Below are 478,305 nucleotides of genomic sequence, written 5' to 3'. Positions count from 1 at the left end.
TGGGGTTGGGCTTGTGGTCCCACAGGACAGTATATACTTGCATACTTTTAAAAGCTGCTGCCTGAAGGTCTGGCTTCCAGTCAGCCTGAATCTAGGTACTAATATCCTCCTCTTTGAGATACTGACAGGCCTTGGAGCATCCTTATCTACTAGGAGCTTTTAAAAATATAATAGGCACTTGGACAAGCACAAAGATTTGAGGGACAACCAAGAGCTGGAGTGGGTTGAATAACAAGGTTCATCTCCTAATGTGATCACTCCTTCAAGACAGAGGACGGTGGTTGTTTCATCTACTGTATAGAAATCAACACAGAGAGGTAAGCAAAATGGAAAACAAAACAAAACAACAACAACATCGAAACAGAGGAGTATGGTCCAAATGAAAGAATAAGATAAAAACTCATGACCGGAAAACAAACAAACAAAAAAAACTTTAAACAGAGATAAGTAATTTACCTGATAAAGGATTCAAAGTAAATGTCATAAAGATGCTCACTGAATTTCGAAGATGCAATGACTTATATGCATATCAGTGAAACCAAAAGCTGGTTCTTTTAATAAAAAATAATGAAGTTAACAACTCTTTAGCTAGACTCACCAAGAAAAAAGAATAAGGGCTCAAATAAGTAAAATTAGAAATGAAAGAGATGTTACAACTGATACCACAAATACAAAGGATTATAAAAGACTAGTGTGAACAATTAAACATCCACAAATTGGACAAGCCAGAAGAAATAAATTCCTAGAAACACAGCTTTCCACAACTGAATCATGAAGAAATAGAAAATCTGAAGAGATCAGTTACTAGTAAAGGGACTGAATCAGTAATTTAAAAACTCCCTATGAACAAAAGTCCAAGACCAGACTGTTTCACTGGTGAATTCAACAAAATTTTCAACAAAGAATTAATACCATAGCTTCTCAAACTCTTCCAAAAAAGTAGAAGAGGAAAGAACACTTCCAAATTTATGAGGCCAGTATTATGCTGATACCAAAACCAGTCAAAGACACCACTAAAAAGGAAAAGTATAGGCTAATATCCCTGATAAACATAGATGTAAAAATCCTCAACAAAATATTAGCAAACTGAATTCAATAATACATTAATAGAATCCTACACCACAATCAAGTGGGGTTTATTCCAGGGATGCAAGAATGGATTGACATCTGCAAATCAGTCAACATGATACACCATATTAACAAAATGAAGGATAAAAATCATATGATTATCTCAATAGATGTAGAAAAAGCATTTGAGAAAATTCAACATCCATTTATGATAAAAACTCTCGATGAAATCTGTATAGAGGAAATGTACCTCCATATAATAGAGACCATATATGAAAAGCCCACAGCCAACATCAAATTCAATGGTTAAGAACTGAAAACTTTCCTCTAACTTCAAGGACAAAACACAGATGCCCACTCTTGTCACTTTTATTCAGTATAGTTTTGAAAGTCCTAACCAGAGCAGTTAGGTAAGAAAAAGAAATAAAAGGCATCCAAATTAGAAAGGAAGAAGTAAAATTGTCACTATTGCAGATGGCATGATAATATAGAAAGCCCTAAAGACTCCACAAAAACAAACAAAAAGCAAAACAAAACAAAAATTGTTACAGCTAATAAAAAAAAAATTAGTAAAGTTGTAGGATACAAAATCAATACACAAAAATATGTTGCCTTTCTGTATACTAATAAACTATCAGAGAAATTAAAACAATTCCACGTACAGTTGCATCAAAGAGAGTAAAATATCTAGGATTAAATTTAGGAGATGAAAGATTGTATATTAAAAATTATAAGACATTAATTAAAGAAATTTAAGAAGACAAATCGATGGAAAGATTCTGTGCTCATGGATTGGAAGAATTAATATTGTTAAAATTTCCATCCTACCTAAAGCAATCTACAGATTCAGTACACTCCCTATCAAAATTCCAGTGACATTTTTCACAGAAATAGAAAAAACAATCCTGAAATTTGCATAGAACCACAGAGGATCCCTAATAGCCAAAGTAATCTTGAAAAAGAAGAACAAAGCTGGAGGCATCACACTCCCTGATTTCAAACTATATTATAAAGCTATAGTAATTAGAACAACATTATATTGCATTAAAACCACCACATAGATGTAGAATAGACAGCCCAGAAATAAAACCACACATATGTGTTCAATAAATTTATGATAATGGAACCAAGCGTATACAGTGGGAAAAGAACAGCCTTTTCAATAAACGGTGTTGGGAAAACTGGACAGCAACATGCAAAAGAATGAAACTTCTCCATTATCCTATACCATACACAAAAATTAACTCCAAATGGATTAAAGACTTGAAGTAATACCTGACTATAAAACTTCTAGAAGAAAACATAAGGGGTAAGCTTCTTGACATAGGTCTTGGTGATAATTTTTTGAATCTGACACCAAAATAAAAGCAACAAAAGCAAAAATGAATAAGTGGCACTACATTAACTTCTGCACATCAAAGGAAACCATCAACAAATGAAAAGGCAACCTACTGAACAGGAGAAAATAGTTTCAAATCATATGTCTGATGAGGGCTAATATCCAAAATACATGAAGAACTCATAAAACTCTATACCAAAAACAAAAAACAAAAACAAAAGATTTGATTAAAAAATGGGCAGAAGATCTGAATAGATATTTTTCCAAATAAGACATACAGATGGCCAAAAGGTGCGTGAAAAGACGTTCAACGTCATTAATTATCAGGGAAATGCAAATCAAAACCATAGTGAGATATCACCTCACACCTGTTAGAATGGATATAATTTAAAAGAGAAGAAATAACAAATGTTGGAAAAGATGTAGAGAAAAGAGAACCCTTGCGCATCTGTAAGAATGTAAACTGATGCAGCCATATGGAAAAGAGTATGAAGGTTCCCCCAAAAATTAAAAATAGAATTACCACATTATCCAGCTATTCCTCTTCTGAGTATTTATCCCCCAAAAATGAAAACATGAATTCAAAGAGATATATGTACTCCTGTGTACATTTCAGCGTTATTTACAATTGCCAAGATATGGAACAACCTAAGTCTTCATTCATGAATAAATGGGTAAATAAGTAGGAGTTTATATATATATATAAAACATACACATATGTATATAATGGAATACAAAATAGAGTGATGTGGAACAAAAACAAAAAACAGCAAAAAATAAAGAGCAACAAACAACAAAAAATAAAAATACAAAATAAAACCAAGCTCATAGATACAGAGAACAGATTGGTAGTTGCCAGAGGTGGAGATTGAGGGGTGGGCCACATAGGTGAATAGAGTCAAAAAGTAGAAACTTCAAGTTATAAAATAAATAAGTCATGGGTATACAATGTATGGCATGGTGACTGTAATCAATAATATATTGCATATTTGAAAGTTGCTAAGAGAGAAGGCCTTAAAAGTTCTCATCACAAGGAAAACAGTCTATAACTATATGGTGATGTATATTAATTAGACTTATTGTAGTGATCATTTCACAATGTATACAAATTTTAAATCATCATGTTGTCTACCTGAAGCTAATATAATGTTATATGTCTATTTTACCTCAGTTAAAAAGCCCCCAAAATGAAATAAAGGGATAGTAATTGCTGCTTATCCACTACTGCATTGATACTTGCAAGAACAGGAGATTAAGGGGGAAAATACCTATGAATTAGTCACCGCTATCATCTGCCTGTACCACAGCCTGATTATTGACATTTGTGTCTAAAGATGCTGAACCCAAGGGCATTATTGCCCATGTAAGTAAATGACTGAAACTAACAAAAAATGTTTCCTTCTGGACTGGTTGGACAAATAGGCTATCTTTTGAAGCCTCTGGCTATAGGAATCTAGTAGCCTTCCAAAGTATAAAATTTAATCATTTAAACAGAGCAATTCATCCCTGATTGTTGCAGGCAGGTGCAATTCATCTGCTACTGTCATTTCCTAGCTCTCTGTGCCAGAATTATATTTCTTCAGTGCATCGTTGAGACAATCAAAACTCTAATGTCTGTATTCTTTGGGCACAGTTTTGTGGTGTGTTACCGATCTGCTTGTTGAATCTCCAACCTCCTTAAAGGTTCTGAAAATCTTTGCTATAACCAACACTTTGTGGCTAAGTAATATGAATGGTTTTTAAAATTTCTTTTCTTCACTACTGTCAACTCTTTTCTCTCTGTAGATCATTCAGATGGTTCAAGTTATTTTCATTTACCATTTCATCGCAGGAGAATATCACATTGCCCTGAAAAGAATTAAAGCATTTACATCTTGAGGCAAAAATCTTTTAAAACCCAACTCTGGAAATCAAGCAAGAGTTTGTTTCATTTGCAGGTTGAGGAATTTTGCACTACTCAATGAAGTTTTACATGATTGGTTTCTTTCCTATTATTTTTAGCCTTGGGGTTTGAGGAAGTAAATTATATCCACCAATATGCTATTCCTCAGAGAAATTTCAAACACTTTTAATAAAATGTAGAACTAGAAAACTTTTACTACACAAAGAAATAATTATGATCATAGCAAGTGGTCCAAGTGCAGATTTTAAATGTACAGGTGCACTGACAAGATCATAATTTAACTTGTGAAATTCACTGCTTATATATCAGTGAGATCAATTTTTAATGAAATTTAATAATAAAGATCATCACTCATTATAATTGGTTAAAGTTAATAGAGTTTCTAACTAACCATTATCCAGTCAAATCAGAAACTGTGGAAGCTAGTCTATGAGAAGTAAAGGAAATTCTTTTTTTACTTGTTACAACTGCTGGTGTTTAAATGCGAAATAAGTATTTGCCATGAGTTCAGTAGAAAAGAGATTTTTCAGTTTCCTGAAAAAATCCCTTTCCCCTCGCTATGTATGTACATAAATCACGTAGATTATCTCTGGAAAGTGAATGCTTTTCATTCTAATAGGTTGCCCAGTTCTGCTCTCTCCAGCCCATATTCCAAATACTAGGCTGATCTTCACATATTCAGACACATCAGGATACTTAACAGAAACTAAGGGCCTTTCATTACCCAGATACACTTTCATTAGAAGACTTTAAAGATATAAATAGACATTTCTGCCTGTTATAAAGGTGCTTTCTTTAACTTTGAAAGTTGAGAATAAGGTAAAGTAGTATAAGCAAAACGCGTCCCAGTCATTAGTGACTGACTGGGCATATGTCCTTACTGTAACCCTTTTCTAAGTAATAGCCTTTGCTGCATATTTTTGGATGATGATTTACTGTGATTATGGGAGGAAGCTGAACTTAAAGGATGCTATGAATAGTAGTATATAAAGAGAGTTTTGTCTATAAAAACTAATATATCTTACTCTTATCAACTGAGCTTGAAGTATTTTATTTTCTATTCTCATAAAATGAGAATGCCCTGTAAAGCTCTCTAATCTTGCCTGTGTCTTTGTTGTTGTATTCTAGTGGGTTCTTTGAAATGGGTTCTGAAATCGGTTCTAGGAATATAGTATATTATTCCTGAAGTGGCCTACCCTCAAGTGAACATGTACAGTATTTTGTTTTCTAAATCACCATCATTTAACAATAAGACCATTAAAATATGCTTTTCTTTGTAATTTTACATTCTTTTGAACAAGGATACTACTCCAGCAATTCTCTCCTCTCTGGTGTCAACAGTTTTCCCTCTCTACCGGGTCATTCTCATCAGTACACAAAAATACTATTATTTTTCGAATTTAAAAAAAAAAGAATTCTTTCTTGACTCAAATTCCTTCAGCTATTACTTCATGTCTCTGTTCCCTTTACACTAAAATTCCTAGAATAAATTATCTGAACTTCCATTCTCCAATATCTTTTTTCCCATTCACTCTCCAACCTAATTGTCTTTACCTCTTTACTTATACTCCACTGAACTTGTTCCTCTGAGGATTTCCAGGACTCTCTGTTTGGATAAATCCAGTAATATCTTTGTGTGGTGACAGTAACTAGACTTATCATAGTGATCATATTGTGATGTATAGAAATATTGAATCTCTATATTGTACGCCAGGAACTAATAGTATTAAAAGTCCATAATACTTCAAAAAACAAGCAAACAAACAAGCTGATAGGGAAAGAGATCAGATTTGCGGTTACCAAGGGCAGGAGGTGGGGGGAGAGGGAATAGGATGATGGTGGTCAAAAAGTACAAACTTTCAATTATAAATAAGTACACGGGATATGATGTACAACATGAATAATATAATTAACACTGCTGTATATTATATATGAAAGTTTTAAGAGAGTAAATCCTGAGTTCTCATCAGAAGAAAAAATATTTTTCCCTTTTATTTTGTATCTCTATGAGATTATGGATGTTTACTAAACTTATTATAATCATAATATCATGATGTATGTAAGTCAGATCATTATGCTGTCCACCTTAAACTTATACAGTGATGTATGTCAATTATATCTCAATAAAGCTGGAAGAAAAACAATCCAGTATTCTAATTCTCATCTTAATTCCAGTTCAGCAGCATTTGTCTCAAGTGAACAATCCTTCCTTGAAATGCATTCTTCATTTGGCTTCAAGGAACCCCACGCTACTAGTTCTTTTCCAAACGCATTCATCCCTTTTTGAAGTCTCCTTAATTTGCAACTCATCATCGTTCTTAGTTCATATCACTGGAAGTTCAGAAGTCTTTGTGTTTAGGTTTCTCTACGCACATTCACTCCTTTGGGATATCATTCATTCTCATATCATCTGTGTGCTATCAACTCTCAAATCTGTATTTCTAATTATCAAAGTATAATTCTCAAAAATGTTAAGAATGTAATTCTACAAATTGTGAGCATTCCTGAGAATGCTATTTAATTCATTGATGATTAAATCAGTAGGATGATGAAGTTGATTTTATATTGTTTCAGATGTTAAAAGGAAGTGTTTATACAATATTAGAAATAACTTTGCCTAATAATAGAGTGAATTGTCTTATGAGATAGTAAGCTTCCTAATGCCAGAAGTATTGAAGTAAAGTGATTGGGAGACATTTTACACAAGAGTTTTCCTGAGAAGTCCTTGTTTAGGTGAGAGGTAGCATTAGATAATGGCTGCTGGTTGAGTGTCCTGGAAAGCAGGATCTGAAATGGCATTTAGAGTGCAGTACTTTTCTTAAGAAGTGTTCTTAAGGACTAATAATTCTTCGGGACTAATAATTGTTCAAGGAAGGGAACAGAAGCAGGTATGAGCAGAAGGGAGAAGTCAAGCTGTGATGCAGGCCCAATGACAGTCTCGATTGGATAATCCCAAGATGAGTTCTGGTGCCCAGAAGTGGCACTTTAGTGCTGTCCTGAGTTGGACCTGAGTGGCCACAATTTATAGCACACATCAATCATCATTGGATGTGGCCATCTTGGGCAAGATAGCTCTCTGTAGCTAAGGCAGTCTGTGAATGGGGCTGACAGCTGAAGTGTGTCTACTGACATCACTCCCAGTATCTAAAGTAATAAGACCTTCATTGAAGAAAAATGTGGGTGCCACATCAGAGTGTCCACTACAGTAACCTGTAAAGTCCAACCCAATGTCAAGATTCTCTTTTTATATGCAACTATTTTAATAAAATATTGCATGTTCTAATTCAAGTTGAATTATGATGACTTCTGAACTAAGCATCTCATATTATACATAGTTTCAGTGGACTCAATCAGTGATAAAAGAAACTATGCTTTAGTAGCTATGTCAATCATTGATTTATAAAATCAAATTTTTTTATGTCACAAACCTACATGATAATCCCAAGTGCTAGATTTTACTTAGACTAGCTGATCAAGCTAAAATATTCATAAATTCACAGGGAGCCAGATGGCTTCTCACTGAATATGCATTTGAATGATTCCTGTACATTATTTATTCGAAGAAGTACACAAAATACACAATCATCATAGCAGGGACTCCTAATAAGTTTGTTTCGGAAAGGAATCAAGGAATAACAGGTGTCTGCTGCTAACTGTATTTTAGGTTGAGCTTTGAGTCCACGTGTGTTTAAGAATTACTAAGAGCAAAATAAATATAGTCACTTCCCAGTGGTCTTTGAAATATCAGGAATCCTATATAAGGGAGTTTCAGCAATAATGGCTAACATTAGGTAAAGAAGAGAATTAAACTTTGCAAAGATTCTTTAAAAATAATTTGCTGGGGGCTCTAAAAATTCAAATGTATAACACTTAATAAAATTGTTAACCAATTTTTATTAAGTTGAACAGTATTTTGGGAGGGTGTACATTTTTTTCTTTTCAGTTTGAAATTCCAGATGTGAATTTAAAATGAAAACATAATTTAGTTGGTTTCTTGACAATATTTTGAAAAAAATGAAACAAAAAATTTCTGATTTTTAAAAATATTTTAGTTCATAGGGTTTCCTTTTCATTGAAGTCTGCTTTTCCCTTTTGAGAGTTTCCTGTTCTCTAGAGATACGTTTATCATTGTCATCTCTCATGTTTACTCTCTCTTTTTTCCTTTAAATATGGTAAGCAAGCACAGTTGTTTTACAAACTGTGTTTGATAATTCCACTAGCTGAAGTCAGTGGGGATCTACTTCTGAGTCTTGTTTTTCAGCTCACGTTACCATGCCTTCTTGTGTGTCTAATTAACTTTAATTGTTTGCTGCTCATTGTCCTTGGTACAATGTAGAAGCTCCCCATGGCCTAAGATGAATGGACCCTCCTCCAGAGGCTTTGCATTCGCTTCTGTCAGGAGACTATAGAGGTATTACCAATTGGTAACAATCTTAAACTATGTTCAGCTGAGGATCTTAGCCCACCAGGCTCTGTACTTCCACAGGACAAATCCATAGTGAGCATATTATGGCCATGATTTCTCAGGGACCTTATTTTACTTTCTTTTTACTTGCTTCTGTTTTGCTCAATACCGAAGCAGCCTTTCCACGATTATTCTGGTCTGGAGTATAGTATGACGGATTTGCTTCTAGTTGATCCTTAATCTGAAAGGCAAATTTGGGGGAGAGTTCCAGCTTAGTATGTCAAAGATCTCCTCTAAGAATCTCCAACATGTGGGAGCCCTGGGCCACCCTCTGATTATTTGGAACCTAAGACCAAATGTGTGTTTCTGGCAAATTCCTCAAGGCAAAAACATATTCCATTTTCCACATTTTTCTGAGATCAAGCTTTTCTCTAAAATGGTTTGTAAATACTCTGTTATTTTTATTTCTTCACTGTTTTGTGATTATTACTTTTATATTTTATTTAGAATTTAAAAATCCATCTGTTCTAATTTATATGAAGCATACATTATAATTCTTTAATTGACTTATTATTCAACATTTTCCCTAGTGATGGTATATTTTTAATAGTACTGGGCATAGTATATTAGTGGAGGGGATGGCACCAGTAGATGGTATATTCTTATAATGGACATCATGGTCATGGAATGCAATGATCATGGAAATGCTAAATTTAGGAAGGGATAAAAAGGAAAAAGTGGGTTAAGGTAAACATCTAGAACCCCATCCCTTTTAGTCCGTATTAAAGAAACCATATAATGAGATAGACAACCCAGCACTTAGCATAATGACTGTTATAGGGATGATAAACTACTTTAACTAATTTACAGAGGAAGTCAGAGAATGCATAAGCAGACAAAAGGTGTGTTCAATGTATGTGCTTTGAAATAGGAAATGAATCTACATAGTTCCTTCAAAAATAAGATTATAGATATAAGATTTCAAACAGATAATACAGACCACTGTTATGCCCTCTCTGACTTCAAATTATCAAATATTGAATGCTAACTATGTGTCAGGGCCTTTGCTAGACACTAGGGATATTTTCCCTTCCTCTCAGAGTTTTCCAATCTAGCAAATGATAAGACAAGGAAAAAAAGCCATTGCAATAACTTGTGATTAGAGCTACAATAAGCAAACTACAGGATGTTATAGGAGCTTCCAGGATAAGGGACTAACAAAAAACTGCATGATCAGGAAAGGCCTCTCAGGTGAAATGACATTTTTACTGGAGACCTAAGAGAAGAATAAGGTTGCCCTGTTTATATTTCTTTGATTGTTTTTGCAGAGGAGAGAGAATGAGCAAGGGAATGTATTTTAGCAGTGGGAACAGAGTGAAGATTGGGAGGAGAGAGTGCCTGGTCATAGGAGGGTCTAAAAGAGGCCCAGTCTGAAGTGTAGTGTGAGAGAGTAAGAGTGGCTTGGGGAAATGTCTACACTTTAGGTTAACTTAGGGTCTTTTATAAAAATGTCCAGGTACCTTCTTAGAAATTAAAATGCTGACCAAAAATAAGATCAATAATCTTTTTCAGAGAAAAAGGGAGGAAGTGATGTAGTAGTAGCAGTGCTGGGAGTAGTGGTAGTAATAGTAGTACTAGTACTAGTAGTAGTGTGTGTGATGGATGAGGGTAATCATTCCAGTATTTGACTATCAAGTGACAAAGTTGACACTAGACTTTGTTGAACAGTAAAAAATAGGGAAGTAAAAAAAAAAAAAAAAATCCAGTGAATCCCCACAGATCACTTCCTAGTAAAACTATAAATTAAGGGAAAGTGGTGATTCATGTGATGTTTGCTTAACCATAAGTAGTGCATGCTGAACTGTGTAGAACTGAACCAAGAAAAAGCTGGGAAAAGGAAAGTTCACAAGCAGATTAACATAGTATAATATTTCACAGAAGCATATTTACTTTGAACCTGAAAAAAAAAAGGTGATTGATTTCAAAACTTTAGTGTTTAATCCTATATTTTATATTCTCTTTAAACACATATTTCTGGTGAATGTTTTTGTTTAGACATGAATAGCTACCTTTTGTCCTTATGAGATTTATCATCATCTGTGCCGAACTAAAAATTTAGTATGCAGGTGATGTTTTTATTAATATAGAAATGATATCACATATGACGTTATTATATCAATCTGATTTAAAGAGCAAAAAGAATGTTTCTGTAGTTAGATACATAGTAGAAAGCTACACAGTAAAAAAATAACCAAAATACTTACATAAATGTGTATTTTATAGCCCATAATCAGATGTTAGCAAAAGCAATGAAACCATCTTCAAAGTTTTCCAGTGAGTAAAAACCAAATACAATTTTCTAGCTAAGCATAAAGCTCAACATAAGGCAAAGCATAAAAATTGGACAATGTTTTAGATTGGTTCCTAGCTCTACCATTAATTCCCTGTGATCTTCATTTAGCCAATAAGTTAAGACACATGGACACCAAAGGCCACTGGGCAATGTAAGTCTGGAATGGTTTGATAAAATTTACTAGGAAGCCTTTTGCAAATTTAAAATTAAAACAAAACACCTTCTAAATGGGTAAAAATGTGTGACCCATTCAATTATGATATCTAAGAAAATTTAATGGAATTATTAAAGGAGCATTTAGAGAATATGTACAATTACTATCTTTAGCCAGAACAAACATATTTCATTAACCCATTTCTGCATTTCCAAGAAATGTTTTCTGTCTTTGATTGTTCTTCCTTTCATGATAATGAGGTAGGTGTCCAGCCTTGAACACTACATTTAAAATGTAATGTCAAGAGACTTACAACAAGCAAAAATTTCATTATCCTCTCTATGAAATGATACCTCTCTTTAAACCACTCAATTTCCTCAATATTTCTTGTCATACTGTACCATGAATTCATATTTTGTTGGCATATTGCTCTCACTAATAGACACTGGCTTATGTTATTCTCCAGGTGCTTTTCTCCTCTGGTAATTAAGGTTTTCTTACTTTTCCAAGCTCTCTTGGTTTGACTTTTTTTTCCTCCTGAAACCCTTATTATCTTTCCTGTTCCTATTTTCCACCATTGCTACCACTTTATGTACTTTCTCTGTTATTTGGTTTTTATGACTTTGCCTAACTTAATCTTATCAATCATTAGTCTCAAAAAATCAAAATTAAGTCTAAATTACTTTGATCCCATCAGTTTTGTTTAATTTGTTTTACTGTATAGAGCAATAATAGGGATTTTAATGAACATCATCTTAATAATTTCTCTGAATTCTCTCATGATACAATGATTAAAATTGTGTCCAAGCTCTCAATTTATCATATGCTTGAGCTTAAATAGTTATTTCTGTTCCGAGATTTTAATAACTTCACAAGAAGCAAGATCTATTTAAGTCATGCTATGTTCAAAAATCCTTCTTCAGGTAGCCCAGTATAACCCTTTCCTCTTCTTAAAGTATATAGTGTGAGGTTTTTTGCAGCATTCATTGACACTCATCAAAAGCTACTTTGTAGGGTAAGTGATACTTTTGAATAAAAAATTAGGTTATATTCAGCATATATATGCAGCAGGCAGGGACCCTGCTGTATACTTATTTTATCTACAAGCTATGTCCAAATCACTTTTGGAGTTTTAAAGGCCTAAACCCAGTGGATTCTGATTTAGTTGATCAAAAATAGGTCCTGGTAATTGTAGTGTTTAAAAAATTCTCCCTGAATTCTGATTTGTAAACTATTGCTGGAACATCGTATATCTTGTATAGATGATTAATGCTAGTAACTCCAGGTAATGCAAAAACCTCTTAAGATATAAGTAAATTCTTAAAGTGAAGATGAGGAAAATAGAGTAAAAATTATTTATCTTTGCATAGAATTTCAAAATGCTGAAGTATTTTGTCTACAGAATTGGTGATGGCTTCATCTGTATTCACTTCACCTCTGTTCCAGACCTGAGAAGGGAAATATTCAGTAATACTTTCCTTACTGAAGGGGTTGATTCTACTCAATTCAGTTGGTTCAATCCAATTCAGTCGGTTAGGTTTAGTTCAATTCAGTTCAATCCAAAACAACCAAATTTATATCTATATCTGTCAGGTGCTGTACTAGGCTGTTGGGAATACAAAAACAAATAGGACAATTTCTACTCTTAAAGTTGCTCACAGCCTAATAGGAGAGATGAATAAATTAATTCTACCTTCAATAATAGGTGCTTTAATAGCAGTAAATGTTGCCTTCATACAGGCTTAACTCAGAGTAGGACTTTACGTCAGTTTGTTGTTGTTGTTGTTGTTGTTGGCTGTGTTGGGTCTTCATTGCTGCTTACTGGCTTTCTCTAGCTGTGGTGAGCGGGGGCTAGTCTCCGTCACGGTAGGCGGGCTTCTCAGTGTGGTGGCTTCTCTTGTTGTGGCGCACTGGCTCTAGGTGCACAGGCTTCAGTAGTTATGGCATGTGGGCTCAGTAGTTGTGGCACACAGGCTTAGTTGCTTCACAGCATGTGGGATCTTCCCAGACCAGGGATCGAATCCATGTCTCCCTGCACCACCAGGGAAGTCCCTGTCAGTTTGTTTTATTGTTGCTCTTATAAAAAGTATATATAAATATATACATACACACACTATATATGTATATATCATGTGTGCATATGTATATATATATATAATCTGTATGCACACACATATATAATTGTAGCACATAGTTGCCAAATATAAATATGTTTGACCATCAAAAAGGAACAGGTATAACAACCACCCTTAGTAACATCAAAGGATGCCACCCTGATGGATCATTTTAAGATACTTTTGTGAATTAGTACATGTCCAGATTCAATAGAAAAAATGAGAATTATGGACATGTGGTCTTTAGAGGATCCATAGATAACTATTTTTATTAGTTAATAAGTTAACCATTATGTAGCTAAATGAAATGGATGCCTTTCAGCACTGTGAGTAGTGAAAGTTTCAGAAAGATGATCATGGAATTCATTTGTTAAACCCCAATTGATGACAAGCATTTATCTCTCACTCTGATATTCCTAAGCCCTCACAAGTTCCAAATGCTTCATAGTCCTTCACCAAAGGCTCCATCATGTTTTTCCTGGCTGCATATATGAAGAAGGAAAATATGGGGGCAATTTTAGGTAACTGTGTAATCAGGCCTGGACCTCAACTTGGAAAACTCTGGACAGCAATTAAGAAATGGTATCACATAGTAAGCCAACTTAAACAATTAGAATTAAGAGTTGGAATTTAAGTCTAGTGTATTCCATCATGACTTATACCCAGCCATGTAAGACACCCAAGTTGCATCATTTGCTTTAGATCTCAGGGGAGGTTGTGATTTCAATGGTAAGGTTTGTGTTATGGTAAGAGTGGGGATCCTCGGGCAGGATGGAGGTATTTCTAACAAATTCTACCACTCTATAATTCAGAAAAAGCCTCACTAGTATGGTTGACCATTTTTAAAAGGTTTTAGACTGAGCTAAATCTACTAGTTGACATATCCCTCACCGCCATTAGTATGAAGCTCAATTGGCCACAATTATGGGTTCAAGAGACAAAGCAGAGTACTAGATACAGCAAGAACAGGAAGAAGGTGGCATAGTTTATGAAGTTGTAAAAACCCCTCCAAGATGCTGACACCTAAACTGAGTCCTGAAGTAGGAATACTGCTTTTCATGGGAGACACAGGCAAGAATAGTAAAGGCAGTCGCTCTCCAGGTTACCAAACTGGGAAAATATAGTACACACTTGTTTCAAATGCAGTGGTAACTTCTAAATATGGCTTTACATGAAAACAAATTGTCTTGAAGTTCACAACAATTATAGTCTATTCTCAATAATCCTCATTAAAGAAGGGGGATAAAAGTGTGAAGAAAACATATGTAACTTGTTCACAAATTCTAATTAAAAACAATTTTTTATATATACTTAGATTATTAAACTTGAATTCTGGAATGGAAGGGTATATCATTTGGGTGCCAATAAAATTATATATAAATATATTAGGACATATATTGACTCTATAAAATTGGAAGCACTTAACTTGGGTTTATCATCAAAAGTCTGCCTGGTATTAAGGATATACTGAAACATTACTTGTGATAACAAGTCTCCTAATTACTGGCTTCACAGACAATAGCCCCTGCAAGAAGAAATCAGATACTGTGTGGACCTATAAACTGTGACTTTCTGTTGATTCATCCAACCAAAAGTATTAATCTGTTAGTGAAGCTGGGGATAAAAATTGACTTTTTTGTACCCCCAACAACTTTACACTAATTTAACCATAGCACTCCTTTTAATTTATATTCAGGACATTCATGATTATATGTTATAAAATTTCAGCTGTGAAGGGAGCCAGTTTAGTTCCACAATTATGGTATAACAGAGATAGAAACACATTTTACAATTGAGTCAGTGTCAGTTCTGATTGGTGGGACACTGAGCTGGACAATGTAAATAGAAGGGAAATCGAGAATCTCTGAGTACATGCCAAAGGCTGATGCAATTTCTGACATTGACATGATATCGAATGAGAAGGAGGGGGGCATGAAAGTGTATGGCATGATAACCATTATCATTATTCTTCCACTAAGAAGATATAGGAGGGGATGTGACAAAAATAATGATAACTATGCTTGGACAGACTACTTACTGAGATTGTTTCTGCTTGGAGGGACTAAACAAAGAACTGGTCATATGGAATCACTCAGCAGGCTCTCTAATAACCACATGTTAAATAGATCCATTTTTGAAACTTTAAGTAATTTGTTCTGTCTACATCAAATTAGTTTTCTTTTCACTTTGAGGAACAGCCACAAGTGGATAATTGACAAATAAAAAGAAAAACTCAACTAAGTAGAACTATTTTTGTTCCCCTTCTCTACCTTTTTTCCCCTTTATTTTTAAATGACAAACCTCAGACATGGAAACTGTATTTGCCCAAAAACAATTAGTTATTAATTGAACTGCAATTACAACACCATGTTATTTCCTTAGCAGGCCAGCTAACTCTTAGGAGGAGGGGAAATAAATATGAAGAAGAAATGGAAGTGACCTGAGTCATGAAGTTTAGATTGTACTGATGGTTTTAATGCCTCAAAGAAATATTTTCTAATTGAAATTTAGGCTTTATTAGATGTACCTTCTCATTACAAATCATGTATATCTCTATCATAATACAGATGCTTTATTACAATTGCCTATTTACATGTCTATCCCTGACCCCATGAACTCTTTGGAGTGCTTGGTACAGTGCATGCTTATTGAATGAATAAATGAATCCATCATCCAAAGAAGAGCTGAACTGACAATTGAAAGAAGTCCTATCAATTTGGGAAAGAAAGTTTTAGCCAATGACAGAGATATTACTGTTTAATTTAGATTCTTTAATAAACTTTACTTCAAGTTCACCCAGCAAAAAAGGAAGGCACAAGAAAAATTAAAATCTTTTCATTTTCAGTCGTAGTATATTGGAAACAAAAATAGGAGTTTTTTTTTTTTCTTTCTTTAATATACTCTCACAGTTAGAGATACTGAAAACACCTGTTTAAATTACTGTGATATTGATTTTTTTCACATTTACTTTCGTTATTATATAATAGTTACTTCCAATATTATATAATAAGTCCTATTCATTTTTGAGGATTAATCTGAATATTACCTCAGCAGTGTTCAGATTCATAATGGCGATTTATAGTTCCATCCAACATACTATAAATTTAGATATTCTAGTAGAAAAGAAAGGAAATTTGTTTGACAAATAAGAATGTTACAAATTATGCTTGTCTAATGCTAAAATATATTGTTTAAAAGAAATTAAAGAATGTTTTTAATTGAATAGGTGTAGACATCTTTGTGTTCAATTTTTCTTTAAGATAGCTTTGTTTCAATATGAGTAATTTAATGTTTATTAAAAGAAGGAAAAAACCTAAATATACACCAATTAGTAATTCTGTTTTATTATGTTTAAAGCAATAATTCTTTTAATTGCTTGTCAACCAGATGTAACACATCAAAAATTTAAACTTTCCTAAAACTTGGGCACACCTTAACAGGAACTCATATACAATGGAAGAATGATCTAGGCTTTATTTATTTTTTATACAACTTTATTGGAGTATAATTGCTTTACAATGTTGTGTTAGTTTCTGCTGTACAGCAAAGTGAATCAGCTATACATATGCATATATCTCCATATCCCCTCCCTCATGAGCTTCCCTCCCACCCTTCCTATCCCACCCTCCCTATCCCACCCCTCTAGGTCATCACAAAGCACCGAGCTGATCTCCCTATGCTATGCAGCAGCATATGAAATCTAGAACAGTTGTAGTGCTGAACCTAGTGGCAGGGCAGGAATAAAGATACAGACATAGAGAATGAACTTAAGGACACAGGGAAGAAAGGGGAGGCTGAGATTTAGTGAGAGAGTAGCACTGACATATATACACTACTAAATGTAAAATAGCTAGTGGGAAGCTGCTGATCTAGGTTTTAGGTATAAATAAATTCACAATCCTAAATGTGATAAGAATTGTTCTAAGTACATCAGTTTGATTTCATGGGATACATGTTCCTTATAATTTCTCTGTTGGAATCATAAAGGTAGAAGAAGTGTCCAGGTCAAATTTGTATTTTTCATCTTGAAATCATCCTTTTAAATATTTATGAAGAGACTAGTATAAAATATAAATAGCAGATGCACAAGTGTAGATTGGGATAAATAAATCATATAACCAAAAATAAAGAAATTGAAATAGCATGTAAATACGCTTATTGAAGGAGTATTAGAACATATTTATGTATGTGCTCAAGTGTTCTGATAGATCAGTTGAAAAGATGAAGGCGTTAATGTTAGATTTTAGGCAATTCAACAGAACATGAAGGTTGGTCAAAAAGAAATAGTTGAAGAAATAAGGTATTTACTAAATCTACCCTGACATTTTGAATAAAACACACACTCACACATACAAGCAAGTGTAAAAGAAAAAGAAATACTATTAGTTACATATTCCTTAGAGAAGGCTTTTCCTTATAAATTATAAACAAACATTCCTGGAAAAACGCAGATGGTCTTGTTAAGGAATTGCTGATGTTTTATATTTTCCTTAATTTAAAAAAAAGTTAATAGACCTTCTTGTTAAAACAGTTTTAGAGTTACAGAAAAACTGAGCAGAAAGTGCGGAGTTTCCGTATACTCCTTCCTCCCCTCCCTCTCCCCGCCCCCCCCTACAGTTTCCCCTATTATTAACACCTTAAATTGGTTTGGTACTTTTGTTACCATTGATGAGACAATATGATACATTATTACTAGCTGAAGTCCATGCTTTGCATTAGTGTTTTACAGTTCTGTGGTTTCTTCCAAATGTGTAATGGCATATATGTTCCATTAGAGTATCATACAGAGTAATTTCACTACCCTGAAGGTTCTCTGTGCTCCACCTACTCCTCCCTCCCCTTCTCCCTGCTGCCCTGGCAACCACTCATCTTTTCACTCTCTCCTTAGTTTCACCTTTCCCAAAATGTTGTGTAGTTGGAACCATATAGTATACAGCCTTATCTGACTGGCTCTTCCAATTAGCAATATCCATTTAAGGTTCTTCCATGACTTTTCTTGGCTTGGTAGCTCCTTTCTTTTATTGCTGAATAAATTTCCATTGTATGAATGTACATGCATATTTGTTTATCTGTTCACCTGTGAAAAGGAATCTTGGTTGCTTCCAGTTTTGTGATTCAGTTTTCCAGTATGAAACTATAATTGCACAGCCAAATCATCTACTGCCTCACTGATTACCATAGGATAGAACCCACTGATAATCTGAAACAATCTTCTTTTTCTCTTTATTTCAGTTTTCTCTTCTTATTTCTCTTACGTGGAATTCAAAGGCTCAATAACCTTCCGGTGAGTATGCATCTTACTTTAAGCCATTTTAAAATAGTGCTCCCAAAGTAAGCTTCAAGTAGCATCTACATTAGAATCACTAGGGGTGGGCTTGCCTGGTGGCAGTGCAGTGGTTAAGAATCCACCTGCCAACGCAGGGGACACGAGTTCGAGCCCTGGTCTGGGAAGATCCCACATGCAGTGGAGCAACTAAGCCCATGTGCCACAACTACTGAGTCTGCACTCTAGAGCCCATGAGCCACAACTACTGAGCCCACGTGCCACAACTACTGAAGCCCGCTCACCTAGAGCCCATGCTCTGCAACAAAATAAGCCACCACAATGAGAAGCCTGCGCTCCGTGACAAAGAGTAGCCCCCACTTGCCACAACTAGAGAAAGCCCACATGCAGCAATGAAGACCCAACACAGCCAAAAATAAAATTAATTAATTAAAAAAAAAGAATCACTAGGGGTGTCTGTTAAAATTCAGATTCTAAGCCTTACTCCTGATCTACTGAATCAGAATTTCTGGGTATGAAGCCCCCATTTCTATTTTTTTTACAAAGCCCCTCAGGTAGTGTCTACTCTCACTAAAGTTTGAGAAGGTGACCATTTTTGTAATTAGGTTGTGTTTTTGATAATATATGACATTCTGCACTAATGCAAATCTCAGAAGTGGAAAGAGTAGAGTTCAACTTAGAGCATGTTATCAACTTAAGGTAAAAAGAAGTAATTGTTCCAGAAATGTACGCAGCAGTAGAGGAAATATTTCTTGCTTCCATGTGTATTCCCTCCAGGATTCTTTAAGAAATAAAAGCAAGATTGTTATCCTGGATTATTTATGTATTCCAGCCTTTTCTTCACCTCCCTGAAGGCATCTCCATTGTCCTCAATCCATGACCTAGACTCACAGTCATAAAAGGGCTAATAGATAGTGTTCCTTTGGAAGCAGGGAATTCAATAACATTTAATATTTTAGGTATTGAGATTATCATTTTCACCACTTTTTAGCAAAATTTATTGCCTCAAGGTGTAGAAAAATTCAATTGAGTTGGTGATTGGATTTTCAAACTCATAGCAAAAATTGTAGCTTTGAAAGTCAAAGCTTTCATTGCAAGAGCCAGCCTTTCTGAGAGAATAAAAAGATTCTCAAAAATTAAAAGGAAAAATCCTAAAAATCAGCATATTAAATTTATGTGCCAAAGAGGAAACGGGAGAGACAATATAAGATGATATAAGAATTAGCTTTTCCTTCATTGGTACAGGCAATACACACACACACACGCATGCACACACACAGGTATAAGGTCTGACATAGTGGAGAGATAAATAAGAAAGATCAGGAAAAATAGACAGATTTAGGTGTCCTCAAGAAGGTCTAGAGCCCTGGCTCCCAACCCTGTTCCGCTGGATTCAAGATATGAAAACCATGGAAATATGAGAGAAGGGAGCTTGTGCATTGCTTGTGCCCTGGGAGATTGCAAGCCTCACAAAGAAGAATATCCAGTTTGGTCTTCAGGACTTGTAGTGAATGCTTGGTGTCTAATATCAAGCACTTAGGAAGTCAGGTGCCTAGGCTGGTGGGCCTGAGGGCAGCATGTCTGGGGAAAGCAGAGACTTTCTGACCCGAAGGGATGGGGGTCACACAAGTGCTGAGAGAAGGCTGGTGTAACTGAAGATGTCTGCCCTTCAAACAAGGAGAATGCACAGTGCGTGGATCAAGGAACCAGAGGCCAGCACAGTGTAGCAGACACCAACGGCCGCGGCAGCTTATACTGAGGAGGAGGGATAAGGAGAGTTATATCTAGGGGATGGCAGAGATGTCCAAAAGGTCAGATACCTAATTCTCCAGCTATATCTGATCAGTATGGAGACCCTCCCTCTGGAACTTAAATTACCTTTGCTGAGAAAAATTTGTGGGGAATAATAAAGTTGTCTAAGCATTTGCTTCAAAAAGAAACACTTGTTTGAACATTCAACTGTAATAAATATGAAATTCATATTTCAATGTAATAGTGAAACTATAGCCTCTGGAGATGAGTTTCAAGATTGAAATGTATATATTCTAGGTATAATTACATTATCTAAAAGAAATATATAGTCAAAAATCAGATAACGTTTCTTTCTGGGTTTCCATTTATTCTCCATCATACCCTGTGTTCATTTATATCTACAGAAATATGCATGTACAAAGAGAAATGCCCCCTGCCCCCATGAAGTAAATGGAAGGTGAATTAAAGAGGAATTATGGGAGACTTATCAATAGTAAAATCTAACTTGGACTTTAGAATCATATAGAATCAGAACTGATTCCAGATTCCTCCACCTGCTAGCAAATCTGAATTTTCTCATCCATAATATGAGAATAATATATACCTTGCAGGATTGTTTGAGGTATAAATGACAGAATGTATAAAGCACTTAGACTAGTGTCTGGCACACTGTAAGCATTCCATCTTATTATTTGTAATCTTATTGTTCTTGTCATTGTTATATTATGAATTTCTATTTGTAGAACTCAGTGTCTTAATTCTTATCTATGACTCTTAAGGTCAACATAATCAACAAGCAGTAAACATTAATCATGGTCTATGTTGAGAATTTCTTCCTACAAAAATAATTTTATAGCTCTACTCTAGGCCAAATTTACATTCATTTCTATTAGTAGCATGCCATAGGATGTGGGTTTCCATTATTTATATACTATAGAGACAAATTCTATCACCAGTTACTCTTTCCCAACGGCCATTACTTTGGCTCAGGAGGAAATGATCCTGAAAGAAGATCTAGGTAGTTTTAAAAGCTCTTTGTGAACCTCAGGTGTAATTGAATCATTTTCTAGATTAAAGAAGTGCCCATCAAGATATGTATGGGTAGATAATCAATTGATGGAGGCAAATAATCTTATGGAAACATTTACTATTTATCTTTGATACAGCTCTTTTAAAAAAGACTGATTAGTTCCCTTTATGATTTCATCCTTGAAAGCACAAACTATTTTGTTCTTTGTCATCGTTGCATGACATTCCATGTGGCAGTCAGCTTATTTTTAGCCAGACTATCAAAGTATTTTTCAACTGGGCTGTCACTGCACTTGAACTTAGAATCTTGTAACGTGAGGAACTACACTGGAGAAAAGAAGAAACTTCTAACAAATGGGAAATTATAAATCCAGACCAACCCAAACTTGTACTGGTAATTATTCTTATATCTTTAAATGTAGTATAATTCAATAGTTTTTATATATAGTTAACATTTCACTGGAATATCTGCTAATTTTTGCAAGAGGATAAGACAACATATTATACGAAAGTGTTAAGAAGATTATCTGAACTCAAATTATTTTTCTCTGAAAGATCTTTAGAAAAAAACAGAAAATTTCTTATAATACTATAGTATATTAGTTCCTACGTATAATGTTATAGAAAAAAATTTTGGAATACTGCTGAATAAAGGGATTTTAGGATTACATCTTAAGTATCTACTATTTAAAACCTAAAAACTCTTGTCTAGCAACTGATTGCTATAATTATAATGCAATAAAATCAAATGAAATAAGTCAAATATATTCTTCCTTGTAAATATATTATCCAATATCAAATGGGTTCTTAATTACTACAATTCAATATGATTGCATTTTAAATATAAACATCTTCATTTTAAACTCACAATCAGTAATTTAAATTAAGTATTGTATAATTCAGCGTAAAAAAGTTTTAATCACTTGTATGTTATGATCTGTGTCTACATTTTGCAAAGCACAGCAATGAATCAATCCCTTTTGTTTTTCTTTACCAGATGAATGGAAGAAGAAAGTCAGTGAATCTTATGTTATTGTAATAGAAAGATTAGAAGATGACCTGCAGATCAAAGAAAAAGAACTTGCAGAACTAAGGCATATATTTGGGTAAAGTTGTCAGAGTTATTGTTTCTCTGTATAAGTTTCTTCATTGTTGATCTAGTTTTTAGCTCTATCTATGTTTAAAACACAACCCGTGTAACCTCCTGTGTTAACCTTAGAGTATAAGGTTATCTCTTCCTGAGCATTGATATAGCCCCTAAAATGTGAATATCTTATCTCCTTAAAATGTGCCTTGCCTGTTCCCATCACTAAAGTTTAAAGAGAGAAGAACCTAAAGGCTAGCCTTTGAATACAAAGTGTTGCTGATCTGAATAATCTTCTCTAGAATTATATCATTCTTGTGAGCCATGCCAGCATCAAACAGCAAGACTTCTCTTCCCAAATGGTGGTAACATTTTTCTTTTTGGACTACTTGAGAACTCCAATTTTAACAAACCCTTTGGTCTCTTAACATTGAAAGGCTGTCTCTTAATGAAACTGAGTATCATCCTGCCCCTGAACAATCATATAACAATGTGTAATATTGGTTTCAGGCTTTCAAGAGGTTTTGTCCCATGATAACAAGATAAAATACTCTGGCATAGTGTCACAACCTTGTAAGACACAAAATGTTCAGGGAAGAGGGGAAGAGCCCTTATATACACAAGCAACCTTCTGGAGAAATTGAATCTGGCGTTGAGAAGCAATGTATTTTGGAGAGTCAATTTAAGTTAGCTGCCTGGCTGAGGAAAATTTCCATGAAGGCCAATTAGCCATGTTCACATATAGCTGTGTTATTCATGTAATGCACTTGTGACTAAAAACTCTACCCATGTTACTTGGAAAATAAGCAATGACCAAATGACATTATGTTTTTCAAAAGAAATTCCAGATATAGTAAACATACAAAACTCACATAACTGGTAAATAAAATTACCCATGTATGATATAGTTTATATAAAATTTGTCAGTGGGTTAATAAGGCCTTCATAAGTATTCAGTTTATGGCTTGAGAAATAGTTAATTCTCCATGTTATTTAGCCCAAAATGATTAACTCAGTTTTGACACTCATGATGAGATACCCTGGGCTGACTTTTGCAAGTATTATCACATGCTCACTTATGGGAAAACATTTGAAATCCCTGTAGAGATGTAACTGGCACTTTGGTATAATAGATTTATACATACATATTATTTTGTTGGAAAAGAGCTATGAATGTAGAACTTAATCATAAACGCTTCAGCTCTTATTGACTCAGATAAATATGCTGAATGAAATGTGATTAAATTGGAGATTTTCCTCGACTTCATAAAGTTAAAATCTCATTTATTTGTCATTATTTTTTTAATTTAGGAAATATTGTGCAAATACATCAAGGCTAATTTAAACAGACATATCCTTTTAAGGATTAAGCTTTAAATATACTTTTTTACATATCACATCAACAACAAGCAGCTGTTTCTACAGGTCCTACTACAGCTGACTTTTCCTACATTTCTACCATATGTGATAAATGTGACCTCCTTTTTGCTGATTAGTATTGAGGGGGTGAGACGCAGGAATCAGTATCAGGGAGATTATAGTCCAGAATTTATTGTGCCAGATGTATTCAAGGTATTATTCCAGACACATGAAATACAAACCATTATTTAATCCTTACCATGACACTGTGTGATAATATTAATTCTGGTGGATAATAAAGTAAATAGTAGAGACATTGGATCTTGTCAAGATCATAAGGTCAGTAAGCACTGGAGATGTGATTTGTAGCAAAGTCTACCCGACTCCATAGAGAAAGCTTTTCCTACTACACCCTGATTCTTGCTCCAGGAGTTCACAAACTGGTTGAAGGGAAAGACATATACAAATAACTCACAGAAGACAGTCTATGACAAGTGACTGCTAAGTGGAAGGAAAAACAGGATGGCTTTCAAATACAAGAAAAAAAGACTTGATGTCTTGATTTATTCATTGGTTTTGTAAAGCATTCCAGATAAAAGGCATAGTTAAGTAGAGATATATAGGCAAGAATGGATGAGTACCATGGAAAGTCTACCCGAAGCAAGAAAAAACGTCTTGACCATTTTATCTAAGTTAAGTAAGAAAGCTGTGTCAGTTAGCATAAGGGTTTTGCAACTATAGTTTTAAATCCAGTTTCTTTTATTTACAAGCAATGTATCTTTGGGTGTATTACTTAATCTCCTTGAGCCTCATTTGCATCTGTAAAATGAGGTTAATAATAACGACCCACAGGACATTTAAAAAATGATGTCAAATGCTGAGTACAGGTCCTAACACACAGCAAGCATTGAATATTTGGAGGTTTCTATTATCATGATTGATTGGAAAAATAAGGGCAGTTGGAAAGACTGAAGACTTTATTACCACGTGGGAGTAACAAATAGTTATTCAAAGTTAAGAAGCAAGAAATAATAAAGTGTTTTTATATCAAGAGAACATTTTCAAAAATAAAAATGTAAAATGTTAGAACAATTCAAAATGGTCCCAAAATCTGAAATATAACTTTTAAAGGTTGTAATCAAGAGGGATTCGAAGAATTTTTCAGACTAGAGTATTAGAAGGCTCATCAAAATGGATGTCAAATGCCCTGAGAATAATGGTAGTGCATTTTGAATAGAGGAAGACTGGTCGCCTGGTACTGAAGCCGTTAAAGAAGCTACAGAAATGTCCCATTAGCCCAAAGTGATAATAATGAGGCTAAGGAGAAGATTACCCACAGCCTAGAATTGTGTCTCTCCAAGGGGTAAGAGCCTCCCACAATAAAATAGCCAGCAGTTCTTGCAAAAGTTTTAGATTCCATGATTCTACCCCATATCAAATGAATCAGAATCTCTAGGGATGATTTCCAGAAACTTGAATTTTTAACAAGCTCCCCAGGTAATACTTTTGCATGCTAAAAATGATACTTTAGCTAAAGTTTGAAAACTACTTCTAGAAAGATATGTAAGTTGCACTGAGAACTCTGCCTGAGGTGATATCGGTGAAGGATGAGGAACATGAAAATAGAAAATAGGCAACTAGTATGATCTACAGAGAGTCAAGGGAGCAAACAAACAAACAAACCAACCAAAGTACTCTGCTTTGTCTGATTCCATCAAGGCAGGTAGAGTCCTAGGGAAAGAAAGTCAATCCTGCCTAGGGCAAACTTCTGAGGATTTTCTTTTCTCTAGAATAAAATGATGGATGACAAGGAAAGAAAAGAATGGAGTACTGAGAATATAAATTGTCTTACTCATTGGCTCACACACCAAAAATCTGAGTAGTTGGGAAGTTTAAGCATAATATTGTATGAGATCACATTTAATTGAGTATCTAGGACATTTTAGTTTAAGTCTTAGACTCTTTCTCATCTTTATTCATGCTTTATGCAATATAAAGAGTACTTCTGTGATGGACAGCCGTATTATGCTGCCTGACATCAGGCTTCCTCTAAACATGCAGATAGAAAACTGTATAAGGTACCTAAAAAGAAGCATTTAATACTAGAGTCATAGGTGGAGGTTCACTAGTGTAAACATAGGTTTGTCTGTTTGTTTTTTTTTCTTGTCTGTTTTTGTTTTGTTTTGCAATTTTTTGGTTGTTTTCATTTGTTGAAAAGTTTCTTTATAGTGTTCATGGTAGACACTAATCCCATTCATTAAAAGAGATTTTTCTACCTCATAAAGCAAGACTTATCTCACCTCAAATACACAATCTTCTGGTATAGCTTTCACCCACAATATATCAATAGTGCAGAGCAATATAAGTACTAAACTTAATCTTGCTTATGCCAATTTATAGCAGCTTTGAAAAAAGAGCTTGATATGGGAAAGAAGAGGAATGGAAATTGAATGTTCCTTCATATTCCACAATAAAGTTGCATTCACTCAGTTTTGGACAGTTGTTGAGATAATAGATGAGAGACTAGAAGAGATGAGGAAATAAAGAAGGAAGAAGAAGAAAAGACAGACGTGCTTCACTGGAGTACATTGTGCGGTTACTTCCTCCTCTGTGCTATCTCTGACCTTAATGTGTATTAATATAATAGCACTTACTACCTGGTGTTCTCTTTATCCATTTACCGGTCTGTCTAACTAGTATATGTGTTCATTAAAGGCAGCTTCTTTGTCTATTTAGCTTTATTTATATTTGTATTTATTTGTAATACCTATTTGTATGGTACCTGAAAGGAAAACAGATTAACAACTTAGTGCCTAGCATATGCCAAGCATGCTAGTAGGTATCTTAGTATGCATTAGCTTTTGTAGTCTTAAATGTATATATGTAAGGTACTTTGAGCACATAGGAAACACTCAGAAATGTTAAAAACTAATCATCATTGTTTATGTTCACATCCTTCTGGAGTAGGTATTGCACTTGCCATTTTATACCTGAAGAAAATGAGGCTAATCAAATTAAACTCACTTGAACTAGGTTATACAACGTGTATGGTTGTACAGGGATTGCACCCAGATGTACTTCACTTCAAAATATATGATCCTCATGATCTTAATTCTCAAATTGGAAGGGAAAAGAAGTACGGATAAGAATTATCTTCAAAAACTTTTCATTTTCCCTGTGCCACTTACAATTTTGCTATGTCCTGTGTATTAGAACTGTCCCTACGTGGGGGAATGGAAGAATATATTTTACACTCCTACTCCCACCCCTTGGTGATACACAGTCCCTTCCATTATCTTTGAAAACCACTTATGTGTTGGCTCTCCACATGCAACTTTTACAAGGCTTCCAATTAAATTATTTTGTTTCAGTGTTTTAAGCCTTTAGAAATTTTAGAACTATGTTTTCCTGATTTTCTTGTCAAGCCTACTTTTTATCTGCTTAATCTGCATTATGTCTATTAAGAGATTTCAAAGAAGTTATTTTTCTGTGCTATGACTTTTCAACATAATCAGAAGAAGCCTATTTTTTCTCATTTTTAATCTTATTTTGGCCAGCAATGGTAATATCTTGGTCAGTAATGCTAATACCTCACTTTGAAATTGATTAGGTTTAATAAATAAACAAAAATTGTCTAAGTTATGCTCTGTTCCATGGAAAAGCAGTTGCAATATTTAGATTAATTGAAAAAAAAGAAAAGAAAAGAGAAGAAAATGAAGGAGATTTTCTGAGATGTACCTTCCTGCTTATTTTCTCCCTGAAAAGTTTCTCTGGGCCCAACTGTAGTCCACCATACTTATCCTCCAAATTAGATATATTCCAAAAATCTACTTTCTCAGAACTATAACCAATCATGAAATTCAGCTGTTATAAAATGAATAGCTCCAGAAACATCGCAGGCTGACCTTACCTAAGAAGAGTGAAATTCTCTATAAAGGTGCTAAATAGACTATTGAGGGAGGAAATTCCACCTTATAAAAATTGAATGAAAGGATTATTGGCATGTTTGGTAAGTGCATTGTGCTAATTAGCAATGAAACAGAAAACCAACAACAACAAAAAGATCTCAAACCAAAAAGCAGAGAATTCACATTGTCCCAAGACTGTCTACCCCTCTGTTTTTTTTCTTGCTTGTCTAGGTAAAACTAGTTATGAGTAATAGTTTTACAGGAATATCTTGTAAAAACTTTGAAGCAGCTTGATCTCAAACTCTGTCTCTCTGTCTCTCTGTCTCTCTCTGTCTCTTTCTCTCTAGCTTAGTACCTCACTCACTCTATCTCTCCCCCTTTTATCCTCCCTCTATTCTTCCTTCCCATCCCATACTGCCTCCGTCTTTCCTTTCTACTTTCCTATCCCCCTTCCCAAGTGCAAAGCAAAATAATAAAAAAGTTTAAATAATCAATGTCAATACTTTCAATTCTTTAGTAAAAATAATAAAAATTATAGCAGCTAATATTTACAAGTCTTACAAGATCTGACGCATTTAAACCCCACAGTAACCCTATAAGATAAGAATCATTATTGTACCAATTTTAGCATCCTTAACTATTTTTACTCTGCCTCTGTATCTCAACAGTTGTTTATTGTATGAGTGAAAAAATGGACATGCTTCATATTGTTAGTTTACAAATTTGATCTGGGAGATACTGGACAAATATGTTTCTGGATATATCTTGGGAACAGATCTTATTGATGATTTTCCTGTTTCTATTGTTTGGTGGAAAATCAGTAGCACCCACTGAGAACTACAAAAGAAGTTACAGCCCCCCATTTGAAACCTAAATTATCCATTTTGGAAATTAGATGATCCATAACAAATTTTTAATTTATTTCTACTTTCTTGGCCTTTACCTACATTTTAGCCAATGAATTAATTTAAGAAATGTATCTACCTATCTGAATATTTTGTGTTCGGCCAAGTGTTCAAATGTTACATTTTTAATAAGTTTCCATTTGTGATCATGTCAGATATCTTCTTGAAAGGATGAGGTCATGAGAAGTTTAATTGAATCACAAAACTGCATACTTTTCTGGATAAAAGGTAAAGGCTAAGAAAAGAGTTCATTATGCTACAAGAAAGAAAGTAACCTTTGGGCACAAAACTACCATTTTTAATGATTAAGGACAGAATTTACTATTAGGAATATATTCATAATAGTGACTTCATTTTAATTAGGAACTTCATTCATGCCCCAGCAAGCACTATGAACTCATTAGGATATGTTAAGTTACAGTATGGCATGGCAGGTGATGACAAACGTAAGGGAAAATTAAAAAATAAATTGAGCTTAGGGTATTAGAATACATAAGTGATGCTTAATTGGCAGTGAATTTGACATACACAGTTCCTTTAGAAGAGGCAAAAGAGAAAATGAAATCTCTCTCCTAGGAATGATTGCTTTAAAATCTTGAATATTTTAATTGCATGTATCAAAACAGAAACATTTGACTAGAAGTTAACAGGAAGTGAGAATTAGAATTCAAATATAGCCCCAAGTAACTCTCATTAAAAAATTACATTCCAGGTATTAAAGTTACTATAAAAATTTTACTATTAAAACTGTACTTCACTGCCAAACACTGCGGGAGTCTATTCTCTGTTTATTCATTTTGCTGGCATTAATAGAAGTTACATGGGTTCAGGGAGAATAGAATTCAAGAGGAGGACAAAAGTAAGAGATTACAGTTCAGTTTTGACAAGGAGCTGTTTAGGACTGTATACTGATTAATGTATGAATGGTCAAGTCTACTGTAAGGTTCAATAAGTTAAAGAATGATTGTTAAGTAACAAGTCTCTAATACAATTCATGCTTCCAGTTTTATGTAAATAATAGACATTCATTTAGTGTTTTTTTTAATAAAGCAATGGACTTTAGCACCTTATTTTTCTGTTTATTGAGTGTTTACATTCTTTGCAAAGCTGCATGGGGCGTTGGAGGTCAGGACTAACGCTAAAGTCAGTTTCAGGATTCTACCTAGTGTGCATATTCCCAAGACTGATACACTTAAAGGATCAAGGAATTAGTGAGTAGTTTCTTTCAAGTAGACTGTTGAAAACAACTTGAAATGAGCATTAAGAACAGCTGTAGAACACACAGTTGGTGTTCAGTAGGTGTTGTATCGGACTGATTTGAATATATTATCAAAGTTAGATCATGGAACAAGAGAGCAATTGATTCTAACTTCTCAATAAAATGAGTTTCAGCACAACCTTTTTTTCCTTTGGATTTTGTTATTCTTTTAATACCCCCAGTATTGAAAATAGCTTTCTCGTAGTAATGATGCTGCTGGACTTGTATTACACAATGGTGATTCTAAGTAGTTTCTCTGAATCACTGACAGGTGCTAGGTATCACAACATTGCACTTGGTCAAAATAATGAAATTTTACAGGTTATCAAATGTGAGGGGTCAAAGAAGGCCAAACTTGGTTTGAAAGTTGTGCTAAAATTCTCTCAACTTAGACTACAAAAGGAAAGCTGTACATTCACAGGAAACTTGCTAATAATAATAATGATAATGTATCATGTGCCAAGTACTATAGTAAGCACTTAACCTCATTTTTCTTCAAAACACAATGTCATATGTATCATTTTAATAATTTTATAACTGAAGAAAATGAGGCTTAAAGAGGTTAAATAGCTTGACCCAATTAGAGAAAAAGAAACACACACACACACACTACTTAAAAGACAGGAACAGGCTAGGATTTCAGTTCTGGTATTAATACAAGGCCCAAGATTTAAGAGTACCTACACTGCTGAAATGATTTTTTTCTACTTTTAACACTTCGAAACAGGGTAGGTATTGCTGTATAATATTAGAGATAAACATTGAAAACCTAATTTTTCTCAAGGATTTTTGCTACAGAGGATCTTTCAAGTTTTTTCTTCTTTCAGTACTTGCCATTCAGTTCATTATAGTTAGCTCAAAAGAAAGTACTTCCTTCTCTCTTTTTCTCTTAGGCTGAAGGTTATATAGTTCTTTACATTTAACAGAAGACTTCCCTCTCCTGCCACACGCCACACTCCAATATTTGTTTTCTGTCTTGTGTTTTTATTGTGTGTTTCATTTGCTGGATAATGGAAGGACCAAGGAAGAAAAGCCAAAGCAGCTCAGAGCTTCTGAATCACTGTCAATCAACATCTTCAATTGCTAGTTACAGTTTTCTTTTCCTTTTTATTTATGGACACTAATTTCCTACAAACTGTAAGAGAAAAATCCAGTCTACCTAGCTCTAAAAGCAGTGTTCAACTCTTCAGAAAACATGTACTATTTGAAATCATAACCACGGAGAAGATCTCTATGAATATATTTCCAAGATGGGGCTGCTGAGTACCCTTTTTTTAGTACTATTAGTTGAATTTCTCCAAGTCATCTGTAACACAATTGGCTTTAATAATTTAGATGTCTGGCTGTGGCAAGGGCCACACACTACCAAGAACTATATTATTTCATAAAGTTCTCTTCATACCATGAAATACCTATACCATTTACAATTAGACTTATTTGGGTAGACATTTTAAGTAGTGGTATTTTCATCTTTTTTTTTTTTTTTTTGCATTGTTCATTGAGCTGGGGGACAGTGCAGATAGAAATGAGTTAAATTCTTAACTATTTTTCATGAAATCCTGGGTTCCTTGCTATATTATATTAACAACATTTGTAAAAATGACTTGTTGGAGTTTATTGTACTTCTATGTGTGGCATTCCAGAGCAAGTTGAGGTATATTTCTCAATATGACTAAGCATGTCTGTGGACTTTGCTACTGGGGAGTTGAACAGGGAAAGCAAGAAGGTTAAGAGGTTGAGAAAGTTCTGGAATATTCCCATGTCTATGAAAACAAACCACTGGACTTGCCATTGCTAGTTAGAGCATTTCACTGAGATCTTTCAAAATCCCTAGAATTAGAGGCTTTTCTTTTTAGCAGCACCCTGGAGAATAGCACCTTTTCTTTTTCTGTTTTAAAATTTCAATAGCTTTTGAAGTTCTTAACTGGGTGCCTTCATGATAATGTTCTGAATTTATAGTACCTTTCAAGTGTAAGTACTTTACAAATGATATGGAAGGCTCATTCACCAAAGACTTTGCTATCTCACTAAACCTGCTGGAGATTTAAAGAGGCAGCTTGAAATTAACCTGGGAGGCCAAAGATATGATCTCATTTCTGCTGAAAAATGTCCTGGGAGTACCAATGACCTCAAGAGGTCAAGAATTTTAGCTTTACATTTTTTTCAAAGGCTACCTGTGGCTCTCTAGGGCCCTCCTGGGGCAATGGTCTTTGTTCAGACAAAGGCAAGGATTTCATTAACTGAATCACTAACACCACTTCTCTTCTTACCTGGGACTGTATCATAGTACCCTATCAGAGTTTAGACCTTCTTTATCTGTGAAATCTGACCCTGTCAGAGTACAAGGAAACTTTCCTTCAGGCAGAATTTGTAATACATTGGGACTGCATTTCTTTCTCCAGTCTCTTATCAAATGCTACATTTTTTTTTTTCTTTTCTTTTTTTTTTGGTGAGAATTTCTTGAACTTGTATGAGAGTCTTTAATTTAAACTTGGCCTCTCAAAGTTTTAATATTATTTTCTCATGATTTTAGTTATTCTTCATCTAGAGGTATACTCAAAATACTTTTTCTAGATACAAAAGAATCCTAGAAAAGATATAATTCTGAGTTCGCAGTAACAGGATTCCCTATTATAATTTTTCAAATGAAAAATGATAAACTAAAAACTGAAATTTGTAATCATCTGTAAAATATTTTTTTCAGCTCTGATGATGCCTTCAGTAAAGTCAATTTAAATTACCGCACAGAAAATGGTCTGTCTCTACTTCATTTATGTTGCATTTGCGGAGGTGAGTGCTTGGTACTCATTACTTTATAAGATAGTTACACATATATATGGTCAGTGATTTGAACTGCTTCACAGTCTGCAAGAGAAATCTGTTCATTCTCAGTTTTCTCTTGTTTTGTCCCTAGAACCCTGATAACCTTCAGTTGAAGAAGTAACTACCAGGCAGATAGTCCAATTGATTTAGCTCTGAATTTAAGTTTTATTGTGCTCTGACCTTGAATCAAGTTTGCTTGGGGGTGGGGGAGGGGGAGGCATTTTTCAGCATCTGGCATGCCAGTCAGAGATTAGGTTAAATTCAGAAGCACTTAAAGCATTTCCAAAAATATCATCAAGGAATTGCTTCACAATCTGCAGTAAGATATGTGGAAGGTGATAAATGCCAAGGATAAAATCCCAAAGTGAAGATTGATCAAAGTGAAGACCAGGAGTTTAATTTGGCTCAGGTCTTGTTATGTTTTGTTCACTAATAATCCCAAGCACCTAGGATGATGCCTGGCATATAGTAGGTACTCAATAAATTTACTGAATTAGTGAATTTTTTTGTTGTTAATCCAAATTAGTATCCTTTGAACTCAGTTTTTAAAAGAACACTAATGTATAAGTATTGACTCTAAACATATCCCTTAACCACTCCTCCCAAACAGACCCTACTTAACAGATCTTCCTCCGAGATTTAAACATGCCTTCCCAACTTTTCCTCCAGATTTCTCTTATCTAAATAATCTCTACTGCTAATGATGTTCTGACGAATTCTGCACAACTAGATGTATATCTAAACTTTTTCAGAAATAGTTTACTAGGGTGAATTTTTTCATGTTTTTACGTTTTAAAACATGATGAAGAGGGCACCAAATAAAAATGTAATACAAATGCATTAAAATATAGAGCACTGATACAAAGTTTTATAAGGGTAGTAGAAGTGTTCACTGCTAAGCAATGCTGTCAATTAACAGAAAACTTTATAAATGGCCTGCAGAACAGCAGTCTGACATTTTCATACATCAGTGTGATATTTATCATTAAGTTAAAGAGAGATTTTTAAGTCACTTAGTCTATCCCCACAATTTAACTTTTTTCATTTTTTCTCTAAGGCAACAAGTCACATGTTAGAACCCTTATGTTAAAAGGTCTCCGTCCATCTCGACTGACAAGAAATGGATTTACAGCCTTGCATTTGGCAGTTTACAAGGTACACAAGTTTTGTATTAGAACAAAGGATGATGGTATCCGTAGGCTTTTTTGTTTGTTTGTTTGTTTGCAAACTAGTGATCATGGAAAATATGCAGAGTGACCACAGTATTACATTACTGGATAGACTTCTAGCTAACTCTTTGTTGAGCAGATATCATAAGAACACATTCTTTTTATTGCTTTCCATGTTTATCTCATGTAATTCTCACAAGAATCCTGAGAATGAATACTATTATTATCTCCAGGGTTACATGGTTAGCTAGTGGTTAGTCAGAATTTAAGACCTGGCAGCCTGGTTCTCTTGCCAGAGCTCCTTACAAGGAGACCAAGCTGCTGCTTTGCAGATGAGCTTGCATTTGAGGGTGAAAGAAGCACATCAAATCTGCGTTTTTCTGCATCTTTTCCTTAATAAAAACATATCTCTAGCATGCCCTTTAGTTTCTTTCTTTTATTTCTCCTACTTTTGCTTCAGTTGCTTTTTTCCTTACATCAGTCCTTGGTTCCAGCATAATCTCAGTACCTGACCAGAAAGTAAATATAAAAGTGTATTGGAAAAGCTGGGATGCTCAGTGTTGGGATAGATCCTTGAGATTGTCATAAATATGAATTTATGTAATATATAAACTAAATGTAAATGTTCATTTTCTGATTGTAGTAAGTTTCTACTTACTCTGTACTTTGAACTAAATATCACACTAGGTTTTACATACATTATTTCTTTAATCATTAAAATAATTTAGTGAGTTTCATCTTAGTCCTTATTTTACGGAAAAGAAAATTGAAGATTAAAGTTGGTTATCTAGTAAATGTTAGAATAATGATTAGAATCAAGTACAGTTGTCTCATTGATACATTGCAAAATATTTTGTTCTTTCTCAACATCATATGAATCTGTGACAGGATTTTATTTCAGTTTTGTATGTGCAGGTGTGGTAGTGGCAGGGGTGGTAGGATGCGGCAGCTGTTTGCTTGTATCTGAATGACTTTCACTTTGCTTTGCAATCCTCCACCAGCCTTCAGAGAGTTTATCACTGTGGGGGAAGAGAGCCATGTTTTCCCATGATTCACATTCACATATTCCTGTGATTCGTCATGCAAATGCTCTAATGCTCATCCTTTTTCAAGCCCAGTCAATGCCTAGTCAATTTGTCCAGTTCCTTCTGGGAGAAAGTGTAAGTAGTAAATTGTCTTTAATACCTACCAATCATCCTACAGAACTTGAATGGAGACTGAGTTCAGGGTGTAGGAAATAGGGTCTGATGCCAGCTTTTCTGCTTAATGGCAGGAGGTGAAAGTAGAAGAGCTCCAAGAAATAGGAAGCTGGTGATGGATAGTCAAAGCAGTATTGTGAAACCATGAATTCTGAGTCTGACTATCTAGGAGTTTCCTTCTATATTAGTTCATTTCCCTAAGATTCAGCATGACACAACCACACGAATGGCTTCTGAATGATTTAGTACTACAATCTTAAGAAAATATATTTCTTCCACCTCTGTTTATCAAGCCTAAATTTCCATTTTTAGAGTTCCCTTTGCTCTAGATATTCTGTTTGCTTATATTTTACAGAAGGATGTATGGACTATAACTTTTTTTATAGCAAATTTAAAGAAACTTAGAATTTCAGGACACAAAGTAGACAAAGATTCTTAAGAGGCCATAATAGAATGCATGATTACTTTACTTATCTCTTAACAAAGATAAAAACAAATTAAATTTACCATTCCACTTTAAACACGGAAACAATATAAAGCAGCCATTCGTACTACTATTGTATTAAATCTAGTTCTAATTATACCTTCCCTGGACTACTGCAATAGGCATCTGATTCATTTTGGGCTGTGGTTCTCTTCCCCCATATATTTTAATTCTTGTTTTAGTATTATTTTAAACAAAATAATTTCCAGACTATTATAAGAAACTCCTATATACACTTTATCCAGATTTATTAATTGTTTACATTTTGTCCCATCTCCATCATCACCCTAATTTTTTTCAGAATGATTTGAAAGTAAATTGAAGACAACCTTCCCCACATTCACTAAATAATTCTATCTTTATTTCCTAAGAAAAAGGAAATTCATGTGCATAATCACCATACTGTTATCAAAATCAGAAAATGTGACATTGATCCTGTGCTCTTTATCTAATCTATACTCCAAATTCAAATGTGGTCAGTTATCCCAGTACTGTCATTTACAGCTGTTTATTTTCTTGTTGTTTAGCATTCAATCCAGAATAATGTATTTTTAGTTTTCTTGTCTCTGTAGTCTCCTTTAATCTGGAGTTTCTCTGCCTTTCCTTGCCTTTCTTGATCTTAGTATTTTTAATGCATACAGAACAATTAATTTTATATAGTTCTTTGGATTTTTAGAAATATTACACTTGAACTTTATTTTATTCTTAATACTTGCAAAAAGAATAATGTGATTTTAAAATCGTTTTATTGGCCACATTCAATTATACACCCTCAGATGCTGGGCCTGCCTCTGAGCTGAGTAGTTTTACCAATGAGGGCATCTCTGCATTCATTAGTTTAGCTTTTTAATGCCATGTGGATAGTTAGGTCTCATACTTTTTTTTTTTTTTTTTTTTGCTTTGTTTTTGTTTGTTTTTTAAGGGGTCAGGCTTATTGAGGTATAATTTATCCACAATAAAATTCACAATTTTAAGTGTACAAGTTGATGACCTTTGAAGATGCATATATTCATGTACCATCATTTCTATCATGATATAAGACTTTTCTTTCAAACGCAAAAGTTCCCTCATACCTTTATGCAGTCAATTCCCTCCTCCATATCACCTGGCCTCTGGAAACCACTGATGTTTTTTCTATCCCTATAGTTTTCCCCTTTCTAGAATTTTATATGAATGCAATCCATTCAATTTGTCTTCTTTTATATATGGTTTCTCCCACTTATCATAATGCTATTGTTGTGTGTTTAGTAATTCATTTCTTTTATTGGAAAGTTATATTCCCTTGTAAGGATATACCACAGTTTATTTAACTATCCATCTGTTGAAGGATTTGTTGATGGTGTTTTAGATTTTGACTATTATAAATAATCTACAAATCTTTGTTGGAACATATGTTTTTATTTGTCTTGGGCAATACCTAGGAGTGCAGTTGCTGGGTCACATCATAAGTGCATGTTTAATTTTAATAACAAAATACCAGGCTCCTTACCAAACTAGCTATATCATTTTCCATTCCCATCAGCAATGTATTAGGATTCTAGTTGTTCCACATCTTTGCCAACACTTGATGTGGTCAGTATTTTTTATTTTAGCCATTCTATTAGGTGTGTATTAGTATCTCATTATGAATATTTTTAATTTCCCCAATGACTAATGAAATTGAATAGATTTTCATGTGCTTGTCACCAAAGTTTTTTTGGTGTAGTGTCTGTTCAATTCTTTTTCCCATTTTTAAAATTGGTTTATTGTTTTATTGAATTGTAAGAGATTTTTATATATTCTGGATACAGATTTTTTTGTTGGATATACATTTTGCAAAAAATTTCTCCCATTCTATGGCTTGCCTTTTCCTTTTCTTACCAGTGTCATTAAAAGAGAAAAAAAGTCCTGTACATTATTTTTTAACCAACAAGTCTAGTGATTACACCATGGATCCTTAACATATCACAGGCACTTTTGTTAATATTGGCTTACTTCACTTTAAATGTAAGACACTTCCAATGGCATAATTCTACTCTGTCTTCCTTCTTTATACTATCATTGTCATATACCTTACATCTATATATGTATAATGTCCAGTATGTTAGAATTTTTCTGTTAAGCATTAACATCTTTTAAAGAAAGCAAGAGAAGAGAACATATATTTGGTTTCCAGCAGATTGGTTATAATAATCCTATGTATGATTTCCTCTCTACAATGCTTTTTCAATATTGAGTTTTTAAATTTTTTTTGTTTTCATCAAATTCAGAAATTTTGATCATTATTTTTTCAAATATGTATGTTAGATTGTTTGCTAATCTTCCAAAGATTATCAAGTCTCTGTTCATTTTTCCTATCCTCTTTCTTTTTTCAAAATTTGATTATTTCTGTTTATTTAAATTCAAGTTTCAACACCATTTCTCTGCCATCTTCCATCTGATGCTAATCTACTGAGTTATTCATTTCAGATGTATTTTTCAGTTCCAGAATTTCCACTTAGTAATAAAATATAATTTCAAATTCTCTTCTGCGATTACTCATCTGTTCATTTATTTTTCCATATTTTTATTTAGATTTTTGAACCTATCACTAGTGACTGCTTTAAATGCCTTATCTGTTGCTTCTAACATCTGGATTACCTCAGTGTTTATTATATTGAATGCTTTTCCTTTTGACTACATATTATATTTTCTGGTTTCTTTGCTTATCAATTTTTATTTCATGTTAGACATTATGCATTATTTGTTACAGGAAATCTTCCTTATGTCATCCTACCTTAAAAGTGTTGAGTTTGTCTTCTCAGGCAGAAGGACAGGGCCGTCATGGAATATTGCGGGGGCTTCCTTTGTATCTTTCCCTTCTCCCAAGATCACAGATCTTTCTTCATGTTCTTCATTCCCTGAGAATATTTTGAATATTTTGTTCCACTTTACAGATTTGACTTGTCAGTAGGGAAAATCCATACATGTTATTCTGTCATGATCCAATTTACTTTTAGACTGCTTCTAAAGTGATCTGCATAAGACACAAATTTATAATGTCAATGTTCATTTAAAAATTTTATGGTCACCCATTGCCTATATAATAAAATTCAAACTCCTAAATTAGATATTCAAGATCCCTTAGTTCACAATTCTATTGAATTCACTTTCCAGACTCTTCCTGCAGTCTCTGAACTTCCAAAGCTAATGGTTTTCAGATTAATGTGCATGAGAATCATATGGTAACTACAGGTTTAAGACGTATATTTCCCTTTCCATCTCACCCCAGTCTAATTTGGTACATCTAGGACAGGCTGAGAGTATAAATTTTTTAGCAAGGAGTCAAGGCAGTTTTGATGCAGGCAGTCTAAGCCTACATGTTGAGGATCACAGTTCAAAGTCTTGCAACTCAAATTGTGGTCACACAATCAGCTGCATTTGCCTCAAATGAGAGATTTTTAGGAATGAAGAATCTCACTCCCTATTCAGTCAGAATGTGCTTTTTTTTAAAATCTCAGTTAACAGGTTTGCAGACTAAAGTTTGAAAAACACTGTTCTAGACTACTCCATTGTTTAGATTAAGAACTTTCATACTTCGGTGTTTTTATTCTTGTTATTTCTTCTGCTTAAATATCTTTTTATTTCTTTTCCTGATAGGAAAGTATTATTTATTTAAAACCAAGGTAAATTGAGCCTTCTTGAGCTTTCTTGAACTCTCAAACAGATTTTACTGTACTTTCTTTTGGGTTTCAATTACAAATTCACATTCTTTTTTTATTACAGCACTTGTATTTGTTTGTTTGTTTGTATATTTCACGTCAGACTGTAAATTTTGAACATTGGTAATGTCTTTTTTTTTCTGATTCCTCAGTGTATTGGACCTGTAAAAGATCCTTGACAAATACTCTTGAGAAACTAGAGTGCCCAAACATTAGTACAAACAATACTTGATATTTATTGATGTACTGTTAGCTTAAAAGCTGTACTATTCATGTTTATATCTCAGTTCTGCGACTTAATAATGTTCCTTTTTAGGCAAATTACTTTGTCCCTCTGTCTTTCTGAAATGGAGCAAATAGAATTACCTATTTCACTGGGTCGTTTATAGTTTTAAAAAGGACAAGCTGTTTGCAGTATGACATGCAGTAAAATACTAGCAGATAGTAAATACTTAATAAAAGCTAATTATTATTGTTGAACTTTTATTTCAACAAATGTTGACTAGAGACCTATGTGTCAGCATTTTACACAGAAAAATAAAAGAAAAGGACCATGTCCTCAGGGTTCTTGCATTCTGAAGAGATGAGAATATCTAATCCTAGATATCAAAGAAATGAAGTCTATACTTAGATCAATGAATGCCAAGCATTTTTTTATCATATGCCATAAAAATTAGCACCTCAAAATGCATTTATTTGTTCATAAATTATAATCATGAAGAAAAATCATCAGTAAATAGCTCAAGGCAAAGTATACTCTTTGGCAGACAGTGTTAAAATATGTGGATGTAAATTCATACTTCAGATACCATTTTTGATAATATCAAAATATTTTGACAAATTTATAGTCAAAGAAAATTAGATTGCCATTAATTTTACCTGGAAATTTAGCTTACACAAAGCTCAGGTAAGTAGAAAGAAAAATGCCAGCTCTGCCATTTTCCTTTTCTTCTGCTTACATTAGTAATATGTGTTTGATCTATGATTTCATCACAGGAATTTTTTGAAGATACCATGCCATTTTTTCAGGACCAACTCAGTTAAAAATAGATATTAAAATCTATAAATCCACTGAATTGGGCATACATAGCTATAGTACATCCACATATACTAAATGCTAAAACTCATATACAAAATGCAGGGAACTCTCAACTTCTATCCATTCAGAATTCCAAGTATTTATTTCTTATACTTTGGGTGCTGTATGTAACACATGACAAACTGATATATGAACTGAGACCACCAGTGCAAATCTTCATGTTAAATATTAATAAAATTTTATTATCTTTATATATAAATAAATATAAATACAATTTCTAGTATTTTGTTCTTGCGCTTTAATGAATTTCCTTATAAGACTCCTGTCATATTTGCATTCCACTTTGGGGCATACTTCTTTAGATGGTATCTAAATTGCACTCCTAAAATGAAACACAAGACTTTGTGGGAAAAAGTGAGATTTATATAGTTTCAAAGATTTTAAATAAGAATGTTAATGAACCAAAGTTTATTAGACCAATTTAATCTCACATGTATAGACAAACCACTTGATGCAGTTTATTTGTGAATAAACAGCATTTTGATTGGTCAAATTTTTTTAGTATTTTATAGAATAAAAACAGATGTTGAATGGTTATTTATTCCATCCTATAGATTTCTAGCAAGATCTCATTCCAGTCATTCAGAAGAACTAATTTACATATTCATTACAAAGGGGAAGGGCAAGGAAGGAGGGAAGAATTTAATTCAAGCCTGTTTCTGTCTGGGTTACTAGACCTAGGTTCTTATTGCTACACAACTATGCCTATCACAAAACTCTGTTTTCTGTTTCTGATAATTGATACAAAAGAAACAATTGTATCTTTTGTCCTGATATATTTTTTTTCCCATAGCGTACATGTTTGATTGCAAAGTTGAGATTTTTTTAAACTGTCCTAAAATCCAGGACCCAAAGCATGTATTTCATAGTTTCTGAATCCTCTATTTACATCAAATTTTGCTACTGATATTTTGAACTGAATGACCCATTGTTGCGGGGAGCCATCTTGTGCATTATAAACTGTTTGGCAGAGTTCCTGGTCTCTCCTCTAGATGCCAGTGGCCACTTTTTTCATCCCCAGTTGTGCCATCACAAGTGTCTCCAGACATTACCCCTGGGAGATATCACCCCATTTGATAACCACTACTTTAGAGAACAAAGTAAATTGATAATTTTTTAAAAGAATCCAAGTAGCCTTTTTATTTGAACAAATAAAGCTTCCTCATTAAAGACTGCATTTTCCCCAACTGGGAATTTGTCAGGATAACAAATTCTTCAAAGAAAAAGAAAAATCTCACTTTTTGCATACTTAACTTCCAGTTAAATTCCAATTTTTATACACCACTTATACTTGATCCTTATATTAAAGAACTAGGGAACATTTATACTCACAAATTAGAGCAATCTTTAAGGTAGATGTTTTTTCACACTCATTTCTTCTTAGTAACCAAGTGCTTCATAATCTCTTTCTAAATTCACATGTTCTCAATGAAAAAATAATGGGATGATAACTAAAGCTATTAACATATCCTTCAGTTCTTATATTGGAGAATACTATTTCTTACAGAACCTTCCCTGCCACCGTCCCCCCCCCCCCCAAGTCTGGATTAGATACCATGTACTCTCTTAGCACCCTGTACGTACCTTATTGCACTGTGAATAAGTCTGTATTTCATTTCCTGGTTACTTCTCTATATCTTCCTCTAGATTAGGGGTGACAATCTCACATGCTTTCAGGAATGAGGCAGTTAATGTAAATAAATGAAGGTGTTAGATAATGTAGCAAAGTTAAGTGGGAACTAATACTCAAACTCAATGTTTTTGAGATACAAAAAGTGGTGGACACTATGGCAAGTTAGAGAATTTATGCCCTATGTGAAGGGAGCAGTCAATATTTGGGTCTAGTTAATCATTGCCATATAGAAATATAAGCCCAGTATTGTCCCAAATTTCAGAGAATCAGAAATTATGTCGTTTCCTGATATTTATTTGTTGGCCATTAATTCAAAGATTTTAGTTTTAAATACATGTACACGTATACAGTACAAACCATGTGTATCTTTCCCCTTGAGGCCTGTTTGTAATCTCTGAATTGTGAGCACTACCAAGGCCGTGGCTGGGTCTAAATTGCTTATCATCTTATTTGAGCACTTAGAACAATTCCTGGTCTATATTCATCAATACATATGCGTTGCGTAAGTAAATGTATGAAGTTATTCTTTTGTGACTAAGAAAAGAAAACTGCTTCAAAGGAGGAAGAATTATGTTGACATTGAACAAAATATTGTCCCATTTTGGCCATTAGGGTTGGCAATTAGGAAATTGTCAGATATCTCTGTAAGGGATATTTTAGTCAATTTGTGGGAGTGGAAAGTATGAAAATGGATTGAAAATAAATGGAGTTAGGAAAATGGAGGCAGTGAATATTGATTGCTCCTTCAAAAGGCAAGATTGAGCAGTGTCTTGGTAAGTGGTAGGATCACAGAAAGATTTCTACAATAGTGTTTTTGAGTCTTTTTTAAGGTCTTGACACTTTGGATAAACATAAAAATTCACATTGTGTTTAAATTTTTTTAATTAAAAAATAAAATATAAGCAAAAGCAAATTAAAGAAATTATAATATTCAGTTTGCTTTTTCAAACTATTTGCATTCTCCCAAACTCCCAGAGATTCTGATTAGCCCCTCCCTGTTACATCAGCACTATATTATTGAAAGAGAAGACAAGCATATTCAAAGGCCAATTGGAAGCAGACCATAGGAAGAAAGTGATTATGGGAAACTGGAAAAGGGTCAGCAGAGGTGATGACCTCTGAAAAGGTCATGAAAAAGAGGTGATGAAAAAAATAGGTCAAAGCAAATTTGGAGATATTAATCTAGGAAGCATACATGTACTCAATCTAAGAGTGTGTTTCTACTCTTTTTTCCTTTTTTCAAAATTTCAAGCAAAGTCACATAGTTCCATCACACTGAAACTTTTAATAATTGATATCTTTCGTGAGGATAAATTCAGAATTATTTCAACAAGAGGCACGTAGGTGTGAACCTTCATGAGCAGTTATTTTTAACCTGATTAATGGATCCTTTCATTGGCTATGTCTATGACACATGAAGCAGCTCTAGTCCATTAAATTTTTGTACCTGGAACTAAATATATTTCATACTGAAGCCCTGCATAGTCCCTTGTCCTGGAAGAAACCTTAATGTTCTTTGAAGGCTACAAAACCGCTATATTACTTTCTTATTTACAAATACAAATGAGCTATAACAATTGCTGTGTTGAGTTAATTGGGTTTATGAAGAAAAACTACTTAGGCACATTATTAAAATGTTCATATATCTATTTTCACACTCAGAAACACAGTCTTCTTTCCAAACCAAGTTTGGTTCTGCCTTGGAGCTTGATGGGACACTTCAGGGAACATTAGAATCTCAGAATTGGATATGATATTATAGAAAACAGTTTAGCCCAATTCAGAAATATTATAGGTAAAGAAATTGAGGTATTTCATGATTAAACATCTTTTGGGACAGAGTGAGCTAGATATAAAGTGAATATTCTTATAGAATTAGGTCAGTCTTGGGGACACTACATTTAATATAAATATATAAACTTATATTTGTAAGGATATGGGGTTTACTAACATTTCCACATACTTTATACCATTTTGTCCTCATTATGCAGTTGCATAAGATAGATGCAGCAGGTGTTAGATCCCTTCTCTGTAAAGAGCACATGGTCAGGGCTTGCACATGAAAGGCAAAAATTTTGGAGTAGAAGGGTGGTTGGGGGTGGATGGTAATATATCTTATTGAGAAAAGCATAGGATTCAGTCAGAAGACCTAAGTTCAAATTCCAGGCCAGTTTCGATTTAAATGCACACTAAAAGAAAACATTTATAATATGGTATGCTAGTTTAGTTCTTGAAAAGCAGGCTCTGAAAGGGATTTAGGAGTGCAGGAAGATTTATGTGGAAGTGACACCTGTGAAAGAAAAAGGAAGGAAGTAGGATTGGTTAGCGGGAACTGTCAGACCACAGTACAGACTTGCTAAAATCTCTGCCAGCCCAATGGGAGCTCCAGAGCAAAAATTTCCTTTTAGAGGTGTGTCACATTGAGTGGAAATGGCTAGGCCTCTTTACCACCACATTTCTCAGTCACTGACTGGCGGGGGCCACAATGAAAAAATCGTAATCTCAGCTCTGATGCTACAGTGAATTCTGAAAGAGCTAGCTGAGGGAGGCTGCCAGCTAACCACCTTCCTGGCACATTTTTCTTGAAGAGAGATCTGAGTGCCACATCTCTACATGTTCCAGACATGGGGAAATGCTCATGATTTTATATTACATGAAAGAGGGAGATCGTTTACCTATATATGTAGTCTGAGCTCACTTGTGTACCTAATAATTGATAGTAAAAATTGTTTCAAACATTGTGATAAATGCATTACATTTTTTGATTTAATCTTCACAACTCTATGAGAGTTACACTATTATTAACTTCATTTTACAGGGAAAAAACCCCTAGCTCAAAAGGTTAAGAAATGTGTTCCAAATGTAGGAAGTAGCCATCAGTATGCAAATACAGGTTTGCTTTGCTGCGCTAATCTGTGCTCTATGTAATTTTATGAAGGTACATACCTAGGAAAAAGAATGAAAGAAAATAAAGACATATAAATGATGATAGTGATTAATGGTAGGACTACATGTTATTAAATTGTTATTCATTATTTTCTACATTTTCTACTATGAGATATTTTGGTTAATATTTTCTACATTTTCTACTATGAGATATTTTGGTTATCTATTGAGGCATAACCAACTACCCCAAACTTAGTCCTGTAATAACACAGTCATTTTATTATTCTCATGGATTCTCATTTCAGAAATTCAGACAAGACATATTGGGGATGGCTTGATTCTACTCCATAGTGTTTAGGGCCTTAGCTGCAAAGACATGAGTGACTGGGAGTTACTCTATCAGCTGGGGAATTGGAATGCTCTGGAAGCTTCACATATCTGGTGCCTGGGCTGGAATGACTATGAGGCTGGTCCTAGGTGGGCCATTTGATTGGAGAACCTTTATGTGCTATGTACCTTCTCCATATGGCCTAAGCTTCCTTACAGCATGGCTGCCTCAAGTTAGTCAAACTTCTTATGTGGTAGCTCAGAGCTTCTAGAGCAAGTTTTCCAGAAAATGAAGAGGAAGCTATGTAGCTTTCTACGGTCTAGCCTTGGAAAAAACATAGCTCACTTCTGCCATACTGGTCACAATCCACCCAGATGCAAGGAAAGGGACATAGATTTCACATTTAAATTAGAAGATTGTAAGTGAATGCTTGCCATGCTTTAAAACTTCCAGAGATATTTCTCCATAAACAGAAGAAAGTAAAATTTAGACATTAGATAGTCCCAGTTTAATTTTTATTCTGGAATAGAATTGGCAAAAACCATGTGTGTGTGTGTGTGTAATTTATGTAATTTGATAGTATAGAATCTGAGCTCTCTGACACTACTATCTACTTTTCCTGGATTTATCTATAGTAATGATTATGGAGCTAACACAAAGCAAGATAGTAAATCCTGTATTAGAGTTTTATGCATAGGACAAAGTTGAAGTTGCTACCACTACAAAAAATTTTCATCCGTTTACATAACTCTTCAGAGGACTATTGTACCCCAATTCTATTTTTTAATAAGATAGACTGATTTTTCTGTCCAAGCCTCACTCTTCCACACAAAGATTTTCCTTTGTTTAAAAATAAGTATTGTACACATGAATACATTACAGACGCTTATTTACCCCACACTTTAGAATGCTTCTTTATGTCCCACTGAATAATGATGTAAATTTCACTAGCGAGGCAAAAACCTAAGGGAAAACCTGTCAATTCCCTGGAATAATATTCCTAATGCAAGTCTTAAGAGTCTTTTTTTAAAAAAACTTGCCCTCAGATACCTTTTGTATATTGCAGATTGCAAGCAATAAGTGAGATCAGCTTTACAATATTTAAAATTTGCCTGATGTTTTTATTTTCTGTGAATTTCCTTTCCAGGAGATATGCACCAGGTTGCTGAATTTTAAAATTATTTCATCAGGAAACAATATTCCTGTAGAGTGTTTGGGACTTGTCAGTTAAATACAACAAAATACAATAAAAGTGCATCCTCTCAACTTTTCCCTTGAGATTGGAACCAAGGAAAGATTAGTAAAAATTCTGTGGAAAGTCAAAAGTGAAGCATGGACTTTGGAATCAAACAGACCTGAGTTTGTATCTACCTCCAACACTTACAAACTATTTAAGGTTCTGCAAGTACTTTAAATTCTTGAACCTCACTGTCATCAACTATAAAGCAGGGATAATATTTTTCTCATAGGTAAATTGTGAACCTTGAAAGAGATGATGTAGGTAAAACATTTTACTTGGTACTTAGCCCGTAGTAAATGATTTAAACATAGCAATGATTGTTTTGTTACATTGTAGCATAGCTGGGTAAAATTAGAGTTCTATTTTTATAGTATTTAATAAAAATATATTTAAATCAATCAGAGGTCAATTGACAAATCCAACCAAGGTACAAAAGGGTAATTTATTACTTTTAATTTTTTACCTCACTAATTGCCTATTCTGAAGCAATCATAACATACTTTCCCTTAAAATCCACAAATTCTGGCTAAATAAGAGAAAATACAAAGGCAGTTGAGAAGATGAATGTGTGTTTACAAGAATCTGCCTGATAGATAAACATTTCATATGCTTCATGATTATCATATAATTTATTTTAATTTAACCTAGTATGGTGCTTGTCATAAGGTAGATATTCATTAATAAATATTTGTTGAATTGAAAAATATCCATCTTTTTGCATGAGTTCATATATTAAATATACAAAACACTTAGCTTTATATGTTGTGAATATTTCTATTTTTCATTTGTCTTATAATATTGTGTTATTCTAATACTTTGTTCATATTTCCCTCTATTTAAAAAAATGACTTTATTCTTAAAAATACCTTCTTCACCTCCCTGAATTTAAATGCTTGTTCATTTGCAAGGAGAAGTGTTTTAAGGTGATGTCTTTCCCATTTATCTCAGAGACTATTCATGTCTTTAGCCCTCACCATTCAAAATTAAAGGTTATTGATGAGGTGGGAGTGAATTTCTGTGAATTGTTTTTTTCTAGAGGAGGCAGAACTAGTAGACATTTCCTAATTTCCAGTACTGGTTCAGCGCTTTCTTATGTTTTATTCTTTTGATTACTTCTATGAGTAACCAGCAAAGCAGAAGAAGTGGAGTGTGAGGAGGAAGCAAAGTGAAAAGGAGCAAAAGGAGCTAGATGATATAGTCAAATCAACACTTTTTTTGGAAGTTTCCACTCATACTGAGTCCCAGACTTCCATGTCCAATGGTAATGAGTTTACTGAGTATTGTTTTGCCAGATACCTTTTAAGTGCTTTATATGCATTATCACATCAATTGTGGACATACAGTTTATATGTGTATCAAATCAGGTGGATACAGTTATTATCCCCTTTTTTTAATAACCAAGGAAATTAGTGTGAAGGGGTTATGTAACTTGCCTTAGATTACATAGTCATTAGCACAGCTGGGATTCTAACTAGGGAGGCTAATTCTAGTACCCACAATCTTAACCCTGCATTGTAAGTATCTCAAATTTAACATGAGAAAAACAAAATATTTTATTTCTACCTCAGAAACTACTGTTTCCTGTTCTCTATCTCAGTGTCATGTCATTCTACTGCTATCTATTGCACTTGGAAAAAATTTGAATACCCAATACAATGGCCTGCAAAGCCCTACAAGATCAGATGTCTTTGTCCTCATTTTGCACAATACTTCTCCCTTCTTTTTTTTTTTTTTTAACCTTATACTCAACACTGGCTTTAAACACACTAAGCTTATTTCCATCTTAGGACTGTTGCACTAGCTACTCCCTGTACTTTGTTGCCCATCCTCGAAATTGTGACTTAGATTTCCTCTTTTTGGAATTTATCATTTATCTTAAAGCTTACCTCCTCAGTGTAGCTGTCCCTGACTTCTCAATTTAAAGTAACCATGTTATCATTTGCCTCTTTCCTATTGTAGCCATTGGTACTTTATGACACTGTATATTTTCTTGTTTATTTTCTCTGTCTCCTCTCACATATATACACAGTAAAAATATAAGCTCCACGAAGGTAGGGATTTAACTGTCTTGCTCACCTCAGTGTCCCCACTGCTCATACAGTGTTTCAATACATATGATGTAAAGGTATTTATATATTCAAGAAGTATTTGTTGAGTGTATGAAAGGTTTATTGAAAAGGAGAATGGTGTGGTCAAAACTGTGTGTAAGAAAATTTATTTGGTAACACTGTAGAGAATGGACAGCAATGAAAAAAGGCTTAGTCAAGGAGACTAGTCCGGAGGATATGGAGGTTGATGTTGGAAAAAAGGAGAAGAAATATGAGAGGTACTGGTGAGTCAGAACCAGTAGATTTCTGAAATTGATTGAGGTGAAGGGACTCAAGGTCATTTGGAATAAGAAAGTGCCATTAATGTAAATAAGGAATGCTAGGAGATGACAGATCACACTTGGAAGATTAGGAATGGTATTCACAAGAGCACTTTTGAATTTTTAATTTGAGGTGTCATTGGTAGGCAGGATATATGGAATTTGGATGGAGCAGAGAAGTCAGGACCAAAAATGAAGTTATCAGGTTGTGTGAGAATTACCAAAGGTGGCAATTAGAATGAGGAGATAGCTTAGGGCTAAGCTCTTAAATCACTCAATTTTTGGAGACAGAAAGGCTATAGATAAAATTAGCTTAGTTCAGTGGAAAAAATGTTTTGTTTTGTTTTTGTTTGTAGGATGAAGAAAACATAAGTCTGTAGACTGAGCAGAAGGAGCCAATGGAATAGTAAAGCAAGATGAAATCTTTAACTTTCTTGCTAGAGGAGGTATAGAGTGGAAGATTTGGAAACGATAACATAAATTTTGCCATTTGAAGTTCTTTGCCAAAGTTTTTTCAATTTTTATAACTTTTAGACCTTCACTTATGTGTGACAGTATTAAGAAATCAAACTTTGTTTTTTAATGGGAGAATTTTCTTAACCAACAGTATTTAAAATTATATGTATATGCATAGATGCAATGTCCTATTCCATGAAGACTTGACTTTCTTGTCGCTCTGTGTGTGTGAGATATTGATGGGCCAAGTATTATAGAAGTTGTGGTTTGAATTCTCACTTTGAGGGAGACAGTTAAATGTGAAGACCTTTCTTTGTATTCCCTTCCAAATCTGGAGTTTTGTGAATATGTGGCCCTCCACATTATTCTGAGTGTTCTGACTTATAAAATGAGTTTTATGGTAGTAATTTTTCATAGGATTATTTAGAGAAATATTTAATTTTTAATTTGTTTTTTATCAACAACTATTTTTGAAGTCTCCGTGTGCCAGGTTTAAATAAGTTAATGCGTATGAAATATTAATTACATAATAAGAATTCAATGAATGTTAATTTCTTTTAATATTATTAAAAGTGCCCCCCCCAAAAAAAGTGCCATGTCTCTCCAAAGACAGAAATACAAAGTAAATAATAGTATAAAGAAAGTTAGGATTACTTTGGTCGTTGCATAAATTATTCTAACTTAAATGCTCAAATGTTTCCAACATTTTCATTGAGTGAAAACATTTTAATGAGTCAAGTTAAGACACACACTACTGATTAATTAGGTATAGAGCCCATGACACTATGTGTCATTAATTATGTATAGGACCCATGACATGTATGTGTTAGAGAAGAATTAATTTCTGAACTACCATGAAATGGTCCACTGCAGCCAGTTCAATAATGCAGTTGCTGGAGAAAGCACATTTATTGGAGTGACCTACATGTAAGATTGAGTTGATTTTGCAAGAGGCTTACCCTAGGTAAAAGTCCTTTCTGTCTTTCATGGTTAAGTGGTAGAAGATTGATTATAACTGAACAGCCTGTCATCTGTTCCTGCATTTCAACCATCTGAGAGCTGCTCCCTGCTTTCCCATGTGCTCTTCTGCTGGAAATCATACCTAAGTTTTCTTTGAGCGCCTAAACTGGTTGACAGTCAGGGAATCAATATATCTTGTTGCATAGTGTTCAACCTGCTATTAAGAGAAAAGTAACACTAAAGATGTGTTTCCCTTGCAGGATAGTGCAGAATTGATCACTTCTCTGCTTCATAGTGGAGCTGACATACAGCAGGTTGGGTATGGTGGCCTCACTGCCCTGCATATTGCTACAATTGCTGGTCACCTGGAGGTAAGACACAACTTGGTCATCTGTGAAAACAAACCTGCCTCATTGGATTCTTGTTTTCAACTGTTTCAAATGCTGGCTTTTGAGATTCTAGGAGTTGGTTTAATTTTAGCTAATGAACACATGCACATTTCTTTGGGGCATCAAATTAAGATATATAAATATTCTTTTGATAGTAAATTCACTCTATTTTGTAACACTGCAATCAAACTTCACTTAATATAAAGATGGCTGGATACACAGAGGCAATATAGCAGTGATTAGAAGTATAGGTATTGGAATCAGGCAGCTGTTTCCACCATTTGCTGTATTTACCTCAAGCAAGTCACTGTACTTTCGGACACCTTTGTTTTCCTCATTTATATAATAGAAATAGTGATAGGCCTATTGTAATGATTAAGTTAGATAACCCATATAAAACACTTTGCAGATTGCTTCTTTCAGGGTAGGACTCAATGAAAAATTATTCATTAATTCATTTAGTCATACATTATTTGATTTATTAAGCATTTGTTGTGCACCAGATACTATTCTAGTTGCTGAGGTGACAGTAGCAAGTAAGATAGGCATTTTTTTGAAATTTAGTTATAGGGAACAAGACAAACGATAAGTAAAGCAATATTATATATGTTAGCTGGTAATGAATACAAGAAAAATAATAAAAAGAGGTAAAATGAAAACAAAGTGAAGAAGTGGGCACCATTTTAAATAAGCTATATAGTGAAGCTATGATTAATATATATATAATAGAACCTGCAAAGGCCCTGAGGCAGAAACTAGCTAAGTGTATTTGAGGGGCACAAGTGAGCCAGAGTCATTAGTGTATATGGGCTGGAGGTAGAGTGATGGAGGTAAGGTCAGGTGATAGTTACAAATGAGATGACAAAGTGTTTTAAAGGACAGAGGAGGAACTCTGGCTCTTATCTTAAATTTAATTGTTGAAATATTAATCTTATATATGCAAAGCACCTTAATTTGCATTATTTATTTCATTTACAGCACAAACCCTCATGAAATAGTTTTTATCATCACTGCCATTTAATAGATATAAAACCAAGGCTCTTGTACAGTAATTGTCTTTATAGATTACAAAGCCATTGAGGAAAAAAAGCCATGTCTAGAATCTGGTCATTTTACTCAAATTCCCATGATTTTCACAGTCTATTAACTGTGCTAACCAGATGTAAGCTCAACAGTGTAATAAATGAGCATTCTTCTGCCTTCATTATTAAGTAGTTATCTATTTCTCCCTTTCAGTCATGTTGCAAGTTAAAGTATACTTTCCTCGCTTACACACACATGCACAACTGTGAATAAATAGAGCTGCATGTAAAATCATACATAAAACCTGTAAAATAGGTGTGAGTCATTTTAACAGTGTCAATTCAAAATGCTTTTCAACCCAGAGGTCAACCCAAGCATACATGGGCACCTTATCTTTGACAAAGGAGGCAAGAATATACAATGGAAAAAAGACAGCCTCTTCAATAAGTGGTGCTGGGAAAATTGGACAGCTACATGGAGAAGAATGAAATTAGAACAACTTCCTAACACTATACACAATAATAAACTCAATATGGATTAAAGACCTAAATGTAAGGCCAGACACTATAGAACTCCTAGAGGAAAACATAGACAGAACACTCTATGACATACATCAAAGCAAGATTCTTTTTGACCCATCTCCTAGAATAATGGAAATAAAATAAAAAATAAACAGATGGGACCTAATGAAACTTCAAAGCTTTTGCACAGTGAAAGAAACCATAAACAAGACAAGAAGACAGCCCTCAGAATGGGAGAAAATACTTGCCAATGAAGCAACGGACAAAGGATTAATCTCCAAAATATATAAGCAGCTCATGCAGCTTAATACCAAAAAAAGCAAATAACCCAATCCACAAGTGGGCGGAAGACCTAAATAGACATTTCTCCAAAGAAGACATACAGATGGCCAACAAACACATGAGAAGATGCTAAACATCACTAAGCATTAGAGAAATGCAAGTCAAAGCCACATTGAGGTATCACGTCACACCAGTCAGCATGGCCATCATCAAAAAATCTAAAAACAATAAATGTTGGGGAGGGTGCAGAGAAAAGGAAACTCTCCTGCACTGTTGGTGGGAATGTGAGTTGATACAGCCACTATGGAAAACAGTATGGAGGTTCCTTAAAAAACTAAAAATGGAATTACCATATGATTCAGTAATCCTACTACAGGGCATATACGCTGAGAAAACCATCATCCAAAAAGAAACATGTACCACAATGTTCACTGCAGCACTATTTACAATAGCCAGGACATGGAAGCAACCTAAATGCCCATCAACAGATGAATGGATAAAGAAGATGTGGCACATATATGCAATGGAATATTACTCAGCCATAAAAAGGAATGAAATGGAGCTATATGTAATGAAGTGGATAGACCTAGAGTCTGTCATACAAAGTGAAGTAAGCCAGAAAGAGAAAAATAAATACCATATGCTAACTCATATATATGGAATCTAAAAAAATGGTACTGATGAACCCAATGACAGGGCAAGAATAAAGATGCAGATGCAGAGAATGGACTGGAGGACACAGAGTTGGCAGGGGGAGGTTGCGAAGTGGAAGCTGGGACGAAATGAGAGAGTAGCATAGACATATATACACTGCTGACTGTAAAATAGATAGCTAGTGGGAAGTTGCTGTATAACAAAGGAATTTGTATTAATTATTAGGAGAGGGAAAATCCCATTAGAATCACTTAAATATAAATGTTTTCCAAAAAAGAAACCAACTGAGGTCAGTGATAAAGTAAATGAAAGGTAAATATAAGGAAGTCTGGGTAGAAGAATTGATGAGGTAGACATTAAGTCCCCGTGAAACACATTCAGCCTCTTACTGTCAGGAAAATGACAGAATATGTTTTGCAAAACAAAATCCTTTTTTGTCTAGTGCTTAGCTAATTACATTTTGAGTGATAGAATTATAACAGAGTCAAAAGCAAGATGGTTAAGAGCTTGGTCTCTTCATCTCCTATTCAAATCACTGTTTTCTTGCTTTGTAAATCATAGTATGGAAGGAAGTATATCGATTCTACCAGCCTTAGGGCAAACTTTACCAAAATAATTAGAAACTTGTCTCACAGTTCTCAATGGGTTCTTCAACGTCCTTCATTAGCTCTGGTATAACATTTAATGACTTTTATAGTCAATCATGGATACTGCATAAAATAGGTATATATACATCAGTCTTTATTCTCTTCTTTTCTAACGAACTAAGTAAGTTAGAGATCATATAGGAAAATGGTATCCAAAAAACCTGAAAGCATTATATTCAAAATACAGAAATTTTTTCTTTGAATTATTTCTTTCAGAGCTATTAATTACAATACCTACTTTTAATATATTTTCTCCCCCCCACACACACTCATTCATTCATTTCACACATATTTTTGAGCATCTACTTTTTCCATAGTATTTTTCTATAATATGGGAATGATACAAGAAGATAAGTCATAGTTTTTCCCCCTAGAGACTTTATAGTATAGCTGGACACACAAAATGCATATACAGGAAAATTTGTGTAAGCAATTCAAAAGTAAAATAGCAGTATAGTCACACATATAGAAGAGGAAAGAGTCCAAGAGCAGAGTGGGTTTAATATTAGGAATAATAAGAATATGATCATTACATAACAAGGAATGGCAAAGAACATAAAATTAGAAGTGTTAGGATTTCACCAGGAATTGAAATCAAGATGGACTAGAAGATTTAGGGAAGGATTTATGAGAGGTCCTTTGAAATTGGGCTGAACTTTGAAAAGTGGTAAGAGCTGGACAAAGAAAAGAAGAAGAATCATGTCTAAAACTAAGAAGGAAAAATGAGTAGAGTATATTTAGGGGAAAGTGAATAGAACAATAGCATGAAACAGATTGTGAAGAGTCCTTGTAGGTAAATTTGGATGTTAAGAATAGACCAGACTAAAGAAACTGAAAATGGAAGTCCAAGGAGTTTAACTTAATTCAGTAAGCAACTACTATAGTTTATGATGTATAATACAATAGACTATATGGTATGGTAGATAAACATGAATAGAACACAGAAGTTCCCACTCTTAAAGACACTTACAGTCAATAGGATTTTTTTCCAATAGAAAGTGAAGAGCCATTGAGATTTTTTGAGCAAGAGAATCATTGGAGCTATGATAAATAATGTGCTGAAGAGGATTTCTTTGGCCTCTATTTAGTGTGGATTCCAGAGTAATGATATGAGAATTAAATAGACAAAGATAAAAGATTGGGTAAAGGAATCAGTTTTGAGGAAAAACCAGTTATCTCCAGATCTGTTGATTTTCTGATAACATCCAAATTTTCAAGTGGAAACGTTTGTTAATCATTTTAAAAAATAAAACTAGTAGTCAGTGGAGAAGTTGGAACTTAATGTAAACTTTTGGAAATTATGTGTGATATTTGCAGCCCTAACAGTAGCTAAAATTTGGCCAAGGACTAAGCCTAAGAGAATATCCACAGAGACTTTAGGAATTACTGAATAGCCACTGAGGAGACAAAGAAGGATTGGTCAGAGTAGTATGAGGGAAACAAGGACGTTGTAGTCTCATAATAATTAGTGGTATAGAGAATTTCAACAGATAAAGGATCCTGGGTATCAAATGGTGCAGAAAGGTTGAGTGCAATAGGATAAACTATACATGATTGCATTTACTTGCTATACCAAAAAATTAGCTGCTTATTCCACTCCTAGTTTTTACTCTTGGTTAGCAGGAATGGTGGCAGTGGATTAGTGGGGGTTTCCTTTCATTAGTAGTCACTTTCCTTTATTGCGCACTTTTTTTCTGTGAAACAATAACTGATGCTAAGTCTGACAGGTCTCTTTGTCTACACATATCAAATTCAGACCCTCCATTAGTATCTCAAGTGTGTTTGTCCTCCCATAATTGTGTATTCTGTTAAACAGTTTTACAATAAAATTTACATTGACTAGGCAGCTGTCTCCTTCAATAATAGAGAAGAACATGTGATGCAAATTCCTAGACATGCTGACTGCAATTTGACTCAGATTTAGATTTACTGTGCTTTGAAAAGCAGGCAAATATTAGTTGTCCTGCATCTCAATACTTCTCCTTAATTTATCCATCTATCAATACATAAGCATGTGCTGCTTTATACAAGGCCTGAGATCCTGTCAGCATTCAATAAACATGCATTAAACCCTTTTCTCCCCTTTGAGTCCAGGGTTACATGTGTCATGTGCTCTCTCAAGCATGGAAAATGAGAACAATTAGCTAACATGTGGTAATGTTTTATCATTTACATACATTTGTCATTGGTTTGCCTGTGAGATAGTTACCATTAGACTCAGTTTACCAGTAAGGGTTGCAGAAGTTAAATGACTTTGACAGGACCATGCAGATAATAAATAAATGAGATGGATAGGACTCAGACCTGGTTATCTGACTTCAACTCTATAGTTTTTTATTTAAAAAAATAATTACTACAACTGACACCACAGAAATACAAAAGATCATGAGAGACTACTACAAGCAACTATATGCCAATAAATTGGATAACCTGGAAGAATTGGATAAATTCTAAGAAAAGTACAACCTTCTAAAACTGAACCAGGAAGAAATAGAAAATATGAACCGATCAATCACAAGTACAGAAATTGAGGCAGTGATTAAAAATCTCCCAGTAAACAAAAGCCCAGGGCCAGATGGATTCACAGGCGAAATCTATCAAACATTTAAAGAAGAGCTAACACCTATCCTTCTCAAACTCTTCCAAAATATAGCAGAAGGAGGAAGCCTCCCAAACTCATTCTACAAGGCCACCATCACCCTGATACCAAAATCAGACAAAGATGTCACAAAAAAAGGAAAGCTGCAGGCCAATATCATTGATGAATATAGATGCAAAAATCCTCAGCAAAATACCAGCAAACAGAACCCAACAAACATTAAAAAGACCACACACCATGATCAAGTGGGGTTTATCCCTGGGATGCAAGGATTTTTCAATATATGCAAATCAATCAATGTGATACATCATACTAACAAATTGAAGGATAAAAACCATATGATCATCTCAATAGATGCAGAAAAAGCTTTTGACAAAATTCAACATCCATTTATGATAAGAACTCTCCAGAAAATGGGCATAGAAGGAAATTACCTCAACATAATAAAAGCCATATATGACAAATCAGCAGCCAACATCATTCTAAATGCAGATGCCGACTCTCACCACTATTATTCAACATAACTTTGGAATTTTTAGCCACAGCAATCAGAGAAGAAAATGAAATTAAAGGAATGCAAATTGGAAAAGAAGTAAAATTGTCACTTTTTGCAGATGACATGATATTATACATAGGAAACCTTAAAGATGCTACCAGAAAACTGCTAGCACTAACCAATGAATTTAATAAAGTAGCAGGATACAAAATTAATGCACAGAAATCTCTTGCATTCCTATACACTAACAATGAAAGATCAGAAAGAGAAATTAAGGAAACAATCCCATTCACCATTGCAACAAAAAGAACAAAATACCTAGGAATAAACCTGCCTAAGGAGACAAAAGACATGTATTCAGAAAACTATAAGACACTCATAAAAGAAATCAAAGACGACTATACAAACAGATGAGGGACATACCATGTTCTTAGATTGGAAGAATCAACATTGTGAAAGTGACAATATTACCCAAAGCAATTTACAGATTCAATGCAATCCCTATCAAATTACCAGTGGCATTTTTCACAGAACTAGAACAAGAAGTTTTACGATTTGTATGGAAACGCAAAAGACCCTGAATAGCCAAAGTAATCTTGAGAAGGAAAGATGGAGCTGGAGGAATCAGGCTTCCTGACTTCAAACTATACTACAAGGCTACAGTGATCAAGATAGTATGGTACTGGCACAAAGGCAGAAATATAGATCAATGGAACAGAATAGAGAGCCCAGAGATAAACCCATGCACATATGGGTACCTTATCTTTGACAAAGGAGGCAAGAATATACAATGGAAAAAAGACAGCCTCTTCAATAAGTGGTGCCAGGAAAACTGGACAGCTACACGTAAAAATGAAATTAGAACACTTCCTAACACCATCCACAATAATAAACTCAAAATGGATTAAAGACCTACATGTAAGGCCAGACACTATAAAACTCTTAGAGAAAAACATAGGCAGAACACTCTATGACATACATCAAAGCAAGATCCTTTTTGACCCATCTCCTAGAATAATGGAAATAAAATAAAAAATAAACAAATGGGATCTAATGAAAGTTAAAAGCTTTTACACAGCGAAAGAAACCATAAACAAGACGAGAAGACAACCCTCAGAATGGAAGAAAGTATTTGCTAATGAAGCAACAGACAAAGGATTAATCTCCAAAATATACAAGCAGCTCATGCAACTCAATATCAAAAAAGCAAATAACCTAATCCAAAAATGGGCAGAAGACCTAAATAGACATTTCTCCAAAGAAGACATGCAGATAGCTAACAAACACATGAAAATATGCACAACATCACTAATCATTAGAGAAATGCAAGTCAAAGCCACAATGAGGTATCACATCACACCTGTCAGAATGGCCATCATCAAAAACTCTAAAAACAATAAATGCTGGAGAGGGTGCAAAGAAAAGGGAACCCTCCTGCACTGTTGGTGGGAATGTAAGTTGGTGCAGCCACTATGGAAAACAGTATGGAGGTTCCTTAAAAAACTAAAAATAAAGCTATCATGTGAACCAGCAATCCCACTCCTGGGCATATACGCTGAGAAAACCATAATCCCAAAAGAAACATGTACCACAATGTTCACTGCAGCACTATTTACAATAGCCAGGACATGGAAGCAACCTAAATGCCCATCAACAGATGAATGGATGAAGAAGATGTGGCATGTATATACAATGGAATATTACTCAGCCATAAAAAGGAATGAAATTGAGTTATTTTTAGTGAGGTGAATGGACCTAGAGTCTGTCATACAAAGTGAAGTAAGCCAGAAAGAGAAAAACAAATACCATATGCTAACTCATATATATGGAATCTAAGAAAATGATACAGATGAACCCAGTGACAAGGCAAGAATAAAGATGCAGATGTAGGTAATGGACTTGAGAACATGAGGCGGGGGGCAAAGGGGAAGCTGGGACGAAGTGAGAGAGTAGCATTGACATATATACACTAGCAAATGTAAAATAGATAGCTAGTGGGAAGCTGCTGCATAACACAGGGAGATCAACTCGATGATGGATGATGACTTAGAAGGGTGGGATAGGAAGGATGGGAAGGAGTTGCAGGAGGGAGGGGATATGGGGATATATGTATAAATACATCTGATTCACTTTGTTGTACAGCAAAAAGCTGGCACAACAGTGTAAAACAATTATATTCCAATAAAGAGCTTAAAAAAAAAGTATGTCAAAGGAAAGAAAAAAAACCAAACAATTACTCCCTATGACTCTTGTATGTATTGCTAAAACAGGTTTTATAGCCATAAGACACAAAATAAGTATTCAGAAAACAAAACAGACACTGAATATGTTACTATCTAATGCCCAGATGTTGCTACGTGTGCAAGTAATACAGTATTAACTGAGCCAAATATAACTTTATATGGCACTTAGTAAATGGACACAAGAACCCATGGAGATATAATGCATGTATGTGAGAATTCAGTACACACAAATACGCTCACACACATATACACACATACACCCCAAGTGTAAAACACTTTATACTTAGTCAAATATGTCTTTAAAAAGCTGTTACACTTTGGTGTTTCATGCAGTCATTTCTGCAGTCATCAGGAGAAAAATCAATTATTTGTAGCTTTAGACAACTGAATAATAGCAAAGAGAAAAGCATGTCTGGGATGATGCAATATATAATGTACAGGGATTATGGAGTGTTTTACTTTTCACAGAAAGGCATAGTTTCATATATACTTTGTGCAGATGATAGTATTATTTTCATAGTTGAATTTGCTCTATCCTACCTTATCCCATTTTTGGATTGTAAGCACTTATTCAAGCACTGCTTCAGAAATGCTTCCCAGTTCTTTTGGAATTTGTATCTGGTTTCAAGGAACTGTAGATGTTGTTCCAGTTCATTCTTAATTAAAGCATCTGAATATTTCAGGAGAGAGTTTTGTATACCAAGAAACTTCTGACCCTAAGTTATTTCTTTTAAAATGGCTTGAGTTTTCTTTCCAAAGACACAAACAAGTGAATGCTTGTAATTATAAAATGTGGTTTCTCTCTCTTTTTTAGCGAGATAATGTACTCATGAGTTTTATAGCTTAAAAGTATCAGATATGCCTCCAATTTATGAGTAGGCAATAATCCCTTATGAACTTCATCTAGAATCAAACTGACTTAATCCTCATTCAAGATTCTATCCTCATTTTCCAGATGAAAAAACTGAGGCATAGAGGAGTTAAGTAACTTGTCCAAGGTGACAGAGCTAATAATTGGTAGAGTGGGTGTTTACATGCTATGTGGTGTCAGAGTCAGCTCTCACAATGCTACATGGCCCTTCTTCTAATCCAAACAGCAACCTCTCATCCCACCTGACCAAAATTTAAGCTTTGGAAGTGGTAGATAAAAGCTTAGAATTTAAATGTCAGGGAAACATGCTCTATTCTCAGCTCTGAATTGTCTCAAAGACTAAGCTCATCAAGATATTCTGGTGCCTCTTTATATGAATCCCATTCTTCTAAGCTCTATTCCTTATCTCTAATATTTCTGCATTACATCTTTAAACAGCTCTGTTGAGATAAAATTCATATTCCATGTAATTCACCCATTTAAAATGTACAATTCAGTGTTTTTTTCTAGCAAATTCAGAGTTGTTTAATCATCACTATAACCTAATTTTAGAACATTTTGTCACCCTAAAAGGAAATGTAATAGCCAATAGCCATCAGTCCCATCTATCCTTCACTGCTCAGATCTAGACAACCACTAACATACTATCCACCTCTATAGATCTGGCTCTTCTGGACATTTCATATAAATGGAATCATAAAATATGTGATCTTTTGTGATTGACTTCTTTTATTTAGCATAACATTTTCAAGGTATATCTCTTTCAGCAGGGTTGGTTTATATCAGAATCCTGTTATAATTATATATGCCTTTATTTAGCAAAACAGCAAAATGTATATAGTTCAACTAATAGTGTAACTGCAGTTCTTTTCAACTATTTCTCTATTTTCATTATAAATTGATGCTGGAAGAAAAATTTCAAGTAAACCTTCAGGTTCTCAAACTGTATTATGTAGTCACAAGCATGTGCTCAGTTTGTCAGGCTAGGAACACCTCCATTAAAGATTGTGGCCAAGTAGGGCCTCTTCCTGAATGCGCCTACCACCTGGTACATGGGCACTAGACAAGGCCCCTGTTCTAGATGATCAAGTCCTCTGCCTACCATAAGCTCATTCTTTAGATTTTGAAGCAATTATAAATGTTAAAACACCTCTGTAAAAATGCAAAATTTTCCAATGCTTGAGGTTAGCTCTTGTAGTTAAAATCTTAGTAATCAGTCCACACCCTAAAACCTTGCTAATTGAAATATGATTCACTGACCAGCAACACAGAATTATCAGGGAGCTAGTTAAAAACTTCAGACCTAAAAATCACCATTTTAACAAGATTCCCAGGTGATTGATATACATATTCAAATTTAAGAAGCACTTCCCTAAAAAGTATTAGGAGAAATTAGATTTAAAGGAGATATCTGAGAGAAAGGAGATATCTGATAGCTTGAAAATATGAATGAATATTTAGAAAGAGGTACCACCTTCATTTTTTTATAATTTTTTTTCCAGCTGACCCTGATTCACATTATCTTAGTAACTTTTGTAGCATCATTTGGGGCTTATTCTAGAGCCTAGGATCATGACAACTCACTATGTATAACATATGCCTAGTACTATGACACATAGTAGGCCCTCCATGCATGTTAACCTCTTTTTTCCTTTCTGAGATATAAAATCTTTTCCCATTTTTTAAAGAACTTTTATTGAGATACAGTTAACATACAATAAACTGCATATATTTAGAGTGTACAATTTGGTATCCCAATCTCCCAATTCATGCCCCTGCAACCCTCCCCACTTTCCCCACTTGGTGTCCATATGTTTGTTCTCTACATCTGTGTCTCTATTTCCTCCTTGCAAACTGGTTGATTTGTACCATTTTTCTATATTCTGCATATATGTGTTAATATACGATATTTGTTTTTCTCTTTCTGACTCACTTCACTCTGTATGACAGTCTCTAGGTCCATCCATGTCTCTACAAATGTTCTAGTTTGTCTACTAACTTTGGGATTTGTTTGCTGTTCTTTGTCTAGTTTCTTTAGGTGTAAGTTTAGATTGTTTATTTGGGATTTTTCTTGTTTCTTAAGGTACAATTGTATTGCTATAAACTTCTCTCTTAGAACTGCTTTTGCTGCATCCCATAGGTTTTGGATCGTTGTGTTTTCATTGTCATTTGTCTCTAGGTGTTTTTTGATTTCCTCTTTGATTTCTTCAGTGATCTGTTGGTTATTTAGTAGCGTATTGTTTAGCCTCCATGTGTTTGTGTTTTTTACAGTTTTTTTTTTCCTGTAATTGATTTCTAATCTCATAGTGTTGTGGTCAGAAAAGATGCTTGATACAATTTCAATTGTCTTAAATTTACCAAGGCTTTATTTATGACCCAGAATGTGATCTATCCTGGGGAATGTTCCATGTGCACTTGGGAAAAACGTGTAATCTGCTATTTTTGGGTGTAATGTCCTATAGATATCTATTAAATCAAGCTGATTTATTGTGTCATTTAAAGCTTGTGTTTCCTTATTAATTTTCTGTCTGGATGATCTGTCCATTGGTGTAAGTGGGGTGTTAAAGTCCCCCACTATGATTGTGTTCCTGTCGATTTCCTCTTTCATAGTTGTTAGCATTTGCCTTATGTATTGAGGTGCTCCTATGTTGGGTGCATATATATTTATAATTACTATCTCTTCTTCTTGGATTGATCCCTTGATCTTTATGTAGTGTCCTTTCTTGTCTCTTGTAACACTTTTTATCTTAAAGTCTATTTTACCTGATATGAGTATCACTACTCCAGCTTTCTTTTGATTTCCATTTGCATGGAATATCTTTTTCCATCCCCTCACTTTCAGTCTCTATGTGTCCCTAGGTCTGAAGTGGGTCTCTTGTGGACAGCATATATATGGGTCTTGCTTTTGTATCCATTCAGCCAGTCTGTGTCTTTTGGTTGGGGCATTTGGTCCATTTACATTGAAGGTAATTATCGATATGCATGTTCCTATTACCATTTTCTTAACTGTTTTGTTTATGTTTCTGTAGGTCCTTTTCTTCTTTTATGTTTCCCACTTAGAGAAGTTCCTTTAGCATTTGTTGTAGGGCTGGTTTGGTGGTGCTGAATTCTCTTAGCTGTTGCTTGTCTGTAAAGCTTTTGATTTCTCCGTCGAATCTGAATGAGATCCTTGCTGGGTAGAGTATTCTTCATTGTAGGTTCTTTCCTTTCATCACTTTAAATGTATCATGCCACTACCTTCTGGCTTGCAGAGTTTCTGCTGAGCAATCAGCTCTTAACCTTATAGGAATTCCCTTGTATGTTATTTGTCATTTTACCCTTATTGCTTTTAATAACTTTTCTCTGTCTTTAATTTTTGTCATTTTGACTACTATATGTCTTGGCATGTTTCTCCTTGGCTTTATCCTGCCTGGGACTCTCTGCCCTTCCTGGACTTGGGTAGCTATTTCCTATCCCATGTTAGGGAAGTTTTCAACTACAATCTCTTCCAGTATTTTCTCAGGTCCTTTCTCTCTCTCTTCTCCTTCTGGGACCCCTATAATGCAAATGGTGCATTTAACGTTGTCCCAGAGGTCTCTTAGGCTGTCTTCAGTTCGTTTCATTCTTTTTCTTTATTCTTTTCTGCATCAGTGATTATCACCATTCTATCTTCCAGGTCACTTATTTGCCCTTCTGCCTCAGTTAATCTGCTATTGATTCCTTCTAGTGTATTTTTCATTTCAGTTATTGTGTTGCATATCTCTGTTTGTTTGCTCTTTAATTCTTCTAGGTCTTTGGTAAACTTTTCTTGCAACTTTTCAATATTTGCATCCAGTCTTTTTTCAAAGTCCTGGATCATCTTCACCATCATTGTTCTGAATTCTTTTTCTGTAAGGGTGTGTATCTCCTCTTCATTTTGTTGTTTCTCTGGTGTTTTATCTTGTCCCTTCATCTGGTACAAAGTCTTCTGCCTTTTCATTTTCTCTATCTTTCAGTGGCTGTGGTTTTCAGTTCCACAAGACAAAATACTGCTGATCCTGCTTGATACTGCTGTCTGCCCTCTTGTGGAGGAAGCTATCTAGGAGGCTCCTGCGTGCTTCCTGATGGGAGGGACTGATGGTGGGTTGGGCTGGGTGGGTGGGGCTCAGTAAGATTTTAATCCAATTTGGTGGGTGGAGCTCAGTAAACCTTTAATCTGCTTGTCTGCCAATGGGTGGGGCTGTATTCCCATGTTGTTGGTTGTTTGGCCTGAGGCTTCCCAGCACTGGAGCTCACAGGCTCTTTGTTGGGGCTAATGGTGGAATCTGGGAGGGCTCATGCCAATCAGAACTTCCCAGAACCCCTGCCACCAGTGTCCCTGTCTCCTCAGTGAGCCACAGCTGCCCCCCACCTCTGCAGGCAACCCTCCAACACCAGCAGGTAGGTCTGGTTCAGTCTCCTATGGGGTCACTGCTCCTTCCCCCTGGGTCCTGGTGAGCACAGTCAGTTTGTGTGCCCTCCAAGAGTGGAGTCTCTGTTTCCCCCAGTCCTTTGGAGGTCCTGCAATCAAAGCCTGCTGGCTTTCAAAGTCTGATTCTTTCCCCAGAGATTCCTCCTCCCATTGCCAGACCCCCAGGTTGGGAAACTTGATGTGGGGCTCAGAACCCTCACTTTAGTTGGTCAACTTCTGCGCTATAACTGTTCTCCAGTTTGTGAGTCACCCGCCCAGCATTTATGGGATTTGATTTTAATGTGATTGTGACCCTCCTACTATCTCATTGCAGCTTCTCTTTTGTCTCTGGGTGTGGGGTGTCTTTTTTGGTGAGTTCCAGTGTCTTTCTGCTGATGATTGTTCAGCAGTTAGTGGTAACTCCAGTGCTCTTGCAAGAGGGAGTGAGCACACGTCCCCCTACTCTGCCATCTTGAACTGTCTCCCTCTGAGATACACAATCTTATAGGAGCAGTATTTAGTATAAGAAGAATGTTTAAAATATAATTGAGATACACACAACAATTATAAATAACCCAGTTAAAAAATGGGCTAAGGATTTGAATTGACATTTCTGCAAAGAAGGTATACAGATGGCCAAGAAGCACATGAAAAGATGTCCTTCATTAGTCATTAGGGAAAAACAAGTCAAAACCACAGTGAGATACCATGTCTTATCCAGCAGGATGAATATGATTTTAAAAAGACCATGACAAGGAATGGTGAGGATATGGAGAAATTGAAACACATACATTGTTGGTGGGAATATAAAATGGTGCAGCTGCTTTGGAAAATGGGATGGCAATTCCTCAAGAAGTGAAACATAGAGTTCCTATAGGACCCAGTAATTCCACTCTAGGTATATACTCAAGACACACAAAAACTTGTACATGGGTGTTCATACTATTATTATTCATGATAATCAAAGATTAGAGATAAATGTATGTCAACTAAGTGAATAAATAAAATTTGGTATATCCGTACTGTGGAATTTTATTTGTTAATAAAAAGGAATGAAGTGCTGATACATGCTACAACATAGATGAACCGTGAAAATGCCATTGACTTGTGAATGCTGCTGTGGTAAGAGGGATACAGTGGACTTATCTATCTTTGAACATCCATGATTATTTATGCTTATAAGTGTAGCTGGGCAAAAAAGTATGTGAATTTTATATTTTCATAATTATTCCCAAAAAGCATTTCAAAAAGTGGATTTATTTACCTTTTGCAGTATGAATACCTGTTTCCCTTTGCTTAAAATAGCAATATCTATTATCTTTGCCAATTGAAATAATAAAATCTTATTAAGTATAAGGGATTGAGGTTTTTTTTTTAATTTATATAGTATTGATTCTCTATATTCCTTATCCTATAAGCTGCCTATTTTTGTATTAACTTCTTTTTTTCTTACTGACTTGGAAGAAATCTTTGTATATTGAGGAATTAAGCTTTGTCATATCTGTTGCAGCCTATTTTATTAGTTTCCTCTGTAAAACTTTTTAATAAATGTTTTCAAATTTATGTGACCAGATTTTTAACTTTTTTGCTTTGTGGCCTCTACTTAGAAAGACTTGGTCCTTTAAAAGTTGTGTAAAAAGGAAATCACAAATATTTACTTCAAGTACTTTTATTTTTGTTTTTCCCCTGTATGTAGATTGTATCTGGAATGTCTTTCAGTATGAAATAGGAATTCAGTTTTTGTTTTTCTTCCCAAAATGTTATCCAGGTATTCAAACAGTATGTATTGAATATTTCTCATTTTCTCCTCTGTCTTCTATTTAGGTATATCTGTGTATTCCAATGCTAATAGCAAACTCTTTTACTAGTTAGTATACATTTAGGTTATATTTTAATATCTAAAAGTACAAGTACTCTCCTCTGGCACTTTTTTCCCTTTTTTTTTTTTTCAGAGCTTTCCTGACTATTCTTCCATTTTAAATTTTTATGTGAACTTTAGAGGAACTAGATTGCAATAGTAAAAAGTATGGACTCCAAAGCCAGACTGTCTGCATTTAAATCTCAGAAAATATCTACCATTTACTAACTGTATGCCATTGGGAAAGTCACTTGTCTTCCTAATTTTGGACAGCAGATTATATTATTACCTCCCTTATTAGCTGTGTGTGTATGTGTATGTGTGTATTAAGTGACTTAACATATGTTGTCTTAGGCACTGCCTAGAACGCAAGTGGTATCATTTTTTGTTTGTTCTATTTTGTTTCTGATTTTATTGTTATTTTTTTTTCCTAAGGAAAAAATGTGATGGTATCCTAAGTTAAATCCTAATTTATAAATTAATTTAGGAAAAATTAATAATCCCATAATTGGGTCTTCCTATTCAAGAACAATGTTTCTTTGCATTTAAGTTTCTGCAGAATATTTTCCTGTGGGTGTGTTAAAATTTATTCCTACGTATTTTATCATTTGCTGTTAATGCAAATGACATTGTATTTTTTAGTTTATCATAGTTTGTAGATAGGAAACTTATTGACTATTAATTTTTAATTTTATAACCATTGAACTTACTGATTTATCTTATTGTTTCTAGTAGATATCTTAGGTGAGTCTTTTGTATATTCCTGGTTGACAATTAAATTTCCTAGATGTGGTAATAATTTTGCTTGCTTCCAATAATCAAAATCTTGTCTTCTTCTTTCCTAATTGCATTGGCTGATGCTTCCAGAACAATTGTTATTCTTCTGTAGAATGAGTTTTGTACTCCTGGGGTGACACAATTGGTCATGGCACATTATTCTCTTAGCTTGCTACTGAACTTGTTTTGCTAATGTTTGTAAATGAGGTTATGTTTTATTTTTTGTATTATATTAGTGCCCTAAATCTTCCATAACAAAATACCACAGACTAGATGGCTTAAATAACAATTTATTTTCTCACAGTTTGGAAGCTAAAAGTTCAAGATCAAAGTGTAGGCAGGCTTTGTTTCTTATGAAGCACGTCTCCTTGGCTTACAGATGGCCCTCTTGCTGCGTGTTCATATGGTTGTATCAGTGCACACATATCTGATGTCTCTCTCTCTCTCTCTCTGTGGGTGTGTGTGTGTGTATGAGAGAGAGAGTGTCCTAATCTCCTCTTTTTATAAGGATACAAGTGGTATTGGATTAGGGACCACCATAACTTAATTACGTCTTTAAAGATCCTATCTCAGAATACATTACATTCTGAGCTACTGGGGTTTAGGGCTTCAACATATATATTTAACAGTGTTCAGGAAGGGCCCCATTCAGTCCATTGCAATTGTCTTTGTTGGGTTTTGGAGTAAATGCTGGATTTGTAAAAAGAGTTTAGAAATTTTATGTCTGTCTGTCTTTCTGTCTGTCTGTCTCTCTCTCTGAGATTCTGGTATGTAGCTTTATGTGATTTCACAGTATGCAACACTATTACCTTATTTCTGATTTCTCCAAAACTTTTGCAGACAGAGGAACAAATCATGTATGAACATCATGGGCTACCACAATTCAGGTACAAAAAAACATAGTCAATGCACATCATTATAAATTATTGCTTAAATATCACTCCAGTGAATGCCATTAATGATTGATAGGTATTCTTATCACCATTTATTGACATTAACTTTAAACTTGGTCTGAATAGTCATTTGCAGTTCCATGAATGCCAAAGTTTGAGAAAGCTTCATCTCAAATTGGTTAAGTCTAAAACTAAGCACACAGTCTTAAATAACTGAGACTTGATTTAGGAACACTATAACTTCTGTGGCATTCAAAAGTGGTTTTCTCAGAACTCGAAATGAGGAACTCTATGCTCCAATTACTGAATGTGCCCTGTGTCACAGAATACTGTTTATTAAAGGCAAGGAGGCAGTCTCCTACTGTCTAGGCTTTGGGTCTGGAGATTGAGACAAGATCATAGATCATGCACTATAATCAGTAATGTTGTGGTCTCAGAAGCAATGCCTTAAGCATGTATCAATTGTAAGAGTGATGTAAGGGTATGCTAGCTGAGTGTCACTTTTCTTTTTGGCACTTACATCTTTGCCATAGATTCTATAAGCTATTATTAAACAAAGCAATTAAGTATTGCTTTCAGGGTAAGGTAAAAAAACGTAAGCAGGAAAAGCTTTATCAGCTAATAAAAATGTAAATGAGATGTTCATCAGCTTGCTACCCTGGAAAATGGTGAAAGAAACATTATTTGAAAAATTAGATTCAAAGATTATTGCTAATCACATCAATCTGAATTAGAAATCCCCTTGTTACCCTTCAGTGTTTTTTTTTGTGAATTTGCCTCTCTATGCCAACCCTTCTGAACAACTGAATTCATTCCAACACCCTAGGTCCTTCACATATTAAAAAAGATAGATAGGACTTCCTAGGTGGCGCAGTGGTTAAGAATCCACCTACCAATGCAGGGGACATGGGTTTGATCCCTGCCCCAGGAAGATATCACATGCCGTGAAGCAACTAAGCCTGTAAGCCACAACTATTGAGCCCATGTGCCGCAACTACTGAAGCCCACATGCCTAGAGCCCATGCTCCACAACAAGAGAATCCACCACAATAAAGAGCCCATGCACCACAATGAAGAGTAGAATCCACTCACCGCAACTAGAGAAAGCCCGTGTGCAGCAAAAAAGACCCAATGCAGCCAATAAATAAATAAATAAATTTATTTAAAAAAAGATAGATGTAAAGACAGATATAATGTTTTCATGTATCATATATATTCATATATACAAATATAAATATATGTATCATATATATTCATATATAAATTATGTTATACAATGTATCAGCTACAGAAATAATTTCTTTGTTAGGTATATAAGAAACAGCTATATATTTTAATGAATTTGCACTTAACTTTCTTTTCCCATACCATACTCCCTACGAGGTATTTGAAGGTGAGTTTCGAGTCAAGGTTTCTACAGCTTGCTCAAGTAACATCCCCAGAGTTTCTGAGCCTCCAAACTTCCTATGTCTCAGGAGGACAAAAAATTATTACTCTTCTTCCCCTCAATTAGGAATAATTGGAAGACCAATATTTTCTACCTGACCTTCAAATCAAACAGTAAATAGATAATAGTTAAGTAGATTGTGAGTACTAACTAACTTTCTCTCAGGGATGCTTCCTCCTGGATAGTATTTAGGAAGTAGAGTTTTTTAAGTATTTTATCTTCTCTGAACATTGTGTGAATTATTCTCCTTGATGACTCCCTTTGATGGATCTCTAAAAAGCCTTTACAAATTTGTTGAGATTAGGTGGGAATAAGAGGCTAGAACCCCCATGACTGGTTCTAAGCTGCTGCCCTCCCTCACAGCATCTCCTTTCTGAGATGCCCCATAAGGGCACTTAGTAGCTCTGCCTCTTATCACATGTCCTCACACAACTGAATATTAGACCAATGTAGCTGTTATAAAGCATGGATTAATTAAGAAAGGCACATAAAGCCTTCTAGAGTTACTCTGAGAAGCAATTCAAGTGTAACGCCTTGAAGCATCTTTGAACTTGCTGCCCTTTTCCTTTTTTCTGTGCGTTGAAGCAGGCTACTAACTCCCTAATCTCTGGGCTGAGCTATCCCATAATTACTACAGATCTTCACTCCTGGACAGAGTCTCCAGAAGTTGAGTAATCATTCTCATAGTTCCTTTCTGAAAAGGTATACATTAACTATCCAGGAAACTTGGAGGAAATTCCAAATTAAATAAGACAAAGGGCAAATATTTTGTCTAGAACTTCAAGAATATTCCTAGTAGTGGTCAATATATTACTTCAGTCTTCTCTACATTCATACTGTCATCTTCCTGGGCTTCTTGTAGTAGTACTTTGACTTATAAGACTGTCCCCCAATCTTTCTACAGTTCACTTCATCCTAAAAACTAAAAATGTACCAGGTTCTCTAAAGTGTGACTTTGATAAGGATCACTCCTCTGACCGAGAACCTTGGTGACTCCAAAATACACCCATTTATATGCCTTGTGCTTTCTATCACACAATAGCCCCTTTACAGTTTGCCTCTCCCAACCATCCTCAAAGTTCAGCTAAAATGCCACTTTCATGAAACTGCTGGATCCCTCTAGCTTGAGGTGTTTCCATGTTCTTAACATGCACAGCACTTTATACATTTCTTATAGCATTTAGTACTACCTGTTTTATAAACATGGTTTTATTTGATTGTTATGTATTTTTCTTGGGCATAGGAACTGCATGTTAAAATCTTTACAACCTTCACAGGTACGGGTTTTGTGCTTTTGTATATAGTATACATTTTTATTAAATGTTTGTTGAATGACTGAATTAATGATTATTCAAGTGTTGTTTTAGAAATTATACAAAATGAGTAAAATTATTTCTCCTCTCAATAAATGCAAAAGAGATTCTCATGATACTTTTCATGAGGAAAGTAGCTTACCACATCACAAGTAATTTTTCTGAATAGCTTCATACAAATTATTCTTACAAGTTCTATAAAGTGAAGTAAGTATGAGCCTATCCAAACAAAACTAGTGACATTTAAATACTTTATCTTTAAAATTTTTTCTCAGTGGCTGCTCATAATGTGTGCATAGTGTTCATCCGTGTGTGATAGCAGTGTCTGTCTGTGTTTTGCATTCAGATCTTGCTATCCACTCAAACATCATGCAGCCAGAGAGTAAGCTGGAATCATAGTACTGGTCTAGTGTTGTGTCTTTGGGCACATCTACCACTGGCCAGCCTCCAAATTCCCACACAGAGAAAAAAAAAATTTTTTTTTTCTCTGTCCATTCAGTATATCTCTTGACATATTTAAAATGTAAAGGAGGAATCTGGACTTAATCTAATGGTGAAGCTTGACCCTAACAAAAGAGAGTAGTAGAGTTTAAATTTAATACTACTCCACAATAAAAGAAGTCCAACAAATCCATAAGAGAGCATTCACTGTTAGATTTGCATGTCTCTCTCTATGACTTGGCTGAACTTTGCTTAATCTCCATTCTAATCAATAATTTTGTCTCCAGTCTAACATGAGAATTGTGCTCTCTGGCATAAAGTCAGTTACTGACTCACAGTCCTGTGCTATTGCCCAGCCTCAACATTGATAGCTTGTGATCCATTTCTGAACTGTCAAGATAAATAAAGATCTTTGGATTATTTATACCTGCTTCCCACCACCACCACTGGTCTAAAACTTAGAGAATTACTATGTGTCTAGTCCCTCTCCAATTTGATTTTATATCTTTTAGTGTAATTGCTTACCAAACTGAATACGCAACTTTTACACTGATGATGCTAAGAAGTGTTGAAATGTGTTGTTCGAATACAGACAGTTAAGTTGGTTTACATGGGGCCATTCCCATGAGCAACTGTGACAACATAAATCCTTGAAAATTCATTCAACAAGTTCTGAATTATAATTTTTTTTGTAAAAGCCTCTGGATTTTTTAGCTTGCTATCTTGTTGTTTCTATTAGATAGTTGCTTCTAACTTTTCTGGGTTTCCCCTGTGAATCTCCTGTGAATCAGGCAAACTTAGAATTTCCAGCTAAGTAAGCACTTTTGAGCATTTCCACATATGAGATAATATACCAAGTATGGGGTTACAGGGATGTATGGGATGCATTCTTTGCTTAAGATATTTTGCCATTCTACATTTCTTTCTTCTTGTAAGAGATCAAGTCTGAGCCCTCAATAGAGCTGCTGGAATTTTTGAAATTGTGTCTAATTTTGGTAACTAAGTCTTTCAGATCTCTCTGAGCTTACATAATATTTGTAATTGAACCAAACCGATTATCAATATGTGAATAATAAATTTACCTTTGAAACACTGCTGTCAAATTATAATGAAAACTTTCTACATTTTCGGCCTTAAAATTTGGCATATGTTATGACCCAGCAAATCCACTTCTAGAAATTTATTTTATGGAAATTATAAGAAATTGAATTGCAGGTTTGCCTATGCAAGATAAGTAAGTAAAACAAGCTAAATGCCAAGCAATAAACATTGACTAAATCAAAACGGTACATGGGCACAGCAGGATACTGTGCAGTCATTAAACATGACATTGTACAAGATTCTACATTGACATGGAAAGAGGTAAGCAAGGACTTTTGAAACATAATGTTATTTAAGCTTACTTATTACACTTAAGTGTTTTTTTTCTTTTTAGTTTATCTTGTTACTAGAGTGGATACATTTTCTTAAGAAAAAACTTTACAATTAATAGCCACACACCTCTCCCCACTCACTGTTGCCCAAAGCTAACTGCTGTTGATATGTTGATGGCTACTCTTCCAGATTTTTTTTATTTTTTCAAATATATATATATATATATATTTTTTTTCAAAATGGAATCATACTAAATGCTTCTAAAGCATCTTTTGCTTATTTAAAAAATCCTTTGGACAGCTTTGCAACTGTGCAATACATTCTTTTATCCTTTTTAAAATTATTTTTATTGAGAAATTATCATGCATAATAATGAGACATATATAAACATATAAGATCTTCCTTATAAGAGGTTCATGTGACCTTCTGGTTTCATCTGATTTCCCTAGAGTAATCACTCTCTCTTTTGACTTATGATAACTATTCTCTTGCTTTCCTTGATATTATGTATACATATGTATACATACATAACATCATGAATTATAGTTTTTATTTTTTTATATTCTTGAACATTGTGTAAATGGAATCACACACATAAAATTTTTGTGACTTAGTTTATTTTGTTCAACATTAAATTTTTCCACAATGTATTTATTCAGTTTACTCTTGGTGATATTTGAATTGCTTTAAATAATTTTCTATTATAGACAAGGTTGTAGGATAATTTTTGTACATGTTTCCTGGAGTATTATAATAAAATCTTCCCTAGGGTATAAAGCTAAGATTAGAATTGCTAGATTATATAGTATGTGAATGTTCATTAAGCAACATATTAAGTGTTGCTATATGGACCAGTATATGGTCAATGTTGTGAATGTTTCACGTGTTCTTTAAGTGAATATGCACTCTGCAGTTGTTTGTTAATTTTTTGTATGTGCCAATTAGGTCAGGTGTTTGTGTCCTTCATACATTTTATATCCTTTTTTTGGGGAGGGGGGGAGGCTTATTCTATCAACTATGTGTTGAAATCTCCCACCATGACTGTGCATCTGTTTCTTTTAATTCTGTAAAGGTTTTACCTCGTATATTTTGATGCTATGTGTTATTAGATATGCAGAAATTTAACATGACTGTAGTTTCCTGGGGAAGTGATCCTTTCATTACAATGAATTGACCTTCTTTATCTTCAGCAATGCTTTATTTTACCCAAGAAGTCTAATTTTTCTCATATCAGTATAACAATACCTGTGTTTCCTGCTTAGAATTTATTGGGCATATCTTTTTTTATCCTTTTAGTTTAAGCCTTTATAAATACTATACTTTAGAGGTGTCTCATAAATAGCATGTAATTGAATTTAATTTTATCCTGCCCAGATATTCATTCTTTTAACTTAAAGATTAAACCATTTGCATTGAGTATAATTACTTATATATTCAGTGTTAAATCTACCAATATATTTTGTATTTCCGTTTGTTCCATCTTGTTTTATGCCAAAAATTAGGTGTCTGTATTCATGATGGTTTGTTCGTGGACTCTCTATTTTGTCCTACTGCTCTGTTTGTTCTATGTCAAGACTACTCTCTCTTCATTGCTGAAGCTTTATAATGAGTTTTGATGCCCAGGAGTGTAAATGTGCTAATCTTGTTCTTAAGAATTTTCTTTGCCATTTGGGCCTTTTACAACCATTATAAATTTAAAAATCAGTTTGTCAATTTCTGTGATGTTACAACTTTGTTGTTTTTCATTTATTTACTTGAATCCCATATTCAAAATATACTCACCCCTCCAGTAGCCGTATTTCATTACTACATCATGTTCAGATTCCAGAATTTCATAAAATAAATTAGGTCCAAGTGGGGATGAAGATCCTTGAGTTCAGTGTCTCTACTGTGATTTATTTCAATCTGAATTCCTGTGAACTAAAGAGACAAGTTATCTGTCTTTCATACGCTCAGCAACAGTGGTGAACTAGGCACAGATTATCACAATAGACATAACTGTTCAAAAAGTAGAAAATGAAGGTACACAACAGATAACCTGATATTAGTGTCACAAAGACCCAAACACCACAATATAGTGGGAGTGCAAATAGCAATGAATGATTGTAGTGAGTTGTGAGGGCCCTTGGTCATTTATACAGTTTTGAAGGTAAGCATTAAAGTAATGAATGGTTGTGTGTGTATGTTGCATTTAAATATAAATGCGCAACTGCAAATTGATAACTACAATTTTTTCATGCTATATATTAGCTAATATCTCATCGCTCAACTTTGGAGTTAATCATCTAAATTCCTAGAGGTATCATAAATCTGGAATGGATCAGCTCCTGGGTATTTGGCTAAATCATCTTCTACTATCCTTTTAAATCCTAAAATCATATCATAATTTTATACTTATCAAGTTTGGGCTATGAAAACTGTTTCTTCTTCCGTATCCTATACAGAACATGCTTCCCTGTACCTTATATGAGAGACGTATGAGAGAATAATACTGAAGATCATCAAAATAGTAGACATCTCATGGTTATTGAAATTCCATAAAATATTTTAGTTGTTTTAATTTAAATTCTAAAGGAATCAGAAAGTGTCCATCTTGGCTTATAAAGGAACATCAGTATCTCTTCCTACAATGCCATAAATAAGACAGCAACTGGCAGATTTATTATTGATCTATGTTTAATTTAAACTTGTTTTTGGAATATAGGAAAAGTAGTGAAAGGAAACTGACAGCTTTGAAGAGATATATGATCTGAAACTCTGTACTACATCACTCATTTTAAATTAAGACTTGATATTATTCTTTCTGAATTATATCAGAGATGGAAAGAGACAGAATGAAGTCCTGTTCTTCAGATGGGGGGTGGAAACAGAAATAAAGAACCTCTTGAATTATTGATTTTGTGAAACATGTCAAATTATTTGCCACCATAAAGTCAGCAGGCTCTAACCTGAGGTGTGCTGACTGGTGATGACCTTATGTGTTTGGATGCTTATGGTTACTGGCTTTTGCACCTTTATGACAGAACATTGAAGTTTATTTTTCACTTAGATACTTTATCAATGTATATGTCTGTAATCCTGTTTATCTTGCTATTTTATCATGCTGCTAGTGTGAGTCCAATTTTTACAAAGTTACATGTCACAAAAGTAGACTTTAGCATTTTTGAAAGAAAAATCTTGATATAATAGATTTCCATACTAACAATATGTCATTGGCTAACCTATTGGGAACTAAAATGTAACACAGATTAAGCCACCTTTCTGTGAAAACAACTTTTATTGAGTGTTTTCAAAATGCCAGTTATTTTTGAAGCACTCTACATTGGTTATCTCTTTGTAGTCTCATAACTTTGTAAGATAGGTGATGTTATTATCCTCATTTTATAGACATGGAAACTGTCACCCTATTTGATATGGGAACTTTTAAGGTTGAGGAAACAGTATAAACAAAGTCACAGAGGCAGGAAACATCATGGTGTATGTGGGGGAATACAAGCAGTTCTGTGTCTGAACTTTGAAGTTTAAGATAAGGGGATTTGGAAAGATGATGCTGGAGAGGCAGGCAGTGGCTCTTTTATGGTGAGATTTGTATGTCACCTTAAGGGATAGGAAGCCAATATTTGTTATATTGTATTAAATTGGATTATTTGCTGATATTGGCATATAAATAAATATTTTGAGTTAAAGAGGTACAGGATGACAAGTAATTTTTTTATTCTTTTTCTTCACCTTCAAAAAGCTTTCCAAACTTTCTAGCTAATTTTATGACTTAGAATTCTACATATTTGTTTTCATTTTGAGTTCACGCTTGTGGCTGTAGAACCATCTACTTCACCTTATTAATTTTATGGGCAGGATTAAATGGAATCCATCATAATTTCCAAGAAACAAAAACCTAAGCAACTCATTAGACATCTAGGGACATGGTATGAAAGGGAAATATTTCTGAAAAGAGTTATTTGGCTAGAGATGCATTAAATCCGGACTGTGGACTACAAGAATTATTTCTGTATGAAAAGCCAACTTTTAAAAGACCTAGAACATTCACAACGTTATATATTTCACAGTGTATTTATATAGCTACATAATATCAGTATCTCAAGTTTCTAAGCGTTTTCTTTAAACACAACTCATACCTGACTACCAGCCAATGTTAGTTACTATTCCTGATAGAAACTCCCTGAGTGGAATTACAGAATTGTCATTTCTGTATTAGAACTGAAGACTGAATCACATAAATAATTTGCCAGAGGGCAAAGTGCAAGTCAGGAGAGTGCCTGGAGAGGAGCATAGAGCACTAAAATCTTAAACCCAGAGCATTGGTGCTCTATGTCCAGTAAAAACCACACTGCTACTATTACACTAGAATTGAGCATGACTATTCATAATTCCTATCCCAGTTTTGAGCAGACATCAGTCATGAGGCAATATACCTATTGGTTAAAAGTGTGGGTGTGCTCTGGAGACAAATTTATGTTTCAAGTGTCAATTTTACTATTTACTACCTGGTTGGCCTTGGGTGGTGGGGTGGGGTGATTGCTTCACCTCTAACCCTAAATTTCTTGCTATCTAACCTAATCACGATAACGGTATTTACTTTGTATGTTGCTGTGAAGAATAAATGTAATGAAAGAGCCTAAAACCATGACTGATAAACTGATATATGCAGGTTCTGTTTCCTTTATTCAAGATAGATATGCTGATAAAGTGTGACTGTGTATTTCAATGGAGAGATATATATAGGAACTCTGTAAAAGATATAACTATAAAATACGTAAACATTCTCTTTGTTTTGTTTTGTTTGTGGTAAGAACATTTTTAGTATGAGATCTGCCCTCTTAGCATTTTGAAGTGTACAATACCATATTGTTAACTATGGGCACTATATTGTACAGCAAATTTCTAGAATGCATTCATCTAGCATAACTGAAACTTCATATCTATTGAACAACTCCCCATTTTCCCCACCCACCAGCCTCTGGCAGCCACTATTGTATTCTCTACTTGTTAAAATTTGACTATTTTAGATACCTCATATAAGAAGAATCACGTAGTATTTGTCCTTCTGTCCTGGCTTATTTCACTTATCATGGCGTACTCAAGGTTCATGCATGTTGTTGCATATGGCAGAATTTATTTTTTAAGGCTGAATAATATTCCATTGCAATATATACCAAATTTTCTTTATCCATTCATCTTTTGATGGACACTTGGGTTATTTCCATATATTGGCTATCTTGAATAGTGCTGCAATGAACATGGGAGAGCTAATATCTTTTTGAGACACTCATTTCAATTCTTTTGGATGTATATCCAGAAGTGGGATTGCTGAGTCAGACAGTGGTTCCATTTTTGACTTTTGAGGACTATCCATGCTTCCGTAGATGCTATACACTTTGTATTCCCACCAGCAGTTACAAGGGTTCCTGTTTTTTGCAACCTCACCAACACTTGTTCTTTTTATTTATTTTTTTTAATAATAGCCATCCTAATAGGTGTAAGGTGACATCTCATTGTGGTTTTGATTTTCATTTCCTGGATAATGATATTAAGCAGTTTTTACATTCATGTTGGCTCTTTGTATGTCTTCTTTGGAGCAATATCTGTTCAAGTCCTTTGTCCAGTTTTAGTAGAATTGTTTGTGTTTTGCTATTGAGTTCCTTGCATATTTTGGAAATTAGTCCCTTATCAGATATATGGTTTCTCAATATTTTCTCCCATTCCTCAGTTTGCATTTTCATTCTGTTGATTGTTTCCTTTGCTATGAAGAATTTTTTTAGCCTGACGTAGTTCTACTTGCCTGTCTGTGCTTTTGTTGCCTGTGATTTTGGTGTCATATTCAGGAAACTCCAGAAAGTGTTGGATGTGTTTATTGCCTTGATTGTGGTGATGATACCGTGAGTGTTTATGTATGTCCAAACTCATCAAATTGTACACATTAAATGTAAGCAATTCTTTGTGTATAAATTATATATCAATAAAACTGCTTAAAAATAAAATACATACATGTTTCTCTCTTGTCTGTGTTAGTAAGGAGTTATATAGAGAACGGTAAGTAACCTAGATAATTCCAGAAAAGGTGAGAACAGAAAAGAGATCAACAGGAACAGTCGTATTAAATGCTCAAGTGGAGAAAGAGTCTAACAGAGGAGAGTTCAAATTCACAGAATAGTCACAAGTCCCCAAGACAGAATTAAAACTGAGTGCAGAGAATTGACCCACTGTGTTCTGGGAGATGAAGTCTTTGAATGAGCCTAGTGTGGCAGAGCTGCTTGCCAAAATCTACGTTCTTCTTCCTGGATGTTCATGACAACTTCAATTCCCAGTCTTTCTGGCAATTTGGTGTGGCCTCTCAACTGAGGACTCAGTGAAAGTGAGGTGCACCATTTCCAGGTGTGGCCTCCAAAAACTCCCTTAGCTGCTCTTCCACACACTTTTCCCCTTTTTGTTGACTAGAATGAAGTCAGCTCTCCAAGGAACCTTGGAAACATTTTGGTGGAAATAGCAGAAACTTCCAAACAACTGTGTGAAAGAGGGCTATAATACCAATTTGTTTACCTAATGATTATTGGTAAATGATCAAAAAATGAATTTCTGTTGGGTTTGAGACATAAATGTGTGGGTCTCTTTATTACAGTAGCTGGTGTTACCATACTATAGTTATTAATTACCATAATATGGAAATGGATATAATGAAAGTTATACAGTATACTGAAGTAAGATATCTGCTGCTCATTTTTGTGGGCCTCCACAAGAGGAGGAGGCATGGAGAGAGGAGTCGAAAGTGGTAAAGGGATGGAAAGATGCTGAGGACTGTATCTCTGGATTATGTCTAAGTCAGATGGTCAGCTTCGACATTGATTCTCAGGCAGGGTGCAAACAGTTAGATGTTCTCTGAGGGCCAGATTAAAGTGAAAGCACTGTGGAAGCCTGTTGCAGGGCTCACAGGAAGCAGACTCACACAGACATTAAGTTCAGGATGTTTACTGGAGCCTACTTTCAGGATCAGCACCTATAGGGAAGGTGAGAAAGCAGGACTGAGCTGGGGAGAAACTGGAGTGTGATCCATTCTCAACAAAAGCTCAGTCAATCCCATAGAGAGCTCTGAAGTTGGGATGACCTTTAAGAGTTTTTCAAGTTGGAGTGAGGAGGCTGGGCTTTTATACTGGCAAAAGAACCAGTCATTAGATTCTGGTTACAAGACAGCTCTCTTTAGCCAAGGGAAATCTCCAGAGAAGAGTTATTGGCCCAAGTGTTCCCAGCAGCTTAGGCAATACATTGTTCAGACATTACAAAGCCTCTTATTTCAGGTGATCAGGACCCAGATTTAATTGATTAATTGAAAAAACATTGATAAAAGAGAAAACTGATATTAAAGTACATACTAGATTTAGTTGACTATTTTGTTTTAACATACAAATACACATTTATTCATCATTCTGTTGATATGAGGCCAAGGCCTTTAATTGCAAGTCACTAGGTTGGTATTCAGAATCCTCCTTCCTGCTTAAACAACCCTTGTAATGGATCAGCTACAATTTATCGTTTTAGTTTCTTTTGAATGAAGTAAGATTTAAAGATACATGCAAAGTAATCTGAGTATAAAATTTTGATAATTTTTATCACTACTTTTATCTGGTTATATTTCATTAGTGTTCTTTAATACTCATGTAAGTTATACACATAAAATAACAAGAAAACTAGCATTATCAAATTTGAGATGAAATATGACTGATTTTTGGAAAGCAAATGGTTCAAATCAGAGGAAGTGAAGTTCTAGAAACATACCTACCACTGCATATGTTGGAGCAATATATCACCAGTCTCTGTTTTACTATATAAACAGCACTTTTGGACAGGCCACGTGAGCTCCCACTGCAGTTCTTGTTGCTATGCTGATTTTTTTCCAACTTTATTGAGGCACAATTGACAAATAAAAATTGCATATGTATACATATATATATATTTTAAAGATTATGTATGTATGTATGTATGTATGTATGTATTTTTGGCTGCATTGGGTCTTCTTTGCTGTGCCCGGGCTTTCTCTCTAGTTGTGGCAAGTTGGGCCTACTCTTCATTGCACTGCGCGGGCTTCTCATTGTGGTGGCCTCTCTTGTCACGGGGCACAGACTCTAGGCATGCAGGATCAGTAGTTGTGGTGCACGGGCTTAGTTGCTCTGCAGCATGTGGTATCTTCCCGGACCAGGGCTCGAACCCGTGCCCCCTGCGTTGGCAGGTGGATTCTTAACCACTGCGCCACCAGAGAAGTCCCCCAAATTATTTAAGTTGTGCAACATGATGTTTTGATATACATATACATTGTGAAATAATTACCACAACCAAGCTAATTAACATAACCATCACATCACATAGTTACAATTGTGTGCGTGTGTGTGTGTGTGTGTGTGTGTGTGTGTGTGTGTCTGTATGATGAGAACACTTGGGATCTACTTTCTTAGCAATTTTAAGTGTACCGTGCATTATTAACTATATTCATCAAGCTGTACATTAGGTCTCTAGAACTTCTTCATCATATAAGAGTTTTTAGCCTCTGACCAACATCTCTTTATTTCCTCCACCACTTAGTCCCTTGTAACCACCACTCTACTCTGTGAGTCTGATTTTTTTTTTTTTTTTTGAGTCCGCATGAAGTGAGATCATGAAGTATTTGTCTTTTTGTGTCTGGTTTAGCATAGAGTCCTGTAGGTTCATGTATGTTGTTGCAAAGGGCTGGATTTCCTTTTTTTTAAGGCTAGATAATATTTCATCATATATACTTATATTTTCTTCATCCATTCATCTGTTGATGGGCACTTAGGTTGTTTCCATATCTTGGCTACCGTAAATAATGTTGCAGTGAACATGGATGTGCAGATACCAGTTTGAGATAGTGATTTTATTTCTGTTGGATATATACCCAGAAGTGGGATTGCTGGATCATATGATAGGTACATTTTTAATTTTTTGAGGAACCTCCAAACTGTTTTCCATAATTGTTGTTTCAATTTACATTCCCATCAACAGTGTACAAGGGTTTCATTTTCTCTACGTATTTGCCAACACATCTTTTCACTTTTGATAATAGCCATACTAACAGGTGGGAGGTAATATCTCATTGTGGTTTTGATTTGCATTTCTCTGATGATTATTGATGTTAAGCATCTTTCATATACCTATTTGCCATTTGTGTTTTCTTTCTAAAAATTTCTATTCAGATTTTTTGCCCGTTTTTAAATTGACTTATTTGGTTGTTTTTTGTTGTTGTTGTTGTTGCTGTTATTTCCTTTGCTATTGAGCTGTATGGCTTCCTTATATATTTTGGATATTAGCCCCGACCCAGACATATGCTTTGCAAACTTATCTCCCATTCCTTGAGTTCCCCCTTCATGTTGTTAATTGTTTCTTTTGCTATGTAGAAACTGTTAAGTGTGATATAGTCCCATTTGTTTATTTTTGCTTTTGTTCTTTGTGCTTTTGGTGTCAAATCCAAAAAATCATTGCCAAGACTTAAGTCAAGGAGCTTTCCCTTATTTTTTTTTCCTAGGAGTTTTATGGTTTCAGGTTTTATGTTTAAGTCTTTAATCCATTTTGAGTTGATTTTTGTGCATAGTGTAAAATAAGTACCCATTTTGTTTTTTGCATGTGGATATCTAGTTTTCCCACTATCATTTATTGAAAAGGCTATCCTTTCTCCATTGTGTATTCTTGGCGCCACTGCCAAAGATTAGTTGAACATATATGCATGGGTTTATTTCTGAGCTCTCTATTCTGTTCCATTAGTCTAAGTGTCTGTTTTTAAACTGGTACCATACTGTTTTGATTTTTATCACTTTGTAATTTAATAATTTTAATTTAGTGAGTGTGATGACTTCAGGTTTGTTCTTACTCAAGATTGCCTTAGCTTTTGGGCTCTTGTGGTTTCCATATAAATTGTTTCTTCTATTTTTGTGAAAAATACCATTGGAATTTTGATAGGGATTGCATTGAACTTGTATACTGCTTTGAAAATTATGGACATTTTAACAATTTTAATACTTCTAATGCATGAACATGGGATATCTTCCCATTTACTTGTCCCTTCAGATATTTGTACAACTGATTTTTGTATTTTGATTTTGTTCTTTTTGTGTCTTGCATTTTTATTGAGTTTACTTACTGATTTTAACAATTTTTTTGGTGGAGTCTTTAAGGGTTTCTATATATATGTGTTCTCTGTAGAGCAGGCTACTTGGCCCACACCAGTGAACACTGTGGAGTCCTCCACTGTGAAAGCTGTGGGGAGTCTGTGACTGACATCTGCTATAGAGGCTATTGAGGTCTTTAGAGGAAAGGCTTCTGGAATCCTCTGTGGTGCAGGTCACTGAGGACCATAGTGGTACCTGCTGTGTGGCTGATACTGATAGCCCTCACCCTACTTTGTTCCTAGCCATCTCCAGACATCTCAGCTATCCCGATCTCCTCAGAAATCCTACGAGTGTGGTTATTCTCCAGTTTTTGCTGCACTGTTTTGCTGCAGATTCTTAATTGGAATGTTAAGCCCTCGCAGGGCTATTTTCCTTCATGGATAGCAGTCTAATTGTTGTTTTATTGCTGGAGGGACAAAGGCTGATATCTCTTACTCTACTGTCTTGCTAATATCATTCCCAGATGCTTCTTCACTGTGCTGAATCTGCCTTGCTTCTGAGGATGTAGCTGACTACATGTAATATGATAGGAAGTCAACCTCTTCCTGTCTAGCCCACAAGTATCTGCCATGCCTCCTAAGTCCCCAGTTAAACATTATTTCTTTTCAGGATAGGTATTTCAAATTATAGATCTGCTTATTGTTGGGTAAGTTCATTTTTAATTTTTTTCACAATTAATCTTAAAATGCAAGATTCATTGCCTTTCAACTATACTGTATGGTAAATTTAGAGCTGTTTGATATTTGAAAACATAACTTTTAATCATTATTCTTCTTTCATAAATGTGAAGCAATTCAGGAGTTAAAGTGAGTTATACTAATAAGTTTTCACTTCTCATAATCAGACAAATTAATTCAGAACTTGTAGGTTTGTAGCTGTCAGGAAAAAAAAATCTGTCATATACAATGGAAGGTTTTTAAAATTATTACTTAATTAATTTCCCTCTTAGTAAAAAAAGTCATTAGTCCAATTACAAGTCCCCTTGGTTCCAATGAAGTAGGATTAGATACGTTACACCCCTTATTTTTTTACATGAAAGTGGCTATAACTATATTAACACAGAAGAATATAATACCTGAAACATGTCAAAAGTAGATGCAGGCTCTTCTTTCTATAATAGACTCCCAGGGCACATTTTATGATGTTCTCAAGAGCAGTAAATTGTTTTTAGTATGATTAGAAAATTTCTTTATCTGGATCACATTTGAGATTTCTTTGTTCTTAAGACATTTTATCATATAAATGGGAGTGAATCTTGCCATGGGTCTGAAAATGAAATTTTGGTCTCTTTGTTCACATGTCTCCTCTGAATACTGAAATTTTATTCAGAGAAAATCCTCTCTTCTTTATATAAAGTTCTGTGCTAAATGATGAATACAATATATTTTGTGTAGGTGAGTGTTGTGAAGAAATTTACAAACTTCACAGCTTTCTGGCCTAATCATGAATAATTACAATATAAACTCTAAACCTTGGTATTTTGTGTCTCTAACTTTGTAAAATTAATAGCCTTTGATAACCTCTGTGATTTCCATTTCATATTGTGTATATTAACATTCTATGAGTTCCCCATTCCCTTGCTGTTTAAAAGAAGAACAGCTTTTCTGGGGATATCTCATTATTATACTTCTTGTATTGAAATTTACATATGTTTATTCATTTATTTTTTAATTTATGAAGCATATGGTCATAAAAAGTAAGTCAGGAGGGAGATGTAAATACAGAGAACTAGTGGAACCTCTCTTTTATAGATGATTAAAAGTAGGATAAATCTATACCAGTCTCACTTGTTATAAGCAGTCACCTAAGAATCCAGCAAATTGAGGTCCTTCTGGTTTCTCAGTGGACCTGTATCCCAAGATATACATGTCCTACAGTATGTGGCATTGGCTGGTTTGGGTTCAGGGCAACATATTTATACAGGATACAAGGCTTATCACAGAATGTATTCATGGAGTTGCACCAGAGATGAGTTAAGGGCAAAAAAAACATAAGGACCAAAAAAAAAAAAAACCAAAAACAAAAACCAGGCTGTCTTCTACTGAAGTTAGATCTACTGAAGGCTGATCTTGTCTTTGCAGACTTACTAGAAAATGATGATGAGGCTTTTTCATTTTCAACCCAAATAAACACAAAAAACCTAAATTATGAGGCAGGATTAGCTCAAGAGGTCAATTCCTGATTATTCTGGACTATTTTATAAATGGCAAAGTGTTCATTCTAACCTTACCAAGTGGTCTTTTTTTGGCCATTTCTGGCTTCATCATCACCTTGATTGGACGGTTAGGAAAAGAAGAGACCATGACATCTGGCCTTTTCACTAGTCACTGATTAAAGGTTCCATACAGGAGAAGGGGAGAATCTTAGTTAAAATGAGAGTCAGGAATTACAGTGTACTTTCCAATTCTGCCACTCTCTCCTCTATTACTGTCCCTGTTCTCCTTGCCCCAGTTTCTTAGCCTTAGCCTTCCTGTTTTTCAGCCCACTGGGAAAACTGGAAAAAGAAGACTCAGTTTTGCTTTAGGACCAATCTGAACCTAAGCAGACAGTATTCAAACAGCCTCAGCCACATTTTACCTGGTCCCCGCTATGAAATTGAGAATGGTTCACTGTCCTGGACTGTAGAATCTGAGATTCCTCCAACCTTTATATGTTTGGAACTTCTTTCACCTTTCTCTCGGGTAACTCCCATGCATCCTTCCAAGCAAGATTTTAATACGTTATCTTTACAGGAGAGTCACTTCTCCTACCCAGTGTCTCACCTTTGCCCTACAACACTAGATTTATCTCTAGCATACTACTCTCATTATGTTGATATTATATATTTGTCTCTCACCCAGGAGAATAAACTCATTAATCTCAGAATCAGGCATCATTTTCCGTCTCCTGTGCTTGGCACAGAGGGCTTTTAGATGCTTGTAAATGAATGACTGGCTGACTCAGTCTGAAGTTGCCCTGGAGTCACAATTGCCTCACACCAATTCCCAGGTCTGGCCTTCTGTTTGGATTCCTCCTTTCCTATCTTCATCTTGTCACACTTCTTCCTAGGCCTGGAGTCCTGTCTTCTGGAGCCTCACTGAAGTTAATAGATTGCACAGAAGATAATTATCTGCCTGCTGAATTATATTAGTGCACTCAGGACTCTCTACTACTGAGTTTCCTGCACAGATTCAGCCCTCAGAGTTGCCCCGCTGGAGCTAAACTTGCCTTGCCTTTAGACATGGCATCAGGCATGATGTGGATCCTCTGTCATGTCACTGGTTATTCTGTCCTGGTTGGAAGCTGCTCTCTCTAAGCTGTTGATAGGGCTGATGCTCTAACCCAGAGAGCTGAGGAAATGAACATTTATAAAGGATTTACTTTGCTCAGGTCTTTTGCTTATTTTATTGTTATACCATCTAATTTAATTCTCATATAACTTTACTGATGAGGAAACTAAGTGATTTGTAGGAAATCACATAGCTATTGAGTATCAGTCTAAATTCTAACCCAGGCTGTCGAACTCCAAAGACTAGGCTCTTAATTTTCTGTAGAGCCAAAGAGAGAGGACCTTTGGAAAGATTGCCTCAGGGAAGCTAACAGGAGAAAGTCCATTGGTTATGGACTTTCAGTATTTCTACTTCTAAATTTGGCTTTTTTTTAAAGATTATTTTCAAGAGTCCTCATCAATAAGATAAATCTTTCCAAAATTATACATGTTGTCATCATTTAACTTTTATTTTTTAACTCAGTGACAAAGAAAACTTTGTTAAAAATATTTTCAATGGAGAACATGTCACTTTTTAGTCATTATCTCATTTGTTTCTGTATCATTTGCTTCAGCTGTGGAATTGGGACCTAAAGATTTACAGTTCCAGATTGCTTTCTTTGTTCAGAAGTGGTTATATTATTGCTCTGCTTAAAGATTGGACTAGTCAATTTACTTCATATCTTTACTGGCTACATCATTTACAGGTCTCAATGAAAAAAAAGTGGAACCCCTTGTTTAGAAAAACAGGATTAATTTCAAGATAGCAACAGCAGATCATTAAAACAAGTATGGTGTGGCTTTGAGCATGAGATCCTGTGTGACTGCGTAGGTTGCACATCATGATGTTGGCCCTACTTCTCATACAATTTTTAAACCTTGCTGAAGATATTTCAGCAGGAAAATTATCAAAATCATAATTCAATGGAAGACTGAGAGTGGAAAATTGCATATAAAATTGTTTCTGTCTCCCTAATTTGATTAGGGTCGGGAGGGAAAGAGAATACTTAGTAATAATAACGATACTCCACAGCCTCTTAAGCTGTATGTTGTATTTTGCTAGAGTTTAGGAAAATTATTTGGGTCATTAATAGTTTATACTTGGGAAATTGGTTAAGGGAAATGAAAGAAATTTGAAATTTGTGTTTTAGGCCCCTACCTCATTGCTTGTCCCATCATGAAAGAGTCACAAAATGTCTTTTACTAAACCTCCACTAATTGTGACCAAAAACACAAGCATATGGATGTATATTTCTGGAAAGAAGCCACAATTCATTAGAATTTCTCTCTTATATGAGTGCTGTATAATCCATGATTTGCATACAAAGTGTTTATAGAAAGAAATTGGGTTTTGTCTTGATTTAGTAATGGGAATTTGTGACATAGTGAAAGGGAGCTCATAACAGCAATTTTACAAGTAAAGGTGTCTTTAGAGAAGAAAAAGTAATCAGAGACAGTGAAGACTCCATTATTGGCCTAGTTTAAATGCTGTTCCTAAGCCTGGTGTTTAAAAACCGTATATATTTTCAGCCTAGCAAAGAACCACTAGAGAATGAATAATATGTTGTAAATTTCAAATGTATCAAGTATTCTCAAGCAAAAATATATAATTTCATGTTTCAGTCAACAAATGCCTATATTTGTATATTGCAATGTTAGTAAACTGGACTGAGACTTGATTGGTAAATACTGAGACTTGATTGGTAAATCTCAGTGTATTTTTGACAAATATGACCGAGTTTTAGTTTCTTTTTTTAATTGGATTTGTAAGAAAACAAGATAGCTTGCCCCATTATTATTGCTTTCCTAGAGGCAATTTTGCAGCTATGATTATAAATAAACCTCTATTATAAAGTCTTATTTCCCAAAAGACAAGAAAAAATTCATCATTGCTTCTCCCTTGTGTGCATTTCACAGTTTCTGGCAATATGTAAACCTTAAGAGTTCATGTTTCCTGTTCCCTTTTTAAGGCTTATCTTGACTTGTAGAACTTTTGTTATTCCACAAATTTTTCTTCAAGGATATTTATAGTGTAGAAGATGTAAAAATTGGCTAGGGAAGAACAAATCAAGTCAGTAAATGCTTATTGAGCATTTACACACAAGAACGTAGGCTATTTGTGGTAGAAATTGACAGAAGTACGAAATATAGCTTTAAATGTCATCTAGGATCTTGCAATCTGGTAAAGAAATAAAAAATTAGAATATGATAATGTACACTCATTCTTTCTTTCACTCAGTTGTTCAACAGATATCTATTGAGGAGCTAATAGGTTCCAAGACCTGTATTTGACACTGGTAATTTAATGATGAGTAAAACCTAGTCTCACCGAGCTTACAGTCTGGTGGAAAACACAGGCAACCAAAGAATCACACAAACAAACAAAGTTGCTACTGTGATGAGAGCTATGAATGTCACCATGCCTTAAAGAGGATAATTTGGTCTCCATCCCTCTGCCCTTTCCCCCTCAGCCTATTCTGACAAGGCACCCTGGGTGAGCCTTTTAAAATGCATTTCATTTAGAATTTGGAAAACTGTAAGTTCCACTCTTTTCTTTTTTGTTGTTTTTCAACCTTAAATTCCTCAGACATACCAGGCATGCTCCTGCCTCAGAGCCTTTGTACTAGTCTTCTCTCTGTCTAGACTGCTCTTTTTTACTAACTGAATATCTTACTGCCTTATCTTAAGTTCCTGGCTCAAATGGAATTTTCTCAGTAAGGTTTTCCCAGATCATCCTTTTTTAATGAAACGTCAAATCTCTGGTACTCTCTAATCTCTTTCCGCCTTTATTTCTCTCCAGCACTGGTTACTATATAATAGCCTATTATTTATCTACTTTCCTTTACTGTCTGTCTCCTGTGCTAAAATATAAGCTCAACAAAGCCATAACCTTTATTGTCGTTTTTTTTCTCTCTGTTGTCCTCAGTTCCTATCACAGGGCCTGCCTGGCATATAGTAGACACACAATTAGCATTTGTTACATGAATATGTCCCTAGTCAGTGAGGTTAGAAGAGAATCTCTGAGGAACTGATAGTTTGGCTTATACCTCAGGGACCTAAGTAAATGCTAAGTAAGTAAAGAGAAGAAGAAATAATACTGATATTAGTGGTGGTAATAACAATTACCTTTAGTGCTACCTAAGTACTAAGTGTTTTACACATATTAACTCAATTCTTTAAATAGCCCTTCAAAATAGGTAAAATTATTATCTCCATTTTACACATGAGAAGTTGAGACACAGTGAGAGCTTTCCAGAAAGAGAAAATCATATGTGTAAAGACTTTCTGACTATAGGAAATACAGTGAGGAGACAGTAAAAGAGTGTGTGCGGATGGCGCTGATAGAGCTGGGAGATGTAATGGAAAAGGAAGAACATGGATAAAAAGGTTAGGGGCCAGGTGACCAATGGACTTATTTATAGAGTGACATCATACTCCTGATTCCTTAGTAAAGTCCCTCTTTATATCTGTTGGCCTGGTGTAATTAAGTTAACCCTCTTTTACTCTCAAAATCTCCCTGGGTTGGATGATAAACTGAGTTAAGGAGTTCTCTCTCTCTCCTAAGAGCAATGAGCAGCCTTTAAAAAGTGGTAACGTGATCAGATTTCCATTCTGATAAAATAATTCTAGCTACAGTGTTTAAAATCAACTGAATTTGAAGAATTTATGCAGGCAGATATATTCGGAGGCAATAATATACAATGATTGCCTGGGTATGGGTGGTATTAGTAGAGATGGAGAGACAAGAACAGATTTGCAAAACAGTTAGAGGGTAAAATCAAATTACTTTGGTGATGGGTTACATGTGAACAGGTTGTAGGAGAAGATGGTGTCAACAAAAACTCCTGGGTTTCTGGTGTCAGCAACTGGATAAAGGATTTCCAGTTCATTGTGATGGGTAACAATGGAAGAATCATGTTTGTGTATGTGTGTGTAGAATGGACGGTGGAGGGTTAAAGATCCATAAATGTGAAAATTTTAAATGTCAGTTAAATGATAAATGATCAAATAAGATATCTAGTCAGTAGCTAATATTTCATTGTTTGGATATGCCAGTGTTTATCCACCTGTTGGTGGACATTTGAGTTGTTTCCAGTTTTTAGGGATTACAAGTAAAGCTGCAATGAAGATTTCTGTACAAGTCTTTTTATGGACATGTGCTTTTATTTATTTGGGCAAATATTAAGAGTAGAATGGCTGGATCACTTGGTAGGTTTATATATAAACTTTTAAGTAATTGACAGACTGTTTCCAAAGTGATTGTACTTTGACAAACTGTTGTACTATTTCATATTGCTACTACCATTGCATAAGGGTTTCAGTTATTCCATATCCTCAGCAACACTTGGTATATTCAATCTTTTTAATTTTAACCATTCTAATGGAGAATGAGTGGTATCTCATTGTGCTTTTAATTTATATTTTCCTAATGTCCAATGAGTTAAGCATATTTTTGTGTGCTTATTTGCCCTCTGTATATCTTCTTTGGTGGAGTGTCTGTTCAAGTATCTTGCCCATAATATTATTTGGTTGAAAAAGACTTTATTTCCTCATTGTGTTAAAAAGATATTTTCACTTAAGATTCTAACTTACAGTTTTTTTTTTCAATTTCAGTATTTTAAACCTATTACTCTGCTGTCGCATTATCTCTGACAAGAAATCTTCTGTCCTTTTTATTTCTGTCCCTCAGTGCATAATGTGTGTTTTTCTCTGGCTCCTTTTAAGATTTTCTCTTTATCACTGATTTTGAGCAATTTAATTATGATTTATCTTAGTGTAGTTTTCTTCTTCTTTCTTGTGTTCAGGGTTTATTAAATTTCTTACATCTGTGGGTTTATAGTTTTCATTAACTTTGGAAACTTTTCTGCCATTATTCCTTTAAATATTTCTGTTTCTCCTTCAATTACAGGTATATTAGTCTATTGGATGTTACCCAGATCCTCAGTGATGCTCTTTTCATTTTCTAAAAATTCTCTTTTCTCTCCATATTTCATTCTGTAGAGTTTCCATTGCTATATCTTCAAGTTTACTAACCTTTTCTTCTGTAATGTTTAATATGTTGCTAATCCCATCTAGTACATTTTTATCTCCCGTATTATAGCTTTCATCACTAGAAATTTGATTTTGGTCATTTTTATATCTTTTATGCCTCTACTTAACTTTCTAAACATATAGAACACAGTATTGATAACTATTTTATTGTCCTTATTTGTAAACCCTAACATCTTTATCAGTTTGAGGTCAGTTTTAATTGATTACTTTTTCTCTTCATTATAAATCATGTTTTCCTGCCTTTTTACATTCCTATTAATTTCTGATTGGATTCCAGACATTATAAATTTTATTTTGTTAGGTGCTAGATATTTTGAATTCCTGTAAATAGTCTTAAGATAACCCCTCCATCTCTACTGGTATACAGTTAACTTACTTAGAAATAATTTGCTCCATTTAGGTCTAGCTTTTAAGATTTGTTTGTTGAGAATGGAGCAGTGCTCAGTGCAAGGCTAATTCCCCAATGCCCCATGAATCATGAGCTTTTCCAGTCTGGGTGATGAGAATAGGCATTACTCCTGGAATTGTGTGAGCACTGGGCATAATTATCACTAATCTCCTTTGTTAGTTCTTTTCCCAATCAGCAGCAGTTGCCTCACAAGCACATACTAATCAATGCTCAGCTTTATCCTCTAAGGGAAGCTTCTGCAGATCTTTGTATTTCTCTCTTTATGCAACTCTCTTGTCTCTGGTAGTCTGTCTTATGAACTCTCACTACCTTAGCTTCTCCAGACTAGTCCTTGTTACTCCATACTGGATGCAAGTAAAAGTGACTAAGAAGCATTTTTTTAAATGCAGATTTTTAGGGATTCTGATTCAGTAATTCCAGGAAGGGCATCTGTAATAAATTCTTCTTATAAAGCCTCAGTGTGATTCTAAAGCTATCGGGATATTTAATCACTTGTCTCATTGATGAGTTCAGTGAACCTAGAGGTCTAAAAAGATTTCATGAGGCAAGTAGAATTTGAACTAGATTTTAAGAAATAGTAGAATTTGACAAACATATGTCCTGTGATAGGTACGAAGGTGAGTCAAAAATTATCCACACTCTGGCTGTAGAAGTGTGGATAATCTTTGACTCACCTTTGTACTATTGGATGATAAAATATGTTTGAGGGATAAAGGAATTGATTGATCTTCCTTTTTCCACTTAGCAAACTTCTATTTCAGTTTCCAGATACATTCCCCCTCTATAGGTTTCTCTGTCTTTTCCAGACCAAATGTATTACTTACACCTCCTTTCTTTTGTTATGATAGCCTGTATATTATCTCCATCAAATCCATCTTTATTTTATATTATAGTCATTTTGTTTTGTTTCTTCCACTAACCTGTATATTGCTTTTGAACAATTAATATATCTTTGATCCCCAGAACCTAGCGCAGTACTTAGAAAACTTAGGTGCTCAAAAATATTTGTTGATTTGAACTGTTGTCCCTCTTTCAATATTCAGAAGTGGGCAGTAGGTAACTATTTTAATGTAGAAGTCAGTTGTGGCCTGGGTGTTTTTAGTGATGAATTGAGAGGCACAGTAGTATGTTAGCTAATTTTTGCTGCATAAAAAATTATCCTGAAACTTTGTGGCTTAAAACAACAAACATTTATCATCTTGCCATTTTTGTAGCTCAGGAATCTCAGGGTACCTTAGCTGGGTCCCCTTGCTTAGAGTCTCTTACAAGGTTTCAGATGGGGCTGTAGTCACCACAAAGACTAAATGGAGAGAATCCACTTTGGGGCTCACTCTTATAGCTGCTGGCAGGCTTTGGTCCTCTCTGGCTGTTATCTAGAGACATCAGTGCCTTGCCATGTGATCCTATTCATAGGAAAGCTTATAATAAGATATCTGGTTTTCATCAAAGAGAGTGATGGAGAGGTCAAGAGAGGGCAAGTTAGATAAAGTCAATCTTTGTAACCTAATCTTGGAAGTGACATTCCATAACTTTTGCCATATTCTATTCATGAGAAATGTCAAACCCGTGCTCAAGGGAACTACTTAGCCTCATAGATAGCAATACCACTTACATTTTCTCAAAGACAATAACAAATATATACATAGATAGATTTATCGAGAGATTACGTGTTATATCTGGAGGATAAAGGCTCTATTAACCCAGGAAATTTGGCATGATTCTATACTCATGTTACTTGGCATTATCTTTTCTTAGAATCAAAGACTAGCAGGTAGATGTGGTAACAACTCTATTCTCCCAAAACTAGCAACTCTTTTGTTGAACGATTTCCAGTATGTTCTCTCTGGATGTCTAGCATTCCAGTGGTACCTCAGAGGTTATTGAAGGAGAAAGGAAGGAGCACCACCCAACCCAATTCTATCATAGTACCTCTGCTAAGTACTTATGCTGAGTTCGTTAAGTAAAAGTTTGAAAAAAATTGTTTGAAGTGTTTGAAAAACTGGGATCATAGAGCAATGTTTTTTTGGCTATGTCAGTATAACATAGCATAGTCATTAGGTATGTGGGCTCCGGAACCAGCCTGCCTAGGTTTCTTTGCATCCAGGTTCTTCCATTTGCTACCCATGTGAAGGGATTTAGAAGTCTGGGCTTGAATCCCACCCACAGTTATTTCGTGGCTCTTTCTGTGTCTGAAGCCAATACTAATTGGGCAGATTTGATATTGCACTTCTTTTCATTTTCACTGTAGGCTTCAATTTCACCCTTTATTTATCTTAGTTTAATATGACCAGTGGTATGGTTGATATATTTACCACCATTATTCTTACTGTTTTCTGTCCTAACAATAGGTCTGTGACTGAATGATATGTGTTCTTTTAATAAACTTCTTATCTATAAAGAAAATTATCTATAATTGGTTTCTATACCTGTCAATGCATACTGTTTCATAATTATTTAAAATATTTTTACGACTGTGGATTTACCAATATCGTTGTGTCACTTATTCTAAGTTATTGCAAACGAACATTTTCAATTATGTTGTTAAATAAAAAGCCTGTAGGGTATAATTGATTACCTACATCTGCTATTCTAAAACAAATTAAGGTAATATCTTAAAGTTCATCAAATAGTGAGTTTTCTGGCTTAATTAATGAGGAAGCTCAAAAAGGGAAGCACTAAATATTCCATATATTGTGCTTGTAACAGGACTAACCCCTGAACCTGAGACTTAACTGTTGATGTTGTCTTTTTGTTTTTAAATTCCAGCTGCTGGAAATTCATTGATCATTGAAATAATTTGGGGGGTGATTCTTATTACTCATTTTTATCTAAGAGCCAGAATCTTTATGTGTCCCTTCTTATATTCTATTAGTTGACTGAAACTCAAAGTGTAATTTAGAAGTTGATTTATCAAGTGGATGCAAATTACATGTTTTCAATAGGTGACTTGGGCTGGAGAAGAGAAGTCGTGAGAAAACTCTTTGTCAGATAATACTCCATGGTTATGATGTCCATGGTGTGTGCAGTGTGGGTGGGAACATCAGTGAGAGGGAGCCTAACTTGTACTATACTTTTCAAGTCTCTACAATTGCAATATAGTGAAAAATGTTGGACCTTTGGCAAACTATAAAAATAAATCTCATAAGAAAAAATTGTGGCTTTTGAAATGCATGGAACATGATGTATTCATAACACAGTGAACAGTGAAATCTTGCTTTCTCAGCCAGGGATTTTAAAATAAGACCCTCACATAAGGAAATGCTGCAAAAAAAGTATATCTATAAGGGAGAAAATAGCACAGCAAGATGATGATTAGCTGGAAGGCTCAGAAAAATTTGCCCCTCTTTTCTTAAAAATTTCTCTTCCATGGGCTTCCTTAACAGGCATTCCTTTGTTCTCCTTTTCCTTCTTGGATGACTCTTCTCTTTCCTTGCTGGCTCCCTTCCTTTGTACTTTTTTAGCCATAAGTATCCCACAAATATCTCCTCCTACCTTATGGAAGTGGTTTTATCTCCTAGCTTCAATTATTACTTCTCTAAAATGATACCACTTGTATCTCCAGGCTTGACCTCATGGCTTCTCATCACTCTTCATCCACCAGCTTCTCTATTTATGTTATCATAATTTCCTGGGAAGTTATAAATTTATATAATCAATGGAATTCTTTTCTTATATGTATATAAGTTGATATATCTTTAAGCTCTATTTCTACAACTTAAGAATATGGAGTTTCCCTTTAATTTCTTTGATAATATTATCTTGTGGAATCACTTTCTGAATAATTTTTAGACCAAATTTAATTTTAACCTGAGATAATAAGAAAAAGATCACATAAGAGAAACTCATTTCTGTGACAGCCTGAAGAAACTATTTTCCAATAAGTTTTTGTACTCAAATATTTAATTAGAGCTATGTCAGGTAAAAAAAAAAAAAGTCATTGCAAAAATATTCAGTCAGTGTTTTACGTGAACACCTCTCTAACTATATGATAGACAGTTCTCACCTAACAGTTGTTATGGGTGTCAAGGAGTCAGTATACATACCTAAAAATAAAAAATTCTATAGAAAATAGAGCATAAAGTCAAAAGAAGTGCTTATTAAATCTAAAGCAATTCTACCATCTAAAATGCTAAGTAATGTACGCCTTGACTATAAATGGTATTTTTAACTGGCATAGCTTTTGGTAGTTGTTTGAAAACTCTAGAATTATATTATCTTGATTGAGGAATTGACCCCAGTTGAAACAGCTGTGGTGTTGGGTAAGATCACAATTGAACTGCCAAGGGGAATTGGAAGAAACCAGTTATGACAAGTGATTAATCTGAGAGACAGAAAATATAGGTGATATTCCTACTTCCTAAATTCATGAACTAGACACAATTTGCCCTCATGCTCATTTCCCCATATAGGCTTCCTCTTTTATAGTTATCATTTGTTGATAACTTGCATCATCTCTCCCCACCCCCAATATGCTGAGTCATGCAATTCTACTGTCTTAATGTCTCTAAAACCCATTCTCCATCTCCAGGCCACTACTTCTACCTCAGATCATTTTTATCCTTATCTCTTTCTTCTTAACTTACTGCAAGACCCTGATATTTGATCACTGCTTCTAGTTTTGCTCCCTCTTCAATCCATTTGCTATAGTGTTACCAGAAGGATCTTTTTAAAATGCAAATCAGAATATATTTTGTTCCTACATAAAATTGCTTGGTGAAACCCCATATGGAAAAAATTTAGGAAAAATCCTAAACTTCTTGTCATAGTATGTATGACTTTTTTAGATCCCTAACATACAACTTCTACTTAGAATAAGTTTTAACTTTATTATTTTTTTAGTCATCTGCAAACAATTACAAAGTCAGGATCATTCTTATTGATATACTGGCTATATACCTGTCCTAGAAAATCTTTGAAGAACAACATCAAGCAAGAGCTATGTCCTATACAGAACTATCTGAGATGACAAGGAATTGCTAGCTGGTCCCCAAAATAACACATATAAGAAGAAAAACAGTATGAGGTAGTATGGTGCTTTGGACTCCTACAGATCTGATTTTAAACTCTGGTACTTTTCCTTGAAACTGTGTAATTCTTAACTTTATTATCCCTATTTTAAAATGGGGCTATTAGTAGCTATTCCATGAGATTGTTGTGAGCATTAAATGAGATATTCTCATTTAGCTTATAGATATTCTCAAAGCACACATTCAAGAAATATTAGCACCCTTTGCCTTCTGTTGCTTTATTTGCATTAACAAAAATCAAAGGGCAAATGATAAAGAGATCAATGCAAGGGACTGTATAAACTCAGGGTAAAAGTAGTTGGGAAATAGAGTGGAAATATATGAAAATGAGTCAAAAATTATCTGCACTCTCCCTGTAGAATTTATTTTAATTAGCTTTTAGAAAAGACAAATACATCATTTTTGAAAATAATCTCCATGCTTTTCAATACACTTTGTCCATCTGTCAACAAGCTTTCATATTCCCTCATTAAAAAATGTTTTAGGCTGAGCTGCAAACAATGAATGCACTGTTGTCTTCACTTCTTCATCAGAAGTGGATCTTCATCCTTGTAGGGCTGCTAACACGAGTGCGACCTTCCTTGAACTTCTCTATCCATTCACACGCACTTCTTCACGACAAAACACTTTCTCCATACTGCACACAAAGTCTTCGATAAATAATGGCACCAGGTGCACCCTCAGACCACAAAAATCGATCACTGCACGCTGCTCTTCTTTCATGCTAATCACAAGTGGGGCATCCATGTTTGCTCTCACCACAGTTACAAATGAACTGATGTAACACATTCACACCTGCACTGCAGTGACTGGGGAGACAATAGCCTTGAATGGAAAGTACTGATAAGACAGTGTGGCCAACAGAAGTTTAATATAACCGGAGTGCGGATAATTTTTAATTCACCCTCATATAACTGGACTGTCAGTTGCCAAATAAGGTAGACCCTGTGTTGGAGGGAGTCTGGGAAAAACAGATGCAGCTGGAGAGAGGGGGGTGTGTGTGTGTGTGTGTGTGTGTGTGTTCTCGTAATACTAGCAGCAGTAGTAGCAGTGATAGATAGAATCAACTAGAGAATGTATAAAGCAAGATAGCTAATAACTACCACTTACCGAACACTTACTCTTATGTACGAAACATTGTCCTAAATGCTTTCCATGTATTAACTTAATTAATACAAGAGAACTAAAGCAGACATAGGAAATCAAAAGGAAACACGTGTTAGTGATGAAAAAGCAACCACTTAAGAAACACTTAAGAGATGAACAGAGAGAGAGTCAACTCTATAGAGGAACAACAAGAAGTTGGCAGAGAGGTAGGAATCAAATTCAAAGACTGTTATGTCAATCATTCTAAGGGAGGATAAGCTCTTAAGGAGAAGGCAAATAGTAGCAAATGCTGGAGAAATATTAAAATAAGTAAACAATGCAAAAGTGTCCATTGGAATTGACAGCTGGGAGGCCTTTGATGTTATTTTCCAGAGAAATTTCCCTGAAGTAGTGAGGTCTGAAGCCAGATTGTAGGTGGGCTGAGGAGTGAATAGGAGGTGAGGTTATGTGAACGAAAGGTGTAGACTACTCTCCAAAGATATTGAAAAGTTTAGGAGAGAGGGCAGTGGTTTGATGGGACACAATTGGAACTAGTTCTTGAAAGTTAGAACTGGAAATGATGGAAAAATTTCAAATCTAAGTCAACTTGCATATTAATGTCTTTGGAATCATTTTGAATTCCTGAGGCATAAACTTTAGGAAACGTTATCCTATAAAGCTTCATTAATACAGATTTTCTACTAAATGGAAGTGAGTATTATCCTAGGATAGCTTTATGGTTCTGATCTCTATGTCTCAATAATAAGGGTTAGCTAAAGACATACAGAAGAGAAAACTGTGGTTTTAAACAAACTGTAAATCCTAAAGAAGGCATCAGTGTAGTTTTGAATTTGAGGAAGACTCCAAAGAAGTCGTAGGAAATGAGATATCACTTAAAGCAAAGAAAAATTTAATTTTAAAATGTAGATATTTATTGAAGGTCTTCTAGGTATAAGACAAAATATTTAATTTTGGCAATTTCAACTCTGATTGCCATTTTATCCCATGTAGAATTTACCTTATTCTACTTTCTCTTCCATGAGTCATTTAGTTCCTATTGATATGATCATTTTTTTTTTCTTCATTGCTGTCAGTGGTTTTCATAAGACAAAGTTCAGAAGAGGAGCCAAATGGGACCAAGTCAGTCAGTTAAAGTCATACTGTAGGGGAAACATTCAGTAAACAAGAACAATGAGGACCTTTGCTCTTGTAGGCATTACTTTTTAAATCTCTGGAATTTTAAATGATAAGATCTGGCTATTTTAGTTAGAAGGATTAAATTCCAGTGCCTCAGGTGAAAATCTTTTTAACCTGGAGTCAAAACTTCTTACACTAAATTGAAAAAGTTTAAAACATGAAAAAATAGTTTAACATTTTTGTATAATAGTGGTTTACCCACAGTGATAATTGATAAAAAGATTAAATTGTGAGGATAAATAGTATAAGCATTTAGAGAAAGAAATGCTTAATACGGTAAAGTATTTGTGGAAGGTTCTCAGAGAACCCGGGAACTGAATTTGGTCTTGAGACTGGGTATGTTATAGGCAGAGAAAGAGATTGGAGGCTTTCTAGGAAAAAAGAGCTTAATGTTTAAATAAGTGTTTAAATTACAACCTGGAAATTGTAGAGACTCTACTTGGATCTTTGAGGAGTCAACTGGAAATAAAAATATCTTTAAAGGGTAATGTATATAATAATTACCTTCTATCAAAACAAAGAGCTCTGATCCAATTTTTTTTGTGTGCTCATAAAACAACCACTTAATGATAGGCACTTCATGGTGCTTATCCTTCCATCGGTAAAGGATACCAAGTTACTAGCCCATGTTTGAATCTTGGTTCTTTAATAATAATAATAATATATATATGTCAGTTATACAAATCTAAGTATGAGAAAGTTCATTTCTTTAAAGAGCTTAAAGATTATTAAGCTGTCCTTTCTGTGATAAGACTTGTTTTTAGTATACAGTTTCACTAGTAGTTTTGTTATTGTTTTGGGGGAAAAATCAAAACTACGTACTTTCTCAAAAATTTTTAATACAACAGAATTTTATGCCCTGCAAAAATCTTAATGATACAATGTACGTAAAACTCAAATTGCAGTTCCTGGCATGGAGCAGGCACTTGGGATTTGCTAAAGGTTCATTCAAAATAAATGATCAATAAATGTTTAATTGAATTATTTAAAATTTCTACCATATAATTGGATCCTAATTGTTAATATTTAAATTCCCTTATGACTGATGGTAGATATATATTCCTATTTTTTAACTAGAAATACAGTCCAATTCAACAAGTATTTGGATGCCTATTATATACTTAGCACAGTGGTGAATAAAAGAGATTCAGTTTTTTACTTCATGGAGCTTTATGTAGCAGAAAGAAGGTGAAGTTGATCTACCATCTCTTTCAGATTCTGGAGGAGGGGAAGCATGATTTAAATGATTTGATAGATATATGTTCCAGGCTAAACATTAATATGAGTGCATTTGTCTTAACCACATGATAGGCATATTTGTATACACAATACATTATATCCCCATAAGATTGCTAGGAGATATTCTCAGTATCATGACTTGAAATATCATAAGAATCAGTAAATGCATTCAACTTATATAGATAACCTGTGAAATTATTCAGATAATTCCAGTGTACATTGCTCTTAATGGTTAAATATTTCCTTGAATTTTAAAACAAACTAAGTAAAGCCTACAGTTCAGTAATGACTCTTGTGTGGCTTCATTAAAACTTACATTTTGACAGTTTCTCCGAAGGCCAACACTTCATAATTAATGAATGTTGAGCCAAAAGATTGACCTTCTGAATGACTGGATAAGTGCAAACTTAGGAGGAAAAAAATTGCTTTGGACTATTTATTCAAGCCTAAGAGCTGTTATCTTTTAGAATGAAAGTAAGTTCTGGAACTATGCCTAAGAAATTGGCTCTATATGTTAACATTTGAGAATCCTTTATAAAATAAAAATTCATGCTGTCTACTTTATTTTATACTATATTTAAAATAAGAGAATTTGTAAAAAGCTTCATTTACCTTGATCATCTGTGATCTCCTTTAAAGGTTCCCAAGATTGAACTCACAGGCATGTGAAGTCTAAGATACCAGACATTTGATATAAATGGCTCCAACATTCATTTCCAAGCTGAATCTACAAAGCTTCTACTGACAGAAAGCTTCCTCTTATCTGAGATTGAGTCAGTTAGTTCATTTACTTAAAGGTTAGTGTTAATGAGATCAAGGTCACAGGAAGAGCTTGATGGAAAGAAACTTCGAAGTCAAACAGGCCTAAATTTGAATTCCAGTTCCGCTTGTTACTAGTTGTATGACCTCAGTAGGTTACGAAGCCTCTTTGAGGCTCAGTTTCTTCACCTTTAAAATGGGAGAGTAGAACCTATCTTTCTATGTTTTGGATGAGACAGAGCCAGTCCAGTTACCATTTATGCAGTTAGTTCAGCGTATGATACATAATGTGTCCTCAATAAATGTTAATTGTGGTTTTAATTTTTTATTAGAAAAACAACTCACCATACACATTGTGTATTCTGCTGATCGTTAGTCAGCAATATTCAAATATTAGGAAAAAGCATTGTTCTCAGAATGTATAGAAGCCCATGCACCTGTTTCTTATACTTTTGGACCCACCGGAAATTTTCAACTCTTCCAACAAGAATTCCTTATCTCTTTGTATGCCAATTATAATCAGTTCTAATGCTAACCCAGTGATTGAATAAATTGTGAGAATGATCATGTAAAATAACATAGTCTTAGCTCATATATGCTCAATTAATGGTATGTTTACACATGAACAAATGGATGATTGAATGAATGAACTATTTAAAACTATAGAGCACTTGGAAACAAAGCTTGAGGTGAGAGACTAGAGATGCACTTCCCTGTTAGCACTGACTTGCTCCATGACTTTGAGACATTTCCTAATTCCTTTGATTCTCAATTTCTTCCTCTTTAAAACATACTGGTTGATTATATAATGTCCATGATCCCTCTCTAGTTCTGAAGGGCTCTGATTCAAATAGGCAAGGAAACTTGACTTAGGAGGCAATTTGTTTCTAACAACAGAAGAGGTGCGGGAGCATATGTTCCTTGAGTTCTTAGATCCCATCTTCACGTTCTCTCTTCTAAGCCTAACAGACTTTTGAAAATTTCCCCAAATGTGTATTATTTTACCAATTGAAGAATAGAGTACATTAGGAAAATTCACAGTGAAAATGAACACATGATTTCAATCAGTTTTCTAGAGAAAAGAGGCTTAGAGAGGCTCAGTCTTTGGTAGAAGAAATCTAAAAGGTCAGCAGATCTGTTGGCACTCTGTGCCTTTCCATGAAGGCAGTTGGCCAATAGTTCCTGCTAGTTTTTTTCACTTGTTCATTAGTTCATTCATTCATTCATTCGTTCATTCAACAAATGCCTGTTGAAAGATTACTATTTGCGTGGCAATGTGCTAGGGAAGGATTATAAAGATGAATTTGGTATACACTTTGTCCTTAAAGAATTAGCTCTTTAATAAGGATGATAAGGCATATATATAAATTTGTAAAGGTTTTAAATGCATGAAAGAAAGTTAAATGAGAGTTAAAAGGAAGGAAGACAATTTTAGCAAGTCAGTTGGCAACGAAGGGAGGGAAAGTGAAGAAATCTTGGAGGAGATGGAATTTAGCTTGGGTTTAAACATCTGTAGATTGGGCAGAAGAGAACTTCTTACTGAGGAAATAATGTGAACAAAGACACAGAGAAGCAGGAAATAGAGCGTAGTTTGATTGTACACTTGGGTTTATGAAAGAGGGTAATGGGAAATACATTTAAAAGGATACCATCAGATTGAGAGGATCTTGAATGACATAGTAAGGAGCTTGGTTTTTATTTTCTAAGCAAAAGCAAGCCATTGGAGATTTCAGAGAAGTGAGATGAAAGAAAATTGTGTTTTAGGATAGTGACTCCTGAAGAAGAGTTGTACGTTGTAATTGTAAAATGAATTTTGATGGGCAGATGCCCCCAAGAATCTCCTAACCCAGCTCTCTTTCTTGTCCAGGCTGCTGATGTGCTACTGCAACATGGAGCTAACGTCAATGTTCAAGATGCAGTTTTTTTTACTCCGTTGCACATTGCAGCATACTACGGGCATGAACAGGTAGGTCAGGAGGATTTCCAAAGCCTGAAACATCACTTAAGTGTTCCAGGCTTTTCTTGAACTGTATTAGGTTCAAAGAAAGAATATTTAAGATGTCCTTTGAATTATTTTTGCCACCTTCTCATCAGTTCCACCCTTGAAGAGCTTTTGTAGATCCATGGAAACATAGCAGCTACCAAGTTATTCATTTTTACCGACTACTTGAGTACACAAGGGAAGCAGTAGAGTATATGGGTAAGTGTGTGGGTGTAGGAATCGGACTGAATTTGAAAAATTACTAGTTTTATGACCATGTATAGGTTGTATAATATCCCTGATCCTCAGTTTCTTTATCTACAAAATGGAGAAAATATTAACAGTACCTACCTCATAGGGTCGCTGTTATGATGAGATATTAATTTAAAGTGTTTGGCAAATGTTCAACAAATGTCACTACAATAAAACAAATCATAAAGAAAGCCCATTCCAAAAGTTCTCTGAAAAAAGATAACTTTCAGAAACTGAGTTTCCTCTTTTTTAGTGACCTGGCATGTGGTAGGCTGAAAAACATCTACCAACCATGTTCACGTGTTCATGTTCTAATTTGTGGAACATGTGAATGTTACCTTAAAGTGGCTTTGCATATGTGATCAAGTTAAGGATCTTGAAATGGGGAGATTATCCTGGATTATCTGGGTGGACCTGATGTAATCACATGGGTACATAAAATAGAGAGCAGGAAATCAGAGTGAGCAGTAGGAATGGAAGCAGGAGATTAAGTGATACAAGAAGGACCCACAAACTAAGGAATGCAGGCAGCCTATAGAACCTGAAAAAGTAAGGAGATGAAAGCCTCCAGAGGGCATGCAACTTGCCAACACCTTGACTTTAGACTTCTGACATCCAGAACTATAAGAAAATAAAAATGTGTTTTTTTAATCCATTAATTCTGTGGTAATTTGCTACAGTGGCAATGGGAAACTAATATATAAAATAACATAGGTAAACTAAAAAGCAATCACTAAATGTGCTTTAAATATTTAATTTGCTTTAAATATGTAGTTATATATCAGAAACATATTTATACATTTTGATAATCTGTAATAAAGTAATAATGTGTGTAGAATGCTTTAAAGTTTACAATGTAGCGTCATTCAACAAATAATTTCATTTGACCTTCATGACAACCTTATGAACTTAATAAGGAATTACCATGTGAGCAAACTCATACTATGGGACAGGCACTGTATTAAGATCTTTATATGGACTTTTTTCTAATTTTGCCACAACCCTAAAATTAGTTGTTATTTGCCCCTTCTTATCAATAATACATATGGAGCTTACTCAGGTCAGGTAGCAGGCCAGAGTCATGCAGCTAATAAGTAGAAGAGCTGGAGTATGTATTCATGTCTGTTTGATCCCAAAGCCCATCTTCATTCTCTTGTACCAAAGAGCCTATTCTTATCCCTCTTCTATCAGTGAGAGGAACCATAAAGTGCAGGCCATTTACTTAAGTAGTGGAGCTAGAATTCAAGGCTGGGTGCTGTAATCCCAAAGTCCATTGATTTTCGACCTTAACGTATTGAAAGACGAAAATTTTTATGCTCCTTTTATACACTGTCCTTTAGCTTTACTCAAGGAACTCAATAAAACCAAATAAAACAAATACAAATGCAATTGGATGACTGAAACCTAACTGTTCTTTAGCTTTACTCAAGGAACTCAATAAAACCAAATAAAACAAATACAAATGTAATTGGATGACCAAAACCTAACTGTTCTTTTGACATCCTGTTTTCAGTCTTCCTCATTTTATCTCTCTAGAGCTCTAGTCTTAGTAATACAGCGGAATTATACCTTTTTACGTTTGTAGAGGTCAGGCCATTGCACTGCCTGAGGATCCCAAGTTGAAAATCAAACTTACCTGTGTCTCTTTGCTGTTCTAGTCATTGTGGCTTTATTTCTTTGCTGGCTAGCGTATGCCTGGAAACTCTCAGACCTGTGATGCGTGACCTCTAGCTAGGGAAGATTGCTCATTTCATTGATGTGTTGCTCAGAGTGCACTGGAGAGCACTGGAGAACTGGGTACTGAAAATGCTTCTGAAAGTACAGGGTCCAAAAGCTCAGGTGATGAAAAACCTCCATACTTTTATGACTTCAGGCACAGATGGGATATACACAATGCATGTTATTTGTAGAGTCATCCTCTTTGACAATTAACCTCATCACCCAGCAAAAACATACAGAGCTTCTATGCAGGTTGGTGTGGAGAGCTAAATGTATTTACTTTCCCTGAATATATAGTCATAGTTTTATAAAATTATGCTAAAATGTGGATGGTGCTTTTATGATAAGGGACTCACTTTCTACATGCAAGACAGCACATAAGTAATTTATGGATACTGTTGTCATTTACTAAAATATGCTGACAGGCGAATGGCACATTCAATATTTGTGTGCCTAATGTGCCATGTTCCTTGCCATTTATTTATTTACTTATTTTAAGTGGAAGAGTAGATGTTTTGTACCGGGAGCAATATTTCCTGGGTATAGAATAATACTGCTTAATAAACAATTGATTTCAAAGGTAGTTTAAATTTGTCCATTATAAAGTCACATAATCAGAATTTATGGAGTCTGTGTAAGTAGAAATATCTGCTTAGGAGTGCAAGATTCTTGAGAGCAAGTGTCTACTGTTCAGATTTCTCCTGAATTAAGTATTGGTCTGCCCATTAGCTGACAAATGGATAAAATACACGTTCCACATTCGTGTTACCACTTCTGCTATCATTTACTGAGTACCAGGCACTTTTCTAAGTGCTTTATGTGTAGTAATTTATTTAATCCTCACAACAACTTTATGAGGCATTCCCATTTTAGCAACAAAGAAACTGATTTTCAAAAGGCCAAATAATTTATTCAGTGTGACATAACTAATATGTAAAAGCCTGATTTCAGAACCTTTGTTCTTTACCCACTGCACGCAATAGGAAGTTTTGCCACATCCTACCCAGCTAATTTTTCACCTAGAATTTCTATTGAATATATACTATATTCTTGAGAGGCTTCTGCCCAAGATATATGTATTTGCTGCCACAAAATAGTTTTAGAGCTTGAATTCACTTTTATGCTGACACCTCAGTGGTCAAGATTTTGTGGAGTCCTCCCTTAACTGTTATTTTAATGGCACGGGTGCATCCTAACTTATCTCTTGGGATCACTGTGATGACTTCTGAAATTCACAGGGGAGGCAATGTCAATTTTAAAGAAATAATTTGGAGGGTTCCTAAGTAGATATATAAATCATTTGAAGGAATCCCATAAATTACCTGAAACAACCCCTGGAAGACTCTTGAGCTATTTATTACTTCATCTCTTTCTGTCCTTTTGGGTGTGAAGCTCAGCTAATTTGGGAAGATGCTGAGGACTGTGTGGCTACCTCCTGTTTACTCACAAAGCAAAAAAGGACCCAGGACCCCAGTAGCAAGATGATCATTGGTGACCTATGCGTGGAGCCACTATGAAAATCAAAAATCAAGTAAACACTGCTGGCTCTGGCCAGAAGGAGACTTTAGAAAGGATTGTTCAAAGATTATGGGTGATTTTAGAGAAGATTACTTATGTACCAACCCTGAATGAAGACCAACCCTGAAATTGCTCCAGTTTTGGATTTCTTGCTAGGTGATATGATTCTAAATTCCTTATCGTCTAAACCAGTCAAATTAGGATTTTCTGTTATTTTTAGGCAAAAATTACCCAAAAGAAGACCTAAATGTTATGTTTTCTTCCATATTGCTGAAAGCATTGCTTTACTGTTTGACATTTGATACTAATTTCAAATGCATGGACCCTTTAGGTAACCCGCCTCCTTTTGAAATTTGGTGCTGATGTAAATGTAAGTGGTGAAGTTGGAGATAGGCCCCTCCACCTAGCATCTGCAAAAGGATTCTTTAATATTGTGAAACTCTTGGTGGAAGAAGGCAACAAAGCAGATGGTAAGATTATGTTTACAAGAAGAATTTGCTATCTTTTACTTTATGTATGCTTTTTACTTCTATTTACTAGAGAACAATCTTGAAGTTTAATCCTGTACTCATGTACTAATTTGTTCATCATAATTTTTATTATTTTAATACATTAATTAAACCTATATTTTAATCCTTCTGTACATATTTTAGCTCAACTCTTAATGTATTAAGTGCTGCAGTAAAAGTGAGGGGTTTTCCTAAATTTTTCCTACTTGTTGTTATTCACTAATCTTTTTTTTTAATTAAGTTAAAATTTATATATAACAAAATTCTCAAATCTTAACTGAATATTGAATTAAGTGAATACTTGCTTGTGGATACACCCATGTAAAAGCCACCCAGATCAAGATGTAGACATATTTTCATCTGGAAAGTTGAAGACATTTCACCTGGAAAGTTCCTTTGTGCCCACTTCTTAGTAAATAGCTTTCACCACCAAAGGTAATCAGTATTCCAGCTTCCATTGCCATAGGTTAGTTTTTTTTCTGTTCTTGAAGTTGATATAATTTTGACTGCTTTCTTTTGATCAACAAGATGATTTTGACTTTTATCCATGTTGTAGCATGAATCATAATTTGCTGTTTTTTATTGCCGAAAATTGTATGAATTTTCCATAGTTTAGCTGTTTATTCATTCTCCTTGTAATGGAAGTTTAAATGTTTCTAATGTTTGACTTTTGTGAATATAGCTGCCAGAAATATTCAGTTCTTCTTGTGGCTATATGTGTTAATTGCTCTTGGTTGTGTGTGTGTGTGTGTGTGTGTCTTTAGAGAGAGAGAGAAAAAGAGAATTACTGGATCAAAGGTTATGCACGTTTAACTTTTTAGGAAATTTCAGACAACTTTCCAAGGTGTTTGCACTATTTTTCACTTCCACAGCTGTATTTGAGCGTTCCAGTTGCTCCCCACATCCTCCCCAGTATTTGATACTACAATTATTTTTAATGGAAATAGAGTTAAAATGTGATCAGGTTGGGAAAAAAACCTTTAGAATACACAGAAAGATTTCATGCAAATTCAGTTTTTTAATTACAAATGAATTTTGGAAAATTGATTGAAAGTATTGAAAAAAGTTCTTTCTTTTTTTTTCCTCTTCCTCACAAACTCTATTTTTTGACACAAATTCACTCAGAGTTACATCTTGTCATTAAATTCTCTCAGGCATATCCAGCATTCTTCCACTGACCCCCAAGAGACCTAATTAAAAGCCCAGCTGTAAGAACTGCTGGCCTTTGCAACAGAAATAGTGCACATTTCCAAAAGCACAAGGTTGTCAAAGCTCTAGAACTGCCATTTCCTTGGTCCAAAATTGAGACTGATATTCAGTTAATAAAACTAACCAATGTTTCCATCACCTCTAAGGAAAACACAAAGGCTCCCAGAGACAACTATGGCAAGAGGCGAGGGCAGTTTCATTTCCATGTTGGAAACAGGACCATTTTATTTGATAATGTTTGAGAAACGTAGTTTGTATCATTTTCTGAGCCAGTGTGCAATAACTCAGGAATTTTTTCTGTAGCATTATCATAAACAACCTGTGTTGTCAGGATGCAAGGAATGTTGTTCCTTGGACCTTGTTTAAGCAGTCTCTTTGATCCTGTAGGTTTAGAATAGGCAGAAGTACACCAGTGTGAATCACTGAACACATAATTGTGTTTGAAACTGCCTCACTCTTCCAAGGGGTCAGGAACCGCTCACATTTTTCCTTTTATTATCAATGCCAACCTCAGCCTTTTATTCCTCTGCACAACTCCAAAGCTCAGTGGTATCAAAATGAGTGTCATTTATGATCAGCACGTCTCCAGGATAAAAGGACTCTTCTACAAAAGGCATTGAAATGTGTACTACACCTGTATTCCCTGTACATACCAGCATCATATGATATAATTTTTAACATTTTCTTTCTGACTCACACAAGCACTACATGCTTCCTACTTAATCTTTAAAAAAAAATCAAGCGGCATGACTCAGATTTTTAAGTATTTTTATTTCTTTCTAATACACACTTGATATTTAAGTCCCTTTTGCACTTCAACCAATTGCAAAGAATAAACCAGAAAAATTTTTGTGCTGGTGGACACTGCACAAGATTTATTATCAGCTAGTTCACTTATTCCAAAATGCATCTAAGTCTCCAGATGATTTATTTTAGATCTGGACCTTGCCTGTGGTTAATGGACATAAGGGGAAGAGTAAATGAATGACCCCAAAAGGAACACAATTTGAAATCTGGTATTTACAGCATGTTTCCATGGTAACAGAATGTCACAAATGAAAATAAATTCAGGTTACAAAATTAGCCAAAATGTAATTCCGAAAGCATGTTCGGCATGTTTGGGAGGTTGACCTATTCAGTCACATGTGTTTTAAGTCTCTAGTCTTCTTCCTTGTACCTCGTAGAGCAATGAAAAAGGAGAACTGCAATGTTCATTGAATGAGATTGAAAAGGTCAAAATATTGCTGGACTCCATAAGAAGAAAACAGAGATACATTTCTCACAATTTATCATTTTAATAAAGTTAAAATGAAAAATTTTAAATACAGAAACTATTAAATTTTTGTCATCTGAATGTTGAATGCTATAGTTCTCTTAACTGGAGAAGTGGATATTAGACAAAGTCACAAAAATTTCTAGGGCATGGTCAGTAAGGAGAAGTAACATTTTTAAAAATAAATTTTGTCAGAACTATCACACAGATTTGTTACTGAAAATTTATTTAAGACACACTTGGGAGTTGCTTTAGAGAGCTAGCGGGATGTGCTAACATTGCTGGGTTAATATGAAAATGTTTATTTTATCTTTAGGATCAATGAGCAGAAATAAGCAAGAAGTAGCATCCATCTACCTACTCATTCATCCGGCCTTTCTTTCAAAGACATTACTGAACACAGTCTCTTCAAAGTAGAGGACTAGTGACCAAATATTTTCCTAATAATGATTTACATGTATTCCTTTGCTAGAAATTTTCTTTTCTTTAAATCTCTAAATAAGATGTTAAGCTAGAGCAAACAGAATATCATTCATGCATTCAATTTTCCTCAGATAAGAATAATAATATATATACACTTTTTGTTTTTGCAAATTTGTCCAAGACAAAATTAAGGGATCAGAAGGACTGAAGCAGAAATACAGGTGTATATATATAAACTCTGCTTCTGATGCAAATTTCTCCTGGCTTGTCCCTTTGGTTGGTATTTAAATCTTCTTTGATGGGAATAATGTCTCGACCACTGCAGGTAATTCACCAAGTAAATAATCTGCTTTGAAGTTTATTGATTCAACTAGAGAAGAATAATGTTGGGTGGGGCCAGGGATGGCTAAAGGAAAATTATGAATTAATGGAATATTGTGCTGCATTCTGCTTTACAATGTCCCCTCTGGACCTCAAGAACTCTCATATGACCTCCTGATGCCCTGGACTCCCTACTGTTCTCAAGCATTGACTCTTGGTATTGACTTTCCTTGGCTTCCAACAGAATGTGAACAAAGGAAAAGGATCTTAGAAAGGAAGATAATCAAAACAACCAGGAACATTCTTCTGAAGAAGTGTGTCCTTCTGAGCCACTCATTAATAGAAAAGATTCAAAGATTTATTTTTCAATAACAGTCTTTGGAGGAGGAGTTCAGTAACTGTTAAAGATTTCCCTTTGGCTTAAGATCTTGAAGGATGATAAAATAAGAATTATTGTCTATAAATACAGTAGTTATAAGGCCTAAACCAGTCTTCATTAAATGTTAAATGATGATTATATTTGAACTTTTTAAAAATTAACTCTTATCTTGCCTTTCTTTTCCTTCCTATCCTTCATCACTAAAAAAATAATTCTTTCTATCAATTCTTTTGGTTTTATGGATAATTTCTACTATAGACATATATAAGAATGAGAATGAATGGGATTTGTTAAGGGCTATTATTTTCTATTTTGAATAAAGCATGCTGTACAGATGGACAAAGTAATAAAATAATAAAACAAATGGTTGCGGAGCAGTTGATCTGGTTATTTTTAGTTTTAAAAGTTGTGCTAAAGCAGATCCAGAATTTAGTAGCTTGGTGTTGATTTGTTATTACTTCAGGCCTGTAATTATTGACTGTTCAACTAGATTGTAAATTATTTGAGGATATAGACTCTATGCATTTATAGCTTGTTGACCTTAGCACTTAGCAAATTTCTTAGAGGGAAATTAGTGACAAAGGAGAGTAGATATTTTTACTAAATATCTAATATGTAACAGGTGTCATGCTAGATACTTTCCAGAAACAATCTCCTTTAATCCTTTCAGCATCCCTGCTGCGCCAATAGTGTTATTATATCCACCATTACTTATAAGAAAATCAACATCTCCGGCACCTAGCACAGTACCTGGTGCATATTGATCATTTAATACTTATTGAGGAATGACTATGTGTCAGTCAGCTGTTCTTATTTGCAAGTGTTGGAAACTAATGCTTGCTAATTTAAGCATGAGGGGAATATATTAAAGGATATCAATTAGCACACAGAATCTTCCCAAGGACAGAGTAGAAAGCCAGATTTGGAATTCTCACAATGAGAAATGGTGTCCAGAATCACAGCTCAAAACTAATCTTTGAAGACACACTGACACACCTGCTAGACACACACACCAACACTTGCATTCTAGCAACAACAATGCAAGGCACTCAGTCTGTGTCTGGAAACGCTACCACTGGAAATTAGATGAAGCTATTCTACTACTGCTACTTTGCCAAAATGGAATAGACTGCTTTTGTGCATCATCAGCTCTAATGTCAGAGTCTGAAATAACATATTGATTGGAAGAGCCTGTAGATAAGTGTCCAACCAGGGCATGGGTGAGAGTGAAAGTGTCACTATTAAAAATTATGCTAGGATAACAAGACTAAACCGGGACATATGGTCACTCTCTACTAATCCTGTGCCCTAATTGCAGAGGAGTCTTGGAAAGCATATTTTCAGCTTCTGTGATAAAACGTGATCTTGGCCTCTAGTCACTACTTTCAGTATAGAGAATTCCCCAAATATTAGGCGAGGTTATAAGGCTGGATTGGATAAAGAGAGGGTCAAATGCCCACTACTGAGTAAATAATTTAACAGTTTATGTTAAATAACTATTTTAGGTAATACAATTAATGAGATCTGCCTTATTCTAAAGCTTGTTGCTTTTCATTATACCATGCTTTGTATACTATAGTATGACATTTCTCAGTTAAGGGGACATCAGAACCTCCTAAACAGTATTGTAAACATATAGAGTACTCGGCCCCACGCTAGCATATCGAGCCAAAATTTGGGGAAATGGTGCTCTGTCCAGAGTCTGAAATTTTTAACATCTTCCATGGGGATGAAAGCGGAATCAGTTTGAAAGGAGATGCTTGTGGAAATAAGGCCATGAGTACCTTTTAGATACTTATTAGTTTCCTGAACTCTTCCATTGTGCAAGGTGGATTTGATTAGATGCATTCCATAGATTTATGGGAGCTAGAAGAAAGCCTGCTTAATGTGGTAATAGGCTATAGGATAGAATTATAACTTTTTAAATTGGTTGAACTTAATTTCCTTTATTATTGTCAGTAATTGGCAATTTCCAAGAGTCTCTCAGACACTAAGAAAAGTCCCTGATACTACACATGAGAAGGTTGACAAATAGAGAATTCCAGAAAACATGCCTTCTCCTTTGTTTTGATGACAGTGAATGCTCAGGACAATGAAGATCACGTTCCACTCCATTTCTGTTCTCGCTTTGGACACCACGATATAGTGAACTACCTGCTCCAGAGTGATTTAGAAGTTCAGCCACACGTTGTTAATATCTATGGAGACACCCCTTTGCACCTGTGAGTATTACGTATAGTTCCATAGGTACTCCAGGTATACTATGTGTACCTTCTCACTATTCTCAAAATATATTTTCTTTAACTCTAGGGCATGCTACAATGGAAAACTTGAAGTTGCCAAGGAAATCATCCAAATATCAGGAATAGAAAGTCTGACTAAAGAAAACATCTTCAGTGAAACAGCTTTTCACAGGTAAAAGAATATTTAAGTGCAATAGCCACTAAACTTAGCTAACACCGTACAACACCAGAAGTCGAGTACATAAAGCAAAAATGAATAGTGGCAGATGTTACAATCAGAGAGCAAGAGCAGAGGGTGGGCAGAGGACAAGGAGCCCAAACTAGATGCACAGAAGAAAAGGTAGAGGCAGATGCTGCAGTCAGTACAACAGATGGGACCAGAGCCAGATGCTGCCTTCCTAGCAGCAGCCACAAAGACAGGGACTGATGTTGCCAAGGCAACAAGCATATCAACATCTGTAAGCATATTGCTTGTATTCCACTTCCCTCTGCAGAAAGCTGCCAAAAGGAGCAGTGCCCATAATCCTCCTCCAACAAGAATCTCATTATCAGAATTCATCAGCATCAAATGTGACATTTTTTCCTTACCACTTAAACCTTATGTGCAAATGTATCTACCTATCTAAGACATCCATCTGTCAGCCTGTAAGAGCTTAGTCAGGGTGGCCACTGAGATACCTAAGAAGGCATTAGCTCCTTGCTAGGAATCCATTAGAGTCCTTTACAGTGTGCTCTGGAAAAGCACACTGAAGGAGCAGCTGGGTTTGGAAAAGTTGTGACAAAGGCAAAAAAAAAAAAAAAAAGAGAGAGAGAGGGAGGGAAAAAGTTGCTAAAAACTCAAAAGGCGTTACTCCCTAAAATGTCCAAAAGGAGGGCAGATATTTTATAAAAGTTAAAACCCTCATTTTTAACAGGTTACTGTTTTGCTTATAAAAATAAAAACGTAGTCATTTGAATTGAGTAAACCTTGAATATAAGATTATTTACCTACACATTACAGATCTCTTGGCTAGTCTGCAACCCCTAAAACATGTATTTGAGACTCATATGTTATTTACAGTGTTTATACTGTACTGGTGAATAATAGAAATGAGAGACTTTTTTTTTAATACTGAACTAAAGTTAAGCTTATACTTTTGTGTCAGGAGTCAACTTGTCAAATTTCACTTGGATTTCCAGATTTTTCTTATCAACCAAAGAGGTCAGCCAAAAGGGAGATGACAAAAACTACCGTTTATGAAACAGTGAATATATGCTGCGTGATTTGCATCCATTATCTCATTTAATCCTCATAACCATCTGATGAAGTTGCATTTACTATCCCTTTTTTTTAACCAATGAGGAAATTGAGGCTCAAGAAAACTAAGTAACTTGCCAAAGATTCTTGTGGCTAGAAAAATGTGTATTAAATGCCTGACTAATTCCAAACCCTGTGTTTTTATATATCCTCATGTTGTAGTACCAAAATATTTTGTCTGTTTTCTACACACACTGTAACAGAACAGATGCAAGAACTCTTTAGATCATGCCTTCAGTCAAACTAGATCAGTGGGATTCTTCCCTGAAGGGGACAATTGGCAGAACTGATGTATATGGGTTACTAGTGTCCTGTCCCCATTAGGTCATTCTTCTGGAGGCCAACACCTCAGGCTAGTTTTCAAAGCATTTTGCTACTTTGTGCACATAAATTGAAACGACTATAATCAAAGGGTTATTGTCACCTACAGAAGATTGTCTATATGACACAATTAGTGAAATGAGTTAAAAGTATGTATCCAATTGTTTTATTTTGTGCAAACCTGTGGCTCTAGGAATAACATATTAGTATTTTTATTCCATTCATTTTAAGTACATATTTATAAAAGAAATTCTCCTTTTATATAAGGAACTCACTATGATTATGAATTTTTTCTGTGTACAAATCACAGTGCTTTACACAGTCAGCACTCAATACATATGTTTTCATATGTCTGTATGTACACACATTTGCATACACACATACACATATATACGTATTTATATGTATGTGTGTATATATATATATATATATATATGTTCAGAATTCATCATTTCCTGTAAATAGTTGCTTTGAACAGAGACAATGAGGTAATTCAGACAGTGGAACATTAAAAAGTACAGTGTTAATAATGGTCCTATTTATAATACAAATAACTGATGGTGATATGATCTATTACACTGAAATGGTAGCTTTTTTTTCACTTAATTATTCAAGAAAGACTTATTAAGGACCTGCCTTTTGTTGTTGCTGATAGGAACATTAACATGAGACACAGTTTCTTCCTTCCTTAAGGGAGCTCTATTGTAAGATATCAAAACAAACAGAGTTGTATACATTATCATAACACAATATGGTAAGTGCCATAAAACTGAAATTATAAGGAAGCAAAGGAGATAGCAATGGACTCAGCCTTTGGTTCATGACAAGACTTTACAGAGGGAACAACAGTTCAACTAGATAAGTAATGGCGTTGATTTAAAGAAAGTAATTATCATTTTAAAGAAAATAATAATATTCCATGAGAGAAAAAGGATTTAGCCAAAGTCATCCCAGGAAGAGGAAAGAGTAAGACCCAGTGTTCTATCTCTTCTAGAACAAATCTGAAAGGAAAAAACACTGTTTTTCTGTACTCTCCCGCAACACTCAATATCTCACTTCTGAAACACGATACCAGTTGTGTGTGAGCTTTTCTGCACCAAACAATTCTCCAGTTCTCTACAGACACCGAGTGGGTGTCCTACAATTCAATTCAATTTTGACACTGCCTACCTGGAATTAGTACCAGATCTCACAAGACTGTCCCTCCTCCCACTTCAGATGCAGTCGCAAGTCTAACTTGTCACCTAAATCTCACAGAACCTTCCTGCATTCCCCCATTCCATTCAACTGCCCTGCAGAATGCCTAGAAAAGAATTAATGTCAAAGGAAATATTTAATATTGAATATGAAAATCCTAGAAATTTTATACAGCTCCTTTCTTGAAGACCCATATTTGAGAATCTTCAGGATTTTATTGCTTTATGTGCTTTTCTTTTTTCTTATCATCTCCTTCTCCTCTCTCCTTCCCTCCTTCTGTCTTCTCTGTCTTTTTGGCACTTATATAGACACCAGTCTCTACAATAACCTGGGTGAATCAGCACTGTTTTAACTTTCTAGGGCTACCATAACTAAATACCTCAAGCTGGGTGGTTTGAACACCAGAAATTTATTTTCTCACAGTTCTGGAGGGTGGACGTCCAAGATCAAGGTGTCAGGTTTGATTTCTTCTGAGGTCATTCTCTTTGTATTGCAGAGGGCCACCTTTTTTGCGTGTCTTCACATGGTTGTCCCTCTGTCTGTGTCATTTGTGTACTAATCTTCCCTTCTTATAAGGACACCAGCCATATTTGATGAGGGCCCACCCTCATTATTCCATTTGCAATTAAGAGGTAAATTATACCTCTTTAAATTACAGTCACATTGTAAGGCTTTGGGAGTTAGAACTTCAACATATTAATTTGGAGGGCACACTTTTATCCTTCTATTTTCCCTGTGTTATATTTTTGCAGTGCTTGTACCTATGGCAAGAGCGTTGACCTGGTTAAATTTCTTCTTGATCAGAATGTCATAAGCATCAACCACCAAGGAAGGGATGGACACACAGGTAAGACTGTGGTGAGAACAGCATCAGTTTCTGATGCATATCAGTGCTCAAGAAAAGCGGTGTGCTCAAGAGGGAGGGGGCAGTGAGAGTGGTCCACCCCAATGAGGGGGAATATTTTATCAATGACATCATTTAAAGTGATGGTGCATGGTGTTAATAAAAAGCACACTGACTTTTGGTCAGTTTCATTACTGTGCTAAAGTATCTATAGTCAATGCACCCATTATGGCCTGCACCAGGAACAGACTGATCACACGGCCTTGCCCTCCATGTGCTGCTGGAAAAACAAAACAAAACAAAACAAACAAAAAAACCCCACTTGTTTGGGGTCTTGTTCTTTGATTTGTACAAAGATGCTAATGTTTGTTCTGGTAATTACAGTGGTTATAGAAACACTAGAAATTGTGCTAAGCAAAAGGTAGTCTATATAGATCAACTAGATACTTCTTTTCCTTAAATGTCTTGTTTGCTCAAAAATAGAATTAATTCTTTGTCAAAGAAATCAACCCTTGCTATATATCTCTGGCAACAATGTTATTATATGGTAATGACTGCCTTTTGAAAATTGGGGTTCAGTTTTCCCCTTTTCTCATTTCGCAATTTCATTTTTATTCTATTATAGGATTGCACTCTGCTTGCTACCACGGTCACATTCGCCTGGTTCACTTCTTACTGGATAATGGAGCTGATATGAATCTGGTAGCTTGTGATCCGAGCAGGTCTAGTGGTGAAAAAGATGAGCAGACGTGTTTGATGTGGGCTTATGAAAAAGGTATATTTTTCACCATTGCAGCTCTGTAGTGATAACATTGAACCGTGTGCACAGATTATGCCAATGCATCAATAATTCTTTTGCTTGCATGACTTGTATACACCCATCTCCTCTGGAGATTGTATTTGAATCGTTAGGGACTTGGATCAGAGAGTACAATAGGGAAGGCAACTCATGGGCTGCAGATGAACTGAAGGCATTCTTGATATTGCTGTTTTGAAAGGAGAAGGAGCTATCACATTTCTAGGTGCTGGAGAAACAAAATTGTGATAGGTAATGATCGTTACTTTCTTACAGTATATGCAGGACTAGTCTTTACTGCTCATATAGGAGAATTTTGATATGGATTCAAGTTATTAAAATCGAAATTAATGCAAAGAAAGAAAGGGAGTGTTTATCAGATCTAGCCCTGCTAACCATGCCTGCACTGGAAAAAGTAAGGCAGCCAATGTTTCGTGTGTAAAATTATTTGAGCTCCAAGTGGTGAAAGTTTAGGCAGAACACCTGAGTTTAAATCAAACCATATGGCTTGATCTTGGGCAAGTTATTTATTTATTCTTGATGAACTTTAGTTTTTTCTTCTGAAAAATTAGGACAATAACAACTTCATAAGATCGTAAAGATTAAAAGAGATAGTATGTGCAAGTTGGTTATAATAGTGGCTGGCACAAAATAAATACCTAATAATTGGCATTTCAGTAATAATAATAGTGGTAATAGCAGTAGTCCAGAAATAAAGATTATTAATAATGAATTTTTCATTTTAAGAGAGAGGAAACTAGAGACAGAAGGTAAAATAGCATCTTTTTCATTGTTATTAAGATATACCTCTTAAGTGAGCTCTACATAAATGCATAAACTCCAACAGAGTTTGAATTTTCAGGTGACATGGAACAGTACTGAAATCAGAGAGTTACAACTAAAAACTGTAAAATATATCAGACTTTGATGCCTACATTGTCTTATTATGATGTTTAAAGTATGTAAAGAAGTATTCTTATCTTTTTAAATGTTAAAATCTAGAAAACCATACTTAAAAAGAGCATTTACTAAATTGGAAGATTTCTTAGGCTACCAAGATGATCTAAAAAGTTTTCTGCCTGAAGTAGGACATGAAAGTCCATTAATGAAAGGAGAGATGAAGTTTGATGGATAAGAAATAGAGAGCTATGTAAGCATATAGGCAAGGAAAAAGAAAAACATATAGGTCTGAAGACTGCTAGTGAGGAAACGATATAGGAGTTACTTTGCTAGAGAAAAATGAACAGACATGGAATGGCAAGGAATGAGTTAAGATATAGGCCTGTTATGTTTTTTACTTTTTATTTGAGTACCGTGTAAAAACACACACACACACATTTGCACATTGTAGCACAATGAATTTTCACAAACTGATCTCACTCAGCATCCAAATGAAGAAACTGAACATGGTCAGCACCCAGAAGCCCTACTTACGTTGTCTTCCACTCACTCCCCAAAGAGGGTACCACTGCCTTCTTGAGGCATAGACTAGCTTTACCTCTTTCTGTGCTTAGTATAAATGAAATGCTATGGTGTATAAGTCTTTGTGTCTGGGCTCTTTTGACCAACAATTTGTGAGATTCATCCATATTATTGCAGGTAGCTCTAGATCATTCCTTTTTTTTTTGTATGGTATTATGTTTTTAATTATATCACAATTTATTTATTCATCCTGCTTTTTCAGGGCATTTGGATTATTTTCTGTTGGGGACTATTAAGAACATTTGTTATACATGTACGTGTTCACATATATTTTTTGATGAATAACTATATACATTTCTGTTAGGCATAACTGCCTTCTACTTTGTATAAAAGTCCAGGTAGTTTTATATTTGCATTATCAGTTGGAAAATCTTACATATTCTGAAGGCTTGAGAAGCCTTACTAAGTTCTAGGTATGTTTCATTTATTCCAGTGATTCTCGGACAGTGTCTCTCAAGAAATTTGAGTTTCAGAGAAAGACTGTTTACAAAGCATTAGTCTTCCGGAAGACAGCTCAGAAATAGCTGCTGCAGCTAACTCTTCACAGGGTTTGGCTTTGTTTGTTTTTAGTTGATTGAGAGTGATGGTTGAAAACTGGCTTTACTTTTATTTTTTGTGGAATTCCACACTTTATGAAACAGTGAATCATTGTATAAGCTCCTAAAATTTCCTACCAAATGACAACAACAAAAATCCTTTAGCTTAGAGGACTTACCCACTGGTCTCTGCAACATATGCCATACTTGTCACCCTTATTTGTTCAACTAATGTGCCAGGCATCAGTGGTGCATTTCATTATTATGATGAATTTTAACAAATTGAATGTTACTACTCAGGAGACAGATGGATGTTTTGCATATGTTCTAGGGCAGAGTAAGTCAAACCAACAAAATGAAATTGTTGCTATTTTTTCTTGCTAGAGAATAGGTTGCATTGTTTTTGTGTGTTCAAGGAGGATTGAAATGGCCTTGTTAAAATATGGTCAGCAGTGCACTGTCCCTGTTTTCTTTGGATAAATAAATGCTTTGCTTTCTTCTTCAGAGAGGGAGTCACCAAATTAATTGCTATGACATACCAAGGATTTTCTTGAGCAACTTGGAAATGGAGTTGAAAAAGCACTAAAATTTTACTTGAAGTTCTTTCTTTATGGATTAGAGATGATGTAGAAATGGACCCATCATGGTTTGCCCTGTACCCTATCCAGTCCTTAGAGAGAAAACCCAGAAGAGAGCTTCATAACCAGCGTCTGTCTATTTGAAAAGGAATATTTTGGATGTGCCCAGTTTGAATAGCTCGTCCTAGTCGACCCCCTTAACAGAAAACGAGGAGGCTTTCTCAATAGTACTCATCTCTGAATGGTTATAAGGCAAATTTTTCATCTGTCCCAAACAAAATTTTTAGCTGACTCTCTCTGCTGTTCTGTTATAGCACATTCAGAGGTGCTTTAGAATTCTGAAAGAATTATCTTCTGTCTTTTGGAATACTCTTTTTTTTTGGAATACTTTTAGAAAAGAGTTTACTCACTATGGCTCCCTATGGGATCAGGTATGAAGAACATTTTCCATTTATGTAACCCTTTTAACCTAAGGATATCAAAATCAATCTTAGAAGTAATTTTCCTGGTGACCTTGGTTCCATACAGAAGCCTACTGGTTAAGTTTCAATATTTCGCTGCCAGACTGCTCAGAGCTCCAATTTTATAATGCTTAGAATGTTTCCTCTCCCCAATCTGTCCTCGCTTTTCTTTTCTACTATTCCATCTGAAAGTAGCCATAGCTGTCTCACTCACTTGGATTTGTTCTGCCCTTTCCCTGGGGTATAAAGGACTTGTATGAATCAATTTAAATTGGCCAGAAGAAATAGCCAGCAGCCTGCTTATGTTCAAATCCTCTGCCCTAATCACCAGTATGGAAAACCCATTGAAAAGACCTACACATAATCTTACATCCATTGCATTAAAGATGAAACTGCCGAATTGAAAAGATCTCAGCCAATTAGAATTGAACACATAGCTCAATAGTGTGTCTGGCAGTTAGATTTGAAAAGGCTGCCTTTGACAAAGAAAAGCACTGCTTTATGTCAGGCTGTTTAGGGTCAGAAAATAACCCAAACTAGAAACAGAACTAAAAACTTCTTATTTGCTTCAGTACTGACACCAGTTAAAGTAATTTACAGAGGCTCCTATCCCAATATCTAATTACCCAGAATACAATATTTGTATACAGCAGAACTACTCTAATTCACAGTGACAGGGAGCTGCAGTTGGAGAATTAGTGAGTAAGTGAGCAAAAACAATAAAAATCAAGGCTCCTGTACCTTGATATATACTTTGTTCATTCCTTTTGACAAGTGTAGTATGGTGTGAATTATTTATAGTAAAAGTACCATAGTGTATTCTCTAAAAGTGATGAAGTCTTACAGTTGTGAGATTCTACAGTTTTTTTTTTTCTACAGTTTTCAGCCAGTAAAAAATAACTAAGAGATAAGGGTGAGGGAGGAGTAGAAGGAAGAAGAGGTGGCTTCATTACATTTTTTGATATATCTTCATCCATGGATTATAAACTCCCAAGCTTCTTCTATATTGAATTCTTACCTATTTGGAGTTTACTTAGTCTAATGAACATAGTTTGGTGTGCTAGGGTAGATTGGGGTGGGCTAGAGGAAGGAATAAACAAAAGATTTAGATGGTTTCAAAATCTATGTGCAATTTTGTGTCTACTGTTTACCTTTCTACATGTTTAGTTAACTCTTAAAAAATAAATAAATGAAATAATATCAACACTCAGAATAGGAAGAATTTTTATTCTTGTAGGGGGATAACAAAAAATTTTTAGGCATAATAACTATCTAAGAAGCTACATACATTAATACAAATAATAGAAGAGAACTTACATTCATTAATCACTTATTACATATGCATATATAATATGTACGTGATTTAGTTATCAAAGTAACACTTTAAGTTGGCATTACCTTTGTATTACAGATAAAATATTTGAGACTTAGAGGTGTTAAGTCACACTAGCCCAAACCACACAGCTCTTAAGTGGAGAGCTGATACCAAATAGAGTTCTGTCTTATTGCACAGTTCAACCACTTACCATCTCACTCTAGAATCAGATAGATCTAAGTCCAAATTCCATACTTATTACTTAATGAACTTGGGCAAGTTATTTAACTGAGCCTTAATCTGCAAATTTAAAATGAGTAAATTAGTAACCACTTTACAGAATTCTGCTGAGGGTTAGGGATAAGAGATAAATGTCTGGATCACAGATTCTCAATAAAAATAGTGGTATCTGTTATTAAGTGCATAGCAGAGATACAATCATGCTGCATAAAGCTTCAAAATCTTACAATCTTTCCTAATTTACAACATGCTTTAGTGTCCAGTAAGAAACATGACACTGACATATTAGGATAATAGAAATCCTCTTTAAACCTTCTAATGAAGCATTTCATCCCTGCCAAACACTGCTGGACAAACCCAGAATATACAAAAGCTTGTATTATTTGGTTGTATATTTATTTCTTATTTATAACTTGTAATACCATTCATTTAAAACTTAAAATTTAAGGACTACAGCAAGATCAAAGAGGTTTTGAAAATTGCTAATCAAAATGTTAGCAATTTAAAATCATTGTTCCAAAATGTATAGTTGCATGCAAATATATAACGTAATATTTTAAAATTTTAGTACAAATTTGCAAGTCTCTTTCCTCCAGCAGGATTTTCCCCCTCAGTCATGGAGAAGTATCAAAGATTCTGTGGCCATGTTTTCAAAACATCACACCATCTGACATGCTGGATCCCTTTACTTGGATATCTGAGGAGCATGTAAAACTCAACAAGTCCAAAATTGAACTTAATGTCTTTTTTGTCCTCATCAGTCAGGTTGTCCTACCATATCCCTTATTCATTATTTCACTTAATGGCATTGCCATTCACTTAGTCACCTGAGTCAGAAATTTGGATTGATGCTTGACTACTTTTTCTCCCTCAACCTCCCTTCTCCCATATCCATTCAATCAAAAAGTCTTGTTATTTTACCTTATACTTACATTTTGAATTTCTCCTTTTTCTTTTTTTTTAATATCACTGTTTTAGTTCATAACCTTATCCTCCTTCTCCTGCTCCATTTTAATAGCCTCATAACTACTTTGTTTTTGGGGGTTTTTTTGTCTTTGGCATCTCTTGATTCCATTTTCTAACTGCACTCTGAAAGAAGTATCCGAGGTGTAAATAGGACCATAGTTTAAAATCCTTCGCTGACACACTATCACCTATAGGAAAAAATAGTCTCAGTTTATTATCATGGCTACCCCATGCCCTTCCTTTCTCTCATATCACATATCCAGCCACTCCTGTCACATGAGTGGCCCCACTTGCTACAATCATCACCACATTCACTAGATCGCTAACATTTAGAGGGGGTTCACTGTATGCCAAGCATATTCTAAATCTCATTATCTCTCAAATCGACACAACAACACTGCAAGATAATATCTGTTTACATGACAGTTATGCAAAATTACTCACTCCTCTACACATATCATGTTATTCCATGTTTCTAAGACTTTTCTCATGCAGTTCTCTTTCTCTGTACCCTCCCAGCCTGCCTACCCCAATTCAGTCTTTAAATTTCTGATGTCTACTTAGCCTTCCAGACTCGGTTTATGGATCCTGCCTTCCAGAAATCCTCCCCTGACGTTCCAGCCTAGTACACGTGTGCTTTCTTGAGGTTTTATTGTGCCATGTGCACATTTCTATCTCATGTGGAAACACTTTCCCCCTGAAGTTTTTGAGAACAAACATTTGGGCTGTTAATCTTGGTCTCCCAAAAATTTAATTCAATGACTGATTCCTAATAGCTGCTCAATGCACATTTATTGAAGTGAAACAGAGAATGAGCAGATATTTCCGTCATAACATTCTATTCCGTGTCTCACTAAATGGCATCCGATCAGTCATAACGTAGTTGATCTTTTCAAGAATACTAATTACCGCTATTCTGTTTTCTCTGTAGGGACTTTTTGAAATATCATAGGTTTTTTATTAACTGCACAATCCTAATACTCAAATTAATAGGCAGAAGATTTTAAAGAATATTCTAAATAAGGCTCCTCTTACTATTCCTTGGAACTGAAAATTTTTTTACTCTGACTAGAATGCTTTTATTCTCCCTTTTTGCTTAATCAGCTCATGCTCATCTTTCAAGTTCAGCTTAAAAGCCAGTTCCTCAAGGAGCTCTTGCCTGACCCTCCAGCCTGTGGTAAACAGCCTCACTATGCACACCCACAGCATCCTCTACCTTTCCTTCCTAGCGCTTGGCTAAGCAAAATTTGAGTGAACATATACATATATAAATTTTTTCTCTCTACTACACAACATTCATTACAAGAGTAAAGAGTGTTTCTGTTTCAACATTATGCTCTTGTACTTTGTACCATTCATTCATTCATTCAAAAAAAAAATGTGTTACAAACCTAATTATGTGATAGACAGTATACTAGGAACCGAGGTAAAACAGTGAGTGAAACAGACAATTTCTCCCTGAGTTTACAAAGTGTGCACTTCTAGCAGAAGAGACAGGTCATAAGCAAGATAACAAATAGAAACTATCAGATAATAATAAGTGGCATGAATAAAATAAAAAGGAAACAAGATGACAAGTAAAAAGTTCTAGGACACTATTTAAGATGGAAAAGTCACAGAGGCTTCCCTAGGAAGATGTTGTTTGAGCTGATTTCTAATGGACAATCAATAAATATTTGTGGAAGGAAAGGGAAGGGGAAATAAAGGTAAAATGGGAAGGGAGAAAAAGAGGAAAGAGGAATGTTAAATGGCTTGATTTGTATATGATGTCCTTTTGGCAAAAGCATTCATCCTTGTGGATTCTTATCTCAAGATTGAGGAGGACAGGTGACATTCTTGTCTGGGCCTGGTGATTAAGGGACAAGAATCATGGGGGAAGCAGGGGGGGTGTTCTCTTTCTTGTGATATCAAATTAAAGTATCTTTCAGATTTATGTCATGAAAAGATGTAACAAGTCTGGAATTTTTGTTGCCTCTGATTTAATTGACAGTATGTGGGACCAGGACTGTCAGGAGGAAAATGAGCCACAGAAGGGCAAACATGAGAAGCCATCCTCTGATCCCACTTTTTAGTGTTTCTGGAAAGTAGGTTTTTAACATTATGGGAAGGAAAGATAGCAAAATATTGAGCAAAGTCTCATCTATATCAATGCTGTGATGAGAGTTTTATTTTTTGAGGCAGGTGTAAAGAATGGCCCAGATTGCTCTTTTGATGACGTGGGTGTGTGGTACATGTGAGATCGATAAGAATTTCTTGACTCTGTAATTGAGATCAAATCTCCATGTTTTCTACTTAATCTCAGACCCACAGGGCCTCACAGCCCCAAAGTCAAGGAGAAGGTCTTAATACTGGCATCATTCACCATTAATCTTCAGATCTAGTTCTTAAAATGATTTTCATAGCAAGTTTGCTTCTGTGTTCTTAAAATAATTTCTCATAGCAGTAAACAGCATTCATTGTTTCTAAGATGAAGTGGTGGGGACTGAGAGACAACTTCATAGGGAAATAATAAAATGTGTACTTTTACTTCTTAAATAATTGTGAAACCTCTGTTGTATATATGACCGTGATGTAGATACTAAATTGTTCATGTAACATCCCTTTGGATGGACTTGTATCCTTAAAGAACAACCTAGGTTTTAAAATAAAGAGCTATTCAGAAACTTTGGAGGATGGTGGGGGAATCACTGCAAATGTAGGGAGTAAAGGTACATGAGAAGAAGACAAATTAAAGGGAAAGCACGACATTTGGAGAATACAGACAGGACTGGAAGAGTAGGGAGCAGGAAATGAAAGGGACTTCAAGCCAGCAGGAGAGTCCCATTTGCCAAAACCCTCAGGAGTATCAATGAATAATACTCTGAAAGTGCAAATCATTATTATTATAGCTGCTTTAGGCTAATAACATAGCAGCCCCCATTTGCATAAAATACTTGGATGTAGATGGTTATCTGGGTATATCCATTATCAGAAGTTGGGCTTACAAGTCCATTTAGTGAGTTCCATCAAGGCATTTTTCTGCTTAACCCCTCACAGTCAAGTATCAGGGAGCTGGAACCTAGTGGTATTCAGGTTTCTTTGCATACGCTGGTAGTTTGTCAGAGCAGTGATAGCAGAGGAGAACTTCCCATACACGTGTGCCTCAGCCCACAGTTAGCAGGAGGTGGGAAATCAGGCGGAGATGCCTTCCAGAGCCAAGGGGGCCTCTTGGCATTTCTCTGGCAGCCTCATGCTTATCATCAGCCAGAACCCAGGCACTCATTAGGCTCCTGATGAAAAGCATCCTAAAGAAAATGCCAGCAAGTTGTGCCACTGTGCTGGCAGGAAATTAAAACTGCTCAGAGCAAGTGGAGCCAAGAGAGCTGTTGAGATGAAAAGTAACATCAAGGGTGTGATCACTGACTCACACAGGCATTCAGGATTCAAGATGTGGCTTTCTGTTTCACTAGTGAAAGCAGGAGGCCCTCTCGGCTGTCAGCCACAGTCAGTCCAACAGAGCGGCTGAGACAGGCGAGGAGGTGGGCTCTGTAAATTAAGCTTTGTTGTGCTTGGGTAAATGCTTGTGGTTTGGGTTGTTTTCTTTCCCCAAAGGAGCCTTTCCTAGGAAAAACAGAAATAAGAAAAAAAATTGTTTTTGATTTGTTTTGTTTTTCCTGGTCCCAAACACTTAAAGATCAAATTAAGTAAAATAACTCCAAAAGCACCACAGGTCCTGTTAATGTATGAGCAGACAGCGTGGACAGGAGCAGATAAAACTTTAGAACCTAAGAATCTAGCAATGGAACAGATGAAGGGGTGTTTTAATTCCAGAGGAAATTCTTGGTGGTGGTGCTAATTTATCCTGAGGCTCAAATGGCCATCAGCAATGGAGAAGAAAGAAAAACAGTACCAACATGCAAACAAAGCACACTGAGATTTGATTTTCATCACAACTAAAGGTGGTAAGCAGAGCAATGGCCCCCAAAGATGCCCAGGTCCTATTTCTTGGAAGCTGTGAGTATACTGCCTTACATGACAAGTAGCAAAGGGGAATTAAGGTTGCAGATGGAATTAAGGTTACTGACTAGTTGACTTTGAGAAAGAGAAAATATCCTCGATTTTCCAGGTGGGCCCAGTGTGGTCCTTACGTGTGGAAGCTGAAGCAGAAGCCGGAGCGATACGATGTGAGAAGGACTCAGCCGCTGATGGCTTTGAGAATATAGGAATGAGGCCTCAAGACAAGGAATGTCAGTGACCTCTAGAAGCTGGAAAAGGCAAGGAAACTGATGCTTGTCTAGGGCCTCTAGGAGGAATGCAGCCCTGACAACACCTTGATTTTAGCCCAATGAGAATTCTGACCCCCAGAACTACAAGATAAAGTTGAATTGTTTAAGCCACTGGATTTATGGTAATTAACAATAGCAGCAATAGAAATTGAATATATTGGGATTTCAAAAATATATCTGAAGTTCCAAAAATGAGTTTCGAAGTTCATTTACAATTCTTAAGGCAAAATAGTAAGGCAAGAAAGCAGTGAAAAGATCCAAAAGGCATATTTATGTGTTAGAACTGTTAGGCATATTACATACATAATCTTACTTAATCTTTACAACAGTCTTGTGAAGATGCATCATCAATTCTAATCTGTAAACAAGGAAATTTTTGAAAAGTAAAAACAAACCATGTCCTTCAATTAATTAAAATCCTCTAGTAGTCCCCCATCTCATGTGTATTAAAACCAAAACTCCTTATCCTAACATATAAAGCTATAAAGCTCCACATCAATAGTATCGAGGTGTGGACTGCTGATCAGCATCACCTGGGACTTTGTTAGAAAAGCAACTCTTAGGTCCCACTACAGACCTTTTCAATCAGAATCTCTGAGAGCAGGGCTCAGGAATCCGTGGTTTAACATGCACTCCAGGCGATTGCTATATACACGATAAAATTTGAGAAGCGCTACTCCACGTGATGTGCACTCACCTACTTCACCAGCCAAGTCTGGTACCACTCATCCTTGCTTGCAATGCTCCGGCCACACTGGCCATCTTTCATTTGCTGAACATATCATGTTTTCTCCCATTTGGGGCTCTTTACATTATCTCTTCTTTCTGACTTGTAGGCTCTTTCTTTAGAAATTTACCTGTTGGCTTAAGTCTTTCATGTTTTGAGGTTTCCCTGATTGTGAGCACATGAGAGTCCAAAGGAAGATTATTGATGGGACTGGTTCCTCATTATTTCATCATAGCCTGTGTTTATAATTTGAGAAAATCATAGATCTGCCAGTCATGAAAAGAAAGCTATGGATGGACTTCCTAGGTGGCGCAGCAGTTAAGAATCTGCCTGCCAATGCAGGGGACACGGCTTCGAGCCCTGCTCTGGGAAGATTCCACATGCCCTGGAGCAACTAAGCCCATGCGCCCCAACTATTGAGCCTGTGCTTTAGAGCCCTTGAGCCACAACTATTAAGCCCATGTACCGCAACTATTGAAGCCCACGCACCTAGAGCCCGTGCTCTGCGACAAGAGAAGCCACTACAATGAGGAGCCTGCGCACCACAATGAAGAGTAGCCCCCTCTCGCATCAACTAGAGAAAGCCCAAGTGCAGCAACGAAGATCCAACACAGCCAATAAATAAATAAATAAATTTATTTAAAAAAAAAGAAAGCTATGGATAAGAAAATGGACACTAGTTGTTAACTCTGTAGATTGAAGTTTTGCTACAAGTTTTAGCAATCATAGTCACAATTTTTTTTTCTTGAGAAAGCTGGACTTGGAATATTACATTTGAAAAAGCTTCTAGTGCTGATAAATGTCTTAATCATTTCATCTTATGATCCTGCATAATCTATTTATTTTAATTCTTTTTTGAAGGGAGGATTTAATAAGCAGGCACAACTCAGAGTGTATATTCTGTACATTAGCTAGGTGTATTCAAACCATTGTTAACTATGAACCTTCATGATGGGTAAGCACTTACACTTTTTCAGTTTCTAAATTTTGCCCTTTTTACAGTGAGTTCTGTTGCATTTCACATGTCTCTTGGCAGGGTCTTTAAGGTTGACTTTGTTTTCTTCTTGTATAAATTAGCTACAATAGATTATTTTTACAGTTAAAGCATAAGATAGTATCAGAGTTTAGTTCCACTGAAAATCATCTATCTACTCAGAGGAACATTTAACATTTTATTCTTCACAATTATAAATCTCTAGTACAATTAACAAACTCCCAAATTTGGTGGTGTTTTGTAGTAGAAATTTATTTCTCAGCCACATAACAGTCCAGGGTGGGCATTTCTGGTTTTTGGATGGCTTTCTCCCCTCCCGTATGGCCTCAGAGCCCTCTACATCCAGCCAGCAGATAGGGAGAGGAGAGAAGACACTTATTTCTTAAAGTCCAGACCTGGAAGTGACATGACTTTTGCTCATATTTACTTGATGGGAGTTTGTCAGAAGGCCACAACGGGATGCAAGGGGGATAGGGAGTTGTTTTCCCTGGGTGGGCAGCCATTCCCAGTGACAAAATCACTCTGTGTATGGGAACTACAATTATTGGTAGGCAGCTAGATGTCTCCCGCCACAAACACCTGTGTAAATTATCTTAATGCCCTGTTATACTACAGTTGCCAGCCAAATGTAATGCTCAATCATAGCAAAGCCATCTCTCCTTCCTGATTACCAAACGTGCTTTTCACTCTTTCAGTCGTGCTCTTGTTATGTACTCACATAGCACTTGATATGTACTCATTTAGAAATTCTCACCATTCTTATTATTTGTTCAGTTACACTAAACTTCCTGAGGGTAGGGCCATAGTTGCCTTGTTCATTGGCATCCCCCATACCCAACCAACATAGTGCCTAAAATAGTGCCTCGCATATAGCACTTTTTCTTTAATGAAGTGTACTTAAAATATTATATTAGTTTCAGGTGTATGACAGTGATTCAATATTTTTATGTTACAGAATGATAGCAAAGTCTTAATGAATTATTTTGGAATGAATGAATGAAGGAATGAAAGCACTGAATTCTTATTGCAATGTATTACCTCTTAAGATTCATCCTATCTCAAGCTACCTCTAGTTATTTTTGGATTGGGTGGTGAGCTGAATAAGTCAAACAAGAATTAAGACGCTTTGTCCTTCTTTGTCTTTTCATAAAGGACACGATGCAATTGTCACGCTCCTGAAACATTATAAGAGACCTCAGGATGAATTGCCCTGTAATGAATATTCTCAGCCTGGAGGAGGTACCCCCTTTCTTATTAAATTTTCATTGTTAGTGTAATATTGTGCCTAAAGGTAAACCTGTGTTTCTGTTACAAACATTCTGGGGTTAGGGAGGAAGGCATGACAGATCAGCTTTATTTTAAGGAAATTTATGTCTGAGTGAGGCTGAAAATAAAGAAGCCCCCACCTGGGCTACTTTCTAACACACCAGTCTTCAGTTCCTGCAAGTTTTACATCCCCTGAGCTGGATGTTCATGAGGCTGGTGCATGACTGGGAAGGCCTGGGTAAGCTGAGAGCAGTTATCTTCCATTTCAGTAATCTATTAAGGCAGGACAGAGAATAGTCATATGCAGAACAAATTAAATCCACTGGAGTCTGCTAGACCTTGGATTCTTATTTTTAATCATTTTATGTACTTTCTAAATAAACACTTGCTGTACAGTTTCAGTATCCAGAGAAAGACCTGGGCTTAAGTTACAGTCTCACTTGGTGTTCTTAGCAAATTTCTTTTGTCAAGTGCTTCCTTTTAATAGTGTTTAACTTTCATGTAGAAAAAAAGTTTGCTACTTTTAACTCTATAATTTGATTTCCAGATGGCTCCTATGTATCTGTTCCATCCCCTTTGGGGAAGATTAAAAGCATGACAAAAGGTATTTTAATATAGGATAGTTGTATTTTATTACTAAGAATAACTATTGCCTCAAATATGATAACTCTCTGTTTTGTTTTACATATTACAAATGACTATTGTACAAGCATAAACAATATTATTAACAGACCATTCTTTCCATAATTAACCTCATCTGCTATGTTATTTTGCATATGCCCTCTTAGTTCATGAAGATATAACAGTGAAAATTCCATATGAATTTTAAAAGATCAAATTCTCATAGACATATTTTTAATGAAATATAAATTATAAATATTAATATCTTTAAGGAGAATTGGGAATAGGTTTGTCATAGGGAAAAAACTGAAAAAATAAATGATTTTTCAAAAGATCCCACGTAGGGACTTCCCTGGTGGCGCAGTGGTTAAGAATCTGCCTGCCAATGCAGGGGACACGGCTTCGAGCCCTGCTCTGGGAAGATTCCACATGCCACGGAGCAACTAAGCCCGTGCACCACAACTACTGAGCCTGTGCTCTAGAGCCCGTGAGCCACAACTGTTGAGCCCATGTGCCACAGCTACTGAAGGCCGTGCACCTGGAGCTCACACTTTGCAACAAGAGAAGCCACCGCACTGAGAAGCCCACACACCACAACAAAGAGTAGCCCCCACTCTCTGTAACTAGAGGAAGCCTGCATACAGCAATGAAGACCCAACACAGCCAATTAATTAATTAATTAATTAATTTTAAAAAAGGATCCCAAATAAGTAATACTTTGGGAACTTTTATGAATGTTTGCTATACACAAATTAATACCATTGAATCAGGAAAGTATTCAATTGTAAATTTATTTAGAATTTGAAGTCTTTAAAAATTATTTTTGGTTTTGAATGTTTCTTCTGAATGATTCATATGCTTATTTCCTAATTGGCATCTGTTTAAGGTTTAGTTTATGGATATTTGACTAAGCTTTTTGTGACAGGTTGCACGGATTGACCAGATAAGACTCTTTATCATGATGTGTTATGGACTGTACTTCAGAGATGCCACATCATACAGACAAGCTAGTGGTTGACCAAATCAGGAATAAACCCTTAGCCCTGATAACAAAGCTCGGGGTAACAGAGACAGAGAACTAATGTGCTTTTAGTACAGGGGGATAGGGATAGTTTGTGATAAGGTTTCAGTATCTCTATGTAGTCAATTGCAGTTGGAAAATGAAATGTTACTGGGAATAATGTTTTTGGTTAAGTATACATGTGCTTGCGTGTGTAAACATCCACATGTGTGCTTTTTATCTTAAAAAATAAAATAATTCCTGTTTGCAGAGAAGGCAGATGTTCTCCTTCTAAGGGCTGGATTGCCTTCACATTTCCATCTTCAGCTCTCAGAAATTGAGTTCCATGAGATTATTGGCTCAGGTAACCTAAGAAAATACTAGTCTGTTTTAGTTTAATGAGCTCAATTTGATAACATGATAATAATATAATATATGATATATATTACTTGTTTCTTTTAAACAATTGTAGGTTCTTTTGGGAAAGTGTATAAAGGACGATGCAGAAATAAAATAGTGGCTATAAAACGGTAAGCAAACAAATGAGAAAATTTAGCATCCAAGTAGAGTTTGCATGGTGAGCCCCTTGCTTTGATTCATCTGTTGACCAAAGACCTTCTGTTGACTGAAGGCTTCCTGTTGCTGTCATTTCCAGTTATCGAGCCAACACCTACTGCTCCAAGTCAGATGTGGATATGTTTTGCCGAGAGGTGTCCATTCTCTGCAGACTCAATCATCCCTGTGTCATTCAGTTTGTGGGTGCTTGCTTGAATGATCCCAGTCAGTTTGCCATCGTCACTCAGTACATATCAGGGGGTTCTCTATTCTCCCTGCTTCATGAACAGAAGAGGTATGGCCTTTGACTTATCATTTTATATGTCACTGGAATTACAGTTGCAACACCTCATATGCATCCTGCTTAGATGAGCTTTTACCTTCTGAAATCTCTGAGTGCTAGGAAATGTGGCATTTTAAAATGGCTAATAATTTATGCCCAGTAATTGTGTTTTAATGAATAGAAAGACTTCTGTGCTTTCATAACAGGAATTCAGTTAAAGATAACAAATTCAAGGAATTTAAATTAGTAACTGAAGCTTATAATAATTAGGCTAAATTTGACATACCAGTAAAGCAGATATACGTAAGCTCAGAACAAAATAATTAAATAATTACCAGAGGTCACAGTATTTATTTTAAAAAATTTTAAGAAAGAATAGTCTTGCACAAGTCTAATTTGAATTCACTTCCTAAATCTATGCATATGATAATTAGAATGTGGTTTTTACTCAGTGATTAAAGTAGATTCCATTTTTATGTTATTACAAAGAAACAGAATATAATATAAATATTATAAAATCAAGTCGAATGTTTAAGTAAGAAGGGTTGGTATCTGAATTGATCTATAATTAAGCATTATCAGATGTAGAAAAGCTATTTTCTCAAATTTGTTGAATTTTTAGCTTAACATTCAATCAGGCAAAAAAGGCTGAAGTTATACAGAATAGCAAATCACACATGCTATTGATTTCTTTTAGAAAACTATGGTATTGGTTTTGACCATTTCATCCTCATTAAATCTATTTTTAAATTCTAGGATTCTTGATTTGCAGTTTAAATTAATTATTGCAGTAGATGTTGCCAAAGGTATGGAGTACCTTCACAACTTGACACAGCCAATTATACACCGTGACTTAAACAGGTATTTTTTCCCTCTAAATAATGAACTTGGAATTGTGTAACTCACTAGGAGTCTAAGACAGATTTTAGTGAAGATACATTTTAGATTTATTGCAGAACACAGTTCTCTGCTCTGTGGATAAGGGGACAGGCTACCATAAGCCTAGGCGATAGAAAGGCTTGTCATTGTCTTTTACAGAAATAGAAAGCTGTATAACTGCCTCTCAGGGATCTTTCAAATCTATGAAAAATGTACAGAAAGATTATGATATCTGTAAGATTCACCAGCTAGCTAGTTCTTAGGCCAGTAAAGTCAGATCAAGGATTGAGATCAGTGACTATTATAGAATGTCATGTCTCATACAAAGTCAGTTGTTATATAGGAGGACCTGATATAAAATTATCTGAAATGCTACTTTTGTGCTAACTTTTTGGTATTTTTCTTATAATAATAAACTCAGCCAAACACAGCATCTCATTTAAACTAGTTATCATGTGAATATGTTTCGATGTGGAATGGAGACTTGAAACAAATACAGAATTAGAGAGTTTTGGTGGTAGAACCCCAAGAGTTTTCATTTTTTTTAAAAAATAGTGAATGCTTTGTCTAAGCAAAGTCTTAGAGGAAGGCTGATACACAAAATGGAGCAGCTTTAGTTGAAGGCAGAGTGTACAGTGGGGAATTCTGTTCATTTACCATTTCCCACTGTCAAAGAGGGAGATCCTCAGGCCATGTCTCTGGAATCTCAAAAGCACCAAGTAGAATAGCTGGAAAACCACCAATCTGATAAACCACTAGTTTATTAAATAAGCCAGATTAGTCAAAATCAATAACTTTCATTTCATGGTTGCTCATTAGCTTTAAATAGATCCCATGTATGATCCTTTATGCAAAGTCCACAGTTCTGGAACTACTAAATATTCATTAATTACTCCAGTCATTTGTTCCGTAACTACTTCTGTATCTATGTTCAAAACCTTTATACTTGGCACAGCAGAGCCAAGTGAAACTTCCATAGACTCCAGTCTCAAAGAGCTTTCATACTCTAGTAGAGGAGAAAAATACCTAAATATACCTTACATATAAAATAAGTTCTTTTAAGGAGACAGTGAAACATTTTCTATAAAATTTCAGGAAGAAGAATATTAGTTTCTTCTGAGGAATTTAGAAACAACTTTGTGGAAGAGGTGACGTTTGAGCTTGGCCATAAAGGATGGATAGAATTTGGAAGAGTGTCCTAGGCTTAGGGAAGACATGAAAAAAATAGAGATTAGAAAGTTAAAGACATGTATAGGAGCATTGAATAGTTTCACTTCAATAGATGAAGTGTATAAGTGTATGTAGTGTATATAATGTATGAAGAGGACCATTGGGAAAGAAAAAAAGTGAAACGAGCCCAGAAATTAGTGAATGCTAGAGTAGGTGGTTTAGACTTTGTTCTGTAAGCAAGGAGGCACTGAGGATGTTTGAGCAAGGTATCGGAAATTTTGGACTGTGTTATGGAAAGATTAATCCAGCATCTTTGTAAAAGATCAACATGAAGAGAAAGTCAAGGAACTGGTGAAGCAGTTGTTGCGTGATCTAGGTAAGTAATAAGAAAGAGAATTTCACTAATGGCAGAGGAAATGAAAGGAAGAGACATATTAAAGATAGGAGAGATAAATTAGATATGAAGAGTATTTGAATCTTAGATATTGGAAGTAAACATATATAGGACTCCATCTATTTATAATTATTTACCAGTTCTCAAATAAAAGTCATTCTTCCTTGCTATTATTTTCTTTGTATCACTGTTAAAAATATTTATGTTAATAAACATATTTTTTCTTTGGGTTTCAGTAACTATATTTAGGAAGCAGATTTAGGTGATAAATTAGCATAATTCAAATTGGTTATTTGTGAGTTTTAGGAGTATTGTTTTGTCATCTCAGCCATCTTTGCATGTGTCATTAAAACAAATATGTGACCACTGAGAGTTTTCTCTAGCTGCAACTCTTAATTTGTGGGGCAATTGAATGTGTGTTCTGTTGACCTGTGAATAAATATAAATTGTTACCACCATGTTGTAAAGCAGGACCAAAAATGTAAACATTGTTGATTAAAAGTGAAAATGGAACATTTATTACATAACAGATGTTTACATTTACCATTTTTTCTGTCTCTAACCTAAATACTTAAATTGCACCAAAAATCTTCAAATCTTATGAAACACTGTTTCACAGGTGCCTTCAATATAATAGAGTACAAAATTATTGCATTTATTATTTGTGGACTATTTTCTACTGCTCTTTAATCTGACAACATTCAGTTTTTCAGGTTAATGCAAATGTAGCATGCATACTGCCCAAAAGAATCTAAGTCTTCTCCTCACAGGGCTTACTATAATCTGGTTAGGTACACAAAACATATGCCCAGGAGGAAATTAATTGCCATTTACAGTGGAAAATGATTAAGGGCCAAAATGATTAATCAGCAATTTTCAAAGGATTTGAAGTAAATTAAAGATCAAAGTAGAGCGGAAAGCTTCCTGGAGGATGTAGAACTAAAACTAGACTTTGAAGGATAGGCATGTATCTTTCCTCAGTCTTTTCATAGTATACTAATCCTTGCATTTGCACAATGCTTACAAAGCCCCTCCCACTGAAAGGGGTAGAAGGAAAGACGTACATAAGAGAGTTAGGAACTCAGACATTGCATTTGTATTTGAAATAACCTGTTTCCATGTTTCTCTCCCCAACTTTTCTGAGCAGATCAGGGCTTCAGGAGCAGCAATCCTGCTCTCTTCATCTCAGAGTTCGAAAACTGAACATACTGTCTCACACAGAGGTGTTCAGTCAATGCATTTTTTAAGAACTTTTATTGAGATATAATTGACATACAATAAACTGCATCTATTTAAAGTGTACAATTTGACTTTTTTTTTCTTATTGGTAACGTATATATACAGTCCCAATCTCCCAATTCATCCTACCCAAACCCCCCCACCCTGCTTTCCCTACTTGGTGTCCATATGTTTGTTCTCTACATCTGTATCTCTATTTCTGCCTTGCAAACCAGTTGATCTGTACCATTTTTCTATATTCTGCATATATGTTAATATATGATATTTGCTTTTCTCTTTCGGACTCACTTCACTCTGTATGTCAGTCTCTAGGTCCATCCATGCCTCTACAAATGTCCCAATTTTGTTCCTTTTTACGGCTGAGTAATATTATTCCATGTATATATATACCACATCTTCTTTATCCATTCATCTGTTGATGGACATTGAGGTTGCTTCCATGACCTGGCTATTGTAAATAGTGCTGCAGTGAACATTGGGATGCATGTGTCTTTTTGAATTATGGTTTTCTCTGGATATATGCCCAGTAGTGGAATTGCTGGGTCATATGGTAGTTCTATTTTTAGTTTTGCAAGGAACCTCCATACTGTTCTCCATTGTGCCTGTATCAACTTACATTCCCACCAACAATGCAAAAGCGTACCCTTTTCTCCACAGCCTCTCCAGCATTTATTGTTTGTATTTTCTGATGATGCCTGTTCTAACTGGTGTGAGGTGATACCTCATTGTAGTTTTCATTTGCATTTCTCTAATAATTAGTGATGTTGAGCAGCTTTTCATGTGCCCCTTGGCCATCCATATGTCTTCTTTGGAGAAATGCCTATTTAGGTCTTCTGCCCATTTTTTGATGGGGCTGTTTGTTTTTTTGATATTGAGCTTCATGAATTGTTTATATATTTTGGAGATGAATCCTTTGTCTGTTGATTTGTTTGCAAATATTTTCTCCCATTCTGAGGGTTATCTTTTCATTTTGTTTATAATTTCCTTTGCTGTGCAAAAGCTTTGAAGTTTTATTAGGTCCCAATTATTTATTTTTGTTTTTATTTCCATTACTGTAGGAGGTGGGTGAAAAAAGATCTTGTTGTGATTTATGTCGAAGAGTGTTCTTCCTATGTTTTCCTCTAGGAGTTTTATAGTGCCTGGCCTTACATTTAGGTCTTTAATCCATTTTTGAGTTTATTTTTGTGTATAGTCTTAGGGAGTGTTCTAATTTCATTCTTTTACATGTAGCTGTCCAGTTTTCCCAGCACCACTTATTGAAGAGACTGCCTTTTCTCCATTGTATATCCTTGCCTCCTTTGTCATAGATTAGTTGACCATAATTTATCTCTGGGCTTTCTATTCTGTTCCACTGATCTATATTTCTGTTTTTGTGCCAGCACCAAATTGTCTTGATTACTGTAGCTTTGTAGTATAGTGTGAAGTCAGGGAGTCTGATTCCTCCAGCTCCGTTTTTTTTTTTCCCTCAAGATTGCTTTGGCTATTTGGGGTCTTTTGTGTCTCCATATAAATTTTAGGATTTTTGCTCTAGTTCTGTGAAAAATGCCATTGGTAATTTGATGGGGATTGCATTGAATCTGTAGGTTGCTTTGGGTAGTATAGTCATTTTCACAATGTTGATTCTTCCAATCCAAGAACATGGTATGTCCCTCCATCTGTTTGTGTCATCTTTGATTTCTTTCTTGAGTGTCTTATAGTTTTCTGAGTACAGGTCTTTTACCTCCTTAGTTAGGTTTATTCCTAGGTATTTTATTCTTTTTCTTGCACCGATGAATGGGATTGTTTCCTTAATTTCTCTTTCTGATCTTTTGTTGTTAGTGTATAGAAATGCAAGAGATTTCTGTGTGTTAATTTTGTATCCTGCAACTTTACCAAATTCATTGATTAGCTCAAGTAGTTTTCTGGTGGCATCTTTAGGATTTTCTATGTATAGTATTATGTCATCTGCAAACAGTGACAGTTTGACTTCTTCTTTTCCAATTTGGATTCCTTTGATTTCTTTTTCTTCTCTGATTGCTGTGGCAAGGACTTCCAAAACTTCAAAACTATGTTGAATAGTAGTGGTAAGAGTGGACATCCTTGTGTTGTTCCTGATCTTAGAGGGCATGTTTTTAGTTTTTCACCATTGAGAATGATGTTTGCTGTGGGCTTGTCCATATATGGCCTTTATTATGTTGAGGTAGGTTCCCTCTATGCCCACCTTCTGGAGAGTTTTTATCATAAATCGGTGTTGAATTTTGTCAAAAGCTTTTTCTGCATCTATTGAGATGATCATGTGGTTTTTATCCTTCAGTTTGTTAATACGGTGTATCACATTGATTGATTTGCGTATATTGAAGAATTCTTGCATTCCAGGGATAAACCCCACTTGATCATGGTGTATGATCCTTTTAATATGTTGTTGGATTCTGTTAGCTAGTATTTTGTTGAGGATTTTTGCATATAAATTCATCAGTGATATTGGTCTGTAATTTTCTTTTTTTGTAGTATCTTTGTCTGGTTTTGGTATCAGGGTGAGGTGGCCTCATAGAATGAGTTTGGGAGTGTTTCTTCCTCTGCAATTTTTTGGAAGAGTTTGAGAAGGATGGATGTTAGCTCTTTTCTAAATGTTTGATAGAATTCACCTGTGAAGCCATCTAGTCCTGGGCTTTTGTTTGTTGGGAGATTTTTAATCACAGTTTTAATTTCATTCCTTGTGATTGGTCTGTTCATATTTTCTATTTCTTCCTGATACAGTCTTGGAAGGTTATACCTTTCTAAGAATTTGTCCATTTCTTCCAGGTTGTCCATTTTATTGGCATATAGTTGCTTATAGTAATCTCTTATGATTCACTCAATGCATTTTTAACTGAACCGAATTCTTGAGGCATTTCAGTGAATATCATTTCAGAAAGCAATGGCCTAGTTGGTACAAGTATGACTACTTGTAGATAGAGTCTGACTAACTTGTAAATAGAGTCTGACTAACTTACCCAATACCTTTTATAGTGCTAAAGGAAAGAAGCTGTCTGAGCTTACAGATTAGCCCACAGAGAGGAGACACTTCTATCTTTGGTTTTGTGATTATTGATTTATTTGAGTGAAAGGAAAAAACTTTGCCTTTCCCCTTGTTAAGTTTCTTATCATATAAATCAAGGAATGCTTAAAGAAGTGATCCTTTCCAATGATGATGATAAGAATTATTTAGTGCTCACATTGTGAAAAAGCTCTGCTACACCCTTGTCATGTATTCTTGCAATTAATTTCACAGCAGTTCTTTAATACAGTTATTATTATGTCCATTTTACCATAAGGAAACTGACTAAAGATATTAAGCCCACAGCCACATCCTTATAGTTATATTATGCTGACCCAACAACAACAACAAAACCAAGTCAGTACAGAGAGGTAGTAGGAGGCTGGGGACATTGAATGAGCATCAGCCATATTTATCAACCTTGATCTTTGTACTTCAGTCCTATAGGCTCAACTCCTGTGACCCAAACCATTTCTCATATCATCTCCTTGTGCTTCTGTGTTTCTTCTTTATTTCTCCTTCTACATTCCATGTTCTGCTAGTATGGAACAGAGGATACATATGAGGCATACGGATGTGTTTTCTTTGACCCATTGTGTTTAAATATTTTTATTTTTTTTATTATTTTTTTAAAATTTTATTTATTTGTTTATTTATTTTGGGGGGTACACCAAGTTCAATCAACTGTTTTTATGCACACATCCCGTATTGTCTCCCTTCCTTGACTCTCCCCCCTCGAGTCCCCCCCACCCTCCCTGCCCCAGTCCTCTAAGGCATCTTCCATCCTTGAGTTGGACTCCCTTTGTTATACAACAACTTCCCACTGACTATCTGTTTTACAGTTGGTAGTATATATATATCTGTGCTACTCTCTCGCTTCGTCTCAACTTCCCCTTCACCCCCTGCCCCCTCCCAAACCTCGAGTTCTCCAGTCCATTCTCTGTATCTGCTTCCTTGTTCTTGTCACTGAGTTCATCAGTACCATTTTTAGATTCCGTATATGTGAGTTAGCATACAATATTTGTCTTTATCTTTCTGACTTACTTCACTCTGTATGACAGACTGTAGTTCTATCCACCTCATGACATATAGCTCCATCTCATCCCTTTTTATAGCTGAGTAATATTCCATTGTATATATATGCCACATCTTCTGTATCCATTCATTTGTTGATGGGCATTTAGGTTGCTTCCATGTCCTGGCTATTGTAAATAGTGCTGCAATAAACATTATGGTACAAGTTTCTTTTGGGATTATGGTTTTCTTTGGGTATATGCCCAGGAGTGGGATGACTGGATCATATGGTAGTTCTATTTGTAGTTTTTTAAGGAACCTCCAAATTGTTTCCATAGTGGCTGTACCAACTTACAGTCCCACCAAAAGTGCAGGAGAGTTCCCTTTTCTCCACATCCTCTCCAACATTTGTTGTTTCCAGATTTTGTGATGTTGGCCATTCTGATTGGTGTGAGGTGATACCTCATTGTGGCTTTGACTTGCATTTCTCTGATGATTAGTGATGTTGAGCATCTTTTCATGTGTTTGTTGGCCATCTGTATGTCTTCTTTGGAGAAATGTCTATTTAGGTCTTCTGCCCATTTGTGGATTGGGTTATTTGCTTTTTTGGTATGAAGCTGCATGAGCTGCTTGTATATTTTGGAGGTTAATCCTTTGTCCGTTGTTTCATAGGCAATTATTTTTTCCCATTCTGAGGGTTGCCTTTTAGTCTTGTTTATGGTTTCTTTCACTGTGCAAAAGCTTTTAAGTTTCATGAGGTCCCATTTGTTTATTCTTTGATTTTATTTCCATGATTCTAGGAGGTGGGTCAAAAAGGATCTTGCTTTGATGTATGTCATAGAGTGTTCTGCCTATGTTTTCCTCTAGGAGTTTTATAGTGTCTGGCCTTACATGTAGGTCTTTAATCCATTTGGAGTTTCTTTTTGTGTATGGTGTTAGGAAGTGTTCTAATTTCATTATTTTCCATGTAGCTGTCCAATTTTCCCAGCACCACTTATTGAAGAGGCTGTCTTTTTTCCATTGTATATTCGTGCCTCCTTTGTAATGTGTAGCTTTAGGCAGGAATGAATGTTTCAATGTCATAGACCTCACCACCTACCAACTTACCAGTTTATACCTGGTCCAATATATGTATTCATTTGGTGGCATCAGAGCTTGCAAAACATAGTTTACAGCTAAACATTTTAATGTTTTTGTGTTTTTTGTTTTTTTTTACTTAATACTAGCAGCTATCTATGTTTTCTTGGAAAAGTACTTTTTCCAAATTTATTAACTTTGAAACCAAATATCACTGCAAACATCAAATAAATGGTCTTTTCTCTTTGTAAGTATATAGTATAACAACACTATAATCAATGAAATAGTGATGTTTCCAACAGAGTGGCCATGGCACTCCCAAGAGAGATATATATGAAAGCATCTTTTAAACTGTGAAGCACTATACAAATGCCAGTTGTTATTGTGATTAATCCCTCACTTATTCCTTTATATGTCAAGGATGGAAATGAAAAAACACTCCACAATATTCTTATTCATACAGATATTTATTTTTATATAACACAACTAATTAATTGGAGGTCTAAGTCTAGATCTGAGGACTGTTTTTGAATGTCAGCTTATTTGAGTGACTATAAAGGAAAATTATTAGTGATAATTTAAAAACAGCCAACTTGCTGATGACAAATGACAGATAATTTAAAATAACAGTGCTAGTAAAGGCTAAAAGAATGTTAATTTTGAAGGTAGATTAAACTAAATTAGTAAAAATTTCAGAAAATATTAAAGAAAAAATTGATTAAAATTTTTAATAATTGTTTTAAGTTGATGTATGCATTTACCTTTCAGCTGAACTTTTTTTTAAAAAACAGCAATCAAGTACAAATTAACAAATTATTAATTGTTTTTCTAATTACTTGACTACTGGGTACAATTGTATTCCTTGATTCACATAGATTATAGAGTTCACTCTCAGCTTTCCGATTGTGACTTTTCTAATAAGTGGTTACACAGAAAGAATTTAGCATTCCTGACAAATTTAGCATTCACTTTACCATCTTGCAAAGAATTCTGAGTACTTGAATGCATGCCAATTAATTGATTACTTTGCAATATTTATAGTAAGTCTTAAAAGTGAACCCTTGAAACTTGTGAAAGTCTTCAAACTCTACTTTTGTAAATCTCTAGTATAAAACCAGTCACAAGTAGCATTTTTAATTTTGTCAATTTTTTAATTTATTTCCACTTTAAAATTAAGTGAATTAATTAATTAATATAAAATATTTGAATGGTTGATATGAGCCAGAGTCTATGCTATGCCTAGAGGAACAGCTGAGCATGACGGACCATAGCCCTTTTCCAGCAGAGCTTAGCACCTACGTATTATTTCTCAGCATTTCCCAGTCATAAGAATCATCTGGGGTCCCTCATTAAAAAAAAAAAATTCAAAAACTCGTCTTTTGAAGGCACAAATTGAGAATGTCCTGAATTGGACATGAGCATGTATGCTTTTAAACAAGATTACCAGCTAATTCTTATAATCAAGCAAGGAAAGAAAGCATTGTAGTTGGAGTGGTTCTCAAATTTGACTACGCATTAGAATCTGTAGGAAAACTTTAAAAAAAAAACCCTGATGCTACTTCAATCAGACTCTCAGGGTAGGGGCCCAGATGTCATAGTTTTAGAGAGCACAACAGGTGATTCCAATATGCAGACAGCATTGAGAACTACTTTATAGTCTAATACCAATTCCTCCACTTAACCATTTGCTATACAATCTCATCCTTCTCTACTGCCAGGATGGAGTGGGAATGTTGAGAAATCAAGTCACTATGTAATTCTGAATGTTTTGTGAATCATTGCCCTAAATACAGAATAATCATTCATTCACTTATTCATTCATTCATTCACTCATTCAAAAACTAACGCAAAAGACAGATCCACATGCTCATGATACCTATGGCACAGCGCAGGTTCCAAGATCCAGCCGTTTCCATGGGAGTTGTGCTATGTATACTCAGGCATTCTGGAGCATCTAATTTATAATTCATAGTTAATACTAGAAAGTTCCCAGGAGTGTAGAATCCAGACAGCCAGACAGAAGTAAAATTTTCAATATTGGACAGTTGAAGTGCACACAGTTCATATGAGTATTCAAGGCTATAAAACCCTGGAATAATACAGACCTATATATAATAAATCAATACACACATATATAAAGACTCATATGCATGTGTATGTGAAATATTATATATCAATGCACATATAAGCATACACATTTTCATATTTTTGTGATGCTTCCATTCTTTCTCATCTGCAGTTCTAAGGAAATTAAGCCCTATTGAAAATGATTTGAGAGATATTTTTCTCAATTCTCCCAAGGATTTTAGCTATTACTATTTCGGATTCATAGAGAAGTTAATTCATTACATGCAGGGGATGCCTTGGGGCTTAGGGCCTCAAGGCTTAAGGGGTGCCTATAGTTACAAAATGTCTATATCCAAAATTGTAAGGTGACTTCAGATTTTAAAAATTAAAAAAAAAAATTAAGTAAGCAGTTAATCTTACTATGTCAATTTCATTACTACTCTGAGTAATAAGAAAAAAAACTAAGCTATACAGCTTTCCAAGATGAAATTTGGATTTGTTTGAGTAGGTTATCTGCTGTAATAATGGACCTCAAAACATGTAATGGTTCAAAAACAATAGAAGTTTGTACCTTGATTGAATGAACAGGTTGTTGGGGTGGTCCCTTATCCATGAAGTTGTTCAGGACCCATTTTCAACATGTGGCATCCAGGGTCTCCTTGGGGATCATCTCCATTCAAGTTAGCATAAATGGGACAAGAATATGTGAGATGTGCATGAAATGTTTTATGGGCCACGCATTAGAGTGGCATATGTCACTTTCAATAACATCTCATTGGCTAGATCTCAAATAGTCTTGCCTGACTGCGAGCAGTACTGGAAAATGTAGTCCGCCCGTGTGCTCAGAAGAGGAAATGAGTTTTGGTAGGCAGCCGGCCGTCTGGGTTACATTCACCTTATTTGCACTAGTGATAACAGGTACTAGGGTTTGGAGAGATGGGTGGTCTAGATTTGCATGAATTAGTTGCAGAAACATAATATCAATTGTCTACTAAATATTTTTAGTTTATAAACACATTTTCACAAAGTATAACCTGATACCACTAATTGGGAGATGTAGTGAAAGCTACTCAGTAAAGCATATTACATATAAATTAATTTTGAAATAATTCTTATTCACTTTTTTTGTTACATTAAACACATGAGAATGGCTTTGGGAATGTGGGCACATGTGTCCCTGAACCAAAACATGGTTCAAGAGTGAAAACGTGTACTGTAACAAGATATAATAGTATGAAATAGGCTATGTAAATTCATCTCACAGTTCCATTTGCTCTATGTCAATGAAAACACACACACATTTTTCTTTAAAAGTGAAAATTAAAACACAGACTCTGATCACTCTATTCAGAGAAGCTTATTATACCATACCCACCTGAAAGGGTTCCTCAAACATTTAACTCTGCAAATGAATCCTATTTGCAAGCTTCACTCAGGTGTTGATATTCAGTCACATTTTCCATTCCCATTTCTGACGTGCTTAAAGTCAGTGTCTGCCCTCAGCTCCCCGAACCTCCAGATGAAGCAGACAGTTCCATCTGACTCTCAAGTTCCTACGTGTTATTTAAATAGAAATTCACAGTCCAGCTCATCCTCGTCTTCTCTGATAGTAGATTCACCCCTGCCCTCTCACCTGGTTCTCACAGTTCCCAGAGGGCCAGCTGTGTCCAAAACATTCTCAGCACATTTCATTTTGGTTCCTCATCCTGAACCAAAAGAGCAGTTCCCACTCCTTACTCTGTCCTATAATGTCCTTTAGTCCCGAGTTGTCCTTTCTTTGTGCTCCAGTGGAAATAGCTAAAGTTTCCTCCCAGGCCCAGTGAAAATGTTCTTCCTCTCTCAGCTGCCTCCATTAGAAGTCTCATTTAATTTTGGCTGCATCCACTAATTCTAAAAATAGTGCTCATACTTAACACACCATTAAGTAAATTCCCTTAGACACATACTCCCTTTAAATTAAAACAGGTATATTTAAATCAGAGAAAAGCGCATTCATTCTGCCCACACTCACACAAACCTAGTCAAACCTGCCGTCTTTCCCGTAACTTCCATCAGAATTTTTGCCTCCATCCTCCCAGTTAGACACATCCCTGAATCCCACATCTTAGAGGAGGATTCTAAGCCACCCTATGCCATTTGACACAGTACACAAAACTATGTGTGTATACAAAATAAATGTATCTGTGTGTGAAGAGAACATAGAAAGTCAGGGTTTGGCCAAAAACAGGAATCCTGTGATACCAAAATTCACTTTTGATTTGACATAAAAATACTGCTACTCTACACAGAAACCTGGCCTCAGGCTTTCTTACGCCAGTGCTTTTTGTGGTGAAGTAGTTCAGTCTGCTCCCTCTTTCCTCCATACAACACCGCCATACCCTGGGAATTCCCAAAGCCGGAGATAGGAGTGCCTTCCCTGTGGCAGGGTTACCTTCTCTCATCCCAGTGTGGAGCTTAGAGGAAAAGGGACGTACCTCTTGACCCGCCAAAACCTTCCCGGTGCTTCCCTGTGACTGGCAGTGAACTTGCTGGCCTGCAGTTTTCCAGTGTTGCTGGTTCCTCACGTTGCCATTTTCCATACTTTGGGGATACGGCCTGTATAAAGTCAGCTTTTGAAAATGTCAACAAAGGCTTTTCTCTGTTCAGCCTTGTTTCTTCTGTGCTCTCATTTCTTGGGAGGCACTGTGAATGCCCCTCTTGGCGCCTTGTAGATTTCTTAAGCAGCTAACCTTTCAATAATGATATTAGTGCCGCCTTGTGGTTATCTGTGCATCTCAGCTCATCACTTTCCGTCTCTGCTTGCTGAGACCCATTTATATGACTGTGCCCTTAAGATCCTGGAGTTTAATAGAGAGCAAGCTGACTCAGGGCCCAGAGCCAGAATTTCTAGCTAATAAATGAGGAACAATATTAATAGGTGGATATTTATTTTTCTATTGATTGAATTTCCAACAGCTCCACCTTGAATTTGGCCTAGAAAAAGAGATGCAGAAGATTGCACATTTTCATACCTCATTTAATATTTTCTATCTCAAAATCCTCCTTGTCAGCCTTGTGAGGAAGCAGCTTTTCCAATAATGTTAGTCTTCTTTTGACTTGCAGCATGGACAGTTCCAGGAGTGTGTTGTGGGTTACGACTCTATTCGAAGGCCACAGGATGAACCAATTGAGATTGCAGGCTATGTAACTAGACCATGCAGGTTCAAATACCATCTCTGTTACATCTTACCTGTGTCCTTGGGCAATCCATTTAAGTACCAGTTTTCTCATTTGCCATGATGACACCTACCTTATTGGATTTAAATGAGAAAATACATTTGATATTATTTTCATTATTTTTCTTTATTTTTCTGAAGGAATATTTTCACTATTTAATATTCTTGAATGCCCAAGTTTCTTTACTGAATTAAATGTTTCTAAGGACCTGTCTCCCCTTTTGATTGTAGTACCACAAACTTTGTTTATAGTATCTCAGATGGCTAGTTTCTTCTTGCCAAAAAGATGTAAGAGTTAACTGTATTATTTGACTATCGATCTCTTTATATATATAAAGATGGGCCAGGGAATTCTAATCCTGTATTACTTTCTTCATTGAGATCGCTCTGTCCCTTCATGGTTCAAAATTGCAGCAGGGATTCAGTCTGACACTCCCATTGGGTTGTTGCAGATCTAGAACAGAATTTGAATAAAAACGTAGCTGAGGGTTGATGGGGTTATTTGATTATCCAAGATCCTTCTCAGTGTTTGTTCTTCCTACGGCTCATTCACAAAACTTAAGCATTACACTTTAAACATCTGCCATTCAGTCATTCAACAATCATTTGTTGGGAACACGATGACAGAGAAGAGGAAGCATCATCAAAGGCACAACCCAAAGTTCATGCCAGGTAAAAACGTCAAGTAGGAGAAGCCCTAGTTTTGCAGAGGATATATGGAGCATCTATGTGTTAGACATCTTTCCTTCCCTGTGCCTAGTTAGCTCACTCGGCTACTCAACTGAGGTATTGTCTTTCTCACTCTAAAGAGCAGGGGAGAATGTTTTCAAAGTTAACGCTGAGAAGATTGCCCCCCCCCCCGCCCCGCTCTTCCTTCAGTAGTCAAAGAAAAGAAAGAATTCATCCCATCACACACTTCTGATTCCCAAAAGACAGTCATTTTTCTCGTTTCTATTTCTGTTCTTATTGTGCCACTGTTGTTATATCACTTGGCTTCTTTCTGCCTCAGGTTCCTCATTTGCAAATGGAGATAATGGTGTCCGTGTCTACCTGTTCACAGATATATCCTTGCAGTTCTTAGGGGTGTCAGGACAAATACATGGAGCACTTTACAGAAAGACTCTACAAGAGAAATCAGTACATGATTTTCATGAATCACGTGGAACTGAGTTGTCAGAGTAAGATTCATTTTGTGTGCAGCTGCTGGATCTCTACTGTTTGTAGAGTAGTCTGGATTATCTTCCTCCCATTGAGGGTGAAAGGTGTTGTGGTTATTGAATGGTATGGGAGACAACACACTTCCTTTCTAAAAAGCTTACTGTTACCTCGACCAGCATGGAGAAAAAAGCATGTGAGCCTCACAGAATGATTAGAACTCTTTAATCCTGGAAGGATGGTCTTTGTATCAATTACATTGTAAGCCTTGTATGTGAAGAACTGTATTCTCAGTCTCTAAACCCTCTTTTAATGGCTTTAACAACCTACAGAAAGTTAGTGAATAGCGTGCTTGGTGCCATAGATGAAACAGTGTTAGAGCGTTGATGATGTCTGGCTTCTTTTCTTTGGGGAGGGAAATCCCCTTCTAAATTCTTAAAATAGCAGTGGGCTTTCATTAAATCTATTCAGAGTTAAGGGTCTGAGGATCTTGAGTGACCCCTTTCTTTGGGAACGGAGCACATTTTAATAGGCTTTTTCCTGTCTGTGGTCGCTGAAAGATTTAGCCGCTGGCAGGCCTCCTGAATTGCTGGGATTTGTAAAGGAAAGGATTGATTACATGCTTTGTCTAATTCTTTCTCTTTCTTTAATTTCCTTTTTTCCCATTTCATACAAAGAATGAGAAAGATATTCTCAGTTTCCTTCTATTGAGATATGGTTGGCCATTAGGGCAGACATTTTAGCATTGAACTTTTATTAACCTCTTCTGTGTTTGACAAAGTTTCTTTATTTTCTACTTCCTAAATATGAGGCTAAAGAGCTGCTATTTACCAAGCTTGTTCCCCAGCATTGTAAGCAGTAGAGAGAAAACAGAGGTTGGGGTTTTTTTTTCCCTTTTGTTTTGTTTTTGTTTTTTGTTTTTGTTTGGGGATTTTTGTTGTTTTATTTTGTGTTTGTTTTTTGTTTTTTGTGTGTGTGGGTTTTGTTTGTTTGTTTTTTGGCTTTATCCGTTGAATTGCTTCTATATTCTCTATCTGAATAGGTAAATTTAATATAGGGCTTAGCACATGCTGTTCATTCTGATGAAAATGCCCACCTCTGCTGTACTTTCTCCCCTTCTTCCCCTCAGAGCCCCTTCTCTCTCCTCCTCCAATTATCACTTTTCTCCTGGCTAATTCCTACTGCTTCTTCCAGGAAGTACTCCTAGGTGTTCCCACAGCACACCATGTTCTTACTTATCTCAGGATAGCACTCTTAAAATTGCTCATGTATTTGAATATATTCCCTGCTACGCACTCAGGACAGGGGCTGTGGATTTTACACCATTTTATTCCCAAATGTTTAGCACAGTGACTGGGTCCTAGTAAAAATCCAAATAATATTTGTCAAATGCATGAATGAATTAATAACATTTGAAGGAATATGAGAATATCATATATTAATATTTCTTCATGCCAGGCATTGAACTCAATGTTTCCAGGTATTGGCTTATTAAATACTCATAACTCTGTATGATAGCTTTTCAAACAAGGTAAAGTACAGAAAGGCTTAAAGACACTAAGCAAATTATCAAGGTGATACAGCTAGTCAGTGACAGACTAAGGTTATTCCCCATACTATATACTCATATAGTCCAAAACATAGAGATATATAGTCATGTAGTCCCACAAACCAGGAGCAGCTCTGATTGAACAGCTAAGGAGTATTTGAAAGATTGCCTTACCAAGGGAGGTGTAGTTTATAGAATTCATAGCAGAAATGAGAAGGTAGTTTTTACTTAATATTGAACAATTGAGTAGAATTTAAAAATATGAAAGTCATTCTTTTGCTCAGTTAAGACTGCTATTGCACAGGTCACTTACCTGGCTGTTTTGTGCTGTAGGTAATTATTTGTATGCTAGTCACTAAAGCTTGTCCCAAAAAAACAGTGAAGACAGTAAGAAAAGAAAATGTAATCAGCTGTTTGAGTGCTCTGATTTTCTAATTTACACAAGTGAAAAGTTAGCCAAACAAACTGATTTTGTAATGTAGATATAACCCAAGACTATCTGATGATTCTTTAAAAACATACAATCCCCTGAAATTCTAGTGATTTCTAGTCACTACTGACCATGTAGATTTGAACCAATACCTGCTTTTTCTGAATTGATTGATTTTCCTTCTCACAGGCAACATTTTATTTTCTAACCTGCAGCATTTCTATGCCTGACTGGAATATTTTTGCATTTGATTAATGTTTTCATTTGACTTTCAATGAGCTCTCAAAACAGTTTGGCTTGTCACAGTCAAATTATTTAAATATCCTCTGAAAAGAGTATGTGAGAACTAAAATCAGATTCATGTGAACCTGAAAAACCAGTGGCGACATTTCCTGAACTTGTTATATTTTTATGTCTAAATTAATCATTTCACAATTTTGTTTTATGTTGATGCTCAGCTTCTTAAATACAGTGATTATTGGATGTCTTAATGGAAAATTTTTAATTTTTAACTGACCCAGAAGTTATTTTCTGGCAAGCATATGTGTTCCTTTTTAAAATATTCCTTGTAATTTCAACAGCACAAGTATAGTATGCCATCTACTTATATTAAGATTTTTTTCCCTTTTTTTAAATACAAATACCTGTTATCTTTTTCACTTATTAGTTATTTTTTACTCCTAACTGATCAGAGTTATCCCAAATATGGATTCAAATATGGTCAGCATTCTCTGTCTACATTCAACTTATGTCATGTGAAAGAAGGCAACATTAAAAGAGTACCTACCATATGATATAATTTACATACAACTTTAGAAAATGCAAACTAATCTCCGGTGTCAAAAAGCAGATCAGTAGTTACACAGGGCTGAGTTGAGAGAGGAATGAACTATGTACAAGGGGAGTGGGGAATTCTGTTGGGGTGACAGAGATATTGTGTACCTTGATTGAGACAGGTTTCACAGGAGTAAATGTCTCTTAAAACTCACTGAATTGTTGTCTTTAAGTAGATGAGTTATTCCTTCTAATGTGAATACAAATGAATTGTCTAATGTAAGTGGTAAATATTAAAAGTGAAATCCTTTAAAACAGATAGGCAAAGTAATATGAATTGTACCTTTCTAATCATAAACAAAAGGTATTTATTTCCTCTTCTTAAAACCTTAAAAAGGAGAAATAAATGTTTGCCAAATAATCTCACTGAGGATATCAAAACCAATTCTAGCTAGAGAAGAAGAATTAACATAACTGAATTGGAAGAAAGAAGTTACTCAGATGCCATCACTGAATACAAATCCATATCACACTAAGATCATGTTAGCTGTCTGCAAATGTTAGCTTCCAGTCAAAGGACCCCAGACATTGACAGGAAGGGAGATGAGAGAGTGCACTTACCCTCTATATACTCTTGCCAGTTCTGGTCTGATGCAAATGGTATTCAGTACCAGAAGTTACTTTTCAGTCAAATGTGAAAGTGCATACATTGAATGGCAAAGAAAAAGCCCAGAGTATTTATATATCATCAAAAAACTGGTGGCATGAAGACGTTAGATCTCAAAAATTGCAAACGGACAGATACAACATCTGGAAAGAAAAAACTACCCTAATATCACTAAGTTGATTAAAAGCAATGTGCTGCTAGATATGCAGCATGAAATTGTGGATCATGGGGATGAAGCCTGAATGGCTTTTTCGGTTTTCAAAATGTCATTTATGAGAAAAGACATTTAAGGTAGCTAATGAAAACTGATGCTATGATTCAGGAAAGATACAATGAAAGAATTAATTTACAATCAAGATCATGGAAGCGAGATTGTATAAACAACATAACTCGTGCAAGAAATATAAAATCAGATTTCTTCAAAATTAGAATTGTAAAACACTTCTATATGTGTCAACAAATGAAAAAGTATATGTCACATAACTGGTCCATGAAAAAAGTTCCCACTTGCTCTCTGATCTAAGGTCAGTGTAGCCCAAATTCAGAAAGTTGCATGAGACAATTCATAATCATTTGGGACAAGGACGTGAGCAATGAGAATGTTTAAGCTTCAACAATAAACACAATGAAGGTGTGATAAGCAATCTTTTCTTTATGACTATAAGTGACTCAGAAATGTATAATTCAGATGGTTATCATTTGAACAGTAGTTCATTTATTTTGCTAAACTTAGCTGGATAGTAAGCTTCTCTACTTATATCAGGGTAAAGCAGGTTTAGCCACTTCAGAGAGCCATTTGTCTACTTGTAAATGTTAAAATTTCTATAGATAAGCTACATGGTATGTATCAACTATATATATTTTTCTAATTTAGCAAATACATTTAAGAAATAGTTTTTGCTACAAAAATAAACAAGCACCCAAAGAAGCTGGAATTGTCTAGCTTCAAAGTCTTACCTCTTTTGGTCAAATGTCTCAACAATTAGAGATTACAAATACCTTATTTTATATATATTTTTTATTTTTACCTTGTACTTTTCAGAATATTTTAAGGGAAAGCATGTTGTCTTTTGGGGTTTTTTGGTACATAAAACCTACTGTAGTGAGAACTAAGAGAATATGATCTGGATGAAAGAAACCACCAACCCCCAAAAAAGCAAGTTAATTAATAAATTTAATTAAAGTTTATATTTTGAGCATTTGATCAGTGAAGTGCTGTTAAAGTCATAAATTGGTAAAATACTTGTGTAACTGGTAAGTTTACACAACTTTATGCACAAGAAGTTTCTGCTTTGCAGGCCAACACTCAGAAGTGTGATTTGTTACAAAAAGAGGCCCTTTGAGACTTCTCAGATTGGAGCTCTTCTCTCAAAAGTTGGGCTTTGCTTGCCCACACTAGATTATGGTATCATTTCTTATACAAAAAAAAGTTACTGTAGGTTTGGGCCAACAATACAGAGACTAAGAATTAAGGTGGCAGTTTTAAGAGCAGTTTAATATCAAAGAAAACCTATATCCCAGGTATGGCGGAAAGGCTGTGCATTTTCAAGTCAGAAATGCCAGGGCTTAATCTGCCATTTCCTAACGCTGTAATGGCTAACAAGTTGTTTCTTAAACATTGGTTTCTTCATTTACAAAATAGGAACGGTATCTACCTTATAGCAGTGTCTGGTGCATAGCAGACATCAAATAAATTTTAACACTTGGTCCTTTCTCCTAAAATGGTTCCAGATGTAATTTATTTGCACGTATGTTTAACACAGTTCCACCTCTTATATATTTGCTACAAATAAAAGTTGCAAAGAATATTTCGAAAGAAAAATACTTAGTAATTATTTCTCTGACTTAGTCTCCCACTCAACCAAAATTCCAGGTGATCATAATATGCTTTGTTTAACTCTGCTAATCAGAAGGGAGTGAGTGTGGAGAGGGAGAGAGAAAGAAGGAGAAGAAGGAGGGGTGGGGGAGGAGGAGAGGGAGGAGGAGCAAGAAAAAGAAAGGAGGAGGCTGACAACAATGACAACGAAGAGAACAGAAAACGTGCAGAGGCAATAGCAACAAGAAGAGATAATAGCCTAAAGGTCATTATTAAAACTATACCCTCTAAAAGTCAAACCATAAATAGTCAGTCTCTTTCTCCTCCCTTCTGTAGTGTCAGACCTTACCTTAACATAGCCACCTGAGATGTGGACAGGTAAAAAGGAAATATTAGGTCACCATAAATAATTCATAGGTGGATTTTTGAGAGTTAATACTACCCTACTTTTTGTTAATGTTTTGTTTAATCATAGCTTACATCTTCCGACCTATCTAGGAAAAAAGGAACAAGGGAAATGGTTCTTAGACATTTTCAGGGTATTTTATTATTGTATTTTGATTCTTGGAAAATCTACCATCAAATCACAGGCACAGAATCCCATTCGAAACTTTCACCCTGCCCTGAGAAGCAGGGATACCTCTCTCAGGGATGTCTCTCCTTTAGGCCTTCAAATGGGACAACAGCTGGGAAGTCCAGGACAGTGCAGGTGCTACCAGTCTTGCTAAGAATTCTTGTCTCCTGTCTATAACATTCGCATGCTGCCTGCAGCAGCAACTAATGCAAAAGTTTAGCCATCCTCAAAGCACCCATGCCACTGTGAGAACATTGTTGAGTGGAGAGAGCATGTCCTACCTCATTGTTAGCTAACAGGCAAGGGGATAGACCGCAGATTTAGGGCACCATAAGATAAATTTTCAAAAATATTTCTGGCAATGTTATAGAGAGTGGCTTAGTATAGGAGCATTCGCCATAGGTTAAGAGAAAGTTAAAATAACTCAGGCCAGAAGTAATAGGGTCTGAACTGAGACAGTAACAATGGGAATGTAAAAGAATATAAGGATTAAAGATCTATGGTAGAGATGAATTGACTGGATCTGGTAACTGATCTGAAGTGAGGATCAGAAAGAGAAAGGATTGAAAGATGTCAAGATGTCAGCCTGGGTAACTGGGTAGCTGGTGATTCACACATTAAGATACAAGTATTTTGAAAACGATTTCAACCATGTATGTCTGAAATGCCAGTGAAATAATCATCATTACTTTATGTATAATTGTGAGAAATAGGATATAGGGCATTTGGGAAATGTCAGTAGTCCGACTGTTTTAGATGCAGAAGCCCCTGTTTCAATTTCTTGCTGGAATGGATTCTCTACAAATGCTCCATTTCATGCTTACTCACTTGGTTGACTTCCTGTATTCCACTCTTCCCACAACAGGCTCTGCAGTTTCTGTTTTCTGAGACTTTCAAATAAATGTGAGTTTGTATTGTGACCAAGTACCTCCTGAAATGCATAATTTTCCTCCTTTATCATTTTTGAAACAAATAGATGAATTGCAAAGGAGCTACACTGATGAGATGTTTAATTTGAGGTTTTAATTTCGTGAGCGTTGGGAAGCATAGCTAAGGTTCAGGCAGCACGTAAGTGTATTTAGGAATACAAAATAAACTATATTTTATATCTAGAAATTTGAGAACATTTTCTGCTTAAACACAAACTTTTTAGAGCTGTTTTTCTTTGTTATACAAGCACCCTGGGCAAAAGAAACAGAACATGTAGTGCTCACCCAAGTGGCAAGTAAATCACATGGTTGTTATTGTGACAATTAGTAGAAAACAATATGCTAGGGGAGAGGTGGAGGTGGAGGTGAAAGGGAGTGGGCACTGGTTTTATATTTCTTTTATTCTCAGAACTGCAGGGCAGTTTTCTTCAATTTCATTCTAGATGATATCTCAGATAATTCAAACAGGGAGGAGAGAAAGGAATAATGAATTAGGAGATGCAAATAGGATGGTAAAGACTTCTGGGAAAAATGTAAGCACAGAAAGGATTTGAAAGCTTAAGAAAAAAAGTTATTTACAAGCATTTCTCTGGATCAGCATACCATGTAATTATTGACCCCCCCCCCACACACACACACACAAATGTGCCTCATCCATCAAGGTGGAAGAAGAAAAAAAGTGGATGGTGGAGAAAGAGCTACTGGTGTTCCAGCATCTGAAATGGCTATTTCAGACCTAGAAATGCAAATGAAAATTTCCCAGGCAATTTCAATCTCTTAGGCAGTGTCTAAACACAGAAGCCAGTTTGAACAAAAATAAGGTGAGTCAAGTATACAAGTACTCACAAAATTGCTTTCTTCTACTTCTTTTGGCATAGTATTTTATAGCTATAGGATAAAAATAGTAAAAAATCTATTGATTGATCGATGCATTCATTCAATGAATACTTATTGGGCTTCTGTTAGGTTGAACCATATGAAATTACCCCTTTTTGGTCAAAGTGGTTGCAAATCGACAATATCACATGATTCAAGGTAATACTATCTTTAAAGTAATGGAGAAAATTTCTTTTATAATTGAAATCAATCAATATGTATTTACTGAAGATGAACTATAGATTTAGGACTGCAGCAGATGTTCCAAATCAGTTGTAGCAGAGATTTTGAGTATGATAATCTCTTTTAGTATTAAAAGTTATACAGACCTTAAGGGATGTTGTTGTACCTTTAGAGTCCAGCAAGTGAAAAAATATATATAGCCAAGCTGGCATAATGTCAATAACACTTATAAACAATTTTTCTGTGATTTATTTATTACAGTAACAATGCATATATTTAAAAAATAATAGTATATATATACACACACACGTAAGTAAATAGCATATATAATACACATATATACATACAAACACACATGTGTATGTTTATACGTATACATTTATATATTTAATCTCTGGACAAAGTTTAGTGCAAATTTGGATTGTTAGGCTGTATTAGCCTTTTTAAGTTGCAAACTGCAGAAACCACAACTGACACTGGCCTATGCAAAACAGAAAATGATTTTTGCTTACATAACTGAAAAGTCCCAGAATAGATGTGTTTTAAACATGGCTAGACCTAGGATTTCAAATGATATCATCATTTCTCCATGTCTATCTCTAGGCTTTTTTTCTCCATCTCTAGGCTTTTTTTTCTCATTGGCTTACTTATTCTTGGCTTCATTCTTAATCTTCACTTGGTGGCCACTGCTGCAGTATAAAGTGGTCCTCTAGTTCCACATTACCAACACAGGTGCTAGAATTATATATCATTGGCTCTGACTGGCCTTGCTTTAGCCTCATGCTTATTCCTGAGCCAATCGCTGTAGATAGGAGAATGTGATGTTCCAATTGGCCAGATAATTCATAAACCACTCCTAGAATCCTAGATGTACATGAACCTCATGAACTAAAAGTGAGGAGGGAGAGAGATTCCCCAAGGAAAATAAAGAAGTGTGAGTATATGCTGAACAAACAAAAAGAACAGTTTTCCAACTGTATGATCCCAGTGAAATAACTCCATTGCCACTAGGGACCATGGTATATGGGTTGACATCACTGCTATAAAGATTATACAGTGAAGGATGTGTGTAGAGCCTTGCCTTGTTCATGTAGGTAATTGGCTTATTCGTTTATCCAGCGAGAATTAATTGAGAGTCTATTGTGTGTTATGAGATTCAAATTTGACTGAGACATAGTTTCTGTTCTCAAGGAGCTCTAAGCCTTGACAAAATTGATGAGTGATAAACCAACTATTATGAAAGTACAGAGGAAAGTATAACCAGCTGTATGCAGAGAATATGAAAGAGTTCACAGGCACAGTGATACTTGAGGTGGCACTTAATGGAATAGGAATCTTCAGCCAGAACAAAAAGTAAAACAGCAGTGATTAAAATAAACCAGGGTAATTTGATGCTTAAGAGGGATTCCTAAACTATTACTGCTGTGTAAGCTGAGAGAAGAAGGTACATGAGGGTCAGGAGGGAAAACTTTTGAATGTTCACACATACCACAGACACAAACACCAATGGGGTGAGGAGGACGGGAGCAGTTTAGAACATTATGGGGATTTAGAGAAAAATCCTATACAGCATTGCAGACCACTACTTGATAGTACAACTTTTCTCAAGAGCTATTTAGCAGTAGAGAAGCCAATTAAAAAAAGGCGGGGGGGGGTGGAAGGGTTCACCAGTGCCTCTTGGTGAGAGAGAGAGGAATGGGGAGAAATTCAGATTATTGCAGCAATTCTTTGGGAGCAGAGTACTGAACCATTTCAATTTCTCAGCTTCTGAGGAAAGAAGAAAACATCAGAAAAGTTTTGTATGATTTTTACAATCTAAAATAGAGCTGACCTCGGTAGCACTTAGAAATAGGATGTCAGGAATATTGAAAAGTTTTAAAGTCTTAATAAATTCAAGATTCAGTTTCTCTTTGAAGTTGATGATGAGCCTTGTACTAAAAGTCAGTTTTTCAATAGCTGTTCTGGACTGGCAAAGGGATTGAGTGAGCATGGCCTCTATGGGTTTTTTTCTTCTATACAGATACAGCTAAGATAGGGACATAGATATGTTTCCTTCTATAACACATTCAAATCCATGTGCACACATACATGTGATACCCTGAATGCCATATTTGTTGACTTTTCCAGGTCATAGAAATTCTGGTCCTTTGTGATGAGCTAAAGAAAAGATTTTTTTAATGCATTCACAGTAGGAAAAAAGTTTTCTAAAAACTTTTTATTTGTCGGTTTTAATACTTAACTATATAATTCAGCCCTTTGTTATTCACAAGTGGTATTGAATATTTAATAACACTATCAATGAAAAGACATGTACCTGTCTGCATTTTGTAACAAAACGGAAAATATATAAATAGCTTGTCATTGTTTGGTAAATTCTACTGCTCAGTTATAGGGGAGCTAAATAATCCATATGAACAAGTTAGAAAAGAGCATTTAATGAGCTATAGAGGGAAGCATTTTCAGAGTACTGCACCCATTTTCATAAATGTTGCTGGAGAGGCAATTGCTCAAATATAATTCTCCCATTAGGAGGTTAAGAGAGATAATAACAGCTAAACACAGAAGGAAATAATGAAAGAAATAAGATGTCAAATATGATCAGATCTGTCTTTGCCATATAAATTCAGACAATAAAATTGCTACGTAATTACTTTAAAACACTGCTTATTTTATTTTTCAATATTAAATTCTTCAATCAAGGGTCTGCCAGTACATTTGGACTTTGGATCATCCATAGTGTTTGCATTTGGAAGGGAGCTCGTTACTCTAAGAGGAAAGAATGAAATTTCAGATCTATCCTTATTATTGCCATCCTAAATGATATTCACAGAGATGATACAAAGTTTAGATTGGTATATACTGAACATTGAATGATAAACTCAAGTTGGAATAATCTGAGTATTCTCATCCTTCATAGTTTTAGTTTATGTCTTTGTATTTTAATAACTAACTTTTATTCCGTCATGAAGATAAATGAAAATAGCACTGGGTCAAGTGACCTGACTTCTTATATCAACTCTTGACAGTAATTTATGTGACTCTTGGAAGTGATAGAATGGGACGTTATTAAGATCATATTTCAGTAGGCAACCCAAGAAGCCTACAGCCTGCCTTGATGGTGATTATACAGCTATTCCTTTAGAAGTCCCTAAGGAAAATTTAGTACAGAGAGCTATGACAAAGCAAGGAATAATAAGGAATTATTAGCTCAGAATTTGGCCCCAAAACCTACCGAAAAACTTGTTTCTGCTCTGGACCAGATGGAAAACTCATTTTCTCCCCTCTTCTAGAGATACATTGAAGTCAAACTATGTTAGGTCAGACCCAAGCTTGAACCACTAATCATTATCCCTTCCCTGCTCCTGATGTGTAACACCATGGATTAGTCTTGCCTGGTTTTTGGCTTTATATATTAGATTCATAGACACTTTTTTTAATATCTGGCTTCTTTTGTTCAACAGTCTTTTCGTGAATTTGTTACGAACCAGGGCTCTTGGCCTCCTTAATCAATAGAATTGATTGATTAAGATTGATATTGATTAATATCAGTAATAGATACTGATATTCTATTCTGTAGAAATTGATCTGAGGTCAGACAAGAAATTCAGGGAAGCCTTTATTGGGGCTCCTGCTGCAGCAGTGGGGAGCAAGAACAAGCAACATGTTCCCTTGCTTGCTCGCTCCCTGTGAGGAGGCTGCGGCGAGCTTGTTCCTTATATGGGGTAAGGGTAGGGGTGTGTCAGGGGTCTGGCCAAAAGGTAGCTTAGGTGGTTTGCCTACCCCTTAGGTGGTGTTGGGAGCAGGGGGCATGCGCAGTACCCTGCTTTTGCTCTAAACCCCTACTTTAGCTCCAGACCCCCTGCTTTAGCTCCAGGCTTTTCAAAATTGGAAGTTGGGTTTTTTGGTGTCTTTGTATCTTTTGTCCAGAATTTGCCCCAGCTGCTCACACATGTGATTATTTTTAGTCCCATATAGTTTCTTTGTATTTTATTACTGGAGGAGAGGTGTGTCCAGGTGCAAACATTAAAGCACTGTAGCAAAAGGTCCCATGTCCCAGCCTGTCTCAAATTCATCCATTTAGAACATTGTACAGTATCCTATTCTACAAATATACTTATTTTTCCATGTTAACGTTGATGGGTATCTGGGCTGTTCCCATAGTGTAAGAGTATGCTGTGCTGAACATTCTTTACATGTCTTTTGGTGGTCATGCATGCACTTCTGTTGGTTATTTATTTAGGAATGGAACAGAGAAATTTCCAAAGGAGGATACAGACCCCTTGATTCTAGGCTCACATCTCTGGGTTACCTTCTCCTCTTTATCTTAGCCCCTTAATTCTACACTATTTTTTAGCCATTTTGTACCTTCAAAAAGATTTTTTAATGTTTTGTATAGCTCCTTTCAGAATGAATTTTGAGGTGCTATTACCAAAAATGGAACTCTCAAGGCACATCCTCTTTTAACTGATTTTAGCTTGTCAACATCATTTCAGGTTCAATTCCATATAGCAAATAGGATTATATTTTGTTCTGAATTTTCTTGATTCTGAAGTAACAATTGTTTCTCTGCTCTTCTGTATTACTGCCAGACTTTGGGTATCTCATTGCTAATTTAATTAGGCATTGCTGAACATATAGTGGGATTCAATAGACATTTTGATCAATACATTCAAAACAATAGTAAGTTACCCAAGGGGGTAAAAGAAAAAAATCCATTGTACTGGCTACAGCTATCAGAACACCTACATGACAAGTAAAAAATAAACCAGTAGCTTTGTTTATACAGCACCAAATATTTAGATTTGGGAAATTCCTAAATAATCTGCTGTGTTTTCATTTTTATATGAATCTTTGGCATCATGTACACAACCACATGGAAACTGTGTCTCTTGTCAAGAATTCTTGTGCATAGTTAATGAGAAACAGAGTTGAAAGACTTGGCTGAAGTTCATGCTAATTACGTAGCTGAGTATTTGTTTTTAAAGTGCTACTTCTTGTGCTTCATTTTGCCCACATCCTATTCTCATTACCTTCATTTGAGTAAGGAGTTGAAAATTGTTCAGTCTTCTTTATGTGTTATCTACTTAGGAATGTGTGTCAGTTAAGAAGCTGGTTCCCACGCCAACATCCTAATATTTGAACTAGATTGACTACTTCCTACCCATGCTTACACCAAAGTTATGGCTCCAAGTCAGGATGTTTGGATAAGGATTATAATAAGCTAATGCCTCTCACCTAGGAACAAGAGGTAATACATATCTGAGTCACCCAGAAAAGTTTTATTAAATATGAATTCTTACCCCATCTATTTTATCACCCCCAAGGATGTATCAGAATCCATACTTCCCATTGCCCCTAACCCATTGAGACTTACCACCTTAGGAAATATTGGCTCAATATTGCAGTCTTATTTGCTTTTTATCCCCTGTAACTATTTCTCTATCTCTCTATATCTGTTCAATTCCATCTGGATTGATAGCTTAACTTTTTATATCTAGTGTCTCTTAACTGTGCCCTTTCTTCCCAGCAACTTGATCCTTTAGATATTTGACACTGCTTGCTAAGCTCCAAGTGCCCCATCTTATTATCTTGGCCTATACCAGTGGTTCTCAGACTACCATCTGGAAGGCTTATCCAAGCACTGCTTTCTGGACTCTGTTCTTGGAGCTTCCAGTACAGTAAATCTGGGTTAGGGCCAAAACTTTGCATTTCTAACAAGTTCCCAGATGAGACTGATGCTGCTAGTTTAGGAACCACATTTCGAGAACCACTGGCCTGTGCCAGTCTCCTAGGCTTTGACTCAGAATAAGTTCAGTTCCCTACAATTCATCTCCTGTATGAATCACTTATGTTTTGGGCTCTAATTCTTATCTGTATTTATAGCCCACTATATTCCTGCTAACTAAACTCCTGATTCTGACTGTTTGGGGGTTTTCTGTTTGTTTGTTTTTAGCCCTAAAGAACAAACAGAGCTCTGTTAACTGATTTGATTTATTCATTCATTCATTCACATTATTTAGTCATTCCATCATTCATCACATATTTAGTGCCTGGTATGTGACAGTCATTGTCTATACAAATGAAAAAAATACGTGTTTTATTATTAAGGTTATAGTTTAAGAAGGAGAGATCATTGAATAAGCTGATATCAATACAGTAATTTTTATGATAATGTTAAGCTTGGGTTCTACAAAAACACATAGATGAGAGATCTAACCCTGACTAGAAGCAGAAAAGTCTTCTAGAAAGATAAGGTGCCTCAGTTGAGCCCTATGAGGTACCAGTTGGAGTTAACCACTTGATGAAAAAAGTCAAGGCACTCAGAGAGGGTGGAGCACATACAAATAACTGTGAAAAACTTAATCTCAGTGTAGTTTGATCAAAGGGTGATAGATATGAGTCTAAAAAGAACATGAGGCTGAAGAATTAAGCAAGGGCCAAAATATACAAGATTGTTTAGGCCAAGCAATGAGTATGGATCTGTGGGGAGTCATTGAAGGATTTTAAGCAAGTACATGATCTGATCCTCATTACATACTTAGAATTAGAAAGTGGTGAAAAATACTACTCTTAGAAAAATAATCAAAGCTCTAAGTGAATGATAATGAGAAAATAAACCAAAATAGTAAAAACTAATATTCAGCGAACTAAATTTTTAAAAACTGTCAATGAAATAGCCCTTATACAAACTCATGACATAAACAAGGACAGAACCAATTGACATACCAGGAGGAAAAATTGAAGAGACAAAAGAATAAAGATTAAAAAGAAATTTTTTTAGAAATGGAAAGAAAGAAACATGATTTCATATGATCAACTGCTGGATTCCCTGTAAACATTTGAGTAATGTTAGAATAAACCAACTAAGGTAGTATTAATCCCTCATGATTTTCAAAAAGACAGTTGAGTGCTATTTTGACATTTTTACATCTGAATATTGACCTTTTTCTTATATGAACAGCTTCACATTTAGTTGTATTCATTAATTAGTCTCTGCTTATTAGTTGCTGCTGTAACAAATTATCACAAATTTAGCAACTTAGAATAAACTTATTATCTCACAGTTTTATGGGTAAAAATCTGGGTTGGCCTGGCTGTGGGTTTTTGGATTTTTTTGTGGGTTTTTTTTTTTTTTTTTTTTTTTTGGCAAAAAGGAAAAAGCAAAACAAAACAAAACAAAACAAAACAAAGGATGCCAATCAATCAGGCTCTTATTGGGAGGCTCTGGGAGGAACCCACTTCCAAAGTCATTCAGGTTGTTGGCAGACAGTCCTTGTGTTGTAGGACTAAAGTCCCTTTTTACATGCTGGCTATCAATTAGGAGCTTCCCATAGCCCCCAGAGACCTCACTCCAGTCTTTGCATGTTAGCCACCATGTCTCAGAGCCAGCAAGGCATACTGAATCCTTCTCATGCTTGGGATCTCTGTGACTTCTGCCACATCTCTTCTGCCTCCAGGCTGAGAAAGTCCTGGCCTTTTAAGGGCTCTGGTTGCCAAATTGAGCTCTTCCAGGTAGTCCAGGATAATATCCATATTTTAAGGTCTGCACCTTAATTACATTTGCAAAATCCTTTCTGTCACATGTAGCTAACATACTCACAATTAAGGGGATGAGAGTATGGACATCTTGGGCAGCCCATTCTGCCTACGACAACTCATATTAGGCCTTTCCATTTCCTAAATAAACAGAAACCATAGTCCACTGTGAATGGCCTATACCATTTACCATTGTCATTGCAGAATTTCTCTGCTTCTCCCCTCTTGGCACAAAGAACCTCCGTAAGTAGGCCACATCAGGCTAACTGCTTTAAGATTACCTCTTTTCTTCTTTCTTTCTTCTCGTCTTTCGTCACTCCATTTGTCAAAGTATCAGTGAAAATACATTTCTGTTAGTGTTGTCTACAATAAGTCAGTTGTTGATTTGAGCTCTTTTTAAGCTAATGAACACACAAGATTAGCATGTATGTTTGAAGGCATGGTATTCAATGAAAGCCAAAGTTAATGAGGGAATCAGTGAAGATTATTTGCTCACATTTTTGCCATCCCTTCCCCACTAAAAGTCAATATTGTATGACAAATAATTCAGCTATTGATGATGTAGTTAATATATAATAGCAAGTCTACCAGGGGCTTCTAAATATGCTATTAACTTAGAGCTCCTTGGAAGATGTAATTGTATAATATCCCTTATTGCAGTTATTATGCTGCTTTGCCTTCCAGCAGGGACTTCTGCCATATGAGATACACGGAAATGTAATTCTAATACCTAATGTGAAAAGGAAATGTGATGGCAGGTATCAATAGGAAATTATATTAGTACTAACTTTTACTAAAATTTCATTGAGGGAACCATTTTTTTAGGTCTTATGATTAAAGATTTGCATTTTTGCATTTGGTACAATCACAGGTTTTATTGTCATTCTGTTTTTCTAAAAATACATATTGGAGTAGAGTTTAGCTACATCCTTATATCTTCTCCTCCACTCATACACTTTCTTCATTTTGAAATACTTGGATTGTCATGTGTTATTTTCTTTTAGTGTTACGGAAAAGATGGACGCACAAGCCACATTCCCTGGTGATTTGGAAGAATTCAGCAAGACAAATGATTATCAGAATATTTCTCCTACCTTTGCTGGCCTTTCTCTGGTTCCTTTTTTTAAATCTCCAGAAAAGAAGAAGAAATTTATTTTCTGTAAGCTTAAATCCTGTGGTGTCAGAGACTGAGAGAAATACTTAAGATGGCAGGGGGATGAAAAGTACTATGCCAAATACAAAAAGCTCTGTGCTCTAAGTATAGAGAATGTTACAATCCAAGTAGCAATGATACCTCTGACACCTGACAACTCTCTGGTCTCTAACTTTTATCCCCTTTCTGGATTATGAATTGTACAGGATGGTACAAAATAGAACCTCTTCTTAGGTCCCAATGATAGAAGATGTTGGGGCTTTTGGCTTCTGTAGATCTGTTAGGAGCTTATTTAAGGAGACATCACTTAAGATTCCTAAATACAGATGGAGGTGGAACTCTGGCTTTAGAGCAGCCACCTACTCCTTGTGCAGGCCCTGCTGGGTGTGCCCATGGTTATCACCAAGTTTTCCTCTCTCAGTTCCATGATGTCACTCTTCCTCATAGATCTCACTCATGAGTGTGAACTACTTTATTGCCTCAGTCACTGCTTGTACCACTACTACCTCCCCCATGGCCATCCTTCTCCAATAAATCCCCAGATTCCTAGAAACCCCTCCTTCTCCACCACTTGAAGCACAAGATGTTTTTCTCTCAACCTCACCACACATGTAATGGTTAGATATGAGAGCCCTGTATACTTCATAACAACCAGTTACGTTGTCAACCCAAGTCAACCTGGCTTCCTACCACAAAGTTCTATAGGTGCGTGGGTAGGATTCTGAATGCAGAGCTGATGAGAACTTTTTTCAGTATGGCTCGCCTTTCTTAAGAAGTATTGGCTTTAGAAAGGACCTCAGAGATCACTGAAACTCATTTACCTCTGCCACTTAGTAGCTCATGAACAACATCAAGTATTCCGTTTTACGCACTATCACTTTCTTCTCCCATAAAAACTGGAATTAATATTGCCATCTGCACAGTGTCCCTGTTCCAATGAAGACTGAATGAGGATCCCTTTCTAAGACACCTTTCACACTTCCATGTGTGTAGCAGATATGTAACAAATATGTTTCCTTTCCTCAGTTCTCTCTTTCTTGCTTTTGTCAGGTTTTCATTCTTATTTTTCCCAGTCATTCATGCTCTCTAGGCAATCTATTTCTACCTGACACATTTTATCCTCCCACAAATCAAATTCAGAAAAAGATAGACGCTTAATTTCGTGTTCCTTATTAATCAAGTTAACTCAAGTTACTTGATTAAGTAACTTCACAAGTCATAGGCCTAGAATGTTAAATCCTTCCTTATTTAATGTGTCTTGATAAACAAATCAAAAGTCCATGCTTAAAATCCAAATACAGCATAGTGTTATATTTTTGAAGTCCTTCAGGCTAAGATTACAGTGTGACATTCAACTTGACAATTAACCCAAAACTGTATTTTGTGGTATTGTGCTTTTTAGTAGAAAACTTATTTCAACTCTACATATATATCCCTTAATTAGAAAAATCTTTCTCTTCATTATATGTAGATGTAGAAGACTTCAAGAAAGTTGACACTGATCTAATGCCTCCACATAACCAGAAGAACAAAGGCTACTCTTAGTACCGGATATAGCTACTGCTCCATCAAATAAAATTACATTGGCACAGCACTTTGCAATTTATAAATACTTTTCCATCCATTACTCACATGATCTTCTCAACAACCTGTAAAGTAGTCAGGAAAGACACATTTATCACCAATTTGCACATGAGGAATTTGAGGCTAAAAGAGGTTATGTTGCTTGCCCAAGGTCATGTAATCAGGAGTTCCAGGAGCCAGTGTACAAACTCAAGTCTGACTAGGGATAAAGCCCAAGCTCCTCACCATTATAACAAGAAATCACCCAAATCTCCTTACTCAAAGTGCAGTGCTTTTTGCTCTAATTTGTGTTGTCCATTTTTGCTTTTTTTTTTTCTTTATTTTAAAATATGATGAAGGGGTCGTTATTGCTTTGGTTTTGCTTGAGGTTCCATGCATAATACTTTGAACTATGTGTTCTGCAATATATAAAGTATTTTATTTCATATTTCTGATTGCATTTGTAAATATCTCAAAATTTTATGTGGAGATTTTGAAAATTAATTTTAATTATTTTTTTATGATTGGCATTTAGATTGTATAGTGACTTTAATTTGAAAGCCAGTGAGTAAAGTTGTACCAGCATTCCAACTGATTCAGTGGTTATTCCTAAATACCGTAAGCAACACAGGTTCTACGGAAATACCTAAACAACTGACTTCTGCTAAGATGCCTAGGCAAAAAGGTGTCTTAGTGGAAGTAATTTAAAGCATGAATGAAAGGACGATTTTGTTTTAAAATAATTCTTGATTGATGAATATAGTAATGGGATTCTATATGGTGAATTAATTCTGATAAAATATTAGAGGACCCAGGCTCCTAATTACACCAATAAAGACAACTTCTGCTTTTAAATTATATATTTCCATCTATAGACTCTCACCTCAAAATATACAATTAAAGTAACTATTAACTTCCAATTCTTTATTTTAATAATGTATAATTTAATACTTCCTAGAGAGGTTATATTAATTTCCCCCAAATCACACAGCAAGTTAATGGTAAACAGAGGTTGGAACTCTGCCTAACTCTGATTGTTAATCCTAGAGCTCCTTCCACTATTCCAGTCTCCCTCAGCGTTTGAATTCCCCAAATTTCATGAGAAAATAACTGTTGTGTCTCTTAAGAAATAGAAAAGTATACTTAATTTCTAGCAGAATAAGAAATTTCTATTTTTATCTGCATATCACCATTGACCTCAAGTTATACTACAATTCCTTCATCAACCTAGTTTCAGACTTTGTCCTATATTTCTCTTAAGAGCTCACGAGCTGTAAAATTAAGCCATGAAAGACCAGATATAAACTTGACATCTAAGAGGAGAGTGGAAAAAAAGCCTAGTATTCCTTCCAAGGTACAATAGTATAATAGCCAAGATGATGAGATAACTGCCAAAAGCCAATAGGGATCTTGAATTGAGATTTATTCTTTGAAGGCCTAACTATGCTCTTAGGGTGCTCTCAAAATCAGTAGTGTCTTATGAGTGATCACAGCCTGAGACTGGCTTTGAATGATCTCACCAAGAGTTTCAAACAGACTGATTTCTTTCAGTGCTCACTCATGTCCTGTGGCGATTAAGAGATTGTTGAAAAGAAAAGATTTCTCTCCTTGACAAATGGTGGGTTATTGTGGAAGGAATTTTTTGTCTTTCTGTAGTTGTACCTTAGAGCATACATTGCATGCTAAGTTTCAGGGCTGGAAGAGTACTAATGGTCTTCTACGTTTCAATTTTATACCGTAAAATTGAAGTTTCTGGCAAAATGCATAGCATCACTAACTCTGTCAGCTCCTAGGCTTTTATGATATCTATATACCGTAGGTTTTTTATTTGAAGATTTCTCAATGAAGGATAATAGCGTGACCGTTCCATTAAATAATAAGCATGGCTGTAAGGCCCCTGAACAGGTAAGGTTCTATTTAAATGCTAATTATCATCATTATAAACCATTTGGGATGCAACTAAGTGTGGATACCCTGAGATAAAAACTTTTTATCTAAAAGAGAGGATAATAACCATGGGTAAAACTCATTGGCTCTTGTACTTATCAACCTGAGACAACCCTCAATTAGAAATTCTCTTAGTACAAATGCAGCAAAAAGGGGTCTAATGAGTATGTCAAATAGGTAACAAACACTATAGTGTGCATTGAAGAAAAACCTCCCCTCACCCCACATACACATATGTACACCTCTTGTCCAGAAATAATGGTTTTAAAGGACTCTGAGTGCTGCCTGAAATTCTGCCAACACACCTATTCACTGAATCTTTCTTGATTGCCTATTATGTATCTTGCACTGAGGGAATAGAAAAATGAATACAAAACAATAACTACTCTCAAGAAGACAGACGGATAGGTAAAGAAAGAACATTCAAAAGAAAGAAGAGAAGAACACAATGGATACAGATAAAGTAGTGAAATATTAACATCTAACTGTTGGAGGAGTGGGCATGGGGGAAGAGTTAATAGAGGATGTGTATTTGAATCTCACCTTGAAGGATGGACAGGATTTGGGCACATAGAAACACAGGAAACAGGCATTCCAGGTTGACGGAATTAGATAAATTAGAGAACTGTTTCTTATTAATGTCCAAATATCTCTTGAATGTAGTCCTGTTAATAGATGGCACGTGACTAAGATTAATGTACTAGATTCAACAGTAAGACAGGTAGATGAGTCAAGGAGGGCTCATGGCTTCAACGTCTTTCTTTAAGTTTCTACCTGTGAGAATTTTTTTAAATGTTAGCATTTTTCCTGTCTTTAGAGAATTAGCAAACAAAAGAAAAATAAGCTCGTTGATTCCACTTTTCCTTCCAGTTATCCCAATAGGTGTCTCCCCATCGTAGGCAAGCTTCTAATAAAAGTTGGAGACATGAGGCCATCTCTATTTCTTCTCCCATTCCCTATTCTATATTCATTAATCTAAATTTCTATGATGATTATCCCATTGCAATGTTTTTTTTTCAAAATCATGACTTTAATTTTGACTTCAGTTATCTCAAATTTTTATCTTTGGCACAGACCTCTCCTTTGTGCTCAAGACCTAAATATTCAACTCTGTATTTGGCCTTCTCACCTGGATAACTAGGAGTCTCGAACTCAAAATGCCCAGCACCAAACTTGTGATCCAATATTTCTTTTCTAAGAAATGCTGCTACCATTTACCCAGGTGCACATACCAGAAGTTTTAGAGTCATCCTGCATAACTCCTCTTTCATTCCCATATCCAATCATACCAAGTCCTTTGGTTTTTAACTCATAAATATCTTTTAATTTTACTTGGTATCCTCTATCCCATTGCCACCATCTCCTTTAATAGCTGAAGTAGGCTCTGAACAGGCCTTCCCAAACTTCATCTTCCTCACATTTGTCAGTTCTCTACTTTGTGTCTGGGGTGACTGTTCCAGAATATGTAATCAATTATGTTACTCTTTGGTATGTTGTTATATTAAGCCCTCCCCCACCCCAATGAATCATGCCTCCTGGGTATCCATATCCCTTTGTAGTCTGTTCTTACCCCAGTTTGAGGCTTGGACAAATGACTAAATTTGGCCAAAGGGGAATCAGAAAACATGATGCAAATAGGGGTTTGATAAGTGCTTGTTCATTGAGGCTTGCCCTCTGGACCACTGCCATTACCATGCAAAGAAACCCACACTAAGAGTGGGAAAGAAGGAGGTGGATACAGCTAGAACTAGGGAGGAGGAGGTGGATGCAGCCAGTGTAGGAGGTCGTTGAATATTTGGGATAGTCAAGATTCCTACTAAACATTGTCTCACCTTGACTCACTAATAAAAGGCCACATAATTTTGTACTTTTTTCTTGGTCACACTCAATCTCAATTCCCTGTTCCTCAAATATAGGCTGTAAGTGATCCAGATAAGGAGAGGTAACTCAGGAAAAGACAGTCATTATGGCTAGAAAAACAATTCAATGTAAGGATTATAACAGTGATGTCCAGTTAACAATGCCTTGATTAATCACTTGGTCAGTTAACTCATTCTTTCATCTGTTCTATCACTTGTATAGTAACCATCTATTTAAACATTTATTAAATGTTTACCATATGTCAGGCGTTGTAGGAGCAGAGAAAAGAATAAGACAGGCTCTTCTAAAAAAGCATTAAATAACAAGTAGATAGATATATTGGTTACACTCATGATTGTGTTGGATCCAGAGGAAAGTCCTAGTTAGTATAAAGTAGTCACTATAAAATGTGATTTGTTTAACTTTTCTAGCCTCTCCCCAATATACTCACACAGTACATTTCACTATGTAAAGTATATTTCACACTTCATTCTAAACAATTCCAAGCCATAGTGGTTTCTAACATAGTGGTAATCAGCTTTAAAAGAGTGGTCACAGGAGAGTCACATATTCTTCCTAAATTTCAAGAGTATTGTAAAGTCCGATTTTTAGTATTCAAAAAATTAACTGATCTCCTCTGACAAAATGTCTTTAATGCAAACTATACGTCATTGCATTTAATGTAATTCTGAAGATTCAGCTTTCATGGGAATTAATTGGAGGCCCTTTAAGTTCTATATGAAGAATATTGAGAGTTCTGCCTAATTTAAATGCAAGAAAGTACCAAAAAATATGTTTAAAATGCGGTAATACATTACACTTGGTTTTTTTTAGTGTGCATCCAAATTATTTTACTTTTTAGTGTTATTTCCTAAAAATGATCAAGATGTCTTTCAAAGAGAATAGAAAAGAATGTGTAAAGCTAGAACAGTATATAGATTACAGTGAAATCAGTTGCAGTCAGTTCTTTCAGATGTCAGGGGATTTAAAGTTGATATATTTATTTTGCATTTAGAATGCTTTAAGATATATATTATTTATTGGATTACATAATGATGAGCACATCCTTTTCAATGGCTATTTGCTGTGTGGTAGTAGAATAGGAGCATTCTGCTAGTTTTAGTCTTATCAAAACCTACTGTAAAAATTTTCAATTAATGAATCATTGAGTGCATCGAGAGTTAATGATTTTATAATTGAGCTATCGTGTTTATTATTATTGTACTTGTAGCAGCTGAATTGACCGCATATTAAAAGTCCTTCGAAGTTTTGACTTGAAAATGTTCCAACCATACATAACAATCTATGCTGATTATTTTTAAAACTTTGACTATATAGTACCAAATGTATTGTGCCTTTTCTCTAAAATTTATATTTTGACATTATGATGTAAGAATCTAATAGCAGTTCATTTTAAAGAATAAAATATGCATGGAGTTTTGCATGAAAATTTACCACAATAAATGAAACATATGGCCATTTGGTCTAGCATAGGAATCTTAGCCTTTCTTTTAGTTCTACTTAAATTGTCATTCCGCTCGTGAATTAACTTCAAGTAATGGGCCGATAATTCTTCAGTGACGTTGAGTGCATTTTACATTGTTCTGCTTCTATTACCATCCCACAGTGCTCATTTTAAAATATCTGTATATAGAAATTAAATTAAGTTTAAAAATATTGATTGCTTGTTATAGGGCAAATACTATGTTAGTGCAAATGTTCTAAGCTGAATAATACATTTATTCTGTCATCATGGAACTTAAAGTCTTATAAGGAAGACAAACAAGTAAATCAAGAGCTACAAAAGGCATTTAACCAATCTGGAAACTGTCAACTCTCTCTTGTACATATGTCCAGAACTGGACCATTTCTCACTCTGTGCACCACTGCCTTCCTTATCCCAGCCGCTCTTAACTCTCACCTGGACTATCACAGTAAATATCTAATTTATCTTCCTTTTTCCATTCTTGGTCCCCTCAACTCTTCGTTCTATTTTCAACAAAGCAAAAAAGGCATTTAAAAAACAAAAAAAGCCAAATCATGTCACTCTTATCCTCAGAATGTTCCAGTGGCTCCCTAGATCACTTGTGATAAAAGTCAAAATGCAGTTGCCTAAAAGGCCCTACATCTTCTGACCCCTGCTAATTCTCTGACGTGAGCTCCTAGTACTCCCCTCCTGGTTTATTCCATTCCAATCACAATGGCTTCTTTTACTGTTTCTTGAACACTCCAGGATCAAACCTCAGACCTTTTTCAGCGTCTTTTATGGTTCCATACCAATTTTAGGATCAGTGTTTAAGTTCTATGAAAAATGTCATGGGTATTTTGATAGGGACTGCATTAAATCAGTAGATTGTTTTGAGTAATATGGACATTTTAACAATATTAGTTCTTTCAAATCCAGAACATGGGATATCTTTGCATTTGTTTGTATCATTTTCAAATTCCTTTATCAGCATTTTACAGTTTTCAGAGTATAGGTCTTTCACCTCTTTGATTAAGTTTATTCCTAGGTATTGTATTCTCGTTGATGCACTTTTAAATGGAATTGTTTTCTTGCTTTCTCTTTCCGGTAATTCATTATTATTGTAGAGAAAAGCAACAGATTTTTGTATATTAATCTTACATCTTATACCTTTACTGAATTCACTTATTAATTCTAATAGTTTTTTAGTGTAGACTTTTGGGTTTTCTATATATAGTATTATATTATCTGTACATAGTGATAATTTTACATATTCCTTTTCAATTTAGATGGCTTTTTCTTGTCTGATTGCTGTGGCTAGGACTTCCAATACAATGTTAAATAGAAGTGGCAAGAGTGGGAGTGATTGGAGCATTCGGTTCATTCACATTTAGAGTAATTATTGATAAGTATGTACTTATTGCTATTTTGTTACTTGTTTTACAGTTGTTTTTGTAATTCTTCTGTTATTTTCTTCTTTTGGTTTCTCCTCTTGTGATCTGATGATTTTCCTTAGGGGTATGTTTGTGTTCTTTTCTCTCTAGCTTTTGTATATGTATTATAGGTTTTTGATTTGTGGTTACCATGAGTCTATATGTATTGACTGATAGCTATATCTACTTGTTACAAATAGGTAGTCTTTTAAGTTCAAACACATTCTAAAAGATTTACATTTTTTACTCCCCATCCCCAAATTTTGTGGTTTTGATGTCATATTTTACATATTCATATTTATGCCTTTAGTGATTCTTGTGGTATTCTTGATTTTACAATTCTTTGTCTTTTAATCTTCATATTAATTTATTTAAATGGTTGATCCTCAGCCTTTACTATATATTTGCCTTTACTAGTGGAATTTTTCCTTTCCTATATATACTTACTTCATATTGTAGCCTTTTCTCTTCCACTTAGAGGTGACCCTTTAACAATTCTTTTAGGGTAGGCTTGATAAGTTCTTTATCTCTTCAATTCTAACTGATAATTTTGCTGGGTGGAATACCTAGATTGCAGGTTTTTCCCTTTCAGCTCTTTGAATGTATCATGTGATTCCCTTCTGGTCAGCGAATTTTCTGCAGAAAAATCAGCCAATAGCCTTATGGGGATTCCCTTGCATATGACTCCTTGTATATGCATTTTGACATTTTAATTATGGTATATCTTGGTGTGGGTCTGTTTGGGTTCATCTTGTTTGGGACCCTTTGTGTTTCCTGTACCTGAATATCTGTTTCTTTCTTCAGGTTTGGGAAATTTTCAGCTATAATTTCATCACATATCTTTTCTTCCCCCTTCTCTCTCTCATCTCCTTCTGGGAACCCCTATAATGCAAATGTTGGTACACTTGATGTTATTTCAGAGATCCCTTAAACTGTTCTCATTTTTTAAAATTTGTTTTTCTTTTTGCTCTCCTGCTTGAGTGATTTCCATTATTGTATCATCCAGATCACTTATGCATTCTTCTGTACCACCTAGTCTGCTGTTAATTCCGTCTAGTAGGTTTTTCATTTCAGTTATTGTATTCTTTAGTTCTAGCTGATTCTTTTTATATTTTCTAGTCCCTTGTTAAAATTATCACCATGTTCATCTGTCCTTTTTCCTAAATCAATTAGCATTCTTATTACTAGTGTTTTGAATTCTTCATCTAAGTTGTTTGTCTCATTAGTTGTTTTTTCAAAGGTTTCCTCTTGCTCTTTCAATTGAAACAAATTCCTGTCTTCTCATTTTGCTTAACTTTCTCTGTCTCTGTGAAATTAGGTGAAACAGTTACCTATTGTGGTCTTGAAAGAATGTCCTTATAAGAGAGCAACCCTATACAGTCTCCTTGTGTTCAGTGGCTTTGTTGGTAGAGCAGGATTTGATGTGAACTCAAGTCATGTCTTTTCTCAGGGTGTGCTTGCAGCTATCACCTTGGTAGGAAGTAGGGCTGGAGGTGGAGGAGCCAGGGCCATAGCCAAGTGTGAGCTGGGGCTTCCCTTCTGCTCATTGGCTGTTATCACCCTATTGAGGGTGGGATCATGTTCTAAGTTGCTGGAGGAAAACCTTGAGTGTTGGGTCTCATCTGGCTCCATTCCCTTTAAGTGTGTACTACCCCTGCTTCCAGCACTGGCACTCACACCCCAGAGATGAGGAGTGGTGGAACAACAGGGGCCAGTGTGGGCACTCAGCTTGGCCTGTGGCAGTCTGGCCGGGGTCAGGAACCAGGATTGCTTCTGATGCACTGCCTGTGTAGTGTAGCACCAATAACGGCTTCCCCCACCCTGCTACTTTGAGTGTAAGTCTCCTTTGTCCCTTACAGCTAAGCTCTCCCCTTAGCCTCTGCCACCTCTGTGGGGTTACACCATAAAGCAGGCAGAGCCTGTGCTGGCTCTCAGCATGTGGCAGGATGCGAGCTATGGCAATCTGGCCACCATCAGAGATCGGGACTTCTTCTGGTTTACTGCCTGTATAAGCACCAGTAATGGCTGCCCCACCCTGCTCAGATGCCACTTTGGGCCTGGGCCACCTCTCTGTCTCATGGCCAAGTTCTTTCCTCAATCATGACAGCCCTCACTGCAGTGAAGCAGGCAGGGCTGGAGCATTTGCTCGGCTCTGGCTAGGGTGCACGCTGGGCAGTCATGGGAAACCAGCCAGTTACTTGTGCATTCTCAAGCCACGCTGTCACTCTCAGCCCTGATTTGGAAGCAAGCAAGCATTTGCCCACTCCTCACAGGCAGAGTCCAGGCTTCCTATATCCCTCCTGTTAGTTCCACCGGCCTCCCATCAGCCAAGCGGGCTTGTCTTCCCTGTGTCAGACCCCAGAGCTGGGACACCCACTATGTGGCTGTAACTACAAACTCCCCAGGGAGCATCTCTACCTGTATAATCTCCCTCCTCTTCTGAGCCCCCTCCCAGGAGCACAGGTTCTGACCTGATTGCTTCTCTTCCCTTCCTACCTGCTTTCACGTGGATCTTTCTCACAGTGTTGGCTGCACAGGAGTCTTTATGCCAATCTCCAGTTCATTTTCCATGAGAATTGTTCCACAGGTAGATGTATTTTTTGATGTATTCTTGGAGGAAGGTGAGTTCCACGTCTCCCTACTCCTGCGTCTGGATATGATTCCATTATCAGATCACTTTGAATTCCCTTCACTTCAATCACCCCAGCCCATCCATCATGTCTAGCTTGGATTATTGCAGTACCCTACTAAATAATCTCCATAATCTGTCTTTGTCCTGATTATTTAATTGCTAGAATGATCCTTTAAAAATATGGGCTAGATCATGACACTCCCAGTTCAAAACCCTCCAGTGTTCCCCATTTCACTAAAAGTAAGACTCAAGATCTTAACAGTGCATTACAAGATCCTGTGTGTTCTACCCCCACCCCTTCCTAACTTCAACTCTTACCATGCCCCTCTTAGCTAGTTCTCTCCAGCTGGCCTCTGGGCAGTTGCTTAAAGCCCCTAAGCACACTCCTGCCTAAGAGCACTGCAACTTGCAACTTCTGTCAGGAACCCTCAGCATCAGATGTCATTCTGGCTCACTCCTTGACTTTCTTCAAGCCTCTGCTCAAATATCACCTTTTCAGAGAGGGCTTCCTGACCCCCCTATAAAAACTAGAACTCCCACCTCCATATTGCCTTGTCATCTTATTTTACTTTGTTTCTTTTCATGACATTTATCACTATGTGATATATAGGTATTTGTTTGCTGTCTGTCTTTTCCACCTTGAGTGTAAACCTTATGAGAGGAATATTTTTTTGTTTTGCTTACTGCTCTGCATCATCAATGACTCTAACAGTGCTTAGGACCTAGCAGAGTCTCAAAAAATAGTTTTTTAATGTGTGAGTGGGTATATAATGATTTGGTAAAAATCCTATTACCCCAAAGTGCTACAGAACAGAATTCTGTTGTCTTCTGGCATGCAAGCTGTCATGGAAAAACCTAAAGTAGACATGATTTTTATCCCTTTTGCTTAACTTAGCTTCTTTCCTGGATGTTTATAGTATGTCCTCAATTGTCAAACTTTTTATAATTTATCACGATATATTTAGATGTATCTGGATGGTCCTACATAATAGGTAGGTGATAAGCATTAAGGAGAATTTGGGTGCCTTCTCCTAGTTCCTCCTTTGTTTCTGGTGGTCCTGTGTTTGAAAATTCTATGTTTGATTCAGCTGGGAATTATTTTTCTATCCAGTCCATCTATGTTAGTTTCCTACAGCTGCCATAACAAACTATCACAATCTTGGTGGCTTCACACAGCACACATTTATTCCCTCACAGCTCTGGAGTCTGGAAGTCCAAAATCAAAACATCAGTAGGATTTTATTCTCTCCTGATGCTCTAAGGGAAATTCTCTGCCTTGCCTTTTCTAGCTCCTGGTGGTTCTTGGCCACATCATTCAATCTCTGCCTGTCTTCAAATCACCTTCTCCTCTGTGTGTTTCTGTCTCCTCCCCTTCTGTCGCTTATAAAGACACTTGTCATTGGATTTAGGGCCCACCCAGATCCAAATAAGATGATAATAATAAGATTCCAAATAAGATAATATTCATAGAGTCTAGGGATTAAAAGATGGACATAGCTTTTTGAGACCACTATATAGCTCATTACACTATCCATGCTGCAGTTACGGGAGCTTCCTTCAAAAGATTAGCAAATCACTGATTTGTGCTGTTGCATATTATGTGTATATGACAGTGTTGTTGTGAATTTGTGTATATATATTCGTGATGTGTGTGGGCACATATGTGTATGTATATGGGGTTTTTTTATATTTCAGGAGGCTCAGGGGTACCGAGTAACAAGTGTCTACAGTTTAGATAATCAGGACCTATATTAAATGATATGACAGTTTTTCAGGCAAAAGTGTCACCCCAGTTTTCTTCCAAAAGGTAGAAATTTTTGACAACTTAGGATATAATCAAAGTAACATAACAAAGGGAAACTGATAGCAAAAGCTAAGTATTATTTTATTTATTCATTAAATACACATTTCTGGAATGACTGCTAGATGCCAGGCACAGTGCTAAATATAGGGGTAATTAACAAAGATGCCACAATATTTTAGAAGCAGATGATATAATGTAAATGTCTACATATCAAAATAGAAAATAATAAGTATCCAAGAAGAGAATGAAATCAAGTGTCATGGGAGTCAGGGACAGAGACAAAAGACAAAGATTTTAGGAGAGATGTGCATTAGAAAAAAATAATAGACTATTTTAGGGTCACAAAAAAATTGAGAGGACGTCACAAAGACTACCTCTCCCCACACATGCATACCATCCCACATGGTCCACATCCCCCAACAGAGTGGTACATTTGTTACAGTTGATGAACCTACATTACACATCACCATTATCACCCAGAGTCCATAGTTACATTAGGGTTCACTCTTGGTGCTGTGCATTCTGTGGCTTTGAACAAATTTATAATGACCCGTATCCACCATCATAGTACCATACAGAGTAGTTTTATTGCCCTAAAAGTCCTCTGTGCTCTGCCTATTCACCCCTCTTCCCACTAACCTTGGCAACTGCTGATTTTTTACTGTCTCCATAGTTTTGCCTTTTCCAGAATGTGATATAGTTGGACATAGAGTACATCATAGAGTTTGCAGTCTTTCAGATTGGCTTCTTTCCCTTAGTAGTGTGCACTCAAGTTTACTCCATGTCTTTTTATGGCTTGAACATTTCTTTTTTAGCACTGAAAGTATTCCATTGTCAGGATGCACCACAGTTATTTATCTATGCATCAAATTTTAGAAAATGTGAATAAAGCTTCTATAAATATCCATGTGCATGTTTTTTGTGTGGACATAAGTTTTCAGCTCTTTTGGGTACATACAAAGGAGCGCAATTGCTGGATCTTTTGGTAAGAGTCATGTTTCATTTTGTAAGAAAGTGCCAAACTGTCTTCCAAAATGGCTATATTATTTTGCATTCCCACCAGCAATGAATGAGAGTTCCTGTTGCTCCACATTCTCACCAGCATTTGGTGTTAAGATGTGCATTTTGTTCCTTTATGACATATGTATGAAATGATTAAATAAATAGATTAGCATGCATTTTTATGCATATGTAACTACCAGAGATGTAGAGATCTGTGTAAGTATAAATCAGAAATTATGTGGAAGAAATCCTAACATACTTGGAGGAGTAAAACTGCAAATAAACACATGCTAGATGTTTTTTATGTTTAAATTTATACATTTAAAAACTGCTGTTTGAAAATAAACATTTTAGGTTTCATATATTTCATTCCATCTATCTAATTGCTCAAAGAAAAGGAGGAAAAGAACAAGAAAGGATTCCAGCCAGACTGCCAGAGGCAGGTGTTGGGATTTGCTTCCGTGAAGTGTCTTTCTTGACTTTCACTTTGCCTTTGAGGTTAGGCACAGGGCTTGAGAAATACTTTAAAGAAGTTTTCTGGCCATCTATGTTTTGCCAAGCTGTCGTAGCTTTCTCAAAGCTTTCAAAATTATCAAATACAACATACATCTCCAACACTATTACTTTATCAGGAAAAGACACTGCAAACAGCATCACAACTCAGAATTCTTTATCATGTCATAAAGCAGAGGCAGTCAAACTGCAATGCCTCCACTCAAGCTATAACAAAGCAATGTTGGCATTAAGCTATAATGTTCCACAGATGCCAGTTTTAGCAATAGCTGTGATAAGTGTCAGAGGAAACATTTTTACATGGTAGCTCTTTCAAGTTGGGAATGTGACTTTTATCCATCTTTGAAAGTAATTGTTTGACTTCAAGCTTACATGCCACCTTAAAATGAGGAAAGGTAGATTGTTCTTACTTGTATGGTCTGTATTTTTAATTAGTTTTGTTCCTTTTCTTTATCTTGAACATATTTACCTCTGTCTATAGTCATCATCAGTTACCTATTAACTTCTAGATGGGAGAGAAATTACTGGAACCTTCTTAAGAATTCCTGTGAAGTTTAAAGACTCTTCTTGCTATTTGACAATTCCTACAACACTGCCAGCATGGATAATATCTACAGAGTGCCCTGTGTGCAGAAAATAAAAAACAAAAACAACAACAACAACAACAAAAAAACTTCATCAACTTATAATCCATTAAGATTCAAAGACATGAAAGAGAGAGCGCATGCTTTTAAGGTGCTTATAGCTGGGTGGAGGACACAGAAATACGCACACATGATGAATGGTTACATAGTGTTTTATGTATTACTAAAGTCATATAGACTTGTTTTTTATCCTTACCATAACCTAAAAAGACAGCTCTCAAAGATAAGAGAATTTCAGGTAACGTAAATAATTTGAATAATTTTTTTCAAAAAAGACTTTATTGGGAGAGCTGGATTAGAGTCCAAATCTTCTTTCTCTAAACCCACTGTTCTTTCTACTACACTATAGCTGTAAGAGTTTCAACTAGGAAGAAAGATGATTGTAAAAATGAAAAAGTTGGTAGAGACTTCACAGGAGAGGTCTAATTGCTAAGGATAAGAGTACTGACATCACCTGAAAGCTGGCAGGAATAAAGACGTAAGTCATGTCATATAGGTGGGTGCCTGCTGGGCCTTCTCAGACCCACTCTGTAGATTACCACCATAAGCACTCCTGTATGGAGTGCCCTCCTGACCACCAAACTCTCTATTTAGCAACCTTCTGAAAGCTTCTTTCCCAGTTGAGCAAAATCTAAAAAACTAAGAGTAACATGAAGTCAAGGAAAAAAAAAAGAGACTTGGATTTTTTGCTTTTTAATTTATTCGGTGCAATAGCTTCTTTTTAGGACCTACTCCTCCTAAGAAAGAGTTTTCTAAACGTGGGATTAAATCAACCCTTTTGAGATATGTAATGACTTGTAATCTTTGGAACCAATAAAGTGTTAGCACATCTTCTGGAAGACTTAATGCTTTAAGATGATTTCTACCTGAGGTTATTTGTTCTTTTGCTCACAATTTAAAATTGTGCAAACATCCTCATTCACATGTCATAAAGTGAGGGTATATGTATATTTTTTATTCCATGAGGAATGTGTCATTTGTATGTTTGTGTTGTCATCTTTGTGTCAAGTTTATGTGAATAAACCATGAATTTTTTCACAAGTATTATTTCATTTAATATTTATCTTTAAAAACAAAACTCACAATGCTAAAGAAGAGAAATTTGAAGTTCAGTAAATTAAATTTAATTTAAATTTAAAAAAATATTTCTTCCCCCAAGTCACTCAGTTGACTAAATGGCAGAGCTGATATTTGAACCCAGCTGCTCTGATTCCTGGTGCCTTACTCATTCCATGTTCCATAAATGCCCTCTAACCAACCTTCAAGGGCCTGAGTCTGGGGCCACTCCAAATCATCATGTCCTCTGGAGACCAGACACTCAAATAGATATTTGCATTTGTTTCCTTGACTATACAGGGTGTGTGGGTAACATTTATAAGATTGTTGTTTCCATCATCCAGTTAAGTAGAAGGGCTATACACAAATCAAAACCAAAGCCCCAAACAACAAACAAAACAAAAAACCACTAAATACTTGGGAACAAAATGTTCTGCAGTGCTAGGTAAGTACAGAATACAGAGTATCCACAACACGCTGAATAGCCTGTGGACACTTTTAGAATAGTAATCATTTGTCACTTCCATGCTGCATGCAAAGACTGGGTAGACAGTAAACTTGAATTAAATCACTGGGTAACTTTTGGCTTTGTTTCAGCTGATAGATTCATGAGTAACCCAGTCACATAAGGTCAAGACCATGAAATATGCATGTTGTTGAGCTGTTTAGTCACATGTCACATTTTCTATTAACACATTCTCATTAGATTTTCTAAACACTATCAAGGCAGTTCATCCTTTCATGCTCCAGCTTAGCTCCTCCTTCCAGTCCCTTCCATCACCAGCACCCTACCCAGCTTCTCCACCCCCACACTTCACCTCTCTCCTTCATTTGGTCCCTTTTCCATCCCCTCTCCATGTCCAACCTTTTCTCCCTAGTCATCATTTTCTGTCCTTTGTTGCATTTACTTTCTTTAATTTATAGACTTCACTATTTTTACACTCATCCTCTTCACTATCATTAAAAACAATATTCTAAATAAATGTTCCTAAATTAATGAGACATATTAGAAATTAGGCTGTACCTTCCAATTTAATTTTCTTGAACTATTCTATGTGACCTTGTCAAAGTGTGTGTGGAGGAAAGTAAATGAATTCTCAAGCCAACTAGATGTGGATTCTAATCAGAATTCTGACACTTTTACCAAATGTTCAGCCTTAAGTAAATTTATTTTAAGTTTCTCAGCCTCAATTCCTCAGCTATAAGTTGAAATATTAATACCACCATATAGGGCCACTGCAGTGACTAAATGAAATGAGGAATTCAAAGTACCTAACTGTGTTACCTTAGGGAAGTTACTTAACTTTTCTGCATTTCAATTTCTTCATGTTTAAAATGGTACAATTAGTATACTTAACCTCACTGGGTTGTGTGACAATTAGATAGGTTAACATATATTTTTTTAGAACTATGCCTAGCACATAGTTATATTTGTTACTTATTGTTGTTACCTAATACCTAACACCATGCCTAACATTGAAAGATCTCCTATAGATAGTTCTTTTCTACACATGGGATAATAATAAACATTATTGACTTGTCCAATGGGAATAAGTGCTCAATGTGTAGAAGGCATAACTGGACAGATGTGGAATATATTAGAAAGGTAGAATTGATAGTACATGGTGACTGATTTTTATGAGGGGATTGAAGGACAGGGAGGAATCAAGGTTGGTTCCCTGGTTTTTGTTTGGGTAACTCAATTCATGGTGGTATATTTCACTAAGAGAAAAGAAGCAAGCTTTGACCAAGAAGAAGGAGGGTTTAGGGTGGAATATGGTACAAAGACTAACAGCCTGTGGCATTTAGCAAAACAGAAGTTCACGTTGGAAAGAAGGTTTTTTTGCAGTAGCAGGGTAAAAGTGAGACTAGTGTATTGAAGAGGGCACAGTCAGTAAGGAAGTAGAAGCAGTAAATTTAAGAAAACCCTTCAACAAGGAGGAATCAAGATGGCGGAGTAGGTGGACATGCGCTCACTCCGTCTTGCAAGAGCACGGGAATTACAACTAACTGCTGAACAATCATCGACAGAAAGACACTGGAACTCACCAAAAAAAAAAAAGCACCCCACATCCAGAGACAAAGGAGAAGCTGCAATGAGACAGTAGGAGGGGTGCAATCATGTTAAAATTAAATCCCATAAATGCTGGGTGGGTGACTCACAAACTGGAGAACAGTTATATCACAGAAGTCCACCAACTAAAGTGAGGGTTCTGAGCCCCATGTCAGGCTTCCTAACCTGGGAGTCCAGCAATGGGAGGAGGAATCCGAAAATCAGACTTTGAAAGCCAGTGGGATTCCATTGCAGGACCTCCACAGGACTGGGGAAAATGGAAACTCCACTCTTGGAGGGCACATAAAAAAGTGTGCTCACCAGGACCCAGGGGAAGGAGCAGTGACCCCATAGGAGACTGAACCAGACCTACCTGCTGGTGTTGGAGGGTTGCCTGCAGAGGTGGGGGGCAGTTGTGGCTCACCAAGGAGACAGGGGCACTGGCAGCAGGGGTTCTGGGAAGTGCTCATTGGCATGAGCCTTCCCACAGTCCACCATTAGCCCCACCAAAGAGCCTGTAAGCTCCAGTGCTGGGTAGCCTCAGGCCAAACATCAAACAAGGTGGGAACACAGCCCCACCCATTGGCAGACAAGCAGATTAAAGTGTCACTGAGCTCCACCCACCAAATCAGGTTAAAGTTTTACTGAGCTCTGTCCACCCAGTCCAACCCACCATCAGTCCCTCCCATCAGGCAGCACCCATGAGCCTCCTAGATAGCTTCCTCCACAAGAGGGCATAAAGCAGAATCAAGCAGTATCAGCAGTATTTCGTCTTGTGGAACTGAAAACCACAGCCACAGAAAGACAGAGAAAATGAAAAGGCAGAAGACTTTGTACCAAATGAAGGGACAAGATAAAACACCAGAAAAACAACTAAATGAAGTGGAGATAGGCACCCTTCCAGAATAAGAATTCAGAATAATGATGGTGAAGGTGATCCAGGACTTTGAAAAAGACTGGATGCAAAGATCAAAAAGTTGCAAGAAAAGTTTACCAAAGACCTAGAAGAATTAAAGAACAAACAAACAGAGATATGCAACACAATAACTGAAATGAAAAATACACTAGAAGGAACCAATGGCAGATTAACTGAGGCATAAGGGCAAAAAAGTGAGCTGGAAGACAGAATGGTGATAATCACTGATGCAGAAAAGAATAAAGAAAAAAGAATGAAAAGAACTGAAGACAGCCTAAGAGACTTCTGAGACAATGTTAAACGCACCAACATTTGCATTATAGGGGTCCCAGAAGGAGAAGAGAGAGAGAAAGGACACGAGAAAATATTGGAAGAGATTGTAGTTGAAAACTTCCCTAACATGGGATAGGAAATAGCCACCCAAGTCCAGGAAGCGCAGAGAGTCCCAGGCAGGATAAAGCCAAGGAGAAACATGCCAAGACATATAGTAGTCAAAATGACAAAAATTAAAGACAGAGGAAAATTATTAAAAGCAACAAGGGAAAAATGACAAATAATATACAAGGGAACTCCCATCCCATAAGGTTAAGAGCTGATTGCTCAGCAGAAACTCTGCAAGCCAGAAGGGAGTGGCACGATATATTTAAAGTGATGGAAGGGAAGAACCTACAACCAAGAATACTCTACCCAGCAAGGATCTCATTCAGATTCGATGGAGAAATCAAAAGCTTTACAGACAAGCAACAGCTAAGAGAATTCAGCACCACCAAACCACCCCTACAACAAATGCTAAAGAAACTTCTCTAAGCAAGAAACATAGAAGAAGAAAAGGACCTACAAAAACAGAAACAAAACAATTAAGAAAATGGTAATAGGAACATACATATCGATAATTACCTTGAATGTAAATGGACCAAATGCACGAACCAAAAGACACAGACTGGCTGAATGGATACAAAAACAAGACCCATATATATGCTGTCTACAAGAGGCTCACTTCAGACCTAGGGACAAATACAGACTGAAAGTGAGGGGATGGGAAAAGATATTCCATGCAAATGGAAATCAAAAGAAAGCTGGAGTAGCAATACTCATATTAGATAAAATAGACTTTAAAATAAACAATGTTACAAGAGACAAGAAAGGACACTACATAAAGATCGAGGGAGCAGTCCAAGAAGAAGAGATAACAATTATAAATATATATGCACCCAATATAGGAGCACCTCAATATATAAGGCAAATGCTAACAACTATGAGAGAGGAAATCTACAGTAACACAATCATAGTGGGGGACTTTAACACCCCACTGACACCAATGGACAGATCATCCACACAGAAAATTAATAAAAAAACACAAGCTTTAAATGACACAATAAATCAGCTTGATTTAATAGATATCTATAGGACATTACATCCAAAAACAGCAGGTTACACATTCTTCTCAAGTGCACATGGAACATTCTCCAGGATAGATTGCATTTTGGGTCATAAATCAAGCCTTGGTAAATTCAAGAAAACTGAAATCATATCAAGCATCTTTTCTGACCACAATGCTATGAGATTAGAAGTCAATTACAGGAAAAAAACTGTAAAAAACACAAACACATGGAGGCTAAACAATATGCTACTAGATAATCAAGAGATCAGTGAAGAAATCAAAGAGGAAATCAAAAAATACCTAGAGACAAATGACAATGAAAACACAATGATCCATAACCTATGGGATGCAGCAAAAGCAGTTTTAAGAGGGAAGTTTATAGCAATACAATTGTACCTTAAGAAACAAGAAAAATCCCAAATAAACAATCTAAACTTACACCTAAAGAAGCTAGAGAAAGAGGAGCAAACAAAACCCAAAGTTAGTAGACAGCGAGAAATCATAAAGATCAGAGCAGAAATAAATGAAGTAGCAACAAAGAAAACAATAACAAAGATCAATAAAACTAAAAGCTGGTTCTTTGAAAAGATAAATAAAATCAATAAACCTCTAGCAAGACTCATCAATAAAAAGAGGGAGAGGACTCAAATCAATAAAATTTGAAATGAAACAGAAGTTACAATGGACAGCCCAGAAATAAAAAGCACCAAAAGAGACTACTACAAGCAACTATATGCCAATAAAATGGACAACCTGGATGAAATGGAAAGATTCTTAGAAAGGTATAAACTTCCAAGACTGAATCAAGAAGAAATAGAAAATATGAACAGACCAATCACAAGGAATGAAATTGAAACTCTGATTAAAAACCTCCCAACAAACAAAAGTCCAGGACCAGGTCGATTCACAGGTGAATTTTATCAGATATTTAGAGATGAGCTAACACCCATCCTTCCCAAGTTCTTCAAAAAATTGCAGAGGAAGTTACACTCCCAAACTCACTCTATGAGGTCACCATCACCCTAATACCAAACCCAAACAAAGATACTACAAAAAAAGAAAATTACAGACCAATATCACTGATGAATTTATATGCAAAAATCCTCAACAAAATACTAGCTAACAGAATCCAACAACACATTAAAAAGATCATACACCATGATCAAGTGGAGTTTATCCCTGGAATGCAGGGATTCTTTAATATATGCAAATCAATCAATGCAATACACCATATTAACAAACTGAAGGATAAAAACCACATGATCATCTCAATAGATGCAGAAAAAGCTTTTGACAAAATTCAACACCCATTTATGAGAAAAACTCTCCAGAAGGTGGGCATAGAGGGAACCTACCTCAACATAATAAAGGCCATATACAACAAGCCCACAGCAAACATCATTCTCAATGGTGAAAAACTAAAAACATGCCCTCTAAGATCAGGAACAACACAAGGATGTCCATTCTCCCCACTACTATTCAACATAGTGTTGGAAGTCCTTGCCACAGCAATCAGAGAAGAAAAAGAAATCAAAGGAATCCAAATTGGAAAAGAAGTCAAACTGTCACTGTTACAGATGACATGATACTATACATAGAAAATCCTAAAGATGCCACCAGAAAACTACTTGAGCTAATCAATGAATTTGGTAAAGTTGCAGGATACAAAATTAACACACAGAAATCTCTTGCATTTCTATACACTAGCAATGAAAGATCAGAAATAGAAATGAAGGAAACAATCCCACTCACCATTGCAACAAAAAGATAAAATACCTAGGGATAAACCTAACCAACAGGTAAAAGACCTGTACTCAGAAAACTATAAGACACTGAAGAAAGAAATCAAAGATTACACAAACAGATGGAGGGACATACCATGTTCTTGGATTGGAAGAATCAACATTGTGAAAATGACTATACTACCCAAAGCAATCTACAGATTCAGTGCAATCCCCATCAAATTACCAATGGCATTTTTCACAGAATTACAACAAGAAATTTTACAATTTGTATGGAAATGCAAAAGACCCCGAATAGGCAAAGCAATCTTGAGAAGGAAAGATGGAGTTGGTGGAATCAGGCTTCCTGACTTCAGGCTATGCTACAAGGCTACAGTGATCAAGACAGTATAGTACTGGCACAAAAACAGAAATATAGATCAATGGAACAGGATAGAAAGCCCAGAGATAAACTATGGTCAACTAATCTATGACAAAGGAGGCAAGGATATACAATGGAGAAAAGGCAGCCTCTTCAATAAGTGGTGCTGGGATAATTGGTCAGCTACATGTAAAAGAATGACGTTAGAACACTTCCAAACACCATACACAAAAATGAACTCAAAATGGATTAAAGACCTAAATATAAGGCCAGACACTATAAAACTCCTAGAGGAAAACATAGAAAGAACACCCTTTGACATAAATCACAACAAGATCTTTTTTGATCCACCCCCAAGAGTAATGGAAATAAAAACAAAAAAAAAAATAAGTGGGACCTAATGAAACTTCAAAGCTTCTGCACACCAAAGGAAACTATAAGCAAGACGAAAAGACAACCCTCAGAATGAGAAAAAATATTTGCAAATGAATCAACAGACAAAGAATTCATCTCCAAAATATGTAAATAGTTCATCCAGCTCAATATCAAAAAAACAAACAAGCCAATCAAAAAATGGGCAGAAGACCTAAATAGGCATGTCTCCAAAGAAGACATATGGATGGCCAAGAGGCACATGAAAAGCTGCTCAATATCACTAATTCTTAGAGAAATGTAAATCAAAACTACAATGAGGTATCACCTCACACAGGTTAGAATGGGCATCATCAGAAAATCTACAAACAGTAAATGCTAGAGAGGGTGTGGAGGAAAGGGAACGCTCTTGCACTGTTGGTGGGAATGTAAATTGATACAGCCACTGTGGAGAACAGTATGGAGGTTCCTTGCAAAACTAAAAGTAGAGTTACCATATGACCCAGCAATCCCACTGCTGGGCATATACCCAGAGAACACCATAATTCCAAAAGACACATGCACTCCAATGTTCACTGCAGCAGTATTTACAATAGCCAGGCCATGGAAGCAACCTCAATGTCCATCAACAGAGGAATGGATAAAGAAAATGTGGTACATATATACAACGGAATATTACTCAGCTGTAAAAAGGAATGAAACTGGGACATTTGTAGAGACATGGATGGACCTAGAGACTGTCATACAGAGTGAAGTGAGTCAGAAAGAAAAAAACAAATATTGTATATTAACACATATTTGTGGAATATGGAAAAATGGTACAAATCAACTGGTTTGCAAGGCAGAAATAGAGACATAGATGTAGAGAACAAACATATGGACACCAAGCGAGGAAAGCAGGGAGGGTTGGGGGGGAATGAATTGGGAGATTGGGATACCAAATAGTACACTCTAAATATATGCAGTTTATTGTACGTTAACTGTATCTCAATAAAAGTTCTTAAAAAGAGAAAAAAGAAAGAAAGAAAACCCTTCAAGAATATGGACCCGAAAGAGGAGGAGAGAAATAGAATGTGGTCCAGAGGGTTACTTTGAAAAAGGCAGGATGTTATTTTAGCAGCGATATTGATTATTCACAACCATAATGTTTCTTGAGCTGCTATAGTTTGGCAAGTCCTAGGGGCCAAAGTAAAATAAAATGATTTAAGAATAGTTTAAATATATCTGGGGTAAATAAGAGATATATAGAAAAAGAAGAAATAAGAAAAGAGAACACATACTAAATACCAAATGTATGGAACTGAAAATAGTGTTATAGCCATTCAGTTTCACAGCCACTAACGTGGGCTAGAATATTTGGGTAAGCTTGTTCTTGAAGCAATTGCCAGGACAAGGGCATGGGGTGAAGGGTCAATGGGGTGAATAGAGCTTCAGGCAGAGCAGTCAGTGGTCAGAGGGTTAAAGTGAGAAGTGTTTATTCAGCTAATCTCCTTATCTTTAATGGAAAAGTGGGTTTGTTCTAATGCTTTTTCTGTGTTCAACAGTAGAGTAGATGCCAAATAAATATTAACCAAATATTTGTTGGGTAAGTGCTGATTATATAGGAAACTGACAGATAAGAATTTGCCTGGAATAAGGCTAAAAAGTGAAATCAAGGTCTTAAGTCTCAGAGAATTTATTTTGAGTTGCAAATTTGGATCTATTATAGAAAATAGAAAACAACAACTTTATCAGAGTAACTACAGAATTCAATTCTGTAGAATTTAGGAAAAGTCACCGCTGAATGTAACCACCCCCTAAAATCCCCAATCATCCTTATTCTTTCTTTATCTTTACTTCTCTAAGATCAAGAAGAAAATGTAATTCAATAAGAGTTTATTATTGATCACCAATGATTTCCCTGGTTCATGTATCTTGTGCCCGTGGAGCTTATAGTTGCATTGGGGTCAAGTGCTGGGGAGAAATCACTGGACTGGGTGCTGAAAAATGGGGATATTTATTTAGAGGAAAAGTTGGAAGTGAATTCAAACTTGAAGGAGACAACAGGAACAAAGTGAAGAGAGGGAGGAAGAGCCAGGGGATATGGTAGGGACAGCCACGCAGCATTGACAAAGGGTTAGAACTAAAATAGCCCTAAACCTTCGTGGCTGATGAGTTACATTTCTGTGACTAATACTCTATCCCATGGGGATATACCATCTAGTGTCTTGAAATAAACTAACAGCTCCTCTTTTCAGCAACCGAAGAGATGCTGAACAATTCAGTAAGTTTAAAAAAAAAAAAAAAAAAAAAGGACCCGTTCATTTCTTTTGAATTTTCAAAGTGTCTTTGAAGGAAGGCATGTGGGATTAAGTACATTTTTAACGTGCCCTTTTGCAGAGACATGGGCACTTAGTCTCCCTGTGCTCACTGAAGGATGGAGATGCCGTAGTAAAAGCCGTAGCATCAGATTAGTCCAGCAAGTAAGCAGTTTCCTTTCCTGAGTTACCTACAAATCCTGCTGCCCTAAGGACCGCAAACACGTTCCCCTGAAGCCACACTTTTTTAAACATTCCTCTGTGGCTCCTTTTGAGAGTTAGAAGGAGACACTTCTTAGAGGTTGAGCTCTGCAGGAGCACAGCCTCTGTTTGTCAGAGAGAGAGCTGCCTCGCCTACTCTCATGGAGTTGCCCAAGTCCGAGGATGCTCTATTTAATACGGAAAGCCTTATTTGTTGATAAAGCCCAGCTCTCCTCTCAGCTGTTATTTTTAAGCTCAGCCCTCCTCTGCTTGACACGTGTACACCTACTTTGGGGTCTTTTAACAGGAAACTTGGCACATAATCAATGGTATTTGTCACGCCGAACTCAGAGATTTTTCTTCTCTTACTTATTTTTCGTATATTTCAGTTCTCATGCCGTGCTCTCTCTGGCCTTTTGTTTTTCCCCAATAATGTCTAGGAATTAATTTTAACATTCAGAGACAGAGGATTTATCACAGACCTTTCGTGTCTGAGTATTCAATAGATGCCCAGAAGGCCCATGGCAATTTCCCAAGGAGTTGGTACTGGACCTGCTCTCTTAAACGTGGGTGAGAAGAGTCCTGTGACACTTTTGGGTACAAGTGAGTCTGGGTCATCTGTAGTTGGTGCCCTTAGCATCTATGTCTCTGTATTTAGATGTGCTTGGGTACTCAGAGATCAGGGAAGATGAAGTAAGTGAGCTGGGAAAATGAACAGTTTTCATTCAGGAGATCCAATAGTGACCTTGATAGAAAACAAAGCTCTTCAAATTCTTCTTTTATAAACAGATCACTTAAGAATTTCTAACATCCTTTCAAATTCTAAAATATTGCTTGCTATATCTCCTGTTTGTCCTAAGTCCCACAAGTTTTTGCTTTCATATTATTTTCTGTGCTTCGTTTTGGCAGACTCAGGTTCTCTCCTCACATGTAAATAAATGTCCAGTGCATTTCAGGATTTACATACAAAGTGGGGTTTGCATACAGAACTTAAGATGTTTTAGTATTGTTAAAAATCAGTATGTTCAGAAAAGTGACTAAGGAAGCAGTATTTAGATGATAGTGGAAGTTGCAAAAACTGGAGACTTTTTTGGATACTTTTGGTTTTGTGGCCTCATTTTGGTAATCAGGCTAGTTAATTATGACTTTTCTGACTCTTTGATGTCACATATCTTTGCCATTTTAATCCTTCCTCAAAATTCTGACCATGTGCTTTGTGGGAGAAAATTTCCCCCACTGTCTGAAGTCAAAACCTTTTGCTCATCCGTGGTCCCTGTGCATTAGAAAAATGTCAGACCCTGTGAAGAGAATGTAGTCAATATGATGTTTTCCAATATTCCCTTTCTCAATTTTAAAGTCAAACAAATGATATATAATGAATGTGATATCGATTGTCAAGTGACAATTCCAAAATATTCCATTTTGCAGTTTGTGTACCTGAAATTCCTCATAACATTATGCCCTGTTCAGGAGGATAAGCAATAACTTTAGCCATACATAGACGTGGGAATTATACGTGATTGTTGATTCTAGGGCACTAGCTTGCAGAAACGTCACAATCGAGAGAGAGAGAGAGAATGTGGTTAGATTTATTCAGTCATTATCACTGTTCCACTCGCATTTCATGGTGCTGAGCAAATAGTAAGTGAAGAGTGTGGAGTTTTTTCACGTTACCCTCAATAAATGGGCTTAACCACAATACAAATCTTATAATCCACCTCTTCAATCCCACTGGCAATGGGACAAATCCAGTAGCTTTAGAAGTAAGCCTTCAAATATACTTCTACTGACAGACTGGAGTTTGTTTTAAGAAAAGTCAAGGTTCTGCAATCTTTTGCATTTATTGGAATTTTCTGTTTCCATGGTTTCCAAGAGTTCACTGAAATTAGGCTTTCAGTGTTTAGAAGTTCATGATATGGGACTTTGGTAAATTCCTTCTCTCTTACCTAGATTATGTTCAATCAGAATATTGCTATTCCTGAATGAGCTTGGGCGGCTATCATTCTGTCAACATAGTTCTTCTTCTGCATGCCTTTTCCAAAGGACCAAGTCAGTTTGTATGAAACCAAACTAGGGTCACTTTTTGGCAGCATGAAATAGTAAAATTACCGTTCTTATTTTTAGTGAAGAACTACCTTCAAATCTAGGCTTAGGCTTCTCTGGTCTTTGGCAAGGAGAGTGCCCTGCTGAAATAAAATCTAAAAAATGAATTTCAGAGGCTTCACACTTCTTGCAGAAGAACAGTAACAAAACTTCCTTGTTGTGGTAGGCATCCTGGAATAGTTTATGTTGAGTCCCAAGGTACAAAGGAGGTATCAAGAATATACGTAGAGGCTTTATTTGGGTATGAAGCAGATTATGTGATTTCTGATGTTACTGTACAACTGTTACCACGTTTCTACATGCAGCAAAAGTTGTGGAACCCTTAAGTGGTTGCTGAGGGTTCCGTTGTCATATAACATACATAATAAGTAAATATCAGTAATTCTCTGAACCTAAATGTGCTGTCTCTATTATCTGGGGCTCAAACCCAAGACCTCCAGCAGTTACCCCTCATGAAGATAATGAGTTTTTGATTAGTTTTTGTCTCCTAATGAAGTAAGAAGCAGATATAGAAAAAAATTAGAGGCAGAAGGATATCAAAAAAAAAGAAAAAAGGAAAAGAGAGAGAGACCATGAGTCTAGACTATAAGGAGCTAATCTAGATGACTTGGAAGAATTTTTTAGGAAAGGTTACAAAGCTCCAAAGCAAATAGATGTGAGTTGCACTGCATTTCGAGGGTCTAGTTAGCACCTTAGATTACACTTGAAACAAATTGGAAGCAGTTCAGGGTATGGGAGTCACATATTCACAGGTAAAGAAGCCACATGAGTTTGACAGTGGCAAAGGTTCAGGGGTGGCTGGAGAAGAGAGAATAATGTGGTTGCCTGTGCTGGAGGTCAAGAAGGCAGTGCTCCCCAGAGAGAGCTCTTTAGCAGGAAGAGAGTCCCAGGCCATCTCGTAGCACCACCGCACCACCCGCGAAATGTGGCAGCAGGCAGATCCAGGCCTCCTCAGCATCAGGTCTGAGTGATTGCTTGTCAGGCAAGATGTGTTTGTAAACTAATGACTTTCACAGTGTGATGAGATTGAAAATGAAGCCTAATTGTTTCCACTGATTTAACCCTTGGAATGCTTCCAGGCATGCCTATAGCCATGTGTCTTTAATCATGTAAGTTAATCACCTTCAGGCATATAACAGAAAACAGTGGCTTATAGGAAGTCTGGGGAGCATTGCTGTTCTGTTATTAGATTTCCAGGTCTGGGCTGTCATCTCTTCAAATAAGGACACTGAGAGGTTGGCCATTGTGCCCTGAAACTAGTGTTTGTTAGTAGCAACTGACATACGCAATTCCATGGTTCTATAATTCAGAAAAAAATGAGTTAATAATCATGTGACTTTTTTTTAAGAAGCTTAAAAAACTCCATGGCAGTGGAGTGAGGGTTGTAAGTCACCTTGATTCTTCTAAGGCCACCATGAACTTCAGTCTGGTTCTGGAAGAAAGTCAGATTGGGGAAATGGTCTAATAATCAGGCCAGTCTGATTAATAGTGACAATTAGTATTGGACTACAGTGCATAACCAACTGAGTATGAATCATTTGAGCACTTTAGGTAAATTTTCAATACAGGCAATTAAAATAAAAAGACTCACGATGCTTACATAATGACTTCATTAAATTAATTCAGTTCTGAGGTTGCAGAAAAGTTTCTTTTGTCGCAAGGAGCCAGCAGAATTTAACTTCCATTCTCTTTTGTTTGAAAGAAAACTGGAGAAAACACTTAAAAGATACACACACACACACCCCCCCAACATTGAAAACAGCTTGTTCTTTTCTGAAAGTAAACTATTACTGTGAGAGAAAGAACTGAAGGTCAGAGCATAGGTTGTATTTGCATCTCTTATTTGGATGAAGTAAATCTTGCCCTCAGTTATATTCTGTATTCTAAGTGCGTACATTGTTAAAGTTAAAAGAACTTTATTGCGGAGTGATCTGTAAGAGACAGACATTTCAAAGAGATAAATACTCAGTTCTGTTACATAAACAATTGACCCAAATCATTTGCTTCATGAGGAAAGACAAAGCTGGAGCCAAGTCCAAATGCTGCAGTATCAATGCAGTCACGGGAACAAAGATTCTTTTAGGTGAAGTGCAGTCATTCAATCAAGCAGCAATGGTCTTGTAGAATGAGACAATGGGAATGCAAGGAGAGGAGACTAGGGCTAAGACTGGGTTGAAATATTCCATAGTAAAGTCAGTTTCTTTTTTTTTTTTAACTTTTTATTTTGTATTGGAGTATGGTTGATTAACACTGTTGTGTTAGTTTCAGGTGTACAACAGATTCAGTTATACATATACATGTATCTATTCTTTTTCAAATTATTTTCCCAATTAGGTTGTTACAGAATATTGAGCAGAGTTCCCTGTGCTATACAGCAGGTCCTTGTTTGGTATCTATTTTAAATATAGCAGTGTGTATATGTCAGTCCCAAACTCCCTAACTATCCTCCCCTCCTCACTCTTCCCCGGTAGCCATAATTTCATTCTCTAAGTCTGTGGATTTTGATTCAGGAAGTCCCTTCACTTTCAAGACTCATTACTTAATACCGGACATGTACACAGCTGTGTAGTTTACAAAGCACATTTGCATTTGTCACACAAACACTCCATAAGCTAGGTCTTACATTTATTAATAATAACCAATACCTATTTAGCAGTTCACAGTTTGCAAAATTCCATGTGTTATCTCTTTTAATGTCCTTCATTCCCCTCACAATTTTTAAAGATCGGAAAGGAAGACTCGAAAAGTTTAAGTATTATAATTTAATCACAGGACTAGAAACAGCAAAAACCAGGTATCCTGAATATGGGTCCTTGTCCTACGTACTACGTCTTATCCCTCCTATTCTTAAGACCCTTTCTTCTCCTTTGCTAATAATCTTTTTCAGAATTAATTCTTACATTCACTGGATTCTTCTCTAGGTCTTTTCACAGTGAAAACCATTTTAAACTCTAGCTTGTGATGATAATGTCTCTCCCTTTCGGTTTGCATTGCATTCCAATCAGACTGCATTCTCTTTGAAGGCAGACACTGCAGTTTCTAGCACAAAACTAGGCCTTCACAGCAGGAAGAGTAAAGCTGAGCAGTGCTCACAGGGGTGACCGTGATTACAGCTTATCATTTCTCCTACAACGCAGGCTGACCCTCAGCAGCAAGAAAGCCATTTGAGCTGCTGACACTGCCAGGATGACCCAGCACACTCGTCAGCCAAACAGCTTGCTTCTGAGCTTCAGCCTCACTTTGTCACAACAAAATCACAAGTTAGCAAATAACGTGGACTTTTTAAATCGTACTCACTTAGATTAATTCAAAGTGTTAACTCTGGAAATGCCAAAAATTACTCTAAGAATTAAGGGCTTGTTGGCCTTTATCCACTTAACTTCCTTTAGTGGTTTTACCAAACTCAATGCCACCTGGAGAACGTTCCTCGGTGGCACGTCACCCTTAACCACATGTCTGGAGAGTTTAGAAGGCAAGCGTGTGTGCAGGCGGGGGCGGGCGCTGCTGTGTGCCTGGATTGGTGTATTACTACAGTAGCTGTTCTCCATTTCTGCCTTCCTCTCAGGGTAGCCTATCTCATCTCCTGCCCCTTACCTCGCCTGCATTCCTTTCCCAGGTGGTAGGGTTTGGGCTAAGGTGCTAGTGCCAGCAATTACTAACAGGTTTGTTTACCTAATTCAGATCAAAAGGGTCTGACTCACAGGACTCCTTCCACCAAATGCAGTCACGTACGTGAAGCTGCTCCGTAAAGCATCATATATAACAGCAGACTGCCTCTCCCCAGAACCTTCCACAAAAGCAAAGAGATAAAAATGAACCTCCCAAATGGTCTACTGGGGGAGAGGAAGCCACAGAATTCCCATCACCTTTCTTTTATTTCTCTCTTCTGATCCTGATGATAATCTCTCTCCAACGCACTGACACCCTTCATGTTCCTGGCTCACTTCCCAGGTCAGATTGCAGGTACCAGTTCATAGTGACTGTGCTTCATTCCTACATAAGACACATCAATCACACTCTGGAAGTGAGAAAGGTTGGTCTTTGCCTGCTGTGTCTTGGTGTTACAGAGGTATGTTAGATTACTTTCCATGTAGCTCATTGACTTCAATCTCATTACCTTACAGTCATATATTGAACTAAGGTATTTTGGACACTGGTTGGTAGACTTCTCTTTTCCCAAGCAAAATTTCTGGAATTTCTGTCCAGACATCCAGCCTTAGCAGTTTTGGCTCCTCAGGGCCTGTCTAGATGATGCGAGGGTCGGCTTCTCCTAAAAAGGGCAGACTTTGGAGATTGAAACTTGACTGCTGGCTTCACCCCTTACCAGCTATGATACTGGCCATCTAATGTAACCACTCTGATCCTCAATTATCTATCTGTAGAAGTATGCTAATACCAACCACAAAGTGGCTCCATGAGGAATGTCAAAATCTTGAAAGCACCAGTGCCTGCCCACAGGAGACTCTCACACAATATTTAATCCCGTCTCTTTACCGCCACCCTTCTTGTTACTGTCACATGACTCCCACAACTTTTATTATTCTCACTCTTCTCAAAACTTGCAGTTTATCTCAGTAACAAACCCTTGAGCTCATCACTAATAATTATCACACCACTTCTATTACCCCAGCTGGCATCAGCTCCAAGTTCATCCCTTTCCCTAGGAACCCTCCACTCTGATGCCAGTGATCCAGCAGATGACCTCTCTGACTCTGACATGACGCCCACCAGGAGGCATTAGTGCTGTCACTGAGGAGCACCGATTCCATCAACTTCATCCCTACCTGTCCCCCTCCATTTATTTCACACCAGGTGGGAAGTATAGCTTAGCGCTAAATAAAAAATTAATGGATGAATCTTAGAGGTAGTTCTAAAAATGAGTTTTCTTTATTACTGAGCATTTAAATAAGAAATGGACAAATGCAAAAGACTATCTTGAGGTGAAAAGAACGTTTCCTTTTATTCCAGCACTTCCCAAAGTGCTCTCATTTTGTAATGACATTTTCATAGCATCCTTTTTGACATTTGGCCCCATTTGCCACTATGAACTCACATTGTCCTTATGTTCCTAAATTATCACTGCATCTTTGTTTTGTTTAATTTGCTATTGTTTGTTAAGGAGACAAGAGTTCACTTTGAATGTTATTTCAGTTTAATAAAAATAATAGCTATTTATCTGGTGAGTCCAATCTTGCCAAGTATAGCAAAGAGTTTAGTCAAGTTTCTCAGCCTCCCAAGTCAGCCACGATCCTCTTAAAAAATTCAAGGATTTTTAGTAAGACAGCCATTTCTAATTGAATATGTTATTGCTTTCTGCTTAAGAATTCCAAACTAGAAAACTTGAAGGTGCTCCTAAGTTTTTGTTCCCTTTTGTCCTCTATATCTAAGCTGTCCCAAGATCTAGACAATTCTTTCAACTATTTTGATGGATTCATCCTACCTTTTTTGTTTTGTTTTGTTTTCCACTTTACCTTATTACTTTGGTCTTTCATTATGTAGAGCCTCAAACTGTTTTTGAACACTAGCCCCTTGCTTTCAGAACATTGCACCCTATACATAGAAACTGCTAGCTTTTTGTATCAAGCCTGGAATTCCCTCCCTGACTTTCAAATTCTCTTGTAATGCAACACCACCTCCGCTCAGTTTCCCCCCCATGACTCTCCAGCATGTAGTCTCCAATTTAGTAAGTACATCCTTCTTTTTATTCCTCTTACAGACTACACACATTCCCAACTCTTGGCCTTTACCAAGATTTTCCCCCACCTACACTTCTTTCCCCCTTTGCCTCTGTCTCATTTCCTCCTCACTTCATTGAAAGTTCATAAACTCTTTGCCTGTCTTGGTCACCACTATATCCCAGTGTGTAGGAAATTTCCTGGTGCATGATCAGCTCTCAGCCTATATTTCTAGACTTACTGACTGTCCCTTGAGGCCCACTTCAAAGCTAATTCCTTTTATAACTCCACTGTTTTCTTTGAATTCTTATATTACCCACACTCATCTAAGCTTTCATCAGCCGATTGTAAGGTCCTTGAGGTTGGAATCTATAATATGCATCACTTTGCATCTCTCATAGTGTCTTTTTTTTTTTTTTATTGGCTGCGTTGGGTCTTTGTTGCTGCACACGGGCTTTCTCTAGTTGCGGCAAGTGGGGACTACTCTTCATTACGGCATGCAGGCTCCTCATTGTGGCAGCTTCTCTTGTTGTGGAGCACAGACTCTAGGCGCATGGGCTTCAGTAGTTGCGGCACATGGGCTCAATAGTTGTGGCTTACAGGCCCTAGAGCACAGGCTCAATAGCTGTGGTGCACAGGCTTAGTTGCTCCGCGGCATGTGGTATCTTCCTGGGGCAGGGATTGAACCTGTGTCCCCTGCATTGGCAGGCAGATTCTTAACCACTGCGCCACCTACGAAGTCCCTCATGGTGTCTTTTTTTAAAGAAAAAACAACATATATTTATTCTTTTACATTTGTGGAAGTCAGAAGTTCAAAATCAGCTTTACTGGGCTAAACTCAAGGAATCATGAGATAGTGCCTTCTGCAGGCTCTGGGGGAGAATCAGTTCCTTGCTTCTTCCAACTTCTGGAAGCTGTGGCATTCCTTGGCTTATGGATGATTTATTCTAGTTTCTGCCTCCATCATCACATTGCTTTATGATTGCTAAATCAGTCCAATGTTAGCATATAGTTATATGCTTTTATCTTGATCTGTCTTTGCTGGAAAACCCAGGCAAAAGCAACCATTGTTACTTGAAAGCCACTGGAGAAATAGGAAAAGAAGAAATAAAAAAAAAAAAACCTTGGGTTTTTCTGCTTTGCATGTTTTATTGTTACTCTCTCAAAGTTCAGGTCATCAAAGAAGTGGTGTTAAAAAGGCTGAAGTTTCTAAGACAAAGTCAAGTTAGCAAGGTTAATTAAAATTGCTATTAAGTTTGCGTTATCCTAAAATTCAGTTAGTTATCTAAGGTTTTGACTTAAAACATAGAAATAGGAAATCCTCTGTAGGGAATATTCTACAAACTTAACACTTTAAAAAAAATTTATTGGAGTATAGTTAATTTACACTGTTGTTAGTTTCAGGTGTATAGCAAAGTGAATCATATATATAGATATATATACACGTATATATATATATTTTTTTTTTCACTCTTTTTTAGATTCTTTTCCCATATAGGCCATTACAAAGTATTGAGTAGAGTTCCCTGTGCTCTACAGTAGGTCCTTGTTAGTTATCTATTTTATAAATAATATAGTGTATATGTTAATCCCAATCTCTCAATTTGTTCCTTCCCGCCCCTTATACCCTGGTAACCATAAGTTTATTATCTACATCTGTAACTCTATTTCTGTTTTGTAGATAAGTTCATGTGTAACTTTTTTTTTAGATTCCACCTATAAGCAGTATCATATGATATTTGTCTTTCTCTGTCTGACTTACTTCACTCAGTATGACAATCTCTAGATCCATCCATGTTGCTGCAAATGGCATTATTTTGTTCTTTTTTATAGCTGAGTAATATTCCATTTTATGTATGTACCACATCTTCTTTATCTGTTTATCTGTCAACAGACATTTAGATTGCTTCCATGTCTTGGCTATTGTAAATGGAGCTGCAGTGAACATTGGGGTGCATGTATCTTTTTGAATTATGGTTTTCTGCAGCTATATGCCCAGGAGTGGGATTGCTAGGTCATATGGTAGCTCTATTTTTAGTTTATAAGGAAGCTCCATACTGTTCTCCATAATGGCTCCACCAATTTACATTCCCACCAACAGTGTGTCTTGATAATGTGAAGAAAGTAGATAATATGCTTTAGGGAAGGATCCATAATATGACATAAGCATAATTCATAAAATTCACTGGTCACTTACTATTTGCCAGGCATATTTCTAAAATCTGAGATGCTGGCCTACATGAACTGGAATCTATATCTTCATTGCCAGTAGCTACTTATGTAATGCCTGTTGATACACTTAAATTCTCTGAGCTTTGGACTCTTCCTCCAGAGCTAAGAGAGTTAAACTAGGTTAGCTCTAATTTATCTTCCAATCATATGTCTATGAATTTTCAACATTTATAGGTTGATGAGGATATTCAATAAGTACTTGATGATTAACTAAGGTAATCTTTACCCTTCCAACCTTGTGACTTTCTATTTTAAGTTTCTTTTATTTGTTCAAAAAGTGTTTATTGAGTACTCCAAGGTGATAAGGAGTTTAAGCAGTGTGCCAAAAAGAAGCACGTGCTAAAAATGCTGGAGGTACAACAATGAGTATAGTCCCCGCATCCTGAAACATCCTGCCTCTCATACCAGGAGGCACTGGGCAGCCCAGTCACCAAATTCACTTGTTAATTTTGCTAGAAGAGTAAAATTTTGCTAAATATTTCATTACCCCAACTCCAGTTAGCTGGTATTATCATCCTTATTCTTAGTAACATAAAATATTTACTTTAGAAGAAATTTAAACAAATGAATAAATAAAATATTCCCTAAACATGTAACTTATTTGGGGGATTCTCTACATCCATGGTTTTAAGCTCTTGCCTTATGGGCTGCTATTTTGGAAAAGGTGAAGTTTAAGTAGGGGTTCTGTGAGCCTTTCCCTGTATTTAACTAGGGAAGCTCCATTTACACATCTGTTTTATATGTTGAGAATATGCTGCTAATTGTTTTGATAACCATTGTTCTAGATGATTAATCTGAATTAAAATTAATGGATTGGATACTATACATATAATCATTTAATTTGATTGGTAATTCATGTTCAGCATGTGCTTTAATGATATCTATGAAATGTAACATTCATTTTCCTTTGATAGGCTAAAGGACTGTGGTACAGGAACTCACCTAAATCCTTCAAGGAATCTAGTAGTACAGCATTTTGATGCATTCTTCTTGTTTCCTTTGAACTTCCAGAGAGCTCCTAATGCTGTAGAGTTTTTATCATGACAGTGTCATTCTCATAGCATGTATTAATTGGTAATTTACAGTTAAAGAGAACATCTTGGAGGTTTTTGTTTTGACATCCTCTGTTACTTATACACTGGGCTCTTCCAAGCAAGAAATATCTTGAACACATTCTAGATTTTTAGTAGTTGAAAAGAGGATTAAGTGTATACCATAAAAGTAAAATTCATTTATGATACAAGAGAAATTCAAAACTAACTTTCTTGTAAAGCTCAACTCAGCACCTGAAAGCACTTACCTAAATGGTTCAATATCATACTGGACTTATTCAGGACTAGAAAATAATAAAATTTTCCTTTTTTGATCATGAAGCAAAACAATTAAAGATACAGCAGGTAAATTAATACAGTGTGGCCTATGTGCACTAAAAGAAATCCAGTGGGAGATATCCTAATGCCGAAATGACTCATTTAGAAGCCAAATGTTAAATGAGCATAAAGAAAGGCATTCAATCAGAAACACTCAAAGACAATCTTGGGTCACAATACGTTTGTCCATAAGCTATCCCACAACTCAGTGTACCAATATGTGGGAGGAATAACTTCTCTTTGGACTGTCCCCAACTTGATTTACTTCTTGAAAAGGACAGCTTTGACCTAGCTTGAATTCTGTTTTGGAAAGGAGACTTTGAAGACCTTTATATGTTTTCCTCCCCAAGAGCTTAAAAAAGTAGTTTAGCTGGCCTCATTTCACAGACCTTAAAAAGAGTTCTTTGTCCTGGGATTCTAGCTAGAACATATCGACCAACACATTTTCCATAAAACGTCCTTTTCATATATTCATGTCAGGTCCTGCCTTGAACTGTCCTAGTAAGCCTAGGGTTCTAGCAAGTTTGTTCCCTTGCTCTGACTCCGATGTGCTCACAGATACCTTTTACTGCAGCCAAATTGTGTTAGCAAATGATCTTCAAAGAGCTGAAAACATGATCTTCAGCTAATGGGGCTTTTTGAGAAGTTTAGAAGGTTTATCTGAAGTAGAGTACTTTGTATATATTCAAAGTCAGATATAAGATTTTATAAACATTGCTTTCAGGTTAGGAAAACTGAGAAAATCAGAGTCACTAACTGAGATGTCTGTTAGCCTTTTGGGAGTCCTTGAGCCTCTGGGGTAAACAAAGGATGATTATCACCCTCTTCCCTGAGAGGCCATTCAGATTAGGAAATGGTAAAGTTTACTCAAAATCTACTTTTTTTTTTTTACAGTCACAATATTCTTCTCTATGAGGATGGGCATGCTGTGGTGGCAGATTTTGGAGGTGAGATTTCCGTGAATAATGCCCCACATGACATCAGTTTCTTTCTTCATTCCTCATTCGTATTGATATTATATGACGAATCTGAAAACAGATTTCACACTGATAGCTATACTGCTCTAAATTATTCAAATTTCAATGAATTTGAAAAGTATATCATTTATTTTCAGGTTTTTCCTCTTTCATATCCTCAACTAAAAGAAAGAAAGTGAAAATTTAAATAAGATAGAGGTTTCTTGAGGTTTCAAACTTTTAGCTGTTATCTTTGACCTTGGTTTTAAAATATTTCCTTTGACATGAATTTGTTTTCTGTTTCCCTCAGAATCAAGATTTCTGCAGTCTCTGGATGAAGACAACATGACAAAACAACCTGGGGTTTGTTGCTGCTCATGTTTCCTATAATTATGAAACAATTACAATGTGTAAACTCAGCATGAGAGGAAGGGAGATGAAAGCAGCTTTAACTGTAAGAAATGTCATTGTCCCAAGGACGGGATAATGTTTTATGTTTTTAGTTTCAGTAAGCCCCCAAAAGAACTATTTCAAGCCTCCGTTAGAGAAATAGATTAGATATATATTTGGAACATGTTACAGAAAAAGTAACAGAATTTGTTTCAGATATAATTGAAAAGTACATGGCAGGCATGGATAACTGGCTTTCATGTTTAGACGTCCTTATTAAGCGGTAGACAACTTTTAATAGGTAACCATAAAATCCATTGTTTACCTCCATCTATTAACAATTCATAGTTTTCCATTTTAACATTGTAAGGTAATAGATGATATAGTCAAGCATTAATGTTTAAGAAAAATATAAATTATAGCATCTGAAGCAAGCATAATTGTACTCAAAATGTCTACAGTTAGGTTCATCACCTGCCTTCTCCTATGCCCTCCCCACGAAGAAGTGCACTTCTCTTTCTAGACTAGCTGTGTTATTTAATTACCCAAGCTTGAGATAATTTTCTTTTCTTCTCCCTTATGTTTATTTATTTGTTTATTTATTTTCTTATTTTTGGCTGTGTTGCATCTTTGTTGCTACGCGCAGGCTTTCTCGAGCTGTGGCAAGCAAGCAGGAGCTACTCTTCGTTGAAGTGCGTGGACTTTTCATTGCTGTGGCTTCTCTTGCTGCAGAGCACGGGCTCTAGGCCCATGGGCTTCAGTAGTTGTGGCGCAAGAGCTCAGTAGTTGTGGCTCGCGAGTTCTAGAGTGCGGGCTCAGTAGTTGTGGCACACAGGCTTAGTTGCTTCATGGCATGTGGGATCTTCCCAGACCAGGGATGGAACCCATGTCCCCTGCATTAGCAGTCGGATTCTTAACCACTGCGCCAAGCAGAGAAGTCCCTGGGCTAATTTTCTGTTCCTTCCTTTTCCTGCTTCTGCTTACACACTACTCAATCATTTTATGTTTGTTTCTATTTCTTTATTAAAGTTCATCCCAAACTCTCATTTACCACTATCTCAGTTCCTGTGCGCTACATCTCTTTTCTGGACCATTGCTCTAGGCTTCTAACTCCAGTCCTCTGTTCCAGTTAATTCTTTGCAACATCAGCCAAGTGCTGTGTAGTGACAATTCACTTCTTCCTGTAAACCACCAATGAGGCTTAAAATGTTATACCCCCCACCAAATCTCACCCCAGAGATCCTCTGTGACCTCCTCCCCCACTAAACATTCTCTCAAGTCCCCTATGCCCCCCGCATACAAGCCATCTGGGCTATGCCCCAAATATTTCATTCACTTTCACAGCCCTGTGACTCTGCCAGCATTATATTCGCTGCCTGCAAAGCCCTTCACTGTACCCCACCTGGAGGAAGTCTACTCATCTTGCATGGCCCAGAAAATTTTATCTATTTTAAGTACCTTCCTTCCCGTAAACTGCCTCCTCTGTCCTGCTCCCCACATATTTTTCTCTTTGTGCTTTTGTAGCACTTTGTTTGCAATGCTAGGTAGTACTCTTTACTCACTCAACAAACATTTATCAAGGGCCTACAGTGTATCAGGCATTGTACAAAGGGCCAGGAATACAAAATGCAAATAAAAGCCTAGTCCTTGATCTCAAGTAACTCATTTTCTAGTGGGAAAAACATAGTAATAAGCAGATAAGACTGAGAGCAGTGTGGGCATTCAGTGTTAGAGATGTGACAGAGCATCATGGGAGCTCAGGTGGAATGAATAGGAATAAATAAATTCAGACATCATGGGAGCTCAGGTGGAATGAATAGGAATAAATAAATTCAGAGTGAACGACAGCATAATCAAAGGCACAGGGCAAGATGAGAAACACCAGACTTCCTGGAGGACTTCAAATAGCTTGGCATTGTTGGCATACACTGTGTGAGGAAGACAAAATTTGAGATGAGTTAGAGAGGAAGGCAGGAGCCACATCATGGACCCTGTTGTATTGTAAGTAGGATTAAGCATGCTGGTTTCTCCAATTAAATTTTACTCATTCGTTCAACAAGTATTTATGGAATACCTACTAGATGCCAGACATTCTAGGAACTGGGGATATTGCAGTGAATAAAGCAAAGTTCTTGTGTTTATGGAGCTAATATTCTAATAGAAGAAGATAAACATTGAACAAATTAACAAAATGTATACCAGATGGTGATAAGTGTTATGAAGGAAAAACAAAGCAGAGTATATGAATGGAGAGTGATGGGAGGGTGCCATTTAGATGAGTGAAAGAGAAAGATAACATTTGATAAGAGGTCTATGTGAGAGCTTTCCATGAGAGGAGAAGAGCACTGTAGAAGGGGGAACAGGAAGTGCAAAGGTCCTGAGGCAGGAGAGTCCTTTGTGTTCAAGGCCACAGTGACTGGAGTGGAGTAAGCAAGGAGGAGAATGGTCGGATATGAGGGAGTTGGAAAGAGTGAGTCCTTTTTTGACAGGACACACAGATCTTATCTAGTACTTCTGACATAGAGATAGCTAACTCAGTGGATCTCAAACATGGCTGCACACTGAAATCTCTTTGGAAACTTTGTAAAAGTATCCGACCTGAATCCAACCCTCAGAAATTCTGATCTCTTTGGCCTGGGGTTGATCTTGGGTACATGTATCTTTTAAAAGTTCCCCCAGGTGATTCTAAAATGCAGCCAGTTGAAACTCCAACTAAATAACCTTTCCCTGAATGAAATTGAATTCAGTTTCACCAATAGCAAGTAATATTCTTTTATCCTAACAGTGGAGTCTTTAAGCACAGCAGTACTCTAGATTTATTTTGAAGGCTATTTTGTTTCTTACTAGTTGGGTGGCCTTATGTAAGTTTGCTAATTACTCTATTACCCCCTGTGAAAAAATGTGCATACTGTATGCCTACTCCCACTTATGCAATGTTGTGACACACATGATCTGCTATATAAATGGAGGCTATTTGGAACGTGAAAGCTCGTGTGGAGGAATTGCATATAAGCACCATAATCGAAATAAAGATATTCTTGGAAAGCTGCAATTATGCATGACTTCAAAATAATGTAGACACTTCAGAAGAATTATCAGCAGGCAGCACTACACACAGAATTTCACTAAGAATAATAAAAGAATACTGGTTTCTTTTAGAGGAGATACAAAGAAAGAAGGTGTTTGGCAAAGTTTCATTGATATGATTATGAAGCCATGGGATTTTAGAGCTGGAAGGACCTGCCTCCTCACTGTTGCCCTTGAGGAATCTGAGGTCTAGGAAGCATAAGAGACTTTCTCAGAACTGTCCAAATAATCTGCGGTAGAGCCAGAACTAGAATTTTCATCTCCTAACTCAAAATCTAGTGCTCTTTTTCCTAAACCACAAATAAACCAAATTTATGCATTTGCATCCCAGAATGGAAACATATTTAAAAATGAAAGTTATATAATTGCAAGTAAAAAATGTAAATGATGCCATCAAAACATGAGGGTAGAACTCTGTGCAGAGAAACTTGTCATGTTTTATGGGCTTGCTTTCTGGAATATTGCGTAAGCAGCATTCAGAAATAATACCACCGGGCAAACAAAGGAGAGATGACAGACCTGATCCTGGCAGTGAGAAATGTGCTTCACACGAATATTCTGGGCAGTCCCAAGGCCCTTTCTCTCCTCAGTCATCAGGGCGCTATTTATGGGTCTAATTTAGTGACATCCTAAATTACAACCTGAAGTTCTAAAGGAAGGAAGTTTCCTCCCACAGTGCATGACTCACCCCCAGGGAAGCATAGAGTTCTTGGATGAATCCATGGATGACTATTCAAAAGCTTGTAAGGCTTCCAGGGGAAAGATGCTCAGAGATAAACAAAAAATGCTGATGCTGCGATCATCATTGTATCAGAGGCAGGGTTACTTGGTGATTAAAATTGTTGCAATATTTTGGGAAGAATTATGGATTTCATGGTCTTCCAATGATAAAAAAAAAAAAATGCCCTTTCAAAAACTAAACAGCAGCAGTAAACACACTGTTTATATATAGACGTACCAGTTTATTGCACACATTGAGGGCAGTATTGATCTTATTTTACGTTTATATTTTTGAGAACACTTAACAAATCCTCACTAAGAAGAATACTTTTCTACAGTAGAAGAACTAAACACTTGGTAAATGACTTGTGACTGTTTCATGACCCACAGAACCTCCGCTGGATGGCTCCCGAGGTGTTCACGCAGTGCACACGTTACACTATCAAAGCGGACGTCTTCAGCTACGCTCTGTGTCTGTGGGAACTTCTCACCGGTGAAATTCCATTCGCTCATCTCAAGCCAGGTAAGCTGTTCTGCAATTAAAGTTCCTCTGAGGGAATTCCCCGGCGGTCCAGTGGTTAGGATTCTGCACTTTCACTGCCGAGGGCCCAGGTTCAGTCCCTAGCTGGGGAACTAAGATCCCTCAAGCTGCGCAGGGTGCAGCCAACAACAACAACAAAAAGAAGTTTCTCTGATTTCCAGAGTTCTGTGCATTTTCACAAATTCAAGAAACATTTTTTTTCCCCAAAATGACTATTCATGGTGGATTGGCAAGGTGAGAAGGAGACAGTCTCAAATCGTTTTAAGGTGTGGCCCAATCCAGAAAACTTAAAGGCCTATGACTATGTGATTTTAGACACAGGCACACACAAGTGTAGGTATATTTCATTGTTAAAGTTTAGGGGTTTGATTTATCTGTTGTTAATAAAACAAGCAAATGACTATGGCCATGTAGAATGTGGGTACAAATAATGTGAATAATGCAATATTTACTTTTTGAGATTACATTTAGAAGTACCTTTTTGGTGTATGTATAAGGGTGAGCTGAAAGGAGCAACACATACAAATAACCTATCAGGACTGCTTTCTGCTTGTCTCATACTGTACAAAAGAGAATTGCTTTTTCTAATTTTGTATTACATATACAGATGCATTCTAAAAATGGGACTTTGTGAGTGAGCCTATAATTTTGTTGCTGATAATTTGTTGATAATATGCATTATACTCTGTGTACATGTAGAAGGTGGAGGTAGGGAATCTAATCACAGGAAAAGTGTGCAAATATTTGAGGTAAATTTTATTTGCATCTCTCCATTTTATTTGGGTTGCTCTTGTAGACACAATAGCACTGTCACACTATTTACTTACTTGTTCCATCATGAGTCTAGAAACCCCTTGACTTTGCATCCCTAGAACTTACCATGCTTGAAAAGTTGCTTTCAAATTAAATCATAAATAAATTTTAAATGAGTTATATTGCAAACTCCTTAAGTGGCCACCCTATCACAGTATATCAGAAAGATCAAGTCAAGAGGGATGTTAGGGAAAGATATCTTACAAATGTGGATGCTCACAAATTCAAAGTCTCAACCAGGATCACAATATTTATTAGTACTCACGTGCAGAGCAAAAGCCATATCTCGAAGTATTTCCCGCTAATAACCATATGGTCTTTAATTACACTCTGCATAGTGTCTAACAAAGTGCTTTTCACAAATTATGTGCTCTGGACTTAATGATCCTAATCTTTCTCTATATGCTTCCATAGTTTTAAATGATGAGATCAGGCCCTTATTATAGTGTGGATGAGAGGACTGTATTTTGAACTGGACCAACATTGCTATTTGTAATGCCTTGCTCTGATCTGCTACCCCTCTACCTCTTAGAATTTGCTTTCTGTTAAGACTTATGAGTATATTAAAAAAAAAAAAGTCCACTGTAATTCTAGACATAGTATAATATTTCATAAGAGAAAGAGATGTCTCCCTTCCTCTCACTTCCTGTGTCAATCCATTCACCTCTTCCTATGGATTTTACATCCTAAGTACATCTTGGATTTATCTACTACTTTCCATCATCTATCACCATTCTAGCTCAAGCCACCATCTTTATCATTTAAACTATTGCAGTTGTCATTTTAAAAAATCAGGTTTAACTTATGTAGTATAAGTTGAAGTATGACTTATACAGTAAAATTTACCATTTTAGGCTAACAGTTCAATGAGTTTTAACAAATATATACAGTTGTATAAACACAATTACAATCATGATATAGAGCATTTCCATCACTCCAAAAAGTTCCCCCATGCCTCTTCAAATCAATTCACTTTTTCCATCTCAGCCCCTAGCTGATTTATGTCCCTATAGGTTTGCCTTTTCCAGAATGTCATGTAAATGTAGTTATGTTAGCACATTTTTTGGTAATTTACTCTTTTTCATTCCTGTGTAATATTCCATTGTGTTGCCATACCTCAGTTTATTTATCCATTCATAAATTGATGATCATTTGAGTTATTCTCACTTTGGGCTTCTTATGAATATAATTGTCAAAACCATTCAGGTTTTCATGTGGATGTTTTCAGTACTCTTGGACAAATACATAAGAGGTAATTACTAGATCATATGGTAAGATTTTTTCCAGAGCATTTGGACCACTGTGACTTCCCACCAGCAGTGTATGAGAATTTCAGTTGACCCACATCCTTGCCAGCACTTTTTTGTTGTCTATTTAAAATAAAATATTAACCATTTGAGTAAGTATACAATGCTAAATAATTGTGGTATTATTTTATATTTCTCTAATAACAAATAATGTTGAAAATCTTTTTGTGTGTTTATCTGCTGCTCATATCTCTTTCTCTGGTGAAGTATTTCTTCAAATTATCTTATATACTAATAAGAGTTCTTAGATTCTAGGTAAAATCTTTCATCTGCTATATGTGTTGCAAGTATTTTTCTCTAGCCTGTGACTTGCCTTTTCATATTCTTACCAATGTCTTTCAAAGAGCAAAAGTTTTTAATTTCAATGAAGTTTACCTTATCAAACTTTTAAATATTTTGTGTATTCTGTCTAAATTATTCTTGGCACACTCAAGACCACAAAGATTTTCTCCTGTGTTTTCTTATAGGAATCTCGTAGGTTTAGGTTTTATATTTATAGGATCTATTAGAGTTATTTTTTTAATGGCACAAGGTAAGGATTGAGTTTGTTATTCCTTTGTTAATTTATTTGTTTGTTTTTTAATATGGACACAGTTTTTCAGCTTGATTTGTTTAAAAAACTTTCCTTTATTGGTTGTTATTTTGGTACTGGTGTCAAAAATTAATTGAGCACATATGCGTGGACTCTATTTTGTTCTATTAATATAAATCTACTCTTATACCAATACTACACTATATTGATAAGTTACAGTAAATCTCAAAATCAGATACCATGAATCCTCCAACTTTGCTCTTCTTTGTTAAAATTGCTTTTGCTATTATAGGGTTTTTGCTTTTCTGTATAATTTTAGAACCAGCTTGTCTATTTCTACAAAAAAAAAAGAAAAGTCTGCTGGAATTTTGATTGAATTGCAGTGAATCTGTAGAGCAATTTGGAAAGAATTGACAATTTATGCATAGTGACTCTTTTAACTGATAAACATAATATATCTCTCCCTTCATTTAGGTCTTTGATTTCTGTCATCATTGTGTTTATAGTCTTCATCATAGAAACCTTACACATATTTTTTCAGAATTATTTTTATGAATTTTGTGCTTCTTGATGCTATTTTATATGTTTTTTCAATTTAAATATATAATGGTTTTTGCTAGAATAGAAATATAATTAATTTTTAAATAACTAGCTAGTAACCTCCAAATTTGCTAAATTAACTTATCAGTTCGAGTAGCTTTCTTGTATATTCTTTGGGATTTTGAGCATAGATGATTATGTCATCTGTGAAAAAAAAATTTTTATTTCTTTCTTTCAAATATGTGTGTATTTTATATCTTTTTCTTGCTTTCTCATGCAGGCAAGGACCTCTAATACAATACTGAATAGAATTGATGAGGTATATACCCCTATCTACATCTAAAGTTTTATCCACCACCACTCTAGTTCAAACTGCCATCTTTATCACTTTACTGCAAAAGCTCTTTAACCATTCTCCCTTTATTCTTCTCCTCCTATCCAATCTCTACACATCCACTAAAATGATATTTTAAAAACAGAAACCTGATTATGTCACCATTGCTTAAAATCATCCTACGGCTTCCCATGATTTTAGGATTAAATCTCAAAATTCTTAATATGTCCCGCAACACTCTACATGATTCAGTATCTCTAACCTTGTTCATATCATTTCACTTTCTGTGCTCCAGCCACTCCAAACCTTTCCTTGCTTTCTTGAATGCATTGCATTTCCTCTGGCCTCTAGGCTTTTACACAAGCTCAGTTTCTTTGGTAAGTGCACTTAATGGTGACTCCACGGAGATTACTGTGAGGATCAAATAAGATGATTTTGTGACTGAACTTTGTAAATTGAAATCTCTCTGCAACTGTAAGATGAAAGATAAGGGCAAACTGTAATACAAGGTCAAGGCTTCCTATGATTCTGTGCTTGAGTGGAATTCTCATTCTCCAGGGAGCCCATATAAAAACTTCAAAGTCACCCTTAACTTTTTTCTTTCCTTCTTTTCTTTCTTCTTTCTTTCTTTTCATTCTTCTTCCCTTCCTTCCTTCCCTCCAGCCTTCCTTTTTCACTTGTTTTCTTATTTTCAATCCCACTTTTTAAATATGTTCTAAATCTATCCACTTATCTTGCTCTCCACTACTACTTCCTTATTTCACAAATAGAATCCTACACAGTATCTTAAATGGCATCCTTGTCTCTAGTTTTGCTCACCATCTTTTTTTCACTAGTTGCCATTTCTATAGCTAGATGTAACTTTAAACACTCAAATTTGATTATCCCTTTACTTAAAGTCTTCAATGTATTTCCTTTGTTCTTAATATAAAAAATAATTTGTAATACAATCTACAAAGCCCCATAGTTATGCTTCTTCTTTCCTCCCCAGGTCTACCACCTGCCACTTGCAGCCTCTCCTCTGTGTTCAGCCACAGGGAATTATTTCATATCCCTAACATGACACATTTCCTCTCACTTCCATGTCTTTGCACATGTTAGTTGTTCATCAGACATACTCCTCCCTGCTCTTCATCATACAAACTCCAGTTTACTTTTAGGTCTTAGCTTTAAGTATTACTTCTTCCAAAAATATCTTCCTTAATTCTTCAATATTCAGTTAAGTTCAGTCTCCTCCATGCCCTAAGTTATCATTTATCATAGTATTTATCATATTTTACTCATACAGTTTTGCAATTTTCTCTACTCTGTTACCCTTTGCTAATTATAAAATGGATATTTCAAAAAGATAAAGATTCTCTCTCTCATGGGCCCTCAGAAATATTTACTATTTGGGGGGGGGATATTAAATGATAAAACAGTTAAAAGCCTTGCCTAAGAATAACTTGAATCCAATATCTCAGATATTAGAATTTATAGTACTTTATTGGAAAAAGAGTTTGTTTATGATAGATGCTGAATTTTTAAAATTTGGACAGTTACCATGCATCAAGAACTGAGATTGTTAATATCATTGCAGTGGTTAGGCAGTCTAGCAAATGTTCAGCAATAAATTATGTGAAGGATCAGATTCAATATAAGCTACATATTAGCCATTTACAATGAGGAACAAATCCATGACTACAGTGTGGGACAGGATTATCAATTATGGGAGTAGCAACATTACACATGGCTCATCCTCCTGGATTTAACAGAAGCCTATCTCCTGGGAGAAATATATAAATAGAATGCAAATATTAGCATTGTCTCCTATGCAAGTGATGAGTATGCCTTCAGAAGAACTTGAAGTTAGGGTCTCTTTTACATAGCATATGTTCAAATTAACCTTATAATCTCAGGTTTAGAAAGAATCAAAAAAGCCATCACATTCACCATCCCAAGGGTCACAAGATCCAATGCCCACAGGATCAGGGGAAGCAAGAAACTTCTTGATGCAGGACAATGTGATGTACAGGAATCACATGCTCTGACTCAGGGGACAGCTGCTCCCCATCTCCAGCCAAACAGTGCCGTGAAGGAAACATAGGGATGCTTGCTCACTGTTGCCATATCAACTAATTTCTGTGTGTTTGTTCAGAAATCTAAAGACTTTCAAATATTGGCAATTAACTCAATTTTTAAGAAAACATTTTTCAGGCTAAACAGACTTGGCATAAGTGTAAGAGCATGAGTCTTGCAAGACTTACTCAAGCTGCTTAACCAAACTATACTTCAGTACTTCGGTGTCGTTATTTTTTAAACAAGGATAATAGTAGGACCTGCCTCAAAGGGTTGGAATGGCAGCTGGCAATAGTAGGCACTCAATAAATATTAGCTATTATTATTATTATATTAAGCCATCCGTAAGTGCTCTTCTGGCCAGGAACTGTGTTAGAGAAAGAGGAAAATAAAGAGGAAAGGGGCATTCCTTTGTAGTGCAGAAGGGGCATTAGAAAAGTGCAGTCAGCAGAGTAAATCCCAACCAGAGGGAAGCACAGAGTGCAAAGAATGCTCCCTGCAGGGCTCTCCTGCCAAGACTGGTGGTGGGAAAGGATATCAGGGAAGGATTCTTAGAGCAGATGATACCTGAACTGCATCTTTAAAAGATGACTAATATTTAATTGGCAAATAGTGGGGAGATGGAGAAGGTGTCCTGGCAGAAAACAGCCTGGGCGAGTGCAGAGGCATGAGAGATTCACAAATCTTTCAGTAGGGATGAAGCAGAGAATACAAGGGAATCAGCAGCAAGACATGCTGTAACTGTAAAGCTAAAGCTACATGGTGAAGGGCCTTGTGTGTCAAAAATGGAAGTCACCACAGGATTTTAAGCAGGGCAGTAGTACAACTCTATTATCTTAGAATGCTGCCTCTTGCTACAAAGCAAAAGCTGGATTAGAGAAGTCTGAAACAGAGGCAAGAAAACCAGGTAATCTAGAAGAGAGAGGAGAGGCTGATTTTGAGAGATTTTAACTGGACTTGCCGATGTATTGAAGTGCAAGCACAAGGGAGAGGGAGGAGTCCAGGAGGACTTCCAGGCTTCTGGCTTAACTGGCAGGAGGATGATGAATACAGGAAGAGAGCTGATCTCTGACAGAAATGATGAGATTAGGAGGAGAAGGAGCCAAGTTATGAAGCCAAGCAGAGAGAGGAGAACCAGGCAAGATGAAAAAGGAGCTGGTATGACCTGGCAAACAAGACCTGTCCTGGATACATTTTAAAGAAAGAAATCAACACCTGCTTCCCAGATTTTCTTTCTCTCCTGGGCCTGTCTCCTCTGATATATCACGAAAAACTAAAGAAGAAATCTGGGATGAATTAATCCATCAGTCTATATTTTATCCAATCCCATTCGCTTATAACCAGGTATCCAATTTTGTGGATCACTTTCAGATTATAGTTTGGAGCCAAAGAAGAGAGCCTCTTATTTTCCCTTTGTTTTCATGTGTGATGCCATCTGGTTCACAGGGAGACTCAACTCGGTGTCCTGGGATTCCTACATGCCAGGCTCCAACTAAGTCTGGGATATGGCAGCAAATGAAGAATATCTGCCAATTTATTCTGGCCAGATTTTGGTGAAACTTCACACTGAGGCTTTACCTCAGAGTTGCAAACTGCGGTCCAGTAGTCAAATATGGCTTGCAGATTTTTTGTGTGTCATGTGGTTTTAAAAAACAAGAAGAGACCCAGTTATGTCACAGGGCTCATATATTTGTAGCCATTTTCATTTGCTACACCTGCTTAATATTAGAGGATTATGTTCTGCTCCATATATGATTAGAATCCTAAAGCATCTAATATAATAACCTCAAAGGGCATAAGCACGTTGGTGATGTGAACTGTGCTCTGACAAGTGATAGGAAAATAGGAGTGAACTGAAGTTCTGAAATCCTATGTTTGCTATGCTAATCCTTAACAGTTTATCACTGAGAAGAGTAATGTCAGCCAGTCACTACACAGATCACTGGAAAGATCAAATCGGTCCAATGGATGGTGATATTTCCATGAATATAGCTGATATTAACATTCCGATACTTCATTACGCTGACAAAGATTGCAATGAGAACAGACAATGGTGCAAATTAATCTATTCTTCTGACAGTCTGTAATGAGAATGGGATGTGGTTTAAAAAATTAAGCCATTCTTAGTACAATCTCAAGATTGCAATCTCATGGTCTCTCTCAGATGCTGTATGCTCTGGTGATACATCATTGAAAAGTGTCAGTTTAACAAAGAATGTGTCTTAGCTCTTGCTGTGATGGTAGAATGCATTTGCTTTGTCTCACCACAGCCCTGCCCATTGAAAACAATGAAGTAGAACCAACTGTGTTTTTTAGGACACATATACACAGAAACTAGAAAAAAAAATTCTGGCAATTTTATCTTAGTCAAAATTTACAAACAAAATATTGTACTTTATTCCTCTCATTTTTACTTTTATAAAACCTAAGAGAGGAAGTGGTAAGTTACTTTAGGAATTGAGAATCTAGCACTGATTTATCCATAAGCAATGTAAAGCTAATTAAGTTCACCATTGAAAGCTGCATAGTAATCCTCTCCACAACAGCCATATTGAGTTATAAACTGGGACCGATGACAGATAGGATGGTTTTTAGTCTTGTGATCTGCAGTAACTCGATGAAATATTTCATTCGGTATTCATACCCAAAGAAACCTAAAAGGTAATAAGATTTCTGGTCTAAACCGAATAGAAAATATACAATAATATTTTTGATATCTAGTTCTCTAGGTTTAGACTAAAAGGAATCAGTAAGAGCCTTAGATCTATACATACTAATTATAGCAACAATTACAGCTAACACTTGTTGAGCGCCAACAATGTGACAGATGCTCTATGTAGACTCTTTTAATTCTGACAATAAGCTATGGATCAGGTTCCGTCAGGATAAGATGTAGGCTTAACATCATACGCTAGTAAGAGGTATAGTCAAGACTTAAAATCATGGCTTCTTGTCCCCAAAGCCCATGCTTGTCACCATTACACTGTGCCCTCACTGCTTCATCTTACATTTAGAGAAATTAATACTCACAGAGGCAAACTGGCTTAATTAGGATCTCCCAGAGAGTTAAAAGCAAAGCCAGACTGAAAATTAGGCCTCTGGATATCCTAGTTAAGGGCATTTCTCAATATGCATACTGCTTCAGTTTATTGAAGCCTCTTCCCAAAATGTTTTGAACAAAAGATAGTATTATGGACTCAATATGCCAGCAGATCTCAATAATTTATCTAAGTATGTTTTAATTTCATATTAAACTAAACATTATATTCATTCTACAATGTTTCTTGATAGGTAGGTATTATGCTCTGTCCTAAAAACATAATAATGAGCAACATATTAACTGGCATTAATCCATCATTTTCATTCCTTTGTACCATAGGTATGTACTGAGTTCTTTAAACTGTGATCTGTGTTATTTCCAATGAAATCATATTTTGAACTATCACATTTATTGATTCATTCATTACATATCTATTTAATGCCTACTAATTGCCAGTCATTGTGCTAAGCACAGGAGACACAGTGGTGAAAAGACACAGTTCCTGACCTCAAGGAGCTTGTGATCTATTTGCAGAGACAAGCAAGTAAATAGGCAATTAAGTTTAATATAATACATGCTATTGTAGTACAGAGTGCTGTGGGACCCCATAGGATGGGCCCCCAGAGAGAGTTTGTCTCAGCTAAGACCTAAATGACAGTAGATGTGATGCAGGGAAAGAGGGCAGGGAAAGGGAATCACAGGAAAAAAGAACTGCATTTCAGAACTTATGATTGAACCATTAAATCAGTGAAAAATCCAGTAATTCACTTTATTATTACTCGTTCATTTACCAAATTTTTTGAAAAGCATAAGACTTCATTTTTTTCTGCCTATTATTTCTCACATAGAACGTTCAATACATTTTGAATAAGTGAATGAAGGTTAACACACATTGTATTGAATGCTTGTTCTGTTACTGGCCTCTTTTGAGAGACAACACTCACAATCTCCTTTCATATCTTTTCTTTTCTTGATAATGAAGAACTGGACTCCATAAATCAACACCGTGGTTATGTAGACCCTTAACGCTGACTCTCAAATTTCTGTTAATTTTTCTCATTCAGGATAATGGGAGTTATGCTCTAGAATTGTGCTGTCCGGTATGGAAGCCACTAGACATACATGGCTATTTAAATTTAAATTTATATTAATAGAAATTAAGTCAAATTAAAAATTCAGTTTCTCAATCACACTAGCCAAATTTTGAGTGCTTAATAGCCACATGCTACCATATTGCACAGAACAGAAGGACATTTTCATCATTACAGAAAGTTCTATTGGACAGTCCTACTCTAGAATCTAGATTATAAATTTGCCAAACTATTGATAACTATCTCAGGGTAGTACTGAAGAAATAATAGGCACTCAATAAAAAGTTATTGGTATTTTTCAAATGTATCCTTATTCTCTTTTAATAGCAAAGTTTTAGTTGTGAAAATGGAAACCAACGTTTACATAAATCATTTCACATATTTTATGTAGCAATCAAGGTAAAAATTTGATCAATGGGCTGACAGTCTTTTTCCTGAATCTGGAATACCAGAAAAGGTCCCAGCTGCTAGCGTAGCATGGCCACTTAGGCAAGACTGACAAAGCAGTCTCAGAGGTTACAAATTTCAATTCCATGACCCTTCACGTTGCATTGCCCACTTTCTGGCAGAGGTGCTAATGAGTAGTATCATTGCCAAGAGTGTGTAAAGCAAAAGGGAAAAGGAGATGCCAAGACCCTGCAGAATCTACTTTGAATAATGAAGAATTAAATATCATTCGTCTTAAACTGATTTTTCAGACACAGTGCCAAGAAGCAAACAAGTAACTTTATGTACTTGATATCAGAGTCTAAAAGAGTTTCAGAGGAGACGTTTGGCACCTGCATCTGAGTTTAAGTCACTTTATGAATAGTCCCTCCCTCCCCATTAGGGTATGTGTAATTAGTTTAAATGTGTTCACTACACTGGTTTATGTGCTTATAGCTGCACCAGCTCAGCAATATCCAAATGATCACAAGGTGAAAAAGTAAGTTAGAAGATCAATGATCATTAAGCATCAGTTTATTTGTTTGCTTATTTATTTACCTCATTTCAAAAAGAATTAAAAATAGTCAAGAGTAGCCACTGGAAGGAACCTAAGAAGCCTAGCTTTTTGTGACACGAAAGACATATTTTATAAGTCATGTTAAGTTTGCTAAATATGTTTTGAGAAGTCTTTTGTTTCTTTGTTTTCTTAGTGTCAGCAACTGTAACTCTACTTGAATGATAGTAGCCAGAAATGGTTAGATAATGTGATCATGCAAATATGTTACAAAGGGCCTTGAAGACAAAAGTGGGAGTGAAATTCCCCATTCTGCCCTTAGCCTGGAATCATTGTACCATTAGATGGCTGTTACAAGGAAATACTCAGATTCCAGGTGGGCAAAGGGCATGAACTCAAGATTTTAAATACAATAACTAATAAATATTTGGGAAAATATTAAGCCTCACTACTTATCAAAGAACAAAATTTAAATAGCAACAAATGAGCTGATATATTTACCTCTCATATTAGCAAAATCTTTTATAAAATGAGAAAACCTTATTCTGATGCAGGTATAATGACAACCCTCTCACACTTTTGTTATTGAGAGTATAAATTATTACAACTGTTTAGGAAAAGTTTTCATCAGTATGCATCAAAAGTCTTTAAAGTGGTTATGCCCTTTGACATATTAATTCACTCCTCAAAATATCATAAATGATCTGTGAAATTGGGAAAGTCATATTGAAAAACATATTCTTTGACGTGTTCACACCCAAATTTGAACAACCTGAAATTGAGAAATAATTAAGTAAATCACACTAAATGCAGAATCATTAAAAATAGGTTAACGTAGAATTTTAATAACATGAGAACATGCTTATATTTGATTTAGGGGAAAAAAGATTCCATAATTGTATATTGGACATGAGCTCACTGATATGAAGAATAATAAACAATGCTCAAAATATTTTAACAATTGCTTCGTCTGAATAATAGGATTTCATTCTCTCTAATTCTCCTAATTTTCTAGCCTTCTACGAAAAACAAGTATTAATTTTACATTTGGCAAAATTATATAGTAATTTTGAATGATCCATAAAGCAAAATGTTAAGTTGCCTTGCGCGTAATTTCACTGCATCTGCCAGATGTAGACCTATACACAGAATTTAGTTGGAGTAAACTTTGGTGGAAGAGTGGTAGCGGTTGTGGGTCATATCTCAAAAGCCATTAAGATATAGACAGATGATTGGGACATCACAGTGGAGAACACAGGAGGCAGTGTCCTGGAACTTTAGCCTCCCATGGGTGCAGAGCAATTTTTCAGAGGAATAAAAGAGCTTCGTATGTTGTTTACAAAGTATTTTCAATGTGGAGTAGCTGAAAAGGGCATGAAATCTGAAAAAAAGAGGCTATGCCAACTACTGGTTATATTAAAATTTTTATAAATTAAAAGCTAGTTATGTACACATCACCCACACACACACAACCCACTCACACAACACACACATAACAATAGCACCTACCTTGCACGCATGGCTTAAAAGGATTGAAAGAACTTATGTATCTACCATGATGCTTGATACATAACGTGGTCAATAAAAGTAGCTATAAGCTTGGTTTCCAAGGGAGTACAGAAATCACTGAATGCAGAACAGAAAAATAATCAGCAATCAGGAATCTCCAAAGAAGTCCCAAGAATCACAACATAGTGATGGAGCGTTTGAGATGAGCAATATTAAGACATCCAAGCAGGCAGACAACACTAGAGAGTTCAGTCAATGATCAATATTAGCTAAAATGATGGAGTATCCAACAGAGTTTAGCAAACAGTAACTACTTTATAAATATTAAAAGTGAAAATCCCAACATTCTTATAACCAGAAACCAGATTTAAGCTTTATTTTGCCGAAGTGATATAGGTGCTCTCAGCAGTGCAAAGTTCAGTGGTTCCTTGCCTGGCTGTGTGCAGTGTAAGCTCTTTAGCCTGGGATTCATGCATTATATAGGCTGGTCCAATCTACCTTTCAGTCTACATTACTTCCTAAAACATCATGTACATACCCTGTACTGCTTGCTATTTGTATTCTCCTTTGTCTGTTCCTTTGGTCCTATATAAATCCCCTCTGCTCACCATTTGTTGAGTGAACAACTGAGAAAATGAACAATTATAAAGATAAACTTATAGTAGCAAATTATCCACTATTTTGCTTAAGCATTTAAAAAAAAAAAAAAAAAACAGCATAGAGTCCTTTTTGAATCTCTGCTGATGTTTCCCAGATTGATTTTTAATGATTTTTGTGTTGCCTGTTCATATGTTTCTTGACATGAATATGTGAATTTCAAAACTGACATGACCATTTGGTTTGCAGCGGCTGCCGCAGCAGACATGGCTTACCACCACATCAGACCTCCCATCGGCTATTCCATTCCCAAGCCCATATCATCTCTGCTGATGCGAGGGTGGAACGCATGTCCCGAAGTGAGTAATTTTTATTTCCTCTTAGAAAATGTGTTATGGTCAAAATCTGTCACAAATAGTGTAGCTCCAAAGTCTCCTTTCAGTGTGTATTTTAAGACTGTCAAGGCAGGAAGACTGATTTGCCTTCTGCTCTTTAGTCTCTAATTGCCTCAAGAAGTCTGAGTATCTCACATTTCTTTGCTGCTGCTCTCTGATTCTGAAATGTTTCTCACAACTGATTAGTAAAAGAGAGACCAGGGTATGACAGATGACTCAGTCTCATCTCAGCTGCAACTTTATTAACTATGCTTGAGCCATACTTAGTCATTTTTTCAAGAAAGAAGTTTGGCACAAGATGGATTTGTGTGGGCTTTTCACCATGAGGCAGGCCTGAAGGCAAAGACCCCATGACCAGTGGTCTTCTTGGAGCCCTGGCTCAAGCAGGAGGCAGGAGGCAGGAGGCATGAGACCTGGTCCTAGTCCTTCTCTAACTCTCTGGGTGGCTGTGTGACAAAGTAACTAAGGGCATAGATTGAGAGTCCAAACAGAGGGATCAATATCAGGGAAGGAATAAGTAAAGTAGGTTATGTAACCAGTGAAAAAGAATTTAACATGATCATAGATCTGAGAGAGTAGAGGGGAACAGTCATATAATCCCAGGATGAAATCCCAGACCATCTGTCTGCAGGAAAGGATTCTTCCAAACCATACCAGACAGATTGCTGTCTACTTTGTTCTCACAGACTGACAAAAGGAGGAGATTTCACAACTTCTCTCTTGATAGCACAGTTTTATACAGCGTCTAAGAATCCCCCTGCCAGTATGTCTGGTGTCTTCTTGAAATCCTTGTGTTTTGACGTCAGCCCTCATTGATTTCTTCTGCTCTACGTGGAGGGAATTAGTTCACATTCTTCACACTGGAGATCCTCACACACAAAAGCCCAATAGCCCTTATTTGTCTGGTCCAAACCATCCTACTTATTGTTGTCCTTTTCTTACACAGCCTTGATTCTGATCCTTCCCAGACACTTCATCTCTCTTCAACAAGGGAGCAGATAAAGTAGGCTGTTGGTATCTCACCAAGGGAGGAATAGAATAAACCCCAGTCCAGATGTTTGGAAGGAGAAAGGAACTTGCCCATTCTTTTTCTAAAGGCAAAACCCAGACCAAGTCATTACCCAGTCCTGGAAGTATACATGAAAACTCTTATGAAGAAAAAGGAAGACAATTATGGAACATGGACTGAGTATCTCAGAAGAAAGAACCTTTCTCTCTGACCATTTAATTTGCCAGATTATATATTTATTTGTGTAGAATCTTCTCTCACTACTGGAATATTAGCTCCATAAAAGCAGGGAGTTTTCTGTTTGTTCATTTTGTTTTGTTTGCTGCTGTAACCTCCTCACTTAGAACTGTACCTAGTAGATGCTCAAAAATATTTCTTGAGTAAATGAATGAATATCACTATTGCTTATCTGTGCTTCCAATCCCCTTATCTGAAATTCAATGTTTAGAAAATTTTGTCTTGAAAATTACATGACAGGATAGTTTGGCAAAAGCTTTCCTTGTCTTTCAATATGAACCTCAGGCATATCTTCTAGGAATAACTGTGTCAGGAACCTAATCCAGAATTTCCTTCTCTCCTTGGTGTATGAACTATTCTAAAATATGCCATAACAATCAAGGGACTCCCTTTTGCTTTTATTAACTGACTCTTCGTGATTATAAATAAGACATATGGAAGTTTTCATTTCAAATAAAAGCAAGTCACTGGCACTTCTAAAAGCATTTTCGGGGTAGGATGGGTGCCACAAGTAACAGTTTGGAAAATGAGAAAAAGAAGCCAGAATAGGACCAAAGGAGAATACTATTAAAGATTAAAAATAAAAATAGTAAGAGGCCAAAAATTGAGTATTTAGTAGAAAAGTCTTATTGCTAAGCAGAGAAGCACAGGGTCTGGGCTCTGGGGGATGTGGTTTTCCCAGGGGAGGATGGGGAGAAAGTACAGTAGGAAAGCCAGGACTCTGACTGACTGGCTGGCAATATGTGTCCATCAGGTGAGTCCTGGTTTGGCTGTGGTATCCATCTCAGTATTATAAATTTGAGCCGCAAATATAAATTTGTATGTGACATGCCTAAGTCATCATTGCATTGCCCAGTAAGGTCTTCACCTAGTCAGTAAGCTAAGTGGTGAGGAGAAAGTGAACAATGGGCTAGTTTTCACTCTTTCCTTAAGTAATTATTTATTAAGTCTCTACTATTTATAGCCCCAGGGATGGGTGAGGAGATTCATGGAGATGTGCTCTTAATGGTGCTTAAGGCCTAGCCATTATATGGAGATTAGTAGAATAAACACATTAATGGTTTTATATTTACAAGCCAAGATGAAGGAAACCTAGATGAGAATGAATGCTAAAGGAATACCAGCAAGTGGAGAACAAAGAGAGCTAGGTCGGAGAAGGCTTTCTGGAAGAAGTGGTACTTGAGGTGAGATTAAAAGCATAAATAGGAGTTTGATGAATAAATGGGGTTGGTGAGAGAGAAAGAGTTCAAGCAAAGGGAACATGGGCAAATCCATTGTGAGAAAGGACACAAGGGAGAGACTTATTAGTTACTGGAACATTGTAGCTACTGAGGGGCTATACCAGACCATGATTTGAAACAAATTCATCTTTATATCTAAGACACTCATATCATGCTACCTGGTCATTTTTTGCTAGGTTATCAACTTCACTTCTCATTCTTTCTTTTATGTCTGTCTTTGCTTCATTCATTAAATTTGAAACACATTATTGTCTCCTGTGCATGTCTTTTTAGTCGAGACCCATAAAAACAGAAGAGGACAATGAAAGCACTAGCTTATTAGAAATAGAGGGTGCTGGTTGGAAAACAGTGAGAAGTGGGAAAAGGGTATGATAATTAGATGGGATCAGATTTTGGAAAGCTTTGGAAACCAGAATAGGGAATTTGAACATGAAATTATAGACAATTATATTTTGTCTCTAGAGAAGTGAAAGATATGATAAAAGTAATTTTCTGAAAAGTTCATCAGAGTTTGGTATGAAGGACTTATTCACTTAAAAATTGTATGTAGTTCCTATGGGGAGGCAGGCACTGAATTATCTCATAGGGTGCACTGGAATAGCTAAGCATTATTTCTTAGTGTAGGTTGTGTATTACATACTACAGATTACCCTGGAATGTTTGTTAAAATGAAGGTTCTGGGGCCCTATTCTAAATCTACTGAATCAAAATCTCTGGGATGGACCCTGGGACTTTGCATTTTAACAGGTACCCCAGGTGATTTGTGGCCAATAAAGACAGAGAACTAGTAGGCTGAAACAGAAGAAAAAGGCATTGAAGTCAGAGCCTCTAGCTGGGCTGCTATTGCAGTAGTAATCCAGTTGATTACGACACAAAGACTACAATGGTTACCATGGGGATTCAGGAGCAGGGGTAAACCTGAAAACTACTTGAAAGGAAACATAACAGAAGAAGGCAAAGACTGGATTTAGGAAATGGATGACAGGAAAGAGTCCAGGAGAACTGTCATCACTGCCTTCTGAGTGAAAGCTAGTGATATTAGATATCAGGGACATTTTTGGCAGTGACAAACAAAGCTAAGGGCTCTGCAGTAAGATGAAAGTGCTTAAAAATAGGAAAAGGGAAAAGAAAGATAGTTACATAGAAAAAGAGTAAGCTGCTCTGAGAATGGACTGGAGGACACGGGGTTGGGGGGGCAGGGGGCAAAGGGGAAACTGGGACAAAGTGAGAGAGTAGCATAGACATATATACACTACCAACTGCAGTGGGAAGTTGCTGTATAACAAAGGGAGATCAACTCGATGATGGGTGATGCCTTAGAGGGCCGCGACAGGGAGAGTGGGAGGGAGTCTTGGGAGGGAGGGGATATGGGGATATATGTATAAATACAGCTGATTCACTTTGGTGTACCTCAAAAGCTGGTACAAAAGTGTAAAGCAATTATATCCCAATTAAGAGCTTAAAAAAAAAAGAGTAAGCTGCTCTACAAAACTGAGGGAGCTGACAATTAGAATACAGTAAATGTATTGTGCAAGAAGTTGGCATTGGATGCTCTTCTCACCTTCAAGGTGCTTGACAAAATGAAATGGGATCAGGGGAGGCAGATGGCTCAAGCAGAGAGGGGAGAGGAGTTGGAGTTAAAAGCAAGAAAATTTTGAATCCAGGGAAAGAAGAAAAATAATAAGTTTAGGGACTTTTCAAAATAAGAAAGTTGTCTTTTGCTAGCAATTCTGAATAGGAAAGAAAACAGGAGATAGGTGGGTATGTTAGCAATATTTACATTGTTCTAATAGTTTTTACGTTTTATAATATTGCCACATGTAGATATAAAGATATAGAGACTTAGATATAGAGATAGGGGAAGTGAAAGTTAGTTGCCTTTGCAACCTTTTTTCCCACTAGAGAATGTGAAATATTATAGTATTCTATACCATGAAGGTATGCTTTCAACATTATACTAGGATATTCCTAATAAAATTGAGTGTACCTCTATCTTTCAAATAAGTGTTGCTTTGAATAAGAAATGCTTATTCTACTATTGCTCTTAAGTCTAGCATTAATAAAGACATTGAGTTCCTGTGCACAAGGAGGAATACTCACACCAAACAGTACGGTAGTACCATGCTGAACTCAAGAGCTCAGGCCTTGAAAGCTTTCATGCTAATGGGTTATTTATTTTTCAAAGTCTTAAGTGAATAACAATTGACAATAAAGCTTGTTAAAATTCCTTTTGTTCTGGAGCTATTGTGTTGATTTTGAAGCCCCATTCATTCCAGCGTGATTGAAGTCGAGATCTCCACCTAGTGGATTTATAAGATTTTACAGATTTTACAGAAATGGCTCACTACCTCTGGAAATCCTTGATTTTTTTCTCTTAGGGAAATAACAGGTTTCAAAGACTTTTACTTAGGATCTAACATAATTGTCAACAGAACAATCCACAAATGGTTGAAATATGCCAACATGCATATCTGCTGGACTACAGTTAACAAAGCTCAATTTTTATTTTCATACCATAATTAGGAAAACAGATCAGGCACAAATATGAATATATAATCATCTGTGTAGAAAGCAATATTGTAATACTGCTAATTGAGATATGTATAGTAATTTCTATAAAATAATCATCTAGTATAAATCTGCTCAAGTAATTTTTCTTATTTAATCTTTCATTTGCTTAAGGCTTTTTTTTTTTTTTAATGTTTGCTTTCTTTTCCAGGATGAGGCACAACTCTTCTTTCCCATTTTCACATTCCTTAGAGAAGCAAACTCAATTAATTGTGTCAAACATATCCTGTGGCTGTGTCTTTGATTTTTGCATTATATTCAACTGTGTACTTTTATTTTATTGATAACAAAGAGTTACTAGGATTCTTCCTCCAAAATAATGCTTTTGAAATACATGCAAAGGCTGCAGGATGTTTGTGTGTCCTTTTGAAGAAAGCTAAGGTAGAAAAGGATTATTATTTGAATTATTTTGTTCACTTTGTTCTGCCTCTAAAGACGATGAGTTAACATACTCAGCAGATAGTAGATACAGTGCAGGTTTAGGAGCAGAGTTTTCAGCTTCATTTATTCTTCTAGGAATTATAGACACCTCATTTTCTGCCTCAAAACTAATGTCTTTTAACTCTGGTAATGTCTCCCCTGTCATTGCACCTTCTTTATGTGCACTGTTATCTTTATCTGGTTGAATATTTTGAACTTCTTTCAAATCATACATATTGCTATTAATTTTAAGATCTATTTCACTACAAGGTAATCTATTTTTGGTTTCATGGGAACTTGTCATTCTCAAATCCTTAGCTGCAATAGTCGCCTCAACAGAATTTGAATCATATAAATGTTTTTCACTTTTTCCATTTTGCCAAGTTTGTTGCTTTTCTTTTGTGGCTCCATTTAAGGTCATCCGTGTGGTCTTCATTAACATACTAGAATTTGCCTTGCTTTCATCCAGCATTTTTTTCTCTTCTTTCCCTACTATTTTTATCTCCAGTGCTTCAGCGCCGTCATCTCTGGGCAATGCATTTGTGCTGTCACTTCCATTTTCACTACTCTTGGGTAGAGGCCAGATGGCTTGAGTACTAAGAGGGGTACTGATATCCTTGGGAAGCTCTATTCTATTTTGGTATGGAATAGAATTTATCTTCATAAATGTTAAGTTGCCCTTGGATTGTGTCCAGGGAACAGGAGAGGAATCATAAGTTTCTGTTTTAGGAAGTTTCTTTCCTACATCATTTCCCTCATCCATAACACAACTTTCCACAATTGGATGTGATATTTTGGGTTTTGTCATTAATGTTTTTCCTTCGTTTCCAAGTTGTTCGTGACTTGAGAGTTGCTCTGCATGTAGTAAGGTTTGATTTTGTTCTAAAGTGTTTTCCTTGTAGGTGTCAGTCCTGTGGATTTGATTCCCCAGGGACAAAGAAAACTGGCTTAGCTCGCTGGTCTTTGATTTGTCTTGCTCCATGTGTTCAGTAGCCCCCGTAGAATGGTGGGATGGTGAAATATCCTTTCCTGTGTTTTCCAAAGTCGCTGGTAAATAATTAGGAACCCCCAATGCCAGGTGAGCTGCACCTCCCACTTGCTCAGTTGAGAAGGGGGAGTGTGAGTGCCTGTGTTCGGCCACAGTGGGTGTGGGCTGAGGCAGTGTTGATGGGTTTCTGTCAGGAATATGACCAGTAGGGTGACAGTTGTCTTCCACGGAGCTCTGGTTGGCCACAGACAAGTTGTCAGCACTGAGCAGAGGAGCCTTTTTAATGTTTTTTCTGCAATATGGAGTCTGCTTTGGGGCATGTTTGAGAGGCAGCCTCTTTGCAGGGAATTTAGCATGGTTGTTACCCTCTGACTGTTGGCAGAAATCTGCAGAGGACACCAGGTTTATTTTGGCTTCTTTCTCAGAAGCTTTGGAGAATTTATTAGGCTGTAACGACACTCGTTTGCGTTTCTTTGGGAGTTCTGGCAAGGATTTTTCTGGATGGATTCTGACTTTTCTAAAAGGGTTTAAATTTAATTTTATCCTTAAATTTTGTCCTTTAATTTTCCCTTTGAAGTCAGATTGGTTGGTTCCCTTCTTTTTCAAAATCTGTGGATCAGTAAGCCATTTTCCTCCTTTGTTTCTCTCCTGAGGATTGCTGCATTTTTTGAGATCCAAGCTGGTTAGGTAGTTACTTTGATTTTTCTGCTCTTTCCAATGGCTTGATGTTTTGGATGACATCACCAAATTATTTTTTTCTACTAAATCAGGATGATGGAAGCTAACCCTCTTAGGGGAATATGTTTTCTTGATTTTTGTTGATAACCCCGATAACTCCATGTTGTCCTCACTCATGAGGAATTTTTCTATTGCTCTTTTAATTTGGATTTGCTCTTTCTTGGGCTTTGAGTGTTCTCGACGATTTGGCTTCTTTTCTTTCACGTAATCTTGAAATTGATCACAGGGCACATATTTACAGATAAGAGAATTGTTTGGCTGAAAATACCCAGGCCTGCTCCGTGTGAACCGTCCACAAGAATCATCATATTTCGATCTCTGTTTTTGTAAGATCTTTTGTACAGAGTGTTCCTCAGACTCGCGAGGCTTGGATGATGAGCCTGTAATAAAATGTCTCTGCCTGTGAGGTTGTAAGCCATTGTCTCCTTTTTCTATTGGAGGTTGCCATGATTCATTTGTTAAATGCTTTTCAAGACTTTCTCTTGCCAAGGCTGAAGCGGATGTTGCATATCTTTTACTAAATGTGTCACTGCTGATATCTGCTAAACAATAAATGCAGGAATTAAGCACTGAGCAGAGTTTTATTACCCCCAACCAAACAGACGCTTAGAAGCCTTATGAAAGATGCAAAAAGGACTCCTTTGATTATGGTAATTCTTGAAAATTTCCTAATTTTTTAACCAAATCCTCAAGGGACATTTGGTAGTTTGGTGTGTTGGCAATGATACTCTTTATGGCCACATTTTAATCAGTTGTGATGCTGATGTAAAAGTTGTGGAATTAGAAGTAAAAATATTCATAATTGTAAATATTTAATTAGTTGTCCATTAGGTTAGCTTTAAATATGAATAATACCTAAATTCTTTCCAAATAGCGATAGTAAATTTTTTCTCAATTCATTTCCACTTGGAACTAAATATTAGGAAGAACATAATATAATATTGAGTAATATAGTTTCCAACAGATAATAACCTCAACAGCAACAGAGAAATACTCATGATACTACTGGTTTCATTAATGCAGAGTCCATATCTGTTTTACTTCACACCTCTCAATAGAGTATTCATTAAATATTTGTTAAATGAATATGTGTTTTGGACTATGGCCTGGGCTGTGTTGAAGGAATCTGTCTGAGACTTTTAAATGATGCATGCTAATATAATATTAATAATACATGTTAAATAATATTAATGACAAAAGTAATAGTACTATTTCACCATTAATTGATCATATACTAAGAGGTAGGCATTGTGCTAAATACTGTACATTGATTTTTTTCATTTAAGAGACCTGATCCATTGCACAAGTCCTATTATCCTATCATGTTTACAGAGGAAGAAACAAGTTTAGAGAGGTTGAATATTTTTCCCTAGTCTCATGTCAGCTAAATGATATGGGAAGAATTTGACCCAGATCTGTCTGACACTAAACCCTATCCTCTTCCACAATGCATGTTAAGTTTAAAATTACATCTTATCAGTGCACCTTTTCTTGTTTTGTGAAATTATTTTATCCAAAGGAAGAAAGAAGCATTTCTTTCAGTGATAGAAAGAGGTGAAATAACCCCCAACTTGCATCCAATTCTAATCTGAGATCTACCTTCAACTCTCTGAGTGACCTTGGAGAAGCCATTTACTCCCTGGATATCAGGAGATTAGACTAGATGGGAACTTTATGTGGGTATAAAATTATCCTGGGGAAAGAATTTCTAGCCTTCATCATATTCTAAGAGAGTTCTGTGACTTAAAGATAAAACTGTTGGACTAGATCACCTCTAAAGTCTCCTCTACCCCTGAAATACTGTAATTATATGTTTCCGGGTTAAAAGACCTAATCAGAGTAATATTGCCTCTTACATTCTGTTCTGGGGCAGGTGTGGCCTTGAATGTTTTCTTTCCAATACCTGCCCTTTCCAGTCTCAGTACAATGCCTGGCATGTAGCAGAATTTCAAGTCTTTCTTAAATGTAACTGTATTGATTTGACAATCCAGTGTTCTCTGTGTGAAACAAGAGACTGGGTTTTAAACGGTTAAGTGACCACATTCCCTTTAGTATAAGAGTTTCCCATAGAGAAGTGAAGGCTCTGGACAAAGCTAAAATGAAACATGTGCCTAAGGTTTGATTCTATTTAAAGGCTAAGTGCTTATTTCTTTACAAAATAAAACCAATCTGATCGGGTTTCTATGGCAAATGTTTTCTTCCTTGGCCATTCCTCTTCACAGTCAAATCATTAGATCCCCAATACTGGTAAGATCTGAAGTCTAGGGGATGCAGTTGCATCAATTCACATCCTGCTTTATACCACATGTGGAATGACATACAGTTTCGTTCTTTTCCAGTAGTCCCCAAATCCATCCTTAGGGCCAGATCCCCATGGTAAGAATTTCTTGGTGCAGCACCTCTGTCATTCATATTCTGAGAGAAAGCTCTGCTTGTTGTAAACCAATTCAAATAAATGACAGGAACCTCTTTACAGAGCAGCTGTCAAAGTTTTCACTGTTGAGCCTGAAAGCATTGCCTTACTATTCAGGGAGAAAAAGGAAGACATTTAATTCATCGCCTCCACCTAAATATTGACATCGCCCATGTACAGTGGGTAGATGTCACGGCCAGATTCACTTGGCTCCCAACATGGGACAATGAATTAAGTCCTGACTTTCCCTGAACTGGGAAGTTATCATCCCTGACAGCTCAGCAGGCAAAGTATGTGTCTTGACATCATTCCTGAAATGAATCGCTAGCATTAGAAGGCCCATTCTTCTAACATGTCATGCTCTGGGATGGTTGCTTACTGCAGAACTGGCATTAGAGCTCTAAGGATTGTTGGAATAGAGACCAATACCCAGCCTCCCATAAATCTTAACAGCACTATTGCTACTTAGAAGGCTTCTTAAAGATTTTTTGAAAAAACCAAACATTGTTAGGTGTTGGGTCACGAAATTCACTTTCCATTGGGCACAAGATGTATTCTCAGCTCCTGAGGGTGGGAAGTGTGCTTCTACACATCAGCCCAAACATACATGCTCATACCATACACACAAAGATACATGTCCAGTATCTTTAGGAGAGGAATAGGCTAGTGCCACAGAGATTTTTATGGTATTTCTCTTTTGAGGAACTCAAAGGAGGCTACCCCTTTAGAGGGATTTAAACAGAGTGGGATTTTCTAAAACAACTCACCTACTGTTCTCGTTACATGCTGTGGCAGAGTTTGAGGTTGGACTTCTCCAGGCTCATGATTCCTCAGCTTTTCAGCTCTCTTTGGACAATATCTTGTAAGTAAGCCGGCTTCATTAAAAGCTGCCATATTCCCAGGAGGCTCTGAACATCCCGACTGCAGCAATCTGCCACCAAAGCAGAAGAAAGTGCTGTCGGCCCCACGGCCCCTCCCTTTCAGGTTTCTAAATGATCCGTCAAGAGCTGTGGACTCACAGGCCAGTACTGCTTGATGGCTGTTTTCCTGTAAAAGTGTCATTTCCTTTCTGGACCCCACAATGGACATGACCTTTACCTCATTTTCCTGAGTTAAGTGGCAGTTACAATCTCCCTTAGCGTGGTAATTTCTTGCCTCATGATCACACAGGGATTCATCGAAGGTTCTGCAAGGAAGGTTTTCTGATGTGTGTTCATTTGCTTTGCCTTGTTGGAGTTTCCAGTTAAATACAACTAAAGCTAGGCAAGTGAGACCAACAGCTCCTGTGACAAATAAGAGAGACTATTAAAAGATAACATCATAGGAAGAAACATAAATCGTCAAATGTGAAATCCGCAAATATCAAGGTTAATGGCTTAAAGGACATTGAAATGGGTGGGAAATCTATCACCATGTGGAAAAATATTAGTCCAGACAGAGGCTATTTAATTGACATTGTTCTGTTTTCCAATTTGGATCATTCTTTGTATCTATTAAAAATCATAAGAAACAATACCATCTGGAATGTGTTTGATAGAAAAAGGAGTTTTTTTCATGGACTGAAATTCATTCAAGGTAAACTAATTCCAGCATTAAAATTCTTTTTCTGCCTATGGGAAATGAAACCTCCTATTTCTTAATCCCATAGTCAATAAAAATAGACCACATTTAGCATATACCCTGAAATTCTCGTATGCAATAACCTCCTCTCCCCAAAGAAAAAAAGATTCTATGAGCTACTGCCATATTTTAATCATCCCTAAAAATTCATCCCCTACCTCAGAATACATCATTGGCTTCTATTAGCATAAAGGTCAAACTCCTTGGCATTCAAGACTCAGTGTAATCTGGCCATAACCTTCCTTCCTAGCCTTATTTTTTTTATTATTTCCCACATTCAAACACTATATTTCAAACTCTTCATTAGTCTTAAAATGTACTTCTAAACCTTTGTGTATTCTCTTAGTGATGCTTGTAATACTTTCTCCTATCTCTGCTTATTTGAATTTCATTTATCCTTTAAAATCTAAATCAAAACCTCCCAATTTCTTGACACTTTTGCTATTTTTTTTCCGTCTTGCAAAGATCACTGCCTTCTATGAACTACCACAATAAAATGATTGACATCCAATCTCAGAATTCCTGGTACTGTCATTTCATGTTCTCTATAGACTAGCTTATCCTCTAAATAAAATTGTAAAGGGCAGTGTTTCTCAGACTCAAGTGCAGAGTCTAACCTGTTTCTACTGTTTCTCATCTTGAGAAACAGCATCCTCAACCACCTAGATGTTCAAACCAAAGTCTCTGAGTTACACCCAACTCTCTCTGACACAGTGATTGCCTTTTTTTCTTAGCACTTATAACAATATAAAATTATTGTGTTCACTTGTTCACTTGCTTGTTCATTGTCTGTCTTCCCCTGCTAGAATTAAGCACTATGAGGAAATGGACCTTTTCAGTTTTGTTTGACATTGTATCTCCAGTGCTTACAACACTGGCACAGAGGAGGCAGTCCAGAAATGTTTATTGAATATTCTTAAATAAGCAGAAGGAATTCTGATTATGAATTCTAATAATGAAAAGTACTGAGTGGCCTAATCTTACAAATCTCCAAAATGGTGATCAGGAGGACATCATGTCAGTATAGATTGAGTTTGGAATTCTGTATTTTGAATCCACCTTTACCTCTAACTTGCCATGTGACCTTGGGCAAGTCAGTTGCCCTGGAAAACTCAGTTCTCTGACTCTGGAGATGAAGACGGTGGATGAGATGATATCAGCATTCTAGACTCCTTGATGGATTGCCCTATGCCTTGTTCTCTCCACTGCAGACAACTTTAATGACAATGTGAAGATAATTTTTTAAACTTAAAAGAAAAGAGTTGTCAGGCATGGTTGGGTGTCAGGCATGGTTGTTACGTTTTTTCTGTTAAAGATTAACCAAATAGAATAGCAGTTTCCGGTAAAATATGCCAACCTTTGTGTAACGTACCAGCTCTTAACGTTTTAAGCCCCATTTTAATTTATTTGACAACAATACACTCGTGGAGAGTGCTATAACATATTGAAATAATGAAATCTCTATTAAAAACACAACATTTTCTAAAAGTAGTAGCAAAAGTTAAATCAGAACATTTTCCTTGTCAGATTCTAGAGTCTGGGTAATTCCAAACAAAGGTTTTGGTTTTTAAATGTTAAAAACATGAAAATAATAAAATTTTAGAACCATCTCTGTATCCCTTACATGGAGTAAAAGAACTCAGGATTCAAAGCTCTGTTCTGATACTTTTCTTAAGCACATTTTCTAACCTCCCTGAGCTTTATTTTTCCTCCTCTATCAAAGAGGAATAATTAATACCACTCAGAGATCAAGTGAGATAATATATGTGACATGTTTAATACAGTACTTTGATACAGTGAGATCCAGTGAATGGTCGTTGTTATACGTTATTGTGGTTATAATTGCTGCTGCTGCTTTTTAGGCTTTGTATTATCCTATTAGATCCTAGAAGCCTCAGCTGTTAGGAAAAACTCCAAAACAAGTCATTAAGAGAATACTTTGTACGGCTAATGCAGTTACTAAACCAAATAATAAAGGAAAGAAAGGCCTAAATTTTTTAAACGCATGAATCAGCCATTGAAATGAGAGTAGGCATAATCTGATTATGGGATAAATTTCCTCTGTAATTGTGTCTAAAGGGCAAGGAATCACTCACTCTCCCACTGTTGATGCTAGAGCTATGTCTGGATCACATTACCACTCAGGTATGGTCACTTTCTATTAGTGCAGAGAGCAAAAGCAGCAAATGAAGCTTGTAGGCCAGCTGAACCTGCCGTCAAGAAGACGGTTGAATTTTCATTGCCATGGGCATTGTTGCTATTTTTAAAACGTGTTCTAACAATTTTTCTGAGTTGGAAAATAAAAATATGAAAAATTAACGATAAAAAATCTCATTGAAGTATTGGAAATGTTACAGCTTCATGAAAGCTTTCTCTCTTTTACCTTCCAGTTCATAGAATAGGAAGCATCAAGAGGTTAAATGCCGATTAACCACATATTAGTTTTAAATTCACAGAATATGATCTTATACATTCCTTGGAATTGTGATGATTTATCTATAGCCAAAGAAGAAAATATAGTCAGAGGCCAAATTTTATTTCTAAGTCCTTTTCCCATAATGTAGAGGTATAGATTATTGACCACACTTTTACTTCAGGAGGAGTAGAACCTTAGAAGGAGTAATCCGATATCAAAAGTCAGAGTTGTTTTAAAGTGAATCTCTCTTAAAAACAGCATCTTTAATATTAATTAATGAAAGGTACATTTTATGGTAATTTCACACACTAACTTAACATACATGCAATAATATTTATAATTTATCAGCATGTTAAGCTTCCTATCATTTTGACAAAACCTTTGGAATCTTCCAGAATTTTTATCTATCTCTACACTAATGCAGAGTTGTTAACTTGGGGAAATCTTTTCTAAGAATAGATATAAAAGATACCTAGAAGATCCTAAAAATTGTATCTATTGTAATATTTCCAAAGTGATGTCCTACAAGACACTAATTCAATGAAATCCTCTGTGAAAAAAAGTTAATGGTCAAATAAGCTTAAGAAATGCTCCATTATTATATCTTCCTCTTAGAGATTAACAATACCTAATAGAAAAATGAAAGGCGATGAGAAATGATTCAGTAAAGCCTATTTCACTTTAATCCAGCATTGCTCAAATCTATTTGAACCCCATGACATACTGCTTGTATGTGCATCTGTGCATGTTTTTATTGAAATATCTATTAATTTTCCCCTAGAATTTGTAGTCTAAGGAACACATTTAAGGAAAAACTCTCTGTTGCCCTAGTGCTTTTGTCTTTTTTGGTAAATTATTTCTTAGCACATAAATTACTGACACAGTTACACATTTTCTAAAACAACTTATCTTCCTGAGAGGATTCGAATTCCCTTCCAAGTGAATGTGATTACTGCTGTGGTAGTTTCACTGTCTAGACCTGACACTAGCCTCCATCTATCCTGATTAGAAGTGTAACTGTCAAGAGCTAAAAGTTTGATGTTCAAGTGGTTCACTGGAAACCTGCTATGGAATAATTATTTAAAGCACAGATTCAAAATGTATCAGTTCAGTCCTGAGTGCTGCTTGCAAGCCTCTGGTCCTCCAGTGTTGGGGCACCTCCCCCCACACACACACAAACATACCACCCCCCCCACACACACATACACGTCTCATCACCATGGTTATCCACAGGGGCAAAGGATTTCATCCTGCACTGAAAGCACACAAACATCTAGACAACTTGACAAATTTCATTCATATTTGGTCTTCGACTAATGACACAAAGCATCACATTACATCATTCATCCAGTGATATGTAATGATAGCTGATGCATAGTTTTTAAAAAAAAAGTTTAAACTACCATAGAGAAATTAAAGGGTTGCATATATCCTCTCCTTAGTCCGTTGGGGTGGGGGACGGGGGGGCGGTATGGGCCAAGCTTATAAACAAGTTAGATAAACAAATCTTGAAAGAATTCAGAATCCCCAAATAGGAGGAAACCAAGGCACAGAACAACTAAATAACTTGCCCAAGTCACACAGCAAGTAAGAGCAAGAGCCAGGTTTCAAAGCCGAATAATCTAACTGCAGAGCTCATGCCCTTAATCGTCGCTTATACAAGCACCAGAGAGCAGAATGCACCTGATTGTCATATAGCATCTCCTTCTGCACTTGGTAAAGCCTGCTGATTCTTATTACACCGCGGAGAGGCCCACAGATGTGAGTGCCTTGAGGAAAAAGACTGTGTCGTATCACATTTTTAACCCCTATCTCCTAACATCTTAATGAATGTACCAGTACTCCTCGGTGAGTGGATGACTGAAATATAGACTATTCTCTCATTACAGACAAGAAAACTGATGTCTGAAAAGCAGGTTAACGTACTCAAAATCACAGTGCTAGGACTGTGCTATACGAGGACTAGCGCTCTTTAATTCTCATTCAAGGCCCTTTCTTCTGTTAGTTTCTTTGCAACAGGAAATTTTTGCAACCTATGCCAAGTCAGCCAACATCCTCCCATACTACTGACAACCTCTCCATTCCACAAGCCCCGGAGGGGTTCCCCAGTTGCCAGAGAAAGCTATCATTTAGAGTACTTCAAGAATATGGAGAAAAGCTGAGCACACTTCTCCCTGTCATACCTGCAAAGCCAAGGACAGTCAGCAGGGCCACATCCTGCCCTGGGAAGAAGGGACTTCTGTCCTTTAGAACCAGAGTGAGGTTGGCAGCCTTGGAATCACAGTTGGTCTCAGACAACCTCAGCACACTCTTTGCAGTGGACACAGACGTGGTGGACGGCAGACAACTTAGGTCCTTGGCATTCCTGAGCGTGCGAGCAGAAGACTTCATGTAGTTTCTTAAGAACCGGGCAAGAGGGTAGAGATCACAAGTGCAGCTCCACTGATTCTTATCTAAGCTCAGAAGGGTTAACTGCTTCAGTGGAGTAAAAACATCTGGCATGTGGGCCAACCTATTTCGGGAAAGGTCCACTTCCTGTAGTTGAGGCAGGGGCCGGAAGGCATCTTTCCCAATGTAGGAAATAAAATTGTTAGATAAATCCAGATGCCTGAGACTGTGGAGATTTGTGCCTCCGAAAGAACTGTCTGTCAGATTAGTGATCTGATTCCCATCCAGCTGGAGCCGGGTTAGGCCCCTGGTGTTTCGGAACCAAGACCCTTGCAGGGTACGGAGAGCGTTATTACTAAGCACCAGCACCTGCAGACTGCGAAGCTTGCTGAAGGTATGGTCGCTGAGCGAAGAGCTGGATATTTGGTTGTGCTCCAGCAGCAATGTCCGCAACTTTGAAAGGCTGTGCAGGGCGTCTTCCCGAACATCCTCGATGCCATTTCTGCTCAAGGAGAGCAGGGCAAGATTAAACAAGAGGGACAGATTTGTGCCCTCTATAGAGGAGAGATATCCATCGGTGATGATTAAAACCCTCGTGGTCACAGGGGCTGCTGTGGGGAAGAAAAGCACAGACTAAAAGTGAGTACACACATGTGGGAGGGGAGCACAGCGAAGAGCAGAGATAGTCAGCACCCTCTGAGCAATCTTATCACCTGGGTAATAACAATAAACAAAATGAAAATGATTCTCTGATTTCTCAGTTTAAGGGGAAGGTGGCTTTTTATCAGAATGATGGATTTTTATATTCTTTGTTACCATGACATGTTTATTTGAGAAACATAAACCCATCTGTTCCTTTAGATGTCAAATTTAATTCATTGTCTGGGACTATCATCATTGATGTTGTTTTGAAAGTGGCTTTTCAGACTTTCTCTCTGTGAGGCTGTGGCCTGACCTGCTCCAGCCCTGCTGGCCCAAGACAGATTCACTGAAGAGCCGCGCCTATGTCTGAGCTTCCTAACCAGTTTTGCACAAGCAATGTATATTTATGCTGTGAAGCCAATCATCTTTTCTCTCAAACATAAAGGTGTGGGTTGGGGTGGGGGAAGTGAAAAGGAGCGTTGGTTTCTGCTTTTTAGCTTCAGGCTAAAAGTTGGCAACTTGGTAAGGATCTATATTCTCTCCAGACGACCCGAGGATCTGTCAGTGGAGTTCTCATTATAGTCTGGGCCATCTTGGCCTCCTGTCTAATATCTGTTTCTTCCAATGAAGTCCATCATGTGATGACAGGTGGTACTCAGGGCTTCCAACTGTTAAATCCCTTCACCATAATCACCCCAGAGCTATCACTGCTCTGTCATTAGAAATCAAAGCGTTGTAACTCAATAAAGATGCATTATAATCAAGAGTTATTGTAACACATCTTTATCATGCTAAAATTGTTTTGACTGCAAGTGACAGTGTCATAAGGATGGAAGAGTCCATTGTCCCTGGGAGGTCTACAGGTGATATTAGAACAATCAACTATGGGGGAAGCAAATCACAGTTCCCTTATGAAATTCAGACTACATCACTGAAACAAAGAGATTAAAAAAAATGTAAACGACAAAGGATTTCCACGGTGCCTTCTTTTCGAAGAATTGCTCCCATCTCTGTAGCAGGAGCAAGCTTAAGTCACAGGGTTTTTGTTTGGGGGTGTTATGCTTTTAGCATTTATTACTGATTATTTGAATTCTATTAATTCCGGCCAGTTTGGCGTTTTCTTCCTTTCATCATTGTTTTCCATATGGGTTGAGGGAGTTTTGTTTTTAAGGATCCTCAGTCCTCTAGGGATTTCTGACTCTGAGAGAGCGGGCTATTGTTTCTGTCAATTACTTCTTGTCTAGGACCAGACAGGCTCCACTCGCAAGTCATCTGTTTACTTCTCTGTGTTTATGAAATCTAACTTCACAAATGTGGCACTCTGTAAATGAGAAGGAATATATAGAGGTGCAGCAATGTAGATGAGCAATATTTGTTTCTTGCAGACATCTGCTATCTCTGATCAAAAAAAAAAATGTAGTGAAGTCAGGAAATCTATTTGAAGGGATGGGAGTTTAGCGTTTTTTAAGTGTTTTCTATACAGATTGGAAACAGTGTACGACCAACTAGGCTTGAAACTGTCTCTCTCCTGTCAGGAATGACAATGCCATCTACCTCTTAATTCTCATGGAGTCATAGGATTTTTAGAAGTGAAAGAACTCATTTTCTTCCACTCCATGTTGGATTTGTTTCTGAAATTTTTCCATTGGCAGAGTTTATAGCTTGTTTATCTCTTCTTGGATATCAGGATGTAGATCACATTCTCCTCAAATTTGTTAATAAGGTGTCTTATTAAACTGTTGACTTAAGCAAGCAATATGTAATGAATACAGGCAGTGTATCTTGTTAGCATTTCTACAGCTCATTTACCACCAATAAAAAAAAGACTACACTTTCAAAATTAGATGCACTTTGATAATAATCTGTTTTGCTGGTACATCACTTAATCTTACTAATGCTGAACAATTGCAGTTCAGGTTCCTGATTCATTGATATTTCTTCCAGCCTGTGGTAGGTTTCAAATCTGCACAAAGAGTGGACAAAATATAATTAAAATGATCTGTTTTTTCTTTTATTAAAAATAGTGTGTAACTGAATGAAATGGTGGTATTCTTTTGTAATAGCAAAATATCTCCGTTACCTCTGAAGGTCTTAGAATAGTTTTGGTTGAGACCACCAGGAACGAACAGGAAAATAAAATAATATTATCCCTCTTTAGTCCGTAAAGAAGGCGGGGTCTTTAAAAGTTTACCTCTTTCAGGCTGAGCTGAGAGATCAGTCCGTACAAAGAAAGGCATAGCAATGCATTTATCAGATACACTAAACACGGCTTTTTAGTTACTGGTTTTATTACCTACTGTATAGGTTAGCTGGTGACAGAGGGTTACATCTTTGGTGCACAGCACACACGATGCAGGACAGGCTGCCACCGACCGCAGCACAAGGGCAAAGAGTACGAGCCATCCGCCTGAAAGAAAGCAGAGGGCAACGCACCTCAAAATGCTGGCATTGATTCTCTAGGGGTTTCAGTGTCTTCAGTTCACGAGGCATTTTGGTGATTTCTGCTTTTTAATGAGCATTTGGGGTTCTCACATGATGCCAGATAAATGGCTAGACTCCTTAATCTGAATAGGATTTAAACTGAACCATTATAAGGAACAAGGGTATAATGTGCAGCACAGAGAGAGATAGCCATGATTTGTAATAACTTTAAATGGAGTAAAATCTATAAAAATATTGAATCGTTATGTTGTACACCTAAAACTAACATGATATTTTAAATCAACTATGCTTCAATAAATATATATGTATTCCCACAATAAACAAACAAAAGAACTGAACTGTTAAAGCATTTGACCATAAATTCAGAGAACTCATATCCAAGGCACAGCCGTTAGTATAAATTATTTAAAAATTTAGTTACTGTGTAAAACACTTGATAGTTTGTTGAGCTTTTGCAAATCCATTACCTTATTTAATTCTTTTAATTTGGCAACTCAGTTTGAGGCTGAGAAAACTGAAGCTCAAAATGGTTAATAAACCATCCAAAGTCACATAGCTATTAGGTAGTTAACATCGTCTTTTAACTCTAAATCCAGTGTTCTTTGTAGTATACAGAAGCTAGTCTCAGTCACTGTTCAGGTTTAAATTATTCTTCACAGATATAGATGCCACACATAGAGAGGAAGAATGAAGGAGCATTAAGATCACAAGCTCCACCTAGCTTTGAATTCAGCTCTCCTGTTTACTGACTATACTATCTTAGATAAATTATTTAATTTTTCTGATTTTTCCTTTTCAAGTTTAAAATAGAAATAATAAATGCCTACATTACAGAGCATTATGAGTTAGGTAAAATGTTCCAAGTGTTTAGTAAGTATCATATTTTACCATTATTTTGATGCTTTTTTAGCCCTCCAATGAAATATTAACACCATTTGGATTTAATGTTCAAAAAAAGGCCATTCATTTATAATGTATTCCCTGATAGGTTAAAAAAAAGACACTTCAAGCAAATTATAATAAAAACCCTCTCCCCATACAAAAGAGATAGTTTGAAAATAAAATCAAATGTAAATAAAACATAAAACTATTCATTCTGTCATTCTTTCAACAAGTATTTATTGAATACCTTCTGTACGCCAGGCATTGCTCAAGGCACTGAGGATAGAGTAGTGAACAATAAATTCCTGCCCTCGTTGGATGGACGTGCTATAAAGGAATGTAAACACTAAAACAAAAAATATGAAAATATGTACTAAGTCATCTGGTGATAAGGTCTATGGAATAAATAGGGCAAATATGGTGGACAAGAAAAAACTGATAAAGTAATATTTGAACAAAGACCTGGGAAAGATGAAGGCTCTGGTCAGTCCAACTGGAAAGAATAGTAAACAAAAGTCCCTGAAAGCAGGGTGTGCCCTCATCCTGAGGAGGTCAGCATGGCCTTGTACACAAGAGAAAGAGGAAACCAGGAAATAGCAGGGGCACGCTGTGCATGCCTTAGAGATGAATGCAAGGGCCTTGCGTTTTTATCCATACAACAGGAGAGTAATTGGAGGCTTCTGTGAGTGGCATTACTTCATCTGTAGTACAGTTTTAAATGCTTATTTTGCCTCCGTGTTGGTTACTATAGCTTTGTAATACAGTTGGAAATCAGGGATCATGGTGCCTTTAGCTGTGTTCTTTCTCAATATTGCTTCGGCTTTCAGAGTCTTTCGTGGTTCCATAAAAATTTTAGGATTGTTTGCTCTATTTCTGTGAAAAATGCCACTGGAATTTCGATGGCAATTACATTGAATCTGTAGATTGCCTTGGGTATTATGGATACTTCAACGTTATTAATTCTTCCAATCCATGAGCATGGAACATCTTTTCATTTATTTGTGTCTTCTTCCATTTCTTTCCTCAATATTTTATAGTTTTCAGTGCACAGGTCTTTCACCTCTGTGGTTAAATATATTCCTAGGTCTTTTATTCTTTTTGATGCAATTGTAAATGGGATTGTTTTCTTCTTTTCTCTTTCTGATAGCTTGTTAATAGTGTATAGAAACACAACAAGATTTTTGTGTATTGATTTTGTATCCTGCAACTTTACTGAATTTGTTTATTAGTTCCAGCAGTTTTTTGGTAGAGTCCTTTAGGTTTTCTATATCGTCACCACATATAGTGAGTTTTATTTCTTCCTTTCCAAGTTGGATGCCTTTTATTTCTTTTTCTTGCCTAATTGCTATGACTAGGCCTTGTAATACAGTATTGAGTGAGAGTGGGCATCCTTGTCTTATTCCTAATCTTAAAGGAAAAATCTTTCAGTATTTCACTATTGAATACCATGGTAGCTGTGGATTGGCTACCGTGTTGGGCACATACTTTTAATAGGCAAAGAATAGAAGCAGCAAAAGTAGTTAGAAGGAAATTATAATAATACAAGGAAAACATGACGGTGGTTTAGACAAGGATGAGAGGTAATCAGATTCTGTATAATTTTTTATTATCATGATGCAATTTAGTGTAACAAATTCGAGCCCAACTAACCTATCCTGTGCAGTGGAACATGCTAGGTATACAGAAGTAAACAGACCTTTGCTTACCCTCAAATCATGTTCCAGCTAGTGATAATAGACATGTAAATATCTAGTTGCAACACAAGAAAGAATGAAATAAATCTAAATAAAAGTGAAAATTATCTTGTGAAATCCTTGGACACTTTAAAAAGGACGTGTCTTGTGAGTGGGCTTGAAGAGGGCAGAGGGTTTCCACAGGCAGAGAGTAGGAGTTAGATAATTCCAGACTAAAAAAATAGTAAGAACAATGTCCTACATTGAGCAAAAGATCTAATCTCAGTTCACTTCTTTCAGCCTACCTGGGCTGCTTAGAGTCTGTCCTGTGCACATGTGGTTCAGAGGTCAGGCAGAGAATGAGGCAGAGTTTATATGCAAATTCTGGGTCTCCCTCTCCCAGACCCCTTTCTTTCAGGATTTCCCCTCGTTGTCTAGTGCTTACATGTGATAAACAGGATTCTAGGATGGCCCCCAAGATTCCTTCCCCTTTTTGCCAGGCATACCTCCTCCATTTGAGTGTGGACAGAACCTGTGAGTATGATGACATATTACTCCCATAATTGTGTTTCCTCATATGGCAAAACAAAGATTATCCTGTGTAGGTGTGACCTAATCAGATGAGCCCTTTAAAAGCCAAGACTGTTTCTCCAGTTGGGCACAAGGGAAAAAGTTTAGAGAAACATGCCCTTGCTGGCCCGAAAGAAAGCAGATAGCTATGTTGTGAACTGCTTATAGGAGCCATGTGGCAGGGAACTGTGTGCATCCTCTAGAAGCTGAGAGTCATCCCTGGACAACCCTTGGCAAGAAAACAAGGACCTGAGTCATACAATCACAAGAAAATGAATTCTTCCAATTCTTCCAGTGAGCTTGGAAGAGGCCCCTGAGCCTCAGATGAGAATCACCGAGTGAACTGACACCATGATTTTAATCTGGTGAGGCCCTGAGCAAAGGACCCAGTTAACCTGTACTACTAGACTCTGACCCACAGAAACTGTAAGACAAGAAATGGCTGTTGTTTCAAACCACTACATTTGCGATAATTTGTTTTAAAACCTTAGCTAATACACTCTACCCTAGATGCTCTGAATTCTATCCTTCAGTTCTTCATGTAGGCAAAACTGCAGGCTTTCCATCAGAATTTTACTCCCTAAGAGGAAGATGTTGAAGATGGGGCCTGCCCTTAGGGTAAATGTTGTAAAAAAAAAAAAAAAAAAAAAAAGCTGGGAAACCTATCCTATGCCCTTCCTTTCTTCTGTGACTCTCCTCCAAAATATGCCTGCTCCTGTTCACTATTGCTTTCAGGTCACTGTCTTTTACACTTTATCCGCAGTTTACAGGTGTTATCTGGGGGAGGGCTGAGCCAATGTAAGTGCTATTTCTTCATTCAGAGTCTGGATACATTTTGAAGACAGAATGATTATGATTTGCTGGTGGATTAGAAGCAAGAGTATGACAAAGAGAGAATTCAAAGATTATCCTATGATTTTGGGCTTCTGCAAGTGAAAGGATAGAGTTGCCATTTACTGAAGCAGAGAACACTGTGAATACAAGAAATTGCATATGTGAGTTCAGAGTTCAAGAAAGAGTACTAAGCTATAGATAGTTGGAAGTTGTTTTTTACAACCATGAGACTGAATTAAATCCTCAACAAATTAAATAGAGAAGAGACCCAAAGACTGAGGCCAGGTGCAACTTAAAATTTAAAGATAAAGAGAAGTGAAATCAAAAGAGAAGACTGAGAAATAGCAAGTAAAAGTGAAGAAAAATAATGAGAAAATAGTGACCTCAAATCCAATTAAAGAATGTTTCAGGGACAAAGGAATGATTATTTACATTTAATGCTGTGCCAAGTAAGATGAATTTAGCAATGAGGAGGTAAATCTGTATCCTTAACAAGAGCAGTTTCAGCAGAGTGTTACAGGAGAAAGCCTGATTGGGGTGGAGGACAGTTGGAAGAGAATAAGAGTCCAAAAATTTAGGCAACTCTTTACAATCATTTTGGTGAACAGAGAAGTGGAGTAGTAGCTTGAGGAAGAATCAGCGTCAAAAGTTTTATTTTGTTGTTGTTTATTTGTTTTTAAGATGAGAGAATTTATATTTCTGTATGTTGATGGTATTAAACAATAGAAAGGGAACACTGATGATGCAAAAAACAGAAGGGAGAATTATTGTTAGAGCAATGTTCTTGAGTAGATTAGCAAGGATAAAATCTAGTACACAGTGAAGGAATTGCCCTCAGATAGAATCAAGCAAAGTTTATCTGTGGAAAAGGGAGTGAAGGCAGATTATTTAGGTTTAGACATAGATGGGTAATTGAAGTAGCCGTGGGAACTAGAGGTTTGAGGAAAGAGGAGAAAGTGCAAAATAGCCATCTAGACTGTGAGAGATAGTGAGCTAGGAATACTTAATAGACTGTCTGAGCAGTACTGAGGGTCCATTTTAGGTCAGAGGGTCATAATTTTGAAATAAGATCTGTCAGGATGTATTTAATCAGGACTAGGATTTTTCCAGTTGTGTACAAAATGCATGAGAGGGCAAGGGAGTTGAGGTTGTGTGGAAGGGAATGAATACGATTGCCAGTGAAATCTAGCTAAATTAGGGAGGAAATAAGGTGACTGGATGATGGTGAAAAGATGGTAACAAGAATAAAAAATAGGGGAGACAGATTAGATGATAGATAGATGATAGATAGATAGACAAAAAGATAAATAGAACAATATTAGCAAAAATAAGGTTTTTAAGGCTGAGTGATATACACACAGGGGTTTATTGCAGTATTCTCTTCTATTTCAGGGTATATTTGAAAATCTTCACAATAAAAAGCAGGGTTTTCTTAAGTGATAAGATGATTTATGTGGCCAAAGGTTGTTGGAGTAAGGGTTCCTGAGGAAGTGAGCTAGATAGAAAGGAGACAGAGCCCCAAGAGTGATCTGATGGAAATTGTAAGGATGGATAGGAGGAGTTGCAAGCATTGGTAGCAACAGGAACTAGGGTATGAATGACCTGCAGCTAAGTGACTAAGGGAAGGTGGAGGATAAGATCACTGCAGAAGTCATGCACTCCAATGTTCATTGCAGCACTATTTACAATAGCCAGGCCATGGAAGCAACCTAAATGTCCATCAACAGATGAATGGATAAAGAAGATGTGGTACATATATACAATGGAATATTACTCAGCTGTAGAAAGCAAGGAAACTGGGACATTTGTAGAGACATGGATGGACCCAGAGACTATCATACAGAGTGAAGTGAGTCAGAAAGAGAAAAACAAATACCGTATATTAACACATATATGTGGAATATGGAAAAATGGTACAAATCAACTGGTTTGCAAGGCAGAAATAGAGACCCAGATGTAGAGAACAAACATATGGACACCAAGTGGGGAAAGCGGGGAGGATTGGGGGGGAATGAATTGGGAGATTGGGATACTAAATGGTACACTCTAAATATATGCAGTTTATTGTATAACTGTATCTCAGTAAAAGTTCTTAAAAAAAAAAAAGATCATTGTAGAAGAGGAGACAAAGGAACCACCTCAAAGATTATCTGCACGGATAATAAAAGCACTGAGAGTAGTGCTAGAGAGCATGACAGGGAGCAAAGGACAAAACCTTGAAAGAAAGACAGAGAATGACTCTGTGGAAAAGCTTGGCAAACTGGTGGCTTTTTGAGGAGAAATGATTTGGAAGTTACAATGTTAGTGAGAAAGACACAGACCCCCACTTACCCCAGTACCACCCCCACCCACCTAGAGGTACAGGAATATGTGAGAGAAAACAGCTTCCTCTTGAGAAAGCTCTGGGGGAAGCAATGTCCTCAGGGGAGGGCTAGATATTAAGGGAGAAATTGTTCTACTAAGAATCTAAATTAGTTGGTTACTGCACCTGAATGTTAAATTGGGCTATCCACCTCCTGGCAGTGAAAGTTTCATAAAGGGAGAAATGATAGGTTATGTAGTCCTTAGGATCTGACAAAAGGAGGCATATAATTTCTTCAGAAGAGACCAACATTTTCTAAAATCCCAAGAATTTTTTCCATAGATCCGTAGTCATTTATATATCCCAGGCAACTAGAACAAAGCTTGGAATATAATCAGAATACAAGAAATGTTTATTTAACCAAACTCATCTGACCTGGAGGTTCATAGTGGACAATATCTTTAATGACAGTTTGAAGATAAAAAGCTTGTCCTAATCCCTAAAGTAGGGCATAGTCATGAGGTGGCTATTGATTAGTTTTGAATCTGACATGGTGTTTTCAAAAGTGAACCTAATTATAAAATTAGCTGTAGCAGTTCTTACCCTACAGACACATTGTACAGTGTATTATAAGGCACTGAGATAGTTAATAGTTTTTAGTATTCACTTTTATTCTTTCATTTTGAAGAGGAAAACCTGCCATTTAAAAGCATGCAAAACTAATTAAAGCTTTTCCACTATTTTATTATCTGAATGTAGTTGCAAATTCTAACTTAAAACTCTTATCAGAGGAAGACTCAACATCCCTCCCTGAACAGCAAATGAACATTCAATTAACACTTCAATACAAGTGTATTTTAAATAAAAATATACTTTATTGTTAATCTCATTCTTTACACATGCAAATACCGAATTTTAAAATCCAAAGAGAGCTGCCTCCCTTTTATTCTTTGGGGAAAAAAGTCTTTTCTTTATTTACAGGGAAGACCCGAATTTTCTGAAGTTGTTACCAAGCTAGAAGAGTGTCTCTGCAACATTGAGGTAAGAACTTTAGCCTCTGAAATATGTCCATTAAAAAGGCCTGACTGTCCAAAGATATTGGGGAAAGTAGTTAAGGTAATGCTTGTGGAAAGAATGTAAGTGTGAGTATCCATAACTCCATATTTTCACCCTGTCAGTTAAGTTCCTGGGGTAAAGGAGAATTGACTGCATCTATAGGAGCAAAGGCAAATTCAGAGTAAATTTGGGCCCTTCCAACAAATAATCAGGCAAGCAAATGGACATGGGTATGCAGAGCTTAAAAAAATTGATATGTAAAAATTTAAAAATATAACAAATATGTTAGAAGGTAATTATTTAAATCATTTTTTCTATACTAAAGTTCCTACATACAATGAAGTGTAAGCTAAAACATTAAGCCATTGTCCACTTATGTTCAATAAGAACAGGAAAAATTATGACTAAAATTAGCGCATAAATTAATTGGGAGGCATTGCTATTATACCACACATATGTTGCATAAAGTGATATGTGTTGGTAATGAGGCTAATGGAATTTTCTTTCCTTAATATCAAGGAGCTGTTTGCTTTAATTTTCTCTATAATTGCCTTAATTTTCTATACACCTGTTCAGGAGATAGCATTTGAAAATAGGCAAGGGAACTGAAACATGAGCACTAATTCAAAAATAATAACATATTCCCAAATGCAAGTGAGTGCCACAGGGAAGAGGGATGGACGTCGCGTATAAATTGGTGTATGAAGGGGAGGGGGAAAACAGCATGAACCTGAGATTACACAACTAAATCCCAAAGTGGAAACATCCAAGGAAAGTTTTCTTTCCTTAAAATCTTAACTAAGAGTGACTGGAACCTAATCTTTTGGAAAAGTGTTCCAGGTCTGCAATTACAGCCTGTAGCGAGTGGCTCTGTCTCATGACTCTTTACTGGAACTTATGAAGAGAAAGCTTTACTCTTCAGACATAAGACTTCCTTTCCCTTCTCTTCAGTCTTGAAACATACAAAGTGGAGAGAAGTAGAAGTATATTTGGTGAGGCTACAGCAGCCCCTACTAACAAGAGCATCTGCCAGAGGCTTGGGATGTTGAGAGATGATTTTCAGGCTTGAGTTCCAAGTATCCTCTCACTTTGAACCATTGTATTTAACAGAGCAAGGCTGTGCCGAGCCTGGGTTATATCCAGTTAGATCAGAGAGTGGATTCCAGAAGCAGGGACAATGGTAGGATCTGCTAAGCTAGTTAGTCTTGTTATACTGACCAAGCCTCTTAGCACAATCTTTCCTACTGGAGAAGGTGAATAACTGTGGGCTTTATGCAAAGAGAATTTGCTGACCTGGGTTGCACTAATTAACGGGCTAGAATTATCTTTAAGGGGCTTAACTTCTGGAGTTCCATAAGGCTCTATTCTCTGTACCCTTCAACTTTTTAGTCAGTAGTTTAGATCAAGGTCAAGAAGGCTCTGCTCATCACATTTGCAAATACAATAAAGTTGAGAGAGACAGCAAATATTTGAAAGCAGGATTCTAGAGTATTTTGGAAGATAAAGTAGTAGGACATGTCTAACAAGAATAAATTCAAAATATTAAGAAATAAATATATCACCATGTACCAGTGTCAAAGAAACAATAGTAAAAGAATCAAATATTGGAGATATGGTTTAGAAACATCATGAAGGTTAGTAGATAATAAGCTTTTGGGGAGTTGGAATATGAAGTATCTGTCTTGCATCAGAATAAAGAATGTGATCATTCCTCTCTCTTATGAGATGGCCAAACAAAATGGGTAGTCATGTCCTTTTAAAGGGATAATTAAAACTGGAACACAAATTTTAGGGAATAGAGATCAGAATGGTGAATGGGTTGAAAATCATGTATGTGAAGGCCAATTAGAGGAACTAGGGATGCTTATTTCAGAGAAGACAAAACTAAGATGAGTCAACAGCTGTTTTTAAACATCTGAAGAACTGTCATATGGGAAAGGGATTGGCCTAACTCTCTGTGGGCCAGCAGATGGAAATAAAGTACAGTAATATATCTGGTTTATTATAAGGAAGAACTTTTCAATGGTCAGAGCTGTGCTAAGATAAATGAATGTATCTGGAGGTAGTGAGTTCCCCATCACTGGATGTTCCCCATCAGACTGAATAGCTGACTTGAAAAGGATGCACAGAAGAGATTAAATCACTGAAGAGTTTGAAAGTTCATTTCAACATTGACATCACATGATTCTCAGAGCTTTACTTAGAGATGTCTTGGCTACTATGAAGAGTTTAGAATTTACATATGTTATTTTTTTAAAACCAAACTCTACTCTCTACATGTCTTATGAAATTATAAAGTCACAGCACTAATATCGTGTTAGGTAAAGGGCATAACAGCAAGGTTATCCAACATTCAAGAAAGCTGTCTTCTGTTTCCTCTTCTCTTTTTCATTTTCTTCCCTCAAACTCTTCTGTTTCCTGACTATACTTAACTATTTGTAACTATTTTAAAAATTCTCTTAAAACAACTCTATTTAGTCCTCATCCTTGCTGGACATTAAAGCATCCTTCATTTTATAAAATGGATGTATTCTTGGAAAAGTGTATAAATTCATTTTATGTAAAGGGAATAATTGTAAACTCCAATTTAAAGGAACTCTGCTGTGACTCTTTTCACCAAAGTGAAAAATGTAGAGAATCTTTTAACCATTAAGTATAAATCTTCTATTTCATGAATCTGATTTGAGAGTACTGTGTTTTGTGAAAGACAAGCATAAGTTTTATGGGCCAGCTCTCAGCATAGAAATGGGTCAAAAAAAAGTAAATTAAGCTAGCCAGGTGTTGCCATCAGAGGCTGAAAAGAAAAGCAAGAAGCAAGCTGAGATGAATAGAAATTAAAATATGAGAAATCCTAGAATAGAAAGTTAAAATATATCTACATTCTATACTACACCTTTAAGCCCGTTGGATTTATTAAATGATTGAAATTGCCCATCCTTCACTCAGCTGATGTCTCCTGCATCAAGTAACAGCAGTGGGTCTCTCTCACCTTCCTCTTCTTCTGATTGTCTGCTGAGCCGCGGAGGCCCTGGCCGGAGCCACGTGGCAGCTTTACGGAGTCGTTTTGAATTGGAATATGCTCTAAATGCAAGGTCCTATGCTGCCTGGTCCCAAAGGTAAGTGGTAATCTAAGCAACAGTTACACAGTCAAGTCAGATTCCAGAATCTCATCAAGATAGCCACCCTACTTGATTAGTATCAACAGGGGATTTACCACCCCTGTGGCAAACTGTGAAAGGGGAGTTTTGAGCCTGTTTTTCTCCTAATATTTTGATCAAAAATTAGAAATTTTGTTGTCTATTAGTTTAGGTTCTCTAAGCTTCAAGTTAACTCTTGCTGAAGCAAGAATTGTCTAGCTACAGCAACAAAAGGAATTTATCGAAAGTATCCAGGAGTTTCTAATGGATTTCAAGGAAGAATTCCTTGTGTGGGAATCAAGAAAGAGCTCTGAAGATCTGAGCACCAAAAGTTCAGTGTTCTGAGAATTACCAAATGACCCAGCAATTTCCACCCCTAGATATATATCCAAAAGAATTGAAGACAGTTTATAGAAGCACTATTCACAATAGCCAACATGTGGGGGGAGAAGCAAATATCCATCAATATCATCAGATGAATAGATAAAAAATGTGGTATCCATACAATAGAATATTATTCAGCTATAACAGGAATGATGTACTGATGCATGATACAGCATGGATGAACCCTGAAAACACACTAAATGAAGGAAGCCAGGGACAAAGATCACATATTGTATAACCCTATTTATATGAATGTCCAGAATAGGTGTATCAGTCACTTTGGGTAGCTGTAACAAAATGCCATAGATTGGATGGTTTTAACAACAGAAATTTACTTTCTCACCAAGCAGGCTGGAAGTCTGAGATCAGGATGCTAGCATGGTTGGGTTCTAGTGGGCTTATAGATGGCCATTTTCCAGGCTTACAGATGGCCACCTTCTCACTGTACCCTCATATGGCAGAGAGAGCTCTATCCCATCAAGGGCTTCACTCTTCTGACCTTATTTAACTTTAATCACCTCCTTAAAGGCCCTATCTCCAATATAGTCACATAATGGGTTAGGGCTCCAACATATGAAATTGTAGGGAGGAAGACACAATAGCAATAGGTAAATCCATAAAAACAAAATGTAAATTGGTGGTTACCAGGGTCTGGGTTGGGGAGGAGGAAATTGGGAGTAACTGCTTAATAGATACAGGGTTTTATTTTAGGGGGGTGAAAATATTTTGGAATTAGATAGAGGTGGTATTTGCAAAATATTCTGAATATACTAAATGCCACTAAATTGTTCACTTTAAAATGGTTAATTTTATATTATGTGAACTTCACCTCAATGGAAAAAAAGCCACAAAACAAGTTTAAGCAAATGGGCGAGTCAGAAAAAAGAAGAAAAAGAGTTCATCCTTTTTCTATAACAAACTCTGCCATTTACACACCCCAATCCCCAACAGACAGTATCCTACATCCTGTGACATCCTTGGGCGAGTCAAGTCCATAGCTGAGTCCAGCATCAATGGGAAGAGAAAATATACTCAACCTCTAGTGGGTTGTCCTACAAAATCATATGGCAAAGGGCATAAATACAGAAAGCATAATGAAGTAGGCATAAGTACAGTCTGCTGTGAGAGAAAATGTGATTGGTCCTTTTGGATGACATGGCCAACTCTGGTCTAAACAAATGTGGTTGGAGTGGAGGTGGGGTCATATTTCATTTATGTAAACATGATTGCCAACAGCCTGATCTGGATGGGGAGCAAAAAAGGCAGTCACTGTGAGCTCGATAGATACCCAAAAAAGTGCATACTGCAATCCGTGGAAAATCAGAAAAGACTGGCTTAAAATCTCTGTCCTTCCACACGTGCTCCAGGGTGTTTGTACATGAGCCATTACATATGTGCACTTACATGCACACATATGCACATATACACATTCACACATTCTGTCATCAGAGTCAACGTTTTCATCCTGAAGGTGGAAAAAGATTATCTGGATTTAGCAAGGATCTTATGCCATCTACAAACTGCTACTGTTGCCTTTTTAGCCATAGTTATTATTTTCCTGGTCTGACAAAACAGTTGCAGCTGCAGCTATAAAGAGATGGGAGCCTGAATCATGAAGACTTTAATCTATGAAATGTCATGAAGTATCAGCAGGTTTGATTGATAACAAGGCAAACTGGACACAATTCTTTATTGTTTTCCAGTCTCTCACATAATTTCATAAGAGGCTCATAGGCCAGGATTAGATTAGGTTCAGTCACAGCAACGTCTTCTAGTTCCATCTGTTCTTCTTCTTTACTTGTGGTTTTCAAATTAATTCTCTGAAGAGCCAGATTTGGGTATTCCCAAAGCATAGTCATCCAAGATTTGTCCACTTGAGGCAGAGGTTAAGAGGATGAGCTGTAGAATCAGACAGATCTGAGGTTCATTCTTGGCTTTGCCACTTAACAGCTCAGTGACGGTGGGCAAGTTACCTAAGTCTTGTACGTAATATACAGATAGTAATACTAGCTCTGAGAATTGTTATTGAGAGAGGCAGTATTGTGATTTATTGAAAAAGTGAATGATTGAAAAGTGCCAGCAGACCCAAGCAAAGGATGCAAGTTCCCATAATGTAGGTAAGTCACACAACTGACAGCACATAGATAGCTACACAGACAGAGGCACAGCAGCACTCCCAACTGGGTGAGTTGCGGGTGGAGAGAACACAGCTTCTCTGGCCTTCAGGTACCCAGAAGGAATACCACTACTGCTAAAACTGCCCAAACAGGGTGCGAAAAAATCATCGGGTGTTTTGAGATGCTTCCTTTGATATTCTGATAAGGTTTTTTATACCTCCCTGGCCCTTCGGGAGAGTTACGGAACCCTGATAAGTGCTTGTCTGTTTACTTGGTTCACATTTCTCTGAACAGTCTAGCATACCCTGAGTATTTGCTGGGAGGGTGCGCTGAAGGTCAGTTTGTAGTTGTATCACCCCTCTAGTAAGGTCAGTCTTTGGACTGCTTGAAGTCAACTCCACACATAAGTAAAGCATTCAGCTAAGTTGTAAAATGCACCAAGATAGGAATCATGTCTGTTTTATTCATATCTGTATCCCTGGTAGCTATCAGTATGATTGGAATGAAGTCAATGTGCAACAGATATTTGTTCTGAGGATAAAGAATTGGATAAATTGGTTCAATAATTTAATTATTATTATTTTGGAGCATAATCAGTGAATAATCTTTATTCTCTCTATTCTTTCCATTTAAGTAGCTATCACCATTGCACTTGTACTGCAAGCCAGGCACTATTTTAGACTCTTTGAATAGTCATTTAAGTAAAGCTTAGAAAGTAGGTATTCCAATTTTTATAGGGGAGGAAACTGAGGCTCAGACAGGGTAAGTAACTTTACTAAGTTTGGAAGCAGAATTAGAATTCTCACCCAGGACTCTCCTATGCTTTCTGAATTTCTCTGGCACAGGAGGTGTCACTTTTCAGAAGTTTGATATATTTTGCCAATACTTGTATTTGCTGGACTTCTTCCAGTATCTTCTGGAAGTTGGTTGGAGAAAGAATTCAACTACTCCTCCCAAGCCTGCCTTTTCAGCATGCATGTATGAAAGACAGAGCAAGTGAAACCAGAGATCAATAGGTTCTTAAAGTCAAAGAGCTCAAGGATCCAGCAGGGCCATGAGTTTAACAGCCTGGAATTCAGTGGCTCTTTGGCTGCACATGGGACTCATCTGGGGAACTTTTACAAGTACCGGTGCCCAGGCCCAATTAAACCAAAATCCATGGGGATGGCACCCAGACGTCAGAAGCTTTTAAAGTTTTCCAGGTGAATCCAATGTACATCTAAGCATGAGAAGCATGCTGAAAGAGAATGCTGCAGTCTAACCTGCCAGTCACTCTGATACAACTGATGGAATAAACGAAAGAGAAGCTTGAGAGCCAAGGTGCAGCAGCCGCTGTGACCAAAGGAGACCGTCCTGAAGGCTGATTACGTGTGTGGTCTCTCCCGAAATTCCTTGCAAGGTGCTAGCAACCTCTGATCTAAGAGGCTTCCTAACTAACTCATTACAATCACACAAGGTGTAATTTTTAGCCCAGCATTATTTTTTCTTATATAACAACAGGATATGGTCTTTAGTCCTGACTAATATATGTTCTCAATTTTGGGGTCTCAGAACCCTCAACAATGTCTTAAAAATGGTGTGTTTATTTTTTCAGTTTTGGGGTTATGAAGTTTACAGTCTATAGTTTTGTAATTCTTGATTTGGTGGGGTTCTTGGTTTTTGTTTGTTTCCACATTTGTTTTTAATTATTATTTTCCTTTGTAAAATAAATATCAAGTGAGAAACTGTCAGATATTTTCTCCAAAGGTAACAGGCATTCGTTAATTGCTGCTGAAAGCCCAAATTGATGAAATCTGAGTTTGAGAAAGGCACTCCTGAAGTTCTGCCTCTTTTAAAATATTTTGTGTCTTTAGATATATTTGGAAAACTAAGCATGTGGCACTTGCTCCTCCCACAGGGTATGAAATCTCCCATCTTGTACATGGATTACATCATGTAAATTTAGAAATGACAAAGTGATACACAACCTTTCAGATGTGAAAACCAATTAGTGTTTGTGTGGGGCTAAGCTCTGAGAATAGAATGCTATGACCTAGTTAGCTGTCCAGGAGAAGAAAAGCAGAGATCCAGAGATTGGAACTGTGAAACCGATTCATTTGGAATTAATTTTTCACATTACAAAAGGGTCCATCAAAGGGTTCCCTTAAATAGAAAGCTTGCCTAGTGCACTTAGAATGCAATTCAACTTATAAAAGTTGAATATGTTATAAAATTTTAATTTACACATAGTTTTTCCAGAATGCAGCAATTGTGTAAGATGATAACACCATGAAACTGATGCTCCCAGGAGAAAGGAGAGAAGGAGCAGTGAGGGGCTCATGTCCACTCGCGGCTGTGCAGCAGGATGTTTAACCAGTATCAACCATAGTGTGGTGTCTCCTCCTCCACCACCGAAGGGCAGATACTCCCCTTTTTAGTCTACCACCTCTCCTACACGCTTCTTTGTACTGAAACTTCCCTCAGGCTCCTTCAATGTTCACTTTTCTTCCAATCACGTTTTCATCTTCAATTTATTTCTTTGGCAGGGCACCACAATCAGCAGTTTCAACCCATGGCTCCAACTCTCTCTCTCTCACTCTCTCTCTCTGTCTCTTTCTCTCTGTCTCTCTCTCTCTCTCACACACACACACAAAGTTAGCCCCCAGTCCATATGTCCAAACTTGCCTGCTCTGCTTCCTTTGTCACATCTTTAACTCCTCTCCTTTGAGTCCCAGCTTCCCCATCCCTTAATTCACTTAACCCTCTACTACCAGCTGTAATCTTCCTTCTGTAGACCTCCAATTATTATCACTACCCTACTTTAAAACTGCCAATAATTCCACATTGCCTCTAAAATTAAGTGAAGTTGTCATCCCGAATCCAAAAAGACCAGTGAAACACATTTCCAGTTTTACTTCCCACTGAACATCAGATGTTCCATTGTTTCTAGACAGTGTTTCCCGTCACTTCTCTTCTCAAAAAATGTACTAGAGTTTTTGGAATTGTGGAAAGTACTTTTCTATATTTTGGTATTTTTGGTATTTCCCAGTGCCTAGTGAGGTGCTACTGATGTTTAGTGTGGGGGGCCAGTGTGTTGAATTTCCTACAATATTTGGACAATCCCACAAAATAAAGAATTATCCTGGGCAAAATAGCAATAGCATCCCTTGTGACATACACTGTAGACAAACTAGAAGTTTCTATTTCCCATACACACCCCATTTTTAACTGTCAGCCTATTCCTCTATCCTATTTTTTAACCTCAACAGTCTCACCCAACCTTATCAAAATATTCATCAGCGTTCAGTAATATCTCATTCAGCTTGATCACTGTGTCATGAGAGAGCCTTTTCTGGGCCTAACTCCTCCTCACTCATGCCTTACCAAAGGCCACAGCAGTTTGTACCACTTTATGCGTTTATGTTGTTTGTCTTGCATTATGATTATTTATTTTTAATTCCCCATTATCTCATAAATACTTCAAGGGCAGAAATTTTCTTTTGTTTTTTCTTCCTGTTGCCTACAATATCTCATATATAATTGAACTGCAGGTGGTGAATATTAAATGTTTTTATCTATAATAAATTAGAGGAATCATTAGTTGGGTTATGGGTACCCTGCTTTGTGTTTCTGAAATCTGAGTAAAACTGTGGCACTCGGAGTTTTTGACCCTTACTTTCCTGTCAAGTTCAAATTTGTTTTTGTCCAAAAATAATGAACCACCAGTTAATTCAAATTTCTTTCCATCCCACCCCCCACTATTAGGGCATTAACTCTCTGCCTATTTCTTTTTTTTTCTTTTATAAGAACTTTCATTGAGATATAATTGACATACAATAAACTGCATGTATTTAAAATGTACAATTTGATTTTTTTCTTATTAGTAATGTATATAAGCCAATCCCAATCTCCCAATTCCTCTCCTCCCCCCACCCCCCACACTTTCCCCACTTGGTGTCTATATGTTTGTTCTCTACATCTGTGTCTTGCCTATTTCTTTTTAATAAGCAAAAGAATAGAATTTGGGTGCTGGAAATGTGTGTGAGGAGAGATGGCACTGACACATTCATTCCCAGGGTGTTTAAAAAGGGGAGATTTCTTTGAGTTGAGGTAGTTGAGAAAGGTTTCATTGAAGAGAGAGATGATGGAAATATAATTCAGGTATAAAGAGAACAGGATGAACAAACATGAAATAATGACCATGAAATTTTTTTCCTCTTTTTAAAAAGAATAGTCATCCTTTTCCCAATGATCTGTAATAGTAGTTCTTTCACAGATCAAAGATCTATATTTAGATAGGTCTGTTTACAGTTTTTCTATTCTATTCCATTGGGATATTTGTTTATCCCTGTGTCAGTTGCATACTGTTTTAATTATAATAGCATTATTAAACTCTTGATTTCTGGTAAGGCACATCCCATCTTGACTATTCTTGATTATTCTTGACTTTTTCTCTTCCATATAAATTTTATAATCAGCTTGCATTTTTCACAAAAACATAAGACTTTGATTATAGGTATTTTAAGCCTATAAATCAATATGGGAAAATATGATAGCTTTTTGATTTTGAGTCTCCCTTGCCATGAACATAGTATTTATTATATTTATGTAGGTGTTCTTTCATATCTTTTAGTAAGATTTTGTAATCTTCTCTGTGAGGTTCTTATACCTTTTGTCATGTTGATTGTTGCATTCATTGCGATTGCTGAAATAATTTTAATTCACTGCTACCATATTATTTTATTCTTTCTGGGTTTCTTCTCACTCTGTCCTTTTCCTGTCTTCCTTTGGATTATTTGAATAGGCACTCTGGTTTTCTATTCCTCAGTGGGTACCCTAGAAACTTTAACACATTAAACTTAATAAATTTTATGTTAATATAATTGTCCTACTTCCAAACAAAAGAGAGATCTTAGAGAATTTTAGTTTCATTCATTCCCTCCCAAATTATATATTTCTGTCCATTATTTTATTTTCATCATGATTTTCCTAATTCCACAACTTAGATATTATTTTATTGTTTTACACAGCTATGGTTTATTTAGACTTACTCAAATATACTGTTTCATTATTCATTGTGCTTCCATTTTACACCTTATTCCTAGATCACTTTCCTTTTCCTCAAATGCATCTTTAAAAAATTCCTTTAACATAACTCTGTTAGAAATAAACATCTGAAAACACCTTTATTTTCCCTCTTTTCTTGAAAGATATTTTAGTGGATATGGGATTTAAGTTGTTTAATTATTTTCCCCTGCACCTTTGAGATGCTTTTTCACATCTTTGTTGTTGTTGCTGCTGTTAAAATATCACCTGTGAATCTAATTGTTATTTCTTTTATTTTCAATCTGCCCTTTCTGATTGCTGTTAGAATTTCTCTTTGTCTTTGGTATTGTACAGTTTAACTATGTTGTATACAGGTATGGATTTATTTGTATTTATCTTGCTTTGAATTTACAGAAGAATCTGAAGATTGATATATTTCATAAATTTTGGATAATTCTCAGTCACTACTTCTTCTAATAGGTCTTTACCCCATCTTCTTTATTCTTTCTTTATGGAATTCTAATTAGATGTATTTTAGATCTTCTCACTCTATTTTCCACATTTGTCACTCTCTCTTTTTTTATATTTTCCACCCTTTACTTTCTTTCTGCTGCTTTCTGGTAATTTCTTCAAATCTATCCAGTACACTTGGTAGCTGAATCTAATATGCTGTTCTCTTCATTGCATTTCTAATTCAATTCATTTCTGATATCTATTCCAATTCTAGAAATTGTATAGTTTTTGCAATTTGACTATACTTTTTTGAAAATCGGTTTCTTCTACACACTTCTAAATTATTTCTTCTTTTCACACACAATTATTTTATATTCTATTAATATATCTGAATATCTGCTCTTTATATATCTGAATTTTTTAGATATAATTCAGATAACAATTTAGATATAAAACTATATGTAGTTTTATTGTTTCTGATCATGCTTGCTCCTTGTTTCACCATGTATTTAGAAATTTTTGTTTCTGTTGTAGCTCATATTCCTTGGAACTGTATCACTGGCACTTTTTTGACCCTTATTTAGTATAAGGTACTTCACAGATGATTTGCTCTTGCTCTTTCTGGTTACCTAGGGACACTAACCCACAGGACCACTTTAAAACTTCAACTTGGAGTTTTTCATAAAACACATGTAGCGATATTTTTGTTTTAAAACTTGCATGTGTATGGGCTTGTGGATGGGACTTCTCAGGGTAAATATTTCATTTTTTCATTTTTCTCAGTTTACCTGGAGCCAAGGATGACAGAGCAATCATCCTCTGTATCTTCCTGTGTAGAACGGATTTTATTATTCTTGGCTCACCATATCTCGGTATTGTCCTTGGAAGATTTCAGCTTTGTACAATTGTTTATTATCTGACCTCACACCTGGCTTGAGTCCATGCTATTCTCCCCATGTAGTCCAATAAAATTCAAGTTTTAGGCCCACAAGAATCAGTAGGACAGTTTCTTCATGGCACTTACATCTGCCTGGAAGTAGAGTTTTAGCCAATCACTTACTTTTTTATTGGTATCTACACTAAATTGTAAACATCATGAGAGCATGAACTTCTCTCCTTTTTGATGCTGTGTCTCCAGTACAGGGTCTGATAGGTGCTAAATACCTATTTGTGGAATGAATGAACGATCATGATAGGTCTCACATTATTCCCTTTAATCCTCACAACGATCTTATGAAGTAGGCCTCCTGGTTTCCATTTTTCAGGTAAGACAAACTGAGATTCCAACGATTTAAGTAATCTGAATGAAACTGTATAGTGGGAAAGTGGTCATTAATAGTTGAATCTGGGCCTATCTGGTAGTGTTTCCATTACACTGTGCTGTCTCTGGAGACTATGCTTGGCCAACATGTTTGAACCACCTTTAAGAAGCAGAAACTTCTAACCTCTGGTTTGGGCTTTGAAGATAATCGGCAGGGAGCTATCCAGAGTCCTGAACTACCTCCCTCAAAAGCTCTGTCGGCTTCAATGGAACATAGCGCACTCTCAGTTTATGGCCAATACAGCCTTTGATTGAAGGAAAAATATCCCTTCTCACTCTGACTACCTCTGATACTAGCCACTTTACCTCAGCTTATGCCTGCTCATAACAGATCTTTATAATTAGCTGCACTGATATACACCTAACCTGAACAAAACAAATTCCACATCCGCTACCTCATTCACCAGCAGGCCCTGGCCTAACCCTGCCCTCTTTCTCTTTAATCACATCTCTGGAAACCAGCCTCACTCCCTGGCTACATTTTTAGAAGCAGCAAAACTAATCAGAACATATAAAAAGATAAACTTCTTCCTTCTAAATATTTGGGGACCAGTTTTGAAGATAACGCTAGTATGATTTCTTTATTGAATTAAGTACATTGTAAAACCAGACATTTTTCTCATTAAATGTACTCTCTACTACAGTAGTCAATTGAATTCACTGAATTAAAGAAAAAAAGAACCTTTCAGCTGACGTTTTTGTTCAACAAAAATCTTATCCGGTGATGAGGGTTTCATGAGTTTTTCAGTCCTGGAAATGCAGAGAAACACTGCACTTTCACTCCTAAACACAATGGAGGCCCAGAATCTTTTAGCTGATTCTACATAGAAATAATTTTAAGATTTTTAAATTTAAGAAAATAATAAAAAGATAGCATCTTTGGCTTTCTGAACTGTTTTTTACTTGTTAAACATTGTTGATTTAAAATATCATGTCTAATGTTTACAAAAGAACTCAGTGTGTATCAGAGCATCACATTAATACCTCATCCTCAATTCAGCAATGTCTTCTGAGCTTGTAGGGAGTTGCCTCACTTGACTTAAGTTCTATGGGACTTGCTCACATTTATTGTATAATGAGGGGAGTAAGACATTGCTTGCCTAATCTAGAGACAAAACAACTTTTTTCCTCAGGACAGTTATCACCTCTGGGATGTATAATTTTTGTGACACTCACTTGCTGAAGGTTAGTTATCAAGCTCATTAAGGATCTGTGCTGGAAAAATACAAAAGTCAAAGGAGAGCAGCTGGAATCTAAGCAAGTGCCATGATGCCTGTCAGTTGCCTTTTATCTCTTTCTTTTTAAGCTCAAATCTGCCCATAAATTTTTTCTAATTAACAAAAGCATAAAATTTCTTAATGTCATGGGGTATGGGGTTGAGAGAGAAAATATATAGCTACTCATGTTGATATGAGGGTGTGAAAGTACTTGTTAAACCTCCTCATTATGTCCCTGAATGTCATCTAGTAAAGAGGGAAAATTAAAGAAAGTGGAGAGGGGTCTTGTAGGAAGTTAAAACTATTTCCATGAAGGTCAAAAAATAAGCATATCCATCTATTTATATTTCCACAAAACTTCTTCACCCCAGCCCTAGGTACCATACCCAGAAAGCACTGTAGTGAAATAAGAAAACAATTCCAGATGCACACATACATACAAAAAGTGAGAGGAAGACAGAAGACTGTAAACTGATTGTTCGTGCCCTCTGCATCTCATGCTGCCGATATCTTACAAATTATCAAAACCGGGAAAAGTCTGTTCTGAAATGCGATAGGGCTCAATGTAAGAACTTCCTTTCAGCTAATGTGGACAGTTGTGTTACAGCAGTTGTGTTAGTAGCCCTTTTCTAGTTGCCTTGCTCTCTAGCGCCACCTAGCAATAAATCGACAAAGCACGGGTGAGACCTTCTGCGCTCTGCTGTACTGAGGAGAGAGGCTTAGATTTCACTGAAGAGAGGGGTTCAGCCTTAAAGTTAGGAGCATGTGAAAAATGTCAATTCTTTCCTTCAGTTCCTTGACTTTAAAACCACCCGTAGTTTGAAACAGGCTTTCTCCATGAAAAATGTAAAAGAAAGAACATCAAACAAAATATTCTGTTCAGAAGAGGAAGTGATGAAAAACAGGAAATTAATAAAAGTGAAGATATGAGAAGAGCCGTATGTGTGTAAAATTGGCACCTTTTTTATAAGCTTTAAGGACCTGAATTATTGTCAAGCGTAAAAGATTTGCATGAAAAGAGTGAGCGAGTGACATTCGTAGGTTACAACATATGCACTTGAGACAGGGGAAAGATGCAGCTCTCGCCACGGCTACCCTGATGCTGTAATCTAGTGTTCTTTTCTGTCCTTCAGCAGTGCTTATTAGCAACCTAAAATGGGCTTCCTCCTAACCCGAAGGGCGAGCCAGGGTGCATTTCCCTCTTCAAGCATTTTGTAATACTAATTAACTAACTCCCAGCCACAGGAAGGGAACCTGCAAAGATTCGCCCAAGGCAAACTGCTAAATAAATGGTGACAGATTTCTCAGTTTTCAATTAGATGAAATATTGGGACAACAAATAGCCTGACTTTCTAACGATAAGAGTTTTATGAGTTTTTCATTCCTGGAAACGAAGAGAAACCCTGGTCCTTTCTCCATTCATAACCAAAACGAGGACCCGGACCCACTCTTGCCTTCATCAAAGCACACAGACTCTGCCTTTGGCGGTGATTTTTGTGCACGACTGATAGTGAGACCTAGTCCGAAAAAGCTTGCTTCTGAGACTGCTGCTGCTCTACTGAGATGTCTGTCAGGACACAGTACAGGGACCAGAGAGAACAACTGGCCCAATTAAATCTGTACAGGCAGCCCTGTGCGCTGTTCAGCAGCCCTGACTCCAGCTCGGGCCCCACCCTGCTCCCTCCTGACTCCAGTGTTTGTGCTTGAAATCTCTTGCTAGCATGGCAACTGTTGCTATGTTTGCAGTAATAAGAAGTGGGTGATGCTGGTGTCTCTGTAATGCTTCAGATACAAGAGCAGTGATTTCTAAATAGATTTCTGAAGCTGCTCTTACAATGGCACTGCACAGTTTAACAGGTTTAATTCCTCATAGATTTTTTTTCTTCTTTTAACCTTTACCACCTTCCAGGTGGACTGCATCTAACCCTCATACAATGCACAAACGGCAGCATCCTTCCTTCTGCTTGCCAGTATTTGAAACAGGAAATTTCTTGTTAGAGAAGATATTTCACAAGTCATTGTTTCTTATTATCTCCTTGAAAACCATGAGATTGAGTTTTTCTTGGTATTTAAGTAAGCAGTTAAGACAGCCTGAAAAAATCATGGAGCCAGGGGAAAAAAGTTCCTGTGTTAACCAAAGTGGAAGGAAAAACATCCACCATTAATATTTGTGATATTATCTGAGCGTTTTCTATCAATAAGCAGATGTTTTTAAGGCCTCAATTGCAAAAAAGTACGAAAAATGCACTGGTGGAATATGTTTATCACCTCTTTCATCCTTATCCAAAGAGACAACAAAAAAAATTAAATCCTCTATTTTGGGCCTTAATCAGGGACCTATTTGCCAACCAGTGTTTATGGCCCCCCTGCATGTCCCTGGATGCTAACATAGCCTAGGCCCTAGGAGAGACATGACAGAGATAAAGCTGTGTGCACTGATGGCAATGTTAACTGGTCAAAAAAGCAAGAGAAGACACATTGTGTGTTTTGATCACTTACTATGTTCCAGACACCATTGAACACTTTTCTGTATGCCAGTCATATCGCTGACTTATCACAGTTCTTCTATAAGTTAGGAGTTATTTTTCAGTATTCTACAAATGAGAAGACTAGAGCACAGAAAGGATAAATGATCTTCTCAAGGCTTTGCAACTAGTAAACAGCAGGGCCAAGATTGAACCTAGATCAGCCTGTCTCCAAAGCTTATGATCTTTTCACTACTTGTTGAGCTGCTGCAGTGTGAGACAGAGGGCTGCCCTCATACTAATCAGCCGTGTGGCATGGGCAAGTCCCTTCCTGCCCTGGGTTTCAGGATTCTCATATATTCTGAGGCACGTGAATTGGACCTTGCTATCCAAGTTGTGGCCCATAGACCAGCAGCTTCAGCATCACCTAGGGGCTTGTTAGAAATTAAGACTCCCAGGCCCCACACAGGCCTACTAAATCACAATCTACATTTTAACAACATTTTAACAGGTGACTTGTGAGTGTACAATAAAATTTAAGAAGCACAGGACTTACCAATCTCTGTGGACACTTCTAGCTCTAGTGTATTTAGAATTTTGTCCACCATCTCTATATTTCTAGATCCTACCCCTTCTTCAAGGTTGCATCACCTTTCCCTACAAGCATTCCTGATTCCATCCATATAGTAGATGGAAAGATTTTTCTCTCTCCTAAGAAAAATTTCATTTACCTTAACTCACTTTCTACTTAGTATCACGTCTGTGTTGTATAAGTTCCTCAAGGGGGATGCCTATTCATATGAAATAATTTTATACTTGCAGTACCAACTGGTATAGTCCATTATACTAAAGAAAATATGTTGAAAGAAATGTTGAATGAATCATTATCTGAATTTCATTACAGATATCATGTAGTGCTCCAATTGCAAGATCCCCATATTATTCATTATAAATATGTCAAGGCAAGTACATTCCAACTTGCAAACAGCACATATAAGAGCAGTTTTCAAACTTCCTCACCCACCCCCACCTTTTTAACACACAAACGCACGGAAGATTCAATGAAGGCCAAACTCAGCTCCAAAATCACCTCCTCTTGGAAGTCTCCCTGGATACCCTCAATTGGCTAGATACACATTGTGTTTATTGTCCTCTTATACTGTGCATATCCCGTCAGAGTCAGAAACTGTATTATAATAATTATAGTTGTTTCAGCTGCCCCCCTACACACAGACACACACACACACACACACACACATTATACACTTCACGAGGTGAGGAATTGCGTCTTTCATCTTCATATTCTTAATATCTATCACAGTGTTTGGCACATAGTAAGTGGTAGGTGCATATATCTTAAGTGAATGAATGATTGGCTCAATCAATGCAAATCTTTTGACTGACTCTAAAGTCTATATTTTGTTCCACATTAGGGTCCATTGAAACTAAAAACATGGAGAAGCACGGTTCTGTGGTGAGATTGAAGTATTTGTTTTAGCCACACTGGCAATCCCTACCAATATGTCACTTTAACTCAGTGTCACATGAGCTAGTCATCCAGGCACATGAGCCCTGAGACATAGGAACTTGAGTGCCTTTTAGACACCCCAAGTTTGAAAATTGAAGCATTTTTTGTTTTCTTTCCTCTCTTAGTAAGTCAGTCATCCATTTTACAGAGTGCCTACATTGTACCAGGAGTTTTCATGGAGTTTTTTCTCCATCTTGGAGATGTCAAGAGGAATACATAGTACAATTTTTCCTCCTTTTAAATAGTCTAGTATGGAAAATAGATCCCAGATGTATTTATAATATAATGGGATATATACAGTAATGGGCTTAAGACTCTTAGGTCATGTAAACACAGCAGGAGGTATTTCTGAGAGTATGGAGAGACATGCCATTGGCCTTGAGGTATGTCCAGCAGGTTGCCCATTTGTCCTCCTCTGGAAAGGACAGTGAATTGGAGAGTAAGAAGATCACTAGCTGTGGATTGCCAGGCAACGAATCCATACTGACGAGGAACTGAAAACAGAATAAAATAAGGAAAGCTGGTGGGGCACACACTCATTAGTGGCATATGGTATAAATTTAAAGAGAATTGGTTGCCAGATGGCAGAGAAGGAAGACCCTGAGCTCATCTCCTCCCATGAACATACCAAAATTACAACTACTTACAAAGCAACTTTCTATGAGAACAACCTGAAGAATAGAAAAGAAGGTTTTCCACAACTAAAAATATAAAGAAGAAACCATAATGAGATAGGGAGGAGGGATGGAGACATGGTATAGTGAAGACCAAAACCCTCAGGTAGGCGACTGACAAACAGGAGGATAATCACAATTGCAGACATTCTCCTCAAGAAGCAAGAAATCCAAGCCCCACACCAGGTTCCCCAGCCCAGGGGTCCTATACTGGGAAGATGAACCCCAGAATGTCTTGTTTTGAAGGCCAGTGAAGCTTGCATATGGAGCCAGGGGGCTATAGGAAACAGACACTCTGCTCTTAAAGGGCATGCACAAAATCTCATATACCCCAAGTCCCAACACAGAGGCAGTAAATAATTTACAAGGAACCTAGGAACCTGGGTCAGACACACTTACTTATCATGGAGAACCTCCCAGAGAGACAGGAAGCAACTGGAACTCCCCCTGGTGACATAGATGCAAGCAGCTGCTCTTTTTCAAAGTTCATTCTACCAGAAGGACACTGGTACTGACAAGCAGCATTTTGGAGTTCTCCCTCTAGTCAATAAGTGCCAGACTTGCCAGCAGGTCAGCACCAGCCCAAGGACCCCCCAAACCACACAGTCTGCTACACTGGAACATAGCCCTGCCCACCAGTGGGCTGGCAGCAAGTAGGGCTGAGTGCTAGCCCCACCAGTGCACCCAGAGTAGTCAGCCATGCCACAATAGAAGAGTCCATGCAGCCTACATAGAGGGCACCCCTAGAGCATTTGGTGACCAGAAGGGAGTGTGCTGCTTGGCCTCATAGGATGTCTCACACATAAGACCACTTCTCCAAGATCAGGAAATGTAACTGAACTACCCAATGCATAGAAATAAAAACAGAGAATTAGGCAAAATGAGAAGTTGAGGAATATGTTCCAAACAAGGGAACAAGACAAAACCTCAGGAAAAGAACAAAACAAAGTGGAGATAAGTAGTATACCTGATAAAGAACTGAAAGTAATGATCAAGAATTCAAGGTAATTCAAGGTAATGATGCTCAACAACTTGGGAGAAGAATGGGTGAACGTGGTGAGAAGTTTAACATAAAGTTAGAAAATATAAAGAGCCAAACAGAGTCAAAGAGTACAATAACTGAAGTTAAAAATCCACTAGAAGGGGTCAAAAGTAAATTAGATGATGGAGAGGAATGGATCAGTGAATGGGAAGAAAGAGTAGTGGAAATCATCTAAGCTGCACAGAAAAAAGAAAAAAGAATTTTAAAAATGAGGAGAGTTTAAGAGAACTCCAGGACATCAAACATACTGACATTCATACTTTAGTGGTCCCAGAAGAAGAGGAGAGACAGAAAGGGGCAGAGAATTTCTTTGAAGAAATAATAGCTGGAAACTTCCCTAACCTGGGAAAGAAAACAGACATCTAAGTCCAGGAAGCACCAAGAGTCCAAAACAAGATGAGCACAAAGAGCTCCACACAAAGACACATTATACACAAAAAAACTAAAATTAAAGATAGAGAGAGAATCTCAAAAGCAGCAAGAGAAAGCAACTAGTGACATATAAGGGAACTCCAAGAAAACTATCAGCTGACTTTTCAGTGGAAACTTTACAAGCCAGAAGGAAATGACATAATATATGCAAAGTGATGAAAGGTCTAACGTATATATATGAAACATTCCATCCAAAAGCAGCAGAATGCACCTTCTTTTCAAGTACACATGGAACACTCTCAAGGATAGATCCTATGCTAGGCTACAAAACAAGTCTTAATAAATTTAAGAAGATTGAAATCATATCAAGTATCTTTTCTCACCACAAAGGTGTGACAATAGAAATCAACTACAAGAAAAGAAAAAAATAAACTACAAAAAACAAACATGTGGAGGCTAAACAATATGCTACTAAACAAACAACTGGTCACTGAAGACATCAAAGAGGAAATCAAAAAATACACGGAGCCAAATGGAAATGGAAACACAATGATACAAGCCTACTTCAGGAAACAAGAAAATCTCAACCTAACATTACACTTAAAGAAACCGGAAAAAGAAGAAAAAAACCTAATTCCAAAGTTAGTAGAAGGAAGGAAATCATAAAGATCAGAGCACAAATAAGTGAAATAGAGAGTTTTTTAAAAAAATGGAAAATATCAATGAAACTAAGAGCTGATTCTTTGAAAGATCAACAAAAATTGATAAACCTTTAGCCAAATTCATCAAAGAGAGAGGATCCAAATAAATAAAATCTGAAATGAAAGAGAAGTTACAACCAGCACCACAGAAATACAAACAATTAAACACCAATAAAGTGGACAACCTAGGAGAAATGGATAAACTCCTAGAAATATACAATCTCCCAAGACTGAATGAGGAATAAATAGAAAATGTGAACAGATTGATTAACAGTAATGAAATTGAATCAGTAGTGAAAAATGGATAAAGAAGACGTGGTATGTATACACAATGGCATATTACTCAGCCATTTAAAAAAATGAAATCTTGCCATTTACAACAGCATGATGGAGCCTAGAGGGTGTTGTGCTAAGTGACATAAGTCAGACAGAGTAAGACAAATACTGCATTTCTCACTTTTATGTGGAATCTAAAAAACAAAACAAAGAGAAAACATACTCATAGATACAGAGAACAAAAGTATAGTTGTAGAAGGGAAGGGGTGGGTGTCGGGCAAGGGAGTTGGGTGGGGGTAGATGAAGAGGATTAAGAGGTACAAGCCTCCAGTATCATAATAAATAATTCATAGTATGTAATATACAGCATAAAGATATGTTCAATAATATTGTAATACCTTTGTATGGGGACGGATCATTACTAGACTTATCATGGTGATCATTTCATAATGTATGCAAATATCAAATCATTATGTACTACACCTGAAACTAACATAATATTATACATCAACTATATTATATTTCAATTAAAGAAAAAGAAATGGGTTATGAGAGGAAGCTATAAACAGAGAGATAGCCAAATGTACAATCCCTTGAGCTCGTATTATCCCTCAGAATGATCCACTCTATAGAAGGATCCTATGTTTTTACTCTCTATATATTTAAAAGCAGAATGGAACAGGGAACATCTGGGTGACTATTTAGAGACAAAACTCCCCCCCCCACCCCCTGATCTGAGAAAAGGCTTTGTTTGAAAGGGAAAGTATCTGGAGCTGACCTCTATCTAGTATCTTGGACCTAGGGATCTGGCCTTTTCCTATGCTTCTACAGGGGAAAAAGAAAAGCCTCAGGACCTATCAGATTTGTCTCTCCTCAAAATAGTGTCAGAATAAAGAATAGGAAGTGGGAAGGACAAAAGAGATCATGTTCTTCCTTGCCTGCTCACTTCATCATTAGTTACCTAATACAGTAATTCCCCTACATGTGAACGAGTTCCATTCCGAGACCACTTTCATAAGTCCGATTTGTCCGTAAGTCCAACAAAGTTAGCCTAGGTACCCAACTAACACAATTGGCTATACAGTACTGTACTGTAATAGCTTCTAATACTGTTCACACAAATCATACATTAAAAAAACAAAAAAAGAAAACATTTTTAATCTTATAGTACAGTACCTTGAAAAGTACAGTAGTACAGTACAGCAGCTGGCATACAGGGTCTGGCATCAAGTGAACAGGCAAGAAGAGTTCCTGACTGGAGGAGGGAGAAGAAGTGGGAGATGGTAGAGCTGAAGGATCATCAGCAATAGGACATGGAGGGCAAGCTGCAATTTCATTCATACCTGATGTTGATGTTGATGTTGACCGGTTCTACTTCCTTGCTGGATTTGATTCTATTTACCCTCTGGAGAAAATGATCCAGTGATGTCTGGGTAGTAGCTCCTTTTTCCTCAGCCTGGATGACACGGTAGTACTAGATTGCATTCCAAAGGGCTGCTGCAACCTTTGTGTACCATTCTATGTTGGGGTCCTCTGCCTCAAAAACTAACAGTGCCTCCTCAAATAAAGAAAACCCCCTTGCCATTTCCTGCATCAAAAATCTCTTCGGTTCTTCAGTTACCTCTTCCTCTTGCCTCTCTTCATCCTTCCTCTGGGCCTCCAATTCCATCAGGTCTTTATTAGTAAGCTCTTTGTGTTGCACAGCAAGGAGCTCAGTGAAGTTGTCTTCTTGCAGATCTAGCTCCAGCTTCTTGCTGAGGGTCATTATATTTCTGAAGACCTCATCCACCTTCTCAAATCCACAAAAATCGTGAACAAATGGTGGGCAAAAGTTCTTCCAAACCCCATTCATGGGGATGGCCATAAGCTCACCCCAAGCAAAGCCAATGTTTTTTATGGCCTTGTAGATGTTATAGTGCTTCCAAAATTGTCACAAGCATGTTACTGATTTGTCATTTGCCTTTACTGCCTGACAAAAAGTGTGACAGAAATAATATTTCTTGAAAGTCGCTATAACTGCCTGGTCCATAGGTTGGATGAGCAATGTAGTATTTGGTGGCAGATGCACTACTTTGACGTTGGGTTGAAAGTCGTCCATGAATGGGGCCCAGAGCATTGTCAAGCACAAAAGAATGTTGAAGGAGACGTCTTTCTCCAAGCAATATTTCTCTACTTCTGGGACAAAGTGGTGGAAAACCCAGTCCTGGAAAATGGCCTATATAACCCAGGCTTTGGGGTTACTCTTCCACACAACAGGATGAGAGTCCTTGGCTATGTTTTTAAGGGCTATTGGGTTCTCTGAATGATAGACTAAGAGAGGCTTCAGCTTCATATTGTCGGAAGCATGGCCACCAAACAACAGAGTTACCTATCCTTTGCTGCTTTATAGCCTGGCATCAACTTTTCCTCCTTACTGATGTAACTTCAGTCTGGCATCCTCTTCCAGTACAGCCCTATCTCATCCACATTAAAAACCTGCTTGGGGGGTGAAGGGGAAACTGAGATGAAGTGAGAGAGTAGCACAGACATATATATACTACCAACTGTAAAATAGTCAGTGGGAAGTTGTTGTATAACAAAGGGAGCCCAACTCAAGGATGGAAGATGCCTTAGAGGACTGGGGCGGGGAGGGTGGGGGGGACTCGAGGTGGGGGGAGTCAAGGAAGGGAGGGAATACGGGGATAAGTGTATAAAAACAGATGATTGAACCTGGTGTACCCCCAAAAAAATAAAAATAAAAAAAAAAAACCTGCTTGGGTAAATAAGTGCCTTGGGTAAATAAGTAATAAATTAATAATTTCTTGAAGCCTTTCAGGAAATTCCTGGGCAGCTACCTTATCTGCACTCACCACTTATTTTACGTTGCAAAGGTTGGCTCTAGCCTTGAACCAAGGAAACCAGCCATGGCTGGCATTAAATGATGCACCCTCTGATTCTTTGCCGTGTTTCTCTTTCACGTCTTCATACAGGCTTTTAGCTTTCCCTTGAATCAGCATTAAGCTGAGCAGGACTCAACGCCGATGCTGATCCTGCATCCACACACTGAGAAGCTTCTCCATCTCCTCCATCACTTTTCCACGCTTCTTTCATATTGTCGTCATCATCGGCGCGGTAGACTTCACGTGTCCCATGATCTTGGCCTTGTTCTTTAGAATTGTGCTGATGGTTGAAGATGCATGTTACAAGAACGACCAACGTCTACGATCTTTTCACCTCACTCCGCTCTCTCAATTATTTTCACTTTTGTTATCATCGTTATCGCTTGGCGCTTCTTAGCAGTACCAGCTACTTCACCTCTGCTTTTACACTTGCTTCCGGACATCCTGGGCTTGAAATAAAGATAATGTACTACTGTACTCTATACAGTACTGTACAGTAAAGTACACAAAAGCACAACCACTTGTAAAGGATGCACACATGTACCAATATACACTAGACACATGAACTAACTTATGTGATTGGACATGCAGTCGCACATTCACATCTTTGAAAGTTCACAACTTGAAGGTTTGTATGTAGGAGACTTATGGTACCTGATTAGCTTTCTGCTCACACTAATGTATCAATATGGAAGCTTTCAACTGAAGGTAACAGAAAACTCAATGATAGTTGTTTAATAAAATAGGGGTTCTTTTTGACACATGACAAGAAGTCTGGAAGGAGATAGTTATGGGCAATGATACTGCTACTTGGAAGGCCTTAGAAGACCCAGGCTAATTTTTTTCTCCTTTGTCGCCTTCAGCAAACTGATTTGTCTTTTTCATGTTCGTAGCTACTTGGTCGCAAAATGACTGCAACAATTCCAGGGATCATGTCTTCGTTTAAAGCAGTCAAAGGGTCTAGCATGTACCAGCATGTTTTTCTGTCCTATATCCGTTTAGCAGGAAATCAAAAGCCTTCTGGAAATATGGACAGTGAGCTAATGGTCAGAACCTGGCCTGGCACATGTGTCAGGTGGAAGCGAGGCTCAGGAGGAAGGGGATGATTTGCTGGTAACAGAAGTAGGAGTTGGTGTGCTACCTAGAAAGGGGCAAGCATCTTGGAACCAGAGATATCCATGTCAAATCCTGGTTCTGCCTCCTAAGCACAGTGTGAACTTGGGCCTGGGTTTACTAAAATAGTTATCACAATATTACCTTGCCTGCTTTTTGCAAGGATTGAAGAAGATACATACAAAACACTTTATATCACCCCTGGGAAGTTTGTGTTGTTTGTTTTAAACTAAAGCTAAGTGTCCACTATTTCATAGTTCTACGCAGAGATGGATAAACCTTTCTGAGGCTGAGAAGAGAAAGCCTCTGTCTGCCAGGAATTCAGAATCTTAATTCAGGCACTCTCGTCTCCTTTTTATCACTTCTTCTCTTTGAGGTAGTAGAACACTCCTTTTTCTCATTAAATAGTGGCTTTACCCATAAATTTCTCATAGCTTTTCCTCACCTATCTACACTACTTGTTTGTCAAATTCAGCAGTGTTGACCATTTCCTAGTCAACTTGCCATTTGGATTAAAGTCAGGGTTTCTGGGTGTTTTCTATCCAACAGCTATTTACATGAAAATGACAGAAATCAGGGGAAATGACTTTCGAGGATTTCAATTTTTCCTTCTTTGTAATCCCTGGAAAGAAAACTGTAGTTAATTGTAAATGTGTGTGCTAAATGCTAGAGCACTACATGAAAATGGAAAAGATTTTAAATGCTTTAGAAACAACACATCTAAATATACTGTTTTTACCCAAATGAGCATTTTTCATTCTGTTAAAAAAGAATCCTTTATTGTTTAGAGCAAGATGAGGCTTATAGTTTTCTCTTCAGTAATATTTTACCAAATCAACATAGAGAAAAACAATTATGAAATCATAAAAATAAGTAAAATAAAAATTGATGACAAAACACCATGTTAAAATGTTGGTTGTTGTTTTTGCCACATGACGTATGTCAAGGTATAGAGTACCTGACTGTGAAAGGTACCTGTGAACTACTCTATGGTACTGAGTGATCTGAATTTCATCTTTTAAACAACTTTTCTGCTGCTTGTGTATTCTTTGGCTATTTTCCTTCTTTTTTAAAGGGTGGACAGTTCTGAGTTTAAAGACTATTTATAAAAGTTAAATTACATTATTCTCCTCCAGATTTTGACCTCCTGAGATCTTTAGCACAGAGGGCAATAAATTCCCATCCTTTTCTTATATATGGATGGAAGGAGAACAGAGAGATAATTGAAATAATATCAAGTTTCTTGTATTTTTTTTCAATTACTGACCACTGATTAGGTGAGCACCTTACACTGTAGTTTGTCCTAAAGTACAAAGGTCTATGTGTTACATTTGTTTATCTTAGAGAAACAGATATAAGAACTTGAACAGTATGCAGAGTGGCTAGAGTTGGAAAATTCATGGAATTAATCACTTAACTCACAAATATGTGTTGAGCTCCTGCTAGGCACACAGAACAACATCTGGCCCTATCCAGAGAGCCTCCAATATTTTGAGAACTAGGCTCAAATACAAACTCTTGGCAAATTGAATACCTCATCATTTGTTCTTTCCTCCCTCTTTATCTTTCCCTTTTTTTCTTTATTTAAAGGATTAACAATATTTTATGCATAGATGAGAAAAATCCAGTAGGTGTGCCATGGTCCCTTATTTCTTTAGCCCCTTCATTTATGGAGATAGATTCTATTGTTCTTTCTCTAGGTTGTTCCACTGGAGATACATTCATCTAACATTTATTAAGCATCTACTATGTACCAGATTTTGTAGTGGATATTGGGAATACAAAGATGGATTACATATCTCCCTAGCCCTGAGAGAATTCAGTCTAGTGAAGCGGTCAGCAAAACCAACAGGAAGATAAGGACTGAACCAGGTGTAGGATACCCTTGGAGTCTGGGGTGGGTCAGAGGAGGCTTCCTGAAGCCAATGCTACTTAACTTGAATTTGGGGGAATCAGCCAAGTAGAGGAGGGAAGGAAAGGTATTCTAGGGAAAGGAAGTGGTAGAAGCAAAAGTAGCTAGATGGGAACCTGTGTGATGCATTTGGGAAATAGTGAAGCATTGGACTTGACTAGAGCAGAAGACATGCATGGAGATTTAAAGTGAGCAGCAGTAGAAATAAGAGAGGAACATGGAGACGAGGGAGTTCAGTGTCCAAAGAGTATTGGAAGGAAGAGAGCAGCTTCCCTTTATGCAGCTTCCCTTCCAGTCACTAAGACCTCAGACTCTTCATCCAGATAGTGAGCATGTAAGGCTTTGGATGGAGCTGGATACAGCAACCAGTAGTCTTTGTTGAGATTTCACTGGAGCATGTCTCTAAATTCCAAGTGACTCTGAGTGAGCATGATTTCTGTAGGTGAGTATAGAATGGGTCATTGGAAAGACTCGTGCAGGTAGAGAAAATGTAGTGATACAAATGCGACATGAGTGACACAGACATAGTAAAGCTCCACCATGAACCCAAGAATGGCCCCTGGGACTGTGTACACCAGACGGCACTGCAGAAGTGGCTCTGGCACTCAGCTGATCCTGTATTGATGACACCATGCACATGATCATCTGTTCATGAGGCTGTCTATTTAAATGGTGAGGAAAGTGAAATAAAGATGTAAGGATCGGGCATCATGATTTTAAAAAAAAGAAAAAGAAAGAAACCTTACCCAAAGCTTTCACAGCTTGTAGTCTGCTCATCTCTACATTGAAAGGTGGATAATGAAACTGAGACCTACTGAGTTAACTGCCCAGCATCTCAGCCATATGCCTTATTCCTTATATGCATCTCCACTCCCACACCACTTCCATCTGCCTTCATCCTCAGTGCCTAGAATAGCACCTGGTACATGATAATTCCTCATCAGAAGTTCATTGAGTGAAAGAACCAACACCTCCCACTGACAGAGTGCTATTTGTATTGTTCTGTGTTCTCTGTTGGGAACTTCATACTATATCCTGGCATTCCATGGCAGCAGGCCTCATGCCACATGGAAAACTTCTCTCTTAACAAGCCCTATGACTGGGCAGACTGCGAGCACCTGAAGTTGGCCTTTTCTGCCTCTCACCCAGGAAAATGGCTCACCATGGAAAGCCATAGATGACTTTTACATTCTTATGAGCATTATTCATGACTAGACACTAGAAGAAGACACTCTTGACTCTTTAAAGTTGATGCTAGTTTGGGATGGTTAACACAGGCTTTGTCAAAGGGTTTTGTTGTTAGATCAACTGAGTGCACAGGGTACTCTATCAGTCTGACTGCCCTGAGATCACAGCAGAGGTACCTGAGATGAAGAACTGGCTATAGAGAAAGAGTTGGCATGACCCAGAAGGTCACGTGTGCTCTTCCAGTTCATCCACTCGGCCAATGTTTATTGAGCACTCATAGTGGAGTATGGGAAGGTACTTGACTGGGACCCCCATCCCTTCTCTCAATGAACAAATAGTTTTAATCCAGTGCACTAAGTGCTCTTGTCAGAGTGAGTCCATGGCAAGGTGGAGACACAGGGGAGCTGCTAGGAGTTGAGAACCTGGTGGCGACTCTCTTGCAATGTTCCCTCAGGAGAAAAGGTTTGTTCAGTAGACACGTGCCTCTTCAGCATCCTCCACATCTGCAGATAATTTTGCATTCTCACTGCAAGAGTAATTCCTTTTCTGTTCCTCCTTCTTCCTTCCTCTTTTCTTTCCCCTATTTCTCGAAACCAAACCTAAGCAAGTCCACATTATCCCGAGGCAGCTGGTGCTACAATGTGGGAATGTTAAATGTTTAACATCTTGTCACTTGCAAAACTGATGGAGTCATCCTTTTTGTTTCAGCGTTTCGTGTTTAGGGGTTGAAAAGCTAGATTGATGAGCATTACCAGAGAGAAATATTTTTTGAGAAGTAAGTGAAGCTGATGACACGTTACTTTACAGTTTGGTGAAATTCAGCAAATCTAATTCTATTATCCTGTCAAAGTCTCACAAAAGGGAGACCTGAAAGCATATTTAGGATGAATCTTTAAAGATTTCAGAAGCCACAACCACATCCGCAAAAATTAGATGCATCTGGTGCTGACAGACCTTTGTTTTTTTATAGACTAAAGGGAGTAAATAATCTTCCAACAACTAATTGCTTAACTAAAGTTATCTTGGTGATGCAGTGCCTGCCTCTTCTCTCTTGAAAAGATTGTCAAGCAGTAAACCATAACCATGTCTTTTTTAATTCAAAGGCTTTTCAAAGTTTATGTGGCCAGATTTACCCAGGCACACCAAAATAGAAGTTTCCTTTATGAATCAGAGAACAGAGTACTGAAAAGCAGATTTTATAGAGCACATAAAGCCAGATCATTTAGGCCCTTGTTTATTTTCACAATCAAGTATGAGATACAGTCTAATAAATGCATTCTTACCAAAATGTCAGAAGTGATTTTGTTTAAAGCATTTATCCACAATTCTATGTTTTTGTTTGAGGTTCTCTAGCTGACAAACCAAAACGGCTTTATCGTGCTTTTGACAATTGGTGTGATTGTGTATATACTTGAACAGAAATGTTCATTAAGTCCCAGAGAAACATTGATGTGAAGGTTCATTTTAATAGAAATTACTTTTATTTCTCTCTTCTATTTAATAATGTCATTAAAGAAGGAAGTTCTCAATAGAATTTATTGAGAACTTACTATGTACGGTATATAATCTAATTTAACATTCCTAGCTACCTTGCAAGGTAGATATGTATCTCTATTTTGAAGATGGCAAAACTGGTCAAAACAGGAAATATGCCCTGAGATAGTAGGTAGGGAAGCTGGGATTGATCTCAGTCTGACTAATCAAACTAATCCCAAAGCACACGTGTGCTCTTTCCAGGACAACATAAGAAATTCTCTTTGGAACTCATGATGAAGACAAGGTCAAGGCTGTGGTTTAAAATATGAGGGAATGTCCCAGGTTGAATTGTGTACCCCTAAAAGATATGTTGAAGTCCTAAACCTCAGTACCCCAAAATGTGATCTTATTTGGAACTAGGGTTGTTGCAGATGTAATAAGTTAGGATGAGGTCATACTGGAGTGGGATGGGCCCTTCATCCAAAATGAGCTGTGTTGGTATAAGAAGAGGAGAAAGAGGGGAATGTCATGTAAAGGCGACGAGGCAGAGGTGATGGCATCTATGAGCCAGGAACACCGAGAACTGACAGCTGTCACCAGAAGCTAGAGACAGACACAGAATAGACTCTCCCTCAGAGCCCTCAGAAGGAACCAACCCTGCCAACACTTTGATTTTGGACTTCTAGCCTCCAGAACTGTGAGAAAATTAATTTCTGTTGTTTTAAGCTGTCTAGTTTGTGGAACTATGTTACAGCAGCCCTAGGAAACTAACACAGGGGATAATAGAGCTTTACCAGGCCCAGCCCGAGACTCGATGTTAGGCTGATGCACCACATGAGCAGTAACAGTCACTTATTTTTCCTTCATTGTTTGTGACCGTACAGAAAACCCACCCCTAAGCCAGGATGAGATTGGAAAGGCATCCTTTTGGTGACTTCTTAGAAAAAAATATATGACTAACCAAAAGTATGGTTAAATTGTAACATTTTATAATGCCCATATGTGTCGCAAGGACACTGGGAGAGGATGTGCTTTAACTGAAGTTTCGCTGGTCTCTCTCTGATGGTTGCTGTTGGCAACCCGTCCTACAAAAGGCACAAGTGAAGGCCTGATTAGGGCAGGAGTCAAGAAGAGATTGCAGGTAATTGAGGTCAGACACAGCCGAGGTCGGGCAGGTGACTGACATCTGATGTAGCCAAACTAAGGGGATCAAGGTTTGAGGCAGGCAGAGACAACAGGTGAGGACTGGAGACTGAACACTGATGGAAATAATTAAAGCTGTATCTGACAAGGACATTCGAGCTAGGTCAAACAGTAAATATGATAGAATCTAAGGTAAGTCTGAAGTTTTCATCTTCAGAAACCTAGTCTCCCTCAACTGGCTCTTTCTTTAGACTGGAAATCTTCAGTTGTTAAATGGACCGTATCCCTATCCACACCAGCCTAATGTGTGGTGCAGCTAGTTTACCTCCCTCATTCCCACAAGATGCTGATATCTCAGTTACGAAGGAGGAGTTTGCCTTCTGTGGAAAATATGAATGGAGATACAAAGTACAGATGTCCTTAGGAGGCTCGTGGAGAGGAGGGAGAGATCACCCACTCCCTGATGAAGTCATCCTCTGGGCATCTTTGAGATGAAGTAGGCTAAGGATGTGAACTTCAAGTGCAAATCATCCATATCTATACTTTTTACTAATGATAACTTCAGTATTTCAAGATTTTTTAAAGTCTGGCCATTTCTCTTTGTTCTGAAATTTCCCATCATCTAGGAAAAAAAATAGCTACTGTTAAAACTAGTCAGTGAATGCTGCTATCTACTCATTCATTCACTCATTTGGCAGAGCATATTTACTGGAATGGGGAGGGGGTTCCAACTTCCAGATATTTTGGTAAATGCTGGTTCCTGACTTAAGATGATAACAGTTGGGTCCTAAAGTCATTATCAAATCCATATAAAACAATGCCATAAGCGCCAATGCAGCCAAAAATAAAAATTAAATAAATAAACAAATAAGTAAACTTAAAAAAAAAAAGTCTTGGGGAGTATTACAGGTTACAAATAACATGGTGCCTATTTCATATATGAGGATGGCATTACAGACTCCCAATCACTAATTCAAACATTTTATTTCTCCAGTACTAATAATGGACACATGTCCTGCATATCTACACTCTTTCCCAACCATTATTATGACAGGTTAAGGCAGCTTCCTCCTGGGGTTTTCCAGTGATAGACTATTCTTGGATGATATATCCTTACTGACAATTGTCTCAGTAATTGTTAACTACATGATAGGCAATATTTTCTTTAGCAGCCTCTCTCCAAATGTGACAGAAGTATAAAAGAAATATTTACAGTGCATGTTCCCATAAGCGGAATTACAAGGAAACACAGATAACAATTCAAAATAGAAATGCCATTGCCCTCAGCTCTGTTGATGTGTATTATTCATGGCGTGTCCTCATTTCAGCAGATGCAATTCATTATAACTTATCACAGGAGTCATTCTCAACATCTATGGGCACTTTTCATGTGCCGTGTATCTGTAGGGGTAATTCTTTTAAAGGAGGTTAATAGCATTAATCCCATTTTACAGATGGGAATAAAAACAATGGGTTTATCATATTTTCTCAGGTCAGATAGTAAATCAGTGCCTTATTAACATTCATTAAAATTTTCACTCCATTCAATTTCAAACTAAGCTCCTTCCCTAAGGCACTTAATTAGTATCAAGAATTTTCTGGCGTTTACTCCTCACTGATTGTCATGTCAGTTGAGCCCATGTATAAGCAAGGCACTGGGTTAGTGGTACAAGACCTGCCAGAAAATAGTGAGTGGGTCAGCTGAACCAGCCTGCAGAAAGTAGTTTAGGATCAGTGTAGGGGGTAGCTTTTAATAACAATGGTTAGCAAGTAGTGATATTTATGGAGGGCTCCACATGTGTGGGCCCTGAGTTGAGCGTTATATATGATCTGTTGTTTATAACTCATAGTGGCCACTTCATTTTCAAAATGAGAAAATGAAGGCTCAGAGAGTGACTTGTATAAGGAATACAGCTACTTAGCAGAAAAAGGATTTGAGACTAGATCACATGAAGCCAGAATTCATGGTCTCTCCATCACTAACCTGGCAGTTCTCATATTTTAGTATTCACCATAATGACCTGAAAGTCTTCTTGAAGCACAGATTGCCAGAGTTTATGCTTGGGTAGATATGATGCCGGGTCAAAATTTTGCATTTCTAACCATTCCCACGGATGCTGAGGCTGATGATTCAGATACCACGCCTCAAGAACCACTGCTTTAAGCAGCGCTTAGTATAATCATCTTTCACTGTGTTGAGCGCACCGTGGAAAGCCATTCAGTTTTTGCACAAGTCATGACCTGGCCAGGATTCTGCTTTTAAAAGATTAACCTGGCAGCGTGTGTATAGGGTACTAGAGGACAGATGGCAGGCCTGGATGTTCTCAGCTAAAGCAAGTAAAACAGAGAGACAATAATAGATGTGGGGAAGTATTGCTCCAGTGGAGTGGAGCAAGAGGATTTGCTGATTGATTGAGGGAAAAGGAGGCATCAGAGGTGACCCTCTACTTTTTGGTCTGAATGGCTGGAAGTATTGTTGCACTATTACTAGAAATTGAGAGGACAGAGGGAGATCTACATTCTTGTATATGTCATGTGTTTCACTTAGCTTCCTACCATTTGCTGTCTTTATTTACTCTTTTTATTTATGAGATTTCCAAAGCATTTTCCTTCCCTTTACCTATGGGACCAATGTATCCAAAGTGCAACCACAGACTTTTGCTCTCCTCTGAGATGCTATTCTTATTGCCGGAGGACCTCAGATTCTCCCACTTTCCCCGTCAATTCCTCCTTTTTAACATGGCCATGTAGCTCACACTCTGTTCGAGGATCTTAATGGATTCTACTAATCATGACTGAGTTTATGGTTTCTGTGTTTTACCTGCAGCCCATCTGGGGAACACATTGTCAGTGACAGAGGCCCCATAACCCATCATGAATGGTGTTCAAAGTAATATCTGTTTTTAAGTTCAAAATTGTATTGGTTTTTTGGTCTCACATTTTGCTTTTATGTAATTCCTTTTCCATAAATAAAGAATGCATTTTTAAAACCCCATTTACAAATATGCATCCTTGAGGGAGTATTTAGTCTTCAATTTAAAACAAATTACCTTACCCTAAAAGTACAATTTTTAAAAGTCCTTAAATTGATTTTTCTAAACTAAAATAATAGGGGAGCTGGAATAATAGGAAAGAAGACTTCTGAGAATCTCCTTCTAAAGTAAATAGTTTTACAAAACAATCCCACAGAATGTATCTTTAAAAGAAAATTAGATTTTGTACATGGAATTTTCCTAAAATGAGGATAGGTATCTGTAATGAGCATATTTTATGGCTGAGATAAACCAAAGGTTAACATTTATCATGTTCACTATTCTATTGTGAGATGTTTGTTGTCTATGCTTTATGAATGACAACTCATTTTTTCAAAAAATTAGCTGAACTAGAATCTTTAGTGTGAAAATATAAATGCATGACGTTTAAATACACTCACAGAATTCACCTCCTACTTTTCTTAAAAGTCTGAGATCATCTGCCACGATTGCCACCAACTTTCTTCCTCAGTCCCTCAGACCTCTCAAAACTTCATGAATGCTCTTCTCTCTACCTTCAAGTAGAGAAATACTGCCCCTCCGTTCCAAAGCTGACATCTCCCTCTCTCCCAGACCTTGCTCCCTGCACTAATGTTCCTGTCACCTCCTCTGCCTCTGGCTTATTCTCCCTCAGCCTCTGCTTGTCTCCATCAAACTTCTCTCTCCCTCACCAAAATTGACGTCTCACAGCTTTAAAAAAGTGACCAGCTTATTGTTCCATCTCCTTTTTAGTATAATGATAGCAAGAGAGAGGGAAGGAGTAAGGGAGCCCTGGAACATAGTAAGAGGTGTCTGGGTCTGGTCCACTTCAGGGTGGCAAAGAAAGGAGTCCCTCTGGATTGAAATACATCTAAGCAACCGGGCTGAAGGAACTCGAAGTCAGGCTAACAGAAGGCAGGGGAGCCCTCACTAAACCAGACCTGAAAGTTCCGTGCGTAGCTGATTCATCTTGGGGTGTTTGCTGGGGGCTTTAACTTGCTCGGTTGTGAATAGTGGTGACGTGGGAGCAGAGGTAAAGAGAAGCTTGAAGAGTCCTCGGCAGTCCCATGGTGATGTCGTGTTCTGATCCATGAGAGCGCAGGTCCATTTCCTGTGAGCTCTGAGTGTGCTGACTGGACAGTGGTCTTACAGATATTTCTCCTCTGGGCAACAGCCCAACCCTCAGCTTCAGTTTCAGAGCATGTTTAGAAAATGTCCTCTCTCCATCCCCTTAGGGGTTTGCAGAGGTGAAATGATGCATGTGGAGGCTGTGTATAGCAGTGATGAAGAGCAGACTCTCCCAGTCAGGCTGGCTGGGCTCCCATTCTAGCCATGACATTTCCTATGTGTCATGTTGACCAAGCTAATGATAATTAACCCCTTTCTATTTGCTGCCTCATCTATAAAATGAGGAAAACAATAGAACTTCATGATTATTGTGAGGATTAGGTGCAACAATCTATGTAAGGCACCTAAAACAATGGCACATAGTTACTGCTCAATAAATGTTAGCTATTATATGAAATATGTATTCTTGTACAGCATACTCCTACTTTATCATACACATGCAGACACACACACATATATATATTCCGTATAAAGTGCTACTGTTTCCATAAAGCCTTTTTCATTTCTTTCGTTTCTTCCTTCCTTTGTGAATGGGCCATTTCAGCAAAGCGTGATAAGGTTTATGACAAGAGGGGCACGGAGTCTAAGAAGTGAATACATGAATTAATAAATGGGTGAATGAATGTTTCTAGCTATTTTTTACCGAAATGTTGTGTTTTGATCCCTGATAATAAGTAAAAATTTCTTTAAAACCTGTGCAGAGTGACAGCAGTTCTGCATTCAACTACTGCTAATCTTCTAAACAGGTAGCCGGGATCCAGGTAGAACAAAAAGTCCAGATGAGGGAGATGTTTCAATATCCTTCCAAAGATAGATGGTGGGAAGTAATTACTATCAGTACCAGTTCCTACCCTTCTCACTTTTCCAGCTCTCTCATGCTGAGATTCACTGGCCAGGAATTGTTCTTTTTTAAAAAATCTGGTTCAGGCTCTATTGGAAACAACGTAGCAGGTGATGCATTCAGGCCTCCTGATGAATCAGGGCCAGACACAAATAGAAGACTGTGGACTCAAGGGTTTCAAAGAGAGACATTTAGGGCGGTTCCGCATTTGGAGCTGCTGCTTGCACTTGCGAAGAGCCAGACTCCAAAGGAGGCAGCTGCTGTAAATGCGTATAAATAAAGGGAGCATGTTCCTGGCGTTCCTATGGGAACCTGCGGTAGCTCGGATTACCCATTCCCCAGTCAGGGCTTCTTTACAGCTTGGTATCTATTAAAGGCGGGACCAAGGGATATACTTCCTGAGGGATTCTTGGGGTATATTTGTAGTGAGAGTTGCATGATTCATTCTCCTAACACAGTATATATAAGACTTACTCCTGAGGATATTATACCTTTAAAAAGTAGCATGAAAAAGAGGGACTCTGTCTTTTTTCTACATATTCCAAAAATGTAAGCAGATGTTTTTCTGTCCCTAAAGTGTGCAAGTGTGTGTGTGTGTGTGTGTGTGTGTGTGTGTGTGTGCATGCGTGCATGAAATATCTAAGGAAGTAATCCCAGAATAATATTATTCATTTTCTGATTGGAATATTGATTGTGTGACTCAAATCTGGATTAAAATTGATGTTTTTTTTCAGGTTCAAAATCTGCCGTCTTTTTTCCCTTAGCGCCTGCCTTTAGTGGAAACTTTGTCTGTAGAGGGAGTTCAGGATTAGACTGTGAACACATAAAACCTAGCACTGCATGATCCAAAGTTTCAGTAGGTTCATGACCAAAAGCCCGAATTTCTAACACCAAGCCCAGTCATCCACTGGAAATTGAAAAGCCCAAATTGCTAATGAGAGGAAGAACCCCATGTGTTCACTCCACTACAGCAGGTCACAAGGCTTTCTCTAATGCAGCAACGCCCTAGAGCAGAGAAACGAGGAGCCACAGCGTGTGCTCTGATTCTTCTCCCCGCCATGACTGGCCAGGTCACTCACCTCTGCCAATAACCTGACCTTTCTGCCCTTTAGTTTCCTCAAATAATAATAATGGTAATAATATTACCACTCATCCCGCACGGTTGCTGAGAAGATGAAATGAGAAATTATGTATGTGAAATAGATGTTCTAACACTTATGATTTTAAAAAGTGCTTTTATAGGTGTTATCCTTATTGATACTTCTGTGAAACGTAATGGCTCTGTAAAGACATGTATCACAGACTTGTGAGTGTGATATTTGTGCTTTGCTACATTCTCTCAATCGTGTGTCTAAGAGAACAAGGCAATTCTCCCAAGCCACAGTCCCAAAGGCAGGGGTGCATGTGGAGTTCTGGCTTTCCCCAGAGAAGTGTTTTTGCAAAATGTTGGCGTTTGGCAGCAGCCCAACTGTGGCCAGCCACAAACACAGTCAAGTGATTTTTGCTGCAGTGTCCACAAAGGCTTCAGTGAATTCTTCTATGTGAAAAGTCTTTAAAACACACAGTAACTATGTGGTACGTGGCATTCATAGTATTTGGAAACATTCAAAAGAGCCTGTTGGGTATTTCAAGAGCCTGGTCTCTGCCCCATTCAGCTGGCTATGGAAACCTGCAAGAGGGGTTCCTCTGTGGGCCTGACTGGAGTAGAGGGGGCTTGGCCCTTCCAAGTGAGGTGCAGGCCCTCTGTACCTGGCACCATATGGACTCCAGGGCTGCTGCCTAGTCCTACTGGCTATGGCCAGACCTGGGGCAGGACCAGCTGGCAACTCCCTGCAAAGCCTCCATACAACCCTTCCCTATACAAATATTGCATAGGAAAATGTATTAACAAAAGGCCACATAAGTTTTTTTCCAGGAAGAATTTCAGAAAAGATTTTCCATTTGTCTCAGTTCTGAGGGCTGTAAGCATTCTTTAATTTAATCATTCATTTAGCAAATGTTTATCCAGGACTTAGACTTCTAGGCTCTGTGGATACTGCAGCAAATACACAAAATAACCCCTTCCCTCATGGAGCTTTTATTCTAGAGCAGGAGAGGAGTGACAGATACTTTTTTTTTAAAGTAAATTATGTAGTATATTAAAGCTGGGTTAAGGCACAGAGAGTGAGAAAGAGATGTGGTTTGTAATTTTAAATAAGATGGTCGGGGAAGGCCTCACCCAGGAGGTAACCTTGGAGCAAAGCTGTGAACAGAGTGAACAAGAAAACCACAGGCCCCCAGGGAGGAGAATTCCAGATTGTAGGAACAGCAAGTACAAATTCCTTGAGACAGGATCATGGCTGTGAATTCAGGGAACAGCTGGGAAGCCAAAAGGAGCAAAATGATCATAGGGAAGAGTAATAACAGACACAGTAGAGACGTAACGGGAGCCAGATCATGAAGGAGGTGTAGGCCATTGGGAGGAGTTGGGATTTACTGAGACTGAGAGGCATGCCAACGCCAGCATGGACAGGGAAGTGCTGTGATTAGGCTGCTTCTTAAAAGGATCACCCTACCTGCTGTACTTTATGGCACCAAGAGGAGTGGGGTCAGTTAATTTGCTTTTTAAATTTTTTTTTATTGATTTACAATATCGTGTTAGTTTCAGGTGTACAGCTAAGTTATTCAGTGATATATGTGTGTGTATATAGAGAGAGATAGATATACACGTTTTTCAGATTCTTTTCCATTATAGATTATTGCAAGATATTGAATATAGTTCCCTGTGCTATACAGTAAATCTTTGTTGTTTATTTTATAAATAGTAGTATAGATCTGTTAATCTCATACCCCTAATTTATCCTTCCCTCCTCCCTTTCCCCTGTGGTAACCAAAAGTTTGTTTTCTAAGCCTGTGAGTCTGTTTCTCTTTTGCAAATAAGTTCATTTGTGTCATTTTTTTAGATTCCACATATAAGTGATAGCATATGATATTTGGCTTTGTCTGATTTATGTCACTTAGTATGATAATCTCTAGGTCCATCCATGTTGCTGCAAATGGGACTATTTCATTCTTTTTTATGGCTGAGTAATATTCCATCGTGTGTGTGTGTGTGTGTGTGTGTGTGTGTGTGTGTGTATCACATCTTCTTTATCCATTCATCTGTCAATGGATACTTAGGTTGCTCCCACGTCTTGTCTATTACGGATAGTGCTGCTATGAACATTGGGGTACATGTATCTTTTGATTAGAGTTTTCATCTTTTCCAAATATATGCCCAGGAGTGGGATTGCTGGATCATATGGTAACTCTATTTTTAGTTTCTAAGGAACCTCCATACTGTTTTCGATGGTGGCTGCAATTTATTTGCTCTTTTAAATCTACTTTCCATTCATACAATTATTTAATAAACATTTTATTTAGCACAGGCTGTGAGCTAGGTACCAGGGGAGACAGAAAAGTTTAAAAAGCAGTGATGAAAATGTGATAGAGGACTTCCCCAGTGGCGCAGTGGTTAAGAATCCGCCTGCCAGTGCAGGAACACAAGTTCAGTCCCTGGTCTGGGAAGATCCCACATGCCATGTAGCAACTAAGCCCATGTGCCACAACTGCTGAGTCTGTGCTCTAGAGCCCTTGAACCACAACTGAGCCCACGTGCCACAACTACTGAAGCCCACATGCCCATGCTCTACAACAAGAGAAGCTACCACAATGAGTAGCCCACACACCTCAATGAAGAGTAGCCCTCCACTCATCACAGCTAGAGAAAGCTCACATGCAGCAATGAAGACACAACACAGCCAAAAATAAATAAATAAATAAATCTTTAAAAAAAAAAAGAAAGAAAATGTGATAAAGAACATAGCAAAGAAGGCAGCTAACCAAGTGTTGGGAAGAAGGAAGCCCAGGTCTGAGAGCTGAGTAGCATTATCCAATGCGAGGGGAGAAGGAAAGAATGCTATAGGCAGAAGTTGTCATGAGAATGAGGATGATATGTGTCAGAGATTCTTCCACCTACTTCACACGTATATCATCGTATAACCCACAAAAAGATCCCATGACTATGAGAGTTACTATATCATCATCTTCCATTGTACAGGAGGAAAGTGAGGCACAGGAAGGTTAAGTTACTTGCTCAAGGACCACAGCTAGGAAGGGGAGGTGCTAGGACTGGAAACCTTACACTGTCTGACTCAGACCTTAGGCTCCTGACCACTTGGCCAACCTGCACCCAGCGCTGAGGCTGAGAGATGGAGTTTGCAGAAATGACCAGGAGTTCAGTTCTACCAAATTCATTTTTAAAATATGTGTTGAGAGCATATTCTGTGCCAGGCCCCAAATGCAAGGGTAACGGAGAGAAATAACAAAGCATGGCTCCTGTACTAAAGGAAAGCAGGGTGGTGTGCCACACATCAAGGCTTAATAAATACCACTATAAAAACGGCCATGCGGGGCTGGCTGTGCAGGTGGCCACAGAGCACATCTTACAGAATCCACAGTCGTGTTCCTGCCAACACAGAAGGCAGGAGCAGTGGTCGGCCCAGCAGGAAATGTCAGACCCCAGGCTGCCCCAGGATTCAAAGAAGCATCGCTCCACATCACACCCAGAGTAGGGTAAGAACCCCCACATTACTGGCAGAAGAGCTTTTCAATGAGAACAAGGCACCCTAGCAACCTAATTCTATTTTGTTATTCAGGGTCTGACAGCAAAGAATACACAGAGGAGGAGAGGAAAGCTTTGGTGTTATGTGATGAGGCAAAAGGTCCCAGAGGTTTGGTATACATTCACTTAAAACAAAACAAAACAGAAAAAAACACATTGCTTATAATTTTGTAACCTCCTTAGGGTGTTTCAAATGGTTTGTGAAGATCAATGTTCTGCATGTTCAAAGCGTTTAGGGAGTTTTAAAATCTTCCCATTCAGACTGGCCTGTCATAAAGAACAAAGGAACATGGAATTTCTTGCAGGGATCTGACTTCATACAACAGAGCCTAGAGATGTAAAGTCAACAAAGATGGCCTTTGAACCTTCCTCAATCCAGGAGGGGAAAAGAATATGTACTGCTCTGTAGGTGCCTATGTAGTTGCTGCTTTCATCTTGCATCAATAAAATTGGTTTTATGATTTTTATTTATGAACCCACCCAGTGGCCATTATTATAAAGTAGTGGTTAAAAGCTTGGGCTCAGATGGACCTGAGTTCAAATTCAAATTCTACCACTTCTAAACTGTGTGACCTTGAGCAAGTTAGTTGAGCTCGCCAAGCCTCAAATGTCTCATCTATAGGATGAAAATAAGAATGTCCAATTCTTCATAGGGTTGCAACAAGCGTTAAGTGAGAATACAATTTGTACATGTAGAGTAAGCACTGAATAAATGTAAACTATGTATTTTTTCTGTTTTGCCATAAGCTTATGTATTTTAGTCTTGATTATTCCTCTTCCAAGAGAAACTATGAAGATGAGTGGAGTTCCTACTTTCACTGAAGTTGTGTTGTTTGGCCCAAAGGGGGAAGGCAGCTTAGGGGAAAAACACATATAGGGTTTATCTATTGCTCTAAAGCAAGGGTTAATAAAACTATGGCCCACAAGCCAAATCCAACTCCCTGCCTGTTTTTGTGAAGTTTTAGTGGAACATAGTCATACTTACTCATTTACCTATGTCTATGTCTGCTTTTGTGCTGTAACAGCAGCAATAGTTGAATAGTTGCAGCAGAAACCATGTGACCTACGAAGCCTAAAACATTTAGTATCTGGCCCTTTACAGGAAAAGTGTTCTGACCCCTGCTCTAGAAACATAAAACATCCCATTTTTCCAAGTCACATAGCTCTGAAACTGCATACATTGGAAACTCATCTCCTCTTGGAAAAATACAAAGGCTACCTTCAAGAAGTCAACACATTTACTTCAACGCATCAATGCCAGGTACTGTGTGAGGCTCCAGGGGATAAAAGACTCACAAGGGAGGGTCCTTCCCCATGAAGACTCCACAGTCCAATTGGGGATCAGGTGAATAAGCAGTGAGACACATTCTGTGCCAATGACCAGAGCAAATGGCTGGGGCAACACTCAGACCACTGTGGTTCGTTCTTCCTTTCCAATATGGCCATTAGCTCTGTCATAGAAAAGGTGAATTTTGAACAGAAGCTTTCTGTTGTCCTCCATTTCACTTTCCTATCTGTAGGAGAGTACTGAGGACCACTGAAGGGATGAGGACTACCATAACGGAGAATCATTCTTAGATTTTTCTGGCAATCATGTGGAGGGTGGAACGGGCTGGGCAGGAAATAGGAACAGGAAGTCTTCTGCAAAGGCCACTGCTCTCATGCATGAAGTGTGAGGGGAATACAGCTTATCACTGAGTGATGGATAAAGAAATGGAAGGAGATTGACCTATGGAATCAAGAGTAAGCAAACAAAGTTAAAAATGAATGAAGTTGCAAGGAAAGAATCATTCGTTCATTCAGTTATTCATTTTATACTTATTTATTGAGTGTCTAGTACATGACAATTAGTACATGGAATATAGACACAGAAATACCCAAGAACATACAAGTCCCTGTCCTATGTAACTTATATTCTAGTTGGATGAGGCAGGCCATCTTAGTTTGCATCCCTCCAAAAACAAGGAGCTGAATGTAAACTGCTTTTCTTGGGGAGAATGGTACAGGATGAAGTCCCAGGTAGGCAGAGGCCAGACCATGAAGTCTTCATCAGCAACAACAGGGCACTGGGATGCTGTTTTACATGTGTGGGGCAGACGCTGAGGGATTTTGAGCAGGGGCATGATACGATCTGATTAATATTTTTAAAGTTTCGTCCTTGTTACTCTTCTCTCTCTTCTCTTCCCTTCCCTTCCTGAATGTTTAATACCGAAAGCCATTAGACAGGACTGAGCAAGGTCAACTTCCCCAGGGGGGTGGAGCAAGATGTCCGAGTCCAGGTAGGGTGCGGAGAATGTCCACGTGGATGGTAAGAGTGGTGACTAGCAGGTGCCTGGCACAAGGTTAGAAGCCAGAGTGGAAGGAAGACAGCGTTTCCATAGCAGTTGCGGCTGCCCAGCCAAGGTGCTAGAACCCAGGTGTGGCGAGGAAGGCATCCACATGGGAGAGCAACCTGGCATGGGAGGTCAGAGCCCAAGCCTGGGAGGGAGCAACTGTGAGAGGGAACAGTGACGCAGTGGCCCCACATGGAGTGTCAGAGCCCAAGCACAGTGAGACGGATGTTGACACAGGGAACATCACGGTTCCCATGGCCCCGTTCAGATCGGGAAAGGCAGCTGCACAGGAAGGTGCCTGGCGTGGAGAAGCTGGAGCAGGAGGGCGGTGAGGGTATAAGGGCAGGTAGGCAGGCCAGTGCCAGTGGTTGGAATCCAAGCAGGGTGAAGAGGGCACCCACTTGGGACACCCAGGTGGGGAATATCCCAGAGCAGGGTGTCAGAACACAAGATGGGAAGGAGGGCATCCTTGTGGGGATGACGGTGGGTATGGGATGTTGGAGCCCAAGTGGGGTAACGGAGGGTGTCCTTGTCCACTGGGGGGTGGGGGTGCAGCAGCAACCAGGAGCATGGATCAAGTAAGTAAAGATATTAATGGGAACCAGGTTTCTTACTGTCAGAGAAGGGCTGTGTAAATACAGAAAGAGCGAAAACTTGGATAGACCCTGTGATGATGTGAATCAGAGATATAGGTATGGATTTATTATGTGAGGGTGGGGAAGAGGTCTAAATGTGTTTACACATGTGTATACACATGTGTGTTCTCTAGCTCTGCCTGCTCAGTGAGAGGGCCTGGGAGCACATCAAGGACCTGGATCTTGATTTCTAAATACTGTTCCACTAAAAGGAAACAGGATACTTTGGAGAAATGGCAGATTTCAAGTCTGGAACAAGCAATGTGTAAAATATGCCTGGAATGTCTTGTGCCAGAAAATAAAGAGGTACTCAAAGAAAGATGGGTATATGTCAAAGGGACAGCCTGAGGGGGCTCCTGCTTGTCAACTCTGAGATAATTTGAGCATTAAAATAAATAATGACCATAACATGATTATCCATTGAATGAAATAGCAACTTTAAATCCATACAGATATAAATAAATGAAGATAATGAAATTTGGTTGAAAAATAGGACATGCCCCCCACAAAATACTTATTAATTACAAAGAAAATAAGAGTAATTTTGCAGTGGAGAGTCCTGTCAGACACCACCTTGATCAAGTATCAAAATTAACAGCACAATAATGGGATAAATCAAATGTGATGAGATACAATGGAAAGAACATGCATCACTTCTGTGATATTTCTCACCAAAGATGCATGATTTTAATTTAATTATTAAACCTCAGATAAAGCCAAAATGAGGGACATTCTGCAAAATAACTGGCTTGTCATCTTCAAAAATGTTATGAAATTCAGGTAGAGACTGAGAATTGTTCCAAATTGAAGGAACAAAAAATACAACACTTACATTTTTAAAAAATACTGTTATATTAAAGAAATAGTGTGTTATTCTAAGTTGGAACTTTTTGCTATAAAGAACATTATTGAGATAACTGACAAACTTGGATGGAGTCTGAGGGTAGACGGTGGAAAGAAATGGTTATATTGTGGTTATGCAGGAGAAGGTCTTTATTGTAGGAATCCACTAATGTATTGGGGAGATTATGGGCATCAGATTGGCAATTTACTCTCAAATGGTTCAGGGGGTAAAATGTACTATAGTTGCAACTTTTTTTAATTTTGAGATTGCTTCAAAATGAAAAGTTAAAAAAATATATATTCACTTTGGCCATTTAATTTCCTAGGTCTTTGCACATGCCCCTACCCAGACCTTTCCCCAGAAGTCCCCTCCCCTTGGGAACCCTTGCTCGTCTGTCTGTGTTGTCTGTGTAGGGAGGGTACCCTTTAGAATGTGTACCATGCTCCCAGGCATTAACGTTTACCTGTCCATGTCTACATTTCTGTTTACCCCAGAGCTTAGAGTCCATGCCCATCACACTTATATCTGTGTCCCTAGTACTTAGCACAGCACCTGGCATTGAGCTTGATAAACAGCCATGGGGAAAGAGAGAGAGAAGGTTATAGGTATACATTTGGGAAACATTTATGGAGCTAACAAGGTTAAGTGGGGAAAGCAGGAGATTTGAATACTGCCTAGCCTAGGTTTAAATTACAGCTGTGTGATCCTGGACAAGACTTAGACTCTCTGAGCCTTTGTTTCGTCTCATTTAAAACAGGTTGTTAGGTGGAGCAAAGGTAACAAGGTTTGTAAGGCATCTAGTTAAGATCTTGGTGGTTAGCAGGTACGCAACAAATTTTAGTTTCCCTTTTCACTTAGAAATAAGAATATAAACCATTAAAGAAGACTAGAAGTTTAGAACACTAGTTTATAATCATGACTTCACTATAACCTTAGTATATGAACTTGGATACATTATTTCACCTTACAAGGCTTCAATGTCCTTCTCAGTAAAATGGGAGGTGGAAAAATGGAGGGATGAAGAGTGGGCTTAATGACTGTCATGCTACCAAGAGATCTCTTGGTTCTAAAATTTAACAAGCTTTCCCTTTTTTGGGGTGATAGTACAGACAGTGAAGGATAAGAAAGATTCTGCCATATTTAAAGGATGTTCCTCAGTTTTGGTCTAGCAGGCAAAGTCCACCTCCTGCTGGACTGTACAATTCATTGGTTTATACCTGCTTAAAACAGAGGTAAATCAAGAGGTGGTAGTGTTGTTACGTTACTGTTGAACATATTAATAATTTATGAGCCATCAAGGAATTAACACACACTCTAAGTTATCACTGCATTTTTCCTTATTCATAATTCTTTGCCTAATTGCTTTTTCCTTTAAGAATAGGGGAGCTGAGACCTTGGATATTTGCCTAATGGCTCAAACAGAGCCATGACCCATTGCCAAGTCTTTCAGTCCTTTTATAGCCTGGGGACATTTGCCACTGAAAGAAAGCTGATGGGTTTGATTTTCCTGAAAGGGATACTTTGCACCAACCTCTGGCCCCATTAAACACTTTGGTCATTGCCTATTCACTATAATGGTTGCAATAAATTTGTTTTAATTTAGAACATTATCAAGTAAGAAATATTGACAAAGACAAAACAATGTTTTAAAAACAGCCAGGATGAAATCATGAATAAATAAATATGTTGAATTTATCTGATAAATTAACAAAGGTTTATTCATAAGTCTGACTGGACCATGTCAAAGTTAGGCCAAAGGTGATTCCATTTCTATTAGAAATGTCGTCTTTCTCTTTAGGCCAGAGAAAAGGTGTGTGGCATAGAAAGACATTGCAAAGTGTAGAAAGGCATTTATCCCTTCTGACAGATGTTTTAAATAGATCTATTTGTTTTCTGCGAAATGCCAAAAGGAACAGCCAGATGACTCTAGTAGCCTTTTCTATGGCAAGACATTTATTTTCTTTGTGTAAATACCTTTATTAGGGATCCCAGCAGGCTGTTTCTCCACCTTTTCTTTGTATTAGTCCTTTAGATTAGTATCAAAGTACTGAAATTCTGGTTAAATATTACCTGTCTGTATTTCCTTTTGAGTGAAAGAAATGACTGCTAACTTGGATATATTCCTCTTGAGAAAGGGGATACGTGTGCATACGGCACTGATCCTCATGCTAATATCCTTACACAGGTAACATCATTCAGACAGATGGCAAAAAGGTCCAACAAACCACAAAGCATATTTGCAAAGCTGTGTGGCCTTGGATGGTGTTGTTTTATGCAAAGTCCAAATGGCTAAATCTTGCAGGTTACAGGTAGCCCGAGGGCATTTTTAGCTGCATAAAAACTAATTGGAACAACTTGAATGGAAGAAAATTTTGCCTGAAGTCTTTAATCACACTGGTAACCTAATCGTTTTATTAACGATTTAACGTTTCCTAAACACATAGGGCAGTGTTTAGGAAAATGAATCCTTGCATGCAGCTTAGGAAACCTTACACAAGCTCAGAGTGTTGGGGAAAATCATAAACACCTCATTTAGAAAGTTTAGTTTATGTCTCTCATGTTTAACATCACTGCTCAGGGACAGGAAAGCCACTGTTAGGGGAAAGTATAATTTTTTAAAAGGTCTAACAAAGCAAGACAGGAGAAAGCTGATTCTGGTCTCTCTATGATGAGGCAGAATATTTCTCCGTGAGGAATTTATTGATCATCTTTATATGCAAAGGGTCCAAAACTCTGTAACTCATGACTAATTCAGTGAGCTCCCCACATGATAACACATCAACAGTTTGACCTGTGCTGCTATTGAATCAAGTGCATTTTAGAAGCAAGAGTGGGGACTGGAAGTCTAAAGAACTTCTGATTAGGTTCTGGTTCTGTCTCTTGTTAGCTCTGTGTGTTTCTGCAGGTTATTCAGACTTCTTGAGCCTGGCTTTCCTCCTGCATAGAATTAATACCTTCTCAGACACCTCATGGAGGTTTTGTAAAAATTATTTAAGCTAATCAATAGAAAAGTATGTGCAAGCTATAAAGCCCTCTGAAAAAATAAGAAATTATTTTTATATCACTATGATAGAACTTAATGTTCTAGGTCACTTTATTTTTATTTGGTTGTTTTAATTTCACTTTTGCTTTCAAGCCATGTAGGCTATATACATTTGTGTCATTCAGCAAATGAAAATCCCCAGCTCTGCAAAAGCTACCCTTGAAAGAACATGATAAAAATTGTTTCTTTTGGACTGTATGCCCATCTGAAGTCTTCTTTGGAATGTAATTCCATCAGAAGCAGTTATGGCACTAACAAATATTATGAGAATTCATGAAATCCCACAGCCAAATCCATGATTTGCTGCTTCAATACCAAAAGCATTTGGCAGGCTGTGATTTGGAAGCTACAATACTGGCTGCTTTTGAGGCTCTAAATGGGGCCATTTGCACTCATTGTGGCACTGCCTGCTCCCACCATTCCAGAGACATGGCACCAAAATTCCCTGGAGTCTCTTCAGACAGTATTTTTCTTCCTTCCTCGTGGACCTTCCTTAACAATATACCTTTCTGGATTAAGAGATGACATAGTGTTTTAGGGTTTTTTCCCCACCCCTAAGGCATTCAACATGAGTATTCTACAATTTATCTTATATAAAAACCTTTGTGAAGCAGCTCCGGATTTTCCAGTACCAACCTTATACAACCTGTCATTCAAATCCTTAATGATGGGTTTCTGTGAAAGTGATTTCTCCACACTTTCCTTTGCTTCATCTTAGATGGCAGTATGGTTCTTCCTTTGGGAAAAAAAAAGCACTAAAGGAGATGGTTCCTTCAGGCAAATAGCATGGTTCAGTTACTATATCAAATGAAATGTGTATAGACAAAAAGCTACAAACACCAGCTCGAATAAGAGCAGTAATGTGTAACCAGGTGTGCTGTGGCATGTATGGGAGACTTAGGCATTCAGCCCTGGCCAAACGTCAGACAGTGCAGATAAGGAAGATAAAAATCTTCTGCCTAAGTGGGAACTGTGTAATCTCACTCTACCTTTCCAACACATCAGAGTTAGCTTCCCAAAGTCTATGTGGTTCCCAAATACCTTCTAAAGAATCATAGAAGGTAAGAAAGAGAGGTCATGTCACCTCAGGGTGGCTACTTGGATTCCTCTATAGCACCCAGCACTACCAGATGCTCCAGCCAGAGCTTGAATATGTCCAGGAATGGGACGGTACCCACTGCTGGAACAACTCTATTTTTGGACAATTCTAATTTTAGGAAATTTGGTGTTTTGTTTTAACCATTCCCAAATGTCTAAGGCTCAACTTAACCTGTGCAGAATGTCACCCACCTGAGGTCTATGTCTGTTCTGAATATTCAGCCAGTGACAATCCAGTCTAACCATTTGTCAACTGGGACAGATCTCCCCTTGTTACTTACAAAGCAATCAGGAGAAGCTCTGCCCATTATCTGAATCTAGCTCTCTATTCTAACCTATGGATTTCCCCTTTGCATTTACCCTTACCAAAAAGAAAACCAATCGAGCATGATTTTTTTTCTTACTGAAGCCATACTATCTTCTAATAATCAGAACTTTTTTTAAGTGTACAGGAAAACTCTGTTTTAATTCCCTTTGGGAGTTTTGCCCATAATATGCATTAACCCACCAGTTTAGTTTGTAAACTGCCTAACTCCTGCTTTGAAGAATTGAAGCCATGTTTGGTTATATTCTATCTGCTAGCACTTTTGTCATTCTTCACAGTTCCTCTGTATCTTATATATATACTGATTTACTTTTCACTGGATAGTATTTTTGCTTAATGTGCTTGTCATGAGCCTTACTATCTCTGCATTCATTTCAGCCAACATAGCCTCATATTTTAGTTTTGAATGTCCTTCTTGTCTTTGCTCAGGGTACGTGAGTGACTATTTGCGAACAGGCTCTTTTGTGACGACAAGCCACAGTCTGAATGGCGTGCACATACAAAAATACAAATTGCATGCTTTGGATTTGGGTGTGAACTGACCTCATTAACAGCTGGTCTACTAGGTAGTCTATACCCATAAAGCATGGATTGAGAAGCAAAAAATAATTTCTGAATTTTGGTTCTGCTCTTCATGCTGGATAAATTATTCATTCCCTAGTGCACCTTTATACGAGAAAATGGCTGATGATTATGCTTCTCTTTACACATACATCACAGACCTAATATGAACTATTTAGCCTGGAATCACTGAAACTTTTTTAGCACTAAAATAGGATATATCAATATAATGTTGTAGGATGCAAAAACTAACCTAAAGACTATCTTGTTCCTTTAAAAGAGGAGGTTTCAATCCATTCCCATAAGAGGCACACGTACGATTACCATTATAATATTATATATCATTCATATATATGCCTATATATGATATATATTATCCTTTAAGCATAAAGCTACCTAGATGACCAGTAATATGAACACTGCAAAACTGAGTGTTTTCCTTACCTGTCATTAGTTCACATTTACTTTCATTGAATTCATGAGGCAGCTGCATCCTGGAAATGCCTGTTTTCACTGACCACAACTTCAGCAAACAGAGGTCTTGGTGTGTCTCTTAAACTCTGGGCTTCTGTGAAACTCCTGCTGAAGTCTGGATACCCATGGGTTGAGGAAAACTAGTTCCACTGATCAGGGTCTGGTTTTTTCTGCTTTGTTTGACTTGGGTATGCTTAGCTTCCATCTGTCTGTCATAGAATAGCAGCCAGAGACAGCCTATGTGGTATCTCTTGGGCAGGAAGGTTAAGTTCCCTGGCGTGAATTGCATTCAGCAACTAAATAAATAAGACAGCTTGGAGATGGGCTTTTATTCATAGGAAACCAGATAGCCTTTTTGATGCTAAAATATTTATTCCCTATTATCTTCTTGTTGCCAAGACTACTGCTTATGGCACGTTTCTTAAAAGGAGTTAGAGTGCTAAAGAGGTTACAGGAATTAGTAGGGTAATTTTTGTTTTGAAAAATATCTTGAGTGATATTATATTGCCCAGAACTGAGTGTGATTTGCCATTCAATGTTGATTGAGGTCACACCATGTCCCACTTTAAGTCAGTGCTTCATTTTAATCATTGTTTTTCTCTAAGAAATAACATCTTCACTTCATAGCTTAAGAAAGTGACCAAACATGTGGTCACTTTTAAGGCAGCTAAGTGAGTTAATCAATGTGAATTCATGTAAGTGTTTAGAAAAATCTAACTTCTCCAGATGAACATTTTGTAAAAACGTAACTTTATTTAACACACTTTTATTATTTTAACTATTTACAAAGTACCAACTAAGTCCTATAGGAGACCCAGAGGTGTTAGGATTTCTGACCTGCAGGAGCATTCTGTTTAGTGGGGTATCGGTATACAAACACAGATCATTCTACACCAAGGCAGACTCTGATAAGCACTGTGCTAGGAGTACAGAGTACTAGAGGGATATGGAATTCTGACTGGGAATATCCAAGAGGACTTTGATGAAATGCTGTCTTTGAGTTGCGACTTGACAAATAATAAAAGTAGATAACATTTATTGAGTGCTTACTAAATGTCAGCACTGTTCAAAGTACTTTAAACTTGATAATTCCTTTAATTCTCTTGATTAACATTATAAGCTAAGTCTTGTTATAAATCCCATTTTATAGTTGCACAAACTGAGGCACAGAACAGTTAAATAATTTGCCAAAGGTCATAGAGCTAGTAAGTGATGGAATGAAGATTCAAATTCAAGGAGCCTTGCACCAGAATGTTTATTGTCATTATTATTATTTTTTTTTTTTGGCCATGCCATGTGGCATGTGGGATCATAGTTCCCTGACCAGGGATCGAACCTGCTCCCCTTGCATTGGAAGCATGGAGTCTTACCCACTGGACTGCCAGGGAAGTCCCCTTATTGTCATTCTTAACCATAACACCATATTACATCCTCTCAGGGAAAAATAAGATGTCACCGAGAAGATTCAAGTAGTGAGAGCAGCTCAACCACAACCAAGGAGAAGGAAAAATTCAGGAATGTTTGGAAAGTCCAAAGTTTATTAGTGTGGCTTGAACATGGAGAAACAAAAAAGGGGTTGAGGAATTGTAGACTGCAAGACAGAAGAGAATGCAGGGAGGGTTGGATTGCAGAAGGCTGGATTCGCAGAAGGTTTGGCTTGAGGAGCTGCAGTGGGGAGCAGGGAAGTGCCTGGTAAGATTTCTGTCACAGGAAGACCTTGTGGAGAGGAGGACTGAGTGACTGAAGAGAAGGACATCGTTTAACCAGATCTATTAATTAAATCACTCAAAAACTAATTTTTGGTCTCCTATGTTCCAGGCACTTTTCTAAGTGTTGAGCATATAGCGAGGAATAAGGGAAACAAGATAGACAAGGCTTCCAATTTCACTGTTTGAAAGAATATGGAAATAAATAGATGAATAAGCAAGATAATTTTATATAGTCCTGAAAGAAAGAAGTAGGTCGATGTGATATGACAGAAAGAGACCACAGGCAGGGGAAGGGCCACTTTGAAATGGTGGTCAGGGAAGGTGTCTCTAAGCAGGTGACATTCCAACTGAGGCCTGGATGACAGAGGAGCCAGTCATAGGAAAGTCAGGGAAGGGTTCAACAAAACAGGATTTGGGTTTATTAAGAAAAGCAGACTTAACAAATGCAAAAACTCTGGATTGGGAAAGAGCTTGGAAGGTTCAAAGGACAGAAAGAATGCCAAAAAGAAGTGTTTAGCAAAGAGGAGGAGGGGTTGGAGGTGAGGTTGGAGAGGTAGGCAGGCCCAGGGCCTTGTAGGTGAGGGTAAAGGATTTGTGTTTTATTCTAAATGAACTGGGAAGCCATTGGAATGTTTTAAGTATGTTTTAATTAGGTGAATGGCTTACTCTGTTTTATATTTTGAAAAGATCACTCTGGATAACACATAGAGAATGGATTATAAGGGGAGAGAAGTGAAAGCAGGAAAATCAATTAGGAAGCAAATTGCAGAGGCCAAGACAAGAAAGAGATTATATGGCCTAGACCTTGAAGGAGGAGAGATGAATGGATTAGGGTTACATTTTGGAGGCAAAGTTTAAAAGATTTGAATTAGGTGCGAGATGTGAGAAAAGGAAAGATACCAAGGATGACTCCAAGAATTTGGGGTTAAGAAACTGAATGGTGTGGTGCCAGTAATGAGCTGGAGAGAACTGGCTTGGGAACAGAGGGAGTTACGAGTTCCACTGTGGACATAGTGGGTCAGTTCTGGGGGTAACTAAGGTCACCTCTTTGAGGATGCTAAAGTATGGATGAGAGAGATGGATACAAGAGGAATTACAGAGATACATTAACTGACAAATGTGATTAGATATTACAGTGAGGGCTTTGGTAACTTTAGGTTTTGAGTCTGAAAAGTTAGAAAGGAAGCAATCCCATTAACAAACATGGTAGAGTCGGAAAAGTTTGGCAAAGAGAAGGATTAATGGAAGCCAGGAATCATGAGGAAATTCCCATTTCAATAATCTGAAAGACTTAAGTTTGAATCCTAGGTGAGCCATTTACCAAACTTGCCCCAGCCTCCATTTCTAATCTATAAAATGAGAGAATGATTTGGTAATGATAAGACACTGATAAAGGTTAAATGAAATGATGGGTATAAATGCTTAATACATAGGAATCATGCAATAGATACTACTGTCACACTCTTATAATTACTGTTATCATAATAACACTATAAAAATAACAATACCTGTTGGGATATGTTTCATTTCTGTTGATTATTACTAAGATAATAATGTTTTGGTTATTAGTTCTTTTTAAGCAAGACTTGCAAGGACATTAACCCAGATTTTATATTCAACTCTTTTTTGCTATATTTAATCGTCAAAACAAATTGCATATTATTTAGTACTTTTCCCAATTTACAGATCAATACACTAAGGCTTGGAAAGGGTACCATGTCCAAAGTTACACTGCTAGGAATTGGCGCCTACCTGGAAGAGCCGGGACTCACACCTAGGTCTGACTTGCTCCAAATAATTCTGAACTCTTCCCCCAACAAGTCACTAGTAAGATAAAAATACCATTGTATCACTTTGCCATTTCTCTGAGATCTATGCTGAGTGAATAAATTGTTTTCTAAAAATGTTATTAGCAAATCACCACCATGGTTTTCACAGTGTCTCATGGAATTTTCCAGTGCTGGACAATGTTCCTCTCAAGGCCTGTCTTTGGAGGACGTGAAGAGAAGTCTTCAGTTCTCACCCATTGACAAATATGGTAAGTATACAGATTTATCATATTAACTAAGGAAACTACACCAAGAAGGTGATATCTATTTTATAATGAGGGAGAAAAGATTCTATTTTGTAATAAGTAGAAATGAAGGGTGCTTTAAAAATATTATATTATAAAAGTGCAAACTTTTCTCTCATAATTCTTGTATAAGTCTACAGCTACCTTCAGGTTTAATTATGTGTGCATAAGTGTGTAAGCATATGCGCAAATACATGGGAGTGTATGTGCACATGGGAAAAAGTACAACTCTTTTTTGAAAATAATCTCCTGCATCTTGTGACATTCCAGACACCTTGCTGCCACCTTACTGAATCCACTGCCTCCGAGCCCCACATCACAGAGATGTAGGGAAGAGGAGAAAACAAGAGATGAGTTTCCACAATTACATCCTATCCCTAGGGGAGTGTTTCCTCTTTAGCAAGTACCAGAGGGTAAATTGTAAGCCCAGCTATTCTCTCAAAAATCTGGAGAGGAGGTGAGGGTATCACTGATGGGATCTGTTTTGCACAGGACTCCTTTAGAAAGAAGTAATAAAGCTCTTTGAAATAATGAACACAGTTCTACGCTTGCCCCGGAAAGGCAGAGGATGGGCAATCCCCCTTATCCTCAGCTGCCATACTAATGTGTCAGGTCCGCGATGTCCTTTCTCCAGCCTCTAAGCCTGAGAGGCTCTATATTTAATTGGAATTTTAGTACAATGGGCTCATTTATCCATGGGAACTTCCCTTACAATATGGAGGACCGAAAAAATGTATGTCAGTGAAAGAGATCAGATTTATTACAAGGACTGGGTTTGTGGAAGAATAAATTCAGGGATGTGTGCCCGGTTCTGTGATATAGATGGCAACAGACACTGCAGCTTTGGGATCCTCACCAATGCACCTCCTCTGCAGAGTATCATTACCTAAGGCATTAGGAAGCCTTTAAGAAATGAAGGGGGAGAAAAGTTGTTCAGGATAGATACAGCAAACTACTTGGGAACATTAAAGAAAGGAAACTTTATGCTTCAGACTCCCAGTATGTGTCTAGAATGCAGCCTAGTGCTTTCTATCATCAACTTTACAACATAATTGGCCAGTCCAGTAACGGGGGAAAATGTGCTCTAAGTGTCACATCATCACATTTTTTATAGGTATAATATCATTTTTTCAAACCTTTACAGATGTGACTGCACAACCAAAAATATAGGGCACCCTTTGAAATGTGTGCTTTGACCAGAAGTCTTTCCTTTCATGGTGGCGTTTCAAGATGAAGCATTTCTTAACGATCTGTTTCTTAAAGAGATAAGACATTGAGCAGAATTCCGCAAGATGGAGAAGTTAGACAAAAGTGGTACAAGAATAATAAAAAAAAGTAGGGTTTTCCTGCGCATATATGCACCAGGGGTAGAAGAAAACATTAGGATGTTTGAGTGGAGTGACAGCCCCAATAGACAAAAAAGATATATTCAGTGTCTCCCACTAGGAGCATCACATCGTATAAGAAAGAACTGTTTAATTGCCCTCCATTTCCACTTCATAAACCAGCTGTGCTATAACAGCAACTTTATGAACTATTTCTTCCCCACCCAAAGAACAGGCCCAGAGAATGAAGATAAAATTAAGTACCTAACTTTACTTGAGACCTTTCACCCTGAAGTAACAAAACATGAAGACGTGGTTCAGTCTTTTCTTAAGGCCTGTGGTCAAATTTCATTTGGTCTTTCTTAAGCTAAGTGACTGCACAGAGTCTGTCCTTCAAGTCTCTGGTGATGGTATCAATAATAAATGTCAGCATCCATGCCCTGCTGATTTTGCTACCCATTCCCGAAGGCAAGCCTGCCACACTACAAGGACAGATGCTCACAATCCGATTTCAACTGGAGTTCTATGGAGAGAGAGGCACGGCACATCCTAGGCCAGTAAAATCACATGTGGTACATTAAAAAGTTGATTATAGTAATGAAAGGAGTACAAGCTTCTTAAAGCATCTATCTATGCCTGGGATGAAGTTGCAGTTTCAGTCTGGACAAAAGGAAACATTTTTCTCTAAGGTGTAGATTTTTAGTCTACCCAGAATTAGGATTCAGTAATGTGTTTCCTGCTTCCCCTAATCGCAGCTGGCCAGGGCCAGCCCCACTAGCAAGAGAGGACGGCCACTGCAGCATTGGCATCAGTGGTGCTGCCTCTCAGGAGAGTTTATGTGCTGCCTAAGAGAATTTGACAGAGACCTTTCTTATGAAAATAAATATGCACATTGAACTGCGTGTTGTCAGACGTCTTAATGAAAATGTGGATGGCTGAGTTGGTTCTGAAAACTCAGCTATCAAAGGGGAGCAAAAGCAGCATTAGCTATTGACAAATGTGCCCATTTTCACAGAAACAATGAATGGTTTCCTTACTTGGAGTGGAAAGATAACTGCTTCCCTGCTCATGTCCTACGTTCTCTAGGACCGTGGCCAGATCCTGAGGCACTAGCTCAATTCTCTGGACACACCCAGGGCTATTGCTTCAATGAGCATCAAATGCCACTAGTATTCAGACCTAAGCATTGATGTACACTTAAAAATTGGACTCTCAGAGAGAAAAAAAACAACCAGAGCCAAGCTGCCATAGAGAATACTCTTTCCTTTACTCCCATCTCCACCTCCTCTTTTCAGCCATCATCTGTTTCGCCCTCACTATATCAGACACCATGCTAATTGTCTTATGTGCATTACCAACCTTATGACTAAATACTATTACTTCTCCCCTTTACAAGTGAAGACACTGAGGCTCAGAAAGCTTACCAGAAGTCACAGAACTGGTAAGTAGAGGAGCCAGGGCTTCCACCCAGATTTGTCTGACATGAGACCCGTACTTTTAGCCATCATGATATACCACCTTCCTGAACTGTACCCTTTTTTACTCCAAATTCAAAATGTCACTTGGCCAGCTTGGGTTCAAATCAGGCACCCACCATTGCTGTTCCTATGGTCTCAGCTCTCTGTTTTCATTGTAAATTCTGCTTTTGTTTTATAATTGCTTGCTGGCAACTCTTGTCCAGACTCTCTGTTCACATGAGCCAGAAGAAGCTGCTTGGCTGCTGCACATTGCACTGTGAGGCCGGTTAAGAAAAATGGGGAGATGGGCTGAAAGGCCAGTAAGTAACAGCTGAACTTCTTTCCTGATGCAGGCTACGTGTCTGATCCCATGAGCCCGATGCATTTTCATTCTTGCCGGAATAGTGGCAGCTTTGAGGACAGCAACTGACAGCATTCTGCATTTACCTAAGGAGAGTTTTCCCCCAAACTGACAGCAACAATTCCAACCATGGCAGGCTGGCTTCCAATTATAATATTTTACCCTCTTAGGTCTCCTTAAACTGGATTGTTCATACTGGTCCTCTTTAATTCCCTACCACAAATTGGGCTTTGGATATGTGACTAAGGAATGAAATGCAAAAGAACCAAGACAGGATGTGTTTGAAGAATTTTTTTTTTTAATTTTGCAAATGAAAAAATAAATTTATGTTGTTGCTTGGAGATGGGGCCTCAGTCCATGGTGGGGACTTAACAATTATTATGTTTTCCTAGACTGAGTTAAGTAGACTTGTGTTTGAGAGCCATGCATTTGATTCCTTAGAATATTGTGCATTTTCTTATCTCGTTATATTACCTCTAGTGTCCAGCTCTGTGATTAAAGATTCTTTGGTGACATACAAAATTGATTCAGAAGTGTATTTCATTTCAACAAGACTTCTACTGAATAGATCTTTCTTTCAGCTATATTGGTAAAAAGAAGTAATGATCTTCAAGAAGTGTACAAAAATTTAACACTTAATTATTTGGCCTCCTGTCTACATGGTACCCAGCACTCTGTGCTCTGCCTGGGTGACCTGCTACTGTCAGCACCAAGGTGTCACAAATGCCATGGGTACCATTATGAAACTGATCCACAAATACAAAGCTGCCATTCCTACCAGAGTCTGGCATGGTGTACTGGGAAGATAGCTGAGGTACCTGCTGCCTTCAGAAAATGAGGAATCTGCCCTCCGTGCTCCCAACCAGGAAGACAGGAATGCTTCCGCCAACAAAATAGTTTTGCCATTGAAAAACAGACTTGGGAAAAAACAGGCAGGAAACCATGAAGACTCAATGTTATAATTACTGCTTTTCACCTTGTTAAGAGAAATAACATCAGTAAAGGAAGATTGTTCATCCTCTAAATCAAAGTTCCTGGATCACAGAACTACTGGAGGAAGTAATTCTTTGTGGGGTCTGTGCTATGCACTGTAGGATTTTTAATAGCTTATTGGCTTCTACCCCCAGATGCCTGCTCCCTAAGTTACAACAATCAAAAATGTCTCCAGACTTTTCTGAGTGCACCCTGGGGGACAAAATCGCCCCAAGTGGGGAACCACTGCCCTAAATCCTGAGAGGACAACTAGGGGCCTGAAGAACAATGAAAGGAATATAGAGCCTGGCTCTGTCTGGCTGTATGTAGGCAAAACTGCTTTCTCCTCCTTAGGAATGTGGACTCATAGACACACGGAGCTGAATAAAAGAAGTGCTGATCGCTCCTTCCACGTCTGTGGCAAGCTCCTCCATCCTCCCCTCTCCCCTACCAATTAGAAATTATATGCTTGCTGGCAATTTCTATCCGAACAGCAACCCCACCTCTCAGTCCTTCTGAGCTTTTGCTTATGACCTGTGGTCACAAAGTTGAAAGTCCCCACATGCTCTGAAGAACTTGGCGACAGCCCAATGTGAATCCAGAGGTAGAAGTGAAAACCGTGGTACTTCCAATTAGATTTATCCTTTTTTAGCCCCCAGCCTTTTCATTTCTGCACCCAATTATTCTGGAGTCACAGGTACTCTAGCCCACCAAGCAAGTTGCCAAGGGGCTTAATAATAAGCAGGACCAAGGAGCCTGAAGTGGCCACACAGGCAGAAGGCCTTCTGGCAAAGACAGAAAAAGGGAAAAGGGGGGCTGGTTACAGAGCACTGGTCTCCACAGCTCTCGCTCTTGTCCTCTGCTCTGGGTGCTTTAGGAAATGAGCCGGCACCAGCCTGGGAGACTTGGGGGCTTAATCCTTTTATGAGCTGAGTTGAAAGGAATACCCTTGAATTAAAAAATTTAAAATATATACATATATACCAATTTTAACTAAAAGGTTCACAGTAATGTAATACTGAATGTGTGTCTAATCAGGGTAGTGCTGGGGTAAAGGAGGCATCCTCCCAGGTGCCCACTGAATGGAGGTCAGATCCAGAGGAATAACTGCCTCTGAAATACTCCCCTTTTAGAGAAGAATTTTCTAGAACAAATTTGTCAAGCTCCCTTTCTTTGTTTCTTTTAATTAACCACCTCCTCTCTCCACACTATCTCTCCTTATGTTGCTGCTTCCCTCTGGCCCTTGTCTTGTCAAGTATCTGCAAATAATGAGACTAATGCATCTTGATTCCTGAGAAGGGGAACTTTTTCACAGATGCCAACCTATAGCTCACAAACTCTTTTCATTACTGCACCTTTAATGGGGCCCAGGGATCATCTTAGAGCTTATCTCAAGACCATGGGGGTTTTTTGTGTGTGTTTTTTTCCCTCCTTGCTGAAAAAAAGGTCTCACTAGTTGCTTTCTTTTTGTGCTGGTAAAAATGAACTTCTATGATCATGTTTTTGCATGCCTAGCACATTAAATTTTTTTTCCACGTGCATGCAGCACTGAGCTCACTTAGAAGATGTTCAATTAGCTATAATTGTAAGCCAAATGACAGCAGCACCAGGAAAGAGTTATTCCAACACAGTGGTTATTTGGGTTAAATTATTTCCAAAGCTGACATTTCCCTGAGAAAGAGGGAAAAATGGGTGCCAGTAGTAGGAAAAATGGGTAACGCTAGACAATTCATCTGAAATGAAGGACCTGATTTCTTTCTCTCTCATTCTCTGCCTTTCTTTCCTTAATTTCTTCTTACCTTCCTTCTGTCCTTCCTTCCTCCTTCTCTCCCTCCAAAAATAAGCATTCGCTCTGGAGTCACTTGACCTTCTACAGTAGTTGTGTGACCTTGGGCAAGTCACTTTACCTATCTGAGCTCATCTGTTATCTGTAAGATGGTGATAATAAAAATTATGTTGTCGAATTGCTGTAAGGATTGCAAATAATGTAAAGTACATTGTAGAGTTCCTGGCACACCATAGTCAATATTGTAAGTGTTGTTGTTGTTTATTGTTTACTGTTATATTACATATATATACCACGCAGCCAAATAGCTATTCTGCAGAAGGAGAGCATGAGAAAGGTAGAGATTTTTCTCTCTTGTGGAAATAACCATCAACATCCCTAAAAAACCTACCTTTGCAAATAGCAAACTGCCAAGCTTACGTTTTTGAGGCAGTTGGAGCCAAGATCCATCAACCTTAGATAGTGATGTCTTATTTACACCTAAAATAAAATCTGAAGAGAAATGAAATCCTTTAAAGCAAATACAAGAACCAGAAAGAATTTCCCAAACAAGGGGGATGATAATTAAAAATAGAAAGAAAATACATTTATTGAGTATCTACTATGGGGCAGGAACTGTTTTAGATGATTTTCAGTGTATCATTTCAGTTAGTCCTCAGAATAGCTCTGCGAAGGGAGAGTGCTCGTCCTTATTTTTCAAATGGGTAAGTAATGAATCTAAGCTAGTATAGAATGGAATCAGGTTTCAAATCTCGGCTTGTCTTGCACTAGTCACCATGAGTTTTTCACTGCATAGTACTGCCTCCACCGTGATGGACAAAAAGGAATAAATATAGCAAACATTCACAATCCAGAACTGTGGTAAAAGCAAACAAATTTGCAGTTCTGCAGTCCTGAGGAAAATTTGGGAATTACCCAGGAGAAGTTGCAGGGACCAAAAAAAAAAAAAAACCTTTCTTGATTGCTATGCCTCCTGATTGCAAAGTAAAACCAAAAAAAAAAAAAAAATCATCATCATTTTCTCTGTTTTAATTATGGAAAAAAGAGTTGGAATAATCTCAAGGATCAAAAAATATACATTGTTACTCTGTAGGCAGAAAGAGCCAGAAATGATTGACAGAAGCAAAACTCTCACCCTGATAAGCAGGAACAAAAAGTTATGAGGGCAAAGCACAGCAATTAGGGAAGCCAGGGAGTTTCACATCTTCCTCTCCTCATTAGTACACTGGGTAGGGAAAGTGAGGGAAGATGGTGAAGCCATTACCAGTAGGATTTGAATATCTTATTTCTTCCTAGTTTTGTGTTGCTTGTAGTTACTCAAGCATACAGACTACAGCGCTTCCCCTGATCAATTCCCTTCGGTATTTCAAGAGCCACAACGGCAAAGATGAGACTTTTGACATTTGCAGTCCTTCCACAGGGGATCAGTTGAAGGCTCTGCTATTGCAGGAACAGACTGTGGTCCAAGACTGTCAGCTCAATTAGCACCGCATGCAAAACATGATGAAGAAGCAACGTTCCTCTCCCTCCTTGGACATCCTACCTTTTAGAAGGCTAACTAGATATAAAAAGAGCAGGGGTTGTGCATTTCTCCTCAGGCCAGAGATCCAAGGCAGCACAGCAGCCGACCCAGTGGCAGGGTACTAATTAAATTAGGCTTCTAGAATTAAAACACTGCCACGGGTGCCAGGCCCCGCTGATGAGGACAGGTCTCCAAAGCACTCTCAGTCTAACTTTATGTTTAATTAGTGAGATAAAAAGAATACTATCTCAAATATCTGTCTTTTAAGCAATGGACTCATATGCAGGAGAAAGGTATTTTCACCATCTTTTAAGAATGTTTTGAAGCTCACTAATTTCACTAACTTCCATCTCTTCTTTTATCTCAACTAATCAGGAAAGGGTGAGATTCCAGCAAGACCACAAAATACAATAAAAATAGTTTGAATGTTGGTTCGCCCTTCAGTTTTTACTCATAGTAATCCATGGTCTGCTTAACCCCACTTCAAAGATTAATCCACGGTGAAGAATGTCAAGTTCTTCTTTCAAAGATTTTCTTTTCCCTTCCTTAAACTCACATCAGTCAAAGGGAAAAGAATTAATGTCAAGATCGAGGTTAATTTGAGGTGAGCAGAATAAAAATGAATGGGACGCTGGATGACATATGTTTATCCTGTACCAGGTATGAAACTGTAGGAGGAAGAATAGCACAGAGCCATTCTCAAACTTTAGCCTGTGTCAGAATCACTGGAGGCTTCATTCAAATGCCAGTTGGTGGACCCCACCCCAGGGTTTTAGAATCAGAAGTTTTGGAGTGGGACCCAAAAATGTGCATTTACAGCAAGTCCCTGGGAGACCTGATGCTGCTGGTCCCAGGACCGCACTTTGAGAAGCACTGGCATTGCTTTTCAGTCAAGCATGGGTGAAAGTCTGGTTCAGCCCCTCAACATGTGAGTGACCTTCCATGGGCAGGTTACTCAGTCCCTCTGATCCTCACAGTCCCCATCTATAAAGTGGAGACAAGGATTCTTACCTCATAGAGAGGATTAAGTAAAATAATGCATGAAAATCACACATCACAGTGCCAAGCACATGAAAAATGTTCCGGAGCAATCGGCCATGCTTAATATACCATGACAGGGAGAGGAATCAGCCAAGCACTGAGGGCTAATCTTTAACTTCCTGGATGCTAATTACAGGATTATGGTTTGAGAGCATTTAAGTGTTTGTAAGACAAATAAACCCTACATTAGCACCCTATAATCGAGGCTGTATAACAAAAAGAATATGAGAATAATGTAAAAAGCACAACGTGAATAAAATGATAACCAAATTTGCAGTGCAGTAAAGTTAAATATAAACGGTTAATTACTGTCTCCAAGAAGCATGTATTAGGCTCCTCTTTTGTGTTACTGATTTTGGAGGCAGGCAGCAGTAAGCGGCAGCTTGCAGCAAGCATCAGCGAGCAGTACCTGGAAGCAAGATCCTAGTTCCTGGACCCGGACTCCTAACCACTGGACCACAGGGGCCGGCAGCTAGGGCCTGGGTCCCTCGTTCTTGGCTGCCTTGTCAAGAATGAATTCAGGCAAGGAGGCAGAAGGTAAAGAGAAAAGTAAAAAGTTTATTCAAAAAGCAAAGTACATGTGGATAGACGCACAGGTGAACTCAGGGAGAGAGTCCCCAGAGTTGTGCCTTTGGGGAGTTTAAATCCTCTATAAGGGGTAGACTTCCAGGTCTTTGCCTTCTTCTTGGCCAATAGTATTGTTTTGACCACATGGCTAATTTCCCTCTAGACCCTCCCCTGGGGGTGCACACACCCCTCAGTCAAGATGGATCGCATCACAAAGGCCTCTGGGAGGGGGATAGCAAGACTTACTATGGTCTGGCCTCCCCCGCCTTGTAGACCCTGTGGAGGCACTTGCGCATGTGTAGTGTCTCCCTTGTCCTAAGGATGGGGAGTGTATGACCTCTTAATCTTTTAACAGGGTTTAGCCCCTCTCTGTCCCTGCCATAAAAATGTCCAAATGTCTGGTTATTTACCCTATTCCTGTTGCTGTTTCTTATATCAAGGTGCAGATCTCAAAATATAGATAGGAGTCGAATCATAAATACGTAGTCTGGAGCCCAGTAGTCTCTTGTCTCAGGAAATGTAAACAGGGAGCTGGTAATGAATGTCTAGCCTATAGCTCATCTTATTCTCACCTCAGGAGTTGTGAACAGGGGGCCAGTTGTAAATGCCTAGCCTGGAGCACATCTATCTCCTGCCTCATTACCTCAAATCTTCTTGGTCTCACCTAAGCCACTGGCCATTGAGTCATCCACCATCACCACAAAGCAACTTCCTGTGGGCACAACTTGACCACACCTTGCCTCATATCAAGCCTGGTCCCTATTGCCTTGTACCCCTCAGATCACTGCCATGGGGTGCCCTTGTTGCCCTGAGCAGAGATGTCCCAGGTTCTTGAGGCCTTTGCAGCTCAACCTGGCAGTTAACACTGGGGGACCTATGAAGTTAACCTTTGACCAATAGGGATCAGAGGACGGAAATAATTTCTCCCTTCTCTACCACACCCTAAATGTCCCAAGGCCCAGTTGTTCTCGATCTCAGGAGACAATTCAGTGAGACTGACAATTAGTTGCACTGGATTCCAAGCAGTGTCCAGCTCAATATCACACTGTAGGATTGGCTCTCCCTCCTTCCCTTCCTTACTCCCCCCTCCTCGTTCCCCCTTCCATGGGATTGCATTCCCTAAAGAAATAGTAGCACATGAGGCTTTTGCTCAGGCTCTGCTTTCTAGAGAGACCAAGCTCAGATAGACAGTATGCAAACAAATGAATTTTGACCACTAGTTCCTCCTTAGTAAGGAATGGTTTGTGGAATGAAGGAGTCAGTGATTGGATAATTAAATGAGAGTAAGAATGAATTAACAAAGGAGTGAAGGATTCAGTAGACTGCTGGACTGAGATCATCATTTTAGCCTTGTTTCTTTCAGCCCCTTTGACTCTCCTATTGTCTCTGTTAAAAGATAAACTGAGGCATTTTAAAATTTTTAAGAATTTATTTGAGCAAAAATACATTCAAAGTGGTAGTGCCAAATTGGAGGTAGTTAGCAGCACTCTACTTGCAGCAACCAGGGGCAAGACTTTTATGGAGAAGAAATAGAAACAAAGCAAAGCAATTATTTGGTTGGCTCTAGCTTAGGTGGTTGCCTTATTTGAGACAGCCTAGTTGGTTGTGATTGGTTGTCCTTAGATTTTGATTTCTTAACCTAAAGGCATTTATAAGTTTAGGTTTTGGGGTTGCTTATGTAGGTTGCTAAGGCATTAGAACCACATCAGTCTAACGGCTTCTTTGTTTTATTGATTTAACACTGTTTTCACTCTTTCACAGTTTCTTTCTTATGTGTGCAATGTGGTACTTAGCACTACTAGGCTTGATTATGCCCTTTGTAAATAACCCTGTCACCAGCAAAACTAGTACTATGTTGCTAGGGATTTGCTACCTTTGCTCTAAATTTTTGTAAGCTCATTTTTTTCTTCTGCCTTTTTGGTTGTTGTTATTTCTCTCATGCTACCAATCTGCTTACTAATTTTTTTTCTTTATCAGTATATTCCTATTTAGCCTTCTCATTATTACTGCTGTTTCTTTTCCTCCCTAGCTGTGTGTTTAGTGTCTCTGCAAGTTGGAAATGACTTTTTACATACCCTTCAGGGAGTTCCTTCATTTGCATGAAAATAACCAGCTTCCTGGCATTGCCTGAAGGGTATTAACCCCCAAAACAAAATTTATCTCTGTGGTGCATCTTGGTCTTTCAGTTTAAGCATCCTTCACCCCTTGCTTGGAGGGCTAATGAATGAAATGATCTATCATTGCTTTTGCTTTTAACTCTTCAATGTTCATTAAATATGAGCTTCGTGCATTTTTTTTCAATACCAATCCCAAAAGAAGAAGGAAGCAAGGCTCAAATTTAGTTATAGTGGAGCCCATCTACCATATTATAGTTCCTCTTTAGTTACAGTAATTGTCTGCCCATCCTTCAAGCCCTAGTTCTTCACATAGACAAGGAAGCTGAATAAAAAAATGAACAAAATATGGCTGGATAGGAAAGGCACCAAATTCAAGGCAAAGATGAGGATGAAAAGCAATGGAGTAAAGGCATAGGGTTGTTAGTCTATTGCTCCTCTCTGCAGAGCCCCAGATGTCTAAGTTTTTTTGGTATCCACATATTCACCAAAAATCTTCCATCTTCTGTATTACAAAGTCAGTACATTTTGAGGGCAAGTTCAACAGGTCAAATCTATGCAAAGCAAGCACATTTTTTAAAATTCTAGCAATTAAAATAATTGGCTAGCTAAGAAAATACTGTCCTAGTTAATTGGTCTCCACTGAAGAAACATTAGGCTTAAGGGAAAATGTATGTTTAATAGAAGTAATAAGATATTAATACAAGTGGAAATTCTGCAAAATGTAAAATAGTGAGTAGTAAAAACTGTTCAAGTTGCTTGCTAAAGCTAAATTAGTTTGTTCCTTTCTCCCACACTATCCATTAAGCTGTTAATTGATTTAAAATATTAATAGAGTTCAAGAATCACAGAGAAACACCTCCTTATTTGCAGTTTTTCTGTCACATGTCTTACTACTGTATCAAAAATGATTATTCATAGTACAAGCATATGCTGCAATTAATCAAAACCATATTGCACAGCAAACAGGAGTGTTTACAAGTGTTCTCTGAGTTCTTAGCCCGGTTGAAAAACAGATCCTCTATCCTCTTATAATTTAAAATGATCTGCCTTAAAAGTCATGTTTTCTCTTATTTTTATAGACTCCATAGAATTCATTTTTCCTGTGGTGCTAATTTATGGTGTTCATTTGTAAACCTCACATTAATAACCATCAAAAAAAAACCCACCACACATTTAAAGGGAGCTATGAGTTGTCTCTCCAAGGAGAAGATGACTGGTTTTCTGTGCCCTCATGCAGCTGCCTGTCACCCTGCTGGGTCACTCAGGGATTTCATAATAGAGTATACCGCAGGCAAATGAGTGTTTGTTATTTCTTAGGGCTTTGTTGCACAACGCCTTTGGAGGACTAGGATATACCATGAGTGCGTCACACAGAGCCCACTTTTCCCACTCTTTTAAGGCCTGGTCAGAGACAGAAGCAACATCCTCCTTCACACCCTCTTGTCTCTAGGCCTTACCCTAGTTTCCACTCTGCTGGGTTTTTTATCTTGTTATTTTTGATGATGATTAATTCATAGGAATTTGCAAAATAGTGTACAGAGAAGTCCTGTGTATTCTTCACCCAGTTTCCCCCACCAGAACATCTTGTAGAACTACAGTGCAATATCAAAATCTGGAAATTAACATTGGTCTACTCCCCTTTTTATTTCATTATTTTTATTTTTTTAACTTTATTTTATTTTTGACAGGAAAGTAGTATGGCAGGCATGAGTAAGGAGGGGACAGCGCCAAGCTTTCATGAGTGCAGGGCCCGCCATTTGTCCAGGGGGCCATGATTAGGGATGTATTTGACCTCACAGACATCCGGGATGAGTCACTTTTCCGTCACCATGTTTTCAAATTTATCGGCATTAAACTTAGGAAATCCCCACTTCTTGGAGATGTGGATCTTCAGGAGGCCAGGGAGCTTGAACTTGGCCCCGTGTAGGACCTCAATCACAGGCTCCTTGTTCTGCAGCTTGGGACGGACGGACATTACAATTTGGCCAACGTGGACCCTGGACACTGTGCCCTGGGGCTTTCCCAAGGCAGTGCACATACCTTTCTGGAGCCTAGACTGGGAACAGCATACCAGTCGTGAATGTCCACTGAAAAGGGCTGTTTCCAAGGTCCCTTAGGGCAACCCTAGCAGGCGACAGGCTGCATACATTGCCGAGGAGGCTGCTGTTTGCAGCCAGTGCACACCAGGCTCCCATGGGGAAAGGAGCACACTTGGCTAAATTGGCTTCAAGGTCTACTCCCCTTTTTAAGGGGCCTATTACTTACTTCTGAGTAGAAGGAGGCCCCGAGCCTATCATATTTTACCAGCTACAGTGGACAAATTACAAAAGAGTGAAAAAAATTGAAAAATAAGTTACTCAGAAGGTAGAATATTCCTTCGCTTCTCTACTAAAAAGTTTCATACAACCTAGTTGTTTCCTTGACCCATATGTGAACTCTTCCTTGAAGTTGAAATAAGGGAAGAAATACCACTAACAAGAGCATTACAACGTTAAATGCCAATAACAAGAGCATTGCGATTTAAAAATCTCTTCACAACCATTTTAAGACAATTGTGTTAAACTATCATTTAAGAAGCTTCAGTTGTGGAAAAATTTAGTCTCAACTGCTAGTATCTTCACAGTCAACCTAAACCTTATTCTTGGGAATTTATAACTATGAATATTTGAAAATATATATTCTCTTACAATTAAATGATATAATTATTTTGAAGATTATGTCAAAAGTCTGCCTTTTGTAATACAGGGACTTTGTTCTTTAAAGGGCTTTCTCACTACAGTACAAATAGAACCTGAATAAAATTAAAATTTTTACTGTATTGCTACTTGCAGGGAATAGGGAAACACCTAAAAAAATAAAAAAGTGAGTTAAAACCATCAGTGATCATGCAAGCACAAAGGAAAAACAAGGTTGCCCTGAGGGCAGTGATATGTTAGTAATGAAATTGGTGATTAAGCCTTGCACCAACAATGAGGGGGAAATATATTAAAGACTGGCAGATTAAACTGGACCCTGAAAGGATTATTCTCAAGTAAAATTAACTCAATACTCAGAAACAAATGAGAAAAAAACCACCGTGAATGAAAGTCAACAGAAATAACAAGCTACAGTTTCAGACACCAAAGATATCAGATATTAGAAGAACTGGTTTTAGAATGGAAAGTAGCTATGCATAAAGTACTTAAAGAAATTCTAAAAATAAAATGACATGAAGTAGGAAAAAATTAGCAAGCAGCATAGAACCATCAAAAATAAACAGATAGGGACTTCTCTGGTGGTGCAGTGGTTAAGAATCTGCCTGCCAATGCAGGGGACACGGGTTCAAGCCCTGGTCTGGGAAGATCCCACATGACACGGAGCAAGTAAGCCCATGCACCACAACTACTGAGCCTGCACTCTGGAGCCCTCGTGCCACAGCTACTAAAGCCCATGCGCCTAGAGCCTGTGCTCTGCAACAAGAGAAGCCCCCACAATAAGAAGCCTGCACACCACAACCAAGAGTAGCCCCCGCTTGCCACAATTAGAGAAAGCTCATGTGCAGCAACAAAGATCCAATGCAGTCAATAAAAATTAATTAATTAATTATTTAAAACATGAACAGATAGATTTGCAGTTATGTAGTTAAAGGAAAGGGTGTTGGAGTAGAAAATACAATCACATGCCTGGTAGTAAAATGAAGAAATAGATATAATGTTGGTAGGAGGCATCTGGTGGGTTGGGAGATATTCTGAGTAATAAATGAAAATATAATATCACTGTGCATCTGTCTTTTCATATATATTTAAATTCATTTTGCTCTTATAAGAGAGTTTGCTGTCCTAATACTATTCATGATTATTGCCACTGTAATATTATCCTAGAGTTTTATCATGGAGTTTTATAGATCCTTTCTCCACTTCAAATGTTGATAGAGGTGGTGCAGGTACATATACCTTATGTTTTTGGCATGCTTTGGAAATTCAATTTAGTTTCTGTATAAGTTGTTTTCAAACTTCTCTTTTCTCCCTCCCTGTAGTCAATTATGTTTCATTCTTATTTTATGCCTATTACAGAAAAACATCAAAGTAGTTTTTGTGGATACCAGTGACATACTAAAGAGTAAGTTTTAACAATTTTATATCACTTTTTAGTTATCTTTAACTTAAACATTAATTCATTTTGAATATTTCAAAATCAATATCAAATTGTTATATCTCAATATGTCTCTCAATTAGCTTTAATATAGAGATGACTGGACTTCTCTGGTGGTCCAGTGGTTAAGATTCCATGCTGCCACTGCAGGGGGCACAGGTTTGATCCCTGGTCAGGGAAGTAAGATATTGCATGCTGCGTGATGCGGCCAAAAAAAAAAAAAAAAGATGTTGTAAAAAAAAATTATATATATATATAGAGAGAGAGAGAGAGAGACAGAGACAGAGACAAAGAGAGACAGAGAGAGACAGAGAGATGACTAAGGCTTACTGATGGACTTGACATGGAATGCAAAACAAAGAGTTGAAAATTTTTGTGAAAAAAAAGGCACAGGTAGGCTTGGATTGAAGACTAAATACAACTTTAAGAAATGAAAAATAAAATTGTTGAAAGCACAAGTACAGTGAATTCATTAAATAGAAGATTAGACAGATAAATAGAAAAGAATTGGCAGATGGCTCTGAAGAAATTACACAGAATACAACCTTAAGGGGAAAACGTAGAAAAATCTCAGAACTTTTTTGCTTATCTGTAAAATAGGAATTAAACTACAGTCATTCCTCAAGGTCCATTCATGTTGCTGCAAATGCCAAGATTTCATCTTTTTATGAGTGAATAGTATTCCACTGTGTGTGTGTGTGTGTGTGTGTGTGTGTGTATACATACACCACATCTTATCTATTCATTTGTTGATGGATACTTAGGTTTTTTCCATATCTTGGCTGTCGCAAATAATGTGATGAACATGGGGGTGCAGTGTTTTCATATTCTTTGGGTAAATACCTGGAAGTGTAGTAGCTGGGTCATATGGTAGTTCTATTCTTAACTTTTAGAGGAATCGCCATACTGTTTTCAATAGTGGCTGCATAAAATATAATAAATGAAACGAACACAAAATAAATGAACAAACCAAACAAAAACAAACATTTAGATACAAAGTAGTGATTACCAGAGGGGAAGAGGGGCAGGGAATGGGTAAAAGGGATCAACTTTACCCCTTTGGATAGAAAATAAACTTTTGGTGGTGAGCATATTGTGGGGTATACAGAAATAGAAATGTAACATTATCAGCTTAAAGAAAAACACACAATGTAAAACTTATGAGTTAAGTTTTATTCAGGGACCTTACTGAGAACTATAGCCCAGGAAACAGTTTCTCAGTAGCTCTGAGGGGACTGGTCTGAAGAGGTAGGGGAGGAGCCAGCCTATATATATGAATTTTTTGGCTGGGAAATATGTATAATCAAGCATACATCTTGGTAAAGGTTACTGCTAATCACAAAGAACAGTTAATATCAAATTAATGATTTTAGTGCTTTTCTATATATGAGAAGATGCAAGAATCTGGGGTACCTGAAATTCTTCCTTAGATATACATCTTAACTATCTAGATGAATTCCCCTTAAGATGCACTGTTAGTGGGTGACTGCAATGGGTTGTGACTTAACCCTTTGTATATTGGGATGATGAGCAAGACTCTTTGTTCTTTTTGTTTACATCGTACACATGAAACTTATATAGTGTTATAAATCAATGTTACCTCAATTTAAAAAGATATAGTCATCCCTTAGTATCTGGAGGGCATTGGTTCCAGGACCTGCCCTTGTATACTAAAATCCAAGGATGCTCAAATTCCTTATACAAAACAGTGTAGTGTTTGCATATAACCTATGCACATCCTCCTGTATGCTTTAAATCATCTCTAGATTACTTATACTACCTAGTACAATGTAAATGCTCTGTAAATAATTATAAATAAAATGTAAATGCTATGTAAATAGATGCAATGCATAACAAATTCAAGTTTTGCTTTTTGAAACTTTCTGGAATTAAAAAATACGGGTGGAATCAGGCTTCCTGACTTCAAACTATACTACAAGGCCACAGTGATCAAGACAGTATGGTACTGGCACAAAAACAGAAATATAGATCAATGGAACAGAATAGAGAACTCAGAGGTAAACCCAAGCACATATGGGCACCTTATCTTTGATAAAGCAGGCAAGAATATACAATGGAAAAACAGACAGCCTCTTCAATAAGTGGTGCTGGGAAAACTGGACAGCAACATGTAAAAGAATGAAATTAGAACACTTCCTAACACCATACACAAAAATAAACTCAAAATGGATTGAAAACCTAAATGTAAGGCCAGACACTATAGAACTCCTAGAGGAAAACATAGGCAAAACACTCTATGACATCCATCAAAGCAAGATCCTTTTGGACCCACCTCCTAGAATAATGGAAATAAAATCAAGAATAAACAAATGGGACCTAATGAAACTTAAAAGCTGTTGCACAGTGAAAGAAACCATAAACAAGACAAGAAGACAAGCCTCAGAATAGGAGAAAATATGTGCCAATGAAGCAACTGGAAAGGATTAATTTCCAAAATATACAAGCATCTCATGCAGCTTAATACCAAAAAAGCAAATAACCCAACCCACAAATGGGCGGAAGACCTAAATAGTCACTTCTCCAAAGAAGACCTAAATAGACACTTCTCCAAAGAACCCAGTCCACAAATGGGCGGAAGACCTAAATAGACACTTCTCCAAAGAAGACAGTTCACCAACAAACACATGAAAAGATGCTCAACATCACTAATCATTAGAGAAATGCAAGTCAAAGCCACAATGAGGTGTCACCTCACACTGGTCAGAATGGCCATCATCACAAAATCTAGAAACAATAAATGTTGGAGAGGGTGTAGAGAAAAGGGAACTCTCCTGCACTGTTGGTGGGAATGTAAGTTGGTATAGCCACTATGGAAAACAGTTTGGAGGTTCCTTAAGAAACTAAAAATAGAACTACCATATGATCCAGTAATCCCACTCCTGGGCATATACTCAGAGAACACCACCATCCAAAAAGAAACATGTACCATAATGTTCATTGCAGCACTATTTACAATAGCCAGGACATGGAAACCACCTAAATACCCGTCAACAGATGAATGGATAAAGAAGATGTGGCACATATATACAATGGAATATTACTCAGCCATAAAAAGAATGAAATGGAGCTATATGTAATGAGGTGGATAGACCTAGAGACTGTCATACAGAGAGAAGTAAGCCAGAAAGAGAAAAACAAATACTATATGCTAACTCATATATACGGAATCTAAGAAAAAAAAAAAGGTACTGATGAACCCAGTGACAGGGCAAGAATAAGGTTGCAGATGCGGAGAATGGACTTGAGGATATGGAGTTGTGGGGGGCGGGGGGCGAAGGGGAAGCTGGGGTGAAGCGAGAGAGTAGCATAGACATATATACACTACCAACTGTAAAATAGATAGATAACTAGTGGGAAATTGCTCTATAACAAAGGGAGATCAACTCGATGATGGGTGATGCCTTGGAGGGCCAGGACAGGGAGGGCAGGAGGGAGTTGCAGGAGGGAGGGGATACGGGGATATATGTATAAATACAGCTGATTCACTTTGGTGTACCTCAAAAGCTGGTACAAGAGTGTAAAGCAATCATATTCCAATAAAGAGCTTAAAAAATATATGTATTTTCAACCTGCCATTGGTTGAAACTGCAGATGTGGAACCCATGGCTACAGAGGGCCAACTGTACCTATCCTATCTTTTTCTGTTTGCCACTAGATTCTACTTCATGGGAACAATGCAAGGTGTATGTGATAATAACCTATAAGTGGAAACCACTATTGTATATCAACTGGTACAATGGAGACTACCTCTGTCTCTTTCCATCTCTTTCCCTCAGGCTATCCTTATCTAATTTTTTTTCTCTTTGTTGATTCTCTTCAAACCATTCTTGTTCATTATGCTCTGATTTTCCCTGAACATAACTGTTAAGAAGAAAGGTGAATATCATCTGTGATTTAGCCCTTCCCAATCCGTCAGGATCAATTGAGTCACCTGTTTTCCAGATGTGGACTGGACAGGAGTGGAGCTATTTATGATACTGGTTAGAGGTGCTCAGTTGAGAGGTGACCCCTTGACTTGGGTAGCTCACGTTGCACAACGCTTTTACGCTGAATCTTCAGAGACATGGTCTAGGAATTGCCAGGGGCACGAGTTCTCCTACTGAGAAGTGGCACTCAGCTCTCCACGGCAGTCCAGGGGCTACATCAGCCACAAAGCTACTGAGACACAGCTTCACAGATCTTACAGTTTGTAAATGGAGATTAAGAATTGAAAACAACAGAATCTAATTGCTATTGAGAAGCAATCGCCTCCAGAAGAGGTCTCAGCGCTGAAGGGAAGGATATTTATTGTAGACTAATAGGGTATGATTCAAATACAGCCTCTCGGGTAACAGAAATTGATTCCAGCATTATCCTTGCAATTGTGGTGGTACTGTGTGTTGGAAGCCCTCAGCTCTGTGGTGTGAAGGACAGGCTACAAAGTTCTGTGTCAGAGAGTAGACTCTAAAGCAGTGGTTCTTGACCCCAGCTGCAGGGAGAGCTTTAAAAGAGACTGGTACACAGTCCTACTCCCCAGAGGTTCTAATGGTCTGGGTGCAACCTGGACATCGGGATTTTTCAAAACCTCCCAGTGGGTTCTAATGTGCATCCCAGGCTGAGAACCTTTCAGAACTATGGTTCTCACACTTCAGAGTGCATCACTGTCACCTGCTGGGCTTTTTAAAACACAGTTTTAACTCTGGGGTCTCAAGGTCTGGTCCCTAGTTCAGCAACATCAGCATCATGTGGGGATTTGTTAGAAATGCAGATTCTTATTGAAAAGTCTCTCCAGGTGATTCTAATTCAAAGCTAAACTGTGAGAACTCCTGCTCCTGATGGAGCCATTTTTTTCCTGGGTTAAACCCCATCTGTGACACTTTCCAGCTTTACAACTTGAATATGTTACTTCCCCTTTTGTGTCTCTCTTTCATCACCTATAAAATGGGGTTAATAGTACCTTCCTCATAGCACTGTGAGATAATGAGTAAAAAAATAAAAGAGTAAAAGAATAAAATGACTAAAATAGTAAAAGCATAATGTGTTAAAGCTGTATTATACCGATTTAAATTAGGCTTCTGAAATCACATTTACAGTCTACATTTTAATCTTAGTAGTTATACAGAATTAAGATCTGTGGGGCAAAGCCTTGGCTCCAGATAGTAATTACCTGGGGAGATGTTTTTAAGTCCTGATGCCCAAGTCTCACCCCCAGAGGAATTCTAATGTGCAGTCAAATTTGAGAACCAGTGATTCAGATTTGAGTTTGTTAAGCCGATTTGTAGATGCTTAGATAGGTTTGTGATTTGTTGAATTCTGCTGGAGAGTTCCGTGCTTAGTAGGAAGCCACTTACATTATGATTAGTTCAGCAGGGAGAGTTTCCATTCATTTTCAAAGATTTTCTTTTCTTTAAATTAATTGATGACCGGTGTATGTACATGCGCTCACGTGTGTGTGCATAAAATAACTAGTACGTGGTATTTCTGCTGTCTCTAACCATAAACCTTTGCATTCTCAGCGGGGATTATAAACAAGCAATGACAAACCTTGGGACATCTGTAATTCAGAAACCAAATGTTTCACTTAAGCCTCATTTGAAAACTTGTATTTCAGCATTTGCAAAGCAAGAACAAAATTAGCTCTTCTAAAAAACAAAACCAAAAAAAAAAAAAAAAAAAACCACAACAAGTCTTAGAGAGTGAATTTGATTAGAAATTGAGATTCTGTATCTCTAACAAGAAAATCTGACTAATGTTTAGAGCAGCACTGTGAAGTGAAATAAGCGGTAGACTAAAGATGGGAGTTGCAACCCTGTTTTGTCCCTCACCAGTGTGGAGCCTATTCTTCAGATTCACTGGGTCTCTGTTTTCTCAGTCTGATACCTACAGAGGTGCTGGTGGAAACATTCATCTCTAGGGTCTCTATTACCTGTAATATTTTATGAAAATAATGACCATTTTCTTTTCAGTCCACAAATTCAGATACTCCCTGCATCCTATCAACATCAATTAAATTCAGGCTTAAAAAATTTCAGAACGATGTACAACAGTATTACCTCTGCAGTTTAGTTCTGTTAGTCATCCTTTACGAGCTGTTTACTGAGTGTGGGCCATGTCCAGACACTGCTCTTGGCATAGGGATTTGAACATAGACCAGAGCAGACCACATCTCTTCTGTCATGGAGCTGACGTTCTATTGCAGAATAAGTCAGCCTGTGTTACAAGAAATGTAATAGTCACAACTCTACAGTTCCTTTTCCCTGCCTCACGACGTCTCACATTTGCCTTCTAACAGATGTGCCAGAGAAGATGGTGACAGTGTGGAAGAAGGGATTTAAAACCTGGCTAAAATGAAGCTTTTTAAGAATAGTCTGAAAAAAAGAGGAAGATTGTAATAAATCATCTTATTCCACCAAGGAGTTAAAGGGCAATTAGTTCCTTTGTGCTAGTTGTTTCCAAACTTTTGTGATTAAGGCATATTTTTGAAAATTACGATGTCTGTGGCATACAGGGTGGTAGGAGTTTGGGAAGTTGCAGTGAGGATTAGTCTACATAGTTATAGAAGTTGATTGCTTCTCGAAAGCGCAGTTTGGCAAACTACAGTCCCCAGGCAAAATTTGGCAGTCCATCTTTCTTTCAAATAAAGTTTTATTGGAAAAGAGCCACACTCATTTAAGTATTGTCTATAGCTTCTTTTGCCCTAAAATGGCAGGAATGAGTAGTTTTGACTATATGCCCTGAAAAACCTGAAATATATACTATCTGGTTGGTCCTTTATGGAAAAATTGTGCTGATCCCTGCTCTTCAGCACTGAGTTGCTGTGTGAGCACAACTGTTGATGCCCTGATTGTGTATTCAGACACACTCAAGAGGCACACTTCCTTCCCTAGAAATAGCTAGACGTTGTGCTAGGACTCTGATTTCTTCCTTGAGGCATCCCCAAGCTGCATGACTCACTGATTTTTCTAACAGACATCACTGTAATAGTATGTAGCCAAAACAAACTTTACACGGTAATAAAAATTTTTGTGAGTCACTTGTGCTGGCTGCCACACCTCGTAGCTTTAGAAACCTGTTCACCTGGTCCTTTACACTAGTGCCCTTCAAATATTTTTGCTTACTTACCACTAAGAGAGCTTTGAAAAACTGTCAGTTCCCACTCACACATTTTTTACACTGACATCAATGCATTTTCATAAATCTAAACAGCAGTTTCAGATGTAATTTCTAGCATGTTATAAGACGGAATATTTTAAGATAAAATGGTTACATCTCTTTCCTAAATGTATTCAAAAAATTGAGATGCCATCACAGTCTGATGGCACCTTTATCCACGTAATGGATGCTGTGGCGTGCCACCCCGATATAGACTTTGCAGTCGAAACATTCATTCTGCCTGGAGTGGGGTCTGCTGCTGGTGCACCTCTGAGTCTCTCCACAGGAAGTGCTTTTGACTTGAAGGGAGCTACCTAGTCAAAGTTATGCTCCCTCCTGGGAAGTCAGCCAACATTCAGTGACTGGTCTACGGTGCAGACTCAGAGACCTGGCCCTCTCACCTTCGTTCTGCCCTCAGAGCTCCAGAGCTCCCCACGGGATGGATGCAGCCTCCAGGGCAACTGCCTTACAGCCCACCTTTCCTTTCAACCCATTTCTGCTTCCCTCTTCTCCCCCACAGCATTAATCCCAAGAGCACACCCCAATAAACCTTCTGCGTGAAAACCTCTGTTCTAGAGTGTTTCCTGGGGAACCTGACCATTTTCAAAAGTACGTGACTAAGGTCTTCTTTAGCATTGGGAAATCTCACAGTTTTTTTTTTCTTAATAAACTTACATTTCCATTCCACTTTGCTCACAGAATTTTAGCCTCCTGTAGTATATTTTTAAGTTTGAAAGTCTTCTATTGATCACCCTGTCATACTTCTCTGCAACTAAATTATTATATAAGTTAAAATTTAATTTAAAATTTCCTAATGACCATAAGATTCTATATGGTAAATTTCTTCTGGACTGAGCTATCACTGCAATAATTAATAATATACATTTGCTTAAAACAACATACACATATTATAAATTTTGATAAACCTTACATATGAAAAGTAAAAGTAGAAATGCATGTTTACAATAGTAATTTCTATTTTTAATTAGTTTGTATATTTGTGAACAAATATTATCTCCTGCTAGAATGTGTTCAACATCAGTTATATTCCATTTTCTGTTTTATTTGTTTAGATCTACAAGTACAGTATCTGTGCATGTCACAAAAATAAGTAGATGGGGGAAGCAGTTTGTTTGCATTGTGCAGCAGTGCTCTATTTGAACTCCTTCTGAGTGATTTACCAAAAATCACAGCCTGATAAAATGACTTAAATGGCTTATCAACAGACAAGTCAATTAGGTCCTCATTTAGTTTTCTTGAAAACAAAGAATTGAAAACCACTTGACTTGAGGAAGGATTTATTAACCAGCCATTAAGGTCATTCCCTTTCTCAATACCTGCACGGTATTTCAAATCGTTCCTTTGTCGGTTGTGTCATCCCAGAGACAACACAGTAAAATTGGTAAATGGATGAAGAGTTGGCCTCTATTATGAAGAAAGAGTGGGAGATTGGCAAGAGGGAAGACCTTGACTGCAGACTAGCTCTCAGACAGGTCCATTTTATGACAAAAGTACATATGGAGGTTGACATCTACAAAGTAGCCTCACCAGTGGATACCTTGAAAAGCTTCATCTCCCCTCAGAGGTACACCCAACCAGCTTGAATGTCTCCATGTTACATTAGTACCAAGCTCCTGAACAAGTGCGAGATTTCTTCTATAATTTTGTCCTTCCTATGCCCTATAATTATAAGCAGCTATTTAATAAGACCAGGAAACATTTGACAAAGCAGGCAGAGAGCTAGATCTTATATATCCTTTGGTATCAGCTTATCTGTTTCAGGTATCTCTAATATTTTCCCTAATAAAAAATGAGGGTTTGCATCATTCCAAAATATTATAAGGTTGCACAGATTTTTAAGCGGTCTGAAACTTCTGACAGGAATTTCAAAGGCAATGTGCATTCTCAAACATCCAGCATTTTATCTAGAGTTTATGTTCTCTGTTATTTTGAAGAGCATAGTTTTCCTGTCACAGGGCTTGATGTTAGAGGGAAGGAGAAAACATAATAAAGAAAAAAAAGGTGGGTTTGAGAGCAACTTTTAAAGAATTCCAGCTATATTTATTCCATATTCTTTTGTACCTCTTACTGCTGGCCATGGTAACTGGGAACATTTTTCAAATGACACAATCAGGTGGTATAGGAGACTAGAAGAAAACATTAACCAAAATCAGAAGTGGCCTCTCCTGGGCTGTTCTTAAAGCTGTTGGAATATTTCGCATGCCAGATGAATCTTTTTACAGCCTTCTTTTCTTTTCTCAAATAATTTCCAATGGCAATCATTGTGGCAAAATTATTGATCTTAGAAGTTTTAAGGAACTCAACTATAATTTAAATTTACAATACAAGAGTTTACAAAGCCATAGAAAAGGCTTAATTCAAGAAGAGCAAATAACCTAATTCTGCCTATCTTTACTTTGGTTGTCTATTTTTCTCTTGAATTATTTAAATAATCTGCTATCTTCTTTGATTGATACTGACTGGAACTATAACCCTTTCCTTATTGATACAGGGTATATTAATGAGATTTGATTTTTACTTCTACAAGTAAACAAAAGCATGTAGAGATTCACATAGTATCTTAGTATCTATTTAATTTTCTCTTCCTAGAAGGAAGTGTATGTGATATAAAAAAGTCAGAGTTTGGAGTGAGAAGACCCACGACTGACCATGATTTTAGACAAGCTACTTAACTGAGCTTTTATTTACTTATCTATAAAATGCTGATAACAATTTTCCTTTCTGACATTATTCCATGTATGTGAAAGACATGTATGAATGCAGACAGTAGTATAAACACATATAGTCAAAAATACAGCCCAATAAAAATAATTCTATGTGCTCTACTCTATGGAGTTTAAATTTTGTAAGGAAAGGACAAAAAAACTTTTTAAAGTCTAGTCTTATTTATAAAGGACCATTCATGCCTTATCTGTACACATATGGTTTATTTATGCTTTTAATAATGATACGAGGAAAAAAATCAGTTCAGTTGAACATACAAATAATTTTATCAACATAGTATTTGCAGAGAAAGAATTCACTTCATCGAAATATCACAACACTGAATTTCACAGTTAAACCCACATGCAGATTGTAGTATAATTTTATAGAATGTTTTGATGGAATGTGTTAAATATAAAAATAATCCAATGCAATTTCCATTTAGCACATTGTACAAAACTCATTCTTCAATGGAATTAACAAGTCTACAATCTTTCCCATAAGGTGCTATGTATTCTAAGTGCTCTGTAGCAATGAGGTTGAGATCAGCAAAAAAATACTGTAGAACTCCACAGTAATACAGCTCAGTAATAAATGAAATTGGTTATAATGTAGATGAAATCCACTCATAAAATGAAAGACAGTGGAGATCTATGATGTGCCGTGAGTGATGCTTGTCCTCAGTAGGGGGTGGGGCTGAAGGATTTCACATATATATCATTACAGTCACAATAAAAATGAATTTAAAGCTGAGGTCATCACTTTTACAGTGAGTACCATTTCCTAGAGAAAAAAGAAAAAGAGAGATAGATAGTAAAAGAGAGACAGAAAGAGAGGCAAAGTTCACAATGCTCCTGCAATCCATGTTCCAACAAAGACTGATCCTCAAAACAATCAATAGTCCATGACAGCAGTTTTCAGACTATAGTGTACATCAGTATTACCCAGAGGGCTTGTTAAAACACCAGTTGCTCCATCCCACCCACAGAGTTTCCAATTTAATAGGTATGAGATGAAGGCAAGAATTTATATTTGGAACAGTTGATGCTGATATCCTGATCAAGGGACCACATTTTGAGAACCACTGGTCATAATACCTTTGATCACTGAATGACTCCTTTATTAAAATGAAACACACTTATAAAGATAAAATAATAAAGATAATATGCCTGGTCTTTAGGGACATAGGGCAGCCAGTATGGATTGTATAATGATTAGAGCAGTAGTTCTCAATTTTGGAACTGAAGAATTAAAAACAAAACAAAACAAAAAACTGATGCCTACACCCATCTAAAACTAATTCACTCTGAAACTCTGGGGTAGGGCCAGGGATTGAATCATTCATGAAAGTGTGCCATGAAAGTAATGTGTAGCATAACTGGAGAATCACCACTTTAGGACATTTTCTTTCACCTCCTTACATAGTGAAAGGATGGCCAAACTTATGTGCCCTTTGGGACACTGGCATGTAAACAGAGATGTCACAAGAAAATCAAAACCCCCAAGAGGCACACCAACACACAACTATTCCTAGTGATGGGGGTGGGGAGGGCGTAATTTAGGAAGCAGTTGTGACCATTGGTTTGTAGTGCACTGCAGGGTTAGTTCACAGGTTTGAAATAACAGAACTTGGGAAGGTGAGCAGCATGCAGACTTAATCCAAATTTCTTTTCCATTGAATGACACCAGCCGGAGTCTAGCGTCTCGAATGTTGGCATGTGGACTGATGTGCAATGTTTACCTGCTATAATGGTTGTTACTCATTTTACTCAACTAAATTATTTACAACATCAATTCAATTTGAGTGGCCCTATGCATAAGGCCCCCAGGGATGAAATGCCACAAGCATTTACCTGTCTACCTCAGAAAGCAAGACTACAGAAACACGCAAAAACAAAGGGCATTTTGAAACAAGATTTACGCCTAAAATTACTCATCTGGTGTAAACAGAAAGCATGACTATTTCTAAGTGTAAGTGAATAGACATGCCATGGAATCCTTTCTGGAAGGATTTACAGGTCTGCAGCAATCTTTAGCACTGAGTATACCTGGAAGGATGCTTAGAGCTCATTTTCACAGACAGAGCCACAAATTTTAAACAAAACTCTCATGCATGAAACTGGGACTAAAATGTGATTATAAATTTAAAGGAATTCAAACAAATCCCAGACATCAGGACTGGGACTTTCAGGTAATCTTTGGCAAAAGTCAAACATTTTAAAACTACCAATTTGATTTGAATATAGACTTGTTAACGATGTAGAATTAGGTAGCAGCCTCCCAGTCCTCCATTAGGAACCAGCACCCAAGGGAGGGTCTGTGTAGCTCTTCTCAAGGTGCTTGAGGTGCTACAGACCAGCACTGGCAGCTTAGGAACTGCTCAGACTAGCACAGGGATTTTTAAAAAAAGAGATAAAATCTAAAGTCCTGGTGAGATGCCCAGGTGAATCCTTCTCTTCCACTCTAAGTCTTCCAGAAGATGTCTTGAAAATATCCTGAAAAGCAATAAAAAGGGTAGAACTATGAATATAATCACTCAGGATACTAGAAACGAGGCATGAAGGATACAAGGGCATTAAGGAAATAGCAGGAACACAAGGAAATGCTAGAAATAATTTTGATCTTTAGTTATAATCTTCAATATTTGACACAATATATTTTAACACGTTTTAAATATTTTAATATATTTCATATATTTATGCTATATATGTATTTATTAAATTTCACAAAACTGCAGAAATGAAGACATAAAGCCCATTTAAAGGCAAATTATAACAAAGGGAAGTGAATTCTGGAATAGAGTTTGAGCCTTTCCTCCTGTGACCTGTCCACGTGGCACACTCTCTCCTCTGTATCCACCCGTGGGGCCCTGGGAGGGAGTCGAGAAGGATCTCACTGCTTCAGAGAGATGTGCTTGCAAAGACAGAGGCTGTGACTTAGAGTTGCAAAGGGAATGGAAATGGGTGCCTGTGTGGCTTTCGCCTCCCTGTCCATCTCACCCAGCCCAGGTCCTGAAGGGCTTGGGGCTCAGCAGCCCAGAATTGAAGCCTGTGTGTGCAGGCATTGATAAAGGGATGAGCCAGCCCAAAGGGGAAGAGACCCCGGGTGGGGAATCGGTTTAATCCTGCAAACAGGTCAGGCTTAAACTCACCGTCAGCCACAAAGTCTCAGGCTTTCCCGTTGTTCAGGGAAACATCTGGGTCCTCACTTCCTCTCTGCACTGCACGCTCTTGCTTCTCTTGGGTTTCTGAGCAATCGGGCTTTCCAGGGAGTGTTTCTGCGTCTTGTGGACTCTCTCTCCTGGGCTCTGACCCTCTCTTTTGGGATAATCCCGGTCTGAATTCTTCAGCTGCCCCCGACTCCTGCCCCCCATCACGGCTCCCAGGCCCTGCCTCTTCTCCCACAGACCCTGCCTCCTGCATGGTGTCAGCTTCCTCACCCTCCCGAGCTGGCCCTGGCTGTGGGGCCTTCCCTTCCAGGTCAGAAGTTTTCCCTGGAGCCTCGACCTCAGCCTCCAGCACCCAACTCGCGGTCAGCTCCTCCACCGCTGGCACCTCCTCCCTGCTCAGCGCTATTTCCTCTACAGCCACCTTCTCTGCAGCTGCTGTTTCTCCTAGCGTCTCACCAACTTTGTGCCAGCTTTCCTCGCCAGTAACATCTGAAAAGGAGGCGCCTTTATTCGCTTCTGTTTTCCCCTCAGCTGTCTTTGAACCTGCCAACACCTCTGCCTCTGTGGCTGTTTCTGCCCCTCCTCCTCCTTGAACAAGATCTTCTGCAGCCACAACTATGCCCTGCAAGCTCCCGTCCCCCTCGGTATCCCGGTTCTTCACTCCTGGCCCCACGATGCCCTCTTCATCCGCCCCCTCCTCTGGGTCCTCATCCATCACTTCTTCACTTAACTTCACTGCCATCATGGAATCTCCCTCAGGAACATCTTCTTGGGTCATGGCTGTGACGGCCACTCCCTCTGGCCCCTGTAAAGGCCCTTCTTTATCTCCCCCCTCCCAGCCCATCAGGCTGTCTTGATCTCTGTCTGCACATCCCTGGGCCTCGCCCGCAGCCCCGGGAGTCTGCGCCCTCTCTACAGGCTCGCTTTCGGGGGCTCCTGACACCCCCTCTCCTGCAGGGCCCGGCCCCTCCCCCAGGATCCCCTCTGCTCTGCCTCTATGCCCTGTGTCTCTGGCTTCTCTCAGTCTTTCTCCTTCTCCTTCTTTCTTCCAAACTGTTATGTTTTCCAGGGACTTTTCAAACCCAGGGGCTGCTTCAAACATGGTCACCTCTGTCTCTCTCCGTGAATCCTCTCCTCGTGGTCCTGGGTCTTCAGTCGTTTCAGGTGCCCCCGTGGCAGCTTCAACCTCAGCACCATGTTCCTTGTCATCGTGGGGGGATCGCGTCTCTTCCTTGGTTCTTACCTCCTTCATGAGTTCCCCGTTTTCCCCTTTAAACTTTTGCTCTTCTTCTAAAGTGTCTTCATCCTGAAGCACTTTTGCCCTTGTCACCTCTTCTCTCTCAGATTCAGTTTCCCCCGGAGGTGTTTTTGGCCTCTCAGCTTTCCTTTCTCTCGCTGCATCTAATTCCTTGGGTAACCTTTCTTTCCTCTCATCTTCCTTATTAGACTCTGACTCCGTCTCAGCCTCCTCCCTTTCCACATGGTCCTTACAAAGTTCTTCCAGGCTGTCCTCCGAAACCCCCATCCGAGTTGCCTCGGCCTTCTCAGAAGTCGAGGAGCTCAAAGGTGTTTCTGTTCTCACAACAGCCTCCCTGTCTTCGGCTGGCTCCTCTCCCCCAAGTGTTGCCTCTTCTAAACCCTCCTCTCTGTCGGATGCAGCATCTTCCACGGGTCCAGCGTCCTCTAGGTCTGTGGATGCTTCCTCTTCACTGTCCTCCACACCTGGCTTTGCAGACCTGGCCTCGCTCACAGCCACTCTCTCAGACTCTCCCTTCTCTGGCCTCACCGCCTCTCTCAGGGCCACTGCCTCCCGAGCACACTCTGAGTTCAGAGCTGCTACCTGGCTTACAAGCACTGAGTGCCCCACACCCTGCTCCCCGCCAGAAGCTGCCTTCTCCGCCTCCAGTGGTGTTTGCACCAAGGCCTGCTCCTCGGAAGACGTACCTTCCTTCAGACCTCCAGAGTCTCTTGCTGCCCTTTGTCCTCTGGAGTCTAACACCTCTTCATCTTGCCTTCTACCCCCTTCTGCTTCTGCCCCTGCCCTACTTGTTCCACCCTGAGGGAGCTCTCTTTCCTCTGTAAACGGCCCTTCTAATGCAGGCTGCTCTACTGTTGGTGTCCACTGCCCCAGGGGAACCTCATTAACCCCTGCTTTTCCCCACAGTGCTGCATCCCCTTTTTCTTCTGTGTCAGCATCTCTGTATTGGGGACCTTCATCTCCCTCCACTGCTTCTTTCTTCTCCAGTTTATGCTCTTCTGATGTGGCTTCCTTGGATTCCTTGTTTAAGCTGAGTGCTGCCCTTTCCTCCACCACTAAATTCCTATTCGGTGCTGTAAAATAAGATTAGAAATCAAAGTTACTTTAATCAAAGTGCAGAGAGGAGATATTACATATAATCTTATATATATAAGGATATCTATATATAATATCAAGGGGCTATGATATTATACATACAACATTTCCTCGATTCTAGGATGCCATTGACTATAACACGTACCATTATTTAATAATGGCTTTTCATGATGAAAAGAAATGCTATCAACTTTAATGGACACATTGATATTAAAGGAAAATCGAACATTGGAAATGTTGAAAACAAACAAAAAGTCCATGTCTTAAAATAATAAAATCTCTCTCCCTCCCCCCCAACCCCTCCATCACACACACACACACACACACACACACACACCCCACTTTCATTTGAAATATGAGGACTTGCTGAAAAAATTATGCAACAAGGAAAATAGTGAGGACTTAATCTTAGAAATCATTGTTCCCTGTAGCACCATAATATGCCTGTTCTCAGCCTACATTTCTTGTATTCATGTGGGCATTTAGCAACAGAGCCCTAACACAATGTGAGCCGATCATTATCCCATACATTACTTCTGTTAAAGCTACTAAATCTAGATTTAGTCATCAAATAACTGTGTAGCTCAAGGTAAGACTTTTTACTAAAGACACACATTTGTATTATAGGTCAGAATACCTCCCATCTCTGTTCAGAAACTGATTTGCCTTTGGCAAAACAGGATCAGAGAGCAAGGCAGGACTTTGTAGTCTGGGACAATTTTCAACATAAATAACCTACTTGAAGTATTTCATCCATAATTTCGTGTAAATCTGGGTGTTCTCGCTTTCAAACTTCAATAAATACAAGTTCAATATGTTTCTTAAAAAGCTTCAAATAGATTTCTTATTATTTAGCAAATACATGTATTGCAATGATCCATGCAAAATAAATAAAGGTATTTCAGGCCAAATACCCAAAGTATTTAAATTTTCCAACTGCAGAATAATACTTATGGAGATAAGAGCTTCTAAAATGGTCATTTCAATGCTTTCTATCAATCTAATCTTTTTGCATTTGCAGAAGACACTGGACTAGGTGCTATGAAATAAGTTATAAGACCAGGGTGTCAACTTATAAAGTAAGCAAGTGTGTCTTCCTCATGTTTTTTCTCTTGCTTGTCTTTTCGGCTAGCCATCTCACCCCTACCCGATCCCATCACCAACAATCTCCCAGAATCACAATGCCCTGAGCTTACTTACTTCGTCCCTATTCTGATACCCCATCCTGGACTGTCTTATAACTCCATTTCCTCTCCTAACACCACACATGGCTGTCCTTTGTTGTCTTCCCTTGGCCTCTTGCCAGCTACTAAAATAAGCCATTTTGAAGTAAAACAATAACAGCTGATATTACATTTCCCTTTAAAAAATGTATTTGGAAGGTAGCTTTTGATGTTTTCATTCAAAGGAGTAACATAGAAACTTCAGGCCTATCCGTGAGGTTGGTGTTGTTGTTTATATAGGAGCTCAGCATAACACAGCAGTTATTTACTAATAGCAGAACCAAATGCTCACTCAGAGAACATGGCACCAATTCACCTGAAAGAATGCGGTTCATTTTATTTCATTACAGATTACTGGATTTAAAACAAAATTACATGAAAACAATGAGAAACAACGTGTCAAGTCCCTTTAATAGTGTATCATGAAAGTACATTAAAAATTGTCAGTTATAAAAAGCATGTAAAGAAAGTCCTCTGTCTTGTTAAGCTGACCTCTAAATTTATGGATTAATTAAAGATCATTCAGGAATACAGGGTAATAAAATTGCCTAGCCACCATGTAAAAATATACTGTGCCTAAATTCTAGGAGAGAAAGTGCTAATGGCATCCAGCTGAGCTACACACACACACACACACACACACACACACACACACACACACGGGAGTCAGACATGACATTCCTGAAGCAAGGGAGAAAGAGTAGTTGAAGCCCTTCTAAGAAATATCAGTACAAAAACACAACATGTTTTTGATAGCAACCTCATGGGCTTTTGAAAAAAAATAATGAATATAAGAGAGCGAGCTATATTCACAAATAGGGGAAATCTGATTTAGTGGCTGAGTGTGTACTTGGGGATCTTACAGACCTGGGTGAGAATGCCAGCTCTGCCACAAAGTTGTACGAACTTGGGAAATAACACTTCTCTAAGCCTCCATTCTCTTATCCATAAAACGGGAATAGCAGCGCTTGACTCACAGAATGCTTGTGAGAGTAAACCAGAAGATGCTTAACACAGTGCCTGGCACACAAGAAGCCCTAACAAATCTTCCCTCCACACTCCCCTCCCACTGGGTACAATATATGATATTTCTTGCTTGAGTTGGATTTAATAGACAACTCCTACTCTGCCTGCATTGCAGAAGTTTGGGGAGGTACACTAGAACTCCTCTGGTTGAACACCCACTACAATAGATTTGGATTCTCAAAGCTCAGGGTCCTCCTGCAACTCAGCCCACTGCAAGTTCAAGTATCACCTGGCCCTCTCCCCACTGCCCCGGAGAAACCAGAGCTCAGGGAGCCAGCATACGTGCAAATCGTCTGGCTGCTGCTATTCGTTGTGAGTAATAAAGTCCTTTTTCTCTGACCCAGGAGTCTTGTGTCTTCTGACGCATCCATGAAACTGTGAGGGGGTAACTTGCTTGCTTGAAAATAGAGCTAAATCTTAAATACTTCACAGGGCTTGATGCCTATCATCAAAAATTGGAGGTGGGGATAATGTGACTATATGATGAATAAAATGAATCACCCTCCCCCGCCCCATCAGCTGCCACACACACATACATGTATTCAAATCAGGGTGTTTTTAAAAAGTCATCCACTGAATACAGGGAAGGCTGATTTCAAGGACACCGGCTGTTTGACCAGATATGTGTGAGTCATGGTCTGCTGAGTCCCTCTAATTGGCACTCTTGCAGCTGGAACACTCATCACCAAGAGCCAGGTCATTTGCTGATGGCAATGAATTCTTCCCTAATTTAAAAAAATAAGGAGTTCAAATAAATCATCATGAAATGTGCCTGGGTTCTTCACGTTTCCAATGGGTCAGTTAGGCATATCCACCTGCCTGGTCAGCTAACTGGGAGGCAGGCTAAGAAATAAGACTGGTCTGAAAATCCCTACCAGTATTTTTTATTATCTGAAGTCCTTTTTCAAAAAATTCTAGGCACCAATGTATTCAAAAAAGGATAATAACTTTCCTATCTGATGTCAGCTCCAAAGTTCCCCTTCAGGCCTCTCAACTACCTCCTGCCATCATATTCACTAGCTGAAAAGAAAATAAAGGTATTAGAAGGAGGAAACAAGGATCGGAGGATGAAAGATGGAAATGTGCTGTCTTTTGCAGAGGATTTCTGAAGGTCTTTCCCAGGTAATGATATGCCCTTACCTGCACCTGTGTCAATCTCCAGCTTCCTCGAGTGCCTCTCTTCTCCGTCTGTGCTGCTAACACCAGCCTCAGAGTCATAGTGGCAGTGGTGGCCAGGGTCCACCGCTTCAGCTACTAGCTGTCCAACTGATTGGAGACCATATGAAATATCAAAAGGTATTAAAAACAGGTCATGGGAACATTGTAAGTGGAAGAGCAGCAAGTGGGGTTAAATTAACTGTTAATTAAAAGCATTCACTTTAAAATACGACCTTGTTTTTAAAACTTATGAAGATTAAACAGAGTTCAGGCTATGATTTCCAAAAGAAAACACAATGGAAGATCATGAAGTAAAGAAATCCATGCAAAGAAATACTTGCATTTTTTAAAAAAGGCAACAGCCAGAAGCAGTGACAGATTTGCAAATGCACATGCAACGAAATGATTGAGAAGTTTAGTTGCCTTTTCCTTTTTAGAAATGTGTTATGGCTTTTATAATTCCAATCATCACTATTCTTTTAGATTTCTAAAACTACCAGAACTAACTATACTATAAGCATTTCATTCATTAGCAGATTTTAGTAATTTGACCCCAATACTCACTCCATGTGGACAGAGCAAAAAAGCTATTGCATGATTTCTACAAATTTGACAGGAAAAGCTTTTGTAGAGATTCCTGTTATCTGCAGCTGATTACTAGCACTGAACTTTAGGAACACAAAGACCTAAGAAGTTCAAGTCCCATACTAACTGTGTCTCCTTGGGTAAATTCTTTGACCTAAGTCTAAACCTCAGCCTCAGTTTACTCATCTGTCAAAAAGACATATCTACTCAGTGGTTATATTGGGAGCATTAACTGAAATAATACCTGTAGAACATGCTTATATTTCACTTATTAGCAAGTGCCTAAGCACTTAATACATAACAATAGATGATGAAATGATGAGCGTGTCTGTTATAAGTATTATCACCCAACCTGACATAATTCTAGGCAAACTGTAATAGCCACTGTTTGTTTTTAATTTCTGACACATTCCTGTCTACATCCCTTGACTATCATCTGATGACCTATGCCCCTAAAACCCTGACATCTATCATTATGCCACCTCCTGGTTAACAAAAACTCACTCAAATAACGCTAGACCTAGATTTGCCCTCTGATAAGACATATTATCTCCAAAAGACCCTTCTCGCCTCCTCCTTCCCTCCCTTCCTCCCTCAATATCTATCTCTCCCTTTCTTTCTCTACCTCCCTTCTCTCTTACTTTCTTGCTTTCTTTCCTTTCAGATATTCTGATCCATTTGATCCAAAGACTGTACTTCAAGAAAAAACAGAACTAGAATGTGGTCCCTTGCTCAGTTTAAGGGGAATTGCTAAGGAGGAGTTAGTTACTTACTGATCCCTCTGTGTTTGGAAACAAACAGTGAAATATCTGCCTCGTGTGACTTTTGGGGGGAAAATGGAATGACTTTTAAGTATATTAATCTTAAGAGAACAAACATGGAAATGAAAAGAGGTACATCACATAGTTCAAATGTATTCTCTTTAAAAAATTTTTGAACATCAGTTTTCCTCATTCATCCAATACACCAAATAAAAAAAGTTTAGATATGACATCAACTTAGGACAATTAGGTTATACTTGGGATTTTTTAAATCAAATCAACCTTTATTTTAGTAACTTTATAAAATAATACATATAAGCTAAATATCATCTTACCCACTATACTAGTGCTAACACTGTATAACTAGAGAGTTTCAATAAACAGTGTTTTAGGTCTTTATGTATAAATCTGCTTGGCTGACTAAGCAATAGAAGTCCCAAGGACAGCAGGACAGGAGGGTGGGAGGAAGTCTGATTTGGCATCAATTACTGAAGTTTTGTTTCATGAGAGCCAATAGGACATCTAGATTTTTCCCCAAGTAGTCCACAGGTTATAAGAAAATATGGTTTATTATACAAATACTGAATCATTATGTTGTACACCTGAAATTAATATAATGTTGTATGTCAATTATACCTCAATAAAAAATTTTAATATGGTTTACAATAATAATAATAATTTTTTAAACATTAGCAGCTATTGAACCAAAAGACCATTCTAGAAGCCAAACAGTACTAGCATATTCTGAAAATTACAACTCACTCAGAAGTGCCTGAAGCATGTAGTCCTTCTGTCTCAGGACTGTAATCACCACTTGCCCCCGTCAGCTGACTTCCCCCTGGAGGGTTAGCCTTTGGAAGTCGATAAGAGCCTGTACAGTTAGGTGCTGCCTGCTTCAGATTCAGCAAGAATGGGACCACTGACCTGAGCATCAAGGATTTATTAGGTGTGAGATCAGAAAAGACCTCACTTGGCCATTTTTTTCTCAGATGTTCTTCTGAAACTGAAACTTAAAAGCAAGACCTCTGCCAGTGTCTAACTTTGACAGTGTTCCACCCACAGTAAAGGAGAACTGTGCATGCTGAGAGTCCTATGCCAGCAGTGTGACACATCGCCCTGTGTCCTCTAGCTATTCAGCCCTTCATCCCTCAAGGCTCCGCTCTTTCGCCTCCATAGAAAGATGACCATCAACAGCAAAGAGAATTCTCAGTTCCCACAGCATTTGTAGCAAAATGGAAGAGGCTCATACAGAGAATTTCGTAGGAAAACACTTTTCCACTCACATGCTATAGGATATTTCAAGACGTTTTTAAAATACCAAAATATTATTGCATTACAATATTAGCTTTTTATTATGAAAACAAACATATTTTAAAATAATATATATAGTACTTTCCCAAAATATGAAAATAGTTAATAGTCACTGCTGAAAGCTTACAATGATAAAAAAGTACAGAGAAGAAAACAAAAATATCCTAGTTTCACCACTCAGTAATAACTACTAGTTAACATTTTGGCAGATTTCTAAGTATTTCTTTACTCTTACTATAGATAACATTTTGTATCCCATTTTATTCATTTAGCAATATATTATGACTATTGCTACATATTAAATAACTATTCTTCAATAATTGCACTGAATATTCTAATAAGGTTTTACTAAAATTTGGTTAACCAATTGCCTGGTATTAAATATTGAATTATTTCCATTTTTTGTGATTATAAAGCTACTTAAATTACTACTTATAATTATTTTATTATTTCTGACTATTGCCTTAGGATATATTCCTGGAATTGGAATTGCTGGGTCAAAGACCATGATAATTTTTAGAAGCTTTTGATACATGTTTCTCTATGCTCTTCAAAAAAGGAAGTATTAATTAACAATTTCATCTATAATGATGAGAGGCCTTATGTCCCTGTACTATTGCCGACAGTTTCTCAATTTCCACCAATTCTTTCTAAATTTGATAATTTAGTAATTGAAAAGTGGCAGCAAGGATATAGTTTCAATATTAGTAGGCAAGCTTTCTAAATTCATTCCCTCTCCTCTGCTTGTTTTGAAACTAAACAAACTGTTCCCATCTTAAAGCTTGCTAAGGATCTTGAGCAATTCTATACCAGAAGAAAGTTTTGCCAAGAACTTTTCATCTGAATTTTAAGAACATAAGAAGGCTATAAAAGCAGAGTAAATATATATCCAGGTTTATTCCAAGTTTCCGGTCACCTTGAAAACTATGCCTGTTCTTTGATCATTCTTTGTGTAGCCAATCAATTATCTTCCCAACAACTCGCCATGACAAAATTTATGACTAACATCATCTACCTACACAGTAAAGATGTTCCTGCATTACCTTTGGCATTGAAACATGGCTTACAAAAGCTCAGGATTAATTACAACTCAAGACCACAGCTGTTCAGAGATAACAGATTCAGAAAGCTAAAGTCTATTCTTCACACAGTAGCAAGAATAATCTTTTCGAAACTTTCAGCTCATGTCATTTGTATGCTCTAATTTTTCCAATGGTTTCCTATCTCAGAATAAAATGTTCCCAATGGCATGTAAGTTTTTCCCTCTGGCCTCATCTTCTACCACTCTCCAGCATGTCCATTCTGCTCCCATCACAATGACCTCTTTCCAAATCCTTCACTAGACAACGATGCTCCCAATTTAGAGTTTTTGCATTGGCTGGGCCCTCTGCTTCCTGTGCTCCTTCTTCAGATGACAGAGTGGCTCACCCCTGAACCTCTTTCAGTCTCTGCTCAAATATCCCCTCATTGAGATAGGCTAGCCCTAAAATACTACCCCTTCCTCAAACCATCGCTCTATGTCCTTACCTTGATTTTCTTTTCTGCTAGCACTTATCCCAGATGCCCCATTACATTTGTTTTTCACTTGGTAGGCACATCTCCTCCTAGAATATAAACTCCAATATAGGCAAGGACTTCATCGTGTTCACACCAAGAACAGTGTGGCATAAAGCAGATATCTAACAAATATTCCAGAATAAATCTATTGAAACAAACAGCTAAATGCTTTCACAGTTCATTCAGAAATTGTATTTAGACTGCAATTCATAGCACATGATTTTCTTGTTCTTTCATCAAGACCATTCTATCCTGTCTACTTGATGATAAAATTGCATTTTACTTTAGTCCTAACATGATTTAGGTTTATATTACCCAGCCAAGCACTATGACTTCTGATTCATGTACAAAAGTATAAATGCCTACTTCTATATACATTTTACATTATACTATATAATATTTTATTCTCAATATTTTATGTATATTCATAATGTATAAATTATATAAACTTCACATATTAATGCACATGAATTGTTCCACCATTAGAACACCATGTGTCACAATGCATTGACAGCTTAAACTAAAAATAACAGAGAAAAATAAACACATTAAAATAACACTCTGCCCTATAATACTGACTTAACTCACAAGGACACTATCTCATTGTAGCTAGCAATTATAATTTTTTACTTTATCCACTTCACTGGATATGACATATCTTTTACATAAATTCACCTGATTTGTTGGTGGACTGACTGGACAAAGCCCAATTAAGTGTGACATATTATAAAATAGTTAGAAGGAAGCTATCACTTTATGTTATCAACTTGAAAGGTATGAAGGAATTGAATGTAGTACTTTACAAGTTTATCTATTGCTGTGATTTTAAGTGAAGACAATTCAGATTAAGTTGTATTAACTTAGACACAACAAAACATCATTAATTGTATGTGATTTTTTAGCCCATAGACTTATTCTTAACATAATCACAATTTTTATTCTAAGTCTATTTGAAAATGATTAATTCAGTGCTATACAAAATGAGACAGACTCTTTTACACGTTATCTCAGACGACCTAAGGTTCTAATCAGTGAGCTAAGTAAAATATACATATTTCAATCTTCACCAGCCTTCTGGTCTAATCTATGTGAGCTGATTTTGCAGCAGAGTCATCTAAATGACCTTCATTTCAAGCACATAACTTTGGTTCCATCCCTCTCTCCCTCAGCCACCTAACTGAAGACTCAATTAAGGAGGAGGAATCACCATAGCCTCTCTGCTTGGCATCTGTATCCATATAACATACAATACCTTCAAGACCTGGCTTATTTCATCTACAATTTTGGTCTTTTATGGAAGATGGGCCATAGAAAAAATCTACCAGTTCTTACATAGAAGGCAACATACTTTTAAGAATATTTGCAAAGCTATAAGATACTAAGGCAATACACTGGCATAACATGTACAGTAAATAAGAATCAAAGTACATAATGCTGATATGAAAAGATGTTCAAGACATAGTGTTTGAAAAAAAGCAAGTTGTAAAACAAAATGTATCATGTGTCCATCTGTATACAAAAATAATATCTGTATATACATATATAAAATATGAATACATTTATATATGTGTATATAGAGAGAAAATTTTCTGGAATCATGCATCAAAAAAAACCTTATCCACAGTTATCTATCTCTCAGGAAAAAGAATAAAGGCCAGGCAAGGAAGACTTTAGCTTTCATCTTATTCTCATCCATTATGTATTGTATAAACTTTTCAACCCATCTTTTGTAAGAAAAAATTTTTTTTCAAAAACCTTAAAATGATTGGATTGACATATATACTCTAATATGTGTAAAATAGATAACTAATAAAAATATCAAATTGTACACTTTAAATATATGCAGTTTATTGTATGTCAATTATATCTCAATAAAATTCTTTTTTAAATTAAAAAAAAACAAACCTTAAAATATCTAACTTTGATCCAGAAAGTAAACTTCTCGGAACCTAGCCTAAGAAAATAATTATTAATTTTAAATTATCATAGGTCGTAAGATATTAGAGTACTTTTAGTAGTAGTGAAAATAGGAAAAAACAGGGAAATGGTTAAATTATGAAAAAACCACAGGATGGGATAATACACAGACATTAAACATATTCGTGAAGATTACATAATAACAAAAATGCTTATGGTATAAGGTTAAGAATAAAAAGTAAAATACAACATTTTATAGAAATATGAAAACACAGTTTTGTAAACTCTAACTTTAGAAATAAGAAGGCTGACCATATGCTAAAGGTGATTTTTGTGTGTGATAAATTTATAGATGTTTTTAAGACCACTTTTCTCTATTTTCTAAATGTTATTTCATAGACAATGAAAAATAAATACTGATAAAGAGGTTTGGTACATATATTAGAGGAAAAGAAAGATTGTTATAAGCCTTGCCATCTAGTGTTGAACCCACCTCAATGAAAAGATAATAACAAAATGGTTTAAAATTATAGATGTTATGAAGTCAATAACACAGGCTTCCCATAATAGTTGAGAAAAATAGTAAACCTATACACTCTTCATTTCACAAATCCAGAGGGGGAAAAAACCCACTGTCTTCCAAGTGCCATGATCTTAGTTAAATACATCTGTTATTCTATCCATCAGCTAATTACAACCTGCACCATGTGCATCTTATTTTACAAAAAGTTGTCTACTTTCATAAATCCAGGTAAACAATCTAGTTTTCTGAAGTGGAAATAAAAGAAATAATAGTAATAATGTCAACATTGCTACTGAAATTTAACATCTCTACCTTTTTGGTCAGCAGTTTGCCAAATTGTACAAATTTTCTAGATTATACATTACATGTGCCAGAATTGAACTGTGAAATCCAAGATCAGACATTTGAATTATTTTATAAAAGGGCTTCAAATGTATTTTAGTAAGAATCTTTACTCATATATGGCAAAATCATTTTGAAAATGTTGGGGGTCAGGAATGCCCTAGTGGCACAGTGGTTAAGAAACCACCTGCCAATGCAGGGGATATGGGTTCAATCCCTGGTCGGGGAAGATCTCACGTGCCACGGAGCAACTAAGCCCTCGCACCACAACTACTGAAGCCTTTGCTCTCAAGCCCGTGCTCCATGACAAGAGGAGCCCCTACTTTCTGCAGCTAGAGAAAGCCCGTGCACAGCAACAAAGATACAATGCAGCCAATAAGGAAATAAATAAGTAAATAAATAAATAAATAAATTTATTTTTAAAAACAGAAAAAGAAAATGTTGGCAGTCTTAGTGTTATAATTCTAGGGCAGAGGTTGGCAAACTTTTTCCTGTAAAGGGCTAAACAGTTCCTTAGGGCTTCGTGGACCATAGGGACTCTGTTGCAACTACTTAACTTTGTTCTTGCAGAGCAAAAGCAGCCACTGAGAATATGTAAACAAATGAGCTGATGCTGAAATATTTTATTTTCCAGCACTGAAATATGAATTTAATATAATTTTCACACATTGTCACATGTTCTTCTTTTAATGTATTCCAACCATTTAAAAATGAAAAAAAAAAAATTCTTAGCTCACAGGCAATACAAAAAGAAAAGGTGATAGGCCAGATTTGGTTTGTGTGCTGAAGTGTGTCAAACTGTTCATTCTAGAGTTTCTGTTTAACTTATTCCAGGGTTATAGCCCGTGCTACTTCCCTCTGGCTCGCTTTTTCCTCCTCCATTCCACCTTCAAAATCTTATCTAACCTTTTAAAGGCTTCCTCACAAATGTCCTTCATGAAAATTTTCAAGGTGACTTCATCAAATGGGTCTTCTCTTTCTTTGAAACCCCATAGCATGTGTACCTTCTCTGGCTTTACATATGACTACTGACTTTGTCCAGCTATTGGTGTGCCAAGCCTTCCTCTTAACATTTTATGGAAGAAACCCTCTCTTACACATTTCTTACTGACCATGGTGCATAGTAGAAGGTTAATGATCATGACTGAATGGAAAGATAATCGTTCAACATCTTCAATTCCTAGATGTAGGCCCCAGTGGTTTAATAACAGCTTTTAAGTTTGTAAAATAAATGTTATAGACATTAAAAGTATTCATAAGTTTCAAAATACAGATGAATTTTAGTAATACGAGGGGGAGTCAAAAATTATTCACTCTCTGATCTAGGGGTTTCCTGGGTGTGTAGGACAGTTCCACTTGACATAGAAAGTCTTGAGGCATGTCCCAGGATGATCAGGCCCCAGTACTTTAGACACATGGAAGGTGTGATACTTTTCTTAACTTTAGGAGGACACTTAAAGGACCGAGTTGTCCTGCAGATGGCCGGTTGTGCCTGCAGGTATTTGGCTCTCACATACACCCTGCGCCCTATAACTTATATCTCGGTCCTTTCCCTGCTCTCTCCCATCTATCTCCCCTGCCAACATGGTGGGCGTTCTTTCTGACTCCAACGTAAAATTTGTCGTCACATTTTAATATGAGGGAGAGTCAAAAATTATTCGCACTCTGGCTGTAGAATTTATTTTAATTAACTTTTAGAAAAGACAAATACATCATTTTTCGACATAATCTCCTTGCTTTTCAATACACTGTCCATCTGTCAACAATCTTTCATATTCCCTCATTAAACATATTTTAGGCTGGGCTGCAAGCCACAAATGCACTGCTGTCTTCACTTCTTCATCAGAAGTGAAACTTCGTCCTCATAGGGCTGCTTTCAGGGGACCAAACAGCTGAAAGTTCGATGGAGCAAGATCAGGACAACAGGGAGGATGCTTTAACACCTCAAAACAAAGTAATCCACGACAGACTTGGGTTTCAAAAAGTTTGTGCAAGATGAAATAACTCACAGAAGAGCATAAGCAGAAGCGTTTGGATATCTGCAAACAAATTTTGGACTGACACTCTAAGGATGGTGAAAGTTTCTTAAAGAGAATCATTGCTAGTGATGAGACATGGATTCATCACTATGAGCCTGAGAGTAAACAGCAGAATATGGAATGTAAACATCCTCAATCGCCAACCATGAAAAAGTTCGAAAGTACCATCAGCTGGAAAATTGATGCTTACAGTTTTCTGGGATTCTCAAGGGCCAGTATTGAAACATTATCAGGAAAAAGATTCAACAATCAACACTGCTCATTAAAGTGAGATGCTTATTGAAGAGCTGAAGGCTAAACTTCGAATTAAATGCAGAGGGCTGCTATCCAAGGGTGTTGTGATCTTGCATGATAACACATGTTCACACACTTCTGCCCACACTGTCGACACTGTGCAAAATCTTCATTTTGAGGTGCTAAAGCATCCTCCCTATAGTCCTGATCTTGCCCCATTGGACTTTCACCTGTTTGGTCCCCTGAAAGCAGCCCTATGAGGATGAAGATTCACTTCTGATGAAGTGAAGACAGCGGTGCATTCATGGCTTGCAACTCAGCCTAAAACACTTTTTTTATGAGGGGATGCGAAGCTTGTTGACAGATGGACAAAGTGTATTGAAAAGCAAGGAGATTATGTCGAAAAATGATGTATTTGTCTTTTCTAAAAGTTAATTAAAATAAATTCTACAGCCAGAGTGCGAATAATTTTTGACTCTCCCTCATATTAAAATGTGACAACAAATTTTACGTTGGAGTCAGAAAGAACGCCCACCATGTTGGCAGGGGAGATAGATGGGAGAGAGCAGGGAAAGGACCGAGATATAAGTTATAGGGCGCAGGGTGTATGTGAGAGCCAAATACCTGCAGGCACAACCGGCCATCTGCAGGACAACTCGGTCCTTTAAGTGTCCTCCTAAAGTTAAGAAAAGTATCACACCTTCCATGTGTCTAAAGTACTGGGGCCTGATCATCCTGGGACATGCCTCAAGACTTTCTATGTCAAGTGGAACTGTCCTACACACCCAGGAAACCCCTAGATCAGAAAGTTACTCCGTTTCAGAGAACTCAAAGTGAAGTTTAGAGTTTTCTATGAAATTTTTATATTTTTATTTAACTCTAAATTCCTATTACACAGATAAAACAGGAAATCTTTAGAAACTGGAGCCACTCTCCCTGAATTCAAATCCTGGGAATCCTTCTTATTAGCTGTGTGATCCTTGACACCTTACTTAACCGCTCCAAACCACAGTTTTGTCATCTGTGAAAACGAGAAAATGATAATAGAACCTAGCTCATGGGATACTGGGCTGTTGGGAGGATTAGATGAGTTAATACATGTAAGCGTTTAGCACTGGCACATAGCATCTATCAATATTAGCTATATAAACATAGAACTGCATATTTGGATAAGAACAAATAGCATTGCTAATATTAAATAACCTCTAAAAAGCCACACATATCCTTGCCTTCAGACATGTATTGTGTTTTATTTGATTCTTGAGATAGAATTGCCTTAGGAAGGAATTTACAGAAAATAGGAAACAGGCTATATTAGAATTATCAAGTAATTTTTTAAATGCAATAGAAGGAAAACAGCAAGCTGAAAATACATGTATGATGATTATGTGACATAGAAAGAAATAGGAAAACATTGAATCCCTCTGGCATTATCACAATAGTTTTTTCCCAAGCTTTGGCAGAATGCAATGATCAAGATCAGCTTCATGCATAAGGACAATGGCAGGTCAACTCAACAGCCGTACTTACCACCTTTATCCACCCTATGGGGACCTGCCTTTTTGTCCTTCACCTTAGCAGTGCTTCCTTCCCAAAGCTTACTCTTACTCTTTTCCTTTTCTTCCCTGGAAACATGTTCCCTGGACTTCTCAGCTAAGCCCTCTGCAATCACTTGGGTTCCTTTCTCTGCTTCATCTTCAAGAACATTCTCCAAGTTTTCCTCTATTGGCAGAGGCTTGGTCTCCACATCTGCTTTCATTATTTCTCGGTCTTCGATTTCCAGAGAATCCTCAATTGGGAGGTAGGTTTTTCCCGGCTCATCATTTTCACTCAACTCTTGAGAAGATGCACTTCTGACACTTTTGTTTGGACTGTTTTCAGCATGGGATTCCCTGTCCCCCAGTGCAGATTCATCTTCACTGCAACTAGAATATGGGTGACTTCTGGATGAGGTTGATGAAGCAGTTTTTATATCTACAAAAAATGAAAATGATGACATCATTGTTTTTCCAGAAAGGGAAATTTAATAATAATAATTGTGGGAATTATGTTAGTAATTAATCATACTAACATTTTTAATATAGGTTAGTAGATTTGATACCCTTTCCCCATATATTCCACATAATTGTCATGATAAAGAAAGACTTCTATAATCTGTGAGTCTATAGAATTTTCAATACAAAGTCACATTTAACTGAAAACCAAATCTATTTATTTTTTGAAAGCCATTTCATTGGAAAACCTTTGTAAGTATCTATTTTGTTAGAAGAAATAGAAGAAATTGAATAATCTTGTTCAGCAAGAGCACTTATTTCATTATTATCCTGGATAGCCACAGTATTCTCTGTGCATAAAGTTTAAGTATTTATCTACTGTAACACCCTGGGTGTTTTTATCTATTGTAACACCCTGGTAGCTCCGTAGGGTAAGAATATCTATGCATTTGCATAATACCTAGATACTTAATAAATATTTTGAGATAATGCTGTGTGTGTGTGTGTCTGTGTGCATTTGTGTGTAGGAGATGTAGTCTTTTTTTCTGGGTTCCCCAGAAGCAGACTCTGAGATGAGGACTCATGTGCAAGTGATGTATTAAGAATATGCTCTAAGAGAAACTCTTCTGGATGTGGGTGAAACAGGGCAGGGAAGGGAAGAAGTTCATCAGGGGAGCTATTTCAAACCAACATCTCAGCCTCAGCCTAATCCCATGGGAACCTCTGAAGTCTAAATTATACTAGAATTTTTCTTCCCTTGAGGAAGGAGCTGGGCTTTCAAACTCTGCTCCAGTCAGACATGGCTACAGGCCACCCTGGGGGGACATAGACTCCTTGGCACTTCCTTGCTCTTTGTGCCTGAGGGGGAAGCAAATCCAGTAGCTCAGCGCTGTTCTCTGAAGAAGACAGAGGATGCAGAAGCTGGAGATGGGCACACAGAATGGGAAAAAGAGATTCTAGGAGATTTAGGCAGCACACTGATGTGATGCTACAAATATGAGGTCTAGAAACCTATCAGAGCCAAAAAATGGTTTAGTACTTACTACCCAGAAAAACTTTTAAAAATCTCCAAGAAAGTAACATACTCACTGACTCTATAAGGAAGATACATTGCCTAAATGTCACAGCATATACTCCCGTGGAACATAAGAATACAAACTTGCCTTTGATTTTTTTAACCAAATAGATATATGTTTATAATTGTTTTTTATAGAATATATTTTTCAAATGAAATAGCCCACCCTTACAAGCTGCTTAGCTTTGTTTCCTCTGTGTGCTCCTGGCTTTTTTTTTTTTTTTTTTTTTTTTTTCTGTTTATGATTTTTTTCTGCTTGGCAGCTACCCAGATGGCTGTAGCAGCTGAGGCAGAGTTTAAGGGAAGAAATGCCTGTCTCTACTCTTATCCTCTTCCCTCCAGCCCCAACGGCTCTCCATGACAGGGCTTAGCATTTTAAGTATAGTCACTGAGACATATCAGGGATCCCACAAAGATTTGAGAGATGCTACACAGCAGTAAAAAACAAACTCCAAAAAGCCTTTCAGCAACAGAGCCCCTTAAGTACAATTCCATTTGTTCTTATCTTCCACCACCTTGAAAGGCACCAGATGACCACTGTTTCTCAAAGGAATCACATACTTCAGCCACTCATTCTTTATCTCCATCGTATAAGATCTGGATGTGCTGTCTCTCGGTGGGGAATGTACAGATTAAGGACAGTCATTCTCTATCTTATTTGTACTAGTTGAGAAACTTCAGGGATTATGATCTCCGCCTCTCTTAAGCATCTCACATTTGTTTTTTTAAAAAAGAGAAACAGAGCTTCTCTGGTAGCACAGTGGTTAAGAATCCGCCTGCCAATGCAGGGGTCACAGGTTTGAGTCCTAGTCCGGGAAGATCCCACATGCTGCGGAGCAACTAAGCCTGTGTGCCACAATTACTGAGCCTGCGCTCTAGACCCCTTGAGACACAACTAATGAGCCCACATGCCGCAACTACTGAAGCCTGCATGCCTAGAGCCCATGCGCCACAACAAGAGAAGCCACCGCACTAAGAAAGAAGCCCACGCACTGCAACAAAGAGTAGTCCCCACTCGCCACAACTAGAGAAAGCCCGCGTGCAGTAACGAAGACCCAACACAGCCAGTAAATGAAATATTTAAAAAAAAGAAAAAAAAGAAAAACAATTCCCATGTGCTAGAGGCTTGATCAGTGGTTTTCATTAATTGCACAATTAGCTAGGATACAATGTTATACTTCTTCTACACTAGGATACAATGTTATACTTCTACACTAGGATACAATGTTATACTTCTTCCACACATCCAAAAATATCAGTATCTACCATCTGAATGTTGACAGGAGGACTCTCACTTTTGGCTCTGAGAGTTGTTCACATAATTTAAAAAATGAGTGTTCCTCTTTCTTTAACAGCTTCTATTAATTGTATTATTTTATTTCAAAGACTGAAACATGCTCAGGTTCAATTTTGAGTCAATCCTCAAGAGAAGAAAGATCAGGGGAACAAATGGCCTCTGAGTGGCGAGGCTACCTGACCTCCCATATAAACTCATTTCAGTTTTCAAATTTCTCTCTAACCTCCTTGTATAATTTCATATTACTCTCATTTCTTACTCTCATTTTTATACAGACACTGGGGCAAGGATTTGCCTACAAAAAAATCTTAAAATGCTTTAGGGCCATGGCATGCGATTTTCAACACTAATTTTATTTATTCTCTTAGAAATAAAGTTTTTACGTAAAAACTTTTTTATAATGGAACTTTTTATATAAAGAAATTTTAGGGTAGATTTGTAAATTGTAATTTCTTTTTTCCTTAGGAGGGAAAAAGTTGTCTTGGAGTCACGTTAGGAAACAGCTATGCCTCCTACCAAATTCCTTTTGTCTCTCCAGTGCTCGCTCCAGGTACTGATGCTAAGAATCTGACCTTGGTCTTCCTGGTAGGGACCTGATCTGCACCCACTCCCTGAGTCTGCGGCCAAAGCCAGCATGTTTGGTGCCACAATTCCACATCCTAAGCCGGATCTCTGACTTTCCTCTCTCCACATTCAATCAGCCCCCAATCCTTCACTCTCTTCTCTTTTCATTTCATCATAACTATTTGTTGATAACTATTCCTTCTTTTATATCACTGCTATTTCACACTACATGAGATTGAGAGAAAATGCTATGTTTTTTCTGTAAGACAAACCTAGGTGCTCCAATCATGACTAAGCTACTCATTAGCTTTGACTTTGGTTACATTACTTAATTTCTCTAAGCCTCTGTTGTCTTGGCTGTAAAATGGGGATGAATTCTATGTATTGCTCTCCATAAATCATTGTAGAAATTACGTGATAAAAATTAATCTCACCAAATCAAATAATCATTCCTTTATGACTTTCAGTCTTCTCCCTCTGACATCATGCAGGATAAGTATATTCTAATAAATTTCTTTCTGTGGTTTCACCCTGTGTATTATATTGACTAGTAATCACAGTTACCATTTACTGAGGAAAACAAGATACACCCTGATCGTGATTGTGCAGCTACTCCGCACCAAGTAATGAGGTGAGCACTTTACAAACATCTCATTTAACCCCATGGAGTAGTTATTTATCTTCTTTTTCTAGATCTAGAAAGTAAGGCCCATAGACATTAACTAATACCCAATGTCCATTAGCTATCACAGAGCAATTTTTATAAAGTACTTCTTTTGTAATGACCCACTGTATTAAAACCAAAACTGCTCTACCTGCCACAAGGCCTTCAAACAGAGGGCACCCACTGTCATGAACCCACTATTGCTTCTCTTAGCTAAATTTCCACTGTTACCACCCCAGGATAACAAATGGAAAATATTTTACATATTCTACTATATATATGTCAGTAATCTCCACTGTTTGCACCGCCTGCCTAGTCAATTCGATATACACCTGACCAAAGGCACCAACAACACACACACACACACATCCATAGTTAGCACCAGTCCAGCAAATTCAGGATGAACTCTGCTCTCCCTCCTCGTAACTGAGGTCCTGAGTTGTCTTCCATCTTCCACCCACTTACAGAGACTCATTCATTCACTAAATGCACATTGAGCACATCCTATGTGTCAGGCAAAGTTCTTGTATTGAGGACATGATGCAGAAAAAAGCAGGTCAGGTCCCTGCTTCCACAGAGATTACACACTCTAGACAGACACCGCCTCCTTTGGCATGAGCACAACAGATCAGCTACACATGTTCATTATGGTATTTGTTCCTTTTCCTAACAGTGACCATGGGTAGCTCTCTCGGAAGCTGTTGTTAGACTCTTACTGCAATCGGTAGCTATATTATTTGTTTTGAAACAATGACAAGTCCTGACCTTACTTTTTGATCACTTCCTCACCCACTAGCATGGCATGATGCATTGTTTTACTACAGTTTAAATTCATTATTTCCCTCCATTAATGTCCCGATTTTAGCTACTTTATTTTTAGCTTACTAGCTTGAAGCCCATATAGACACCTCAATTTAAGTTCACAAACTCAAGTATGTAAACTCAATTAAAAATTTAGATCACTCCAGTGACATACCATATATCCCAGACCAGTGGATCCAACACTCTTCTGAGCTCTAACAAATTATCTCTCTTTCCCATTCCTTGGTCCAAGGGTTCACAGCAAAATCTGCATGAATGTTGCACCTATTTTCTTTAAATCAGCCTTGACACATGAATTTATATATCCTACTATTCCTTGTATTAATAGTTCTAGATTATACTCATGAGTTCATCAAAATCTGTTCATATTTTATGTTAGAAACTATGGTTCAGTCAATATTTTTGTGTATAATAATACCTGATTTGACAAGTGCTTTGTATCCTATAAATATCATCAAATGAGTGTATGTTTAATGAAAATAGAACTAGAAATAATTGAATTCCAGCCATGAACAGTAACTAGTTATTTGGTGTAAGGGAGAACATATGTCCTCATACTGGTAATTCATTATCAATTCACCAATGAGACCAATATATACATTACTTTGTAAGGATAAATATCTAAAGTAAATGCAGATATAGCAAGAGGAGAAGAAGAAAGCTTAAAAGTTCCTCCTTCTTTACCTTTAAGTGGATTTTCTAAACATTACTCTGAATACTTAAAATACTGAGAATATAACCCAATCATGTATCACATTGTGCTGCTTGAGTCTTTTTACATTTATCCATTAATCTGGTCCACCAGTCATGCATTTCACAAGATTTTATTGAGTGTCTCAGTAGTGCCATCGCTATGTACAGGGCAGATCCAAAACTGTAGAGAAATACCTCATAGAAAAGTATTTTATGTGAATTAAAAGATGATGCTGTATTTCACCCTGAAAGCCATGACTTCCTACATCAACAATCCAAAAGCGAAGATGAATTGAAGAATTCTTACAATTAAGAAAAATTAAAGTGTGACTAATCGCACAAAAAACAACAGACAGATTCTGACCAAAAGCTGCCTACAATCTTCCCCTAACCCTCTCTGGTCTGAGGAGCACTCAAGTTACACTGAAGTCCACAGAGTGTGATTTCACAGCACGTACAATTTCAACACAGAAGGAGCAGCCTTCCCTCGTGTGCATCTCTTCAAGCCCATAGTCAGACCCAGAAAAGAAGAGTGAAGTACTTGAAGTCAGGAAGTCACATAAACAGAATACTTTTGTGACTCTTGAGATTTTCAGTCTTTAAGGCCTATGTCTTCAATAGAGAGAAAAATAACACAAGTAAAATATTCTCTTTCTTATTAAAAAAATTTTTTTGCTTTAATTCTTATGTTCATTTCTTTGTATTCTGGGAACAGATTCCTTCTCTCTCTCCCTCTCTCTCTCTCTCTCCACCCCTCTTCCCCCCTGTTCTCTTTCTTACAAGGAGCTACTTAGTCTCTACCTCTTACTCATAGGTACTATCATCCAAACTGTCCATAAAAGTCTATTCTCAGCAACATGACACTTTTACCCTCAACCTTATAACATTCATCTATGACAATATATTTTCAACTGGTGAATTGGCTCCTGGGGTTGCCAACACAAATGCAGAAAAAAGGAAGCTGTCATTCTTTTTAAACGATGGGAAGCCTCACACATCATTCCTAAAGCAGGGTCCTCTCTTAGTGGGCGCACAGTCCCTGGCACTCCATCACTCGCAGGCTGCTCAGCTCAGTGTATTCATCAAGGCGGGCCCATGCAATTGTTTGCTGGCAGTTTAAATGGGGCCAACTTGTCACAAGAGTGACAGCCTGGGCAATTGTTTGCCCTCTGGGAACAGGTGCAGGCAGGTTCAAATGAAACACATCCAAACACTAACAGCAAGATTCTTAATCATGTCAATAAAAAGGATGTACCAGTGTCTGGGATTCAGTGGTCACAATATACCTCTTACACTTTTGAAGATGAAATGCTGTCTGGCTTTTCAATAGAGTGTTCCAAGGAATCTATCATGTCATTATCATTTCTAATACACATTTTTTGTTTGCTGGATAAAATCTCTAATTCTGATACTCCACATGCTAAAAAGCATGTTTTTGAATAACACAGGGTCAGGTTATCAAAATAAAGGGATGGAAAATAAAAGATCTCGGTGGTGGAGGAAAGAAACAGTGATAAGAAATGAAATTTTACTTCAGAATAATGGCAAAGTTTTAATGTAAATACCAAGGATGCAAAGGAGCTCTTAAAAAGGATTGTTTAATAACATCATTATTGAAAAATAATGATGTTATTAAACATCATTAAAATAGCTGGTTTAATTTTTGGCTCTTAAATTTCCCAATATTGTGGACTAGATTCTATATATTCCAATAGCTTTCACTACATATCTAAGATATTATATATTCTATATCTACATAATGCAGTTAACTCTATACAATGCTTTTAATAAAATTCCAATAATAATCATATTATGTAAATGTAACTAGATATTGTGGCACTAACAAAAGTATTTTAGTATTCTTGGTGTTAATCAAGTAATTGCTCGATATTCACAAAATATCTTTTAGGAAATTACCTCTGTGAGGAATAACAAAAACAATATACAGTCTTAGCTTTCGTACTGCAATCAATTTTTATGTTATTAACTCGTGTAATTAATTTGAGGGGCAAAATTTAACACACATAAAACAATGAGTGAAAAATGAACTACTGAATGATAGAGTTTCATAAATTAAAGAGCTCAGTGAAGGCTGCTGAAGTAGGAGAGTCTCGTGGAAGAGGAAGGGTGTAAACTAGAAACGAGCAAGAGGCCTGGGAGTGGATCGGGGAGTCAATCCAGGGAGGAGAAAGGTAAATTCGGGAAAAATTGGAAAATGTCCATTTTAATTTCCTCTACTTAAAAGTAAAACAAAAAAAAACAGAGGCTAAAAAATAGGATAAGACAAAGAGCTCAAAATAAATACCTCTAAAATGTATATTCTTAAGGAAACAAAATCCTTTTATGGGGGGGGGGGGGGAGACTTGCTTTAATTTTAGTTAAGCAGATATTGTCTGATTTGGAGAAATGTAATTTTGTTTTTCTCCAAAATCCAGGCTCTGAATTTTGCATCTTGGCTCCACCAGTTTCTGGCTGTGTGAGTTACTTAATCTCATCATTTCCAAGTTTCTTTACTTGCAAAATGGAGATAAAAAGTATCTGCTTTTCTTTTAAGGTTGTTCGAAGTAAATCAGAATTCATGTAAAATATTTTAAAAATAAATTTATTTATATTTGATTTATTTTTTATTGGCTGTGTTGGGTCTTCATTGCTGTGTGCGGGCTTTCTCTAGCTGTGGCAAGCAGGGGCTACTCTGTTGTGGTGCGCGGGTTCTCACTGCAGTGGCTTCTCTTGTTGCGGAGCATGGGCTCTAGGTGCATGGGCTTCAGTAGTTGTGGCACGCAGGCTCAATAGTTGTGGCTCATGGACTCTAGAGCGCAGGCTCAGTAGTTTTGGCACATGAGCTTAGTTGCTTCGTGGCATGTGGGATCTCCCCGGACCAGGGCTTGAGCCCATGTGCCCTGCACTGGCAGTTGGATTCTTAACCACTGCGCCACCAAGGAAGTCCATGCAAAATATTTAGCACAGTGCTTAGCACAAAATAGTCTTAATAAACAATGCCTATAGGATACCTTTCTAAACATAGGATTCCAGTTATTTAAGTGCAAGTAGTATTCGACGTTAAAGTTTATCCATCACTGTCGGTTATTCAATAATTACAGGTATAAATGATTAAAGCTTTCTTCTCCAAGTAAGATCCAAGTACTGCCTACATTCTTGTCTGCTTGAACATAAAAAATTACTCTAATCTTGGAAAAAATCCATTTGATCCCAAGAAAGCAAGTTGATTATGCAGTACAAAAATAATCCCCAGATGATCATATATTGAAATAATGTCCTGACTCTTTGTAATTATCAATACTTGATAATTCCCCACAATTACTGAAGAAATGAAAAATTGAGTCCTTTGTTTTGAACTAGTTATATTTATATGCAAACAAACTTTCAATCTTTTTCAAGGTCCAAGTCACTTGTATAGTGTCTTTAAAATTTGATTCAGCTGACATCACTTTTCCATAGAACTCTTTAACTTTTTCGATGGTATATAGGAATATAAACTTAAATCCAATATTCGCATTTAAAATGAGAAAATAAAATCTTATATATTTGGCATGCCTAGGAACATAAAATGTAAGTATTGAGAAATTACAGAAAAGGCCCAATTTAAGACTTTACAAAAAATTTTCAATGCTTGATAATTAACGTAGAGTAGTTCTCTCAACTCTAATAAAATGGCAGCAGATCTTGTTTTCAAATATACTGAAAGTTAGAATCTAATTTTTAACATTGTGCTTCACTCTTTACTCTGATTGTCAGAAAGCTCAGGATTAAATTTTTAGTTCAAGCATAGTCATGGTCTCATGTGCAGTTCCTAGTAAAATTACTTTCTCTTTTACTCTACATAATTTCTGTCCTGTATTTTATTGCTTTGTATATGTCTGCATGAAATTTCAGAATAGGTTTGCTTGATTTCTTTCTTGAAGAGAATGGAACTACAAACTATTTGCTCTTGTGACTACTTGATTACCCAATTTACTCTTATTTTGTATAATTCTAATGTATTCCTTGAATTCAAAATTTTGAAATTTTATACAGAAAAAAAATTGAGAGGTGAAAAGAATGGGGAAAACGGATAGCAATTCAAAAAGTCATCACAATGTTACCTCATTCTCTAGTCTAAAGCAAACTACAAAGATATACACATACTTAAATATAAGAGAAGGTTATTATTATCACTGAGAAATGCCCAGATTTTACCAGGGAAAATATTTTATTTACTAAGGCCCACATAGCCTTGGCCAAACTCTTTCCTGGGACAAAGCCAGAAACGGGTTCCCTCTTTGGACATTATTTTGGTAACTTAAGGTGTTTAAAAAGGTCTTAAACATTTAAGATATGCCTCAGATGATGAGTGTTTCTTTACCTGAAAAGCTCCATATTCTCCCTGTGACCATTTAGATTAATTTAGGTTTGAAGACTGTAAGGGGGGTACTTTGCCAAGAGCAATAATCCTTCCATAAACTAATACGCCAGCATCTGTGTTCAAGATAAGTTAAGAGGAAAAAAAGTGAACATAAGGGAGGAATTTTCAACTTTTCTTTTAATTGAATAGGAGCTACTTATCATTTTTCCAAACCCACAAAAATGGTGTATATGTGTGTGTATATAAAAGGAGATAGTTTGAGATTTTAAAAAAGTAGTGAGTTTCTAAGTAAACAGATGTGTCACTACAAGCTTCACCTGAAACCCTGCTAAAAAATCACAGCAAACTAAAGAAAGAGAAAGGACTAAAGAGTGACTCCATAATTTGGGTATCTATGGAAGAGGGGCTGATCAGTAACCTCTGGTTAGGGAACCAGGTTCTAAACAGTCTCTTAAAAGAGGATTATCTCATTTAATACAAGGAAAAGAAAAGTAGGGAGTACACTTGCTAAACAGCATATGTCACATGATAAGCTAAATAACTTGCCTTTATCCTCTTCGGAGTCACTCTCAGAGCACCCATCACCCTCATCTTTCACTGTGTCATCAGCATCTGGTGCCTTCCACAACGAGGTTTCACTCTCCTTTTCAGGGTTTAAAAGATCTTTTTCATCATCTGAGGGTGACTTTGACATTTCATTCACTTGATCATCAGCCTGTCCTTCTCCATCAGCTTTCTCATCTTGTTTCTCCTCGTCTGCTTCGAAATCTTCTTCATATTCTGAGAAAAGAAAATCTCTGCTATGAGAATGAAAATAGAATCCCTAATACTTAACCCATTTCACTTTAATGAGAAGTTTGACTTCATTATCCTCTCCTCTCTGGGCCTTTCTTCATTTCTTCTTCACACAATTAGTGAACATGGAAAACTAATGGCAAATGATCAAAGATTGCAATCAGTTACATATACAAGAGCACTAAAGAAATGAAGCTCCAAATGACAGGCCTGAAACCTAATAAAAGCTCATTTACAAATGGACATCATCATCTACAATAACCAAAATGGACAAGAGGAGAACTTGATAGAAAACAATAAATTAGAAATAAATTAAAAATGAAGAGAACAAGGATTATAATAATGAAAGTTAATTTGGAGACCCAGTGAGGTCATATTTTGTAGGAAGAATGTTCAAAATATTTGGATATCAAGTTAATGAATAGTGAAGTGGAAAAATTCAATTAATCAAGTCCAAAGGCTCAGAGAAGTAACACTGTGAATAGCACATTCTTTGAGAGAACCAAATGGACATCAAGAAAAGGCATTATGAAAGATTCTATACCTGGGCCAGAATTGAAATCATATGCATTATTCATCCCTACAATCAATAAAATAATTACATTCCAAGGATAAAAATTCTTATAAAATAGAATATTCCTGTCACAGTCATGAATTTGCTTCACTCTCTACAGAAGTGTAACACATCTGCAGCAGAAAAAGGAAACTGTCACATCAGATAAATGCCATCTGTCCCTTGTGGTTATAATTTTTCACCTTTCATATTTAATTATTCCCCTTTTTCCTCCACCAAAAACTAAAAATCTTCAAGTGACAACATTCCAAGGATAGAGAGCAAAAGGATTTCATGCAGAACCAATTAAGAAAATAAACAATTATCTTTAAAGTAAAAATTACAGGGAAAATAAAGGTTTCCCTGTTTTGTGTGTTTTAGTTATTAGATAGTCTGGTTTCTTCTCCAGTGGTGGGGGCCTCTTGGGTAATTATTTGAGAGCTGTCCACTCTGCCACAATGAAAGAAACTTAATTTAGAAATACATGCCCTGTGCATATGAAGAAAGCTCTGTTACTGCAGAGAAAATATGAGGGCAATGTGAGAAGAAAAGTGAAATCAGAAACTGTAAAGAAGAAAGGCAAACAGAGAAATCACGAGAATGTTTTCTTAAAAGAGATTTAATATGGGGAAAGAGAAATGTGAATTATTATCAATAGAGCAAAATTACAAAATAAGCAAAAAGATGAAAAATTTAGTTTATATTGCATAATGCAAACAGGAAATACTAATAAAAACAGATACTTTGATTCAAATATTTCAAGCCGAGTAATAGGATAGCTCCTCACTTGGTCCACTAAGCTGTTAATCAATAAGCCTTTATTGAGACCCTTCTATGTGGCAGAGGATAAAATTGCAAGATAAAAGACATTACAGTAACACAACCCCTGTCCATCAAGGAATCTCCAGTTTTTGTTGAGGAAATAAGACATAGGTACACAAGAAATACTGTGCTCATATTAGAATAGTTTTTATACATGACCCTCAGTAATGTTAGTTTCAGCACTATTTGGCTCAGTTGCTGTAGATTTTTATGTAGGACTCATGATTAATTATGTAAAATAGTGTCAAATACGTGGAATAGAGTCAAATGAGGGTGGAAAGTCATTTGGAGATTACGGAAGACTTCCTAGGAGTGGTTGAAGTTAACCACAGAATACACACACACACAGAGAAACACATTAGAAACAACAGAGATATTTGCTGCTGGTCACAAAATAAGCAGGGGCCAGACAGTACATGAGTAAATTCCTGCAAGTCTATCAACAGTATTACAGAGTGGTGAAATATGAGGGTTTTGGAGTCAGGCTGTCATGTGTCCAAGTACTGGTTAAAACACAGTTGCGTGACCTCAGTCAATCTGCTCAACATCTTTAAGCTTCAGTTTCTTCATCTATGATATGGTTGGTACCTGCCTCACAAAGCTATGGGGAATATTAAAAGCCATAGTCCCTAAAATATGCTTAGTATGGTGCCAAGGACAGTAGGTAACAAATGAATATTAGAGATTAGTAGTAATTGTGATTGATTGGCGGGTGGAGAAAGCTGGTTGTAGAATAGGAGAAATCGCACACAATATGTGCTTTATTGATGGCAATGCCCTTGAATGGAGGCCCTTGATTAAAATCAGAGACATACAAGTGTGCACGATTAGGACAATTGCAGTTATATTATTGAAACAGAGCATAAAATTGAAGGACCCTGTAGTGAATCATAAGAGAACAATCCCTGCATCCTACTTGGCAGGAGCTTCAGTATTTTCTCTCAAAATAGGAAACTCAAGGCTGCCCTAGCTTTGTTCTATCACCACATTTAAATATTAGCCTCTATTAACCAGGAGCACTGCATTAGCATCACAGCTCAAAGCACACCTCCTTCGTCTCATCTACTCATGTTTTCAATATGAATGAAGTAGTGGCATGCTTTCTGGATCCCTTTTTATAATTTCTTCTGTTTCCCCAGCTCATCTTTCTTCTTCCAGAGAATGTAATTAGCTTGTTGTTTACCATCCCCACTAATGAGGAAGCAAGTCAACACGAGGTCAACATCAATCCAGCCGCAGCTCTCCCTGGCTGACCTCCACACAGGCTTCTTGCTGCCCTGAGCATCCGCGGCGGTTCTACAGAGAGCTGAAGACTTGCTCTGCTGTTTCTTCTTTTTTTTTCATGGAAATGGGCATTTAAAGTCCATTAACGAGCCAACACAGAGAAAAAGATCTTGGGAAAAGCTGTATTATAGGCATAAAGTACGCTGCTCCATAGCACTGGCCATGTTAGTTTAAGGAAAAAAAAATACAGAAATTGAACATGGCCCAAAAAACATACCTGCATGTCCTGAAAGTAAAAACAGCAAAAACACATCCCATTTGTCAATTTCTCTGCTGTTGCTATTGTTATCTTTAGTTATTTTAAATTTTTGATTTTAAGAGAAGAATGAAGACTAGGAAGGATCTTGGAGAGAGGTAAACTGGGTCAAAGTGTTAGGAGTGAAATCTTTTTTTAGATAGTCACATTATTTCAGTGCTATAACAATGAAGTCCAATGCTATAACAACTCTGTAATTATTCTCTTGGATTTCTGAAACCAGTGGGCAGCAACTAGAGAAGGTGAGGAAGAAGAGGCCTAGGATCCACCCCTTTCCTGATACCAGCCCTTCCATCGTCATCCCAGCCCATGGCTGTTGCTCCTTTAACCCAGGCTTTGTCTCCTGGGCACAAGAGGGACACTCAGGCAGCTTCCCTTTTAAAATTCTTTGGACATATCACCCACAACCAGAGAACATCAAGGATAGCTTGCACAGAAGAGGAGGTTGTATGTACAGTATTTGAAGGTTTGGGCTTTGGAATTAGGCAAGCTTGGGTATTAAAGGGTAGCAGAGTATGCTACCCCAAACTAGGCCACTTGGGCATAAGGATTATTTTGAGCTGAAGACAATTGAGAAGTAGTAAATAGAAGATAAGCTCTCTGCCCTCCGGCTATTTCCTTTAAAGCAAGACATAAATTTTTGAAGTTGTCTCTCGTCCCCTCTCTTCCAGGAAGGTCAGAAGTTAATCACAGGAGACAACTCTGAGCCTTAGCAGCCCAGAGATGGCAACAGAGGAATCCACACAACAAAATTCATCAGAACTAGCCCTTATCTACCATTCGTTTCCACATAATATTTGCCTTCCCACAATTTGTTGCCCCTGGAAGCTCAAAGTCCTTTTCCTTTGCCTTGTCACTTCTTGAAAAAATGTATTTTTCTTTTATTAAGATGCCGTATCAGCCCAAGTTCTAACCACCCCTTTGAGTTACTCAGCTCAGTAACTCAAATACATGTGCAAATACACATGTAACTGCACACATATGCACGATGCACCTGCCAATAAACTTCTGTTTCCCCTTTCTAATCTCTTTCATCAGCTTCATTTACAAGGACACAGTCAATGCATCTAAGGTGAGTAGAGGGAAAACAGTTTTTCCTTTCCTACAGTATGAATCCTAGTTCTGCTACTTTCTCCCTATATGTCTGAGCCTCATTTTCTTAAAATGGAGAGAGTAATATCTACTACATCAAAAGGTGAGGATATGTGTGTGTGTGTATCTATATATATATATGAGTGTATGTATGTGTTCAGAGATGGGGGAAGAAAGGCGAAGGAGGCAGAGCAGGAGGATGAGGAGGAATAAGACGAAGAGGAAGAAGAGGAAGAAGGGGAGGGGGGGAGAGGGGAGGGGAGAGGAGGGGAGGAGAGAGGAGGGGAGGGGAGAGGAAGGGAGGGGAGGGAAGAATAAGAAAACAAGAGATGAAGACAGGCTCCAGGACTCCAGGCCTACATCAAATGTTTTCAGTTATGGAATATTCTATCACCATATAATCATACAGGTTGTGCCTCCCTGATGCCAAAGCATCAATTTCACCAAAGCAAATACATCAAATACTGAAAAAAATAAGCAAAATTCTATTTGGTGAAAATGGTCTCTCCCTGCAGAAATGAACAAGCCTCTGGCTCACAGACACAAGCTCCCCTTCCCTGCCTCCCCTACAAGCACCTTCAGCACCCTGGAGTTAGGCTGCCCTCCTGTAGGACAGGCCATGCAGAACTCCTTGCAAAACAGTGGATGAAGGTGGTCGGGGATTCCTCACCTGTTAACACAGTTGCCTGAAGATCAAAACTGAATAACAACATTTAATGGATATTTTTGCAAATTTTTATAATCACATTGTAAAGACTTAACCAAAACAGCAACAGCAACAACAAAAGAACCAGTGTAATTCATTACCGTATTTAAATATGTTTTCTTGGTCATCTTCCCAGACATCTTGTCCTGGCTTTTCTTTATGTTTCATCTCTTCGACAGCAGTTCTCACCTCGCTGCTCCCTGTATGTAGTTCTTGAGCTGAAAAAATGACTGAAGCTGAGGTCTTGCTTCCCTCCATCTCTCTCCGTCTTGGTATCAGGTACTCTCTATCCTTTCTCAGTTTCCCCTCACCCTTCTTCAGTCCCTCCCTTTTCTCAATACTCTTTTCTTTCCTAGGTTTTGGTGAAGTTGTTTTTTTGTCAAGGCCCATTGCAATAATGCACCTAGGAAAAACATTAACATAAAGTGTTGATTAACCTCTATACATGGCACAGTGGAACTACAAAGATCTTTAAATCACTTCTCTTATTCCAGTAAGAAATGTTACAAGAAACATACTTATCGTAGCACAATATTTAATTAAACTACTTTCTCATTATTAATAACAAAATCTTATAAACACAACAAATTCTTAGTAGTTTTACCTACAATAATAAACAAGAAAAGAAAGCAATTTAAGAATTATAGTCTCAAACTAAACTTTGTGCCTTAAAGTATATTTTTGGCCTTATGACAGAGTCAGATAGATAGATGATAGATAGATCCTTAAATTAGAATTATGTGATAAAAGAATACTCAGATTTATCAATAAATAAAATAAAATAAAAGGAAGCTGAGATAAAAATTATTATCAGAAGAAAGATATCATTCAGTCTTTGATAACTTACTATTCCAACAACACAACAAAAAATCTTACATATAAGGTTGACTCTAAGTAATTATGAATGATTTTTTTAAGAAATGCATACAGTCGAATATTTTTGTGCCCTTTAAATAAACACTTCAGGAGCCTGAATGCTTATTTTAATAGCATTTTTGCTTTCAGAATGGCCTTTTGAAGCCTGTACCTCAATCTTTTGGTGATTTTTGCTGGCAATAGGCGTTTGTTCTTTGAAAATGGCTGTGATCTGTAGAGGTCATAAAGTCATTCTAAGTCAAACCTGGCGAGCCAGCAGATGATCTGAGTATACTAAGACATTAAACTATATTTTTAAAAATTGGCTATAATAAAAGTAACATTAATAAATTCTTCTAGAGACTTCCCTGGTGGTCCAGTGGTTAAGAATCTGCCTTCCAATGCAGGGGACGCAGGTTCGATCCCTGGTGAGGAAACTAAGATCCCACATGCGGGAGGGCAATCAAGCCCACGTGCCACAGCTCCTGAGCATGCAGGCACCTCTAGAGAGCCTGCATGCTGCAACTACAGAGCCCATGCACCCTGGAGCCCGCGCACCACAGGTAGAGAGCAGCGCGCGGCAAGGAGGAGCCTGCACACTGCAGCAGAGGACCCTGCACACCATAACAAAAATCCCACGTGGCACAACTCAGACCCGATGCAAACAAAAAAAGAATTTTTTTAATTAATTAATTAGAAAAATAAAAACTAAATTCTTCAATAGATTTTTTCCTGTCTCTCAAGTTAATATCAAAATAGGAATTCCAATAATGATAGTACATACATTAATAAAAATGATGACTGTGAATAAGAGCACCAAGCACTCCTTCTGCACCACTCTCTTTGCTGGGTACTTTATATGTGTGATTTTATGGGATATATTCCCCTACAGACCAAAAACTTCAGAATTATCATCAGCACTTTAAAATGAGGAATCTGAGGCTTCAAGGGTTCTGTAACTTGACCAAGTTCAACCAGCAGGTTAGTGACGGAGCTGGATTTCAGCTCAGGACTGTTAGACTCCATGACCTCACGCTGAGGTACACCCGTATTATTAGATTACAGGTATAGCCTTCTCAGATGACTAGTTACACAGACAAATGTCACACTCCTGGGCTTACCACCAGGGCAAGTATTCACACTCTCCTCACCAGAGACCAAAAGAATGTGAAGTTTTCACCAAGGCCAATCCCTGACCTGAAAGAGGTGCCTGGCAGTTACTGGTCTCTCCACTCCTCCTCTAGAACTTCACACATCCCCTTCTCCAAATGTCACACAACTATCGGGGAACTGAGTCAAAGTGGGGTCAGAATGCAGCCAAGACTTGCCAGTCCAGGAAGAATAGAAACAGTACACAAAATCTGAAAATTGCCTCAACGTGAATCAAATCCAACGGCAATTTCTTCAACTGAAGATTTCACTGACTTTCAGCCATCCCTAGACTAGCGATAGCACAGGAATTGATCTTAATTAATTCTCCCAACGAGCAAATATGAGAACTTAGTTATATCACTTATCCTGTCACTATCCCCCCATAAAATAAAGCTAAAAGGATAAGCACTCAAGGTAACTCTCAGGCTGTGAAAAATGGGATAATAAGAACACACTTACCTCACCCATATTAAGCATGATAAATTATTTCTTGACTATAATGATGATATGCTTAGCACATTGCTTTCCTTGGAATAAAGGTGTCGTGAATCTTCAGAGACTATGATTACTAGCATTGCCTTCTGTTCAAGCTGTTCTTCCCTTATCAATGGCAGCACCAAATCTATTGATTTGGAGCTTGTGATATGCTGTTACTTTTAGTTTATGTTGTGACTGTGTAGAGGCTTTGATGCCTCCCTACTGCACGCGCAGACTTTTTATTGCCCATCTGCTTAAGGGAATTAGACAAACAAAGTGGGGAACATCTGTGCTCTCCTCGTCACTGACTACCTATTTGACTTCTGAGTATAATTTGAGGTGTTGATTCTCATTACTAAAGCTCAAAGCAGTCTGCATTCTACTTGGTAGGCAATTCTTCTTCCTGTGTTTCACTTTAGCAACTGAAAATAACTACCATGACTCTTCAAAGAGTTCCCATGATTGAGAGATGGGTACAAGTGTGGAATCTCCATACTTTGGAAATGAACACTGCTGGGCTTTTCTTGTTTTCTAAGGACCTTAAACAGGTCATTCCAAATCACTTTTTAGAAACAGAACTCCCTGTTATTTTATACTTTACCATGCCCTCCTTCTCATAATAAAAGTTCGAGGAGCCAGTATTTTTTAAATGAATTAAAATTAATTTCATTTTTAACAAATTGGAGGAATTAGAGCACATCTCAAAACTAACTAAAGAAAGGTATTATTATGGATGTGGCAAAAAATGTTATACAGTATTTATACGTGACATCAATCTCCTCAGGGGTAGTTTTCAACTTTCACTGGATTTCTGCAGTGTTGGTGCTTCTGGAATAATCAGAATTGTCTCAAGTAGGGCAGAGCCAAACAAGCAAGGCTCCAGCACTCACCTGCCCAACCCTGCCCCATTTAAACCAGTTTGCCTTGCCTTTTATCTGATCTACAGTAGGGACACATCAAATGACACCACGCCATTCTACTTTGGACATTCACAGATTCCGTTTGGAGAAATGATTATGAAGCTAACAAAAAACTGAAAACCAATGTACAATGAGAACTGTGTATTTTAGCTGAGGGTAACAGAACTTACTTTTAAATATCACAACAACTGTGCTATTATTATTCAAAAAGTTCAAAAAAAGCAGCTAGAGGGAACCAAAAGTGAGATCATATAAAGAATTGTATAGAAGTTAGTAAGTGTTGAACAAGAGAGCAGATGCCATCTATCAGATTTGGGTACTGATTATTAAACCTCGATAGAAAGAGTTTAGGACCAAGCATTTTATAGCTTGGATTTACATAGCAATTCCCAAAGAAAGCAATGTGTTCACACATGAATGATTGCTTACAAACTCATTAGCTTTCCTGGGAGTTAAACAGAAATCTGTTCAATGACTTGCCCACAAACGTGAAGAACGCATATTTGACTTGGAACAGAAAAGCAACCGCAGGTAGGTCCTAAGTACACCTAGGCATTCCTACTACATTGCCCTAGACCATTCATTGTCTTACTCTCTGGATGACTCTTTCACACCTCTTCTCTCTCCTAAAATTTCAAATCCTTCCTCCCTCAGCCTTAACTATGGCTGATAATTTTTTTTTGGCTGGAAAGTAGAAACAATCAGCAGAGAACTTCCAGTTCGTCCCAACACATCCACCAACTTGTATCTCTCTGTGCGCTATATGCCATCTTGCTTCCTGTTGCTACAGAAGACTGCTTCCCCTTATCTAAGCTAACATCACCATCTGAGCCCTAGAACCCATCTCCTCTAGTCTACTCAAGCACTTTGTCCCAGCAATTTTTCCCTCTATGTCATGCCTGACCAATGTTTTTCTTTTCTAGGGTATCAATCCCTTTTATCAGCTTATAACCATATTATAATATCTCCCATCTTAAAAAATAATAAGCCCCTTTGGGCCCCTACATCTTCCCTCCTAGCTGCCACCCAATTTCCATCCTTTATAGCAAAACTCTTTAATAAGAGTTGTCTATCATCTCTGACCTTAGCCATTCTTCAATCATTTCTTAAACCCATTCCAATCAAGCTTGCTTTCCTACCACTCCACAATAGCAATTTGTGCCAAGATCACCAATACCCAGCACATTACCAAATCATGCTCATTCCAGAGTCTTCATTTTGCTTCACCTATCCACACCTTCGACCCAGTTGATCATGCCTTATTCTTTAAATATTTGGTCATTTCCCGGACATTGCATTCTCTGGGCTCTCTGTCTAATCACTGACCTTCTTTCCTAGGCTTTTTTCTGGTTCCTCTTTATCTCCTTCACCTTTGAATAAAAGTGACAGTAGCTTATTACTCAGACCTCTTCTCTTTCTGCACTCCATTCTTAAGCAGTCTCATCCCATCTTATGATTTTAAATGCCATCCATACGTAAACCATTCTCAGATTTAAATCACCAGTCTGGTCCTCTCACCAGACCCAGATTCACAGATCCAACCTCCTACTCAATATTTCTACTTGCACATCTCATAGATGTCTCCAACTCAATGTGTACAAAACCAAAATCCCCTCATTCCATGTCCAAACCTGCATCTTCCACAGTCTTCCCCATGTTAACTGGGCATCTTTACACTTGTTCAGGCCAAAAACTTTTCAATCATCTCTAACTCTGTTCTTTATCTCATGCCCTGCATCCAATCCATCAATAAAGCCTGTAAACCCTACCTTCAAAATACATCTATAACCTAATCACTTGTGACTCTACCATTCTCTTTCCTCTGTATTAACTTCTATCCTTCCTCCCACCCTCCCTATTTTATTTTTCCCATAGGAGCTACTGTTAGATCATGAAAGGCCACTGCTCAAGATCTACCTTAGAGGCTTCCCATCCCTATCAGAATAAAAGTCAGAGTCTTCGCAGTGACTGTAGGACTCTGCACGACTTGACCCCACTGTCTCTCTGACCTCATCTTTTATCACTGTCCCTTTCCTCACTTTTGCTCTGACCACACTAGTTTACGTACACCAAGCATAATCCTGTCTCACACCCTTTATATATGTTTTTCCTCTACCTGAAAAACGGTTGGAAAAAAGAGACTTTTTTTTTCCTGGTTTCTGCTCCAGACATCTTATCAGAGAGGCCTTTACTGACCATCCTACATAAGCTAATACTGCCCTCTGACCCTTGTCCCCCCTCTTTCCTTATATCCCCCTACCCTGCTTTGCCTGCATCATGCTTATTACCATCTACTATACATTAATTGATTGGTATGTTGGATGGGTTTATTGGTATATTATTTGCACTTCCTCTATCAGAAAGCACTCCGTGGGTGAGGTTCTTTGGTTGGTTCACTCCCATGTTCTAGCTTGCAAGAGAGTCAAGTCTCCACAAGTGCTTTCAGGAAAAAATTAAACAAAGCCTGCGAGAAAATCTCCTGACTTCAAACAGAATGTCCAATATGAAAGCTGATGAATAATAGTCAAAACTGACCTTTTACCATGTATTTTGTTGTGCCTGAGATTGAAATTAGGGACATGAGAGTGCTCACGGGGCTGCCCGATGATGCAGCCACACCTCTAACATGCATAACCTATAATAGCCAACTATATGAGCCAGGTGTTTGACACGTGGGTTGGGGCTCAGCCCAAAATCAATCACTATGAGGAATAAGGGGGAAAAAAAACTTTCCTTCCCTTTAGAGACAGAGCATATGAGGAAAGGGAGAGGTAGAAAAGAAACAGAATGTGAAACACCACCAGCTTTTATCCCCACTATATAATACATCTGAAAATCTACTTTATATCTTATAATTTTAAATGCAACACACAGGGTTATGATAAAGAACCTTTAACTTAGATATTTTAGGCTCACCTACATTGATATGATTCTTAACAAGCTGTGCTGAGAAATACATCAGTAAAAGCATACAAAGAAAACTGTGGCAAAACTTGCCCTCTACCAAAGGACATTTGTTTCCATACTTGTAGCAAGGAGATGATCTCTCGACACACACAAACCCAAAGTAGCCTCGTTTGCCTCCAAGTCTGGAACCTTTTCGATGCTTATATTCACAGCAGGAGCTTAACCTGTTCACCTGTATCCCATTCAGGAAAAAGGTGAGACTGAAGGGGAAACCATGGTGCCTTTTGGAAATAAACTGAAAGGTCTCTGGAATTTAAAAAGGAAATACATTAGTGAAAGCAACTGACTTTGAACTAACATGTTTTAAATCACGTTTTTCTGTTAGATAAGTACAATATTATTTTCTATATCTCCTTTTGAACTTGAGGGCAATTTTTTAATTATAAAAACACATTCTATTACATATATATACATACATATATACATACATATATATATATATAAAATACTCCAAGGCATTATAAAACTCTTTAACTTGCAGTAAAATAACAAAACCTAAAACTATATGAGACAGGCATTATGCCTGATTACCTTGGGTGTATTATTTCTCAACAACCACAAGAAGCAGAAATACTACTGTCATCAGTTTCCATAATGCAGAAATTTCAGTTTAGAGAAGTTCAGTAATTTAGCCAAGATCATGCAGTAAATGGGAGAGTTCATGTTTGAATCCAAACATCTCTCTAGATTCCACACCACTATCCTGCTATATTATTTACCAATGAAGTACATAACAAAAGGCTACTGTAAGCTCAACAATGGTTTTATATGACTATTTTTTTACTCATCAATGCTTTTAAATAAATGTTTACTTTTAGTTGTGACTTGAGACATCTTGATACTTAAATGGATGAGGCAGAATTATTCCATCTTCAATCCAGTCTCAGTTCTGCCTGGATTTGAGACCCCTTCTTGATCCCCCCCCCCCACCCAAAAGTCTCACCAGTAAATTAAGAACCACTGCTTGCAATTAACAATTTTAATCATTCCAAGTCTCCGTAAGGCTTTCTGAAGACGTCTCACCCTAGACATCCCAAAACCCAATTCTGAGAAACTCCATTCTACAGAGTGACTCAGAAACCTGCTTCTCATGTCTAATGTCACTTCCTACAATAAGCCTCCCTGGACTCTTCCACTTCTACCAATAATAGGCTTGATAATTTTTGTCTCTATTTTGCAATATTTCCTATTGTTGCACTTGTTACAATATATTAAATTATGGCACACTAGTGGTTCTCCAGTTTTAGTGTGTATCAGAATCGCCTGAAAAGCTTATGAAAACATAGATTTCTGGGCCTCACCCCAGTTTCTGATTCCGTAGGGTATAAGAATTTGCATTTCTATCGAATTGCCAGGGGATGCTTATGCTGCTGGTCCAGGGATCACACTTTGAGAACCTTGATCTTGCTCTGCGTGTTTGTGAAATCCACGAGAGTTTAAAGTGGTCTAATTTATCTTCATTTCCCCAGATCGCAGGAGCGTGGCATAGGAGGCCTCCAATAAGTAATTAGTGAATCATTATTTTCTTCTTTCAGAGTCATCTAGAAACACTGTGTTTATATCACATTATGCCCCTAAAGAATCTAAATCAGCTGCAACTTATACTAAAGAGTAGACTTGTTGAAAAGGTAATTCCATCATTTATACCTTAGTATTTGCGATGTGAAATTAAACAAACTAGAAAAGAGAAAACTGGTAAATTAGAGTCTGGGGAAACTAAGATACAATAGATATTAAAATCCACTTGTTTTTGTATATGGACTTTTTAAGTGATAACTAGAAAGCTAGTTTGATTGCTCTTTTTACAGAAACTTGAATGGGACATTCGTGTGATATAATAAACTCTGCTGCAGCATCACACCCCTTAGCTCTCTAAGTACCCAGCCCAGGAAGAGAGTAGAGCCAAGGAAATGCAGAGAATGGGCACAGGAGGTCAACTCCTAGACACGACTGCCCTTCTATTTGGTACCCACTTGGCTAGAGAGCACATTCATCTATTATTCCATTTCTTCCACTGTTTTCATACTTATTGAACACGAATTGACACCCTCTACCTTTGGCCGCTTGTTATTTAGCTTGTAATTTTATATTTAAAAATTTAGTGACACTTCCCAACCCTGACTTGCTGGGTTTTGTGTGGAGTAGTGGAAATATTATAGACCAAAAAACAGAAGATTTTCGTCCATGTCCCAGTTTTTCACTTATTAGTTGAGTATGCCTTGATAAGACATTTAACTTTGTTGCCTTTCAGAATTCTCATCTATACAATGAGGATGGCACAGGGAGTGGAAGAGGAAGTGGAGTGGAGGGGGTAACCCAGTTCACCCACCTCACAGAGCAGTCTTAACGATTATAATGTGCAGTATTAGAAAACCTCCTAGGATACTTGCAAAATGTAGTTACTTGTTGTTGACTGACAGTGGTTAGCACTGTTTTAGGCACTAAAGAGACATAAAAATACTGAAGAAATATCAAACGTGTTCTCCTCCCTCAAGAAATTATAATTTAGCAGGAGAGACAAAAACAATGTAACAGACTTCCACAGTAAGGTCGCCAAATCCTCTTCCCTTAAAACTTTGTCTCGGAAATGGACCAAAGACTTAGAACAAACTGAGCAGCAGTTATTCATGAAAAAGGACTGAACTTTTGACAAGAAAAGTGGGAATCTGTGGCATTCTTGCCTGGGGCTGCTCCCATCACCCTCTCCTGCCATTATTTCATCACCGTAGTTCTAGCGGGGGGGGGCAGGCCATACATGATCAGCAGTTTCACTGTCAGTGAAGGCTGACTTGATTTGGAGCAGAAGACAAAAAAAACCTTGGTTAGTGGCATCACCAGCAACCAGCAGCAATCTTGGAGGCAAACTGACAGGGAAGGTCAGAGGGTCTACTAGCCGAAGACTGTGGTTCTAATTAGGGCAAGCAACAGGTCGGTGGCTAGCCAGAAACTTAACAGGGGAGTTACAGGCCATAAGGCAGTCACAGACACATTCAATAAGCTTTCTACACATCCCAGCTAACTGGAAGCAGCATGCATTGGAGTTGGCCCAACCTATTCACACAGCCCTGTCCTATTGGGAGCTTGCACCTGTGTACAAAGGAATCACGAGAGCCTGGTGGAAAATAAAAGTTGAAACAGACTTGAAAACTGCCTGAACTTTGAATGTACTCCTGAGCCCACTATAGTGAGTTGAATAGTGCCCTCCAAAATTTCATGACCACCCAGAACTTCCGAATGTGACCTCGAGATGAGAGTATCCAGGATTTGTTTTGTCCTAAATCCAATGACTGATATCCTTATAAGAAGAGGAGAGCATACACACACAGAGACGCAGAGAAGAATGACGTGTGAGGACAGAAGCACATGGTTGAAGTGATGGAGTTACATGCCCTGAAACTCCAAGGATTGCTGGGAATCACCAGAAGCAGGAAGAGGCAAGGAAAGATTCTCCCCTTCAGCTTTCAGGGGGAGCATGGTCCTGCTAAGACCTTAATTTTAGACTTCTGGCCTCCAAAATGTAAGATGACAAATTTCTGTTGTTTTAAGCCACCAAATTTGGGGACATTTGTGATGTCAGCCCCAGGAAACTAATAAACCTACAAACAGATTCATTGGCAGAAGATGGAGGCTGTACTGGCTTAAAGTGCTTGAACACAACTTCTGACAAATCACTGGATGATCACTAAACCATGAAAACACAGAGGCAACTCTAAAAGATTAGCCTAAAAAATAAAAACCGAACTAAAAAAAATCTGAGCAGAGACATCACTGGCTGTATACCAAGGAACTGGCATGAATTTCATAGGTTTGTTCTAGATAAGTTACTAAACAAAAACACCCAACAAAAACCTAAGAATAACCTTCCAGAGGGAAAGTCGGAATTCAGAATCCATAATTGCTCTCATATATGATCTAAAATGTCCAGTTTTCAACAACAACAAAAAAAAATCAAAAGACACAAAGAAACAAGAAAGGGTGTGACCCATTGTCAAGAAGAAAAAGCCATTAAACCCACTCCTAGGAAGCTGCTCAAGAGAAATAACTACTGCTATTTACACAAAAACTTGTCTTTGTATGTTCATTACAGCATGATTTATAATAGTCCCAAACTGGAAACAATACAAATGTCCATCAACTGGGGTAGAAGAATAAAATGTGGTATATCCATGTGATGGAATGTATTCAGTGCTATGAGAAGAGAGCAACTATTGATAGATGTTACAAATGGATGACTCTGAAAAACGCTATGCTAAGTGAAAGAAGCAAGACACAAAATACTACCTATTATATGATTTCATTTACAGGAAATGTCCAGAAAAGACAAATCTGTAGAGTCTGAAAGCAGATTAGTGGTGCCCTGGGGCTGGCTGTGAGGGTGAGGATTCATTGCCAAAGGCTGGGCACAAAGGAACTTTTTGAAGTGATGGAAATGCTCCAAAACTGTGATCATGGGTGTACAACCCTAGCAGAATGCCTAAAAATCAGTGAATTACACACTCAGAGTGGATGAATTTTATGGAATGTAAGTTACACCTATTTTTAAAAACTACAAAAAAAATCAATATATGATAACAAGTAAAAGAAAAAAGGAAAAAAAAAAACCAGTTAATATAAATCAAAGTACAATGAAACACTTCGGGTTTAGGTGTAGACTAAGAGCCATAGCCATCCAGAGAGGGATAAAGTGGACTAGAAGTCAGCTGAGAAAGCTTCACAGCCTTAATCTGAATCTTAAAAGGTGGGTAAGATTTGAATTTAAAATAAGATTTTGAATTTTGAATTTAAAATCCTTTGTCCTATTGCAGACAATGCACAGGAGAAGATAAGATAACAGTGTGTGGGGGGTGGGAGGTGGGCAGGAGGCCGGCGGCTGGGGAAGCCACTGCTGTGTTTGTGAAGGAGTGAGGAATGCACAAATAAGTACAGCAGGATCAGGTTATGGAAATACAAGAAAACGGGGCAGAAAAGGGATTATAAGAGAGCCAGAAAAAAGTTACTTTGGTCTTCATAGCCACATGAACCCAGGAGGCCAACGTCTACCTTGTCTGAAAGGATGAAGGGTAAATAAAACTGCCTGTGAAGAACATACTCCTTAAAGTAACAGAAATACTCTATGACTTCATAGGTGTACGTAATAATCAGTCCGTGGCCTGATGTCTAAAATCAAACTGCAAGACATCATGCATCACTATGATAATAAAAGATGCACTTGCCATGTTCCTAAATAATTAATTGTACTGTTATGCTCATCCAAAAGCAAGACAAATTAACCAATGCCACATTTTTAATGAGTGTACTGCCCCAAGTATAACGTTGAAGCCCCTTTTTTTAAAACAGGAATCTTCTTAAAACCTATTCACATTTCACTGAATCATGCACAGCTTTGATTTGTAAAAAGGGCAGATTCTTTTTCAGTCCAGCTAAATTGCTAAGATTGCTGAACCGCAAGTCAACTGTGAGCCACCCAACTTTTCAATTTTAAACAATTTCCTGGCAATGAACAGCAAGTTGAGACAAAATTATTGCGTGGACAGGATTCGATTATTTAAGTCCCCATTTCATCCTATTATTCAAGACGGTCCAATGACATAACAAAAAGTCAGTCCCAGGATCAATATGCAAGCAAAGTAACACTCAGCCAAGTAACACTCTTCCATAGCCTTTGGTTTTGCAGTCTTATCAGAGTGTATATCATCTCCCAGAAAATCATTCCGCTAGGTCGTATTCTGTTTTCATTTGTATGTACCACATTTTCCAGTAGCCAAATAGCCATTATACATGAATTCTGTTGAATAAAGCATGCCCTAGGACCCAGAAAAAGTTTCATTATGTTAACTCCAACTTGAGGATATAGGTAATTTCAGCAATTCTTCTAAATTAATAGTTGAAAATGGTACTTTTAAAACATAAGTGTATCTAATCACTGTCATTAGGGGTTTCATAGCCCTTATATGATGAAAATGTAGGAAACCCTTTGCTGTGGAGAATAACTAACTGGGGCTGCACCTAGTCGGGGGGCCTGGATCTGCTCTCCACCCTGCCCAGAGCTGCACGTGTGACCTTGGGGAGCCACTGCTCCTCTGGGTGCCTCTCCTTCTCCTCATCTGCGGAAGTAATGAACTCTCAAATGTTGCGACAAAACGAAACAAAGTAAAATTACATTTCGGCCAAGTACGTGAAATGGGAAAAAACAGTTTCTATCGTTATTTTTTAAAAAGAAATTTTGTACATTTTTATAAAGAAAAATGTTTTTTCACTGTAATACAATATGTATAGTCCCTTATATAATTCCATATGTATATAATTCATTACGATATATAATATTTTACTTCAAGTTGAAACTAACATTCAAGTGTTTATCCTTTCTTATGTTGGGAAATTTTCAATATTTGATCCCTAAACATGCATAGTTCTCTTTAAGTACTTGAATTTTTTAAAATTAATAGTCACTGTTTTTGATTGATAAGGGAAATCGGAAAAGCCAAAAGTAACCAGTTCATCTTGTGCCCCCAACTCCTCCCTTTAATCACTCAGTCTATATATACTAGATTACCCAAATATAGATATTTCTTTTAATCAGTAAAAACACTATTGCTTTCTAAACAGAGTTTCTTAAGCAAGGAAATAACAAATATAATCCTGTAGCAACTCTTCCTTTTAATTGCTGTGCCACAGAACTAAATATTGACCAAAAAAAAAAACCACTTTGGTACAATATGTGAAATCCTATACTGGATACAAAAATGATCTTATGCTAACAAACATGTATTTATGATCAAAGGGAAGTGAAAATGTAACAAAAGCATTTAGCCAAAGTTTGTACTGCATTATTTAGGTGTGATTCTCCCTGAAGTTTATTGGATTTGTGATTTTATCTCAGTATACTTCTAAAGAACAAATTGCCAATCTGGTATTTTTCTCTTAGAATAATGTATGATATAATTCACTATGGCAAGCCAAATAGTTAACTTGTAATTTGGGGGACAGTTTATTGGTGCAACATTTTAATGATCGTATATCTCTATCTCAAGATTAATCTGTTACTGGGTTAAATGACACCAAATTCTTTCTTCCACAATCTGCAAGAGTAATTGTTGCTTCACTTTCAATCATGGAGCAGTAAATCTGGATTTACTTTTAGGCAGCTGGTTTATAAGTCCCTGGATATGCATAATTTCATAGAGTGATTGAAGTCATTTTGATATCACATCCACAATAGCTTATCTACAGCATCAACTGCAAGCAATTTAAAAAGTTCACATTTTATGTGTACCTTTTTCAAGTAGTTTGCCTGTGTAGACACACAGGTTTTCCCCACCACAATGCTGTTGATAAACTTTTATTTCATCCCGGAAGTCTGAGTGATCATAAGCTAGGTGCACATTTTTCCCCAAATAGATCATTGTAATAGCTGCATTACTATGCAGTGGTGTTTTATGAATCCTTCTTGGATCCTAGAATAAACAAAAAAAGGAGGCTTAACTAATCAACTTCTAATCAGAGTGTGATGACATTGTAATACAAAGAAGAGAAAAGGCTATTTTTATGTACCTAGCAACAAAACCTTTATAAAATGTCAATCTTTATACGGTGCACAAAGTCACACCCATTACAAAGTAAATACCTTTAACAATTATAGCGTATATACATTTTGGTTTTGTATCTTTAATGTAAATTCTGGGGATTTGGACAAAGTTTGTCACCTTTTATCTTACCTGTGTGTCTGGGTTTTACATGCAACAAAAATATCAATGACACAAAGAGGAAACTACTCTTGGTTCTTTTAGCAGGTTCTCAAATAAAAATTCAATCAAATTAATTACAAATTGGTGACATGATTTTGTTCTAATCCGAATTGACAGTAACTGTGATTTAGCAATTGTTTTTGTGATTGAATGTTATCTTTATACTTGAGCACTGACAACACATCCTTCCCTGAGCTTATTCTTTGTGAAAGGGAGATGCACACGTTTGATTATTTTTGTGGTCACTCTGAGGATCAGAACAATTGCTGGGTACCTGGGATTATCTAGTTTCACAGGAGGCATTCAGTTCAATGAAAAACCAACATTATTAATATTATTCTCAATGTCAAACAATATACCCAACCAAAAAATATCACCTCATAAACCTATCTGATATTCTATGGTATTAACCAATTTAAATTATGTACAAAATAAACAATGCCAGAGATTAAATGTCCAATGCCTTGCTTCCTGGTTCATATCCTGAAGTATTTTCACAGTAGTGAATAAGCATAGTGTTTGCCTAACCTCTAAGAGGAAGACAAGGAAAGAGAAGCAGGAACAGGCAGAGAAATAGGAATGGCTCCCTGAGAGACTTTAAGAGGTCCTAGTAAGAATATCATAGGCTTCTAGAACTATACAGATACCAGGCATTACTTTTAATCTACTTCACTTTTCTAAAAATCAATATTCAGCTTAATGAAAAATGTGAAGAGACCAACTTTCAGGGAATCCAAAGCAATTATTTGAGTTTCATTTCATTGAATTACAGATGCCTTGGAAGCATGCATTTTATTAAGAATAACAAAGCTGGAAAAAAAATTCTGAAGGAACTACTAAAATACTTCCATCTCCAAAGCCATTCCCTTCTACCTCAGAGAATTTTTTTCTCATTCACTTCTATTTCTTTGAAGCAAAAACCAGAGGAATTAAATTTGATGAAATTCTGCAAATGACAGTCCGAAAAGTGTAAATGGGAGGGAAAGTCTGAGATTTAAAATTTGAGTAAATTGTCTTGCCTATGAACAAAGCTCCCAAATTAGAGAGATAATCAAAAGAAATATTTCAGGGACATGAGGAGCCATGAAGGTAAATCAGCAAACTGGATAATTCTTTGCAGACTAGAAACATCTCCCTGAGTCACAGTACAAAGCAAAGGGATGATGGCAGGCCTGGCTCCTGGTTGCAAAGTCATCCTATGTTTCCTCTTGCCTAAGCAACTGTGGACCTGTGATAGGCACACGTGCAGCCCAACCCACAATCACCAGCCTAAGGCAAATCCAGCTCCAGGCTCCCACTAGCGCATTTAATGATATGATGGCTTCAATAAGAGCGCCCCACTCTGTTAAGCAATACTTTCTAAAGTGGCATGGATTCAGAGTTAGCCCTGTGAAGGGCTTCTGGGAGATAAGCACTACACAAATACAAGGTATTAGTGGGATTAGAGTGGAGGAAAGGCCCGCCTCATATGCGCAAAGTGAAAAGCTGGATGGAGGAATGTTTAAAAATAAAATAAAGGATAGCTCTTCACCCTCCTCATCTATTCTTGTTCATATTTTATTTTTTTCTGCTAAAGTGTATTCCTGATAGCAGCATCTCTTTTCTCTTGGGTCTGGTGGCTTCATTCCTTTTTAAAATATTCCCCAATTATTGCCACCTTACTTACCCAGCATCTTTTCTGGGTTCTAACAGGAGGCCCAAGTGACAGCTCATGATTAAATACATGCACTAAGAAACGCACAACTGTTTCTTGCAGTTGACTAAATTGCCTCTATCCTTACCATCTTCCAAGGTTATAATGACCCCAGACTGATGAAATTTTAAGGTTTCACGGCCCTTTCTGCTGTCCTCAAGCACGTATCAAAACCTTCCATGAAAATTCAGTTGCATTTCAAGAACAGAAGCAAGGCTCAAGACCCTGCACAACTAAGGGTTACCTCTCTTACTTCCTTGACCAGTTGCTTACGACGTTCCTTCTCATATCTTTTCAGATTTTTCAGGCAAGTACAATCTGAGCTGACAAATAAATGGCAAGACAATTGAGTGGTGAACCAGTCGGCGCTAGCATTCAATGGCTATACTACATTTTCACTGGCGTCTCCCTATCCCTCCCCAGGCCTGTGTGAGAGGTGGATTTCAGAGACTGTATGAATGTCGAAGTGCCTGTTCTTGTTCATAGTGCTGGGCAGCAGCCCCTCTCCACCTACTTAGCCAAGCCCTGATGCACTCTGGACATCACAAGGTCTAACCCGAACCACCATAACAAACCTTTAGTTAGTATGCTAGGAAAAAAAGACCATACATTTGAGCTGTTCCAGGACAGCTGGGATGTATGGTCACCCTGCTAATTGGTCCCCACACTTCTAGCCTGATGTTCTTCAAAGTCTCCCTCCTCTTGGATATCAGAGTGATCTATTGTCACGAAATAGATCCTGTGACCCTCCCACTTAAAGTCTTCCAATGATCCCCAATAGCCATGGGATGAGGGCCAACACTCCTCAGACAGTAAAGAATGTCTTAGGGTCTCTAACTCCTACTCTCTTTCAACTATTGCAATTTCTTGTGTGACAGCTAAAGGTCCAGCAACCGAACTAATTGTAGTGGCCCAAACATAACCAACATGTTTTTAATCTCGAGGCCTATATAACTGTGTAAGTCACATGGCATTGAACTATTTCCTTGTATTCTTCTCTCTCAGTAGATAAGGACAGTATCTTACTGATCTTTTTGCCCCCAGTGTCTTGCCAGTGCTGACACCTAGTAAAGGCCTAATAAACATTGATCTGCCTGGACACAGCCATGAAACAATGAGGAATTTCACATTCCGTCCTTTGCTAAGACAAGAGCAGATTGACCCCACCCTAAATCAGAAGCTTTCTACATTTACAGAAACTCAATAGGTACCAGAGCACGAAAACTGATTCACAGTGTCTTGTTAAACAAAACACCACCTTTGTTGATTGAGCCTTGATGGAGATTGATAAAAAGCCTGACCATAAAGAGTGTTAGGCAGTCCCCATGTTGGCTCTGATTCAGGCCTTAAGGAGAGGACATTCTGACTCAGCCTGAGGAAAAGTGCTGCAGTGTTCACTTCCTAAAGGTTCAGGAAGCCGCTGGTTGTTATGGAAAGCTATCTTCACCATACTCATTTGGTTCTACTCTTTCCCTTCTCTTTCTCGCTGGTTTCAACTGGTTCTTTCCCTCTCCTTCCTTTGCTTTTACTATGCATCCTCTTTTCACTTTACTCTTGCCTGTTTTTCTTACTACTGTGTAACCTATATCTCATGCTAATTCCTGACATGCCCCCAAACGCCTCCATCCTTCTGGAGGTATCTGAGCTCCAGATTTGGAGGATGCTGAGTTGATACATGAGCATTCCCTTCCTCATCTCCCTCAACAGAGGGAATTCATTGAGTCCGTTAAGAGCTATAAATTATCCAGATGGACTTTGCTTTTGGTCAGAAGGCCTCCAAATTAGATCCTCTTAGTAAAGTGGTCTGCCCTGACTCCCAGAAGCTTTTTTGGTTCTTCCTTTCTTCTAGGGTTTTGTTCCACAATGCCAGCTGCAAAGGTACTTTGATTGTTGAATTGACTTCTTATACTGTTTTAAAATCCTTTTTAGTTATGTAGTAACCAAACTACAATGCTAACTTTAAGCAAAAGCATTGTTTAAAGGAAAATGTTTGTCTAAAATAAATCAAGCCTACCATGAAATATGTTGAATTACCATATATTAAAATCATGCTGATGTTTTCCTTTTTCATTCTAAAATCTTAGTCTACTGGTGAGAAAAACTTAGAGTAAAAGATACCAAGATAATGTACTGACTAGAGAGAAAAATTTTAAAATATTCCTTAAATTAAGTCAAACAAAATAAATGTGCAATTTCTCCCACAAAGCTAACATCTGTTAGGCTTTAACTTGTTGTTGGAGAAAAGGGATCTAGATTTGAAAGGCATGATTGATATCCATAATATTTATCTAAGCTAAAAAGTATAACTAAAAGCTTACTTTTTGCATGGATAATAAAACAATACCCACTTATGAACACAGGACTAATAAACATTTGATTAAATATAAACAAAAGCAAATCCCTGCCCTCAACGAGCTTCATAATCTAGGAGTAGAAGTAAGAAATAATGAAAGTACATGAGTATTTATGCTAAGCAGAATATATTAAGGAACATAAGAAAAGTAACAAAGTCCTTTTGAAGGGAAGAAGAGATGGAATCCTATTACTATGTATAGAAATACAGTGTAGAGCATAAAGTCTTTGAGAGGGGCAGAGAAAGATGGGTATGGAAATACATTCTTCTTATCTCCCATGCACTCACAGGCAATGCACAGAGGAAGAATTTCTGGCATAAAGTAATTTAAAAAAAGTATAGACCTGAATTGGGGAAGTGGTAGACCAACCAGTTGAGGGTATAGAAAGTAGTTCAGTTTGGCTTGGCAAGGAGCAGAGAAAAAGTTGGAAAAGGGCCAAAACCTGAAACCCCTTGAATGCTAGTACACTAAGCATGTCCTTTTATTCTGATGTTTTGACATCTGGGTACTTACTGACCCTGGAACACTACCTCACCCAAGACTAACCAGTTCCTAGAGATAGTAAATGACACCTGGGAGAACATTTATCATGTGCAAACTAACCAACTGAGAGCCCATATCCACCCTCCCCCAGCCTCTAACTTTCTGGGCCAACATTCTGCTACCCCGGGACCAGGTACCAGACAACTCAGGACAGCACAACACCAGAGCAGGCCAAAATCATTCATACTGTCCCATCCTAAGCCTACTTACTCTGCGTTGCCTAATCCTTCCTCAGAAACCACAACAGAGGCTCTTTCCCACCTTTTCCTCCTACCCTCCACTCCTGACAACCCTGGTGCTTCTCTGGGTGGCCCTGCATGGCCTTGGGTGATGGTTAATTTTATTTATCAACTTTGCTGAGCCACAGTGCTCAGACATGTGGTCAAATATTCTTCTAGATGGAATCCTGACTAAAATAAACAGGCACGTCCCTTCCTCTTGAGAACTGCAAGTGACAAACTGTCTTTTTAAAGGCAAGCGTCTTCTGATCTATAGGTCTCAACATACCTGAATAATAATAAAACTGACATTTTAAAGCAGTCAGGCAGAAGGATAACTCGCTTTCATTAGGAAAGGGGAAGCTAGCGAAAGGTTTTAAGCAGGGGAGAAACATGTTGGGAGCTATTCTACAAAGTTTGATTTAACATCTTTATATAGAATCTACTACTACTGAAGTGGACTCTGCTTACTCTCTTCTCCCCCTCCTGCCTTTAACCCTCTGCTTCCTGATTCAATCTGCTAACTTCCTACTCATCTTTCAGGCATCTGTAATTGCACAGGGCTTATCTGGAGTCTAGAAGGTGGATAGGGGGCCTCGATCAAACAGCCCCAGACTAGTTCATGCCTGGAGAAGCTCTTTGCCCTCCCTTTCATAAAAACATATAAAAAATTAAAACAAACTCTGTTCTATTTTCATAATTGATAAGCATAAATGATTAAGTAGATTCTTATTTGAAAGCCTGTACTTTTCCATCTATAAACACTATTTATAGGACCATCCACATTTTCAGCAGGTTGATGTGTGGAGTAGGTGACCTGCAGTCCTGCATGGAAACACAAAAATCTGCAGATGGGTGAGGTAAACCTCAGAGCAACATCTAACTAGTATCAGAGATTCTATAAAAGCATTATAAGCTCTGCAGTTATTATATCTCCACATTACAAAGCAACAGGTCACAGAAACAATGTGCTGTGCCGTAAAATCTACACTCTGTCATTTGGCTTCATGGATCATGGCCTAGAGACACAGACCACAGAAGCCAGGGACCCTGTTCCACACACTCACAGAGGAACAGATGGGCCACCAGCAAGCCATATTTCTTTGCCTCTTTCTTTTATCTCTTTCTTTTAAGAGCATTTGAAGGATGCTTTGGGATGGTGGTCATGAAGTGAAAGAATGAATTTAATTTGTAAATTAATCATGAGCACCTCCTCTCCTTAAATGACTCTTTTCTAGATTGAAATGAAATAAATCTAAATACTAAAATAAAAATGCATAATTTACCCCTGTGCGCCAATTTTATTCTAAACCCCAGGATCTAGGAGCTAGTGACAAATCTAAGAGACAGCTAGAAAGCTACTAAAGCCATGTAGGAAGATGACCACATTTTGGACAGAAAGACAAGTGTCAAGGTCTAAGCCTGTGGTCATGGCCAGGCTAATGGGTGAAAATGAAAGAGACACAGAGGAGCAAGACAAGAGGTAAAAGGAGAGAGCAAAGAACCATGAAAGTAGAGCTCCAAGGAGGCAAGAGAGGGAGGCTTTGAGGAAGAGGCAATAATAACGTAAAGTGCTACTATTAAAGAAAAATCCTGGTAAGTAGAAAATATAAATTAACATGGTAGAAGTAAATCTAAATATACCACAAAATAAAATAAAATAAATCAGTGACTAAACTCACTTATTAAACGAACAGAGATTCTCAGATCAAAATAAACACAAAGCACCCATATGCTGCATAAACACATTTAAAGCCTGAAGACATTGAAAGACTGCAAGTAAAAGGAATCTATAAATATATATATTTTTATCTATCTATATGTGCGTGTGTGTATATATACACACACACACACATACATATGTGTATATATATATAATCTAAAGAAAATAAGGAAAAGTACTATTAGACAAAATAGATTTTAAGGCCAAAAGTAATAAGCCATAGGGTATCTTTTTTTAATAATAATGAATATCTTCACCAGTAAAATAAAGAAACCTAAATCTGAGGGCATATAACCAGGTATTCGCAACATTTACAAAGCAGAACTTGACTAATTACAAGAAGAAATTGACAAATCCACAACTACAGAGAATGACTTATCACTAGAACTCAGGAACTAAGAGACCAAGCAGATAAAAAAGAATGGTAAGGATGTAAAAATATGAATGACATAATTAGACATTTCTTACCTATTGGACATTTACAGAACTCTGCTCCCAACAATTAGAGAATCACATTCTTTACAAAAACGGAACATATCTTAGCCCACAAAGCAAGTCTCTACAAGTACCAAAGAATCAAAATCATACAGAACAAGAATAAGATGCTTTTTGAAAGTAACATTCAGTGAACATAAAAGGAGTTCTAGGATTTAAAATATGGCAGGAAAAAAAAACGTCAGTAGCTCACAGACATAGAGAACAAACCTGTGGTTGCCAAGGCGAAGGGGGTTGGCGTAGGGAAGGGTTGGGAGTTTGGGGTTAGCAGATGCAAACTATTATATATAGAATGGATAAACAATAAGGCCCTACTGTATAGCACAGGAACCTATATTCAGTATCCTGTGAAAAACCATAATGGAAAAGAATACAAAAAAGAATATATATATGTATAACTAAGTCACTTTGCTGTACAGCAGAAATTAAACACAGCACTGTAAATCAAATATACTTCAATAAAATTTTAAAAGAAAAAAGAAAAATTTCAATAAAATGTGTGGAAGATAAAATTGAAGAAATCTCTGAGCAAATAGAACAAAAAGGCAAAGAAGTAGAAAATAGGAGAGAAAAGCTAAGAATATTAGAGCATCAGTCCAGTAGTTCCAACATTCTCAAAATAAGGATTCCAAAAAGAGAGAATAGAAGTTTAAAAAAAAAAAAAAAAAGACCGACTCAGGCTGAAGACTTGTGAACTCAAGAGCCAGATATGCCAAGGTCTGTCAGAGCCAGGATGCCTGCTGACACCTGCCGTGTTTCTAACCTGAAGTAGAATGCCCAGGAGAAGCTGGCCAGATGCTTCTCTGTGCTTCGCGTGCCATGCCCACAGGGTGGAGAAGCTGCTGCTCTCTCCTCCGTGCCCAGCTACCGAAGCCCATTCGCCTGACCATATTCCTGCTGGATGTCCAGGATCTGGCCCACATGAGGACCTTATTAGATGCCCTGACTCTGATGAGCCCCATTTTCCTTGGACACACTCATGACCTGACCTCTCTCAATTCCCCACAAGGGGCTCTTAAAACAGTCAAGGAACCAAACCTAGATGGTGACCCAAAGACGCTATTCAGCTTATTTTCTCCTAGAACTATTACCCTTTCATTACCATGTTAGGTATGGGCTTATCTGTGAAGTTTTATGCATATAAATAATAGAACTTCAATAAAAAAGCAGAGAATAGATGAATACATGTATCAGTATAGTGGTTGCTCTGGGAAAGAGAAGAGGATGTGACAGGGCACAAAATAGGGATTTATCATATGACAAAATTGTTCTACATTGTTGAGAAATAATGGTGTATACACAGGTGTTTGATTGTTGTTTAACTTGAACATATAGATTTTACATATTCTTATGGTTTATACAACATTTAAATATTTTTTTTAAAGTATGACCAGGTAGAGTTCATCCCAGTAATATATATTAACATCAGAAAATCACACGTTACCACCCAATGAGGATGATGAGGAAGTCACCATTTTTGCAAGTGGGGGCCACAGGCTTCAGGAGAGCATGCTTCTTGGCCTGGTAGAGACCAACGCCAGCATTCAAAGAATTCAGAGTAAGTTAGTGGATGTGGTAGATTCTATCATTGCCCCAAATATTCGCTGCACCTCTCTGTGAGAGGATGATACTTCCACTCCATTGCTGTCAGGCTTTGGTAACAGAAATCAAGTGTAAGTGCCATGTGTCACTCCTGAATGGACTCGTCAGAGCAGTCCATGGCTCTGCCGTCCACAAGGCTGACAGACCCCAGAACAGGGACTACTTGTCCAGCCCGGGTCCCAGAATTGCTGCTGACCAGCAACAGACAGTAACGACAAAAAGAAATAAAATTCTGCTGCTGTAAGCTGAGCTGCCTGGGGTTGCTTGTTATGCTAAGCGACAGTAAACTATTCTTCAGAGAACTTTGCAGTAGGAAAGGAAAAAACAAAAGTCGCAGGCTACAGAATGTGAAGAAAGGACTTGGTTACTCTATGTAAGGCCTGGGTATGTTGAGAGACAGAGATGAATATTAGAGGAAGGAATAAAAATCCAAATAGGAGAGGCGAATGACAGACAGCACAAAGTGCCGCGATGGTGGAAAAAAATAAGCCCAAGGAGCAGGGCGGGGCCTCAGGGATGAGGGATACAAGGCTCTGTCAGAAACTGTCACAAAGAAAAAGAATTGGGGAACGGTGGATTGAAAGGAGGAAATTTGAACAGGCATGAGGAAGATAGTCCCGATTTTTAGAGAAGGTTACTAGGGAGGAAAGTTATTGGTGAGGATAGCTGCTGGGAGGGAGATGTGGACAGGGGGTAAATAAAGCACTTGAACGAGGCTGGCTCTGGAGAACCAGCATGCCATCAACACGCAATGCTGGTACGTCACTCCCTGATTCTCCATCAGCCAAATGTTGACCCAGCCATCTGCTAATAACCACAAAAATTACATACAATTGCTATTAGTTGTATATTTACAGTATAAAAACTTTTGCCTTCATACCAGCCTGTATCTATATAAAGTGTATCCGGCCTTAGGACATTTTCTTCATCAGTATTTTAAGGAACGGTTACAACAAACTACAATATATTTTGAGAACATGGAAAGGAAAATATTTATAAATAGTATACAGAAATTTGCTAAATATTGTTAAAAGTGAGCTTTAATAATTATTTTATAAGGTACATTTTGTTTTTCCATATATTTAAGTCCATGAATATTCAACAATTAAATGTTAAAATACTTCCTGACATGTGATTGAGTAGGCAAATCAAAGGAAATATATGATTTGGAAATGGGTATACTACAAACTAAATTTGAGTACAAGATTTACTTGATTTTCTTGCTAATTATGCTAAATTACTCAACGGAACTGCTCAAATATTTGGTTTCGGATTCATTCAAGCTTATAATTACTACGTTTATAAAATTATTATATTTCTTTATGCAAGTCATTTTGCATTCGATTTCCCTAGATACTCTTACTACACATCTAGAAATCTAGTAGTGCAATGTAATCAGTGCTAAATTAATGAAAGAAAACTTGATTCCATAATTACCCTGGTAAAGAGAGGTTCTAAGCCATTTGGAGCAGTGGTTGGACGAAATCTTCTCCTTCTCCATGTTTCAGGTCTACTTTCCCTTGTGATTTTTCCACTGGGGGGAGGAAGTGGAGGAGGAATAGGCATCATATAACAGTTAATGTCTGGAAATTGATATCGATTCATTCCCTGTGAATTGTCCATGGAGTTCCTGAACTTCATCACTGCCTTCTTGCCCTGTAATCACATTTCATATAAGAATGAGTGAAGTAGAAATAGTGACCCAACATAACTCAAAATTAAACACAAGACTGTATGATTGACATTGCATGCAAACACAACTGATATCAACAGGCAAACTCAAAACACCTCAATCTGTTGAAAAATGGCAGTTTGTAGTGTCCATAGCAAATTAAATTTTCATGGATTTCTAACCTTATTAAATATATTTTTTAAACCAAACATACAGTGATGGCATTTTTATACTATTTGGGGGATTTTCCCTCAACTATCCATTAAATCTATGGGGACCTAGTACAATTAAAAATTTTAAATCAAGAAGGTCAAAGGGTTGTACTTTGAGGTAGGATTGGATAGTCCACTTAACGATGGGGTATTTGCACTTTTTTTACATTGATTTCACCCACCCAGGTGTTATAATATTCCTTGATAATATGGTTTCAAGGAACCAAAAACCCAGACTCTGACCCAAAGTCTCTATTCAGCTTATTTTCTCCTAGAAATTCAACTTGTAGGAATAAATTTCACCCAGATAACTACCCAAGTACACTTATGTAAATGTGTATAAGGATACACACATACACACACACATGCACACACACATATGTCTAAAAATTTAGATGATCAGTTTGGGATTGACATGTTCACACTGCTATATTTAAAATAAACTGCCTTTCCATGAAAAAAAAAGAAGAAAAAAATTTAGTTGAACCACCAAGTCCATCAGTAGGAAGATATTTAACTAAATTTTGCTTTGTTCTGATAATAGATTCTCATCAGGCTTTAAAAAGAATAGTGTTAACCTATTTGTCCAGAGTCCTGACATAAAAAGGTCCATGCAGTGAGATCATACATTTCTTTTAAATAATTTTCATAAAATCAGGGATGACTGGAAGACTCGGAACACAGGGTATCCTTTGGGGCTTTGGATTACTGGGGGGGTGACATGTAAGTTTCGCCTATATGTGTTACCTTAATGATTAAAAACCACCTAACGTATAATCAAAAATTTTATGTTTCACGTATATTTGAGCCTCTGAATGTTCACATATTAATAATTTTTGCATATCTGAGGTAGTTTTCCAAACTTTAAGGTATCTTTAATCATTATCCATTTTATACCAATTTATTTGGTATTGTTTTTAATTTTCAGCCAATTTATTCTTTATTTTGAGACAAATTGTGAAAAGTTATTTTTAAGAAAGGGAAGTCATTCCCCAAACATTCTTATTGCTAAATAAACAAAAGCAGGTTAAATAAAGGCATGTGTACTCCATATTTTGATTGAAAACAACATTTATGTGAACAGAAAGGGATTTAAATAGATGTTCACCAAGGGGTTTAGAATTGTTAGATTGCTTGATGTTGCAGGTATTATTTATGCTCTCATTTTTCTTTTCTTACATTTTCCAATTTTTCTGTGATGGTGTGCATTGACATTATAATAACCAATATAAATTAAAGAAGTGAAAATAAGATAATAAAACAATAAAATCAATGAATACAGAACTTTTGGGGCTTGGGGGTTTTCTTTTAATTTCTAAGTAGTTATCAATCAATGGTATGCCTTATTTGGAAATGGTTTAGTAAATTTTAAAAAATTAACCTTCTGCTCCTTACCTTGCTTTTTTTAGCCCAAAGCATCTTGGACATCTTCCCCTGCCAGTATAAATAATTTACCTTATTTTTTAATATACTTTAATATGCTATAACATTTTTAAACAAGAAATTCTTAGGTGTCTTCCAAATGTTCGCTATTGCAAATATTATAATATTTACTAAATGTTCCTGAATCTATTTCTTTCCACATGCATGTGTGTTCCTCGGATAAATTCCAATATGCTAAAATGCTTGAGCATGTTCATTTAAAGTGTTGATAGATATTCCCATATTGCTTTCACAAACAGTTGTACCAATTTCTACTCCTATCAATAGTGTATAAGAAACTCTCATTCAAAGGATAATCATTTTCAATCACATCATTAATTTTACTCAATAGCATCTCAACCAGTCTGTTTTGACCAAATTGCTTTTGCCTGAAACAAAGATCCTCACTCCTGATACTTGGAAAATTCAACCAGCTTAAGTCTATTCAAACAATTCCCCCATTCATATCTTTTATGCTTTTAGTAGGTGCTTCCTACATACTCAGCAATCATGCGAACTATTATTCTTTAAGAATTTCTTGTCTGATTTTATACTAAGCAATTTTCATCATCAGTGCCATTGAAAGAATTGCATGTCTTTCCTGGCAGTATATTTTGCCTATGTACATCACAGTATGAGTTCCAAAAAGTTAGAGAATGTTGTCTGCTTTAATAATTGATGTATCATCAATGCCTAGAGCAGAACCCAGTCCATTGTAAGTACCCGATAAATTCCACTGGATGAAAAATGTAAGTTTAGCTTGTTGAAATTGACATGGAATTGATCTCAATCTTGTCAGTAAGTATAAGCTACCATTAAGTGCCGATCCCTCACTCACTCACACTCCAAAACCTGGAAATGATAAAATAAAAGGCCCTGTGCAGATTTAATTAATAAATCTACCCAATGGCTCAGAGCATATTTGGAAAATCACCTAAAAGAAAAATCGTTCACTAGTCAGAAGAAATTGAATATTACCTGATTGATAGTGTGCACATATCTAACTGAAATATCAGTCTGATCAAGTGGAGTTAATAGATATAGGAACTTAGAAAAGAATATAATCACCTTGGCAAACATGGAAAGTGCCCATCTGAGTACAATCTAAGGGACAGGAAATCCCACCCATTGGACTTTGAATATTTCCAGTCCTAAAGGCAAAGTTATCCCTGGAGGATACAGAGGGCTTTAGCCAAAGACCTTTGAGCTTTCTGGTACCTTTGGCAAGCCCATTTCTAAGATGAAACAGATGCATCAGGCTAAGATGGCCTGATGCCATTAACATTCTATTCTACCATACCCCTCATTCTGATTCCATACTCACCAGGCAACCTTCTCACTGTGATCTGGCTTCCCATGTAGGTCTGCCTACAAGGGGAAAATACATTGCTCCTACAAGCTTTGATTTATTTGATATCTGGTGAATTAATGGCCCCTAATTATGATCTGATTCCCTATTTTGATTTACAATAGTGGGAAAAGTGGGCTTGTCGTGTTATTTTAGTTAGCTTGAGACAGTCTCTCAGCATCTGACCATTTCTGGACACTAGCTTGAAATGGGAAATCTCTGGACATTTAAAGCGGAGACCAGATCCTAGAAAGTGTCAACTTAATTGGCTTATGACGCAATAAGTTCCTGCCTAGCTCTAAGCAGTCTTTCCTAGACCAAATGCCACCACTTTTGGTTTAATTTCTCCTTCTTTCCAAGAAACTACTCTTAAATTAACTAAAGTAAGGTTTGTGAAAGATGCATCAGAAGCTAAAAAGCATATTAAATGGATTAAAATATTATTTACTATTTTAGGGTTATATTTATATTACTTTTAATGTGGAAAACGATAACATTTGTCTGAAGTAATTTCTTAGTATCAAGGTCATCTGTCAGCTTTAGCTAAAAATATCTTCATTTCATATGTCTTATGTTTCCTAATAATGAATGGAGCTAAATTCACCCATTTGAGCATAATTACAATTGTACTCACAACACAGGCTCTTTCTTAAGCTGGCAAATGTTTTTGCTTGTCTTAGAAATACAAACAATACCTTCCCTAATTACTAAATGTCCCAATTATCCTTCCCTGTTTAAGTAATTCATATTTTATGGCTACCATACCTCCTTCCTGTGCTCTATTAAAATAAGTGAAAATTACTTGAGACATAACCTTGAAAAGAAAGCATAGTCAAGCTTCTGTGTGTGATTAATTCAGGATTTTTTTTAAGATGGACATACTTTTCCTTCTATATCCAACCTTCTCCACAGTCAAACTTGAAGCAATTTCATACACTGATGGTAAAGTAAGTCGGCATGCAAATGCAAACCTATTCTTGGCAAGTTTCATTTTCTAGGTTTCATGCATTTAAAATTTGGAAGCAGTCAACACTTGGGTCTATTCTGATAGAAGTCATATCTAGCTATAAAAAGTTCCTCTTTGTTTTTCATATAACCTTTCAAATTCATGAGAGATCATCTTATATTATTACAAATCTATTCCTTACTCTTTTGCCCATAACACAGAAATTATAGGCCTTCCAATTAAAGTAAGATATAAACAGAAGTATACAGTAAGTGCTAAATGAGTGTACAACATAAATTTCACTGAAGAGATTAATTGAATCTAGCATCTTAAAAACTATGAAGAAATAGCATTTACCCCAGTGGAAAACGGAGCTTCATTTTCCAGCAGTGAGGTTTTTGATCTGGACCCCGAAGTTACCTTTGGAGCAGTTCCTACTGCAGGATTACTGGGAAGAGGTTGTAATCGAATTGGAGGCTGCATATTTCCTGGGGCAGTGTATGGTCGAGGGGCTGTCTAGACAATTAGGGAAAAAAATTCCATTTAAATTAGTATCTTGACAGGTTTCCAGAACCAATTAATAACTCAACAAATTGCCTAGAGTAATTAATGATGCCTTTTTACTGAACAGATTAAACTTTAATTATGTCCTTCCATTATACATACCCTTATGACCCAATGTATTTATTAAAACATATGGTGTGGAAGTCCTTTACATACCTAAATGCCACAACGTAGAGTATTTTAGATAAAGGAGATGTTCTCTGTTAGATTCCTGTATTTTATTCATACTGTGAACTCATTTACAATACCTAATTGATGTTGTACATAGAATGGCTTTGCTCAATTAAATGTTAAGTTGAATAATGTTCCTATTTTAGAGATCTAAGGGCATATGATTAGAACGAACTCATTCCTGTTTAAATGTTTCAACGTAAACTCTAGTATGGGTCCTTTAAGTCTTAAGATCGGTGCCGAAGTAAAAGCAGACAGTATGATTCAAAAAGAGGTATGCATGCTTACCTCTAATGTCACCATTTACTCAACCCTTTCCTTGAAATATTAGGAAAACAAAAATGAAAAATAGTAACTGGCAACTTTCGAAAACTGTCAAAATGGAGATGTTTTCCAGGCTGGATAGTTTCCATTTGCCCCACTTCTCTGGCTTCACTTTTCTGCTCTGGCCACTGGGAGTCATTTCTTTATGCACTACATCAACTAACCTCAGGATTCCAGTTGGATTTGGCCATTGAAAGACACTGGCAGGAGATCTAAAGACAGGAGGGAAGGCGACTGGAGTCTTAATGCTCCTGGACCCTTCCCACCAAGGTGATGATGGGACAGCTGGGTCCCTCCACCAAAGTCACAGCTCCTGTCAGGAAGTCCTCTCCAGAACCTGCCCGCTGGTTCTGGTATCCAACAACTCCTCTTTTTCCCCCAGGCCTACATGGTGTGGTTTCCCATTGTGTTCACCCCAGCATGCTCTACAACCCTAGTTGGTTTTCCTAAACCTGCCTGCATCTTTCTAAATAGTTTCTTTATTAAACCTTTCCTAATTACCCTATTTGTGTGAGCCATCTGTTTCCTGCTGAGACCCTGACTGATGCATCTTCTAATCAAGAATGCACTGCAGAGAACACCAAAAGTGCCAGTTCAGAGCATTAGACGGGTCTTTTGGGGCACTGACAGAACATTGTAACTTTAGCATAAAGATCAGCAATGTTTCAAAAATGGAAAAAACAAGATGTTTGGCCCAGTTGTTCTATTGCAATAAAATAGTAGAAAACCTGTTAAGAATAATACATGCAAATTTGGGTAAGAGCTGTGAGAAGGACAGTATACAAATGATTAATGAATAAGGTTTATTACGTTGACTCTAAAGTATGGTGACAACAAATATGCAACTCTGGAAAAGTGTTGTATAAACACATAAAAAAAAAATGGTGATAGGGCAGCTCCCACCACCAAGAATTGATCTTAGTGCCATCTTGAGAAGCATGATATATATTGCTAAAGCTCTGATTTTGTTAAGTCAACACTTACTAAATCTCAACCCTAGTCACTGTGAGGAGATGAAAAAGTAATTTTTAACATCTAATGGCAACACAAGACAACTAGTGTCAAATGAACCACACAAATACTGCCAAAGAGACAATAACAACAAAATACCTGAGACCTAACAGAACTTAGAACTAACAGTTATTTGAAACAAGCCAATGAGACTAGCAAAAATTAAAGCTTCACAGAAGCAGTTATATTTTATCCAAATGGATGAGCAAGAGAAGAAAATGGATGAAAAGGAAAGAGGAATGGTAAGTTTGAACATCCAAGTAAGAAGAGCCAATTGTGAGCCAGACATGGGAAGGGGAGCAAAGATAATATTCCCCAATATCTGTTTTCCTTTCTTCATGTAACAGAATATTTATTAGGGAACACGGCTATCACAAATAAAGACAGTATCTCCCAGCATCTTTTGCAACTCCACAGAGATGTATGCCTCAGTTTTGGCCAATAAGGTGTGAGCAGAAGTGATACATGAAACTTCCAGATCATGCCCTTAGAAAGAAGAAATGTGTCTTTACTTTCCTCTTATCCCCTCCTCTCTGGCTGAAATATCCACACAGTGATATACTATCCTGGCTTATGTGGATGAAGGCAACACACGAAATCTGGCAGATCGATGACGCAAAAGGAGTCTGAGCTCCTGATGACTTTTAGAGTAGAGATGGTGCAGGAGCTGAGACCCAGCGTGTGTGTTGGGGTGGGGAGCACATCCTTATGTTAAAGTTGTTATTTTGGCCTCTGCACACAAACCCATACAGGAAGCCAAGTGGACTGACTAGAGCAGCATTTGGTTTAAAGAAACAGGACATAAGCCTCTATGAGCCAAAAGGTGAAAGGTCTCAAAATCTACAAAGAGAAATCAAACTAGAAGTTTTCTGAACAAGGGGATCAGATCATCCAACAGAATTCTTTTGATCTCTGTAAAACAAATACGCCTTAAGACTCGCTCCTGTCAAAAAAATCCAGCTGAACACAAAAACACTGAATGTAGGATTTGGAAAGCAGATTACCATAAACTAGAACATGATCTATTGGCTGCTGTGCTCTAAATGTTACTTCCCCATATTTGCATTCAGTTAGATGAATGTGGCAGTCAAATGTTTAACTGATTACGTGTATCTCTTAAAAACAAATCTGTGCCATTCAGCTAACAGCTGTGAACTACAAACTGTTGTAGTTCACATCAGAAGCCACCTTAAATTTGCTCTATTTTAAACTGTTCGTAATATATTTTCTTGGAATAAATATGGCACTGTAGCTTCACATTTTCAAAACTGTACCAGAATGTGAATTGAAATTGACTACCTGGTGATTAGCTTAGCTGAGCATTTCTAATTCTTAGTAGAAGATCTCTGGGGGTGAATTTTTCAAGCACGTACAAAATTAGTTGAATGACTTTCCACAGTTTTAATGGCATGGTGCAGCTAAAAGCCTACATGCTATTTTGAAAGTTTAGGTGCAATTAGTGACCAAGTGCAGTAACTATTCACTGTACACTTTCCTTATTCACTCCAGAAAGTTAAAAGAGAAAAATTGATGGCAATATCCCCAAAGGATTATTATCTTCATCCCAGTGGCACCTAGAGGTCAGGAGTCAAATTTAAAGGATATGTAACCAAGTTAGGAAAACAAAAAGAAGGACTTGAATTTCTGTAAAATGGGAACTGCAATTCCAAGATCACAATGGGTAACCCTTATGGGGCAGAAGCACCACAGGGGGTGATCAAGTGAAGACTCCTGGCTGACCAGATAGAAAGGCTGTTAAAGTGCTGGTGTCAGTGTTTCCTGTAATTTTTAAATTACTTTCTCACTCCTGCCACATTAAGATCTCCTGGATGTATCATAAACTACTTATTGAGGCTGTTCAGCTGGAAAATTGAAAAGAAAGCCATTCAAGGGTTTTTCCTCCCTGAAACAGGTGGAAAGATAGAAAAACAGCACTTGATTGTTTCTTTTGTTTCACCCACGATAAGCTTTTGAGAATCTAGTGAATTTGCCACCCAATAAAAGAATTATTTGTATACATATACATTTAAATGAAGCCTGGAAATATGGTAACAACAAAGGGAAGACGGTTGCTTTTTATAACTTGAGCTGTTCACCGGAAAATGTCAAAACATATTTTACCTTTTGTCAATGTCAAAGCTTAACACTATATGTGACGAACCTATTCCAAATAATCTGTGAAAGCGTTGCAGTTCCCCTCTAAATATTGTGCAATCCAAAAAAATGTTCATGCTAACAAGGAAATATATTAGGCCACACAAAGCAAAAATAAAGATGTCATCAAAGCGATTCATTTAAAGCTGAAGCCATCAACCGCCAGCAAATATTTTGCAAATCTTTTCCTGTTTATTATTATTTCAAGCTACCTTACATTCCTTCAAGCAAATACCACTCCTAGGTTATAAATGAATCGAACTGGAATGAAATGTCGGTGTACAATTTCTTTAAATAGAATTTTTGTACATATAATTATTTTTATCTTAGACTATGTGCATCTACTTTTGATAAAAGAAGCTCAGATGTAAGTATCTGGCCTGACATGTTGTGCAACACCATTGAGTTTGTATGCATAAAGAAGCTTCACAGATAAGGTAAGAGTAGAGGGAACAGCAAGGACAAAATCCAGAGGTCAGAAAATATAGAAAATGTATGGAACAAGCAACGGTTCTGTTGTGTTGCACCGTAGGGTCCTAAAGGGAAATCGTGGGGAAAAGTAGCAAGGTAGCTAAATTGATGTCATGTGGCTTGGGGTCTTAAATGTCAGGTGCAAGAGTCTGGGCTTTTCTATAGGTGACACAGAGCCAGTGAAGGTATTTGGGCATGTAAGTAACGTAAGTAATCTGCACTTCAAGAAAACAAATCTAGCAGTAACAAAATGGATTTAACAGGGGTGATATTGAATGAAGGCGGGACAGTCTGTAGAGACAGAGTTGAATGAGTACAAGACTATGTTTTCATTCAGTAGAATTCCCAGGATGATACAACCACGTACCCAGAGAGCCTTCTTTCTGAGAGTAATAAGAAATCGTGAATTTACTAGTTGGCATGGTGCAGGTCAGAGTACTTAACACGACTCACCGGTGCTACTGGACTGGAATGTCCTTCATCAACCAGAACACTATGGCCACGGTTAGTCTTGGGGCCAACTGGGGGATGGGGAGACAGGATTGGCATGTTATTTTCCATAGTCCATCTTGTGTGCTCTCCCTAGAACACAAATCGATGCATAATTAGTCATCTACCTTAAGCCAGCCAGATAAGAGGTGTTATATGACTAGAGAAGTTCTTTCTCATTCTTTTCAAAAGTACTCCCTCTGAGGACCATCATGATAACCAGGAAATGTTTCCATAGCTGTCCTGGGGACGTGGGTGTGGTAGTGAAAGGCAGGAAATTGAGTATGCTTTATCCAAAGAAATAGCTGTGCTCACAGTAACAGCCACAGATGCAGTATATCCTTAGTCTTAGCAATATTTATTAATCTGCTTTACGCAGGTCCCTACAAGAAGCACAAAGTTCTTCACTACCCTGATCAGTAGAGACTACCAGAACTATTACTTTTCTGCTTTAAAAAGTAATTAGATAATGCCATAAGCAAAGGGTTACTTAGTACATACAGGTGACCTAAAATATAGGTCTTTTTCCAAGTGCAGCTGTAGGTGAATATTGTCACGAATAAAAATCAGACAGGGAGGAAATGAAGTGTTTGTCAGGAATTTCTGCCAATGCTGTAACGTGTCCACGTACCTGGTTAGTGTCTGGCAATCTGAGCAAGAGTGAATAGAACACTGTTTCAGGAACCATTTTCCAGCAACCATTTTCTCCATCAACATTTCAGATAAATTATAGAATCTGTCAGTCCTTGATATAGGACACTATAAGCAAAGTTGACTTAACCACAGATCTCTACACACCAACTTTTCTGATCTTGAAAAACTGACCTATCATCTGTTATTTAACAACGCTCTTGTAACAAGAGTATGTTTTGACCAAGATAAAATAGACAGATTTGAGTTTATCAGGCAAGAGGGAAAATTACTGTTTCCTACGGCAAGTTATTCCACAGAAGCTTTACGAATATTCATCAGTTTGTGAAATGAGTCTTAAGCCCCACATTTGTAATAGTACACTGAAAATGAAGAACAACGTGTGAGTTTGAATGGCTCAAGAAATTGAGTAAAACTGCCAACCTAAACTGAAACCTTTCAAACATGCCTAATTGAATCTCTCCTCTCTTGATTTAAATTTACACATTTCGTAAGTTGACTGCAAAGAAGAAATATCAACTGCAGAAGTAGAAAACAAGGAATTTTAAAATGCCTTCACAAAATGTCTAAATCTTTTGCTTTTGTTTGCTAACATAGATCTTTTCTGCCATGGGTCATGTTCACGTGAAAATGTATCATTGGATAATTCTTTTCAAGGGTCATGTTCACATGAAAATGTATCATTGGATAATTCTTAAAATGCCCCGTTTTCCGTCACATTGGGAACATCACTATCTATTTTTACCTTCTTGTGACAAACAAATCTTTTGGCTTCTATCACAAGTCAATCAAGAAAATACAGAAGCAAAATTTCAAATTTGAGAAGAATGTTTTCAAGTTTTTCTTTGAATGCCTTGTGCCTTATACAATTTGTCTTGCACAGCAGCTCCTATTTTGTCATGATCTTTCACAGTAATAGTGGCCAAGATTTAAGTTTGGTGGAACCATCATTTGACCTCAGTTATGAGTTACCCCAAAATAAAGTGCCCCCAAGGAGCTTCAATAATAGTACCATTGGCCTTCAAAATCATGAAATAATATTATGAAGCAGAAGAGTTACATAACTCCTTACCTTAAATCTCTGAATTCGCTCCTTTCTAGCTAATGTCTCCAGTTTCTTTTTAATTTCAAGCTGATGGTAACGCTAAGCATACAGGAAAGAGTGGAGGAAAGAATCATATCAATTATAGCAAAGAATTTTTTAGAGGAAAATAAGCCCACCAGCTAACTGTATTCTCAATTACCTCTCTTGTCACTGAGATGGAGAAGAATCACCTGCATAAGTGTGCAAGTGGGAATATAAATTGGTACAACTCTTTGGAAAGCCAATTCCTAACATACATTAGGCAGTTAAAAGTGTTCCTACTCTATAACCCATAAATTTCACTTCTAAACCTAGGGGGGAAATCGGAATAATAAAAAAAAATGTTCTATGCACAAAGATGCTGTCTGAAAGATTTGTGTTTTTTTTTCCTCAAAGCAAAAATTTAGAACCGGTATAAACTTTAAAGAGAATGGTTTAAGTTTTGGGCACATCCATATAATGGATAATTATTAAAATAAGGTTCCTAAAGATTTTGTTTAAAAAATGGAAAATACATGTAATGTAGATAAAAGTAGGATGCAGAATTGCACAGAAATACAATTGTGTTGATCAAGCTGCCATTATGTGCCTGTCCCTGTGCTGGGAAAGTGTGTGCACCGTCTCTTCTTGAACAATTCCAATTGCTAAGCAGTCACAGTTTACAAATGAAGAAACTGAGGCAGAGGATTGTGAACTTTCCCCAGGTCACACATCTAGTAAGTGGTGGAACTGTCATTTGAATCTTGGTCTATCTGCCACGAACTTCCTGTTTAGCTTTTTTTTTTTTTAAGAAAAACCATGTTCCTCTCACACCACAGCATGCTTTTATTAATGTCTAAATATGAATAGACAAGAGACTACAAGGAAATGTGAGTATATTAACAGCAGCTATCTCTGAGAAGAGAGATTATATGTGGTTATTTTCCTTTTTTATGAATTCTTGTGTTTTCCAAATTTTCGGTAACAATTATACAATTTAAAAATAAACCTCATGTAAAAATAATCTGCTTACAATTCGATGTGAAATCAGTCAGACATCTTTGAGAGTGTTTGATATACTGACCCTTTTAAAAAGTGGTTTTTATCTGTTCTTGATCCCTTCCTGCTGCCTTTGGGACCCTGCAGACTTAATCATTCCCTACCTGAGAATCATCAATCCTCTTCTCGAAACCTTTCTTCTCTCCTTCTTTCCTATCTCACCCACTTATCACCAAACTTCATTAAATTTACTATCAACCACTTTCCATCTTTCATTTATTCTCACCTCACCACAGTCCCCCTCTCCACACCCACTCCTCTCTACCATCGCTGAAACCACTTTCACCAAGGCCGTTGATGTCTTTGTCCTCTAGGTCAAAAGGAATTTCTTTTTTTCCCCCGTAGTTATCGTGTTGAACCATTCTGCAGCTTGTGAGACCCTCCTGGCTTCCAGGACGCCACTCTGTCAGGTTTTCCCACCACTTGAAGGTTCCTATCTAGCTCATGTTGTCCCCGATTTCCTGCAACACACACACCACAAGCTAGAAACCTCGGAGTGGCCCTGGGCGCTCCCTGCCCCCTCCTGGTCTAGGCAGTGTCGGTGTCTCTCCCTCTTCCAGATCCCTGTGGACAGCTGCATCGCCCCGGCATTCCCACTACTGCTGTTAGCCTACACCCTCTGGCAACAGCTTCCTAATTGACCTCCCACCTCCAATCTTTTCCAGCTCATTAATCCATCTTCTACATTTTTAGCAACATCATCTTTCTAAAACAGCTCTGCTCATTTATTTCACTCCCCTGCTGAAAAATGTTTCATCGCCTCATCACCTACACTCCAAACCTAGCTGGGAATTGAAAGCCTCCAGAAATGGGGCCCAAATTTACTAGAGTGTGTCACTTCCTGCCAATCTTTCAACCAACCACAGTGTAGTCTGGCCTCAGTGAGCTTTTCTTTCCATCCATGATGTCTCCTCACACCTCTGTAACTTCACACCTGCTGTCTTCACTCTCGGGAATGCCTTGCTCATCTTTTCCTGTCGTCTCACTCAGTGCTCCAGGTTCATTTCAAAGAGCAGGACCTCTGTTCAGCTTCCTCTGACTCGCACAGAGGCAAGTGAGTCTTGCCTGTTGGTTCCTCTCTTCTAGCATTTGACCACTTTCTACAGCATTTTTTTTTTAAATTATATCTTGCAGCTACATCACATAATCCCATACTGGTACATGGAAGCTTGCAATTAACATTTGTTGCATGAATGAATACATGAATATTAATACAACAACATTAGTAAACAACATCAGCATAAACTGAGACAAAGGTGACAATTTAGAAATATTTTATTTTAAATTATATTACTATATATTATATAAAATTATATTACATATTACCTATTAACATTTATCTAAGCTATTTATTCCAAACTTTAAGAATACACAAAGACTTTAATAATAGCAAATTTTACAGTTATGATGTGTGCATTATAGGAAATTTTGGAAAATGAAAGTTCAAGGATCAAGGCTAAGACAGAACTTGGCCTATTGATTAAGTTTGAAATTATGTATAGATTAATTTTACACTGTACTATTTTTTCAACATTATTTGTAGAATTCCAACTAATACTTTTATAAGGAAGTGAATTTGAGAGCCATAAACAATGATTCTATGTAATTCATGCACATGATATAAATCACAAAATGAATTCCTAAATGAACAAATCATATATATCTGAAGTGAGCACAACATTTGCTCACTTTAATAGTGGCATAATAATAAATATTTTCAGTGGCACTACACTTAGTATTGGTTTACTAGTGATTCTACAGTTGTCCATAAATGTTTAGTGCCCCCACAGGTCAATGGTTTTATGAGTCAAGTTTTCTGATTTACAGCTACTTGGTCAAGCCGAGAAGCGACATGCTTTTTCACAGACATTAAAACGGTGTTGATGCTTAAAACTACAAGTTCCATGGAGCAAGGCTAAAATAATTTATCAAGTTAGCTAGATATCCTTCTAAAAATGCCATGTCAGATTGAAAAAAAAAGTTGTTGATGCTTGGGTTGTGAATCTATGCTGACCAATGTGGCCTAAAGTAGGAGGGACAGCAGATGTTTCAGTGCCTGTTCCTTGAAATTTAGCATACGGCTGAGCTTAGGAGCCTTCAAAGAATAACAAATCTGAAATAATTCATGGCAGTGGAATTACTGATATTTAAACAGATGTCACTTTTTTTTTAGCAAATGGAAATTGAGGTACAGATGGTGAGGGCTGGTATGTTTTAAAGTAGCCATTATGGATTAAAAACCTGCATTTGTTAAATTAAATATCACAAAATATGCAATGATTGCCCATATTTTTCCCTGAAATGAAGAAATGCTTACTTTAGTGTCTTGTCTCCTCACTACCTAGAAGATAAAGTATTTCTCAGGTCACCTTGTTCCATTTCTTTTTAATGAAATATAGGAAGAATTCCCCTGCTTCTGGGTACAGAAAGTATTGATTATCATGTTAATAAATATCAGTTGTAAAGAAAATAGTTAATACTTGTACCTCCATTTCAAGAACCTTATGGAAAATAGCCTGGGCCAAGCACTCGCGGATATACTTTTGGTGATCCCTCTTCATGATATTTAGTTTGTATTCCTTTTCTGAAAGTATTCTTCCATTTCTTGTGATCTGTCATGAATAATAAAACATACATAGAAATACAAAGCAGAAAATGTATTGTTAGTTCCCTGAAAGAGAAAGATAGAGAGATGGATAGTCAATCAGACAGAGAAAGAAGCAGCGTCTTTTAAGCCTAATGGAGTATAGTGCTATGGTTGATAAACTTTCACTTTTAATGAATGTCTCGTAAGGAAAAGAAGAGAAAGGCAGTCTCATATACCCATCATTGTAAAAACACATACAGGTGGTGCACTTGACGGTAAAAACAAGGTTTCATTAGTGTAACAGTTTTCCCTTGATGGAACCCAGGTGTTCTTTTCATTTCTGTTTTTGAACACACTTGGGAAGAAGGGGTGGGGTGCTACCTTGAAACAATGAATGGGAGCCATGATCACAGGACTGATGATCTCACAGGAAATACTTTGAAGGGCAAAACTTGTAAACTACAGAGGATCTCATCAATTTGTTTTTAAAATAATTGGTTTCATTACTTTGTTTTCACACTGTTTTTCTCCTTGCATTCTCCAGCCCAGAATGTAATTTAATTTGCTGTGATTCAGATATTTTCAGATTATACAGTACTGCAGATATAAAGTATTTCAGATTGGCTTCAAGTGACATCATTGCAAGTCCCAGGAGTGATAGTTTCTGATTTTTATTTACTTGTTTTTCTTTACTCTTATTCCTTCCTATGGGCATATTTGTTCTATTTTTCTATATCTTCCCTAAACTAAGGATGTTATCCTTCCTGGAATGTTCATCTTCTTCCTTCTCACTTATTTAAACCCTGCTCTTCTTTTCACATCTTATTCAAGTCCACATATTTCTTAATTTTGATAACCAGTTTTTTAGCACTGTTGTTGCAACATATTGGAGTATCAAGATCAGCTAGAGTCGTGCTACAAGTGATTGGTTATTGATCACCTTTTTTATGAATGCATTTTCTCATGGAAGAAAGTGCATTAGAAATGCATTTTCTAATTCCAGGCACCCTTCAATAAATTATGAATAACTCAGTTACAGTCTTTGAAATGTGTCATCCATGGGACATCAAGTCATGACTATCCAATCAGGAAAAATTGTTGAGAACTTCCTGCACTGTACCCCCCCTTAGCAATTAACCTGTCATTGTTATTTCTCCTCTGGGAGTATCTAATCTCCCTGACTAGACTGGAAGCTCCTATAGGGCAGAAGTTCTTAAACTTGAGCCAGCATCTGAAGAATCACCTGAAAGACAAGTTGAAAAAGACTGATGTCTTTCTACAATTTCTGACTCAGCAGATCTGGGGTGGGGCTCTAGAATCTGAATGTCCTAGCAAGTTCCCAGGTGATGCTGAACACTCCTGATTCAGGCACTGAAACTGAACTGCTCTAGAGAAAGGGCTGTGTCCTTCTTGTCTGAGTTGCCATGCACATAATCAGTGTTCAGTAAGTGCTTGTTAATGATATTGATAAGTAAATATGAAGTCCTTCCCATTTATACATGAAGCTCACAGATTGTTATCTGAAGTAGTATTAATGGTAACCGCAACAATTACAACAACCGTTTATCACATGTCTCTAGTTGCTACAACAATCCTGAAGGCTGGGTATCATTATCTTCATTATCTTCCTTCAACTGAAGAAGCTGAAGCTGAGAAAGTTGAGTGTTTTGCTGAAGATTCTGTCTTGTAAATGGCAGAGCCAGGTTTCAGCCAGGTCTGTCTGATAACAAAGCCCCAGAAGACAAAAAGCAAGCTCTCTGAGATCTACCCAGACAGAGTGCCAAGCACATAAACAACAATTAGAAATGCAATGCATATCCTTTCAACACCATGGCAACAACAGTTAAGGAAACCCACTGTGTTTTCAGAAAGTAAACAGCTAAAATCGTTAGTCACACTTTCTACAACCACACCCCTTACTTTGAAAGGAAAACTACACTATTTTTTTTAAAGGTTTTACATTGTAGACATTTAGAGAAGTGGAACTTTTCTGGAAATGATAGTTTTGGAGCTAATGAAAGACACTAATGTATCAATAAACCATCACATGAAATGAAAGAGTTTTGAAAAATTTAAAGGAAAATTCTGAACTGTTCATGGCTTCCACACCATATCCTGTGATTATTAAAAACAATATTTTTTTCTGAAGAGAGTAAAGTCTTTTCTATCCTTACTCCCTAATAGTTTTTGGTTTATACAATATGTTCAATAAACATGTGTTGAATAAATGAGTGAATAAGTAAACAAATGAAATATGCTGTTGGAAACTCTTAGGGATTTCCCTCAATAATTTATAAGTTGCCTTAACAGCCATCATGACCTCTCTTCCTATATTTTGAAACACAGCCTCAAATAGATAAATCAGAACTTTGGAAAGGAAGTAATTTTTCTAAAATGAGGGAAGGGAAAACATGTCACTGATAAGCTCAAAGAAGAAACCAGAAAAGATAGGGAATTATTGGACTTAATGAAAGAAGAGGACAGGTAGAAATGAAACCAAATCTTACCAGCCCTGATCTCAAGAGATGCCGCCTTATCCTTGTATTGTTAAAATATCCAGCCAAGTGTTTATCCGTAAGACTATTATATGCTGCAAGTAATCTGGAACAGAAAAATGAAACCATTAAGATTTTATGAAGTGTTGCTTGATAACTAAGGCAACTCTTGATTCTCTCATCTCCAAACCATGCATCATCACTCACTCATCTGGCCAGTCAGTCATTCATGTATGTGTTTAATAAACAGGTACGGTACTGAGCACCTACTGTTTTCTAGGTTTGATGGTAAGAACAATCCCGATGCTGTTTTATCCCGCAGACAGGTGTGGAAATCAGACATGAACAATTACATTGGTTGTGAAAAATCCAATAATAGAAATATGCAAAAAATCTTGGGGACACAGAGAAGGAGACCACCAATTCCAGTTGTCAAGAAAGTCTTTGTGGAGGAAGCCTGATGGAAAAGTATGGGCTCCTTCAGAGGACCCTTCAGCCTCTCCTTACACATCCTAAGTTCTAGTTGCTCAAACTTCCTTGCACACTCTGAACATATTCTCTCCTGTCTTCAGGACATAATGTACAGTCCCTTTACAGGGAAGGCCTTTCCCTCAGCAGGTGTCAGCTAATGGAGAACACCTGTGCTGCACAAGCATCTCTTCTCCCAGGAAACATCCCCTGTTACAAACTGTGTGTGCCGTGCTACCCTCCAACTCCGCTCCTCTACAACCATGAGTTCCATTATACATCACGCAATATGTTATTGTTTATTTCTTAGTCTACTCTTGTTGGTTTGCATACTGGCCCCCACACACAGAAGGTAAGGGAAGAGTGAAAAAAGAGGCAGCCACTCCAGATTGGTAAGTGGCAGGTTTAATAAGGTAACTTCCTTAAGAGGCTTGTCTTGGGCAGTTGCAAGACGAGTAGCTCTCTGCACCTGCCCATCAGAATCTTTAAAAAAAGTTTATATAGCGGCTTTAACTGGGTTCTGTCATGCACAAGATCCCAATGGTCTCAACAACATATTGCTCTCTCAAGTCTGCACTCTTGAAAGTGGTTCCCACTGTGGGAACGTCAGGCAGAACATACATTCCAAGAACCGGGGCGGCGTGAAGAGCCTCTGATTGTCCAGGTCCTGCTTGAGGCGGTCACGTCCTTTCAGTGACCTCCTCCGATACCTCTGCTAGACTTGAAAGCCAGGATGGGCGCATGTTTCTTGGTATCTCTACTGATATTACTTATTATGTACCTAAATAACGATGTGTTTAACACATGAAGATACAATTTTGTTTGGGACTCATTCTTACTGGTATAAATTTCTAACTAAGCTTAAGCTCAGCAGTTTAGAAGTGTTAGCTTCCACATATATATCCAGACAATTTCATTAATTCCACATCCAGAACCAAAAAAATACAAAGAAATTCATAGATTACTGTTGACTTCTAGGATCTTTCATTTAAAAGAGGAGAAATTGGGTCCTTGGTACATGCTATATACCTTGGTAGATGGTCAATATAAGTCTATAAATCAAAGTGTGAAGCTATTTTTTCTGTTTTAACCTGTCCTTCATTAATTATTATCTTACAAAAGCAAGTACACATACACATGCATGCATGCATGTCCATCCACATATATACACATATACATAGATGTGAGGGTGAGTGTGTGTGGAGAGAGAGAGACAGAGAGACAGAGACAGAGGGAAAGAAAACACACAAGCCTAAACACAGCCCTAACATAAAGTTGTCCTAAAAAATGCACACCCTATTACCTGCCACAAAGATTAATAATCTATACATTTTATGAGCATCTGATCCTTAACTTATTCTGAGACCAGAGCAGGGACTCATATTATAGAATCAAGTAAATGTCATTAGCAACAACTTTATTAACTATTTGCACTGTCTTAATTACATGGAGATGGTATTGGTGACATTTTCAAGTCTCTTTTCTCCTTAATGTCCATCTCAGGAAAGTTCCATGCTGCCAAATGGTAAGGAAAGTTTAATTTTGTCCACAAAAGACAGTGAAAAGCAGTTGCAAAGCCCAGAAGCCAAGGTGCCACATGAGAGTTGCAGACCCACGAACAGCTGCGGAAACCATTATCTCACAGGGTTTACGTGAAAAGACAGCCTGAGGGCTTCAGTAACGCACATACAAAACCAGCCCCGAATAATGCTTTGAAACCATCTTTTAAATGAACTGTCTTGGTGTCCTATAGTTCATCAAAGGTTTCCTGTCTCCAAAAGGTCAATGTTGTATCCCTTACCCTTTCTGAATCTCAAAATACCTTTGCAGCAAATCATTTCAGAAAGGTAAGCAGGTGTCTCTCAGTCCTAACAATCATGATTCCACAGTTCACAGATTCTTAAGATAAATCATTAGACTGATATCATATACAGTCTTTTGTCTGTTTTTCAGGCTCACATTTTAAAAAAATCAATAGTTTTGGAATAGCTGTGAGTGCTAAAACTCTGATTAAATGTAGTGGGGTCAAAATGTTAAGATAATGTGGACCTCAGCTTCCCTATAGACTGTAAGATATCCTATTCTTTTAATTCAGACTTTGAAACGTTTTTAATATTTAGGTCTTAATAACAAAGTTTAGCCAGCTTTGGCACTACCTCATTCTAATTCTGCTCTCTCAGGCTTGTATTAAATGAGTATATGTGTGTGATACCCCTCCAATCTTACTGACAAGTGGAATAGATCCAGGCCAGTTGAAATCTTTGCACACAATGGTTTTCTCACCTTTTCCTGTTTAGAAAAGATTGAGGGTCCCTGACTGGAATGCCATTTATAAAGCATCTTTTTCCATGACTATGAATAATAACCAGTTGGGTCTCCGCAGGCTCCGTCATTTCTTTTTCAGACAATGCCTTAATTTTTTAACTGAAACTTTAGATAAATGAATTGTTTGCCAACAACAAACCATACTAAATTATATACAGATTTAGTAAAATGGTTGTTGTGTATGTTTCCCCCCAAAATTCATAGGTTGAAACCCTATCCCCCTCCATGTGATGGTAGGAGGTGGGGCCTTTGGGAGGTGATTAGGTCATGAGGGTGGCGTCCTCATGAATGCGATTAGTACCATATAAAAGAGACCCCAGAGAGCTCCCATGTCTCTTCCACTATATGAGGATACAGCAAGAAAATGGCCATCTGCGAACCAGGAAGTGAGTTCTCACCAGACACTGAATCTGCTGGTGCCTTGATCTTGAAATTACCACCCTTCAGAACTGTGAGAAATAAATTTCTGTGGTTTACGCCACCCAGTTTATGGTATTCTGTATAGCAGCCTGAACAAACCGAGACAGCATCTAATGCAAACATTTCCGTGGTCTACATATAAATGTCACTCTCATTCTGACCATCAAGCTGCCTTCACAGGGAGAGGGGAGTAATCCTGAGTCACAACCATGAGCTGTCTCATCCTTTCCCCTCTGCTCTTCTTCATGGGTGCTTGGTATGGGTCTGCAGTCTCCTTTTGCATGTACTCAATTACAAGAGCTTTACTGACCCAGCCACACTTTGATTTAGTAGAGCTCTTCTGATCTTTCTGCCTTTGTCCCCTCCACTCAATGCCACTGTTTCTTAAACACACACACACATTTCTTCCTTGCATTTCAGCACAACACTGGGCCAGATGAGGTCACCTCACCTGGGTTGGGATTGTGTTGCACCTTGAGCATTCTTCTCCCCCTGTAAGTTACTGTTTGCATCTGTTGCCAAAGCTGGACTTCATGGTCACACTGCCTCAGTCCTGTGATCCTCTCCTGCTCAACAACTGCATTGGTCACAGTGACCACCAGGCCACTGTGACCACATCGCTAACAAGCCATGCTGTTCACACAAAGGCCCATAACATACTGGCCAGACAAGTCCAACTCGTTGGCTTCTTTGTATGATGGACAAGACTGTTTACCCAACCCCTGTTCACTGGGTGGAGAACGACTCACCTTCCGGCTCAATGCACTGGGGAAACTGTTCCCCAGGAAACAAAGCAACCCTATCTCTATGGTGGTTCCTGTTTCCCCTACTTCAATCCGTACCTCCCTGTCCCTGCAGTGCCTGAATATTAAGGAGCAGCTGCTGAGTCACTGGGAGAGCCGCCTTCGCAGCTGTAGCCTTTCAACACTTGATCCTTGAACCCCTGCCTCCCACCATGTAGATGATGTATTCAGGGCTCTGAACTAATAAGCTCAGTTCCTATCAATCCCTCTATCTGCCCCTAAAAGAGAGAGAGTACCCCATAGAAACTCAGACTAAAAGGAAAAGCACTATAATATTACTCAGAAAACACTGAGTACTATTTTCAGGGCATTCTGTACAGCACCAGGGGACCCAGAGATGGCACAGACATTACACTCACAGAGCTCCTAATCCAATGGGGAGGTACGCATGCACATACAGTGTGTGTGTGTGTGTGTGTGTGTGTGTGTGTGTGTACTTGATTTCTTCCTATGTCACAGGCTAATTCTTTCACAGATCGTTACTGAGCGTCCCCATGTCAGACACCGTGCCCTCGGCTGGGGAAGGAGTGTAGTATCTCTATCCCATTCTGTAGATTACAAAGCACTTTCACATGCATAGTCTCATGTGTTTGCTTTCAGGCCTCTGGAATGTGAGCAATATCTGTTACAGTTCTTCCATGTTCCTAAAATGGAAAAGCTCCAAAACAAGATTATTGCTCAATGTGAGTCAGTCCAAGGAAAACCTGACGAGGGTAAGGTATCCTGGACCACACTGATAGAGGAATCTCTTGAGCCCCAACCTCCTCTCCCAGCATGCTGGGCCCTGCACTGTCTACTTCTGTGGAGGGAGAGGGATGTAGTTGTCAAGACTCCAGCTCTAGTCCAATCCTGGCTCTACCATTTCTGGCTCCACAACTAGGAGCATGTGACTTAACCTCCCTATCTATGCCTCAATTGTTCTGCCTTCCAAAAAAACACTCGAACACTCACACAGTTCAGCCAGGCTCTTTGCCACTTTATAACAAGGATCACCTTTCCTCCAGTTTCCAATAACATGTTCCTCATTTCTGTCTGAGACTCTATCGGAATGGCCTTTACCATCCATACTTCTACCAATGTTCTGTATATGATGTGCTGTGTAAGAAGATGGATGCTTCCTCTCCAGTTCCCTTTTCTTTGAGTCCTCACCAGAATTACCTTTAAAAGTCCCTTCAGGAGAAAATACTTTCAAACCATATATCTGATAAGTGGTTAATATCCAAAACATATAAAGAGTTCATACAACTCAATAGCAAAAACAAAACAAAACAAAACAAAAAACCCAAATAGATTAGAAAATGGGTAGAAGATCTGAATAGACTTTTTTCCAAAGAAGGCAGATAAATGGTCAATAGGTACATGAAAATGTTCTCACCATCATTAGCCATCAGGGAAATGCAAATCAAAACCACAATGAGATATTATCTCACATCTGTTAGGATGATTATTATCAAAAAGGCAAGAGATAACATGTTTTGCCAAGGATGTGGAGCAAAAGAAATCCTTATGCACTACTGGTGGGAATTTAAATTGGTGTAGGCACTAAGGAAAACAGTGTAGAGGATTCTCAAAAAATTAAAAATAAAACTCCTGAGAGAAAAAGATGGCGGCGAAGTAGAGAGACGTGGAGTGCATCCCTCTCCACAGATGCATTGGGAATGCACGGAAGGACACAGTCATTCCCACAGAGAACCAGCTGAACACCAGCAGACGGCCTCGGACACCGGAAAGGGCTGCGGAGAACCTGACATAGCCGGTAGGGAGGCATCTACGAGGGCTCAAAGAGGGTGAAGCGGCGGAGCTGTGGCAGACGGGAGGGAGTGAGAAACATACGGAGGGTCCGCAGCGCAGCTCAGCGTTCCCGGACCGAGACATCGATCCGCGGCTGAACGGAGGGTCCAGGAGCGGGAGCGTGGGAACCGGAGAGCTGGTTCAGGGGGAGAAACATTGTTGCCGGTAGGGTGACGGACCGAGAGGACAGGAGGGAGGAGGTCCGCGGCGAGGAGTGCCGATCCCTGAGAGCTGCCCGGCCATGATGGCGGCTGGAGGCTGCAGGCTCCCGGGCGGGGGGGAGGAGCCGCGCGCATAGCCTCTCTCTCTCTTTCTGCGCCTCTGCAACAGGCAGCGGAGAGACGCCCTGCGGGGCCACATAAGGCGCTCAGGGATAACAAGCACCCTCAGGCGCTCGGGCGGGGCTAGATTAAAACTCCTTGCAACGCCAGCAGCAGGGAGGCTGCCGAGAGAAAAAAAAAAAAAAAAAAACCAGCATCAAAAAGAAAAAACCCCGAGAGAGGCCCAACTCTTAAGACTTTCTGTGTACGCCTGAGCCACCAGCGCCCTCTGCAACAGGCACCTCCAAGCCTGACTGAAGCAACAGTGCGCCACTGCTCACTCCCTCCCAGGAGAAGGAGCCACTATTGCACCCTCTCCCTCCCCACACACCGAGGCTTACAGACGAACAATAAAGGAACCTCTGCTGGTCACAGAATACCGCAAAAAAAAAAAACCCAAGGCAAGGAAAAGGACACTTACAGCTGAGACGCTAAGGAAACAGAAATAGTAGTATCAATACCTATTGAACTGGTCCATTCGGGGATCAGTTCTGGATTTTTTTTTTTTTTTTTTTTTTCTTTTCTTTCTCTCTCTCTTTTTTTTTTTTTTTTTTTTTGTGATTTATTAAATACGATCTTAGCCCTAAGGGATCTACAAGTTTTACAACATAATTTTATAAGGATATTTTTTACTCTTTTTTTTTTTTTTTTCTTTTTTTTTTTTTTTGCCTTTTAAAATACTTCTATATCTAGCTAAGTTTTTGGTAGTACGGACAAAATATCTTTCATACTTTCCTTTCATCCCTTTCTTTTATACACTTCTATTCCTTTCTTTTTCTTTGCATATTTCCAACCACATTACGCTCTTCTGTTCCCCTTTCTTCCAGCCATTTTAAGTGTATTTTATCTTAACATACTTATAAGCACCACTATCGGTCTGCTCAGACTCCTTGCTCTATTCTCCAGATGATGCACTGCCTTGGTATTAATATTAGGCTTTTGTCTTTATCTTAGTTCTTAGTACAGTTGTCTAATTACATTCTGAGAATCTCCATTCTCTCTGGTGGTACTCCAGCTCATTTCTATATTTGATCCTAGCTTACAAAATCTCCCTGGATTGATGTTTGTATGTGTAGGGTGTTATTTGTTGTTTGTTTGCTTTTGCTTTTGTCTCTGATTTGTTCTGTTTCAGTTGTCAATTTCTGCTGGGTTTCTCTCTGAATATCTGATAGCACACTGGGGTTCTGTCAGGTCTTTCTAGAGCCTTATGTCCTAACGGATTCAATAATTGTGTGTCTTATACATGTATGTGTTTCCTAGACTGAATATTCGTCTAATCCAATACTTGGACATTAGTCTGAGGCTTGGACAGTCTTCTATAAACACCTCTATCACCAGGACAAGCAACCCCAAAAGCTTGGACAACCATGAGGAAACAAAGAAACACCATGCAGGCAAAGGAGCAGGAAAAAAACCCACAAGACCAAATAAATGAGGAGGAAATAGGAAAAATGCCTGAAAAAGAATTTAGAGTAATGATAGTAAAAATGATACAAAATCTCAATAACAAATTAGAGAAAGTACAAGAAACAGTTCATAAGAACTCAGAAAAACAAACAGCAATGGATAACAAAATAACTGAAATTAAAAATACTCTAGATGCTCTAACCAGCAGAATGACTGAGGCAGAAGAACGAATAAGTGAGTTGGAAGATAGAATGGGAGAAATAAACGCCACAGAGCAGGAAAAAGATAAAAAAATAAAAAGACTAGAAGACAGCCTCAGAGACCTCAGTGATAACCTTAAACGTACCAACATTCGAATTATAGGCATCCCAGAAGAAGAAGAAAACAAGAAAGGGTCTGTGAAAATATTTGAAGAGGTTATAGTGGAAAACTTCCCCAACATGGGAAAGGAAATAATTAACCAAGTCCAAGAAGCACAGAGAGTCCCATACAGAATAAACCCAAGGAGAAATACACCAAGACACATATTAATCAAACTAACGACAATTCAACACAAAGAAAAAATATTAAAAGCAGCAAGAGAAAAGCAACAAACAACATATAAGGGAAAACCCATCAGGATAACAGCTGACCTTTCTACAGAAACTCTGCAGGCCAGAAGGGAATGGCAGGATATACTGAAAGTCCTGAAAGAGAGAAACCTACAGCCAAGAATACTTTACCCAGCAAGAATCTCATTCAGATTTGAGGGAGAAATCAAAAGCTTTCCAGACAAGCAAAAGTTAAGAGAATTCAGCACCACCAAACCAGCCTTACAACAAGTGCTAAAGGAACTTCTCTAAGTAGGAAACACAAGAAAAGGAAAACACCTACAAATACAAACCCAAAACAATTCAGAAAATGGTCATTGGAACACACATGTCAATAATCACTTTAAATGTAAATGGATTAAATGCTCCAACCAAAAGACACAGACTGGCTGAATGGATACAAAAACAAGACCCTTCTATATGCTGCCTACAAGAAACCCACTTCAGACCAAGGGATACATATAGACTGAAAGTGAAGGGATGGAAAAAGATATTCCATGCAAATGGAAGTCAAAAGAAAGCTGGAGTAGCAATACTCATATCAGACAAATTAGACTTGAAAGTAAAGACTATTAAAAGAGACAAGGAAGGGCACTACATAATGATCAAGGGATCCATCCAAGAAGAACATATCACAATGGTAAATATCTATGCCCCCAATATAGGAGCACCTCAATACATAAGGCAAATGCTAACAGCTATAAAAGGGGACATCGACAGTAACACAATTATAGTGGGAGACTTGAACACCCCACTTACATCAATGGACAGATCATCCAAACAGAAAATAAATAAAGACACACAAGCTTTAAATGACACATTAGACCATCTCGACTTAATTGATATTTATAGGACATTCCATCCAAAAACGACAGACTACACGTTCTTCTCAAGTGCACACGGAACATTTTCCAGGATAGATCACATCTTGGGTCACAAATCAAACCTCAGCAAATTCAAGAAAATTGAAATCATATCAAGCATCTTCTCAGACCACAACGCCATGAGACTAGATATCAATTACAGGAAAAAAACTGCAAAAAATACAAACGCATGGAGGCTAAACAATTCACTATTAAACAACCAAGGAATCACTACAGAAATCAAAGAGGAAATCAAAAAGTATCTAGAAACAAATGACAACGAAAACACAACAACCCAAAACCTATGGGACGCAGCAAAAGCAGTTCTAAGGGGGAAGTTTATAGCAATACAGTCCTACCTTAAGAAACAAGAAAATGATCGAATAAACAACCTAACCTTACACCTCAAACAACTAGAGAAAGAAGAACAAAGAAACCCCAAAGTGAGCAGAAGGAAAGAAATCGTAAAGATCAGAGCAGAAATAAATGAAAAAGAAAGGAAAGAAACCATAAGAAAAATAAATAAAACTAAAAGCTGGTTCTTTGAGAAGATTAACAAAATTGATAAACCATTAGCCAGACTCATCAAGAAAAAAAGGGAGAAGATGCAAATCAACAGAATTAGAAATGAAAAAGGAGAAGTCACAACGGACACCTCAGAAATACAAAACATCATGAGAGACTACTACAAGCAACTATATGCCAATCAATTGGATAACCTGGAAGAAATGGATACATTCTTAGAAAAATACAATCTTCCAAGACTGAACCAGGAAGAAATAGAAACCATGAACAGACCAATCACAAGTACAGAAATTGAGGCAGTGATTAAAAATCTCCCAACACACAAAAGCCCAGGACCAGATGGATTCACAGGCGAATTCTATCAAACATTTCGAGAAGAGTTAACACCTATCCTTCTCAAACTCTTCCAAAATATTGCAGAAGGCGGAGCACTCCCAAACTCATTCTATGAGGCTACCATCACCCTGATACCAAAACCAGGCAAAGATGTCACAAAAAAAGAAAACTACAGACCAATATCACTGATGAATATAGATGCAAAAATCCTCAACAAAATACTAGCGAACAGACTGCAACAGCACATTAAAAAAATCATACACCACGATCAAGTGGGGTTTATCCCTGGGATGCAAGGATTCTTCAATATACGCAAATCAATCAACGTGATACATCATATCAACAAATTGAAGGATAAAAACCATATGATCATTTCAATAGATGCAGAAAAAGCTTTTGACAAAGTTCAACATCCATTTATGATAAAAGCTCTCCAGAAAATGGGCATAGAAGGAAATTACCTCAACATCATAAAAGCCATATATGACAAACCAAAAGCCAACATTGTTCTCAATGGAGAAAAACTGGAAGAATTCCCTCTAAGAACAGGAACAAGACAAGGGTGTCCACTCTCACCACTGTTATTCAACATAGTTTTGGAAGTGTTAGCCACAGCAATCAGAGAAGAAAAAGAAATTAAAGGAATCCAAATTGGAAAAGAAGAAGTAAAATTATCACTCTTTGCAGATGACATGATACTATATATAGAAAACCCTAAAGACTCTACCAGAAAACTGCTAGCACTCATTGATGAGTTTAGTAAAGTAGCAGGATACAAAATTAATGCACAGAAATCTCTTGCATTCCTATACACTAACAACGGAAGAGCAGAAAGAGAAATTAAGGAAACTCTCCCATTCACCATTGCAACCAAAAGAATAAAATACCTAGGAATAAACCTGCCTAAGGAGGCAAAAGATCTGTATGCAGAAAACTTTAAGACATTGATGAAAGAAATCAAAGATGACATAAACAGATGGAGGGATATACCATGTTCCTGGATTGGAAGAATCAACATCGTGAAAATGACTGTACTACCCAAAGCAATTTACAGATTTAATGCAATCCCGATCAGATTACCAATGGCATTTTTCACAGAACTAGAGCAAGAAATCTTACGATTTGTATGGAAACGCAAAAGACCCCGAATAGCCAAAGCAATCTTGAGAAGGAAAAATGGAGTTGGTGGAATCAGGCTTCCTGACTTCAAACTATACTACAAGGCCATAGTGATCAAGACAGTATGGTACTGGCACAAAAATAGAAAGGAAGATCAATGGAACAGAATAGAGAACTCACAAGTAAGCCCAAACACATATGGGCACCTTATCTTTGACAAAGGAGGCACGAGTATACAATGGAAAAAAGACAGCCTCTTCAATAAGTGGTGCTGGGAAAATTGGACAGCAACATGTAAAAGAATGAAATTAGAACACTTCCTAACACCATACACAAAAATAAACTCCAAATGGATTAAAGACCTACATATAAGGCCAGACACTATCAAACTCCTAGAGGAAAACATAGGCAGAACACTCTTTGACATACATCAAAGCAACATCCTTTTTGACCCACCTCCTAGAATCATGGAAATAAAATCAAGAATAAACGAATGGGACCTCATGAAACTTAAAAGCTTTTGCACAGCAAAAGAAACCATAAACAAGACTAAAAGGCAACCCTCAGAATGGGAAAAAATAATTGCCTATGAAACAACGGACAAAGGATTAACCTCCAAAATATACAAGCAGCTCATGCAGCTTCATACCAAAAAAGCAAATAACCCAATCCACAAATGGGCAGAAGACCTCAATAGACATTTCTCCAAAGAAGACATACAGATGGCCAACAAACACATGAAAAGATGCTCAACATCACTCATCATCAGAGAAATGCAAGTCAAAGCCACAATGAGGTATCACCTCACACCAATCAGAATGGCCATCATCACAAAGTCTGGAAACAACAAATGTTGGAGAGGGTGTGGAGAAAAGGGAACTCTCCTGCACTGTTGGTGGGACTGTAAGTTGGTACAGCCACTATGGAAAACAATTTGGAGGTTCCTTAAAAAACTACAAATAGAACTACCATATGATCCAGTCATCCCACTCCTGGGCATATACCCAAAGAAAACCATAATCCCAAAAGAAACTTGTACCATCATGTTTATTGCAGCACTATTTACAATAGCCAGGACATGGAAGCAACCTAAATGTCCATCAACAGATGAATGGATACAGAAGATGTGGCATATATATACAATGGAATATTACTCAGCTATAAAAAGGGATGAGATGGAGCTATATGTAATGAGGTGGATAGAACTACAATCTGTCATACAGAGTGAAGTAAGTCAGAAAGAGAAAGACAAATATTGTATGCTAACTCACATATACGGAATCTAAAAATGGTACTGATGAACTCAGTGACAAGAACAGGGAAGCAGATACAGGGAATGGACTGGAGAACTAGAGGTATGGGAGGGGGCAGGGGGTGAAGGGGAAACTGAGAAGAAGCGGGAGAGTAGTACAGACATATATATACTACCAACTGTAAAATAGTCAGTGGGAAGTTGTTGTATAACAAAGGGAGTCCAACTCGAGGATGGAAGATGCCTTAGAGGACTGGGGCAGGGAGGGTGGGGGGGAATCGAGGGGGGGCGTCAAGGAAGGGAGGGAATATGGGGATATGTGTATAAAAACAGTTGATTGAACCTGGTGTACCCCCCAAAAAAATAAAATAAAATAATAATAAAAAAAAAAAAAAAAAAAAAAAAAAAAACTCCTATATGATTCAGCATCCCACTTCTGGGTACATATATAAAGGAAATAAAATTACTCTCTCAGAAAGGTATCCATACCCCTATGTTCACTGCAGCATTATTCATAATAATCAAGACATGGAAACAACTTAAGCATCCATCAACAGATAAACGGATAAAAAAAATGTGATACACACACACATACACACATATTTGAACATTATTCAGCCATAAAAAATGAGGAAATCCTGCCATTTATAACATGAATGGACCTTGAAGGCATTCTGCTAAGTGAAATAAGTCAGATTGTGAAAGACAAATACTGCATGATCTCACTTACATATGGAATCTAAAAAATCCAAACATAGAAACACAATAGAATGGTGGCTACCAGGGATTCAAGGGTGGGGGAAATGGGGAGATGTTGACCAAAGGGTACAAACTTCTGATCATAAGATGAATTTAAGCCCCGTACGTACAGCATGGTGACTTTAGTTAACAGCACTAGCACATTTGAATGCTGCTAAGAACGTAGATCTTAAATGATCTCACCACAAAAATTTGGTAATTATTTGAGGTGATGGAAGCATTAACTAAATTCATTGTGGAAATCATTTTGCAATATATATGAATAGAATCATCACATTGTACACCTTAAACTCATACAATGTTTTATGTCAATTATATCTCAATAAAGCTGGGGAAAAAAAGGTTTTGCATCTCAAAACTTTTTCAGCCTCTACCCATTACCAGTTCCAAAGCTGCTTTCACACTTCCAGGTATTTGTTACAGCAACACCCCATTTCGGTACCAATTTCTGTCTTAGTCTATTCAGGCTCTGTAACAAAATAGACTGGGTGGCTTAAACAATAGACATTCATTTCTCACAGTTCTGGAAGCTAGAAGTCCAAGATCAGAGTGCCAGCATGGTCAGGTTCTTGTTGAAGGCCCTCTTCCTGGCGTACATTCTGTCACATCTTCTCATATGCTCACATGACAGAGAAAAAGAGACAGGCAGCTCTGTGATGTCTCTTCTTATAAGGACACTAATCCCATCACAAGGGCTCCATCCTCATGACCTATTTCCCCAAAGCCTCACTGTCAAATACCATCATATTGGGGACTGTGATTTCAATGGATGAATTTGAGGAGTATACAAACATGAGACCATAACAGAAGGCATAACTGTCTCCACTTTGCAGATGAGGAAGACAAGACTTAGGTTAAGTCACTGGCCAAAGATTATATAACCTAAAACTTGTTCCTGATAATACATACAAAATCACAGTGAAACACACTCACAAGGGCTTGCTAAGGTGGGGACCAGGATGGTAAGTTTAATAATGGAAAAATGTGAATCATTAAATATTCACAGAAAGATAAATTCCACCAATTTCTAGTACAAAGATAAGAGAACTTTAAATAAAAATTCTTCAGATGAGTTAACAAATACATAACTTTCATTTATAACTAGCCGTATCATTAGCATAAAAACAATGTACAGGAATCTTTAAATCATCTTACTCTCTTAAATACATATATATTTCTGCAATCTACTTTATGTTACATAAAGAATATTCTTAACACAACCAGTTTTATTTAGCTCAAATTGTTGTGAGTTAGCCCATCTGAATTAATGAAATTTGCATTCGTTTACTATTGCTCTGTGCAAAATTAACACACACTTTTATTATCTTATAATTCTGGATGTCGGAAGTCCAATACAGGTCTCACTGGATTAAAATTAAGGTGTCAGCAGGGCTATATTCCTTGTGAAGGCTCTGAGGGGGGATTCTTTTTCTTTCCTTTTCCACATTGTAGAGGTCGCCCACATTCCCTGCCCATGTTCCTCGGCTCCTGGTCCCCTTCCATTGCCAAAGCCAGTCAAGAATTTCTCATGATGCCATCTCTCTGATTCTGGTTCCTCCACCTCCCTCTTTCCCACTTAGGGACACTTGATTTACTTATATTGGGTCCACCCAGATTAACCCAGGATAATCTTCTTATTTTAAGATCAGCTGATAAACAACCTTAATTCCATCTGCAACCTTAATCCCCACCCCCCCTTGCCATGTAAAGTAACATATTCACATGTCCTAAGGATTAAGACGTGGATATCTTTTAGAGGCCTACAACAAGATTTTTCTATATGCCAAACGGCAGGAAGCAGAAACATTGGACACTGAATGTGATGGCAGTTGGGCTGTGATATATATCGTCTAGTGATTAATCATGCCAATGATCCCCATGTTCTAAAAGGACAATTCCCAGATGGAGGAAGGCAGATCTTGGTGCCACACCAGGAAGTACAAAACTAGTTGGAACCTACTTTGCTGATCTAACTTTGATGCGCCAAATGTAAGCACTAAGGAAAAAGAACAAGAGGTACACCAAGGAGCATTTCCAACAAGTTACACTTTTTTCTCATAAGGATAATAACAGAGAGGTAAATTGCTTTAGGTGAATCTAATATGTGAAAAGACAGATTAGCCCATAGGATGTAATTATAGTCACGTCAAATAGCATCTATTCAGCACTTAACAGATTTCATTAAATTCAAATAATTATTATCTAGAACACTAAGAAAGAAGAACGCTTTATCAATTACACTATGACATGTCATTGACTGTAACTTGCAAATGATTTCAGTAATGTGAAAATGTGAAAAAAAAAATCTTAGTATTAATGAAATAGATTACCATGTCTGCTTACTACTACACATATTTAGACACACCTGGGGAAGAGAAAAAAGAAGGCATATAGAAGAATATGCCAGGGTCCCTACCACTAAGAGCCTCAAAAGGAGGTTAGAGAAAAGGATCTTATACATAAAACAATTAGAGAGCATATAAAAGTATACTTAAAAAGCACTAACAGTGGCGTGTTGGAGCTTGCTCCTACTGGCTCTTATGAGATAATCGTTAAATGTTCAGGAATTTTGCAAGCCGTTGTTAGCTTGAAATTGGCCATCCTGGGAGTATTTACACCACAGAGATTGGCAAACACTACAGTTTAGGGCTCTTTTTTCTTTCTGAAAAGCCAGTTTTCCAGCACACCAATGACTCAATTTAAAAATAAGTGGCAAGATATATCACATGGGATAAATAAAATGATTCATTATGTGAGTCAACATATAGAAGTATGCTTTACACCCTTTTAATCCAGAAATTCATCTTTCGTATGTAATATTTGACCAAAGGGGCTCATATTCCTATTCAATTTTTTCCTATCCCTAACAAAAAGAACATAAGGGCTCCAACAAATACACTGACATTTTTCAGCAGCATTTCAATCAAGAAATTTTTTGCAAGATGTCTTTTTACATTGCCACAAATGGAAAGGTTCAACTCACCTACCAATCTGGAAAAACTGATTACACTATTTTATGCTCAACAGAATCAAGTAAGATCTAGGTGAATGAGCACAGTTTTGTTATTAAGGATGAGAAGCCTAATCAAGAGGTGCTTTGCATTTCAGAGGTCACTAAATCTGCAATTTGTAGAGGTTGGTAGTGGTCCAAGGAGGGCCTATATCAAAGCTCCACTGCCAAGGTAGGCTTCCAGCCGTATAAAATGTTTCTACAACTCACATATCGAGTGCTTCAACTGGGAAACCAACTTAAACAAATCACAGGATATTGTGACTTGATTGCTTTCATGTTACAGTTCATGAGGAATGGAGCTCAATCCATTGACCCAAATGCCTCTTTTACTGTCCATCAGAAAAGATTTGCAAGAATCCACTGAATTCCCACTCTATGAGAAACTCATCACACTCAAGCCACCCAAGCTGAAGATTCTGAATCTCGGTGAGAGTCTTAGCAAAAAAGTTAATAAAATCTAAGTTGAAACAACTTCCCCAAATAAAATATGTGAAAGCAGCACTGATAACCAGAAAAAGCTTTCTATTATTAAAAGCTGCATGTCTGTTACTTAAGAGTGAGAAAATATAAGAAATATGTGACCAGACACCTTAATTCTTAAGAGATACAATGATTTTCCTGTAATTACTTAAGGCAAATAAATCTCTAACACTTCCTGCCTAAAGCAAATTTGATGAGATAAAAAAAGGATGAGATTTGGAGCCAGAAGGCTTGAGGTCAAATTCTAAGCTACCCCTTAAAAGATACCTGATCCTGGAGAAGTCAATCTTCTTCCCTTTATAATCACTATCATCATGAAGGAAACTGCTGTGACTGCTTCCTGAAGTAGATGATCTATGTTTACTGGTCTGGAAATAGATTTACCTGGAGCTATGATATCATTGGGTTACAGGAATTCATATGTGAAAAGGTCTAGCCAACGCCCTCATTTTATATTCAGGAAACTGAGGTTCTCAAAGTAGGCATGATTCATCAGTAAACTCAGATCAAAGTCCTCACTGAGAAAATGAGGAATGCCACAGGAGTTCCCATAATATTTTTCCTATCCCTTTCCTAGAGTGCTTATCTTGCTACCTTCCACCAGAATTTCTTTCATCCATGTTTAATCACGCCATTAACTTCCTGTAAGATTCTTCCCTGTATCCTTCTCACAAGTTGTAGTATGGAGCCAGGCCCACAGTAAACACCCAGCCAAAACTGGTTGAATGAATGATTAATCAGTTAACAGAAACAAAATATATTGGTCCCATTTCTTGACATATAACCTGTTAAAAAAAATCCATGTGTAAGAATCACAACATTTCTTATGCTTCAGGATAACTGAAAACAATCTATAACAAAAGAGATTCAAAAGCATGCTTTACATATTTGGACTTTTTTTTTAATGCAGAGTGTTCAGTGTGGATGAGCACACATTGCTGACAACATCAGTTTTGTTGTTTTGGTTTTGTCAAATAAGTGCCTTTGCAATGTGCTACAAAATTGCTTTAGAAGAAAGAGTTCCCAGGGAGGCAAGAAAAAAAACCTTTTGAGGAAACTTGAAGAAAGACCAATACAGAAGAGCAATTGACATAAGGGTCAATTATTTTCCAACCCTTTATAAGAAAACTCTTTGCCAACTAAAATTAAACCATGAGTCTCTGCTGCCTGCCACTTGATAGAGGGTGACTGAACTGATATTGTATAAATGATTTTATATTACATTCTTCATTCTTTTTTATTTGCATCCAAACATGCCATATCTTAGCAATTATGCTAAATATGGAGTTACAATTTCTCTCAGTTTATTCTAACGATGCAGCCAGATGTGAACCATAATATTATTTTATTTATGGTCTTTTTTTTTAATTACCTTATTTATTTTTGGAAACACTATGTTACCATATGAAATTGCTGTTTTGTAGGACAAAAATTGTCAAATGTAGGCAATTTCACGTGTTACAACTTAATATCATGTTTCTAAGGTTATAGATGACATATATACATTGTTTAAAGGAAACAAATAGCCACAGACAAACCCTATTTCATTACATGAATATCTACAAATTATTCATCTGTTCTCTTATTGATGGGCGTATGCATGAAATCCATTTTTATTTATGGTCTTAATATGATGGTTTGGAGTGACTAGTAAAAAACGAAACTAGTCCCCAAACTATGCTTACTGCTGGCAAGATAGTTTTGCAATGTTCACAGATGAGGCAATAGGAAAACAGTTCATAGGGAGTCAGCATGCCTGAGACACATTAAGGTTGACTAGTTCTTTATAAGAACTGATTTGAGCCTCCGAGCTCTTCTCTGGAACTTAGGAATTTTATATCTTTGAATAACAAAAAAAAATTGTGGCCACTTAAAAAATATTTACTAATAGAAAAATAATATCCAAACTAAAGGAGAGAATGAGGTTGTTTGGAGGAAAGATGACCAGAAGGAAAGTTCTAGAACCCAATAATTTTTATCACTAGTATTTACTGATCATTTCCTTTTTTGTAGTGCACAGTAAACTCTCTATATAACATGCACTATATATTTTAATTCTCAAAGCCACCCTGAAAAGTACTGTTATCCTCCCTCTTCGTAGATGAATAAACTGAGATGCAGAGTAGTTAGATAACTGGCTCACAACTAGTTAAAGGCAGATTCAGGATTCAAATCAGGGAATGTTCTGCTTAATCACTAAACTGAACTGTGTTCTATGAGGTACAGCTGTCCTGCAGAGCTCAGCCTGGGGAAGGAAAGGCATATAGGGCATCAGATAAGTGAACAGTCAGCCTGTAAAAGATGCTAAGAAGGCAGGACCATCACAGATGAGTGAAAGTTCAGGGAGGATAGTTTTGCTCAGTAAAAGGAAAATTGTTTAAAAATCACAGGAAGGGGCTGAAAGATGATGTGCCCCATGCTCCTGGGACTGGACGGTTTTGTGAAAGCAGTGAAGGGTTTTCAGCAGGGAAACAATATGACCAGATTATTCTAACTCTCGTTTTAACACCAAAATCCACCAAAATCCTCCTGCTGTGTCTTGAGAAGGCAGAGTATGGCAGTGGAGAGTTTGACCTCTTTAATCTGGTTTCCTGAGTTTGAATCTTAACCAGGCTATTTAACAGATTAGCAATTAGGGACAAGGTATTTAACTTCCTCATGCCTTATATCTTCCTTAGAAAATGGAAATAATAATAGTGCTACTTCAGAAACTCATTTAGAGCATCAAATGTGTGAATATGTATAAAGCATTTATCCAGCACATAGAAAATCCTCAATGAATGTTAGAAGTTACCACTGAGTACATACCTCCCCTTCTATCATCACTTTCAACCCAAACCAAAATAATACTATATGGATAAACCTAAACACTTCTTTAAAACTTCCACCATGAGTACTTTCTTCCCATATTTAACTTCCTCCATTGACAGGAAAACCTTCTTTAAGCAGGCTACACTGAAAACCTGCCTCTCCCTATTTGTTTCTCAAAAAGTGGTAAATCATTATCCTCTTAGGAAGAGGCTTACATAAATCTATGACTATCTTTCTGAAGTTAGAACGCCAGAAACCTTAGCTGTCTTTTTCTGTATTATAAACTCCATGAGGGCATTGACTTTGTGCTACTCATTAGGGCCTAGTGTTCCAGTTACACAGAACAATGGAGCCTATTTTTTGAATGTACAAACAAAGAAATGTTGTTCCTTTTGTAGATCTTCAAATTCTTTCTAGTTGTAAATACTGATTTTGAGTTAAGAAGTCAGAAAACTGCCATCTTTTAGAGAGGATCTGAAACCCTTGCATGTTATTCTACTTGCATAGGAACCAGAAACCCAAGTCAAAGAGGTAATTTGGGGAGCAAGGAATATTTTCTGAAATCCAATATGGACGTAATCATCTCCTCTATTTCATGAGGATCCTACTTGCTTTAACCACACTGATCCAAAATACCACAAAGTAGTATATTACTACTCCTTGATGTCATAGCTAATCACATTTGGGAAGCCCCTTTTTTCCCTTCTCATAATCTAATCTGAAAATTTCTATGGTGACTCATTCAAATTACTTATTCAAATTCACTAAAAGAAAAATTATCTGATTTTACATGCTTCTGGATGCCCATATTTTCCAAAGCTAGTTTTATGTTTGTATTTAATATTCAGCCCTTCTGCTGAGTCAGTGATAATCATGGTAGACACCTCTAGGCATGGGGCTGACCTATCAGTGAACAAACAACAGACAACTGTAGGTAGGTCCACAAGCAGCTGTGCACTTGGCAAACACTGCTGTCTTTTCTAAACATACTTTTGAGTATGTCATATGAGGGAAAAAACTAAAACTGTACTAAAGAATTTCTGTCAAATGTCTGTCGCTTATGTCCACCAAAGTTTAAATTCGTTTCACAAAGCCTGATTCTTTTAAAAATGTCATGTTGTTTCTAATCATTTTCACGACCATGTTACCAGTGGGTTGTCCACTCACCCCCAAACTCTGGAATCAGAAATATCCAGTTTAAGTCTTATATTGCTGCTTTTCCTCTATGAGTTTTGACAAGCTTGTTTCTTCACTATTATCTTCAGTTTCCTCATCTGTAAAAGGGGGGAAATAACAGTGCCTCACCCATAGATCTTCTGTTAAAGATTAATGAAGATAAGGCCAGTAAAGCACTTGATATAGGGCATGGCATCATTCACTGCTCTAGTGTTTAGCAATGCTTTATTCTTAAATGAACCACATATACATTTGCCTGTGCTCAGAAAGGGGTAAACACACCCATGCTTTGAGATCATAGAGGAGGTACATCAAGACTTGAGGGTAGGGGAACAATTCAAAAAACCAGGAAGGAAATGAACTCTGAGCCAGTAGAAGGAAATCTAATAAATACCAGGCCATGTGACAAGGAGGTGAGGGACTTCTATCAAGACTGTTGTAGGAAGAGGGAATATATGCAAAAGCCCAGGGATAAGAGAGCACCATGGTCCCAGTCTTTACCCTATACTTCTGCCAGGTTTTCCTCTTACCCCAGATGGAGCTTCTGTTTCCACCTCCATTGAGGGTGCACACACACACACACATACATTTCTAGAGCCCCAATGGGAAGCATGGAGTATTCCACCATGTTTCAAAGGCCAGAGGATAAAACTGAGAGGAAAGAGGGTGATCAGTATGCCAGCTGTCAGACATGAAGGAGGTTCATATGATTATTTTATGCAACAAATACAGAGTGCTTACTAGGTAATAGGCCCCAGGCTGTTGTAAAGTTACAATGTCCCTGCCCTCAAAGTACTTAAAATCCAAATGAGGAAACACAGGCATACCTCAGAGATATCATGGGTTTGGTTCCAGATCACAACAATAAGGCGACTATTGCAATAAAACAAATATTGTAATAAAGTGAGTTACATGAATTTTTTGCTTTCCTGATGTATAAAGAAGTTATGTTTACACATATTGTAGTCTATTACGTGTGCAATAGCATTATATTAAAAAAGCAATGTCCTACCTTAATTAAAAAATACTTTATTGCTTAAAAAAATTGCTAACCATAATCTGAGCCTTCAGTGAGTAATCTTTTTGCTAGTGGAAGGTCTGGCCTTGTTGTTGATATTAATGTTGACTGCAGGATGCTGGTTGCTGAAGGTTGGTGGCTGTGGCAATTTCTTAAAATATGACAAAAATGAAGTTTACTGCATCAGTCGACTCTTTCATGAACGATTTCTCTGCAGCATGTAATGCTGTTTGATAGCATTTTACCCACAGAACTTCTTTCAGAATTGGAGTCAATTCCCTTAAACCTTGCCACTGCTTTACCAATTAAATTTTTGTAATATTCTAAATCCTTTATTGTCAACAATCTTCCCAACACCTTCACCAGGAGTAGATTCGGTCTCAAGACACCACTTTCCCTGCTCATCCATGAGATACAACTCCTCTGTCGTTAAAGCTGTACTATCAGATTTCAGCAACTCAATCACAGCTCCAGGCCCCCTTCTAATTCTAATTTACTTGCTATTTCCACCGCATCTGCAGTTCCTTCCTCCACTAAAGTCTTGAACCCTTCAAAGTCATCCATGAGGGTTGGAATCAACTTCTTCCAAACTTCTGCTAATGTTGCTATCTTGACTCTTCCCATGAATCACAAATGTTAATGACACTTAGAATAGTAAATCTTTTCCAGAAGGTTTTCAATTTACTTTGCCTCTGAAAATTGAAATTATTCCTTGATCCATGGGCTGCAGAAAGGACGCTGTGCTAGCAGCCATGAAAACATTAATCTTATCATACATTTCCATCAGAGCTCTTGGGTGACCAGGTGCATTGTCAATGAGCAGCCATATTTTGAAAGAAATCTTTTTTCTGAGCAGTAGGTCTCAACAGTGGGCTTAAAATATTCAATAAACCATGTTGTAAACAGATGTGCTGTCATCCAGGCTTTGATGTTCCATCCATAGAGCAGAGGCAGAGTAGATTTCACATAATTCTTAAGGACCCTAGGATTCTCTGAATGCTAAATAAGCATTAGCTTCAGCTTAAAGTCACCAGCTGCATGAGCCCCTAACAAGAGAGTCAGCATGTCCTTTGAAGCTTTGAAGCCAGGCACTGACTTCTCCTCTCTAGCTATGAAAGTCCCAGATGGCATCTTCTCCCAATATAAGGCTATTTTGTCTACATTCAAAATCTGTTGTTTAGTGTAGCCACCTTCATTAATTATCTTAGCTAAATCTTCTGGCTAACTTGCTGCAGCTTCTACAACAGCATTTGCTGCTTCACCTTGCACTTTTATGTTATGAAGACAGCTTCTTAAACCTCAAGAACCAATCTCTGCTAGCTTCAAACTTTTCTTCTGCAGCTTCCTCACCTCTCTCAACTTTCATAAAATTGAAGAGAGTTAGGGCCTTGCTCTGGGTTAGGCTTGGCTGAAGGGAATGTTGTGGCTGGTTTGATCTTCTATCCAGACCACTGAAACTTTCTCCATATCAGCAACGAGGTCGTTTCACTTTCTTATCATTCATGTGTTCACTGGAGTAGCATTTTTCATTTCCTTCAAGAGCTTGTCCTATGCATTCACAACTTGGCTATCCATTTGGCACAAGAGGCCTAGCTTTCAGCCAATCTCGGCTTTTGACTTGTCTTTCTCACTAAGCTTAATCATTTCTAGCTTCTGATTTGAAGTGAGAGATGTATGACTCTTCCTTTCACTTGAACACTTAGAGGCCATTGCAGGGTTATTAATGGGCTTACTTCAATATTTTTGTGTTTCAGGGAATAGGGAGGCCCAAGGAGAGGGAGAGAGATGGGGGGCCATCTGTTCGGTAGAGCAGTCAGAGCACACGCAACACTTATCAATTGGGCTTGCCATTTTATAGGTGCTGGTTCATGGAACTCCAAAATAATTACAATTGTAACATCAAAGATCACTGATCACAGATCATGATAACAGATACAATAATGAAAAAGTTTGAAATATTGCAAGAGTTACCAAAATGTGACACAGAGACATGAAGTGAGCAAATGCTGTTAGAAAAAATGGTGCCAACAAACTGCTCCATGGAGGGTTGCCATAAACCTTCAAATTGTAAAAAAACAACATCATTGAAGTTCAATAAGTGAAACACAATAAAATGAGGTACACCTGCAATGGCAGGAGAGTCTGATGTGCTACAATCATGCCCAGCATGCGTGATCTCATCTAATCTTCAAAACCCTCTATGCATCAGGGTTTTTTTAAATTTTTTAAAGGCATTTTCATTTATTTATTTATTTATTTATTTATTTATTTTATTGGCTGTGTTGGGTCTTCTTTTTTTTTTTGCTGTGCACGGGCTTTCTTTTTAGTTGCGGTGAATGGGGGCTACTCTTCGTTGTGGTGCATGGGCTCCTCATTGCCGTGGCTTCTCTTGTTGCGAAGCATGGGCTCTAGGTGCATTGGCTTCAATAGTTGCAGCACGTGGGCTCAATAGTTGTGGCTCACGGGCTCTAAAGCGCAGGCCCAATAGTTGTGGCACATGGGCTTTGTTGCTCTGCGGCATGTAGGATCTTCCTGGAGCAGGGATCGAACCCATGTCCCCTGCATTGGCAGGTGGATTCTCAACCACCGCACCACCTAGAAAGCCCCCTATGCATCAGATTTTTAATCCCATTTCACAAACAGGTGAACTATGCCCACACAGAACAGGTATCCCAGAAGAAACAAAATCTGAACTGGGTCTTGAATGAAAAGTTAAGTGTTGAGGCAGGGACTAAAATGTAAATGGGTGATGACAGGGGCAGAGGTGCTATCCAGACTCATGCTGAGAAGGGGGGAATATCATACACAAAATGTCCCAGAGAGACAGAGCACAAATTCCTGGTACTCAAGTTGAAATTTGTTAATTATTACCATAGAAAGTGATATAGCCACTATAGAAAACAGTATGGAGATTCCTTAAAAAACTAAAAATAGAACTACCATATGACCCAGCAATCCCACTACTGGGCATACACCCAGAACATCATAATTCAAAAAGATACATGCACCCCAATGTTCATTGCAGCACTATTTACAGTAGTCAGGATATGGAAGCAACCTAAGTGTCCATCAACAGATGAACAGATAAAGAAGATGTGGCACATATATATGATGGAATATTACTCATACATAAAAAGGAATGAAATCGAGTTATTTGTAGTGAGGTGGATGGACCTAGAGTCTGTCATACAGAGTGAAGTAAGTCATGAAAGAGAAAAACAAATACCATATGCTAACACATATATATGGAGTCTAAAAAAAAATAGTACTGATGAACTCAGTGTCAGGGGAAGAATAAAGATGCAGATGTAGAGAACAGACTTGAGGACACGGCGGGTGGGGGAAGGAGAAGGTGCGACAAAGTGAGAGAGTAGCATTGACATTTACACACTACCAAATGCAAAATAGATGGCTAGTGGGAAGCAACTGCATAGCACAGGAGATCAACTTGATGACTGGTGATAACCAAGAGAGGTGAGATAGGGAGGGTGGGAGGGAGGCTCGAGAGGGAGGGGATATGGGGATATATGTATAAATACAGCTGATTCACTTTGTTGTACAGCAGAAACTAGCACAACAGTGTAAAGCAATTATACTCTGGTAAAGATCTAGAAAATAAAAAATAAAAAAATAAAAGAGGACCCTAGGGAGTTATAAAGCGATTCACAAAAATACATATGTGGAAACTTGATTGATTTTTCCTTAATTGAGGAACATATGCAAAAGACATATAGATTGGAGGCATCTTGCTTCTTGAGTCTAGTTGTGCTAAAATATTTCTTGGGAGCTGCTAGGCTTTTGTGGTAATGTTTCTAGGGGAAAATACACATAAAAATTCTTAAGAAATTTCATTTAGAGAATGGTAAGTAATGATTTTAAGTACTTAACAGTCATAGGAAAATATTAAAAATTATTCCAACATATTTGTTCCTATTTCTAGGAAATAACTATTGGATACTATTTTATACCTATTATATGTATATATATGTATGTATATATATTAGTCAGCCAAAAATATTCTCATGCTAAAAAGTAGGCTGTTCTGTCACTTTATAAAGGTTGAAGAGAGGTTTTTAACCTAGAGTAATATAAAATTCAAAACAAATTCTTATATTTTGTATTTAAATTTTACCTCCTAAATTGCCCTAATTTTCTCATCTAAAGTCTCTTGAATTGTCATGCATCAAGGGTGCAAATTCTCTAACTTGCATTGTAAGAGTTCTTGATTGTGATGCAATACAATGGCAGCTCTTCTTGAAATATAATAAAATGACTAAAATTGTCAAAAAAAAACAAAAAGAATTAGTACAACCAGAGTTGAGTCCTATAGTATTCTATGATATTATATGTCAAATAGGCTTTAGTGGGTTGTCTTGGTTTAGAAACCAGATCACTATTTTTACTTGAGCTTGGAATATAATCTTGTATAGATGCAAAGAGCCCACTTAAACATAAACAAAAACAAAACAAAACAGTCATTAATAAGGGCGACACCAATAAAGTTACCACATCTGTTGGATGGGAAAGGGTAATATAATCAACCTCTTTAAAAATCTTTTCATTCCTCTAAAATGTAATTCTTATGTGCGGTAGTGAGGTTTAAAATAGTAAGGACATCTGGTCAAAGGTTAAAGAGGCTGACTAAATTTTAAACGATCAATCATTAAAAACAGTACTCATAATATTTCACCAGTCCTTCTAGCACTTGTCAATGTCAAAGTACTGATGCAGTTTCCTGACTTTGTCCTGAATTCTTGAATTAGATAAGAAAAGTAAGTACTATGGAGAAGTAAAAACGCTCTGGGTCAGAGTTTCCATTTTTATCAAAATTCTCAGTTGTCCAGATCATGGTTTTTTTAAAAGGGCAGCCTCATTTTCAGGGTTATGAATAGGTGGATCAGCGCTCATTTTCACTGTAAAAATTCATGAATTTAAGAACAGGTTACCATTTAAAAAACAAATTCGTTTAATCAAACAAAAAACTGATTTACGGACTGGAAATACATTCCTTGTCTTCCCTCCCAATTAGCTTAGGCTATCTCTGCTTATTTTGAGCACTATTTATTTTTGGTTGAAGTACTTTGAGAATTAAATCTTAAGGATATGTTAACTAATTTTATTATACTAATCACTTCATAATATATAGTTATAAAATCATCACCACTATACACCTTAAACTTACACAGTGTTATCTGTCAATTATTATCTCAATAAAGCTGGAAAAATAAAACTAGAGAAAAAAAACCAAAGAGCAAAAAAAAAAAACCAAGCGACATATGTTTTGCACAAAGATCGAAGTAAATACCCAACAGCTGCCATTCACTGAGTCTGTAACATGTGCCAACATTAGTGCAAGGGAGATATTTATGTGCCTCATTTTTGGAAAGAGGAAAGTGAGGCACAGAGAAATTAACTTTCTTGAGTTCACATAAGGCATAACTGAGATTCAAGCATATGCCTTTCTGACTCCAAAAATGTCCCTCTCTCTGCTGTAGCATGCTTACCCCATATTTTTTTTTAAAATGAAGCATTGGGTTTCCTTTTGGAATATCATTCCTTTCATTTAGAAGAACACAAATAGGACTTCCCTGGTGGCGTAATGATTAAGAATCTGCCTGCCCAGAAACAGAGACACAGATGTACAGACCAAACATATGGACACCAAGGGGGGAAGTGTGGGGTGGGGAAGGGTTGGGGTGGGATGAATTGGGAGATTGGGATTACCATATACACATTACTAATAAGAAAAAATATCAAATTGTACACTTTAAATATATGCAGTTTATTGTATGTCAGTTATATCTCAATGAAAGTTCTTAAAAATAAAACAAAAAAAGAACCTGCCTGCCAGTGAAGGGTCATGGGTTAGATCCCTGGTCCAGGAAGATCCCACATGCCTCGGAGCAACTAAGCCCATGAGCCACAACTACTGAGTGTGTGCTCTAGAGCCCATGAGCCACAACTACTGAGCCCACGCACCAAACTACTGAAGCCCGTGCACCTAGAACCTGTGCTCAGCAAGAGAAGCCACGGCAATGAGAAGCCCACGCACTGCAACAAAGAGTAGCCCCCACCCCCCTCAGCTAGAGAAAGCCCACCCACAGTGACAAAGACCCAACGCAGCCAAAAAAAAAAAAACAAGAACACAAAAAATAAGGACAATTTTCAGACAGTTCCAATCCCTCAGACACTTCAAACCCTTGTTCATATCCCCTTTGAAATGCTCTAGTCTTCTGCCCACACTCCCCACTATAATTTCTTAATTTCCTTGGGTCCCATCTCCCAGCTGCTCCCTGTCATAGGACTCTGGGATCTGGTTCCCGCTCCATGCTCTTGGCATTTGGCCCTGAAACTTCAGACTTTTTCACTTCTCTGAGTCAATATCCTCACTAAGGGCTGGAATGTCAAAACCCTCTCCACAGACTGTAGCCCGAGATCAGCCTCACCCACTCCCTAAGCCTACTTCCAATTCTGGAAGATTCCAGCCAAGGTCAAAGCTCTCAGTGTCAAGTTTCACAGGAGGGAAAGAAGACTTTATAGGAAAGACTTTGTGATAACCTTATGTAAATCCCTATGAATTGTGGTGAAATAGTCATTTGCTGGCAGTTTGAGACAGAGATTCCAATTTCAAGAAGAAGAAATACTCAAGCTCACTTTTAAAAAGGTTTCAGAGATGAACAGAAATAAATCTGAAATTAATTTCTGACTTAGAATTGAAGGCAAAGATCTTTCGGTTAAAAAAGAAAAATCCTAGTGTGCACACTTAGCATTGTATCCGAGGTTCCAAAAAAAGAGCAAGAGAGAGTAAGTGAAAGTTAAAGGCAAATCCAAATTTGAGGTATTAACTTCTCAGGCTGGGCCAGCTTTTGCCTGGTTTTATAGCATGCTTGCCTGCTCCTAAGAGCTTGTCAGCTAAATAAACAAGCAATGTTGTTGTCTTCTCTCACTTATTCAAAGACATAACCAGCTACTATTGCCCTGGCAATGATGACTGTAATTACCCTACTATGTTTTTAGAGAGTACTTTTTACTTTCTTTAAATGTGTCCAGATATGTTTCTCCCTTCTTTCAAAACTCTCCCCCAAAATGTAATCTCTTCAGGATGCCTTGTCCTATTAATCCAACTCTCCATCTAGCTCAGGACTTGGGTATGGCAGTTCTCCTACAGCTGGGCTTACTCATGTATGTTGCACCTAAGCTACCAGGCACTAAGTTAGCACATAGTAACATTTACTATGTGACAGGCCCTGTGCTAAATGCTTTCAAGTATTTCACTCAGTCCTCACAATGACCTACAAAGCAGACATAGGTTCCACAAGGATGAAAAAAGCAAGAATCAGAGCGGTGATACAGAATGTAGGTAGGGTCACACAGCAGCTATGCGGCAAATCTGAACTCAGACTATCCACATCCAGAGCCAGACAGCTCATCACTAAAGCTCTGTGCTGGACACTGCCGACTGGCTACCAGAATTCATTTCCAAACTGTTCTCCCTTGCCTATCACCCACAGAAGTTAGGAAACTCAAATCTATTCTCTCCCACTCTCTCTCTTCAAGATATAAGAGAAAGTTTACTGGAAAGTTCTGGAAATGTTTTCCTCCCAGATTTAAAAACAAAAGTCTTTTTTTTTTTTTTGCATCCTTCTTTTTCCTTTCCATTTGGGATTGCTTTATAAAGCTATTGTGCATGGATCTAGGGTGGTCATCTTGGTATCACGAGGAAAAGACAAAACAAATTACAGAGATAAGGACTCTGATCTTATGATAAAATAGAATTGCCTACCTTCAGACTACTTGTGAAATAATGTGTTGTTATGGTTTAAGCCACTATTCATTTGGTTTTCTGTTACTTGCCACTGAACATATTCCTGAGTGATACCTACTAATCACCCTGCTGCCCAAGGATGGCAAAACTCAATGAAGCTTAGTGACTTTTAAACCTTTTTTAAAAACTCACTATTCAGGTCTTTTCAGAACTCAAATGAATTTCTGGAACAGAGTACATGCTGAATATAGTAACTTACTGACTAGCACTTAGTAGGCACTCAGTAAATATTAATTGAATCGATGAGCAAATGTGCTCTTGGGATTTACCATAAATGACCACTATAATGGGTGACATATGTCAGCAATTACTGAGCCAGGTCCTGGGGATATGTGGACAAGCAAAAGATGTAGAGAGGTGTGGTCTGTACCCTGAAAGAGTTTGCAGTTTATAAGGGAGATAAGAAGATGATTGGAATGTTATGAGGGAAGTGCCCACATGGTACTTACTGGTTAACTTTGAAATAGTAGAGTCTTAGAAACAGCTTTTTAAAACAGAGAGCTTTGTTAGTATCAATTTAAAAATAGGAATAATCCACAGGAAAATGGAGAAGAAAGAAAATGACCAAAATGCTAACTATGATTATTTATGGATGGTAAGATTTCAAGCAATTTTTAGTTTCCTCTTTGATTTTTTTCTGCTCCAAGAAGAAAATTTTCAAAATACAGATAAGTACAGGGAGGAAAATAAAAAGTCTCTTGTGTCACTAGTACCCAGAGATTTGAGATCCCTTCTATGTCTATTATTCTAATTTACAGGAGATAAGTTTTATTCGAATCTAAGCAACTCACACAATATTATTGTAAATATCTTGGAGCAAACTATGATGAGAGACAACTTCTTAAAATGAGATCCACATAATATTCACAAATATGAAATATAATCCATGGTATATAGAGAATGCCAAATTAACTGCTACTATAAAACATTATGATTCGATTCAAAGTCCTTAGTTTTTAATGCTGTTTCATAACTACTATGTGCAATTTATATTGTCTGTTTAGTTCCCTGCTGTGTCTTCCCTTGTTTCAATATTTGCCCTGTTTTCATTAATTTATAAATGTTTATTACTATTATAAGAAAATAATAAGTCACAGAAAAATGGATTACCAGCTTAAAATGTTCAATTTTCTATCCCGAGTAGTGTCAGACACTGAGAGGTGGGGAGTAATTTGATTACTAATCAGACTTAACCAAAGAAAAGCTCAGTACTTACCAGTAGAGATCACCGACTTATTGCCTTAATTATTTCTCCTCACTAGTCCTTTAATCATATTTTCTATTTGCTTTGATTTTTATCTCCCCTTTGAACTTCTGACTTCCAATCTCCACTCCCTATGACCCTCATACTGTTAAATCATTTATTTTCAGTGACTCTGCACTTCTCATAAAAAACATCTTCAGCTTTAGCAGGACCAAGTTTTAAAAAAAAGCATCAGGAGTTGCAAACAGGTAGTATTAGTGTGCTAGGGCTTCCATAACAAAGTACTGCAGATTGAATGGTTTAAATAGAAATGTATTATCTCAAAGTTCTGGAGGCTGGAAGTGCAACATCAAGTTGTCAACAGATTGATTTCTTCTGAGGGCCATGAGGGAAGGATCTGCTCCAGTGTCTCTCTTGGATTTACAGATAGCCGTCTTCTCCCTATACTTTCTCATGGTCTTCTCTCTGTATGAACATGTCTGTGTCCTAATTGCCTCTTCTTATAGAGACACCAGTCATATGGGATTAGGGCTCACCCCACTGACTGCAATTAACCTTAAAACTCTTTCAAGACCCTACTTCCAAATACAGTCATATCTGAGTTACTGGGTGTTAGGACTTCAACATATGAATTTGTGGGGAGGGCAGAGATACAATTCATCCCCAAACACAGGTATAACCAGAAAGGTGATCAATTTAAGTATGTAACATGGATTTAGACAAAAGTAACAAAGAACATGATTCCTGGGTACAAAGAAATGCAAGCTGCTGCACTTTGATTCTGAATTATCTGTGCCGATGAAGAGAAAAGGATCACTGATGGTCCATCAAAACAGGGGACAGATACCTTCTGGATCCCAGCATATCCCTGCACGTAGTTGGGATGGAGGAGGAGAAGATAATGAAACTCTCCAAAAAGAGTCCCCAGAGCATGGGGCAGAAGAAGAAATTGCACCTCACAGTAATCTGCCCATAGATCAAAAGAGTTAACCATACAAAAGGGACAGGAGACAAGAAGAGTGAGAGTGAGAGCCGACCTGCCAGACAACGAGAAATTATTTAAAAATCTAGAGACATACATGTACACTTTGAAATGTTCTTCAGTTTTAAAGTATGTTTTTCATGGCTCACTATAAAAGCAATGATTTGACAATTCTCAAAAAACTTTTAATCCTAATACTGACAGAATCTATCTCTTGAAGACACGATTTTTCAAGCTGTGGCTACTGAACTTGTCACATCTTTTTCTCTTTTCTCTGGAAAGACATTAATCCAGAAAGGCAGGCTCCCAGGTGAATTACTTTAATCCAAATATAATTTCTGATACAACAAGTTGTAGCCATGGTGTTGTCAGTGACTGATGTGCTCCCTAATTGGGGTTCCTGCAAAATGAGTGGTTTAGAGCTTCTGCTAGTGAAAGCACCAAATGGCTTCTGCTCAGCTGGAAACCAAGGTATAATGAAATCTTACATTTGGGTTGACTTTTTTAGTCAGCACAAGATGCAAATGTACTATATAATAAAAGTTATCCTTAAAAATTTAATTCATAAAGTACAATATTCATCGTTTTGTGTATACCACACTATTCAGTAATTCTTTGTATGCGTAAGTTTGAGAACCATGGAGCTAGGCCAAAGCAAGGAACCAACAGAAAATCAAAATGCAGTGTCCAGGGACTTCCCTGGTGGCGAGGTGGTTAAGAATCCACCTGCCAATGCAGGGGACATGGGTTCAATCCCTGGTCCGGGAAGATCCCACATGCCGCGGAGCAACTAAGCCCGTGCGCCAAAACTACTGAGCCTGTGCTCTAGAGCCCAGGAGCCAAAACTACTGTGCCTGCGTAACACAACTAGTGAAGCCCGCATGCCTACAGCCCATGCTCCGCAACAAGAGAGGCCACCGCAATGAGAAGCCCGTGCACGGCAACGAAGAGTAGCCCCTACTCGTTGCAACTAGAGAAAGCCCGCGCGCGGCAACGAAGACCCAACGCAGCCAAAATTAACAAATTTTTAAAAATGCAGTGTCCATACACTCAAATAATTCACACTTGAGGGTACTAACCAAGTCTTGTTCAATGCAATCAGTGAGACAGGCAAGGACCTGGGACCCTTTGCTGCAGTGCTATATGCTTGCACCTGGACACACCTCTCCTTGAGCAACAAAATACAAAGAAACTATATGGGACTAAAAATAACTATATGCATGAACAGTTGGGGCAAATTCTGGACAAAATATACAAAGAGACCAAAAAACCCAACTGCCACTTTTGAAGAGCCCAGGGCAAAAGCAGGGTACTGCATGCCCCTTGCACAAAACACCATCTAAGGGGTGGGCAAACCACCTAAGCCACCCCTCTGGCCCAACCCCCAGACACATTCCTACCCTCGCCCCATATGAGGAACAAGCTTGTCCCTGCTCAGGGAGCGAGCAAGCAAGGGAGCATCCGTGTTCTCGCTCCTCCCTGCTACAGCAGGGGCCCCAAAAAAGCCTTGTCTGAATTTCTTGTCTGGCCTCCAATAAATTTCTATTGATTAAGGAGGCTAAGAACCTTGGTTGGTAACATACTTTGGGGCAACCACGAAGGGACTATTGTCCCCTTCCCAGGACAGGATCTGGGCACCTCCGGAGCCACCAAACACAGCTTCCCTGTGGGTGACAAGCAGCTGCCTGAACCTCTGGTCTCAGTGTTACCACGTTTGGTAAATCTGCCTTCCCAGCCCCCGGGAGCCTCAGTACCCTCACTCAGGAAACCCTTCCCCCCCACCTTTGTCCTTTTTCCCTCACCACTTTCCCCCTCCTGAAATCTCTCTACTTCTGTCTCTGTCCTCTCCTCTCTCTGTCGTCTTTTATTTCTGTCCTGTCTTCTGAGAGAGTGGACATCAAGCATTACAGCATCACTCCTCTCAGCTTGTGAGACCTGCTCCCTCTGGCCACCAATGGCTCACTTTGATGGGTGACAAGCAGAGGTGGGAGAAGATTGCCTCACACCGTGAAGACGTCAGTCCAGAGGCTCTCCTTGACTGGAGATTTATGAGAGTGATAGAGGCTCAAACCTCATGTCCTGTAGTGGCTGGAAGTCTGATTGTCCCAGTATTCTCACCTTTATTTTCCTGCCACCAAGAGCAGTCCCGTTGGGAAGGGGCTGAAGCAGCAGATTTCTACATAATGGTGTACACGTGAGTTAGAGTCCCACCTATGGGTTGCAGTCCCATAGACGATGTACAACTGGCTGGTTTCTGGGCTTGATCACTCCAGTGGGCAATGGACAGGGTGTTCCCTCCTTCACTGGCCCTTTCCTGTGCGCACACAGGTTGGTGCCTGAACAGACACCCACGGGGGGTGGGTTGAAACGGTAATCTCTCTCTTTCTGTCTCTCTCCTTTTCAGTCTTTTCTGTCTGTCCTCCCTTTACCTCTCCCTTGGCCCTCACACCTCCACTCCCAACCCCTTTATTCTGAAAACTTCTTGTTTGTGTCTTTAAGTTTTGTCATTGATATCTTTGTTTTATGTAGTTTTGTCTTACCAACTGCTCCTGCAAGTCTCTGCAGACATTGCGGGCACCATGGAGCACTTAAGCCTTGAAATACAAACACAGTCCGCATTGCCTGAGACTCCAGCTTTGGGTTACTTAGTGAGATGTTAAAGAAAAAAAGGAAAGGAGAAGGGCTTGCATCTCTCTCCTCTGCCTTTGCAATGTAACTGTTCTGCCTGGGCTCCCAGAAACTACCTGATTCATCTATAGTCCACCAGACTGAGGAGATGGGGGGGGGCTATTTTAAATTTAAGCAGCAAAACTATGAGATCTCTGGTTCTGTAGAAATTGGCTTGTCTGGCTTAAGATTGTGGGTTTAATTAATACAGACCTGTCTTTAGAGTCATTAACATTAAGTATAATACTTTCAATGCACCCAGATTTACTGGAAGTCAATAAGGGCATATTGTTTCTGTTATAAAATCTGTCAGCTGGGAAAATAACCTGATGTGATTAAATTTTTAAGTAAATGTAACTGGGATAAGAACTTTTTGGTAAACTCTATAGGAATAATTATGTTTTGTCCATCTGAAACAGTCTCTCCAAATTTTGGTAATTTGAAACTAAATTAAGTTAAATAATAGGAATTATTGAATATTCAGGCCATTTCAAATAAGATAAAATATTGGAACATGAATTGCTAAATAGGTCTAAATTTATCTACTTTTGTCTTCTTGTGAGAGACAAATAAAGCTGTTTGGTACAGCCTTGAGATATTTTCTACCAATTTACAGAATGCTAATGTAAAAGACAGTTCACAGTTGCTTAAGGAAAGTAAGATGTGTGCTTTCAAAAAAGAAGGTATGAGGAATGGAAATATATTTTGTTAAAGGAAAAAGGGTGATTTTTGTCCTAGAGCTGGCTATTTCTGAATGAGAAAAGAATAAGGGACATAATATGGCTACAGAAAGTTGCAGAAGGTTTGCAAACAAGGAACATTGGGAAAAGAATTTTGTATGACCAAAATTAGGAAGTCAGGACTTTCTAAGGATTGGATTAAATTCAATTAGGAAAATGGATTTTATTAAGAGTAAGTTGATGCAAAACTGTATTTGGTTTTTCTCTCTCATAAGAGAACAAAGTTTTCCTGGAATGCTGCTTTTGATAACAGATCGTGTGAGTTCCTATGCCTTGAAGTGATCTGTATTTAATTTTGATCCTTTCCCCCAATCTTAGCTCAAGGAATAAGTACTGTTTCACAGCAATGTATGATCTGATCTGACCAGGTGTTTTAAAACTTTTTAAAAATTTGACAGACTTCCCAAGTACATCATGGTTATTCTGGCCCACTGTTGCACCCCAGATGAAAAGGCACATATACTGAGAAAGGCCAGGGAACACACAGATAGCCACCAATCCACACCACCAAATTTATCAGGTGGGTAGGGATGCAATCCCAGAACAGGACCCACACTGGGACCGTAAAGATCGTGTAGGCCAGGCTAGGATGAGACATTATATTACTATCTGTCAGAAGAAATGAAAAGGTGTATGGTGAAGCCTATAAATTATGATAAGGTCCAAGAGGTTACACAGGAAAAAAGATGAAAACCCGGCAGTCTTCCTGAGCTGGGTGACAGAGGCAATTCTGAGGCTTTCTCAGGATGGTTGGGTTCTGTTGTATCTGGATTCCAAATTATGGCCTTACAGCAAAACTCTTACATGAGGATGTAAAGGGAGAAGAAAGGGAACCCCTTCAATGGAATACGGATCACCAGCAGGCATTTGAGGCTCTGAAGACTGAGTTAAGTAGAGCACCAGCACTGGGGCTTCCAAATTTGGACAAGCCCTTTACCCTCTACGTTCATGAGAGGTCAGGGATAGATATAGGAGTTCCGACCCAAAAGCTGGGATTGGATCATAGACCAGTGGCTTACTTTTCAAAAAAACTAGACTCAGTGGCCCTGGGATGGCCAAGCTGCAGTAGCAGGCAGTAGCAGCCATAGCCTGTTGGTTAATGAGGCTTCCAAGCCCACGCTTGCACACTTAGATGTGTTAACCCCTCATCAGGTACAGTCTATGCTTGAGGTCAAAGGACATCACTGGTTGACTGGGAGAAGGTTAACAAGATATCAGGACCTCCTAATGCACACCTCCAGCATTACCTTAAAGATGTGCCAAACCCTGAACTCAGCAACTCTGCTTCCAGCGGCCAAGAATGGAGACTTACTGCATCAGTGTAAAGAGACCATAGAACAAACTTACTCCAGCAGGTCAGATCTTCTCGGTGAGGCTCTTGACAGCCCTGAGGTTTACTGATGGGAGCAGTTTTGTAGAAATGGGAACCCGAAAGGCAGGGTATGCCATAGTTAGTCTAGGTGAAGTCATAGAAGCCAAGGCCCTGCTACCCCAGGCATGAGCCCAGAAGGCTGGACTAACTGTATCAGTGAGAGTTTTGCAATTTGGAAAGGATAAGAAATTAAATATTTTCATTGGCTCTAAATATGGGTTCCACATGCTACATGCTCATGCTGCGATTTGGAAAGAAAGAGGAATGTTGACCACTAGCAATTCCCCCATAAAACCTAAAGATTTGATTCTGGCTCTTTTAGAAGCAGTGTAGTTTCTGACCCAGGGAACAGTAATCCACTGTAGAGGCCATCAGAGGGGTGGAGACTTTGTGAGCCAAGGGAACAGCAGAGCTGATCAAACTGCAAAACAGGCAGCTTGACTGCAAGAACCTGAACAAGTTATAGCTCTAGTGATTGGCTCCCCTGAACTCCCTAGCCTCTACCAGTATTCCCTACAGGAATAAGAAAATGCTGAGAAATGGGGCTATGTGAAGGGAAGCACAGGCTGGTATAAAAATGAGGACAAGGTTCTAATCCTAATCCCTGAGGCCCAACAATGTAAACTCACTAAGAGCTTACACAATGCCACCCACTATGGGAGGGATGTACTATGGGACTTGATGCAAAAGGCTTTTTCAGGGAAGGGGCTTAAAAGAACAATAAAACAAGTAACACTTGCCTTTGATTTATGTGCCCGTAGTAACCCGCAGACCCATCCAATCCCCTCTTGGTCACTCAGGCCAATTCAACACCGAGGGACATATCCGGGGGAAGATTGGCAGTTAGATTTCACCCAAATACCCCCACAATCAGGATATAAATATCTTCTGGTGTTTGTTGATACTTTCACAGGATGGGTTGAAAGCTTCTTTAAAAGAAACATCTGTAAGTCTCTTTTAAAAGAAATAATTCCTCACTTTGGACTTCCAAAGTCCCTCCAGAGTAATAACGGGCCCTCTTTTATAGCCAAAATCACACGGGGGCTCACAACTGCCCTAGGAATAGATGAGAAGCTACACACCTCTTGGCACCCACAGTCTTCAGGGGAGGTAGAAGAAATGAGCCATACTTTAAAGAAAACCTTAGCAAAGCTCTGCCAAGAGACTCATGAACCCTGGGCCAACTTGCTTCTTACTGCCCTCCTCAGGGTCTGTGTAGCCCCCAGGACAGTTCTGAGGCTTATCCCATTTGAAATGACCTATGGGAGGCCTTTTATTATTACTGACATTCTCCTGGATGAGGAAGTGAACCAGGCCCTGCGATACATTATTAATCGAGGACAAGTTCAGAAGGCAATCCAGGACTATGCCCACAAGGCACTGCCGGCTCCCACTAAAACTACAGAGGAAGGGCCAGTTCCTTCACGAATGAACCCCGCGGACCAAGTTCTTCTGAAAACCTAGAAGGAGGGGTCCCCTGAAGACCAACTATTGCCAAAATGGAAGAGCCTCTATAAAGTTATTTTAACCACCCCCACTGCTGTCAAACTGCAAAGGATATCTAGTTGGGTACATTTGTCCAGACTAAAGATTTTACCTCCAGAAACTTTGCAGGTCACAACAGAAGAACATTACACTCATGGGCCAGTGGAAGATCTGAGATACTTCTTCAAAAGCCAGGCACCATCAACAGATGAGTACAGTGATGTCATGGGTTGGCCCCTATTTGAAGCCTTAACGGGACTTGAGACCTCTCTTGTTTCCTTGGCTCACGTGGTTCTTGACAATTGTCTGGCCCTTGATTACCTTCTGGAAGAACAAGGTAGAGTTTGTGTGATAACTAATACTTCCTGCTGTGCTTGGATCAATGTGACAGGACAGGTAAAAGTTAATATTGAGGAAATATATGCCCAGGCAAAGTGGTTTCACAATTTTGGCAGGGGCGATATCGCCTCCACGGTCTGGTCAACAGTTAAAAAATAAAAACCCTCCCAAAGTTAACCTGGTTCCCTTCCTTTCTAGGTCCTTTAATGGCTACTGCTATTCCCCCTTTCTAGCCCTTGTTTACTTAGCCTCTTGATTGAGTTTGTGTCTTCTAGGCTCTAACAGTTTGAAGTAAGGCTCATGATGGCTCAAGGAATTCAACCCATTCCAGTAGAGGGTCATCCAGATCCCTACAAGTCCTTGGAACAGCCAGCGAGGGACTTCTATACTTCTAGGGTAGGCTAGGGTCTGCAGCCCCTGTCCAGCAGGAATAAGTTTCAGAAGAGACCTTCAGTCCCTTACCTCTTAAAAATAAGGGTATAGAGTCAGGGAGGAATAAGACAGGCTGGGACCTGGGCCCCTTTACTGCAGTGCTGCAATGCTTGCAAAATACGAAGAAATTATATGGGACTAAAAATAACTGCATGCACATGCAGTTGGGGCAAATTCTGGACAAAAGATACAAAGAGATCAAAAAACCTAAATGCCACTTTTGAAGAGCCTGGAGCTAAAGCAGGGCATCAGGAGCAAAAACAGGGTACTGCGTTTGCCCCCTGCTCCCAACACCACCTAAGGGGTGGGCAAACCACCTAAGCCACCCCTCCAGCTCTAACCCCTGGACACACCCCTACCCCACCCCATATAAGGAATAAGCTCCCCCCCCACGCCTGGAGGGAGCAAGCAAGCAAGGGAACCTGTTGTTTGTTCTCGCTCCCCCCTGCTGCAGCAGGGGCCCCAGTAAAGCCTTGCCTGAATTTCTTCTCTGGGCTCTGATCAATTTCTATTGATTAAGGCGGCCAAGAACCCTGGTCGGTAACATCAGGACCAATAATTGATCACTTAAACAAAAAATTAAATTAATAAGTATATATAAATACATTTACCTTAAATAGGTTATTTTAATTGAAAGCATAAATGTATGTAAGTCCTTTTTGGTAGTGCCAAGCCTTTCACTCTGAATGACTTAACTGATTCTCCTCTTTCCTCATCCTTTTTAAAAATATAAATCATGTTCATAATATATCATTTGGGATTTCAAGTTTAGAGAAAGGTGACAAAAGACAATTGCAAGCTAGTATGAATGTGGAATCCCAATTTTTTTTCTTCTTCACAAATTTTACCCCCACCTAATTTGACAGTTTATTTTAAACTGATGGACATGTATGGAGTCATTCCAAAGCATACATGGTTTTCAAATATTTGTGTGGGGAACTGAGTAAGCCATTGGAGGGAAAGATCCAAAAATTCAGTCTGCATACTACTTCTCTTTGTCTGTACCAAAATTAGCAACTAAAATTTAAAAGATTATTTCAGTACTATATTCCAGAATCTGAAGTTTTCACTGAAAATATCTCCAGAAACTGTCTTGAAAATACATAAACACCCCAGGTCAAGATTATTTGAGGTTGATTTTAGAATTGAAAATTGGGTCAGAAGTGTTTTATTTTCTTGTCTCCCTGAAAAACATTTCATAGTTATTAATAATCAAAATAAGTTGGGGAAGTCTCTACTTCTTACAGCTAGAGATGACTTTCTTCAGTAGAGACTGGGAGAAAGGAAATGTGGACTGCTACAGCAGCCTACATTTGACAGCACCCTGTGTGCTAAACCAGAAGTTTATAAACTGGGATACGTACTCCCATGGGATACCCAGAGACTTTCCTAGGGGAACCCAGGCAAGGATCGTTTGAAGGGCATCAATTCCTAGACCCTCAAGTTTCCTCTGTACTCTCTTAAAACTGGTCTGACTAAAAATACACCTCCAAGTCATGTTGATCCACCTCCCTCCTTTCCGTTTTATAATCATCTTTGTACTTGCACAAAAGAAAGGCACACCTCTCACCATATGGTGTCTTCTTAGAGTGCACTGAACTTAGAAAAACATCTGTGAAACAAAGGGACAATTTGAAGTATTAGGAAGATGTTGATACAATAAATGGTTTTCTTGACTGGGCAACAAATATGATTGCAAGTAGTTTCCAAGCCTTTGCTTCCAACACAACTAAAGGAGGACCTAATTGAGCTGTAATTTGAAAAATCATTGAAGAAAAATTTTTGGTGATAGATCACTATGTGATTTTTGGCATATAACTCTGAAAAATTCAAAGAATTGAGTAATGTTGTATAACAAATAACAATCCCTTTCAATTCCCATCTAGTTATATGAGTAGGTTTGTTAGGCAAAGGGATAAGAGAAGACATCCCTTCCATAAAAAAAAAAAAAAAAAAAAGACTCTATAACAAAATGAACAGAGAGGAAGTCAAGACAAATCAGCATGTTCAATTCATCTCGTTTAACCAGAAACAATTTGCTCCTTGAAGTCAAGTGGTTAATATTTAATAGGAGGGTAAAGAGAAACTACCCAATTTGAATTCAAATATCTAATTACTTCAAGTCTGAAATTCTGTGCCATGGATAATTTTGGTGGTAGGAGTGGTGAGCAACAAAGAGACTAGAACCCTAGGATGGTCATACAAAGTACTACACTGTTTGCTAGGAAGGCAGAGACACCATAATAAGTCTCATTAACATCCAACACCATACATAGTTACAAATTGTGTGTGTGTGTGATGAGAACTTTTAAGATCTATCCCCTTGGCCATTTTCAAGTTTAAAATACAGTATTATTAACTATTGTCCCCAAGATGTACATTACATCTGCAAGACTTATTTACTTTATAACTGAAAGTTTGTATCTTCTGACCACTTTCACCCATTTTTCTACCCCTGCCCCCAACTCCAACCCCTAGTCACCACAGATCTGTTCTCTTTATCTGAGTTCATTTTGTTGTGTTGTTGTTGTTGCTCTTGTTGTTTTAAATTCCACATAGAAGTGAGATCATTTGGTATTTGTGATCATTTTACGATATATACAAATATCAAATCATTATGTTGTACACCTGTAACTAATATCTTATATGTTAATTATATCTCAATTTTTAAAAAATAGGATAAAAATACCATGTTGGATTGAAAAAAAAGAAGGCAGAGACAAAGTGCAATGGACACTCCATATGTAAGTGACGTGGTGGGTTTATAATCTTTGTCCCTTTTATATATGCATATCCACTATCTAAAAATTGACAATTTTACCTACAGTATTTTGTACTCTACCTTTGATGAAATAGAACTGAGTGATCAGGGAGTACTAGGATATGTTCATTCTTTCTATACCACACTTGAGTACACTCTGTCATTATAAGAACACTTCTTTACATTAAAAAGATATAAATTAATTAGTCTAAACCAAAAAAAAAAAAAAAAAGCTTCTAAACCTTGGAACAATCTTTCCAAACATACAACATCTTCTGCATTTTTATTTTGTCATAAACTATAATGCTTCCCATTCTTCCAGTTCCTCAAAGCAAATTTACAGATGAGTGTGACTATCTCTACTCAGAGCCAAGCATATCTTTCACACAGGCAGCCAACTGCACATGGATTCAGTGAGGATCCTTTGAAGAAGTCAGAAGAGCCGTATCATTTTATCCTCATGCATGACTGGGGGTATAAAATCCGCATTCCATCTCTAGGACTAGTGCACAACCCACAAACACCCACACAAACAAATAGCAACTCAGGATGAGACTGAGCAAACTAGAGGGACTATCAACTGAAATTTTCCACTCTAAAATAATTTCATTAGAGATGGCAGTGCCAGAAACGGTATTTTATAGCTGACTTCCCCCAAATTACAATGCAGCTCAGAATCAAAGTCTCTATTATAATCTTTGGCAGAAGTTTTTAAGACCATTTTTATTTACTCAAAACTCTATTGGAACAAAGTCAGCACAGGGTCTTTGCAATTTTTATGACAAATATTTCCTGCTGTAATTAAGGTAGCAGTGGAACTCAAAGGAAGCACCAAGAGAAAGCCTCAGGGCATCTCTCATTGATTGGTGGAATTTTAGGAATTTAAAATTTCTGTTTTGTTGTACAATTGCACTTTATTGCCTCTTTATTCTTAAAATGTAATAAATACAAACTGCTTCAGTAATGATGGAAAAGCTTTCTCAGCTTTAATGAAAACTTTTATTTGCTACTGAAACTTTTATTATTTCCAAATGGTAGCAGACAAGAAAGATAATGACTACTTATATTGACGGAAAACTTTAGCAATTTGAATAATTTTGTCTTGGGTGAATGTTAAGGCATTTAAAGTTGTTATATTTATTGTTTTCATTTATTTTTGATGAACTGAAAGCAAAATATATATGTATAGACACTATCACAAAGTATTTTCTAATTATGTATCAAAATACTAGATATCTATCTACAGCTATCACCTGTCAGAGGTTGGTCTGATCTGGATAAGAATGTCCACGTATTTGGGGCTCCCCACATCTCAGCTGTTGACCATGAGAGGCGGCTAGTGTAATGGTTAATCACACAGGCTCTGCAGCTGGACTTCTTGGCATTTTATTCCAGCCCTGACCCCTCCTACCTGTGAAATCTTTGGAAACTTCTCAGTCCTCAGTTTCCTCATCTGTGAAATAAGTGTGACTAGAATCTGCCCCCGGGAATGAGTGGGAAGATTAATGAGGTATTTCTTGTACAACAGTAGACTAGAGCCTGGCACACGGTAAGCACTTGATAAATGTGTGGCCCTAATATGGTTTTCTTTTGTGAATCCATCCACCTCTAGACTGGACACACTGTCGGATGACATCATTCATTCCATAGACATCTGTTGAGCATTTATACAGGAATAGGCAAAGGGGGCACACAGATGAATGAGATATGGTGCCTACAGTTTTAGTGCATGATTATTATTGTATCTTACTATCTTTCATGCAGAGTACCATGAAGCACACTCTTTCACTAGATTACACATTTTCCTTTTTTCCCCATGTGCTTGGAACTAATGGAGCTTCAGAAAAATTTCACTTCAGTTTCTGAAATCTTAATCATTCACAATTTAATAAGCAGCTACAGGTTTTTCCACATTTGAAAATAGATGATTAAATGGTCTAATCAGATTCTAACTTAGCCAAAAACTTGAAAAACATAGGAAGACAACCATGACTGACACATTCATTTTCCTGAATGTGGACACACTGCAAAGAGCAGCTGCAGAAAAAGCGCCATTTACAACCCACTGACCCACAGCCACTAAAACTGCACAGGAGTGCAGCAGCAAAGCGTTCAAGTACCTAAACTAAACTCAATTTGAGATAAAATAAGAAGCTTGTTTAGGCATAGCTGCATCACTTTCCAAAAAGTTCTGAAACTGACTTCCAATATGGTACCTTATACGCCCTTAGTTTTTTCAAACATTTTCATTTGTCTTACGCTCAGAGAATTCATTAAAAAGTAAAATCTTTAAGTTGGACTATAAATCCAAAGCACAACAACTAATGTGGTATTTCAGACATCACAGACGCCAAATGATCTTAAATATGTTGTCCTCTGCTAATTTGCCGCTCTTGAAAATGTGCAATAAATTCAATTAAAAAGGAAAGCATCTTAAAATTAGTTGCAAGATCAAGTAGGATATTATCTGCTTACTAGATGTATCATAATTAAAAGAAAACGTTTAATATGCATTACATTGTTTAATTCAGAAGGAAATTGGATACACTCTCTTCCAATAAAAGGACAAGACCAGTTGGGGCTTGGTTGTATTTTTTGTTTGTTTGTTTGTTTGTTTGTTTTCAACAGCCAATACGACTGTGTTAACTTTCTAAAGCAGACTGAATAATTGCCAAAATATGTCTTCTGAGGAGTCACTCTGCCCAAAGCAACGGGGAGCTCATGTGTAAACAGACAGGCACACAACTTCTTCCTTCTCACTTTCCTGCGTCACACCACCTCTCCTGGTCCCAATACTTTTAAAATACCCCTGTGATTCTCTTGAGATTGGGCAGATAAAAATCCTGAAATAAGGGGTGCTCCTCACAATGAAACTTCCCTCAGTATTATATCAACTCACACCTCTTTTGTATGCAAGACGCCACAGTGAGAATTTATCTCTAAGCCCTGATTCTCCAAACGAATGCATATGTTGTGACCTCTTTTTCATTTAAACGCGTTATGTTCCACAACACAGGATCCTCTTGATCCCAGCTAACGTCCCTGCTTAATGTATGCGTTTTTCACATCCATTTTTTAACCCTTCCTCAGTGAACATTTCAAAGGGGGCGAACATCAGTGAAAGAAGCGAGGAAGGGGAGGGAGGAGATACGAAGCCTGGGATTTCTGCCATCCTCGCTGCGACCCAGAATCCGTATGATTTCCTGCTCTCCCCAGCCCCCTCTCCCCCCCTCGCCCATTCCCTCCGCAGCAGGAGGGGGGCGGAGGGGCCGCTGGCTGCAGCCGCCACCTGCCGCGGCGTGGAAACGCTCCAGTTGTCACTTACCCAGCGGGGTGAGAATGGCTCATTTTTGCAGGATCCCTTTTGGACCCGCGGCGGGTGCGGAGGGTGGGTGCGTGGGGCCCGTGCACGCTGGCGCCGCGACAGTCGCGCTTGCGGGGTGGCTCCGCACTGCGGTCGCCCGTACGCGGGGCGCTGGGGCTGGGCCGCCGCCGTCCCTGGACGCCCCGGCTGCACGCAGCCTCCCCGGCCCCCGCCCGCCCGCGGTATCCACAGCCTCCCGGTTGCTAAGGCAGGAGGGAAGGCAAGCGCCGAGGCTCTGGAGAAGCTGAGGCGCTGGTGGAACCGAGCCTGGGGAAACTGGAAGGGAAGCTCAGCTTCCAGCCCTTTTTCTGGGCCCAGATGTGGCAAGAGACCCAGGCCTCTGCTCTGTAGCTCTGGGGCGCGGGTTCCCTAGGCACCTGCGATGGGAAAACACACAGACACACACACACACACACAACATAGACACACACACACACACTGGGGCGTGGGTTCCCTAGGAGCCTACGATCTGAAAACACGCAGACACACACACACACACTTTACCCTTTTTAGGCTGGTGTGCTTCCTGCTAGGCCCTGGGGAAAGGACAGCCAGTGGTGGCTAAGGGTAAGGTAATTAAGAGGAGGAAGCCGCTACAGTGTGATGCCTGCCTTTGTTTCCAATTGTAAAACAGACCCTAGATTGCAATTCCAGGGAAAGAAAGCTTTAGGTTTTGATTTTGTTTCTGCAACTGCCAGAGATTGCAATTGGTGGATTCCTTCTTGGAAAACCCCCATCCTAGCTCCTAGCTGAGGTCCCCACTTCCAGCAGACAGGACTGACAGTTCTGACATTCAGAAGGTGGGAAAGTTGCTGTTACTCAGTGAAGCATGCTGGCACCTGGAACTGAACTTGTATCTGAATCCAGTAGCGAGATGCCAGGCTTAAACGAAGAAGCCTGGATTCACGTGGGAAGGCCTTGGTGTGGAAGAAGTTTAAAGCACTGGATTCAGAGGAGCTATTCCTAGTCCTGTTTTTGCTTTGCCGGGTTCCATGCTGGGTGATTTGCTCTCTGGCCTCAGGTTCCTCGTGTATAAGTAAAGGGTTGGACACATTCATGGTGGCTGAGCTCTCCGTGAATCTCGATTCTAGCTCAGCCACACTTATGAGTGGGAAGGGCATCATCTCATAAATGGCATTCTGCTTTCCCACACACCTTAAAGGCCCACCAAGCATGTCAGAGTCCAGTCTCCTTTGCATGACATTCAAGGCCCTTCATCATCTGTCCCCAGCATCCTTCATCAACTTCATTGTGACCAGTTTCTCCACCTCTGCTACCCTAAACTCTAGCAAGACCAAATTTTGCACTATTCCTCTCATGGGAACATGCTTCAGCCCTGACAACCTGACAAACTTCTATTCATCCTTTAACACTTACCTCAAACCCTGCCTTCTTTGACGTCCCCAGGTGAATTGATGACTCCAACCTCTAGGGCCCCACTCTGCCTGGACAGACCTTTGTTTCACACTCATTTACTGATCTACGGCTGCCTTTCCTACTTGAACCTGAGCTTCTCTAGTTCATGGTATATATTTATTTTATCTTTCTGTATTTTCAGAGGCAAACAGCAGTCCAACAAATGTTTGGAGTGTAAATGAAGGAAAAAAGAAAAAAAATCTCTTCAAAGCGGTAGCATTTTTATTGAGTACTTACTAAATTCTCTCCTTGGCCTTTTATTGAACAGTTATTAACTGTTCATTATCTCATTTAATCCTCACCTCTACTCTCTGAGGTAAGTTTTCTCCTCTATTTCATAAGACAAATTAAGACACAGAGAAGTTAATTATTTTGCTTGACATCTATAACAGCTCCTAAGTGGAAAAACCAGGATTGAAATACAAATCTGATTCCAAAGCCTATAATAAGTATTCTTAATTACAAGTTCCTTTTCCCATAACTCCTGTGCATTGCTGCAGAAGTCAAATTTTCTCTACTATCAGAGTTGTCTGACCTGAAAGACCAAGAGCCATCCCAGTGGAGACAAAATAGGGTTCTAGCTCAACAGCTTAGATCCTGACATGGAAGACTCAAAGCTGCTTTGGGGAACAGATGGCTAGAGCAGCTAGAGAGAGGCAGAGGTTGTCAAAGAAGGAAGATGTGAGATGTGAAAGTGGCATCTTATGCTTGAAGGGGGAAGCCTTATTGATAGATATATAATCACTGCACAGTCATAAATGGGACTTGAACCTCCTCTTCCCTCTATAAGCTTATCCCCCTGACTGTGGTTCCCACTGGACATTGTCCTTAATGCTCACTGTAAGTAGATTTCACCTGGATAAAAATTAGGAGGGATGGAGAAGGGACTGCAGAGAGACTTTACAATTTTCCCAAGTGCTACCAACCCCTAAGGATGGTGTAAATAATATAATCTTATATAAGTACTAGTTGTTACACATTAATTCATTTGTGCAAATGGAAAATGGTATTCTCTCACTGGTAGAATCAGAAAGGAAATTAAAATACACTATTTAGATACTCAGTGTATCAGATACTTTCCTACCATGTTCTGTAGGAAAGACTCCATGGTACTAGGCAGACAGCGAGGTACCCTCAGCAGCATGTATTAATTCATAAATGGGGTTTGAGTTCTCCACCCCTGTGAGCTGCACAGTTTCACATGCCTGATGAAAACTGCAAGGAAGCTACTAATTTTCACTTCAGAAAATGCTCACTGTGAGACTGTATTGGGAATTTAGCCAGAAGGAATTTTTATGTTAATTTCTAGTATGGAGATAGGAAAAGGGAAAAAGGAAAAAAAAGTAAATTAAACTGTTTCAGAGACCAAATAGTCACTGGAGTCATTTTCATTTTCTCACAGGAAAACAAGTCTCCAGATGTCCCCAGCAGTATCATAAATTTATAAAAAGATTTCTGTTTTGTAGAAAGACCTGTGGAATTGGGGTTTGGCAGTAAGAGACAGATAGAAGCAGGAGAGTAGAAAACACAGCAATTACTCCTATGATGCTGATTCGATCTCTGCTTTGGTTGAATAGGAGCTAGACTTAAGAATTACAGACCTGAACCATCAGTGACCATCTCCTAGGTCAGGGGTAGGAAATCTATGGCTCAAGGGTCAAATCCAGGCTGCTGCCTATTTTCGTACATTCCGCAAGCTAAGAATGGTTGCTACATTTTTACATGGTTAGAAAAAAATCAAAAGACTAACAGCATAGGATACATGAAAATTACATGAAATTCACATTTCAATATCCATAAGTAAAGTTTTGTTGGAACACAGACACACATTTGTTTATGAATCACCTATGGCTGCTTTGGTGCTACAAAGGCAGAATTGAGTAGTTGCCACAGTGACATTATGACACACAAAGTCTAAAATATTTACTATCTTATCCTTTACAAAAAAAAGTTTGTCCATCCCTGGCTTAGATTTTCACTGCAATCAGAGAGATAATTTATTCTCCTAGACTCTGAGAACAGATATCACACCTTTCACCTTTTATCCCCAGCACCTCAGTGCTTCTCACAGAGTATGTCCTCAATAAACAAATGAAGGAACAAATAAACAGAAGGGAGGAATAAGTTTTCCCACAGGTTTATCTTTCTCCCACAGATAAAGATCAAGTCATCAAGATTTTCTTTTCAGATATGACAGACATGCATGATGAATTGATGTGACCCCAGGGCTCCCCTCTTTTAGCAACACCGTATAAAACTCCAGTAAGAAGTAATGTAAGCATTCCGTCAGGACACAATTGTAGATGGTTAAGTTTACAAGAGAGCTTCCTAATATCTTACATTCTCCAGCATTAGCTTGGGTCCTTCAAAGCTGCATTAGCTTGGGTCCTTCAAAGCTGCAGCATTGAGAAGTTGGAAAAATGAAGAACAAATGTATAAGGATTTAACTTCAAACCTAAATTGTTTTCCAGCCTTCCCTAATAAGCTTCCCTAATTGATTTAATTCCAGTGAGCCATTTAGTGACACATGGCATTGGGTATAGGAAAGGCTAGAGAGCATGTGCAGTGGATAGATGACAAACTCAAGGGGACGTTCCTAATTTAGAGTTCTGAGCAACCAGGATGGGCAAGGCATCTCCAAACCCTTCTACCCCTATTTCTGAGCTGGATGGAATCTACAGACCGATTGGAATGGGGCAGTCTCTGGAGTTATTTAGTGGTCATGGGAGATCATTGGTATTTGCTATGTTTGAGGTCTCAAAGATGAACAGAGCTCCTGTCTGCCCTGAAGCTTGAAGTCTATTGCCTACATAGATGTGCAAAGAAAGAATGACAAAGTGCCAAGTGCTGTAATGGAAATACATATAAGGTGCAATACAGGGGTACCTTCTGACTAACGGTCCTATCCTACCCCAACACCCAACATCATTTCCAGCCATGTACCCACTCTGTGATGCTGAACACCACTTCTCACTAATCACTTTATTATTTCATCTAGCCTTGACACCCTGATTATTCCTCACCACCCTCTCCCTGGGATTCTGTGCCAGGAGAGGGAAAAGACTGGCCATGATGGAGGAGAAGAGAGAAACATAGAAGCTGTTGGGGAGGCATAACCACTAAGAAATCTGTATGGAGGATAAAGGATATTTGTGTTTTAATTGTCTTAAAACAATTATATTACTGATAAATACATCTCCATTCCTATCCCAAACAGTTTGTCTGGGGAAGTCAGGGAAGGACTCACAGAGGAGGCAGTGCTTAAGATGAGCCTTAAAAGATGTGTAGAAGTTGGCCAAGTAGATGGGGCTTAGGAGAAAGAAGATGTCTTCCCCAAGCCAAGATCTCCCCATTTAAGTCTCTCAAGCTGACAGTGGACTCAGCCAGTGTCGGTAGACCCGTCCTTGTTTCTGTAGCCCAAATGTTAATAGAGGTTGTGATTTGGAACAGAAAAAATGGGAAAAGAAGGAAAAGAGGAGGTAGGAGCTGATGGCTTCATCAAGGAAATGGGAGTTGAACAGGACTCAAGCGTGTGAAGCCACTGCTGCGGGGCCACCTCCTCTTCTACTGCTGTCTATGCTGTTCGTGCTGTATATGCATACACTGTGCTGTTTGCATGCATGTCTTATCTCCTCCGGCCCCAGGCTGAGTTTCTGCTCTCACTTCAGCCCAGTAGAATTGCCATGAATTTAAGAAGTACTTAATAAGTATTTGTTACGTAAGTGACATGAAGAGTGTAATTCATGTTTTCCTGGACACTCCATCTGCAGGAGAGGATGTGAAGCAGGTAACATAATAAGATTCATAATAACTATTTCCTTGGCTCTGGCTCCACCCATGTATGAGTGAATTTGTTAGATATTAACAAGCTCACCCTGTCTGTGATTATCCACCATTAGCTCAAAATGCTTTCCTAGTCACAGGCGTTGAATCTGGGGAGAGGAACTGAGCAGCGATCTCACGATGGCTGGATGCAGTGGAAGACTCGATTTGCTTATTTGATCCAGTGTTTCCTGAGCAGCCGCAGGCAGCTGACACTACCATTTGCCATGAGAAATGGCATACGTGGAGTCCACAGAATTCCACGCAGTCTCCGCTTGGCCTAACAGCAGAGAAAATTCATTGACTTTACTGTGTAACAAGCACTATGCTAAGTGCTTCACTCCTGGAATCCTCACAATTGAAAAGTGGGTGTTCATTTTATTCCTATTTTACAGATGAAGAAACAGATTCAAAGAAATTAAGTATCACCTACTAGGTGGGACAATTGAGATTCAAATTCCATTTTCCATGATTCTAGAACCCACGATTTTAAACACTTTGCTCTCTTCCCTCCCGCTTTCCAGAAGTAAGGAACATAGCCACACATAGGGACGGCAATAATTGTAAGGTCACTGATCTCAAGGAAAATTGTTCTCGATTGTGTCAAATGTTCTCCCAGCTTTCCCCCATGCACAATGGCTCAGTAATGTGGCTGGTGAAAAGAAACAGAAGAGCAGGAATTTAATTTATCACCGAACATCTGCTTTCTGACAGAGTAAACAGAATGTTCCACATCCTCTAGCCCTTAAGAGCAACCATCTCTAACAAGTTTTACAGCTTCATTGGATGTAAATGGCACTGGACTTGGCTCTTCCATGGAAACAAACAGCACTGATCTGCAAGCATCCTGGCATCATGAGCTGCTGCCTGAATTTTCTTTTCTCTAGCCAGAAGAAAAGGGGGGGTGCATCTCCTCTACACAGTGGAGTGGACAAACATTGCACTTCTTCAGCTCAGGTTAAAAGTGGACTCATGGCGTAGAGCAGAAAGCTGGGATTGCTCATACGGGAGGTGGATGATAGTGAAGCCCATGAGACAAACCATCTGAAATCTAGTATCTATTTTTAAATAAAAGCATAACTTTATCACGTACAAATTCATGTTATAACTCAAACTAGATTAGGTCTTAAAATTAGTGTGCTACCTCATAAGGTCTTTGAAAAACAAATATTGACTACAGATTTTTGTTTTTTTGGTAATTGACATATTAGTTTCATGTAAATAAGCACCCCTAGAGGAGTTCGAGTATGCTTTTTTAAGTAAGTTCTTCTCTCAATTAATAAAAGCCACTCCAGCTTCCACAGTTTGGTAGAGGAGGAGGAATCATGACTACAGGGTTTAATGTCTGCACCTGTACAGGGCTGTCACCACAGGGAGCTTTTATCCCTGAGTTAAATGATCGGCCCAGGCAGGATGCAGGAGAAGGGCTCTGGTGAGCCAGAGCTCCACATCACTGGACACAGAAGCAGGAAATTGCATGGCCTTGTCCCTGCAATGTGTTCTATAGGCTCATGCAGCAACTGAGACTATTTCCTCAGCTGTAAGCCAAGGGGGAAAAAAGTGAAGCTGTTAACACTGAGGTGTGCTGTGGTATGGAGATGCTTTTGGCAAGCAGGGAAAAGAAGTCAAGAGGAAAAATACAGTTTTACTCTGACTTAAAAGGCAATAAGTGACAAAGAAAGAGGCAAAGTCTTAAATGGAAGATACTTAGTTTCAATTATTCACAATCACAAAATGTAAGAAATGCATAAATCCCCTTCACTTTGGTTGGCATTACGTCTTTGCACTTAGACTTGAGCAGTTATACATATATGACATTTAGATTGTGAGAATTTTCTTCAGATGCATCAATGAGGCCATGTTATAAAGAACTGGTTAAAGAAGAGGTGAGAGGTTCTGGCTCTCCTACTTCGTCCGGATGTAAATCAGAGGCCTGGGTTTGAACTGGAATTCTGTTCACCATGGGAGGTGCTTCTATTCACCCATACCTGCTTCTTCTCCATTTCAGATGGGGCTTGCATGTCTCTGTCACCTTGACATTAGGCACAGCCGTAGGTCTTGTTCTGGCCAATGAAATATGAGTGAAAAATGATGTGTGTCACTCTGGGGTAGAATCGTTTGAGGGCCCCTGCAGGATTCTCCATCTTTTATCCCCAGGGCTCAGCTATTAGGGACATTCCAGATGACGGTGCTTTCCTTAGCCTGTTGTCCAAAGTAAGGAGAGCACGGAGCAGAGCCCCCTGCAAACGCATGGTAGACGTGAACACAAACGAGGAACAAACTTTTGCTTTTTGAAGCCACTGAGATCTGGATGTTATTGGCTATCACAGCGAAGCCGGTATATAATACAGCCATAGAGCAGTTCTGTGACTTTGGGAAAGCTACTGAAAGACTCCATCCCTCAGTTTTCTCATCAGAAAATGAGAAGGACCTGGTATACGGTAATCTTTCAAACAGTGGTAGCCTGCTCATCCTCATAGTAAGAGCTACACTTTAATAACTACCTACACTGTGCCAGTCACTCTGTTCCCTTTACATCATCTCTCATGCTCACACCAATCTTATAGGTGAGGCGTTATTGATCATTTTATAGATGATGAAACCAAATCTCAGAGAGGTTTACTAGCTTAATGAAGTCAACCATCTTGTGAGTAATAAGAACCAGATCTTTCTGATGTAGCGCTCTTACTTTTCCCACAATGCCTACTCCCCTCTAAATAAGTGAGGACTTAGTTCTAATATATTAGTAATTAAGATAAACATCTTAACATTAAAGAAACAAATAAAAAGGGAATAAATTATTTATTTAAATTGTCATCTTCTATATACATGGCATCTTTCTCACTAAAGACTTGATTTCAACGATTCCAGCTAAAGCCATACCCAGCAATTCCTAATCTGAAGTTACCAACTGCTAAGGGTTTATTAACGTAATAATATGGGTTTGCAAGCCATTCTCAGGATTCTGGAAGAAATAATATACTTGAAGAGGGCAACATGGCTAAGCTAAATAAAAATAGCAGTTTTCTTTTTTTCTTTTTTATCAGAATTTACGGGTCATCTCACTGTGGTCCATTTAGCTTTCTCATAGGAAGACAATGTTTGTTATCATTCCTGAATAAAAATGCAGTCTTCTTCAAAACATTAGGTTTATGATGATTAAAAATATACAAAATATACAATTAATAATATACAAGGGGCTCTTGGTTATAAAATGGTTGTTAAACACTATTACATCCCAGACCTTAGATTTTGACTAGGACAAGCCCAAATTTACTTTTTTCCATCTTTTTTGCATCTTAGCTGCTAATAACCCAGGTTGTCCCCCGAGAGCCCAGAGAGGTACTGAGAAGCTGCGCAGCAGGAAACATAGATGCCACCATAGGAGGATGGCAGAAACTGCAGTGTTAGTAGAGGGACCAGCAGGGGAGAGAATTCAGAGGAACCCATGAGGGAAGCAACTCGTCTGTAGTTAATTTGATAAAAGGAAGAGCTGATGGAGGAAATGAAAGGGACAGAATCAAAGCAACTTGTCACTTTGGGGGATATGACCATGACATCTAGAATTTGGGAGAGGATACATCTCAGAGGCATTTGCAAGAGATCTTTGTAGGAAACATGAGTCAAAATGAATGAGAGTCAAATGGCATTCTGTGGCCAACCCTCCCTTCACCTCCCCCTGCTGGAAATTGGCTACTCATTTTCAGACTGATTAAATTAAAAGTGCTCCAGGCATCCCCAGAGCAAGCACAGTTAAATGTGTTTCATAGAGACCTTTTGTCCAGATTTCTGGAGGGCCGTTTCAGGCCTTGTCATCAAAGCGAATAAGCAACTCTAGTATAGTCGCAGCAGCAGTAATGAGAATTAAAAAAAAAAAAACCACTGAATATGTGCCAAGTGCCAGGTTCTGTGCTAAATACTTTAAATGCCATGTTTCGTCTTACACTCAAATACTATGATTTCCCCCCCCCCCCCTTTTAACAGAGAAAGGTGCTGAGAAGCAGGGAATTGGAGCAATCTGCCCAAGTCACAGGCTTGTAAGTGGTGACCCCTTCTTAGCAACGGCTCTCAGCCCCTGTGTCACACTGCTCCCTGCAGGGTGGCTGGGGATGAGCAGAACCGCGAATGAAGGGTGTCATCAAGAAGGCAGAAGGGGACTGGTACTCATCAAGTGCTGCCCACGTGCCAACCACCCTCACACACAGCTCATTAAATTCTCACAATTCCGGGGTGGGGGGAAGGAGAGCTGTTTTTCTTCTCATGGTACAGGTGAGAAAATTGAGGCTCAGGGAGATTAATGGATTGGCCAGCTAAGTAGACAAGATGAGACACAAACCAAGGCAATCCAATCCACGTTTAATGATGCTGCCTCTATAGCAAGTTGATTCTGCTTTGACCTCCAAAAAGATTATTTGCCCATAAAAAATATCAAGATAACTGACCCAATTGCAGTTCATTTGAGAAATACCTAGATGTTTGCTCTGAAACTCAATATAAAGCCATTTTGTGACATGGCAACTAAAAACATCAGTAGGATACTGGTTTATGTTCTCAGATGAACAAGTTCTTTTCTGTTTTTCATTGATCTGATCACATCTGGAACACTGTGCCCTCATGATAGAGTTCTGTCTCAAGGTACTAACATCACTGAATTCTCCAAATTCAGAGGCAAGGCGCAAGCTCTCTCCATTGTACTCTGAAAGCCCTCTTCATGTGGTTTAAGGTAAGGGGAAAGCATTCCCTCTCATCCATGGCAGGTAGTTGTGAAAACAGAGAAATCAGCATGTGTACAGCTTTTTCCAATGAAATCTTCACCACCAGCTTCCCCCTTCTTGCAATGAATTGTCTTCCTTCTTATACCCTGGTAGTGAGTGATGGGTTGGTGCACATCCTATAAGTGTGCCCAGCACATCTCTCTGATAAGTGTCTGGGACATCATGTAGGGTCACAAAGGCTGTGTACAACATGCACGATCCCAGAGTGTACTGTTCACAGACCATGATGAAGTTGGCAGTCCTATTGGCACGTATTGTTTTGTTCTCTGTGGGACCTCTGCTGAAATTAAGATACAAGAAGACTGTTTTGCTTACTTCTGGGTATTATTGTATTGATACATTCAACATTCCAAAATAAAAGAGTTGCATTAAAAAATGCAATATCAAGTACAAGTTTATTAAAATGGTGAATACTCTAGAAGCCATTTCATAGACAAAAACCACTGAAATGACTGGTGACGTCTGAGTTAAACATGATAGGACTATGGAAAGTATCAATGTCACCAAATATTTGAAAGGATTTCATGCAGAAGAGAGAAGAGCCTGAGAAGTTTCATGGGAGATAACTAGGAGAAGAATTTATAAGATAATTGTTGGCTCAGTAAAGGAAAGAACTTTCCAGAATCAAACACCAATTAGAAATCCTCTTGCAACAACCCTATGAGTAAGAGCACGCTTTACATCCATGTTGTAGAGGATGCCTCCACAAATGAAATGGGTAGTGTTTGATGGTAGAGAGCTCATTATCTCTAGAAATAATCAAGAAGGAGAATCAGGACTATTCTAGAGGAGATCCCCACATAGAGTTATACTGAACTAAATTGATTATAAGCCTTCTTCTAGAAAATCTTAACTCTGTGAACACATGATGGTGACAATCTCCTGTGATTGTCCAGCCCTGGAGGAAGGAAATTCCTTCACCTCCCTTCTGGAAGGAGGTTGAGGCCTTGTATAAAGTGCCTGATTCAACCCTTATTTGTTGCAACTTCAGAGTTTCTGTCAAGTCTTCTATAACTAAGCCAACAGCCACAGAGAGTATATGGTTTAGTAAAGGACCTATATTTTTCAATGAGGAAGACCTAATTTGAAAAGGGAGTGGGAATAGAAATAAGGAACCTACTAGCACTTCTCTGTATATTAATAAGTTCTGCTGACTCCACTGTGTCCATTCTAGAATGTTTTTCCTCCTTCTCATGGTCTTAAACCAGGAGTCCAAAACCCAAAAGGGGAAGAAAAACATAAGACACTAGGAAATGACAGGCCTGTAGCAGATGAGGTCACATGGCCTTTCTAAAGCTGGGCTCTGGAGCTCAGCTCTTTGTTGCCTTCTAGAAATGCCTTGTATTAGAGAATTACCGCATCTTGTTTTTCCAAAGATTTTTTTTGGTGAAATGCCAGATGTTTTTGGTGAAATGTTCTAATTTTTAGAACATTATGCAAGCCAAACAAAAATTATCTGTGGTTAGAATTCTGCCCGCTGACTTCCAGTTTATGACAGCAGATGAGGACTCAACTCTCTCTGGAAGGAAGGCTTGTCCTTCAGAGAAGCGTGGGTGGGAGGTCCATGCACACATTTATGTCTCCACGTGAGCCAGCGGATGTCTACTGGGCAATTGAAGATGAAGCAAAGTATGACCAGCTGAACTGGTGGGAGGATCTAAGAAAGGCTGGGCTGGGATGACTCCCCGCATGTGAGACTGCGCTGCAGGATTCGGAGGGCCGCATGCCGCCCTGCACTGTCCTGTTGGAGCCCCTGGACACTCCTCTCTCCCCCCAGTATCAAGCCTGGGGAGACCACTCAACCCTGGGGCAATTCCAGCCCCTGTAGGTGGGGAGTAGGTTTTCCCCAAAGGGTACGTGAAAATTCTCAAGGCCAAGTTTGATGAGAAAGACATTCTTAGGACAAAGCAGAGATCTTAGGAAGTTCAGCAAAGATAGAAACTGGGGAAGACGACCAGGAGACCCTGGAGAATGTTTTAATTCCTTGGATGTTTTCCCCTCAGACTGGGGGGAAAGTCATATTAACTGCATACTTTTAAGTGTCTTTCCCTGACTAAGGTATAACCCTTTAGTTCATAGCACATCTGACTTCAGCCCTGTTTTTAGATGTAAGCGCCAACATCTTGTTCATAAGGATTTTAGTTTCGGAAGAATTTTGGTTAAACAACAGAGCATAAGAAACACCAAAAAAGTGACAGGTACAGAATAATTGTTTCACTGTGTAGGGGAATATGTTTAAAAAGAATCAATGGAGAAAGAACAGAATTTGAGATATGGTTAGATTGTAAAGGTCATGGATGTAATACACAGATATTATAATAATCTATTTTCTAATCATGTGCGTTCCCTGAAATTACAAACAAGTCTCAGAGAGGCAGCCCTCAGTTTTCCAGATTGAGAAGAAACATGGTGAGTAACTCCAGGCCTTATATATTGTTTCTCAGTTACCTAGTGAAGCTCGACGCACTCAGCTATTCAGAGAAATCCATCAGCGTGGAGAGGCAGCCACATGATGAAGCGGCCGGCCAAGTCAGGCCAGATGGCGTCCAGCCTGAACCGCCCCTGCACACAAATGGGTGTCAAACAAGGTCGTCAATAAGCCCTAAGCCATCCAGCTTCCCCTGCGCAGGGATGGTCAATGATGCAACAAGAATCGTGAACACCTGGGTGAAAACCTGCAGTCGCACCTCCCCAGAGCTCTCTGGTCTCATCAGATGGCTGGCCTCCACTAACGTCTCTGGGGCAGGCCAGCCCTGAGTGACTGAGCGCTAATGACTATGAACTGGAGGGTCAGACACCTGAGGTTACAATTCCAGTTGTCAATCATTTCTCAAATTTGGCACCACTGCAGAGGCTGACAATTAGCCTGAATAAAACAAAGGTGATGTTTTTAGTTGCCCCAGGCAAATCAGGCAAGCAACCAAAAATTACCATCAATGGCGTGGAGTTAAAAGTCACATCCAATTCCCACGGCCTACGTAGTCTGCTCGCTATCTAATAACAGGTCCTTTGCTCTGCTTTTCTGTGGTTCTTTGAAGAGTCACCAGTAGTGGAGCTCATTATCAGAACAATGAGTAACAACCCATTTTAATAAATGCAGCTTATTTGGGGGAACTTGACAGACAGGATTTGTGGTGATAAAGCATCTGATTACAGATAAAGACCAAAGTGCAAGACTGCCCTGCTGTCCAGTCTCCTTTGTGGTTGTAAAATTTAGTTCATTACCATTACCTCCTGGAATAACATTAATTTCACTCTGTGCAAAACATCAAACGGCAGCACTGGTAACCTTGTCAAGGAATAGAGCGACAAATCAGCAACTGACATAATATTTGACGTGCCTTTTTAGGAACCAGCAATAGTTTCAGTTCAACAGCCGTGGAAATAATGAAGTTTTGCAGAAGTGCACAAGAAAAATCTATGGAAGTTATAATCCATTGCATAGGTTGCTAATATTCTAACAGTTTGTGTAATAATGATCCAAACTTCTATAATTTTTTTAGGAAGAAAATTTAATTTCCTGTACTATTTGGTTTCTTTTATCAGCAAATAACTCAAGTGTAAACTGTATAAAAGCTCAGGACAAATAAAATGAGAGAATGTTAGGATCGAATTGAGGACATAAACTGCGGTAGATTTTGCTTTCTGCACCTGAAGGTGAATAAAATCTTGGAATTTCCTTTCTCTCTTTCACTATCTTATTTTTTGCTACTTCTTTTTCACCAAGCCCATGTGAAGTTCATTAGAAAATAACACTCAATTCCAATGCATCCAAAAGTATATACTTTCAAGAAAACGTATTTTGCCTGTCCAAATCAAATTATTTCTGGAATGGAAGTCACAAACTACTAAACGACTTATAATCTTGTGCATGTGTTGAAATCAATAAACTTAGAAATATAGATTGCTAACATTGCCGGGAATAGAGACTGTTCTTAATTTATTTAGTAAATATTGTTCTTGTTGTCTCAAGGTGTCATCGTCTAAAAACTGATTTTACCCTGTAATAGAAGAAAACTTTGAATTAAAAAAAAAAAAGTCTCATCTATCTACCTGAAAAGGTCTAAGAGGTATATGCAATCTTGATCTTATGACAAATTCCTTTACATCTTTTCCCTTCAAAAGAAAGCTTTGAGCAGGAATTTGTTGGTAAACACACCCAGCACTTCCTTAGCGGCACTAAGTCTGCCTCTCTACTACCACAAGGCAGCTAGATGCTGAAAACTACCAATTCTGATAAAGCTCACCTTTCATGAAGCTCCTTCGATGCTGAGCGATGGGTAGAAATATCTATAATTTCCATATCTGAGAGATGTGTTTTGGAACACGGAGATGGCCAAGAATTAAAACAGGGAGCTGTGGTTGTAGTTCATTGACTGGGTGAGTCTTCTCATTGGAAGAAATCAAAGATATTTTTATGTCAGGTGCCCCCCAGCACTTACCTGCCACAGGGTAGCTGCTGAACAAATGTTACTTTCACTTTTCTCCTCTAATACTAGTTAATGTTGATATAGCATTTTAAAGAACATGAAGAGTATCGACATGCATTGTCTTACCTGACCCTCACAACACTGTTTGGATATCAGCTTTATTTTATTTTTGAAAATACTGACAATCAGAGGGGACAGATCTATACAGCCCTAGGTCACACAGCTAGTCTTAGAATCCATAACCTTCTGATTCCGAGACTCAATCTCTCCTTTCCTGCTCCAAGCTGCAAGTATTTGGTAATGTGTATCTGGCCATTTTCTATATTATTTTAAAAATTCTCTTCACTGTATGCCTTCATACTTCCAAGGATCATTTATCATCTCCTTTGTTTCCTTTTCTGTTTGTTTCTCCGTTTCCCTGGTTCTCAGGTTGTAAAAGTATTACACCTATAATGTTCGTATGCCCATGATTAAAAGTTCCGTATGCAGGATCTTGAGCTCCTCAAAGTTAAAGACACCCTACAAACAAAGCACATTTTATTCTGGGCCTTGTTTTTCTTTGAGCACTTTTGCTCAAATATCAAACAAAATTTGCATTTTGCTTGTGAGATGGAAAGAACAGTTGTGTGGCTATAGCTATGATTGTGTCATTACCATTCTGAGGTGCTGATTTTGTGCTTCACATTTTTCCTGTGTTCTTTACTTAATGTCCTGTCTTCAATTTTTATTTCACTCTAATCATCTTTTATATTTGAAGTCTTCTTTTTACTTTGGCAATTTCAATTGGAACAGTACATTTGAAAAAAAATGTTCACAGAAAAACTGAAGGTTAAATCAGTTTTATTCTGTAAACAGTGCCTAAATTATCATCTCTTTCCCATAGCAACCCAATTAATATGTTAGAGTATAACCAAAAAGCCAAAGACTGTGCTGAAAACGTAGAGCTAGTGCGACACCTTCTGGTAAGGAACAAACTGCATTTTGTCAACAGCAGCAAAACCTGTTTCAGACAATAGTCCTGCCGAATACATTTTATTCCAACGAACCTATCTTTTGTGACCACCTGGTATGTCTCAGGCTCTGTGACAGGCACTGAAACTACTGATAGAGCAAGATATGATCCTTCCATTCAATAATCTAACCATCTCCTGGGGAAGAAATATTTATCTGCACACTGAACGATAGAGAGGTTACCATCAAGTATGTCAGCACTGTAGTTGGGTTGGAGACACACAAGATGCTACAGGGGCCCACAGAAGCAACTTACCCTCACGGATCAGGGAGGGCTTCACAGAGGTGGTGATGGTGAAGTCTTAAAGGATGAATAGGTTTTCTGAGGCAACTTCTAACTGGGGCCAGTGTAAAATCCCAGATCTGATCTGCAAATCAAGCTACTTTTATTTGTGTGTGACATTGGGTGACTTTTCTAAGAGAAATAAGAGGGTGAAGGATTGCTTGAATTTTTTAACCTAACTCAGGGTGGGGAGAGGGTATCCTGTTTTTCACAATTTGGGGGTTTTTTTTGTTTTTTTTTTTCCTATTAACATTTCCTTTTAGCGTTGAATTTTTACTAAATTTCCTCCTGATTTTAAAATCTTGCTATTAATCTGAGAATTTAAAATCTCAGTACCTAATGCTACACCAATTTTTCCAAAGAATTCAAGGCACTTTAACACCAGAACATGGTAAACAATTTGCAGCCATTCAAGCAAGGTAGGGAGTAGAGGGGAAGGAGCCACACATTGGACATCAGAAGTTATTTCAGTCCACCTAGAGCATGGAGAGCATGGAGAGAAATGTGGCTGGAGAGATGGAGAGGCCCCAATCCCAAGGGGCTTTGAAAGCTCAACCAAGAAGTGTGGGTTTATGATCTAGGCTTCAGGCACCACTGGAAGGCAGATATAAGCATGACAGTTATACAATCAGATTTTCTCATTAGAAAAGTCACCCTGGCTGCAGTGTGGAGAGAGGGAAGAAGACTGGTGAAGGCCAGGCAGGTAAAGCAGAAAGCTGTTTAAAAGATCTCTAGAGACATGAGAGCCTGAATTGGGGCCGGAAATGTGGGGATGGGCACAGTAGAAAGTGCTTTCGAAAAGAGCATCAGCCAGCATTAGAGCATGTCTGGATGTGGACTCTGAGAAAGAAGGATTTTTAAAGATCCTTTATATTTATATGGCTAAAAAAGAAAAAGAACATTTTTTTTCCTTCAACAAAGAGAGAAAATCCTGTCTTTTAACACACATCTCTTCTTTTTCTTTGTATGTGATGTTAGGAAAGAGTTAAAATATTTCTCATCATGTGAGAGCATAATTGCTCCACAAGCCAAGCATGCAATTTTACAAACTAAATTTGGAGACTTTCAAAAAATATTGATCACACCTGAAAACATTTAATGAATGCAATTTGGAAACAAGGGCCCAGAGACATCAATTTGTATCAACAGTGCCTAAGTACTCCCATAAAAAAACACACCTACAATCTTTGGGAAATTTGGATCACCATTTTTCAAAGGAAGGTTTAAAATTTTTAAACGAACTGCTATGATTATAAATTGAGAAATTATATATAATGCAAAAGAGACCATGGTTTCCCTTGCTATCAAAGTAACTCTAAATACATTTTGTCCATTGAGTATCAGAAAAAGGCATGCACTTCTAATTCATTTATTCTACAAATATTTGCTGGATGTTTGAATGAACTGCCAAGAGAAATACAAATATGAGATACAATATAAATCCCTCGCCTTCTAGGAATGGATAGTTCAGTTTATTTTTCAAAATATCTGTATTTACACACTACACATACACATATATGTGTGCATATATGCACACATTATGTATGTGTGGTGTGTACATATATATATACATCATATACATTCTTTAAACAATAGTCTTAAAACATAAAATGTGAGGAAATACTCAAGAAATAAACTAAAAATCTCTTTAGTAAACATATTTGACCTGTGACAGTTGAAGAATGAGAACAGATTATTTAATTCAGGTCTTTTTTAAATAAAAACATAACTTTACGGCTTTAAAGCATACCTTATACTTTTAGCCATCTATGTCATACTACCTAATAATATAATATCCCTCCTTTAATTGGGTACATTAAACAAAACTTATAGAAACTTTAAAAAAAGGAGAAATCAGAATTAAGAACCTAAAGTTATTTTATATATATATACATACGCACGCACACATATATGATACGCATTTTGAAAATTCACTTTTGTGTACTACATACAAAAGATACACATTTTGGAAATTGTTTCACTTAATACATTATGTGGTTCCAAAAGAATAATCATTATAGACAGTATTCTTTTCAAAACAAGTGTGTAGTGAGTATATTAAAAGCAGCATGAAGGAGAATAAAAATTCCCAGCATAAAGTGAGTCAATGTTGCTGGGTAATGTGTTTACAACCATCACCTGCAAACATATATCCTATAGTAACTAAACAGGCAAGCTGAATTAGTTTTACCTGTAAAAATATTTGATCAAGAAATAAAAATTATGTTTATTACAAAGTCTATTTTTGAATCATCTGCTTAATATCTACAACGTTTTTCAGATGCTAATTTAAACGTTATCAGGTGGCATTTATTCATACTTTGGAATTTGACATCAATCTGAAGTTTCTCATTAAAAAAACAGCTTTGGCTACATTATCTTGATTTCTTTATCAGAATGTTTACCACATCCTGATCTATAAAGCAATGAGCCTTCATGAGGGTCAGATAAATAAGCAATGTTGCCAAATGTGCAGGGTGTTTTAGCCCACCATCAGGCCTGTGAGGGACTAATTGTCTGTAACCAGCTTTCCCATAAGCTTTGACATGCTTTACATGTAGCCAGGTGGATTCAAAATAAGGGATAAATTGACCTCTCTTTTGATAGTAATGAGTGAAAGAAAACAATTTTTAAATCTATTGAAATCTTTGGATGTACGTAACCAACACAGCCAAGATGATTTTAAGCTAAGCTTTGATTCATATAGCCATACACGTTTCACCCTTGGTTTTACAGAACTGTTTCATCAGTTTTCAGTAAGATCACACAGGTATACTTCCCCAAGATTTAGAGAGGCAATATGGTTTGTAGTAAAATACATAAACTGTTGAATGAGGGAAGGAAGGAAGGAATGGCATCAGTTTAAAGAGTGAGTGGATCTAGATTATACCGTTTCTTCTAACACAAGATTACACCAAACACCGTCGTCTCTCACTGGGTCATTGTAATGGTCTCCCCTTGCATATTTTCTACATAGCAGCCAAAGTGGTGGTGTTGAAACAACGCAGATCATGTATTTCCTTGACTTCTTCCTGTGGCTGCCAGTGGTGGATAGTAAGTGAATTGCCAGTGATTGCATCTCAGCATCTACTGGGGCTTCCCTCTAGTCTGCCTCCTTGTATTGCAGATGCCAGAAAGACAAGTTCTGTGATAAAATTAAGCTCTCCCAGTTACAGGTACCCAAGCCAGATCTGATCGACAGAAGTTAAGCATCTCTCTGCCATTGGGCCATTGCACTGGTGAGCAGCATCTCAGAGACCTCAGGTTTTCTGCTTCAGTGCTCTCATGGCCAGTCACTAACTCTTTGGGTGGTGAGACATGAAAGTGGTGTTGCTGATGGTTTGCTACCCCCTGGATTGCAGCTAACTCCCCGTCTTCTTGATAGGAGCAGAGATAGCAGCTCCACTTGGCAGGCACTTTAAAGACTTGCTCTAGGAGTCTTTCCTAGAGGTCCAGCTTCTATCCCTTCCACTGATGTTCAAGCACTTATTCTCTGTATAAACCACTCTCTGCTTTACAAAGTGTTTTTATTTCTGTCCCCAAACTCTAATGGGTACACTTCTGAGATTAAAAATCTAAATATGTCCGCTGATCTCTGAGACTCCCTGTTACCGTGCTAATGTCACCTTCCACTACTCTCCCTCCCCCTCATTCCACCTCAGTCACAGCTCCCTGATCTTCCTGAAACACTTCCTCAGGGCTTTGCACTTGCTATTCCCTCTGCCTGGAAAGCTCTACGTCCAGACATCTATCTGCAGGGCTGGCTCGCTCATTCCTTCTAGATCTCTCGTTCAAATACCACCTTCATGGAGGCATCCCTGGCCACGCTACATAGAATAGCAATTGCCCCCAACACTCTCTTGCCTCATACTCTGCTTTATTTTTCTGTATACCTCTTATCATCACTCAGCATTCCACGTACTCACCTGTCTATTTGCTCATTACTCTCTCTCCACCAAAGTGCAAATGCTATGAAAACAGAGACTGTCACTGATGTATAACCTGCCCATAGAACGATGTCTATCTGAGAGCAGGTGCTTAACAAATATTTGTTAAGTGAACAATGTTTATTTGAAGCAGTTATGAAAGTTTTTAGTCAGATGGGTAAACTAGAGGTTTTCACAATTTATCAACTACTTACTATGTGGCAAGTACTATTCTCTACCTTCCACGAGACAAAAATCAAGATAATTGTAGTCAATTATACCTCCATAAAACTGGAAAAAATAGATAATTGTAATCCATTCACTCATTCAACATATATTTATTGAGCATTTGATAGAACAGAGAGAAATTTGTCACAAGCTTTCTGTGTGCCAAGCATTGTGCAAAGGCACAATAAGATTTACCAAATACATTTTATAGCAACCCAATGTGGTAAGTAACTATTATCCCTGACTCACAACCAAGAAATCTGAGGCCTACTAAGGCCCGGGATTGCCCCACTGGTGAAAGATAAAGATTAGACCCTAGTTCTCCCTGACTCTATATTGTTATTCTGCTTAAAGGAATGTGGAGAAAAGCCATCTGACCTCCGAGGTCAGAACAGCCCTCCGAGTAGAATACCTGGGGTAAACCTCCAAAAGTAATATGCTGGAATGAGACAAAGATTGGAGGGTAGGGCATGCCAGGCTGAATGAATGATATGTGTGAAATATTGTGATACTCTGCTTTCCATACAGCAAGAAACGCAGGTTTTCTGGGCTTCTGTTTTCATTAATAAAGTTGGTTAAATTCTAGCCCTCTGAATTACAATAAACACACACACTTACTTACACACACACAACCCTATTATAAACAGTGGCAAAATCAATTTAATATGTGATATAACTCAATCATGCAATGAAAATAATCAGTATGAAGGAATTACATACAAAGATGAGAATGAGGAAGATCTAGTATTCCAGATTCTAACAAAAGAGATATGATTGCCTATAAACAACATTTTCCATTTATAGCACATAATTAAATAACTTACGTGGCAATTAAATTACATGCCAATTAAACAGAATTGCAAGCTTTAATAAAGCAAGTTAAAAACAAGTGGAAGTTATTACTGAAGCACATCACTTGCTTTTTTTCTACTAAGTTGAATTGACATTTTAAAAATTAATACTGACCTATGTTATGCACTTTCTGTATTTAGATTATAAGTTTAAGAATTAAGTTGCTAAAAGTTTTCAAGGTAAAAATTAAATAAGTTTAAGAGGGATAGATGCTTGTTTTATCCAAACAAAATAATAAAGGAAAATAAATGTTTTGATGGATTGGTTTTACTTTTTCTTTTTAACAATTTCATTTTTTTTCCCCTTAACCATCCAAAGTGAGGTGTGCTTTGAAGCAAGATGGCAAGAGCTGAGCTTTGATAGCACGTAAGGTCAACTTTTTCATACTTGATCCGAATGTCAATTTTGTAACTTATAGTTAATGTACAAGCATGTGTACATACCGATGTGTCTTCTTCTGTGTCACAATTTAAATTTCAAATATATATATCATATAGTGTGTGTGTGTGTGTGTGTGTAACTTCAGATAAAAAATTTTACAGGTAGGAAAACCTAACCCACCTTTATACTCCTTCACTCCTCAAACATTCGAGGGCCTGCCCCTGGCTAGCACTCTGTGAAGTCTTGTTCCTCACCTCCAGAAGCTTAAGTTCTAGTGCAAGGAAGTTAAATGGAAAGATGAAAATATTCACTCCTGACTTTGAACCAGAACCAACTAGCTAAGCCACACTCAGGTTCCCGACACTTGGAAATTATATGAGATACTAAGTATTTATTCTTTTAAGCAACTAAGTTTTGGGGTAATTTGCTATGCCATAATAGAAACCAACAAAAGAATGAGCGAACAATTAAAAAGAAGAAAATATTCACTCCTCCTGATTAGCAACTGATTATCCTACTAAGCTTCAGCCATTCCATCTTCTTTCTTATTGTGCTTTTTAAATTCATAAAAATTTGCTTCCACGAATGGTTTGAGTGACATCTAATGAGTAGCTGCTCCCACATCCCACCCACCTTCCAGAGGGAGACATGTCTTGCTCATCTTCTAAATACCGCACATGGGAATACATACAAATCATCTTAAAATTAATCAGATGATTACTTTCCAACTTTATCTGAAGAAAGGATTATAAGCGGGGAATAAATGGCATGGACAAGAGTAAAGGCAGGGAGGCTCTGAGTTTGAAGGGCAAATCAGAGGGGAAGGCCGAGCAGCACGCTGCATTTGACTGGCTAAACTTAAGCAGATGAAGCCAAGTGGTGAAAATAAGGCTGGACATTGAAGCTGGATTACGGGTTTGATCCAGGGTGAGGTTTCATTGAGTAGCTTTTGTAGGATGGTGGTTCAAGGCAGGCGAGGGTGTTCTAGTGACCAGCATAGGCTTGATGGAATGTGAGCGCTGGTTAAGACCGATGGACTGAGGAGCAGTGAGGGACCAAATGAATGAAGGGACTAAATGAAGGTGAAGAGCAGGTATAATTAAAATAAGGGAAAAGGATTTTAAGCTACCTCTGCTCCAGAAGCTGATTTCTCCCCTCTAATCCCTTTAGAAAGGAGCATTAAATTTTCCCACTTTTCACCCCCTGGGGCCTGGAAGAGAGGTAAATGAGGTCACAGCCATAGTAATAACACAAATTCTATTACTTAAGTGAGCTCCATCACTGGCTCAGGGCATCTACTGCCCTGAAAAATCTTCCCCAAGTATTTCTGGGGGACTCAGGGCTGTCTAGACTGAGTCTACTTTCCAGGAGGTTCCAAGAACCTGAGCACTGCTACTTTTCTACGGAGCACCCCAGACCCCCAGTCTGCCTCTGATCACCCCCCAACCCCAGGGGAATACCTGGCTGCAAATTCCCTGTTCCTTGGTGAAATCACAGTGTTCTGAATTTTTTACTTTTTTTTTTTTTTTTTTAACTCACCAGGGTTCCTCTCTTTTAATGTACTATTCTTTTTTAGAGATTAAGCAAATTTTGAAGTGAAATAAATCTAAAGATTTCATAATTTCACATTTATAAAGTTTGATGTCCTTTATTATCTATCATTCTTAAAGCAAATGACAAATCTACTTTTCAGGGATGAAAACCTGCTATTACTGAGGTATCTTCAAAGTTTACTGCAACTTCAAAAATAGGGATGTTCCACACAATAGCTGCAAACACTCTGCTTTTTAAGGTGATTACTCCTAACGTAGGCACACTCATCTACCTATGCCTGCCATAAAGTGAAATTACTGCCTGTGACGTCTCAATCGAGAAAGTTCGACACTTGCTGCTTGCAAGACTTCTAGTTATATCTCTTTTGAGATTCTCTAAAAGTGAATTAACTAATATATATGCTATTTACTGGGGGAAAAAAAGAAGAAAAAGAAACATCCTTCATGGTCTTTCATTCATTTCATCAATTAGGACACACAAGGCAGCATCTTTCTCTATAATCTGATCTCTCCTATGGCCTGAATTTTCTCTTTGTTGTTCATCCTGTCCAGCACAATTACTGTTATCATTGGCGTCCATTGGTTCAGTTTTTACTTTCATCCCTGCTTCCGAATGGGGCAAATCATCAGGCAAAGAAGCCAAGCAATTCTGAATCATCTCAATGACTCGTTCCAGATGCTTCTGAAACCTCTCGGCTGTCTCAAGGCGCTGACGTTTCTGCACCTCCATCATGACTCTCAAGGTCTCTCTTGCTTGGTGGGGTCGGTATTCATTTATGAGATGATGCACATGTATAAAAAGCAGCTTAAGATCTTCTAGCTTCTCTTCTCGTTTTATACTCCTGGGGCTCCTTATCAAGATATCTAAGAGGTCTAAGAAATTAATAAGGATAGACATATTGAGTTTTCTCAGTTCTTTCTTGTGATCAAACTGCATAGGATGAAGCCGTTCAATACCCTGACTTTCTAAAGGGCGGATGATAAGATCATCACATTGGAAATGGTTGCCAAACATCATGTAACTGTCCTTTATCGGAGGTGGAGGCTTGGGAGCGAGGCCTTCCTGAATATTTTCATCTGTATACTCCTTGATGTACTGCATTGGAGGGGGTGGGAGGGCGCTTACTTGCTGTGGCTCACCCATTGTGGAAGACCAAGAACCTCAGCTCTGGGTTCACGCTGGTAGCCTCCTTTACCACCGCAGCTGAACTCCTGAATTTTTTACTTTTAAAATGCATTGTGAGTATATGTTCATGCAAAAATTATGGTATATTCCACAAATTAGTGCACAATGAATACTTATTAATTTATCCAAGAAATATTCGCTAAGTTCCTTCCATGTGTGAGGCACTGAGATGGGTTTAGGAAATGAAAGACAGAACCCCTGCACTCAAAAAATTTATACCACTCCAGTCAGGGAAGCAGGCAAATAAATAGCAAACTGCAGTAGTGTATGATGTGCTTATTTGTTTCTACATTTGTGTGTATGTGTATGTGTGTATGTGTGTGTGAAGACCCATCTTCTTCCAAAAAGAATTAACACCCTAGGCAGGGTGGCAAGTGTTCAGTTTTTCTCTAGAAGCACAGAGGAAATGTTCTGACTAGGGGTGGTCAGGGAAGACTTTCTCCAGGAGATTATCATATTGGAAGGCCTGAAATCCCATGTGCTGCCTTGACCTCTTTGAGCCTCACGAGGCCCTAAAGGTTTAGCTGTTGAGTTCCTCTACTCTTGCCAGATATGCCCTCACCTGGTGGGAAAGCCTCCTCACCCAGCTAGTTGCTCTATCAGTTGGACTGGCTGCAGTACATCCTGTCCTCAACGTAATGAGTCTTCCCTCGATGCCGGCCTGTGAAACTCTTCAAACAAATCAATCACATCCCTCATGGGAACCACGAGGTCCCCTACCCTCTTGTTCTACAAAACCTGCCTCTTACACCCCTTTTGGTTCCTTCTGTCCCATGGTGCACCTCTCATGTGGCCCCACATGGCATTCAGTGCCCTCTTCCCTGGGCTGCGAGTAATGTGCCTAATAATGCTTGCCAGTCTCAATAACCAGTGTTGGATTGTGTGTTTGGCCATCTCACACTATTTAGGGCAAGAGATCCCTCCTTCACCAATGGGGTGATTAGAAGGTGGTCAGGAACAGTCATGACAGTTAAGTTTTGAAGAATGGATAAGATTTAGGTAGGTGGAGAAACGGCAAAAAGCGAGTCAGAACAGAGATAGAAAAAAGTAAACATTTTGTAGGGAGGACCAGTAGGCTGGTAAGACCCCCATGTGGTGAAGGCTAAGGCTAAAGAGGCAGGACCCTTGGTGCAAAGCTAAGGAGCTCATGGTTTTTCCTAAAACACATTGAGATTTTAATCTGACACTTTACAAAGAACCCTCTGGCAGTGTCTGGCTTTAAAGTAGGGCAAGAATAAAAGCCAAGCAGCCAGTGAGAACTCCATGGCAGAACTCCAGATGGGAAGCACAGAGTTTTCAGACCAAGGCACTGGCAGTGAGGCAGGTTCTGTTGGTACAAAGAGAAAAGAATCCGTTCAACATGGTGGCTAGCTGGATGTAGGACTGGGGACATGGGAGAGAGAATAAGAGAGAATGACTGCTGGACTTGGGTCAAGTTGTCTTCATGCACTGAGATAAGAAATACAAGAATAACAGGTTTGTGATTGGGAAGAATTCAATTCTAGACGTATTGATTTAGAGAGGATGGGGAACATCCATGTGATTTCCCATGGGGAGTCCATATGTAGACCTTAGAGCAGGTTGGAGATAAAGTTGGAGTCATCAGCTCAAAAGTGATACTAATGCCTGGGTCCAGTATAAGGGAATGCACAGACACAAGGGGGATGCCAGGCAATGTACACAGGAAGGAGTCGCACAAAGTAAAGCACATCAACATTTAAGAGGTGAGCAGAAGAAATGTTTGCAAAAAAAGCTGAAAAGTGTCCAGAAGTATCAGGAGAACGATGTTCTGGTTGTCCTGATGGGAAAGAAATTGAGGTGTTTATATTTTAAGGGAGATAATGAAGGTACAGGATTGAGGGTATAACTGATAGAGCAAAGTTCATGAAGAGGCCAGAGCAATGGGATTCAGAGAAAAGACAGAGAAATTATGCTTAATAAGGGAAGTTATCACTTCTAATGAAGCAGGACATAAAAACAAAAGGATGCACATAAATTTGTAAGTGTGGATTAGTATTTTCTTCATTAAGGAAAAAAAAAATCCAGATAAATTGCCTACCATTGGGTGGAATAAAACTCTGGAAAACAGTGTTCCTCATTTGGTTAACCAGCAGGCTGATGATAAAGAGGCAAAGAATTCCAGCAACTTTTGAGTTTTCACTTATATGGAGATGTAGTTTGATAGACATAAAAGGAACATAATCTGAGATGCACTTAGAAGCTAGTGATAGGTCTATAAATAAGAATATATGAAACCAGCTAATAAACTGAAAGCCTACTCTAAGATGAAAGAAATTGCAAGACATGTAAAAACTCAAATTACATGGATAAATTGTGAAATAGAATTATAGTGTTAATTCCTAAGGAAAATAATAGTTCACCAAATAATACAAGGGTACAATTTTGTTAAAAGGCATTTGTCACACCTACTAAAACTGCTTTGAATTTAAGTGATGCTTTCAGTTGGATTTCAAGTGTGATGCTGCAATCAAAATAAACATCCAAGACAAATTGATGAGCCCAAGTTCATCTTGGGTTTTATATTAACCATGAGGGAAGTCTGAGAGTTCATTACTAGGAATGTAAACACAAAGTTTTCCCAAGATCAGTTAGTTCTTATCACCTGAAGAATACTTTATCTTTTTAAAAGAAAATGGAATATTTTCAGAGGACAATGTATTATTTCAAAAAACAAGAATAAAATAAATACATTGTTATGATCCACTTTGTGCAAATTTAATACAAATACAGTAAAATTTTTATGGAGTATGTCCTAAGAATAAATTATAAATTATCAGCACAGGTAGGGACTAATTCTGAATGTGCAGACATACGATTACAGAAGATTCAAGGTGAGATGAATGTGTGACTCTGAAGTGTCATTTATTTTAATCTTTTATATTAAACTCTTTAGATCTTTCTTTTTTTTAGAAAGGATTTCTCTGAAATAGAATTTAGCTACTGATTTGTCAGAAATAATGTTTTGTTAAAAAAATTTGAAAATGTCAGAAAAATAAAAATATTGGGGGAAAATATTTATAACTCCACCACTAAGATAAAACATTTTGATAAATACCTACCAGGTATGCATTATGCATAAGGTAAACACAGACAACTATATGGAAGCGAAATTATATTATGCATATTCTGTATCTGCTTTTTAAAACTTAATATTCTTATTGCTATGCCTCGCAGATCTTCCCATGTTAGTAACTATAGATCCACACGAGCATTGTAACAGCTACATTATGTGACATTGTGTGAATGTATTAGCTTTTTAATCACTCAGTTGATGAAAAGTTCGGTTTTTTCCAATATTTTACTATGTTGAGCAACGCTGCAATAAAAACAATCTTGACATGCGTCTCTACAGACATGTCTATTTAGGATAAATTCCTATAGCGGAGTTTAAAAGAATTTAAAGTTAAAGAGAATCCACATTTTAAAGACATCTCCTGTCTGTTCTCCAGAAAGGAAACAATTCTATACTCCCATCAATAGTCCTTCAGTGCCCACATCTTGTACTACCTAACAGGTTGAACAACTTTTTCCGTAAGTTTGCTGGCCACATGTATCTATTCAGATCATCTAGTCACAACCACCTCTCTTGTGGAGTGTTCATTGCTTACTAATTAATTTGAAAAATTCTTTTTCAACGGCTGCTAATCTTTATCTGTTATTGGAGATCTTTTTCTACTTTTTCTAATTTGCTCTTCCTTTTATAATTTGGGCTTTTGAATAATAGTAGGAGGGAGTTTTCACCTCTCAAAATTGTAAAAATATTCTGTCATGTCTTTGTGTTACATAATTTCACGTATCACATTTTATTTTTTTATTTTTTAAGCTCTTTATTGGAATATAATTGCTTTACACTCTTGTACCAGTTTTTGAGGTACACCAAAGTGAATCAGCTGTATTTACACATATATCCCCGTATCCCCTCCCTCCCGTGACTCCCTCCCACCATCCCTGTCCTGGCCCTCTAAGGCATCACGCATCATTGAGCTGATCTCCCTTTGTTATACAGTAACTTCCCGCTAGCTATCTATTTTGCAGTTAGTAGTGTATATATGTTTATGTTACTCTCTCATTTCATCCCAGCTTCCCCTTCGCCCCCCCCACCAACCCCCCCAGTCCATTCTCTGCATCTGCATCTTTATTCTTGCCCTGTCACTGGGTTCATCAGTACCATTTTTTTAGATTCCATATATATGAGTTAGCATACAGTATTTGTTTTTCTCTTTCTGGCTTACTTCGTTTTGTATGACAGTCTCTAGGTCTATCCACCTCATTACATATAGCTCCATTTCATTCTTTTTTATGGCTGAGTAATATTCCATTGTATATATGTGCCACATCTTCTTTATCCATTCATCTGTTGATGGGCATTTAGGTTGCTTCCATGTCCTGGCTATAGTAAATAGCGCTGCAATGAACATTATGGTACATCTTTCTCTTTAGATTATGGTTTTCTCTGGGTATATGCCCAGTAGTGGGATTACTGGATCATATGGTAATTCCATTTTTAGTTTTTTATACCAAAAAGCAAATAACCCAGTCCACAAATGGGCAGAAGACCTAAATAGACATTTCTCCAAAGAAGACATGCAGATGGCCAACAAACACATGAAAAGATGCTCAACATCACTAATCATTAGAGAAATGCAAGTCAAAGCCACAATAAGGTATCACCTCACACGGGTCAGAATGGCCAACATCAAAAAATCTAGAAACAATAAATGTTGGAGAGGGTGTGGAGAAAAGGGAAGTCTCCTGCACTGTAGGTGGGAATGTAAGTTGGTACAGCCACTATGGAAAACGGTTTGGAGATTCCTTAAAAAACTAAAAATGGTATCACATTTCAAATGTTAGAACCATCTAAGAGTCTTTTGATGTTATATGTGAAGTCAGATTGTGTTGTTGTTGTTTTTTATCAAATGGGTAGGCAGTTCTCTCATTGAGAAACTTTTCGACCACTGAAAAGCCAATTTTACTACCTACAAAAGTGAGAAGCATTTCTAGATTCTATTTTGTTCCACTGCTCTATGGTTATTCTTGGACTAGTACATCTCTATTTTAGTAACTCCAACTTGAGAAAAAAATTTTCATATCTTCTTGGACATGTTCCAACTCTTTTTTTCTGAAAATTTCTGATAGTTGCCCTCTTACACACACACCATACAACTTCAGAAATGATTTTTCAGGTTCCTAAAAAGTCATATTGAGATTTCAGCATGAATTACTTTGAATTTCTACAGTATTAGGGGAAGAAAAATCTTTACATGAATCTGACAAAGAATTCTTTCTTCAAGTGTTCTTTTATGTCACCCAGGAGAGTTTTATAGTTTTCTTTTTTAAAGATCCTGTACATTTCTTGTAAATTTGGTCACATATTTCACTGTTTTTGAATTAGTAACAGTAGTACTGCCATTGTGAATGAGATCTTTTCCCATTACATCTTCTAGCTGATCAACTGGTTTATATTAATTTTTGCATATTTATTATGCAATTAGCCACCTTTCTGAACTCATTAATAGTTTTTCCATTTGTTCTAGTTCATTCTCCAGGTTTTAAATAACAGTAATGTAAATAATGATTCTTTTGCACACTCCCTTCCAATATCTGCTTATGTGAAATTTAAAAAATGTAAAGGATATTCTTATTACTAGTACTTTTCATTAATTTTGCACAGACATAATATATACTATCAGTGAATAAACTTAGCTCTTTTGGTATCTCAGAAAAGATTTCCTTAATTACTATTTTTTTTCCTGGGTTCTTTGGAGGGGGCACACATTAATTCAAAAGTTGCATTTATATATGTTTTTTTGTTTGTTTTGTTTGCTCTATCTTATTTTTTTCTCATCCCCTTTCTTTACATTTTTGGAGAGGGATGAAATTTACCCACATGACCAATGAATTTTTTATGTAGTCAGTAATGCTGATTTGTACTTCCTATGGGAATTTGCATTTGTGGTTTCCTTTTATTTCTTGTATATTTCAGGATGCTCCTTCTTCATCCCTCCCCTTTTCCTCAATTTATTCTTTCTTTATGGCTAATAAAAATGAAAGAATAATTATTTAGACACTTCTTTGTGCAAGACAGAGTGCTAATAAGTACTTCATAGACATTGTCTTTGTTTAATTTGAACAAACTCTGAGTAGATATTACTACCTCTTACATGTAAGGAAACTGAGACTCCATATCACTAGGTAACTTGCCCAGGACTCCACAGATGGTCAGTAGTAGAGCCAGGATTTAAAGACAGGTCTTCTGCCGCCATAACCCATGCTCTTAACCCTCCCGGAGGGTTTCATTTGCCCTGGCCCTCCTCCCTGCTCAGAAGGGCGCTCAGCTCTTTTCAGATCTATACCTAGATTGAGGCGGCCTCCCAAGTGCCTGTGTCAGTTCCAGGGTCTGCTCAAACTGAGGCAAGAGTGTCTTCTGCTCCAATTCTTAGTCTGGCTTTGCTAGTCAGACAAATATTCTTTGAGGATTGTCTACACTCTCCAGCATTTACTGCAAACTGGGAATCTGCCACTCTCCACCCAACTGCAAGGCTTTCTCTGGGGTGACTATACATCCAAGAGTCCCTCTTCTTCCTGAATCTGCAGTTGTACCAAAAATTGAAATCTGTAGTCTCTAAAGCAAGGAGATGAGGGATACTGAGGGCTGCGCATACATCCCTAGCTGGCTCAGATAATTTCTGTGTTAACAAAAGGCTTGATGTTCTAGGAAGCGAGCTCTTGTGGCCTGTGTTAAAGGCAGTGACTGAGTGGAGGCTTTTTCTTACCTACTCTGCAGCTAATCTGGGTCAATAAATCAAATGATTGACACTGGAGTTAGTATAAATTCCCAGCGGATTTTGGCACAGAGTTTCCTCTTTAGTTACTAGTACTGTTGCAGTTTTTGTGGGTATTTTTACATAAAGCTGGGAAAGGATAAAATCCAAGACTGCTCATCTGTGGCCACATTTAACACACACTTAATGAGCACCTGTATCATGCATTAGTTTGGGATCAGTGTTAGACTCCTTTTTAAAGAACATACATGGACTGTCCCTATTGACACAGGCCAAAGTGGATGTAGATTTCTATGATGCATTTCCTAGGCTCTTAGCTTGGATGGAGGAAGCTCCCACAACACGAGCTATTGGTAAGCCCTATGGATTAGCAAAATTGTCTTACAACAATTTTAAATGACACTTAAAAAAAAAATCACTCTATCAAAAGAAAAGGTAGTGTTGGAAAGAGAATTAAGGATTGAGCTAAGGTGTTTTCCTGTCTGTGAGACATGGTTGAGGAGGCTGAGAGAACCAGGTCAAAGTAACCTGAGAGCTTGTGCTGTTCTTGAGAGTTATCTTGTGCAGAAAAAAAAAGCTTTTACATGGTGAATTGTGGAGGCCCCTTGGCACACATAGGATTTCTTGCCTCAGTAAAGCTGAGCTAAGGACTATAAAGTGCTACCTGATTTTTTTTTCCTTTCAGAAGCATTCAAGTTATTTTGTACTTCTATGGCCAAAGCTACTTTGGATAGCAGGAGCTAACAAATGCATTGAAATATTAAATGTGTAACTGGAAATCCCAAGCTATACTAGATGCCCCTCATCTGTGTCCCTATGTTACCCCTTTGTGATGGTCAGTTTTGTGTCAACATATGTCATCATGTTTTATGTGTTTACAAAGAGTCACCTGATAATTTTAAGTAGATTACCCTCAATAATGCAGGTGGGCCTCATTCAATCAGTTGAAAGCCTTGAACAAAAACTGAGGTTTAATACTGCAATATAGAAACCCTGCTGGCCCACCTCATAGATTCAGACTTGTCAGGCCCCATAATTGTATGAGAAAGTTCCTTAAAATAAACCTCCTTATACATACATATTTTACTCTTGGGCTTTGCTCACCTCTCATCCCTACTCAGCTCTAAGCTCAAGAATGTGGATTATGTCTTATAGATGTTTGTATCCTCAAATTCCAGCATGGTGCCTTCTCAAACTCTTCAGTACTCAATAAATATTTTGAGATAATGGATAAATAGAATAATCCCTTCATAAAAGACTTAAATCAGAAGATAAGTGACAACTGAGACAAAGATGATTAATAGGTTCAGGAACTAAGAATCTCAGGCAAAATGAGGCTGGAAAGCAGGCAGCTGAACACCTGCAGTAGCCAGAGGTACAAGCCAGGAATGCCAAAGGCCTGGAAATTAAAAAACTCAAAAGCCCACCAAAATGTCAGCTGAGCTTGAATCTACTAACTGTGTGACCTTTGGCATGACAGTTCACTTTCTTAGGCTCAGAGTGGCTGATCTATTTGATCTTTTGACACTTTATATGATTCTAAGGAAATATGATTCTAAGGTCAAAGCAAATAGCAACAGAAATTCAGATGGCTGAAACGCAAAATAATGCTTGTTGATTCTACAGGTTATTCTCTACTTTGTATCAGGGACAGCAATGATGACTGGGGTAGTAGCCCTTGGACTATAAGCACCAACGGTGCAGTGAATATAGCTTACTGAAAATTGGGACAAGAACAGAACTAGAAGGACAAGGAGATTTGTACAGGGAACGTGTCCAACGCGGCATAACCATAAATATGGTAGTCAATGCATAAACTTTGGCTAGTTTTGTCTTTGAAATGAACAGAACTGTCTATCAGTGGATTGTGTAAAGTCAGCAGTATGCTTTAGCTTATTCTACAGATGACGCAAGTGTGAAAACAGATTAAATTGACTTTTACAGAATAATTATTCCTTTATCTTTTTGAATGGGAAGGAATCTTCCATTCTGAAATGTATATAAAATGCTAGTCTCTAGATTCTTGACATTGCTTTTTTAACAATTTTCTCAAACATGTTATTTCACTCTACAAGACTCTAATCTGTAAAAGAAATAATGAATAAATTTGGAAAATGCTAACAGTAAAATAAAAACACTTCAGCCATGGCATGTAGAGCCAGAAGCCAATGACAGCTCTCAATTACAGAAGTTAGCACTGTTTTCTGTTCACTATGAAAGCAGGAGTTCACGTTCAAACAAGAAACTGTCATTCAACAGAA

At 37.6% G+C, this 478,305-nt stretch overlaps 4 protein-coding genes and 2 non-coding genes across 6 annotated transcripts; 2 read left to right on the top strand and 4 right to left on the bottom strand.

Annotated features, from left to right (window-relative positions):
- Nucleotides 1-21,690: 21,690 nt before the first annotated feature.
- TNNI3K (TNNI3 interacting kinase) lies at nucleotides 21,691-302,680 on the top strand. The gene is made up of 25 exons (XM_057716084.1): nucleotides 21,691-21,795; nucleotides 22,399-22,507; nucleotides 32,620-32,705; nucleotides 33,796-33,893; nucleotides 50,501-50,611; nucleotides 102,547-102,645; nucleotides 106,481-106,619; nucleotides 112,341-112,485; nucleotides 112,574-112,678; nucleotides 116,074-116,168; nucleotides 116,791-116,940; nucleotides 129,678-129,764; nucleotides 130,339-130,395; nucleotides 131,684-131,776; nucleotides 131,885-131,942; nucleotides 132,068-132,262; nucleotides 133,007-133,111; nucleotides 201,480-201,532; nucleotides 201,852-201,904; nucleotides 206,129-206,261; nucleotides 219,290-219,399; nucleotides 245,800-245,859; nucleotides 248,821-248,990; nucleotides 298,900-298,979; nucleotides 302,151-302,680. The coding sequence occupies exons 1-25, from the start codon at nucleotides 21,756-21,758 to the stop codon at nucleotides 302,225-302,227; spliced, it is 2,508 nt and encodes an 835-aa protein (XP_057572067.1). The 5' UTR covers nucleotides 21,691-21,755; the 3' UTR covers nucleotides 302,228-302,680.
- LOC130843161 (small nucleolar RNA SNORA23) lies at nucleotides 70,943-71,126 on the top strand. The gene has a single exon (XR_009050772.1). It is a non-coding gene; the product is annotated as a small nucleolar RNA SNORA23 (small nucleolar RNA).
- On the bottom strand, nucleotides 224,867-241,448 carry LRRC53 (leucine rich repeat containing 53). Its single transcript, XM_057745455.1, has 6 exons — nucleotides 241,418-241,448; nucleotides 239,687-239,785; nucleotides 238,409-238,522; nucleotides 235,269-236,084; nucleotides 229,817-230,332; nucleotides 224,867-227,175 (listed from the first exon to the last, which is right to left on the bottom strand). Exons 1-6 carry the CDS (start codon nucleotides 241,446-241,448, stop codon nucleotides 224,867-224,869), a joined length of 3,885 nt encoding a protein of 1,294 aa, XP_057601438.1.
- A 9,578-nt stretch (nucleotides 302,681-312,258) lies between the features above and the next one.
- Nucleotides 312,259-312,393, bottom strand: LOC130842999 (small nucleolar RNA SNORA70). The gene has a single exon (XR_009050674.1). It is a non-coding gene; the product is annotated as a small nucleolar RNA SNORA70 (small nucleolar RNA).
- Nucleotides 312,394-326,648: 14,255 nt separating this feature from the next.
- ERICH3 (glutamate rich 3) lies at nucleotides 326,649-403,592 on the bottom strand. The gene is made up of 17 exons (XM_057695329.1): nucleotides 403,483-403,592; nucleotides 400,744-400,837; nucleotides 398,136-398,261; nucleotides 394,600-394,671; nucleotides 392,841-392,969; nucleotides 388,050-388,208; nucleotides 383,530-383,748; nucleotides 372,993-373,173; nucleotides 365,779-365,965; nucleotides 359,450-359,751; nucleotides 354,387-354,620; nucleotides 343,899-344,342; nucleotides 333,082-333,207; nucleotides 329,180-329,670; nucleotides 327,571-329,146; nucleotides 327,322-327,533; nucleotides 326,649-326,665 (listed from the first exon to the last, which is right to left on the bottom strand). Exons 1-16 carry the CDS (start codon nucleotides 403,590-403,592, stop codon nucleotides 327,355-327,357), a joined length of 4,629 nt encoding a protein of 1,542 aa, XP_057551312.1. The 3' UTR covers nucleotides 326,649-326,665; nucleotides 327,322-327,354.
- A 64,531-nt stretch (nucleotides 403,593-468,123) lies between these two features.
- On the bottom strand, nucleotides 468,124-469,237 carry LOC130830013 (mediator of RNA polymerase II transcription subunit 7-like). Its single transcript, XM_057696846.1, has one exon. It carries the CDS (start codon nucleotides 469,197-469,199, stop codon nucleotides 468,498-468,500), a length of 702 nt encoding a protein of 233 aa, XP_057552829.1. The 5' UTR covers nucleotides 469,200-469,237; the 3' UTR covers nucleotides 468,124-468,497.
- Between the last annotated feature and the right edge of the window lie 9,068 nt (nucleotides 469,238-478,305).

This window comes from Hippopotamus amphibius, chromosome 1 (genome assembly GCF_030028045.1).
Source record: "Hippopotamus amphibius kiboko isolate mHipAmp2 chromosome 1, mHipAmp2.hap2, whole genome shotgun sequence".
Taxonomy (NCBI): Eukaryota; Metazoa; Chordata; class Mammalia; order Artiodactyla; family Hippopotamidae; genus Hippopotamus; species Hippopotamus amphibius.
Note: the sequence above shows the minus strand (reverse complement) of the source record. Positions and strands in the feature narration are given on the sequence as shown.

Coding starts and splice junctions, on each gene's coding strand:
- TNNI3K (XM_057716084.1), top strand. CDS start 21,756: ATGGGAAATTATAAATCCAGACCAACCCAAACTTGTACTG. Junction 131,777..131,884: donor CCATGAGATTATTGGCTCAG/GTAACCTAAGAA, acceptor AAACAATTGTAG/GTTCTTTTGGGAAAGTGTAT. Junction 133,112..201,479: donor ATACACCGTGACTTAAACAG/GTATTTTTTCCC, acceptor TTTTTTTTACAG/TCACAATATTCTTCTCTATG.
- ERICH3 (XM_057695329.1), bottom strand. CDS start 403,592: ATGACGGAGCCTGCGGAGACCCAACTGGTTATTATTCATAGTCATGGA. Junction 400,838..403,482: donor TCTTTTCTAAACAGGAAAAG/GTGAGAAAACCA, acceptor TTTCTGTTCCAG/ATTACTTGCAGCATATAATA. Junction 383,749..388,049: donor AAGCTCCGTTTTCCACTGGG/GTAAATGCTATT, acceptor ATGTGATTACAG/GGCAAGAAGGCAGTGATGAA.
- LOC130830013 (XM_057696846.1), bottom strand. CDS start 469,199: ATGGGTGAGCCACAGCAAGTAAGCGCCCTCCCACCCCCTCCAATGCAG.
- LRRC53 (XM_057745455.1), bottom strand. CDS start 241,448: ATGTGCACAGGACAGACTCTAAGCAGCCCAG. Junction 238,523..239,686: donor CAATGCCTGGCGTACAGAAG/GTATTCAATAAA, acceptor GCTTTCTTTCAG/GCGGATGGCTCGTACTCTTT. Junction 230,333..235,268: donor GACTGTCCTTGGCTTTGCAG/GTATGACAGGGA, acceptor TATTTGTCACAG/GAGCTGTTGGTCTCACTTGC.